Source organism: Erythrolamprus reginae, chromosome 2 (genome assembly GCF_031021105.1).
Source record: "Erythrolamprus reginae isolate rEryReg1 chromosome 2, rEryReg1.hap1, whole genome shotgun sequence".
NCBI lineage: Eukaryota > Metazoa > Chordata > Lepidosauria > Squamata > Dipsadidae > Erythrolamprus > Erythrolamprus reginae.
The window spans coordinates 103,217,808-103,745,863 of record NC_091951.1 but is presented as its reverse complement, the minus strand read 5'-3'; the positions used below and the strand labels follow the sequence as shown (position 1 = coordinate 103,745,863).

General features: G+C 39.5%; 11 protein-coding genes across 16 annotated transcripts; 5 read left to right on the top strand and 6 right to left on the bottom strand.

Moving 5' to 3' along the window:
• Positions 1-15,023: 15,023 nt before the first annotated feature.
• Positions 15,024-33,126, bottom strand: LOC139158521 (hepatitis A virus cellular receptor 2-like). Its single transcript, XM_070735843.1, has 6 exons — positions 33,003-33,126; positions 30,132-30,476; positions 28,899-29,017; positions 25,008-25,116; positions 16,498-16,537; positions 15,024-15,206 (listed from the first exon to the last, which is right to left on the bottom strand). Exons 1-6 carry the CDS (start codon positions 33,049-33,051, stop codon positions 15,113-15,115), a joined length of 756 nt encoding a protein of 251 aa, XP_070591944.1. The 5' UTR covers positions 33,052-33,126; the 3' UTR covers positions 15,024-15,112.
• A 10,201-nt stretch (positions 33,127-43,327) lies between these two features.
• MED7 (mediator complex subunit 7) lies at positions 43,328-49,769 on the bottom strand. The gene is given in 9 exon segments (XM_070739004.1): positions 43,328-43,629; positions 43,631-43,672; positions 43,674-43,733; positions 43,735-43,899; positions 43,901-43,936; positions 43,938-43,981; positions 43,984-44,026; positions 44,029-44,132; positions 49,680-49,769. Coding segments are annotated over 8 exon segments (681 nt in total). The 5' UTR covers positions 44,119-44,132; positions 49,680-49,769; the 3' UTR covers positions 43,328-43,428.
• On the bottom strand, positions 47,710-48,368 carry LOC139159417 (ARL14 effector protein-like). Its single transcript, XM_070736732.1, has 2 exons — positions 48,154-48,368; positions 47,710-48,097 (listed from the first exon to the last, which is right to left on the bottom strand). The coding sequence occupies exons 1-2, from the start codon at positions 48,366-48,368 to the stop codon at positions 47,710-47,712; spliced, it is 603 nt and encodes a 200-aa protein (XP_070592833.1).
• Positions 49,770-54,584: 4,815 nt separating the features above from the next.
• On the top strand, positions 54,585-97,482 carry ITK (IL2 inducible T cell kinase). The gene is made up of 17 exons (XM_070739003.1): positions 54,585-54,814; positions 76,376-76,480; positions 77,627-77,708; positions 78,278-78,406; positions 80,104-80,144; positions 80,761-80,912; positions 81,468-81,533; positions 82,627-82,681; positions 83,592-83,671; positions 84,904-85,040; positions 86,124-86,198; positions 87,769-87,940; positions 89,376-89,592; positions 90,496-90,560; positions 92,338-92,456; positions 94,269-94,426; positions 95,068-97,482. Exons 1-17 carry the CDS (start codon positions 54,614-54,616, stop codon positions 95,137-95,139), a joined length of 1,926 nt encoding a protein of 641 aa, XP_070595104.1. The 5' UTR covers positions 54,585-54,613; the 3' UTR covers positions 95,140-97,482.
• A 14,808-nt stretch (positions 97,483-112,290) lies between these two features.
• Positions 112,291-182,583, top strand: CYFIP2 (cytoplasmic FMR1 interacting protein 2). Its single transcript, XM_070739001.1, has 30 exons — positions 112,291-112,407; positions 113,787-113,876; positions 113,970-114,047; positions 117,661-117,762; positions 120,681-120,862; positions 121,166-121,262; positions 123,386-123,514; positions 124,131-124,235; positions 129,194-129,285; positions 135,001-135,118; positions 136,750-136,869; positions 137,159-137,284; positions 138,409-138,575; positions 139,485-139,632; positions 141,557-141,710; positions 142,131-142,287; positions 142,967-143,063; positions 143,192-143,268; positions 144,287-144,395; positions 145,286-145,405; positions 146,682-146,881; positions 147,964-148,051; positions 149,434-149,577; positions 150,847-150,937; positions 153,192-153,322; positions 159,357-159,429; positions 159,819-159,913; positions 175,381-175,619; positions 175,858-176,005; positions 177,193-182,583. Exons 1-30 carry the CDS (start codon positions 112,291-112,293, stop codon positions 177,358-177,360), a joined length of 3,762 nt encoding a protein of 1,253 aa, XP_070595102.1. The 3' UTR covers positions 177,361-182,583.
• A 10,354-nt stretch (positions 182,584-192,937) lies between these two features.
• NIPAL4 (NIPA like domain containing 4) lies at positions 192,938-210,404 on the top strand. Its single transcript, XM_070739006.1, has 6 exons — positions 192,938-193,219; positions 201,861-202,109; positions 203,255-203,311; positions 205,444-205,534; positions 205,823-205,983; positions 207,092-210,404. The coding sequence occupies exons 1-6, from the start codon at positions 193,174-193,176 to the stop codon at positions 207,694-207,696; spliced, it is 1,209 nt and encodes a 402-aa protein (XP_070595107.1). The 5' UTR covers positions 192,938-193,173; the 3' UTR covers positions 207,697-210,404.
• A 1,915-nt stretch (positions 210,405-212,319) lies between these two features.
• On the bottom strand, positions 212,320-296,895 carry ADAM19 (ADAM metallopeptidase domain 19). Its single transcript, XM_070739005.1, has 23 exons — positions 296,721-296,895; positions 291,622-291,707; positions 279,571-279,641; positions 263,407-263,485; positions 259,866-259,942; positions 256,233-256,425; positions 248,752-248,817; positions 245,433-245,504; positions 244,122-244,288; positions 243,753-243,837; positions 241,865-242,004; positions 239,463-239,640; positions 238,580-238,669; positions 235,021-235,216; positions 233,671-233,779; positions 231,264-231,468; positions 230,482-230,559; positions 229,084-229,192; positions 228,617-228,761; positions 226,938-227,019; positions 222,169-222,390; positions 219,243-219,392; positions 212,320-217,368 (listed from the first exon to the last, which is right to left on the bottom strand). Exons 1-23 carry the CDS (start codon positions 296,812-296,814, stop codon positions 217,315-217,317), a joined length of 2,748 nt encoding a protein of 915 aa, XP_070595106.1. The 5' UTR covers positions 296,815-296,895; the 3' UTR covers positions 212,320-217,314.
• Positions 296,896-307,963: 11,068 nt separating this feature from the next.
• Positions 307,964-336,827, bottom strand: SOX30 (SRY-box transcription factor 30). Of its 3 annotated transcripts, none has more exons than XM_070738997.1 (5): positions 336,485-336,827; positions 322,169-322,408; positions 320,635-320,871; positions 314,793-315,285; positions 307,964-309,726 (listed from the first exon to the last, which is right to left on the bottom strand). In XM_070738997.1, exons 1-5 carry the CDS (start codon positions 336,648-336,650, stop codon positions 309,345-309,347), a joined length of 1,518 nt encoding a protein of 505 aa, XP_070595098.1. In that variant the 5' UTR covers positions 336,651-336,827; the 3' UTR covers positions 307,964-309,344. The 3 variants fall into 3 exon arrangements, with proteins under 3 accessions (XP_070595098.1, XP_070595096.1, XP_070595097.1); XM_070738995.1 differs by having other exon boundaries at positions 334,885-336,569; XM_070738996.1 differs by lacking the exon at positions 322,169-322,408 and having other exon boundaries at positions 334,885-336,827.
• THG1L (tRNA-histidine guanylyltransferase 1 like) lies at positions 331,553-354,704 on the top strand. 4 transcript variants are annotated; one of them, XR_011558004.1, is made up of 7 exons: positions 331,553-336,800; positions 338,827-339,003; positions 341,841-342,010; positions 343,798-343,886; positions 346,190-346,297; positions 347,340-347,434; positions 351,891-351,974. XR_011558004.1 is itself a non-coding variant. In XM_070738998.1 (6 exons), the coding sequence occupies exons 1-6, from the start codon at positions 336,607-336,609 to the stop codon at positions 352,044-352,046; spliced, it is 894 nt and encodes a 297-aa protein (XP_070595099.1). In that variant the 5' UTR covers positions 331,553-336,606; the 3' UTR covers positions 352,047-354,704. The 4 variants fall into 4 exon arrangements, 3 of the variants coding, with proteins under 3 accessions (XP_070595099.1, XP_070595100.1, XP_070595101.1); XM_070738998.1 differs by lacking the exon at positions 347,340-347,434 and having other exon boundaries at positions 351,891-354,704; XM_070738999.1 differs by lacking the exons at positions 331,553-336,800; positions 347,340-347,434 and adding an exon at positions 337,013-337,093 and having other exon boundaries at positions 351,891-354,704.
• A 1,103-nt stretch (positions 354,705-355,807) lies between these two features.
• On the top strand, positions 355,808-367,618 carry LSM11 (LSM11, U7 small nuclear RNA associated). Its single transcript, XM_070738994.1, has 4 exons — positions 355,808-356,590; positions 360,969-361,108; positions 362,145-362,228; positions 365,542-367,618. The coding sequence occupies exons 1-4, from the start codon at positions 356,149-356,151 to the stop codon at positions 365,932-365,934; spliced, it is 1,059 nt and encodes a 352-aa protein (XP_070595095.1). The 5' UTR covers positions 355,808-356,148; the 3' UTR covers positions 365,935-367,618.
• Positions 367,619-400,563: 32,945 nt separating this feature from the next.
• On the bottom strand, positions 400,564-485,233 carry CLINT1 (clathrin interactor 1). Its single transcript, XM_070738992.1, has 12 exons — positions 484,963-485,233; positions 440,483-440,587; positions 439,700-439,796; positions 438,055-438,163; positions 436,999-437,163; positions 433,587-433,764; positions 424,862-425,108; positions 419,317-419,389; positions 411,901-411,981; positions 405,500-405,795; positions 404,319-404,523; positions 400,564-402,398 (listed from the first exon to the last, which is right to left on the bottom strand). The coding sequence occupies exons 1-12, from the start codon at positions 485,001-485,003 to the stop codon at positions 402,031-402,033; spliced, it is 1,965 nt and encodes a 654-aa protein (XP_070595093.1). The 5' UTR covers positions 485,004-485,233; the 3' UTR covers positions 400,564-402,030.
• Between the last annotated feature and the right edge of the window lie 42,823 nt (positions 485,234-528,056).

Below are 528,056 nucleotides of genomic sequence, written 5' to 3'. Positions count from 1 at the left end.
TCCTTTTTGTCTCTCGGCCCCTCCAGGGGCCATATCCAAGGCAGTTAAATTTTTTATTGCTGACCAACTATATTCTGTATGTGTAACATATTTTTGCTGATAATGAAAATGAAGGGAGACTAGCATAGATCTATTTTAAGGTATTTTGCTCTTATCAGCTAGCCATACCTTTACCGGGATTTGAACCATGGGATCTGCCTGTAAGCCGAGAGGAGGAGAACCTGTGGTCTAGAGTTAAAGCTACTGCCTTACAAGCAGACTCCATAGGTGATGAGAGCAAAATAGTTTGAAATAGATCTAGACTAGTATAGATCTATTTCAAACTATCAGCAAAATATGTTACACAGAGAGAGAGAGAGAGAGAGAGAGGAGGGATGGGGAGAGAGGGAGAATGGATGGGATGGAAATATTTGTGAACATGTGTATGTGTGTGAGTGTGTTTACATGTGTATATAGAGAGATGAGAGTAGATAGACAGACAGACAGAGATAGACACACAGACTATAAATAGATATTTATAAATATCTACCAATGGTATATATTTATAAACATCTACCAATGGTATATACCATTGGTATATATTATAAATATATACAATGCAAAATAATACATCTAACAGATAGAGAATTATAAAACACCTTCAACATCCAGGTAATAGTCACATGCCCAGGGCCACAGGTTTGAGTGAGGCAGGATTGGGGTCAACCCTGTCGCCAGATGGATGAGGTTCCAGAGGGCAGTGCCATACTTGAAAAGGCATTTCTACTGAACTCCACTAGCCAACATCCTTGACTGACAGGACCTGCAACATAGTCTTCCTGCCTAATCACATAAAATATTGCTCTCTAATAAAACTCCACTCACTGTCAAAGTGACTTAAGAGTGTGTGTTTTCTGTTCCACTGCCAAATAATACTTTTCCCATGCTATATTGCCTAGAGCACTCCTGTCCATTGAGATAACACCTTACAATTTATTACAGCTATCCCCAGCAATTCATTGGCTACTTTCCAGAGGTAGGGATGCCAATTCAGCTGAATTAATGCTTATCAAAGTTTCTCATGCCTTTTAGAGCTAACTTTACTATGAATGCTCTAGAAGTACAAAGGGTACAGCACATGCTTTCCAAATATATGATACTGATTAAACTCGGCAGAAATCTGAGTTTAATTGAACAGACAATAACGATTAGTTGAATTTGTTCAATATGTGTCCTTTTTCACTGTTGTGTATCTTTCCTTTCAGTTTTTTTTTTTCAAATTGTAAATCCTTTCAGCAGGTGGCTTTTTAATTGCTATTTTCATTCTAAAAAAAAATTAATCCCAGCCTATTAAATCTCCAAAAGCTGTGCTTTTGCTTGCGTTCAAGAATTCTTTTTTAAAAAGTCTTAGGAGAACTAATGAAACAAGAAGGAAAAGGTTGGAATAAAAATATCTGCTACAGTGAGACTTATTAACAAAGTCATTGCGACCTTCATTAATTGTGAGAAATAATCTTTTAATACCTTCCTCTTAAGGACTTGTCTTCCTGTTTCACTTGCATTCTGGATTTGCCGCACTTTCTTTTGTTTCCTCATTATCCAATTCTTCTTTCACAACAGTTATATCTTTATATTTAATGACTTTCCTCCAGCTTGCCCATATTAATCAAGGTGCTAAGATCATTATCCTCTCTCTTCAGGCTTTTCTGAGTCAATCTATTTGTCAGATTAGCCTAGGCATTTTTCACTAAGCAGTGGGTATAGGTCCTTATGAAATTATTTTGCAGAGAAAAGCAAAGTACTTTGATTGAATTACCATATTGCATTGTCAAGCCATTTAAATATAATACTATTAAGTCTTGACATTGAATCTTAAAATTAAAATTAAAAAACCACTTGGACCATGGTGCCTATGGATTACCCAGGGTGCATTAAAATGATATACCATATTTTTCAGAGTATAAGACACACCTTTTTAACCCCCAAAAGAGGGTTAAATGTACCCCCCTTATACACCAAATGTACACACACACACCCCGCGAGCCACCTCCACACTTTTGTCTTTGCCTGCCAGCAATTACCTGCTTGCAGCAAACAGCAACAAGCTGATTAGAACAAGCCACTGATTATCTGCCTCCCTACACTCAGCTGATTAGTTGAAGTTGCCGGCAGGCACACAGCTAAATGAAAGTGAAAATAAAACTGCACGGAGGCAAATTGCTGCAGGAGAGGCAAAGGCTGAAACTGGCTAGCTGTTTTTTTGCTGCAAAGAGGCAACTCAATAACTATGAATACCTATAGAATGTTCAAATTAGACTTATTTTTTAAAGACTGCTTTATTATTGTTCTAGAGAACTTAACAAAATGAAGAAGCTTTTTAAAAAATAAATACTTGATCTGAAGAGTCCCAGTGCTATTGTATCTTCTTTTAAATAGCAGAGAATACTTTCAGAAAGACACATCAATTTTAAAGATCTATAAAAGTATAACCTGAAATATCTTGTTTTAGTATAAGTATTAGAATTAAGATAAGGCATCTGAATTAAAATTCTGACTTAGACATGTATGGAGTAGATCTATTTAAATAATTGGGATGAGTTAGTATGATTACATTTAAGAAACTTGCTGGCATTAATATACTGCCATAATGTACATTTCTCCAATTCATTGCTATTTCTATGGGTCAGGCACACATGCACTGAAATACACAGCAAACAGTGTATATATCATCTGTACTGTTTGCTGTTTGGCAAATTGCTGGAGGCAGAGGCCGTTTTCCTTGTTGTCCTCCCCCCAAATTAAGGTGCGTCTTATACTTCAGTGTGTCTTACACTCCAAAAAATATGGTACTTTCTTCTTAACTAAACAAATTTATTTCACAAGCCCACTGCAAATATAACAAATTATTCCAATACATGCACATAAATGATAACTTGTTTTTTCTTTAAGATATAGAAAACATAGATGTACAGCTTCAAATCTTCCCAAATTAACTAGTAGTTTAATGAGAAGGTGACAACCTGCTATACATATATGGAAGAAACTATGCCAATCCTTAAAAATTAAATCAAGAAGCAAATTTATTTTCTTATACTGTATTGTCAAATTGAACAGGTTCAGATGTTAAATCTCCTAAACAGCACCATACAACATAATTTTCTGTAACTCTAATCATTTGGAGAACATTTACTATCTATTTAGGGCTTATTGTGGAAAGTAACTTATCTTAATTGCATTCTTTATTGTAAGAGGCGCTGATTTTTGGATGTGACAATTATTTTTGGGCCTTTGAGTGTATGCCACAAAGAAGGAAAAACTAAATCTGAATCAGTTAAATGTACTCACAATTAACACATGCATTTCTAATTGCTGTCACACTTTTTCCCACAACACTAAAAAATTGTCACTCAGAAGCCTTTTAAATAGATTCTGAGATCATTAAGGAGGCTTTGAAAAGGTGTATATTAGCTTAGAATTCTCATTATGCTGCGAACGCTCTATATCACATATTGTGGCAAGCACCATAGTTAATCTGTCTGGCTAAGAGGCAATGGTGCTCTGTGACTTTAAAATCAAAAATCATATTCCACTTGCAGTTCCTCATCAGCCTGTCCATCAATGCAAGCAAATTGGTAATAGTACAAATATATACATATACACATTCATATACATATACAGTGGTACCTCATCATACGAACTTAATTGGTTCCAGGAGGAGGTTCGTAAGGTGAAAAGTTCGTAAGATGAAACCAATGTTTCCCATAGGAACAATGTAAAAGCCAAATAATACGAGCAAATCCTTCAGGAAAATCCCAAACTTTAGAAGGGAGGCGAACAGAGGGCAGGGAGGAGCAGCTAAAGCGGGCGGGTGGAAGAAGGCAAGGCTAGGCTAAAGGGTGAATGGGAAGGAACAAAGGCAAGGGGGGCGCCCCTCCCTTTTCTTTCTTCTAAAGACACCGTTTCAGTTTCCTTTGCAAGCATGTTGTTTCTCTGCAAAATTTTTCCTCCCCCAAGCTGCCCCTCCCTTTTCTTTCTTCAAAAAGGGGGGGGAAAAGAAACCCCTTCATCCCAGCAGCAGCTGCTTGGGTTCGTAAGGTGAAAATAGTTCGGAAGAAGAGGCAAAAAAAATCTTAAACACCGGGTTCGTATCTTGAAAAGTTCGTTAGAAGAGGCGTTCGTAAGATGAGGTACCACTGTACATACATACTACATAATACAACCTAAAAAGTAAAATACTAACTGTTGTGTTTATATGCTTTTACTATGGTATGAAACATCTCAAAAGAAAAATTATAATATTGCATCTAATAAAATTAGTTAATAGCCTAGCAGCTGCCCATTTAATTTCAATTTCCAATCAATGTTTTATGTCTTATTTTCATTAGCTGCCAGTGTCATTTTAACATTATATATAGTCATTATAATTTAACTTTAATTTTTAAAACCAATAATCACTACTTACCAGCAGTAATGGGCAGCCAAAATTTTTACTGCACACTGTGGGTATGGCTTATTTTGTGGGTGTGGCTTAATGGTCATGTGACTGAGTAAGAGTGGCTTGCTGACCAGGTGGGAGTGGTTTGAACGATCATCATTGTTCAAGTGAACTGTTAAGTCCTTGACTTACAACCTTACCAGTGTCAATCGCTGGGGTGACAATTTGCTTCATGTCAGGTTGGGTAGTTAGGCAATGGGTGCTGCCAAAATCATAAATCCTGCCAGCGCTGCTTCCATCCACGCCGTCTGCTTGCACCTCAGGCGGGAGGTGGTCATGGGAGGGCTGGAGGGGAGCCGGGCAGGAGAGAGGGAAGCTCATCCGAGATCAGGAAGGAGGAAAGAGGAAAAAACAAGGAGTGCAGATGCAGCAGTAGCAGGGGAAAAAAGGAGAGCCAAGCCAAGACCAATAATCAAGGAAGTGACAGCCGCCAATCAGCTGGAGCTGCACACACATCTTCATTTACTCCGGTGGAACTGCGTTCCACCCCGTCCTGCCCGCTGCCCAGCCCTGCTTACCAGTATATATTATTGTTCCTTATACATCACATTTTTATTATTTATTTATTAGATTTGTATGCTGCCCCTCTCCGTAGACTCATTTTCCTTCAGCTACATGTATTATAATGGTTTTCTCTCTCTCTCTCTCTCTCTCTCTCTCTCTTTCTTTATATATATAAATATATATATATCTGCTATTTATATATATAAAGAGCAGAAGGGCACCTGGTGGCTCAGTGGCTTGTCGAACAGAAAGGTCAGCAGTTCAAAGTGGCTTGTCGAAACTAAGCTTGTTGAACAGAAAGGTCAGCAGTTCTCTGTGGCAGCCCCAGCCCTCTGGAATCAGCTCCCCCCCCCAGGAGATTAGAACCGCCCCCACCCTCCTTGCCTTTCATAAGTTATTGAAGACCATCTTTGTCACCAGGCATGGGGTAATTGAAGAGATCCCAGGCTATTATGGTTTATGAATGGTATGACTGAGTTGTATGGTTTTTAATGATATGGGTTAGATGTTTTTTAAGTATTGGATTTGTACATTGTTTATTACTGTTGTGAGCCGCTCCGAGTCTTTTTATTAATTAATTAATTATTTATTTATTAATTAATTAAATTATTATTGAATCCTCTGGCACCACATAATAGAGTGAGCTCCCATTACTTGCTCCACCTTCTGCCAGCCTATCAATTCCAAAGCATGTAAAAAGGCAAGTAGAGAAATAGAGAAAAATTAGTCATGTCAGTCACATGACCATGGAATCATCATCAGACAGCTCTGGCTCTTCGGCTATGAAACAGAGATGAGCCCTGCCCCCTAAAGTTGGGAATGACTGACACATATATGTAAGGGGAACCTTTACCTTATATATATCAAATCAGTAATTTCCCTATTTTGTTATTTTTAAAATGATTTAGTTTATTATATAATTATATCTGTCTGTCTGTATATCCATCCATCCAGTCCATTATTATCTCTTAGATTTTTATTCTGTGTTTATTACTTTATAAGGTAGCAAACATTTATAATAATTCTATATATTAATATACAATATATATTAATTTTACCTCCAAACCAGCTTTTTATTTTGCAGATCAGTGACTGAAATAAAATGATTGTCTGACTGATTAGATTGCACATCAGTTGTGAATGATCTAATGAAGACCTTGAGTCATTGTTTGACTTTTGGCAGTGTTGACTTTTGACAAGTCCCTGCAGTTTTCTTGGCAAGATTCACAAGTCATTCACCATTGTTTCCTTCTTAGAGCTAACTGACCCAAGGTCACCAAGCTGGCTTTGTGCCTAAGGCAGAAGTTGATCTAAGGGGGAAGAAGATGCACTTTGCACGTGTGCAAATGCAGAATTGCTTTGCAATGCCAAAGAACGGCCATCTGAGCATATGTCAGATTGATTAATGTTGCCGTTGTAACAGGATCAGTTCACTCATCATTAACCAGAATGAAGGACTTCTTTCCAGTGAAAGAAAACTATGAATATTGAGATTTAAATGCTTCATTGTTTGACAAAGTTACAACTGGTGTCATGCCTTCCTGTCTCCAGGGGTTCCAGCTTTTCAGTCTCTGGCTCCTTTAGAGAAAAGTTCCTTCTTATGGTTTCCTCTCAAAACTGTCTTTAACCTTTCATTAAATATGCTGACAGCTGGTATCAGTTCTTCATGAATTAGTTCAGTGCATTTCCACCTAAATAGATCCCAGCAGGATTCATTTGAATTCTGTAGAGTTTCCTATCCCCTGATCTCTTTTGTAAATTCAGACATAAGTCTGAGTAAATAATTAGAAGTGGGGAATACGGATAGCAAGGCAGGAACGAAGGGTGCTCAGGTTCCTATGCTGCTTCTCATTTGCATTTCTCCAGCAAGTTCTTTTCAAGATAATTGGGTTCGAATAGAGATTTATTCCTAAATGCATTAATATGAATTGATATATATGACACGACATGTCAATACATGACAGTAGGTGTTGGTTATCACCAGTGATGGGCTACCAACATTTTTACTACCACACTGTGGGCGCGGCTTATGCATTTTGTTTCAACATCTTTCAGTGCAAGTTGGGTGCTCTGGGGTGGAGCTCAAAATTTTGCTACCGGAACTACGTTCCTGATCGTTCCCGTAGGAGCCTATCACTGGTTATCACCTATGGGACCCTCTCCTGCCACATACCTCCCAGAGGCTGATTAGAGCACACAGAGTCGGCCTCTTCCAGGTCCCGTCAACTAAGCAATGCAGGTTGGCAGGACCACGGCGGAGATCCTTCTCTGTTGCTGTCCCAGCTCTATGGAATCAACTCCCCCTTCCCAACATCTGCACCGCCCCTACCCTGCTGGCTTTTCATAAGGCCACAAAGACCTGGCTATGCCGGCAGGCCTGGGGGTCTTGATATTAACAACATCGCTGGCCACATATATGAATGTGTTGGATTGTTGTTGTGTCCATTTTATATCAGTTTTATTAGGATTTTAGAGATTAGATAATATTTTTGACTTCTTCTATTGTTTTGTAATTCTTTTATTGTTGCCCTGTGTTCTTCGGGATTGGGTGGCATAGAAGTCAAATTAAATAAATACATAAATAAATACGTTATGGTACCAGTGACTTCTGGTTGGGTCTATGGGAGTTATTGGAATCAAAATCTACCCGTTCATTGGACATTGTGGGTAATGTTAAGAACCATTCAAGTACTTACTGAACCAGAGTGCTCTTCCTAGGAGTACCATGGTTAAGTCCTGCCACTGGTCTGCCAAAGTCATTCAAAGGTGGTGGCTTCTCTCCAGCATCAACTGCAGAAGGAAAGCTTGATGCATGTAGCTAAATATGGATTGACTTTCACATGAGGCATATCCCTGCATTATGACATGGAAGTTAACAAGCCTTTTTTCCCCTGTGTCCTTTCTAAATAAGATGCAATGCATAACTATAAGTTGAAAATAATAGAAATACTAGAATAAGCAACCAAGACTCCTATGTTTGTTGTTTTTAATATGTTTTTTTTTTAGTATAATAATTCCATGTCCATTTTATGGACGGTGTATTGCCTGGCTCAAGTTTTTTTTAAACAACACTGACAATAATAATACAATCCTAAAATTCCAACTTCAACAATACTATTCTCTCTTTATAATTCTTTATCATTGAAACATTTCTTTATGCCATGGGTCCTCAAACAACGGCCTGCGGGCAGCATGCTGCCTACCAAAGCCATTAATCGTCTCATGCAGGACCATGAGGCTGCCCCACCCACATTGCCCCACCTACCCTTCGGCTGAGTGTAGGAATTACCTTTGTGAGTCCTGCGAGCTGGAACTGAAAGGTAAGGTCAACCATTTTGGCCTGCAGAGATGTTCTGTGTATTTAGTCATCTTAGGCTTGGAAGTTATCTTTTAAAATTCTTGTACTTGAATCAGGTCTTTAGAGTAAATGGTCAACTCAATATCACTCACAGCAAGGTGCTGTCCTATTAATCCATGGTACAGAATCAGTACTAAAAAATTTGAATCCCATCACTACACTAAATATTCTCCAAAGGTGAAACCTGGTTTGTTGATTTGATTGTTGTAAAAGGAAAGAGACATTATATTTTCCAGTGAACCACTTCCTCTTTGCTCCTTCTCACGACCTCTTGCATTAGTGGCTATGATTGTTTTGAAACTAAAATTCCTACCTGCCCAAGTGCTATAAATATTGAGGTAAGCATCACACTCTCTATGGACTTTTCACTTGAAAAACAACATAAGAGAATATAAATGTTGAATTGTGTATACACAAATCAAAAGAACAGCAGTAACTCAATAAAACTTATTTTTATAGTTTCTCTGCACACATCCCAAGATGAGGCATAAGCATCCATTTCCACATTCCACGGAAAAAGGGGAAGTGTTGCTATTTAAAGAAAATTAGGGGGAAAAGGTTCATAGAATAAGACAAACCTCCCTTTCCCACAAATAAAAACACAAAACAAATAAGGTTACTTCTGGATAATTCACAAGGTTCTTTTTCTACCCCAGGATTAATGGCATACATTATAGAAGTTGCCATTTCCAAAATTTCATGAAGGCAGGGCATAAGTCTCCAATCCCATAATAATTTCAATAGCCCCATCCTTTATCAAAGGAAGGCTTTATAATTGATGCAATTTCTTTTTATATAGCTTCTTTCATTAAATAAATGTTTGAAGAGATTAAAATAATACCTAGATGGTACAATCACACACAGCGGTTTTCTCTTGCTACATGGCTAAAACAGCTATATAAAAAGCTATTCCCAATCATTTCTAAGTAAATCTGGAAAAAGTCATGGCTACATTAATATATCAAATCATTTTGTTAAAAGAGCATTCTTGGACTTCAGACATTTTGTAGGGTCTTAAAAACATGGATCATTGAGTTGATCTGGATGGTAGAAAAGCCCATGCAATGGCTGTTGTTTAAAATATATTGTGACTTTTGCATTGATAAGTATTGGGATTGTTTCAGTCAAGTTCTACTCTACATTAGACACAAAAGACATTTATTGTATAACTGCTACAAGGAAGAATATTGCAATTTTAAAAGGTGTCAAGTCAGGAGTGGGTTTCTCTTATCTTCCCTACCAGTTCTGAAGTGCGCGTATTGTGTCAGAAGTGCGTGCTTTGCACGCATGTCACATACAGGTACTGATTCTCTGTACATGTACAGAAGCCTTTGCACATGTACAAAGGGACATTTGCCTGCCACTTTTAAGCAGTGGTGACTGGGAAACCAGTTCAGGGTGTGGCAAACCAGTCTTCACTATTGGTTTGCCGACCGTGCCCAAATTTCTGCCAACGGTTTGTGCAAACCAGTCCAAACTGGTTGCAACCCACTATTGTGTCAAGTGTATCATTTCAGTATGTTTTTTCCTTTAAATGTCACCCTTTTTCCCCAACTGAGAAAGCAAAAATATTCAGAAAAAGTCCTCTTCCCTGTTCTTGTTCCTTACTTCTTTAACAATACATTACAATGAAATGTAGTTCTTATTTTCACTTTCTAACATGTGACTTTAACAAGTTCTTTAATGGTCAATGCCAAGAATTTTAAAGGCGATGTCTTGATTTTTACATCCAATTTGAAAAGCAACTTAACATGAAATCATCAAAACTAATTCATATGGGGAAACTCAAGTGTTTAGTACTGAAAACACACATACATTGGGCCATCTCACACAATCATATTTTCTAGCACCTTTCTAGGGGAAAGGTGGCACTAGAAGTGACAATGGGGAAAATATATAAAGATGTTATACTCCAACTTTCGAATATACTTAAATGTTTTAGTAGCATTATATATCAGACAACAATGCAAGAAAATCCTTGTTAATTATAATTCTCTACCAATTTCTGTGTTGTTTGTTTTAAAATTTCTTTACTGAGGAACAAATAGAATTGAATTCTTTATTCTTTATTGGCCAAGTGTTATTGGACACCCAAGGATGTTGTGCTTAGCTCTGGTCCAGCTCCTGCCCCAAGGACTGTGGATGTGGGGAGACATCCACATGCCGCAGGCCTATTTTGCTCCCGGTGGAATCTGCTGATGAAGGCTCCTCTGACCAAGAAGACATGAGTGACAGGGAGGAGGAGAGTGTGGCAGATAGCTCAGAAGGAGATCAATTATCTAGATCCTCCTTGGATTCAGAACAAGAGTTAATGATACAGCCACGCATGCGGAGAGCAATGTATAGGCAGCAACAACTGAGAGATTATTATCAAAGAAAATGAGGCCACCTGTGGTTGGGTGGGGCTGTGGTAATTAGTGAGGCTGCTATAAATAGCAGCCTGTGGGTTTGGCCATTGTGGAGGATTATCTGATCGTTGTGTTTCGTGCCTGCCTTGCTGACTTGTGCTGCTTTTTTCCCCCGCTTTGAAATTAAACCAGAGCAAAGTGTGTTTCACTTTATGAAAGAAGAAGGACTGTGAATTGCCTCACAGCTGCAAGCTAAGTATCTCAGAACTGATAAGGGACTTGTACAAATTACCAGTTTGTTTGGAGACAAACTTTGTTATACATTTTGTTATACAAAAAGAGTGCTTAGTGTATTTGAATTTTCAGTATAAAGAACAGTGTTTTGAATTTTCAAACGTGTGTGTGTCTGAAATTTGTATCTGTGAATTTTCGGGAGGATTCTACCAGAGAGCTCTACAGAACACAAGGAATTTGTCTTTGGTGCATATGCCCTCAGTGTACATAAAATAAAAGATACATTTGTCAAGAATCATGAGGTATAACACTTAATGATTGACATAGGAGTCAAATAAGCAATCAGGAAACAATCAGAATTAATAAAAATAATATTAATAAAAACAATTCAGGAACTAGTTAAAGAATACACATAATTTTTATCATTATAGAGGGAACATCATCTGAAATAGAGTAGCATCAATATCACTTAGGTTTGTGTTAGGTAAGAATGACAAATTTTTTAAAAAATCTGGGCTATGTACAATGGAAAGAAAAGCATACTTCAATTGAGAAGAGATAATAGAATGAAAAATTAAAAGCAGATATATAATCTATCAAACATTATAAATCCAAGCGCATCATCTGGGTGGTGGTGTTACAGCAATTTGTGACCTTATGACCACACTTGATCCCCAAATCCCCATTCCATAGCAGGATAGCACTGGCAATAATGCTTGAACAGTAGTACATATTATCTTGCTATTTTGAAATATAAAACTGGGCGATGTAGGCATGTCATAGTTTTTTTAAAAAAAATATAACCCCCAAAGTCTCAAATAAACAGCCTTGCCCAACTATTAGATGGTTCAATTTATTACACAGCCCTTATTCCTATGGATATATTACATGTGACCTTTGGCCTATGGTAATAATAATACAGAAATAGGGTATGGAAAGCCCAGTAAAAGCATTTTTTAAAAAGATTAATTACATTCATTTGCAAACCTAGCTCACAGGAATGAGGGAACAATAAATGACAAAGAAAAACAAGATATGGAAATATTTATTTATTTATTTATTTATTTATTTATTTATTTATTTGATTGGTTGATTGATTGGTTGATTGATTGGTTGATTGATTGATATGCTGTCCTTCTCCAAGGATTAACACAAGATACAGTACCAAGGTAACCTAAAGTTATTTTATATATGAGAGAAGCACTGCACACTATATCAGAAGGCATAAATAACCAATGGATGGTAAACTGAGGTTCATTGAGAAACAATAAGAAATTCCTGAGAATTGTCTTAAAGAAATATAGAAATAGTTGGCATCAAATGTTTCTGTTATTCTGTCTCTTCATACCTATGAAATCGACAATCATATTATTGCCTGTGAAAACTAAGCAAAAAGTTTTTCTGGAACATTGACTTTGATAATATAACCAAGTACTAACATAAATAATAACCACTCATTCAAAATTCTATATTATGAAATAGAATATCTATCACCCTTACAACATAAAATTGAGCATAATTTCATCCACAAAAACAATGATCCTTCCCCTTTATTTATTTTTCCCAACCTATCAAGTATTACAGCTTTTCAGTTGCTTTAGCTCCATCATTTTTGACATAGGTTTTTGTATCTTTCTCAACTTTTCAATTGGTTTTTATTACTTTCCAAATCTAAAATGCATTTAGAAAACTCTACAATATTTATAGACAATCAGGAATCTACAAGGAATTTTCTAGTATTGTAGCAGCTGCCCACTTTCATTATGTGAACAAAGATAAACAAAGATGATTAGAGGACTGGAGACTAAAACATATGAAGAACGGTTGCAGGAACTAGCTATGTCTAGTTTAATGAAAAGAAGGACTAGGGGAGACATGATAGCAGTGCTCCAATATCTCAGGGGTCACCACAAAGAAGAGGGAGTCAAACTATTCTCTAAAGCACCTGAAGGCAGGAAAAGACGCAATGGGTGGAAACTAATCAAGGAGAGAAGCAACTTAGAATTAAGAAGAAATTTCCTGACAATTAATGATTGGAACAATTAAATATAGCAGCAGCAGCAGAAGAAGATAAGGCTGATGCTGGCGGCAGGGGAGGAGGAAGACCCACTGTGCTCACCCAAGGAGCTGCTTCGGAGGGACATGGCAAGGTTTGTTCACCTGTTGGGTGAGTCTGACGCATGTGCGGCCTGTGGGACCATCCCAAAAATGAAGCTTGCTTCCCCTTCCTTGGATTCAGTGAAAGGGTCTGGGCTCAGCAACCTAATTTGAGCTACCCACCCAAGTGTGGGGGGCTTGAAGAAAGCAGTAATGTCAGTGGCAATGGCACCTCACTCTGAGGCACTGTCCTCAGGTCCTAGTGCTCAAGAGGTTCTGTTCCACAGGTTGGAGATGCATCAGACTCATCAAAGCTGCTTTTGCCCAGATGTTTTCTCTCCGGGATGTGGTGGGTGAGACAAAAGGAGCTGGGCAGAGCCCAGAAGGCTGCCGAGCAAAGAGCCGGAGAGGCCCAGTGGGTTCATCTGTGGGGCTCTGCCCACCTGCGAAATTTTGGGGGGGTTATCTACCCACAAGGCTGGTAGCCCCTAAGCTGGAGAAACACCAGTTGTTCATTGGAACTTTTAAAAAACTGTTTTATTCAAAAATGTTTTTAAATATTTAAAGAATTAGCCATGTCCACCCTGTCATATGACCTCCCAACCAAGTCACATCCACTAAGCCAAACCCACAGAACCAGTGGCAAAAAAAAAATTACATTTCACCACTGCAGTATTATCCACATTTCCACATCCCATCCAAATGCTCAAAAAAGAATGTAGTAGGTCAGCATGTGCCAACTCCATAGGACCATAACAGCCAGATATGAGCTCATAATTTTGTACTAACCAGCTATCCCAGGGCTTCTTGTTTTTCGCCGAATTTCAGCTGGTAATAGAAAGCAAATAAGCAAAGCACTAATGCAGTTTGTCTCTACCTGTGACAATAAGCAGCCCAGGCCATTGGGCTTAGTGTCAGGAGAAGGGAGAACTAGGTATTGGAGCACTATCTGAAATTGGCAGTTCTCTTCCATGGCTTTAATAGGAAGGGATGCTAAACAAGGTGCAATATTTAGGGAAAGCAAGTAGGATGCTTGGCTGCATAGCTAGAGGTATAACAAGCAGGAAGAGGGAGATTATGATCCCGCTATATAGAATGCTGGTGAGACCACATTTGGAATACTGTGTTCAGTTCTGGAGACCTCACCTACAAAAAGATATTGAAAAAATTGAACGGGTCCAAAGACGGGCTACAAGAATGGTGGAAGGTCTTAAGCATAAAACGTATCAGGAAAGACTTAATGAACTCAATCTGTATAGTCTGGAGGACAGAAGGAAAAGGGGGGACATGATCAAAACATTTAAATATATTAAAGGGTTAAATAAGGTCCAGGAGGGAAGTGTTTTTAATAGGAAAGTGAACACAAGAACAAGGGGACACAATCTGAAGTTAGTTGGGGGAAAGATCAAAAGCAACATGAGAAAATATTATTTTACTGAAAGAGTAGTAGATCCTTGGAACAAACTTCCAGCAGACGTGGTAGATAAATCCACAGTAACTGAATTTAAACATGCCTGGGATAAACATATATCCATCCTAAGATAAAATACAAAAAATAGTATAAGGGCAGACTAGATGGACCATGAGGTCTTTTTCTGCCGTCAGACTTCTATGTTTCTATGTTTCTATATTGCAAGATTGTAAGACACTTGTCTCATACTACATACATTAATTTGACTTCATTAATATAAACAAAAGCTTGAATATATACCAGGGTGATTCGACACAAAAAAACATGTAACCCTTCCCTGGTACAGAGCTGAAGGCATTGGATACTGTAGCCTAGAGGTTAATTCTCTGCCTTACAAGGCAAAGTTTGCAAGTTCAAGTCCCAGTGAGGGTATGGCTAGTAGATGAGGCCAAAATAAGGCCGAAATAGATCTATCCTAGTCTCCCTTAATTTTCAAATTCAGCAAAAACATGTGATATATATATATATATATATATATATATATATATATATATATATATATATACACACACACATGCATACATATATATACATATATACATATCTATATGTTACAAGATCTGCTTGCCAAATATACTGCTCCAAATAGAGTGCCTTCTTTGACATGAGTCTGCTAACATGATTCTTCAATTGCAGAGATAAATATTTTCCAGTGCATGGACATCAGCTCTGGCAATATGCTCAATCCCTTGAGCTGTTGAATTTGTAAATGCCATTTGACTGTAAAAATCAAAAGTACAAATCAGATTAGAATTTTAAACTGGCATGATGAATGATATCATATACTGGCCCAGATGCTATAGCAACTGTAGCTTGGGCATGAACCATTATGATTATTAGCCAATCACAGCCTTATCTTCTTCTTCAAAGACATTTAAATTGCAGACTATAATAATCTCTTGCGGTTTTCATTTTTAACTATGCATCCAGTAGAATAACATCTTTTACATCCTACAATTTCCTTCATTCAGCTTACTTATACTGAGTGCACTTGTTCAGCTTCATTGTCAGACCTCCAAGATTCATGTTAACAACACTGTTAATTTGGTTCTGGTGTTGCAAGAGGAAGAGAAGCTATTTTGATCCATTAACTGTTCTGCCCTAAATAACATACAATGTGCCATCCATTTTCATCTTTTAAATGGTCAATAAATTCACTTCCTCATGCACCTTAATGATGCTGTAACAGCATCTTCCCAATAAGTTGGCCATCTCCTGTTGTTGCTGTTGCTATTATGGAAAAATATTCAAAAATGGCATAGGAAAGTCATCACAGCAGATGCTACAAAATTCAGAACAAAATTAATTTCCATTTTGGGCCATATGCAATTTCTGCAAAATCTGTTTGATTAGAAATGAATTGGTAAGAATGAGTAGATGGGTGAATTTGCATAGAATTTACGTAACACATTCAAAATATTTCAAGCCAAAACAAAAACAAAAACTGGAACTAAACTTTTTTAGTTCAATTTTTCTTCCTCTTTTGTTACTTCCTCCTTTTTTTTACTAATCTTACCATGCATTATTCTCCTTGGAATATTAATCTTAAAAAAACAAACCCCAAAAGGCATGTTTATTTATTTATTTCTTGAGAAACGCAAAGAAAATTACTGACTGCCTACTGAGACTGTTTTGTTTAAACAAAGTTGTTCTTTTACTTTCAGCAACAAAACTAAATCGAATATTCAAAATCCTTTAAGTTTCAAATTTGTTGGAATTTTTTTTTAGATTTGTACTTGCATCTATTTGATCACATGAAGCCTTTCCTGTGTGTATAAGTGCTGAGTTAGTAGTCTGAAATACATGGAACTATTTCTGTGCAACCAATAAGTTTGAAGTAACTACTTTCCATGGTAGTTATTTCAGCTGGAGTCAGCCTTTTTGAAGGTCAATGCACTTGTGAACTGTTAATATCATACTAATGTATTGTGTTTCCTTGTAGCAGTTATACAATAAATAAGGCCTTTATTCTTCCTACTATTCAAATAGAAACAGATTTAATATTAATTACCTTGTAGAATTAATTGTCTTCTGCTTCTTATGTAGATACCCTGCAAGATAATCAGAGCAACAAATAATCTTCACTTGAAAGAAGAAAACAATTTACTCAATTATTTTAAGAATGAGACATATATACAGGAAATCCCACTATATGTCTTTTCAATATCTACTTTCAGAAAGTTGTATGGTTTATTCACTCACTCGTTTTTTCATGGTTTGGTTTAAAAACCACATTTGCCCTCTTTCTTGCTCCACTTAATGACAATATTCATGTTCTAGCAAGGTCTGGCATATGAAATATCTAACTAAGCCAGAAGAAAGTTTGGTGGAGGTCCTTAGAGGTCCTGACATCTGACCAGGATCAGGAGTCCCCCAGAATTCTGGAAAGTGGAAAGCTTTAACCTTTGCTTATTACTGGATTTGATTTGATTTTATTGGATTTGTATGCCGCCCCTCTCCGTAGACTCGGGGCGGCTAACAACAGTAGTAACAATATAACAATCCAATATAAACAGTTAAAAGCCCCTATTGTAAAACATACATACAGACATACCATGCATAAAATTGTAAAGGCCTAGGGGGAAAGAGTATCTCAATTCTCCCATGCCTGGCGGCAGAGGTGGGTTTTAAGAAGCTTACGAAAGGCAAGGAGGGTGGGAGCAATTCTAATCTCTGGGGGGAGTTGGTTCCAGAGGGTCGGGGCTGCCACAAAGAAGGCTCTTCCCCTGGGTCCCGCCAAGCAACATTGTTTAGTTGACTGGACCCGGAGAAGACCCACTCTGTGGGACCTAACTAGTCGCTGGGATTCGTGCAGCAGAAGGCGGTCCCTGAGATAGTCTGAGGACTCCCACATATAGAATCAAAATCATGTGAAATATTAGTACTGCTTTATAAAACCTTAGTATGACCACACCTTGGTTAAGACCAGCCCTTGGTTATTAAAGGAGACCACGTTTCTTGGTGTTATCATAAAATAGTCTTGTCTTAAGTCTTAAGTTTCTGAGTGTTATCATAAAATAGGACCTGACCTGGGGCGCTCACAGTTTAGCACTGGTCAAAAGGGTCCAGCAGAGATTGTACTACTTGAGACTTCTCATAAACAACTGGATGAAAAACTGATGGTGATCCTCTATGGCTGCACCATAGAGATTATTTTAGCTTACTACACCTGTGCATGGTTTGCCAATTGCACATTGGCAAATAAGACAGTGCTCCAGAGAGTTAACATCATTGTCCAGAAGATCATTGGTTGCCTTCTCCTCTCTTTGGAAGAGCTTTATAGCTCCAACTGCCTTAAGAAAGTTCAAAACATTCTTAAAGACCCATCTCATCCTGGGCATCTTTTTTTTAACTATTACTATCTGGTAGATGGCACAGGACAATAAAAACAAGGACCAATAGGCTGAAAAACAGGTTCTATTCCAGAGCAGTAACTATATTGAATCCTACTTTATAGGACAATATTAATGTAATATCAGGAGTTTTCAATTAAATTGCATAAAATGTGAAGGATGTGTGTTTTGTTTTTATGTATAATGTACACCGAAGATGAGATTTAATTTCTCTGTACAAGATGCAGTGACAATAAAGTAAATTAACCTGGAATACTACTTCCATTTTTTGTCACCACATTACAAAAAAAAGATGTTGATATTTTGGAAAAAGTGTAGAGAAGAGCACCAAAGATGACTAAAGACCTGGAGACTGAAACATATGAAGAATGATTGCAGGAATTGGGTCTGGCTAGTCTAAAGAAAAGAAAGACTGGGAGAGGGGGGAGACATGATAGCAGTATTCCAGTATTTGAGAGGGTGCAAGAAAGAAGAGGGTGTCAATTTATTTTCCAAAGCACCAGAAGATAAGAGAAGAAACAATGGATGGAAACTTATCAAGGAGAGAAGCAACATGGAATTAATTATCTCCTAACAGTGAGATAATTAACCAGTGGAACAGCTTGATTCAGACATTGTGGGTGCTTCATCACTGGAAGTTTTTAAGAAGAGACCAGACAGCCATTTACAATATTTGAAATGGTATAGGGCCATGATGGTGAACTTTTGGCATGCATGCCAGAAGTGGCATGAAGAGCCATTTCTCCAGACATGCAGAGACATCACCCCTTGCTTCCTAAGGGAGCAGAGCAAGGTAAGCCAGGTCTTCCCTTCCTCTCTGCCCATGTAGCTTCTTGTGTGGCTCCAGGTGGTATGGAGCAGGTGGTATGGACAAGCAACTGGTGAGGTTGGGGTGATGATCTATCTGTGCAGATAGCCCCATGGCCACCATTTTCCAACTAGTGGCAGCTCTCTCTGTCCCCCCACCTCAGCAGTGCCATGTGCCAGCCAGAGAAGCTCCGAACATGCTGCCTTGCCTGGGTTCCTCCTCCTCTCTCCTGCTGGGAACCACCATTCCCTGACCAATGGAAACTCTCTCTGCTCCCTCCCCCCCACGTCAGCTACCAGCCACTGAATGGTGGTTTCCAGCAGGAAGGAGCCCAGGCAAGTTTGTGCATTCGGAGCTTCTCCACTAGTCACCCAGCCAGAAAATTCTGCCCCTTGTGCCTGAGTTCAAGTAGCAGCTAAACAAAAACAAACAGGGTAAGGAAGCAAGGTTGGGGACAAGCAAGTTAGGTGAGTTCAAAGCCAGAGGGAGAAAAAGGAGGGTTGAGAATCCTCATGCACCCAAAAGCTTCCTCTTCTTTACCATCCCCCTCCCTCTGCTTAATTTGGCACAAGTCTGAAGTGGTTCATTGGGGGGGTGGGAGGAAGCGAGGCTCCAGAAGAGTAGCAGCGGCAGTTGAAGGGGGAAGGGTAGTGTTCTGCCGGCATGTGCCAACTGGACAGCCTCATCCTCTAGGAAGTGTCCAGCAAAATTTAGAGACTTGCCTTGAATATCAAGGGATATTGCAAACTAGGGTGCATGGTCTGGTACTGTGTGTGTGGCATAATGGCTCAGAGATTGCGAGCTGTTGCATCATTACTTGGGGGGCTGTTTTCTTCACCAGTTCTGGTCGAGAAGAGCGAAGATTGCTGGGTGGCTTCAAGGGCCCAGGCAATGCACAAGATACAAAGGCAAACAAGCACTTTCCAGCGCTTCCACCAATGCCGGCACTTGCCCAGCTCCTTTTTTCTTCCGAGCATGGGCGAGGCTGCTCATTAGCACTCACATGGCAGGTGGCAGATTGTGGCTTTGCTGGGCACTGCTGGGGCAAAACTGTACAGCCCCTGCTTGGGCACGTCTGAGCTGCATAGCTAGGCTCCACTTTCAGCCTTTTTGGCTCCCAACCCCACTGCCAGCCACTCTTTTTTTTTTTTTCCACTTTTTTTATTATTTTTCATAAAAACAAACAAATACATACAAACAATAAACATAAAGTGGGGGTGTATTTCCCCCGCTTCTTATGAAAGTATACATTCAAATGTAGAAAAAGAATACATAATTAAATATATGTTAACTATTATAGAAAAAAAAGTTAATAAATTTGAGTTAAAGTTTTACAAATCTTAATGTGAGTGTTAGGTAGGGTTAGTGTAACATAATTACCAAAAAATACCTTTAATATAATCCTAATTACTATAGTAAAATAGTGTCAAACCTTCAATCCAAACAGTAAAACTAAATTCAACTATTATACATCGAAGATCTTGGTATGTTGCTTATACTTATACATACACTACTATATCATAATCGTCAAAAAATCCTTTTAAACTAATATTAATGTTGTTATCACCTAGGTAAAAACTAATACAAAAAACAACTAAAGATATATCTTATTTTTTCTTATCTATCCATTTATAAACATTGTTCCATGTTTCATAAAATTTAGTATCCTCTTGATCGTTTAATCTTCTTGTCATCATATCCATTTCAGCGCAATCTAATATTTTAGCTATGACCTCTTCTTCCTTGGGGATTTCCTCCCCTTTCCAATTTTGCGCATATATTATTCTAGCCGCAGTTAATATGTGTATAATTAAATAAAAAATTTCTTTCTTGTAAGTCTGATTTGTGACACCTAGTAAGTAAAATTCCGGGGTATTATCTATATCTTGCTTTATTATTTCTTTTAATATTTTTTCAATCATCTTCCAATATATTTTTGCTTTGCCACATGTCCACCATTGATGATAATAAGTTCCTATATCCTTCTTACATTTCCAGCATATTGGGGATGTTTTGGGAAACATTTTTGCTATCCTATTTGGTGGGAGATGCCATCTATAAAACATTTTGATTTGATTTTCTTTTAGGGAAACTGATTTAGTCATTTTCCAATTATTAATCCACACTTTCTCCCATGTATCTATATCTATTTCCTTGCCAATATTTCTACACCATCTTATCATAGTATCTTTTAAAGTCAACTCTATATTTTTATGAGCGATAAGTAATTTATATATTTTCCCTATCATTTTTGTTGAATTAGTGGTAATTAAAGTAGTTAAAGGATTCTTACTTTTATTAAAAATGTAAAGAGTTTTATCCTTCTGATATCTAGATCGGATCTGGGCGTAGTGCCACCAATCTATTATTATCCCTTCTTCTTGTAGTTCAATTCTAGATTTAAGCTTCATCTGATCATTTAATAGTTCTTTATATCTATGAGTTATTTTCTTGTCCTTTATAGACTTTGGATGTGTTATTGCTTCTAAAGGAGCTAGCCAATCTGGGATACTTAAAAAATGATTTTTCTTTATGTCTTTCCATACTTTTAATAAGTATTTCCTTAATGTATGCCTTTTAAAATATGAATGGTTTTTGTCCTTATCATACCATAAAAATGCATGCCATCCAAGCATTAAATCATGTCCTTCTAGGTCAAGTGTTCTTTTGTTATCTAAGATTATCCAATCTCTAAGCCATGTTAATGCGGCGGCCTGATAATATAGTTTCCAATTTGGAAGGCCAAATCCTCCTCTTTCTTTAATATCTTCTAAGCAATTCATTTTTATCCTTGCTTTTTTGCCTTGCCATATAAATTTTTTAACTAAGTTTGTTAAAGTTTTTAAAAAGATTCCCCCTGGGTTTATTGGTATTACCTGAAAAAGAAATAAAACCTTGGGTAAAATGTTCATCTTAATTGTTGCAATTCTTCCTAAAAAAGATATTTTCAAATTATTCCACATTGCTAAGTCTTTTTTAATTTCTGCTAGTAATTTCATATAATTATCATTTTTTAATGTTATTGTTTTCGCTGTTAAATTTATTCCTAAATATTTTACCTTTTTTGCAGTCTTTATTCCAGAAATACTTTCTAATTTAGTTTCTAGTGTTTTATTCATATTTTTGGTCAAGTAATGTGTTTTGCTTCTATTTATCTTTAAACCTGCTACGTTTCCATATTGTTCAATGGTTTGTAGTAAAGTAGGAACTGTTGTAGTCGGTTCTTCAATTATAAACATTAGATCATCTGCAAAGGCCTGGAGTTTATAGGTTTCATCTCCTACGGTTAAACCTTTTATTTTAGGGTCCGCTCTTATTTTAATTAATAAAGTTTCAAGAGTCATAATAAATAACAATGGTGATATAGGACATCCTTGGCGAACTCCCTTGTTTATGTCAAGTGTTGGTAATTGACTATTATTCAGTATTATATTCGTTGTTTGTTTTGAATATATGGTATCTATTAGGTTAACAAATTTTGGACCAAATCTCATTTTATTTAATTGCATTTTTATAAATATCCAATTAACGTTGTCGAAGGCCTTTTGAGCATCTAGAAACATTAAAGATGCCGTCTTGTCTGGGTGTTGTTCATAGTACTCTAGTATATTTATTACAGTTCTAATATTATTTTTAATTTGTCTCCCTGGAAGAAACCCATTTTGGTCTTGGTGTATTATTCCATTTATAACTCTTTTGAGTCTCTCTGCATAAATGGCAATAAAAATCTTATAGTCTACATTTAATAATGATATAGGCCTATAGTTTTTAATTTTTTCTGGTTCTGTACCCTGTTTATGTATTAAGGTTGTCAGTGATTCTGACCAAGATTTAGGGATTTTTCCCTCAAGTCTACATAAATTAAAAGTTTCTAACATATGGTTTCTTATTGTTTCATTGTCTATCTTGTACCATTCTGCAGGTATGGCATCTGGGCCTGTGGCCTTATTGCTTTTCTGTTTTTTAATTGTTGTTAGGAGTTCCTCCATTGTTATTGGTCCATCCATAGTGGCCTGTTGGTCTTCTGTTATTTGTGGTAAATTTGAAGCCTTTAGATAGTTAAAAACTTATGCAGTGATGGCAGTGCCTCCTCCTCCTCCTCCTGGCCACAATTTGCAAGCCGAAAACATAGCGTGGTTGACTCAAAATTGACTCAGCTCCAAGCTCAGGTGAGTTTATAGACCAGAATGAAACATCATGATATGCACCGGTAGCGAAAGTAAGCAGAACCCACCCCTGATGTAATAACAGCAGAAAATGGCAAAGAGGTTCTGCAATTGGTCAGGTGAAGATATACTGCATCGTTTTTGTGAAACATCTGAGTGTTATACACCATTCATTGCCCCCCAAAATGACAACATACTTCACAGAGGTGAGCAAAGCCTGCCAAATAACGAAAGACCCAATAAAAGGTGCAGCTCCAGGAAACTATAGACCCCCTGCTCATCAGCACTTTCAAATTGCTAATGAATGGTAGCTGATGCAGTTCAGCAGACTCCAGTTGAAAATAAGCTCTTTCTACCTGAACAGAAAGGAAACTGCCCAAACAGCAAAGGAACAAAAAAAATCAGCTTTTAATTGTCAAGATTATTTTGGAAAACTGTAAGAGAAGGAAAGTCCAACTTGAATGTAGCTTGGATTAATTATAAGAAGTCATTTGACTCTGCCACATGATCTCTAGAGGACCTAGAGATACTGTAAGAATAGTCAGTAGAAATATCAGAAGTTTTGCACCAAGATTAATTGCACAATGTAGGACACAGTTCTTGGTTAATGGTGATAGACTGGCATGATTTAATATCAAGTGATGAATCTTTCAAGGAGACTCATTATCACAATTGTTTTTGTCTCATAACAAAACTGAACAATATTAAATAAGGCCATGGCTATCAAATATCAAAAACATCTTCTAGTTATCCCATCTCCTTTTATAGATGATCTAAAGCTATATGGAAAAACATCATCTGACATAGAATCATTGTTCAATGATGTACTAGCCATATTTATAGCCAAGACAGGAGGGAAATAGTGAAAACTGAAGGAATCAAGATTAGATTAGATTAGATTTATTGGATTTATATGCCGCCCCTCTCCGCAAACTCGGGGAGGCTCACAACAAAGTAAAAACAATACATAATAACAAATCCAATACCCACCAATCCAATTACAATGTTAAGCTAAAAAATTCATAAAAAAACCAACCCCAGAATATTTAAAAAAACAAGCACACAATCAATCTAACACCAAAACAACATGGGCAAGGAGGAGATGTTTCAGTTTCCCCATGCGTGACGGCAGAGGTGGGTTTTAAGGAGTTTGCGAAAGACAGGGAGGGTGGGGGCAATCCTAATCTCAGGGGGGAGCTGGTTCCAGAGGGTCAGAGCCGCCACAGAGAAGGCTCTTCCCCTGGGTCCCGCCAGACGACATTGTTTAGTCGACGGGACCCGGAGAAGGCCAACTCTGTGGGACCGAACTGGTCACTGGAATTCGTGCGGCAGAAGGTGGTCCCGGAGATATCCCTTCTGGAAAAAGATCACTACAAATACATGGGCATTTTTATTTACTTATTTTTATTTATTTATTTGGACTTTTAGGCTGCCCTTCCCCATAGACTCAGGACAAATTTCAACATAGAAATAAATACAAAAAAAATATGAGAAATCCAAACTTAGATCTATAAACTAATCCTACAACTTAAAAACCCATTACAAATATAATCAAATCCAATTAAAACTAATCCTAGGTCTGGAAAAAGCCAGCTCTGTGGGCCCTGACCGGCCACTGGGATACATGAGACAAGAGACAATCCCATCTCTTTTTCTTTTTCTCCTTTTCCAAATGAAAATATGAAACACATTAAAATCAAGAAGATGGTTGGAAGTTAATACATCATGAAGAGTGAAGAAGATCTTAAAGTTCAAAGTATGTATAGGAAATACCGTCCAGGCAATTAACATTTGGGTAATTTCAAATATTATTATTCAATACACAGCTGGAACATTGGACCAGACTCAAGCAAACTACAAGCCCTGGACAGGAAGATCAGAAAAATAATGACAATGGCTTATGCCCTTCATCTACACAGGCTCTACATATCAAGGAAAATATGTAGGTGTGGAATGTTGCAAATACACCAGATAGTTGAAAAGGGAAAAGAAGCATTGGAATAATATCTAAGGGACAATGAAGAAGATGTGATGAAGCTACTATACCATGAAGCCTTACTGAATAACGTAGAGACCAAAGTGACCTATAAGAAAGACTAAATAAAGTATAGCAAAGAAACATGGCAAGGCAAAGTACTACATGGCCAGCACAGACACACTAAAAACCCCTCTTAATAAAGGTCACAATACTTACATTTTATAATTAGCAGGATTAGAATGGTGATTAGAATTGCACATGTTCCAATTCCAACATATATGCCTATCCAATAAGGTGAATTCTTCACTTGCTCCTTTAGAATAGACTAGAACAGGATAGAATAGAATTTTATTGGCCAAATTTGATTGGACACAGAAAAAATTTATCTTGGTGCACATAGTCTCAGCGTACATAAAAGAAAACATAGGTTTGTCAAGAATAATAAGGTACAACACTTAATGATAGTTAGGGTATAAATAAGTAATCAAATCATATTAGGAACCAGTCAATATAAATTGTAAGGATACAAGCAACAAACTTACAGTCATACAATCATTTGTGGGAAGAGATAGGTGCTAGGAATAATGAGAAATAGTAGTGCAGATTTAGTAAATAGTGTGACAGTGTTGGGGGAATTATTTGTTTAGCAGAGTGGTGGTGTTTAATGAAGTTTACTATTATAGACATATATAATGAAATATTCTGGAAAAGCAAATAAACAAAAAACATCAAAGCAGAACCACACTGAGCTGAAGAGTTTGTTTATTTAATGAAAGCTCCTGTTGTGGCCCGCTCACATCCTACACAATTAGTCATGGGCTCAGAGGACACAGAAACAGTGGAGGCACGGTATAGGCATCCAAGACTGACACTGAAGAGGACATGGTGTCACAGAGAATAAAGAAGGACCAGGGCCTTCTGCACCTCTGGGGATGAATGACTCAGGAGAAGAGGAGAAGCCTCTTATTGATGTTAGGATTCACAGGGCCTCTAGGAAGCATGAGTGGTTACTCAGGAGGAGGTTTACTCATAAGTAGCACTGCTGACTAATGGGTCACAGCCTCAGTAACAAGCTGCTTTTGCGCAGAGAACAACATAGTTCATTATAGCATCCAGTTTCTAGCTCTTGTTTTTTCGGCTTGTGATTTAAAGAGACACATTCTTGGCTGTCTGAGGTGCTCCGGGCTTTCCAGCTAATCTCTAAACATCTCTGTTTTTGAACATTATTCCAACTGGGTAATTATTGTCATGCTTGTTTCTTTCTGGGACTCTAGCCAGCTGATAAGACTTTATAATCAGTACAGGGAAGCCATAAAAGACTTTACTTTCATTTTGAAAAGACTTGAACTGCAAATACTTCTTGTACATACTGAAATCCCTTATTATTTTCTTTCTGGGACTCTAGCCAGCTGATAAGACTTTATAATCAGTACAGGGAAGCCATAAAAGACTTTACTTTCATTTTGAAAAGACCTGAACTACAAATACTTCTTGTACATACTGAAATCCCTTATTATTTAAAACCGGTGGTGTTCATCTGACTTCTGGGGGGCTCAGTGCTGGGCAGAACAGCTACCCTGTGTTGACTGAAGCCAGCAAGCTCTAAAGTATTAACATTATTAGCATTCATGACGGTTAATAGGAGCATTTATCCCATCAGTTCAAGATTTTAGTATAAGAAAGACTACTCTCCATTCATTCATTTCTAACTCTTCCTCAGAATTGACACTTCTAGTGTGTGTGTTTCAGAAAGATTTATTCAAACCTTAAAATATATAGTTATAAATTCAAAATTTGGCCCATAAAATATTCAACTGGCTCTCACCCTTATGTTGCTTGGAAAGTTAGTCACAAGAAAAGTCAAAAATGTTATGCAACTGTTCAGATAAACTCTCATTTGGCAAATTGCTTTTTAAAAAAAGCTAAAAGAGGAAGTGGGGATGTGAAAAAAAGCCCACGTCATGCAGTTAGTAGCATTCTTAATGTGAGACATGATGGGAAATTACAAAAATAATCTCTTTCTAGCAGTAAAATAGTTGCTACTCCATTTATAATTTTCCTTAGAACTTTGGAGATGTAGATACTAACAGTATTTGGATAAACACACACAGTATTCCAACTGTGATTTGAACTGTCTTCATCACTAGTTGTCTATTAGGTGTGTTACAGATGGAGAGAATTGAGTATAATAATAACATTGACCTTCAATCTTTACTTTTTAAAATGGAATTCAGAGTTTTAAAATGGTTTTTGCAAACTGTGCAATGATAAATAGAATATTCCCAGAACTGGGAATATATATATAAAAAAAATAGTTCCTCACTCTTGCTAGGATTGAACCTGAGTGTGCTTTTCCGAAGCCAGATCTCCACAGACACAGTCAGGGCCTCAATAGCATCACTTAGTCCCCCTGATATTGAATGTACAATTGAATAACAGCTGATACCTGACCTAACCCAGCTTATAATTATCAAATATATCAGAAACTGCTGGGAGATGAAGGAGCACCAGGATGAACATCAATCGCATCCCAGCTCTACCACAGATCATTAATAAATACAATATTGCCTATGAAAGCAAACTGGTATGGGTCTAGACAATGTTGCTTTAGGGTCCTTTGGGACTAAACCTGATCATCCTCTCCTACCACCTTCCCTTTAAAATGGAGTTTAGAAACTGGATGGAAGTCCAGAGGTAACTTCTTAAGATGCAGATGCACCGTGGCCTCTTTCAAAGCATTGGGGATTACCCTTTCCTCAAAGAAGCAGCCAGTTACTGGGCCCAGTCACAGGTTATCTCCTATGCCTGTGATGGTGAACCTATGACATGTGTGCCAGAGGTGGCATGAAGAGCCCTCTCTTTGAGAACATCAGCTGATCTTTTGATTTCCAGCACGCAAGTGCATTGGCCAGCTGGTCTTAGTGCATGCCAGAGCACCAGAAACCTGAAGACCAGCTGGCTGGTGTGTTTGTTTGTTTGTTTGTTTGTTTGTCTCCGAGCTGGTCTTCAGGTTTCTGGTGCTCCAGCTGGCTGGTGCACATGTGCATGCCAGAAACCCACAGACTAGCTGGCTTGCTCATGCATGCACAACAGCCAGCTGGTCTTTGGATTTCCGGCACTCCAGTGCGCACATTCCAGTTTTGGCACTCAGTGCCAAAAATGTTTGCCATCACTGTCCTGTGCAGTCTTAACCATTCAGGGGAGATCTAGATCTAATAGATGGCCAAGTTTACAAATTGCAGAACTTCAATACACTTTACAGAATTTACTCAAGATAATCCTATAAAACCTTGCCATGGGCAGTTCAACTGGACATTTGCACTCAGAGTCCAATTCCAAGCAGATCCAAGACATTTTATTTGTCAGATAAGCAAGGATGTTCCTCATAGTAACCCTGAGATAGTCCAGTGATACATCTCTTTCCATCAGGAACTGGTCACCTAAAACTGGGCCACTATCAGTAGATCCTTGCCAAAATTAATTATGGGTTCTTTCTTATATTTTGATCCAATTTGTTCTTCGTCTTCCTCCAAAGCCATACCAAAGTCCTCCTCTGGCTCTTCTCTGGCTTCTTAGGGAAGAGCATTCTGTATTTTCTCAATGTTAATCCAGAATAAACCAGAGAAGAGCCAGAGGAGGACTCTGGTATGGCTTTGGAGGAAGACGAAGAGCAAATTGGATCAAAATATAAGAAAGAACCCATAATTAATTTTGGCAAGGATCTGCTGATAGTGGCTCTGTTTTAAGTGACCAATTCCTGATGGGAAGAGTATCATAATGCCTTTCAATGCCTAGCATTTGAAACATGATAGTTATGAAATGGCAAGTATGGGCACCCATTGATTCATGGACATCAACACTTTCCCCCTTGTTTTTTCTTCAGATCCACACTGAAATTTATAGCCAATTCCTGGAAATTGAGAGCACAAAGGAGAAGTAGATAAAGTGTGCTAGGTTTCAGAAGACTTAACATAAATAACTACCAATTCATATGCATACAGAGAGAGAGAGAGAGAGAGAGAGAGAGAGAGAGAGAGAGAGAGAGAGAGAGAGAGAGAGAGAGAGAGAGAAATACAGAAACATACATAGTTTTATATTGATACTTACATTGAGTGAAGATTCAGTAATGAATACCGATTTTGGTTCAGAAACAAAATTAGACGTACTAAAATATATAGGCGGAAAATTAGATGTACTGAAATATATAGGTGTTGTATGAAGCAATGCTGAAAAATAAGAGTATTAATACAAAATAAAACAAACTTGCATTCATATAACACTATATCATCTATCTATCTATCTATCTATCTATCTATCTAGAAAACTTTGGGAAGACAGGATTCCATATAATTTGTAAAGATCATTCATTCCATTTTTTCAAAATCCACTATTTTCAGCACTAAGTAAATCTTTTGGTGTTAGACTCAGTGACTTAGACTTAGGGCTACCAAAGTTTTTACTACCACACTGTGGGCGTGGCTTATACAGGATGCCTTGTATTTCTTTCAACTTCTTTCAGTGCAAATTGGGGTTGAGCTCCATTTTTTCTACCCTACTGGGTTTCTCCCTGTCTGGGCAGCAGCCCACCCCTGGTTAGACTGATATTTGAAGATGCTTTGGGAGATTCGTGTTTGTTTTAATTGGATGGTATAACTTGGAACGCATCGTTTCAAATGACATACAGACCCATACATATATTTATAAATATACACATACATATATACTGTACAGGGGTGGGTGCTAACTTATCTCACTGCTGGTTCGCTTCCTCCCGTGCCACATGGACATGTCTCATGGTTGCATACACACTTCATGTGTGCACATGGGCACAGTGGCACAAAGTCAGATTTTTTTTTTTTTTTAAAAAAAACAGCTGAAAACAAGATGGCAATCACATAAACTGTGCCGGAAACTCGGCTTCTGTGCACGTGGAGAAGAAAAAAACACCCAGAAAAAAAAATCTACTAAAGAAAAATTGCCCCCCAAAATCCAACATGCAACAGGTTATATATATACTGTATATACATGTAGGTGAGCACATACCTACATAATAAAGGTATGCATGTGTGAATGGAATTGTATCTTTTATAAAGAACACAATAGAAGATACCATATCAAATGAAACCCGTAATGTTAATGGCTATATCATAATTCATAAATAGCACATACATAATACATAACACAAGTAAATATCATTTTGTACATGACATTGTGGTGAGAGAGGGCATTAGATTAAGTTCATAAAAATAATACTTTTCAAACTTACAAGCATTTTTTGTTAAAAATAATCATTTGTACTATACCGAAGGAGAACGTGACAAATTTACATCTTCTGCTCACCTTCCTTGACCAGTAATTTAAAAAATATTTTCTCATCATTGAACAAGCCTCGATACTCCAATCGACAACAATATGTCCCCGCATCGTCTTCTGTAATGCTATAAATGGTCAGAGATACATCTCCTTGACTGACATTTCCCATTAGATGGTATTTTTGGAGTTGCCCATCTATCTTCAGATATTTATCCATGCTGATCAATTTATTGGAACAACCCAGTGGAGGGCAACTTCGTCCCCAACAAATGTCTGTGTGTCCATTATCCTTAACTGAATAATGACAGGGCAAAGTGATGTCTTCACCCACTTTTCCTTCTATGACAGTTTCAGCATATGATGTGAAGCAACCTGTAGAAAAGTTACAATTATTATTTTAAAACAAACAACAATATTGGATTGGAACATGTTAAGCCACAGCTTCTAAAAGAACTTTCTTCTAATCAGCTTTCCTTAGAGGAATTAAAATATCACCATCTGAAATATCCTCCCAAGCAAATATTATGACATCAACACCTGTTTGCTGAGTAATATAAAGAAAGCAAAAATGCTGATTGAAACACATACCCACACATACCCTGTGGTTGCCTGCCAGGAACTTGGTTTCTCCCCTCAAAATTAAAATTTTATTACTAAGTAACCTTTTAAAAAATGTTCATAAAATGGAAAAATTCAGCAGCATATCCTTACTGTGAAAGTTCTGTTTTTGAGAGTTTCTTTTTCATATCTTGGCACTGTTTTTTGTCACTATATACAGTGGATAGATGGTCACATTTTCCTATTTTATTCTTATTTTATAAAACTGTAAAAATATAATTAAGTCACATATTTGCATAATGGAGATAATGCTCAATTGAGAAAGCTCAAAAATTCTTAAAGCACAATTGTCACTGTTGTCTATTTTAAGCCAGATAACCACAAATATTGCAATTAATGCTAGATATATTGTCTCAACATGATTACAACTAATCCTTCCCAATTGGCATTAATGAAGATTACAGATCACTCACTGCCTATACCTAATTGCCCTGCACAGAGTAATTAAGGAGTGTCAAATTTGCAAATGTTATTTGTAAAAATGTGTACATTTTATTTTGACTTTTGTTACTTTTTGCACTAAAAGATTCAGATGTAGTCAACGGCGGGTTCCACTTAACTGCATACTAGTGCGCTATGCACACATTATGCTGATTCGGGCACTTGCTCTTGTGTGCCTGTGTGCACCTATGTGCACATCCCCTTGCACGATTTTTCTTCTGTGCATGTGCAGGAAGCAAAAACATGCTGAAATCTAGCGAGGGAACACTCACACATGCACAATTTTAGTGATTTTTTTGCTTTTATGCATGTGTGGAAGCAAAAAATTGATAAAATCTCGCGCACAAGAGCATGAGATTTTGCTTTTGTGCATCCACAGGAAACAAAAAAAGGCCCAAAAATTCAGAAAAAAAGATGGTGCCGCACACCAGACTGGCACAAATTACGCAATTTGGTGGCCACCACCAGAATGGAGCTCCGGTGCATACCCACTATTGGATGTTGTTCTGTCGGGCTCTCTGCTAGACTCCTCCCAAAAATTCACAGGTACAAATTTCAGACATACACACGTTTGAAAATTCAAAACAATGTTCTTTATCATGACAATTCACTTACACTAAGCCCTCTTTTGGTATAGCAAAGAGCACTAGTCTCCAAACAAACTGGTAATTTGTACAAGTCCCTTATCAGTTCTGTGATACTTAGCTTGCAGCTGTGAGGCAATTCACAGTCCTTCTTTCACAAAGTGAAACACACTTTGCTCTGGTTTAGTTCCAAAGCGGGGAAAAATCAGCACACAAAAAGTCAAAGTCAGTAAAGCAGTCACGAAACACAATGATCAGATAATCCTCCACAATGGCCAAACCCACAGGCTGCTATTTATAGCAGCCTCACTAATTACCACAGCCCCACCCAACCGCAGGTGGCCTCATTTTCTTTGATAATAATCTCTCAGTTGTTGTTGCCTATGCATCGCTCTCCGCATGCATGGCTGTATCATTAACTCTTGTTCTGAATCCAAGGAGGAGCTAGATAATTGATCTCCTTCTGAGCTGTCTGCCACACTCTCCTCCTCCCTGTCACTCACGTCTTCTTGGTCAGAGGAGCCTTCATCAGCAGATTCCATCAGGGGCAAAACAGGCCTGCAGCATTTATTTATTTATTTATTTATTATTTATTATTTGGATTTGTATGCCGCCCCTCTCTGAAGACTCGGGGCGGCTCACAACAAGTGAAAAAACAATCCAATACATAATCCAATTAATTAAAATATTAAAAGTTTTAAAAAAACCCTATACTAACATACACACACACAAGCATACCATGTATAAATTCAGCGGGCCCAGGGGGAGATGTTTAGTTTCCCCATGCCTGACGGCAAAGGTGGGTTTTGAGAAGTTTACGGAAGGCAGGAAGAGTAGGGGCATGTGGATGTCTCCCCCACATCCACAGTCCTTGGGGCAGGAGCTGGGCCAGAGCTAACCACAACAGGATGCAATATTGGAAATCAATATTATCAGTTTCAATGGACACTCTAAATAAGACACTGCTGGTGTTGGATTAACATTAGAATGCATACTACCTTTATTTTCTACCATGTAAAAATAACATATGAAGATGATGTCACTATATAACTTTTCATTCATTCATCCATCCCAATTCTATCATGTTTGTTCATATATGAACAATCTAATTTTCATCCTAGTATTAGAATAGCAGCTTTAAAATACATGCAATAACTTGCCAAAATTCTGACCAGAATCATACTACCTCTAAAGGATTGAAGCAATACTCTTACAAAGGTGTTATCTATGTATAGCTTTAGGAAAATTTAGTTACCTGTTAATATCATGAAGAGGATCTGTTCCAGAAGCAAGCAAGAAAACATGGTAAAGGACAAACCGCAGAAAAGATTCCCTTCTGCCTATTTAATAGATGGCTTTTCTCAAACAAGTTTCTGAACTTCTCTGACTTCAGATTGCTGCATGTCATCAATCACAGTGCACTTTATGTAGCTTTGACCAGAACTTCCCCTTCCTGTGATAAATTTATATAGAAAGAAAGTTTGCCTGAAACTGTTGTGTGGGCATGACTGTGAACATGCTCAAATTGGATGGGATGAGACAGGACAGAATGAAACAGAACAGAACAGAACACACAAATTCAAAGAACTGGATTTCTGCTGGGTTTGCTTTAGCTTTGAAATCTCACTATTGCTTTTTCAGTTCTTCTAATGTTTCAAAATGATGCTTTCCATTTTTTCATTGCAATCATGATAATTCCAAATTGGGAATGCAAAAATAAATTATAAAATTATAAAACTGTAAAATATCTCCTTAATTCAGAGTCAGTGTAAGGTACACCTGCACCAATTCAAATGACTTATTTAATTAAAACAATTCATTAGGCAAATGCATTGTCCAATTTTTGTCCAAATTGAACAAAAAGATAATTTCACAACTGGGGCTCCTGTATCAAAAATGTATTATTTTTAGATGCTGCATAGCAGATTCTTGGCAAATGTGGTGCTGCCAAGAGGGAATACCTAACCAGAGCTTAAACCCCCCCCCCCCAATAAAATCCTCCACTGATAAAAACAGCCACAGTATGTATCTGCTTCTTGAAAGGGAGTACGGATCCTTCCAGGGCAAGTACATTTCTCAATTACTGGACTAGGGAAATCTCTATCCATAATCCCCCGCTGCCACCTATAGCACTTTCTTTCTTTCTAAGAATACTTCTCAGCTATAGATGGGCTCCATTGCTATTTTAGAAAATAAAAATAGTCATCTAGAAGAGGGGGGGAGGCCGACGCAACTACATGACGAATGCAACAAAAAGAAATAAAATTCAATTGCATAATTATGGGTGGATTTGGACTTTGTTGGGAAGTAGGACCATTTATCCAAAAACTGGATTGTCAGAGGAAGTCCTGGAAGATTAGATTTGATGGTAGAGAGCAATGTTAGCCCTTTTTCCCCTAACAAAATATTTTGTTCTATCACTTGAATACCAACTTCAACTTTATCCAGCTGAATCTGAGGGTAATAAGAATGCTCCATTCCATGTTGAATGAGAGGCAGAAGTTTCCTGACACCTGTATGAAACCCTGACTGTCCCTGACCTGTCAGTGAATGAACACATAATATGTCATGCCTTCCTTGGAGTCTGAATCAGAGGTGAAAGACAAACAGCTGACAGAAAGTGGGAAAGTGGTTCCGTTGGTTGTGGAGGAAACTAGGGAAAAGCAAAGTCAGGCTGGCCAGAACAAGAGAGAGGGGTTTAGATGAAGACCAAGGTCCACCCTTTCCTCATCTTAGGGCACACAGGGAAGAATGCAGAAGATGGCATACAAAGAAAAGGCCCCCGATTCCCTTCACAAGGCACACCTGGGGATGGAGTTTAAACGAGAGGAAGTTCCTGAAGAGTTGTTTGAACATGCCAAGAATCCTTGCATTCCTGTGTGGCATTCTGGACTGATTACAGTATATGTAACTCTTGGTTCCTGAATTCTTTGCTTTGTTCTTGTTTTGCTAGATAAATTTGGGATTTATTGCCATCAACCTTGGTGCAGACAGCACTGGGATGGACTAATTGTGACCAAACATTGCTTGTGGTTTGTTTGCGGGAGAGTTAGAACACTTAAAGGGCTGTTTTTTTAATGTTATCTCTGTGCTGTGCCCTGGGTCATCACACAATAATGCCAAAAACTGCTAAGTCTTTCCCCCATGTTGACACATAGGCAGAAACTGACTTAATGTTTTTCACTAAGAAATTGATAACAGCAGCCACTCAACCATAATCAAAGAAAAATTGCTGAAGACATGGAAATACTTTATTCCCACAATGTGATTCTCATGGTACCAGACCCATCACCCGAAAACTAAGACCTGAACACATAAAATAGAAAAAATTATCATGGCCACAGGGAAAGAAAGCTGCATTTTCTCCCTATTGGACCCTTGGTAATATGTACCCTCCCAAGGCAAACATGGCTGTGTGCTTCCTGAACAAAGAGCAGACTTTCCTAGAAATATCACTATACCTGTCTTTTTAATTCATAGCTACATTGCCTGTTATGCTGTCAAATAAACTTTTATTTTTACTCCAAGCAGTTACCATAGCTAATTATGAAGTTTTATATTTTTATAACGTTTTATCTGGACCAGTAGTCACCAACTGGTGGTCCACGGATCACTGGCAGTCTGTGGGAAAATTTTGGTCGTCTGCAGAAAAATCTTTGCATTTCTCTCGAGAAGCCTAGCCAAAGTTCCTGTATTTCTTGCAATTCAGCACTGCCTCCCAGGGACAGGATGGGGTCTTTCAGGCAGTTAGCTTGGTCACCTGTTAGCGGAGAGAAGTTGCCAGATTCAACCATAGCTTTGCTGTCCATTGCAACTAGAAATCTCAAATGTGGCAGAGAATATTTCTCTTGTAGCCAGCCTGGACACTAGATTGTCCCCCTGCAAACTCTTGTCTCTCAAAAAGCGTTCGCTGAAGTGGTGCAGGAAACTTTGGCTGGGCTCCTCGAGAGATGAGAGTTTGCAGGGACCAATCTAGCATCCGCAATGAACAGCAAAGCTAAGGTTGACATTTGGCTGCTTCTTTCTGCTGTATTGCTTTCTGGACACTGTTTACCACTGAGTCTCAAAGAGAAGAAGATGAAGGCTGCCTTGGCGCCACCAGGTGGTGCATATAAAGCCCTTCATGGCATTGGACCAGAATATTTCCGAGACCGCCTTCTGCTGCACGAATCCCAGCGACCGATTAGGTCCCACAGAGTGGGCCTTCTCCGGGTCCTGTCAACTAAACAATGCCGGTTGGCGGGCCCCAGGGGAACAGCTTTCTCTGTGGTGGCCCTGACTCTCTGGAATCAGCTCCCCCCAGAGATTAGAACTGCCCCTACCCTCCTTGCCTTTCGTAAACTCCTCAAAACCCACCTTTGTCATCAGGCATGGGGGAACTGAGATATCTCCCTCGGGCCTATACAATTTATGTATGGTATTTTTGTATGTATGTCTGCCTAATAATGGGGTTTTTAAAAAATATTTTAAATTGTAAATTATTAGATTTGTCATGAACTGTTTTATTGTGTTGTGGGCCGCCCCGAGTCTACGGAGAGGGGCGGCATACAAATCTAATAAATAAAATAAAATAAATATATACTGCAGAAAAGGCAGAATGCTGATGCCATACAAATGCAAGTAGTGCTTTGCTCCGGTATCTTCAGCCATCGCCACCACTACTTTAGCCTGCTTGGGCCACTCCCTCTCCCATCACAAAGGCACCATTACATCATTCTGGCCAGCGAGGGCTGCACTCCTGTTTTTGCTTTGATATGGTCGATTGACTAATCAGATAATGTTGATTCTTGTTGTTGTTGTTGTACTACAGCTCTGGATTATGGGGCTGACTTTCCTACCAACATCAGCAAGTCACCGTCAGTCTGTCTGTCTTCATTTTCCTTCACTCAGATTGACCAAGCTTCTTGAGAGAAAGAACACAAAAGAAGTTTCCAGGTTATATGCTTAGACTAGGCACTTTCTCTTGGGCCTCCCACCTGGAGGCTTCACAGAAGCAGACATTTAGGCTCAAAAGGTGGCTAAGCTCCCATCAGTGGGCCATAGGATTTAAAATTATGAATTTGGTGGTCTGAGGTCCAAAAGGTTGGGGACCCCTGGTCTGGATCATAGAAAGGATGAAGGGGAGAGGGTGTAGAGACAGTTAACAAAAACAGAAGCATGCTTTTAATCTGGAAAAGTGTTACAAAGGTCAGACTGGCTTTATTTTGATTTACAAGACATAAAATGAAGGGAAGGGAAAATGCAAACAACTTTTTAAAAAATTAAACATTTAAAAAGGCAGACATGGAAATTTATACAATTTCCTTCTTCACAAGTTTTGTGTCATTGTTAGTTTGAATTTTAGTTTTTTCCTCTTTCATTTTTATATATATATATTTACACAATTCTATTTATATAAATCATATACAGTACATCATATTATATCTATTTCCCTTGTATTTGTTTATTTTTAATATATTTTAACAACTCCTTTATCCTCTTTGTTGCATTATTCTCTTATCCTTTGTCTCTTTTTTCTAACCATTCATACCATTTTGCCACACCTTACAATATTGTTTTCTTTCCCTTGTATTTCTTTTGTAAGTTTGTCCATTTCAGTGCATTCTAAGATTTTTCTAATTAAGTTTTCTTCTGATGGTGTTTTTGTTTTTCCAGTTTTGTGCAAACATTTTTGTATCACTCTGCAAAGAGAAAAAAAATCAGCAAAGAAAATTGATTCTTGTGGCAAGGATTCTGTTCTGGATACTCAAATTCATTCCTGCTAAAGTATGATTCACTGATCTATATTAAGTAAATAGTAAGCTTTACTAAACCCAGTTCCACAATTAGTCTAAAATTTAATCAATTTAAAGTTCATTAAAGTGCAGTTTTAATCCGAGGGATTCGATGTGTTGGCTGGTGTTTTTCCCCCCCAAGCTATCTGAAGTTTATTTCTAATTTTAATTTGCTCAAGTGTACACTTAACTTTCTCAGAAAACCTATGCAAAATTTAAGCTGGCAGTTTGCAGAACCTTATAAAAGGTTAGAGAATGGAAAAATGACTTTAAGAGGACTCCAATTAAAAAACCCATTCCCTTCCGATTGTATATTTTATGTACTCTCTATTCCCACAACACAACTTTTGATGAGTGGGCCAATCTTTGAGCCAATGCATTTTAGACAGAAACTTTTTAATAGGTAAGCAAATGAAACCTTTACAAGACAGAGCATAATTGCAGTTTGTAATTACTGTTTAGATGTCACAGAAGTGAAATTAATCTGAAAAATAGACCTGATTAAAGCGAAGGCCAAATTCTCACAAATCTTCCAAAGTGTAATGTAGTCCGATTACAAGAATAAATTAATATTTCTCAATAGAAAAATAAAAGTGCAGCAGAAGCATCTCTGAAAACAGGTTTGATGTCATTATAGCAGAAACCAGGATGAATTTGGATATACAAATATGATTAAAGCGTTCCTACTGTGAAAAAACCTTCATTTTAAGTCAATTTCAGTAAGAATTAGCTAAGTATTTAATGGATACACTGGAGCCAGCAATTTCATTGTAAGGCTTTCTTTTTAAGGAGTAGATGAGAGTTTTCCAGAATGCCACTATGCTCATTGCTCAAAGATGTACTAATTGCCTAATCAATTCCCTTTAGCTAGATTCCACATGCTATGATGGGTCAAGATTCCATGGGGTCAGCCAGACTTTTTCCAAAAACTTGTGCCCATCATCATAGTTTCCTCTAAGCTGAGCAGTGAGCAATCGCTCACTTAAAAATCACCATCAACTCAGAGTTTTCCAAACCTGCCCAGAAGTCGAGAGGGAAAGAGTGAGAGGGAAGGAGAGAGAGAGGAAGAGAGAGAAACAGATAGAAAAAAGAGAGGAAGAAAAAGAGAAAGAAAAAGAATGGGAGTAAGGAAGAGAGAAAGAAAATCAAAATCTAGTTTGAAACTAGCTCAACTATTTAAGTGGCATTTTGATATTGATAGAGTTGCCCTATTATGAGCTCACTGTTATAGACACACAGTACAGTATTTTATTTTGAAATTCTCTGAGGCAAAACAGGGTGGGTTTTTTATTTATTTGTTTGTTTGTTAATTAATTAATTAATTAATTATTTTTGTGCCGCCCAGTCCCAAAGGGACTGCCGCTCAGACACTATACTTTTCCGCCCCCCCAAAAAATTAGAGGGAACACTGCCCATCATTAGACTGTAGCAACTGAAACCAGTCCTGCATATCCAGTCATGGTTTTCTGAATGCCATTCCTTAACTTTTATAAGACAGCATGAACATCAAGCTTTAAGAAAATTCCTTGCTTTCTGGTCTTACATCGTTGTCACAGCAGACATTTGAAGGTTCTCCCATCTCTGTAAAGGATTGATTGTAACAGTCCTTTGATCACCCAGAAAATTCTCTACTAGATAGTCACTAAAGAAACAATAACAGCAACGTAATTTGCAGTTCTCAATATGAAGTTGAAGGCACAATTTTGGACTCTCAGAGATTCTCAGCAGTTACTGTATATTTCACTCAGACACTCAAGCCATTTGTCTTCAAATTACAGGATTATTCAAAAAGAATGAACCGATTTCATGACTGATTGCTTTAGTTCTCAAGCATCCTCATGTAATGACTCAGTGACCATTTGAAAGAGAAATTATCTAAATTTTGAATGGCTGCCACAGAGGCGATATAGTTGCACTGTTCTTCTGGCAACGTTCAATTGTTTGTTTACCCTCAGAATGGTGAATCTTCAGGAAAAGGCACTCTGTGTTTTCAAGTTTGCAAAAACAAATTTGGTTATCAAGGTACAGCAAGTTTTTTGAAGGCAATTTGACATTAATCCGCCCTCTCCTAAGAACATTCAAAGGTGGTTTTGACAGTTTCAAGAGTGGGTGTCTGTATAAAGGAAAAAGTTCAAGACGACCATGAGTTTCGGAAGAATAAGTGGAAAGAATCTGCGTTTGGGAGGAATTCTCTTATCGCATTGATGCTGCCCATACTGCACGTGGTGGCTACATTGAATACGTATCAGACAGGAAATAAAAGTGGATGGTAAGTAGAATACTTGTGACTTGACTGGAGTTTTGTATTACTTTTTCTTAATAAAACATTGCATCGTGATATTGGTTTATTCTTTTTGAAAAATAATGTATTATTCTTTGTTGGCAGTTTCTTTGAATGAGTCCTCTTGATGTTGAAGGATGCTTTCAACCTTATTCTTGAGGGTCTCAATGCAAAGGGATCTCCACGCACATTTGGGATTTGTGCAATATTGAACAGCATAGGAGTAGCCATTCTGATGTGCCTGGATTACATAGTGTCACTGCTGGTGGAATCTCCTGTTAATGGGGTCAGAATTCAATATCCAGGGCTCTGGGAGTGGAATCCTGGACATGGGATGGAAAATCTTTCCATGAGGGAGAGCAACTCTAGTTCCTTTTAGAGGCGTTCAATACCATTAATTGTGGTATACTTTTAAGCTGTTCCCTGTAAAGGTACCACCAAACCTGATGCTTTTTAATATCTATATGCAATTGCTGAGAGAAGACATCCATACTTTGAGCTCAGCCAAAGTCAGCTTGGTGCTGCCTCCTGTTGAGGCATAAAATCTCCTACAGTATATTTAAATATTAAGACTATTGAAGAGCTGGGATGGCGCAGCAGGTAGAGTGCTGTACTACAGGCCACTGAAGCTGACTGTAGATCTGAAGGTCAGCGGTTCAAATCTCATCACCGGCTCAAGGTTGACTCAGCCTTCCATCCTTCTGAAGTGGGTAAAATGAGGACCCGGATTGTGGGGGCAATAGCCTAGCTCTGTAAAAAAAAAAAGTGCTATTGCTAACATGTTGTAAGCTGCCCTGAGTCTAAGGAAAAGGGTGGCATAAAAATCGAATAAATAAATAAATTGCAGGTATCTCCATAAACAAGCTGCACATAATTAGGGGAGGAAAAAAAATCAACTCCCATTGTTACCCATCAGAAATTATTTTCATCTATTTTCAAGAAAAAGAACTTATTTCAGTGTATAAATTATTTTTAATCCAGAGCTATTTTTCTGCTTCTTATACGTGGGCTTTCACCTATTCTCAGCATTGTAGTATTATTAAAAGCAAAAATAAACAGATTAGAAAAAAAACTACCTTGGTTTGATACCCACTGTATAAATTACGCGGTTTACTAAATCATACATGCCAAATGAAGATGGAGCATCAAAGCAAAACCACCCATATTTCTTGGACTCTTGTTTATAAATTTGAGTGTAATTTTCCTCATGTATATTATAAAGTGTAGCTGAATCAACATTGCAAAGATAGTAGCTAAAATATTATCACTACCATCAATTATCATTAGTAATACAGTGGTACCTCAAGATACGAACCCCTCGTCTTACGAACAACCCGAGATACGAACCCGGGGTTCAGAAAATTTTTGCCTCTTCTTACGAACTTTTTTCGTCTTACGAACGCCAAACCCGAACTTCCGGGTTCGGCGTTTGGGAGGCTGCTGGGAAGCCCCGCAGCCCAGCTGTCACCTTTTAAAACAGCCGGGGGGGCTTCCCAGCAGCCTCCCGGAAGCCGAAGCCGGAAGTTCGGGTTTGGCGTTCGGCTTTGGGAAGCTGCTGGGAAGCCCCCCGGCTGTTTTAAAGGTGACAGCCGGGCGGCGGGGCTTCTCGGCGGCGGCGGCAGGTTCGTAAGATGGAAAACGTTCGGGAGGCCGCTTTGGGTTTTTGGCTGGGAGGGCAGGAGGTCCGGCGCTGGGGGAGGGAGTCAGGAAGGTCCTCCTGCTCCGCCCTCCCAGTGAAAAACACAAAGACGGTCTGCCGCCGGAGACCCCTTTGTATTTTTGGCTGGGGGGGGAAGCAGGAGGCGCAGGATTGGGCCGGCGGCGGGCACGGGAAAAGGCAGCAGGTCTGGGACACCCCCACCCCAGCACTTTGAATCCAGCAGCTTCTGCTGGATACGGGCGATGGGCGGGGCGAGCTGTCACAGCCCCTGGCTTCCGCGCCGCTCGTCCCACCCACCGCCCGTATCCAGCAGAAGCTGCTGGATTCAAAGTGCTGGGGTGGGGGGGGCTGTCGGGACACCCCCCACCCCAGCACTTTGAATCCCGCCGCTTCTGCTGGATACGGGCGATGGGCGGGGCGAGCTGTCACAGCCCCTGGCTTCCGCGCCGCTCGTCCCACCCACCGCCCGTATCCAGCAGAAGCTGCTGGATTCAAAGTGCTGGGGTGGGGGGGCTGTCGGGACACCCCCCACCCCAGCACTTTGAATCCCGCCGCTTCTGCTGGATACGCGCCGCTCGTCCCACCCACCGCCCGTATCCAGCAGAAGCTACTGGATTCAAAGTGCTGGGGTGGGGGGGCTGTCGGGACACCCCCCACCCCAGCACTTTGAATCCCGCCGCTTCTGCTGGATACGCGCCGCTCGTCCCACCCAATTGTTTGAAGACCTATTGAAGCTTGGGGCTGCTACGATTAACACCTAGCCCCGGTCGACAAACAAATTTATGTTTGATTGCTTGAGTATGAGTGATTGGTATTTTTAGTAATTGGGGTTTTAGTATATTTTAAATTTAGGTTTCTATCTGTTATGTATTACTCTGTTGTGAGCCACCCTGAGTTAGAGGAATAGGATAGCATAGAAATCTGATAGACAGACAGACAGACAGACAGAGAATATCCAAACACAATTTTTGGATAAGTATTTTTTTACATAGTTGAATTCTTGAGGTGAATTTTCATTACTGTTCTTTGTATTTTCTAATTTTGAGATAATTCAAATTAGCACACAAATTTTTTTTTACTCAACATATAGGGGAAAAACAAAAAACCCCACTAAAAATCAATACAAAAATAATTAAGATTAGTTTGGAAAGCTGCTTTGGAGAAATGGAAGATTTCTAAATTGCATGATATATGGTATAAAGAAATACAATTGTGGTGGGGAGGATAAATAGAAGCAAAACATTACTTTCCCTAATACTTTTAATTAGTACAAAACCACCTCTTGTTATACCATACTAACAAAGTAAAAATTCTATAGAGATTGAAGTCAGAAAAATATCTACTTCCCCTCACATGGTCTGAGGAACAACTATTTTACAACCCAATAACACTGAGTTATATTTAAATCCGAGGGAAGCAATATGGTGCATCCTGTAAAATACAAGGCTAATTTGGTTCAAGTCATCTGTTAAATATTTTAAAGTTATCTCAAAGAATTTAGAATTGCATTCTTTTTAATGTTAGTCGACAAGTTTCCTTTATCTTCAGAAGCAGTTGCTTTAATTCACAAACATTCATAATACAAGAAAAAATATTTACTGCTTTACCTCCACTCTGTATACATAATAGTGTTGCTATGGTATAACATGTCTTTTAATTTAACCTAAACAAGGAATCACAGCATGTATTTAAATTCCTTAAAATACTTCAATAAATATTTCAATAAATGACCATCAGCAAAATTTGGATATTGATAAAATTGCATAGTTAACATAACAGGTATAGTTATCAGTAAGATTTATATTCTTTACAGTCAAGCAGGCAAAACTAAATAAATATTTGCTGATTTATACACTGTGTTCCCTTACTGTTTAAATCATCATAGCAAAAGAAAAAGAAATGTCAAATTTTAATTTCTTAGCATCAGTTGCAAGTTCCCTGAAAGACCATGAATTCCAAAACGTTATCAGGTCATTTCATCAATAATGCTACACATGTTAGCATCTTTATCCAAAACCTGATCTTTTTTCGCACTAGAGATTGTTCTTTGTTGATCAATACAGTTTATGCTGTCTTCAGTGTCCATTGGTTCAGCTTTTATTCTCATTGCTCCATCTGAATGAGGTAAATCTTCTGGCAGAGAAGCCAAGCAATTCTGAATCATCTCATACAACTCGTTCTAAATGTTTCTGAAATCTCTCTGCGGTTTCCCAGACGCTGACGTTTCTGTACTTCCATCATGACTCTCAAAGTCTCTCTGGCTTGGTGAGGCCCGATATTCATTTATAAGGTGATGCACATGAACAAATAGCAGTTTTAAATCTTCCAGTTTCTCTTCTCTTTTTATGCTGCCTGGGCTTCTTATTAATATATCCAAGAGATCTAAGAAGTTGATCAGGATAGACATGTTGAGTTTCCTTAACTCCTTTTTATGATCCAAACTGCATGGGATGTAATCGTTCAATACCCTGGCCTTTCTAATGGTCGAATAATTAGATCATCACACTGGAACTGATTCCAAACATCATATAGCTATCTTTAATAGGTGGTGGAGGCTTAGGAGCTATAACCTTTCCGAATATTTTCAATCAGTATATTCTTTAATATATTGCATTGGAGGTGGTGGGAGGGCACTCACATGCTGAGGTTCGCCCATCGCAGCAGAACAAACTGCTAGAATAAAGAGATAAAATTTGCAAACATAAAAATAAAATTAGCATTTAAACACCGCATACAAGATAGATAAGTATTTATACATTTCAATAAAAATAAATGTTTTAACACCACCTAAATGGGTTAAGAATACTATTTACTATTAATGGAGCTATCTACCACCTGTTTATATTTAGAGGTTTTAAAATTGACCAAAAAAAATTGTATTATTCACTCTATACACTTGAAACATGTGCCTAAGAACATGTAAGAGGGCTGACACAACAGTTTTCCTTACTGTTTTAATACCCTATATTATTATTATTGCTCACTACTTTACAATTATGTATAAACTTGATCCTACCCGTAATTTAGTTATACTGCCAACTATAACACATATTTTTAAAAATACAGATTTGATGATAGTCAAGATCTACTCCACCTGGTTGCCTTTTGCAGAAGTAACCAGAAAACATCACATTACATGAAAGATAAAAGCTGACATAATTTTTGACAACATTTTACAGTGAAATTAGAAGGGGAGAGTATCAACAGTCATTCCGTGTCAAGTGGACCAGTGTGCCTACCGTACCACCTCATATTTTTGATTAAATTTGGCAGACAGTTTCTTTATGATATAAAACTATGCTGTGCAAAATTTTAGTTCAAAAGACTAAAAATCGGGAGTTCTAGAACAGTGTTTTTCAACCAGTGTGCCATGGCACACTAGGGTGCCGCGAGACATGGTCAGGTGTGCCGCGAAAAAGGAAGCTCAGGTTCCAGTCTCACAACTTTTTGCTGAGAGTGAGAGAGAGAGAGAGAGAAAGAGAGAGAAAGAAAGCAAGAGAGAGAGAGAGAGAGATAAATGAGCAAAAAGGAGAGGAAAAAAAGAGAAATGAGAAAATGGATTGAGACAGAGAATGAGAGGCAAGAGAGAAACAAAAGAGAGAGAGAAGTGACTCTTGATTTAAAGCATATGATAAAAAAGCACCCAAAGAATAAGAGACAAAAAAAACCCCAGCCCTCACCTGTATTTGGAAATGGTTCAAGAGTGTGTATACACAGACACACACACACACAAAACACAAGGGTGGGGAGGAGACAGGGATGGGAAAAGGGAGGAAAGTGTCTTAGGGTGTCATTATGGTTGGTGATGTGCCCCAGGATTTTAAAATGTAAAAAATGTGCCGCGGCTCAAAAAAGGTCCAAAAACACTGTTCTAGAAGACCTCAAGTAAAGGTTGCAAAAAGCTGAGTCAACAAAAATGACATTTTGGACAAACTCCACAAGCTGTAAACGTGGCAGTTTCAGTAGTATGTTGGAGATATTTGGAGAACCTGCACACCTTGTAAGTAAGGCTTTATAAACTGTCAAAACCCCATGTACCTAGTCCTCTTACTTTTTACATGGTTCAGGCTCAAACTTTGCAAAAAAAACCCGCTCAAAAATGAATTTACAGCAATCTTCAGGCTGCTGTAGTTTCAAAACTACTTGGCATTTGAGGCTGATTTTTGGCAGGACTCAGTACACAGCTGCAATGAGAAGTTCCAATTTGCAGCACTTTCCTTCAAGTTGTTGAAAAAATATAAGAGTTCAAAGTTGGTAAGTAATGGATTTTTGCCAAATTATGCCTATCTTTGATCCCCCATTTGATCCTGTGGGACAGCTACAATCCTCTTCAATTTAGCACCATTAGAAAGAGCAGGTTCTCTTCCTTAAGACTATATTGTTCTAATTTTGGGGTCTCTTCATATAAGGATTGAAAAAATGTCCTCAACTGCTTTCGGGCAGCCCATGATTTCTGCACTGCACCCTTGATACAAGGGCAGTAAAAGTGATCTTTTCAATAAGCAGCATTTTTAAAAATAAAGAATAGTAAATGATAACAATATATACCGTATTTTTCGCTCCATAAGACGCAGTTTTTTCCTCCCAAAGTAGGATGAAAAATCAGTGGCGTCTTATGGAGCGAAGCTGCAGGCAGGGAGGGGGGGAGGCGCTGGAGCAGAGGGGGGGCGGCGATATACTCACCAAAAGTGTCCCGCCTCTGTCGCCGCCTCTCCTCTTCCCAACCCTGAAGAGTCGCGCACCGCCTCCCGGGAGCCCAGCCGATTTTTGGAGCCGTTTTGTTTTCAGCTGGGCTCCCGGGAGGCGGAGCGTGGCCGGCTACCGTGTCTTCGCCTCCGCGCGCTGCCTCCGCCCGGCCGAAAACAAAACGGCTCCAAAAGTCGGCCGGGCTCCCGGGAGGTGGTGCGCGACTGTTTCCTCTTCGCTGCAGAGCCACACGGAGGCGAAGACACGGTGCCCGGCCATGCTCCGCCTCCCGGGAGCCCAGCCGATTTTTGGAGCCGTTTTGTTTTCAGCTGGGCTCCCGGGAGGCGGAGCGTGGCCGGGCACCGTGTCTTCGCCTCCGTGTGGCTCTGCAGCGAAGAGGAAACAGTCGCGCACCACCTCCCGGGAGCCCGGCCGACTTTTGGAGCCGTTTTGTTTTCGGCCGGGCGGAGGCAGCGCGCGGAGGCGAAGATACGGTACCCGGCCACGCTCCGCCTCCCGGGAGCCCAGCTGAAAACAAAACGGCTCCAAAAATCGGCTGGGCTCCCGGGAGGCGGTGCGCGACTGTTTCCTCTTCGCTGCAGAGCTGTCGGGAAGAGGCGAAGACAACGGCGCCCTCCACTCTCTCCCTCTCTCTCTCTCTCTCTTTTTCTCTCTGTTGCCGGCGTGGTGAACGAGAGAGAAAGAGAGAGAGAAAGAAAGGAGGGGAGAAAGAATGAGAAAGAAAGAGAGAAAGTAAGCAAGAGAGAAAGACAGGGAAAGAAAGAAAGAGAAAGAGAGGGGGGAAGAAGGGGGAGGGAAAGACATAGAGGGAGGGAAGGAGGGAGAGAGAAAGAACAAAAAAGAGGGAGGAAGGAAGAGAGAAAGGAAGAGGGATGGAGAGAGAGGGAATGAAAGATGAAGGAAGGGAGAGAGAAAGGGGGAGGGAGAGATAGAAAGGAGGGAGAAGGGGGTAGTTAGGGAGAGGGAAAAGGAAGGGCTTGGAGAAAGGCAGGGGGAAAGAAAGATAGAAAGGAAAGAGGGAGGGAGAAAAGAGGGAGAGATAGAAAGGAAAGAGGGAGGGAGAGATAGAAAGGAAAGAGGGAGGGAGAGATAGAAAGGAAAGTGGGAGGGAGGAAAGAGGGAGGAAGACATAGAAAGGATAGAATTATGGATGCAAGAACTTGCTCATGTGTGATAGCTACTTTTTGGCTCAAAATATTTTTGTTCTATTTTCCTCCTCTAAAATCTAGGTGCGTCTTATCAGCAGGTGCGTCTTATAGAGCGAAAAATACGGTAATATAATAATATATAATATAATAATAATAATAAAAAATAAAAAATAAAGAACACTTCTGGTAACAGTTTACCTTTCTTCCTGTCTGGTTTGCCCAGAATTCCACAAATTGTTTTCAGAATTCGTGCTCTTTTAACCGTTCTTGTTGAAACTATGAATTCTGAGGCTGTTCTTTCAATAGACCAGCTTTTTGGTGGCAACGTTAGTACTGTATTTGGAGTTTTTCTGTACTATCTTTTGATACTTGAACTTTGTTCTTCAGCTCATTTACCAGGTCATCATAATCAGTACATTTGTCACATTTCTGACTAGTAGCTTGGGTTTCAAACTCATTCGGTCAAAACCACCAGCAACTGCAATATTTTGCACTTGCCTGATTTTGCGCTTGGTATAGCCTCTTATATCACACTTGCTGACTTTTCTGAACTGTAATGGAGAAACAGTAATAGAATTCAAACATTTGTTAAGATTGCCTGAAATATCAATGTATTCATCATCATCTGCCGATGTTGAACATGATGAAGGATCAGCAGCTCTGTTACTGACTTCTTTTCGACAAGATGGACACAGTTTCTGACCTGGCACAAATATTTTGTTTGTAATGGCCTTTAGCTGGCCTGCTAATGTGTCATCCAGCACTCTTAAGCCCTTTTTGCTTTATGACCACTTTTGCAAAAAGGGTTACAGCAGGTTTTTTGCAAAGATTCAAACCTTTTCAGAAATAAGGCTTTATGATTAAGGCAAATAGTTGATCCAGCATCAAAAAGATATCCAGAATGCTCTTGCAACAACTTCTGTTGATCAGGTGGAAGCACTTCAATTAATTTCAAACCTTTACTTCTATTGTATGTCAGTAAATGACAATCTGATGTATTTGAATGACCAACTGAGCAAAGTGGAAATTCATCTGATCCTTCTGGATCCATTGCTGAGCATTTGCATCGGTTTGAACAAATAATCACAACCCAGAACAGGTTCTACTTGTGTGCACATGGCTGTCTTTCTAAGTTATAATGCAAACCATCCCTATATTCTTTGCAACTTGTAGCAAGGGTGCAGTGGAAAAAAAAACGGGCAACAGTCAATTCCGCCTTGCAACAACATAGTCTACCAGTCAGGAGGTCAGGCAACCTAACTGGCTGAAGAAGATTTCTTCAAACATGTTATGAAACCTGGCCTCACCCTTCCATTTCCTAACAAACATTCCTGTTTTTTAATATTTTTGAACAGTCTTATAACATCTTGTGTTTTTTGTTTTTTAAAAATGTTGCTTATTGAAAAAAGAATCACTTTTACTGCCTTTGTATCAAGGGTGCAGTGCAGAAATCACAGGCTGCCCGAAAGCAGTTGAGGACATTTTTTTTCAATCCTTATATGAAGAGACTCCAAAATTAGAACAATATAGTCTTAAATAAGAGAATCTGCTCTTTCTAATGGTGCTAAATTTGTAGCTGTCTGACAGGATCAAATGGGGCATCAAAGATAGGCAAAATTTGACAAGAATCCGTTACATACCAACTTTGAACTCTTATATTTTTTCAATAACTTGAAGGAAAGTGCTGCAAATTTGAAGTTCTTATTGCAGCTACATACTGAGTACACCTGCCAAAAATCAACCTGAAAGGTCAAGTAGTTTTGAAACTACAGCAGCCTGAAGATTGCTGTAAATTCATTTTGAGGGGGTTTATTTTTGCAAAGTTTGAGCCTGAACCATGTAAAAAGTAAGAGGACTAGGTACATGGGGGTTTGCCAGTTTATAAAGCCTTACAAGATATGCAGGTTCTTCAAATATCTCCAACATACTATTGAAACTGCCACGTTTACAGCTTGTGGAGTTTGCCCAAAATGTCATTTTTGTTGACTCAGCATTTTGCAACCTTTACTTGAGGTCTTCTAGGACTTCCAATTTTTAGTCTTTTGAACTAAAATTTTGCAGAGCATAGTAAATTAAAGTCGTGCCTAGTCCGTTAACCTGTCTTCTCTCCTCCCATATTAAGAAATAACTAAGTGGAAAGCGGAGGGGAGTTCTGACTGAATTATGAGCGCCATGCACTTAATTTTTTAAGGGGAAAAGCCGCCCTGCTAATAGCAGATAAACAGCAAACCGGACTTCTTCCAAACTCAGGCTTCTCTTCGGGCAAAACAAGCGGGAAAAGCGCAGGATGCAGATTCCCAGAAAGCACTGAGGAGCAGTCAAGAGTTGGTCCCGACACTATAGAGGAGGAAAATTGGCTTACTTGATATTACGTTCACAGAGACAACGAAAAAGGACTCAGTCGCCTGGGTTTCAAGCAACTCCGCGACACAACATCAGTAACCACTATCCGCTCAGTTTTCTCTTCAGCCCCACAAGAGCTTCCGGCGCGCGTAATTTACGCAAGTGGCGCACCGCTCTCTTCATTGGCTCCCGCCGAGGCGCGAGCGCTCCCAAACCGGAAGAGCGAAAAAGACGCCGTTGGAAAGCAAATTAATTAAATGCTGCCCATCTCTTCGCCGACTCAGGGAAGATCTGATTTTTAAACAATGTGACTAATTTGACTAACATTTGTGTGGCCAGTCTAATCAAAGCTACAGCAAAACCCTAGATAGTTCCATTGGCTCCTGTAAACCACGATAACATTTCAAGAAATATGCGCACCCACCCACCCCGCGCCCGCGCATCTGCTTAAAGGCCTCTTCCTAGCACGACTTTCAAGAAGGAGGAGGGGGCAGCGGAATGTTGCAGAAGACAAAACAATCACTGACTGATGTGTGTTCGTGTTTAAGAATTTTAAAATACGTTCGTGCCATTTCCTTCTGCTAGACTAATTGCTTATACTTAACAAATTTGAATTGTATGTCTAAATTTATGTAATAAAATAATCCCCTGAAGATATACTTTCCTGAAACAACCAGTTGTGCAAACTTGGAGTTGGCAAAAATAGATCAGAATGAACCAAATGGTCAGTCCAATTTTGTTCCTAGATTATTGTCAGAAAATTCTGGAGGAGAATTAGCACTGAACGAACTGCAAACTGTTCCCGGAGCAAGGCTGAATTTATTCATTAAGATAGCCTCATGTTGGAAAGAATTAAAAATGAATTTCTACTGCCACCTAAATTTCACATGAAAAATGCATTGTTAATAATACAAATGAAAATGAAAAAGATGTATTTTTGTACAGTACAGTACAGTATATGTATTTTTACACATGTTATGCCACACTTAGGCAGCAGAGAGCAGCACTAATGGCTTGAGAAATCTTTTTTGCTTTTTATGAAACACAATTATCTGTACAAAGCACTAAGCACACTTAGTGGGATTAAGAGTTATGTTTTGCCATGCTTTTATAGAAAACAGCCTTTTGCTTTGAGAAAGGCAAGTAGGTTTGGATGAGGATTTAGGTTAGAAAAAGTATATAGAGTGAACAACAACCCATCCCAAGTGTTTCTTTTTGAATCAAATTAACAGGTCACTCTTAAGTGATTGCTTTGAATGAAAAGGATTTTTTTCAATAAATCCTTCATTTAATCTATGCTCCTTTAAATGCAAATATTTTCAAAAATTCAATCTCTGAATGCAAAATTGAAAGAGAGAGCCTATAATTTTTGCATATTTTTCATACTTAGGAGTACTTAGTATAGGCTATGTAATGTTATTTCTACCTAGTTTACTGTTCTATAAGAAGGCAATGATAGAGTGTAGCAGAAATAGCAACTAAGGAATATTCAGCAAAAATGCCCTGAACACAACATGGAAGCCTTTTCTCTAAATATGGGACAAAAATGTGATGGTTGGCTAGGCATAATTGTGTAAAGGCATTTCTTGTCACAGCTTCCTAATAATAATCCAGTGACAGTTTAATATAAACGGTCACTTTAAGACTATAAACCTTCTTTTATAAAGTATTTTACATTCAGTTATTCTCTCTCATCTATCATTAGATACTGTCTTTGGCAAAGACTTTTTATTGGAAATAGATAGTAAGGAGCAATTGAACTGGAGGTCATCAACACTGACCTCATTTCAAACTTTGTCAACATAGTCATATCCATGAGCCCCATATGGAATCTTGTAGCTCAAATGACTATAAATCAATATGGAACGGCATAGCAGTAGCCATTCTGATGTGCCTGGATTACATAGTGCCACTGAAGGTGGAATTTCCTGTTATTGGGCCAGGAGAATTCAATATCCAGGCTCTGGGGGTGGAATCCTGGATGTGGGATAGAAATTCTTTCCATGACAGAGAGCAACTCTAGTTCCTTTTAGAGCCCCTCAGTAATGTTCAATACCATTAATTGTGGTATCCTTTTAAGCTGTTCCCTTTAAAAGTACCACCAAACCCGATGCTTTTTAATATCTATATGCAATTGCTGAGAGAAGAAATCCATACTTAGCCTTTGAGCTCAGCCAAAATCAGCTTAGTGCTGCCTCCTGCAGATGAATAAAATCTCCTACAGTATATTTAAATATTAAGGCTATTGCAGGTATCTCAATAAACAAGCTGCACATAATTAGGGGAGGAAAAAGTCAACTCCCATTGCTACCCATCATAAATTATTTTCATTTGTTTTCAAGAAAAAGAACTTTATTCCACAGTTTATAAATTATTTTTAATCCAGAGCTATTTTTCTGCTTCTTATATATGGGCGTTCACTTATTCTCAGCACTGTAGTATTATTAAAAACAAAAATAAACAAATTAGAAAAAAAAACATACCTTGATTTGGTACCCACTGTATAAATTACATTGTTTACTAAATCAGACATGCCAAATGAAGATGGAGCACCAAAGCAAAACCACTCATATTTCTTGGACTCTTGTTTATAAATTTGAGTGTAATTTTCCTCATGCATATTATAAAGTGTAGCTCAATATTTCAAAGATAGAAGCTAAAATATTATCACTACTATAATTAGTAATACTAGGGTAAAATTTCCAAACACAATTTTTGGATAAGTATTTTTAATATAGTTGAATTTCTGAGGTGAATTTTAATTACTGTTCTTCGTATTTCCTAATTTTGAGATAACTCAAATTAGCACAATAAAATTAAAAAAATATTTATACCCAACATATAGGGGAAAACAAAAAAAAGCATTAAAAATCAACACAAAAATAATTAGGATTTTTTGCAAGGCTGCTTTGGAGAACTGGAAGACTTTCTGAATTGCATGATACTGTATATGGTATAAAGAAATACAATCGTGGTGGGGAGGATAAGTAGACTATAAGACAATTATAGTCCATCAGTGTCATCTGTGTCACACAGCTCTAAACAAAGTACTAGACTCCTGTAAAACAGCCAAAGTTCAATCCTGACTGGCAGTTCAGAAGAATACAGTAGTCAAGTATATTAAAACTAAAGAGAGAGACGGACCCATGTATTTTCTAGAAAATATAATCCCTCAAAACCACCTAGCAACTTCATATCTTGCTGTGATCTGATTCAAATAGGCTAAACAAATTATCATTTAAATGAATCTACGTCTGTAAACTATTATCTTGATCACATTTTGTAGGAATATAATAAATCCTAGCATATTTAAAAACTGCCCTCTAATTTTGCAGATCTCTTTGGTCAAGGGAGCGTTCTTTGATTGAAAGATTATTGCCTGTTCCCTGCTAGGAGATAATTGGCTAACTCCATTTATGCATGGTATCAGTTGCATGCTATCTAACTTAATCAGCCAGTCAAGCAATTGGAATAATCCACATTCTTCCACATACCTTTCATGCTTTCCTTAAACTTTAAGTCAAAAAAATGAAACAACTATTTGAAAATAGTTGTGAACCTACAAATTCTACTGGTTGAAAGCGAGCACAGATTCCATAATAATACTCTTGGCTGAACCACCGACCAAAACAAAACAACTAAATGAGTACACAATAAATTGAAAAGATAAAAAATGAGTAAGGGAATACTGTAGGCTCATAGATTGAAAAAACATTCAAAGACCCTAAAAATGTAAGCAGTTATAATTGTATATAATTGTATAGTCTGTGGAGAGGGGCGGCATAAAAATTTAATAAATAAATAAATAAATAAATAAATAAATAAATAAATAAAGTTGTAATAAGTCAAAAGTTATGATCTGGGCCAAATGATTTCATTCAATTATCTGTTTTGATAAATGAATAATTGTGAATTTATTTATTTGTTAAGGAGTGTGCAGAACAACCCTTGAGATTGTTGTTGAGACAGAGAAAAACATAGGATTCCAACAGATATTAGTAATTATTCCGTCATACAAAAACCAGATACATTAAAATGTATAAAATAGTGTTTACTTTTAGAAATAGCACAGTCAAGTTAAACAGTCTGGTCATACACATTCAAATCAGTCAATATCTCTCAATACAATAATAATATTACAAGCCTGTCTTTGTCTTACATATTAGACATACCGTACATTACAGCTGACAAATACATCAAATTATCCTAGAACACACAGAGTTATTACATCAATTACTGTGAATCAGCAGAAAGAGCAGAGAGAGAATCATGTTGTCTGGCTCCCTCTTATGGCAATTTTCAACACTGCCTCTTAAAACTATAGTACATACAAACGTTAGCTTGTTTATATATTGCAAATTCTACTGTTTTGTATAGTACTAACAATATTTTTATAGAGTATATAAAATATCCCTGCATATATTGTCTACAATGTCATGAAGAAGTAGCAAAATTAATTAAGCATATTCAAGATTTTCTGAAATGAATAACTCCCAAGTATATCAATAACTGGGCTAATTAAAAATCTGAACTTTGAAATCAAGTTAAAAAATCAAGGATTAAAATCAAGGATTAAAACATATTAATTTCAATCCTTCCTAAATTTGAACAGGAGGACAAAACAAAAGTAAATAAATACTTTTGTGGACTTTTTTTTCATAAGGAAATTTTTGGCTCCAAGAGTTTTCACCAAAGTATTTTTTTTTTTTAGATTAACAGCAAACAGTTGTCATTCAAGCTTTTGAGCCACCTATTCAATTTCATGTGTGACATAAATTATAATGTATTGCACAGTGTGTTTGAAAGGATGTGGTTATGGCTTTTATATCAGAAAGGAAACTATAGAACAGTACTGCCAGGATGACAGATGGAAAGATAAAGCACTTACCTTGTTTTTTGCATCCATGTTTGAGACAGTTCAGTCTTTGTCTCTAATTTCATTTTCCTGGTCTCATGTGTGGAGTATTAAGAGCAGATCCCTTTTCATCCTGGAATTTGGATCCTTACATGCTGGCAATGAATAACTCTGTTCTTCTGGAAGAAGAACTGATCAAAAAATCTCAACAAAAGAGAAGAACGTCCCCTTCCAACTTTAAAGTTCGATTCTTCATCTTAACAAAATCAAGACTGGCATATTTTGAACGTCGGCCTGGGGTAGGTATGCTGTTTTCCATGAAGTTTCCCCTGCTTTTTTGCTCAAAATATACAGAAGTTCTTAAGAAAATAAATATTTCACTGGATTTTTCTTTATTGTTGATTTTTGTAGAGCAAGGATTCAAAGTTTAAAATTATCTGTATAATTTTACTATGAATTTATAATACGTGCCCATAGCATCACAGCTATTTTGTAAAGAAGGCTAGTGACTTCCCATGGCGAACCTGGATAGAACAAAGCTTTCATCAGACTAATAATTTCTGACATGAAAAATAATTAATTTGTGAATTAACACTTTAACCTGTGCATTTGCAGGGATCATCATAATATCATCATATCAGCATAATGTTGTTTATTCCTTTACTGGAAATGCTTTAATGTTAATTAAAACAATGTTAATACAGATAGTTCGGTGTTTTTTACCCATGATGTCTATATCTTCATTTTACACAAACCAAAGAATGTTGAATCTCGGGAGTTTGATAATCAGCTTGATCGTTCTCAAGGACGATCTTTTGACTACAATTGAAAGATTTATCAGGGTCCGTATTTCTTATTGAAAACCAGATTTACTCAAACCCTGCAGGAACATACAGAACCAATGTTTCTATTTACACACATATATAACCTTGTTCGAAAAAATTGTCCTATGTATCTTTTTCAGGAAAATGGAGTGTTCTAATAGTACTATTGTTTCTATTATTTAGATATTCTCAAAGGAAGTTAATGTGCCTAATGTTATTTTTCTAAATACCTAGTAAAATAAAATATAAACCAATTCTTCAGAACTCCAGCTTAGGGAAGTCTATCAGCCAACTCTCAAAATTCTTGGCAGGTAACAATTATCAGATAAACGCTTCAAGTTTAGCTAACCAATTTGGAAGCCAATCTGAAATCATAAATATTTCAAAATTATAATTTCCTGGTTGCCACTTTATGAGTATGTGATATATTTATTTATTTCTGTAACAGTTCTGTATTTGGGCTCCTATATATTATTGAAATACACTTTTTTGCAGATAATTCTTACAAATGGTTATGACAAAATTGTTATATTTTATTGCTTTGACTTTCATTAGAAGCTGGACTGTCTTCCTTAAATCACTATGAAAGTAGGATGAAAGACAATGTGTTTTTTCTAGCTCATTGTTGGTTCAAGTCCTGTCATCAGCTTTCTTTCACTTCTTGCTCCGTAGTATATAATAGCATAGCACAGAACAGAATAGAATAGAATTCTTTATTAGCCAAGTGTGATTGGACACACAAGGAATTTGTCTTTGGTGCATATGCTCCCAGTGTACAAAAAAGAAAAGACATATTTGTCAAGGATCACTTAATGAGTGTCATAGGGTACAAAAAAGCAATCAGGAAACAATCAATATTAATATAAATTGTAATTATACCAACAACAAGTTACAGTCATACAGTCATAAATGGGAGGAGATGGATAATAGGAACAATGAGAAGACTAATAATAATGCAGCATTAGCGAATAGTTTGACAGTGTTGAATTATTTGTTTAGTAGAGTGATGGCATTCAGGAAAAAAATGTTCTTGTTTCTAGTTGTCATGGTGTGTAGTGCTCTATAGCATCATTTTGATGATAGGAATTGAGACAATTTATGTCCAGGATGCGAAGGGTCTGTAAATATGTGCTTTTTTGATGAAATTTTTTATGTTAGGTGATCATTTTTGGTCTTGAAATACGCTAGAACCTAGAAATTTGAAAGTCTCTACTATTGAAACTGTGTTGTCTAGTATTGTAAGAGGTGGTAGAATGAGAGGGTTTCTCCTGAAGTCTACCATCATTTCTATGGTTTTGAATGTACAGTATTCAGTTCCAGATTGTTCTGGTCGCACCATGAGGCTGGCTGGTTGTTCAACCTCCTATCTGTATGCAGTTTTATCATTGTCTCGAATGAGACCAATCACTGTTGTATCATCTGTGAACTTCAGTAGTTTAACAGATGAATCGTTTGAGATGCAGTCATTGGTATAGAGAGAAAAGAGAAGTGGTGAGAGTACACACCCTGGGGGGAGGGGGCTATGCTGTTTTTAATATCACAAATAGGAGATGGTAAGGGGTGATAGACAGGGAGATATTCTAAATAGGAAGAATAGTTTCCCTCTTTATTATCCAGTTAGACAGGTGAAGGGCAACATCTAGTGCCAAAGGTAGGAGCTGTCAATTAAAGTGGGGATTCCATTACCATCACTTGTCTCATCATTTCTTAAGATTACAGAGATTCAAAAAGGGTGACACTGAATGTTGGAGTTATCCCTTGATTTTCCCATCAAAAGACAGTGTGGTATTCCAGCTCAGTATTTTCTTTTTTAATAAGAAAATAGTATAAAAGTAAAAGTAACTAATTAAAAAAAGAGAAAATTGCCAAATGGATTGTGAACATGTTTAATCTCCCTGTAAAGTTATCTGAACAAGATAGCCAAATGCATTATAAAAGCCTTGTCTGAAAAACATTCATACCCAAGAGTGGTTTTTGACAGATATTACCAGTAAAAAGACAGCCAAAGCATCAAATTTGAAACTGGGAAAAGGTGCGCTCTAGTGTTGCCTTGGGCACAAAGCCGACTGGGTGACCTCAGGCCAGTCACCTTTTCTCATCCCTAGGAAAAAGGCAATGGCAAATAAATTTTGAAAAATCTTACCAACAAAACTTCAGAGACTTCAGAACCATGTAATCTATAAGAATTGGATATAATATAATATAATGGAAGAAAAAAGTAAAAAGATGTTGCATGGCCATGCTATTCCTTTATAAACATTTTGTTTTAAGAGATATAAGTAAGAGAACTACTCTACTAAGAAGAAAAAAGAATTACAGGTGAAAGATTATGTCTGAATCTCACGAAATTCTATTTGTGAGGCAGATTGACTGGAAGTAGATATTTAAATTGGTCTTGGTGTCATTTTGTTTTAATTTATTGTTTTACTGCCTTGAATAAAAAAGATTCATGTGAATGAAAGCAAGCATAAGGGCATTTTCTTACTATTAATGTGGAATGTTAAATCTTGAAAAACAGAAAAGCAGTAAAATAAAGTATGATATCAATTATATTTTGAGATGAACATCTCTGGTAGAAAGTGTAAATTATGTTCTGATAATATAAGGTGAGATCAGTACAGATGAGATTTCATCCTATCTTTTAAAAGTATCTCAGAAAGAATTAGATAGTACTGTAGCCACAGCATCTATAATTATTTTTTCAACTAATGCACGGCCAGTGGTTTAAAGTGCTGGCCAAAATTGCGCTGGAACCGTCCACTAAACAATGCCGGTTGGCAGGGCCAAGGGGAAGAGCCTTCTCTGTGGTGGCCCTGGCCCTCTGAAATCAACTCCCTCCAGCCCACACCCTCCTCGCCTTCCGTAAAATGCTGAAGACTCACCTCTGTCACCAGGCATGGGGATGATTACTTTCCCCTTCATTGTCTCTCTGACCTCTGTAGTATGATTAACCAGGTTGACTGTGTACGAGTGCATAGTTGTGATTTTATGATATGGATTATTTTATGTTAATGTTTTTAATTGACTTTTAAAATTTAATATTAGATTTGTAGTGTACTGTACTACTGTTATGTTGTGAGCCGCCCCGAGTCTTCAGAGAGGGGCGGCATACAAATCTAATTAATAATAATAATAATAATAATAATAATAATAATAATAATAATAATAATAAATATTTAACTAAAGAATATTTATTTGGGGAGAACCTGGTCACATTTTTTACAGACTGCAACTTGGCATACCAACTCATGGGCCATGTATGATCCTCAGCTTGAAAAAAATAAGGTCACAGAAAATTACTCACCAATACAGTGTTTCCCTGAAAATAAGACATCCCCCCCCCCCAAAACGAATCCTTCTCAGAAAATAAACTCTTTCTCCAAAATAATGCCGCCCCTCAAAATAAGCTCTCCCCTGAAAATAAGCCCTCCCCGAAAATATTTAACCACATGCACAGTCGGCCCCCACCATTTCCTCTGGTTAGGGTTAGGCAGACAGAGCTGGAAATCAGGTATCACAGCAAAAGAAGCATTGTCTTGCTCCATGCACCCCATAATAATAAGATCTCCCCCAAAATAAGGCTATGCACTTATTTTGGGGTTCAGAAAAATATAAGCTAGGGTTTTATTTTGGGGCAAACACGGTATATATTATTTGCATCCTGATTGTAGGTCGTTACACTGTATTTCCCCCCTATCAATGGAATGTGGGCTACAATATTTTGACTTGCAAGGTACTCTCTAGATTGCATAGCTTGTATATAATAATGTGAACGTCCCTGGGGCAAATTTGACCTCGGGTTACACTTGTGTATTACTAGCCAAAATGTGTCAAAATGTAATGGCATGCTAGTACATGCAAGCAATACTTCATATGGCACGAGTAAAATTGGTCTCCGTTTTGCAGAGGCTCAGGATTTTGTGGGGCTTGCGTTGACTCCTTGATACTCTTGACCATAGTTCCCTCTAAGCTGAGCAGTGAGCAATCGCTCACTTAAAAATCATCATCAACTCAGAGTTTTCCAAACCTGCCCAGAAGCCGAGAGGGAAAGAGTGAGAGGGAAGGAGAGAGAGAGGAAGAGAGGAAGAGAGAGAAACAGATAGAAAAAAGAGGAAGGAAGAGAGAGAAAAAAAGAATGGGAGTAAGGAAGAGAGAAAGAAAATCAAAATCTAGTTTGAAACTAGCTCAACTATTTAAGTGGCATTTTGATATTGATAGAGTTGCCCTATTATGACCTCACTGTTATAGACACACAGTACAGTATTTTATTTTGAAATTCTCTGAGGCAAAACAGGGTGGGTTTTTTATTTATTTGTTTGTTTGTTTGTTTGTTTGTTTGTTTATTTATTTATTTATTTATTTATTATTTCTGCCGCTCAGACACTATACTTTTCCGCCCACCCCCCAAAAAATTAGAGGAAACACTGCTCTTGACTCCTTGATACTCTTCCCCCAATGGGTGCTTTGATCATATATACTTTTTCTTGCCTGCACCATTTTTATAGGTAGTTCTTTCCTTTATAGAAAGAAAGGCTAACCCATTTGGAAAGCAAGTTCTTTTGAATGGAAAAATGGCCTTTCAAGAGGAAACAGAAAACTTTTCACCCCATATTAATTTTCCACTTAAAATTCCGGCCTTAGTGCTGATAATTTTTTTTTTTTTAAATCCCCAAGGGAAGTTTTACATTTAGAAAAAAATTCTCACTGTTATTTCATTGGCTGACTTACACTAATTTCTGACTTAATTTATCAAAACTGCTCCGATTGCAAAAGTGTAAAATTTAAAATGTGTCATGGAACATCTTTTGTTCTCGCCACCAGAACTGCAACATCAGTTTAATTACGTAGTAAAGTGCTTGAATCTTACAGCTGCAAAAATCTATTTAGGATAATACATTCAGTGCTTATCAGAACTCTCAGAAACCAAGCCTCAAGAAGAGAAGCTTTTGTAACTGGAATATACTTAGGAGGGGAAAAAAGATTACAAGAGTTCATTTAGTGACCGTTCAAAGTTATGACCCTGAAAAAACTGACTCGTGACCATTTTTCACCACCCCCCGTTGTGTGCACCCCCATCATCACATGAGCAAAATTCAGATGTTTGACAATTGAATCATGTTTATGACGGTTGCAGTGTCCCAGAGTTACACGATCCCCTTTTTGTGCCCTTCTGACAAGTAAAGTTAATGGAGAAGCCAGGTTCACTTAACAACCCTGTTACTAATTTAACAATTGTCGTGATTCACTTAACAAAGGTGGCAAGAAAAGTCGTAAAATGGAACAAAACTAACTTAACAAAACTCACTTAGAAACATACATTTTGGGCTCACTTGTGGTCATAAGTCAAAGATTACCTGTATGGTACAAAATATTACAAGCTTCCGTGCCCTTGAGGTGGGGCTCTTGCCTCACAATCAGGAGGTTGTGAATTTGATCCTAGGTAGAGGCAGATGTATGGTCTCCTGCTTGGGCAAGGGGTTGGACTAGATGACTTGCAAGGTCCCTTCTAACTCTGTTTATCTGTTAAATAAACTGAAATACTTAATTGGTTTACACAGTGAAGTTTATAGGAACAGAATATTATATTGCCTTCACTGTGCCTGGTCATTTGGCCTGGGATGCCAAATGTTACACCAACCCCTAGGTATGTCCATGTTACACCAACACTCCGCAGTCTGCATTGGTTGCCGATCAGTTTCCGATCACAATTCAAAGTGTTGGTTATGACCTATAAAGCCCTTCATGGCATTGGACCAGAATATCTCCGGGATTGCCTTCTGCCGCACGAATTCCAGCGACCGGTTAGGTCCCACAGAGTTGGCCTTCTCCGGGTCCCGTCGATGAAACAATATCATCTGTCGGGATCCAGGGGAAGAGCCTTCTCTGTGGCAGCCCCAACCCTCTGGAATCAACTCCCCCCAGAGATTAGGATTTCCCCCACCCTCCTTGTCCTTCGCAAACTCCTTAAAACTCACCTCTGTCATCAGGCAAGGGGAAATTGATTCCCCTGGACCATTTCCGTTTTATGTATGGTTTATATGAGATGTATGATTGCTTTTTATATTAAGGGTTTTTAAATTGTTTTAATCAATTGGATTTGTACTGTTTTATTGTTGTGAGCCGCTCCAAGTCTTCGGAGAGGGGCGGCACACAAATCTAATAAATAAATAAATGAACAAGGGTTTTTAATGCTGAAGTTAAACCAGATTGGCATTCCTGGTTTTCTTTAAAACAGGAGTAAAGTGCCTCAGTGAGTAACCAGGGCAGATACTGAAATGACTCTTATGCTTCTATGACTCTTTTGATACCTGCTTGAGCTCCATCTCTGAATACATTTTTGGCTCCTGCAGATACCTGGTTGTGCCATACAACTGCAGTTCTCTTCCAGAGAAAGCTATTAAGCCTTGTTGGCCGATCCTGATTTATATTGGCCATTGTCAGTGAAATTAATTGGTTTTCTTTGAGCACCAGTTCAATGATGGATGATCTCATGACTATGTTTTACGTGCTTCATTTTGTCTGTTGTTGCCATCTTTTGTGTTTTCTGGTTTGAGGTTCTATTTGGTAAATCTGCCTTGAGGGCTGTTGGCAAAAAGGCACCATCCTAATTTTAAAAAACCAACAAACCTGAAAAGATTGAGAACACTTGTACTTCTGGAATTCACATTCTGGAATTTTGCTGGGGGCCAGACTGCCGATTAGACTGTAGGCATATGAATAGTTTGCATGCATACGTCAGTGTATGTAAAGTCAGATTTTCAGAGGGGTGGGGGAAGTTTTGTCTGCAATAGTAATTTGCATCTTATAATAAGGAAGCCAGTTATGAGATGCTAGTGGACTTATGCAGGGAGTCAAGCTTGGACACACAAACCCATTATGAGTGCTTTCCTTCATGATCAGATAGGTCCTCATTGTGCACTGTATAATGAATTTTGGAAGACACAGATGCTTATTGTTGATAGTTTTTCTGGGGTTAATTCTTCTCCTGATTACATACAGAACTTTCATTAATGTTAATGGCAATTGCGTGCTAAACAAGAGGAGAAAGAACTTTCTGTGTCAGGGATGACAGTTACAATTTTAAAAGCCATGGTAAGGCTTCCGGTAATGAGATTACAACTATACTTGCAATTTTAGAAAATGGTAGCTGAGATAGCTGTCTCTGGTAGCTGTCTCTGATAACAAAATTTTTCCATGTTAAAAGTCATTTTATCTTTTCCTTCTTTAAAAAAAATGTACTCTTTTATCGGAGCTAGGTATGTGTTGAGCTGTTTCAAAATTCTGAGTGACATCTGAAGTATTACACATATTCTATATTTATAGAATATAAAATTGCATGCAAAAATGGCAAAAATGTAACTTCAGTGTAATTTGGTGGTGGACTTCTTGATAGCAGTAACTTTTGGGGATTCAGTCTCATTTGGCCAAAAAAAATCAATGGTAGCATTTGAGGCATTTAATTGACAGTGCATTACAGAACAACAACAGCTGCCTTATAAAAATATATGCATAAATACATACATACATACATACATACATACATACATACATACAATACAGCACATTCAGAAATGCCCATAGTGGAATTACAAAGACATAGAATAATTGCATTTATAAAATATTTCTTAAGTCATACAAAGCCTAGCTACAGTATGTGAGAGATGAGGAATTAGATGGTATAAAAATACAGGATTTAATTACTTCAAATTTATTTTCTAGTATATTGCATGATTTCATCCATTTCTCCATAATAGCCCTCCCACCGTCATAGATTGCAAATCTGTTGAACAGCAATATTTTCAATGTCCAGCAATCATAATGTCTATGAGTTTTAAATCCAGTTCATTTGAAAAGTACTGTGTTGACAAAAATTCTTATAAACTTATCCCATCAGCTATTCCTGATGAACATCTTTATCCATCACCATCTTTATCCCAAAGGTGCTTTTCAAAAGGCAGCTGGACTTTCTTCACAACAAGTTTCTTGGATAAAAAGTGAAACATTTTCAAGGAAAAAAATTAAGAAAGTTCAGCTGCCTTTTGTAAAGCACCTTTGGGACAAACATCACCTGGATGATTGAGAATCTCCATAGACATCACTATGTTTAATTTTTAACTCATCAATCAGTATGGAACAATGAGAGTCAAAAGTCAAACATTCTAAGAGCATCTAACAAGGAATGCTGGAGTATATAGCAACAGAGAGGCAACATAGCCAATTGCACAAATAGGTGAGAGAGCTATAACCAAGATGACATTCATATATAAGGGTGATAAACTATAAAACCAATAAGCCTTCAGTTATGTTTCTTTCCAATCTTATTTCTTAACTATCAGACTAAGTTCAAAAGCATGTACTTTTAGATGATAGACAGTAATTGTAAAAAAATTCCTTCTAAAATAATTTGATCATTTATTCTGCTGTTTTTTGTGTCTTTTCTCCATTATATTTTTATACAATGACTTGAAACTGGACTTTTACATGTGATTAGAAAGAATCAAACTTCATAAATATATAGTTTATGTATGGTATGTTGTGTGCATGTTTTTAAAATTATGGGTTTTTAACTTTGTAATATTAGATTTGTGTTGTACATTGTTTTCTGCTATGAGCCACCCCGAGTCTGCGGAGAGGGGTGGCATACAAATTTAATCAATAATAATAATAATAATAATAATAATAACAACAACAACAACAACAACAATAATAATAAATGAACTAAATGATAGATACGTAACTTGTAAGGGGCATTAATATAATTATAGATTTAAACAGATTCTTCTCTGGAAATATATCTAAATGAGCAAAACATTCAGAAATATTTCTGTAAGTTTTTACAAATATATTACATATTTTACGAGCTTAATTCTAAAGGAACATACAGGATTAGTGGACTTAAATTGCCCTGTTTGCACATTTTGCATATTGTATATGTAACTATTAGGAGAACTTTTTGAACCCAGTGCAATTTACCATGTAATGGATGAATGAGAATGAGTTTTCATTATTGAGCTGAATATATCCAGAACAAAAAAGAAACAGGACACAAACTCTAGATTTAGGCAAGCATCCTTTTGCCATAACATAAGTCAAAAAAGGCCTTTATAGTAATCCATCCCAGAGTAACTAGATTCTTTTGGTGAAGCCTGCTGGTATGAATGAAGAACACTTTCCTGTTTATCATTCCACTTACCAAGAGGCAGCACCAGGTCAAATTTGACTGATCCTCCACAAAAGTTGAGTAGAGCTGAACCTATTTAACATTTATGTGGTAGGCTTCAGCTGATATTTCTATGAACCCATCCATGCTTCTTCCAATATTTCCTGTTGTTTAGTTTCCCAATTAAGTTAGGCTCAGTCTTTACGTGTCTTTACTCTTTTAACATTCAAAGGCATACGTGATAAATTTAAAACTAAAGAATACATTTACTTACTCATTTTTTTGAACACACTCTTTATTTTTGCAGGTTACTTGAGATTATTTTTAAGTATGAACAATTGGATACAATTTTAAGTGTGAACAAACACTACAATTCTTTTTTTTAAAAAAAAGGCAAATATGACCTCTGGGCTAAGAACCATAATTAGGTCTCCTTACCTATTTCATATTCCAAGGAATATTAAAACTTTGGGCTGGATTGGAAGCTGGGGAATGGGAAATACAGGAAGAAAGTAGTAGCAAATCCTTCTGCTACTAAACTGTTGCCAGTAAAATTGCAAAGAAGTGTATTATCAATTCCCCAGGAGTTGTGTTTCACTTGAAGAGGAGCTTTATCCTCTTTATGCTGGATAGCAAAAAATATATCCCACACAGCTCAAATCTAATTTTAGTTAGCTAATATGTCTGCTGCTTTAAACCATTCTGCCAAGTTCCTTCTCATGTTATATAGCAAAAATATCAATGCACGTTTCTTGCATTGTATGTATATAGATCATACAAACTTTTGTCACATGCACTGCATGTTAGTGCAGGTGCAGTAGGTATTTTAATTTATTGTCTTATCTTTGTCACACTGGGTTGTATTTTGCAGTTTTTCAGAATTAAAACCACCATATGAGAGAGAGAGAGAGAGAGAGAGAGAGAGACATCTCTTTGCAGTTCTTCCCCTGCTATGCATTACTTGAAGAAGAGCAGATAGTCATAAATACTAGATGTTGGACATTTTATAGGGTTGGTTTTTATGATAATTATCTGTTGCACTAGTACATGGATAAGGAAAACAGTTCCCTAAAAATATCCTGTTTTAATACTTCCACAGTTATTCTCAGTTGGCTTGTTTAGATAAGGTTGACAGGAGTTGAACTCCAAAATATACTTCTCAAAAAAATAAAAGGAACACTCAAATAGCACATCCTAGATCTGAATGAATGAAATATTCTCATTGAATACTTTCTTCTGTACAAAGTTGAATGTGCACAACACCATGTGAAATTGATTGTCAATCAGTGTTGCTTCCTAAGTGGATAGTTTGATTTCACAGAAGTTTGATTTACTTGGACTCATATTGTGTTGTTTAAGTGTTCCCTTTATTTTTTTGACTAGTGTATTTCAAGGCCACTGGATTACCTGCTGCAGTTCTATAGATTTCACTCTGGGACCTAGAAACTATTGATTGATTGATTGATTGATTGATTGATTGATTGATATGGTCCAATACACAATGAGGGTTTTAGTGGGTATACATATGGTAAAATACATAATGAAGGTTATAGAGGATATACTCATAGTAAAATGCATCTAAGAAAGAATAGAAGAGAAGATATAGGAATAAAACATATCAATGAAAGAATAGAAGAAGAGATATAGGAAGAGATAGAGCAATAGGACAGGGGATGGAAGGCACTCTAGTGCACTTCTACTCGCCCCTTACTGACCTCTTAGGAATCTGGATAGGTCAACTGTGGATAATCTAAGGGTAAAGTGTTGGGGATTTGGAGATGACACTATGGACACTATGACACTATGGTAATGAGTTCCACGCTTCGACAACTCAGTTACTGAAGTCATATTTTTTACAGTAAAGTTTGGAGTGGTTAATATTAAGTTTAAATCTGTTGTGTGCTCTTGTGTTGTTGTGGTTGAAGCTGAAGTAGTCACCGACAGGCAGGACGTTGCAGCATATGATCTTGTGGGCAATACTTAGATCATGTTTAAGGCATCTTAGTTCTAAGCTTTCTAGGCCCAGGATTGAAAGTCTAGTCTCGTAAGGTATTCTGTTTTGAGTGGACGAAGGAAGAGCTCTTCTGGTGAAGTATCTTTGGATATTTTCAAGGGTGTTAATGTCTGAGATGCGATATGGGTTCCAAACAGATGAGCTGTATTCGAAGATGGGTCTGGCGAAAGTTTTGTAAGCTCTGGTAAGTAGTGAGAGATTGCCAGAGCAGAAGCTACATAGGATTAGATTTACAACTCTTGAAGCCTTCTTGGCTATGTTGTTGCAGTGGGCTTTGGCACTTAAATCTTTTGTTATTAGTATACCGAGGTCTTTAACTGAGTGGGGGTTATCTGTGATAATTTGATTATTCAGTTCGTATTTGGAGTTCAGATTCTTTTTCCCAATGTGTAGGACAGAGCATTTGCTAGTTGAGATTTGGAGTTGCCATGTGTTAGACCAGAGGTCCCCAACCGCCGGTCCGCGGACCGGGCCCGGGCCGTTGGGGCTTTTCAGCCGGTCCGCGGCGCCAGGGCCCCCTCGGCCTTTCTGCACCACCAGCGGCGCTCCCCCCGCCAGCCAGCCAAGCCCCGCGCCCGCCGGAACCGGCTCCTCGCTCTCCCCCCCGCCGCCCGCCGCGTTTGCAGGAGGTGGGGAGGGTTGGGCGGACCGCCAAGGCCAGGAGGGACGCCACTGCCCCCCCCTTCCCTCTCTCCGCCCGCCGCTGCGCCTCCTTGACGCCGAGAGGAAATGCCGGCAAAGGCTTTCCTCAGCGGAGGCCGGCGAAGGTGATATTGAATGTCGGGGGAGAACGGGCGGTTGCACGCGCTCCCTATCTCCCTGCTAGCCCACTCGGGATATTCAAAATAAGAAAAACCTTTGCCGGCGAAGGCTTTTCTTATTTTGAATATTCCGAGTGGGCTAGCAGGGAGATAGGGAGCGCGTGCAACCGCCCGTTCTCCCCCGACATTCAATATCACCTTCGCCGGCCCCGCCTCTCCTGCAAACCCCCTTGCTGAGAGCCCGGGGCGAAAGTGCTCTCGCAAAGGTGAGGCGGGCAGGGCGTGCGCGCATCATCGCTGAGAAGAACGGAGAGAGAACGAGAGTGAGTGAGAGCAACAGACAGCAAGATAGAGAGAAAGTGAGAAAGAGAGAGTGAGAAAGGGGGGGAGAGAAAGAGATAGCAAGAGAGAGAACAAGAGAGAGAAAGAGCGTGAGAAAGAAAACAAGAAAGAGTGAGAGAGAGAGAAAGCAAAAGAGACAGAAAGAAAACAAGAGAGAGAAAGTGAGAAGAAGAGAGAGAAAGAGGGGGAGAGAGAGAAAGAGAGGGAGAGGGAGAAAGAGAGAGGGAGAGGGGGGAGAGATAGCAAGAGAGGGAGAGAGGGAAAGGGGGAGAGAGGGGGGAGAGAAAGAGAGAGGGAGAGAGAGAGGAGATAAAGGAAGAGGAGAGAGAGAAAGGAAGAGAAAGAAAGAAAGAGGGATAGAAAGAGAGAGAGAGTGAGAGATGCTCAGTGAGCCTTTCTTTGAAGTTGCCTTTCTTTCTTTCTCTTTCTTTCTTTCTTTCTTGCTCTTTTTATTTCTCTCTTTCACCTTCCCTTCCTCTATTTCTTCTTTTCTTTCTCCTTCCTACCTTCTTCCCTTACTCTCCCCTTTCATAAGTTTCCTTGCTTCCTTCCTCTGTTCCTGTCCCTTCCCCCTTTCTTTCTTTCTTTCTTTCCTTCCTTTCCTCCCTCCATTTCTTGCTTTCCTTTTCCTTCCTCCCTTCTTTCCTCCCTCATTCCCTTCTTTCACTCCTTCCTCTCTTACTCTCCCCTTTCACACCTTTCCTTGCTTCCTTTGCACCCTTCTTTTGTTCCTGTCCCTTCCCTCTTTCCTTCCTTCCTTCCCACCCTCCGTCCATTCATTCACCCATTCCTCTCTTGCTCGCCCCTTTTACGGCGCCGCTGACAGCTAGCTCCCCCCCCCCCACCGGGCCATGGAAAACTGGTCTAGCTTAAAGCCGGTCCCTGGTGCAAAAAAGGTTGGGGACCTCTGTGTTAGACCACTCAGAAACAGAGTTCAGGTCTTTTTGGAGAGTAGTTGTGTTATCGGTGGTGTTGAAGAGTTTTACATCATCGGTGAAGATGACACAGTTGCTTGTGATATAATTGCAAAGGTCATTGATGTAGAGAATGAAGAGCGTTGGTCCCAGTACACTACCTTGGGGAACACTGCTTTTAACTGGGACGGGGTGGATATGGTGCTTCCTATTTTGACCACTTGTCTGTTGGACAGGAATGCTGTAATCCAGCTGTGGAGGGATCCTGAGATGCCATAGGATTTGAGTTTTAGGAGTAGTTTGTCATGGACCACTGAATCAAAGGCTTTGTAGAAGTCGATATAAATTGCATCTATAGATTTCCTTTGATCTAGATGAGTTGTCCATATATTTTTGCAGTGGAGGAGTTGCAGGTTGCAGGATAGTTTTTTTCTGAATCCAAATTGCTTGTTATAGAGCAAATTATTCGTTTCTAGATGGAGAGTAATTGATTTGTTTATAATTGATTCCATGACTTTGCATGGGACGCAGCATAGTGATATTGGTCTGTAGTTATCGACAAGAGAGGGGTCACCTTTTTTGAAGATGGGGATGACCATTGCTTTCAACCATAGCTTAGGAAGTATGCTGGTTCTGAAGGATTTTTCGAAAATTATGCTTAGTGGTTCAGCTATGGCAGTAGAGAGCTTTTTTAGGAAGTAAGCACATAGACTGTCTGGTCTGACTGATAGAGAAGGTTTAAGGTCACGTAATGCTTTGTCAACTCGGTCTTCAGTGAAGCCTACCTGGATTAGGTCGTTGAGGGAGTTTGAGGTGCGATTGATGAAATTGGGGGATGAGCCATTGCTGTTAACAAAGACAGAGTCAAAGAAAGAGTTGAGGAGGTTAGCTTTGGATGAATCGTCATGGTATTCTTTGTTGTTGAGTCCTTTGAGAGGTGGGACAGATCTAGAGTCTTTGAGTTTGTTATATTCTTGTTATATTCTTTTCACTGGAGCCCTGGAGTAGGTCTAACCTACGAAACATGTAGCTAGCAAGAGGCAGCAAGCAAGGAACTTGTAAAGCGTCATATTGCACTTGTTCACCCAGCACATTCAGTTTCTTATCAATTATTATCAAGTTCCACGGTAAAGGAATCAAAATGCATTTTGAATCTGCAGAGAGATGCTCAATTACTCCAGTTTTGCAGTGCTAAGATGGCTGTGGTTCAGAATGGATGACTTGTGGGTGGGTGGTGGGTTGTTTTTTTTTGGCATATTAACAAAACCTAGGGAGCTAACTGTAAAAAACTAAGGCATATATGGGCACTCAGCAGTTTACAGCCCTCAGCCATTTTATATGCATTCCATTCCCTGCTCTCTGTCTAATTAGTATTGTAAGCAATTAAGCACATTGATTAGTGGTCTCTTCTCCTGTTTCTAGCAATGATCGTTGGGAGTAATCTAATAGAATCATCATAATCCTATTGTGCATGTCTATATTTATAGTTCTCTTTGTATGAGATTCTGTAGGAATTCCACTAGAAGTAAATCCTTTCAACATTAATGCTTCAGAAAAATTTCTTGTGTCCTTGATCCTGCTAATATTGCCTGCTTGTCTGGACTTAAAAATGCTTGTCGTATCTAACATTATTAAAATTTCTCTCCCTCATTTGTTTGACTAAGAGCCAGTGCATATAAGCACTGCAGAAATACATTCAGGCAACATTTGTCATGTTCCTATGAGTTTGTCATCATCTCATCTCCAGACCACAAGTTTGAGAGGCTTAGGTGAAACTTAGACATATCATCATTAAAATAATATTTCTCCTCTGATTCTGATACTTTCCTATACTGTTTCCAAGCTGTATAAAATCTGTTAGGTATTGTCATGCATTACTTTGGAGGGAAGCTAAGTGTGTGCAGTGATTCAAAACATAGTCAGCTGAAGCAGTGTCAGCACTATAAGGTTGACAAAGAAACCATTACAATGTAGGTATTTAAATATTTCTATTTAACTAGTTACAGTAACACACTCTTAAAAATCTAAAAATACCTTCCCTTTATCTTCGTGTGAACTAAGGAGACAGTTTTTTCAAGTTATTTTTTTCAACCCAGGCTCAAGCTCCGCTTATCTGATTGTTGGCTTCGTAGCAACTCTTCCTCCATCCTTCAAAGACATTCCATATGTCCTCTATGGATAGGATTCAGCCATCAGGGCTAAAATTCGATATTGGTATAGCTTACTGCCAAATTAAAGGTAGAAATTAACTCAACACTGGAGAAAGATATAAGCAATAGATACCTTTCTACAATGATAAAGGATTAAGTTTGGGAAAGAAAAAAGATGTATGAAGGAGTTATTTTAAAACTATTTTTATTTTGCTGTTTTTACTGCTTGCTTTTCTAAAGAGCTTCCTCCTTTAGTTTTTACAAAATGTCCTGGCAATATAAATTATATTCCTAGACTCCTATCATTTAACTCTTATGTGTTGACATCAAGATTCATGCAACTTAATTTGTTCTGTATCGTCAAATGGACCTCCTTAAATGTTCATAGGCTGGCCACAGCATCATAGTAGGTAACATTTATAATCTTCCCGTAGGGCTACTTTCAGGTATCTATGCTTATGTCACACAATTCAGCTTTAATTTTGGGAAGCAGATCCCTGTACATAGATAACCACAAATTCAGTAACCAGCTGATAAAGTAGTAAAGCAAATCTAAAGAACAAACCTTCCCAGGAGAAATTCACTTATTGAAACAGCAACAGCTGGGCCCTACCGTGATTTATTAATATAAAGATTGAGATTCAGCTGGTCTTTGTATTTTGAAGGGCTAGAGATTAAGCTCTAATTTCTTTGCCTCTGAATGGCTATTGGATATTATAGTTTAATATGACCAGTAAATGCAAGTTTTTATTGCTGACTGTATTCAATATATGTGATGAGATTGATTTTAAAATAGAGATGTTAAGGTGTCTATAGCAAATCATTTCTGAAATGCTCATAGTTCTTCTTCATCTCTTGCCTTTTATCATCTGATGATAAAATCTTTAATAAATTATTTTTAGATTATTTGGATATTTTTCATAGGTTATCTTGGTTTAGTTTAGTTTCATTTTTAACATGCAAGATGACAATAATAGTCTATAAAAAGAAAGCAAATAAAATCTCAAAGTCTCTATTTAAGCATAGTATAAATCTTTTAAAGTTTTAGACACAACAAAAACAACAACAATGATCTTTAAAATGTATAGACTTTGGGCAGATCCTCCTAAAGAGATTTCTTTGCAGGGATTACTGAGAAGGTCTTTACCAGGGACAGTTGGAAACGGTGTTCCGGTGGTGGAAATGGAGTGCGTAGTCTAGCCGAAAGGACGTCCGCATGAGATTTCGGTTGCTGCACATGCGCAGCAACTGAATCTCTCTGCAGTGCCTAGAGCAGCAGCTGGGGCCAGCAACAGCATTGGCCTGCCTGAACTCCGGCCGCGTGGCTTGATTTCTGCTCTCTTGTACCGCAGGCATCTGTCTGCAGCACGGAGAGCAGAACAAACTGCGTAGCTGGAGCTTGGGGCCGCACAGCCTGCTCCCCGTGTCACATGACATCTTCCTCCCCGTGCTGCATGCAAGCACCATTCATAGAAAAAGGTAAGGTAGGCAACGAGCGGGGAAGTGCTTGAGCTGTGAGCAGAGCTGCCACTCGTGGCAGGGGAGGTGGCATGTGGGGAAGTGCTCCGGCCATGAGCAACAGAGCCGCCAGTCACAGCAGGGGAGGTGGTGAGCAGGCAAATGGAGAGGGAAGGTGGAGGGGATTACTTTCCTGCTTTTCACTATTTTTGGCTTTTTTGCTTCTGTGCATTCGCGGAAGCAAAAAGCCGGAAATCGCATGTCCTTGCATGAACCTCTGCTTCTGCGCATTTGCAGAAGCTGAAAAATGCATCGTGCACATATGCATGCTCCCAGCACCATTCTGCTGGTGCCAGGAATGGTAGCCAATTGCTGGTCTTTACTATAATGACAAACACAGTGAAGGGCTACCAAAATTTTTACTACCAAACTGTGGGCATGGCTTATGCACTGCATTTTCTTTCAACATCTTTCAGTGCAACTTGGATGCTCTGGGGTGGAACTCCATTTTTGCTACCACACTGCATTCCCCTGGCCAAACTTTACAGGCAAGTAGGTTCCTATGAAGAGATGATCCAAATCATATGCTGCATATAGCCTGAAAGCTTAAAAATAGCCATTGGTGTTTTTCCTATAAATAAACATGAAACCACAAGAGCTGCCTTATCATAGGCAACTTATCATTTGACCAAAAGGCAACCTCAATGGCATAGTGCTTTAACAATTTATTGAAAGAGATTAATCAAATTGTTTGTAAAGCATAGATAAAGCGTCCAGGCTATTTTAGTTTTTTTAAACAATTGGGGATGGTGGAGGAGCCTGAATCAGTACAAAGTATTTTGTTGTATTCCAACTGGCATCAGCATTGGTCAATTTTATCTGGACTCAGAAGCTAAACTGTGTTGAGTAAGATAAGTACAGTACTTGGATCATTAAGAAATACCAGGGCTAAATAAATGTGAAAATAGTAGGGAACATGATTTATTGAAATACTTTAAATCACCTATTATTTTAATGGTTTTTTGGAAAAGTTTTGTAAGCTTGCCTTTTGGAAGTTTAAGTTTGACATATGGTACTTTCAATATACAGTTGGCAATATAAGCAACTAAACAATATTGTCTGTACGTGCTAATAGCTTCTAAGATACCTGCAATTTTGTTGTGCTTTAAATGGAAGCCAACCAGTGGTGGGTTCCTAGCTGTGCGGTAGGTGACTCTCCACCGGTAGTGTCTGCCAGATTGCGCAATTTGCATTTGACTGCTCTGGTGCCGGTCCGTTGGATGGCGCCATCTTTTTTCTTGCATTTTTCAACTTTATTGCTTTCTGTGTAGGTGCAGAAGCAAAATTGCATGAGGGGACACTCATGTGCATGAGATTTGGTGATTTTTTTGCTTCCGTGCATAGTTGGTTTATTGGTTATATAATAGAATTAGACAAAAGGCAGAGGTTGTGGCATAGGAATTATAAACTAAAAATGTCAACTGCATATAAGGGAAATTTGTATAAGATGTTTTATAGATAGCACCTAGAACCAGTGAGGCTGGCAAAGATGTTTAAAGATAAATCAGCTAAATGTTGGAAGTGCCACCAGATAACTGGGTCATCAGTTATCCTCCTCGCCTTTCGTAAACTCCTTAAAACCCACCTTTGCCGTCAGGCATGGGGGAATTGAAACATCTCCCCCCCCGGCCTATACAGTTATGTATGGTATGTTTGTGTGTATGTTTGCTTTTAATAATGGGGCTTTTAGTGTTTCTTTTAAATTATTAGATTTGTTATATATTGTTTATTATTGCTGTGCACCGCCCCGAGTCTACGAAGAGGGGCGGCATACAAATCTAATAAATAAATAAATAAATAAATAAATAAATAAATAAATAAATAAATAAATAAATACTACCATATGTGGTGGACAGGTGTAGAACAGTAGTGGGTAGTAAATCCCATCGCTACTGTTTCACTTGTATGTGATGCTTCTGTGCATGTGCAGAAGCATCCTGGGTGGGTGGACAGAGACTCCTGCTGCCGCCACTGCTACCAGTTCACCGAACCAGGTGGAACCAGGAATAACCGACTGCTAGGCAAAAAAAAAAATTGAATAAAAATGCAAATCTGGTTGGAAAATATGATAAAGTGGTACATTAATTTAAAACCAGAAATATTTCTGCTGGGGATGCCTCTAAGCTGCAGTTTATTTGTTGAGCGCCATGCTCACCACCCAATGATGAGTTTGGTGGTGTTCTAAGGAAATGTCTTCCAGCTCTTCAAGATCAATTTTAAGAGCGTCAAGAAGCCAAGAGCAAAAGTAGCAGCACTGGAAGTGCAGGACTGTGTGTGTCCCTCCGCAATGGCGTGTGTCCCTCCAAAAGCTGCTATCATTGCAGCCATGGTGGGGACAGGGCCATGTGTGTGTGTGTCCCTCCACAAGGATTTGTAGGCAGACACCACGCCTCTGAGTAAAAGAGGTGCTGGCGATTGACTTTAAGAGCACCAAGAAGAAGCAGAGAGCAAAAATAGCAGGAGCAGGGGTGACAAGGGTGTATGCATATGTGTCCCTCCACAAGGACTTAGAGGCAGTCACTATGCCTCTGAGGAAAAGACGAGCAGTGAAGCCCTGGCTGTCGCCCGAGAGGGTACCATGGAGGGAGATGTCACACACTCCTGTTGCCTTCACCTCCACTACTCCACTACTTTTGCTCTCAGTTTCTCGGCACAGTATCTGCATCCCTTCAAATTCCTTGTGCAGTGCTGCCATCACCACTATGTTCGTCACGCATACGTATCCCATTGGACTTGCAAGGCAATGGGATGTGAGTGCTCGAAGAACTTGGTGATAAACATGATAGATGGTGCGAGAAGGGGGTGACTGGGGGACCAGTTTGGGGGTGTCGCTACTGGTTTGGCGACTTTGGCCAAATTTCCACCAACGGTACCCGCGAACTGGTGCGAACCGTCTGAATACCACCTCTGGACATTTGAAGCATCTTTTGTCTCATACCCTTCTTTACCTGTTTGAGCTTTGAAGTTTTTCCTCTCCCATGTTGAAGAATAAGCATCCTCTGATGCCTCATTGATAATGTTAGCAGTGGCATAACCAGGCCCAGCACCCACTTGTCAAATTTGACTGCTGCTGTCATGTTTCTACCCTGCCAATTGCTGGGTCATGCCCTCCATGTCTATTTTGGATTGGGGTATGTCCTGCAGAGGACTTGAACATTTCCCCAAAGGCATCTGCCTGTGTAATGTCTGACAAGTGCTTCACCATGCCCTATTCAGGCATTTTGCAGGATCTTTTTATATATGGGTTTAGCATTCTGCTGGTCACATTTTTAAATAATGGATGAGAGATAAACTGTATCAGTCCTTTTAAACTCCATGCAGATTCGCATATGGGGACTGTAAATGCCATAACCTATAAATAGAATGTAACTGGCAATCCATTTGGACTAAGTTGTCATCCTCAAGCACAGAAAAATAAAAGCTATCACACAGCTGTGGGCTATGTAAGGCTTAATTATATGAGTGACAACTATGCCAAAATCTATCCTCCCATTTTGTGGAAGTTTATTTCAATCAAAGTTGCTTCTGATATTCTTCTTGTGATTGTATTATAATGCCATGTCTTATGAATTGCATAATTAATTGTGTATCATTTTTGAAAGTCACTTAGATTTATTTCTAATAGAAAAGGCATAAGATCAGTTGCTTGTCACATTTGAACAATAATTCCGGAAACTCCACATTTAACCTCTGTCTGAAATGAAAGATAAAAAAGTGTTACATCTCAGTTGTAGAAAAATCAAAGCAGGAAATCAGTTACTTTCAAAGAGGGCTGTGAACCATTCAAAGTAAGGCATTAATGGACAGCAGGGTTATTATAGTTGTTGCTTTTTGGCTTCCTGTTCAGTGCAGCTTTTATAGCAAAATATACAAGCCAATGCATTGATGCTTTCTAGATCTACCAAGGAAAAAGAGAGGGGGGGGGATCCCACTATTTCTCAGGAAATAAGTCAGCTACATGTTCAGAAATTTAATTAGACATATCCCTAGACATTTCTTTCTTCTCTTTTTTTTAATGCTGAAAATCGTAACATGTCATTCATTATTTTCACTTCCCTTGCTAAAATACTTTCTAAACATGAATGTGTGGACACATTACAAGTGTAATGTCAAGTAAGCAATGAAACCAAATTGTCTTGGAGCCTAATTGTATTTTGTATTTTCTTTCTCCTCTTAGAAAAAAAGAATTCTAAAGGGTTCAATTGATCTATCCAAGATTAAATGTGTAGAACTTGTAAAAAGTGATGTCCCAGTTCCTTGTAACTATAAATATCCTTTCCAGGTAAGTATCAACATAAGCCATTACAATTATCCTAAACATAAACAGCAGTACATCAAACTTGCAAGTCATGCTTAATGCTTTTTTAATTGACCAAAGGATTTAAGGGATAAAAATTGCTTAGGTGGTGAAAGGGAAATTGTACCAAAAACAACTTATAGCATTTTCAGACTTGTTTCTGTTTTTAATGCTAATTGGTATTTCTAAAAATAATCCAGCTGCTTTGTACAATACATTTCTGATCAAATTTTAGAACTGTATATAAAATTTAATTGTTATCCTCATATTCTCCTGTTTCCTCCTTTGTCTATTTCAGCCTCTTGATAACATTATTTTCATCTGTTGCAAAATTCTCCCAGTAGCATTTTTCTCTAGAAAGAAAACTCTAGAAACTTCCCACCCCATCCCCAAATGCAAGTAATTAATTAGGGAGAAAACTTTTAGTTTCTTCTGGGAAATATGGGGCTTCTTTTGAGTGGGTTGAACTAAAGCAAGCCAGATATATAATAATGTAAACAGCATGTGAAATCATTTTTCTCCCCAGCTGCAGCCCAAATGTTAGGTTCCTGTTTGGCAGTGAAATGAACGATCCATAATGTGCTACAAATATAGTGCCATTCAGAAAGTTAACAAAAAATGTTGATCCTAGTGACAAAATTCATGATTGACCAAGGCTTCGGTTTCTGAAATAGCTTATGGTTTCTGTTTCTTACAGGACAAATACAGAAGTGAATATTTGTTTGGGAAATAAAGGTTTTACAACCTCAGTTAGGCTTATTCTCTTTTAAAAAGCAAAATTCTATTCTAGTCTGTTGAAATTTTGCTAAGAAGATCTAACAATGGAATAATGGATGTCCAGTGCTTTTTATTATGTTTTATCCATTGTATATGTAATGTATTCATTAAACACACACACATCACACATGCATACACAGATATCTTAGAATAAGAAATAATGTTCACTTGGCAAAATGTTTAATGCAATTGTTTTGTTAGTTATCTGCCACCACATTAGAATATTTATTATTTATTATTTATTAATACAAGTTCACTTTTCCTTCGAACATTACATTAGAAACCGTTCATAGAAAGTGGGCGCATCCTGTTTAGTTTAGACTCAACTCTAAATCCTTTTTCCTCCCATCACAGATTTTTCATGACAACTATATGCTCTACATCTTTGCCCCCAGCCTAGCAAGCTGCCAGAAATGGGTCATGGTTCTGAAAGAAGGTAACTTGTAACTCATCACTTTGTAATTCCTCAGGTCAACACTTCATTTGAAATTCAGTATGTCAAGTTGCAGCCTTTAATTATTCTAATATCACTTTTTTAAAAAAAGTTGATGGCAAACTGTTGATGGGAAAGATTTATTTCACCTCTGTATGCTGGGAATAATGTTTGAGGATGGAAGAGATATGTGTTTATCTATTTATGTAATTAAATTATATGCTGCATCAATGACTCCTTTTACATAATAATACATTAAAATAAAATGAGATTGGCTCTTATTACAATGATAGCTTATTCTTGTATTACTTGTAGTAAGTGCAATGGTGTGTTCACGATATCATGGTGAAAACTCTTCTCCAAACATCAGGAGTTTTTTCTGAATTTCATCAATAAATGCTCTCTTATGTTTCATGGGGTAGTGGATGTAATAGAAGCAATTCTTTCCCATCAAATGTAATGATTAAAATGACACTCTAGAGATTTGGGAAAAGGCAATCCCAATACACTTGCAGAGTATCAGATGGGAGAAGTTTATTGTAAAAGCGTATTTGACATTTTCTCCATTTTAGAAACTAGGAACAACACGACATTGGTGTCAAAGTTTCACCCAAATTTCTGGATAGACGGACAATGGAGATGTTGTGCTCAGTTAGAAAAAATGGCAACAGGCTGCATGGAGTATATTCCAGCCAACACTGGTAGGAAATTCAAAAACGTCTGTTCCATCAAGGCTTCAAGAATAATTTAAAGTACTGTTATAAGCTATAGGACATCTGTAAAATGTGTTTGAGAGAAATTCAATAAAGCTTTATGTTTAATTCTGTTACTTTTATATAGTGGCTTGACTATTTTGTGGTTTGGCTCGTGAGAGTGATCTGCTCACCATATGGCTTGAATCTGTAATGTGGATCTATTCATTTCCTTTGGGGTTGAAGATTTCCAGACCCAGTATTGCTCATGTATAAAACCAATAAATGTCTAAATGCTTAACTTCTCCATAATATAGTGCAAAGCAATGTGAAATGCTGGAAAATCCACCTAGAATTCTTGCTTTATGTTTGTGATGCAGTCACTCTTTAGAACATATGTGGATATTACTGTTAGCTGGCATGCAATATATGGGCTGTACATTAATTATGCATCTTAAATAAGCAAAATATATATATTGTATATTATCTACTTTAAGCACTAGGTTTCACTTTTGGATTCACTAAGATCTATGAGTGGTTGCTCTTTCTATTGCACAAACCTCACTTGCTCTGGCCTCTGTTTAAGGATAATATTCTTATCACCCATGTCCTGATTATGGGTTGCTGTTACAGCCATTGCCAGTTCCTACTCCAAATAAATGGCTGTCCAGTTAGCAAAACAGTATTCCCTTCACATTGTACAGCTATGTATTGTAGGTATTTTGAGAAAATACATATCTTCTTGCAATATGAAATCTTTATCACAATACCACTGACTCCCATATATCGTAAAGAAAAAGGGATATTAGGTCCAAAGAAAAATATAACTTTGAAAAATAAAATGGGAAAACATTTACAACTTTTGTGAATTGTATTTCTATTTTGTAAATTATATTTGTGTATTTCTATTTTGTAAATAGAATTTTTCTTTTCTATTTAATTTGGCCTACTTATAATAGTGATAGAATTGTGTATTTGGCAGAATTTTCAGATATAGTTTACATGGAGTCAAATGCTCATTTCCTAAAATTATTTCTTAGCAAAAAGTGAGATCTGTTTGCTTATAGTTTCTAGTTATGATTCTTGACCTAGTCAATACCTTTACCAATTTCTTGGGTTGTTGAAAATGTTCTACTTCAGCCAATGCTTAAAAAATATAGGAAGCAATAAATATACAGTTAGTCCTTGAAGACACTCAGGTTGTCACTCAAGTAACCGGGCCAGGTTATCTCCGGGACCGCCTTCTGCCGCACGAATCCCAGCGACCAATTAAGTCCCACAGAGTGGGCCTTCTCTGGGTCCTGTCAACTAAACAATGCTGTTTGGCAGGACCCAGGGGAAGAGCCTTCTCTGTGGCAGCCCCGACCCTCTGGAACCAACTCCCCCCAGAGATTAGAATAGCCCCCACCCTTCTTGCCTTTCGTAAGCTTCTTAAAACCCACCTCTGTCGTCAGGCATGGGAGAATTAAGATATTCTTTCCCCCTAGGCTTCTACAATTTATGTATGGTACGTTTGTATGTATGATTGGTTTTAAAATAAGGGTTTTTAGCTTCTTTAGTATTGGATTGTCGCATGTTGTTTTTATCACTGTTGTTAACTGCCCCGAGTCTATGGAGAGGGGCGGCATACAAATCCAATAAAATGAAATGAAATGAAATTATAAAACTCTTAATATTTTGTTGATTTCATGTTTTTGTTTCCATAGCCTCTAGTAAACCTCTTCCACCTACACCGGAGACTAACATGGTAAGCATCAAGTTATGGGTGGTACTAATAGAGAAGCCGTCAGGCATGAAGCCTGAAGTTCAGTTTTTTAAATGCTATATCAAATTTTTCATCTAAAATGTGACTTAATGTTTGCAATTTTTTGTATCATATGTAGTGACATTTTTAATAATAGCTCTTTAATTTGTGATGATCATACTTCAATATCCATCTTTTGAATGATCTCACATGATTCCTTCTATTATTACTTTCTAAGAATACAGCAACTAGAGCCCAATTTGGTTAATCCATATCTATTTATAGACAAAAGGCTTAATATTGAGCCAATTTGGTCTAGCGATTAAGGCATCAGGATAGAAAATAGGAAATTATGAGTTCAAGTCCTGCCATACTAGGTACAAAAATTATTTCTAAAAATAATAAAGGCAGCCCACATATAACAAATAATAAATTTAAAAAGGCTAGTTTGCCCTACAGTATTAATATTATAGGCACAATATATCATGTAATTCTAAAAATATTCTTTTTGTGAAATACATGGCTTGACCAAACTGATATGCTATACTGTATATATAATCAAATATTCTTGCAGTCACTTTCTACTTTTAATATGTCTTTCTTTAAAAAAAAAAACCAGAAATCATCACTCGATACCAAGGAATCTTCAGTAGTTGCCATTTATGATTATATTGCTCAAAATCCTCAGGAACTGACATTACGATGCAATGAGGAATATTATGTTATTGATGACTCCAAAGCGCATTGGTGGTTGGTTCAGGATAAGAATGGGTAGGTCTGTAGAAAAAAGAGATATTTTCTTTTTCTTCTTTTTTAAAATGTATGTTCTAATTCCCTCCTACATTATATTTCCCCCATATGTTATCCTTTTCTTATTCATCTTGCTTTCCTGGCTTGGATTACTGTATTATTCCGTAATCCATGATTTATATGTGTTTTATGTTTTTTGTTAGATGGCCTAGACATTGGTATTTGAACATAGATCTTTTAAACATTTATATGTTGTTGTTGTTGTTGTTGTTATTATTATTATTATTATTTATTAGATTTGTATGTTGCCCCTCTCCGAGGACTCAGAGCATCTAATCTAGATGAAATGTTAATATGTATTGCAAGTCCATGTGTGATATGATGTATGTTAAATAATAAATAATAAAATTGAAAGTTTTACTTTGGTGATAGAATTGGTGCCAATTCTATCAGCAGGTTTGATATTATGTATTCTGCTCAAACAGACAATTTTAATCAAGTCAAGTAAATTTTAATTTTAATCAAGTTATATGCTGAAGTTTCTCATCTTTTAATAGAACAACTTATTTGTTGCAGGCATGGAGGATATGTGCCAAGCAGCTACATAGCAGAAAAATCACCAGATAATCTTCAAATATATAAGTAAGAATTTGCTGTTTCTTCATATGTAATATCATTATCAAGAGACTAAGTTATAACTGAAACTTTGAATTATTTAATTTTTAAACCTTAACATTAAAGTGTCAGTTCAATTTTTATTAGTAAAATAAACTGATAACTCTCAATCAATTTTGTGTTAGATTAACATTCTTTTTAATTTTTTTTAGGTCATAGAAAGAAATGGAAATCTCAGTTTTCCGTTCCTTTTAGCAGATGTGGTCCTAGTCAGGACCAGCTGACCTTTGCCATATTCTTATACTTGCTATTGACAAGGCCTTCCAAAAGCTTGCAAGAAGGCTGTGCACACCCTTCTTCAAATCATGCAGTGTTTCGGAAGGATTTCAAAGGCACAGTTAGTCTCAGGAAGAAGGCACTGTACAGAAAGCAGCTGCTTCACATAAAGCCAGGGACATGCCTTGTCAGCAGTGGAAGGAAAGAGATAGTGAAGGTCACCTAGGGACAGCAGGGTCTACAGAGTGCAGGATTGTTCAGAGCACTTGGTGCTTTGCATTGTGGCACGAGGGCACTGGATTGAGCCATGGGCTTCTCAGCAGCAGCGGTGGGTGCTGTTGAGAAGCCCATGGCACAATCAGGTGCCCTGCGGCAGAAGTTAAAGGCCTGGGGGCAACAGTGTCTGGAGACTGCCAGGTATCTAATTCAGCTTTCCACTACCATCACTGCCAAGGAGTACTCTTGTAAAGAGTGGCTGGAAGGACAGAGATAAAGGAGAGTTCAAGAGGAGACAGTTCCTATCCTTGTCAAGGCTCGAGACTTGGAGGAATCAAGACCAGAATGGCTTAAATTGGGGTGTGGTCCTTGGATTGTGACCAGTTGGATTCAGTTAACAATGACAATGGGCACTGCTGACATTCATATTGTTAATCAATGTAGTCAAGCTTTTTGACCTCATTACTTATCAATGGGAATTCTAGTTCCAATTACCATCATAACATGAGGACTACCAGTATCTACAAAAATATCTTATTTATTTGCCATGATATCAAACATTAATGCTGTTTATGAATTGGTTCCACTTGACATGCCACATGTTTTGCTTTGTACTTAATCTTTGCAGCTGGTACAACAAGAATATCAGCCGAACCAAAGCAGAAACAATGCTCAGGGAAAAGGTAAAATAAATCCCTTTAGATGGTATCCGCATTTTAGTGTACTTAAATCAATGTCTTTCTTCACTTATTTGGGCATATAGAAAATTAATATTCAGTGATGTAATAAGGAAATTGAGTAATACTTTTGAATTGAATTGGTTAAAAACCTTTAATTTGAATCTGCTGGTTATGGTGGTCGTTGTAAATTATAATTTTCACTCATTTTCCCCTAGTCTGTCTGCTTCCCTCATACGATTGCTGCACATATAAAATACAGGCAAAATCACTATATATTGATGGCCTGAATATTTGGAGGAAGACTGCTAGAGGAAAATATGAGATACCAAAATAGAACAAGCAAGAAGAAATTAGTTTACTTTTGGTGCAACTAAAATAAAAGACAAATTCTAGCTTTCAGCAGCTTTTGAATATTTTGGGAAGCCAAAACAGTCCTACTGCTCAAATTAATTTGACAATACTGCATCCGTATTCTTGGGTTGTTTGGTCTGTTTCTTGTTAGACATCTTCTCAATTTCTTGCTTTCTTGTGCTTTTGCTTTGTTTCACTTTCCTTTTGGCAAATTGGGTATGGATGTATTTACATACATGAAGTATACTGTAAATGCCTTTATTATATGATTAGCAATGGATACATTTGGTCACCCAATTAAGGTGCTGGGTTACCAGCAGGAAAACCCAAAATAATAGTCCTTCCTTAGGCACAAAAACAGCTGGGTAACTTTGGGCAAGTCTCTCTCTGTACAAACTACTACTGAAAAACATGTTGTCAAAAGGATTACATGGACTTGCCCAGTGGTTCCCACAACTAGAATGAATGAATGGATGGATGGATGGATGGATGTATTTCAGACTTTAAAAGTGCCTATTTTACAGAATCCTTTGTAAATTCATTGTATTACATCTTTCTGCAGGATAAAGAAGGAGCTTTCATGGTGAGAGATTCAAGGCAGCCTGGCACCTACACGGTCTCTGTCTTCACAAAAACATTAAGGTAAGCTAGATCTTGGGAAAGGGGGCAGTTTTTTAAAAAAATATCATTTAAATAAAAATTAATATTGAATAAAACATTGTCAAACATTAGAAATAAAAATAATTTATTGTTAATATATGGCTTTTTCATGACATTTGTTGGAGATCCTTCTTTTCACAATAGTCATTCATCTTCATCTTTTTTTTTTTTACAAAATTTGATATTTAAAAATAAGGTAAAAGTAGATGTTATATTTAATATCCTGATTTTGTTATTAATACACTTTCTAAGAATTGATGTGCTAAAGATCTACAATTGGAATATGCTATTATTATCACTATTTTTAGGTTATAAGTATTCTTGCTGCCCACTGAATTATTCATTTGCTCTGCTCTGCTTGTCTTTTGCTTATTCCCCCAAAATATGAGCAGCTAACAGTGTCAACATATAAAAAATGACCCACCCACCCCTCTAATCCCAAATGCATTTAAAAGAGTACAAAAAATAAAAACCAAAACATACAAATATTCTGCACTAGCGAACTCTCTGTGTAATTGCAACACATGGAACAGGTCACTTTTTTTCACAATATTCATAAAGCCCAAATGAATAAACACAACCAAACCTGCCAAAGAGTTTCAATGGACCCCTTACAAGGCCTCATCGGGTGACAATTCTTTAGTGATGGAACCCGGAAAGAATTGATGCTATTTAATCTGATTAAATGATGGATGAACATAGGAGATTATCCTTCAGATAAGCATACATTTCTTTTCAATATTAATTTCTATACCTAACAGAAGGCATAATTTTGGCCTTGCTGCAAGAATAAATAACTTACATAAACAATTCATTTTACGACCCTAAAATCCCTTAATTTAGGGTAGAGTTAGGGTGAAAGGATGGACCTGAGCATTTACTGGCCAAATTCCCTTCCTGACACCTACATGGAGTATGCAGCAGATATTTTTTTTTGTGCTCTAGGAAAGAAATATCTGCTGCTACCTAGAATTGAACTCTCAACCTTCCAAGTGGGAGGCAAATGTCTTCACCACTAGGCTACCACACTACTCAGTATAACAATTTACATATTTCTCTAGTAACCAGTTTTCAGAATAAAGTGGTTCATAATATTTATTCTACGGTTCAAACTCGAATTGGATTGATGCTTCACAAATCATTGGTCATTTTGCCTTGAACATTTTTAGCTGCCTTTACATTATTTTAAAGAGGCATATTTGCTATCTTTTTAGCAATGACAATAGCCCTGTTATAAAACACTATCACATCAAGGAGACTAGTGACAAGCCCAAGAGATATTACCTGGCAGAAAAACATGTTTTTGATTGTATCCCGGAGATGATCAATTATCATCAGTATAATGCAGGAGGTAAGTTCAGGCAAGAAAGGTAAGAAGATGCAGCTAACCTAATTCTAAGATGCTAAAAATGGAAGGGAAAATTATCTTGATATCTAATGTTTTAAATAATTCCTTATTATCAAAGCTTGTGATCAATGAATATCAATTTACTTAGTATCATAAAATGCTGAAAGTTTCCTAGATCTTTTACAGGAAGCCTGCACTTGCCTTCTCTTTATATGTATTTGCCTGTTAGGTATAACTTTGGATTATATTGAAGGGAAATTATATAAATAAAAGATAATTCTTTGCTCTTCTATATATTGTGGGATAAATTTAATATTAAATGCTTAGACCATCAGGTACATGGCCTAAGTGTCTACATGTTGCATATTCAAAACTTTACAGACCTGCCTGAGAATTTTTTTTGGTATACTGTACTTTATTGAAGCCTCACATTGGTAACTTCATTATTTCTATATTTGATTCTAAAATACGTTCTTTTTTTAAAAAAAAATTAATTGATTTTTAGTTCCAAGACAGGACAAAGATACATACAAAAACACACAACATAAAAAAGGAGCCCAAGCTGCTCCATACTTTTCATAAGTCTAAGAAATTTAAATACGAGTCTTGTAGATCATATTAAGAAAAGGTAATAAAAAGAAATAATGAAAGGAAGAAAAAAGTATAAACTATCACTAATTACTATTTAGTCAGATTCTTCTTGTCCCTTTAACTGCCTTTTATAAGATACATTCTTATAGTACATCTCCATATTTCTATTATTATGGCCGATCATTTTTTTTCTAAGTTGCTGAAAGCTAGCACTTATGAGGGACCCTTGGTGCTCTCTGGGCTTGCTTGTTTTCTTGCAGATGTTTCATTGCCCAAACTAGGTAACAACATCAGTGTTAACATATCACTGTACATCACTAGCACTCATGATGTTATCTAGTTTGGGTAATAAAATGTCTGCAAGAAAACAACCAAACTCCGAGAGCACCAAGGACCTTTCATTTCAATCTTGAGGTACAAAAATCCCCCTATATACTGGTACTCTTATGTTTGAGTCTTTTTAAAAATGTATTTGTACATTTCTTCAAAACATAGGTCTTGTTACTCGGTTGAGATATGCTGTCTCCTCCTGGAGAGAAAAAGCTCCTGTTACAGCTGGATTAAGTTATGGTAAGTAAACTGGATATTTTGCTAAAGGTAATATTACCTTGTAATTCTTTTTGGTTTTGAGACAAAATGAAAGTAAAACTCACATTTTCTTTCTTTAAAATTTAAATAAGACTAAATAAGACAATCAGAAAGTGTCTTTCTTTCTTTGAATGGGAATAAGGGTGCAGAGCAGTGGTGAAATCCAAAAAAATCTCCCTACTCGCTCTGTGGGTGTGGCTTGGATATGGCTTGGTGATCATGTGACTGGGTGGACATGGCCACCTTGAAGTCACTCACTGTTAGAGCCAGGAGCTGCACATTTTGAAGCACATTCTACTCTTATTTATTTATTTATTTAGTTAGTTAGTTAGTTAGTTAGTTAGTTAGTTAGTTAGTTAGTTAGTTAGTTAGTTAGTCCAATACACAATGAGGGTTTTAGTGGGTATATATCTATATACACATAGTAAAATACATGATGAAGGTTATAGAGGAGATACTGATAGTAAAATATATCTAAGAAATAATAGAAAAGAAGATGTAGTAATAGAACTTATCAATGAAAGAATAGAAGAGGAGATATAGGAATAGAAGAAAGGTATAGGAGATATAGGAGAGCAATAGGACAGGGGACAGAGGGCACTCTAGTGCACTTGTACTTGCCCCTTACTGACCTCTTAGGAATCTGGATAGGTCAACCGTAATCTAAGGGTAAAGTGTTGGGGGTTTGGGGATGACACTATGGAGTCCGGTAATGAGTTCCACGCTTCGACAACTCGGTTACTGAAGTCATATTTTTTACAGTCAAGTTTACAGTCTTCTGAAGCCCCCAACACTTTGAGTCTCCCTCCACCATTTGGCTTGACTGCCTAAGTGAACTTAGGAGCCTTCTCTTGCCCCGCTCTCCATTCCAGATGACTGAGGACCGTGCATCCCATCATTCCTCCACCCCATTCCTGTAAAGGCAGAACTCCCCTGAAGAGCAATCCAAAGAGGGGAGCGGTATGCTGTAGAATAGGCTGCCTTCCACCAGGGCCCGTGTGCCTTCCATGCTGGCTCTGCGAAACTTGGGGGTCTGAAACAGCCTACTGGCTTCCCACTCATCCATATACCTGCTCTCTTTGTAGATCAGCCTGACCAACCACCAGCATACTCCAGGAACTCTGTTTGCAGAGTCTGGTGCTCCAGAAGAAGGAGACTCAGCCATGGTGGTACTTCCAGTTGGCAGGCAGGCAGGTAGCAGTCCCCCATGTGGGGAGAAACCCAGCCCAGCTGAGCCACCATGGAGCTCATGATGTTTTCATTCTAGAGTTATACTGGCATATACACACATATACATATACACACACACCTAGGGGTGTTTGGGGTGTCCTACCTCACAGTATTTGTTTCCAGAGGGTAAGTCATTTTTGTACTAAGTTTGGTTGAAATTACTCAAGGCATTCCAAGTCATGGTATGTATGTATGAATGTATGTGTGTGTGTATGTATCTATATATGTACAGTATGTATGTATATGTACATACACATTGTTATTGCTTATTGAACAAAAGCAAGTACTGTATTAAGTTGTTTTTCTTTTTTCTTTTTCTGAGGCAAGTGGATTATTAATCCAGAAGAACTAACATTTGAACAGGAGATTGGTGTTGGCGAGTTTGGGGTGGTTCATCTTGGCAACTGGCTTGATCGTATAAAAGTGGCCATAAAGACAATTCGCTCAGGAACAATGTTAGAAGAAGACTTTATTGAAGAGGCCCAAGTCATGATGTAAGCACCGATTTGGTATAGGACTTGATGTAATACCGAAAGAATTTTGATGATTATTGATGTTACTGGAGCAATATGGGATGTTAAAATGAATAATTAATATTAAGACTTTAATATAAAATAACAATTAAAATGTTGTCTTTTTATTGGGCATTTAGAAATGATAGATGGGGAACAAAATGAATGATGAGTAAAGATGTTAAGGAAGGAGAGGAAGCAATAGGGATCAAAATTAAGAGGTATGAAATAACCATCTTGGAAAGTTAAACCATAGCAGTTAATCTGGAATAAAAATTGAAATTAATTAGTGGTAGACCCAGGAAACAAAACTAGGTTAAGAGGTAGCATTAGATTGGTAATATATGCCTAGAACAAAGAGTTATATATATAGAAATGATATAAAACATTAATTTTAGAAGAGGAACCATTAGTCTAAAAGTTTGAAATATAATATCAGTCTACTAGATATGAGATGAGCTAGGATAAGAAGCACTCAAGGAAAGGCAAAGAGGGAGAAAGAGGAAGTAGAAAGGTGAAGGAAGAGCAGAAGGAGTGGAAAGAAGTAGAAGAGATAGAGAAGGACTAAGAAGGTAAAAGGAAGAGATGGAGATACAGGGAGAGGAGTATAATGGAAAGAAGAAAAACAGACTGATCAATGGGAACTGAAAATAGGTGCAAAATAAGATATTTATTTTTGACTGATTAAATTAAAATATATAAATATCTATGTTATTGATATATCTTAAGGTATGTGGGTATTGATATACAAATGGAATTATGGAGAAAAATTTAAAAAATTGCCAACAAAAAAGATTTTTTTTAAAGTAATAAAGAATTTCTATAGTTGGCACTCACAAAGAAACGTAAAAATGACTGCTTTATTTTTTAAAAAATTCCTACACTCTTTTGCTATGTCTCACAAACATGACTGTCTCCCAAATGTTTATTTATTTATTTATTTATTATTTAGATTTGTATGCCGCCTCTCTCCGCGGACTATATGTTATTGGCACAATCAGGCATTAAACAATTGAATTCTTGATTGAAGTCACTATATTGCTGTATTGTTACATGTTCTACAAAATACAATCTCTAATACTCTTTTTAATTAAGGTTTAAGGAAATTAATTTTCTATGAGTTGAACTTTATTCCCAGTGACTCTACGCACACATATTTAACAAGATTTTTATTTTTCAGAAAATAAAAAGTGTCAGTGAAATTTTGTATTTGTGTGAAAAGAATAATTTCATAATTGATTTCTATTTCAAGAATTATCCATAGTGAATAAGGGAAATGTAGCGTGATATTTACAATTATTATAATTTTCTCTTTTTCTTTATTTTTCTATATCCGTGTATATCTGGGTTTCTTCTTTTATGGCATTCTTCCTCATTTTCTGTTGAAAATTCCTGATTCATCTTTTTGCATCATTAGGAAACTATCTCATCCCAAATTGGTCCAGTTACATGGGATATGCATGCAAAATTCTCCTATATGTCTAGTATTTGAGTTCATGGAGTTTGGATCTTTATCTGATTACCTGAAGAAGCAACGTGGAAGCTTATCAAAGGAAGAACTTCTTGGAATGTGTCAAGATGTGTGTGAGGGAATGGCTTATCTTGAGGAGGAATCTGTCATTCATAGAGATCTGGTATGCCTGGATCACATTTGGTTTCCCTGCAAAGTAATCTATACCAGTGTTTCCCAACCTTGGCAACTTGAAGATATTTGGACTTCAACTCCCAGAATTCCCCAGCCAGCATTTGAAGTCCAAGTATCTTCAAGTTGCCAAGGTTGGGAAACACTGATCTATACCACAAAAAGTCAGCATAAAAATGAAATTACTGCCATATATTATCTTTCAATTTTAATGTAAGAAGGCTTTCATTGTTTGGACCAATAGTGGGAATTGTACAAAAGTGGGGCTTGTGCAATATTTCTGAGTGAAATAAAATCCTTTTATGTGAGTGTTATTTTTTATTGGTTTTGTTTGGTTTTGTAGTGCCCAGTAGTTTTCTATGTAAAGTAAATATAATGTCTTCATGGGTTTGCTAATTTCTTGTTGTTATTTGGTATGATAATATAGGATATCACACCAAGGTTCTAAGTCTGCAGGGCCTAGATAGAGAGGATTATAAAGGCCTGGATAGGAAAAGAAAAAGAGTCCACCTTCATAAAATTGAGTGTTGGTGAATTATGGGACTTCCTGGATCTATAGACTTTCCATCTTCCATTCCAGATGGGATAGCATAGTCTCAAACAAAGCCAGAGCTCCATTAACAGAATCTTCTAGACTTATGGCTGCTGCTCAAAATCCAGATGACATGCAGGAATTAGGGGGCCTTTGCACGGCTTCATATTGTGTACCAATTATACCCACTCTTGGATCAGCATGCCAAGTTCATGATCATTCATATCATTGTCACTGGTGAAGCTCATTTTTTTCTGTTCACCGGAAGTTCATAAAGGATTTTCTATAAGCAATAAATGTAGATATTATACAATGTGGCTCATATTATCTCTACAAATATATCCCATTTTTCCTTTCCTGCAGGCTGCTCGGAACTGTTTAGTGGGTGAATTTCAAGTTGTCAAAGTGTCAGATTTTGGAATGTCACGGTAATATAGGTTTCTTATTAATAATTACTCCTATAACTGATAAGTGGAAATCCACTACAGTTTTTTTAAATTATATCCAACTTAACTTCAATTCAACTTTATTATATTGGCAAAAGTTTCTAAAGCTCATATCTGCTCTGTTTCTGCTGCAATTTCTGTAACCTACTCCTCCCTTGACAGCCAGATTAAAGGATCTCAATGCATTTTTGTACAGTATTAGTTTATCATATGAGTTTTATCACTGTTAATGTCTGCAAATCTGTAACTACTATAAAAAAAGGCAGTAAGGTTCATAGTACAGCTTTTCCCTACCAGGGATTCTTCAGATAGGTTAGGATTGTAACACCCTACATTCAAACCCAAATCCATCTATAGGCAATACTACATTGATGGAGGCAGCTACAGCTCTTACTTTGAGTTCTATATTGTATATAGCAACTCTGCTTGCTCAATGGGACGTTAAATGTCTATGGAGATTCTTAGACATCCAGGTCACGGTTGTCCCGAAGGTGTTTTTTCAAGAATAACAGAGTTGGAAGGGACCTTGGAAGTCTTCTAGTCCAACCCCCCTACTTCAGACAAATGGTTACTTAATCTCTTCTTTAAAATGTCCAGTGTTGGAGCGTTTAAAGGTTCTGAAGGCAAGTTGTTCCACTGATTAATTGTTCTGTCAGTTTCCATCCATTGCTTCTTGTTCTATCCTCAGGTGCTTTGGAGATTAGTTTGACTCTCTCTTCTTTGTGGCATCCCCTTAGATATTGGAAGAGTACTATCATGTCACCCTAGTCCTTCTTTTCATAAGAGTAGACATATCCAGTTCCAGCAACGGTTCTTAATTTGTTTTATCCTTGAGTCCCCTAATCATCTTTGTTGCTCTTCTCTGCACTTTTTCTAGAGTCTCAATATCTTTTTTACCAGAGGCAACTAGACTTTCTGGCTTTTCTTTGAAGCCATTTTGCTTCTCATTCAAGAAGCTTCTTCAGCTCTTCTTGGATGAGAAGTGAAATGTGTTCAAAGAAAAACCAGAAAGTCCAGTTGCCTCTTGAAAAAGCACCTTTGGGACAGTGGGACATTAATTCCTCAGTTCTATCCTACAATTTCTCTTTCCTTAAATCTTGCAGATTATATTTTGAAGGTACCCAAAGAACTATATAAGGAAAAGAAAATTATCTTCTTATAATTATGCTAATAGAGGTTCTGTATGACATGTTATTGGAGTTCACCTAATAAATGTTCCATTCACAGAAGCACCCAACCTCCTATCATGCATAGCTTTCTAGGAGCATCTCCTACTGTGCAGACACCTTTCTGTCACTTGCTAGCCAGACATATTCCAATTATATTTTATTGGTCAACTGAAGTCAGTTTCTTTCCACAGACATTACTGCTTTTCTAAAGAGAAGGATGTGAAAGAATAGCAGTACTCATAAAATCAATGATGGCATTGGTTGCAGTATAACAGCAGGCCGCCTGTTTTATTTCAATAGCTTCCATAGTACTAACAGCTAAAGAGAAGCATGTCTAGAGAATGCTTAGTGTTTGATAACATGAAATGAAATTCAATCTGTGTAACTTCCAATTGGGGTATATATATCCCTGTTCTATTATTGCTTCTGGATGAGGTATATAAAAAGGTAGAGTCTCCTATATCATTGTAATTCATGTTTTCAGATGTTTTCAGATTAATGATTCAGTAACATTCTGAGATTTTAATATTTTGTTTTTCATGCATGACCTATACTATTAGAAATACTTTAAACAAATCTATCTCTTTTAGGTATGTTCTTGATGATCAGTATACCAGCTCCATGGGTACTAAATTTCCCATCAGGTGGTCAGCACCAGAGGTTTTTGCTTATAACCGCTATAGCACCAAGTCGGATGTATGGTCATTTGGTAAGAATCTTGAACAACAAACGTCCCAGTCACATAATTGCTTCAAGTTCTTATGGTTATAAAGCTGCTCATTGTTTATCTTAACAGGACAAGAAACTTGACCATGCTTTTGTCTTAGATGATCTCTAAAAAAATTTTCAATATCATTTTTTAAAGTGCAAAGTATTTAAAGCCATATTTATCTTTAGAATTTTGTAAAAGTCATAGAGCTGGGTTGTCAAACTCATGTCGCCATGATGGAATCACATATTGGGAATTTTTTTCCCCTTCACTAAACTGGGCATGAGCATGGCTAGCAGGTGACGTTTCCAACACATGGACCGGGAATTTGACAGCCCTGACATAGAGCAAACATTTTTTCACAAAACATAAGATCCATCTGTAGTTTATTGCCACTCCATATCACATGAGTTGCATAAAAGGAGCTTTTCTGCTTTGCCATTTATTTACTTACTTACTTACTTACTTACTTACTTACTTACTTACTTACTTACTTATGAGTTGAAAGGGACCATGCAGGTCATCAAGCCCAACCCCCTGCCTGTGCAAAAATCCTAAAGCACCCCAGCCAAATGGCAGTCCAATCTCCTCTTGAAAGTGTCCAGAGTTGGGGAGTTCACAACCTCCGCAGGCAGGTTGTTCCACTGGTTGATCGCTCTGACCATCAGGAAGTTCTTCCTTACTTCTAGGTTGAATCTCTCCTTGGTCAGCTTCCAGCCGTTGTTCCTCATACGGCCCTCTGGTGCTCTGGAGAATAGAGCGGCCCCCTCCTCTCTGTGGCAACCCCTCATATACCTATATACAGCTATCATGTCCCCTCTGGCACTCCTTTTCTCTAGGCTATCCATGCCCAGTTCCCGCAATCTCTCTTCGTAAGTCTTGGTTACAAGTCCCCTAATCATTTTGGTTGCTCTTTTCTGCACCTTCTCCAGATTTTCAATGTCTCTTTTGAGGTGTGGTGACCAGAACTGGATGCAGTACTCCAGATGTGGTCTGACCAGGGCGTCGTAGAGTGGTATTAATACTTCCCTGGTCTTGGAGTGTATCCCCCTGTTGATGCAGCTTAGGATAGTGTTGGCTTTTTTGGCTGCTGCTGCACATTGCTGGCTCATGTTTAGTTGATTATCCACCAAGACTCCAAGATCTCTTTCGCAGTCACTACTGCTAAGCGGGGTTTCTCCCAGGCTGTTTGTGTGTCTAGGTTTTTTTTTTTTACCAAGGTGAAGGACTTTTGTCGACGTTGAACATCATGTTGTTATTGTGGGCCCATAGTGTTAATATGTCTAGCGAATGCTGGCTGGGGAATTCTGGGAGTTGAAGTCCTAATATCTTCAAGTTGCCAAGGTTGGGAAATATTGCCTTAGATGATCCTATTAGGATTGTATATACTCCTTTGACACATTTCTGACATTCTTCACACATCTCACCTAGTAATACCTCCCTGTCTTTGCTGCCACTATAATACACAGAACAGCAGGATTAGGAAGGAGGGGGAGTGTAGTAACAGTAAGTGACAGTGAACAAACAACATATGAATACATAGTCAAAAACAAATTTACAATCTGTTGACAATCTGGAACCTGCTAATATTATTTCAATAGGATGACTAGCCAATATGCAACCTTACATCTTAATTTGGTAGAAAGTTCCTTTAAACTTAATGAAACTTTATTTAATCATTTATAGGATTACATTGTGAATCTCGCTGGAAAAAAAGTATATTTTAAGCAACGGAGCATTAAGTTATTTGAGAAAGATGGAGTGGCATTGTTATGCTATTCTTAATAAATTATGTATCCTGCCTTATTTCAGGAGTATTGATGTGGGAAATATTCACTGAAGGCAAAACTCCTTATGAGAGTCGGACAAATGCTGAGGTGGTAGAAGACGTCAGTGCTGGCTTCCGTTTGTATAAACCCAGAATTGCTTCCAATACCATTTATAAACTTATGCAACATTGTTGGAATGAGGTTAGTGCATCCTATTTCATGCAAGAAAGGTGTAAGAATGAGGTAATATATTCTCCATTGAATCACACCCAACTCTTGATGACTTCATAGACCTGTAGAGAGTTGTTTAACAACAGTAAAGAAAATGTTTCTCAAAAAATGCCATTTTTGGACTTTCTATCTAACCTACAGCCTTGATATTTCCCTAATTGTTTCTCATTCCACCACCACCACACCACAGATGTGCATGCTTCTCCATACAGAGCAGGGACTTGAAAACCAGCTGGCCGGCGGGAGGCATACATGCGCATGCACAGTGAAGCCGAGCTGGGCCGACGGATCATGTGCCCACAGAGAAGGCTTGCATGCCACTTGTGGCACACGTGCCATAGGTTCACCATCATGGATCTAGTAGCAGAATGCTTTGTTATGGATTTCCCTTCTGATTTTTCCTATCAGTTACAAATGACTTCACTTGCCGGAGAGGGGAAATCATCAATACATTTGCTACTGGAAAACACCATTATAGTCTCTTGAATTCATAAATATGCAGTGCTCATCTAAAATGCTATTTTGTTATAGACTCTTTTTTTCATTATTGCCATTCTAGTGCAATTACATGTTAGAATTTAATTATCTTTCCTTGTTTTTTTCTTCTTCAGAAGCAAAATGACAGACCACCTTTTTCTCACCTGCTCTACAATCTCAGTGAAATTTCTGATTCTGATCATTAAGAATTAGTGGTTTTTAGAAGATACAAAAATATACATTTTTGTAATCATTGGGCAAATATATTCATTATCTACATCTTGAAGGAGTAACTCAACTGCCGCTGAGATACTAAGAAGACTCTTGGCCTTCTGAAAGAATTGAGAATCAAGAAAGTGTCAAGAAAGTACAAGATATAGAAAAGTAGTCTGGTGTCCTGTTCCCACGACTGTTTCCATTTAATGGAATTATGATGATAGAGATTATGATGATAACGATAGCAGTAATAATCTGAAGACATCTGTTAGAGCCTAACATGGGAAATTATTTAATGAAACCATTATACAGATCCTCCAAGCTTCCTTAAAGCTGAGAGAAAATATTCAACTTATTTGTAAATGAAGAGTTTCAATAGTTTGAATGGATTGACTGGAGAAACAGAATGCAACAAAGATAGGAAGGTTAAGAATGTGGATTAATTTTTTTCCAGTTTCAACTAAGATATCAAGAAAGAGAAAAGTGGGGGGAGATTATGGAATAGACATCTTTTATCTTCTTTCTAATTTGGCTGCAGTGAAATAAGGTCTTGCATCAGATACATTGGATCTCTCATTCACTAATTCCATAATTACACTGTTATGGTCATATTCAGTAGATATGTGAACTGAAGTACAGCGGAATCCATTATCTGAGACCAGTTGAAACTTTTTATTAATTTTGAAATTTTGAAAGACAGATAGACATTGAGCTTTTTGCCTAGAAAGAAAAGGAGGAAGATTGTAAATAAATGACGAATAGTTCCAGTTCTTTTGACAGAACTAAATTAATTTCCAAAACAGAACACTACAACAAAAGAATAATCATGGAAGCCATTGAGATAGAAAAACACCCCCACAATATGAACAAGTGTGATGATACCTCCCGCCTACCAGACATCTGGAAACCAGCCCTCATTAACAAGCATATCCCAGCCATACAAACTGAAACCAGACCCAGAACAACACAGGACACTACCACCAATCACCTCCACCAGATCCAAATACAACCACCACCCAGAAGCCAAACTACAGCAGTTCCCCCAACTGTTTCAGCCCCCTCTGACGCGCACACAAGCAAACCGACTAACACCATAAACACATGACCAGACCACAAACTCGCAGACAAACCAAAATTGTTACACCCCAGACACACATTACAAAACAGCTAATTAGTCTGCAAGCTCCAACTACTCAGGATATCACCCCCAATCCACAAACATCAATTAATCAGTATACATCAATTACATCAATGACCCCAGGCGTTACCCCACTGACTTACCAGGAAGTTTCAACACAGCCTGAAGCTGCTGAGCCAGCATTCCACACCCACCCACCAGTATTTAGAGAGGGAAGGCAGCTCAGGTCTCGCTGTGTTCGCCATTGAACAAAGATAGAAGTACCAGCCTGAAGATGATGATGGCCTCCTCCACCAGAAGTCTCTGAAACCTACATGGGAAGAAACCCGAATATGCCAAGACCTTCATACCTGTATCCATGAAAGAAAGACAGACAGACAGACAGACACATATTTTATTATTTTTATTTTCTTTTATTAAATTGGACTTATATGCTGCCCCTCTCTATGGACTCGGGGCAACTTGCAACATTTCGATAAAACAGATACAATATATAAAACATTTCTAAGCCAATTAATAGAATAGTTAATTTAAAACATTTATTAAAACTAAGCATTAAAATCGAACAATCACATGCATACTATCACATCCAACACATATATACACAAACATACACACATGCACCCCAATTACACCCTGCATTATTTTTCCAAATCTTAAATTTTGAATTAGTTCCTTGCAGGTTTATTTGTAGCAGTATCACAACTTCATAAAATATTATATTTATTAATAAAGGATTTTTCCTTAGTGACATCAAATTGATATAAAGTTGTGCCAAAGCAGGTTTTTAAAAAATGTCTAAAAAATTAACCATTTCAGATGGGATGTATACTTCTTTATCCTAGATATTTTAGGGATAGTTTAAAATGATTGAATTCTGTTTGAAAGGAATTGCTAATGATTTTGTAGATAATTGGTGTATGTTTTATATTATGCTTATATTTTAAAAGTGTTACCCATTTTGAGCATTGTTAAAGTGTTATATGTGTTTTCTTAATCTGAGAAATAAATAATGGTTTTATATATATTTATAAAATGTGACAGTGTGGATGGGCATTTAAAAGTCATCTACTGTATATAAAGTTTCCTTTAATTCTGTAAATGAATAATTCTAAAGGAAGCATTTTAAAATAAATGATGTGAAATTCAAGTTATGTATGTAAAGTGTGCTGTGAATTAAAATGTTTCTGATTCATCTGTGTTACATCACTCATATCCTGTTGCAATTCCAGTCATGTACTCAGAAAATTGTATGTATAACTCACTGAAGTAGTCCAACTTACCCAAATGTGTGTTTTCCAGTTCCCATAAACCCCTTCCAACATGGCAGAAGTTTATGGCAGGGAATGGAAAAGTCCATGTATGGGGGACGCCAGATTGGAGAACCACGGTTCTCCTGTCCAGTAACCATAGAGACATTGTATCTTCAACTTTTTTTTCAGAAGGAACTCCAGAATCATTTTCTTTCCAAAATATTTATTGTAACGGGCGTTAGTGACAGGAAGAGAATATAGTTAAGGAAGTGGGGACGGATTAGTATTAAAGAGGACAGTCAGTTTATCTCCCACAGGTAAAATACAAGTTTGCTGGGTTCGGAATGACAAATGCAACTCTCTTCTTTTAGTCTTTTTAAACTGAAAATGGGGAAGCTCTAAGATTTTCTATTAGAATTAGATTATTTATTTATTTTATTTTATTTATTTATTAAATTCGAATTCTATGCCGCCCAATCCCGAAGTACTCAGGGCGGTTTACAACAACAATGTAAATACAAAATAATAAAAAGACGTCAAATTCAAATTGTAAAAAAAACTATAATGGAGTATGCGTGTGAGGTGAGGGGGCGGGGTGATATTTTTTTTTTAAATTTAAAAAACTATGAATGAATCTTTGTCTGATTAACAGGTGCAAACTCTCTTCGGGACAACAGCGTGGCTTCTTTAGGGGTAAGCAGCCGGCATGCCGAGCGGGCATGCAGGCTGGCAGGCGATGGAGAGGCAGATTTCTTTTTTTTTCGCGGCGGGTGGGAGTCGTTTTGGAGCAAGAGCTAAGGAAGTCTGCACCGGCTACAGCCCGCTTTGCTCCTGTTCTGCGTGTGCGAGAGAGAGAACACACACACACACACACACACACACACACACACACACAAACACACAAATAGATCTAAGCGGCAGCAGCAATAGAGGGAGGGGGAGGAGGCGGCGGCTCTGGCGGCGGAGGTGGAGACTGCCGAGCGGTGGCAGCGGCGTCGACGCTGTAGCATCCCTGCCTCCTCCTCCGCTGTAAAGCCACCGTTGAGCCCAGCCGCAGAGGCCGGGGAAAGCATCCTTCCTTTCCCGCCAGGTAAGCAACGGGACTCCTCGCTGTTTGCATTGCCGGGAACCTCGCGACTTCTTCTCGCCCTGGGCTTGGAAAGCCACCATCGAGCACGAGGCTGGGGGAGCGAGATTGCGGCGGCGGTGGGCAGGCCAGCGAGCGAGCGGGGGCTGCTCTTCGGGTTAATGAAAGGCGGCAGACCTGCTGGCCACCGGGTTGGAAGCGGGGGCAGAGGCATTAAGGGTGGGGATGGGGCAGAGAGAGAGGCGCTTAATGCAAGAGGCAAAGCCGCAGGTGTCGCTTTGAGGAAGCGGGCGCTAGAACCGGGACTCTCCCGCGGTTCCTCCGCCGCCCACCCACCCTTCATTCATCCGCCTCTGGCCTCCTCCACAGCCCTTCCGATCGCTGAGCTTGGGCGGCCTCGGGTAGGTGGACGGGTGCGAGGGAGGTGGTGGAGGCGGCTGCCTTCCGAGAGCTGGCGGTGACAGCTTGGCTGCTGCAGGGCGGCTCAGCCCGAGCGACAGAGCCTGCCCCGATTCAAGCCTTTCTGCAACAGGCTCTTAAGGGACCCCCGGCTGAGGATGGGAGGGGGGGAGAAGGAGGGGGCACCAGCAGGTGCGGCTGTCATTCTGCCGGGACAGCGGGCCTCGCTTGCCCCCTCGGAAGGAAGGATTTTTACGAGCGATATCCCAGAATGCTTAGAGATACCTATGCTTATGCATGGAGAGGCCTCCTTGTTTATAAGAGGGCATCAAGCAAGTGCCATGTGATCAGCCTTTTTTATTGATATCTTGTGTGGTGGGGAAAAAATATGTGATGGGAGGCTGAGTTTTTCAGGCCATGAAATGCTAATTGGATTTTATTTTATTTTTTGTTAACACAAACACGGATTGAATTAAGGGAGGGCTTTGGGGGTTAAATTAAACCGCGGGCAATTAGACAGATGATTGCTACTTTAGCCTGTCTTTCATTTGATAGGAAAGGTGTGATGCGTAGGAACAAACATCTGGGGAAGGGTGGGGCATAATAAATGCTCAAAGGAAATGGCATTGCAGCAGGTGTATTTTTCAACTTGAAAAATACAAGAAAGATGCTTGGGTGGTTAAATGTGAAAAATAAACAGAGTCATCTAAGTCATACTTATTTGAACAGCTTCTCTACTGTCTTGGTCTTAATTGGAGTCTTTAAAATAAAAGGTTAGGCTGAAAGGGAACTTGGACTAGAATTTCAGAATTGGAATCTGAAATTGGCTACATCAAATTACTATTTTTATGTGTCAGGTATCCTTGGGGATACCTTAAATAGCATCAAATGTATGAGATAAACTTTTGTGTTTATAAAGCATGAGTGGGTTGGAAATCAGCTGTATTTCCTAGTGCCAAACAACAGCTAGATAAGGTTTGCAATGAGTTGTACTGTCAATCACAGCTGAGATCAGACATATAGAAAGGAATGGCCTAGTGTAGTTTAATTGGGCTGTTTTAAAGATAGCCCTATGCAAGTTAAACAACCCAGATTTGGGGGTTTGCAGGTAAAAACGAGATTGCTCTGAGAGAAATAGAAGGGTCCCTGAGATATCTGTTGCGATCACTAGGGATTTCCCATCACAAATATCTCAAGTAATGAGATTGACTTAACTACAGGAAATGGAAAGAGAGGCATGCAGAGATCTGATGTTATTCCTAGGCTATTTCGTTAGGGGAAACATTGGGCCTTTGTGGATAAAAAATGTTTTTGGCTGGTATAATACAAGAAATCAGCTGACTTTAATCTGCATTCAAATAAAGCTTCAGTTAATACCAGCTCTCAGATTAAAATGAATTCTTCAACCAGTGATCAAGAAAATAGCCAAACAACCAATGATATTCTTCCAGATTAGCACAATTGAACTTAATTTTCAGTGTGCGCATTTGGGTGTACATAGTATGAGCAAAACCATCTTGCTTTCCTGGAACCTGTCTTGGCTGTGTTGTGATTCCGTCTGAGGCTCCTCAGGGAACGGCTGAACCTCTGCCGGCTCCATGCTCAGAGGGGGAGGATGAGGAACAGGAGGAGGAGGAGGAGGCCCAGGCAGACGGGGAGGAGGAATATCAGGCCGAGGGAGAGAGAGAACAGTCTGAGTCCCCCGGGGTGGAGCTCTCCCCAGCAAGCAGCCTGGAGTCCTTAGATGAAAATGCACAAGCCATCATCGATCTCAGGCAGAGAAGAGCAGCACAACGAAGGGGACAATTAGCCAGGTATTTCCAGCCCTAAATAGGCAACCGCTGGGTTTGGGTGTGGTTCTCCCTAGAAAGGCTGAAAAGGCAGACCCACCCTTCCTGTATTGTGGAGTATTATCTTTGGGAGTTCTGGGACCTGGCTGTGATGTTTGGCATCTCTGATTCTGGCTTGTGGCCTTGAAGGCTGAAACCTTGGGGGGAAAGGCGTGGGTCTTATTCTCTACAGTGGTGTGTGTGCCAGCAAGAAGTCTGCTGTATTGTCTGGCCGTCAGGACTCTGCTGTGAAGCCTCATAGCCTGCCTGTTGGGAAGAACAGGTTTTTCTCTGTGTTTATTTTTCAAACTATAAAGTGCCTTTGCTTTTACCAGCGTGTCTGGCTGTTTTTTCCAGTTGGTGTTGAAGTCTGGGGGCACCCAGACAGAACAGGCTGTAAATGCTTTTCTTTGCCAATTGAGGCTCAGACCTATTCAGATTTACATGGTACTTATTGGATTTAGGAAGATTTTCTTCTAAATAACCTTCTGTCTCTTTTTCATTTTATTATGTTTTTGCCCTATCTTGGGACCAAGATGACATCCAAGGCTACTTACAATAATTTTAAAAAAGCAGTAAGGCTCCAAATACATTTTATACCATCATGAACTCAGCGTCATCTGTAAACTTTACACATTTATCAATGGTTGTTCATTATGAGAAAACATTCATAAAAAGATGGGGTCAAGAGTTAAAAGTCACTTCTAAATGTTGAAAACCCTCCAGTGTGGCTTTCAGTGGGAATCAGAATCAGTATAGACAATAGGACAGGGGTAGGCAAAGTTGGCTCTTCTATGACATGTGGACTTCAACTCCCAGAATTCCTGAGCTAGAATGATTACCTCAGGAATTCTGGGTGAATAGTGTGAATAATGCTATGTTACCATATATAAGTTGTTTTCACAGGAGGTAAATTCATATGATGGAAAGCTGCCACATGAAGATTCTAACTATATAAAAACCAAAATTATCTTAATAGGACAGAGAAAGAGGCCAATAGTAATTTAAGATAAAATTTCACTGAATCCACTATAATGATATTTATTGTGCCAGACTGAATTGTTGTTATATGTACTTCATTGCTGTGCTTGCAGAATATAATAATAATAATAACATGGGGCTACCTTTGAAGAGTGTTCGGAAACTTCAGATTGTGCAGAATGCAGCTGCGAGAGCAATCATGGGCTTTCCCAGATTGGTTGCTGATCAGTTTCCGGTCACAGTTCAAAGTGTTGGTTATGACCTATAAAGCCCTTCATGGCATCGGACCAGAATATCTCCGGGACTGCCTTCTACCGAACGAATCGCAGCGACTGATTAGATCCCACAGAGTTGGCCTTCTCCGGATCCCGTCGACGAAACAATGTCATCTGGCGGGGCCCAGGGGAAGAGCCTTCTCTGTGGCGGCCCCAACCCTCTGGAACCAACTCCCTCCAGAGATCAGAATTGCCCCCAACCTCCTTGCCTTTCGCAAACTCCTAAAAACCCACCTCTGCCGTCAGGTATGGGGAAATTGATTCCCCTGGGCCATTTAATTTTATGTATGGTTTCTCTGGGATGCATGACTGTTTTTTAAAATAGGGTTTTAAACTCTTTTTTTAACCATTAGATTTGTACTATGTATTGTTGTTGTAAGCCGCTCCGAGTCTCCTGAGAGGGGCGGCATACAAATCTAATAAATAATTAATAATAATAATAATAATAATAATAATAATAATAATAATAGCCAACTATTCAGTAATAGTTAATTCAATAAGAATGAAAGCCACATAGTCTCCAGAATTTATGACAAGTTAAATTTTAAATAGATTCGGTATGCTCAATTCAGAACAATAAAGTAAAAAAGAGAAGACTACAAATATAGTGAGTTCTAATCTGAAACAAGTACACACAAAATTACAGTCAAAGGAAGGAAATTGCCTGTAAACTCGCCTGAGTTTGTTTGGGGAAGGAATACGATTCTTTCAAGTAGATCAAGGGACAGCAACTTCTCTAGACCTCTAGGTCATATCAAACAATAAAGCTCAGACACGCACAGTTAAACTAGAAAACGGAAGCTGGTGGGGTAGTTTTGAATGTATCAAATCCTTCTTGTTAGGTTCATCAATACCACATGTCTATGAAAAAGGATGGGATTTTGATCATGCTGCTGCCCCCCCTCCCCAATATTTCTATATCATTATTCAGATTAGTAGAACATTGATTTTCATGATCTCTTCTGATGTCAGAATCGATTACCGTAATCCACAGTAGTTCCCCTTTCTTTATGTCTTCCCATATTTTGTTTCCTCATTCCTTGCCTTCCCATATAAGAAGAAACAAAAGTTGAAGTGGAAACAATTTGTATCAAAATAAAACTGCCTAGTGATGAGGGTATCAATATAGTGCTTAGGTCCATGAAAGATGTTTGGATTGAGAAGGATTGTTCTCTACATCAGAAAAAAACTAATTGGTCTGTATGGCTTTTAGAAAAAAAGTTTTGAGGTTTGCATGGTTACATTCCTGTCCTCAGCTAGCCACATCTTTGTGAAGCAAGTCCTATCTACATGTTACTTTTCCACCATGTTGTGGATGAATTAGGTATTTTGCATACTAAAGCTATCTGATACCATAGGGCCTAGTAACCCTTCCCTCCGAATTGAGGGATGGTGTTGAAGACTAGAATCTGTAGTAAAATTATTGATATTCCCTCTTCTGGATGGCTTAACGAAAGCCTCCTATGGAAATATATCCCCCACCTCAATGTTAGCTTCTTGAGATTCCCATACTCTCATACTCTCTCTTCCACCATTCTGTCTGGAACAATCCCCTAAAACATCCTGCATATCTGATAACCCTCTCCTATTTTATCCATTAAATAACCATTCTATTGCACTTCCATAATACCATGCCACTTGTCCTTCCTGCTCATTCAGGCAGTCGCTCTGCTCTTATGACCAAGGTCTAAGGTATATCCTAGCCATTGTTGACTCTCCTCATCAAACCAACAAATGAACTTACTTTGGCATTGAGTAGATTCTCATCTGTCCACCACATAAGTGACTCCTTAGGCTATAGCTTTGAAAGCACAGGGTACTTTCAAATTCTGGTCACTCTATCTCTGACAGCTTCCTGCTGATTCCACTGCTCATCAGTCCTTCCTGGTGACTTGAACAGCAAGTACATCTCCAGCAATTTGTTAAGTTGGTTGTGGTTGTGCTCATTCAATCTTGTAGCATCTCACCAAATCTATTCTCTTATTGATGAAATTCTTCCAACCAGCTCTATAATGACAGATGTCATGAAACAAGCCAAACATCCCACTATACACCATTCTTGCTCATCTTTCTTGCTGCTTGCCAATCATAGACTTAATTTTTTTTAAAATCCATTGCTTCCTTATGCTGCCAGGTGTGAGGCAACTGTTATTCAGTCTTTCATTTTAGCTTTCTCTGTCACTTAATGATCTTCATCCCATTGTCTATTTTCTACATGAATCTTTTCAACTGCTCAATTACCTATCTGCTCAATTTAATGTAAACTATAAATAAATAAATGAATAAACATATGCATGTACACTTTCCTATTAATCTGGCTACTCTATACATGTGATGAAGAGAGAATTTTGAGTATAATTGTAAAATCTAATAAAAACTAAATTTAGAAAAAAGAGAAGTAAACAATGAAAGGAAAAAAGAGAACAAAGAAAAAACTAAGAATATAATAAAAATGAATATATAAAGAAGTGAATTTCAATTTTCATTACAAATATAACAACTTTAGTAACTTCATTGTCTCCAAAGCTACAAACATTTATTTCATCATTCCGTATCCCATTTTTTATCTATAAACAAATCCATAAAACATAATGTTTTCAGTCCTGGTGTCAACAGAAAGTTCAGAAAGGATAACCAGAAGTAACAACATATAATGTTTTAACCTTGATCAATTTTATACTATTCCTAACTTTTAATTCCAACAGACTAAATTTTTAGTTTATTCAAATATTGTCATAGGATTTGATTTATCTTCATTTCTTCTCTATTTCATTGCACGGAGTTCTTCAAAGCTTTTGCAAGACTTTTTTCTAAATCTAGTTGCAAAAAATATCCAGGTTATTCTCTTGGTTTATTGTTTTATTTCCCCTCTAAATTTTAAAATCTCAGCCAGTTTCTTTTTTACATCAAATGAAACCACTAACTATTGTCTAAACCTTCACTTACAAATCCCCTTTCAGTCCATCTCTATCTTGTCAGATAAAATTTGTTCTACTTATGATAATATCTTTCGGACATAGTCTAATCATGGAAGCAGATATCCTTACTGACATTATTATTATTGTGGCTACCATTTTCTGATTCCATTCTTCAAAAGTCACAACCGTCTTATTGATCTGTATATCTTTCTTCTTCCTAAAATAAAATCTATTTCCTGTGAAAGCGTGTTTGTAATTAATCCCAAAATCTAACTGTGAAAGATTCAATATTCCAATTTTATTTGGACCCTTAGTTGGTGTATAAGTTGCTAAGATCAAAATCGTATTTATTTTTTGCTGTTTATTTCATACTTATAAGCTTGTAATTAACATATTCTTTCATCCAAGATTAAAAGCAGACTCATCTGAAGTATTCAAACTTAATCATTTTGAAGATTTCTAATAGCTTAGAAGTAGTTAATGAGCAATTTTCAAGAATGATTTGAAAGTGCAGTTTGCAAACTTAGTGTCCTTTAAAACTTTCCACTGTGATTGTGAACAAGATGATGAATCCCATTGTCTTTCTGTGCTCATACCTGCAAAAAGCAATGTTCTACAGACTCCTGGGGAATAGCTATCCAGAGCATATGTGGGTAATCTTCCATCTCTATTCGAGACGTTCCTATGATCTATCTACAGTCACCAGCTGCCATAGTCATTGGACATCCTTTTCTAGAGCTGTCTTCATACTTCCTCTGGAAGTCCCCACAAAAGCTTATATGCTTTAGTAATATTTCTTAGTTAAAAAATATTTTTGATTTTTATCTTCCTTGTTTTCAGTGCTGTAATTAACAAAAATGTATAAATAAATTCAAATAATCTGAAGAATCCTGAATCAATATCAGATTCAGCATTTGAACCAGAGGCGGGTTCCTCACGGCAGTAAACCAGTGGTGACATCATGGATCTGGTTATATCGGTGCCCTTCCATGGATGCCGCCAAGTTTACGGCATTGCGCATGCACTGTCTTCTTGTTTTCAGTTTTTTTATTTTTTACTATTTTTTGCTTGTTTTTCGGCACTGCTCATGTGCAGTCACGTGGCACAGGAGGAAGCCACCCGTGATTTGAATGACAGCAGTTCCATGCAGTTGAGCACTTCCAACCAAAATCAATGTGTGTGCAATCATACAGTTTTTCCAGATTTGTACGGTTTTCAGATGTCACTAAGCCAATTCAAGGTGTTTTTTTCCACTGGAGTTGCTGCTACCTTAGATTGATATTAGAAGCACACGAAAGAGCTACATTTTCTGCACATCTCTGGGAAGTAATAACTGTACATTTAAGAAAGAAAACCCCCCAAACTAATTAACTAGTTTTTCTGTGTTCATAAAGTAGCAAATTCATTCTAGAGATCCAAGCATGTTACTGATTTCATTTGTTTTGTAGTGGGTGGAAATACTTAGTGATCCCTCGAGTATCGCGAGGGTTACGTTCCAAGACCCCTTGCGATACTCGATTTTTCGCAATGTAGGGTTGCGGAAGTAAAAACACCATCTGCGCATGCACGCCCTTTTTTTTCATGGCCGCGCATGCGTAGATGGTGGAGGTGGGAAGCAACGAAAGTGCGGAAGCCGACAGATTGCTTTGAATGTCAGCTGCCCCCGCCCCCCCCAGCACCCGCTCGCCCGCCGTTCGCCACTCGCCCGCCCTTCGCCCGGCCACCCGCCGTTCGCTCGCTGCTCGCCCGGCCACCCGGGTTCGGGGGGGGTGCTGGGAAGCCCCCCAGGCCGGCTGCGACCTTTTAAAACAGCTGCGCCGCTTCCCAGCTGAGTCCTGAAGCCAAGCGCGGAAGTTCGCCTTTGGCGTTTGGCTTCAGGACTCAGCTGGGAAGCGGCGCGGCTGTTTTAAAGGGTCGCAGCCAGCCTGGGGGCTTCCCAGCACCCCCCTGAACCCGGGGGTGCTGGGAAGCCCCCCAGGCCAGCTGCGACCTTTTAAAACAGCTGCGCCGCTTCCCAGCTGACTCCCGAAGCCAAACGCGGAAGTGGGGTTTTTTTTAATTAATATTTTTTTTAAAATCGCGATATAGCGTTTCGCGAAGATCGAGATCGCGAAACTCGAGGGATCACTGTATACTAATCTTTATGAAAAGAAGGGAAATGAATATCCATGGATTTGTTTTGTAATGAAGTCATAAATCACTCCAGATTGTACAGTGTTAGTGCTTTTTGTGTTTTGGTATTTCCTGTACAAAACACAAAACAGCCTATTTTTCAAAAGTCCCTCTTTCAAGTTCATTGGTAATGAATAATCGACATCTACCATCCAGCTGTTGCATCTTGAGAATCTGGAGTTGCAACTGTTGCCTCTTGAGTGTGATGATGCAGGAAGTGTTGCACTTATATATGAACCACAGACCTAACGCTTATTTGCCTTTCCTCAATATCCCTTCCCCCACCATCCTGTTTTGTTCACTTTTGAGCTTTCACTTCAATCAACTCTGCCTGATTTAGGCCTAGGAGGAGGCACAGATGGTTTCTGTTGGCTAATATTTCATGCTGACCTTTGATCAATGACCCCATGAACCCATTGCTGTAGCTTTGCAAAAGAGCAACTTTCTTTGGCTTGGATTGCTTGTGATAATGACTCTAACATTAACTGGCAGATGTTCTTCATTCACATGACAATGCTAGGTAGATCGCCTGCTACAGCAACTCATTTGTTTTTTTTAGAAATCAAGAATTGGAAATAGGAAAGCTAAAATTACCAGTGTAACCAGTAGAAACTTGTGAATTAAGAGACTCAATTTGTTTCTTTATTAGAGTTGTTAGATTGGCAAGTGTCAGTGTGTATCTCATGTCCTTGTCCCTTTAACACAGCTGCTTTGTGGGAATAACATGGTATGGAAACTTCCCATGATTATTATTATTTATTGGATTTGTATGCCACCTCTCTCCGTAGACTCGGGGCGGCTAACAACAATGATAAAAACAGCATGTAACAATCCAATACTAAAACAACTAAAAACCCTTATTATAAAACCAAACATACACACAAACATACTATGCATAAATTGTAAAGGCCTAGGGGAAAGGAATATCTCAGTTCTCCCATGCCTGACGGCAGAGGTGGGTTTTAAGGAGCTTATGAAAGGCGAGGAGGCTGGGGACAATTCTAATCTCTGGGGGGAGCTGGTTCCAGAGGGCCCGGGCTGCCACAGAGAAGGCTGTTCCCCTGGGTCCCGCCAAACGATATTGTTTAGTTGACGGGACTCGGAGAAGGCCCACTCTGTGGGACCTAACTGGTCACTGGGATTCGTGCAGCAGAAGGCGATCCCAGAGATAATCTGGTCCGGTGCCATGAAGGGCTTTATAGGTCATAACCTATGATGCAGAAGAAATTCTGAATTCTATTCCCCATAAAATCTATGAAGATTTTTGGTGCATTTTGAAAGGGAAAGGCTCCTTCCCAACTCCTATTTTAACAATGCTTTTGCAAACAATAATATTTTAAGACAATATTTTACATGTAACACATAGGAAAAGAATTAGCGGCCACCATTTTACTTTTTTGGATACCCATCCATCCTTTGGAAACACCTCTGTTAGTTTCTATGTCTTCGATGTGTTTTGAAGATGTATGGGTGGAGATAATGCAGCTTGTTTCATTTTTCTTTTGACGAAACAGATCTTTTCTACCTGTTAAGCTCTTTGAACTGCTTACTATAATGTCTATGGTGCAATTCAATAGTAGTGCTTGTACATGGCCTCACATGCCAGTTGAAACAGACTGCTTTTCTGTGAAATTAGTTTCCAAATTTATTTGCATATCTGCAAGCAGAACACCCTCCAAACTTACACTGCTATACAACATATAAGATTGCTGTGAAAAAAACCCAAATGCCTCTGAGACAATATTATTATAATGCCAATAATTATTCAAGGTAATTAACAGAGGTAATTGGTAGTAAAATTCAATATTTTAGATTCTATCCATGTGCAGGAGCATTAAGATTTAAGTTGTTTCAGACAAAATAGGAGGGCCTCAGAGGTGAGCAGCTGTTTTGCTCTGATGGCTGTTTATCAACTTGTCATACAATCCTTTGGAGAATTAACCTCATCTGATTCTTGAGTCCATCTGTCCTATTTTCTGGAAAAGGGCTTCTGAGAATCCATCCATTTTCTAAGTGCCACTTACCACTGATAGATGCTGAAGAATAGATGCATCCTGATATGCTATTTTAATTGGTTATATATGCACACATTATAGTCTCTTGCCTACCATTAACGTGTTTGCATATATTTTACATAATGTTAATAAGATTTCATGGTGTGAAATTGCTCTTAAAAATAACAATATGTTATCTGATTAAATATAAGGAAGTTCTGCAAAAGCATGAAGACATTCTCATGCTATTATAAAAAATGTAAGATCTTCCAGGCAATATGGACTTAATTTAAAAAACAATAATGCCCCTTTTGCCTGGATTTTTTGTGTAATTGATACAACTTGTTTGCTTTGCAGAGTTTGTACATATTCAAGGTTGAGATTTGCAGATTATCACTCTACAACATTTATGCTTATTTATTTTTCTGAAGTGAATTTTGAAATAGTCAAAAGTGAAGAGAATGATATGAAAACCCACCATGCAGTGGGAAAATGTTTCACTAATGTTATTTTTAAATCAATTCCTTCCAATACAAAATGTATAAAAATATTGATAGTCCTTGCTTAGTGAGCAAAATTGCAACCAGCAACTCTGTTAAGTGACACAGGCGTAAGTGGGAAATCATGTCACTGTAACTGTACTTTCCCTTTCCTCACTTCCCCACCCTTTGAAATGCTTATTCTGCCACTAGGATGTTGGTTTGAAACTGACAAAACTAATAAATTTCACACCTTTTATTTGCCTCCTAACCACTTCTTTTCTCTTGGAATGTCCACCTGGTGATGGGATAATTAGCAAGAAGAAAATTAATGATTGTATTTACATTTATTGGAGAGGAAAAGATTACAAGAGAGTAAATAGCCACTGTGGGGAATACACATCAAAAGTAATGTAGCGACAAAAGCCATCATGAGCATGCTCTGCAAACAGCTAGATATATTTCATATTGTATGTTTGCTTATTCTCTTTTAATCCCTTCTTCTCCAATCTCTCTCCTCTGCATGAGGAAGGGGGGGGGAAACAATTCAGTCACAGGAAAGAAATCACTTAATATATATTTTTTTGATTATCACATTCTTATTAATAGTTTAGCTTATCCCTCTCTTCATTTGGTGACCATCTTCTGTTCCAATGACAAGGTCATTAGAAAAATGGTCACTAATTGAACACGTGACTAAGAGATCTGAGAAGATCAGTAGCTGTTGCCATCTTGTGCAGATAAAATTCTCTTCTACAATGTCCTGTTCTCTTTTCCCCTCCTTTTTGCCCATGTTGCAACCTGGAGAAGTTGCTTAAGCAAGTTATCTCTTCCTGAGTTGCTTTTTGTCTGCAGCACAGCACTTCCCTAAAGTGCTAGGGGCAAGTTAATAATATCAGCTATATGATCTTAATTATTGATTAGAACCCTGGGCTCCCCTTCTCTGCTTCTTGAAACTGACCGGTTTTTAATTAGTTTCATACTGAAGTCTTAAAGGTGCTTTTTCAATAAACAATTGGACTTCCTGGTTTTTCTTTCAAGATGTTTCACTTCTCATCCAAGACCTTCCTTCATGGAAGGATTTGTACTCCTTGCAGACAGCTGGTCATTTGCATTTTTAGAGAGTCATTGAGGCCACCTGGAGGTATATCTGTGTCATCAGGGTCACCTGAGTAGTGCAAATGATTGTGAAGTCTTCTTGGAACTGTTTAAAAGTTGTAGACTGAAGATAAATAATGTTGTATCCCTCCCCATCTGTTGAGAGAGGGTTGTTCAATTTTGACATAGATGGCCCCTTTGACCCCTCTTTCTAATCAGCTGTCCTTCCTGTCCAAAATGTGGACTTTGCTATCTTCAAAAGGGTGATCTTTGTCTTTGTCTGCTGAATCTTGTCCTGATAGGTTTGTTCTGCGTTGTGCCATGTATTTATGAACTGGCTGTTTTGTTTCCCCAATGTACAGATCTGCACATGGCTCACTGCATTTACTGCACACACCATGTTGCTCAGTTTGTTTCTGGATGTTTTATCCTTGGAATGGACAAGCTTCTGCCTTAGTGTATTCTTGGGTTTAAACTGTGCATGTGTGTTGTGTTGGCTGAAGATGGTCCTGAACTTTTCTGATATTCCTACAATGTATGGAATGGCAATGTTTCTTCTTTTATTGCTCTCTTCACTTTTCTGTTATGGAGGAATTCCTTTAGGGCCTTTTTTGAGATTTGAAGAAGGCCCACTTGGAATGGCCACATGTTCTGAGGGCTTTCTTGGTGTCTTTTAGTTCTTTTTCTTTCCCATCTTTGCTGGCAGGCATGCCCTCAGCTCGGTGGTGTAGGGTTTTGTGCTTCATTGGGTAGTGGGAATCAAAATGTAAATATTGCTCTGTGGATTTACTGTAAACTTCAATGTCTTCTACTGCCTTCCTTCAATGAAAAAACAGAAAGTTCAGTTGCCTCTTGAAAAAGCACCTTTGAGACAACCATGACCTGGATGACAGAGAATTTCCGTAGACACTTTTATATTGAAACATAGGGGGTTTCCTCCCAGTTCAGATTGGTTCGACCAAACTGACAGCAAACTGATGGTGTCATCACAATGATGTCACGGAACCGGTTCTGTTGGTGCCAGTCCATGGGCGTCACCATCTTTTTTTTTAAAAATTGAATTTTTATCTTTTTTTGAATTCTATATTTTTTTGGAATTTTTCCCGGGTTTTTTTTTCCTTCTGTGCATGCACAGAAGCCAAGCTTCTGAGCTTTGCCATCTTGTTTTCGGCTTTTTTGGGGGGGGTATTTTATTTATTTTGGCATACAGTGTACTCTCGCAGCATGCTAATATGGCACACCATGCAGCAAGCCCTCGTGGCACGGGAGGAAGTGAATTGGTAGCGAGGTAAGTTAGAACCCACCCTTGCACTGAAGGCTTTTGTTGTCCTAAACATCACCCAGCTGGCATTTGCCTAAGGTGGTACTAGAACTCATAGTCCCCATTGGAAACAGTCATGTTTTGCTGTTGCTTGATTTCCTTCAGGACTCATTCTATAATTGTGTATTTCTGTTTCAGTTCTATAACATAAGCCTTTATTATTGTTGCTTTAGTGGTGAGTCCAAAATCTGGGAACCATGACGACTCACGTAACACTGGAAGATGCTCTATCCAATGTGGACCTCCTGGAGGAGCTGCCATTACCAGATCAGCAGCCATGCATTGAGCCACCACCATCATCCATTATGTACCAGGTAACCAATATTTCCTTAGAATCATACCTTGAAGTAACTCATCAATCATGCTTTGAAGAGAAGAAGAAAGTTTGTCAAAGGGGAAACTATTGGAGGGTTCCAACGGGCAGATAGAATAATGTGGAAGAGGACAAGCAAAAAAAAAAAAGAATTGAAGTAGTATGAGAACATTAATCATTGGAATGGTTTAGCTGTAAATCTGTATTCTTATTCAGTGGCATGGAAACAAGTTAACGTCTCCTTGTATTCATATTTTCCCTCCTTTACAAGTTTGCAAAATTTTGGTTCTTTTTTTAATTTACTAAAAAGTTGTCTGTTTGAATCCGGCTCTTCCACAAAGATTAGTGGAAATTATATGAACTGGCTGCTTTTGACAAAGCATTTGACATTAATTGTTATGCAGACTTTTAATTGGTACAAATTTGGCTAAACTTACTGTTATGGTCCCTATATCAAAATATGTTTTTGCTGTTATGATAAACACAAGCCATCATTTATTATAGAACAGTTCTATTGCTGCTGCTTCAAGTTCAGCAAATCAGTATGTTCATATAATCCATAGCAGTGCTTCTTAAAGTGTGATCTTAGGCCCACCAAACAGTTGTGAGAAGCTCTAGTATCAATTTCATTTCTACCAATGAATGTAATTTTTTAATTTTTAATAAGGTAAATATCAATAAATATACAGTATTATAATACTGAATGTCTTTTTAAAGTCTGTAACTTGTTGCTTGTATCCTAAGATTTTTATTAATATTGATTGTTTTTTCATTGTTTATTTGACCCCTATGACAATCATTAAGTGTTGTAGCACATGATTCTTGACAAATGCATCTTTTTCTTTTATGTACGTTGAGAGCATATGCACCAAGACAAATTCCTTGTGTGTCCAATCACACTTGGCCCATAAAATTCTATTCTATTCTAAACATTCCTCTATGGGTTCTGCACATAGATTTAAAAAGAGATTTATAGTTATCTATATGCCCAAGTGATCAAATGATATGTGCAGTTATCATTATATAATGTAATGTACACTTGATCTTAGTCAAGCAGCTAAATCACTATGAAGCTAACATTTTTTTTCCATTTTTCTTGGTTTTGTTCTGATTTTATCTTATTAATACAGTGCTACTGTTCACTAACACCCTTTAAAATATTGAGATAGATAGGTAACTACATTATTTTATCTGACAACTGTTTTATAGCTGCTAAATGAGAATTTTTTTAATGCATTATTTCTATAACATTTCGTCCTTTCCATTTTAACTGGTTGCACATTGCTAATATAATTCCTACAATACGACAGTGGAAAATCTCTGAAACAAATGAAAATCTAAATAAAAAGAATATCTAACTATTTCTTTATCTGTTTTCAGGCCAACTTTGATACAAATTTTGAAGACAGAAATGCTTTTGTAACTGGCATTGCTAGATACATTGAGCAAGCAACAGTACATTCTAGCATGGTAGGTATCAGGTGATTCAGAGCTGACTGAGGGGGTGCATATTAGACTGTTATGTGACAAATAATGCTGTTATGTTATCCCAATTTGTTTCAGAATGAGATGTTGGAGGAAGGGCATGAATATGCGGTAATGCTTTATACGTGGAGGAGCTGCTCCAGAGCTATTCCCCAGGTAAAATATCAAGTTAAATTGTAATCCACTTCAATCATAGAGAGGTTTCTGTCAAGAAGAAATTGAAAGATACTCTAAGAATGCTATAAGCATTTATTTTTCTCAGATGACACTCTAATAACTTATACGGCCCAAAGCATAATGACCCACTATAACCAGCTTTTTACTACTAGTATTTCCAAAGGAAAAAAGCACTAACAAAAGAACATTCATTGGGATGATTTTATTTCTTATTTAATCTACTATGGACAGCTGGCATAGTGCTGGATTAGAGCGTTAAGAACACAGATTCTAGTCTACTCCTGAGCACAGTTTTTGATTGGGTGAATTTGGGCCAGTCAGTCCTAGACTGGGAAGTTGAATTTTTTTTTTTTACTACAGCTCATGTTGGACCATTGGGTAGATTACACTCCATAAACTTCGATTAAGAAGATTTCATCCCACAGTCAATTGACTTGATGCTTGACAGGTGGACTAAAATGCCAAATCCAGTCTAAACTTCTGGCTGACTGTGCAACCAACCATAATAATCTATTTTATGTTGTGTTATAATGTTAACTAGTATAGTATGCATAGCTAATAAAATATGTAATAAAATCAACAAGTACAATTATAGTAAGTAAAATGCATTATTATGCTTTCCCCAAAATGTTCATATCAAGGAGGCTGAAATGAAGAAATGGGTTTTCAGCAAGCTAAATGTAAAAGACATAAAAATATTTGGCTTCTGAAAAGCTTGTAAATGCTATTATTTGGCAAGAAAAATGTATAAATTAACATAATAAATGAAGTAAGCATCAGCAACATGGTCCATTCTGATATAGAGAACAAATCGTATAAAAGCAGGATGGAATATCATCCCTAGTGCTATTTATTTATTTATGTATTTATTTATTTATTAGATTTGTATGCCGCCCCTCTCTGAAGACTGGGGGCGGCTCACAACGGTAATAAAAACAATATAGCAGTGGAACAAATCTAATATTAAAAAACATATAAAACGCTATCATTATTTTAAAAACCAAACAGCACATTCATACCAAACATAAAACAAAGTATAAAAAAAGCCTGGGGGAAAGGTGTCTCAACTCCCCCATGCCTGGCAATGTTCCCTGTAATTTTTTTCCGGTGTGGGCGGAAAAGTATAGTGTCTGAGCGACAGTCCCTTTGGGACTGGGCGGCATAGAAGAATAAATGAATGAATGAATGAATGAATAAATAAATAAATAAATAAATAAGAAAAAAAATTCCCTTTTTTATTAAAAGAAATTAATAATAAAACAAAACCAAAATCTATTACTATTATTACTATCTTCTCTTTTTCCATCCCTGTCTCCTCCCCCCTTGTGTGTGTGTGTGTGTGTGTGTGAACTCTTGAACCATTTCCAATAACAGGTGAGCTATTGGAAATGGTTCAAGAGTTCAAACACACACACACGCACACACAAACAAACGGCTGGGGGTTTTTCCTCTTATTATTTGGGTGCTTTTTACCATATGCTTTAAATCAAGAGTCATTTCTCTCTCTTTCTCTCTCCCCCTCTTGCTCTCTCTCTTTCTCACTTTCTCTCTCCCTCTCTTGTTTTCTTTATCTCTTTCTATTGCTTTCTTTCTCTTCTCTGTCTTGCTATCTCTTCCCCCCCTTTCTCTCTCTCTCTCTTTCTCACTTACTTTCTCTCTCTCCTCCTCTCTCTCTGTCAGCGAGGGGGCTGCGAGAGTGCTTCTCCGAGCGCTTCGGGAACGCCTGCCCTGCCTCTACTGCAGCCCCCTTGCTGGAAGTCTGGGACGAAAGCGCTCCCAGCGAAGGGGTTGCGAAAGGGGAGGGGCAGGCATTCCCGAAACAGACGGAGAAAGCCCTCTCTCGCAGCGAAAGCGCTCCCAGCCAGGGGGCTGCGAGAGAGGGCTTTCTCCGTCCGTTTCGGGAAAGCCCGCCCCGCCCCTCTCGCAGCCCCCTGGCTGGGAGCGCTTTTGTCCAGAGAAGCTGAAACCACAGCCGCAGCCGCAGCCGCCACGAGAGAAGTCTCGCCCAAGGCAGGAGGCGGATCAGGCGGGCGGGGGGCAGGGCCGAGAGGCCAGGAGCGCGAGGGGGCCGGAGGCACCATGTGCCTCCCACATGGGGAGCACGTGCCCAAGGAAAAGGCTGTGCAGGCGGGTATTTTGGAGCACGCGCGCGCGCAGCTTACAGAAAACAGTGATGCCTGGCGGTATAAGTGAGTCTTGAGTAGTTTACGAAAGACAGGGAGGGTGGGGGCAGTTCTAATCTCCGGGGGGAGTTGGTTTCAGAGGGCCGGGGCCACCACAGAGAAGGCTCTTCCCCTGGGGCCTGCCAAATGACATTGTTTAGTCGACGGGACCTGGAGAAGGCCAACTCTGTGGGACCTTATCGGTCACTGGGATTCGTGCGGTAGCAGGCAATTCCGGAGGTACTCTGGTCCAATGCCATGTAGGGCTTTAAAGGTCATGACCAACACTTTGAATTGTTACCGGAAACTGATTGGCAGCCAATGCAAGCCACGGAGTGTTGAAGAAACGTGGGCGAATCTTGGAAGCCCCACAATGGCTCTCACAGCTGCATTCTGCACGATCTGAAGTTTCCAAACACTTTTCAAAGGTAGCCCCATGTAGAGAGCATTGCAGTAATCGAACCTCAAGGTGATTAGGGCATGAGCGACTGTGAGCAATGACTCCCTGTCCAAATAGGGCCGCAACTGGTGCAGCAGGCGAACCTGGGCAAACGCCCTCCTTGCCACAGCCGAAAGATGATGTTCCAATGTCAGCTGTGGATCAAGGAGGACGCCCAAGTTGCAAACCCTCTCTGAGGGTTTCAGTAGTTCCCTCCCCAGGGTGATGGACGGACAGATGGAATTGTCCTTGGGACTACTCCATCTTGTCTGGGTTGAGTTTGAGTTTGTTGACACCCATCCAGGCCCCAACAGCCTCCAGGCACTGGCACATCACTTCCACTGCTTCGTTGACTGGACATGGGGTAGAGATGTATAACTGGGTATCATTGGCGTATTGATGATACCTCACCCCATGCCCTTGGATGATCTCACCCAGTGGTTTCATGTAGATATTAAATAGCAGGGGGGAGAGGACTGACCCCTGAGGCACCCCACAAGGGAGAGACCTAGAGGTCGACCTCTGACCTCCCACTAACATTGACTGCGACTGACCGGAGAGGTAGGAGGAGAACCACTGGAGAACAGTACCTCCCACTCCCAACCCCTCCAGCCAGCGCAGAAGGTACCATGGACGATGGTATCGAAAGCCGCTGAGAGGTCAATAAGCACCAGGACAGAGGACAAGCCCCTGTCCCAGGCCCGCCAGAGATCATCCATCAACGCGACCAAAGCAGTGCTAATTACTTTCTAACTTTATTTTGCATTTTTCTCAATTAGTAGCCTTTTATCGGGCAACATTATGATTTTTCCATGAGAGTCCATCCCATTCTGAATTGGATTTATTTGAAAAGCACTTCAAGATTTTTTGTTTTTGCTACATCAGATTTTTAAAACTATCCTTTTATAAAATGATCATCCTCTGTATCCCATGTTCTTCTTCATCATGTCCATGAGGATTACTAATATAAAATTGTTACATTAACTTTCAGGTAAAGTGTAATGAGCAGCCAAACCGAGTAGAGATTTATGAGAAGACAGTTGAAGTCTTAGAGCCAGAAGTGACAAAACTCATGAAGTTCATGTACTTTCAGGTAGGTGTTCCAAATTCCTATGCTTCACTTCTGTCCCCTTCACTTATTATTGTGGACAACCCAATTTCTGTACGGATAAAAAAAGATCTTCTATTGCATCTTGGTTCAGAGTTACCATGTATTAAGATGGGCAGCCAATAAATTTGATAAGTAAAATACCATTTTTGCAGTAAAGTTACTTGTGTATGATGGTTTTGCTAAGCGTTTAATATTGTATCTTATTTTGATTTAATTAGTAAAAATGGGCAATATCTAAAATTATATGAATGAATTTCTGCTGACTGTATCAGTTCCCATCCATATATACTTGTGGACTTCCCAAATTGTTTTGAAAGATGCAATACTCTCCGGAGGCAGATTTGATAGTGCCAGGAAAAGCTAGCATTGTCCGTTTGCCATTTTGTCAACAAATCAATATTATTGGATGCCACACAGACAGTACTCAAGTTCTTGTCAATATTGGCTGACCTTTCCTTCTGCTTGCCTAAAAAGACTAGTTACATAGATGTGGGAAACCATTCTCTAATCTAATGTGAGGTTCATTATGGTCAGTTTTGAAAGATGTTTAACTGCAACACAAATCATAGTCCAAATAAGCAAACCCAAGGACATGACCCTGGATAATGAAAGCCTTTTAAGTTGGAAGATAATACGATAGAAACAGACTAAACTAAAAGTAACAGGAGAAATACTTTAAATACTTTATATTTTAACAGTATCATAGTTGTGGCCTGGTCAAAGTGCATAAACACACAATTAGAGGATACCATTGAATAAAAATATTATAGTATGGTGGTCACTTTTTGCTTAATTGTGTCACATGAAGCACCCTGCTCAGATACGGGTTTATTTTCCTTTTGAATTTAAGTCTGTTTATCTATCATCATAACTAAAATTAGACAGGTTTTAAAAGAATTAAACAGAAGAGGAATACAGATTCTAGTTTCTTTCTTTAAATTCCCTTGTCAATTGAATCCCATTTTTTCCTGCAGTCCATATTACAGCCGCCCCGAGTTTGCGGAGAGAGGCGGCATACAAATCTAATAAATAAATAATAAATAAAATAAATAAATATTATACAATTTTTAGCAAATGAAATTATGTGTGTGACTGCCAGGCAAAAAGGCACCATTCTTCTTTTCTCACAGAAAAAACTGTAGGCGTCCCCAAAGCTTTTGGGTTGATGGGTCTCCTTAAAATTTGACAGCGTGCCATGGGCATTTTCACGATCTAGTGCAAACTGAGGGAAATATTTGCTTAGTTAAATTCTTTAGACGGATAGTAAATAACAAAATGTCAGTTTTCAAACAGGTCATTGGGTGAGACTTTCAAGAAAAGGCAAATAGTCCAACTACCAAATGAAAAAAAAAATCAGAATCAAGGCCAGAACTCTCAAAATTCATGGACAGCAGACTACTGGTGGATGATAAGGAAAATATCTCCAACATATACTTTCTTTTAAAAAAAATAGAAACAAAGAAAACAAGATATGCATCATGCCAAATGCAAAACCAAGAAAAAAATGCAAGTCAATCACCCCACACTTATCCATAAGGAAAACAAGACATAAGGGTTGGTGTACAAAAACAAATACATTACTTCACAATGATACATTTAGTACAGTGATCCCTCGATTAGCACGGTCTCGATTAGCGCGAAACGCTGCAACGCAGTTTTTCAAAAAATATTAATTAAAAAAATAAAATATTAAAAAATAAAAAATAAGTCCACGCTAGTTCTCTCTCTCTTTCTCTCCCTGTTGCCGGCGTGGTATATGAGAGAGAAAGAGAGAGGCAGAGGTCGGGCGCATTACCGGGAGGTGGAGGCGGCGTGGGGACGCTGGGTGCCGGGGACACCGAGGAGGGGGTGGACGTGGCCTCTCAGCTGCAGAGGCGGAGGCAACGGCGGAGTCCGGCGCTGGGGCCATGCGGGGCCGCTCATCCAGGGGGGCGTGGACTGGCAAGTCGCCCTCCTTTCTCTTTCTTTCTCTCTCTTATACCACACCGGTAACAGGGAGAGAAAGAGAGAGAGCGGAGGGCACCTTGCCGGTCCACGCCCCCCTAGATGAGCGGCTCCGCATGGCCCCAGCGCTGCCCAGGCAAAGGGGAAACCCCAAGATCGCTTGCCGCTTGCCGTATTGCAGCGAAGGAGGCGAAGCAAGGCTCCAAGCTGCAATACGGCAAGCGGCAAGCGATCTTGGGGTTTCCCCTTTGCCTGGGCGGCGGGAAGACCAAGGGAAGGTTCCTTCAGCCGCCCAACACCTGATCCGCTCCGCAGCGCGGCAGCAGCGAGGAGCCGAAGATGGGGTTTCCCCTTTGCCTTTACCCCATCTTCGGCTCCTCGCTGCTTCCGCGCTGCGGAGCAGATCAGCTGTTGGGCGGCTGAAGGAACCTTCCCTTGGTCTTCCCCGCCGCCCACACGCAAACTCCACCATCTGCGCATGTGCGGCCATGAAAAAAATGGCGCACATGCGCAGATGGTGGTTTTTACTTCCGCATCCAGTATAACGCGGAAATCGGTTAGCGCGGGAGGTCTTGGAACGTAACCCCCGCGCTAACCGAGAGATCACTGTATAGCCAAAAGAAAACCTTCTTTTTCCATTCTCCAAGCGCTAGAATGCTTCCTAGTATTTCCTTAGCTTGTGGGGAGTATTTTCAGGATGTCGCAGTTTGGGCCAATTTCCATTTTTAGTTTCTTAGAATGTTTCACTAAACTGGATATGTTGAGGACACCAGATCCACAGGATGAGCAAATGACAACATCCTTAACCCTTTAGGAGGTGGAAATAAGGAAGGTTCAAGCTTAGACCTGAGGTGGTGGAATCCCATGACTTAATAAAATATCATTTCTCACCCATTATTGACAGTTCCTTCCTTTTTACTCCTCCTTTAAATTATTGCTGTCTTACTATTTCTTAGAGAAAGGCCATTGAACGATTCTGTGGTGAGGTCAAGCGTTTGTGCCATGCTGAGAGAAGGAAAGACTTTGTTTCAGAAGCGTATCTACTGACATTGGGAAAGTTTATCAATATGTTTGCAGTCTTGGATGAACTGAAGAACATGAAGTGCAGTGTAAAAAATGACCATTCTGCTTACAAAAGGTGAGATTAATATATATGTAGGTATTTTAATATTATTGCTTAAAATACAATAATTTGTATTTATTGTATATAGTAAATCTTTGGAAATAGGGCAAGTGCCTTTTTCAAAGTTAATACTATTTAGTCATGGAATAGAGGCTTCTAAATCCTGTTTTGTGTCAAAATATATTTACAGTGGAATAAAGATAATTAAATGCCATTTTTGTATTCCTTTTGTGGCCCCTTTTATAAGTCTGTGTTACTCAGCAATATGCTGGTATAGCATTCCAATTTACCAATTCAATTTCCTCTTATTTTTTTTAGAGCAGCCCAGTTTTTAAGAAAAATGGCTGATCCACAGTCTATTCAGGAATCACAGAACCTCTCCATGTTCCTAGCAAACCATAATAGAATCACTCAGGTAGAACATTCTCTGTTATCATTTTTCAAATATTATAATATTTAAATAAGTTTGCTTTGACCTGACATGTATGCTTTGGAGTTGAGTTTGTAGAATACAGTACAGCATAAGAAATATATTTATCATTATTAGGCCCTGTTTGTATTTGGGATTTATTAATGCAAGTTGTTTTGCTGGAGAGACGGAGTAACGACACGGACACAAGAGCTGGATTTAAATTGGGTCATTTTAATTAACATAAATTTGCATAATTTATTCAATACGTTGCATAAATTAGCATAATCAACTATGACCCAGAAATGGACCTGCAGGGTCAAACAAATACTTCCGGGGCGGAAATGACGTTATGCCAAAAAACATTCCTGGGCAACTCATGGGCGTATCTCGATGCAAGTCCAGGTGAGGGCCAGGCCGTCACCTGCGACCCTGCCATGCTGTGCATGAGGGGGGTCCCACCGGCTAACCCGAATCCGGGAATTAAAGGTGCAGGACCCAAAGACAGGTTCCCCCCAGCTGCTCAGGCAGAAACTCCCTCCATGAGCTTGCGGAGAACCTGTCAATCATCCCCAAAGATGCCCAAGGGAGAACGCGCGGTTGCTAAACCACCCCAGTTTTCCGCCCCTAACCTGCCTACCCAAATGACCAAAGGTAAGCCAATTAACCTAATAAATGCAAGCACCCCCTAACCGCACATCCATCACCTCAGTGTGGAATGGGCGAAAAAACAGCTCTGCTAAGAGGCAGAACTGCAAAAAATTCCCATTCGGCCCCCTAAGGGCGACCCCTAAGCACACTGCAAAATAGTGGAGGGCGGGCGGGTGTCTGCTCAGCTCTGCAGTCCGGGCGAAAAGGGAGAGCCCCGGGCCTGCTCGCCCTTATATAGGGCAAGCAGGCCCCGCCCGGACCAATCAGGAGCCTGGCCAATTAGGCCCTGATCTCTCGAGCGAAGTCTCGCATCGCGAGACTTCGCCCGGGATTCAAAATGGCGGCCGCCATGAGGGACCGTGTCTCCCGGTCCCTCCAGCAAAGCCTGCCTGCCGGGTAAGTCCGGCGCTGTCAATATAGGAAATTAGTCATCTTAAACTAGCAGTCACTGGGCATTATGAAATCAATATAGATGTCACTTATACATAAACTCCATAAAATAGCAAACATCGTGCAAGGCTTTTAACCACATTTCTACAGCAACCAAATACTGTACTATATTTTTATTCTATGCTACAGATAGAAACACACATATACACACACAGAGTGAGAAAGGCACAGAGTTGGGAATACACCCTTCTAATAATCATTTGGTTTAATCTCTTTATTTATTTATTTATTTTTATTTATTGTTAGAGTTGAAAGGGACCATGCAGCTCATCAAGTCCAACCCCCTGCCTGAGCAGGCATCTTAAAGCACCCCAGCCAAGTGGCAGTCCAATCTCCTCTTGAAAGTGTCCAGAGTTGGGGAGTTCACAACCTCCTCTTGTCCCTATGACATTTTAACAAAAGAAAATATATATAGTTCAAGATTGAACTATGATATTCTTGATGCTTTCTGAGCTTGATTGTTTGCTAACGGACATTTCATTCTTCAGCTAGCTAAGATCATCAGTGTGACTGAGATTAGGATGTGCTGCCTCTTTATGGGTAGTAACTTGTCCTGTGCCAGGGTTTTGTTGTGTTTTGTTTTGTTTGCAGAGGGAGGGTGTTTGATGGAGGATGGGGAAATAGACAGCACCAAGAACGCCACTCCGTTTTTTACACACACATATAAATTATTGCTTTTGCAGCGTTTGTAAACAATTATCTTTTGCAAGCTACTAAATATAGAATTGGCTAGTGCAGATATAAAAATTATTGCCTTTTCAAAAAGAATGAGGGTAGCAGAAATACATTGGGAATAAGCAGATGGTACGATACAGTAGCTATAGTAAAAGAGATATTTAATCGTTCTTATACTGCCCAGCACTGCATACAACTATTTAGAGCAAATGCAGTGCTTGATGTAAGCAGTACATAGCTTAAATTAATTCCTTGCCTATACGCTGCAAGGAAGACACTAAATTAAATTTTACGACCTTTTATTTCATTCTCATTGGAAAATTAGTGAGGGTCTTGTGGGAATTCTTTTTAAGTGCCTGCATCAGCAGCTGGAAGTGATCCCTGGTTATGAAGAACTGTTGGCTGATATTGTCAACATCTGTGTGGATTACTATGAAAACAAGATGTATTTGACACCCAGCGAGAAGCATATGCTTTTGAAGGTAACTTCTTTCAATTATCTGCAAATTTATTTTAGCCATCTTTCAGTTTTTCACAAGAACGTTGTGATGCCTATTTTCATGATGCATGTTTTGGTGTGGGGGTTTGTGTGTGTGTGTGTGTGTGTTTTCTCCTTTTAGATTTTAATTTTTAACTTCTATATTAAAATATAATTACTAGAAAGATTTAAAACTATTTCAAAAAGGCATTCAAAAATCCTGCAAGTTTTTTTTCAGAGTCAGATTGAAAATCCTTTATTTATAAGGGGTGGAAGCCTGTGGATCACAGAAAGGCCCCAATCTTTTTGTGTGTGTGTGTGTGTGTACTTTTTAAAAGGTGTTGCAGTACAGATGGAATGTGCACAAACAAGTTGCCCGTCTGAATGGACAATATTGAATCAACTGGACAAATATTTTGAAACAATTTAAGGAAGCTACCTATAATTTCAAAAATCAAAAGTATGTTATGGTTAGTCACAGAGTAGATGTAGTCTCAAATATTATAAGATATGGTTTTTTTAATTAAAAATTTGTCCATAGAATATGCTCTTTTTCTTCTTTCAAACACTATTAAATGACCGTGATGAACATTCAGATGTTGCTCATATTTTTCTTATAGGTGATGGGTTTTGGTCTGTACCTGATGGATGGAAATGTTAGTAATATTTACAAATTAGATGCCAAGAAGAGAATCAATCTCAGCAAAATTGATAAATTCTTCAAGGTTAGTGTCTAGCTGGTTCATGATTATTTCCAGAGGGACCCGAGATTATCTGTATTGGTACTGTCTAGGGATAAAGCAAACACAGGAGGATTTGACATGCTGGAAACAAAGGTGCGACTGAATCGCAAACATCTGAATATTTTACTGTTGCACAATTGGAAAATAAGCAAGTAGGAAGTTTTATTCTGTGTGTTTTAACAACAAGCTAATATTTCTGCAAAAAATGTCCTGATTAAAATCAGATTCATACAGATTAATTTCGTATCTACCAGATTTCACCTCTGCACAATAAGCTCTGACAATCAACAGCAGGACATGCATCATAGGCTGGAATTCTTCTGTTTACCTTACCTTCTTCAGGGAAAACCTTGTTCCCGTAATGGACACAGCTATATATTTTAGGACAATAGGCTGGTCATCTTTTAAATCATGGTGAATTCCTTAATGGAATGTGAGTTACTGTGTACAAGCTTTTTAATTTTAATTTTTTAAATAAATGCAGGGGGAAAAGGAAAAGAGAATGCACAAAAATTATAACAGAGAGGGAAACTAAAACATAAAACTAAAACATACAGGGCATGCATATTTATGGAGATGCATACATCAATATATTCAATTCAATTCAATTCAATTTATTGGATTTATATGCTGCCCCTCTCCGAAAACTCGGGGCGGCTAACAACATGAACAATATACAGTAAAAATCCAATACTAAAAACTAACTTAAAACCCCTTAATGTATAAAACCAGCATATGTACAAACATACCATACATACAGCTGTGACTTCCATTTAAGTACTTTTCTGAATAAAATTAGGTGAGGATAAAGGAGAGAAGAAACTTATTGAATTCACTGTAATGGTTGACTGTAAAACACATAATTTGGTTGGTTTTTTCTTCCGATATATCCTCCTCTGTCCTCTCTTTTTTTAAAATTGTGAAATTTAAAATTGTGCATTATTCTCAGGCTGATACCCAGTGATGGGCTACCAAAACTTTTACTACCACACTGTGGGCGTGGCTTATGCATTTTGTTTCAACATCTTTCAGTGCAAATTGGGTGCTCTGGGGTGGAGCTCCAAATTTTGCTGTCGGAACTACATTCCTGACCATTCCCATAGGACCCCATCACTGCTGTTACCAAACTTTTAAAAGCATGATAATGCTGGCTTTGGCTGATCTCTGAATGTTAAGTAGGGCTGGACCTGCTTGGGAGGTAATGCTATCCTTTCTGTTCTATAGTATAACAGTGGAAGCTATCCAAAAATGCCAAGTTACAGAAGAGACTAGATTGAAGTCTTTTTTTTAAAAAAAAGTCTTCCAGAAGAATATAGCTCTGAACAGATGCCAAGAAAATCACCAGTTAGGCCATCAAAAGTTAAGCTCAACTGGAGGGAAACTTTATTATCATTTTTAGTTTATTTAACAAAGTCATTTAAAAACTGAACTGCATATAAAAGTGTTCTGATTGTTTCACTCTTGCTTGTTTTAGCTCTTAGCAAGCAGCTCAAGCAACAGCTGCAGCAGTTTTAGATAACAGATAGATTTATGTAAATAGTACCTGCTGATCTCAAAAATGTCCAACCTAGAATTTACTATAAGTTTTTGTCCAAAATGTTTCCCATATGTGGACTGCTTAGAAGAGTAGGATCTGCATGTGATAGAAATTTCAACCCATTTTAAAAAATATGACTACTCAACTGTAGAACTAGGTATCACTCATGTGTACCTCCTGTATCAATGTGAAAAAATGTTTGGACATTTAGCCTGCTTCTTTCAAAAGACATCATTGTCTTTTATGCTTATATGTGTATAAGTACATATGCTTATATGTACTTTTTCATGCTGTGGTATCATTTTAAGCAGATGATGTAGCATTTGTCCTGCTGAAAAAATGGTGGAAAAATGAAAGGTGAATTGAGAATTAAAGTTCACAATTATTTGCAATTGTTTGCAGAGGTTTTGAAAGTTTCCAAATAGCAACCATTCTATATAAGGAGCTAAACATGGTTCCTATTATCAGGGCAACAGATTATTGCTGTTAACCTTCAGGTGCCCCCTTAAGTGGCTTATTTTATAGCAGTTCCATTTGCAACATTGCTAAATTCTTATTCTTGCAAGTTCATTAAAATTAGTACTTTCCATTGTTAAGTGTAGTTCAAAAACTACATGGTGGCTACAGTATATCACCTCTAATTATTAATTACTTGACATTCTATCTATCAAACATAATATGTGTTTCATTTAGCAAATGAAGGAAACATGAATATGGTGAATATATCATCCAATATCGGTCTAGTCTCAACCCATCAGCAACATCACGGCTGCTATCAAGGTTCTTGATTAATTAAAAGAGCAGATTTTAAATTGATATTTGTGTACTTATTCAACTTTATTAATAATTCCACAATTCACACATATGCCTATGAATGCGAGCTACATGTTAACTGTTTCCATGTTAACTGATTTACATGTTTCATTCTTCCTCTTGCATGCAGATATTAAAGTAATTTCTTGTATTTGTCAAAAAATAATATGAAATTTCTTCCATAAGCTTAATATTTAGAGTATAAGAATTTTAAAAGTGAGAGGTATCCCAAAGTTTAGAGTCCTCATTATCACATGAAAGTCCACTGTATTCTTGTACCTATTTAAAAATAGTGTTAAATCTATATCATGTACAGTATACATCTAATCCAGGGGTGTCAAACTCAAGGCCCATGGGCTGGATTTAGCTGGTGGAATGCTTAGATCTGGACCACGGGACTGCCCTGGAAACAGCACAGGAGTAGCCCATGGTGCCTCTGCCAGTGAAATGGGCTCCCGATCTTCATTTTTGGCTGGGACAATGTCCTACAATCCTCTGCCAGTGAAAACAGAGCTTGGGAGTGCTGCACACTCCATTTTTGCTGCAGAAGGTTGCAGGAGGCCATACCAACTGAAAGCAGAGCTTGGGAGCCCGTTTTCACTGGCAGAACACTCAAGCAACGACAGGTGCCCCTGACATGATTAATGTCAAGGTGACCACACCCACCCCAGCCCCCTGAGGTCCAACACCACCCTGATGTGACCATCAATTAAATCAAGTTTGACACCCTTGATTTAATATAAAACTTACTAAATATCTGAATAAGACTTCTATAGCCTTCAGTTACCTAATAATTAACTGGGATTGCTAAACAATGCGATCATAAAGCACAATTTCCATGCCAACTTATGACAGCAAGTCCCAGTTGCCATTGTTAGGCTAATCCCATATGGTTGCAATGGCCCATCATTATGTTGTAGCCCTCCTGCCAACTTCCCCATTGACATTACTTGTCTAAAGCTGAAAGTGAAGGTTACAAAATGTGAATGTATGACCATAGAACCATGCAATGTCATCATTGCAAGTTGGTTTCCAAGTGCCCAAATCATGATCACTTGATCACAGAGACTATGAGGAGAAGCTGTACGTCCCCCTCAACTCTGTCGTAACTTTGCACGGTTGCAGAACAAGGAGATATTAAATGAGAACTAAATGAAGGTTAAAATTTTTACTTTACCTCCCCGCCCCCCCAAAAAATCACAGTGAAAGCAATCCTGGCTCTGCCTCTTTAAATGCAATGTATTGTAACTGGCTGCTGATTGTTTGATTCAATTTTGATGATGTAGTTCATAGTTAGATGATATAGTTCTATTTGGATAATGTTGAGTGATTGTAACAAATCACTAATAAAAAACATTATTTGGAGAAGGATGGAAATGGGAAGTCACTTTTTCTATGGAGATTCTCATTCATCCAGGTCATGGTTGTCCCAAAGGTGCTTACTCCAAAAGGCAACTGGACTTCCTTTGTTTTTCCTTGAAGACGTTTCACTTCTCATCCAAGAAGCTTCTTCAGTTCTGAAATGAAGAAGAACTGAAGAAGCTTCCTGGTGAGAAACGAAACATCTTCAAGGAAAAACAAAGAAAATCCAATTTCCTTTTGGAAAAAGCATGTTTGGGAGAAGTCACTTCGTTGAACTATATTTAATCCAGGAGTCATCCTGGAAAACTATAGTTTCCTTTTAGGAAAAAAAAATCTATTGTTGTGTGAAATTGTTATTCTAATGTTTTTGTCAACAAAAATAGGCATATAATTTCAAATTATTATTTTTTAAATAATCTTTATTGTTAGGTTTTTCAAACAGGACTATTTAACGCTACCATACTTGGGTTGCAAAATCTAGATGTTCATTAGATGGCAGCACGGATTCAGGTTTTTGCAACCTACAAATGGTAATCCAAGATTATTAATAAATTGAGGCAATTGCTTTGAGTGAAGCACATAATCATATACTGAAAATTTACCAAGTATAAATTCCTTTTCTCATTAGCCAAAGTTATTTTTATTTTTCTAGCTCTCTGACACTCGATAATAATCTGAGACAATTGAAAAAACTTGGCTTCATATTTAATAGACATAATATGTGGTTCAAGATTTGTTATGAGGGCAGAAATCCCATCTCCCTATCTATATATCAAGCTTTTACATGTGTAAAAAGATTCATGGCTGGGTAGGGTAGCAGTAAGCAAAACAGGAAATAAAAGGTGAAGATATATTTCCTGGGTTAAGGTGATCATATTAGGGTTACCAGGTGCATTTTTTGCTACTTCTGCTGACATTCCTCTTTTAGGCGGTTATTAAAGCAATAGAAGAGATAGTTTTCAACAGGAGTGATGCCCATGCAAAATAATGATGAAATTGCTAGCTTAAAAATTGTGCTGACCTGATTTGAATCATTATCATAATGCATATTTCTCAGCTTTGCCATGGAAATTCACAAACTTTTTTGCTCCTCCCAATACTGTCAGGAATACTCTTTCAGACTTTTAGCCCCCTCTGGTGGTTAAATGCTCCTTTACCCCATGTGTCATACTGATGCCAAAGGAAGCATCTTTACCTTCTTTAAACCATTTCTTGTTTTTTCTTCCAGCAGCTGCAGGTGGTTCCTTTATTCGGCGATATGCAGATAGAGCTGGCCAGATACATTAAGACCAGTGCTCACTATGAGGAGAACAAATCCAAGTGAGTGCCTGCCATAATGTCTCTTGGCTTTGGTGTGTCTTAGTCTACTCTTCCACTTGTGTGCAAGCTCACTGCGTGACTGCCGATGAGCCTGTGTCTGAGCGATTCAATAATTGAACGTAAGAATGAGTGCTTTGCTAAGGATGTATGTCACAATATGATTCCTTATATTCTCTTTACTGTATCTTGAAAGACACTGATTCTATAAATTCTATGCAGTTAAATCTACCTTACCTTCCTGAAATTAACCAATCCTTCATTGGTTCTCTATCCAGATACCCCAGTAAGTCCTAAAAATAAAATGGAGAGGGAGGGTGGGTCCTTGGTGCTCTCTGATCTTGCTTGTTTTCTGCAGACATTTCTTTTTTCTTTTTTAATTTCTTTATTGTTTTCAAAAATATTTCTCACATGTTTTGTTTACGTTTTACAAATCTTATTCCATTTCTATCACCTTTTGTATATATCTTCCATTTCTCTATATCACTTATTTAATAGTATACATTCAATTATATATATCATTGGTATAATACATACTTAAAATAACAGGAAAGAGGGAAATGTTTATTCTTTGTTTCAATTGACATTCATAAGGTATTTATTACTTTTTCTATATACACTGTTACTTTGTATTGTAATATTTTTAGTTTTTCTTTTGAATCCATTCATGCCATTTGTACCATGATCGTTTTGATTCTTTGATTTTATTTCCCTTAATTGAATTTGTGATTTCATCCATCTCTACACATTTGTATATTTTGTCTATAATTAGGCTTTCTGATGGGATCTTTTCATTTTTCCACATTTGCGCTAGCGATATTCTAGTTGCGGTATTTATATGAGTCACAGGGAAGAGAGTTTGCTTAGAATATTTTTTTTCCAAATTCCTAGGAGCATACCTTCTGGAGTATATTCTATTTTCTCTTTGGCGATTTCTATGAGCCATCTATGAATTATTTTCCACATGTGTTCTGCAGACATTTCATTACCCAGACTAGGTACCATCATCAGCCAACAGCCAAAGAAGCTGACAGTAAACAGATCTACCAAAGAATCTCTAAGGCCAACCCCACCGACAATGACAGGCAAGCCACCATGTAAACTGACAGCAAACTGTACTCCTTACTAGCCAGATGATGTTGCCTAGTTTGGATAATGAGACATCTGCGAGAAACCAAACAAGCTCAGAGAGCACCAAGGACCCTCATATCAACATTGAGCTACAAATCTTCTCTTTTATTACTGAAATGGAAAGATAATGCAAAGAGTGTGATCTTTTAAATGTTGATTCCTCAAGTACTGCCATCTTTGGAATTAAAATGTTCTTCAACCTTAATCTCCCTTCCCTGGTATTTTGTGGTTCTTAGAAATCCCAATGTCTCAGGCGGTGATCAGGTGGGTGATCAGGTGGGTGCAGCGAACCTGTAGCAGCTCCTCCTGCTACTGGTGCACTCCAGAATGCACGCATACACATCCGAGTGAAACTTTGCTTCTGCGCATGCGCAGGAAGAAAAATCTCACAAGGGGACACGTGCGAGACAGAGATTTTGGCAATTTTTTTTGCTTCCTGCACATGCGCAGAACCAAAATCTCACTTGGGCGCATGCACGCCAGAGATGCAGAGCTTCACGCACGGCACAATTTTCGCTACTGGTACGATGGTGTCGACTGTACCGTTGGAACCTGCTAAAAGGTCCCCCTTTTAATTTACTATAGGATCAATTCGAGAATTACTCTAGAATTGCGCTGAAGATGCAATTAAATCAGATTATTATTTTAACCTTGAAGTGACAGTCCAGATCTTTTGAGACCTTTCTCTGCTTGGCTGCACAGAGTTAATACCTTCTGATGACAAATCCAGGGATGCAACTATTGAAGATTTATACTTCTGTTTTATACCAACATTTTTCAAGCTCACTGAACTCTGGCTACCATTCAAAATTCCTGCATTCCTAGAATTTTCCCCTAGGTCAGACAGTTTTTGCTTCTAACTTTCAACTTTCTTACCTCTTTCATGTTGTTTTACCCGAGTAAAATAACCCGAGTCTATCCAAACAAACAGACAAACAAATAATTCCACCTTAATTTCAATTTCAAATCTCATCCAGTCCTTTGGCTAGGGAGAGATGTCCTGACATTCGAGATCTGTTTAATTATTTATTATTATTATTTATTAGATTTGTATGCCGCCCCTCTCCGTAGACTTAATCCAAGCAAGAATATAAATTACCTTCCTCAAACTTTCTGAATGTTTATCAGTCTGGCTAAATATCTGTATGTAGCAAATTTTTCATAATTATACCCACAATAAAGATGTGTCTTTGAGGATACAGGGAAGTGATTGCTAGAACTGAGTGCAGATCAATAATTTGCACTGGGAGTTTATATGTACCGGTATATGGGTGCCAATCTCTGAAATACCTGTATGTATAAGAAAGTACTGACTGAGAGGTATAGATGGAGATGGAAATGAATGGTTGGATTTGTGCAAGTATCTACATGTGAAGTACGCTTACATGGCAGAAAAATGGATATGAGTGTTAATGCATACGAGTGATGATATTCATTGGGTATATTAAATACTGTGTCTGCACTTGTATGTTGACTATTATTTGTTTGCATGCTTGGCAGCTGCGAATGTAGGTATGAATGCTTATTCTGTGAACATGAATGTGACCGAGTGTGCCTGCTCTGGGTAATTTTTATCCACAATTTTTCAATTGGATAGAAAATCCTCCAGAGCATGAACACAGTACTCTATCTGTCCAGAAGAATTCTCAGAGTGGGTTTTAGGCGGAATAACAAAATAAATGTAGCATAAACTCTATTGACTCCCAACTGGAATTGTTTTCAATGGAATTGTTCATAGGGATGGATGTGTATGGTGGGTTCAGTAAGTGGTAGCTTAGAGAAGATAGGTTTGTTTGTTTATGTATTTATTTTTTACATTTTTATGCTGCCCATCTTCCCTATAAGCACCCTGGTAAATGAAATCACAATTAAGGGTTGAATTATGACCAACTGTCTTGATACAGAACCATGGGAGGCAATGCTGTCCCCCTATATTTCAGACAGCCTCCCCTGTAGATATTTCTAGGCCGAAGGGTAAGTGGTGTAGTTCAATTTATGGCAAGATGTAAATGCAAGGTGACTCAACCATACGAAGATAGTAACATTTCATATGATGCATGCCTCTCAGTTGGCAGTTTCAGTTTCCATTTCACTACACAACCTGATGACTTTATTTTGGGGAAACTACCAAGAGTCGAACCAAATAAACAGTTTCAATTTCTCAGATTTTCATCAGAAGGCTGACAGTCTCAGAATTACTGCTAATAAGAGACAATCATTAATTAATGCAAAAAAAGAAATCGGGTTATAATTGGATTTCATTACTGGAATTCATGGTGTTTGTTTGGTGTATATTTATTTCATTTTATGGTATCCAACTAATGGCTTCCATATTAGCATAAATGTGTATGTTGTTTCTCACTCATCAATCTAACCTTTTCTTCTATTGCCAAAATAAGTTGGATTTTAAACTCAGCCCAGTCCATGGAAGTCTTTAACAATGTGTGTTTAAATCCCATTTCTAATCTATCCTACTCCATCCAATAATCAGCTGCGAACTATTTCTTCTACTCATCTTTACTTACTAACAATTATTTTCTTATTCAGTTTCTAAGCAGAGCAATATCACCTCCTGAGCCAATATCTTTCTCCTTCCTTGGAGAAGAGATTATGAACACTAACTTGACTGCCCAACAATTGTGGGGGTTTTATGTTCCTGCACATTCATGCTCTTCTTTTCCTTTTTGTCTCCCTAATTCATTTCCATCCTTGTGGTGAGATGTAATTAACTGTGTATGTCTTTTTTTTTCTTGTATGGCCTTTTAATTTTGTGTAATGGAATAGATTATATGTGGCAGGTTGGCTAGTACATCACCACTGATAACCTGTTGATGACAGTACACTGGAAGGGTAAGAGCAAAGTATTGGATTTCTGAACATCTGGAAATACAACAGGACCTAATCATCACTGTCAACACAATTAAGAGAATTGCATCTACTTCAATATTATCAAGACATCTAGTCCCAGAATATCCCACTCTTTCAAAATAAACATTCTGGATAGCAAAGTTGGCACTTCAGATAGATTGTATATATATTCTTTACTGACATTTACCATATTTTTCAGAGTATTTGGAGTCCCCCCACCCTAAAAGAGGGTGAAAATTTGGGTGCATCTTATATGTAGCCCTGCCCATCCTTTCAAGCGGATGTTTCAGAGGCTGAAAACAGCATGTGAAACCTCCATTTCAGAGGCTCTTTTTTCAGCCTCTGAAACCTCTGTTTGGATGGCTGGGGGAGGCTACAACAGTGGTTTCACGGGCTGAAAAAATGACTCTGAAACGGAGGAGTCACAGGCTGAAAGAACAAGGCATAGAGCTCACAACCAATGAACCTATTGTGAAAATTAACCTCTGGGAACAGCTGATTGAAGGTATTCAGGGAAGCCATCCATCCCCCAAATCAGCTTTTTTCTTTTTTCCTCCCAAAAAACTAAGTTGTGTCTTATACTCTGATGCATTTTATAGTCCAAAACCTACGGTAAATAGAAGTCAGGTTCATTTGCTACATTTAAGAATAATTCATAGTCACGTAAAAGAAGAAAGAATGAATGGCTAAGTTCAAACTTCATGTTAAAGATGGGTCATTATTGATTTCATTTTAAATGGAGAAATTGTGAATCTATAATGACATTCTAATTTTAGAACTTTATAAAGCATTTGATACTTACTGTGATTCTGTGTGTTGTCTGAATGGGTGAATCATAGCTATAGACCTGGCTCTGGCAACCAGGAAAAGGAAACAATTTTAAACTATGGTTTGCTATTATTATTATTATTATTATTATTATTATTAGGGTTGCCAGGTTTATCATATCATTTTTGACTCTTATTTATTTCCTAATTCAATTTTTAACACATGTTTTGCTGATATTGTTCTATATTGGCACAGACCTAGAATGTTATAAATGTAGGTTATATAGACCCCAATTTTTGATTCTAGACATCTTTTCTTTATATACTTTTGTTTACAACATGTACAATTTCTTAAAGACCAGTCCTCAATTCTGCCATGCACGTATTAGATTAGATTAGATTTATTGGATTTATATGCCGCCCGTCTCCGCAGACTCGGGGCGGCTCACAACAATAGCAAAAACAGTACATAGTGACAAATCCAATGCCTGCCAATCCAATTACAATTTTAAGTTAAGAAATTCATAAAACAATCCCAATTTATATAAAAAATAAGCACACAATCAATCAAACAGCAAAACAACATGGGCAAGGGGGAGATGTTTTAGTTCCCCCATGCCTGATGGCAGAGGTGGGTTTTAAGGAGTTTACGAAAGGCAAGGCACGTATTGAGTGAATAATTCTATTTATCATCTATGGATTTGCTACTTTTATCACAAATTTAAAATAAATAAAATAAACATATAAAGTGTAGGATAAATTATGAAATTAAAAAATGTATCTACTACAACAACTATAGTTTTTAGTTGCCAATTACTGAGTGATGCAGCACCATATCAAAAGACATTGGACCAAGTGAGATATTAGTGGACCAGTGGACCAAAGTTATCTTGAGTAATAACTGTAGAGTCAGACATGAGTGTTAACTTAAAGACATTGGTTTTCTGCCCAGATGGACATGCACTCAAAGCAGCATCAGTCCACAGTATAACATCTGTGAACAGATGGTACAGATCCGAGATGATCATATCCGGTTTATCTCTGAACTTGCTCGCTACAGCAACAGTGAGGTAAGCTTCCATGGAGGCCTGTGTTGCACAATGTATGTGTGAAAGAATGAGTGTGTGAATAATTCCATTTATTCATTTGAGTGTGTTCCATGAGCAATTCATTATTACTCTGTTTCTGTGTTTGATTATGGTGTTGGAATGCAAATAGCTTGCCTCTTGGAGATTGAAATGATGAATGTCCAATTCCATCCATTCCAACCAATAGCAGCTCTCCAGATATTCAGAGTAGAAAGAATTTCCTCATTCAAAAGTGTATGGCTCTCTTTGTTCTTCTGTATCAAAGATACAGTCTGCAGTCAACTCTTATTTACTGTTTTGCAAAGAAAAGTATACAATGCAATATCTCAGGGGAAGTCCTATGATGCCCTATATGCTGCCTGCAATTTTTTTCAAAGGATGCCTTTAAATTGTACGTTTTAAAATTTAGACAGTAGGGGAAATATTAAAAAAGAATCTTTGTAATTATATTTAATTGATTTTTTTCAATTAATGTTTCAATTAAACTTAAATATTAAACCAAATCCATTTTAGTCTTTGTCCAGATTCCATCTACTTATTTTAATTGTGGATCCCTTATACAATGGAAGAATAAATATGAACCTCCTTCTGAAAACAATTAAATATCCCTAGGTGTTCCTAGGCCTTTCAAATTGCTTTTAGTGCTGTCAGATGACATACTGTTCAACATTGTTTAAACCTACCACCTATAGATTTTAACAATGTACACCTGTAGATATCTATGGCCTTTCCCATTTAAAAGTTTAAAGAACATTCACAATTAGTCAGTGGGCAGATGATTGCCTGCACAATAGAGGGCACTATATTACCCAATATATACTGCTGAAAAAATAAAGGGAACACTCAAATAACACACCCTAGATCTGAATGAATGCAATATTCTCACCGAATGATTTGTTCTGTACAAAGTTGAATGTGCACAACAGCATGTGAAATTGACTGTCAATCAGTGTTGCTTCCTAAGTGGTCAGTTTGATTTCACAGTTTGATTTACTTGGAGTTATACTGTGTTGTTTAAGTGTTCCCTTTATTTTTTTGAGCAGTGTATTTGCATATATGAGCCCAAAGGAAGTTATCCTTGAATTTCTCTTATATAGGAGCTAGATATTTACTGTTAGTCAAAATGTTTCCAAAGGAATTCAGCGAAAGTTGCAATAATTAAGAAATGGTACTTCTGCATTTTTATCTGAAGATCTTCCTAGTTTTATTCCTATATTGTGTAGGAAACTGAATGAGTTTTTATATTGAGTGTTATCTTTGAACTATATTGTTTGGAATGCTTACCAGTAGATGAAAGACTAGAATATGAATATGAAACTGATTGGAGGAATCATGCCTTTTTGATGTCATCCATCTGGATATTTTATCTCGGCAACTTTCTAGCAATTCTGGATTTGTAATCCAGCCAGAGTCATTGATTGAGAAGGACAGTTAAAGAAACTGAGTAAATAAATCAATAAATTAATTTCTCAGTTCTTCCCATCATTCACTGTCCATCAATTAACTCTCGTTGATGAATGTTTGCAATGTCTTGCTCAGTTAATGAAAATAGCAACATGAAGCAATTAAAGGAAAAAATTTCTGAGTGAGACAGATGTCTACTCCATTTCCAGGTGGTGACAGGCTCAGGATTGGACAGTCAGAAGTCAGATGAAGAATATAGGGAGCTTTTTGATCTGGCTTTACGGGGGCTTCAACTTTTGTCAAAGTGGAGTGCACATGTGATGGAAGTGGTAAGTATTTTTTTTTCTGATACATTTATATGTTGATTTTTAAGGTAAAATTGCCTTCAGCATACACCAGAGTCTTGAACATGTTTTAATTTATTTTCCCTATGTAGCTTGAAAAAAAATGATTTAAAGATGTGCATGCCTGTGTACTGTTTACAAAAGCTGACGTTAAAAAATAGAGTCTACATATACCAAAGAAATTACCTTATAGGCTGAATTTAGTATTTTCCGAGAAATCAATATGCTGGATTTTTCCAACTGGATTTTCTATTTTTTACCCCCCTTCTCGAAGTATTCTTGGAAGCTAGTCCATCCCACTGATAAGTTCTGTAACAAAGATTGTCCAGGCACTGCTGAAGAGTATGAGAGAGCTACAAGATACAATTATACCAGTGAGGAAAAGTTTGCTTTCGTGGAGGTAGGTGGCTATATCTGTCATTTCTGTCCAGGTTAGAGAGTTTCCTTGAATGGATGTCTGAAGCAATCTTGGAATATGGGAGGATCCAGACATTGCTGTCTTCAGTTTACAACTGTCCTGTTTTCTCCATTTGTTTTTATATTCTTGTATGCAGAGAAAACCCCTCAAATCCAGGGCTTCCAGGATAGCACTGGAAGAGTGCCTTTGGGATTTATTTATTTATTTGGTCAAGCATATACTGTACAAAACTACAGAAAAAGAATAAACGTGATTGTGAATACATAAAGTGTATAAATTGTGCAGAATGCAGCCGCGTGAGCAGTCATGGGATTACCCAGACATGTCAACATATCTCCAACAGTCCGTGGTCTGCACTGGCTGCCAATTGGTTTCCGGACTCAATTCAAAGTTTTGATTATAACCTATAAAGCCCTAAATGGCATGGGAGCAGATTGTGTACGGGACTGCCTCCTGCTGCATGAATCCCAGCAACTGCTTAGGTCCCACAGAGTCAGCCTTCTCCAGGTCCCGTCAACTACTAGACAATGTCACGGGACCCAGGGGAAGACCCTTTTCTGTGGGAGCCCTGGCCCTCTGGAATCAACTCCCCCAGAGATTCATTTTGCCCCCACCCTCCCCGCCTTCCATAAGAGTCTAAAGACTCATTTATGCCACCAAGCTTGAGGTCATTAGATTCTATCCCCTTGTCAATGAATGTATAGTGGGCTTGTTTGAATGGACATGTGTGTGTATGCTAATAGCCTTTTTTAATTTTTAAATGTAATTCTTAATTTTAATTTTAATTAATCATATCTTGATCTATACTGTTTTTATATGTTGTAAGCTGTACTAAATCTTCAGAAAGGGGTGGCATATACATTTAATATAATAATAATAATAATAATAATAATAATAATAATAATAATAATGGTTATGAATAAATGAGTTGGTTACAAATACATCAGGACAGTATGACAGGGACAGTAGGCATGTTGGTGCATTTACTCATGCCCCTTACAGACCTCTTAGGAGTGGGTTGAGGTCAAGGATGCTGTCCTGAAATTGCATGCAAATGGGCCTGGTATAATTAAAAGAGCCATACTGACTATTTTTATTCTACGCAGGTTATCGCTATGATCAAGGGCCTGCAAGTGCTGATGGGTCGAATGGAGAGTGTCTTCAACCAGGCTATCAGGAACACGATCTATGCTGCTCTACAGGATTTTGCTCAGGTGACCTTGAGAGAGCCCCTCAGGCAAGCAGTCAGGAAGAAGAAAAATGTCCTCATCAGGTAACTTAATCACTTGCTAGAAGTTTTGTAAATACATGGACTCTTGTTTCATTTTTTCCCCTGCCTGCCTATACCATTACATTAGTATGCATGTTTCTAAGTGCAGGATTGATTCCACGCATGGTTCACAAAAAATTCCAGGCTAAATCTATAATACGGCCAATTAAATAGTGGAGAGCTTGGAAAATACTTAGGCTACAAGTGTAGAAAACTGGAAGAAGAATAAACAGTGCCAGGTTAGATGGAACAGTAGTGGTCAAGGAAGGCATTTTCAAATATTCACTGTTCCCAGAATTTGTGTTTAGAAAATCAGCATTCCAAACAGTATCAATCCATATATGCTGAATATTTGGTCAGTGATTGCTTCCATAGAGGTTTTGATAGGACATGGATTATAGTCATGTCTCTTATAACTATGAAGCTTTGGGTTGTGGTTTTTACTTTTCACTAGTTTCTATTGGCTGTCATTTAATAGACTATCAGAACATTTAGTTTCTCCTGTTCTCCCTGCAACAACTGCTTCTACCAACACACATGATCTCTTTGTCTGTGTGGGTGTGTATATAATGCGTAAGTATGTGTGGGTGTAACTGAGACAGTCTTCATTCATCTGCTGCTTGTAGCCTGAATGGATTGGCAACTGAAATACATCTTTTAATGTGGTATGGGATAATTAACCCTTTGTACACACCAAAGAAGTAGAGTTCTTTGGATTAATTAATATTGATACTACTACTATATTGTAGTATGGTATCAATATTATACTACTATAATTAAATATCAGATTAAATAAATATCATGCAGTACTTACATAATTATATTTCTACTTCATATTTAAATTTATTATTTAGACTTCACTGTAAACATAGCAATTCAGTTCAATGATCGATCCGCTCTTCATCTTCCCAGTGTTCTTCAGGCAATTAGAAAGACAATCTGTGATTGGGAGGGAGGACGTGAGCCTCCAAATGATCCCTGCCTGAGAGGGGAGAAAGATCCCAAAGGTGGTTTTGATATCAAAGTCCCACGACGAGCTGTTGGACCTTCAAGCACACAGGTATCTGTTCCTTTAGTAAGAACTTGCAGGTTAATTTATCAACCAGATCTTTAGAATAGTTTTTTAAAAATTATACTGTTCAGTTTCACACTAATAAAGTAAATATTCAGCCTTTCATCTTTCTGAAGGACCCAGATTGTTGAACTCAAAATACTGTCTCTGTAAGCTGCTTAAGAAAGGGCTGTAAACCACTGTGAAGCGGTGTAGAAGTCTAAGTTCTATTTTTATTTATTTTTATTTATTTATTAGACTTGTATGCCGCCCCTCTCCGGAGACTCGAGGTGGCTCACAACAGTGATAAAAACTATACATGATGACAAATCTAATAATTAAAATCTAAAAATAACAATAATACATTTAAAAGTCTAAAAACAAGGGACCCCAATATATAAAAACATACATACAATCCTATCCCCCACACTTGACGACAGAGGTGGGTTTTGAGGAGTTTATGAAAGGCAGGGAGGGTGGGGGCAGTCCTAATCTCTGGAGGGAGCTGATTCCAGAGGGTTGGAGACGCCACAAGAAGGCTCTTCCCCTGGGTCCCGCCAGATGGCATTGTTTAGTCGACGGAACCTGGAGAAGACCAACTTTGTGGGACCTAACCGGTCGCTGGGATTCGTGCGGCAGAAGGCGGTCTCGCAGGTATCCTGGTCCGGTGCCATGAAGGGCTTTATAGGTGATGATCAACACTTTGAATTGTGACCAGAAACTGATCGGCAACCAATGCAGACTGCGGAGTGTTGGAGTAATATGGGCATATTTGGGGAAGCCCATAATTGCTCTCGCAGCTGAAGTTTCCGAATACTCTTGCTATGGTGGTCACTTAACGTCTGCTGCAAAACATTGTAAAATGAGTTGATCACATGATCCTCCAGCTTTACAACTGCCATATCTTACCAAACAATCTCCATTACAGTCATACTTTAAATATTATCTGTATTCAGAAGTGGGTTCTTATCAGTTCGGACAGGTTCTATAGAACCATTAGTAACTTGGCGGCTTGAGTTGCTGCAACTGGCAGTGACCCAGGCCTGCCAAAGCCCCAAGCCAGTTTTCTCGGCAGTGCCATATGTACCGCCATCTTGTTTTTTGCTTGTGCACATGTGCAGAAGGTTTTTTTTTAGTACTGCATATGCAGTAGCAGAATCTGGAACCCACCCCTGCCTGTATTCTATTATTTATCCATTTGTACATATCAGATACTTCCTTCCTCCTTTGAAAGAGATCATTATAACTATAATAGTAATAACAAGCCTTTTCTTCTCCAAAATGAATCTATTTTTCTATTGGGATCAAAGAGCGAAGTTCAGTTTGGATTCCGATCTCCAAGTGAGTTCCATCTTCCAAATTCCTTTGAGCAGGCCTACTCAATAGGACCCCCTCAGCTGTGGAATAGCTGATATGGACTGATACCACTTCTCTTCTCAGTTTCCACTGAATATGAATATGTTTTCAACTGACAGCCACAATTAGGGCTCGAATTTCAGCCATAAATCATGGCAGTTGTAAGGCAAGGCACCCATGTGACAAGACCTGATTTCACAACTATATTAATGGGGTCTTTAATCAAATCACATGGCTAACCCTTCCTCCTGAACGTACATTTTTTGCCAGAAATCAAAGTGAAACATCAAAAACCGCCAAAAAAGTAGCAGATCATGAGGACGTGATTGTAAGATGCAGCAACCAGTCATAATATAAGCTGGTTGTCAAGCACCCAAAATGGGGTCATGTATCCAACAGGGGAGCAGTTTGACATGTTATGACAGCACTTTCTCAAGGTTCCTACAGCCATCGTAACCCCAAATAGTTGCTGAACAAGTGGTATTAAGTTGAAGATTACCTGCACTATTATTTATACATGATTATTATTATTTATCAAAGTATTATTGTAGTAACAGTCATCAACGTGTCTTTTCAGCTTTATATGGTGAGAACCATGTTAGAATCCCTCATTGCAGACAAGAGTGGTTCAAAGAAGACTCTTAGAAGCAGCCTGGATGGACCAATAGTTCTGGCCATTGAAGAATTCCATAAACAGTCCTTCTTCTTTACACATCTTCTCAATATAAGTGGCAAGTATCAACATAAACTCTGAAATGGATAACCTAGACAGAATTAGCTTGTCAAGAATAACCAGCTCTGGAACAATGAATTTTCAATTTATTGTAATTTATATTAAAGAACTATTAGAACTGGGTGTAAAGTTGAAATAAATTCTTAGCCCAATTGTTTAGGGTTTTTTTAATAAATTGCAATCTTATTCTTGTAAGAAAATAATCTAATTTTATATATTTATGCATACAATTTTATCAGTTGAAATATGCTGTTACATTATCTCCATAAAATATTTTGTAACATGGACGTGTTGTATTCACACACTCTGCAATATCTTTTTACGTTATATGCATTAAACCTGTCTTGCATTTTGTTGTGGGGAAATATTATATATTTTTACTTACACTTTATATTGGGAAAATATTTTATGTTTTCAGAAGCCCTCCAACAATGCTGTGATTTGTCCCAACTTTGGTTCCGGGAATTTTTTCTGGAGTTGACCATGGGTCGCCGAATTCAGTTTCCCATTGAGATGTCAATGCCCTGGATTCTAACTGATCACATCTTGGATACCAAAGAACCCTCTATGATGGAGTAAGAACTCCAGGATGATATGGAATGTATCTATGGGTGTCTTTGTGATGATACAGTATTCAGTCTCCCTGTTTCTGTTGCAACTGCCAATCTCTTTGGAAGGATAATTTACTTTTATTTATTGCATGTAGTGCAATAAATAAATAAATAAATAAATAAATAGTGCACAAAGACGAGTGAAGGACTGAAGTGTTCTTAAATGATAGTTTCATGCAGTATAAAGTAATTATGAAGTGATTTGTATAAAGCAAATCTATACAAATTTATTTTTCCTTTCAATTTTTAAGGATGTAAGGAAAAAATGATGATAGAAAATAATTTATGAGCAGGCTAGTAGATGGGCATTTGGTTGATAGATGCTAATAGAAATGTTGCATATGAATGAATTCGTGAAAGTTCATGACCTTGTGCGATTGGCTGGATTCCATTGTAGCAGGCTTATGAAATACAATTTTATGCATGAAGAAATTTTGTTACAGAGCCAAAGCAAATAGTGATGCACAATGCACAAAATTAAGAAAGCTTGTATCAATTTTTTTTCAGGCTTTTTTTTCAGGCTTTTTTTCAGGCTTTCCTGAAATCAGTAATTTTAAACGAAATCACATTTTAAAATTTCTACCATAGTTGACACAAATGTTTGCACAAACATGCCTGTGCTGACCTGTTTCATTAATTGCAGATATGTGCTCTATCCACTGGATCTCTACAACGATAGCGCCTATTATGCTTTGACCAAGTTTAAAAAGCAGTTTCTCTATGATGAAATTGAAGCAGAAGTGAGTTCTCTCTGCATTATTTTTGTTAATTATTAATATCAATCATTTCATTTATTTTACATGTTATCACTTCAACTTCTATAAAGCCTGTTATTATAAAGCCCATTTGTTTGTTCTTTTTCTACCAGGTGAACTTGTGTTTTGATCAATTTGTATATAAACTGGCAGATCAAATCTTCGCTTACTATAAAGCAATGGCTGGCAGGTATGAAGCCTCTTTTGTTTGGGGAGTGTTGTAGCAGCTATTAATATTCTTCTGTATGGATAAATTAGTTCCAGAGCTGAAAAATATATGGTTTGTGTGATGATATTACAAGAAATAGACATTACTGGACACTGATGGAAAAATATTGCTTTCTTTTATTAAAAAGTTTTCTTTATTTCAATATAAACATAGACAAACATTTAAAAACATTGGACAATGTGTGACAGTCCTGTTTTTTATTTAAATAAATAAATAAATAAATATGATATTTCCATATTTCCATTATTACTATTATTTTATACATTAAATACAATCTGGAAGAAGATTGTTCATAATCAAACATGATAACAGTACTTAGTAGCAAACTTTTGCATAGTATTGCTTCTTGCTGAATGATCAATGCTTCTTCAGCAATTAAAAATCAACTGGTTGAATAATATTACTTAAAATCTATTTTACATCAGAGAATCCAGTTTCCTTTATTATCAAAATGTTAGCTGCTTCTAGAATATTTCATCCTTCCACAGATGGTTCACATAATTAATTTGGCAATTCACATTGTTTTGATAAATTATAGGTTTTGATTTCTGCTAATTAGACAATACCTTCCCAAGGTAGCTTAACAAATTGTTTTGGATATTGGAAATATTTTTTTTTTAACAACCAACAATTTAAGTTTCCAGATTTATATGATGATGGTGAGAATAGTAATAATATTCCTGACTAACTATCATTTCATACTAACGCAGAACAATAGGAAGAAAAAAAGACATGGTGTCTTGTATCTCTATTCAGAAAAGCATTTAAAATTTGTGGAAAGAAAGCAAGAATTGGTTTCATGTCAGTTTCTACCTTGAGTTTTCGTCTGTCTTCCCCTCCCTTCATTATCCCTTAATGCAAGCACTGGAACTTATTACATACTGTAGTTCTTCTTTTCACTGATGTCTTGAGAATAAATGAATTGTGGTAGTGAAGAGACAATCAAGTAAAGATTCTTATGAGTATTCTTCCTTCGCAGTGTTTTACTGGATAAGCGCTTCCGGGCTGAATGTAAAAATTATGGAGTGATTATTCCTTACCCACCATCCAACCGCTATGAAACATTGCTCAAACAAAGACATGTCCAGGTACAATTTCCTTTTAGCAAATTATTTAGTGTTTTTTATGGGCTGCCCTTTAGGACAAATTCATACATTAATTTTCCATGCCATAGTCTGGGCAAACAAATATTCTAAGCAATACATTTCCTTTGCTTAGAATACCTGTTTGCAAATATTTAGATTTTTCCAGGTAACCATACTAGCAAAACGTATGTGTGTAAAGGTTTCACTTGTAAATCTCTGTATGGCAGAAAGCATTCTGCATAAGACATATTTTTGGAAAATATAGAAAGTACTCTTAATATAAGAAAGGAAATAGATAATGGCTAACTCCGTTGCCAGTTTACCTTATAAAAAGTAATATAATCCAGGCAGGGGTGAAATGCTACCTAGTTCAGCCTGGTCTGAGCATACCGGTAGCTGTGGTGGCTGGTGGTTTGGAGAACCGGTAGCTGCCGCAGCACAAGGCTCTATCCACCTGCCTGGCCATTTTCTTTTTTTCACCCTCTGCACATGCTCAAAGCATTCTATGCATTTGTAGAAGGTGAAAAAGCATGCACATGATTGGGGCGCTCATGAAGCATGCACTTCCAAACTAACAGGGAAGTTAAGTAGATTTCACCACTGAGCCCAGGTGAGAAAAAAGTGGGGGGAAAGCTTTCAAAGAGATATTACTATAATTAACTCACTAAAATGAAGCTGGGGAATTCCTCCAATTTTTCAAGATTTGGTCGTCCCAGGTGAATATTAAAGATGCCTTATTTGAAACTGATAGCTTTTATCCCCTTAGTCTTGCTCAGCATCCTGAGGTTTCACATCTCATGCCAGTCCAAAACCTTACTGTTCTGCCTCTGTACTTGATTTTGGTCCTATTCTTAATCATCAATTTCTTGATTTTACACTTGTGTCTTTTGCAGCTGCTAGGCAGGTCAATTGACTTGAACAGACTTATCACCCAGCGTATCTCAGCTGCGATGTACAAATCACTAGATCAGGCTATTAGCCGCTTTGAAAGTGAAGATCTGACATCCATAGTGGTAAGTATTGCTCCAAAACGAGGAACAAGATAGATAGATAGATAGATAGATAGATAGATAGATAGATAGATAGATAGATAGATAGATAGATAGACAGACAGACAGACAGACAGACAGACAGACAGACAGACAGACAGACAGACAGACAGACAGACAGACAGACAGACAGACAGACAGACAGACAGACAGACAGAAACACAGAAACACAGAAACACAGAAACACAGACAGAAACACAGAAAACACAGACAGACAGACAGACAGACACACAGACAAGACTACACAGTACGGCATATCTGGTACAATTGTATTCATCAATACATTCTGTTTATTTCTACCAATCTTTATTAAATGTGTTATTACCAATATGATAATAAAATAAAAAATACATCTGCTTTTATGGTAAGTTCTATTTTGCTAACAAGTTTGTTGACGTGATGTCAATCCTGAACATAACTTTTGACATCTGTCTGCATTTAATGATTTTATTTAAAGGTAAGGAAGAATTATCAAAAAAAATTGTAATTATCAAGATTTTTCCATAAATATGTGTAAGATTTCAAATTTCCCATAAATTGACAGGATGTTACAAACAACTTGCGTAGGGAAGATGCAAAAATCGGACTTGAATCTGATTCACAAATGCACTTTATACAAGTAGCCCTTGACTTACTGTGTTTCCCTGAAAATAAGAGACTGTTTTATATATTTTTTGGACCCTGAAATATGCGCTTGGCCTTATTACCATGCACTCAAAAGACTGATTGGGCTTATTATCAGGGGGTGTCTTATTTTGGGGAAAAGAGTTAAACAATTCATTTAGTGATTGTTTGAAGTTACAATAGCACTGGGGGGAAAATGGCCTATGGCCATTTTTCACACTTAATAACTGTTGAAGCAGCCCCATGGTCATGTGATCAAAATTCAGATGCTTGACAACTTATTCATATTTCTGACGGTTGCAGTGTAATCACCTTTTGTGACTTTCTGATAAACAAAGTCAGAAAAGTCACTTAACAACCGTGTTACTAACTTAACAACTGCAGTGATTCACTTAACAACTGTGGCAAGAAAGGTAATAAAATTCATTTAACAACCGTTTCATTTAACCACAGAAATTTTGGTTGTAAGCCAGAGACTTACCTGTAAATGGCATGCATTTGTAAATGTTTGATTTAATATAATAACATTGAACAAATAAACATTGATGTATGAGGAATTACAGTTTTTATCCTGAAAAAGCAGAATTAGGTTCTTTTGTTTTCTTTTCTGATGCAGGAACTTGAATGGCTTTTGGAGATCAATCGTTTGACACACAGACTCTTGTGCAACCACATGACCTTGGATAGTTTTGACGCCATGTTCCGCGAGGCCAATCATAATGTTTCAGCTCCTTATGGGCGCATCACATTGCATGTCTTCTGGGAGCTAAACTTTGACTTTCTACCTAATTACTGCTACAATGGGTCTACTAACAGGTACAAATAAAATCTCAAAATAATATGTGTTGGTCCCCTCTCTGAGGAAATAAATCATTAAGCTGCTAGGATAAATAACAACAATAGTTTTTATTGTTCACTGGTTCACTGCTCTTCTCAAATGCTACAATACAATTTTTAACAAGGAGACAGGTTTCACGATGCAACTAATTGCCAAGGAGACAGTAGTCTTCACCATATAACTTCAAGTCGGAGCTCTGCAACAATTTGTGTAGGATAATTGCATTGTTAATTATTTGCACCGACTAGGTGTTTGGATTCTGTAGCCTAAATGGCTCCTTTCTATTCTATAATCCAAATCAGGTTGCAATGGAATGGAATGGAATGGAATGGAATGGAATGGAATAGAATAGAATAGAATTCTTTATTGGTCAAGTGTGAATGGACACACAAGGACTTTGTCTTTGGTGCATATGCTCTCAGTGTACATAAAAGAAAAAGATACATTTGTCAAGAATCATGTGGTACAGCACTTAATGATTGTCATAGGGGTCAAATAAGCAATGAAGAAACAATCAACATTAATAAAAATCTTAGGATACAAGCAACAAGTTACAGTCATACAGTCCTAAGTGGGAGGTAAAGGATGATAGGAATGATGAGAAAAAACTAGTAGAAATAGAAGTGCAGACTTAGTAAAAAGTTTGACAGTGTTGAGGGAATTATTTATTTAGTAGAGTGAAAAAACTGTTCTTGTGTCTAGTTGTCTTGGTGTGCAGTGCTCTGCAGCGACATTTTAAAGGTAGGAGTTGGAACAGTTTGTGTCCAGGATGCGAGGAGTCAGTCACTGCCCTCTTTTTGACTTTTTGATTATATAATGAATTCCATGTAATTGCTAGCACAGATGCAAAAGTGTTAGATGTATTACTTGAAGATACATCTAAGATAAGTAATGTTAAATTAGGAAGCAATGTTTAATTGAAACAGCTTCGGAGAGGGGCGGCATACAAATCTAAATAATAAATAAATAAATATTTTGTGTCATATGTGGTTTAGGAGGACTGATGCAGCCTTCTTCCTCCTCACAGAAACTTTTGTGTGTGTCATTTTACAATTATTAGGTTTGTGCGGACAGCAATTCCATTCACCCAAGAACCCCAGAGAGATAAACCCGCCAATGTTCAGCCATATTACCTTTATGGCTCAAAGGTGAATCAAACAACTGTTTGCTGTTTCTAAATCTTCATACAGATGATATGGCTTTTGAAAATCCCTGTTCTTGATTTCATAGAATAACTGGCAAGAATAATCAATAGCATACATTCCTATTTTTTGATTGCTTCAGAATAAAGGCGTTTACATTTCCTACAACTTTATGCCATGAAACAGTGCAGCTTTGTGTATCAAATAATAACTGAACAAGGAAGCTAGGGCATGTCTGTAACTCACTATTTACATATCAGAACATTTGTGGAATTTTAAGAGGTCAGTTTAGCACTAGCACTAGCATTTAGACTTATATACCGCTTCACAATACGTTACAGCCCTCTCTAATCGGTTTACAGAGAGTAAGCATACTGCCTCCAACAATCTGGGTCCTCATTTTACCGACCTTGGAAGGGTGAAAGGCTGAGTCAACCTTGAGCCTACTGAGATTCGATCTGCCAAACTGCTGGCAGCCAGTGATCAGCAGAAGTAGCTTGCAGTACTATACTCTAACCACTGCACTACTGAAGCTCTTTATTCCCCCCTCCCCCACATGTTATCAGTGGTTCACACTATACTTGAGCCCAAGATGTTATATAGAGGTAGTCCTCAACTTACAACCATCCATTTAACGACCTTTCAAAATTATAACAGCACTGAAAAAAATGACTTACGACCACTTACAACTATTGCAGCATCCCCATGGTAACATGACCAAAATTCAGACACATGAGTGACAGTTGCAGTTTCCCAGGGTCACAGACTCAACTTTCAATACCTTCTGAGAAGTAAAGTTCATGGGAAAGCCAGATTCACATAACAATGCTGTTACTAAGTTAACAACTCAGCAGTAATACGCTTAACAACTGTGGCAAAAAAAAGTTGTTAAAATGGGGCAAACTTTTCTTAATCTCACATTGCTCAATCGTGGTTGCGAGTTGATGATATTGTACTGTCTGTATCAAAATTTTCGTGCTGTTTTTAGGAGCAGCTCCCACTGTTGGAGGCAGAAGCAACTCTCTAAAATGGACTTGTTCTTTTGTCATCAGAAAATATAGAAATATCAACAAAGCTCAGACTGCAGGGCTAGTACTACAGCTTCCATCCTGCATTACTAAATTATCTTTCCATGGCTTTAGATTATCTTTAAAGAAAGCTTATGAATCAATGCATTTGTCAGCGTTTAGTAGCATTTGTTGTTTAGTAGCTGTTAGAAATGCCATGGCTAAAAGAGAAGAAGAATATGAGCCAAATGATTTGGATATTAAAAGGGAAGAAATAATAAAGTATTAATCATTGTCTGATGGTTATCAACATATTGTCCTTACGCTAATTATAATATTACTTGTCTTATTAAATAAATGTTTTGCTCCTCTTATTCTCAGCCACTCAACATTGCATACAGCCACATTTATAGCTCTTACCGAAACTTTGTAGGACCACCCCATTTCAAGACAATCTGCCGACTCCTTGGATACCAAGGGATTGCTGTTGTGATGGAAGAATTGCTGAAGATTGTCAAAAGCCTGGTAATGGGGACAACCATTAACCATTAAAACACACTGGTTTTAATCCTCATCTTTCTTCTTCTCTTCTTCCTCCTAAAGTTCCTTGTAGTTACCCCAAAATCTGCTCCAGAAATTTAATTGATGTTGTGGCAAAGATTTAAGAGGGATCAGAGATAGATCTGGGGAAGAGAGGAAGGAAAATTCATGTTGTGTAAATAGAAGTTAATTTGTGGGACATTTAATATAGTTCCAAGATTGCAAAGCAGATTTTAATTAATTTTCTTGATGTGGTTTCTGCATAGGATTTGAGAAAGCTTTTCACATCTGCCAGTAATTCTGCTATGAATCTGTAATTATTCTGTCAGAAATGGAGCTCCCGTGATATGGTAAACCTGTGTTCAGAAACCCATATACCAAAATTATCAGGTCAACATAAGATAGTGATTTTATCTTATGAAAAAATAAATAAAAAAATACTTTTTTTGCACTGAAATATAAAAATATAAAAAGTCTGCTTCGGTTTACACTACTATTATTGTAAACTTTTTAAATTATTTAAATTATTAAATTGTTTTTTCTTGCATTTTCAAAGAAAATGTTTTTAAACAGCTCTTTGTATATACACTGCTCAAAAAAATAAGGGGACACTTAAACATCACAATATAACTCCAAGTAAATCAAACTTCTGTGAAATCAAACTGTCCACTTAGGAAGCAACACTGATTGACAATCAATTTCACATGCTATTGTGCACATTCAACATTTTACAGAACAAAATATTCAATGAGAATATTTCATTCATTCAGATCTAGGATGTGTTATTTGAGTGTTCCCTTTATTTTTTGAGCAGTATATTTAAGTATTGTAGGCCACTGAAAAGTGATTTAAAAGTACTTGTTTGGATTCCAGCTCAAAACACTATGGGGAGCAGCCAAAGACTCAAAAATTTGCATATCCAGTTGCCAATTTCAATCATCTGTTTTTATTTGGCAAATGTTTCCCTTTGGGTTTTGGATCTTTTGAAGCCTCAGCTTCTTCCTACAAACTATTGAACTCAGAAGACATTTTTGGCATTGTTACATTTGTTTACTTCTGTTTAATAAGCCATTATACTTAAAGCTTCCTCCTTCTCTGAACTGAGTGAGATAGGATCAAGATTACTTGCAACTGCATAAATTCTCTGAAGGGAGCCAAGATTTGCAGCTGCAGGTCACTTTGTAAAACTGCAGATGCTTTGAATGTTGAGTCTACTTCCCAGAGTTCACATTCATCTCCAATTGCTTCTGATAGCTGCAAGGAACCATCCTTCAGTATGTGAAGACCTTGATAGAGGTGATGCCGAAGATTTGCCGCCTGCCAAGGCACGAGTATGGATCTCCAGGTTGGTACTGTGAGATCAATACATCTCCATAACACTAAGGAGAATTTTGCTAACAGTGTGAAAAATTAATCAGTGGACTGTCTTGCCTCCAGAAGTTTTGGGTACTCCAACACTGCAGATTTTTAATTGTGTGTGTGTGTGTGTCATGCATGAGGGAGGGGTACGTGGAGCGGGTGTGCACGCATATTGCACGCTTTCAGCATGGGACAACACGCTTTCAGCATGGGACAACATGCTGTGCACGCTTTCAGCATGGGACAACAAAAAGGTTAGCCATCACTGATATAGCATTTCCTTCATGAGCAGGGGGTTGGAATCAAAGACCTCTAAGGTCCCTTCCAACTTTGTTATTCTGTTAATTCTTATTTGTTTATCATATTTTGGTGTCCCTGTGCTTTGTCCAAAATCATCAGTGTGACTTATTTTGAATTATACTATATTAAATTTTTCATGTAGTATCTATCCATTACATTTTATCTGCATGTGTGCAGAATTTTTTTCTGGTCTCAATTTCTGCTTTAGACATGCAAAAAAATATTCTAAAGATTAAGATTACAGAGTGTTTAATTTAGTAACTAATTAAGAGTTGTAGAAACAACCTAATTACTGTATAAGAATGACTGTAGAAACAAAGATTTGAGCCCTGTGCAAGAATCCATATTAAGACATCTCAGATATGCCAATAATTTATCTGGGCTGTAAATTCCACTGACAAACTTCCTATTAGGATTTTTTTTCTTCTAACATTAAATATTTTTAATGTTTTTTTAAAATTAGTATGCTTAGGGTAAGTTAAACCACTATTTTTCTGGCACGCCAGAATGAAATTTTTGAACTTCCGCAATATGTCATCCTTTCAAGTATTTGAAAGGTGCCGTAATAGTCGATCCACTCCAATCCTTTTTTAAAGCTCAATTGTCATAGGTCCTTCATTTTGTTCTCATAGGACTTAATTTCCAGTCCCCCGATTGTCCTCTTTGTCCTACTGTAAACCCATTCCAGTTATTTTGAATCCTTAAAATATGATTATCAGTATGAGATACAGTATTTAAAATGGAATCTGAACAAAGCAGATTCATTTACTTTCCATGATTTGGAATGTATTTTTTCTTTTTGATGCAAATTGCCTTTGTCTTTTTTTGAAGCTACATCACACTGTTTGCAATCAGCTTCTATTACAAGATCTTTTTTACAACTTCTGTTACCAAGCTAAGAATCCCCATCCTGTACTAGTGCATTGGTTTCTTAGTGAAGCGTTTTCTAATTGATTCTGTTGCTTACCCACATTGTTTTAATTTTATTATCCATTAACAAAATCTGAGGCGCTACCTCTTCCCAGTTATATCTGGACATTGCATTTGATATGCTTCAGGGAGGACATGATTCAGATCTTTCTGCTAGGAAATTACACCTTCCAGGTCCTATGAGTTGGGCCTAGATTAAGGTGACCAGACGTCCCGCCTTTGAATGACTTCCCGCGTCCTGCAGCAGTTCAAAAATGCTCCCCCCCCCAGTCTGGCAAAGTTTGCAAAATGTTTGGAGCAAATGCACGCACAGCCCTTTCAGCGAGGTGCTGAGCTTCAGCCCTTCGGCTTCGGAGGTGGCCTCTCCCGCAGCTGCAGTGCCCCGCCCAGCCTGAGCTTCCCAGGCGATGGTGGCAGGTGAACTTTGGGACCCGATGGCGGCAGGTGTACTTTGCAGCTCTCAGCGGCAGGAAGGGGCCGAGGTGGGCCTGCAGGGGCAGCAGGGCAGGCAGCGAAGGTGGCACCAACATGCGGGGGTCTAACTAGGAGTGGGAGGGTGCCGGCAGCAGCGGCACCAGGTAGTAGCCATGGGGCAGCCAGCTGCGAACGGGAGCTCCAGGGTGGAGGCACGGATGGCGGCAGCTGGACGTGTTGCTGGACGCCGTACATGCTGGCGCTGGGCATGGGTGTGGGGCTGGCATCTCCATCCCTGCCCAGCCAGCAGGCCAGTGCCAGCCACACGCCCATGTCCAGTGTCCCTCTTTCCCAATCTTAAAATCTGGTCACTTTAGCCTAGATAAACCCCGAGTGGCCTTCATGGCTAATGACCAACCTTCAAAGTGCTAATCACCAGATGATTGCAAAGAATATAAATCATTTCATTCATCACCATCCAGTCAGAACTGAATAAGCTTCTCAGATAAGAACTGAAACGTTTTCAAGAACAAAAGTCCAGATGTCTTTTTTAAAAGCACTATTGGGTCTTTTATTTATGTCTTGATTTTCCTCAGGAATCCTGGAGTTTTTCCATCACCAGCTGAAAGACATAATTGAATATGCAGAACTAAAGACTGACGTATTCCAAAGTCTAAGGGAAGTGGGTAATGCCATTCTTTTCTGCCTTCTCATAGAACAGGCACTGGTGAGTTAAAATGAATTATTTGGAAAAAATAATTGGGCTTAAGTCATTATACATGAAACAAAGGAACAAACAAATAAGTGTTCAATTAGAGGTAAATTTAGCTATGGTCTATAGCAGGAGCCTCCAGCCTTGTCAACTTTAAGATTTGTGGACTTCAACTCCTAGAATTATTTAGCCAGCTAAGCTTCTTAGTTCAGGAATTTCCTACATTCCCAGTCCTACACAGCAACTTCTCCAACCTGTATGCCATTCAAATGGGTGGATGTCAAATCCCAGAATTTACAGTATCAACGGCCATGCTGCTTGGGATGGACAGTGAGCTAAAGCTTGCACAGCCAGAACATAAGAAGAGCCATGCTGAATCAGGCCAAAGCCCATTGAGTCCAGCATTCTGTGTCACACAATGGCCCATCAATTGCACATGGGGATCTTGAACAGAAAGAGAAGGCAAAGCCCACCCTTTCCTTTGACCCCCAACAGATGGTACCCAAGGGAATCCTGCCTGCCTCAACCAACATAGAGGCGGCACATGGACATCCGTTTCAATAACCTCCAATACACTTGGCATCCATGAATCTGTCTAATCCTGCCTTGAAGCTATCAAGGCTGACAGCTGTCGTGAGTCACGACCTCTTCTGGAAGTGAATTCCATAAACGAATGACCCTCTGGGTGAAGAAATATTCCCCTTTATTTGTCCTCACTTGCTTACCTATGAGCTTTAGGGAGTGCCCCCTTGTCCTAGTATTGTGTGATAGAGGAAAGAATTTTCTATCCACCTTTTCTATCCACCTATTCTATCCCATGCATGATTTTATAAACTTCAATCAAGTCACCTCTTAAACGCCATCTTTCAAGGCTGAAGAGACCAAGGCATTGCAACTTGGTTTCATAAGGGAGGTGCTCCATTTCTTTGATCATTTCAATCCCAAACCAGAAAGGTTTGGAACTGAAAAGGATGCTGCAGTTTCCTATTACTTGTCATAGTACTCTTCAGTGGTTGCCTAAAGCCAGGCAGAATGAAACACAGAAGCAGAAGGTAGTTGTATATATAAATCCACTCTGAGTGTCTAAAAACAATGCCAATGAGCTGATTTTATTTATTCATTTGCTTGTTTTTCCATTTTTTATTGGAAAAAAATGCAGTTGTCTTCAGGCTTCATTGCAGATTGTGATCAGCTGCATCACCAACAAATCCCAATAGTACCAAAATAACATGTGCACCTTGATAACATGATATAGGTGCTTCATATGTGCTCCAATTTTGAAATGATTGATAGTCCTTGCTTACCTTCAAGCATAGCAGCAATAATGCAGTTAATGGGGTTAACTTTGCATACAATTGTTTTTAATATCTGTAAAGGCAACTTGACTCATCAAGTTAGCATCCAATATTCCTCCCTACATACCTGGGATAGCATCCAGCTTCAAATGAAAAAAACTGTTATATATTATTCTGTCAGAATAAATCTTAATACCCAATTAAGGCATAGACAAACCATACTACTCCACTTGCTGAACTACAATTCCTGACATCTGTCATGATTTGCTATATAGCTTAGAGATGTTCTGAGTTATAGTTCAGCAAGTTCTGGAGTTCCACAGGTTGCCTACCACTTTACCAGTTTATAACTCAGTGATGTTTATGTTCTTCCATTAAGATGAAAAACATATATACCAATTTTAAAGATGTCATGATTTTACGAAGTCCTGCCTATTTCCTTTGTTGCAGGGACAATTCTTCTAATTTGCATAGTACTTAAAGTATACTTGAAAGTTCACAATAGGTTCTCCCTTTTATTAGACATGTTTGTGTTTTTTTGAATTGCTTGTTTATTGTGACAATACTATATACAGTATAGTGACAGTAATTTGCAGATTGCCGAAGGTGGAATGGAGGTAAGTATTCTGAATCATATGCCAAGAACAATCCCCTGGAAGGGGGGGGGGACATATTTATTGTATCCATAACTAAATTACTTAATTTACCTGGCAGTTTTTAGTTTTTAAATGAAGAATTTCTCTGAGCCTTTTATGATCACAAAAATAAGCATAGTGCATACAGAATATATTTTACTGAGTACATTGTATTGTTTATGAATGTTTCTTAATTGAGACCCTGTCTCTTGCTGGTGACTTAAAGAGAATATCTTTATATAAGTTTACTTTTCTGCTGTTTTTCTTTTCTGAGAGAAAAATAAATGTACCAACTTATTGTGAAGTAGGAATTTAGGGTGTTTCTAAAGTTGTTCTATAGGGTTGGGTTTTTTTAAGTGTGCAGCTTACTTTGCCTCCTAAGAATGAAGAAAACTGTCTTTTGGCGTTAAAATTGTAATCTGTGCTATCTCCTTTAGAGGCTGGAGCAAATCTGGGTATAAGTGACTGTATTGGACTGATGGTTTCACAACTGTAGGAACAGGGCCTGATTGTACAAAACCTCTACAATGTGCAGAGATTTTCCTCACATAAAAAGATTAGCTAGGGTGCTGCACCAAGCAGCTAAGACTTCCCTCTATGTTGGCCTTCTAAAGAATGAAATTGAACATCCCAAGTCCTGATGTGGCCTTTTTTTTTATAAAATAGGAAACAGTTACATCTAATTCAATATATTACTTACCATAAGACAAGGGTCCCCACCCTTGTCAACTTTAAGACTTGTGGACTTCAGCTCTTGGAATTATCTAGCCAGCTATTGGGAGTTGAAGTTCACAAGTCTTAAAGTTGACAAGTTTGAAGACCTCTGCCATAAGATATTACCATAAAGCAGCAAGTCCTTTAGACTTTCCTACAAAAATAAACTTAAAATTACATTCTGTAAATCACTGAGGCTTGGATAAGGGACCAGTGCTCATGTTTTGGTCCATATAAAGTATGGCTGGGAATCAGAGAATTAATCACAACGTTCCAAATGCGTCTTCACACAAGGGTGTATCAAAACCACCTCCTTTTGCAGTGTCTTGCCTCCTTGCATGCAGCTATCATGGCTTACTTTGTTGCTATACCGCCATGTAGAGTCATGCAGAATTTGCTGCACTCATTACTCAAGTTCCGCCAACATTCCTGCTTCTGAGGTCTTGCCTCTTTGTGTGTCTGCAGTTTAGATGAACTCTCGATCTCTGTATGTGTTTTTAAATTTCTTCTCATTTTGTGGTTCCTCTCTCAGCCTCTTCCAGCTCAGTTCTAAGTATGGCTACTTGGAAATAAGTATGACCTGAGATCAGTGAGCTATAGTCCCAGGAAAGTAAGCAACTTACATCACAGAGTCTCTTTTTAGAATGGTCCATACCAAGAAATATGCAGTGAATTAAATTTCACAGAAAATATTGCAGCAAAAAGCTGAAGCCAATTCCATGAAGCCTAGATTTGAACATATATAGATGGATAGAACAGCTGTATTATTCACCGTATACTTAGAGCCTGAAGGCCAATCAATATCTAACATGTTTTTGAAAGAGCAGTTCCTGGCCTATGTCTTCATCAGCAGACTTCCTCTGTACTATCCTTTCCCCCCCACGCTACTAGGTATCAGATAAGTCTTGTTTCCCATCAGCAGTCTGGAACCAAATGTCATACAGCTCTCATGCTGCTTTCAGGTGAAAAATACAGCAACAACTAAAATGCCCTACATAGAAGATCTTGTGTTGGGTCAACTTTGGCCCGCAGTCTGGTCTATCTTCTGTTTCCTGTAGTTTGGATCTCTTATTTACTACCAATTGATACCAAATGAAAGTTGGTTAAAAAGAAGACACTCAGGAACTCAGCCTCTCTTAAGTGATGCGAAGGAGTCATTTTATCAGGACATCAGAGTGGGCAGTACCAGAATTCTCAGACCCTTTAAAAAATATTTGTGGGCATTTTCCGCAATAAAACAGATCCTGAGACTTGGTAGGTGTGTGTATGTATATTTATGTATTCACAAGTAAGTAATGATATATCTATATTATGATTATATAATTATTAGTGATAGATTATAGATTACAGATTATACTATACCGCTATACTAATACTATACTACACTATATTATTACTTACTTGTTAATACCATCACCATCGTATATAATTTGGAGATTTGCTATTGAATTTTAGAAACACACTACTGGAGCTGAAGCTGCAGCTTCACGGGCTGCAGCAGCTAACATTTCTGTTAGATGTTATAAAATGACTTGCAACATTAATCCAAGGCCTGTTGAATACTCTGTCCAGGTATTAGATCAGCTTTTCCAACCTCCAAACTCAGACTCCCCCACAGAGCTGGACAGAGTATTCAACAGGCCTTGGGATAATATTGCAAGTCATTTTATAATGTCAACTCATTGTCCCACTGCCATTAGTGGCTAAAAAAGGTTCTGTGAAAAAAATACCTCTAGCTATGCCCTTGCTACTTCCCATCTTAGGTTTTGTCCCCCCCCCCCCAGTTTACAAAATGTTGAGTCCTTGTTGATGCACACTTATAATTAACATAGCAAAAAATGACCAGGTTTTCATTTTTTTTCTCTTGTCATACTGTTTTTAAAGTATAAAGCCAACATGTGAAGCCTTGCTAAAAGCGTTTACAATACAGTGATACCTCGTCTTACAAACGCCTCATCATACAAACTTTTTGAGATACAAACCCGGGGTTTAAGATTTTTTTGCCTCTTCTTACAAACTATTTTCACCTTACAAACCCACCGCCACCACTGGGATGTCCCACCTCTGGACTTCCGTTGCCAGCGAACCACCCGTTTTTGTGCTGCTGGGACTCCCCTGAGGCTCCTCTCCATGGGAAATACCAACTCCGGACTTCCATTGCCAGCGAAGCACTCATTTTTCGGATGCTGGGATTCCCCTGCTGGGATTTCCCTGCAGCATCGCAAAAAGGACACAGAAGTCCAGAGGTGGGGTTTCCCATGGAGGGGAGCCTCCGCAGCGCAAAAATGGGCACTTTGGTTGGCAAAAGGGGTGAATTTTGGGCTTGCACGCATTAATCGCTTTTCCATTGATTCCTATGGGAAACATTGTTTCGTCTTACAAACTTTTCACCTTAAGAACCTTGTCCTGGAACCAATTAAGTTTGTAAGACAAGGTATCACTGTATAATGTAAACACATTTTCTCATAAACCTTGGCTCTGGGCAATTGTTTGAATTTACTGGCTTAAATGCAACCAGTATTTGTCACATATGTAATGACTTACACACAGAGGTGGGCTACTGCCCGGATGGGGAAGAACGCAGTAGGGGTAGCGAAAATGGAGCTCCACCCCTGAGCACCAAATTTGCACTGAAAGATGTTGAAAGAAAATGCAGGGCGTCCTGCATAAGCCACGCCCACAGTGTGGTAGTATAAATTTTGGTAGCCCTTCACTGCTTACACACTATAAGTTTTTGTAGTCCAGGTCCAGATATTCAATCACAATTAAAGTCACAGTCCAGTAGCAAACTGAAAGTTTGGTACAATCTGGAGTGGGGTTTTTTTTGCTGTTAATGCAAAACGTACTACATGCTTTGTCATTGAAACTGGATGAAATTTTCAGAGTGCCTATATAGTTCATATTGAAACAAATCAAATCATTCAGAGAATTCTTCTTAAGGCTGATTTTGTGAGTGGACAAATCAATTTTGTCTGTTAGCAGCCTACATGTGGATATACCTACGTGGAATAATGTAACCATTCAAGATACTTCAACACCAACCCTCACAATCCTTGGCAGTGCCTGACAACTTCAGATCACCCGAAGGAAGAAGAGAGTGGTTAATTATCAGCAGTCCGTATGGAAAGTACACCATTTTGCAGCAGGGGTCAAGAAATCCTACGCTGAATCTGAAGAAATAAACAAAGCAGAAGCCCTGAATTTTAGGAAAAAAACCAAGATTATCTTTATTATAAACTTACTTTTGACACACATTATTTTCCCATTGTCGTGGATATTGAGCTAGAATTGAATAGCCTTCTGAAAGCAAATGGATCACTATGCCCTTCCCGGTTTGGTTGACAACTAAACAGTCAGTTCTTAGGTAGTTTTTAACACCTTTTATTTTTCTTCCTCCTGCCTCAGTCCCAGGAAGAAGTGTGTGATTTGCTGCATGCTGCTCCCTTCCAAAATATTTTGCCCAGGGTCTACATCAAAGGTAAGGAGTGAAGAAGAGATGCACAGAAATCAGCCATTATTCCCTAGCTATGTAGTAGTATCTACAAAGTTACAGAAATTTCAGCTTTCAAAGAATCTTAGATGTAGTTAGTTAATCATTGCCTTCATTTGACTAGGGGCACTTAATGGCCAATCCACCAGAAAGGGCACCCTGTAAGAAAAGCAAGATGTTTGAGTTTAAAACAAGATCCTCTTACAAGTGTATTTGGTGTCACAGTTGTACTAGAGACCCTCCTTCACAATTCATTTCCACGGTTTTATGTCATACTTGTCCTAGAGTTGGATAATGGTTGGGAGATGACTCTGAAATGCTAGGGTTTTTTTTTTCTTTTTGCTTTCTCATTTCACTGTTTGCTGCTCGCTTAACAGAAGGAGAACGCTTGGAGGTACGCATGAAGCGTCTCGAAGCCAAATATGCCCCACTTCACCTGGTTCCCTTAATAGAGAGGCTGGGAACTCCACAGGTAAGGATGACATTGAAACCCATACTGACTGGGTAGTACAACACGTCAGCCAGCCCTGATCCTTCCTCCCCCATCCCCCCAAAGTTTTGGATCTCAAAAAGCTGCCTTTCTATTTTTGTTGCCTGGATTTCAACTGTACATCCCAGAATATTGATAGAAACATTACTTGTGACTGAGCAAACTTGGTGAAATTCAATATCACCTTCAGAGACAATTAGTTTGTCATTATTGGCCTGAATCTGAATTATTTGAATTTGGTTGTTCTTGTTGTTACTGCTCACATGAACATCGGGCAAGGCATTCTCTTGTCTCTCGAAGTGGACTCTGAAGTTTCAAAATAGTCATGGACTTCTACTGTAGCCTACATCCCTGGCTCCAATTTTTTTCTCTAGGTTCTGTCATGGGGAAAAATAAGACCAGACTACCCATTACAGTACTTCTTTAGCAAGTTCTCCATATCTTCACTGACACTGTATTATGATATGCAGCTTGCAGATAGCACATTAATTGTGGCAATCAAATTATGTACCTGTTTATTTGCAAATTTGTATAAACTGCCCACTCATTCTAGACATCTAACAATATTCACACATTTACATGTCCAGTGATAAACTCAATACAGACAGTCGTAAGTTACCGTTCACAATTGAGACTAGCAACTCCATCACTAAGTGACATGGTTGTAAAGTAAAACACCACATGACCTTGCTGTCTTACAACATCAGTTCTGTCTGCAGCTCTGAAGTTAATGCTGTGTGGTGGTTACGTGTAACATCATATATGATTGACTTGCTGCCAATTTACCCATTAATTTTGTTTGTTTGTCTATCTGTCTGTCTGTCTGTCTGTCTGTCTGTCTGTCTGTCTGTCTGTCTATCTATCTATCTATCTATCTGTCTACCTATCTATCTATCTATTAGATTTGTATGCCGCCCCTCTCTGCAGACTCGGGGCGGCTAACAAAAGTAAAAAGACAACTTAAACAAATCTAATATTAAAAAATCTAAAAAAAAATCCCAATTTAAGAAATCAGTCATACATACAGTCATACCATACATAAATTTTATAAGCCTAGGGGAAGGGAATATCTCAATTCCCCCATGCCTGACGACAGAGGTGGGTTTTTAAGAGCTTACGAAAGGCAAGGAGGGTGGGGGCAACTCTGATATCTGGGGGGAGTTGGTTCCATAGGGTCGGGGCCGCCACAGAGAAGGCTCTTCCCCTGGGTCCCGCCAAACGACATTGTTTAGTCGATGGGACCCGGAGAAGGCCAACTCTGGGACCTAACTGGTCGCTGGGATTCGTGCGGCAGAAGACGGTCCCGGAGATATTCTGGTCCGATGCCATGAAGTGTCATAACCAACACTTTGAATTGTGACCAGAAACCGATCGGCAACCAATGCAGACTGAACCTGCTGTGAAATTTACAAATGGCAATCTCTTCAACCATCATAAATATGTGCCAAGTGCCAAATGTTGAAAACCAAAATTAGCACTTGGTGTTTTACTTTTACATAGGAATGCTGAATTCCCTCCAGATGAAGAATTTTTTTTAATGATTGCTTGTTAAAACAGTGGCTGCCAACCTTTTTTTCACCACAAATCTCCTTTAGATGCCTTTTGTGTCCAAGGACCCTCAAGTCTTAACTGAAGATTTCAATCATAAATCTTCAAGGTTTCGCAGGATCCCTGTAATGATACCTTGGCCCTCCGATAGGCACACAGGCCTATGGGAGAACCACTATCATAAAGCATAAAAGAACAGGAGCTAACATTCAAAGACATTTCAATTTCAATTATTTCAATTATTAGTACTCCATAAAGTAAAGAATCAACAAAAAAATGACTGCATTCTGTGCCAGATGCAGTTCTGGTTCACTTTAGGGGCAGCCACATGTGAATTACTGTCATTTAATGAGTTTGAAATAATTCCCTGGGGGCTTAAAATAATTAAGAATGCATACTCCCAATGGAGTACATTTGAGTTTCTAGAACTACAGTATTTCATATTTGACTTGGTTTGTGGTTAATATTGCCTTGCTCAGCATATTGGTCACATTTATTTGTTTATTTATTAAATATATAATGCCATCCAACTCATCCATACGACAGCATTAAAAATAATAAATACAATATATAAATACAAAATATAAAATGGCAACCAAGCAAATAATAATAGAGGATTTTTTTATTTGGAAATCTTGACTTCTAAGAGCAACTCCATTTCAGTAACAGCCATAGAGCAAAAGCTTCACCGACTGTGATAATGTGTTATTATAGATGGTGGAGAAGTTGTCATGTAGAGAAAAAAAATCAGTGTAATCATTAGGAGTCAAAAATGACTTGATAGCACATAATTGGTCAATTAAAGAGAAATCATATAGAACCAAGCAATCTACTTAGTGCAAATCACAGGGTTCGTATGCATTTATCTTACCATTGAGTATAAATTCTACATTTTTTTTAATCCAATTCTTTTGAACCAAGAGACTGTTGCCTATTCTTGACTCAGGCTTCACCGTTCGCAATAGAATGTCTCTGTAATAAAGAGATGGAGATAACCATGTGTTCCATGACTGTGCCTTGTCCAAGCGTAATTGATTCTCCATTGCGAGCTTCAGCCCTGAGATGGGTGAACATAGCATTTCAGAAGATTTGGTATTACGTAAACCCAAGTAGACTCTTCAAATTACTTTCCCATCCACAGTTCTCCTTCCTTTTTTACAACAAAGAGAGACATCAGGATTCACATTTTACCATTTGTTAACTGTCATTGCAAATGTAACTTTAAACATCCTACAATTTTTATTAGATTGTTTAGGAATAGTGTTTGGTTAAATTTTTCAATGTGTGCCCAAAACCTAACCATTGGATCCTGTTTGGGGTTAAAACCTTACCCAACTATCAGGAGGAGAAAAAGGCAAAGAAGGGGACATGGTTTTCTTGATTCACTTGCAATCAATCTTGTCTCTCTGATGATAACACATATTTTGACATTTGATTACTTAAGCATACATTACACAGGCATACACACACACACTACATTTTTAATACATACTTATAATGGGCAGTCTGGACTGGTTGCAATTCCAGAAATGTTGAGTTTTTCTCTATGTTTTTATATTCTGTGGCTTGGTCACTTGCATGAGTTACTTAATCTTTGCGCTTGGCAAAGTCCTTTTTTGCTACACATCTGCTCTTTGCTTGTGGTTCTCTTTAATAGAAGGGTCGACCTTGATGCTATAAGCTATAGTATTTTTTTGATTTAATTATTATGACTTTAAAAAAAGAGAGAGATACCAGTATAACACAGGCTATGTATCTGTCTTATGACTCCAAGTATTCTAACATTTGTTCTGGATCACAACATTTAAATATAAATTCATTTCTTGGGCCTATTTTAAAGTGATCCTTTTGGAGGACTAAATGAAGCAATACAAGGAAGTTTGTGACAAATATTTACCTGTCTTTGCCTTTTCCAGCATTGCCAATGTGTGAAGACAGTAACTCCCCAAGTCCCCAGATATCATGCCAGTAGTTGCTGTCTCCTACACAGATGGTGAAAGCCATCCCGGAAAGTGCTGTTTCTGTATTTGGGGACTTCTGTGTATGCAATGCTTTGCTCTTTTTCTGACATTCTTATACCCAAGCCTTTATTGACCAACTGTCCTATAACAGCACACCTGTCCAGATAAAATGACATCCGTTGCTCTTGTTGACTGCAGTGAGAGATTTGTAAACTTGTTTCAGCTGCAATCTGTTGCACACGAAAACATTTCATGAAACATTTAATTTAGAGCCAACCTAGATATGCCATGGCGGGTAATCCAAAATTAGAATTTTTTTCCTTAAAAAAAAATAAAACTTCAGTAGTAGCCCTGTATGAAGGAAGCTTTGCTTGCTCAGCCTTGAACTTTCTTTAAACCCTCATAGCTAGTCTGAAGTTGCATTGACTACTAACAATTGTTAGCAGTTCATACAGAAGATTCCAATTAGAAATATTCGTCATCCAATTACCATCTTAGATTTTACACTATACCTTAAATATGTAATTTGTTCAGTTTTCTTATACATCTTGTGGATGTACAGATTGCCCCTGATGATTTAAATTCAGCTGAATCAGTTCAGATTGATTAATGCTATAAAAACACAAATGATCATGGTAGAAGTTACATCTGTTTAGATGCCTCTAATACAATTATTCAAACAATCAGAGTTTCCTATTTAGAAAGCCGTCAAATTCTACATCCTATTGATTGAATCTTAGAATTTAAAATTTGCTGGTTTCCTAATTCACCTTGTTCAAACAACTCAAGTGCAGGAACCTGTCCAATCAGTCGATAGGAGTCAAAAACTGACTTTGAAGTGCATGTATGCATACATATTCATTAGTCAATATCTTAATATACCATCAGATAATCCCAAATCCTTTGCCACTATTAACCTGAATGATTTCCATCTTAGTATACATAGTAAGAACATTTTGAGACACTGAATATAAACCAGTGCAGAGTGAGATGTGTTCTCAGATGACTGTTTCTAACACAGCAAAGCCTTGGGCTTCTTGCTATTGGATTGTTTGCTTCTGAGTAACACAAAGGATAACGTCTATGGGGAAGCTAATCATATTTCTGTGGGATCCCACTGAGTTTTTTACACCCCAGCTCCTTCCAATTCCATTTGAGTTGTACCAGAGATAGGTTCCTCCTGGTTCTCACCGGTTCTATAGAGCCAGTAGCAAACCACTGGTGACATCACGGAGCCCATTCTGTGGGTGCCAGTCCATAGACACCACCATCTCACTTTTTGTGAGTGGGATTGGGGGGATTTTTTGCTGATTTTTTTTTTCTTCTGCGCTTGTCCAGAAGCCATATTTCTGGCACTGCACATGTGCCACATGGGCCTTTAAATTTTTTTGGCACTGCATGTGTGCAATGTGCACGCAGCCATGCAGCAGAGGAGGAAACAAATAAGCAGCGAGGTAAGTTTATTTATTTATTTATTTATTTATTACTTAGATTTGTATGCCGCCCCTCTCCGAAGACTCGGGGTGGCTCACAACACGCGGAAACAAATCATAAATAATCTAAATTTTAAATTTTAAAGATTTAAAAAGACCCCATATACTAACAGACATAGACACAAGCATACCATATATAAATTAAACATGCCCAGGGGAAGATGTTTCAGTTCCCCCATGCCTGACGGCAAAGGTGGGTTTTAAGGAGTTTACGGAAGGCAGGAAGAGTAGGGGCAGTTCTAATCTCCAGGGGGAGTTGGTTCCAGAGGGCCGGTGCCGCCACAGAGAAGGCTCTTCTCCTGGGGCCCGCCAACCAACATTGTTTAGTTGACGGGACCCGGAGAAGGCCCACTCTGTGGGACCTAATCGGTTGCTGGGATTCGTGCGGCAGGAGGCGGTCTCGGAGATATTCTGGTCCAATGCCATGAAGGGCTTTAAAGGTCATAACCAACACTTTGAATTGTGACCGGAAACTGATCGGCAGCCAATGCAGACTGCGGAGTGATGGTGAAACATGGGCATACCTAGGTAAGCCCATGACTGCTCTCGCAGCTGCATTCTGCACGATCTGAAGTTTCCGAACACTTTTCAAAGGTAGCCCCATGTAGAGAGCATTACAGTAGTCGAACCTCGAGGTGATGATGGCATGAGTGACTGTGAGCAATGAGTCCCGGTCCAGATAGGGCCGCAACTGGTGCACCAGGCGAACCTGGGCAAACGCCCCCCTCGCCACAGCTGAGAGATGTTTTTCTAATGTGAGCTGTGGATCGAGGAGGATGCCCAAGTTGCGGACCCTCTCTGAGGGGGTCAATAATTCCCCCCCAGGGTAATGGACGGACAGATGGGATTGTCCTTGGGAGGCAAAACCCACAGCCACTCCGTCTTATCCGGGTTGAGCTTGAGTCTGTTGACACCCATCCAGGCCCCAACAGCCTCCAGGCACCGGCACATCACTTCCACCGCTTCGTTGACTGGGCATGGGGTGGAGATGTAAAGCTGGGTATCATCTGCATATTGATGATACCTCACCCCATGCCCCAAGTTAGAACCCATCCCTGAGTTGTACTACATTATACCCTTTCTTTGAAGTGCAGATAGGCACTCCTTAATATTCAAACATATGGTATACACAATTGAAAACCATGCGTACCTCAGCAATTTTTTTGGTTTATTATGGAAACACCAGAGGAATAGGTGTGAATCAATGTAGTTCTGAAGGATATGTCATGTTAGTTTCAAGAAAACAGTAAAATATCTACTTTTCCTTAATTGTATTATTTCAGGAAAGGTTCCAAATATAAATTACATAAATTTTCTATACAATAATTTGATTTGCATCTCTCTGCATTTTCTCTAAAGTTATTTTTTCCTTTCAGAATGTCTCTGTGACTTTGTTAGTTTTTTTGTTTGTTAATACACCACCCATCCCACCAGCGACTCTACACTTGTGGGACTCCAATGTCAGATTTGCTACATGAAACAAATATGGACTTAGATTTTGCTAATCACTCTTTGAAACTATTGAGAAACATTGGAGTTCTATTGATACTGGTTGATGATAGTCCACATTAAAATTATTAGAGAGATCTTGGAGCAGAAAAGAAAGAGACTGAAATACTTGGGTCAGTTAAGGAAATACTTAACTATCAGTGTAGCCTTTTTAAAATTTAAGTATACTCATTGGGTAGCACAAAGAAAACGCTGAAGGAAAAAAATCAACATCTCTATAAAAAATTAGACAAATATATTTACAAACTTCAAGCAATTCTTCTTAAATAAGATTCCCAAAAGAATAATAACTTTATTTTCTTGCTTTGCCTTGAAATATTATATTCCCTTTTAAATCATTTTCTCATTAAAGAGCTATGAGTTAATTTATGTATACAACAATTTATATACTGTGGTGATCACTGTGAAGATTCTAAAACAGTTTATAGCACCTAATGCAGTATGATAAACCAACCTCAGTATAAGCAATCACGCCCCAAGTACAATATTCCATAAAGGTTAATATAAAGCAACCACAATAGCAACAGTAACAATAATCCTATAAAGAACAGGGCTTATCTCCACTATTAGCAGCCAGTTGTACAACACTGTTGTGATAACAGAACAGATACTTTTGATTGGTTTCAGTTTGGAGACTTCATAAATATAAGGGGGACAAATGGCTCCTTCATGTGGAGGTACAACTGAGAAGATCACCTTTGGACCACCATCTTGCTCACTTTATATAAGACAGAAATTCTAAACTTTCTGCCTGAGTATAATCAGAAAATATGATTGTATATAAGGACTGAGGCTTGTAGGGTTTTATATGTAATCTCCAGCACTTTGAATTGGACTTGGGAAGCTGGCAGTGGTGGACAGCAGGCAGGATAGGGTGGAACGCAGTTCCACCAGCGGAAATGAAGATGCGTGCGCAGCTCCAGCTGATCGGCGGCTGTCACTTCCTGGATTACTGGTCTCAGCTTGCTCTCCTTTTTTCCCCTGCTGCTGCTGCTGCATCTGGGCTCCTTGCTTTTTTCCTCTTTCCTCCTTTCTGGCCTCAGACAAGTTTCCCACTCTCCTGCCCGGCTCCCCTCCAGCCTCCTGCGGCCACCTCCCACCTGAGGTGCAAGCAGAAGGCGTGGGTGGAAGCAGCGTTGGCAGCATTTATGCTTCTGGCAGCACCTGTTTACCTAGCTACCCAGCCTGAGGTAGGGGGCAACCCAAGAAGGAGAGCACCGGAAATGCGAAGCAAATTGTCACCCCAGCGAGTGACACTGGTAAGGTTGTAAGTCGAGGACTTAACAGTTCACTTGAACGATGATGATCTTTCAAGCCACTCCCACTTGGTCACATGGTCAGCAAGCCACTCCTACCCAGTCACATGACCATTAAGTCACACCCACAAAATAAGCCACACCCACAGTGTGGCAGTAAAAAATTTGGCTGCTCATTACTGTCTGTTGGGCACTAGTTATCTGTGTTTTGGACCCACTGTGGCTTCTCAGTTGTCTTTTCTAGAGTTGTCTTCAAAAACATACCCATGTAGAATATTATATATTTTAGTAGTCCAGTCATGAATTATCAGATTACTCCAGGAAGTTTTGTTCTTACAATTGTTACAGCTGACTTTTATTTACAAAAAAATTAAGTTCTAGCCACTAATGTGTCAATATTCAGAGGACATTCCGCTTTTGTTAATTTTAAAGACATATTGTCCATATATTTTAAGAAATATCATATCTAGAAATGAACCCTTACTCAAAATTTGTTTTGAATAAATCAGTAAGTACGCAACTGTTATGTAATGAAAAGTATTTAATCCCATTCCCAAACTCATATTTGATTCCCAATCCTATAATTCCCATTGACTTTAGTGAAATTACCTTAGGGGAAATCAGTGTAAGATTTCAATATAAGAATCTTCAAAAGAAGTAGCAGATGTATAGACTGATAATTATTTTCCGGAATTCCTAATATGGACTGATTTGCAAATATTTACTCCTTGGTAAAGTGTATCTGTAGTCATAGTTTTCAATGCCTAATGGTTTAAAAATGGATTGGTTCATTATTATCAATATGCATGTTAGATGTTCCACTTTAGATTTCAACTAGTTTTCAATTCCTACCTTAATAGCAGTTCTTTTTTTATATATATAATTTTATTTATTGATTTTTAACAATTTTAAAATCACACAACATAAAACAGTGCGTAGTGAAATGTGAATTGTGCCCACCACCCCGACATACACACATTCCCCACCACCAAATTGGGGGTATTTCTTTTATAATCCACTTAACCCAAGAGCAATATATCTGTCTACATATTATAGAGTGATTCTAGTTTATTTCTTGTAGCTTGGTCTCGGATTCTACTCGTCATATATCGTCTTACCTTGTCCCACCGTCCCATCAGCCGTCCCAAATCAGTTTCATTATCCAAATTTATCCTTTTTTCCATAATTTCAAATTGAATATGATCCACCATGTACCTATACCAATTTTGCATTGTCCATTTTGTTGCATCCTTCCAACCCAAAACTATTACTGCCTGAGCACTTTCTATTGCTGCTTTTTTTATTTCTCTAAATTCTCCCATCGCATTGCTTTTTACTAGTACTGCCATTTCCTTAGTGATTGTCCATTGTATATTTAACATTCCATTGATATCCTCTTTCACTTTTTGCCAAAATTCCTGCACTATCGGGCATTCCCAAAACATATGCATAAACACTCCTTTATCTTGACAACCATGCCAACAATTCCCCCTGACATTCTGCTGAAAATGTGCAAATTGAACGGGAGTAAAATACCACTTATGTAATATTTTCCTTCTCATTTCCCTAATTCTTGTATTTTTAATTTTCCTTATATCTTCTACTATATTTTCCATTTCTTGTACCTCTACTAATATCTCATTTTGCCACCATTTAGTCAATCCATCAATCGTGTCCCCATCTGACTGCACTAGCAGTTTGTATATATTAGTTGCTTGCGCCTTTATCCCCTCACTTTTTTCTCTTATTATTTTCTCTAACCCTGTCTCCTCCCGCCATAATACTTCTTTGTTCTCCCTTTCATTTAGATATTTACATATTGCATTTATTTGTAGCCACCTTCCCTTACCTAACCACCATTCTATACGATTTCTACTTGGCCTGCCATCCTTCTCGTATAACTGTTCTATCTTAGTTATCCTTCTTCCCTTCAACTCTCCTATAACCCTATTTAAGTTAATTTCGTTTTCTCTATTTATTACATAAAGCGATGACAGTTTAGATTTATATAATCCTATTTTCCCTTGCCATTTTTTCCAAATTTCCATAGTCCCTTTCATTGGGCCTATTAATTTACCTATATCTCTCCTATTCCACTTCCTAAAAATTAATTCTCTATTATTCATCCCGTTTATCTGTTTTTCCAATTTCGCCCATTTATTTTCACTTAATTGCAACTCCATTAACCTTTCCATTTGAAAAGCTTCCCTATACAGCTCCAAACATGGAACACCCCATCCCCCCTCTTTTTCATTCGCAATTAACCACTTTTTTCTTATTCTTGGTCTCTTATCTTCTTCAATCCAATAATTTAATTTTTTATCCCACTCTTTAACCTTACATACCGATAACCCCCCCGACAGCACCTGAAATAGGTACATCATCTTGGGAGCTATCATCATTTTTAAAGCTCTTATTTTAGAGAGTCTCCTTAGCTTTTAATCTTTCCAGCTCCTCATCTGTTTCAACATTTTCCTCCATGTTATTCTATAATTAATCTCTTCCATTTTCACTGGGTTTTTTAATAACCAAATTCCCAAATATTTTATTTTTTTAAGTCCTAATTTCAACCCTGATTCTTTCCTAATTTCTATCTGTTCTCTCGGATCTATATTTAAACACATAATCTCTGATTTTTCCATATTAACCGACAGTCCCGATTCCTGCTTAAACTCTTGTAAAATATTTATTATACCTTTAATCATCTCCATCGGGGTCTGGGTCAATATAATTGCATCATCTGCAAATAAATTTATTTTCATTTCTAATTCCCCTATTCTATATCCTGCCCAAGTGTTATCTTGTCTTATCTTATTAGCTAAGATCTCTATTGCTATTACGAATAATTTTGGAGACAGAGGGCATCCCTGCTTGGTGCCGTTTAATATTTTAATACTCTGCGTTCTTTGTCCATTCACTCTTATATATGCTTCATTTCCTTTATAAATCTCTTTTATAGTTTCACAAAATTTTCCCCCCATATTTAATTTGTTACATAATTTATATAAGTAACTATGGTTAACTTTATCGAACGCTTTATAAACATCTAATTTCAAAATTCCCAATTTCCTTTTAGTAGCGGTAGCATGGTGCATCACATTCATTACATTTCTAATTGGTTCACTTATTTTCCTTCCCTTCACGAATCCATATTGATCCTCTTCAATTATTTTTGGTAAAATATTTTCTAATCTATTTGCCAGTATTTTCATAAATATTTTATAATCCTGATTTGCCAAACTGATCGGACGGTAAGACCCAGGCTCTCTTAAATCTCGACCCATCTTCGGAATGGTAACAATTTCTGAAAGCTTCCATGTCTGCGGGATATCACGATTTGACAATATATTATTAAACAATTTCCCCAAATGCGGCAGCAAAACATTCACATAAGTTTTATAGAATTCCCCTGTAAACCCATCTGGTCCCGGTGCTTTGGCTTGTTTTAACCCTTTAATTACTCTAGCAATTTCATCTTGTGTAATTTCTGCATTCAAAATTTATTTGTCTTCTTCACTTACTATTTTCCCAACCTTGAGGACTTCTATCTTCACTTGCTCCTCTTTATACAAATCTTCATAATATTTCCTCATTATCTCCTCTAACTGGTCATTACCATATCTAACCACTCCACTGGTGTCCCTCAATGCTAAAATACATGATTTTTCTTTCCTCTTCTTCAGATATCTCGCCATTTGCTGCATTGATCTTGTCCCCCAACTCTGTATTTTTTGTCGCATCGCCATTCTCATCTTATTCCATTTAATCTCATCATACACCATCAACTGTTTCTTTTTCAATTTCAATAAACTATTCCAATCTCTACTTTTTGTTATTCTTAACTGCTCTTGTATCAAATCTATTTCCCTTATCTTCCTTTCCCTCTCTCTACCCCACCTCTTCCTAATATCTGCTTCCATACATATACATTGTCCCCTCATGAAGGCCTTACATGCATCCCATACAATTGATTGTTTAATACCACCCACATCATTAATTCTAAAATATTCTGATAACTCTGTTTGCAATTTCTCTTTATCTTGTTCCCTAGCAGTTACAACTGCATTATATCTCCAAATTTTTTGATTTCGTTCCTGACCTATTTCCAATTCTGCCAATAGTGGGGCATGATCTGATATCCATATACTTTTAATGTCTACTTTTTTAACTTGTATATTACCTCCCCTATTCATTAATATGTAGTCTATGCAGCTAAATGTGTGATATCTTGCTGAATAATATGTAGCTCTGTTTAAAATATCTGCATGTAGATCCACCATATTAAGTCTATTTAAATGTAACATCCTGCTATTTGCATTCCCATTTGTTAATTGCATATTAAAATCTCCTGCCAAAAAAGTTGAGCCCTCCTTAAAATTGTCTAACTTCTTCTTAGTATTTATTATAAATTGTTTTGTTTTCCCATTCGGGGCATAAATTGCTGCTAATGTCAACTTCTTTTGATTTATTTTCCCTTTAACAAATATCCACCTTCCTTCTCTGTCTTTCTGAATTCCGACCTCTTCAAAATTAACCCTCTGATGAATCAGAATCGCTGTGCCTCGACTATTTTGTGTTCCTCTTGACTCAAACACCCATTTCCAATTTCTATCATTAATCAAGTTATCCCTTCCTCCCCTTCTTTTATGTGTTTCTGTCAAAATCATAATATCCACCTTATATTGCTTAGCCATCCTTAATATCCTAAAACGTTTCAAATCCGATCCCAAACCATTCACATTTAAAACCATTATCTTACACTCCGTCATAATATACCAAAAACACCCTTTTCCCCTCTTGTTTTGTCCTTGGTTTATATTTTTCCCTTTTCTTTACCCCTATAACCCCCCCCAACGTGTCTCCCCCTGTGCTCCCCCCACTGAGAGGGGAGAAGACAAGAAAAAACCTTGCCCATACCTGAGGCACATTTTCTGGATTGCGTTCCCACTCAAACTAGCTCCTCTTTCAACCCTTTTTAATTTTATAAAAGAGAAAATTTCTCCCCCCCCTCCTTTCTCCTTTAAATAATTCCTTCTTTAATTTCTTCTTTAATTTTAAATTCTTAAACCACCTTTTTCTCCCCCTTAGACTTCCCCCACTGAATGACAAATATACAGGAATCCCAAGGCATCTCCAAGAAAATAATAATAATAATAATAATAATAATAATAATAATAATGATAATAATAATAATAACAACAATAATAGTAATAGTAATAGTAATAATTCTTTTCCTTTTCCTTTTTTTTTTTTTTTTTTGATTTGCAAATATTTACTCCTTGGTAAAGTGTATCTGTAGTCATAGTTTTCTATGCAATCTTTAAGTTTTCAATGCCTAATGGTTTAAAAATGGATTGGTTCATTATTATCAATATGCATGTTAGATGTTCCACTTTAGATTTCAACTAGTTTTCAATTCCTACCTTAATAGCAGTTCTTTGAACCTAAAAGACAAACAGTAATGAAGTAATTTAACATCTACTAATGAAGGTGCCTTAGCATTTTAGTGAAGCAAATAGATAAAGTCCATCCAGCTTTACTCTCTTGTGGTTACTACTGCATTATCAAAGGATTGAAATGGCATAGCTGTGTGATGGCTGAAATACCTTTAATTGTTCACTGTGCCAACCCATTTCATTTTGCCCTCCTGCCACCCATTTCTATGCTACATATCTGTATTTTCATTCTGTTGCTCTCTTTCAAATAAAAGTGTAGAAAATTAACAAAAGCAGCTTTCCAGGCAATAGTATATATTTATGTAGCCCACATTCATTTACGCATGCAAATGATCATATATTAGGACTGATTTTTAGAGATCCAAAAATATTTAATTATTGATATTGTAAAAAAAATGTATTTGACTATATTTTACTACCACTTCTGAGTTCTACAAAGTTAGTGGAAGAAGAAATATTTTTCTATAAAATTGACTTTTCAATTTTCAAAGCAGAGAAAAATAAGTGTTTTTGTTACTTCAAAAATGCTTATTTTCTTACAATCTAATTAAAATGCACAATGGAAAATTACCAGAATAGTGACATATTTTTTCCTAGGCTCTCTTTATTATCTGTCACATTTTACGTTTCTCATGAATTTTCCATTGCAGATTATCAATATTAAACGTAAGCATGTAATCGGATATGTAAGATCATCTTAAACAGGAAATGCAAATTCACAAAGGCATGCGGATCTGGATTAATAATGTATCAAAAGCAGAACTGTTAACATAATAAAAGCATATATAAAATACATGATCTTATGCAGATTACACTTCATAGAAGTTAAATGTTCACTACAGCAAGAAAACATTATTGCAAACATATATTTCACCATCAGGAGTGCAGTTTGCAGGAAAAATACATTCTGCAGAAAATTAATTTTCTTTAAAAATCCTAATGAAACAAATTTTAGCTTTTTCCAAAATGTCATTTCATTCAAAGAATATCAGTAAAGTAATAAATATTTGGATAAAATGTACAAAGATGTACAGTGGAACCCCGACATAAGAGCTGCTCTACTTAAGAGCAACTCGAGATAAGAGCTGGGAGGGGAGAGATATTTTTGTTCTACTTACAAGCCCAAATTCGAGATACAAGCGCCAAGGAGCTGTCTCCTGAAGCCAAACGCTAACTTCCGCGTTCGGCTTCAGGAGACAGCTGCGAAGCGGCGCACGTGTTTTAAAAGGTTGCAGCCGGCCTGGGGGGCTCGGGGGGGGGGGGCTTGCAGCTTTCTTTCTTGCTCTTTTTCTTTCTCTCTTTTACCTTCCCTTCCTCTATTTCTTCTTTTCTTTCTCCTTCCCACCTTCTTCCCTCCCTCCCTCCCTTCACTCATTCCTCTCTTACTCTCCCCTTTCATAAGTTTCCTTGCTTCCTTCCTCTGTTCCTGTCCCTTCCCCCTTTCTTTCTTTCTTTCTTTCTTTCTTTCTTTCTTGCTCTTTTTCTTTCTCTCTTTTACCTTCCCTTCCTCTATTTCTTCTTTTCTTTCTCCTTCCCACCTTCTTCCCTCCCTCCCTCCCTTCACTCATTCCTCTCTTACTCTCCCCTTTCATAAGTTTCCTTGCTTCCTTCCTCTGTTCCTGTCCCTTCCCTCTTTCCTTCCTTCCTTCCCACCCTCCATCCATTCATTCACCCATTCCTCTCTTGATCGCTTAAAGCCGGTCCCTGGTGCAAAAAGGGTTGGGGACCTCTGTCCTACAGGATTGGGTGGCAGAGAAGTTGAACATATGTAAATTTAAAAGTTTAAGAAAGTTTACAAGTTAAGTGAAAGAAACTTCATTATTCATTTATATGTACATGTACATTTCTTCATTAAAAACATGTCTTTCTGCATAATTTAGACTAACTTTGTGAGTTTTTTGAGGGCTGGAACCAATTAAAATTATTTACATTAATTCCTATGGGGAAAAGTCGTTCGAGATAAGAGCTGCTCGACTTAAGAGCCCAGGTCCGGAACGAATTAAACTCGTATCTTGAGGTACCACTGTATTAGAAAGCAACTTCCTTAAACTAAACAACAAAGCAGCTCAGAGTTCTCTGGAAAAACTTTATTAGATTTTAATTAAACCTAAGCAAGCTAAGCCCTTTCTTAAACATTTTAACATTATTGGAGGGCTGGTGGGGAGATCAATCTGGAAATTCTGGGAGAAATTGGTATCTCATAATAGAGCTTTTCTTCCTCATCAGCAAATAGCCATAGCCCGTGAAGGTGACTTGCTGACCAAGGAAAGATTGTGCTGTGGACTGTCCATGTTTGAAGTTATCCTGACCCGCATTCGTAGCTACCTCCAAGATCCCATCTGGCGTGGGCCTCCACCAACAAACGGCGTCATGCATGTTGATGAATGTGTTGAATTTCACCGGCTCTGGAGCGCTATGCAGTTTGTGTACTGCATTCCAGTTGGAACAAATGAATTTACTGCTGAGTAAGTAGGCCTGCATTAAAGGCTATATAAATTCTGCAAAGAGCTGAGATTTTTGGAAACATAGCTAGTGACTGAATTCCATGTCTTTGAGGCTAGTCTCGAATAAAGGCCACATGGCTGTCTTTTTGTTGCATGAACTTTTCAGAAAATATTATTTCTTCAAAGAATTCAGTGAGAACATATCCAAAACTTTCTGTCATTTCCAAATAATGTCTTCCCTATTCCTTTTTTATTCTAGACAATGCTTTGGAGATGGCTTAAACTGGGCTGGTTGCTCAGTCATAGTTCTTCTGGGACAACAGCGTCGTTTTGACCTTTTTGATTTCTGCTATCACCTGTTAAAAGTGCAAAGACAGGATGGGAAGGATGAAATCATAAAGAATGTGGTAAGTCTAAGGGGAAACACTTGTATGCCATATATAGGGTTTGCAGCTAACTGTACAGTCTAAACATTGAACATTGGTAGTTCCCCAGAGTTTAAACAGATTCCCAGGTGGAAACCTGAAAACGTTTTTACGCCAAACTTCAGAACTTTTGTACTGCACTGAATCTGTTTCAATGAGATGACCTTCTGGCCATGAAGATTCAAATTTCTGAACCTTTTACTTTCTTGGAGCAAACATGTGCTTTACTACAAAGCCAGACAATTACCTATCATATTAGCATATTATTTCAGGGATTTTGCATTTTTATGTGGGAGAATTATATAAAGGAACAGTAAGTTTAGTCCCGTCGACTAAACAATGTCGTCTGGCGGGACCCAGGGGAAGAGCCTTCTCTGTGGCGGCTCCGACCCTCTGGAACCAGCTCCCCCCTGAAATTAGGATTGCCCCCACGCTCCTTGCCTTTCGCAAACTCCTTAAAACCCACCTCTGCCATCAGGCATGGGGGAACTGAAACATCTCCCCCTTGCCCATGTTGTTCTGCTGTTAGATTGATTGTGTGCTTGTTGTTTTTTTTAATGTTCTGGGGTTGTTTTTTATGAATTTTTTAGCTTAACATTGTAATTGGATTGGTGGGTATTGGATTTATTATTATGTATTGTTTTTACCTTGTTGTGAGCCGCCCCGAGTTTGCGGAGAGGGGCGGCATATAAATCCAATAAATCTAATCTAATCTAATCTAAATAGCTCTTTCCAACTGACCAGGGTGATGTCTATTGTGAGTGCTTTGTATCTATGTATAATAAATGTAGGATCTGCTGGCCTTTATTAGCAGAAAGTTGTGTACTTTTGGCTCTCTGATAGTGAGGCAAGGAGAGAGAGGAAAAGAAGGACTTAAAGAAGTTAATAATTTAACAAATATAGAGCCACGTGCATAAATTTTATGAAAATGTAAGGCAAATTAGTTGTTGTCCAGCTCCTTTGTGGAAGCATGTAAAGAGATATTATATTTATGATGCCTAAGAAATAAGGGAGTTTGAAACATTTCCCCCCCATTTACGGAGAGGAGAGAACTATTCTATTTTACTCTTCCAGTAGCCTTGCTGATTATTTTGATCACAGGTTGGCTATAAAAATAGTAGAGATGGTGTTCATGTTTCCTTCTTCCCTGTTTTTGTCTTAATCTCCAGCCACTTAAGAAAATGGCCGACAGGATCAGGAAGTACCAAATTCTGAACAATGAGATTTTTGCCATCCTGAACAAATACATGAAATCAGTGGAAACAGACAGTTCAACAGTTGAGCATGTGCGCTGCTTCCAGCCCCCCATACATCAGTCCTTGGCCACAACATGTTAAATCTTCAACCTTGGAGATACAGTGTGAAGATTTGTGTCTTTCCATTGGATATTGGCGAGACAGGTTGGACTTCAGCTGTTGGAAGCCAAACAGCTGCAAAACACAGGTCCCGCAACAAAGCAGAGATGGATGGATCCAGTACACAAAGATGCATTTCCTAAAAGACTCATTTGAATGCATGTCCTTCTATATCTTTCTGGCTGGCTTTACCTATAGTGTTGAAACTGTGGTGAGAAGAAGCAGAAAGTGTTCCCCCCCCCCTCCCGGGGTTTCCTTTATTTTCATGACAACCCATAATCATCTGATCAAGCACAAAAATCTGCAGTCTTTAAATGATCATTGTCTTTGAGATTCCATTAAAGACGCCCACATTTCAAAACGTAGCAAGTCGTCCATTTGGTGCACACTGAAAGAATAGTTTTCCTTGATCACTTGGTTTTGTGATATAAGTGCTTAAACATTTTGAAATAATGAGTTTCTCCCCCTGTAATTGATACAGAAAAGGCATCCTATTGTTTTAGAATAGCATAAATTTGTTTACTTGAAATGAACAGGTTTTTGCTATAATTGTTATCTCGCTTTCTAGGATTACTTTGCTAAGACAAATTTGGAATTAGTTTACAGTGGAATGTTAACAAACAATTTTTCTGTTTTTACATTGACTGACAATGCTATGGAGAAGAGAAAACAATGTAATGCTTTCTTTTCGATCTCTTTCTTGACATGAATACATCTGAGCTAAAATTTGTTTCTTACTGTTAGAATTACAGACAGTCATTGTCTATATGTGGTACACATTGTAATGGCCTCAGCGCTTAGGGAAGTTCTTCTTCGAAGGGTTGATTGGAAATAGGATTCATAATTTGAGCTCAGCATCTTTTTCTCTTTGGAATGCTTTTAGTAGAAGAATGAGGTTGTTACATTTCTGTATTCCTGAAAATGGGAATCTATGATAATTAAAAACTATAGATCCTTAGTAATAGGAAAGAAATACTCTTAGGAATACATGCAACAAAATCTTTGTTCTAAGCAACAGCTTGTCTTCCTTTAATATGTATGGTTCCAATGACATATGGATTTCCCGTAGCTGATTTTAAAAATGAAAAAGCTTATAGAAAGATCATATGAGATCACATATGTACTCTTCTTCAGAATAGATTTATTACTTTCTTCATCCATGAGATAAATCCATGTAATTTGAATGAGAGGGTAAACACACAGGAGAAAGTAAATCAGACACTTTCCATAACAGATACATATAAGAGAAGGCACACCTTAAAGAAACAAGATCGGACAAGAATTATGAAATAGAAACAGAACTATTAAGTCAGTCACAACTCTAATCAGGTGAGAAAATCTTTACGATTCCAAATTTAACAGTAAAAAAGATTTTGAGGATAAAAGCTACCCAGTTTAGCAAGTCTAATTACCCAAACTGTTTATTAACTGTTTTAATATTGGATTGTCATATGCTGTTTAATACTGTTGTTAGCTGCCCCGAGTCTACGGAGAGGGGCGGCATACAAATCCAATCCAATCCAATCAAACGGGACTAGTTTAATTGCCAAAGCTGAAACATGTAGCAGGTGATAAAAGGAAAAGGAAGATTTTAAGACCTTAAGAGGATAATTCACTTCTAAATTCTTTTGGTATACTCTTAAGGCAGGGATGTCAAACTTGCATCATTTACGGCAGCATAATGTGACCTACCATGAATTTTCCCCCATTCGCTAAACCATTGGCCATTGCATGATGCATCCGGCCTGAACACTGGGAGTGTGACAGCCCTGCTGTAAGGGACTTGATAAAGTTCATCACACAAGTTCCCCTGTAATTTTCCAGGGTAGAAAGAGGAATTTTAGAATGAAGTCCTCCAACAGTTCAGATTAATTTCCTATAAAGAAAATATAAGTTGCTCTATTGTTGCTTACAGTTTCAAAATTAATTCAAAATGTTAAAGATTTGGACAGTTTTCCTTGTTTGTTCAGAACTACATTATAGTACATTAAAAAGTTCCTTTACATAAATGAATGATCGCATGCAAGACAATAATTGTCTTCTATTCATCAATGGAGGCTCCATCATTAGAACATCTTGGTAATTTGTTACTGGTGACACTTTATGGTAATGATTTCAGAAATTCTTAGGGTGGAGATGTAGAGGTTTTTTCCTGTTCTTTAGCCTGCAAAAAATAATGCCAGGCTCTTCCAATGTTGAATGTTTCCAAACAGTTCTAGACTCTTCCATAACACTTGGCTTTTGACCTTGTCTTGTTCAAGACCAGTTTTGCCAAATTTCTGCCCTCCAGAATTTTGGCCCCAGCTCTGATGGGAAGACGCCAAAGAGGGGCAATCTAAGATTTTGTTTTCCATTGTTTAGATCTTAGAAACGTTCATGTGTGCTTTTTCTTCTTTATCATAAATGAATATTTAATTACTGTTCTTCACAATGTGCCAGGTGTTATTAAACCAGAATCTACTAATACTTATACAAGTACAAAAAAAGTTAGCTTAATATTCCCTATTTTAAATCTTGTAAGAACATTATGCCCTAAGCAACAGCAGCAACATAACATTATTATTATTATTATTATTATTATTATTATTATTATTATTATTATTAAGTGTGTAGCCTTTTTTAAATGCCTTCTTTCCACTGAAGGTTTACATCTCTTTATACAGAAGTTGATGGGATATTGTTTCACGTATCATATCTGTTTCTTATGTATAAGTACTGAGGCAGCTATTTAAGTGGTAAGATATTTCAGCCTTTTCCATACAACATAAAACTATGATATCAGCACCACTAAGCCCTCTATCTAAGATCATCAAAGCAGGTATTCAAATATACAGTTTTCTTATTTGTACTAAGGAGATATTTACCTGATCATATACATTATTTACTTTTCACATGAGGTCAAACCTAGCCATACCAGATTCCAAACTGAATAGAAGTCAACATTTGTACAATTTGTACAGTGCGAAGCTTTTTCAGAACAAAAAGTACATTGTGTAAGCAAATGTCTGATTTAGTTTAATATCTTAATAGCTGGGACTGGGTTCATTCTTAACATTCATTCAATAGGTTTGTGATGGGGCCTCTTGTACTGATGGAAATATGAAAGGCTCATAGAATTAAGACTCCGTACACAGACATCAATAGTGAGCAGAAGAGTTCAGAGGAAGGAAATGTCCTGTCCTTTCAATCCCAAAGGTCTCCCAGAACAGTTCAAATGTTTTGTGATTTATTTTTCTGGAAAGCAAATACAATACTGGCAGAACTCCATAACATCACAGTTTCTATCGTAGTAAGCCTTTATTAACTTTAACCTTAAAAAACAAAGCAAACTTTAAAACTAAACCAAACACGAACATATTCTTGTGATTGGTTTTGAATTCACTTGGCGAGATAGGTAGGTGTTCTGCTTGTTCTTTACTTCCTTTCTTCTTCTCCTTCCAGCAGTCATTCAATATGGTAAATAAAATGTGGTTACCCATCAGAGCTGGATACTCTACCTCACAGTTCTAAATCTTCAAAATAAATATTCTCCCAAAGCATCTGCTGTAGTATTGGTATAGCATTCTATATCTTGTTTTCCGAAAAAGTGTGTAGAGAACAGTAATTCTAATAAGCATTTTCAGTCATTGTTGGGTTCTGGTTTTATATTACTATTATGAGAGAGTTCTCAATCACTCCCAGAAAAAGAAATCAGTGCTACTTGTGGAGAAATCTTAATTATTGTCTGTATGTGTGTGGTGATGAAAAGAAAAGCAGGATTTTGTTGAAGGTAAACAGTCTCATCGCTGAGTGTGAGAGAATCTCAAAGTAAGTCAAATATATTTCACTCAGGTTTTTGTTTAAATAATACTGTACAATGTTGATCCACCTGCTAGAGATTTTTTTTGCTGAGATTTTTTTCTATGGATTTTCCCATGTTGTATTGGACTTTGCAAACTGCTATTCTAATTTCCCTTGCTCTCAGATACATTACAAAATTTTAAAATGTAAATCACTCATCCCAAACTATATGCTAAGATAGCACTCCAAAATTCATGAGGACATTTCTGTTTCAAAAGTTATAATAATGTTGGGGTAATGTAACGTTATCTTTAATTCCACAAAAGCTAGCCCCATACAGGCATATATCATAATTGATTGCCTTGGTGAAGTGTTTAGAAGTCCACCCATGTATAGAATTCATGCAAGGCAGAGAAATTGAAATCTTTGTTGCGGATAATGCTTATTTCCACACATTTCAAAAGCATGTTTGTGAAGTTTAAATGTGCACCTACTTTTTATACCCAGTGGTGTTTTTCATTTATCAGACATTGGGGTTATGTTAATCTAAGTACAAAACCATGTATTTCCTGTTCTTAGGAAAATATGATTTTCAATAAGCAAATAATAGAAAAATTGGGATTCAGAGACCATAACTACTTCTTTTTCCAGTTATTTGCAACTTTCATTTTCAATAAAAATAAAAAATGTTTGGATGCATTAAAATATCCAACCACATATGATATAAAGTTTGGTTGGTAATCATTCTCCATGGGAATTAGCAATTTACAAAAATGCATTATGAGTCCTTTAAATTAAGAGAAGTACAAAACAGTGATGTCTTCAATACATTTTGATTCCCTCTTAGATTGCTCTCATTTTGGTTTTAATGATTTTAGATGAAAAGCAAGGAATTTGAAATGAAATATACACTTGAATTCCTTTCCCCGGCAGCATTTGTCAGATATACCATAGCCCATAGTAATTCCCTTGCTTTTCTGCATTAATCTGCATTTCATTTGTATTTGGATATTTGAGAACATAAACACAATCTTTTTTAAAAAAGGAAAATATAAGGAAAATCTTTGTGTAATTCTTCCAAATGTATCCTGTTTGTATGAAAAATGTCTAAGTTTTTTTGTACAATGACTTTACATTTATTTATGGTGCAGTATATTTACAGCAGTGATCAGCTATGGTGTTTGAATCATATTTGCTAAGCAGCAGAAAATGGTATACATATTGTTTTATATTTTTTGTTCTTTCATCATTGGTCAACAGAGGTTTTGTTGCTGTTCCAATGCTTCTCTAATAATAAGATATCTTGCGTGCTATGACATGATGATGACCTGTATTGCAGTTTCAAACAATGTGTACAATAAACTTGGGATGTCTCTACGGGGGAAATTTGAAATAATAAATGTGTGAACACAAGGGTGAAGAAAATGACTCGAGTGCTGGATTTTGTCTGTAATTTAGGATACAAGAGGAATTTCCTTGAATTGGGCATTTCAGAATCACCTGGTGTTACAAATAGATCTGGGTTCTCAACCTGCAATGTTAAGTTGCCACTCATAAACATGTCAATAGATTGGCAAGAAAGGGAACACAAACAAGAACAGAGAAGGGCCATAAACAGTTCCTCCTTATCTTATAGGAAGCACCTCTGTGCCCCTTAGTTAGGTTTAAAATAATAATCCAACTATTTTTCATGGGTGATTACATAATAGAAGAGTAAAACCTGTAAATTTGTTTCCCTGTTGAAGGATGCTTACTCTTTGGGAAATAACGGGGGGGGGGGGGTATCATCAGTGTAGCAGAACTTAATGGTATTTTTTGAATTTAATTTACATTGGATTATTATTAGCATTACTCTCAACGCCCAGTCAACGAAGCGGCGGAAGTGATGTGCCGGTGCCTGGAGGCTGTTGGGGCCTGGATGGGTGTCAACAGACTCAAGCTCAACCCGGATAAGACGGAGTGGCTGTGGGTTTTGCCTCCCAAGGACAATCCCATCTATCCGTCCATCACCCTGGGGGGGGAATTATTGACCCCCTCAGAGAGGGTTTGCAACTTGGGCGTCCTCCTCGATCCACAGCTCATATTAGAAAAACATCTCTCAGCTGTGGCGAGGGGGGCGTTTGCCCAGGTTCGCCTGGTGCACCAGTTGCGGCCCTATCTGGACCGGGACTCATTACTCACAGTCACTCATGCCCTCATCACCTCGAGGTTCGACTACTGTAATGCTCTCTACATGGGGCTACCTTTGAAAAGTGTTCGGAAACTTCAGATCGTGCAGAATGCAGCTGCGAGAGCAGTCATGGGCTTACCTAGGTATGCCCATGTTTCACCATCACTCCGCAGTCTGCATTGGCTGCCGATCAGTTTCCGGTCACAATTCAAAGTGTTGGTTATGACCTTTAAAGCCCTTCATGGCATTGGACCAGAATATCTCCGAGACCGCCTCCTGCCGCACGAATCCCAGCGACCGATTAGGTCCCACAGAGTGGGCCTTCTCTGGGTCCCGTCAACTAAACAATGTCGGTTGGCGGGCCCCAGGGGAAGAGCCTTCTCTGTGGCGGCCCCGGCCCTCTGGAACCAACTCCCCCCGGAGATTAGAACTGCCCCTACTCTTCCTGCCTTCCGTAAACTCCTTAAAACCCACCTTTGCCGTCAGGCATGGGGGAACTGAAACATCTCCCCCTGGGCATGTTTAATTTATATATGGTATGCTTGTGTGTATGTCTGTTAGTATATGGGGTCTTTTTTAAATCTTTAAATATTTTAAATTTGTCAGATTATTCATGATTTGTTCCACGTGTTGTGAGCCGCCCCGAGTCTTCGGAGAGGGCGGCATACAAATCTAAGTAATAAATAAATAAATACATTGGTGTGATATATTTACTGACGACTATTGGAAAATTTCTAAGGTCAGTCTTGAAGGCCTTTGGTGGTCTTGCTCAGCATCAGGCTTCAAATTATACACTTTTGTAGCGTAAGTGAAGTAAACATACAACTTCTTTCTTTAATGCTCACATGATGGGCTACTGATGGTGAAAAAAAATTCTTCTGCTGTGTGATATATTCTGTGAGTGTATAATTGGTAGGTCAAGAAACTGAAAATGTCATTTATTCTTTATTTGTCCATTTGGACCATGACGAAACCACACAGGAAGAAAACAGATTCGTTCAAGGTGTGCTAGTAGAAAAGGCTCCTGTGCATTCCTTATTTGTTTGTTTGTTTATTTGTTCATTTATTCATTCATTCGTTTATTCATTCATTCATTCAATTTTTTTTATGCCACCCTTCTCATTAGACTCCTTGGTTAGCAAAAAGTGACAGGCAAGCAAGTTTTGGTGTATATAAAATCAAACATAGTGCTCGAAGGCAAAATCACAAAATTCTGTCTTATTTAGGCCAAGTCATGTGATCAAGCTCACTGGAAAAGTGAGTATGCTTAGAATGGTCAGGTAGTAAAAAGTAATAAGGCCTCTAAAAATAAAATAAAATAAACCTTCACAGTGATTATAGGTCCTAAAAGCCAAAACTTGTCAAGTTAAATAAATGAAAGAGGTCACATAAAATTGGAAAATGTGATGAGAACTTGTCCACAGAATTTCCAAGAATCAGGCATAATTGAAGAGATGACATCATCTGTCTATGGCAGTGATGGCAAACCCTTTTTCCTTGGGTGCCGAAATGTCTGGGGAGGGCAAAAACAGCTTTCCCCACCCTCCTGGAGAACCTCTGGACATCAGAAACGGCCTGTTTCCCAACTCCTGTTTGGCCCAGTAGGCTCCTGTTTTGCCCTGCTCAGGCTCCAAAGGCTTCCCTGGAAGCAAGGAAGAGTAAAAATGCCCTCCTCCATCCCCCTGGAGGCTCTCTGGAAGCAAAAAAAACACCCTCCCAGAGCCTCTGTGCAAGCCAAAAATCAGGTGGCCAGCAGATATGGCCCCACGTGCCACCAGTGGCACCTGTGCCATAGGTTCACCATCACCAGCCTACAGTATCTTCTCTTTAAAATACCCAGACATGCACAGGAATACCTTGAAGACCCAAAATGCCCTTTACCGTACTTACAAAAACTAAAATTGCTGTTTTATGATGAAGAAAGTGTAAAGCTACTGTCTAAAATCAAATCATATTGCAAAAATCCCCCCAGCAGCCACGGAAGAACAGCAAAGCGATACACTGTAAATTATAATATGCAATTCTGTGAAAAAGAATTTTCCCTCTCCCTCTTTGGAGTTCCTGAATGTATAACTTTACTGCTGAATGTTATCAATGCTTTATGTTGGTCCTGCTGGCAACATAAATGAACAAATAACACACCCCACCCCACGAGGTTGTGTGGGTTTTATTTGTTATAAAATTATTGTCATAAAATTATCCTATGTGCAACTTCTTTCAAATTTTGTTTTAATTTATTAAATTTAATTTATTAAATTTATAAGCCACCCAACTCCTTGTAGACTCTTCTTTACTTCTTTCATCTATTCTTTATTGTTTATTTGCATACAAATTAGTAGCTGAGGTGAGATTACATTAATTGAGAAAGGTATATATGCATTTGGCAAATCTATACAAGGGCAAATGATTCCAATGAAATGGCAGTATGTTAATTTAAAAGTAATTAATACCTATTTAAAGAATTACTCTTTCTGAGGGAAAAGCCAAGAATAGAATAAAATAGAATAGGATGGAGTAGAGTAGAGTAAAGTAAAGTAGAATAGAATAGAATAGAATTCTTTATTGGCCAAGTGTGATTGGACACACAAGGAATTTGTCTTTGGTGCATATGCTCTCAGTGTACATAAAAGAAAAGATGTATTTGTCAAGAATCACAAGGTACAACATTTAATGATTGTCATAGGGTACAAATAAGCAATCAGGAAACAGTATTAATATAAATTGTAAGGATACAAGCAACAAGTTACAGTCATGAGTGGGGGGAGATGGGTGATAGGAGCAATGAGAAGACTAATAGTAATAGTAATGCAGTCTTAGTGAATATTTTGACTGGGATGGGAGTGTACTCCATGCTTTCTTACAGACTTCTTGGCTAGGCAAAAGATGAGCAAGGTCAATACAACTTCTTTTAGATAATTGTTATGGGGAATCTTGTCTCAAGATCATTCACACATTAGGAAAAAATAAAAATGCTCTCAGGTTCAGCATTCATAGAGTTGCCTCTGAAATTATAGAATCCCAACCAGCAAATGCTCTGTACTACACATTGGCAAAAAGAATCTGAACTCCAAATACAAACTTAATAATCAAATTATCACAGATAACCCCCACTCTGTTAAAGACCTCGATATACTAATAACAAAAGACTTAAGTGCCAAATCCCACTGCAACAACATCACCAAGAAGGCTTCAAGAGTTGTTAATGTAATCCTATGTAGCTTCTGCTCTGGAAATCTCTCACTACTTATCAGAGCTTACAAAACTTTCGCCAGACCCATCCTCGAATACAGCTCATCTGTTTGGAACCCATATTGCATCTTGGACATTAACACCCTTGAAAATGTTCAAAGATACTTCACCAGAAGAGCCCTTCACTCCTCCACTCGAAACAGAATACCCAACGAGACTAGACTTACAATCCTGGGTCTAGAAAGCTTAGAACTAAGACACCTTAAACGTGATCTAAGTATTGCCCACAAGATTATATGCTGCAATGTCCTGCTTGTCGGCGACTACTTCAGCTTCAACCACAACAACACAAGAGCACACAACAGATTTAAACTTAATATTAACCGCTCCAAACTTGACTGTAAAAAATAAGACTTCAGTAACTGAGTTGTTGAAGCGTGGAACTCATTAACGGAATCTGTAGTGTCATCCCCAAACACCCAACACTTTACCCTTAAACTATCCACTGTTGACCTCTCCAGATTCCTAAGAGGTCAGTAAGGGGTGTGTATAAGTGCACTAGAATGCCTTCCGTCCCCTGCCCTATTGCTCTCCTATATCTCCTATACCTATCTATCTATTCTTCTATTCTTTCATTAATATCTTTTATTCCTATATCTTCTTTTCTATTCTTTCTTAGATATATTTTACTATGAGTATATTCTCTATAGCCTTCATTATGTATTTTACTACGAGTATATCCACTATAACCTTCATTGTGTAATGGACACAATCAATGAATCAATAAGTGGATTAGCATGCCTTTTGCCATTTTTTTTAAAAAATTCAGTCTAGTAAAATGTCCTCGGAAACAAATATAGGTAGTCCTCAAATTACAGCAGTTCACTTAGTGAAAAACTTATGAGCATTTTTTACACTTATGACCATTCATACTTATAACCATCATGATCATGTGATCAAAATTCAGAAGCTTGGCAACTGGCTCATATCGACAATGGTTGTAGTTTTCTTGGGGTCAGGTAGATCACCTTTTGCGATCTGACAAGTAAAGTCAACAAGGAAGCCAAAATCACATAAGAACTGTTATTAGCTTAACAACTTAACAGCTTTGGAAAAGAAGGTCATAAAATGGGGCAAAATTCATTTAACAAAGGTCTCACTTAACAGAAATGTTGGGTTCAATTACAGTCATATGTCGAGGACTGGATATGCATATATTCATACGCACATACATACACACAGACATTCAGCATATATGTGTACAGCCAGCACATTTGCTATACTAAATGTACATACTAAAAACTGAAATATCCTTTTTGCTCCAGCATCTATCTCTACATTGTCTTTAAACTAAGTGGCATAAACTGCATATTGCACATAATTAGTCTATGCAATTACAAAAGTGCATTTGACACTTGCTGGACCAGTTTTCCAAGAAGTGATGCAATCAGCATGGTTTAATAGAATTTTTTGTTTTAAAAAAATATGTGTATTGCTCTGATATCTCTTTTTAAAAGGTTGTTTTTTTAAAAAAAAACACTTAATTGCCTTTAATTCCAGATGAAAGGAAGGGGGAAGGGACAGAAACAAAGCCAGCCTAAGCATTCTAAGAACCTGTTCCCTTAGGAAAAATAAAACCTGGTTGAAAAGGAACACCTTACTAGGCTCATGTGAACCAGCCACCTTAATTACAATAGATTTAAAATAATAATAATAATAATAATAATAATAATAATAATAATAATAATGGTGCCAGAGCAACAGCGATGAGAACATCCCCCTCGATCTCATCTCACTCGAGGTAAAGGAAGGCCTGCCAAAAGCTGAGCCAGGCACAACACACACACATACACGCACACACTTGCCTCCTCCTCCTCTTTGAGTTGCCAGCTCCCATTTTCAGAATGGGGATTGAATGGGAGTCAGGGGTCGGAGGGTGGAGGCTTGTTGGGGAGAGAAGAGGGATGGTGAAAGAGGGAAAAGAGAGAGAGAGAAGTGGAGAGAAAGAAAAAAAAGGGAAAAAGAGGGAGGGAAAGAGAAGTGGAGAGGAAGGAGGAAGGGAGGGAAGGAAGGAAGGGGAAGAAAGAGAGAGAGAGAGAAAGAGAGAGAGGGAGGAAGAGAGATAGCAAGGGAGAGAGTGAGAAAGAGAGAGAGAGAGAGAAAGAAAGCAAGAGAGAGAAAGAGAGAGAGAGAGAGCTAGCAAGAGAGAGAGAGAAAAGTAGTGGAAGGAAGGAGGGAGGGAAGGAAGGAAGGAAAAATGGAGGGAAAAGGAAGGGAGGGAGGGAGGAAGGAAGGAAGGAGAAATGGAGGGAACAAGGAAGGAAGGAAGAATGAAATGAATGGAGGGATGAAGGATGGAAGGACTTTTTTGTGGGGGTAAATTTTTTTAAAATTTTCTCTCAACATACATTCAAACAATACAGTGTACCATCTAATAAAATAAAGTATTTTGTTAGTAACTAATATCAATCATCAAAAAAGTTGCAAAAGGTTTTTTTTCTAATGTTGTCATCCAGGTGCATACTTTTCTTTTAATTAAATTCCCTCCTTAATGTTCCTTCAAAAAGGACATCTCTAACTTATTAACCATTATGCCAAAATGCTTCCTTCTTTCTTCATACATTTTTCTATAAGCCAAGAAAACCTTCTATAGCCGATCAGATGTTAACAAAAGAAAATTAAAAACAAAACATAAACATATATGAATTTCAGACTTCTTTCCCCCCCCCCTCTAAATAGTACGTTCCCATTTTGTTTTTTACTTTAAAATAAGGTATATGCAATGTGTATAGGGATTTGTTCATAGTTTTTTTTGGTAGTCCGGCCCTCCATCAGTCCGACGGACAGTGAACTGGCCCCCTGTGTAAAAGGTTTGGGGACCCCTGTTATAAACCAAAAAAATACAATACATGTTGTTTTGATAGCTCTTAATCCATTTTTCTTTACTAGAAATGACAAGAATTCAAAATTTTGTTTAGAAATAAGAGACGGGGAGAAAAAAAATGGGAAAAGAATATGAAAACAATTTATTTCATTATGTTTCTGTGTGTGTTGTTCTTGTTTCTAATAGCAGACTTTTGCTGATTAGAATTGACTGGTGAGGCTTCATAAATTATTTATAGATTATAAATGAGATATGAGAAGAACAGATCTTTTGAAATGTCAGAGAAGGTACTGAAATTGTACTTGTTGCAAGGGGAGTCATTTCTTTATATTTCTTTTTCCTTTTAAATTTTTATATTTTCCTTCGTTTGTATTAGTTATTGTTATTTTTGTATTTTTAAACTGTAATAAAAATTATTATAACAAAGTAACATCTGATATTATAAAAGTGGGAAACTCTATTTTAAATATTAAAATAAATTTTTTAGATCAGATAATATCCCTGATATTTCTTATACAGTCAAGTAACCTAGTGGGAAGCATTCCATTAACCTACACTCCAGATTCTTAGTTACCTCAGATTCACATCACCCAGCTTGCAAACCAGTATTTCAAGCATGGCTACATTGTTAAGATAACAATGTTTTTTTTTACAGAAGTTTCACTAAGCCAATTTCAAGGGGACTTGGCTGGACCTTTTCATGGATTCATCTCTTAAAGACTCTGTTTTCTTTGGGCTCAGTGACATTTATGGTGTACAGCTGTACTTCCAATTTAACACTTCATCTCAAGGAAAGAAAGGACCTTTTTTTACTTAGTATGGATTTGCTTTAATTACTTATTTAATTCCACAAGTATTTTAGTGAACTGAGGCCGGAAATGTCACCCTATATTCTTATCACCTATTTCCAGCAAACGACAACAGCAGGAAGCAGCATCGAGCCAACCTTGGCTGGTCACAGAAATCCCGTAGGCTAAGGCACGGTAATCGGATACAAGGCTTCAAGTAGAAAGCCTGCGGTGGAAAGTAGAGACTATCTTCACTTTTAAAATAACATCTTTACTTTTAATAATTCTCCAGTCATAATAATCCCAGCGACCGATTAGGTCCCACAGAGTGGGCCTTCTCCGGGTCCCGTCAACTAAACTATGTCGGTTGGCGGGCCCCAGGGGAAGAACCTTCTCTGTGGTGGCCCCGACTCTCTGGAACCAGCTCCCCCAGAGATTAGAACTGCCCCTACCCTCCTCACCTTTTGCAAACTCCTTAAAACCCACCTTTGTCGTCAGGCATGGGGGAACTGAGATATCTCCCCCGGGCCTATACAATTTATGTATGGTATGCTTGTGTGTATGTCTGTTTAATAATGGGGTTTTTTAATATTTTATATTGTAAATTATTAGATTTGTTATAAACTGTTTTTATTGTGTTGTAAGCCGCCCCGAGTCTATGGAAAGGGGTGGCATACAAATCTAATAAATAAAATAAATAAATAAATAAATAGTCTTTAAAATCACTAGCGAGATAGAACTCACAATGTTCCCAAACAATATTTTGTTGAGAATGTATTTCTAAATTAGAACACAGGTTGAACTTCCGACCATTAACTCTGAAGTTTACATATGATTCATCTTGTGCTTTCCCATAAGGCTTTTATCATACAATTGCCTTGCCTGACTCATAAAATAATAAGAGGAATTCAAAAGATATTATCTTTTGTTACAGCCTCCCATGTCTTTCCACTTTGAGTCTCTTCTGCTAGAACAGGGGTATTAAATTCAAGTCCTGTAGGATGGATCCGGCCTGCAGGGTGCTTAAATCCGGCCCGCAAGGCCAGCCTGGAAATAACAAAGAACTGGCCTGTGGTACCTTATGGTCCTCCCTCCCTCTTGGCCGGCCTGTGGAGGAGAACTACAATACCGATATGGCCATTGAAGAATCCAGGTCGACACCCCTGTGCTAGAAGAACCCAATATGACTTCAAATCCCGGGGATGCCTTAATGGCAGACCTGCCTAAAGAAACATATGTTAACCTAAACTGAGTAGCAGATAAAACTGTTAGATAATCTTAAATCTGGAAAGGAGGCATACACTGGACTGTAAACACTCTACGTAAAGACATTGATAAAGACATCTTTTGGGAGTAATCAAATAATTTTCCTGTACATATTTGGAATAAAACTATTCTGGCTGTGTCAATGAAATGTAAATGTTTAAATATGAATTGTAAAAATATTTGTTGTAGACACTGAGGGAGGATTAAAGCTAGCAAATCTCACTATTCAACAAACATGCCAGAGTGTTGTTAAGTCTGCTCGCAAGCCATAATAATGACTGAGAGTAGCTTGAAGCAATAAAGCTTGACTAATCCATTAACCATTTTCAGGATGATAAATTATGGCTCCTTGCCACAATGTCTTAGTTCAGTCACTGCCCAGGCCTAACAAGCAATGTTAGGAAAACACTGTAATTTATTGGAACTCCCTGTCCTGATGTATGATGCCTAACATGCAATAAACATTTAGATTTACAACTTTCTTCTCATCAGGGACCTGTACCTGGGTTATGAAAATTAAGTTAAGGCACCAGGCCGAAAACCAAGAGTGTGGGAGTTCTAGTCGTGCTTTAATCATGAAAGACAGTCTGGGTGACTTTGAACCAGCCTTTGGATGAGTCTCTCTCTTTCTCAGCCCAAACCATCTTAAAAGATTATTGTTGTGTGAACAATTGTTACACCTCAGTTCATGAGGAAATCTGCCAGTGGCCTTGAAGGAGATGGTGGTGCCCCATTTCTTGAAGTATTTCCTGAATCCAGGAGTGTTAAACGATTATTGCCAGTTTCCAACCTTCTCTCTTGGGGGAGATTGCTGGTGAATGCTCAACTGCAGTACACAAAGCAGATGAGTGTCCAAGTTTAGACATTCTGACAACAATGACTGGATTAATAGATTACCTTGGCCAGGAACCAGTGGTATATTAACCATTAAGCAGACTAAGCACATGCTTAGGGCACCAGCCCCAAATGTAGCTCAGGGTTGAATTGTGGGGTCCTTGGTGTTCTCTGCACTTGATTGTTGGCTTGCAGATGTTTTATTACCTGGCTAAGTAACACCATCACTGATGAGTATGGGGTATGCTCACATTCAATAAATCATACCTTGCCGAAACAAAAAAAAAGTTTATAAACAAAATTTAAGAAGGACAAATAATTTAAATCAAAGTGGAAAAACAGATGACCCTTCCACCTTTGAAAATAGACTTGGGGCCGGAATTTATGCCTAAGAAATTTCTAATCAAGAAAGCACACTGGGACCCTAGCCTCGTACAGAAAGCCAGGCACAGAGTGCCTGCAAGGGCTCGTGTGTGTGTGCGTATGTGCCACGGTCCGTTCCACAGTCCGCCGACCTCGTAGGACCAGGGCGACAAGTCTGTGACGCGCAACAAAGGAGGAGGAAGGCGCGGCGCGGCATCTCCGTCTGGAACAGGTGCGAGCCCACTTTCGCCACGGGGCAATTTTCAAGCTCCGCGCAGGTTAGGCGAGGCGGAGCGAGGAGAAGGGAGGGGAGGGGAGAGAAGGCCGTCCTTCCTTCCTTCCGAAGCGGACAACCGGAGGGAGCCAGCAGGGCAAGAGGGAGGCTGCAGCGAAGCCAAGCGAACCAGCGGGGGCACTAAGGCGCTCATCTCGCCCCGTCTCCAGATCCCCCCCTCCTCCTCCGCGTCTCCTTCGCGGCTGCCTTTTAGGAATGCACTGATTCTTCTCACCCCGAAGCGCGCATGGAGCTCCCGGAGCAGTTGTGGGTGAACAGGAGCTGTGCCAGCGGTGAGTGAGCGCGCTCGTTTTGCGCCCTGGTTGGCGTTTGAGGAGGCTCTCTTCCTTACCCACTTGCGTTTCTCAGGTTTACGGAAAACCTCCCCTCCCCTCCAAATTGGTTGACTTCTAAGGAACGAATTAAGGGAAAACCTTCGTTATCTATCCCCACCCACTTCGCGGGGAACCTGACTTCACCTGTCGCCCCTGGGAGAGAAGCAAGATGGCAAAACTGATTTTTAAAAAACCAAATGAAAAGAAAATTGATAAGGTCTCCACTCCAGCTCTTTCTCCCCCATTTGGCAGGCTTTGCCTCCTCTTTGGCACAGCTTTTCTGTGGGAAGAGGTCGGAACCTTTTTGGCTTCTAGAAGTTTCAACTCAACTCTTCTTCCTCCCCCCCCCTTTCCTCCTCCAAAATCTAACAAGAATGAAGCATACTGTATAATTCAGTATTTCTCAACCATAATGCGTTTTAAGCACTAAGGTGTGGGCTTCACCTTCCACACCTTAATTGCTTAAAAGGCATAGAAGTATTAGACCTCAGTTCCCAGAGTAGAATTATGGGAGTTGCGGTCTAATACTTCTTAAAATTAACCTGCCAAGAGTGCTATAATTGCTGGATGAAAAGGGAGACGGATTAGCTGAAGGCAAGATGGCTTTTTTAAAATGAACTTAACCACTTTCCTGGTTAATTTTGCATTTGGCTGTAAAACAGCTTGCACTGGGATACGTTATTAATTTGGGACTAAGAATTCAGCCAGGTATTTTTATTTAATGCCTGGTAAAACCACAGAAGATCCAAGATTATGGTATGGTTAATGGGAGGAGGGTTGTCTCCAAACTGCTTTTGAAAACATTCTCTTTTGCATTTATGAGTAACTCTGAAGACAAAACTAGAACTCAGTCTAGTGCAGTGTTTCCCAACCTTGGCAACTTGAAGATATCTGGACTTCAACTCCCAGAATTCCCCAGCCAGCATTCGCATCCAAATATCTTCAAGTTGCCAAGGTTGGGAAACACTGGTCTAGTGGAATGTGGTCACTTATCTTCCTGTGATACAACTGGGGGAAGACCAAATAGAGGAAGCAAACATATTAAGTATGTAAGGAACAAATCAGCCCCATCAAGCCACACCTGTTTGTCCTAAGCCTACACAGTGTGTGAAACCAGAAAACCAAACCTTATTAGAAATGAGGGTGAAAGGAGCAAGGGTGTGATTGCCTAACATCCTCCCACAATCCTGCTTAGCTTTTTCAGTTTCTTTTATAGAGTTTGCTCTATATTTTGTTAAGGAAAGGATTTGGTCTGTTTGTTCTGGAAGAAGCTTCTTCAGGCAGTGGATCCTGAAAGAGTTATCAGAAGCCTGATCCAGGAAAGCAACCTGCCAATTCTACAGATTGATGTGTAATCATTTCTTCAGAGCAATAATGTTCTCCACTTTGCATATTAAGAGGCATTATCCTGCTGCTCATACATAAATCTTTGCCATTCTGTGGTTAAATTACCAATGTAGAATTAATTTATTCTTGGAGAAGCAAAGTTCTTGTTTTCATAAACTAAATCCACTTGTCAGAAGGTTCTAACAGATTCTGGAGAACTGATAGCGGAAATTTTGAGTTCAGAGAACCAGCAAATACCACCTCTGGCTGGCCCCAGAGTGAAGTGGGAATGGATATTTTGCAATATCCTTCCCCCAGGAGTGAGGAGGAAATGGGGTTTTTGCAGTACCCTTCCCCTGCCACAGCCATCAAGCCATGCCCACCAAGCTACACCATGCCCACCAAGCCACACCCACAGAGCCAGGAGTTTTAAAAAATGGATTTCACCACTGGATTTGCTCATCTCTATATAGACTAGTCTCTATGCCAGTCTCTATATAGTTGATTTTATTGGGGAGCATGTCTTATTACATATGTCCAGTTAAAATTTCCCATGGTTGACAGGTTTGTGTGGGTTAATTATGAAATTCTCTACCATGATCTGCAGAAATTTAGAAGAAAGGCAGGTTGCCTAAGTAAACAAACAGGTGTATATGAATTGCTAAAATATCTCATAATAAATTGAAACAATAATAATATTAATAATAATTTATTAGATTTGTATGCCGCCCCTCTCCGAGGACTCTGAGCGAATACCTGATTGCCTTTACAAAACAAGCCTTGAGGTTTGAGGCAAAGTGACTCATTTTCCTGATTTGAGAAAGTGTCTTTTCCTGATTCTAACAGAGGAGTTCAAAACAATTGATTGATTGATTGATTGATTGATTGATTGATTGATTGGACTTGTATGCCAATTCTTCTTCCTTTGGGACACCCATGACCTGAATCACTGAGAATCTACATAAGACATTCTTTTTTAACAGTTTGATAGGAAATTCTGCTTCTTCAATGTTTTCCATTTTATCACCACTTCCTTCTGCTGCGTACATAGACTAGGCCTAACATTCAATTCCTATCTATTCAGAGGGCTTTGAACTTAATTTCTTACCAAAATGTGCAGCAGAAGCTGTCCTAATAAAATTAACAAGTCTCCATTTTCAGCCTCTTTCTTTCTGATATTTGCTTTTGAGGATAACTATCGCAGAAGAAGAAAAGGGCTAGCTATTGCATGACATTAGGGCATTGTGGCTTCAGAACTAATTAGAATTCTCTTTTTGTTTTCAGGCTCACAAAGACTGTCCTGTATTAGGCAAAGTGCCAGGGTATAAACACCACCATGCTATATTTGCATTGTTGAAGATATAATTTAGCAGCAATTTTCTTTTCTTTTTTTCTGTTTAATTTGACAAAAGATAGATTTGAGTTTCCTGTTCACTCAATATATATAGTCATTATCCGTACTTTTGCATTTAAGCAGTTTTAGCAAATTCATAAATATAGAGCTGCTAATTTTTTTTCCTGTAATGATTCTTTCAATTCTGTTCTTCAGTTTCTGATTCGTGAACATATCCATTCAGTGCACACTACTTCATTATTAAAACTCAAACAAGGAAACACCTCCCCCCACAAAAAACCCCAAATGAGATTATTTATTTTTAACAAGGTGGTTTTGATCCAGGGTTGTCTGGTTCAAACAAAAAGACACTTCCTGATTTGTTCAAAGGAGCCCTATCATTTTCTCTTGATGTCCTGTTCCACTATGATTTCTGAATATGCAATTACAAAATGCCCATGACATTCAAGAATTGATAAATCTATTAACCAAATTTTCACACCACCCATCTCATTAATGAAGTGACTTTGGGTGATTTACAGATTTTTTAAAATCCATAAAATCCATACAAAATCTGAAAGTTAAAAGGGTAGTTAAAGTTTAGATAATTTTTAGAGTTGGAAGGGATCTTGTAGGTCATCTAGTCCAATCCTCTGCTCAAGCATGAGTCCGTACTCTATTTTGGACAAATGGCAGTCCAATCTCCCTTTGAAAGTCTCAAAGGGAGATTTTCACAACCTCCGCAGATGGATTAAGGACGGAGTTAAAAAATGGAGAGAATTCTCTTAAACCACAAACTAACCTTAGATTTGTATATTACTTTTTGGTTCCCATGCCAATTGGAAGACCCAGATTTTAATGCTGTTCTAGAATACCAGAAAGGTGGGGATCAGCCTCACCTCAAGGGGCAGAATGGATTGGGACAATGACAGAGAAGGAATCTCTTCCTGGACCCTATCAATCAAAGTTATTTAGTGGCCCTGCCTGATTGAGATTGATGGGGCAATGCAAATGGGACAATACAGGTAACCTAGGCCCATTATAACCTGGACCCATGCTGGAAGGGATTTAAAGATTATCACAAATACCTTGAATGGCTGGGAAGAGGGTTGTAATGGGCAAGGAGACAGAAAAGTCTATATTATCTGAGATAAAAATCCACTCATTACATATCTGGATTGGGGGGGGGGAATCATTTGCCCCTGAAGGTGCCCTTGGCAAGCTTTGGTGAAACTATTAACATTCCCAGATTTTGATCAGCTAAGATTTTGATCAAGATTTTGATTTTGATTTTGTATTTCACCTCTTCATTCATTGAGAACATTAATTAACATTAAGAATGTACATCTCTTCTCCTGAGAAATGCTTTATGATTGTTTATGCAATTTTGTTGTATAAATGAAGGCAGATTGTTGGAGGGGGTAGATAGCCCTAACATGTGACAATTCTAAAAAACAATCACATTCACTTAGAGCAGGAAGCTCTCAACCTAGGCAATTACTGGGATATGTGCAAAGAATGAGGCATTTCAAAATTGTGGATTTCTGCCTTTGAAATATGTATCTATTCCGCAACTGTTTGAGATAGAACTACAGAATAGGGCTGGGCAGGCTTTGACATTCATTCAGAAGAAATGCTGGGTGGGGGTGGTGGGGGCAGGAATGGCTGCTTTAAAAAACAGCATTGAAGCTTTGGCTGCCTTAATGAATCAGCTTAATTTATTTTATTTTATTTCAGTTTTTCTGAACTTCTTATTCCAAATCATTTGGAAGTTTCTGCAACTTAATCCAGAGTTTAGTGGATTAAGTGCCGTGTTTGAAATAAAAAAGATTATTTTTATTACAAAATTACAAATATCAGTTATTGTTGTTGTTGTTGTTGTTGTTGTTGTTATTATTATTATTATTATTATTAATTAGATTTGTATGCCGCCCCTCTCCGAAGACTCGGGGCGGCTCACAACTGTAATAAAAGCAATATAGTACAGTAGTTGTCTATATCTGAAGTTATAATAAATTTATTAAACATAAACATTCACAAAAATCCTTTGAGGATTATGATAGACATGATTTGTTGGAAATCTGGAAACTTTCAGTTTCCCTCCTCAATATTAAATTATAGTATGTATCATTTTCTGTTTCATAAATTAAGATACAGTATATGTTTAATGATACAATTTTTTCTGTCTGTATCTTGAGAGACAATGAGTGTGCTATAATTCTGTTTCCAAAAATGTATGGCCTTCTCTTTTTCAGATGTTCTTGTTTAAATTACAACATAGCTTTGGCTCAATTAGTTAATTTATATTCTCAAGAATATAATCACGTCAAATCTGAAACTTTCTGAGTTGTAATGAAAATGAAGTGACAGAAAAGGGATCAAAGAAGGATTTTAGAAATAGTACTGGTGTTCTAGATTCTTCTTAATTGTAAATATACTGTATTGGTTCTATATTTGCAGCTCTGGTCATATCAGTCCACTGTTTGGATTTATATGTCTTAAAGGTGATTACAATTGAATCTCTCTTTTTTAATTTAAATAAAAAAAATAAAATGAATAAATATTTATGTGCCATGCTTCATATGTTCTTTGATAGTTCTGGTAAAACTGCTAGTCATTTTGCTTCCTTTTTCAACTTAGAAACAGAGAAACATAGAAGTCTGATGGCAGAAAAAGACCTCATGGTCCATCTAGTCTGCCCTTATACTACTTTCTGTATTTTATCTTAGGATGGATATATGTTTATCCAAGGCATGTTTAAATTCAGTTACTGTGGATTTATCTACCATGTCTGCTGGAAGTTTGTTCCAAGGATCTACTACTCTTTCAGTAAAATAATATTTTTTCATGTTGCTTTTGATCTTTCCCACAACTAACTTCAGATTGTGTCCCCTTGTTCTTGTGTTTACTTTCCTATTAAAAACACTTCCCTCCTGTACCTTACTTCTCTAAGAAAGATATGTTTGACTCTATCATAGTATTCTGTAGTGCTCTAACTACAAATGTGCTTTTTCTTATTTTGTCCATGTTAAATAAGAATAATAATACAGTTGAAACAGCATTTTGGTATTAGCAAAAGTAAATTCTTTATTTCTCAAGAGCCCTTACGTGTATTTGTTAATTTTCTAATGATATTTATGCCTCTTTATGCAAAGTTCTAGACTAGTGATGGCGAACCTATGGCACGGGTGCCACTGGTAGCAGGCAGAGCCATATCTGCTGGCACACGGGCCATTGCTCTAGCTCAACTTTAACATGCATGTGTGTGCCAGCCAGCTGATTTTTGGCTCACACAGAGGCTCTGGGAGGGCGTTTTTGACTTCCAGAGAGCCTCTGGGGATTGGGGGGTGTTTTTACTCTCCCCCAGCTCCAGGGAAGCCTTTGGAGCCTGGGGAGGGCAAAACATGAGCCTACTGGGCCCACCAAAAGTTGGGAAACAGGCCACTTCCGGCTTCCAGAGGGCCTCTAGGGGGGCAGGGGAAGCTGTTTTTGCCCTCCCCTGGCATTGAATTATGAGTGTGGGCACTCGTCCATGTGCAATAGCATTGACCCACACTCTTTTGGCACCCAAGGAAAAAAAGGTTTGCCATCACTGTTCTAGACAGTTGGACTACACCTGAGTTCATTAAGTCCATTTTTGGGTCAGTCTTTGAGAAAGTGGTGTTGTCTTTGGCACTAAAGGAGTCATTGTAGGAAAGATGAGGTGTGAATGTAACAAACTCACTTTCTACAAAGTATACATGTGTGTGATTATTAGAAAATGTCAGCAGCAAGCTGGTTGAAATAAGAGGTTATACAACGGGATATATTAATTATTAAATATTCACTTTTTATAAAATGGAATTTGTTGGATTTATTTTGCAGACAAAGACTTTTTTTCTTTTGAAATATCCCCTTAATGATGATCTGTAGGGATTCTCATCCTTTTCTTATAACAGACACATTTTGTCATTTGACTAACCTCAGCAGTTTCATCTTTCTCAATTAATTGTTCTCTATGCTGGCTAAAATTCCAGGTGAAGTTTTGATTGAGTGCCAAAGTTATAACAGGAATTATATAGAAGAGTGAAATCTAGATATTTTCTCATTCTAGATTATACACATTCATACTTATAGGTAACTCACATTCAGACCTGAAATTAAAGGGGAAAGACTCAAAAAATATTGTACCTAAGAAAGTTTAGAAAATCCACCTTCGTTCTCTCTACATAAGTTGAGATAGTTGAGAAGAAATATTTAGCTCTTAAAACGTAAGTATAAATGTATTAAAATTATTTAAAATAGTTATACTCTACATAGATAAACATTACTTGCACCACTGCCAGGTGAGTGGTGTGTTTCAAAAATTGTTACTGCCGGCCCTGTGGGTGTGGCTTGGTGGGCGTGGCAAGAGTTTGCAGAGAGGGGCGGCATATAAATCCAATAAATCTAATCTAAGGGAACGATACTGCAACATTTCCATTCCCATTCCACTCCAGGAGAAGGTTACTATAAAATCTTTTAAGAAGATTTGGATAACCATCTGTCTGAAGTAGTGTAGAGTTTCCTGCCTAAGCAGGAGGTTGGACTAGAAGACCTCTAAGGTCCCTTCCAAGGTCCCTTGTTATGATTATGAAAATCCCCATTTCCCCTTGATCAGTTGGGACTCGGGAGGCAGAGAATAGATGGGGGTGGGGCCAGTCAGAAGTGGTATTTACTGGTTCTCCAAACCACTCAAACTTTCCGCTAACCGTTCTCCGAACTACTCAAAATTCCTGCTACCGTTTTTCTGGAACTGATCAGAACCTGCTGAAACCCCCCTCTGTGCTGTGTAATGTTTCATTGCTTCCCCAATTAAACTTTCACAAGTCCACATCTACATTGAATACTCTACTTTAAAACTTCTTTTTCCATTTTTTTTCATAAAGAGTAGTTGATGAGGATCTACGGAAAACTCTGAAACTCCCCTCTCCTGTATTTTCTGATACTCATACCACTCCAACTTAGCATAGACAACAGAACAGGTGTGTCAAACTCAAGGCCTACAGGCCAAATCTGGCCCCTGGGGTGCTTAGATCTGGCCTGTGGGGCCACCCTAAAAATGGAAAAAGTCTGGCCTGTGATGCTTCTGCCAGTTAAAACAGGTTATGGCATGCCCCTGAGCTCTGTTTTTGCTGCAAAAGGCCATCTGGCTGAAAACAGAGCCCCAGGATGCCACACACAGCCCCACCTAATTCCATTTTCACTCCCCATCCCAGCCACCACCACCCCATGTTAAACACAAAACTGATACAGCCCTCAATGAATTTAAGTTTGAGATCCCTGCAGTAGAGAAACATCTCAGAACTTGTGAAAAAAAATTATCTTCTCATTATTTCCACCTAATAAAATGGAGACAAGGTTTTTACTTGGGGAAACACTGGAACGTTAATTGAAAATGTACTAAATTAATGTCAAAGGCCATTTACAAAAACTAATTTATTGCAGAGCAAGACCAAACATGACAACATGCATTGGAAGGACAATGGTTTACAGCAATAATGTCAGTCTTAGAAATATGTAATTAAAAAACAAAAAAGCAATAGTTTCCCCAAAACATTGTCTCATATAAGCTGAATTTCAAGACTGAAATAAACCTTGAAAATATTTGTAGTCAAATAAGAATACAGTACCTCCAGATTGTTAGTTATTATAAAGTGGTGTTTTAAAGCATCTGAATGCCATTGTGCGTCAATTTTTCTGCTTGCATAGATTTAGAATGTATATTTTTAGCGTCATATTTTTTCTAAGAAGTAATTAAATGACATTTGTGGTGCAAGAATCCAAAGGAAGAAAGAAAGATTCCTAGCAATAACATAATCTAGGTGGTTCCATGCAAAATTAAAGACATGTGGGCTGCTAATTATTAATGTCTTAATTTCTAATCTTTTCTTCTCCCCCACATTTCCTTGTCTTGCTTAGGCTCTCTGATCACCCTGGCTTGCCTGAATCATCATGCTGTTTGTCAAATCATTAAGAATGTCAGTTCTCCAGTTTTACCCCACACAAATCTTAATTTAAGCTCCAACTGGATGGTACAAGTTGAAGACAAATATGGCTTTTATATTGGCTTGGCCTTGGCCATCTTTTCAAGCTTTCTCATTGGCACCAGTGTCATTCTCAAGAAGAAAGGACTGCGTCGACTGGTTGAGAAAGGAGGCACTAGGGCTGGTATGGATATTTTTGACTTACTAGAGGGGACAGAAAAATATGTTTTCTGGAAAAGAACACTAGCTGCATTAAGACAACTTTACTTAAACCTTGTTGTATTAGATTTCAACTCTCATAAAAATTCAGAGCCAATATAATCAAGGGTATCTTGACTGGGAATAATGGTTGTTAGAAAACACAGTGGTCAGGTTCCAGGTTGAAGAAGGCCTTTGAAGACCCCTTCAGATTTATTTACTTATTTATTTATTAGAGTTGAAAGAGACCTTGCAGGTCATCAGGTCCAACCCCTGCTCAAGCAGGAAACCCTACACCTGACCAGCCAGATGGCAGTCCAATCTCCTCTTGAATATGTCGAGAGTTGGGGCGTTCACAACCTCTGCTGGCAGGCCATTCCATTGGTTGATTGCTCTGACCGTCAGGAAGTTCTTTCTTATTTCCAGGTTGAATCTCTCCTTGGTCAGCTTCCATCTATTGTTTATCATCTGGCCCACTGGTGTGACCCCCTCCTCTCTGTGGCAACCCCAAGTACCTGTATACTGCTATCATGTCCCCCCTGGCCCTTCTTTTCACTAGACTACCCACACCCAGTTCCTGCTATTACATTGAATATCACACTGAATTCATGCTATGTTTGCAATTTTAAATATACAAACTTGAAAATTTAGAGATGCTACCGATCAGTATTCACAGCACACGTCCAAGTGGATTAATAATCCAGTCTTGTTTCGTAAGATAACAATACTTTTTTTCTAGCATAATATGTTTCTGGAGAAAATGTTGAAAAACAAGCCTGTTATAATGTACACTATGGCTTACGGTAAAATGTTCAGAGCATAAGGTTATGGCAGCTAATTTCAGAAATGTTAAGCCAGAAGAGTTCAGCTCTTGCACACAAGAGGTGAGGGGGGAAGGGGGAGGGATTTTAAGAGCCTGCCAGTTCAGGTACTATTTGTTTTTGTTTCTTGAAAGGCATTTAAACGTCTTTGAACATATGTATGCTGTGGCTTGTAGCTTTTTCAGTCTAAGCTGTTGTTTCTTTCCCCCTTTTATATTTAAGCACTAGCATTCTGATAAGAATTGATTTTATTTCATATGGAAGGTTTTTACAAAATGCTCCTGTATATATATCCTTTTTATTTCCCCAGGAGATGGAGGTCATGGCTATCTAAGAGACTGGCTGTGGTGGGCTGGTTTGCTAACCAGTAAGTACGATTATATTTAGCCAGGCTTGGGTTTGTATCTGACCAAATATTTAACATTGATGATTACTGAGGACTTAATTCCTCTGGGTTTCCCTGGGCCCTAAATATTATTTCACATGCTTCAGTTACAGAAGTTGTTTCTATGCCTTTTTTCTTCTTTTTTGTACTTTAATTTTATGCTTGAATACCTTAAAGATTTTTTTGTGCTTAAAGGCCTCTTTGCACGGAGAGATTATGCTGAAGCCTATGGAAATTATTTTTTCAGATCTTATCAACATAACATAGCAGTGTTCAGGAATTTGTATGCTGCCCCGAGTCTACGGAGAGGGGCGGCATACAAATCTAATAAATAAATGCATAAATAAATGCATAAATAAATAAATAAGTAAGTAAACAAGTAAATAAATAAATAAATAAATAAATTTAAATGATTAAGTTTTCAGAAAAAATATTTGCTAGTCAGACCCAGCAATATGCCTTGTAACACTTTCAGCAACTGACAAATTTATAGTGGTGCAAGGTTTGGTGGACTGGAATGCAGAAAATATTTGCAGGCAACTTCAGCCCCCCAAAATTTATATATACCAAAATATATTTTGAACACACTACACAATATTTATCTGCTTTTGTTACACTGGTTCTTTAGAAGCTACTGTCTTAAGTCATTGATTATTGCATTGCAATTTGAATACAGCATCATTTGCTCAATTATTTGGATTCCTTTTCTTATTTACAAAGAGATATTGACAAACTGTATTTGGATCCTGATCTATTGGAAAACTTGGGGGACATTTTGTTGGAACTTAAGAACCTTACAAAGACTGTTGTGCAGATAATCCTTGACTTATGACCACAACTGGGACCGCTAAATGATTTGACTATAATGGAGATGTCACGTGATCACATTGCTTAGCAACCAGCCATCTGGCAATCTCATTACCGTATATAACCAAATTTTATCAGTCGTTAGCCAAATACTCACCCAGCAATCCATTTCAAGCTTGGTTATCCAGCAACAAACATCAGTAAGAAGTTCCTCCAAGTCCTCCAGCCACCTATTTCCCACACATACATACCGCCTTTTTGGTTGCTCTTCACCCTGCCTTTTGGGCTGGCAAACAGTCCAAGAATTGCTTGCCATGCTCTGGAAAGACTATCCCAGCCCAGTCCCTGTCGACCTTGCCACTTTGCACTCCAAGATCTTTGCAACCAGGATTGGGTTCCGGATTGTATTGCTGCCAGTTTGCTCAGGGATGTGTCACATGGGCATGTGGACAAATGTACAGTATTCAAAAAAGGCTTCTGTGCATGCTCAGAAGCAAAAACCAAGATGGTGCCATTGTGGGCACCACCAAGAGAACCAACTTGGGGCCATGGTAGGCATGAGATGCTGCTGGCTCCAGTGTCCCAGACCACCAAGCTACTACCAATTCTGTAGAACTAATTTGAATCGGTGGGAACTCACTTCTGTTTACAACCCCAGCTGATCTTTGTTGTATTCTTGCTTCCAGTATTGACAAGGTATCACAACTTGTTTTTAAATTGATTTGGGCTCTTTCCCCCTTCCCCCAATTTTTACAATGCAAAGCCAGCCTCAGCTCCACCCAGGAGCTTTTCGCAAAGGGACATTTTAGGGTTCTACAATGGTTCAGGGACTGCTTTAGTCTTTTCTTTCTTTTTCACAGCATAAAGCAGCCAGACATTTCTTGTGAGAGCAAGAAGACAGTGAAAGAACAGCAGGAGACCAAAAGGGCATACATGGTGTGGGAGGAAGGGAAGAGATAGGTGGGAGGGAGTTGTGGTACCCTGTGGTCATAGGTGCAGCTATGTTGCCAGTCCCTGAATTTTGATCACGTGATAATGAAGGATGCTGCAATGGCCATAACTTTAGGCACAGGTCAGGTTCCTTCATTCAGCACTATCGTAACTTTGAATGATCTCTGAACAAATGGCTGCAAGTCGAGGATTACCTGTACGGATAACTTTTTGTTTAGCGTTCATAAGATTTAATGTTTTCTTAGTAAGGTAGGGAAATGAGTTGAGTTGCTGGCCAATGAGAAGGTAATATAAGTAGTAATAATTGTAATTCTCCTGTTCTTTTTCTCTCCCCCCCCCCCCGGCTATTTGCTCAGTGGGTGGAGGAGAAGCCGCCAACTTTGCCGCATATGCCTTTGCAGCTGCAACAATTGTTACACCACTCGGAGCACTTAGTGTGCTTATAAGGTGACTTCCTTTTATTCTGCTCTTTGTTAATCATGTGACCTAGCTTGCCAACAGAAAAGAGATTTCTAATCTTGTGCTAATATACCAATAGCCAGATATGTACTTAAGTCCTACCTTTTTTCCCTCTCTCAAAATTGACCTTGCATATTACTTTTGTGTTTCACTGACTTCAATCTACGTCAATTAATAGAATACAGATTTGTAAGGACTTTATGTTTGCTATCAGTAATTTACAAGTGTAACAGGAAGAATAAAGGCTGTATTTCTATATTTGTCTGTTGTGCCCAGTGCCATTTTGTCCTCTTACTTGCTTGGAGAACGGCTGAACTTGCTAGGCAAACTTGGCTGCATGCTGAGCATTGTGGGTAGTACCATTCTTGTGATACACGCTCCAGAAGAAGAGGAAATCACCACTTTGGGAGAATTGATTTCAAAACTGAAGGAACCAGGTAAGCTTATGAAATGAGGTAGCAAAGGAATGAAGGTGTTGTGTTTATTTTGGAATGTTATCATATCTGAACCAGTTTTCCAGGAGCAATGATGTGATGATTGTCAAAATGTCTCGCGCAAGGGTGTATCTTCCACGAAGTTGCCATGATTTTGTACACATTTGAGTTGAGTGGCATCCAGTGGGTTATGGCAAATGTCTTGCTTCTCTTTCCCAGGAAGAAAATCTTTCATGAAACTCTATGTCCTGTTGACATTAAAAACTTTGTTTTTCTGAAGACTTAAATCTTCTTGCATGTGTAAGATGCCTGTTCCTTACAATAAACATAGAAACATAGAAGTCTGACGGCAGAAAAAGACCTCCTGGTCCATCTAGTCTGCCCTTATACTATTTTCTGTATTTTATCTTAGGATGGATATATGTTTATCCCAGGCATGTTTAAATTCAGTTACTGTGGATTTATCTACCACGTCTGCTGGAAGTTTGTTCCAAGGATCTACTACTCTTTCAGTAAAATAATATTTTCTCATGTTGCTTTTGATCTTTCCCCCAACTAACTTCAGATTGTGTCCCCTTGTTCTTGTGTTCACTTTCCTATTAAAAACACTTCCCTCCTGGACCTTATTTAACCCTTTAATATATTTAAATGCTTTGATCATGTCCCCCCTTTTCCTTCTGTCCTCCAGACTATACAGATTGAGTTCATTAAGTCTTTCCTGATATGTTTTATGCTTAAGACCTTCCACCATTCTTGTAGCCCGTCTTTGGACCCATTCAATTTTGTCAATATCTTTTTGTAGGTGAGGTCTCCAGAACTGAACACAGTATTCCAAATGTGGTCTCACCAGCATTCTATATAGCGGGATCATAATCTCCCTCTTCCTGCATGTTATACCTCTAGCTATGCAGCCAAGCATCCTACTTGCTTTCCCTACCGCCTGACTGCACTGATTTATTTATTTATTTAATGTCCTAAAAACAATGCATGGCTCTGTTATTTTGTTCATCCATTTATTGTGCTGGCCAATGCTTGTGCTAAGCATTGCATTCTGTGTTGTATAAAAATGTCACGATTTGTCACCTTTTTTTGTTTTTTTTATTTCTTCCAGGTTTTCTTGTTTATGCCAGCATTCTCTTGGTTATCAGCCTAGTTCTGATTTGTTTCCTAGCACCACGTTATGGCCAGACCAATATTCTCATCTACCTCTCCATTTGTTCTGTGATTGGGGCTTTCTCGGTCTCTTCTGTTAAAGGGCTGGGCATTGCCATCAAGAGTTTTTTCACTCATCTGCCTGTTCTACAAAACCCATTGACCTGGATTCTTGTCCTCACGTTGGTGGTTTCTATTGCTACTCAGATCAACTACCTCAATAAATCTCTGGACATCTTCAATACCTCCATGGTGTTTCCCATTTACTATGTGCTCTTCACCACTGTTGTCATCACAACTTCAGTTATCCTCTTTAAAGAGTGGGTCACCATGTCTGTAAAAGACATTATAGGGACGGTGTGTGGATTTCTTACCATTATTTTAGGAGTCTTTTTACTCCACGCTTTCAAGGATATGGATGTCAGTTTGAAGAATCTGCCACAAACTTTCCAGACTTCTAATGAGCCTCCAGCAAGTAAGGATGACAAGAACACTTTAATAGAACTGAATAATCCAGACACCAAGGATCATACCAAACCCAAAGTATTCATGATCTTCAGTTGAAACCTAATTTAATATTTCTATTTTTTTTGAGTAATGGGGCCAAAGAGTATAAAAACATGCATGCATCTGGAAGAATTTAAATGAAGCATCACCATATGTGACTTTTGAAAGCAGCAACCAACTTTAACACAGCTTGCTACCTCCACATGTTTGCATCACGCTTCTCCTCTTTTCATGCTTGCCAATGGCACTAGACTTTGCACATCCTAGAATCAATAGCAGTGGTGATTGTATTTGGGTCAAACATGGGCATATTTCCTCTGCCTTTGGAAGAAATGTTCTACTGTCAAATGGCATGGTTTCTTCCAGATCTTTCTCACTCTTCCCCTAGCTTCATGAGAAAAAGCTGTATTCATTGAAGTGTGTGAAGATTTTGAAGCTTCAAAAGAAAGCATGCTTATTTTTTCCAACTAAGAATAGCCAAGTCATTTTTTGAAATATATGATAAAATAAATAGCTACATTTCCCTCCAGATTGTAATGTTGCACAAGACATTTAGAACTTTTGGTCATGTCCTTATTTTTAAATGGTGCAGTCTCAAAAAATTGCCCTTACAGCCTTTTTGTTGGATATTGGATTTTAATATATTTTGTTTTCCTTATTTTGATTAATTTTACTATTAGATGTTCAGATAGCAGTTATCTTTCTTTTTCCATAAATATGAATTATAATTTCATTGTGATAATGCTTTGTTTTTGCCCCCATACAAATTTATATTTTATAGATATTTTGGACAAATTGGGTAATTTCTATAATTTAGAACTCAGTTATGATCACCTAAAGTGTAAACTGGGTTCAAAACTGTCAAAAGTCAATAATTAGTTATAACAAGTGAATGAGTTAGAGGCTTAACTGCCTATGATAATTATCACTAATTATGCAATTTATGCCAATTTATGCTAATTTACTGGTTAATGAAAGTCTTTTTTAGTCTGGATGACCAAGATGTTCTAATATAAAGTGTTATAATTGTCTGAACTTGTGAAGATTCACATAGGACAAGACTGATTTGAGATAACTATTTATTTGTTGTATCAAGTACAAAGTTAACAAACTTAATTTTGTTAAGTTTGAAGGTATACTTCATTGCAAAAAGCACCCGGATAAATATTCCAGGTTGTTTTGTGTCTTGTTTCTGTGCTTCTAAATTAATGAGCCTATTCTAATTATTGTAAAATCAGAAAAGTAGTGAAAACAAGTTCATATATAGTTCCAATAAAGTAGAATATTTGTAGCTCAGGGCTGAAATGAGAGGTCCTTGGTGCTCTCTGAGCTTGTTTGTTTCCTTTCAGACATTTCATTATCACCCTAACTAGGAAACATCATTCATGCTACTAATGATGTTACCTAGTTAGGGTAATGAAATATCTGCAAGAAATCAAGCAAGCTCAGAGAAAACCAATATATAGTTCCTTGTACTTTGCTATTGGTTAACAGCCAAATGTAGCTTTCATTTATAAAAGAAGACTATTTTATAATGCAATAGCTACAACTGCAGGGATCACAAGAGAGCATAGGTAACGTTTAAGAGGAATACCGCTGGAGAAGTTCTATCTATGTATAGTTCATGGGATAGTTGTATGAAAGTGCTAAACCAAAGTTTTCTCTGAACAATTTTTAACAGAATGTAGCCCAAACACGCCTTGCAATGGGTTGCCCTTCCGTTTCCTGGTTTTGAAAGCCATCTGGGGGGCTTTGGGCCAGTTACCTTCTTAGTCCAACTCACCTCAGATTGTTATGGGCAAAATAAGAGGATGGGATGCAGATAGTCCTCAATTTACAAACTTAGTGAACAGAGTTACAACTGTGCTAAAAAAAATGAGCTGACCATTTCCCACACTTACACCTATTGAAGCATCCCCATGGTCATGTGGTCAAAATTCAGTCGTATTTATTTATGATGATTGTAGTGTCTCAGGATCATGTGATCATCTTTGGCAATCTTCTGATGAGCAAAGTCAATATGGAAGCCAGATTGATTTAACAAATGTTACTAACTTAATAACGGCAGTGATTCACTTGACAATTATGACAAGACAGTTCGTAAAATAAGGCAACTCACTTAAAAATTGTCTTGCTCGGCAGTAGAAATTTTTAGCTCAATTGTGATAAATCATGGATTTCCTGTATTAGGTATGTTTGTCACCTTAATTATAAAAATAATAAAAATGGGATAAAAATAATGTGAAACCTCTCAAATTCCCCCTATTTGCAGTTTCACTTCATATGAGTAGTCATTTTCTTCTATACTTATATTTGCTACTTTATTTCCAGTGCAAAATGTTGCTTCTTGGTTTTTTGAACTTGTGGGTCGATGGGTAGATGGTGAATAGATAGGCAAGTAGATAGGTACTGTAAAAATAATAATAAAGTTTTCAAAATTCAGGTTCTGCATAGACTTGGGGGATAGGAAAAAGATATATTTGAAACTTTCTGGTTGGTTAGATGTAATGTTCTGGCACTAAGGGCTGTTGTGCCCTGCTGGCATCAGAAAACAGCTTTTTGTATTTATTCTTTATGCAGATTTTGTTTAGCATGTAAAAACACAGCCACTCTGCTTTAGCTTTCATTACACTGAAGGTTTGTTTCACAGGTACTACATTTTCCAAACTACAAAAAATAAATTGTGTCAAGAAAATCTTGTAAAATGTTTGAGATCTTTGTTACCAGTGAATGTATTTTATTTACAATTAAATAATTGTATAATCGAGTTTTGCAAATGGCTTTATAACTGATTGAAATTTGTTCTTGTTTCATTCATAAGACTTTTAGAACAATTCATTTATTTCGTGTGGAAGAACATATTGTTTTTATGAACTTCCAAAGCTGGTAATCTGTTTCATTTGCTAGTTTCTAGTTTCAAAATTGTTTTACGGAAAGAGAATTGTAATCCAATATAGCTAAAAAGTACGGTATTACATTTGGAGAAACTCTTTAGTATCGAGATTTCTCTGAGTAGTCTGTAAACAAAAGGAGGGAAAAAAACCCCATATTTCAACCTGATTTGATGGCCATAGGGTTTAAAAATAAAAGTTAAATGTCATTGGGGACGGGGACAGCACAAAGCTAGCCAACTTTAGTTGATTCTCAAAATTTAAAAATCATCTTTGAAGAAAACAATGACAAACTTCTGTACTGATGGTTGTTTAGTAATAATAATAATAACAACAACAATAATAATATCAATAATAGTAATAATAATAATAATAATAATAATAATAATAATAATAAATTTATTAAATTTGTATGCTGCCCCTCTCCAAAGACTCAAGGCAGCTCACAACAATAATAACAATACCTCCTGAATCCTAGGCAAAAAGCCTTATTGATTTACTGGGAAGGGCCTATAGAAGGGGAATGTTCTGTACTCTAAAGTTTTGAATTTCTGTTATTTTGATTTGATTTTTGATTTGTATGCCGCCCCTCTCCGTAGACTCAGGGCAGCTAACAACAGTAGTAAACAGCATATGACAATCCAATATAAACAGTTAAAAACCCCTATTGTAAAACCAAACATACATACAGACATACCATGCATAAAATTGTAAAGGCCTAGGGGGGAAGAGTATCTCAATTCCCCCATGCCTGGCGGCAGAGGTGGGTTTTAAGAAGCTTACGAAAGGCAAGGAGGGTGGGAGCAATTCTAATCTCTGGGGGGAGTTGGTTCCAGAGGGTTGGAGCCGCCACAGAGAAGGCTCTTCCCCTGGGTCCCGCCAAGCGACATTGTTTAGTTGATGGGACCCAGCGAAGATCCACTCTGTGGGACCTAACTGGTCGCTGGGATTCGTGCAGCAGAAGGCGGTCCCTGAGATAGTCTGGTCCAGTGCCATGAAGGGCTTTATAGGTCATAACCAACACTTTGAATTGTGACCGGAAACTGATCGGCAACCAATGCAGACTGCGGAGTGTTGGTGTAACATGGGCATATTTGGGAAAACCCAGCGGTTAAGTCCTTGCCTTACAACCGCACCAGAAAAGCAAAGTCCTCGACTTATGATTATCCAGGAAGGCTGATGCTGAAGTCTGATTGGCTAAGCACAAGAGGCCTTACGAGTGGGAAGTTAAAGCATTGTGATTGGTTGGCTGCCTGACAGCCATACTGTAAAAGGAGCTTTCAGAAGTCGGTTTGCTGTTCTATTTAAACTGAGCTAGAGTGGTGCTGAAAATGCCAGAATAAAAGTTCTCTATTTAAAAAGTCAAGCCTCTGCTAAGTTCTTTCAGTGGAAAGACTCATCTATATAACAGTTTTCCTAGTTCAGTGTTGTCAAACTTGCAGCCTGCGGGCAGGGTGTGTCACAGCAGGCCACGCCCATAAGAATGGGAAAAACATTGTGAAACATCACATGCCTCCAGTTTGACACCTGTGATCTAGTTGGGCCATTGTGCGATACAAAGATACAAAATGCTTGATTAGGTGAGGCTGTAGCCTGATTCACCAGGATTCATGTATTGTTTTGTCCAAGGAAACTACATAAGTAAATCCACATCGTTTCCTGGATTGAATTTAAATTGAAGAAAACTGCCCTCCAGCAATGGGGATGATTGGTTTAAAGAATAATATCCCCTACTTCTTCAATAGTATCCATCACCATAACAATAATTTATGACAAGTAAGTATACAAATAGCAATCACAAAATTTATTCAGCATATTTAGGCAAAAGGCACAACAAACTGCATTGTTCAAGTATTCATATAGGTGTACAATTTGTATAGGTACATAAAAATCATACTGTAAACTCCAAAACAAAATGGTGAGACATGGTTTTTAAAAAGGCTTCTTCAAAACATTTTGTGTGGAAATTGTCTAGGGTTGTACTGTACTTCAGTTATAAAGGCAAAAGGGGCACTTTGGAACTCATTTAAGCAAATGTTATCTTTTCCTGTATCCATGAAGCAATGATCATTTCCAAATAATGCAGGAAACTGCCTCTCCTTCCTTCCCTCCCTCTAATTTGGTGAATCACAACTTGCCTTTTGCCTTCGAATCCAAAGCACTGCACAACTCTAGTGTTTAATAAACTTGGGAATAAGCTCCACTCGATTTTAGAAGCACAATTGGATGCAATGTACAGTATATTGAGCCGTAGTTACATGTAACATTTTTCTCCCAATCTGTGCCATACATATGAGAAAAAAACCCCTATTATATGAAGTATTATCAGTATTAAGGCATATACTGTCATTTCCTGCATCTGAAAAAGCTCCTCTAGAAAAGTGGCCCCCAAATTTTTGGGCACCAGGGACCAGTTCTATGGAGAGTAGTTTTTCCATGGACTGCATTTGCAAGTTGCCTGCATCCCATGAATGAGTCTTCGCTTGTTTGCATGACTTGGTTTCTGGCATGCTGCAGAACCAGTGCCAATCCACAGACCAGGGACTGGGGAACCCTGCTCTAGTACATAGTTATGAGATGTACCAAAATTCCCTCCATCATGCAGTAACTGTAGGAGCAGAGTTATTTTCTCTCCCATTATCACACAAGGAAACGTCTGTTACCCAGGAGGTAGAGGGAGAAGACACAGTTGTATTCCTGCAACAATGAGATGGGAGTAGGATGCTAAGTGTAGAGCTTATGAGGAAGTCACTTTTAAGAACTAGCGATCTGATTAATAAGATATCCTTTTGACTGTAAAATATTATTGGAAATTGAGAAACCTTGAAGCCATATGAAATAGGCCAAATAAAGGTTAGTGGAAGAGATGGCAGGATCATGCATATTTATTCAAAGCAGTGCTAAATTAAGAATTTGATTTTTGTGTGTGTGTGTCTTCACCTTCCACAGCCCTCAGTAAAGGATTTTAATAGAATTCTGCAAAGTTTTGGAAACAGATTTTCAGATTATGCAAGACTAACAATGTCAGATGTGTTTGTATTTTATTAAGGCAGTCATTACATGATATGGCTACAGCAAGGCTTCAACTCCTGCTGCCATAATTTTGACTGACATTATAGTGATCGTATTGAAAATCTATCCTCTTCAAAGGACCAAGAATAACTCTGTATGATGGCTGCACTTTCTAGATACTTTCCTATTTTAAAAGAGTTGCTAGATTGGTGTGGGTTTGAAGCATGCACCTAGGAATGAACAAAATACATTGGCTTTAAAAATGGAGCAAAAGAGATGCTTGGTTTGAGAGTTTGGTTAGAGCAAAACACAGCAGTTTGTTCTGAGTGTGAAATTATGCTGGCAGCTTTGGAGTCATTTTCAGTATTTTACCTCTTCTGAGAACTGCAGCTGGGTTATTGCTTTGAGGCTTATGATTAGGTTCCTTTTTCTCAACTTTTTCAGCATATCAGTAAGCACAGATTAAGTGATGTTATTGTTCATACTGAATAAGCAGATGTGGAAGTGGGTTGTACAGTGGAAAAGAAAGAGTATATGGTTAAAGCAGAACCCTATTCCTCTTGTTTCTTCTCTGGATTTAATGTTTTCAAAAAGTGGGGGGGGGTGTTAGTTTTTACTTTATTAAATTTTCTACATAAAACTTTGCATGAAATGCTAACGTTCGTAGCTGTCTGGCATGGAAAAATAAGGAAATAAGTAAATCTAGAGTTCCCACTAAATCCTATGATCAGAATACTTTTAAGAGTATCAAGCTTTGTCCAACAGAATGAAACTGTTCAAACTATGTTCTAGCACAGAGGTGTCAAATTCAAGGCCCACGGGCCCACAGGGTACTTAGATCTGATCTATGGGGCCACTCTAGAAACAGCAAAGGACTGGCCCACAGGGCCTCTGCCAGTGAAAACAGAGCTCACAAGGGCCACAGGCGGCCCTCTGGAACTCCGTTTTTGCTAGCAGAGCATTGCAGGAGGCCATCGCAGGCAAAAACGGAGCTTGGAAGCCTGTTTTCACTGGCAGAGTGCTCAGGCTGCCACAGAGTTGAGTGGCGTTGAGCTGATCATGCCTACCCTGGCCACGCCCACCCCAGCTCGAGGTCAAACATAACCCTGATGCAGCCCTCAATGAAATTGAGATTTACACCCCTGTTCTAGCACAACACATTCAAGTAGAAGTGTTTTGATAGTGTGTATTGAGGATACCTATTTTGTTCTGAAAAAAAATTGCAACATGTTTCCTATTCTGTGCACATTTCTCCTTTGTTCAGAAGAATTTAAATATAAAGGGATTAGAAAACTCTTCATTTGTATTACAAATAACTATGCAGTTTTGCTAGGAAATAATGAGCATCACAGAAAGATCATTGGACATATTTGCTCTTCTTGTAGCTACATATTCAGTATGAAACATTATTATACAATAATTATACAATAAACTCTTGAACATGAACTAGCATGTGGGGTAACTGGATTATACCGTTAACTGTTCAGATGCTTACAGTTACAACTGGAGACAGTTTCAAAAACAGGAAAAATATATACTACAATAACATATCAAATGCACTATGGCTCTATAACACCTAGATAATCATAGCAATTTTACATCATCAGAAACATATTTAAAGCAAACTGGAAAAAAATCCACAGGGTAAAGGAAGCACCACTTAAAACCTGAGAACATTTGTGAAACCTGGGTATGCCTCAGTGTTACAACTGATTATCACTACAATTCAAGGTTGTTTAAAGTGCAAAGACAACTTGTGGAGCAGAGTTAGACAAACAATAGATTTTTATCAACTGCTCAACTAGCACCATGAATCAAAAAGCCTATTTTGAGCTTCATGAACTGTGGTGGATATCTAATTAAACGGGATCATTAGGTATCCCCTAATGAATTGGAATGAGAAATCTATAAAACCTTGAACGTGGAGTGAGTAAGGTAACATCCTTACATAAACACTGATCAATGGGACACTTATACATAGCTCTGGATTGCATTTTAATTAGGAAATTCCCCATTATAATGGTGTTATAAAGATTACTGCGGTACCTTATCTGATCACTTTGTTCTTATTATAAGTTTGCTGTATTCTTTATGCCAGTGCCAAATTAGAAAGTATAAAAAGTCTCTAGTTACATTAAGGGCATTTTCAAATGTTTTAAGTGAATAAGCCCAGTCTATATATGAAAAATAAGTACATTTTAAAAAACTACCTTAAGCAGAGTGGGGCAGCAGTGACAAAAACACTGTGTAGACCCTGGATAATATCTCTCATCTTTTTTTGAACTCATGAAGTCCATGCAGCAAAATCCATGAGGATCTGTTGGTATGTGAGAAATTAGTATGGATATACACTGGTAAATGATGATTGGTGTGCACTGTAGGCACAGTGTTCAGAGTTCTGTTCTCTATCAGCTCACAAAATTCAAGAAAATTTTAAGATTTGGCTCTCAAGAGCAGGGACAAACCAGCTTCAGCATACCATGGGGTAATGGGACAAGGGTTTGCTACATCCCTCAGAGCAAAATAATTCTTAAAAGTCTCTTTCTTGCACCTTCTCCAACTGTACCGTAAAATGTTGTTTCAAGACCAAATAATAAATAAACTCAAAAGTTACCTAAAATAGACATAATACAGCTTTAAAAACCTACCTCACTTACCAAAAACCCCCAAAAAACCAACCCAGAAAAAAAAATCCTGCTTTATGCATGATAAAGTCCAACCTATTTTTGTCATTTTCTTCTCTATTCTCGTCCTCTCTAAAATAGTCCACTCTCTCTTGATATAAAAGGTTTATGAAGTTCCTTCAATGTACAGTATTTTCTTTTGGAATAGAGATGGGTGTCATATTAGAAACATCTCCTCTTCACTTTCTGTTGAAATTATCTCACGTAACACTTGAGGAAAGCTCAGGGATCATTTCCCAAAACTGCATTTCAGAGATACATAAGACATCTGAAGCAAACAACAGCTGAGAAGAAACGGTGTCAAGACCAGTTGGAAGGTTGAAAGTAAACATTTGCCATCACAAAAAACACCCCTGCATAAGCTGGTCAGTACTTGTTATAATTCCAAGGCAAATAGACCTGAGTATACCTCAGAGGATCATGGAAGTTCAAGGCAAAATATGGACTCACTGCAGTTACACTGCTAAAATTTCTAAATTCTGAAAAGTGGACTGAAAAAACTTTGGACTGACAGCTGACACCATAGAAGAATATATGAGATTAAATATATGTAAGAAGAAGATTCCTTAAAGGGAAAGAAAATTATTCTCTTAAATGCATATATAGCAAAATTCTTCAAATTGGGAAACTCTTCTATATGATCTAAAGTAGTTTGGGAGGATCCTTCACCAGAATATGATCTTAGGGCATCACATTTCTCTCTTCTTTAAAAGACTTCAGATTTTGTTCCAGAAAGTGTTCAGAAGATAGATATATTGACTCCATTATTCAATGTTGATTAATCAATCTGTCTATTGTGACAACAATGAATTAGAGGAGTAATTAACTTTTCTGCTTCCATCTTCATGCCAATTTTTTTTTAAAAATGTTGTAATGGAGAGAGGTTGTCGGTATGTACTGGGAGATCTCTAGACCTTTTCTAGAGAATTGCATCAACCCATTCCACAAAGTATAGGTCCTTTCCTAAAGGTTGCTCTTGGCCTCAGTTACTGTAGGCCTGAGACTTGTACAAAATGAAACAAAGCCCTTGAAAATTCCAGGTGAAACCAAATGGAATTGATGCAGATTTTAGAACCATAGGACAAATTTCAGCTTCTAAACTTCAGAGTATTTGCCATTCCAGGATTTCTCATGGCTCGATTCTACAAAAGATAAAACAATTTTAGTAGTTGTTTTGTCTCTGATAGGAGAAATTAGAGATATATTTGCATTTAGATGAAATGATGGAGATGGATATTTCCAACATGCAAACATTTTAAATGTCATGTCTTTCCCTAAGTGAATTACGACCTGACCCACATACTATAGCTCTGCTGAATGCAATAAAATAGAATAGTACTAAATATGCATTGCATCTCAAGCTAAAATGCATTGCATCTCAAGCTAAAATGTTTCCTCATGTTTTCACTGATCACTGACCATAAAAATATGTTATTTTCTTAGCAGGAATTGAACTAAAAGCCCTCCAAGGTCCCTTCTAACAATATTCTCTTCAACCATCTGTTACCCACTAAGTTTCTGTCAGGATTTGCATTCTCCAAAATTTCCATTTTTTCCCTTTAGTAAACTTTCTACCCAAGTTCACAAATTACTTATTTGTACTAACCGCTGACCAGCGAGGTATACATTGCAATGATTCATTCAATTTCCCCTCCAAAATGCAACTACCTTGATCTTTGATACAGTAATTTTAAAATCCCTGTTCCTCCCTCTTCCCAGTCAACAACATTGGTTTTATCCGCAAAGTATATACATATTCCTAACTTCAACCAACATTACTCTGGCATACAGGAGCTATAAACTATTCACTTTCCATCAAGAATTGGAAGAATTGGAAACCAGACAAAATTTGCCAGTACCACTAGATTCAGGCAGGACTACTTGAAGAGGGGATAAACCGCTGCTTCTTGAAGAGCCAGGGGAACCAGTAGGGATTCTTCAGAGATGCATTTATCATTGCCTGGATCCAGGAGATCCGTGACTTTGTTGCTTCCCAGTCATTTCTGGGCTGTTTTCACCTTTTAATGCAGATTTTAATAAAGTGTTCTTTTCAGGAAGACAATTGAGGCAGATGACCATTTGTGTGTGTGTGACATCCAAGAACTATAGAGTCTTCCATGAAAGGCTTAACTGGAGCCTTGTAAATTTTACAGTGACATTTCATTGCCTCAAAGTTTTTGCTGTTGTGGTCTGCCAGCAGTCTATGCAGCTGGCAGCAGAGTCAGACAGCGAGGAGGATGTGGAGGAACCTGGGCCAGGCCTCGGGTCTGGAGAAGGCTCGGGGCCAGAGAAAGGGATTCAGCTAGGGCCTTCAGAACCTCCAGAGGCTGACTTGAGTGAGGAAGAAGAACAGGTAGGAGGAGCCTGTTGTAAATGTGCACATGCGCAGAGCTGTCAGAAGGCAAGAGCAGTTTTAGAGGAGAAGGACTACTCAGGAGTAAGGTTTGGGGATAATAGGCACATCTCATAGGCTAGATAAGGCAAGAGCCTAAAAGGGTTCGGTGCAGGAAACAATTCTGTTCATTTATAGGTCTTGTCTTTGCAACTCCGTTTTGTTCCCTGTTTGAACTTGCCAAGGTTTCCTGCAAATTGTTTCTTGGCAGTTCACCAAAGAGCAAGGTTCATGTATGATATCTGCCTTTACCTGAAAGACATTTAGTCGGCCTTGTTTTATTTTGTTTGGACTTATGCTGACTGCTAATGACAATGATTACAAAGGAAAACTTGCTTTATTTTATTTGGACTTAGGACAACTACTAATGAAAATAATTAGCAGCCGTTACCAAGGGGAAAAAAAGGTTTGTAAGACACTGTGCTGTGTTATTTAATAAGGAAATCTAGGTCAGAACATTTGCACCTGTCATTTTTACATTCATCTCTTGGTGAATTTTAGTTTTAGGCTTTTCTACCTCTGGAAAATATCACGCTACAATTATGTGGATATCTTTCCTATTGACTTAAATCAACTTATTTTTCTGTCCTTCCCCCCAAAACAAGAAACCATTTTATGGCTCACCTCTGCCAAGACTGCATGTATTCCTGTTTTCCTTGAAGTACCATAAGATGGTGTTGCCCCTGTATTCATTTTGGACAAACCCGTCCTGTTGTTTGAAGAGACTGGATTAGCTGGAAGTGCTCTCTGAGGTGGCTTTAGTCTGGAAGAATCCTAAGGAAAAAAGTAAGAATTCTTCAGTTTTTATGATATGATAGATTGAAGGATGGATGGACGGACGGACAGACAAAACAGACTTGATTGATAGATAGGAGAGAGAGGGAGTGAGAAAGAGAGAGAGAGAAAGAGAGACAATAAATACAATACAGATCTTACAACTGGATAAACAGATATCTATTAACAGTGTGGTATAAACTGTGGTATACACTGAGAGCATATGTACCAAATACAAATCACACTTGGCCAATAAAGAATTCTATTCTATTCTATTCCATTCCATTCCTTAATAACATTAGAACTTTCAGAAAGAAAAGCAATTAGGCAGAAAATATATTCATGATTTAAGGTATATTCCCCAACTGAAACTGCCCAAATGCGGTGGTGTTGCAACTTCAGAGTTCTTGGGCCACCAGACTTGCAAAGGTCAATTTAAGATAATTATAGTCTGATCTTGCTTTTTATGCTTTATGATGTATACAAATATTATACAAGACAAAAATATGCCCCAATTTGCATTTTTAGAAGATGTGCATAAAAAAATAACCCAAATTCCTCCCACCATGTTTGTTTGTTTGTGTGTGTATGTATGTGTGTGTGTGTGTGTGTGTGTGTACAGCCATTATGGTGCAATGGTTACAATGCAGAATTGCAGGATGACTCTGCATTCCCACTGCCAGAAATTCGACTCTGACCTGTTCAAGGCTGACTCAGCCTTCCATCCTTCCAGGATGTTGGGGGCAATATGCTGACTCTGTAAACTGCTTAGAGAGAGCTGTAAAGTACTATGTATATAGCAGTATATAAGTCTAAATGGTATTGCAGTATAAATGGTATAGCAGTATATAAGCAGTATATAAGTCTAAATGGTATTGCTCTCTGTCTTTCTGTCTGTCCATGGCTCATAACTGCTGCTGATTCTCATATAAGAAACCACAGGTCAGAATCTGGAAGCAACATGAAAAAGTATAGGATGGAATTTAAGAATCTGTGGTAAGGAGTCATTGTTCTTTTGCTCTGAAAGACCCATTTTATCACTGGATTTACCTATATGGCACTGCCTCTCTATTTCTATGTGTATTATCTAGCAATTAGTTGCACACATTAGTGCAATGTGCTATATATGCAACTGATCTTGCAGAAAGTGCAGAAACCTCAGTTAGTATGAAATACAGTAACAGCAGTTTCTTCAGGCTGTATCAGTTGGCTGAGGAATTCTGGGAGTTGAAGTCCACTAGTCTTAAAATTGCCAAGGTTGGAGATGTCTGCTCCGGTTGTTGTAGATAAATCAGATCGCACAGATTCTGAATCTAAGCATCATAATTGTCATGTCCACATATACATCATGTATTTGCACAATCAAGATTCAGGGAACATTGGGCACTTTTGATGTCAAAGAATGGACAATTGTAGCCTGTTAGGGTCTAGGACAGGGGTCAGCAACCTTAAACACTCAAAGAGCTATTTGTACCCATTTCCCACAGAAAAGAAAACATTGGGAGCCACAAAAAAACCCCTTGTCTATTTCCTGGATGGTCACAGAACTAACATATGAGTTGAACAAAACTTTCTGTTTTCTTCTGAAACTTTACTTTTCTTGGATCTATCCATAGTTGGCCTACAAGGGGTCAAAAAGCTCAATAAATTATGTGCCGGCAGGTATCACACATTGGCAGTTGCGATACATATTTTGAGCAACAGGGAACCACAGCAGAGGGATGAAAGAGCCACTTGTGGCTCTAGAGCTGCGTGTGGCTGATCCCTGGCCTTGGAACTATTAAAAATAATGTTGAGCCATGGCTTGGTTCACCCAAAAGGCTAAGTTAAAAATCTGGAACCCAGGGTTTGCTAAACAAGTATACATTATGCAAAGGTAAAAATGAAGTCCTGTTTCACCATCAAGCTACTGAAGTGAGGTGTCTATGCAGAGAAGAGATTGGAAGGGAAATTCATTAGACACAAGGTGGTGCTGTCATTTCAACCTTACTGGTTTTGCCAACCAACTTCAATCTGTTTGGTAAGGATGATAAGAGAAATCTGGGCTGTGACGATCTCTTCACTCTCCCTTCAAGGAGATCTCAGGCCCCAATATATTACTCTACAAAACTTTGGCAGTAATCCCACCCGAATACAAAAATGCAAGTTATTTATTGATGGAGATCTTTTTTAAAAAGCTTAATTCTCTCATTTTGATATATACAAGCAAAACCATTTTCCCGAGAATAAATATTTCTCTTATAGTACTTACTATCCCTGTCCAAATGTTCCCTTTTATTTGTACCCATCTTGTGTATGCAAATAATGTTATACATATGTATATTACCAAATACGTATCTGACTAAATAAATAACAATAAATAAATAGTAATTCTGGATCCTGAACTACTTTCAGTATATTACCACATCAACCACTATGCTCCCTTGCTGCATCAGCCCATCAGTCAAAAACCCTATATATTTTCTTTGTGTTGCTTACACGAAAGAACTATGAGTGCTTCCCTTTTGGGCAAAGTCATGCCAGTACAAATGACAGTCCATCTCTGATATAAGACACACCCAAATGATGCAGAGTTTATATCTGTGTTGAGAAAAATATATTGTCCGATTATACAGTGCAGATTGAAGCAGATACTTCTACTTTAAAGATACATTACAATACATTTGGTAGCAAATACGAACTGTAATTGTTTGAATGTTAGCTATTTTTAAAACACCTGTACAGCTTACCCAGAATTATTGACAAAGAGGATTTCTTAGGTATATTAATTGCTCACCTGCTGAACCATGACGTTTGGAGATGGAGGTGCGGGTCTGCTTGGTGGAGTTCGTTTTGGCAACTGCTTCTCCATGCTATGAGGTTCCAGAAAGGGGGGTTTCTTTGTGTAGTTAGCTGGAAAAGGCGGCGGAGGTGGTGGCTGTTTCTGTCTCTTGAGCTCTGCAGGTGGCTCGCAGTATAGCACTTCAGATTTTGAGAGTGCATTCTGTATATCAGTAATCTAGAAACAAATCATACAAAGAGGAAGATGGCATTTCTATTTTATTAGTTAGCGTGACTGATTGACAACCAACCTGTGTGTAATAGGGTTGATATTCCTGGAGGTGACTGTAATATGGCAAATGATTTAGCTTTACTAGATAAGTGGTCAAAGCAATGGAAACTGCAGTTTAATGTTTCCAAATGTAAAATAATGCACATGGACAAAAGGAATCCTCAATCTGAGTATTGTATTGGCAGTTCTGTGTTAGCAAAAACTTCAGAAGAGAAGGATTTAGGGGTAGTGATTTCTGACAGTCTCAAAATGGGTGAACAATGCAGTGAGGTGGTAGGGAAAGCAAGTAGAATGCTTGGCTGCATAAGTAGAGGTATAACAAGCAGGAAGAGGTAGATTGTGATCCCGCTGTATAGAGTGCTGATGAGACCACATTTGGAATACTGTGTTCAGTTCTGGAAACCTCACTTACAAAAAGATATTGATAAAATTGAACGGGTCCAAAGGCGAGCTACAAAAATGGTGGAAGGCCTTAAGCATAAAACCAATCAGGAAAGACTTAATGAACTCAATCTGTATAGACTGAAGGACAGAAGAAAAAGTGGGGACATGATTGAAACATTTAAATATGTTAAAGGGTTAAATAAGGTTCAGAGTGGAAGTGTTTTTAATAGGAAAGTGAACACAAGAACAAGGGGCCACAATCTGAGGTTAGTTGGGGGAAAGATCAGAGGCAACATGAGAAAATATTATTTTATTGAAAGAGTAGTAGGTGCTTGGAACAAACTTCTAGCAGACGTGGTTGGTAAATCCACAGTAACTGAATTTAAACATGCCTGGGATAAACATATATCCACCCTAAGATAAAATACAGGAAATAATATAAGGGCAGACTAGATGGACCATGAGGTCTTTTTCTTTGTCAATCTTCTATGTTTCTATGTTTCTAACCTTCTTCCGGCTTCAACAGGGGACAGCACCGGACTGACCCAGTCTGGGCTCAAAACAACTTAGTTCATGCTTAATTGGGGGATCTCATGGTTATAAGGGAGAATTGGAAGTAAACGAACAACTCCAAACTTCCTGGAGGAATGTGCCCATTAAGTCACCAGGAGTGAAACTCATTTTATCTTTACCTTTTCCCTACTCTGGAAAATACACATGGAAGTCAAATAATAATAATAATAATAATAATAATAATAATAATAATAATAATAATAATAATAATTTATTAGATTTGTATGCCGCCCCTCTCCGAAGACTCGGGGCAGCTCACAACAACGATAAAAACAATATTATGCTGGCGCAAATCTAATATTAAAAAAAAAAACTAAAAAGCCTATCATAATTAAAAAACAAACAGCACATACATACCAAACATAAATTATAATAAGCCTGGGGGAAAGGTGTCTCAAATCCCCGATGCCTGGCGGTATAGGTGGGTCTTAATTGGTTAAGGAAGACAAGGAGGGTGGGAGCAGTTCTAATCTCCAGGGGGAGTTGATTCCAGAGGGCTGGGGCTGCCACAGAGAAGGCTCTTCCCCTAGGGCCCGCCAGATGACATTGTTTAGTCGACGGGACCCGGAGAAGGCCAAGTCTATGGGACCTTATCGGCCGCTGGGATTCGTGCAGTAGCAGGTGGTTCCGGAGGTACTCTGGTCCAATGCCATGTAGGGCTTTAAAGGTCATGACCAACACTTTGAATTGTGACCAGAAACTGATTGGCAGCCAATGCAGGCCACGGAGTGTTGTAGATACATGGGCGAATCTGGGAAGCCCCACGATGGCTCTCATGGCCGCGTTCTGCACGATCTGGAGTTTCCGAACACTTTTCAAAGGTAGCCCCATGTAGAGAGCATTGCAGTAATAGAACCTCGAGGTGATAAGGGCATGACTGACTGTGAGCAATGACTCCCTGTCCAAATAGGGCCGCAACTGGTGCACCAGGCGAACTTGGGCAAACGCCCTCCTCGCCACAGCCGAAAGATGATGTTCCAATGTCAGCTGTGGATCGAGGAGGATGCCCAAGTTGCACACCCTCTCTGAGGGGGGTCAATAATTCCCCCCCCCAGGGTAATGGACGGACAGATGGAATTGTCCTTATGAGGCAATACCCACAGCCACTCCGTCTTGTCTGGATTGAGTTTGAGTTTGTTGACACCCATCCAGTCCCCAACAGCCTCCAGGCACCGGCACATCACTTCCACTGCTTCGTTGACTGGACATGGGGTGGAGATGTACAACTGGGTATCATCCGCATATTGATGATACCTCACCCCATGCCCTTGGATGATCTCACCCAGCGGTTTCATGTAGATATTGAATAGCAGGGGGGAGAGGACTGACCCCTGAGGCACCCCACAAGGAAGAGACCTAGAGGTTGACCTCTGACCCCCCACTAACACCGACTGCAACCGACCAGAGAGGTAGGAGAACCACTGGAGAACAGTGCCTCCCACTCCTAGCCCCTCCAGTCGGCGCAGAAGGATACCATGGTCGATGGTATCGAAAGCCGCTAAGAGGTCAAAAGCACCAGGACAGAGGACAAGCCCCTGTCCCGGGCCTGCCAGAGATCATCCATCAACGCGACCAAAGCAGTTTCCGTGCTGTAACCGGGCCTGAAACCCGACTGTTGAGGCCCTAGATAATCGGCTTCTTCCAAGGACCGCTGGAGTTGGAGCGCCACCACCTTCTCAACAATCTTCCCCATAAAGGGAAGGTTGGAGACTGGACGGTAGTTATTAAGCACGGCTGGGTCCAGGGAAGGCTTCTTGAGGAGGGGGCGCACAAGTGCCTCCTTATAAGGAGCCGGGAAGGACCCCCTCCCCAAGGAGGTGGTAACAATCTCCTGGACCCAGCTCCGTGTCACTTCTCGACTGGCCGAAACCAACCAAGAGGGACACGGATCCAGTAAGCAGGTGGCAGAACTCACAGCTCCAATGGCCTTGTCCACTTCATCAGGTGTCACCAAGTCAAACTACTCCCAGACAGATGGACAAAGACATTTAGCCCCAGTCACCTCGACTGACTCATTGTCAGCCGATACTGCTATGCAATTGGAGTCGAGTTCCGCTCGGATCCGAGCGACTTTATCAGCGAAAAACGAGTTAAATTCCTCAGCACTGCCATGCAAAGGTTCCCCAACTCCCCCCTGATTTAGAAGGGAGCGGGTCACCCTAAACAGAGCCGCTGGGCGGGATTCCGCTGATGCAATCAAGGCGGCATGGTACGCGCATCTTGCTGCCTTGAGCGCCACTTCGTAAGTCTTAATAAAAGCTCTTACAAGTGTCCGATCGGATTCGGACTTACTCTTCCTCCATCGCTTCTCTAGACATCTCTTCTGGCGTTTCAACTCCCGGAGCTCCTCGTTGAACCATGGGGCTCTACGGGGTCTAGTGCCACAGAGAGGTCGCAGTGGCGCAATTCAGTCAAGAGCATCCGCTGCAGCCTTGTTCCAGGCCTCAGCAAGAGACTCTGCCGAGCTGTGGACGAGCGAATCTGGTAAAACCCCAAGCGCCTTCTGAAAGCCCTCAGGGTCCATCAGGCGTCTGGGGCAGAACCTCCTAATCGGTTCCGCCCCAGACGTTTACAGCAATCACTGCACTTCTATTTTCCAAGTATCTTTCTTGAATGAGTGCTGCCAATATATTTAATGGCTTAGTGTGTATGTGTGTTTATTTTTTATGTATGCATGTATGTATATGTATATGTATATACAGGGGTGGGCTACTGCCCAGATTTGGGGGGGGGATGCAGTGGGGTAGCGAAAATGAACCTCCACCCCAGAGCACCCAGTTTGCACTGAAAGATGTTGAAAGAAAATGCAGGGCGTCCTGTATAAGCCATGCCCACAGTGTGGTAGTAAAAATTTTGGTATCCCTTCACTGTGTATATGTGTGTGCGTGTGTGTGCGTGTGTGTGTGTGTACGTGTGTATAAATAAATAAACACACATAGACACTTACTAAGCCATAAAATGTATTGGCAGCACTTGGATATATATGGATTTTTCTGTTCATTCTTGTGCCCTTATTTTTATGGGCTCCAGCACTTGGGAGGGTATATTTAATATATAATCTATACATGTTCCTTATTAGAAATATTTGCAACTCCAAAAGAGAACAAAATACAATTTGCAACTCTAAAGTAGAACAAAAGTAAGAGGTCTTATAGTATAGTGGCTAAGAGGGTAAGCTTGGAAGCCTCCAATTGACTCACTGAGTCAGGTTTTATATTTCAGACCAGTCTTTCCCTGGGGCATTGCTCTAAGAGTAAAATGAAAGTTCCCCTACTGCCTCAAGTTCAATATAAATTAACCAATAAGTAATACATATATAAATAATGATTTGCAGTGAGAGAAAAAATGGTTGAAGATCCCCAAATGGTCTAGTTCAGAGTTTATGTGAACTGACATATGGAACAAGTTTCTTAGTACATAACAAGAAAATTAGTTGTACAACTAAGATATTTCGTCTGATAGTGTATTTTAAAATGCTGAGGAATCAGAGCATGCCTCAAGAGAGGTTTGAATAGAAATTAGTCATTTCAAAGTACCTTTTTCTGTCCTTGTGGGGTTTTCAATTTGAATGCTGGGTTGGCATGTCCATTTACTTCCTTCTGAATGGGAGGTGGTATGCTGTATCCAAATAATAGAGAGAAATGAGTATTATAAATCATTTCTACATTTGTACTTGCTTTATTTGTACAGTGGTACCTCATCTTATGAACGCCTCTTCTAACGAACTTTTCAAGATACGAACCCAGTGTTTAAGATTTTTTTGCCTCTTCTTCTGAACTATTTTCACCTTATGAACCCAAGCCGCTGCTGCTGGGATGAAGGGGTTTCTTTCCCCCCCCCTTTTTTTTGAAGAAAGAAAATGGAGGGGTGGCTTGGAGGGGGAAAAGACTGCATTTAAATAACTAGGAGAACAGCGTGTTTGCAGGCACTGAAAGAGTGTCTTTTGAAGAAAGTAAAGGGAGGGGCGACTTGGAGGGGGGAAAGACTGCATTTAAATAACTAGGAGAACAGCGTATTTGCAGGCACTGAAAGAGTGTCTTTTGAAGAAAGTAAAGGGAGGGGCGACTTGGAGGGGGGAAAGACTGCATTTAAATAACTAGGAGAACAGCGTGTTTGCAGGCACTGAAAGAGTGTCTTTTGAAGAAAGTAAAGGGAGGGGCGACTTGGAGGGGGGAAAGACTGCATTTAAATAACTAGGAGAACAGCGTATTTGCAGGCACTGAAAGAGTGTCTTTTGAAGAAAGAAAAGGGAGGGGCGGCTTGGAGGGGGAAAAGACTGCATTTAAATAACTAGGAGAACAGCTTGTTTGCAGGCACTGAAAGAGTGTCTTTTGAAGAAAGAAAAGGGAGGGGTGCCCCCTTGCCTTCCTTCCTTCCCACTCACCCTTTAGCCTAGCCTTGCTTCTTCCACCCCCCCCCTTTAGCTGCTCCTCCCTACCCTCTGTTCGCCTCCCTTCTAAAGTTTGGGATTTTCCTGAAGGATTTGCACGCATTATTTGCTTTTACATTGATTCCTATGGGAAACATTGTTTCATCTTACGAACTTTTCACCTTACGAACCTCCTCCTGGAACCAATTAAGTTCGTATCATGAGGTACCACTATATAACGGTTTCTCTTACAAATAAAACTACACGTTTTTATCATAATTTAATTTAATTTAATTTATTCAACTTGACTAACATTGCTCTTGACTAACATTGCAAAAAAGGCCAATATACTTAGTAGCCAAATTGTAACATTTCATATTTTATGGGTGAAATTGCGTGTTAAATAGAAATTCATATTTCCACGGATGAAATCTTTTGTTAAATATAACAAGAGAGTCTACGGTGAGGGGCGGCATACAAATCTAATAAGTAAGTAAGTAAGTAAGTAAGTAAGTAAACAAACAAACAAACAAACAAACAAACAAACAAATCTTTTCATAACATTTCTAGCAGGAGATCTATAAGGTAAGTGCTGACAGGTCTGAATAATTATCTAAAATATAAATGGAATTGTGTCCTGTATATATTTAAAATTATAATTCTGATAGTATATGCTAAGACTCTTACATGTAATTCACCACTTATATGTACTCAGCCACTCTGTTTGTAAATCAAATTAGGGCAGGAGTCTACAGAGTGAGATTTGCCTAAAAGCCTTGAATATGGCTTTTCCAGAAACCACCCACCCACCCACTCATTAATTAATTAATTCATTCATCCATTCACCTGGACTGTTGGGTTTTCTTGGGAGCAAAGATAGTCTTCTTAATTGGCACAAGTTTGGCTCTCCATTTGTAACAGCAAAATGCTATTACAATTAGAGCCAAAAACATGATGGAAACCAGGACAGCTATGATGATTGGAATAGGATCTGGACCAGAAAAAAGTCAAAATTATTCAAATCCACTACTTGTACTAAAATGCAACCACCACAAAACAACCACCACCCACCCACTGTAAGATGCCAGCATTTAAATAGGTAATAGTGAAGGGTATATCTGTATCATGTGTCCCAATGCTGAATATGAGAGAGACAAAAACTTCACCTGCCAAACTCCATCTTCCTCTCAGTTACATTGGCATGGACCACTCAATACACTGTGGTCCTGTGCCTCCCCTGCTCAGCCAAAATCCCTGCCCCACAAGCTGTGTCCACATGTCAATGATCAAATAACAATAAAAATTAAACCCACTTTTTTCAAGCATGGGGCCACTGTCCAGGCTTCCTCCCTTTCCAGGTTTATCACAAAATGGAGGTGCCCATCCACTGAAACAATGGCAGTTGTGATTGTTGTTGCAAATCTGTATTGAGAGAACACCATCAGTGTAAACACCCTACTCAGATCAATCCAATTGCACAAGAAGCCTTTGCAACTTGCCTTGGATTTTGTTAGAGCTCAGTGCATCTAAAAGTCACCCCAACAATCCATGGTTATATCCATCATTCCCCACCCCCCTAAGAAATGCAGTGTTTGAACATTCTTTTCATTTTTAACACTTAAGCCACAAAGGATATATTTGCATCTTTCAAAATTCACTTTGGGTTATATGTGCATTCCTGAAGAGGACTAGAGATGACTTCCCACTATTTTTAACCTCTCTTCATAACAAATGGCCATAACTTCTTCTCAAATGTAAAACCACAGCTTAAGGAAAGCCTCCTCTTCCAACATTTGATATTTAAGTTCAGTTAATACTTCATAGTCTATCTTTATGTTCTGAAGAGAACTCTAAGATTTGATTAAAACTGTGAGAGAAGCGTCAATTTAATCTTGCATGATGGGCACCTAGTCTAACATTTTGCATTATATCTCACTATTCAACCACCTCTTAGTCACCACTTTGGAATTGTTTAGTGAGCAATCCCATTTTTGCTATAAAAATATTAGAAGAAAAATAGATAATAAATACAAAACATTTTGCATTTTGTTCCATGAAAAGTACAAAAGCATTTATAGCCATTGAAATTTCACTTTTATTTGTTATTTTATTGTTCTCGTCAATTCCCATTCTGTTTTGCTTACTTAAAAATGGGCATTTTGCTGTCAATTTCAAGGGGCTAGCAGGGCACAGATGGAGTGCTAGGAGGACACATGTGTATTTTTCTGTTCTATAAAATATATTTTGATCAATGAATAAATTAAACTGATATATTTGATCCCTGTTCCAGAGGAAGAATTTATTTATTTATTGGATGTTTAACCCCCCTGTATTATTTTATGAATAACACAAAGCAGTGGACATACATAAGTTTGTAATATATTCTCTTGTATTTTCCCCAGCCCAAATGGGTTGGGCTAAGAGACCAAGTAGCCCAAGATCACCCAACTGACCTAAGATGGAGTAGAATTCATGGTCTCCTGGTTGCTAGGCTAACATCCTAACCACCATACCAAACTAGCTCTTCAAATATACTTGAACTGGAAGTCCTTCTGCAACCACACATATCTTTGATAGGGCATCTTTCTCCATGGATGCTACCTAGATTGCTTATTAGTTTTCTGAAACCCAAAAAAAAGAATAAGAGGTGGCCAAGAAGCAAGGAATAAATACAGTCACATGGTATCTGACTACAAGGCCAAGATACTTACTCCATGGCCATTACACTTTTTTCCACAATGTCCTCTATCAAAAAAGGAGGTATTCTGACAGTGGCCCTCAAAGCATACCTGTAGGAGAAACCAAATATTCAGAATTATACCAGAGTAATGGTTTTTAAAATGTGGTTTTAAGCCCCCAAAGGCACTGTAAGAGGTACATGAAACCAAAATCATTTGCCAACATAATTTTAAAAACAATGCAGTGTTAAAATCTTAGAGAATGTGTCTATTTTAATTTTTAATAATAAAAATGCTGCACTACAGGAATAATGCTATTAAGTGGCTTGGATACAAGGCAGGCTTTGGGTGTAAAACCACTGCATTAACTTTGAGAAGCTAACTCTTGCAATTATCTCATAGGCAAGGCCATTGCTCTCAGCATCTGCTTAAGGCCAGTATGGTCCAACTAATACAAGTTAATATATGGGAAGAAGGAGCAATAGTTTATGGGGGATGAAGGGTTAAGACCCCCCCAAACTCCATAAATCCGTAGTGCCCCATTCAACATGTCGTATAGAGTGTCAATACATCCAGATTCAAGACTTATAATGGCAGTGACAACATTGATCTTAGCCAAAGAGCAGCCTGCTCCAAGAGAGGGAGGCTACACCCTGAGCATCCTTATTGTTGATTCTGAAGATTCCATATTTTCTCTTTTTTTTTCAAAGTTGGATTAAACATCTAAAACAAATTGTGTGAAATTAATTCTGGGAAAAAGCAAACATGTATTTTTAAAGGAAAGGAGTATGGTACAACAGGCATCCGGTGCTTACATGACTGTCACCGCATTTGGTTCCTGTCATCACAAGTCCTGGGTCTAATATATCTCCTTCATCTTCTTCATTTCGATAGACGTGGGTACCACGACAATGAATTTCTCTTCCATTTAATTTGATAGTTGTATCAATTGCAACAGCATTGGACTCCAGAGGCTTGGAAGCAGAACTTTGGCACTGTATCTTGCCACATTTAGCATTTCTGGAAAGAAAAATTATGTGAGTCTGAGTATTCTGGCTAAGATATGAGCTTCACACACACCCAACACAAGGGCTTTCCGAACATTATTCACTTCCAATAAAAGGAAGAGTCTTGAGGGACCTAGTGAATCACATTCCGTATTATGAACTGAAAAGCAAATTTCTTAGATGCTGAGTATCCTATTTCATGTTCACTGACCTCAAAATTACTCTACGAATAACAGAATAAACCCAGTGTCATGTAGAGTTTTATGTACATGTATTCAGACATTTACAGTGACTTTCCATTACTTTTCTGAGATCAATTTTACTTTTGCTTTTCATTAATAAAACAGTTGTTTGCCGTGTGTATCTAAGGATTATGGAATTGAAAGAAAATGAGCATGCTTATAGTCGTAGTTCTGATTCATGTTGGGGCCAGACTATTGATGGCTTTCCTTTTTTGGTTTCCCTTTTAAAGGGGGTTAGTTATGAAAACAGTCTGGAATTGTTGAAAAGCTTTAAGGTTTTTTAGACAAATCTGCTGGAAGAAGTAAGGAGCTCCTATCTGGATTGGAAAAAGTACTTCAGAAGATACATTCACTCAACCCACAAGTCCTTTCTTGTTGTTTAATTGACATATTGTTTATGTACACAATAAGGAATACAGTGGTACCTCAAGATACGAACCCCTCGTCTTACGAACAACTCGTGATACGAACCCGGGGTTCAGAAAAATTTTGCCTCTTCTTATGAACTTTTTTCGAGTTACGAACCGGCGTTCGGAGACTGCTGGGAAGCCGCGCGGCTGTTTTAAAAGGTGACAGCCGGGCGGCGGGGCTTCCCAGAAGCCTCCTGAACGCCGGTTCGTAACTCGAACAAAGTTCGTAAGAAGAGGCAAAATTTTGCTGAACCCCGGGTTCAGTTCGGGAGGTTGCTGGGAAGCCCCCCAGGCCGGCTGCGGCCTTTTAAAACACCCGCGCCGCTTCGCAGCTGTCTCCCGAAGCCAAACGCGGAAGTTCGGCTTTAGAGTTCGGCTTCGGGAGACAGCTGCGAAGCGGCGCGGGTGTTTTAAAAGGTCGCAGCCAGCCTGGGGGGCTTGCCAGCACCCCCTGAACCCAGAACCCGGGTTCAGGGGGGTGCTGGCAAGCCCCCCAGGCCGGCTGTCACCTTTTAAAACAGCCGGAAAGCCGGTTTTTTGCGGGGGGATTTTTGGTTGCACGGATTAATTGACTTTACATTGTTTCCTATGGGAAACAATGTTTCGTCTTACGAACCTTTCGTCTTACAAACCTCCTCCTTGCACCAATTAAGTTCGTATCATGAGGTATTACTATATCAGGAAAATGTTCACAGTTATGAGGTCATGAAAAATAATCTCACAACCAGAAAAGTCATGGCATGAACTTGCTTTGAAAGGTTTTAATATAAGTAAAGCAAAAATGACAATTTTGTCCAACAAAATGGCCAATTAATCGGAAGCTATTTGCAACATGCAACATGGGGCTACCTTTAAAAAGTGTTCGGAAACTTCAGGTCGTGCAGAATGCAGCTGCGAGAGCAATCATGGGCTTTCCCAAATATGCCCATGTTACACCAACACTCCGCAGTCTGCATTGGTTGCCGATAAGTTTCCGGTCACAATTCAAAGTGTTGGTTATGACCTATAAAGCCCTTCATGGCACCGGACCAGACTATCTCAGGGTCGGCCTTCTGCTGCACAAATCCCAGTGACGAGTTAGGTCCCATAGAGTGGGTCTTCTCCGGGTCCCATCAACTAAACAATGTCGCTTGGCGGGACCCAGGGGAAGAGTCTTCTCTGTGGTGGCCCCGACCCTCTGGAACCAACTCCCCCCAGAGATTAGAATCGCTCCCACCCTCCTTGACTTTCGTAAGCTTCTTAAAACCCACCTCTGCCGCCAGGCATGGGGGAATTGAGATACTCTTTCCCCCTAGGCCTTAACAATTTTATGCATGGTATGTCTGTATGTATGTTTGGTTTTACAATAGGGGTTTTTAACTGTTTATATTGAATTGTCATATGCTGTTTACTACTGTTGTTAGCCGCCCTGAGTCTATGGAGAGGGGCGGCATACAAATCCAATAAAATCAAATCAATCAAAAATCAAACATAGACTGTATTCATTCTTCTCATATTTTAACTTGTGAGGATACCGAGTTATCTCATCTCATCATGATAACAGTTGGCCTTGTGTCTTTCTACCTTGTGTCGCACTTCCTGTAGTTCCCACTGATATCCTTTCCACAGTTCCCATAGGAATCTCCAGCAGCATTAACTTTCTCAAAGCAAAGGTCAGGGGCTGGCCTTGCTCCTGTACGGAAAAAGATTCACAAAATATGGTGTTTGTGAGGATGTTTGTGGTAGGGTAACTTACCAACTGTATCACACAGATGGATAACATTGGGTGAGAACTCATCAGTAACAACAAAATAGTTGCTTCACTAGAACAGGCAAAACTGCCCTAGTCCACTCTGTAAAGTATACTTCATTTGATCCTCATGGGGTTTACCAGACATGATTACAGGTAGTCCTAAATTTACAACAGTTCATTTAGTGAACATTCAAAGTTATAACGGCATTGAAAAAAAGTGACTTATGACCGTTTTTCACATTTATGAATGTTGTAGCATCCCATGGTCAGGTGATCAGAATTCAGATGCTTGGCAGCCGACTCACATTTATGACGGCTGCAATGTCTTGGAGTCATGTGATTACTTTTTGTGAGCTTCTGACAAGCAAAGTCAATGGGGAAGCCAGATTCACTTAAGAACTGTATTACTAACTTAACAACTGCAGCGATATGCTTAACAACTATAGCAAGAAAGGTAATTAAATTAGGCAAAACTCAATTATGGTTGTAAGTTGAGGACTACCTGAATTTTTGCTGATAATGAAAAGGAAGGAGGCTTATATGCCTCCCCATCACAGGACCCACTGACTCCATGAAGCCCTTATAAGCAGAAGAACACTGGCATCACCTAAATTCCACTGAAGATTTTAGCTAGCCTGGTAATGAAACATTCGGTAACCAACCCATAAGCTCGGGGAACGAATTTCCATCCTCACATATCTATATCTATGACTATTTGTATTAAAAGTATTAAGAAATATCACACATAGCATTTTTTAAAAGCTTTTTATCCCTTGAATCAATTTTCAAACTTAAAAAATAAAAATAATTTAAAAAAACACCCAGACTTGAGTTGATTAAGTCACACTATGGTATTCTGGTTTAGTGTGTTGTGTGAACTCAACCATTGCACTTTAAGAATCATGTTAGGATTGGGGTAGAATGATATGAACTCAATCGACATGTTATCCAAAACTATAATTCAGCAAAGCAAGGCTTAGAATTATAAAAGTAGCTGCCTGGCCTTTACTGATCACAATAGCATCTGTGGATGAACACCTGCATTTTCCCTCTCTCTATTCTTCTTTCTTCATGTAATTATAAATAAACTAAAAATAAGAATTAAAAATCTTCTCCTTCCTTTTCCTTACAGCTGTGAATGCAAGGTCCCTCTGTCTTTCATAGAGATTGGTCCTCCTTACCATATCCCCAAAGCTGCAAACATTGTTGCTCGTAGGTCAGACACATTCCATTGTAGCAATACGCCCTGCCATCCTCGCATGGGGTACCATCCATCTGATAGAAGTTTGCAGGGCAAAATGGTGATTTGCCTGAACAGTATTCCGGTAAGTCGCACGTTCTCTCCTGTTCTCGGCAAAGAGTTCCAGGTGAAACCAACTAAAGGAAGGGAAAATAATTAGACATTTATTTCACGGTGGTGTGGAATACTTGGCATTTCAGTTAAGGTGGCTAAGCAGTGAACCAGGTGCTTAAAGATGTATATATCATAGATTTACTCTGAAGACTGTCAGAGTTTGCGGCACATCTGACCAGCACATAGAGTAAATGAACTTCAATAGGATTCAATTATATATAAGAAACTTCTTTATATATATTATGAAGTAAATATACTTCATAATATATAGCAAAAGCAGAATCCAGAAGTACAGAATCAATAATCACAGAAATAATGTAATATACCGAAGCAATATAATACAGAGGCTGTATTATCACACAAGCCCTCATATATAGAGAGTTCAGTGAACCTAAGCCACTCCCAGGCTCTGACCCATGTGGGACACCCAAGAGTCCCCATTGGCTGACCTGTTACCATGTCTATCTCAATTCATGAACCTTATATACTGACAAAGACAATCTGAACTGACTTTCAGTTTTCTTCATTCTGTATAGCAAATATCATTTGCATACAATCTAATTTCTGAAGCATCACTAAAGAGAACAAACTTCTCATGATTGCCCCCAAATTACATTTTTGTTGTCTCAACTCTACATAAATAATGTTTTTTGGTCAAAAATCTTTTCAAACAAAAGCAGTCTTGAACCATATTCTAACCTAGTCTTCTTGCTTCATTACAAATCACAGATACCTTTGCTCCATAGGAGAACCCAAAACAGAGAGTGAGACCAGAGTTGGAATAGAAAATATTAAACCTCCTAGTAGCCTCAACGAATCTGTAAAAGTATGCAAGGAATATAAATCTTTCCATTCCCCACCCTCCAGTCTGAGCTGAAGAAGCTGCTGGGATGAGAAGTGAAATGTCGTCAAAGAAAAACAAGACAGTCCAGTTGCTCCTTGAAGCACCTTTGGGATGGAAAATATTCCAAGTTCAATTCCCAGCATATTCTGGTGATTTTTTAAAAAAAAGTATATCATATTTATTGCTTACAAGTTCCAGGCAGGATGAACTGATAACTTTTAGCAAGTGCTTAATGGACACAGAGCAAATAGAATATCTGGTATATATTATATAAATTTTAAATGACCATTTTAACATGGAACATTTGGCTAGCACTAGGCTACCTGTTTATTTTCAGGCAGATCATGCTTCCAAAGTGTGATTCTGGAGTTTTGAATTTGCCTGGAAGGTACTTTTGCTCTGTGATGTGTATCCAGAGAAGTTGTATATAGCAGTTCACCATGTAAGGGACTAAGTTTTTGAATGCCACCACAAACAACCCAAAATATCAGATGCTAATAGTGTGCAAAAATCCAAATGTTACTTATTGAGTGGCTTTGCCACAAATGTAGGGCCAACTTGAGCAGCAATTTTAAGCAAACCCAAGGGATGCATTTATAAAAGCAGGGCCTCCAGGAGACATATGGGAAAAACCCAGCATACCAAGACTATTTTAAGTACATTTCCTAAGAAAGCTATAATGTAAAGTGATACACAGGAATCTTTTGTCTGTATATTTATCTACTCCACCCTATCCAAAAATGAAGCTCAATCTGCAGAGAAAATTCAGATTTCTCAAATTCAGTAAAATATCACAGACAACGATCAGTAAGAAGCACAGTCAGATAAAACTTTAAATGAAGATTTTGTTTTGCCAGATACCACATATAAAAAAAAAGTAATGCAAGCAAGCTGAAGACTTAATTTCAGGCTCAGCTAGATCAACCACCACTTTTGAAAGACAAGCTTCGCATTTGTAGTTCTAATCTCGGGGTGGGACTAATTTTAGCCAAAACAGCTGCTTTGGGCAGCTTCCCAAAGATATAAAAGTGAGAAAATCAGAACTTGGTTGCCGCTATCTATCCAGCAGGAGAGGCATGCAGTGGGGACTGTCAGCCAAGGAATGTCAGTTGGTGGGGCCCTAAAGAAGAATGGCGGCAGCCCTCTGGAACATGATCCCTCCAGAGATTAGGCTGGCCCAATCCTGCCGGACTTCTATAGGACTTTGAACACCTGGTTCTGTGTTTAGGTTTAGGGTCCTGAGCATATGACAGCACCTGTTTCCTGCCTATACTAAGGGCTTTTTATGGTTCTCAAGCGGCTATGTGTTGTTGTTGTTTTATTATTATTATTATTATTATTATTATTATTATTATTTATTAGATTTGTATGCTGCCCCTCTCCGAAGACTTGGGGCGGTTCACAACAATAATAAAAACAATATTCCAGCGAAAACAAATCTAATATTAAAAAGCACATAAAACCCTATCATATTTTAAAAAGCAAACAACATATACACATTTTATTTTGTTTTTGTGTTTATATATTGTTCTTAATGTTGTGAGCTACTGAGAGTCATGTAGTTGAGATGGGCAACCGTATAAATTGAATAAAACAAATAAAGAAACTTCAGGTTTGCTTAGGCTTCTCTGCTTTGTCTGATGTCTCCAAGTCAGTCTTGATGCCTAGTATCAATTCGGAAATTTGGCATGCCATGAATTTGGTTTTGGTAGCATTTTTCAAAAGTTATTCGTCCTTACCTTCCTCCAGGACTAGGAGGGAATGACTGACTCTCTCTCTTAATCAACCCAGGTAGATTTCACAACTAGGACAAGACTACAATTCATAATCTCCTAGTTTCTAGAGTATGGCCTTAATTGCTAAATCAAATTGATTATATAAACTTTTGCACACTGCCATAAAACTTCTGGTAACAAGTAAAATTGACCATATAATAGCAAAATCCAAGGCCCTTGGATTTGCACAGTTAAACACTTTGTTTTAAATGACTGAGTTTCCTGAGAATAAATGCAGAAAGGGTGTGATTCATATTTGTAACTAAAATTATTTCCTAATTGCAACTTCTGCAATTCTGAATACTTAAATCCAAACATTTTAATACATATCCTTAAGTTATGACAATGGTGTGTGTGCGCGGATGAGCATACACACACACACACACAAAAGAGAGAGAGGCACATTAATACACATTGCTTGATAGGTGTTTATGATAGCTGGCCACTTGAAGCCGGGATTCTTTAAGGCCTTCCCCTACCATCTCTACTCCTTTCCCCACACCCATGGGGATCCTATTTGGTATTGTGCCACCAACCCAGTTCTCTCTGGCACTTAATTACTCACAAGTAGATGAAGCAATCAAGTAACCCTAACCTTGCTATTCTTCCTGTTGCAGTGATTCAGAAGAGGATGTGTGTCCTGAGGCTACAATCTTTCCAAATCAAGAGTGCTGATTCAAATGAAAATTCAAGTCTTTATTATGCATATTAAAATTGAGAAACTGAACAGGAATTGAAAGGCACAGGTAAAAGGAAGGTGATCCCACCTTGCATTTGTGACAGCAAGTTCCATGAGCACACTCAGCTCCCTGCTTCAGAGTGCAATTAGTAGCATTGCAACAAGGATTATGACATTCCTACAGAAGAAATAACAGAAATTATACATGCTACATCTTACAGAACAGATGTTCTGTATCTAAAAACATTGGAAAGCATTTGGCTGTCCTTCTGGGTGGCTTGTAAGATTGTAGCTAGATATGCTTTTACTTTTCATGCCAAGCATAACAATCTCCAAGAAGCTTCAAAGTTGTTTCTTAAATATGTCACATCTGGGACTCAAATGCTTCCATTCTCAAATAAAATGAGATCAAAACACCAAAATATCAGGTCCAAGTTTCTCAAATGATGGAATCTGCACCTAAATTTCTTGGATAACAGTATCAGTATAGCCTCACTGCTGTATTATCTGAATACTTAATTTCTAATGCTTTTGGATTGCATTAGTAGATTCTAAGCTCTAGAAAGAAGAAGATTGATGTTCTTCTCAAGTACCAAAAAAGGGAATAGGAGGTGCGGGTAAAAGGAAATGATTCTGGAGAGGTACACTAAGCCACATTACTGGAATAAACAGAGGCTTTCAAACCAAGAAAAATATTTGATGGAGACAATAATAGGCTTATAAAATTTATGCATGGTACGCTAGTGTGTATGATTGGTTTTAATTTGTGGTGTTTTTTAAATTAATTTAAATATTGGATTTGTCTTACATTGTATTGCTATTGCTGTGAGCCGCCCCGAGTCTGCGGAGAGGGGCGGCATACAAATCTGATTAAACTTAAACTTAAACTTAAAGGAACTTAAGAAATACATAAATACTAATTCCCAGTTGAGTCTGAAAAAAAATCTACAAAACCAACAAAAAGGAATTACCTCCACTTCTCCACAATCACATTGTTCCCCTTCTTCCAGATACCCATTGCCACACCTCTGTCCTCCATATAAAGTCCTTGTATCTGGCATATTGTAAAGACACATTCCACCACCAGATTGCAGATAGCGTTCCAGCTCTTTCCTATTGCATTCGTTGAAGACTCTGGGGAAGGGTGCCCTATAAGATACCCAAAGAGCAATCTTGAACTGAGTGTTATTATTCAAGCATTATTACCTATGAAAAGTTCCACCATTGGACTTTACTTTTTTAAAAAACCACCCAATAAAATACGCACTAACATAAATGTGAAAAGGAAAAAAGGGAAAGAGAATGGAAAAGTTAAAAAGTGACAAAAATAAATAAAATAACACATATGAAAATGATTTTGACTTTTTTAAAATATAGAGATAATTATATAATACAACAACCTCCAAGTTTAAGTAAAACTTTAAAGTACTGACAACTATTTTTTTAAAAAAATATATTCTTAGTTTAACTTTAATCTAAAACATAGAAGCTTATTAACTGTAAATAAATCATAGCTGTATACAGGTAGCCCTCAATTTACAACAATTAATTTCGTGACCATTCAAAGTTACAATGGCACCGAAAAAAATGACTTATGACTATCATTGCAGTATCCCCAACATCATATGATCAAAATTTGGACACTTGGCAGCTGGCTCATGTTCACATAAAAAACATGTTATTAACTTAACAACTGCAGTGATTCATTTAACAACTGTGTAAAGAAAAATCATAAAATAGGGCAAAATTCACTTAACAACTGCCCTGCTTAGCAACAGAAATGTTGGGCTCAATTGTGGTTTTAAATAGAGGACTAGTTCTATTTGACAAGCCACCAGATTTCTGTAGTTCAAATTAAACTCATCCTCAAATCTCAAAGTCAAAACTACTTCATTTTTATGTTGATCTTGCAGGAAAAAAATCTAACAATAGTCCCCAGGCTGTAAGCTCTACTTGTTCTTTTAATAAATATTATTGTAACCTTGGTGACTCACTTGACTTAGTTCACCAAAAGTAGGACTACTATTTGAGGGGAAGGAAGGAAAGAGGGGAAGAAACTGGTCTACTTGGCTGGAAGGTTGATGTTGGCTGAATGACAGTTATGTCCCCGACAGGGCTATAACCTCAAATGACAAATTCTAACTTGCAAGCTGCTGTGATTGTTTTCCTAGTTGGAAACAATTGCCTTTGGAAGAGTAATTGAAGAGTTTGGTTCCTGAAGAACCAGACATACATTTGGACCAAGTGCCTATAAAAGTGAAAAGAAGCAGTGCAAACATCTTTGGGTCAAAGAAGGAATTTGGTTTTGAATCGATTACTCTCTAAATGTTAATGGTGTTTGGCTTAATTATTTATATACAGAACAGCTGAAAACATTAAAATTAAAGTTACTTTTAGTAATAAGTTCTATTGAGCCAATGAAAAAAGGTGAAATTACTGTATACAGTGTTCCCTCGATTTTCCCGGGTTCAAACTTCGCGGAAAGTCTAGACCACGGTTTTTCAAAAATATTAATTAAAAAAAAATACTTTGCAGGTTTTTTCCCTATACCACAGTTTTTCCCACCCGATGACATCAAATGTCATCACCAAACTTTTGTTTGCCTTTAATAAATATTTTTTTAATAAACGTTAATAAATAAACATGGTGAATAATAATCTGAATGGTTGCTAAGGGAATGGAAAATTGCAATTTAGGGGTTTAAAGTGTTAAGGGAAGGCTTGTGATACCGTTCATAGCCAAAAATAGTGTATTTACTTCCACATCTCTACTTTGCGGAAATTTGACTTTTGCGGGCGGTCTCGGAACGCATCCCCCGCAAAAAGCGAGGGAACACTGTAATATTGAATTATACTATTATTTAAATACAATATTAAGCACTTGTGATGTTTTGAACATGAGAACATAAGAAAGGGATCTTTCTCACCTTTTGATACACTTGTCCATCTTGCCTATTTTGGTCTTGCCTATGGATGCCCTGAATGGGTTACATACTGATAGTATTTGTCATGGCCAAAAAACCTAATTCAGATAAAGCCACTTTTCTTGAGAAGGCCTTAATTGAAGTGAAAGGTTTCATGTCAGAGACGTGGTGGCATAGTGCTTAAAATGCAGTACTGCAGGCTACTCAGATGCCTGCCGGCTACCTGCAATTTGGCAGTTCAAATCTCACCAGGTTCAAGATTGACTCAACCTTCCATCCTTCTGAGCTGGGTAAAATGAGGACCCAGATTGTTGGGGGCCAAGATGCTGAACTCTGTAAACCACTTAGAGAGGGCTGTCAAGCACTGTGAGGTGATATATACTGGAAGTCTAAATGCTACTGCTATTGCTATTACTGCAAATTTTTTGTACAAGCGCAAAACCCACTTACCCTGTTGCAGCAGCCATAATACATCCTCCATCTCTGGGACTGGCAGAGCAGCAGCCAGCTGAATCATGACTCATGCCAAAGTTGTGGCCCATCTCGTGGGCCATAGTGGCAGCAACTCCAATGGCATTTTCAGAGTGATCCTGTCCAAGCACAGAATTAAGATTACTTAATATTACAGTTCTATGGTCTATTTCCCCCTCCTGGCTCATTCGTCCAAGGGGAGTGCATTAAGATTATAGCTAGTGATGGGCAAACCCAACAGTGTTCGGGTTTGGCAAGTTCAGACAAACTTTACAAAATTTGGCTGAACCCAAACCGAAACCGAATGGGGAATCCCACCAAGAGATTCAGTGGGCAGAGCTTTGACGTCACGTATACTGGCAGGTTGCTAAGGATGCCAAGGTGATCACTTCCTGTATTCCATGGAATCCAGGAAGTGATCACCTTGGCGTCCTTAGCAACCTGCCGGTGATGTCAAGGCTCCACCCCCGGAATCTCTTCGTGGGAGGGATTCCCCAGCTCCTTCAAAGGGAGGTCTTCACGTAAAAATAAACATTTTTATTTTTACGAAAAAGGATGCCACAGCGACGCTGCAAGCAAAGGGCGGTCCTTTCACGTAAAAATAAACATGTTTATTTTTACGTGAAAGGACCGCCCCTTGCTTGCAGCACCGCTGCAGTGTCCTTTCACGTAAAAATAAACATTGAGATTCCGAGTGCAGAGCCTTGACATCACCGGCAGGTTGCTAAGGATGCCAAAGTGATCACTTCCTGGATTCCATGGAATCCAGGAAGTGATCACCTTGGCATCCTTAGCAATCTGCCGGTGACGTCAAAGCTCCGAATGCCGAACGCGACCCCGAACTTTGCCCGAAGTTTCAAAAAAAAATTGTGTTCGTGTTCGGCATACCGAACACCGCAAAATTCAGTATGAACCCAAATTGTGCGGGTTTGGTTCACCCATCACTAATCATAGCATAAACTAGTTCATTTTAAATACATGTCAGTTGCCAATGTACTCAAAAGTATGATCATGTAATTGATTGGATGCTGTAAATGTTTGTAATCGTGAAAATTGATCATAAATCTTTTTTCAGTCATTAAATGAACGGCTATAAGTCGAAGACTACCTGTAATAAGCAAATGTACATTTTTAAAGGAATACATTCTTTAAAAACATTAAGGGTCTCCTTGCTGGATCATTCTACTAAATAATTGGCTTGTTATAGTGACCACATGAGAGAAGCAATGTTTGTCCTCCCAGAAATTAATATTCAGATGTATATATCTTGAGAACATGAAGAGTTATCAACCGAAGGATTCAAATTCCACTAATTTATTTCATCCTTTTTTAAAGCCATTCAAATTAGTGGCCATAATTTGTTTTGTGGTAATTTAGTATCATGTTCCTTGGGTTAGCTATGTACCAGAAAGCAGTACGTCTGCTTCTGAGTGTTCCAAATCTACTCCAAAGCAAGTTTTATTGAGTGAGCATGTGTTATTTGATTGAAGTTGCAGCCTGTACAAAGCAATTTGGGCAGAAAATGGCAGAAACACATACAACGCCCCTTTGGTTATTTTGATTCCCTTTGTGGATCCCCTTTGTGGACAAACCTACAGTATCAGCAAAACATTACTTTTCTCCCCCAACCCTTCTGAAAAAGTTTAATTTTCCCTCCCTTCCCAAAGAGTAAACAATCTGGGTTTTCAAAGCAAACTATTCTAATGTCCATTAAAGGAACTGGAACCTGAAATTCCACCCCTCTGCTGGAGGGGGAAAAACAGCCTTAAGATCACATCTTAACATCTCATCCTTTTGGGCTTGTTCCTATTTATTTCAAACTGTTTTGAACAAACAATCAAGAATTTATTTATTGAGTGTAACTTACCATATTTACTCCTCCAGACTGATAAGCTGAACACATGGCCATCAGAGGGGCCAAGCCAATAGTAGTACCATGGAAGGACATCCCACTGTACCATGTTACAAAAGAGAGAACAAAATTGTGAATAAAATTTGTCTATCTAAGCATGCAGTTTCATTTCAAAAGAAGACCATTTTATGTAGCCTAACATGACTGTTTGCACTACACTCTCCTGAGACAACAGCGAGGAACTGGATCAGATCTAACTTTGCATACCATACAAAGTACGATAGATGATCTCACAGGGAGTAACGTAAGAGAAAATGATGAGAAAGCCTCACCCTTCTTCCAGTTAAATCAGTAGAAAATACTGTTTTAAAATCAACAACTTACGTAATCAACTGGGCATTGTCATGCTTTTTATTGATTAGTAATCTGCGCCGCCAACCAAGAAATGACCAAAGCGTTGAATGTGGGTTCTCAGAGATGTCACACTTATTGTAGTCATTCCAGATTTCAAGACCAACCAGAGCAATCCGTATGTTGAATGACCTGTAGAACTAACAGTTGAGGAGGGAGGAAAAGTAGAAGAGTTTTAGTTAATCAACAGGCTGTGTCTCCATGAAACAGTTCTAAAATGAGCTACCTTACTAAGAAGGTTTTGGGACAGATTCTTTCTTATTTCTTCTCCCTGAGAAGTACATTTCCATATAGACCAGGGATGTCAAATTCCTGGCCTGCAGGCCGGATGCGTCACGTGCTGGCTACAGCCATGCCCAGTTAAGCAAAAGTAAAGTGACGCCACTATGACAATGTGAGCTTGATACCGATGGTACAGATCGGAGGTCAGCAATGTGAGGCTCTAGAGCCATATGCTGCTCTTTGGGCCCTCTCCTATGGCTCTCTAACAGATGATTCCATCACTGGGTGACCCCTCCCCCTCACTTCTTGCCTGCCCTGAGAAGTAAAGAGTGACTGTGGCGGATGGAGGTTGACTCTGTATTCCAGAGTGGGAGCGAAGCGCCACTCTACTTGCCTCTTTTTCTGGCCCTTGTTGGTGCTGTGCACACCTCGGCCACTGGGGGAGACTTGTGACGTTTCTCCGTGCCAAGACACCGGGCCCGCCTAGCTGCAGGCGATGCTCATAATGGGTTCCAGGAGGAGGAGGAGGAGGAGATGCTGTCTCTCCCATTGTGCAGTGCAAGAGCAGCAAGCAGGCAGGGAGGCAGCAAGAGGAATATGGAATAGGCGTGTCCCAGTTTTCTGTGCAGGCGCACAGCATCCAAAACGCAATGTGCTTACATCCGGGAAGGTGGGCGGGACCACCTGCAGTCAGCTCTATTATTTCACCTGAATAGAACTGGTTGAATACCACTACTGCTTTAGTTGCATGTTTCTTTTATCCTATTTCTTTTTTCCTCTTTAATTTTCAATTTCACATAAAAAGAATACTGTATATACTTTTGGAAGATAAATATTCATTGTTCTGTAGCTATATTTTTTAGTAATAGAATAATTAAATTAAAAGGCAACTCTCTCACAACCTTATCTTTACTCCAACTTTCCTTCTTCTGTTAGTTTCAGTTTCTCTTTTTTAGAAAATTTGGGAAGTCACATAGAATAGACAGTTAAATATTCAGCTTTTCCTGATTTGTTATTTTAAAAGGTAACAGGTTTTCCTGTAAAACATATATCTGGGCTTACTTTATCTACGTAATTGGCAGCTTCCACTAATTTATTCTTGGTTGCTTGAAGATCATATTTATTTTTCTGAAACTGAAATAGAAAAAAAGAAATTTAACTATAATCAGTACTGCTGAACAGCAAAATAATCAGTTAAACTATGTTACAATATACAGTACATTGAATAAGGTGCCATACAAGCAATTTAGCTGTAGATAATACACTGATGTACAGGTCTTGTTACTGCCTAGTTGCCAGGATTTGAAATCCAAGTCTCAAGTTTATCCCATGGATATTATAAGTCAAAGTTTGAGTTAAGAATATCATTAGCAATGAAGTTTTTCCCTAGCTTCTGTTCTTCTAGCACGTTTGACTCCAAATAAATTACGTAAAATATCCACATGTTTATTCAATGTGTGCTGTCCTTCTCTGTCTTCATGGTTTTGGGTGTATGAAGTTTGAAATAATCTTTCCATTACATTTGCAAAAAATACAGCCTGCGAAACCAAATGTAGGTAGCAGCAACCCAGAATAGACAGGGTAAATTTAGGCTGAAATGTTTAAACTGGGGATAGCTGGGTGGCAGGACTTTGAGTAGAATCGCTCGAAGCCTTGAAGATGCTTACTGCCGTTACTTCATTAGCATATCAGAAACTTAGAATTGGTTTATCTCTTTTGAAGCATAGCCCACCAGGGGCTACAATCTCTATGTCGTATTAATGGGCAACAAGATTGAATGTAATAGGGATGCACAGCAAGAAACCAATCAACTTCACCTAAGAGCTCTGGTGGTGCAGTGGTTAGAATGCAGTTTTGCAGGATAACTCTGCCCACTGCCAGGAGTTCGATTCTGACCAACTCAAAATTGACTCAATTTTCCATTCTTCTCCAAGATTGGTAAAATGGGAGCCCAGATTGTTGGAGGCATTTTAGTGACTGTATAAATCACTTAGAGAGAGCTGTAAAGCACTATGAAGCTTATATAAGCCTAAATGCCATTGTTATTACTAAGTGCTAAACAATAACATATGAATGGTATCCCAACTTCCAAAGTCAGCAGAGAAATCAAGGGAGGTTCCATTTTTTATCTATAACAATTGAGGCATTATCTTAAACACAGACTTCAGAAGCATTTGGATCTTTGGGAACAAAAGCTTGTATTTTAGAAAACAGTATTTTTAATCCTTTTTTCCTATGGGGAAAAGTTGATTGCATTACTTTCATTTAGCCTTATGGCAACTCAATCTACCTGAATGTATGAATATACATTTATATAATTTGCTATGTTGGACATGATGAACGGAGATAATGAGAGTTAAGTGAAAGGACACCTGGAAAGCTGGATCTCCCTTCTCAGTCCCCCTATCCCCTGGGTTTCAGTGGGCTTTATAAATCTTTTATTTAATAAAGAATGATGTAAGATATCTATTTATTCATTTTTTGGGAGCCAACTATGAAGAGCTTGCCTGTTTCTGCTTAAGGAAACATAATTTAATTAAGTGCATTAATTTATATAATAAATACAAAAAAGAAATATTTGGAATATCAAGAATCTCTTTTATTGTTTGTCCTCTCTCTCACCACACACACACACACCCCTTCTCCATAGAGGGAAAGAAAAAGGAAACGACTCTTTTGTTCATTTCATTAAGAATATATTATAGCCATAACTCAGCAGAATCCGCACAATTTTAGCTATAATTCATGAGTAAGACAAGATGGTTTATTCACTCTGAGATAATTGAATAAAAAATTATTGGATACATTATTATGCACCTTAGATTTGGCAAATTCAGAGTCACATAATTGAAAACTCAGGTGTACAATGTATGGATATGTGCTGTGACTGTGAATATAGATGTCACCATGACTGGGAATATATATTTCTTTATATTAAAAGGAAAAAAATAGTCAAGTAAATAGCTGGTGAGACAATCAAATTACCCCAGAGATATGAAGTTGTGTCTTTGAAAAGAACTGAAAAGGAGGAAAAGAAATTAAAATTAAAAATTCATGAATGATCTAATGTCCTATTGGGAATTATTCTAGTTAGTTCCAGTAATTGATTAGAAATGGATTCCAGACATGTTCACACATAATATTTTTACATCTCTATCTACTGGGTCTGTCCAGTCATCCAGGACACAGCTAGGAATAGTAGTCACACACCCAATTTGGTTTTCTTGAAGGAGTGGTGCCTTTCTGATCTAGTTTAATAATCCTTTCTTTGATCCCTTTGTCGTTGTCAGATCACATTTCGGTAGCTATGATGTTCTCCTGAGTCACACACTTTCATGGGGGATGGAGAACCTATTAGATTGGTCTACCCAATGACTAATTGACCCTAATGGGTTTTAGAGGGAGTAAGATCAACTGTATAGTCCCGCCAAGTCCCTTGTCGCAATCTGGAATAGGAAGGTGAGTGAAGTTTAGACAAGATTGTGCCTAAGTGGTGTCTCCTGATCTGGGGGATCTTGGTGTTCTCTGTGGTATGTGAAAGAATGAAGAGAGCTTTAATGGATTAAGAGATATCTAGAAGGCCACTGGTGGAAGATGAGGAACTAACTCAATAACTAAACATAGGTAAGAGCTGCTGTGAAAGAAGCACTTGCCACCACTTAAATCCATTTACCTCGACCACCACCACCACTAGTTACCTAAAGCAACGAAAACATTTGGTCCAAAGTGCAGATGAAAGAGTTTATTTGCAGAGAAACCTGCTACTACTGCGTAGTCTACAAGCTCCAAGAAATCCCAGATTACATTATAAGATATCATGTCCATTAACTCAATGTATCGGTGTCACCTGACTCTGAGGATTTTGTCTATAAATGTTTTGCAAATTAGCCACAGTGGCCTACTAGGACCCAGATTAAACAGGATTCAGGTCATCTTAAATGCCATGGATAAAATTTTGCACACATAATAAATATGTTGCACCATTCTTATTGACATGAACCTGAGTTGTATCTGAGTTAATTGTATTTTTCCATGTTTTGTGACATCAGCATTCTGGGTTTCTTTTTAGCTGTTTCATCCTCAGATCTCCTCAGTACATTAGGGACCCACAATTAAAGGGAAGCTACTCAGAAACAATCATATTATTGTAGTGAAGTTCTAGAGACTGACCGGGCCCATGTCAAAACTGGCTCTTAACCTTTGGCTGGACGGTGTGCAATCAAAATTATTTCTCACAAAACTGATACTAGGATTTCCAGATAGCCACTTCTAAGGTAACATAACTGGGACTTTGGATCACTGATTTGTCCATGATATGTGTAGTTAGCCTCTTATCTGCCCTGAGTTCACCACTAATCAGACATAATAGATGATTTCTTACTTCTGCATAATCAGCTACTAATAGAAGCTCCACATATTTCATTGATTGTTGATCATCCCTCTTCACCTATGGCAGAAACACACACAAAAATACATGCTTGGGGTTTATTTTGGTCAAACAATTAACATCTGTACATTTGTTTATTTAAGAGAAATAAAGATCAGTCATACATTAGATGAGCAACTGTTCATAATAAGTATCAGTGGTGTATCTTACGCAAACTACATTTAAGCTATATATTTAGGAACTGTTCTTACATAGACGATTCCCATGTCTACTCTTCATTTAAGTTCTATTCTCAGTCATCTGCCACACATACACAGATATATAATTGCAAATTACTTCCATTCTTATTTTCTTATCAAGACATTATGCCTCAGGCCAAAATACTCATTGGACTATTCTCTTATAAATATATAGCTCATACATATTACTTTACCACAAATTTGAAATTATGATTTATTTAGAAACCCAAGTATAAACACTAGAAAATATTTCTAGCTCTATGAACTGACTGAATTCTCGTTTAGAAAAACCTTTGGGCGTTTTCTTTATTTAAAAATATATCTTCCTAAATAAATACGTTACATACAGTGTTCCCTCGATTTTCGCGGGTTCAAACTTCGCGAAAAGTCTATACCACGGTTTTTCAAAAATATTAATTAAAAAATACTTTGTGGTTTTTTTCCCTATACCATGGCTTTTCCCGCCCGATGACGTCATATATGTCATTGCCAAACTTTTGTCCGCCTTTAATAAATATTTTTTTAATAAACTTTAATAAATAACCCTGGTGAGTAATAATCTAAATGGTTGCTAAGGGAATGGGAAATTGCAATTTAGGGGTTTAAACTGTTAAGGGAAGGCTTGTGATACTGTTCATAGCCAAAAATAGTGTATTTATTTCCGCATCTCTACTTCGCGGAAATTCGACTTTCGCGGGCAGTCTCGGAACGCATCCCCGCGAAAATCGAGGGAACACTGTATTTATATTATATAAATAGAACAGAACAGAACAACGGAGTTGGAAGGGACCATTGAGGTTTTCTAACCTACAGTTTAGGCACTTCAGATCACAGAGAAGGAGAGGAAGTTAGTGCTTTTTTACTTTTTGCATTTTGCATTTTTGTATTCAAGGAGAAGGGGCAGATATAACTGGCTGTAAGAGACAAAGGGAAGGATTAAAAGCAGGAAAAAGGCATTTTAATTTGCACTTCAGATCACAGAGAAGGAGAGGAAGGTAGTGCTTTTTTACTTTTTGCATTTTGCATTTTTGTATTCAAGGAGAAGGGGCAGATATAACTGGCTGTAAGAGACAAAGGGAAGGATTAAAAGCAGGAAAAAGCCATTTTAATTTGCACTTCAGATCACAGAGAAGGTGCAGTTAGTAGAAATAAAAAGAGGACACATTTTCTTGTGGGTGATTCGACTGTTAGAGGTGTTGATTTGGGACAGAGTAAGGACGTGGTGAAGGTGCTGAGGTGTCTCCCAGGGGCCACTGCCAGCAGGGACAGGAGGCGGATTACAAACATTGTCAAGGCCGGGAGTAAAGGTAATAACATTGATGTGGTGGTGCATCTTGGCACAAATGATTTGTCCCAGAGAAATGTCAATGTAGTAAAAAGAGATTTTCAATGTCTAAGTGTGGAGCTGGGTAAAATAACAGATTCAGTGACTTTCTCAGAGGTGTTACCGGTTTGTGGTCAAGAGGATAAAACAACGTGTATCAGAGAGTTTAATGTGTGGTTAAGGCAGTGGTGTAAAGCTGAAGGTTTTGGCTATGTAAGTCATGATGTCAGTAGGTGGTCTAATAGGGAGTTGTTTAAGAGGGATGGTTTGCATCCATCATACAGAGGTACCCAGGTACTCGGTGAGGAATTCAGAACTTTTTTGGACAGGCATTTAAACTAGGTAAAGGGGACAGAGATGTAACTGATGTGGGTGATTTCTGTCCCCGACCAATGAGGATAAAGCAGTTTTTGGAAGCTTATGAAAAGGGAGCTGCAAATAAAATAGATGTAGTTGTTGATGATAAGGGGCAAACTAATAATGAAAATAATGTTCTTCGGGTAATGTGCACGAATGCTCGAAGCTTGAGCAACAAGCTCTGTGAATTAATGGCCATAATATCTAGAGATAATTTGGACCTGGTTGCCATAACTGAGACATGGTTTAAGGATTCTAATGAATGGGAAATATCCATACCAGGATATACACTGTATAGGAAGGATGGAATAGACAGAAGGGGAGGTGGAGTAGCCATTTATATTAAAGAAAGTCTAAAAACAACACTAATTCAAAATACATGTCAAGATCTAGAGACTCTCTGGATTTGCATGCAAAATAAAGAAGGTTCTGTCATTAGAATTGGGGTGATCTATAGGCCTCCAGGGCAATCCGAGGAATATGACAACAAGATGGTGGATGAAATTACCCAAATGGCAGTAAAGGGAGATACAGTGATCCCCCGATCATTGCGAGGGTTCCGTTCCAGGACCCCCCGCAACGAGCGGGTTTTCGCGAAGTAGTGCTGCGGAAGTAAAAACACCATTTGCGCATGTGCAGATGGTGTTTTTACTTCCGCAGCGCTAGCGAGGGGCCGAAGATTGGGGGCGGCGCGGCTGTTTTAAAACGTCGCCGCCGACATGGGGGGCTCGCTAGCACCCCCCCTAACCCGGGTTGGGGGTTCGGGGGGTGCTAGCGAGCCCCCCATGTCGGCGGCGACGTTTTAAAACACCCGCGCGGCTTTCCAATGAGTCCCGAAGACAAACGTCAAACTTACGCGTTTGTCTTCGGGACTCATTGGAAAGCCGTGCGGGTGTTTTAAAACGTCGCCGCCGACATGGGGGGCTCGCTAGCACCCCCCCGAACCCCCAACCCAGATTTGGGGGGTGCTAGCGAGCCCCCCATGTCGGCGGCGACGTTTTAAAACACCCGCGCGGCTTTCCAATGAGTCCCGAAGACAAACGTCAAACTTCCGCGTTTGTCTTCGGGACTCATTGGAAAGTCGCGCGGGTGTTTTAAAACGTCGCCGCCGACATGGGGGGCTCGCTAGCACCCCCCAAGCCCCCAACCCGGGTTTGGGGGGGTGCTAGCGAGCCCCCCATGTCGGCGGCGACGTTTTAAAACACCCGTGCGCCTTCCCAACTGAGCCCTCAAGCCAAGCGCCAAAGGCGAACTTCTGCGCTTGGCTTGAGGGCTCAGTTGGGAAGGTGCGCGGGTGTTTTAAAACGTTGCCGCCGACATGGGGGGCTCGCTAGCACACCCCCCGAACCCCCAACCCGGGTTTGGGGGGGTGCTAGCAAGCCCCCCATGTCGGCGGCGACGTTTTAAAACACCCGCGCGCCTTCCCAACTGAGCCCTCAAGCCAAACGAACCCGGGTGGCCGGGCAAGCAGCGAGCGAACGGCGGGTGGCCGGGCGAAGGGCGGGAGAGCGGCGAACGGCGGGCGAGCGGGTGCTGGGGAGGGCTTCTCGCTCTCCCGCCAGCAAGAGGGGGAGCGAACGGCGTGGGCAGGCTGCGGACAAGCCGTTCGCTCGGGCCGCTTCCCAGCTGAGTAGTCAGCTGGGAAGCGGCCCGAGCGAACGGCGTGGGCGGGAGAAGGGCGCGCGAGCCGCGGGCGCGCGGGCAGGCAGGCTGCGGACAAGCCGTTCGCTCGGGCCGCTTCCCAGCTGACTACTCAGCTGGGAAGCGGCCCGAGCGAAGCGGCAGCAGTGAGGAGTTTGCGTGGGCAGTGGGGAAACTCCTCGCTGATGCCCGCCAAGAGGGGGAAGACCTAGGGAAGCCGCCCAGCAGCTGATCTGCCCGGCGCCATCTACGCATGCGTGCCCATAGGAAAAAAAGGGCACGCATGCGCAGATGGTGTTCTGACTTCCGGGTTCAAAAATTGCAAATTAGCCTGTTCGCAATGGTCGGGGACGCAATAACCGGGGGATCACTGTATTGTGGTTATGGGTGATTTCAACATGCCTGATGTTGACTGGAATATCCCCAGTGCCCTTACATGCAAAAGTAAGAATATAGTAGAGGCCTTTACAGGATCAGCTCTGGCACAGCTGGTTAAGACACCAACTAGATGGGAGAATATTCTAGATTTAGTTTTTACGAATGGGAATTGGGTTTCAGATGTCAAGGTGGGAGAAAATTTAGGTTGCAGCGACCATCTATGTTTGTGGTTTGATGTAAAAACGCATTGTGAGCAATCCTATAATGCAACCAAAGTATTGGATTTCAGAAAAACAAATTTTAATGCAATGGGGGGATATTTAGATAATGAATTAAAGGGGAGGGATAAAATGGCAGGAGCGAGCACCCAGTGGACTGTATTAAAAAAGGCCATCTTAAAAGCCACTGGACTGTATGTAAGACAAATAACTAAAGGTAAAAGGAAGAAGAAACCGCTATGGTTTAGCAATGATGTAAGGGCTATAGTCAATGAAAAAAAGGCTGCCTATAGGAGGTATAAAGAGTCTGGAAGTATAGCTGATAGGGAGGTGTATAAAATGAGACAGAAGGAGGCAAAACAGATAATATATGCTGCTAAAGCCTCAAAAGAGGAAGAAATTGCCAAATCTCTAAAGAAGGGGGATAAAACCTTCTTCAGATATATTAGTGATAAGAAGAAGAAAAACTGCGGCATCACGAAGCTTAGTACCGGGAATAATACATGCATTAATGGGAATAAGGAGATCGCTGACCATTTCAATAGCTACTTCTGTTCAGTTTTCTCAAAAGACACCTTACAAAATAAAACTATAGAGGGATATAACATTGCTTCCAGCTGTACGGATTCAGCTCCAGTGATCTTAGAAGCCGATGTCTTAGAAGAACTTGAACGATTAAAGATAAATAAGGCAATGGGTCCAGATGGCATCCACCCCAGAGTTCTTAAAGAACTCAGATCTGTCATTGCTACCCCCCTGACTGATTTGTTTAACCAATCCTTGTTAACAGGAGATGTTCCTGAGGATTGGAGAATGGCCAGTGTTGTGCCTATCCACAAGAAGGGCAGTAGAGAAGAAGCTGGTAACTACAGGCCAGTTAGCTTGACATCAGTTGTAGTTAAAATGATGGAGACTCTACTCAAAAAGAGGATAAATCAGCACCTAAAAAACAATAACTTATTGGACCCAAATCAGCATGGCTTTACTGAAGGCAAATCATGTCAGACTAATCTCATTGATTTCTTTGACTATGTCACAAAGGTGTTGGATGAAGGTGGTGCCGTGGATATTGCCTACCTGGACTTCAGCAAAGCCTTTGATACGGTTCCACATAAAGAGCTGATAGATAAATTAGTGAAGATTGGACTTAATCCCTGGATAGTTCAATGGATTTTCAGCTGGCTGAAGCGTAGACATCAGAGAGTTATTGTTAATGGCGAGTATTCTGAGCAGAGTCAGGTTACAAGCGGTGTGCCACAAGGGTCTGTTCTGGGTCCTATTCTTTTTAATATGTTTGTGAGTGACACAGGGGAAGGTTTGGTAGGGAAGGTTTGCCTATTTGCCGATGACTCTAAAGTGTGCAATAGGGTTGATATTCCTGGAGGCGTCTGTAATATGGTAAATGATTTAGCTTTACTAGATAAATGGTCAAAGCAATGGCAACTGCAGTTTAATGTTTCCAAATGTAAAATAATGCACTTGGGGAAAAGGAATCCTCAATCTGAGTATTGTATTGGCAGTTCTGTGTTAGCAAATACTTCAAAAGAAAAGGATTTAGGGGTAGTGATTTCTGACAGTCTCAAAATGGGTGAACAGTGCAGTCAGGCGGTAGGGAAAGCAAGTAGGATGCTTGGCTGCATAGCTAGAGGTATAACAAGCAGGAAGAGGGAGATTATGATCCCGCTATATAGAATGCTGGTGAGACCACATTTGGAATACTGTGTTCAGTTCTGGAGACCTCACCTACAAAAAGATATTGACAAAATTGAACGGGTCCAAAGACGGGCTACAAGAATGGTGGAAGGTCTTAAGCATAAAACGTATCAGGAAAGACTTAATGAACTCAATCTGTATAGTCTGAAGGACAGAAGGAAAAGGGGGGACATGATCGAAACATTTAAATATATTAAAGGGTTAAATAAGGTCCAGGAGGGAAGTGTTTTTAATAGGAAAGTGAACACAAGAACAAGGGGACACAATCTGAAGTTAGTTGGGGGTAAGATCAAAAGCAACATGAGAAAATATTATTTTACTGAAAGAGTAGTAGATCCTTGGAACAAACTTCCAGCAGACGTGGTAGATAAATCCACAGTAACTGAATTTAAACATGCCTGGGATAAACATATATCCATCCTAAGATAAAATACAGGAAATCGTATAAGGGCAGACTAGATGGACCATGAGGTCTTTTTCTGCCGTCAGACTTCTATGTTTCTATGTTTCTATGTTTCTAGGCAGGAAACCTTATAACATTTCAGACAAATGCTTATCCAATTGCTATCTTAAAAACTTCCAGTGTTGGAGCATTCACAACTTCTGAAAGTAAGCTGCGCCAATGATTAATTGTTCTAACTGTCAGGAAATTTCTCCTAAGTTTTAGGCTGCTTCTCTTCTTGATTTGTTTCCATCCATTGCTTCTTGTCCTGCCCTCGAATGCTTTGGAGAATAGCTTGATACTTGACTCTTTTTTGTGGCAACTTATTGGACCATCGCTATTATGTCACCCCTCGTCCTTCTTTTCATCAAACTAGAAATACCTAATTACAGCAACCATTCTTTATATGGTTTTGCTTCTAGTCCCCTAATCATCTTTGTTGCTCTTCTCTGCACTCTTTCTACAGTCTCAACATCTTTATGAAGCAATGAAAATATTTAAGGACCTCAGAAATGAATTGGTTCTTCTCTGCTCAATTGTTTTCCAACAGAAATGAAAAAGTTGGGGGGGGGGGATGTCAGTAACTGCTCCCAAAGGGTGAACGTGTGTGGTAGGTGCAAAACTGCATGTAAGTGATTTCAGACCTGCTCCAGATGGAGGAGGACATATGGGTTGTTACAGTACCAGTGATGTGCATGAGTGATTTTGAGTCTGGGGGAACAGATTTACCTGAGTGACTTTCCTGCCAGTTTCCCCTTTGACTTTGCTTGTGGGAAGCTGGCATAACTGTGGGGCACTGCAACCGTCATAATTGTGAGATGGTTGGTAAGCATCCAGGGACACTGTGACAGCCAGAATTTCAAGAACCATTTAAAATATTACTTGTTCAGCACCATTGCAACTTTAAATAGTCACTTAACCAGGGGTCAATAAGCAAGGACTACCAATTATTTCTCAGCTTCAGCTTTTCATCCATCAGCATTGGGATAATAAACTAGCCTATATTTTCTAACTGCTGGCGACTGAATGATTTTTGGAATAGCCTATATAGAGCAGTTTGAAAGCTTAACAAATGCACCACCTTATTTACTCCCTCACGGGGAAAAACATCACAGGGTGATGTTGCTACATCCTGTAAGATAGGAGGAGTGACTCAGACATACCCTGTGGTAACGGGGTTCAGTTCGACCTGTCAACTCTGCAAGCCAATCTGTCACCTTTGACTCCGAATGCTTGTTTCCACAGCTTCCATGAGGAACTTTGAGATGCTCAGACCTGTAGATGAAGTGATGCTCCTGGCTATCAGGAAGAGGTTCTAAGATGTAACTGAGGTTGTTGCTTATAACTATAAGGCCACTGAAAAACAATTCAACAAACCATCAGAAGGCAGGGAAGGCAAATCAGCTAAAGAAAAGCAGAGGGAAAAAACCCAACAGAATTAAGTAAGATGTAGTTCAGAGTTGGTATTTACTAGAGTGCCATTTAGTAATATTGGAAAGTTGCTAAGCCCGTTTTATTCTTCATTTTCAAAGCTAACCAGGACTTTTAATAAAATCCCAGATTTTAAATTTTAAACCCAACACAGGAAAGACATGGCTATTTCTAAGACCCCCAAAGACCATTACACTTTCTTAAATGGTTATAAGGAGACAAATATTAAATATATTACAATAAAACAAAGTGAAAAAAGAATCTTAAAGTAAAATTAGTAATGGAAATAGAGGGCTTCAAGATAAAATAGAAAAGGCCTTTAAAATACACAGTTCTAAGCAAGCTAAACAGTTTATGTATATCTATTGCTACTGTTATTGGTCGTTCTTCTAAAATTGACTTTTAACTTTATGTTAGCTACTTCAAATCATTGCTGAGAGATGGACAGCCATATAAATTAATTGAAACAAAGGAATAAATAAACAAAAAAAATCAATTAATCGTGTCTGCTTTTTCAAGCTCAACAGTTTTTTTCTGGAAGGAAGGCTTTTGAAGTCATTGAGAACTATTGCAAATTATTATGGATATCAGCCTCTGAAAAACCCAATTCTCTCTTTAGTAAAATATATTTTCTATCTGTAAATATTCTCCTAATCTTTCAATAATGTTGCTTTTTTTAAAAAAAGTAAGGAATATATTCAATATTATTCATTTATAATTATATGTGCTACATCACATAGGCATGTTTATAAGGTGAGCAGCTATGTGAATAAATAAATAAAATTGAATGTGATAAATTGCTGAAAACACTACTGTTTGGCCTGTTTTCATACATGTGGAATGAGTTTCAGTCAATATTTCTGTATTCACAACATACTCCTGCTTTCTATATAAAAATTAATATCATCAGGTTTCAGGTAATATCTTACAAATAGAACTATTTTATTGAAATATTAAGTGTTATAATTCAGAATTAAATGCTGAGTTCCAAATTGTTTTTTTTTAATGTACATCAGTTTAAAAAGCAAAAAATAATTGTTTGTAGTTACCCTTTTTCCTTTTTCTTTGCTTTATTTTTCCACAATAATTAAAAGCATATGCAAGAATTTATCTTCTGCTTTTTTATCAGAAATCCCAAATTATGTATTAGAATAATGTAGAGAATGCTGGCTGGTATATGGATCAACTGAGCAGTTAATCAAAAAAATTAATAACAAACTACAATTTTGCTTGGAAATTTTGAAGCCAGGGCCCAAAACACCAGAAAAAGGAGGGAAGGATGAAAGTGGTTCACCTTACATCTGTATTGCTTTCTATTTTGTGCAGATCTTGTGTATCAGTCATAAAAGGAAGACTTTATTTTTTTATACACCCAGACAATTTGTTTACATTAAGTTTGGTTTTGAGACCATTGAGGATTTTTTTTTAAATTGGCCAAAGCTATTTCCTAACTGGACAGAAGCCCAGCTTTCAATAGGCTCTGAAGTGACCAAAAGGAAATCAATGTTTTTATAAACATTGTTTATAAAAAACAATGTGTTTAATTTCTTAAGTGCACTGTAGAATTAGCATATGTTAATCAGCAGAAAAGGCTCCTTTCTATCCAAGGATTTTGCAAAATTCCATTACTAAGTGAGAACTTCATACTAATAAGAATCAGATGTTTGCAAGATTGGTACAAATATTAAGACCACAATAAATATTCAGAAAACTGTTCTGAGATAAATAATATCAGGCTAAAGAAAGGCGAAAATGAATGAAAATGGAAAGATCCTGACATTTGTTAGAATTAGGGACAAGCTGTAGCATTTTTGAAGAGATTTGCTTTGTATACAGAAGTTCCAGATTTCATCCCTGATGTCTCCAGGCAAGCTTGGAAAAAGAACCCACTTACTCCAAATTCCGCAAACTTTCTATCAGTTACGGTGGATAATACTGTGTTAGACAGTCAATTATCTTGTTCCAAATAAGCTAAACAGGAAGACTGTAGATTCCCCCTCCCCCCCCAAAAAATTGAATCCCTGGATATAAATTAACATTTGTTTTTACAGCAAGGATAACCAACTTCCAACTTCTGAATTATGTGAAGCTACCCTGTAGCTAGCTTCTTTTTTTCACGATCCTTGAAGCCCTTTAAAAATCAGTCTACAGAAATTTGATTCAAAATTCTGAAGAAATAATTTTTAAAAGAATAGTAAAATAGGTGTAGTGGGATATTTCTTTGTAAAAAGTTAAGTTTCTTAAAATAAATGAGTGTATCAGTATTCTCCCCTCCCTCCGTGTGGTCATTTCAGTGTAGTCCATAGTGTTGCTGTTGGTGGTGATGGTGGAGGAGAAGGAAAGGGAGCAACTCCAGCAGTAGTCCTGTTGCCAAAAACTGCCCATCCCTATCTTATGGTATTTGGAAAGAACATTACAACTAAAGCTTACTGAATCCTTCTGAGATCATGCTCAGAAATATTGGTTTAAGGGACTAATCATCTAAAACTATAAAACAATAAAATGTGATTTAACACAACATAAAGAAGAATTAACCTCTTATCTCACCACATGGACCGGAAGGAACAGAGTGGAAATATGTAATTTTTAGAAATTAACCAACAAATAAATAGATTTGAGCAATCTACCTGTTGTTGAACTGACACAAAGGAAAGAGTGAAAGAAAAAATTGTCTGAAATGTGTACAAATAATGTTTCAAAGAACTAAATAAAACTTGAATTATATCAATGTAGACATAAATATGTAATTTTACAAATCAACTAACAAGTACATAATGTTAAGTAATTTATTTGAATTTGAATTGGCACAAAGGATAGAATGAAAGCAAAAGCTATCGCAAATGTACACAAATAATGTTTTAATAGAATTAAATAAGATATGAATTGTATTAGCCTAAACAAAAATACCATATTCATATGGTCTGTATACTTAGGATGTATAAGATGATTATATACTATTGATTGGTTGTAGAGGATAAAGGTCAACAGAATGATTCACATTTATTTATTTATTTTGTCCAAAACACAATGAGGTTTCAACATTAATGTTGGATGTCTTCGATATAAACACTTATGCATATATATGTGTGCATATACTATATTTGTATTTTTTGTGTTTCTATGTGATTATTTGTTTGTCTTTTTCTCTTTATGTATATATTTAATAAAGACTATTTTTTTTAAAAAAAACAGCAGAGCTGCATACAGAAAAGGGTTCTTTTTTGTCCATCACTATTTAGCCATTCCTTTACCTAGTATTTTTTTTTAAGTCCTTTGGTTATCACCCTTAACTTTTAACTGTGAATTATGTGATTGTCCAAATGTTACTTTGTAGACAAAAATGCATGAAAGAGCTAGATACTTACCGTATACCTCTGCATGTGCTGAGCACCGCACTTGAGTCACGAATGGCCCTCACTCTTCCATGGTAAAAGCAATTATCCTGAGAGGGTGAAAGGAAGTGTCATGAGCAAGTAACCTCATCCTGCAGATTCATTTATCTTTCCTCACTCATTTGGTAAGGATCCAAGTCAGAGTTAAATAAAAAGTAGGCATGAAAAGGCATACAAGTGATCCTACCATGGCTTATTTAACTCTCTGGAGAAAGGAATTCTTTTCAATCTCTCCCTATACTCATTCCCACCCAAATAAAACTTATAGTTGAATTGTCCATAATGGGTGGGTTTCCTATATTGGTCTAAGCCATAATAGTTACCTTAGTTTTATCTCAGGTTTGTCTTGTTAGACCCAACTATTTACAGTTTTCAGTAAATAACAATTAAATAAAAAATGGCTTAGCAAAATGTTTGGACAACGCCATAAATCATGTTATGGATTAGTATGCTTTCTGACCCCACTTACTTTTGTATGCATATGCTCATTTGAGAGGTTCTTGGTGTTTTCTGAGCTTGGTTGAACAACTAAGTTCAGATAGCAGCAAGGACCGTTCATTTCAACCCTAGTTAAAATATTTCCTTTGTGCCCTCGATACCCTCATTTATTTGTAAATTTTGACAGTACCATATTTTTCGGAGTATAAAATGCACCTTAGTTTTGGAAGACAAAAATAGCGAGAAAAATCTACCTACCAGCAGTGTTCCCTCTAATTTTTTTGGGGGGTGGGCGGAAAAGTATAGTGTCTGAGCGGCAGTCCCTTCGGGACTGGACGGCACAGAAATAATAAATAAATAAATAAATAAACAAACAAGCAAGCAAACAAAAAACCCACCCTGTTTTGTCTCAGAGAATTTCAAAATAAAATACTGTACTGTGTATCTATAACAGTGAGCTCATAATAGGGCAACTCTAACAATATCAAAATGCCACTTAAATAGTTGAGCTAGTTTAAAACTAGATTTTGATTTTCTTTCTCTCTTCCTTACTCCCATTCTTTTTCTTTCTCTTTTCCTTCCTCTCTTTTTTCCATCTGTTTCTCTCTCTTCCTCTCTTCCCCTCTCTCTCCTTCCCTCTCACTCTTTCCCTCTCGGCTTCTGGGCAGGTTTGGAAAACTCTGAGTTGATGATGATTTTTAAGTGAGCGATTGCTCACTGCTCAGCTTAGAGGGAACTATGCCTACCAGGTATTCATCTAGCTAGCGTCCTCAGTCTATTCAGCGTCAGCACATTATTTTATCCCCTGGTTAGGGCTGAAAAAGCCTTTTTCAGAGGGAGTAGGAATGAAAAGACGCCTGCAAAGATTTAGGGCAGAAAAAACTGCTTCGAAGGGAGTAGAAATAAAAAAAAAAGCAGCAAGCCAGGAAGTTTGTTACCATTACATTTGGGCTGAAAGGCACCACTTTTTCAGAGGGGGTAGGAATAAAAATAAGCTGGCAAAGACAGGGGTGAAAAAAACTTATTCTGAGGGAATAGGAAGCTGGGAAGATAGTTAGCACCTAGTTAGGGCTGGGGGGGGGGGAAGCTTCAAAAAAGCTACATTCGAAGTACACCCAAATTTTCAGCCTCTTTTAGGGAGGAAAAAGGTGCATTTTATACTCAGAAAAATATGGTGTTTTGTAGTGGAGGGGAAAATAATTTGGAAAACTATTTCTACTTTAAAAGTAAGTGAGAGAGAATTGTATGTACTAATGCATTTATTATTCTATTGAAGAGAAGGCAGGCTGAAAAAGTTTTACTGACTTCTGTAGTAGCTAGTATTTTACGATTTTATCCTTATGAAAAACCACAAACATATTGTGAAATGATAAAGCTGTACTGCACTAGAAAAACTAGTAAAGAAATAAACAAAAAGAAATCCACAACCCAACAGCCATTACAATTTTGCACAGTCAGCCTCTTTTAGGAAACTACAGTGTAGAGAAGAAGAAAGCTGTTATTATGAACACTTATTTGTAAACCACCTAATTCGCTATCTGAAGTGCTGCTATCCAGTCAACATTTTTCCAGTCAGAAGAGAAGTCCGTGGACAAGAGCCAGCTGGCATGTTAGTTTAGGAAGGCCTTGAGAGGCTAACAGGCTTTCAGATCCCACTTAGCAGAAGGCAGAAGTTGAAAGATCAGCTCCTGGACCATATCCATTTTTTAAGTCTATGAGCACTTCTAGATTACATAGCTTAGAAGATACAGACATCACACACAAATTTAAATTTAGGATTTTCACGTATTAGCACTTTGCTATTGAAGTAAAAGAAAAGGTTATAGCCAATCTCTTCACTTTTATGATATGAGTAGTCTTCTACAGATGGGAGCAAGGGATAGGGTGGGTGTTAGACACGGGCAAGAGCACAAACAGATAATACACAAGTATGAAGTGCAAGTGGGGGAAAGATCAAAAGCAACATGAGAAAATATTATTTTACTGAAAGAGTAGTAGATCCTTGGAACAAACTTCCAGCAGACATGGTAGATAAATCCACAGTAACTGAATTTAAACATGCCTGGGATAAACATATATCCATCCTAAGATAAAATACAGAAAATAGTATAAGGGCAGACTAGATGGACCATGAGGTCTTTTTCTGCCGTCAGACTTCTATGTTTCTATGTTTCTAAGAGGAAAGGTCAAAAGATGGCAATCAGAAAGAATGCACATTATAACATGGCTTCATATGAGTTCAGCTGCATGAGTCTAGTGGCAGGTTCACTGTTGTTGTATTTTGTTGTTGCATTTTGTTGTTTTATAGTTCAGTGGCCCATCAGCATATAACTGCTGCAAGACAGCACTGTATTGGGGACACCAATAAAGTTCATTGCCAATTTTGCATGGAATTTCAAGGATCACATCCAAATTGTAAGCTTATTTTATGTAGTGATGGGTCTCTGCAGTTGTAATAACATTCTATGGTGCTGTTCAATAAATTCTATGAAACATTATTTGGTAAATTGCTAATGTGGGATCTAGTAGATTGCAAGAGTTTTGCTTTTTAAGATAAAGTCAATTTGGAAAAGGAATAAAACTTATTTCTATTTTTGCCTTTTCAAGTATTCTGCCTCATCTGAATGGTATTTTTATATTGTTGGAGTTTCTATGTTATACTATTCCAAAACTCTTGGCAGTAAAAATATAAAAAAATACAGTGGCTTATTATAATTTAGTTGAAGAAATGAACTGAATAGACTGCTGCGGTTATGAAAACCATAGAAGCCACTATCACAAATCCCATATCAGATTCTTATTCAATCAGTACTTCCATATTACATCATTAGCAATGAACTCATCTCGAAAAAAGCAAATGTCTGATTAATATTCCTTTATTTACCTCCCCAGCTTTGAATCAGAGTGTACAGTATTTGAAACTACTCCCTTGATCATTTTTTCTTGACACAACATTTTTGTGTTTCCAAATCATTTTTTTTAGCTGGCAGTCAAGATTTGTTCCATGTAAAACCTATCCAAGTTGGAACCAGGGTTGTGTTTCAAAATGTTTCATGAAATTACATTTGACACTCACTGTTTTGTTCAAGCAGATGGTTTGGGCTGTCCCAGTTTTGGTATAATGAATTTCAGTGTAGTCTGGTGCAAAGAGATCCCTACGAACAAAAATGAAGAAAAAAAAGGAACAGTGGGATGTAGGGTGTAGGAGAGGAAAAATAATATTTATATTATTCAAATATTCATGCAACTCTTATTTCATCAATAACCAATTGTAACATTTAGAAAAAATGTCAATCAGACTCATGAACAAAATATATATATAAAAGTTGTGACAATGATTAATAAATGTGTTTCCAAAAATGGCAAGATGAACTAACACCAATTTAGCAGGTGAAAAATATTCTTCTTAAAACTGTGCTAAACATCTGATACCTTATGGCCAATCTGACATTTCAACAATCTGCATAATGCAATATGAGATGGAAAGAAAAATGTCTTTCTCTCTCCACTCCTTTCATACCATTCATAACTCTATAAACATGATTGTTCATGTAATTAAACAGGCTCCAATAATTCTTCACCTCATGAACTCATAGAAAAGATTAGAGAAACTTAAATATTTTGCACCCTAAGTGTGCTCTGGAACAGGGATCTCCAACCTTGGCAACTTTAAGACTTGTGGACTTCTACTCCCAAGTTCCTCAGACAGCAAAGCTCTGGGAGATGAAATCCACAAGTCTTAAAATTGTCAAGATTGGTGACCCCTGTTCTATAAAGACTTCAGGTTAACAGAGGAGTCATGGAAGCTTTTATCTTCTCATTGTGAGACTCTAGCAAATCTAAATTTGCTTTTCCCCTGCTCTTTGTTAATAGAGGTCACTTCATCATGTTGCATCTTTAGACTATGGTTAACCAAAAACAATCACAAACAAAACTGCAAAATAAGCTCAGTTATACATCCTGTGCTACCAAAGGTCTGGACAGCATACATTTTCAAGAATCAATCACTTTCTTTGCCAATTGTATTATCTGTCTGGAAAAGGACATTAGCAATTAGCAAAGAGTGGTCAGCAGAATGGCTGAGTCACGACTGCTTCATGGAATGGTGAAGCTAAATTAAATTAAACGTTACTTTTAGGTATGAATCTCACTGATCTGCATTTATTCCGGATTCAGAACCTGCTTATCTATTACCCACGTAGCTGCTTATTCAAGTGTATGCAGATTTGCTATGTTTTCCATATATAACTATATATTTATACCCATAACTGAATGTTGAAAATCTTTGCTCTCTTCCAATTCCCAGGTCTCAAACAAATAAAGATGGCTGAATTGCATCTCAAACAGTGTGATACTATTAAAGGAACTATACATACAGTAGAATTATATTGTTTATATTGTCTTTTTATCACTTCATTTCCCTTTATTGTTCTCTAGCCTATGATGCCATTCTTTCGACTATAAAAGAAACAGGAAATATTGGGATTATTTACAACGAACAAACAAAACTGCACCGTCTGATTTCTATCTAATAACACAAATTTAACATTAACCATAATCAAAACAGATTTTGGGGTGGTATCAAGATGACTAAGACTATTCCTAGATGAGAGACAACTTTGTTACCATTTTGTTTTTTTATTGGCCAGATGTCTATTTTTATTTTTATTCAGTATGCCTGGCTTTCTGCAAATAGAGAATCCTAAAACTAGAATTTAGGATAACCTACATTTTAGACAGACAGTAATACCATCTGTATTACTGTTTAAGTTGAGTTTAATCAATATTCCTTCTCTGTTAGAAATAAAATGTACATTATGTAGGAATGCACCTTTAATAGGGACATTTAAATGAAACTCCAAAGTACAATATTTTAAAAACTAAAAGGGGTAAAGTTTAATTATTAGTTCTAGTCTCTTCTTGTCTTACTATTGTCAATGTAACAACAACAAAAACAAAGACCAATCTTTCCCCCCCTAAAGTTACTTTTGAGAAAGAATTTAGGAGAACATATTTCCACTTTTATAGTACTATCATTTTATCAGTTGTAGAATGAATATAATATATATAATAAAAGGTGGAGGGGGGAAATAACACTCACAAATCCCATAATAGAAGGACCCCACTCAACATTTGGTTCCCTAGTGAAATTACCAGAATACATTTTACCACAATATCTCTACATATACCTAAAAGTAATTCCAAAATTTTGGGTCATACACCATGGATCTTCTAACTGGATGTTAATATTCAGTAGAAAAATCTAATAGAAGAAAGAAGCTGCATTGGTACCAATTGCAATAAGAAAGAAGGCAGGAGGCTCAAATGATATTTATGGATTAAGGAAATCTTCCACCATCTTTGTCACCACAGCTACTTTGTTGCTCAGCCACTGCCAACCTACTTTCTGCCCATCATCTTTATACTTCTTCTCAGAAGTCCTGGCTACTTCACTGTCCTTCCTTTCCAGCCTCCCTATAATTTCTTGGGATTATTAGGAAGCTATTACTTTAATGATATAAAGAACTTACTGCTTATTGCTCTATCTTAATCCATGATCATCATTAGCATTATCTCTAAGCTCATTTGGCTAACAGCCCGTAGACAATCTGAACACATTAAAAAGTGGATGGACCTTGAAAAAAAGCATTTTGCTGCACTGCATGCTCATTTAATTACTAAACATATACTTTAAAAGATGTCTGTTTCCTGTCCCTTCCCACCAGCTCTTATTGACTTCTCACTGACATCCAGGGTGACCAAGAGTCAGGTGGAGATACATTTAATAAATAAATACCCAGCAAGACACATAATCTGGGATATATGAATCAATGTTTAGAGCTAACAAAGCCAATGTATATATATATTTGTGTGTATGTGTGTATGTGTGTGTGTGTGTGTGTGTGTGTGAATGTACCTTTAAATCAGTCTACCAATTAAATAAACAAGTCCACACATTTTTCTTATCAGCATTTTAATAGTAGTTTACCACTGACTTCTTCTTAAGGCTGAGGGAGAGATTGACATGGCCTACATTCACCTAACTAACTTTCATACCTAAGAACTAGAATTTACACTATTCCAGTTTCTAAATCACTACACAAAACACCTTTATGCACTACACCAAGCTGGTTCTCTAGCAACAGAGCCAGTTATTATTCTATAATGCAAAGCTTGTGTTAGCATTTCTCGACCTCATGCTATGGATACAATACTAACAATTCTTAGCTAGAATGGAAATAAATGAACAATGCAAACTATACAGGTTATGTTCAATATTTGATGTTAGAGTGATGAGTGGGCTATTGGGAAGACTGAAAGACCGGGTTACAGACATTGGGACTGAGTCTCATACGTGTAACTTATCTGAGCATCCTTAGTAACTTTGAACTTTGCTCTTCAAAAATGATACTTGACTATGAATGTACTAAAGGTCTCCTTGGAACTATTTTTGGTTGTTTCGCTATTCACTGATAATCATGAAATGACAACAGATGAATGACTAATTATTTCACTATGTCAATGGCTATTGTGGTCTTTTTTCCCTGAAGAACATCATAAAATCCAATGTACCTATTTATTTGAAGTCATCCATTTCCCTGATATTTTACCACAAAAATGTTTGTAACAGTAAACCTTGTGACTCTGTGGCTAATGAGTTTGGAGGAACTAAGATCAATGTGGTCTAGGTGTGATGATTTGCATTATTTTCCTGAAACACATCAAACCACTTCCTTTCCCCCACCTTAACCAGGTTATGTTCAATATTTGAGTGATGAGTGGGCTATTGGAAGGACTGAAAGACTGGGTTACAGACAGACTATAATCCATCTTTAATGTTTCTGGTTGATAATGATGTGATGGCACTCACTCATTGACTCAATCGATCAATCAAATACAATGATTGATTGTATTTAATAGTCTTCCCCATCTTCAGGTATTTAGCTGATTTTATTTATTGCCTATCTATCCTGCCTTTTTATTGAGAGAACAAGATAACGTACATGAGTGTCTTCCTGCATGTAACTTGCCACACCAAAAGACACAAAACCACATCTTTTTTGCAGAATGGTGAGATAGTACTGGAAAGAAGTGGGTTGCTGCACTAATTACTCTAATACCCATGTCTTAACTACTGCAAGAAAGACTTGCTTTTTGCCCCAAGAATTATGTGTTACATAGTGATAGGCGAACCGAACTCGCACAATTCGGGTCCGTACCGAATTTTGCGGTATTCGGTATGCCGAACACGAATCCGAATTTTTTTTGAAACTTTGGGCAAAGTTCGGGGTCATGTTCAGCGTTCTGAGCTTTGATGTCACCGGCAGGTTGCTAAGGACGCCAAGGTGATCACTTCCTGGATTCCATGGAATCCAGGAAGTGATCACCTTAGCGTCCTTAGCAACCTGCCGGTATATGTGACGTCAAAGCTCCGCCTCCGGAATCTCTTGCTGAGATTCCCCGTTCGGGTTCGGTTCTGGTTCGGCTGAATTTTGCGTAAAGTTCATCCAAACTTACCGAACCCAAACACCATTGGGTTTGCCCATCACTAGTGTTACATTAAAAAGCAGTGAGCAACATCCGGCATGCTCTTCTCTAAATATTTTGGAGCCAATTTCTCAAACTGGGACCAAAATATTTGGTGTGTATCAATTTGTGAAAATTGCAATAGTATTTATCTTCTTCCTACATCTGAGGGATGTTAAGAAGGGCTAGAATTCAGACTTTAGCAAGATTTGAAGCCAGGACTGTAACCTAATAAATAGTTGCTGGTTGCCAAGTACCTGAATTTTCATTATGTGACCATGGGGATGCTGTGCTATATGTTGAGTGTGAGCACCAGATGCAAATCACTTTTTCTTCAATGTTGTCAAATGGTCAGTAAATGAGTGGTTGTAAGTCAAGGATCACTGCAATGTTTATTTAAAACTGATGTTAATGCAGCAACCTAACCAGGTTGCTGACTTCAGTATTTTGCTGGCTTTTGCTTTTAATTTTGGCTGCACTGATTTGAAAAGGAAACTGTTCCTAATGATAAGGTAAATGATATATTTGGAACTGTTTTTTGAACTGCTGAAATCACAGAATATAGCAATGCCTGACTTTATCTCTAGCTACTTCAGCTACTTTGTTTACCTAGACATGCATCTGAAAAAAAAACATATGGAGAAAATAAGCACTAGGTGAAAGAACAAATAGAGGATAAAATAACTGAATTATATGAAGTTTTGGCTCAGGCATGTTTATTCTCAAGTAAGCTCAATGAATTCAGTAGGACTTAATTTCCAAGTCTGCATGTTTAGGATTATTAGAATCAAAAGTTTGGATTCTTTTTTCACCAAAAGAATACATGGTGCGAATACAGCTTGACTGTGGCCTGCAGGCTCAGCATCCTTATGCTAAAATACAGATGTTGGCTGAAAGCGGACAGCTGCTGCCACTTTTCATTACAGTAGAAATCTCAGGAGCAGATCCAGAGAATTAGCAAGAACCTGGCCTGTAGCCACAACATACAGATGTTTTAAAGGCTTTATTTCCCTTCCAACCCAATTCAGCACATTTTTGGCTATGCTCCACTGTGTCAATGATACCATTGTTCTGAGCAAAGCCTCCATCTTCAGAGTAGGGGATGGAGCAACGAAGGCGCCTGCATTGAAGGGGCTTTCTATTTTGTGGCATTAACACCAATAACCCAATGAAGAGAAAGGATGCAAATAGTTTATAAATGAGGCAGATGGAAATTTCGGGTAAAACATGCCAGTGTGTCATAAAGTCACAAACATGAGAAGAGAGACATACAGTTTCTTTGTTGCAAGTCTATTCTACTGAGTTCATCATCTCCTACACAACGGGAAATCCCCATCAGAATGAATAAGCATACTTAAGACCAATTTTTCTAACCACTATGCCACCAGGAGCAAGAGCAGTGGTTAGAATGCAGTGTTGAAGGCTAACTCTGTCCACAGTTTGGAGTTTAATCCTGAAGGGCTCAAGGTTGACTCAGTCTTCCATCCTTCTGAGGCTATTCTTCTAGGCTTTGGGGGGGTAGGATGTATTAGCTCTTTTTACCTGAATAGTTTCCAACTTTGATTTCAGTGTTATTCATATTTTAATTGAGATTATTCTGGGAATAATACATGTGATTGCACCACTCAGTGAAAACACAGGAACAACACTAATTTGCAAAATTCAGAATCTTCATGGTCTACATACTGATGCCTAGTATATAGGAAATAAAACATGATGCGTTTGTTTACTTACTGTATATATACTTTGGCAGAATCATCTTCTACCATTCCCAATCCTACATGTTTGAATCTGATGCAAAAACAAAGACATTCTCCCCATATTTAACAGAAGAAAGTGGAGGGTCCAAGATTGTTGGGAAAAGCAGTCAGTTCAGAAGAACACCGTGTCTCCAGAATAAGTTATAGGTCCAAAACAAGTCACAAAGCATAATTCAATCTAAGGATTATAAATTGTGGTGAGTGAAAACCAGGAGCCTCTGGGATAAAAACCTTTGCTTAAAGGAAGTCAAACATTTTAAAAATGATTGAATCAATCATTAAAACTATGAAATAACTTGACTAATCCTACTCCTATCAAATTTGCCAATGCTTGCTGCTTAACCTTTTGAACCCCGAAACGTTTTGTTTTGATTATGTTCTTTCAGCTATGTTCATATTAACTTAGCATTGGTTTTTGACTCAGGATTGTCTGTTTCTTACTGCTTCTGTTATGTAAGACAAGATCCTCTTAAGACTCTCTTCCAGGATGGAAGAAAGCTGAGATATGTATTGTGTGTAATACAATTACATACAGTAAATTGTATTACACACTTTGGGGTAGGGCAGTATAGAAATCAAATGAATGAATGAACAAATGAATAAATAAAGTCCATATCCATATTTATTAATAAATAAGTATGTATGTATGTATGTATGTATGTATGTATGTATGTATGTATGTAAGTAAGTAAGTAGGAAGGAAGGAAGGAAAGAAAGAAAGAAGGAAGGAAAGAAAGAAAGAAAGAAAGAAAGAAAGAAAGAAAGAAAGAAAGAAAGAAAAGTCCATATCCAAATCTATAATACTGGCATTATATCTGACTATCCAAGACACAGTTAGAAAAATCTGTGACTCTTCAGATGTTCTTGAATCACAATTCCAATTATTAATTTTCACTGATTACGTTGTCTAGAATGCTTACATTTGTAACTTCTAACAGTTCAAACATTTTATCCATTTTTTATTGCTGTCTAAAGTCTATTATCTATGATCCACAGCCCTATTTATTAATTTTACATTTCACTCAGCTCACTGTTAATGCAACTCTGGGCAATTCTGTTTGGTGTCTAATGGTTGAGAATAGGCAGTAATAATGTCTTAATTGGCACAAAATACAGGAAGTCACAAATGTCTTTAAATGCTATTATGACAGTCAGCATTTTTGAGGCCATGCTACTTAAACATTTTCAGAGCTACAGACCCAACAGCATTGAGGGACAACAAATTGAGGAAGGCAGCAAAAGACCAAGGTTATTTTCACAAATCCCTTTATTACAGGTAAGAATGCAGGTTCAAGCACTTGTTATAATATAAAGTCTCTTCCAAAAGAACTTGAGATACCAGATATCCCCCTTTTTTTTGTTTGAGAGTTGCTGATTTCTGTATACAAAAGACTTTTTTGAAAAGTTATGTCTCAGAAATCTTTCATTCCTGGTCAGAATGACTTGGGATGTGGAAACTGTTGCTGTTCATTAATATATAGAGGATTACAAATATGCTACCTTACAGAGATGGAGAACCTATGTTCATCTTGTTACTAATGAACTACAATTCCCAGCTTTGAGGGCAGAGGTGGGTTTCAGCGGGTTCTGACCAGGTCTGGAGAACTGGTAGCAGAAATTGTGAGTAGTTTGGAGAACTGGAAAATACCACTTCCGATTGGCCCCTCCCCATCTATTCTCTGCCTCCTGAGTCCTAGCTGATCGGGAGGAAATGGGAATTTTGCAGAATCCTTTTCTTGTCATGCCCACCAAGCCACCACCACAGAACCGATAATCAAAAATTTTGAATCCCACCACTGACTGAGGGATCCTGGGTGCACCAGATTTTCTATCCTTGTTTCACACTGAGCAATTCTCAAGGGAACTCTCTGGTAGGTCTTGTTCTAGTAGAACTCTTCTTATGTGTGTATTTGTTTAAAAGGGCAGACAGGAATTTTGTTCTGTAAAACCATCTTACCACTATAAGGAAATGTTGGAATTTAACAACCAGTTAGCTGAATGAAATACGAAATGATGACTGCATATGATCAGTACCAGGTACTAGAGGTAATGGCCAAGAACCAACATTCATATATCAAAGACAGCACGCACTTTGTAATCATTGCAGACTTAGTTTTCACATGTTTGATAATTTGCAGTCAAATCTATGGACCAACTCTACTGAAAAATGCAATTTCAAGGGAATCCTCTTTTTGTGGAATTTGAACATCAATGTTTCTTTGTTATAGGCAAATATATGTGAGCTAGGATTAGCTGCTGAATCCACACAATTTATTATACTATGCTTTCAGGCTTGTATTTTTAGACAAGCTGCTTGCACTGATATCTTTTAGCCTATATTTTGCTGATCTGGGATCACAGAGAGGCTAAGAATGAAAGCCACCCTTTCATTAACACACCCAGCCCCTAAGCTAAAGAGAAGATAGTCATCCTTTTTAGATGCTGATGTTCAACATGTGCTCTGCCAAAGCCAGAGATTTCAATTCTCTTTACTTCAGCAGCTTCCTATTTGTGAAGAACGTAAATTTTCTAGTTATGCCTGCTTCCCCCTCCCTCCTACTCTCTTTTTAAAATTATTATCACTCAAAGTAAAATTGCAGAGCCAAAAAGTCAACAGTGAAGGGAAGGAAGGAAGCATACTTCCCTCCCAGGAAATTTTGCAATGGGGAACAGATAATTTTGAGAGACAAGCTTCCTTGCCTGGCCTCTAGAAAATGAAAACATTATTCCAGGAGGAAGATGAACTAAAAAAAATCAAACCAGGTGGCCGCTCTGCTCTTCTGACCATTCAGATAGTGTTTGCAAGCTCTGCTGGAAACGGTCAAGGCATCCAGTGAATTTGCCCCCATTAGTATCTCTGTACCTAGGAAATTATCAGCAAAAGTTAAGCAGAGGGCATCCCTGCAGAGTAAAGTTCAGCTATCCCACCAACCCAAAGCCAAAACTGGAAAACAATCTTTCCTCTTTCCAATCTCTAAAGGAAACACTGGAAAGGAAACCACAAGGCAGGAAGTAATGGACAAAGATTAACAGCCCAGCTGAATCTTGGGATGGGGGCACCTCCGGAGGACATTCAGAGTAGCCCTGATACATGGGAAAGGTACAGTAAGCTTGGCAATGAGGGAGGTTTGTGCTCCAAGCTAAAGTGATTCTAAAATTAGATCTCTGAATAGGGCTGGATGCCAGGACTTTTTCCTATGCCAGCTGGTCTAATCATGGTGTTCATTACATCACATTTTGGCTACCCAGGAATTTTTCTGGCAAAATGCCACATCTCAGAGCAAACATCCTTCACAATGAAACTCCAGAAAACACAAAGAGCCATGGCCTCAGTGTTTTGTTTTGGTTTTTTCCGCTTTCAGAAAACTTGCAAGGGGAAAATAGTATTGACCACCTTCATGCATTTCCACGTTGACTTGGCTTACACATTAATGAATTGGATAAGCCACAATGGGCTGGGTTCGCACAACTTCCTAAACCCATAGCAAATGCATGATGGATCACCATGATGTAAGAACCGAGGCACTTGTTTTCCTGAGTTGTGTTGTTGCCCTAGTCAAATTGGCAGCCTCATCCATTCCCCTGAATATCAGAAAGTCAGAAAGAGGATGTTTTACAATATGCTAGTGCAGTGATGAACCTATTTTGGTTCACGTGCCAAAAGGGTGCGGGTGTGGGTGTGCTATCATGAATGCACATGCCCACACCCTTTCCCCCACCCCCCCACACATGCGCCCCACTGCTCGCTGCCCCCCGCACACATGCAGAGGCCTTTCTGAAGGCTGGTAGGTGAAAAAAAATGCCCAAACAAACCAACTGGAAGTTTGGGAAAATGCATTTCCGGTTTGTTGTTGTGCTGTTTTTTTGCACTCCAGAGGGTTCAGGAAAGCTTCCTGAAGCTCCAGAGTATAAAAAACAGCATAATGGGCAAACCAGAAATGCATTTTTCTGAATTTCCGGTTTATCTGTTGGGGGATTTTTTTGCCTTCAGGGCTTCAGGGAAGCTTCAGAGGACAAAATGGCCTTTGCCAAGACAGAAAATCAGCTGGCCAGCACGCAAATGTGCGCTGGAGCTGACACAGGGCAAGGTCTCCAATGTGGCTCCATAAGTTGGCCATCATGGTGCTAGTAGTTTCTCTGGTATGCATTTTTGTTTATTTGTTTGTTGGTTTTTTTTACTATGAATGTCCTTTCCGCATTTTGATTTAGGTGTTTGTTTTTAAAGAACTATTCACTATTAGCTCCCTACAGGTTTGAGAATGCATGCCTGGTAGATAGATAGGTAGGGAGGCAGGCAGGCAGGCAGGCAGGCAGATATTTTTTTTAATGATTGACCATAATCATCTCTACAATCTCTCGCTGGTTTGGTCACAATGAAAAAGAAACAGCATTGAGATGTCAACTCTGCCCCTTTGGGAATGTGGCTGATATCATGACATATAACAAAAAGGGGGAAACTATGTACCAACTCACATGATTCCACCAGTATCACTCCAACCCCCCCCTGCCGCCCCCTGAAAATGCTGCTGCCTCTATTACTAAACCAACATCCTATCTTTTCCTTCCTGAACTTGTCGTCCTCAGTTGGCCTGTGCAGATGGCCAGTGCTGACCCAAAGCAATTAATTATAATTAAACACAGATTTAAAACAATGTTATTTGTTTTTATTGCAACTTAACTTCAGTCAAAGAGGACTGGTTTCTTTCTTTCACCTCTCCTTCCAGAAAATTATGCTTTGAAACACATCTGTGAACATCTGGTGCTTTTTGACATTAATGGCCAATGTGATACCCCCCTAACTCTCATGATATCCTTCTGCTTTGGGCTTTCTGTTTTGCAGCTGCAGAATTTAAACATCTCAACAACCCATATGTTAAAAACAAACTGAGTGCACCGGGTGTTTGGGAATCAATTCAGAGTTTATAATGTAAATAGAATAACTTCCTGTGGAATTAAATGTGCTTTATACTGACACAATACTGGCAATATCAAGGCAAATGTAAATTAATGTTACTTAGAATGTGGTCAGTATTTCTTCAAATAGACTCAAATAAAGTGGAATCCAAGCTCTCCTTCCAGAATGCTACTATTCTGCTCTAGACCTACCTTATATTTTGTCCCTCCCTATTTTTACTGCCAATCCTTATATTCCTTGGGATTTCGAGAAAGATATTAAGTTGATTGGCTTGTGGTGCTACCTTGTCTTCTGGGTATGACCATCCTCTGCATTTTTTGGCTTGCTAGGGGTTTATGGGCCTGTGTGTTTGACCCAATTATTGGACTTTGCTTCCTGGCTACATGACAGTTGAGAGTTGGAGTGACATTAACATTTTCCCTCTATTGATTCTATGGGGGTAGCTTGGGGTGTGTATGTGGGGTCATGTGACTAAGTGGGCATGGCCAACTTGCCATCACTCATAGCAAGATGGGACGGCACCATCCCACCAAGCCATGTCCACAGAACGGACAGAAAAGTTCAGCCAAGCCTTCTAGTGTTCAACTTGGCTACTTTTCACCTCCTTCTCATGTTTGCTGAGTGTATGAGCCTGAAAAGGAGGTGAAAAGGAGTGAGTGGGAGGGGAGGGGCCAGTCAGTGGTGCGATTTACCAGTTCTCCGAACTGCGCATAATCACAGTTCTATGGAAGCTGTCCGAACCTGCTGAATTTCACCCCTGGTTGAGAACCTTTTTTCCATCTGGCTCCAATTCTTTCGATCCCAACAAACTCGACTGCAAAAAGTATGACTTTAGTAATCAAGTTGTTGAAGCTTGGAACTTACTACCTGACTCTGTTGTATCATCTCCTAACCCCCAAAATTTTACCCTTAGACTGTCCACTGTTGACCTCTCCAGTTTTCTAAGAGGTCAGTAAGGGGCGTGTATAAGTGCACCAATGTGCCTCCCGTCCCCTGTCCTAACGTCGCCTCTATCTTACTATCACCATGTATATGAATACTACTATTTCTAATGTTCTTCCAATCTTTTATTCATGTATATTTACGTACTTACCAAAACAAACAAACAAACAAACAAACAAATAAAAAAATAATAATAACTTCAAAGTTTTGTTTTTTTAAAAGTATGGAAAATGCTTACTTCATAGCTCACTTTTAATATCTAAATAAATAATACATTCTTAGCTGTAGAGGTTTTAACTTCTCAGTCTGGCTGCCAGATTGGGAGTGGTCTCCAAATACAGAAGATAAATGTCCCCAGTTCATGGGGGTACACCAACTGGGATCATTCTGTTGTAAACAGATGTGGAAATCAAGCACTTTCTCTGGTAAAGATAATTTCACAAGAGTTTGCCATTGCCTAATACTTAAACAACCTTCTTGACAAGATTTGTTCCCTGTGTATAGGATTTCATATGCAGTTTAAGTAGAGTTTAATATAATTTTCTCTGATGGGGATATTTTTTATGCAACAGGAATCTCAAAATGTTTGTCCTCCAATTCAGAAATAAAATGGAAAATTTTGGTTGTCTTCATGAGCACAATACTGTCATGCCCATTACAGTCCTAAATTTCCATATTTCTACCAATTTTAAATGTGGTCATTTACCCTCAGATTGCCAGACTCTAGTCTACTTGTTTGATTACCCCAATGCTAAGCTTTCTATCCTCACTCCTAGATGATTAGGATTAAGATTTTTAGATTAGATTAGATTAGATTTATTGGATTTATATGCCGCCCCTCTCCGCAGACTCGGGGCGGATCACAACAATGGTAAAAAACAGTACATAGTAACAAATCTAATATTTAAAAATCTAAATTACAGTTTTAGATTAAAAAGTCCAAAAAAGAAACCCCACTATATATAAAAAAACCACACACAATTGAATCATACACAAAAACTACATGGGCAAGGGGGAGATGTTTCAATTCCCCCATGCCTGGCAGCAGAGGTGGGTTTTAAGGAGTTTACAAAAGGCAAGGAGGGTGGGGGCAATCCTAATCTCTGTGGGGAGCTGGTTCCAGAGGGTCAGAGCCACCACAGAGAAGGCTCTTCCCCTGGGTCCTGCCATACGACATTGTTTAGTCGACAGGACCCAGAGAAGGCCAACTCTGTGGGACCTAACCGGTCGCTGGAATTCGTGCGGCAGAAAGCGGTCTCGCAGATATCCTGATCTGATGCCATGAAGGGCTTTATAGGTCATAACCAACACTTCGAATTGTGACTGAAAACTGATAGGCAGACAATGCATACTGTATTATTAATATTAATTGTTTCTTCATTGCTTATTTGACCCCTATGACAATCGTTAAGTGTTGTACCACATGATTCTTGACAAATGTATCTTTTTCTTTTATGTACGCTGAGAGCATATGCACCAAGACAAATTCCTTGTATGTCCAATCACACTTGTCCAATAAAATTCTATTCTATTGTATTTTATTCTATTCTATTCTAATATACAAACTCTACAGATGTTTCTTCTATGTTCCAATTGTTGAACTTTTTCTTCTTCTTCTCCTAGCTTAATCTTCTTTTTCCCCTAGCTTGTTTTCTTAAAATTATGAAGTCCGTGGTAATGAAATTACGGATGATAGCCACTGGACTCGATAACTTCTTGTTTTGAATGAGCCACTTTAGTTTAGTGGTTAAGGCATCAGCCTAAAAAGTGGGCGACTTTGAGTTCAAGTCCTACCTTAGCTATGAAAGCCATCTGGGTGGCCTGCAAATCTCTCTCAGCCAAACCTAACTCAAAGAGATGTGCAAAAAAATAGGAGAGGAAAGGTATGTTGGATACATTTGCTGCCTTGAGTTATAAGTAAAAAAGAAATAATAACGGTGGGATAAAAATAAATAAGAAAAAAATCTACTAGCTAAAAACTAAATAGCTAATGTTTCGAACACTTCAAATCTACAGAAGGCTACATTTAAAGCATACATGTGCATGCAGTATACAAAATCATGAATCCATGTCATTGTCTCTTTCAATCCCTTTCGAAGTTGAATGGCTATGTGGGGACATTTGGCTGAAGGGTGAGCCTACTGGGAAAGTAAAGATGCGATATACAGGATATTTTGTTTTGCTAGTCTGTTGAGAACGAGCTTTGCACGGCAATAGCGCTGTTAATTCCCAGGAGGTATCTGTGGCTATATCATTATCCTCCATGCCAATATGTGGCTGAATTTTACTAATGATCCTGCTTCTTCCAATTCTGCTGCATCAGTGGCTTTGCCTGTACTGCTTTATACGACTCAGAAATATTGCTGGAAATTTAAAGCCAGATGGTCAGAGAGTATGTTTATACTAGGATGTAGATCCAAATCACTAGGAAACAGGATGAGAACTTCTCTCTGTGGAGGAAGAGTTTGGCAGCTAGATGCACACTTTATAATAGGGTTAGGCTAAATGCTTTTAATGCTATTCCCTCATTGTCCAAATGCACCTTTCTTTGTTTCTTAAGAACACATGTGAAGATTCATGCTTAAATTTTCCTTTAGTATACTAAAATGTATGCTAGTTTTCACTGCTGAGAACCTGATATGGCACTTTTTTGCTTCGATATGCAAATACTGAAGTTACTTTACAGTGATAAATACCATGTACTATTGCAATTTTAATGCAGCCAGGCAATACTTACCCATGCACAGTAAGTGAAACTTCAGGGAAAGGAGGAATGTGAAAGATTTATTTTATTTATTTATTTATTCATTTGTCCAATACACAAATACATAGGAAGAAAAATAGACATGTAGTAATATGTATAAGGGTAGAAGTGAACTTAGAGGAGAGGATATATGAAAGAAAGAAAATATATATGATAAGTGAGAGAAAGGAAAGACAATTGGACAGGGGACAAAAGGCACACCAGTGCACTTATGTACGCCCCTTACTGGCCTCTTAGGAACCTGGAGAGGTCAATCGTGGAGAGTCTAAGGGAGAAATGTTGGAGGTTAGGGGTTGACACAATTGAGTCCGGTAATGAATTCCACGCTTCGATAACTAGATTGTTGAAATCATATTTTTTACAGTCAAGTTTGGAGCGGTTCGTATTAAGTTTGAATCTGTTGCGTGCTCTTGTGTTGTTGCGGATGAAGCTGAAGTAGTCATTGACCGGTAGGACGTTGCAGCATACGACCTTGTGGGCAATACTCAAATCGTGTTTTAGGCGTCGTAGTTCTAGGCTTTCTAGGCCCAGGATTGTTAGTCTATTTTCGTAGGATATTCTGTTTCGAGTGGAGGAGTGATCACATGTATATTATTATCAACAGAAGATACATTACGGCCTCTTCCAAACCTTTCTCAATTAGGTTATCTCACAGGTGCTTTTTCAAGAGGCAACTGAGCTTTCTCGTTTTTCATTGAAGACATTTTGCTTCTCATCCCAAAAGCTTCTTCAGCTCTGACTGGGTGGGGGGAATGGAAGGTTTTATACTCCTTGCAGATAGCTGGCCATTTGCATTATTTTAGAGGGTTGTTGAGGCCACTTGGAGATTTATTTGTCATCAGGGTCACTTGAGTGGTGCAAATTGATGTGGAACCTTCTTGGAACTGTTGAAAGGATTGTGTTGCTAAAAGAATACAAATGTCCTGCTTGCTATCTGCAAGGAATACAAATCCTTCCATTGGACAACATCCAGTCAGAACTGAAGAACCTTTTTGGATAAGAAGTGAAACATCTTCAAAGAAAAACCAGAAAGTCCAGTTGCTTCTTGAAAAAACACCTTTGGGGCAACCATGACCTGGATGACTGAGAATCTGAGAATTAACCTTTAGGTTAATTACTCAGACCCTAAAAGGCCTTCATATTTTTGCTTAATGAATTTAAAACACTTATTGAGACTCTAAGATCCTAGAAGAAGTAAACAGCTACTTCAAAGTATTATGGAGAGGTGCTACCTTTGTGCCCCAAAGTAATTTTTGGAGATTTAGTGTGAAACAATGCACTGTATTATACCTTAAAATCATACTTTATCATGGTAAGATTTCAAGTACTTACTCATTTTTTTCAACATCGACAATAAAGTTTCTTCCTTCAGCTGTTATCCTGAGTTCTGCTCTCAATGGATGCTGCATAGAATATAAAAATTAAGTTACCAATACACATCCATACACAGAAGCTTTGTGGATGCATACACCTATTCCTTTGCGATCTAGGTAAACATTTCAGTTTTTAGCGTGAGCCAACTTCATAGTTTAGCTTCATACTCTCCCTTACTTCTGTTGATGTAGGTTTCTTGATCAGTTGATACTATACTTCAAACCCACTAATCTACACTGTGCTTGCAAAATGGTACTTTGAACTGTAACAAAAAGAGAGGAAAAATAGTGAGATGCTGACTTTTGGAGTCAACACTGATAAACACTGAATTAAAATTCAACACCTGCATTCCAGCTAAACTGTACTGAATGCATGCCTTCACAACCATGTTAGTTGCAGCAAGACAATTTCTTACTAAATGTAATGAAAACCTTCCTAACTTTATAAGCATTTTGACAGTGGAAACCAGAGAAAAGAAATTCTTCTTTTTCTTCTATCAGATGTGTTCAAATACAAACTTGATATTATCTGTTGGAGATCTTTCAATTTGGATTGTTCTGAGTAGAGGATTGGACACTATAATCTAGATGGCTCCCTTCAATGCTATGATTGTGCTTGTCTACCAATCTACCTCTGTACTGTTGTGGTTAGCTCTGGCCCAGCTCCTGCCCCAAGAACTGTGGATGTTGGGGAGACATCCACATGCTGCAGGCCTGTTTTGCCCTCGGTGGAATCTGCTGATGAAGGCTCCTCTGACCAAGAAGACATGATTGACAGGGAGGAGGAGAGTGTGGCAGACAGCTCAGAAGGAGATCAATTATCTAGCTCCTCCTTGGATTCAGAACAAGAGTTAATGATACAGCCACGCATGCGGAGAGCGATGCATAGGCAACAGCAACTGAGAGATTATTATCAAAGAAAATGAGGCCACCTGTGCTTGGGTGGGGCTGTGGTGATTAGTGAGGCTGCTATAAATAGCAGTCTGTGGATTTGGCCATTGTGGAGGATTATCTGATCATTGTTTCGTGACTGCTTTACTGACTTTGACCTTTTGTGTGCTACTTTTTTCCCGCTTTGAAACTAAACCAGAGCAAAGTGTGTTTCACTTGGTGGAAGAAGAAGGACTGTGAATTGCCTCACAGCTGCAAGCTAAGTATCACAGAACTGATAAGGGACTTGTACAAATTACCAGTTTGTTTGGAGACGAGTGCTCTTTGCTATATCAAAAGAGGGCTTAGGTTAAGTGAATTTTCCTTATAAAGAACATTGTTTTGAATTTTCAAACGTGTGTGTGTCTGAAATTTGTACCTGTGAATTTTTGGGAGGAATCTACCAGAGAGCCCGACAGAACATGTACAATGCTTTCTGGTTGATACCAGATTGAGGAATCAGTGGCTTCTGGAAAAAATGGCCAAACCAAATGCCCTCGTACCAGAGGTGAAATGCTCCCTGTTCATTCGTGCCTGTTAGTCGTCATAGAGCTGGTCATGAAGAGAGTGTGGGGCTCTGCTCACCTGCCCAGATGCCACCATTTGGGTTCTTTTACCCTGCACAAAGCATTCTGTGTATACGCATAAGGTAAAAGAACCAAAATGGCGGCCGGGCAGGTGGGCGGAGCCTCGTGCTCCCTTCATGACCAGCTCTCTTGACGACCAACAGGCATGAGCAAACCTGGAGCATTTCACCCACCCACCCTCATATAGCAAGGTGCTTCTTGAACTATCACCAAGTGTTTTCCACCACTTTTATTATAATATTTCCCTTGACTCAGGGAAGAGAATCTTCAAGAGTATCAGTATCTTGAAGAGCCAGTTAAAGCATTTTAGTTTCAGTTGTTGACACTTGAAAAATTTCCTTTTCTCTAATTGCCACCAACATTTCTACAGATACTTAAACTATCCTAATTTAGAATTGTATAGCCAGGAAAAGGTAGCTTTTCCTAATCTTGCCTAAAACTGATTCTTTCTTTCTCTGTTGTCTTATCTAATGCTCAATTGGCAAAATAATATTTTAGAAATCTCAGTACACGGACATGCAACATGACCAGCTATATAGAAAAGGCTGGCTTACAAATAAGAAATTTCCTTATTTGTAAATGGTATACTCTTACAATGCACTGTTTTTCAAAAATGTTTACAAATAAAAAATTATAAAGAAAAGAAGAAAAAGGAAAAAAAATGGCTTAAAAGGAAATTAATGTTGTGACATTTACTGGAAGCAGGTTCTTCATAAGAACCTTGCTACATCTGTGGGGAAGTTGGCCAATTAGAATGAACTATTGTGTGACTGTCAACTATGAGCCGAGGAACCAAATATAGGCATTGCAACAAACATGAACAAAATAACAAGCCATTGTTTCCTTCCCCTGCATATCCTTGCCAGCATATATATTACATATAACGAATTAAAACTGTCAATGAACAGAAAGGAAAATAGCAACTTGGGCTCCTCTAACTGAAATTATATCATTAAATAATTGCTTTTATCTTCACACTATAAGCATCTGTCCCCTGTAGTCTTAGTAGGTCATTCTACTTATTAGGACAGTGCAGCTTCTGTATTCTATATTCCCTTTTCATTTCCTGATATCTGTGACAGGATACTGGGAACATAATCTACCTAGGTTAAATATGGGGAGCCAGGGCCCTTTTATGACTTGTGGCTAGCTCAGGAATTCTGGGAATTGGAGTCCATAAGTCATTAAAGGATCATGGACCCCCACCCCTGATCTAGGTGAATAGATGCATGTTTTTCTAATCGTTATATATTAGGTCCTGTTTTCTCTTTGTAATATTAAATTATTACTTCTCTTTTCATGTGGGATAGAAACATGAAACCTACATGCAGTCTCCCAGCTCATTTTTCACAATCTGTAGTGGTTAATGCCCCCCTGCCCAAGATCACACTGATAAAACCTGAGAGCAAATAACTTGTTTTCTGTATCATAACTTTTGTGGCTTTCATGAAAATTAAAAGCTAAATAGGTTATTAATCCACCACAGACTTTAACACACCCATTTTACTTTTAAGCTTTCTTCCTCGAAAAACATCTAAAAACCTGAGCTCTCAGATGATATCATATTAAAAGCATACTCCCTGTGGTCAAACATAGATAGATTTAGATACAACACACAAATACAAATCCCCCAGCTACAACAGCTGCCTAAATATAATTATAGAGTCATTTATTCCTAAATGTTAAATGCTCAGCACACAAACAATATAAAGAAAATATTATATACTCTAGAAAAAGTCCAGGCATAATTTTTTATGACTTGGTGCACTATTAAATGATGCTAACTCCACCGTCCATCCATCTACCCACTCACCCGCCCACCCATTATTTATAGTTTATAGTTTATTAGATTTGTATGCCGCCCCTCTCCAAAGACTCATTTGTTTATTCTTTATTTGTTAGATTATATATTTGCTGACTTCACCGCCCATTTGTCTTTTTTCCAGGAATTTCAGATGCTAGCCTTCTTTCTATTTTACAACTATAACCATGAAAGGCAGGTTGAGCTAAGGGCTTCCTTGATTTAGGGTGGAGAACTGGACTTCCCCAGTCCTACTCCTATCCCTAAGTCTTAGATCACTAAGCCCAGCTAGTACTCTGTGATGCCTTCTAATGTAGATAATTTCATTAACTATGAAAGAAAATGTCCATTTTAATTTTAAAGTTCCTTTTCCCTACATTTCTCCAATTATTACAATGAGTTTACCAATCACAATCCTTTCCACCTAACAAAGTTTTGGGATTTTTTGTTTTTGTCAGAGGAGACGTCTTTGGATAAACTAGAATATTTGATTAGTAATTGGGTAATATCAGCTGGTAATTGAATAAAATAGAATATTGATTGACCATTTTAGTTTCCCTCTGTTCTTTTTATTTAACCTCCATCTTTTTTGGGTTGTCTGGTTCATTTTCATTAATATTGTGCCAATATCAAAAGACTTCCAATCCCTTGGAAACATTTCTACACTCATAAATGATGTTTAAGTGTTCTACTTCATTATAAAAAGTATTCATGTCCGTCAGATTGCTGTTACTGTTCTTTCCCTAGTTATCTTTACATTTTTCAACTGCAAATTGTCTCAATTCATTGTTCCCAAGATGCCAAAGGTCCATAGACATTTTTCCTTCTCCTAACTGAAGCGAGGGATTACAAATCAGTATAAAGGTCACCTGAATGTAAAAACTCTTTGAATTTTTCAGTTAACATTCAGTCAAATTCATAGGCCAGTGATGGCGAACCTGTGGCACATGGAGCCATATCTGCTGGCACACGAGCAATTGCCCTAGCTCAGCTCCAATGTGCATGTGAGTGCCGGCCAGCTGATTTTTGGCTCACACAAAGGCTCTAGGTGGGCATTTTTGGCTTTCAGAGAGCTTCCGGGGTGATGGGGGAGGGTGTTTTTACCCTCCCCCAGCTCCAGGGAAGCCTTTGGAGTCTGGGGAGGATGAAACACAAACGTACTGGACCCACTAGAAGTTGGGAAACAGGCCATTTCTGGCCTCCAGAGGCCCTCTGAAGGGGTGGGGGAAGCTGTTTTTGCTCTCCCCAAGGACTGAATTATGGGTGTGGGCACTCACGCATGCACGATAGCACGTGCCCATGCTCTTTCGGCACCCAAGGAAAACCGATAGCATGTGCCCATGCTCTTTCGGCACCCAAGGAAAACCATCAACATCATAGACAATGCAGAGCCGGGGTGGCACAGCAGGTAGAGTGCTGTACTGCAGGCCACTGAAGCTGACTGTAGATCTGTAGGTCAGCGGTTCAGATCTCATCACCGGCTCAAGGTTGACTCAGCCTTCCATCCTTCCAAGGTGGGTAAAATGAGGACCCGGATTGTGGGGGCAATATGCTGGCTCTGTTAAAACGTGCTATTGCTAACATGTTGTAAGCCGCCCTGAGTCTAAGGAGAAGGGCGGCATAAAAATTGAACAAATAAATAATATGATCCAGTTGAAGGTAATAAATGTGGAGTCTGCAGATTAACGGCACTAGCTCCTTCTCCCAATCTGATAAATTCACCATATCATTTTTCCCCCTTTAAGTTTAATCAGGCCTGTATAGATGTCCAGCTTACATCCAGGATAAAGAGGCAGCTAGAGTTCCCAGCTTGACATTTGTCTATGCAATGCCTTTGTTAGGCAATCTGTGCAACACAACACTGAACTCAAGAAAAACAAAAGCAGAATAACAATACTCTTTCCTGCATGAGGCACAAGGCTACCACATCCTCCCCATCCTTTACTCTGCAAAATTTGGTCACAAATGAAGGATGTTTGGAGCAAAGCATACAGCCACGTGCACCGAAAAGGAAATAACATTCTGCTTGTGTTCACTGTAATTCGGATAGTGCTAACATACAGTCAGAAAAGCAAAGGCCGACCACTGAATGATCTCATATAATCCTGCTCCCTGAACTGGGTTTTGTTTTGCTGTAGGAAATAACTGGGTAGGGACTAAAAGAATGCTCAACATTGGCCAAAAGCCTGGAGCAAAAGAAAACGGAGAGAGGCTAAATCCAATCAGTACTATTAATTCATACTATCGGAGTCTTGCATACAATACCAGTTCCTTAAGCAAAATTTATCACTGTGTATAGTCTGGGCCAGGGGTCCCCAAATGTGGCAACTTTAAGACTTGTGGACTTCAACTCCCAGAATTCTCCAGCCAGCTACGGGGGTCGCTCAGAAGGCAATGCACCAAAAAAATCTTTCTCAGACTACAGTAATGGTATGAATGTGAAACTTTAGATTTACATTACAGTGTTCCCTCGATTTTCGCGGGGGATGCATTCCGAGACCGCCCGCGAAAGTTGAATTTCCGCGAAGTGGAGATGCGGAAGTAAATACACTATTTTTGGCTATGAACAGTATCCCAAGCCATCCGTTAACACTTTAAACCCCTAAATTGCAATTTCCCATTCCCTTAGCAACCTTTTAGATTATTACTCACCATGTTTCTTTATTAAAGTTTATTAAAAAATATATTTATTAAAGGTGGATGAAAGTTTGGTGATGATATATGACGTCATCGGGCAGGAAAAAACGTGGTATAGGGGGGAAAACCGCAAAGTATTTTTTAATTAATATTTTTGAAAAACCGTGGTATAGACTTTTTGCGAAGTTCGAACCCACGAAAATCGAGGGAACACTGTATTTGAATTGTCAGGAGTGCATGTGTAAATTTTGCATTTTCTTCAGACAGAAAGCGTAGCTGCAGCAGTGTTTCAAAATGGCGTCTGTAAGTGATGCATGTTACAAGCAGTGTGTCGTCATTGAATTTCTCACTGCGGAGAAAGAAACTGTTGGGAACATTCACAAAGGTTTATGTACAGTTTATGGAGAATCTGCATGAATCTGAATTGATGCCATTTGCAGAAGACATTTTGAGGATGACGAAGAGGTGATTCGCACAGTGCAGAAATGGCTTCATGACCAGAATAAGAAGGGTTACCAACAGGGCATACATGTCCTTGTGTCTTGCTGGAGGAAGGCCATAGAATGGGACAGAGATTACGTGGGAAAATAGGAAGTGTAGAAGAAACACCATTCTTTCTTGTGTGCAAGTTTCATTGTGTTCAATACATAATTGTTGAAGAAAAAAATGTGGTGCATTACTTTCTGGGCAACCCTCGTATGCTGGCTGGAGAATTCTGGGAGTTGAAATCCACAAGTCTTAAAGTTGCCAAGTTTGAAGATTTCTGGTCTGGGCCATCATTTTACTAAAGAGATTACAGTAGATGCAAAAAAGTGACCTTGGATGTACAAATATACAAAGAGATTTACAAAGTAAAGCAACAAATGCATAATATTTGGGAAAAGCAATATGACCAATTCAGCTGCACAAGCATAAATTTTGTTTTCAAGTTTTCTTTAATGGTACTGAACTAGGCATAAGAAACAATGTCACCACTGGACCCAAGTCTGGATCTACCAATACAGGTAGTGCTCAGTGTATGACACTATTGGTGTTAAGTCTATTCAGGAATGAGACAGCGTAGGCTGGAAACCATTCAAACGGTTTTATTGTAACACGGTTAAAGGCAACAGCTACTGAAACAAGTTACATACAACAACAATATGGCCGTGCCTGGTAGCTATTTATATCGTTGCTGCCAGGCTGAATCAACCAATCCAGTTTCTGTATTTTCCCGCCCAAGTAATAGGGGCGGATAACCATATCAAACTGTCCTCTAGACACAACAATTGGGACTAGAATTTCCATTGCTAAGCAAAGCAGTTGTTAACTGAGTTGGGCCCGATTTTACAACTTTTTTGCCACGGTTAGGTGAATCACTGCAGTTAGCGTGAACATGAGATAAAACTCGCTTCCTCCGCTGACTTTGCTTGTTGAAAATCAGCTGGGAAGGTTGCAAGTGGTGATCATGTAACTACTGTCAAAAATATATGCCAGTTGCCAAGGGCCCAAATTTTGATCATGTGGCTGGGAGGAGGCTGTAACAATTGTAAATCATTTTGGCAATGCCTTTCTAACTTGCTAAATAAATCTTTGTAAGCTGACACAATTGTCAATACCTTACCACTACAATTGAACCTAAAATTTCCATCATTAAGTAAAATATTTGTTAAGTGAGTTTTGCTCCATTTTATGACCTTTCTTGCCACAGTTGGTAAGTGAATCACTGCAGTTAAATTAATAACATGGTTTTTAAGTGAATCTGATTTCCCGGTTGATTAGGAGATCACAGAAGCTAATCACATGACACCCCCCCCCCCCAAGGCATTGCAATTGTCATAAATATGAGTCAGTTGACAAGCATCTGAGTTTTGATGTCGTGACCATGGATGGGGATGCTGCAATGGTCATAAGTCACTTTTTTCATTGCCATTGTAACTTTGAATGGCTGCCAAATTAACTGTTGTAAGTCAAGAATTTCCTATAATTTATTTGTGGCATTATCATCAATATCTTGTTTTACCTTTGTCAAATAGAATTTAGATAGATGATAGATAAAGAGATAGAGAGATAAATAGATAGAAAGAAAGAAAGAAAGAAAGAAAGAAAGAAAAACTGTCAGACTGGCCTAAAGAACATTTAAAATAAAAATACCCTTCAAAATGTCAATATTGTGATGTGTATCAGCTATACTCATACATAAAGCCCCACACATTTTTTAGTATTCTTGCATGAAATTTTAGCAATTTAAAAGCAATTTTAAATTGCTTTTAAATACTATGGAATACTATGGAAACATATTGCATATTTTCTCTTTTATCCACAATGAAAATGGATGATTCACAAGATGAAGCATGCATATGAATTATAGTCTTTTAAGTGCCAAATAATGATAATTTAATTTTTCTATTCAGAACTTTTATCATTCTGTATAATGACATCCACATTGGAAGTTCCACTAACTATTAAAACTAATACAATACTCTGAGATAAGCATTCGCACAAATTATCCCATGGAAAAGCAAGAGGAAGCAACAAGAAGAACAAAGCAGAAAATTATGCAAGACATTTATTAACAAATAAAAGGGTTCCCACATTCAAAAAGTATTTTCATTTGCACAATATTAGTTATGCATATTTCCTAGAAGTACCTCAGAAATATAGAAAAACAAGTATAACCAGTTGATTCCAGTAAAGGTATAGCTGATCCTTGTCTTTATGACCACAACTGAGCCCAATATTTCTGTTGCTAAGCAAGACAGTTGTTTAGTGAATTTTGCCCAATTCTTTCCAATAGTTGTTAAGTGAATCATTGCAGTTGAGTTAATAACATGGTTGTTAATTATTGACTTTGCCAAAAGGTCATGATCCCAGGATACTGCATCTGTCATAAATGCCAGTTGCACAGCATTCAAATTTTGATCACATGATCACTGGAATGCTACAATAGTTATAAGTATCAGAAATGGTCATAAATCACTTTTTTCAGTGCTGATGTAACTTAGAACGGTCTTAGAAGTGGGTGGTTATAAGTTGAAGGCCAGCCTGTATTACCACCTATTGTTGTGGGGGAAATAGAAGAATGAACATGTGTTGGATTTGTTAACTGCCTTATTTGTAAAAAAAAAAATAGTAATAATAGATGGGATACAAATGAATAAATAAATAAAATAAATATATGTTAAGAATATGCCATGCTTGTATTTTTACCATGTTTTCCCAAAAATAAGACCCTGTCTTATATTTTTTTCAACCCTGAAAAAGCGCTTGGCCTTATTGCCATGTACTCAAAAGCTCGATTGGGCTTATTATCAGGGGATGTCTTATTTGGGGAAAACAGGGTATTTTTATATAGAATTGTCATCTATTTTAATGGTTTCTCAGCAGCTTTGAGTTAGATTTGTCGACATGTTGATTATTTATCAGGGGATCAATTTTGCGTCACTGGATTTAAAATTGTTGTACCAGAGTATCTTTACAGTTGGGAAAAATTGATATGCATTTTCTTCCCTTTCTCTTATTTTTACTGCTTCGGGGTTTTTTACTTCTTTTTCTCTCATCAGTCATACTTCTGGCAACCACATGGACACATCTACATTTTTGGAAGTGGTTTTGTTGTGGCCTGTGGGCTGCAGGCCTCTTCAACAGCCGAATCAGATGAGGAGGAAGCATGGGAGTCAGGATCAGCATCAAAGCAACTTGAGAGCTCCGAGGGGGGGGGAGGGAATGGAGCTGTCAGAGAGACAGACAGACAGAGGAGAAGCCTGGGCCATCTGTCAGCCCTCAGATGGATAGTCAACAACCCCCAGGTCTGGAGGTGGCTGAAAATGAAGAGGAGGAACAATTGGGTCCAGTGCCTAATGCATGAATGCATAGAAGGATGAGGAGAGAAGAGCAGTAGAAATCTGTAGGACGACCCTTGGGATGGAAGAGCCACTACTGCTAGCGAAGCCCTACCCTAACTATGGGGATAAAAGGCAGGAGCAGAGATGAATAAATGCAGCAGACAACTATTCATCTCCCTGCCTTGTTAGCCTGCTGTGAGAGAGAAACTTGTAGTTGGGGCTGCTGGTGCTCCTAATAAAAGAATAATTGCTTTAATTATAAAGGGTTTGTCATTTTTTGGGGAGATGGGTCAGAATAGGTTTGCTCTTCTGCCTAGGAATGAGGGGGAGGGATTGTCCCAAAGATATCCAGCAGGTTTCCCACTCTTAGTCAACTTGTTAACTACTAGTCTCTTTCCACTGATATTCCGGGCCATATTTTGCTAAATTTCAGAAACTAAGCGCAGCAACTGGAGAATGAAAACGAAAGATTAACTGTTTAAAGTCAGTTAGCTCCTTTGGGGAAGCTCTGCAGGCAGGTGCTTTTCTTAGCTTAAGAACAAGAGGAAAAGCGGATCATCCCTTTTGAGATACCTTTCCTGTTCCTCCGCATCATTAGCAAAGGGTTTAGGTTCAATCTTGTCAGGAAAAGTCCTGCTTTGATCCAGACAACTTCTGAACTTTTCCAAGTCAACTCACTTTGGATTCAATTGAATCTGATATATGCTTCTAGGAGAAACAGCAGGAACATTCATTGGAAAGAGACCTGCATGATCAACCTCTTTTTTTCTTTATATCTGCCACATGGACAAGGATGTAAAAAAGGAGGGGATTTAACTGGAAATGTTCAGCAATCATCTTGACTTTTTTAATCCCTCTCCCCCAGAACAAATCCATGAGAGGGGAAAGCAAATGCTTAACATTTAGACAGGTTTTTGGCAAAGATCGATTCCTTCTGTAAAAGAGGAAATTAGTAATATGAAGGCATTCAAATCTCAAAGCGGAATACTCATTTTAACTTTAATTCTAATTTTCTTCCTATATATTGCTTCGAAAGGCTACATCTTTTCTCTCTCATGCACATGTACAGAAAGACATTAAATTACATTGTTTTGGGTTCTTCACTGCAGCTGCTAAGCCAGTGTTTCCCAACCTTTTTTGAGCCGCGGCACATTATTCATGTTTTCAAAATTCTGGGGAATACTGAAGGGGGGGGGGGGCGGGGGGGGCTAAAGAAAAGTTTGGACAAAAAAAATATCTCTTCCTCCATTTCACTCTATTTCTCCCTCCCTCTTTCTCTCTTTTCCTTCCTTCCCTTCTTTCTCTCCATCCCTCTTTCTTTCTTTCTTCCTCTCTTTTTTGCTCTCTTTCTCTCTCCCTCCTTCCCTCCCTCTATGTCTTTCCCTCTCCCTCCTTCCCCCCTTTCTTTCTCTCTCTCTCTTGCTTTCTTTCCCTCTCTTTCTCTTGCTTTCTTTCTCTCATTCTCTCTCCCCTCCTTTTTCTCTCTCTCTCTTTCTCTCTCGTTCACCACGCCAGCAACAGAGAGAAAAAGAAAGAGCGAGAGAGAGCCGGAGAGAGAGTGGAGTGCGCAGCAGCCATCAGCCTCCTCGCCCTTCCAGACGTCCCCAGCGCCCAGCCTCGCGCCGCCTCCCGTTAGCCCGGCCGAAAGCCACACAGTCCCGGACTCCCGGATCGCTCGCTTCTCCGGCCAGCGCGGCGCTTTCCTGGGCAGATGGTTTTGCGGACCGGAGAAGCGAGCGATCCGGGAGTCCGGGACTGTGTGGCTTTGCGCCATGAAGAGAAAACGGCAGCAGGGAAAAGTCGGCCGTTTTCTCTTCATGGCGCAAAGCCACACAGTCCTGGACTCCCGGATTGCTCGCCCCAAGGCAGGACGCGGCGGAGGAGGCGAGTGGGCGGATCGGGCGGGCAATGGGGCAGGGCGGAGAAGCCAGGGGCGCGTTTGGCCGGAGGCACCGTGGGGAGGCAGGGGCAGGGAGGTGCGGCAGTAGGTGCCTCCGGCCAAACGCGCCCCTGGCTTCTCCGCCCTGCCCCATTGCCCGCCCGATCCGCCCACTCTCCTCCGCCGCCTCTCGCCGCGGCACACCTGACGGTGTCTCGCGGCACACTAGTGTGCCGCGGCACACCGGTTGGGAAACGCTGTGCTAAGCAACCAGTCACAGGCAAGAATAAGTATCTGGAGGAATCATCAGAAAAAAAGAATCTTTGCTAGCAATTGTAATTTAGCAACCTACCTTGTCGTTGTCCAAGTTTGCATCTGCTTTCCACTGAGGGATTATAATTTCATGGGGCATCTGAGGACTGACTGTATTCCTCATTGCTGGAGAAATATAAGGAATTGCTCAAAGATCTATTATGAACTTGTAAAAGTCATTACAGGAAGAAAAAAACTCCTTAATTCATAATCCATGAAGATAACAACAAATTTTATCACCCTGGATATTTCTTACTTCCTTTCAGCAGTATCCTAAAAAGACTCATTTAGTGTTTTCCAAATTTTCCATCTTTAATTTAATGGTATCATTATCTTATTTATTGGGATATGCCCCACAACAGAAATTATTTGATTGTATTGCACACTTAAAAATAGTGTTAGAAACTCAAAACAGAGCAGAATAACAGAGTTGGAAGGAACCTTGGAGATCTTCTAGTCCAACCCTTTGCTCAGGCAGGAAACACTATACCATTTCAGGCAAATGGTTGTCCAATCTCTTCTTAAAAACCTCCAGGGTTGGAGCACCCACAACTTCTAGAGGCAAGTCATCCCACTGATTAATTGTTCTTGCTGTCACAAAATTAGTTCTCCTTAGTTCTTGCTTCTCTCCTTGATTCATTTCCATCTATTGCTTCTTGCTTTGCCTTCAGGTGCTTTGGAGAATAGGTTGAGCCCTTTTCTTTAGGGCAGCCTCTTAGATATTGGAACACTGCTGTCCATGGTGGCTGGTCCCAAAGGTGCTTTTTTCAAAAGGCAAGTGAACATTCTCGTTTTTTTTTCTTTGAAAACATTTTGCTTCTCATCCAGGAACCTTCTTCAGTTCTTGAAAGCTTATTGGATGAGGAGTGAAATGTTTTCAAAGAAAAAGCAAGAAAGATGCCTTTTGTAAAAGCATCTAGAACATAAGAACATAAAAAGAGCCAAAATTAGGCCAAAGCCCATCGAGTCCAGCATTCTGTGTCACACAGCGGCCCACCAATTGTACATGGGGATCTTGAGCAGAAAGAGAAGGCAAGACCCTCCCTTTCCCTTGACCCCCAACAAATGGTACTCAAGGGAATCCTGCCAGCCTCAACCAACATCTTTGCAACCATGACCTGGGTGATTGACTATCTCCATAAATATTCATGGTGGCCTGATTTAGGAACAGAACTAAGTTTTTCTGACTTTTTTTCTGCTGATTCTTCTGGACTAATAACACTAAATCTTTCTGATACTGAGGTTAAACTGGCAAAGATCTCTGACCTATTTCTAGATTAATCCCCCGCCACTTGTGTTAGATAGCTGTGTCACTGTGTTCCTGTTTTATTTTCTTTATTTTCTTATTCTTTTAAAATATAAGGCTTTTTGTGGTTTTAGTGGTTTTATTTAGGTTGGTTTTCTTTCTACCCTTGGAGGCATTTGAATTATATTTTGGGATGATCCCACCATTCTGTTGACCAAGATTCAATGGTTCATAGGTTGAATGGATGCTGGTAGTATTTAGGAATATGCCATTCCTTCTAATCTCTGCTCATTTGTTAGGCTTCGGGTTTAAAGGGCTCTCTCAAAATCCACAAATGAATCTACATTTTCTCCTCTTGGAATAGTAAGTTTCCTCTTTTATCTCTTCTCATTCTTTATTCCTCTTTCCCAACATGCCCCTTTAGCATACAGCGAAGAATCATAGGGCTGGAGAGCATCTCAGAGATCATCTAGTCCAACTTTGGACCTTACAAAAAAGTAAGATTCTGCATTTATACAAGAAAAACAAAATGCACAGGTACAGTATAGATGGTACCTTGCTCAGTAGTATGACTGTGAGAGGAAGCTTGGAGTCCTAGTGGACAACCATTTAAATATAAGCCAGCGGTGTGTTGCAGCTGCCGAAAAAGCCAACACACTTCTAGGCTACATAAACAGAGGGGCATAATCAAGATCACGTGAAGTGTTAATACCACTTTATAAGGCCTTGGTAAGGCCACACTTGGAATGCTGCATTCAGTTTTGGTTGCCACGATGTAACAAAGATGTGGAGACTCTATAAAGAGTGCAGAGAAGAGCAACAAAGATGATTAGGAGACTGGAATGGAAAACAGTTGCAGGAACTGTGTATGTCTAGTTTAATGAAAAGAAGGACTAGGGGAGACATGATAGCAGTGTTCCAATATCTCAGGGGTTGCCACAAAGAAGAATGAGTCAACTATTTTCCAAAGCACCTGCAGGCAAGACAAAAAGCAATGGGTAGAAACTAATTGAGAGAAGTGGAACAAGTTGCCGCCAGAGGTTGTGAATGCTCCAACACTGGAAATTTTTAGGAAGAGATTGGATAACCATTAGTCTGAAGTGGTGTAGGGTTTCCTGACTAAGTAGGGGTTGGATTAGAAGACCTCCAAGTTCCTTCAAACTCTGTTCCGTTCCATTCCATTCCTTGCTCAAGACGGCAGACCTGATACCATCCCAATTGAATGGTTGTCTAGTCCAGTGTTTTTCAACCAGTGTGCCGCGAGACATGGTCAGGTGTGTCGCGAAGCTCAGAGAGAAAGAAAGCAAGAGAGAGAGAAAGAAAGAGAAAGAAAACAAGAGAGAGAGAGAAAGAAAGCAAGAGAGAAAGAAAGCAAGAGAGAGAGAACAAGAGAAAGAAAGAGAGAGTGAAAGAGAGAGCAAGAGAGAGAAAGAAAGCAAGAGAGAGAGAGAAAGAGAGGGAGGGAGGGAAGGAGAGAGGGAAGGAGAGAGAGAGAAAGACATAAAGGGAAGTAGGGAGGGAGAGAGAAAGAGCAAAAAAGAGAGGAAGGAGGGAAGAGAAAGAAAGAGGGATGGAGAGAGAAAGAGGAAGGAAGGGAGAGAGAAAGAAATAGAGCGAAGGGGAGGAAGAGAGAGAGAGAGATATATTTTTTTGTCTAAACTTTTTTAGCCGCCCCCCCCCCCTCAATGTGCCCCAGGGTTTCGTAAATGTAAAAAATGTGCTGCGGCTCAAAAAAGTTTGAAAATCACTGGTCTAGTCTATTCTTGGAAATCCCCAGTGATGAAGCACCCACAACTTTGGGAGGCAAACTAGTCCATTGATTAATTGTTCTCACTGCCAGAAAAGTTGTCCTTACTGGATCTCTCTTTAACTAGCTTCTACCCATTACTTCCTGCCCTGCCCTTAGGTGCTTCAGAGAAAAAAGTCAATCTCGTCTTCTCTGCAACAGTCCCTCAGGGACCTCAATTGAAAGATAGCTATATAGTTCAATAAGACCTTTAGTCATCATTGGTGATGGTCTGAGGTTCTATAGGGACCATGTTTTCTACTGTCCTGATTGGTGAATTCCTGCTGCTTTATCCATCCCATCCATGGCTGGAAAGCTTTCAGGATATTTGGTTTAGATCATTTGTAGGATCCCTTCTTTCCTCCACCCTCATCCCCCTAGAATTGATTCCCTTACAATTACTTTCTTATCTGATGGGCCCCATCATGGACATGTTGGAAAAGAAACACCTTTGTATGTATAGTTCTTCCTACCATTTAGGCTAATGGAGGAATTGGAATAATTCTTCTCCATTTGATTTGGTTGAAAAATATTTCTCAAGGGAGAGGGACTATGTTTTAAAAATGATCACTGGAGAGCAATGACCAGAGTGAAGTAACCTGAAAGCTGCTCTTTCCTCTTTCCAAATCAAGGAGGAAAGCAACCTACCTACTATACTGCTAAAAAATAAATAAAGGGAACACTCAAAGAACACATCCTAGGTCTGAATGAATGAAATATTCTCATTGAATACTTTGTTCTGTACAAAGTTGAATGTGCACAACAGCATGTGAAATTGATTGTCAATCACTGTTGCTTCCTAAGTGGACAGTTTGATTTCACAGAAGTTTGATTTACTTTGAGTTATATTGTGTTGTTTAAGTGTTCCCTTTATTTTTTTGAGCAATGTATATGGATTATTCCAACGGTCCCCAAACTGGGCAACTTTAAGAGTTGTGGACTTCAATTCCCAGAATAAAAAAGCTATGCTGGCTGGAGAATTCTGGGTGCTGATGTCCACAACTCTTAAATTTGCCAAGTTTGGGGAGCCCTGAATTATTCACTTTTTTCAAAGAACATCATAAGTATCATTGCATTTAAGACCCTGAGTGGATTCCTTAAAGAGTACTCATACCTTTCCAGTTAACTTAAAATTAAAAACTTCTATACTTAGTCCAACTAGAGGCTGCGACTCTTAATTATAGGTACTGTAAGTTATCCCACAGGGTTCTGCTGACACCAGGTTGTGGGTGTTTGTTTTGGGAAAAAAAATTCAGCAATTCCATTTCTCTTGGGCATACCTGTTGAACATCTTTTGGCAAAACAAATGCAGAGGTTCTGAATTAAACCTTCTTGGGAGAACAATTACAAAGTAATAAAAGCAAACGGGGAGACGTGGAATAACAATTCTGCTCTCCAGTTCAATCTGTTTTAGATCTGTTATTTATTTATTTATTTTATTTATTTGTTTGTTTGTTTGTTTGTTTTGTCAAGTACATATTGGTGGTATACAAATATTTAACAATATTTATATACATGATACTAGTAAAAGAGAAACATTAGGACAGGGGACAGAAGGCACTCTGGTGCACTTATGCATGCCCCTTTATTTATACACAAATTCTTATGCAGTTATGAAAACTAACCACACACCTCATTTTTCTTCTTCCCAGAAATGCTTACACATCATATTGATTCCATTATTTCCAACCGAGGGCATTTATTTCCAATTTAACCCCCTTTTTAAAATAATGGCACCAATTTAAAGAAAACATAGAAACATAGAAGTCTGGCGGCAGAAAAAGACCTCATGGTCCATCTAGTCTGCCTTTATACTATTTTCTGTATTTTATCTTAGGATGGATATATGTTTATCCCAGGCATGTTTAAATTCAGTTACTGTGGATTTATCTACCACGTCTGCTGGAAGTTTGTTCCAAGGATCTACTACTCTTTCAGTAAAATAATATTTTCTCATGTTGCTTTTGATCTAAAGATTATTTTCCAATGCTGAGGATCTTTACACTCATTGTTTTAAGTTGCTCCAGTCTAGTTGAACAGATTGGATGCCACTCAATGAGCAGCTCTAATGATACAATGAGCTTTGCAGAGAGATGCAAATATTTACCTGTCCATCCTGAAGCCTCGGCTGCAAACTCTCTTAGGCAAAGCAAGGTGATGCCAATGCAATAAGCCAAGCTCCCTTCTGCCAACATGGGCATCGTTTCCCCAATGGTCTGGGAAGCAGCTCGTCCGAGAGATGGAAGAATAACAGCTCCGCCACTCTATTACTCCGCGTTTGCAAGGACATTGGGCAAGAGAAGCCCCTTTGAATCCGTGCGCCTACTCAAGGCCATTCTTTAAAGCCCGCCCACGGAAACCATCCTTCCGCCCATTGGTCAGAGATCCTCCCGGCATCAATGATACGAAGCCATCACAAAAGATGCCAGCGAGAAATCCGAGCCTTCTTCCCCCGCTTCTTCTTGCCTCCCGTTTTGAAATTGATCAGAACCTGCAGCGAGTATGAGCCGCTACTCCAAGTCTCCAAAGCCTCCAAGCGCGATGGATTTATCTCTGCAGTCTTTTTGCCTCCGTCAAGGTTTGCTATTAAGGAGCCCCTTCGGATTCTAACATCCGTGACGGTGGCTCTTTCCCTCCGTCCCCGCCGCCTGTCCTCATCTTAAGGTTTAACGTGCAAAAGCGCGCCGACAGCAGCCGAGCAATTCCAACCTGGGAAATAAAGCACCGCGCGCGCCTCCCACCGAGCTCCCGAAGGGGACCGCACTGGAGTCTTACATGCGCACTAACTGGAATGGCCCCTTTCGGTGCGCCCTCTGGTGGCGACTTTAGATCTAGCTGGTGCTGGAGGTGGAATGATGACCCCACAATAACATTTTCTCTCTGTGTTCCTTTTCAAGGATGTCAACGCTGTGAGGAACTTCAAATTTTGGCATGAAAAGCACCACCGTCCAAATCAGTCTTTTGTTAACTTCAGCAAAATTTAAGAGGTGTGAACTTCAAGTCCCAAGTGCTAAGGTTAAATGAGTAGGTTTTAAAAATGGTCTAAGCCAGGGGTAGGCAAAGTTGGTTCTTCTATGAGTTGTAGACTTCAACTCCCAGAATTCCTGAGCCAATCATGCTAGCTCAGGAATTTTGGGAGTTGAAGTCCACAAGTCATAGAAGAGCCAACTTTGCCTGCCCCTGGTCTAAACTAGGGGTCCACAACCTCCGGACCATGGACTGGCACTAATCCGCATCATGCCAGCAACCAGTCCACACAAAGGCAAAGCCCCATTTGCAGGATGCAGGCAGGATGTGATATCACTCCTTCTCTGGTCTGCAGAGAAAGCTCTATCCATGGAACCAGTCTCTGCTGTCCAAAAGGTTGGGGGCCACTGATTGAAACCAGAAATTTCAAGATAATAGTTTGTTTCCTCCTATAGTTATGCATTTGATTTCTTTTTTACATGTGACCAAATTCCCATTATCTAAAGGACCTACTTAAAAGTCAAGACTACCCTGTTTTCCCCAAAATAACACAGTCTTATATTAATTTTTGCTCCCAAATATGGGCTAGGTATTATTTTCAGGGGATGACTTATTTATTTCAATGAAGAAAAAATGCATCTTAGAGAAAACAATGTTGCTGATGTGTGTTTTATACTGTATGCATCTTTCTGATACGTTCCAAGAATTGACATGTCAATTCATGAATTGACATGTCAATTCTTGATTCAAAAGATGTAGCAGACCCCCCTACCGTATTTAAAACTATGGTATACGGTAGGGTGCATTCCTGCTGCAGCAAAAACACAAACACGCAGCCGCATGTTGGATGTGTTTTAAATCTGATTGATGCAGCGTTTTGGGATGCAATTTATGGACAGCAGTGTTATATATGTTCTGTTTGGGAATGCTGCAAAACGAAACATCTCCTACATCTTACTTTCTGGGGATGCTTTATATTAGGCAATTCTACAAAACCTCTCCTATGTCTTACTTTCAGGGGTGACTTATTTTCAGGGAAACAGGGTAGGGGCAGCAGCGTATATTGTGGCATCCAAAATTGGCAAGAAGGCAGACAGGATGACTTTAGCATATGTAAAAAAAGGCCAGCCTTTACAGCACAATGCTCCCTTCCCCATCTTATCACTGTTAATCCCCTCTCCCCCTCAGCAGACACTGTTGCCTTGAGAAAGGCCTGCCTAGTCCAGGGCTGTTCAGAAAGTTGTTACAAACTGGGAAAGGCAGGTGCTGGCAATTGTGGTTGCTGGTTTACATATGAAACCTGCCAACCACTGCAGTTAGATCCAGTAAACCCAGAGAATAAGAAATGATGCATAGCAGGCGGGGGTTCCTACCTTTTGCCGCTACCGGAATGCTCCTGGGGATGGGCGTGGGCGTGTGAACATTCAGTGGAAGGGCACACGTGTCCTCACATGAGATTCGGCTCCTGTGCATGTGCCGGAGGGCAAATCTTGTGTGAGGATTGCACCAATTTTGTCAAATATTGTGCGGAAGCAAAAAAAAAACCTGCCGAGAATGGGTGAAATCTCCCACACAAGAGCATCCTCAGGCAAGATTTTGCTTCCAGTGCATTTGCAGAAACCCAATCTCATGTGGATGCACATGTGCATGTACCAGGGCATGAAGATGCACATCTCCATTTTTGCTGACCGGAATCCAATCCCGATTCCGGGTTGCACCCACTACTGCTGCATACCCACCTCAGGTATGTGTACGTCAGCGAACCAAATAGCATCTGAGAAATAAATCGATTTCCATGCCTGTGCTTCACGCAGAGCTCGATTTATTAACAAAGCCATATCTGGATTCGACTTGATTCATTCCAACTTTGAGTCCCTTAGATTACATCCGGGTCAAAACCCCATATCATATCCCCACATCCACAAGTGCAGTCATGAGGACCAATCCTATGCAGGATTCCTAATTCCTTCCTGTGTTCGTTACTATGGCATCTGCATAAAGGAATGTGTGGTGTCATATGTGTGTGTGTGTGTGTGTGTGTGTTTTATGTCGGATCACCCTGGTATATTGAAGGAACGTCACAGCTCCTTTTTGCCTCTAGGCCCAACCCAGGACCATTTCAAGGCAGTTAATTTATTCATAGCCGACAACTATATTCTGTATGCATCAAATGTTTGTAGCTGAAATTTTAAAATTAAGGGAGACTAGGATGGTACCATTTCGGCCTTGTTCTGGCCTCATCAGCTAGCCACACCCTTCCTTACTGGGATTCTATCTGGCAGCCTCTGCCTTGTAAGGCAGAGAGTTAGCAGTTGAGCCACCAGACCTTGATCCCTCCAGCTCTGTACCAGGGATCCGACATAAAAAAAAACATATAGCCCCTCCCTGGTATGTTCGCCTTAGAACAAGGACAGAAACACCAGCCTGAAGACGACGAGTGGGACCTCGTCGAAACGTCGCCAGAAATTTCCAAATCCTACACGGGAAGAAACCCGAATACACCAAGACCGTCATACCTGTACCCGTGAAAATCTACCAAACTGTGTCAGGCCAACCTTTGACTTCACATAATGACTTTGGGACTGACAGTATGCGGTGAACAATCTTCTTAACTAGGCAAATTGCAGCTATAGTTTGCTATATTTTCCATTACTTCATCTTCAGGGTTGAGCAGACAATTTTCTTTCATATTTAATGATGGCTCCAAACATCAAGCAAGCCATCTGAAAAGGAAGACAATGTCTCATATACTGTACGTACAGTAATTTTTCTACTTTGTTGTTTAGCCGGAGAAAAAGAGCACTATATAGTTGGCTGGTGCGGTTCTATGGAATTGGTTGGTGTGGTTCTGTGATAGAGACAGATCCTTCACTTGGAGTATTGCCCCACCTAAAAACCATCATTTATCCACTGTTAGACCCCTTGAAATTTGTCTATCAAGCAAATAGATTAGCAGATGATGCTGTTGATATGGCACTGCACTACATCTTACAACATCTTGAATCTCCAAGAACCTATGCAAGAATCCTTTTTGTAGACTTCAGCTCAGCATTCAATACCATATTTCCAGATATTATTTTCACTAAACTGACTCAGCTAGCTGTGTCTGACCACACTTGTAAGTACATCATGAGCTTAGGAAGCAGCAGGTGAAGCTGTGTGCTCTCTCCACTACTTTTTTCTACCTATACTAATGGTTGCATCTCAAAGGATCCTTCTGTTAAAATATTGACATTTGCAGATGATACAACAGCCATTGGTCTCATTTGAGATAATGAATTTGCACATAGACGGGAAATGGATCAACTGGCATGGTGCAACTGAAACTATCATGAACTGAACACACTCAAAACTAGAAATGATAGATTTTTAGAAGCCCTCCTATTTCATCACCTCTTACAATACTAGAAAACACAGTATCAACAGTAGAGACCTTCAGGTTTCTAGGTACTATATCTCAGGACTTAAAATGGATACCTAATATAAAAATGTCATAAAGAAACACAACAAAGAATGTTCTTTCCTAACCAATCCAGAAAACTCGGAAAGCTGCTGATACAGCTGCAAAGGAATTATTGACTCTGTCATGTGCACCTCTATAACTGTCTGGTTTGGCACAGCAACCAAACAAGATAGATAGAGACTTCAATGGACTGCAGAAAAAAACCCACTTGCCTTCCATTGAGGATCAGTATACCATGCAAGCTAGAACGAGGGCTGTGAAGATACCAACCAACCAACACATCCTAGCTGTAAATTGTTTCAACCTGCCTCAAGATGTTATGGGGCATTGCATGCCAAAACAACCAGATACAAGAACACCCCCTCCATCCCCAACCGTACCATCACTTTGCTAAACAACTACCATACTATTCGGAGTATAAGGTGTATCTTTTTCCTCCCTAAAAGAGGGTGGGAATATTGGGGCGCCCTATACATAAATACAGCCATTATTTGCCTCCCCAAAACCCATTCCCATGTCCCATTTTTGAAAAAAATGGGCCTGTTTTTCACATAACTAGGGTGGGCAGAGGGTTTGGGAAGCTTGCAGAGAGCTCCTAGGGCCTGGGGGGGAAGTAAAAGCAGCCATTTTTGTGAAAAAAATGGATGACAAATGGGCTGGTTTTTACAAAAATGGGGGTGCTTTTGATTTCCCCAAGCCCCCAGGAGCTCTCTGCAGGATTCCCAGACCCTCTGCCCACCCCATTTTTTAAATAACTGGCCCATTTTTGCTAAAAATTAGGCATGCAGGAAGGACAAAAACTTTTTTCTTACTTACCTCTTTGAAATCTTGATGCATCTTATACACTGGTGTGTGTTATAGTCTGAAAAATACAGTAATTCCCACAACACTGTCTTAAGCCCTGAAATGTCAAACTACTTAGTTAGGATGTGTTACTATTACCCTTCTCATCTTTCCTATAACCTATCTCCTTTGCTTCTTATGACTATAACTTTGTTGTCTGTATCTTATAATTCATGTGAATTGTTTTTATTTAGTATCTGTTAAGTCTGTAAAAAGAAATTCTGTAAAAATACTGTCTCTGTCAATTTAAAATGTGAATAAATCAAGGTCGCGTCTGATTGGTTAAGACGCGCGGCCGTTTCTTTTAGGCGCGAGCCTTTAAAGTATAAATAGGGCTGTTTTTGACACTGACAGCCAGACGCGTTCCTTGCTGAAGTCACTTGCAAGAGAGCTGAATAAACGGAACCGTCTTTGAGAATTCCTGTGTGGTCTGCTTCATTTCACTGGCGACGAGAGAACGACGAATCCACGTGTCAAGCATGAATAACCTCCAGATCGGCCGGGCTCCCGACTACTTCGACCCCGAAAAGTCATCATGGGACGCCTACATGGCAAAATTCGAGATTTTCCTCGAAGCTGCAGGAATGGGAGAAGCCGAAGCCGACAGGAAGCGGGCGATTTTTCTCAATTATTGCGGTACAGAAATCTTCGACCTCGTCCAAACGCTGACCGACCCGCTCCCGGCTAAAGCTGTTCCGTGGGACGACCTTCAAGAAAGACTCGCCAATCACTTTAAGCCAACAAAACCTGCCGTGGTCTACAGACACCAATTTTCAAGAATGACACAACGTGAGTCGGAATCCATAAACCAATTCGCCACGCGACTTTGTACGGTGCTGTCAAAGTGCAAATTTGACAGCCCGGAAGCTCGCCTCACCGACGCTCTTATTTTTGGAATGAAAAACGCCGCAGTCCGCAATAAAATCCTAACTGAAGACGAGCCAACGCTTCAATCTGTTATTAAGCTGGCTCAAACTGCCGAAGTAGCTGACGCAGCCGCAAAAGAACTCAAAGAACACGAGAAAAAAGAAACCGTTTCTAAAATCTCCGTTGCTGTCTCCCACGCCGAGGCACCAGATGACCTCAGCCCAGCTGCTCCGGACGACGACACCTGTCTCCTGCTGCCATCTGACCAACCCAGACAGCCCAGATACCAACGACCATCCAACCCTTGCCCCGGATGCCGAGGGAACCACTCACGACAACGCTGCCCGTTCTGAGACGCCATTTGCCGCCGTTGCAACCGGCGCGGGCACATCGCCGAGGCATGCAGAGCGCCCCTTCCCGAGGAGTCCTTCTCTGCACCCCGCCAACAAAGATTTAACAACCAGGCACAACAACCGCGAGACAACAAATTTTCCAGAGGCTTCAACCGAAGAAACTACTCCACCGCTAACCGTGACTACTCACGAGGTAACGCACAAACTTACGTAAATTGCGCAAATACAAAAAAAGGGAGCAAAATTGACATTTCGTTACTTTTAAATGGCAAACCTTGTAATTTCGAATTGGACACAGGGTCAAAGTATTCTATTATGCCTTGGGACAAATTTAAAATGTATATGCCTAATTTTCTGAAAACTGATTTTCTGCAGACAACTCTGGTCATAAGGGATTTTCAGGGAAATGTTATACCTGTATTAGGGAAAGTGGATGTGCCTGTCCAATTTAAGCAATGTAAATGTTCTCTTCCATTGGTTGTGGTTGAGGGAGCTAAACACTCCCTCCTTGGGTTAACGTGGATGTCTCCTCTGGGCATTGAAATATTGGGAATTTGTAAAATTAATGCTGATAATGATATTCCTGATTTTGTGCATGAGTTCCCTGAGGTTTTCAGCCCTACATTGGGCACGTATAATGGGGCCCCTATTTCTTTTTCTCTAGACCCCAAGGTTCCCCCTGTTAGACTCAAGCCTCGCAGGGTTCCTTTACCGCTCCTCCCTAAATTGGACATCCAACTGGATAAACTAATAGCTCAGGGCATCTTAGTCCCGGTGGAGCAAGGGCCATGGGAAACCCCTATAGTAACACCGCTTAAACCTGATGGTTCGTTAAGGGTCTGTGCAGACTACAAAGCAACCATTAACAAAGCCCTCCAACACCACCCTTATCCAATTCCAGTAGTCCAACAGCTCCTGCATTCATTAGGGGAGGGAAGGGTCTTCTCTAAAATCGACCTTGCGCAAGCATACCAACAGCTTCCGGTCGATGAGGCCACATCTCTGGCACAGACCATAGTAACTCACAGGGGTGCTTTCAGATGCACCCGCTTACAATTTGGGGTTAGCATAGCCCCAGGCATTTTCCAAAGCCTCATGGAGCGCTTACTAGCAGGCATCAAAGGAACCACCCCATATTTTGATGATATCCTTATCTCAGGGGAAAACCAATCACAATTAAATGAAAGAATTAGGGAAGTATTGTCCAGGCTACAATCTAGGGGTTTAAGAGTAAAAGCAGACAAATGTGTATGGGGAGCCAACAGCATCGAATTCCTGGGTTACAGAATAGACGGTGAGGGAATCCACCCCACAACAGAAAAATTAAAAGCCATAACAGAAGCACCCGAGCCAAATAATAAGACAGAACTCCAAGCATTTCTGGGCCTTCTTAATTTTTATTCTGTTTTTCTAAAACAGAAGGCAACGGCAGCAGAACCTCTACACCGACTGCTGCAGAAGGAAATTCCCTGGACCTGGGGCACACCTGAGCGCGAAGCTTTTCGCAAAATAAAACAATTGTTAACATCTAAAAGCGTAGTGGTTCAATACAGCTCAATATTGCCCATAAGGCTTACATGTGACGCTTCGGCTTATGGGGTAGGCGGAGTATTGGCCCATATAATGCCTAACAAAACAGAGGCCCCAATCGCTTTTTTTTCCAGGACATTGTCCATGGCCGAAAGAAATTATAGCCAACTGGACAAAGAGGCATTGGCCCTAGTATCTAGCATGAAGAAATTTCACAACTACCTGTGTGGGAGGAAATTTGAACTAGTCACAGATCACAAACCCCTTTTAGGTCTTCTAGCTTCTAACAAGCCAACTCCTCCTTTCATGTCCCCCAGATTAATTAGGTGGGCACTATTTTTATCAGGTTATCAATACGAATTAACCCACAAAGGTGGAAAAGCAATAAACCATGCAGATGGTTTAAGCAGATGCCCCATGGCAGACTTAGTTAAAGACCCAACCCCATCAGAGGACATATTACTTCTAGACTTCGAGGAAAACCCTTTGACCACAGCCAAAGAGGTAGCTGAATACACCAGGAAGGACCCAACATTACTACAAGTAATCAATTGTATTCAAAGGGGTTGGTTGGGAGGCCCTGAGGAAGCAGGACTAACAGATTTTAAATAAAAAAGGTTGGAATTGTCCTACATGAAGGGTTGTGTGTTATGGGGTGACAGGGTGGTCATTCCCAACAGTCTAAAACAGAAAGTGTTATGTATGCTGCATGAGGGCCACCCAGGCATTGTCAGAATGAAGGGTTTGGCCAGGGGACACTTGTGGTGGCCAGGCCTAGACACTGACATCGAGCAGTGGGTAGCAAACTGTGACCCATGCCAGGAGTCACGTCCAAATCCCCCTAAGACAACACCGGTTGAATGGGAGAAACCCACTGGGCCATGGTCACGCATACACATCGATTTTGCGGGCCCTATTGGATCTCAGAATTTTTTGATTGTAGTGGATGCTTTCTCTAGATGGGTAGAAATAATAGCCATGCAAAACATCACTACTTGCGCCACTATAAAGGCTCTGTACCATTTGTTTGCCACCCATGGGTGTCCAGACATCCTGGTTTCTGATAACGGGCCACAATTGACTGCCAGACAATTTGAATGCTTTTTAAGTAATTTGGGGGTCAGACACGCCCTCACATCTCCTTATTCCCCATGGGTTAATGGTCTGGCAGAACGTTATGTTCGGGTAGCCAAGGAAGCATTGCGCAGGGCAGACCCAGGAGAAATACAACACAATTTAGATAAATTCTTATTAATGCAGCACATAACCCCAAATTCCATCACGAACAAAAGTCCTGCAGAAATCTTATTGGGTCGAAAAATAAGGTCCCCTCTGGACAGGTTGCACCCCCGTTATTGTACAAATAATTATAATGATATAATCTGTGTAAATCCTGAAAGAAGTTTGTTCCTAGGGCAAAATGTATTTGCAAAAAATTTTGATGGGGGTTTACATTATGATTTACTGTATGTTGATTGCTTATTTAGTATAGCCTAAGACTATCACTGAATGCTGTATCTTGTGATTTATGATAATTGTATTTTATGATTATGATCATGATTTATCATTTGTTGCTTGTAAGTACACTGAAAGATTATGCCCCAGAGACAAATTCCTTGTGTATCCAATCAATTTGGCCAATAAAGAATTCTATTCTATTCTTAGCTTGGAGTCTACCAAGTATGTTAGTTTAAAATCTGCAGCCTACCGAACAAGCATAACCCAAATATTGAAGAAAGATTAGTCTATGCAGTAGTAGCTGTTTTAGGATAGATAAAATCTTTGATTTGAGTTCAGGTTTTGTTGACTTATGCATATTTTTGTCTTTTTGGTGGCTGGGGTTAACAATAGCATACTTCAACATTTTTGTTTTTCCAATGTAGCTTGATGGTTACCCATCCAATTTAACCAGAACTAATGCTAGGTAGCATTTCAAAATCAGTTTGGTCAGCTAAATATAAGATTATCAAGGCAAATGGGCTGGAAGTACAGAAAATCTATGAGTATAAACTTGTTTCACTATGAGGGAGCAGTTGGGCTAATAGAAAGCAATCAATAATCACCCTCTAATCGATAGAAGCAGACTATATACCTGCACATAAAATCAACCTGGATGCATAAATTAGTCCCACATTAGTCTCCCAAAAATTGCATTCTAATTTCAAAATCAGAGAAAATTACTGTACATATAAACACATTGGTGCCAATTACTATTCTAGATGCAATGCACAGATGAGTGGGACTGAGGTGAATACTACCCCACAGGAAAGATTTAATTTAATGAGCCAGGGTGGTGCAGCAGATAGAGTGCTGTGCTGCAGGCCAGTGAAGCTGACTGTAGATCTGTAGGTCAGCAGTTCAAATCTCATCACCGGCTCAAGGTTGACTCAGCCTTCCATCCTTCCGAGGTGGGTAAAATGAGGACCCAGATTGTGAGGAGCAATATGCAGGCTCTGTTAAAACGTGCTATTGCTAACATGTTGTAAGCCACCCTGAGTCTAAGGAGAAGGAGCAGCATAAAAATCAATCAATCAATCAATCAATCAAATAAACAAACAAACAAACAAACATGCATATTCTGTATATTCTGATAAAAAGCTACATTAAAAAAAAGAAAATTATAAATTCATATCTAGATTTTTCTTTGCCCCAAAATAGCACTATATTGGGCAAGCAGTTATAAAAATATACAGTATGCTACAGCTGATGATAATTTTTGTATAATGGGATTTTTATCACTGGAAACGTTTCATCTGAGGTTTGTCTTTTTCTTTTTTGTTATCAATTATTTTTTCCCATATTTTTTTTATTGTCTGGAAAATATATTTTTAAAAGAAATGAAATGTGACTCATTTGAGCCAGAATAGTATGGTTAACTCTTGTATAGTGATGCTGAGTTGCAGGATAATCTTTTATGTATGCTGCTTTGTTGGTAATTATAATCTAACAAATCTAGAGGCCTGTAGGTTGGGAAGGATTGGCTTACATGGATTCTTCTACTTTTCTTAGAAAGTTCAGGATCTGGCCAGGCCTCTGCTTACCTGTCCCTTTAGTGCTGCTCAATTTATTTTGTGGTATTTACATATTGTAAAGGAAACAAAAAAGAACAATTGTGCACACTGTGTTAGATGGGATTTTACAGACTCCCCCCCCCCCCCTGGACTGTAGCACATTTGTTCACAAGAATTCTTGGAGGCCAACATTCCCCAAGAAATATATTTGAAGTAGATATTTAGAATAAATCAGGTATTCTAAATGACATCAGTGTTATATATTAGTGATGATGCAAAAGTACTATGATTGTTAGCAAAAATTACCAGTCAAGTATAGAATTTCCTGTTCATTCTTTAAATTTTTTTCCATTCAATGAAAACTATTCTTTTAATACATATGATAAGCTAATTCACAATTTAAATGAAATGTCATGAAAAAGATTAACATTTTCAATCAACTTACAATAGTCCGAGCATACCCTTTGTATGATTATACTTAAAACAAATCCCTCCAAGCAACATTAAAATTGATAACCACATTTGACCTTATTATATACATACAAGCAAAGGTCATAATTCATTGTTTGTCACAATATAGAGAGGTAACAACATATGGTTCATGTGATTTTATTTTAACATAACAAAAATGGAACATCTATACTATCAGCCCCTTTCCCCAAAACAGAAAGAAAAGTGTAGCTATAAAATTGGTTTGTAACATGAACAAATGGCTTAGTAATGTTTCATCTTCTTTACAACTACTTTTGAAGCACAACATTATAAAAAATATTATTTGCAATATTGTTGTTACTTATACTCTGGTAGAATCATAACCTGCTTGTATACAACTGACAGCTAGATTGATTCTTACTTATTCTTAGAATTATATAACTATTCTCTTTATATGGATGTTAAGACAAATTGTTCTTGCAGAAGAATAAGTTAAACTATAAGAGGGGCTGCAGTTAATTATATAGCAATTTCAGCATAAATATAGATTAGATTCTGGGACAACTGTAGTAGCTTTTTTAAAAATAACTTCACCGCAGGCCAGATTTTTAAAATCTGACAACTCTGACTTATGCATAACAAAGTGTGTGCACACCATGGGCACAACAGAGAAATAAATATATTTTTTATCTTGATAAAAATTAAAATCTTACCATGTCACCAAGGAACAAAGACTGAAATAGGAAAATGAGATTTCCTATCATAAATATATGATTCCATTTAAATTAAGGTCTGTATTTACTCAACAGCAGATTTTTTAAAATGTGGTAAATTGTACACCATTATGTTGCTTCTAGCATTGCATGACACATATAGGGCAATGCCCTGATTTCATTAATTGTCAAACTTCTTCAGTGCACTTTTTCAAATGCAAAATGTTGACAAATCAAGTTTAGCTGAATGTAGAATCCATAAGATACACTATTCACATGGTCTCTGGAAACATTACCCATAACATTCAGCTAAAAGGCACGAGGTAACTCAATCTTAAGAGCTGCCTTGACCAGCAGATTATGCAAACTTAATATAAAAAGATACAGTACCTGTGATGATACATTGGTTCAGGAGCTCTCCCGTGTGTCATAAAAACCTTGGAACAATCTAGATTTACTATGCCTTCTAGATAACACTCACTAAAATAGTGTTATATGAGGAACACGTTTTATTTCATGTTTTAAAAAGTATGCTAGATTTGATCTGAAAAATTACAAATCTCTCAACACCTTTCCTTCTTCCTCATCATCACTATCAGTCACATTGACTTGCTGTACACTAGAAGGGGTGGAAGGGGTGGCTGTAAAAACATTTTCAAGGGCCCCAATGTCCAACTGTGGCATAGGGTTTAAATACTCCTCTTCAGTCTGACTGTGGCTGCTGTAATAGGATGTCCCTTCCAAGCTCTCACAGCTGCGGGAGTCTTCGCTATGCGTGTGTTCATCAGAATATTCTCTGAAAGGGTAGTCTCTGTTCAGGGCAGAAAACATGGCCTCATGCTTTTGATACTGGTCTTCATAAAAGCCAAGGCATTCAGGCATGGAGCTGGGGAAATTCCCATAGCCAAAAGGAGGCCGGCTATATGGACATGTGCTACATCAAAAAGAAAAAAAGGAAAGGAAAAAAGGTTACTTCGATTGCTTTGCCCAACGACTGATATGTTACTAATGAGTTCTTGACTTACAACCATTTCTTTACTGACTGTTCAATGTTACAACGGCACTGGGAGAAAAAAGAGACTTACGGCCAAATTGCCACACTTATGACACGGCAGCATCCCCATGGTCATCTAATCAAAATTTAGGTTCTTGGCAACTGCAATCTATTCAAGACAGCTGTACTGTCCTGACGTCTTGTGATCATCATTTGTAACCTTCCCAGTTGGTTTCCAACAAGCAAAGACAACGGTGGAGGCCAGATTTGCTTAACAGCAACATGATTCATTTAGGAACTACAGTGATTCACTTAACAACTATGACAAACATGGTCATAAAATGGGGACAAAACTCATTTAATAATTGCCTTGCTTAGCAATGGAAATTTTGGACTCAACTGTAATCATGGGTTGAGGACTACCTGCATAGCAGGTTTTTATTTATGGTTTGAGTTAAAATTAATACCACGGTACATGCTCCTTCAGGCTGAAAATTATACAATGGTACCTCTACTTAAGAACTTAATTTGTTCCACGACCAGGTTCTTAAGTAGAAAAGTTTGTAAGTAGAAGCAATGTTTTCCATAGGAATTAATATAAAAGCAAATAATGTGTGCAAACCCATTAGGAAAGACATAAATGCTCGGAATTTGGGTGGGAGGAGGAGGAGGAAGAAGAGGAGGAGGACAGTCACTGCTGAAGGAAGAAGGTGAGGTGAGGGGAATAAAAAAAAAATCCAAAACTTTAAGGCTTAAAAAAAAAAGAGGGACTTTGAGGCAGCGAGGAGAAGCACATGCTTCCAATACACCCAGCATGAGACTGCCTCCCATACACTGCGCCAGAGAGAGAAAGCCGGGGGAATGGCAGGAAACTGGCTGGGCCTTCGAGCCACTCTCAAATTTCCTGGGAAATTTTTCCGGGCTCAGGTTCTTAAGTAGAAAATGGTTCTTAAGAAGAGGCAAAAAAATCTTGAACACCCGATTCTTATCTAGAAAAGTTCTTAAGTAGAGGCATTCTTAGGTAGAGGTACCACTGTATTTAACTTCTCAATAGAAGGAATAGTTTGCAGCATGATAAAAAGACCACTTAATTTCAATTCTGTTAATATAATTTAATATTTAATTTATATATTTAATTAAAGGTATTATAGATATTCCCCAAATCAAATTTTCTAATCACATTTAAATTTGGTGTTCTGTAACATTTTTTTAGAGGTCTATAACAGCATGTAAGGTTCTTGCTACAAGAGCAATACACACAGAAAGCAGAAGATTTGTCCTACAGTATAGAAATCAATCCAGAGTAGGACAATTCAGTCACTTACCCCAACTTTTAATATATTTAATTAATGAATACAGTGATCCCTCGATTTTCGCGATCTCGATCTTCGCGAAACGCTATATCGTGATTTTTCCCACCCGATGATGTCACTCTCTTCCTTTCTCATCTTTCTTTCTCTCTCTCTTTCTCTATCTTGCTTCTTCCTCTCTCACACTCTCTTCCTCCCTCTCTCATCTCTTTCTTTCCTTCTCTCTCTTTCTCTATCTCTCCCCCTCTTGCTCTCGAGCGGCGGGCGGCGGGTGGGCGGGCGAGCGGCGGGCGGGCGGGCAGCAGTGAGGAGCCGAAGATCGGGGTTTCCCCTTTGCGTGGGCGGCGGGGAAGACCCAGGGAAGGTTTCTTCGGCCGCCCAGCAGCTGATCTGCTCGGCAGCGTGGCAGCAGCGAGGAGCCGAAGATCGGGGTTTCCCCTTTGCGTGGGCGGCGGGGAAACCCCGATCTTCGGCTCCTCGCTGCTGCGGCGCTGCCGAGCAGATCAGCTGCTGGGCGGCCGAAGAAACCTTCCCTGGGTCTTCCCCGCCGCCCACGCAAACTTCACCATCTGCGCATGCGCGGCCATGGAAAAAGGGCGCGCATGCGCGGATGGTGTTTTTACTTCTGCACCACTATATCGCGAAAAATCAAGTATCGCGAGGGGTCTTGGAACGTAACCCTCGCGATACTCGAGGGATCACTGTAATAGCATTCATAGTTTAAGGTGTTATAAAATAAATGAAACCAATAAACACCCCAGCAGCATCCTAAACTTAAATAGAAAGTTAACCCTTATAAATATAAATAAAACCTTAATAAAAATTAAAAGGCAATTAAAAAATTATGTGGTGATTACAAATGCCATCTAGTCTGTTTTATTGTTTACCTGAAAAGTTAACTAGTACATGCTTATATGCATGGGTATGTATCTCTATTATGTTCAACTCAAACTCCTGATAATTTGGATGGATGGACGGATGGACAGACGGATGGACGGATAGACTGAATAGTGTACAAATTGTTTCAAAACTGAAATTGCACTTTTGAAGCATTTTGAACATCTATCATAATTACAGATATATACACTCATATACAGAAATACAAGATTTGAATGGGTACAAGGAACATATAATTAGATATCAGAACCAAATTAAATAGGTGAGGTATTCTGATGATTTCATTTAGCAATTTACAGAAAAGTTGCTGTTGATCAAATAAATAACTACCCGGCATTAAGTAAGGGAACTCATGTAGTTCTGGATCTTTATGATTAACAATAAGATAACCACTGTCTTGTATTCCGCATTTCATTTCCCTCCAACTGCTCTATATTGTAACAACCTAAATTCATATAATGAGCCCTGGTAGCACAGTGTATTATGTCACTGTGTAAAGAATGCAGTGTTGCAGGCTAATTCTGCCCAGAGCTGAGAGACTGATCCCGACAGGGCTCAATATTGTCTCAGCCTTCTATCCTTCCAAGGTTGGTAAAATTGTTGGGGGCAATGTGGTGTAAACTGCTCAAAGTGCTGTAAAGTACTTTGGAGCAGCATATACCAGGAAAACAGAAAACAGAATAACAGAGTTGGAAGAGACCTTGGAAGTCTTCTAGTCCAACCCCCTGCTTAAGCAGCAAACCCTACACCATTTCAGACAAACAGTTATCCAATCTCTTCTTAAAAACTATCTGTACCATAAGACTAAGAAGTATTGCTATAACATTTACCTTCACTGGTGGTTATTTTTGCCTTGAGGCTCATGTCTTATACCGCAAAAAATACTAACAAGACAGGTGATTGATCTAATAAACAAAAGCACTCTTATACAAGCCATACAAACTAAACAGACCGACTGACTTACTGACGTACTTACTTACTTTATTTATTTGACTTCTATACCGCCCAATCCCAATGGGACACAGTATTAAAAATCCCTCTTTGCATTTAATGTAAAGGCAAGTTTTTTCTCTCAACAAATTAACAGAATCTGAACAGTCTTGCATGGGCTTGGCAGGGGCATACCGATTGTAGATTGGATAGGAAAACAGAGGTAATAGTTAGATTGGGAATTTTTTTTAAAAAAATCCCAGATGATAAGTTAATAAAGTTACCAGGAGTCAAGCTTGTCTTGGAATAAATTTTGCTTAACTTTTCTTGTGATCTATACTGCTCCAATTTATAGTAACTGCCAAGACTGTGAATGCTATAGAGAATAGCAGCAGCAAAATACAGCAGCCCCAAAGTGAAATTAACAGGTCATTAATAAGGATATCCATTTCCAGAATAAGAGCACAGCTAGCTAGCTAAAATTAGAATAATCTACTTGTTTCTCATTTTGTTAATGGGTCCTTTTCATATCACACTGTTCAGGGGACACTTGTGAAAGGTAAAAAAGTAGTAGTAGTCTACCAAGGAAAGATTGACTTATGGAGAGGTTCACATAAATCTAGTATTTCACTCTGTTTTAATGTGTTGTATAAATGCAGACATTACATATACAACATTTTTATGGGTTTACTGCCTTGTACAAACCACTATAACCTATTGAACAATCTGTGCTTGTACATTTACCATATACTTAGCCAGGTGGGTGATTTCAGCACAGAAGTGATGATATAAAAGAACTAAAAACTCAGCCAGCTTAGTGTCATGGTGAAGTGCTAATCTAGAATTCACAAGATTGTGAGCCTCTCTTAGGTATGAAAGCCAGTTGGGTGACTTTGGGCCAGTCACTCTTTCTCAGCCCAACCCATCTTAGGAGGTTGTTATTGTGAGAAAAATGGGAGACAGGAGTATTCGGTATGTTTGTCACCTTGATCGATTGATCTATATCAGAATTCTACCACTACCACCATCCAGTCTTATTTTTAAGGAAGATAGTGGCTTCAGGTCAAATCAGAGGTGGGATTCAGCAGGTTCTGATCAATTCTGGAAAACCGGTAGTGGAAATTTTGAGTAGTTTGGAGAACTAGTAAATACCCCCTTTGACTTACTCCACCCCTATCTATTCTTTGCCTCACGAATCCTAGCTGATTAGGAAGAAAAAGGAAATATTGCAGTAACCTTCCCCTGGAATGGGATGGGAATAGATGTTTTACAGCATCCTTTCCCTGCCATGCCCGCCAAGCCACGCCCAACAAGCCACATGCACAGATCCAGTAATAAAAAAACCCTGAATCTCATTACTGGGTCAAATATATATACATGTCCAGATTGTAATGGGTTTATACCAAACTTTTTTAAAAACCAAGGCTGCAAATCAGAGACTGAGCCAGTGGAATTTGAGGTCTCTAATCAAAAACTATTGGGTAGAACCCCAAACTTTCAGATTGTCTCTTGAAAAGATTTGTTTTAATAATTAAATGAGTATGATAGTTCTGATTTGTTTTTTTCTACTTGGAAGGTCTTGTTTCATGTTTTCTAATAAACTAAAGTCTTAAAAAGAGATAATAATGTACCAGATGGGAATAAAAGATTGGACATGGGGAAAAAATCTTTAAAGCCTTTGTGGTGAATGGAAAATTGATGAAAATAATTTCAGTAGAATGGAATGCATGGAAGTTCCATATGAAAGGAAACAGGGAAAACAGAAGGGAAATTGTCTAATGTTATTGCATGTTTGCTAACAGTAACTGCAATCCTTGGCATAGTGTGTCTAATTACCTATTCCAGAATGCAAATATGTGGTTGCATTACCTTGATGGGAAATAATGAGGTCCTGGTAAAAAGTAAGGATGGTGAAATGAAAATCGAGGAGGAGCTCCAAAGAGAGTTGCTGGATGACCAATGGGAGGAGGCTGATAAACGTGTGGATGAGGGATAGGTGGTGCTTGAGGAATGGGTCCATTTCTAGAACATGAAGAAACACCTGAGTATTCCTTGGGGGGTTGGCTATTTGAGACACTGTATCTAGGGTGAGTAGTGCTTGTATTATTTGGGGTCCTGCTTGAGCTTTCAATAGAAATCTGGTTGGGTCTCTTTATAGAGCAATTTGTTCCTGAAGATACACGATGAGCTTCCGTTGGGGAAGGTGCAGCAAATCGTTGAGGCTGAAGGACTGGCCGAATGGGCAGGTTTGCAGTTGAGGCAGCTAGTGATGTTGTGTTTCCTACACTTGGCTGGAACAGTGTAATAGGGCCTGGATGCTGAGCAGAAGGCGCTGGCAGCTGGATGGTAGAGGCGGCTTCACCTTTGGACAAGGAAAAGGATCAGTTATAACTGAGAAACTCATATTAATAGCATTTTCTTATTTAAAGTCTGTGGAGAGGGGTGGCATACAAATCTAATTAATAATAATAATAATAATAATAATAATAATAATAATAATGTTTACTTTATTTAATTTTACTACAAAACATGTGCCTACAAATAATAATTATACTGTGTGTTAAAATCATTACATGTGTTCCATAATTAATATATGCAGGACTATATATATTTTTATAAAATATATACTTTTATAAAAAATGTACTATGCAATTATACTTTGACAAAAAAATAAAGTATAAAAGTATAATTCCTTAAATTTGTAAATCTGAAAACTCAAATTTCCTTCTATTTTTGGAAACTCATTCCTATTAACAATAAAGGTTTATGGATTACTTCTTTTTAATATAAAAGGGCCTGGGCCTGGGTGATTTGAAGGATACCTCTCTCTAATCACACCTAACCAACAGATCCAGCAGGAAAGGAACGTGAAGAGTCCTCTTCATGAAGGAATGGCATCAAATGGGACCAAGGAGGAAAGATTTATCTGCTAAGCACCTACCCTTTGGAATATTATTCCTTTTGATGTCAGGTTGACCCCAACATTATTGGCTGTGTAAAAGGGCCCAAAAACATGGCTTTGAGACAATATTGCTAAGAAAATTGAGCATGCTATTCTGTAGATTGTGGGTTTTTGTTTTGCTATTTAAAGGTTGTTGTAACTTTTTAAAATTACTTTTTTATGCTTTGTAGTATTGTTTTTGTTTTAAACTTTGTATGCTATTCAGAGTCATGATTTATTCATTTGATTTTTATCTCACATTTATTACTATGTATGTAATTTAAGGCAGCAAATACTCCTAACACTGCTTTCTCCTCCTATTTCCCCCCACCCTGTGTGGTAAGTTAGACTAAGGTATCAAACTCATGGGGTCACGTTGCCACCACGTGATGTTCCATGATATTTTTTCCCTTCGCAGATCTAGGGTGGGCGTGGCCTGCATGTGACACACCCGGCCTGTTGGCCGCCAGTTTAACACCCCTGGACTAAGGGATAGGCTCAAGGTCATCAGCCAGTTTTCTGCCTAAGGTGGGAACTTCATCTCCAGTCTCCTGGTTTCGAAACCAGTGCATTAATCTCTCGCCAATCTGGCTATCTTTCTTTATCAAATAAATGAATTAGTACTGTATCTGTCATCTTAATATCTAAAGATATTTAGGATATCTTTCAAATTTGTTAATAAAAGCCTATATTTAGGTCTGTATGTCATTGTTTTCTAATAATATACCATATTTTTCAGTGTATAAGATGCACCTTTTTCCTCCCTAAAAGAGGCTGATAATTTTGGTGCATCTTATACTCTGAATGTATCTTTTTTCCTCCCAGCCCTAACTAGCTGCTAACAATCTTACCAGCTCTTACCTTGCAGGCTCTTTCATTGTTTCTCTCCGCGAAGAATGTTTTCCAAGCCCTAAGTCTTTGCAGGGTTTTTTTCATTGCTCTAACTTGCTCTGAGTAAGTTTCTTTCCAGCCCTAACCAGGTGCTAACAATGTTCTCAGCTCCTACCCGTTTGCAAGCTCTTTCATTGTTACTCTCTGCGAATGTTTTCCAAACCCTGTCTTTTGTTTTCATTCTCTACTTGCTCCAAATGTTTCTTTCCAGCCCTAATCAGGTGCTAACAATGTTCCCAGCTTTTACCGTCTTGCAAGCTCTTTCATTGTTACTCTCTGCAAAGAAGAATGTTTTCCAAGCCCTAAGTTTTTCAAGGTTTTTTTCCCATTGCTCTACTTGGTCAGATTGTTTCTTTCCAGGTGCTAATGATGTTCCCAGCTCTTACTGGCTTGCAAGCTTGTTGCTCATTACTTGTTTCTCTCTCATAATAAAAATCTTTTAAGCCCTTAACCAGGGGATAAAATAATGTGCTGAAGCTGACCAGACTAAGGACGCTAGCCAGATAAATGCCTGGTAACTAGATTCTTTTCCCTGTTTTCCTCCCCAAAACTAAGGTGCATCTTATATTCTGGTGCGTTTTATACTCCAAAAAATATGGTATATGGAATTAGAAATCAAATACACATCCGAAAGTTAACACATCAATTATCCAATATTATTTGGTAAGTATTATATAAGTGCTAAATATTATACATTATTTCATTTGCAAGAAATAATAATTGTTTATAGATTATGTTTTCCATTTCTTCTTATTTTTGTCTGTCAACTTTAGCATGATGAATGCTGCTTCCAAATATAGCTTTATTTTGGATCATCACAAAAGTAGTGATGTTCTTCAGGATATCAATTTTATAGCTCTTTTCCTTCTGGAGAAAATTAACTTTTTCAAGAAGGATAGAAAAAAATAGTGGTATGATTTTGACACTGAGGATGATGTAAACAGGTGAATTCAAACAGCTCATCTCACATTTTTATAACATCTGCAGTAAATCTTATATTCATCATCTATTTAATATTTTAAATAACTTTCATTTAGACTGTATTCTATTGTGGGAGGCAATTGTTTTTAGCACAGAACATCTGAACTTTTGGAGTGGTATGTTTATGTTTTGAGGAGTTTTATTTTTACACAAAAATAGGTATGTTTAAGTTAGTAGAAATTTCACACAATTAGTTTTGAGCCAGTTTCCTTTAAAGGAAGAGGAAATGTCATTATATTGCTGAATTTTAATAATACAATTGCAGGTGGGGTATGGGAACAAAAATAGAAAACAAATTGGCTGACTGCATGTGGGCAGGCCTTTGATTTAAGTGCTATTTTGTAACTTCAAATAATAATAATAAAAATAACTCACCATCTAGAAGTATTCTTTGAAGTTAATCAGATGATAAAAGATTATCTAAATTCTAAAGTGAAAATGTCCTATTTTATGATAGATTCAATGCTTGTTATTGCCCACATCAAAATTATATCCTATTAAAACAGGGGCCCTCAACTTGTGGGCCTATTCACAACTGGGCTGACTGGCTGACCACTGCGTGTGTGTGTGCACGGACATACAACCCCATTCACATGAGCAATGTGTACTCCCGTTTCCCTCTCCACTCTCCACCCCTGCTCCTGCTCTGGGCTGCCAACCTGTAAAGGTTGGGGAATTCTGTATTTAAAAAGGGTTGGATGGAATATGAAGGATATTATCCACAGAATATACAAAATATACTCCAACAGTGTTCTGGCTTAAAGTGGAAGCACAATATTATATTACTATAGGCTCTACCTAAGAGTAATTTTTTTTCTGGTTTCCCCTTTCTCTTTAACAAACTTTTCCCCCCTTTTTCTTTCTACTTGGATAGAATGGGAAATGATATTTTTGATTACCGCAGAACTTGCAGCAGTTTGTGGCCAAAACTGGTCTCCTTTCTTCTTTTTACAGTATTTCTAAACTGGCAGAAGTGAAAATGATTGCAGATGACCTTCAAATTGCTTCTAAGGATTTATTGAATGAAAACAGCGATGATATGGAAGTGTCTCATGTTAACTCACAATGGAATGAAGAGACCATCTTTTGGTACATTCTACCAGTCTTCTAAAGCTTCTATGAGTATCAAAATATGTAAGCATGCATTGTGCATGAGTGCATTGATTCATGTCAAAAAAAATGAACACTGCTTGTTACAATAGAGCAGGGGGAGGCAAGGTTGGCTCTTCTATGACATGTGGACTTCAACTCCCAGAATTTCTGAGCTAGCATGATTGGCTCAGGAATTCTGGGAGTTGGTCCACAAGTCATAGAGAAGCCAATTTTGCCTACCCCTGCAATAGAGTCATCATTTTGCAAGTTTTGATGTATACCTGTACACACATGGTAGATGCTAATGGTAACATTATACATTTACAGAAAATCAGCCTCAAGTGGCAACATCTAGTCATATGATCTATAAAGTTATAAAAGGTTAGTCCTGGTTAATATTTGATTGTAGTTATTGAGATATGTTGGATTAGAGAGCTGAAAATTTTATTCTGAGAGAAAGCAATGGCATACCACTTCTATTTCATGCCACAAAAACTGTGTAGAGGATATGTCCAATTCTGCAGATTTATTTTCACTGATAAAAATGATGAACCAATACATATTGTCCCAATGTAAAGGTTGGTTCAGAGACTGACACAGATTTAGGAAACAGCTACCTGCAAACTTCCCTTTTATGGAAAGAACTGTGTCCACAATTGTGTACAACAGAACTGTTAAAAACAATGAAGAAACACTCCATTAAAATGCATTGGGGGATAAATTGGTTCTAAACTTGAAATAGTGTGCATTTGGAGAAATTCTTTTCCCCTATTCTCTTAATCTTAGTATGTCTAATTAAGAAAGAGTCTGAGATTCTCCTTTGGAAGAATTACGTTTCACCTGAGTCAGCTGTCATAACCTGACACCAGACATTACAAAAAAACCACATTTCTGGTTCCATTTATTATAGAAGCAGGGGTGAAATGCTCCCGGTTTGCTCATGCCTGTCGGTCATTGGAGAGCCGGTCGCAAAGTGTTCTGTGCATGTGCAGAGGGTAAAAGAACCAAAATGGTGACCTCCGGGTGGTGGGTGAAGCCTTGTGCTCCCTTTGCAACTGGCTCTCCAATAACCGACAGTCACGAGGGAACCGGGAGCATTTCATCCCTGTATAGAAGTGTGAGAAAACAAACCAGAGTATTTGTCAGAAATTACTTATACGTGTTTCATTTGAAAAGAACATACTTTGTGGAATGCTTGCCTTGGGAGTTCTGGGAAATTTATTCATTAGATTGTTCCATTCCAGGATGGTGGCAAAGCCATTTGATACTATTGTAAGTCTCACCATGTGGATTCACTTAAGAGGCAATTTTACTTGATATGAATCAAATTTACAAATTTGAACAAAAATGCTTATAAAAGTATGGTTATATTTTATCAACTTGTTTAACTTGCTGAAGACAACAAGTGGAATATTTAGTTGCTAATTTAAATATTTCTACAAAACTGTGCTATCAATGTGCTTATAGGAATTAAAACTCTTATTCCAAAGGTGCTTTCAAAAAGGCAACTGGACTTACTTGGTTTTTCTTCAAGACATTTCACTTCTCACCCAATAAGCTTCCTCATTCTAATTAACTGGTGGGGAATGGAAAGGATTTATACTGTTTGCAATCATCCACTATGAGGGTCACTAAATCATCAGGTGGTTAATCTGGGTCCTCAGAGTCCCTTGAATCAGAGTGCCAATGTGTGTGGAACTGACTTGGGACTATTGAAAAGCTGTTCAATTTTAACACAGATAGCCTCTTTGATTCCTCTTTCAAACCAGTTTAAAGAATTCATATAAACAATGAAAATGAACTTACAGACTGGATGTCCAATGCTGTTCTGTACGTTGGGTATAACCACAGAGTAGGTAGGTGATCGGAAAGGGTAAATGGTAGTTGGATTTGTAGTAATAATACTCTGAGAAGTCCCAGTAAAAACAGTAGAGGCCGTCATTGGACTTGTAGCTATGATGTTCTGAGTTGTACCCGAGAATACAGTGGAGACAGTCAATGGAAACCTCTTCCTTTTGCCAGGCCTTGGCTGGTAAACCCAACCTGCAGAAATGTTAAAGAGTACGCCAACTGAAAGATAGAGTTTCTTTGGAAAACTCTTACCTAGTGAAGATATGCACTAGTAAGAATAACATAAGCTTCTCTGCTGTTAAATCAGAAAATCGTATTTGAACAAAAAACCAATCACTTATATGTACAATATAAATAGGGAGCTTACAATCTCTGAGGGAAAGAGAGATACTGTATTTTTTTCCTATTTGTAATACCTTTCATTACCATGGATTTTGGATTGACTTATATAAAAACATGGGAGCCAATTTGGAGTCCTGGTGATTATATGGATAAGCCCCTACAATTTTCTTGGCAATATTTTTCAGAAGTGGTTTGCTTTTACCTTCTTCTTGGGGCTGAAACGAAATGACTGCCCGAGTCATCTGGTTGCTTTGTGCAAGGTTATTACTCATGTTCAATGTCTTTAATCACTGCACCAAATTGGTATTCATGCCATCCATATTATCACCCATTGTGGCATAACTTTACAATTAGGACAGAATACCAACTTTGTTAAATAAAACATTATTATTGCTGCTCATAATAAATAGAGTTAATGCCTTTCTTATTCTATTATTCATTATATTTGCTTTAGTATTACAGAATTTAGCATCAGATTATTTTTTAAATATGTATATAAAATCAGAGCCCTGGAAATTATATTATCTGAATTGTATTTCACTGGGAATAACACAAAGACATGCAATGAGTTTATACATTTAAAACAGGAACATCAGCAGAAATTGTCAGCGTTAATATAATTGGGTTAATTAATATTAACATATGCCTTTTGTTGAATAAACTATTTTTCTCAGATGTAATTTCAAATAATTAACAAGGTTTATATAAATCAGTGGAAATGCACATTCACAAGACAGATGAGAGAAAAGTTGCTGCTTTCTTTCTTTGATTGTTGTGGACTGCCAGAGTCACTGAGAGTCTGCAAGTTTAATAAATAATTATTTTCATATCCTAAATATATCCCACTTGACAAAATGGGAAAACCTTAGTGCTCATTCTAATATACAGGTGATTGAGCTACATGTGTGATGGCATAATGTCACCATTCATTTGGCTACTTGTGTGTCTTTGGGAGAAGATATATATATATATAAAACCCTAAAGAATTTGCCTCATTATTTAAACATACTATGTTTTTTAAAAAAATCTTGGAGGATTCTGTTTCCTGAATGATTATATTTAAACACCATTTTTCCATGCATGAACCTATGGATTACCTAATGGCAACCAGTCATTAAAAATGTATAAATAATTGTCTCTCTAGTACCAGGAAATTCTTCTCTGTGTTTTTCTTTTATCTTCTGAGCTTCATCATAATAAGGTTTCTTTTGTTCTTCAGTGAGCTTGTTCCATTCCAATCCAAGCTGGACACTGATCTCGGCATTATTAGCAGCGGGGTTAGCTTTGGCTAAGGCTGGCCGATGAATTCTTGCCCATACCATAAATGCATTCATAGGACGCTTGACATGGCCATCTCTATCTTTGCTGAACGGAGTATCTGGTATCCCTACGATAAAGTAATATTAATGTTTAGGTAATATAGGGATGGATGGAATATACTGCTAATTCTGCGGTATTCTGTGGGCATTGAAGTATGATCCTAACAATTAATAATAAAATGATTTTTCTCTACCTCAATTGCTGAAAACACTGCTTAATTCTGGCAACAGATGCAAACATTAGGCTCAAACACACCCCAATTCTAAATTCTAATTATTATGATTATTACATTTGGCTGCACATTATGAATTTTAGTGACTAGTACAGGACCATTTTTGGCAAGTTTCATACAATCTTATTGTAAAGTGAAATTATAAGCTGATATAGGACACTGAGGATTGTGTAATTTATTTTTCTAATGCATATGGAAGAGGTAAGAGTGTGATTCCTCCTGGAGCCTTTATTCATCTTCAGGCTTTGCATTAATATTTTGGAGAATTATGTGCTTTAGACTGGGGATCTCTTCTAAGGAGTTGTTCGAAATAGAAAAGAGGAAAAAAGGTTATTATACAAGTCCAGTGGTTTTTATAACTAATTCTTTGTCTCACTGCATGAAGCATGGTAAATATTATTAACTACATAAATAATGTGCAGGTTTTCTACCAGTTTGGAGCAACATTGACTTCCATTTTGTCACAGGGCAAACTGTATTTGAAACTGAGTGAAGTGGTCAGGAACAATTTGCAAGATGGCATAGGGACTGGAAATTCACTAAGTGGTTACAAGACTTATGCATATTTTTTTTAATCTAACTAGGTAACTAGGCACTAGGCTTTACCACTGAATGGTAAAAATAATAAAGGAACAAAAGCATGCTCTTGTATGAGTTTGCAATTCTACAAAAGACGGATTAAATATCCCATGTTTCCCTTTGTAAATTGCACTTAGAATTTACTAATTACATCACGAAGAACACAATTTTATCCATTTGTCAGAATTAAGTCTCATGGTATCCACTATATTTAAAAATGTACCATTCATGCTGTTCAATGGGGAACTAAAGATTTTTTAATAAATTTATGCAGTCTATTTGCATAGCTGCCCATCTCAATAAGCGACCATGGATTAAAAAGACCAGAGATCAGATTAGAGATGAACTTCTCATCTAATTTCTTTCAGTATATTTTATAGCTTTCACGGTTTTCCTGTCCATAAAACCGCACAATTTAAGCAAGCTATTGATGGGTCCAATGTTCATGGTGGAATTGTATGGACAGGAAAATAGTGAAAGTTGTAAAATATATTGAAAGAAATATGTTAATTTACACAAATAAGCAAAATATGCATTCACTAACATTCATGAATTTTAGTTGAGATTGAAATGAATGATATTTGAACAATAGCAGTACTACAATGTCAAATGAATTTTTCTTCATCACAGAAGCAATTTAATATTAACATCAAAATAATTATATATAATGTTACTCTTTTAGTATGTATTTTATATTATTCATCATAGACTGTAATCAACTATAGAATATATTATTTCTCTTGTATTCAAAAATATTGACTGGAAAATTGTCATAAGTACCATATGTTAAAGATACTCTGCCAAAACCCTCAATTTCTCCAAAAGTTATATTTTTGGGTAAAAAACACTTGTTTTCCTTCTCTTAATATATAATATTTGTATGAAATGGCAGATATTGTTATTTTTCTTACAAAACCAGCCTCACTTTGCCACATGTAATATTGGCTACACTTTCTAATTTGAAAAAAGACCTATGAAATGTCATTTTACAGGATCTCCTGTTTTTCTCCACAATAACCCTTTGAGGTAGGTTGAGTTAAATACAACTAGCCCCCAGAAAATCACCCAGCAAGCTTTCATGGTTAAAGTGGAATGAAACTTCGGTTTCTACAATGATAGCCGAACATTTTAATCACTACGCTTACATTCAGTGAACTGAAAGAAACCGGAAAAGATATGTCACTAAAAAAAAAAAAAGAACTACAGTATGTGATTGGGCTTGCTAAATCGATACAACTTGACAATTAATGGATAGTTACGATCGGCCATTCCTGTTCCTTTTCCTCAGGCTTGCCCCACAGAATCCTCTCCTCTTCTCTCCCTCAGGCCTGCACCACAGAAGCCTCTTTTATCCCCTTCCCTCCCTCAGCCTTGCTCTGCAGAAGCCTCCCCTATCACAGCTTGCTGCTGTGAAAGTAAAACTGAAGCTGAAATTCCTCTTTTGCTTATGTTTTGTCTTTGTAACATATTTCTTTTCATGTGGATAGGGGGAGTAGAACTCCTTAGTGTCAAAGGGCTAAGCACCTAGGAGCCAAGAGGAACATATGTGGCAAATTTCAAGTTTGCAGACCTTTAACAGATCAAAAGAATTGGAAGGGACCTTGTATGTCATCTAGTCCAGGGGTCGACAAAGTTGTTCAGAATCTAGGAGCCAGCCAAAAAATTTAGGAGCCAGAATTTTTTTTAAGCAAACTTGGTTTTTTGCCGAGTCTCCACCTGACATCGCTTTCACCCCCTCTGTCTCCTCCTTCCTCTCTCATCTCTTTCCTTCCTCTCCCTCCCTTTCTCTCTTTCTTTTCTCTCCCTTTCTGTCTATCCTTTCTATCTCTCACCCCTTCTCCCTCTTTCATTCCCTTTCTCTCCCTCCCTTTCTCTCTCATTCCTTTCTCTCCCTCTTTCCTTCCTATCTCTTTCTTTTTCTCCCTCCTTCATATCTTCTTTCTCTCCCCCTTCCTCCCTCTTTCCTTTCTACTTCTTACTCTTTCTTTCTCTCCCTCCTTCATTCAATTTTCTCTCCCTCCCTTTCTCTCCCTTTCTCTCTCTTTCCTTTCTCTCCCTCCCTTTCTCTTCCTTTTTCTCTATCCTTTCTACTTCTTACTCTTTCTTTCTCTCCCTCCTTCATTCAATTTTCTCTCCCTCCCTTTCTCTCCCTTTCTCTCTCTTTCCTTTCTCTCCCTCCCTTTCTCTTCCTTTTTCTCTATCCTTTCTACTTCTTACTCTTTCTTTCTCTCCCTCCTTCATTCAATTTTCTCTCCCCCCCCTTCCTCCCTCTTTCCTTTCTCCCCCTCCCTTTCTCTTCCTTTTTCTCTATCCTTTCTGCTTCTTACTCTTTCTTTCTCTCCCTCCTTCATTCAATTTTCTCTCCCTCCCTTACTCTCTCTTTCCTTTCTCTCCCTCCCTTGTTCTCCCCTGGGGCTGCCTGTGCCTGCCCTGCACCACCCAACACGGACGGACAGCCCCCGGTCGTCGGTTCGTCGCCCCCCACCCCCCCACGGAGGGAGATCAGGCTGGCGAGGGCGGTAGAACTACGTCACCAGCCACTGGAGGGAGATCGGGCTGGCGGGGGCGGCGAATCCACCTCCCCAGCCGCGCGGAGGGAAATCCGGTAGGCGGGCGGGTGGCCGCGGCTCCCTGCGCGCCCCTGGAAAAGCGTACAGGGAACGGTGCCCGGGGCCACTTTAGCCGCCCCCCCTCCCCCCGCCATCTCCCCGCGACTGCCTGTGCCGCTGCAGCCGCGGCCCCCCCCCCCCGCTCCCACCGCCAGGAGTATAAATCCTTCGCTCCCACCGCCAGTGCCCTCCCGCCGGGCAACCAAAGGACACTTGCCGTGCCGGTGCCTCCGACCTTCAGCAGGGCGGGCGCTGCCGTGCCGGTGCCTCCGACCTCCCGGTTCCTGCTCGATGCCGCGGTTTCTGGCACTATCCTGCTGGGCCCCAAAGAAGGAAGGCGGGAAAAAGGCGTGAAGAATGGAGGTCTCCTTCCTGCCTGCCTTCTTTGGGACCCAGCAGGAGAGCGCCAGAAACCGCGGCATCGGGCAGGAGCGGAGAGGTCAGAGGCACCGCAGCGCCCTTCTAGGCGCCAGACAACATTTTCTAGGCGCCACTGGCGACCAGGCGCCTGGGTTTGTCGAACCTTGATCTAGTCCAACCCCATTTCAAACAGAGACCCTACACCAAGTGATGAACCTTCCACAATTTCCGAAGGCAAGCTGTTCCATTGGTTGATTGTTCTCGCTGTCAGAAAGGCTTTACGGTTCAGGAGATTTCCTGATTACAGCATGAGTGGTTTTCGCTTATATATATAGATAGCCATCTTCTCCACAGCAGAATATCAGAAGGTACTGAAGAGAATCATTGGCATAGTGCATCTCACTGACTCATAACAATCTGCTGTGAATGATATCTCTGTTCTCAAAATCCTGGCCGACAATGAGAACAACCAATTCTGTAGGGCATCGAAACGACCTCGCTGCTCTCCAGAAGGCTGCCTATCGGAATTAATCACCACTTAACAGTCCTTGTGACCCTTAGGAACATAGCAGCAGCCTTAAATTCCAGAATATACTTGTGTTCATGAAGCAATTTCTGGAGTGGGCTAACCAGTTGTGGATTAACACCTGGGTGGATTCCACAATGGATGTCCCTCTCATCGTCATCATCCCCAACAAAGTATACCCGGAGAAATGAAGGCTGCTCCTGAGACCCCACCACGATACTCTCTATCCTGTGGTAGATCTGCTCCTGCACTTTGAATGTTGGCATAAAATTTCCCTTCTTCACCTCCCTGGCTGCAAAAGACATCATTTGGAAGCATCCACTGTACTTCTGGACAGCAGAAAGAAAGTGCTTTGCAATCATTGGATGCTGATGGGTGAGAAGGCTGTGTAAGGGTTCAGGGAAGGGCTGAAGGGGAGAGAGGTGGACCGCCACTGCAGCATATCCCAGGACTGTCATCCTGCTACTTTAGAGCATAGCACCAGGCACAGAGTAACTGGGGTCTAAGATCAACAAGCTTGTCCCTGGAGTAATCAATCAGAGGTACATATTTTAAACAGGAAACTGTTTAAACTAATTAGTCCAAGGCATTGATTTCTTTTGTGACTGATTAACAGGGGTTATTAGATGTACAATCTTTTACAGCCAGTCTACTGACTTGGAGTTGAATTTGAAGATATTTGTGTGCAGCTTCCCTTACTTGTAGTTTTCTAATTGCATCAGTAAATCTTTTTCTATATTTTTGCCTCTTTTCCCTTTATCTGTAGCAGATAACAGATTCATCTGAACTGAGGAAGAAAATTAGGGGGGAAAATCTGCCTCTGCCTACCAGTATCCATCAGTATTAATGTGGTTAGTGTTCTGTCAATGTGTGAGGGAACTGACGTTTATTTGGAAACTCAAACAGCATTTGCTGTGTGAGCAAGGAGACAGGAAGGAGCTTGGGCATGGCTTGGCTCAACTGTTAATAATAATATAGTAAATACTAATCTCCAATGGTCATTTTAAAAAATCCATTTTTAGTGAGCACCTAGAAGGCAAGAGAAACATATATGGCAAATTTCAAGTTTGTAGGCTTTATGGTTCTGGAGATTTTGTGATTAATACATAAGTGGTTTTTGCTTTTATATATATAGTTTGTATTTTTATTTTTACTGTTTATTACTTTTAATTTCTGAACCACCCAGAATTTATGATTGAAGAGAAATATAAATCTTATAAAATGTAATATTCATGGAGATTACATTTTGATATACAAAGAAAAGACTAAACTAAAAAGACTAAACTGATTTTCACAAGAATTACATGCATAGCTCTAGCAGAGACTATCGGAGGAGTTCTTTAGTCTCATTATAACTTTTTTATAGCATTGCCATTTGATGATACATTTTGGGTGGTCATATAGGACAATTATTACCAATTAAATGTTATGGCTGACCTGCTGCAGACACTTGCATGAAAATAATTGCCATCTGACAAATGAAAATTATCTTAAGTTACTTGGGTTTTAGATTATATAGTATTTTAGGCATACTGATTTGTGAGTTACATTGTTTTAAAAGATAAAAGTAAAGGTTTCCCCAGTTCAATTGTGCTTTTGCTTTAATCCAGTCCAACAAAGATTCTCATCCCAACAAAGAGGATAGCAGACTAAAAGAGTCAGAAGGGATCTGGAGGTCTAAGCCAATCCTCAGCTCAAGCAAGAGACCCTATACCAGTGATGGTGGATCTTTTCCCCCTCGGGTGCTGAAAGAGCATGCGCATGCGCTATTGTGCATGTGCGAGTGCCGACACCCATAATTCAATGCCTGGGGAGGGCAAAAACAGCTTCTCCCACCTCCCAGAGGCCCTCTGAAGGTCAGAAACAGCCTGTTTTCCAACTTCTGTTGTGTCCAGTAGGCTCGTGTTCTGCCCTGCCCAGGCTCCAAAGGCTTCCCTGGAGCCGAAAGGGTAAAAGCACCCTCCCCCATCCCCCCCGGAGGCTCTCTGGAAGCCAAAGCCCCCCTCCCATAGCCTCTGTGTGAGCCAAAAATCAGCTGGCCTGCACACACATGCACATTGTAGCTGAGCTAGGGCAATGGCTCTCGTGCTAGCAGATATGGCTCAGCGTGCCACGCCATAGTTTCGCAATCACTGCCCTATACTATTTCAGACAAATGACTCTTTTAAAAAATCTCCAATGATGGAAGCACCCACAACTTCTGGAGGAAAGTGGTTAATTGTTCTCAGGGTTAGGACATGTCTGTTAGGATGAGAAACAATGTTTAGCAATTTCTTCTCCTGCCTTCTATCTTCCCCCCACATTGTTATATGACTATTCTGGAGGATGTGCTCAGGTAGACATCTTTCAAGGGAACTGGGTCTAGACCACATTATTCTGCAAATGGTTATCATTTGCAAAGTCTAAAAAACATGTCAATAAGGCTTACTTTTGAGTAGATACTGAGCTCCAAAATACTTTGTAATACTTAATTTGTCTAGAAATAAAGAAGTATATGCCACAGACCACAAATTTACTTCCGCTAGTCTTGTTTTATCTTAAAATATTCCATATTTGAGTGAAAAGCTATAAACATTTATTCAAAAGTAAAGATATTCCATGGTCAATTAGACCCTAACCTTTGGTGTTTTATTTCTAAATTAAGTTTACTTGAGACTAAACCAGCCAATGGCTATAAATGTATATTGAATCAGGACATAAAAGCATATACTACGTGGCCCTTACTGGCTTAAGATGCTATACCATGACTTGTTGAACAAGCCAGTTGGTTGGGCTCAGAAAACATACTATATTTTAAACAATAGCCTAAAAATCATACCACAACCCAGATGCAACAAATTAGAAAGATCCAGGAAACTGCCTTTTTCATATCACCTACCTTTCAGACAGCTTGCTCACTTAAGATTCAGATTGCCCCAACCCTGCTGGCTTTTTATTTATTTTATTTATTTGTCAAACATGTATAGAATAGTAGTAGTTTGTATAAACATAAGTAAATAGTTACAATAAGAGGACAATAGGACAATAGGACAGGAATGGTAGGCACAGTGGTGTGCATATGCACGCCCCTTACAGACCTCTTAGAATGGGGGAAAGGTCAACCGTAGAAAATTTAAGGTTAAAATTTTTTGGGGTTGGGGAAAAAACCACGGAGTCAGGTAGTGCATTTCAGGCATTGATCACTCTATTGCTGAAGTTGTATTTTCTGCAGTTGAGTTTGGAACGATTTATATTTAGTTTGAATCTATATGTGCTCATGTATTGCTGAGGTTGAAGGTGAAGTGGTCATTAACAGGAAGGATGTTTTGGTATATGATTTTATGAACCACATTTAGATCAGATTGGAGGCGATGTAGTTGTAAATTGTCTAATCCCATTATTTCAAGTCTGGTGGAATAAGGCATTTTGTTGTGAGTGAGGAGTGAAGGACCTTGTGAAAAATTTCAGGACTCTTTCCATTATATTAATGTCTGATATGCAATGCAGGTTCCAGACAGGTAAGCTGTATTCCAGAATTGGTCTAACAAATGTTTTATAAGCTCTGGTTAGCAGTGTAATATTGCCAGAGAAGAAGATATGTAAGATTAGATTAACAACTCTTAATGCTTTTTTGGCAATGTTGTTACACTGGGCTCTAGCACTTAGGTCATTGGATATGAGTACTCCAAGGTCTTTGACAGAGTGATGGTCATCTACAAGTTCATTTCCTGCAAGTTTATATTTTGTATTCTGATTCTTTTTGCCATTGTGGAAAGCTTTTAAAACCTGGCTGTTTTCCCAGGCATGGAGATCAGAATAATTAGGCTTGTATGGTCTTATTAATCTATCACAGCATGATCTGCTCTTGGTTGCCATTTTATGCTTTTTACTCTATTTTTTTTTTGCTAATGAGCTAGTTATTGCATTGGTGTTTTAAGCTATGCTAACTGCCAGATATCAGCCATATAAATAGGATGAAATATATAAGCTAAATCAATACCAAAACTAATCGTATTATGGATCAGGCTTCTTTCTGGGAGCAAGTTCCATTGAAATCAGTGGGATACATTTCCAAATAAACAGGTTATTACCAGATGAATAGCATTCTGGTCAGAGGCTTCTTAACTGAGCATCTTAACAAACATTTCTTCTCAATTGCTCAGGGCCTTGTTTTTTAGTCCTTCTTCTCTATTTAGCAACTAACTGCTTGAAATCAATTTTAGTATCACATGTAAAATCAAATTTAGTGTCACTAAATTTAGAATCTTGGAATCTACCAGTTCCCTTCTAAACAGGCCAGCAACATTGTATCTCATGAAAACAAATTCCAAATTTCCAATAGGTACTAGGGTAGGTAAAGCAGTGCCTTTTATCTTCTTAAATGCAACTGCCAATCACTTGGAAAGCTTCTTGCAAGATACGTGTTATACTACACTAAGAGACACCTGAATTGAAATGTTTGCAATTCCTCAATAAACAAGTAGGATCTCTTAGCTAAAAATCACATCAGAGTTTTTTGAGAGAAAAAACCTTATAGCTTCTGGGAGAACAGATAGAATGCTACAAATGTAACAAATCCAATTTAGCATCTTTTTATCCATTTATCCATAGTATGAAATTTTACTGAATAATATCAATTTAAACAATTTCAATTTTTTCTTTAGTTGAAAAGTCCAACCCTTTTATGCTATAGTTCAGAAATTGTGTTCTACATCTTTTCTAATTTTGTGATAACAACATGACATTGTTTCTAAACTGTTTTAGGCTTTTAGATCATATTTCAATTATCACAAATTTACACAAAAATAAGAAACCTTCTATCTGGAAACCAGATCTGCATCTAATCCATCCAGTAGATTTATTTTTTCAGAATTGCATCATATCGGTGACTTTTCAATGACTGGCCATAACACCAATATCTTTGGCCATACTTAAATATTAAACGAAGAGAATAATTTTACAATCATACAGAATACATAATGTCCTTTTCAAGACCCATGCCCATTAATCCACTTATTCTCAGCATACTTGAAATTATTTTTATAGGTTTATAGTGGAACAAGTATCTAATATCCAGTTTACAGCAAAACAAAATCAGTACAATGAAGTTCATTTATACAACACCTTCCATATTAAAATACATTGAAAGAAAAATTAATAAAACTTTCAATCACATTTCTTCCATTTTAATAGTAAAACATAAAGTTGCTTTATACTGACCCATTTTTTGTCTAATATTATCCAGCTATACTGAACAGCATAGTACTTCAGAAATTTAGGTAGCAGACTTTTACATAAAAAATTGCCAGAAATGGATCGTTAGCATATAAAATCACATATACTTCACCACTGAGATAAAAAATGCTTTTTATAAATATGTCTTCCCCAAATAGAGCAATTTTATAAATTAAAAAAATAGTTTCAAGAGGAGGTTTATGTACTTGATAATAAGATGATTACACTTGTGGAGTTGGAGTCTAAAAAAGATCCAGGATCACTTTCAATGGCAGCCAGGTTTTTTTTTACAGTTTCGGGTAAATGTGCTCCTTTTTTATGATCAGCCATATGGTAAGAATGGAAATACAGTAAATGCCTGCACTCAAGATTACTATTAGGAGAATATTGCCTCATAATATTACAAACAGGAGATACTTTTCCTCTTTGTTTCATAATTCAATAGGAAAGTGTCCATTTGTCTTCATGTAGCTCTATACTGATTTCTCTTGCTCGTATTATACTGTAATCCACTTATGGAATGGACAGAGTTTTTAAAAAAATCCTCTTATATAACTCATATAATCAACATATGGCTGTTGTGAAATTCTAAACTTTATTTATTCAAATCCTATCAACATGTCTTTATAATATTTATAATGCATTTATAATATTGTTCACCGCCCTGTGTCGCTTCGAGAAGGGCTGCATAGAAGTCTAATTAAAAAATTAAAATAAATGTGTGTGTGTATACACTTGCACATACGCACACACAGAGTATACTGTATATATTGTATACAGAACAAATAAATGGCTTTAGTGGTGGCAGACAGAATATTTCTGGCTCACTTTAATCAATGATAAACACCGCATATCCCCGCAAAAGAAAACATAAAGTTGAGGTCAGGGAAGGTTTTTTTTCTCATTGACCATAAAATATAATTCAGAAGATTGATTTTAACTTAATTACTCTTTCCACAATCATATTAAATAATTGAGGATTCCATCCACCTTATTTTTCAGAGTATAAGAGGCACTTTTTTACCCCCAGAGGGTGAAAACTTGGGTACGTCTTATACACCAAATGTAGCCCCACCCACCACTGACCCCACCCTTTGGCCTCTGCCTCCCAGTGATTTACCTCTTTGTAGCAACCAGCGCAGAGCCTGATTAGCACAAGCAAGTGGTTTAGCAGGCAGAAGTGCTAAAATGAAAGTGAAACTAAAACTAAACTTGCAAGGAGGCAAATTGCTGGCTGGGAGAGACAGAGGCAGAATTTTATTTTCTTGTGCCAATCAGTTGCTGAAAGTGGATGCAAGGAGGTAAGTCAATAATTATAAATGTCTTATAGAATGTTCAAATTATTAGCCTTATTTTTTAAAGACTGCTTTATTATTTTTCTAAACAACTTAACAAAATGAAGAAGCTTTTTAAAATAAATGCTTGATCTGAAGAGGCCCAGTGTTACTTCTTTTAAATAGCAGAGAATAATGTATGCTTCAGGAAAGCCATATCAATTTTAACAGCATCTGTACAAGTATACTCTAAAATGTAAGTGTCCTGTTTAGTATAATAAAATAAGGCAGCTGAGTTAAACCTTGACTTAGACTTGTTTGGAGTAGATCGATTTAAATAATTGGAAGGAGTTTGTGTAACTACATTGAAGAAAACTTTCTGGCATCAATATACTGCCATAATGTACGTTTCTCCAATTTTTTACTACATGGGTCAGATACACATGCACAGAAATACACAGTAAAAAGTGTTTGCTGGTAGGCAGAGGCAGGTTCCCCCCCCTTTTCCTCCCCCCAAACTAAAGTGTGTATTATACCCTGAAAAATACAGTATGTATCATTGGGAAGGCATTTTATTAGCAATCCAGCCAAATTCAGTTGACAGAGAAATGTATTTTTAAAAAATCTTAGTGGAATCTGCCTTTTGATACCAAACTAAGATTTATACAGATGCTAGAATGTGGGACTTTTAACAGAATGAACCTTCTCATTCATATTCAGCTATGATATTTAATAAGTGACCCATTACCTGCTTCTTGTTCAACCTAATTTGTTTTATGGGATTGTGAGAATAAAATGGAGGACTGTTCGCTTATTCTAGCTCTTGCTAAACAGATAGCAAATGGCTGAATTTTTTATTCCTAACTGTACCACCTCCTTGATCACAATTATCTGTGGTCTGCTCATCTCTCCCACTGACAGACTACTATAGTGCATTCTAAATAGGATTACTCTTTCAAACAGGCTGTGGCCTGGTAGTGAGCCACAGCCAGGGAGTTGGAGATCCCTGGTTTATTGTTTTTGTTATTTCAGATATGTTTTTATCATTCTGATTTTATTGTACACTGCCTAGTCACATTTGTGATATGGGTAGCTATACAAATTTGACACTTAAATGCCTAACACTTTTATTGTAACAGGATTTTATGAATTAGTAATAATGGTTTTACTCTGTGAAATTATATCCTAAAATTGGTGTTAGATTTTAGGCCTGTGCACAAATACAGCACTGGTCTTCAGCTCTGTAAAGCAGCTGCATCTTTTGAAATCAAATTTGAAGCCTCACATAGGCCTATTACATTTAAACTGTTTTAGTATTCTTTGTCTCTGTCAAAAAGAGATTTTATCCCACCTGTATTATTTTGATAAATAACTTAAGACAGCAAATATACATAACACTCCTTCCTTGCTCAATTTTCCTTACAGCTCTATAAGTGGGATTGATCTGAGAGAGAATGACTGGGCCAAGTCCTCTCAGTTAGCTTTTATACCTATAGTGGGACTAGAACTCAGGTCTCCAGCACTTTAAACACTACACCAAACTATAAAACGATTTGAGAAGTATAATCCATGTGTACTTATGTTTCATTAACTGGAATATGCACTATTGTATATGAATTGCTGACTGAAAGTTTGTGGGGTGGGGTGCACTTATACCTTGAAATAATAGCGGAACTCTTATTGCTCAATCCAGTGTTTATGTAAAACGGATTATGGTTAATATGATAAATTCTGACTAATTTCTAATACCTGCATCTGAGGGTAGCACTGTGAGAGGAACATCTTTAGTTTCAATTTTGACTGAAGGCTCCAGCAAGGACTGCATTTTAAGGGGCACTTGTGTCACTGGCACTTTAGTCACTCTTATAAGCTCAGATGGAGGAGGTCCCTGAAACTGGATCCTAGCCCCCGGAGGGACTGGATGGAGCGTAACAGGAATCTTCAGTTCTTGAGAATGCTGTGTTCCCATAGGTTGAGACAAACTAACATCCTGGCTAATGTGAGCGGGACCACTGGCAGATGGTGGAGGCTTGGATGCCACTTCTTCCCTCTCTTTGCAATCCTCCTCAGGAGGCTCTACCAGTTCAGTTTTGATGGTCCCTTCTTTTGCAGACCCCAAGACTTTGGCATCACAATTTTCTTTCAACTTGGCCTCCTCCTTGATTTCCTCCACCTCTTCAACTTTCCCCAGTTTGGCTTCCCCTACAATTTTCACACCGCTACTTTCATCTTTGCCACCCAGACGGTTTGTAAGCGTTTTAGGCTCTCGCCTTTTTTTCTTGCTGCTACTTCCCATAAAGAGCAATGGGTTCTCCGGCTCGCGCTCCTCCGCTTTCACTTGTAACCCTTTCTGGTGCCCGTTTTCTTCCTCCTCTTCCTGCTTTTCACAGGCTCCAGTTTCTGTCCCGAGGACAGGCTGGGAAAGCTGCCTGCCAAGACAAATCTGCTCTTCCAAAACATGCTGTTGCTCTTTAAAGGTCCCCCCTTCCCCAGGCTGTGGGAGTTTCTGTTCCTTGTGCAAAACGCTTTGTTTGGGAGAGAGGGGGTGCAGGAGATGGTGCTGGGGAGCCTGTTTGGGAGGGAACAGCAGAAGGTGCGGGTCCCTACCCCCCTGTCCTGGCAGAGGGTGCAGGAGAAGATGGTCCATGCAGGCAGTGCTCTGCCAAGCCGTGGAATGCAGGAGCCGGTGCTGCTCTCTTGGGGCTTCCTCCTGCGCCCCTTTCTCCATGCCGCAGCCCGCCCTTGGTAGTAGGATTGTTACGGGATTGTGAGCTCAGCCCGGTCCTCTGTTACCGCCCGTTTGTTTGCTGCGGTTGGCTTGCAAACGTTCTCCGCTCCCCCTCCCGCCACCAATTCCAAGATGCACGCGCCGCGCTCTCGACCCCCGCCCTCTCTGGGCTCGCGAGGGCCCTCGCGCGCTGCCGCCGCCGCACGTCGGCCAGAAATGGCAATTTGTGGAGGGCTCCACGTGCCTCCTCACTTTTCCCTCCCTGGGACTGTTGCCTGGAGGTTGCCATGGCTACCCTGGGCGCCACGTAACAATGGGGTCGCCCTTGGATACCGAGGTGGGGGGGAACAGGTGCAGTGACCCTACGTCGGTTGGCGCCCCCCTTTTTTTTTTGCTGGAAGGACGAAGTTTGGGCCTCGCCTCAGTTAGCCACCACCGAACGATAGGTGGTTTGCGCCTTTTTTAAAAAAAAAATACGCTCTTTTCTCCTCATCCTACTGAGCAAACCACAAGTTCACGCACATGGTGGGGGATGGGGACGGGGTGGGGCAGATGAGCGGACTTGCGGTCCGAGACGACGGGTCTCAGCCTCAGTTTCTTTCTGCACTTACTCGGACGCACCTACGTAAGCTTGGAAGAGGCAGAGGGGCCGGTAGTTGATTCCGGCCGATCTTACGGCATATCCTAGAGAGGCAGCGTTAGAGTCCCGTCTCTTCCGGTGTCGCCCAGCACTCCTTCCGGCAATGCTGCCGCGGCCTCGCTTTGGCGGCGCCCTCGGTGCTGCCATCGCTTTGGGCCTTAGATCGAGGTTTCGTTGTTACGTCCGAGCCGCCATGGCGAAGAGCAAGTTCGAATACGTCCGTAATTTCGAAGCGGAGGATAAATGTTTGCCCAACTGCTGGATCGTGGTACGATTGGACGGACGCTGCTTCCACCGGTAAAGACACGCATTCAACCATTGGCAGCAGCGTGTGGAGTTAACAGGCTGGGTTGCCCGGCAACCGCCCGACCAATAGGAGCGAGGGTCAGCGCCGGGATTGGCGCCAGTTAAAAGTGAAACCTGTTTCTCTCTGAGGTGGCCTTTTGGCTTCCCCGACTTCATTTTGGGACACCGTTTCCTAGCAGTTGGCAGCTACCAGATATTGGACTTTTCTTCCCAGAATTCATCAGATCATACGGGCATTGCTGGGGATTCTGGGAATTGAAGTTCACACATTTGAAAGTTGCAAGGTTTGGTGAATGCTCCAAATTTAGGGGTACTGTGCATGTATGCATGTATATTTAATATCAAAATTGATCTTTTTGAGCGGATTGTCATTACCACAGCTACCAGTATGCTGCGCATGCAGCTTCCATTCCCTTGCGTGCGTGAATTCGCACCCCAGAGTATTTTTGCTTCTGTGCATGCACAGGAAAAATCCCATGAGAGGATGCGAGCACACATAAGACTTTGGTGATTTTTCTTTCTTCAGTGCATGCATCAAAGCAAAAAATGGCTGAAATCTCATGTGCGCATCTCCCTGCAAGATTTTACTTCTGTGCATGCGTGTGAAGCAAAAGTACACTGGGACACATGTACACACATGCAAGAGAACTAAAGCTGCCCACACAGCCAGGGGTGGGCTATTACCTGGACGGGGGGAACGCAGTGGGGTAGAGAAAATGGGGCTCCCCCACAGAGCACCCAATTTGCACTGAAAGATGTTGAAAGAAAATGCAGTGCGTCCTGCATAAGCCACGCCCATAATATGGTAATAAAAATTTTGGTAGCCCTTCACTGCACACAGCGCACCATCCAATATTGGTACGCCATCCTCTACTGGTAGCAACCAACTACTGGCTAACGGGTTTTAATGGACAAAGAAGCATGAGTCAAATATTAACAAATATTCTTTTTAATTACATTTGTAATTTTGGGAAGAATCCTTTCCCTGTAACTATTCCTTGCTCACCTTAAAACATTAGATGCCATTATTCAGACTTCAAAAGAATATCAGCATCCAAGGTGAAATCATTGAATGCAGTTCACCTCTTGCAAGGAGCACAAAGCTATTTTATATTCAGGGGTAATCTGGATGTCTAGTTTTAGAATTCTAAAGTTTTACTTTCCTAATAATTTCGCAGTTTCTAATTGGTATTTTTTTTATTGGCAAATTACTACTTTTCTAAAATGGCATTGGTTTGGCTTTTTTAATGACTAACTTCTAACACTTTATAATGACAATAAAATAGATAATATAAAATTAGATGGGTGGCAACCTATTCTGCAGTAATTTGATAATTGATCATTCTTATTCTGCATTAATTTGATAGAACTGTCAATGGTTTATTTTAAAAGAATAAAACAATATATTGCATTTGTACAGATGACATGCATCATGCTCCAAATGTTCTCTGGAAAAGCTCAGATTTTACTAGTTTGCAAGGAAGTCATTAAGTTGGATGTTGTTATGATTAAGATGAGGTGTGCTTATAATAATATAAAGGCTTCGTTTGAAAAATATTGTCTTCAAGCACCTGCTCTTTTAACTTCTTAAGAATGACAGACAGTTGATAGATATGTCAGAAAGCATGCACCAAATGTGTTAATTTTAGATGGAAAGATACTAAAAGCCAAAGCATATAGGGCTTTATAAGTGAAACCCAGCACTATGAATTGCACTCAGAAACCTATGGGCAACCAATGCAGGGCCCACAGTGCGTTACATGGCTGTTTTGATTTTCATTTTCCAGCAAGTAGGTTATTACATTTTCCCCCAACTTCAGGATACTTTCAATAGCAGCCTGATGTAAAGTACTCTGCAAAGATTGTTACTAAGCTCTATTGCTCCAGGTATGGCTGCAACTAAGTGGGCAAAGCCCCTATCATAGCCCCTACCAAAACTTCAGTATCTGTAACACGAGAATAATTTAAACTGATATGACAAATCAAGTGTTTTAATTATATGTTTTTCATTTTGAAGCTTTGCTGAGCAGCATGATTTTAGGAAACCTAATGATGATTGTGCCCTTAATTTGATGAACAAGTGTGCCCAAGCAGTGATGGAAGAGATGGAGGAAATTGTCCTTGCCTATGGACAAAGTGATGAATACAGCTTTGTTTTCAAAAAGAAAACCAACTTGTTTAAGAGAAGGGCAAGGTAGTTACTTTTACAGTTTTCCCCCTTCCAATATATGTTAAGACACCCTTTCCAAAATATGCTTTAATATAAACAATTGATTACTTTTGATTTTATGACACTAGCAGCTTTACCATATATCTCCATTCTTAGAAACATCAAAACATATACTGTAGTGAGAAAGGGACACATACACAAACATACAGAGACATATTTGCATTTGTATTGATGGCTAAGTGGCCATTAAATGTTTTAAATGTTCCTGGCAAGGTTTTTTTAAATTTCATTCACATATTTCACTAAATCTTCCAAAAATAGATGATGGACTCATACTATACTTGTTCGTTCCATATTCTTGTTTAATAAGATACAGAATTGTTTAGCACTAGTCTTTCAATTGCACAGAGATTGTGTAATATTGGATTATAGTTTACTTAACACATGAAGGCTCAACCCTGTCAAGGCGGAGTGGCTGTGGGTTTTGCCTCCCAAGGACAATTCCATCTGTCCGTCCATTACCTGGGGGGGGGGGAATTATTGACCCCCTCAGAGAGGGTTCGCAACTTGGGCGTTCTCCTCGATCCACAGCTAACATTGGAACATCATCTTTGGCTGTGGCGAGGAGGGTGTTTGCCCAGGTTCGCCTGGTGCACCAGTTGCGGCCCTATTTGGACAGGGAGTCATTGCTCAAAGTCACTCATGCCCTCATCACCTCGAGGTTCGACTACTGCAATGCTCTCTATTTGGGGCGACCTTTGAAAAGTGTTCGGAAACTTCAGATCGTGCAGAATGCGGCTGCAAGAGCTATCGTGGGGCTTCCCAGATTCGCCCACGTTTCTCCAACACTCCGTGGCTTGCACTGGCTGCCGATCAGTTTCCAGTCGCAATTCAAAGTGTTGGTAATGACCTTTAAAGCCCTACATGGCATCAGACCAAACCTCCGGAACCGCATTCTACTGCACGAATCCCAGCAGCCAATAAGGTCCCAGAGTTGGCCTTCTTCGGGTCCCGTCGACTAAACAATGTTGTTTGGCGGGCCCCAGGGGAAGAGCCTTCTCTAGTGCGGCCCCGGCCCTCTGGAATCAACTTCCCCCAGAGATCAGAACTGCCCCCATCCTCCTTGTCTTAAGACCCACCTGTATCGCCAGGCATGGGGGAACTGAGATACCTCCCACAGGCTTTTATATTTTATGTATGGTATGCGTGTGTTGCATGGCTTTTAAATGATGGGGTTTTTAGATGTTTTTTAATATTAGATTTGTTTGTTTATTTATTTATTTCTTAAATTTATTTTTTTATTTATTAAATTTGTATGCTTCCCCACTCCGTAGACTCGGAGACTTGTTTCCATTGTAACATTGTTATTGTTGTTGTGAGCCACCCCGAGTCTTCGGAGAGGGGCGGCATACAAATCTAATAAATTATTATTATTATTATTATTATTAGTATTAGTATTAGTATTATTACAGCAATATGAACTGCTGTGTTACTTTCAGTTACTTAAGTTAAACCTTGTGATATACCAAACATTATTTCTGAAGCACTTTACATATGACAACAAATTGTTCAATTCATTTATACTAAAATGCAGAAATGTATTAATTCGGTTTAATACAATATACTAAATCATTTTAAAATATACTTTCTATTCAATTCATAAATAAGAATTGCGGTATCATAGAATCATAGATACTAACAGTCAATTTTGCCTAACATAAAATATATACATATTTTATGTATACATATATATAAAATATATACAGTGATCCCCCGATTATCGCGAGGGTTCCGTTCCAAGACCCCTCGCAATAATCGATATTTCGGGATGTAGTGGTGCGGAAGTAAAAACACCATCTGCGCATGCGCGCCCCTTTTTCCATGGCCGCACATGCGCAGATGGTGGAGTTTGCGTGTGGGCGGCGAGGAAGACCGGGGAAGGTTCCTTCGGCCGCCCAACAGTTGATCTGCTCCGCAGCGCGGCAGCAGCGAGGAGCCGAAGATGGGGTTTCCCCGTTGCCCAGGCAACGGGGAAACCCCATCTTCGGCTCCTCGCTGCTGCCGCGCTGCGGAGCAGATCAACTGTTGGGCGGCCGAAGGAACCTTCCCCGGTCTTCCCGCCGCCCAGGCAAAGGGGAAACCCCAAGATCGCTTGCCGCTTGCCCGTCACCCGCTTGCCCGGCCGCTCGCTTGCCGCTTGCCCGTTCGCCCGCCCGCCTGCTCGCTTGCCGCTTGCCCGTTCGCCTGCCCGCCTGCTCGCTTGCCGCTCGAGAGCAAGAGGGGGAGAGATAGAGAAAGAGAGAGAAGGAAAGAAAGAGATGAGAGAGGGAGGAAGAGAGTGTGAGAGAGGAAGAAGCAAGATAGAGAAAGAGAGAGAGAAAGAAAGATGAGAAAGGAAGGGAGTGACGTCATCGGGTGGAAAAATCGCGATATAGCCTTTCGCAATGATCGGGATCGCGAAACTCGGGGGATCACTGTACATGTTTTATGTATACATGTTTCATGTGTGTGTTTATATTTTAAAAATCAATAAAAATATATAAAAACATAAAATATATACATTACAAAATTAAAAATGTTGAATCTGGACTTTATACTTAGCATATAGTACTTTGGGATTACTAGAGCTAGTCATTACTCTTTTTCTGGAGAAATCTTACATGTTTTGGAATTATGCTGTCAACATTTTGGATTCATAAACTATGAGAATAAGTTATAAATATAAGTTACAAATAAGCTATACATTTTTGGAAAGAATTCCTAAAATCATGAACAAGGCATGCATTCTTGTATTGATATAGGCTAGTTAACTCTTGTGTTGGTTATATTAAAAATTTATGTTTTCTCTTTTTTCTCACAAGTAAATTAATGACTCTGGTGGCCACCAAGTTTGCATCCAGCTATGTTTTCTATTGGAAGAATTATTTTAAGGACAAGCCTCTTTTGTATCCACCAGGATTTGATGGACGTGTTGTGTTGTATCCCAATGACCAAAATCTAAAAGATTATCTCAGTTGGCGACAAGCTGATTGTAAGTATTGCAGGAGTGAGATGGAGGTTATGGAATGACAATTTTTAAGAATACAGTGATCCCTTGATTTTCGCGGGGGTTGCGTTCCCAAGCCGCCCGCGAAAGTTAAATTTCCGCGAAGTAGCGGTGCGGAAGTAAAACCACCATTTTTGGCTATGGACAGCCAAAAACTACCCCTGCGTACCTTTTTCCAAGGCCGCGCAAGGAGCCGGGCTCGAAGTTGGGGGCGTGGAGCGACGAAAGCATGGTGGTCGGCGAAGATGGTTTTGAATGTCGGCCGCCCCTGCCCCCCCAGTGCCTCCGGCCCCCTCGCTGCTACCCCCCGCCTGCCCGATCTGCCCCTCTCACCGGCTTTCTTGGAGCGCGGGTCCTCCTGCGGCAGCGCTGGCGGGTACGGCTTCTCGTCCTCCTCATTCAGCCGCTAGCCGCTCTGAGTGCTTTGAGAATGCCCCCCCCCGCCCCTCTCGCAGTCCCTTAGCTGAGAGTGCTTTCGTCCCAGCTGTCAGCGAAGGGGCTGCAGGAGAGGCGGTGCCTGACTTTATTCACTTGAGTTATCACAACTTTAGAGAAGGAAAGTAGGAAGGAGGGGTGCATCTTTCTTATAGTACTTATGTATTTTCTCAAAATTGTATTCTGACTTAGAAAGAAAGAAAAGAAAGAATTAAAGAGAATGGGAGTCTGGAATATTCCACATGGTGGAATGGAATATTCCACATGGTGAGGCAATCAATATCTGTAGAGGTCATATTTTCCACAACAAAAATGCAGCCGCCCTATTTATCATTTACTGTATAAAATAGGATTCAGGTCCTCATTATTCAGGTCAACAAGTACAAAGGTATTCATATTGCTGGACATTAAATTTATCAGTGATGTCTTCTATTTCTTTCCATTGCATCTAGCAATTGATGAGATGCCTTCTCCCAAAATTTCTAGTTATTGAATCCTTACTAGATGGCTTGCTAAATAAATTGAAGTAAAAAAAACAACAGTCAACAAACTTCTGCACAATGTAGGAATTTATTACAAAAATACATTTTAAGGAATTATGATGTTATTGTATTAGGCTACATACCATGTTTCTCAGAAATAAGGCCGAGTCTTATTTTCTTTTAGACTTGTAAATAAGCATGGGCCTATTTTCGAGGCAGTCTTACTTTTTTTGAGATGCAGCAGGCCAAACCTGGTGAACTGAATGCACCATTAATGCGCTGTCACCTTCATTCTGAACCTTCAGTGTTTGGAATGGAGATTTTTTGGCAAAGGGGAGGAAAATAGGGAGGGGGCTTTTCCTTCCCGTTCTCCTTCCCTCAGGCTGTGCTGAGCTTGAAGAATGGATGACAGGCAGGAAATCCCCCCCCCCCCCCATTTTCCTCCCATTCACCAAAAAGCCTCCCGCGAGCCTCCCCAAAAGAGGGAAAAAGCAAAGCTGCCACTTCGGGGAAGCAGTCCAACAAACAGAAGCACTGCACCAGAAAGAGAAGGGCAAAAGCAGTATTTCCGCTGCCCCAAGGGGCCAGTGGGCTGCGGCTGCAGTGGAACAGTTGCCCTGTCCCCATGCCACCACACGTCCTGGGCCACGCCCATCTCCCCAGGCTAATTTTCGGGGTAGGGGTAATATTAGGCACACATCTCAAAAATTAGGGTTGGGCTTATTGGGGTGGGTTGTGTTTTCAGAGAATACCAGTAATAGTTGTAGTAATAATTATAACCAGTTGTGAAATCAATTTTATACCAAATATTGCTGTCTTCTCTCGTGATGATTTTTTCACTTGGTATCATTATAGGTCATATTAATAACCTTTATAATACGGTATATTGGACTCTTGTGCAGAAAAGTGGCCTGACACCAGTACAAGCCCAAGAGAGACTTAAGGTTTGAAACATTATTCCATTTTTTTTAGCCTAAAGAGCACATTGTACCTAGCTTGTGTTATTTCCAGAAGCATATATAATGTTCAAAATATTTTTAATATTGGAACAGATTTATATGTGCATTTGTGTTGTATTCCAAGTTTTATTTTACATTTGCTGTTTTTGCTGGAATGCTTGTTTGTATGGTTTGGGTTTAGTTTCTGGTAGGAAGGTTATAAACGACAAAGAACTGACTTATTTAGAAAGGATGTAAGTACATATAGCAATTGATCAACTTCAGATAAAACATTAAATAAAGAGAGACTTTATTTATTTAGTATATGGCATATCATACATGGATTAGCAATATAAATTAACATTAAATTAAATTAATTAAAAGAAAAACACTGAAACCTTCTCTTTTTAATTTGGCTAATGCTAGTTGACAGGACTTAGAAAATAGTAATTTTTTGCCAGGTGATCATCTTCCTTGGGATTTTTTTCGCTAAATTATTACTTGGCTTAATGGTTAAGGGGCCAGTCTAGAAAGTGGAAAACCATGAGTTCAAGTCCTGCCTTGGAATGTCAGCTGGATGACTTTAGGCTAATCATTCCCTCTCAGCCCAGCTCACTTCACAGATTTGTTGCGAAGAAAGTAGGATGAGGAAGGTGTATTGGATATGTTTTCTGCCTTGGGTTATTTGTAAAATAAAGGTAGGAAACAAATTTTAAAAATAGAATTGCAGGAGAACAATGATGACACAAAGCTCAATTATTGCCTCCTTGCCTTTCGTAAACTTCTTAAGACCCACCTCTGCCGTCAGGCATGGGGGAATTGAGACATCTCCCCTGACCTATATATTTTATGCATGGTATGTTTGTGTGTATGTTTTATTTTTAAATAAGGGTTTTTTTTAGTTTTTTAATTATTAGATTTGTTACCGTATATTGTTCTTATTATTGCTGTGAGCCGCCCCAAGTCTACGGAGAGGGGCGGCATACAAATCTAATAAATTAAAATTAAATTCCTCTAGAAAAACAATGGTGTTTGTAAGCTGTAATTGGATTCCTTTTCTTCCGAGTTTTCTAATTTTTAAGACCTTGAAGTGTTATAAAAAATGTAGTATGGACTACATTTTTTTTCATTGCTCAATTTTAGTTCTGTCGTTTAAGAAGGTTTGATTAATGATCAGCTTTAGTTTCCTAAAGTTCATTTCCCATGTGCAGAAGTTAGGGGGATGTAGCCAGGTTTGTTTGTTTGCTTGTTTGTTTGTTTGATTTCTAGGCCCCCCTTCTCCTGAGACTCGGGGCGGCTTACAACATATTAATACATAACAGTGAAAGAAATTGAAATTAAATAAAACATTAGTATAAAACATCACTATTAGACACTTGAATAGGATTAATCATCCATCTGCTATTGATAATCTTGGCAACGAGATCAAAATATGCACAAGCATATTCATGGACAACTATTTTTCTCTTCATAATATCAGGTTTGGATCTGAAATGGGGATCTGATAACTTGATTGTGTGGGGATAAACTATGTGAGTGTTTCAAGAGTGCAACAGCCCCAAAATTCCCAATCTACGTTTCATCACAGTTAGGTAAATATAGTGATTCCTCTGTGTGCTACTAGAGGTTTAACTAAGGATTCTGGCCATGTTACAAGTAAATGAAAATATCAAACTCTACAAGTAAATGAAAATATCAAACTCTAGATCGGGGGAAAAAAATCTATGTCATGATGGTGGAAGTATAAATAGCTATTTGGAGAAGATGGGGCACATTACATTTTTTGCTGCTTGGCAAATGTTATTCTCCCCCAGTTGCAGAAAGTTTGCAACCTAAAAATAAATGTTTGTGTATGCACTTATGCCATGAGTTGAGTCCACAGAAGAAACTGATAGATTAAAATGGCTGGTTTTGCAAATGTTGTTATAGAATAAAAATATTAAATTTTTAAATTCTAAATTTGCCTTCTTCAATCTGGACCTCTTTTGATGTGTTAGATCTTAGTCTTATATATATATGTATGCAGTCAGGGAGTTATAGTATAATCACATTTGTAGGCCACCATATTGGGAGAAAATTATATTATTTCACCTACCTTTTGCCTGCTAATAATAATAATAAGTTAAAATGTATATCCAGTTAAAATTTATATCCCTATTTTCTTTCTGTTTTTAGGAGTATGGTGGGTTCATTTTTGTTCAACATATACTGTATGCTGAACTCCTAAATGAAGAGCAACATCCATTTATTACATTTGAAATTATTAGAGTTCTCCAAGGTTCATATGAAATGCTCTTTTTTTCCTTTAGGGAACCCTTGCAAATGACAAGAATGAGATTTTATTTTCTGAATTCAACATTAACTACAACAAAGAACCTGAAATATATAGGAAAGGAACTGTTTTAATATGGAAGAAAGTAAGTCATACTCGTTTGTCTTTAAAATGGCAGCAAGCATATTTTAATTAAGTAATTATACAAAAAATACTTTATTAAGTGATTTTTTAAAAAGCCCATCTGTGCTGAAATACCAGAGACATCTGACTCATCAGCTTGTTATGCTTTTGTATGAAGAAGTTACTGCAGGAATTATTCCTGTACTAGATGACCAGGAGCATTGTTTTCGTCATTAGCCATTCTGTTGTGCCCGATCCTCGGCCACTGTATGGATCAGCATTGTCCATATTTCTCTGTCTCGCATGTCTTGCATTCTTCCTTCAGATCTCCCATGGTCATCCCAGTGACTGCCATTATATGTCCAGTCAACGGCTATTGGGGACCAGAAGAAAAATAGTAATTCCAATTTAGTTAAAGATGGATCCTCATATATTAACTAACCCTGCTATTAAAGATGGAAATGTTTTTGTCTTATGAAGTTTCTATCCAGATACAGTATATAGTCCTTTGTAAAAAAAAATGTAAAATAGAATACTGTATTAAATTTAATCTAGCCATAATATTAGGCATTGCATTTCACTGAATATCACTTTAGTGTTCAGTGAAATAAAGTTGAAAAAAGAGGCAGACTTTATCAAGTATAGTACAGTTCTGTTGAATATTTACAATTTAATACACACCATTATGCTGTCCATATTTTGTGACATACTGATTTTATTTATTACATTTATATGCCACCCATTTCACTCTTACAGTGACTTTGGGGGCTTACAGAATGATAAAATTAAAAAGACAGTATGAAATTATTAAAATTAAGATTAAAAACGAAACTGAAAATCAAGGGTACAGGTGACCTGGGGTACAAATCTTTTCTTTATCCAGTCAGTCGCGTTTGCCCTATCAGTGCCCCAGGCCAGCTAGCAGAGCCAGGTTTTCAGTCTTTTCTGGAAGACCAGGAATGTGGGGACTGATCTTGCCTTCAGTGGGAGAATATTACCGAAGGCAGGGATCACAAAAGAAAAGGCTCTTTTCCTAGAGTCTACCAGCTGAAATTCTTTGGCAGATGGGATCTGGAATATGACTTCTGCTGGAGTGAGTGTGATGAGCCTGTCCCATTGGGATTTTAAGTCTCGGATACCCTGGACCCGGAGTTTAAAGGTAATGACCAACATCCTGTATTAGACCAGGAACTGATGTTGGGTGTGCTCTCAGTACTGTTCCTAAAAGTTATCATTGTTCTATTTTGTATCTTTTCAACACTAAGTATTCTACTGTTAATATGCCACCTCATTTCAGCTTTCCTTCATTAGCTCACCTTTTGGTCATGAAAGACCACTATTTACAGTCATCTTCCTATGTATTGCCAATGTAAAAAACAAAGCTTGAGTGCTTCTAGATGTTTGTATTTATACTTGAACTTTTTGTGCATCAGTTACCATTATTTACATACTGTATTTATTTAGCTGTTCACCCAGGGCTTTGGCAAGGGAAAGTGAGATCCCTCACTTCACCATGCTTCCCATTTTTCATCTTTTAAAAAATGTTTTATGTGTTCTATTGTAGTTCTTGACTTACAACCACAGTTGGGACTAGAATCTCAGTTTTGAGCAAAGTGCTCAAGACGGCAAGATGCGCGTACCATGCCGCCTTGATTGCATCAGCGGAATCCCGCCCGGCCGCTCTGTTTAGGGTGACCCGCTCCCTTCTTAACCAGGGGGGAGTTGGGGAGCCCTTGCAGAGTAGTGCCGAGGATTTTAACACGTTTTTCGCTGATAAAGTCGCTCAGATCCGGGCCGACCTCGACTCCAATTGTAAAACAGAGTCGACTGACAACAAGTCAGTCGAGGTGACTGGGGCACGTACTTGTCCACCTGTCTGGGAAGAGTTTGATCTGGTGACACCTGATGAAGTGGACAAGGCCATCGGAGCTGTGAGTTCCGCCACCTGTTTACTGGATCCGTGTCCCTCCTGGTTGGTTTCGGCCAGCAGGGAGGTGACACGGAGCTGGGCCCAGGAGATTACCAACGCTTCCTTGGGGAGGGGAGTCTTTCCAACACTCTATAAAGAAGTGCTTGTGCGCCCCATCCTCAAGAAGCCTTCCCTGGACCCAGCCGTACTTAATAACTATCGTCCAGTCTCCAACCTTCCCTTTATGGGGAAGGTTGTTGAGAAGGTGGTGGCACTCCAGCTCCAACGGTCCTTGGAAGAAGCCGATTATCTAGGTCCCCGGCAGTCTGGTTTCAGGCACGGTTACAGCACGGAAACTGCTTTGGTTGCGTTGATGGATGATCTCTGGCGGGCCCGGGACAGGGCTTTATCCTCTGTCCTGGTGCTCCTTGACCTCTCAGCGGCTTTCGATACCATCGACCATGGTATCCTTCTGCACTGGCTGGAGGGGTTGGGGGTGGGAGGCACTGTTCTCCAGTGGTTCTCCTCCTACCTCTCTGGCCGGTCGCAGTCGGTGTTAGTGGGGGGTCAGAGGTCGGCTCCGAGGTCTCTCCCTTGTGGGGTGCCTCAGGGGTCGGTCCTCTCCCCCCTGCTATTTAATATCTACATGAAACCGCTGGGTGAGATCATCCAAGGACATGGGGTGAGGTATCATCAATATGCTGATGATACCCAGCTTTACATCTCCACCCCATGTCCAGTCAACGAAGCGGTGGAAGTGATGTGCCGGTGCCTGGAGGCTGTTGGGGCCTGGATGGGTGCCAACAGACTCAAACTCAACCCGATAAGACGGAGTGGCTGTGGGTTTTGCCTCCCAAGGACAATCCCATCTGTCCGTCCATTACCCTGGGGGGGGGGAACTATTGACCCCCTCAGAGAGGGTCTGCAACTTGGGCGTCCTCCTCGATCCACAGCTCACATTAGAGAACCATCTTTCAGCTGTGGCGAGGGGGGCGTTTGCCCAGGTTCGCCTGGTGCACCAGTTGCGGCCCTATCTGGACCGGGACTCATTGCTCACAGTCGCTCATGCCCTCATCACCTCGAGGTTCGACTACTGTAATGCTCTCTACATCGGGCTACCTTTGAAAAGTGTTCGGAAACTCCAGATCGTGCAGAATGCAGCTGCGAGAGCAGTCATGGGCTTACCTAGGTATGCCCATGTTTCACCATCACTCCGCAGTCTGCATTGGCTGCCGATCAATTTCCGGTCACAATTCAAAGTGTTGGTTATGACCTTTAAAGCCCTGCATGGCACTGGACCAGAATATCTCCGGGACCGCCTCCTGCCGCACGAATCCCAGCGACCGATTAGGTCCCACAGAGTGGGCCTTCTCCGGGTCCTGTCAACTAAACAATGTTGGTTGGCGGGCCCCAGGGGAAGAGCCTTCCCTGTGGCGGCACCGGCCCTCTGGAACCAACTCCCCTCAGAGATTAGAACTGCCCCTACTCTTCCTGCCTTCCGTAAACTCCTTAAAACCCACCTTTGCCGTCAGGCATGGGGGAATTGAAACACCTCCCCAGGGCTTGTTCAATTTTTATGCATGGTATGCTTGTGTGTGTGTCTGTTAGTATATGGGGTTCTTTTAAATCTTTAAATATTTTAAAGCTATCTGAATTATTTATGATTTGTCATATCTTGTTGTGAGCCGCCCCGAGTCTTCGGAGAGGGGCGGCATACAAATCTAAATAATAAATAAATAAATAAATAAAATAAAGTGATTGTTAAATGAGATGACCATGTGGATGCTTTGTTCAATGGCCACAATTCCAGGACTTGTGATTGTGGTTGTTAACCAAACCCCTGGGTCATTAAGCCGAGTGAGATTGCTGTGGAGAAGAATGTCTTCCAAGGGCTACTGAAACCGTTCACATGGGATTTGACCTCCATTTCTGCATCCTTTTGGAGGAGTTGCCTCCCCTTCCATACGCAAGAGGACAGAGAAAGTTCCAAATATTTATTGGTCTTCAATCAGATCAATAAATATTTGAAACTTTGAGATAGCATCCTTAACTTGCGATCAAAATTTATGTTGCCAAGTTAGACAGTTAAGTGAATTTTTCCCCATTTTATGACCTTTTGCCCCAGTTGTTAAGTGAATCACTGCAGTGAAGTTAGTAATTAAGTGAATCTGGCTTCCCATCTTCTGACAAACTTTGCTGATCAGAAGATGGCAAAAGATGATTGCAGGACACTGTAACTGTCATAAATATGAGTCAGTTGCCAAACATCTGAATTTTGATCACATTTTGATCATGGTGATTCAAGTAAGTGTGGAAAATGGTCATAAGCAACTTTTTCAGTTCCGTTGTAACTTTGAATGGTCATTAAATGAACTGCCGTAAGTCAAGGACAATCCGTAAATTGCCATTTCAGGAAAATGACATGCACAGCTCCAATTACAGATAGTCCTCATCTTATGTCCATTTGTTCAGCAAATGAAAATATGGTCATGCAACCAGTCCCTAAAATTTCCATCTATTGCAATACCCCCATGTCATGTGATTATTATGGCCAAGGAAGGTAGTCATATGATTGCCATTTGTGACTTTTCTTGCTAGCTTCCAACAAGCAAACAATGGAGAACCTGGCAAGAAAGGTCAGTCTCTGGCACCTCTCTGACTTGTGTGGCCTGCACTGGGCCTCCCAGACCCTTTCCCGACTCATATGGGGCCTATGCTGGACTTCTCAGATCCGCCCATAAACCTCAGACCTCCCTTACCTGGGACTCCCACTGCTTGTTAATCCACATATTTATGACAGCAGCCAGGATCGCCCTCACTAAGTGATGCTGTCACATGACATTGTGCTTTACAATTGATTGCTTAGCCATGTCAATCTTGATTCCAATAGCCATCATGATTATAAGATTACCTGTACTTTTAGCCATAGCTTATCTGGCCTCTTGTGAAAGATGGAAATTCAATTATGAAACATCTTATGGGGCACGGATTCCCCAACCCTACATAAGAATCAATACTTTGTCTATAGGAATTAGATCTTGCTGATCTAATTAAGTATACAAATAAGCAAACTATAATATGAAGCCATGGTATGGCTTTTTGCATTCCTCTCAAGCCAAAACTAAGCACATTTATTTTATGTCTTTGTGAAAGCTAAGCAATTTTCCCCCTGCCCTACATTCTGCAGCTAGGCACTATAAGGTGAAAACATAACGACATTCCGCATCCTTGACATTCAAGATGTGATTCTTTTATTTTCATAGGAATTAATTCATTAAAACATGTGAAGGTTTTCTGAAGTCTAAACACACTTTTATTTCCTCTCCGCTTCTATTGGAAATTATGTCATTAATAATTTGATGCCAGTGTGGTTTTGGGAGTGAGGCAATTCCTTGAACACTACAAGAGAAGGGTTTCTTTGGGGGAGGGGGGAGATGCTACCTATAGATTGCCTATTTCTGGCTTAGCATTATGCATCAGTTTAGCCACTGCATGTCAAAAACATGTTGAAAAAGTCATTCTCTTCTGGATGAATTAGAATGAAGATCCTTTGAAGATGAAGTCTGCCATCTTACATTGATAGTCTAATGCATAAAAGTGACGCTTCACTTTAATACATTAAACCCTGCTACTCTAAAAGAATTAAATTCTGAATAGGTTTTAAAAAGTTCAATTATTAATATAGCATTTGTATTTTTATTCCTAGGAATATGAAATCATTAAGACAAAAATTAAAACAGAAACAGAAGAAAAGGAAATTGAACAAACCAGGATGAGAAATAGACTAAAACCTTTGCATTGTGATATTATTGGAAATGAATTTTGGGAACACAATCCTGAAATCCTGCTTGACAAGAGGTGACCTTTCCTATCTGCATTTTAGTCTGAACCTATTGGGTATAATTTATTTTATAAGGACTACAACATAGTGGGGGGGAATGTAATCATGTATTTTGTAATATTTTACTTGAATGAATGAATGAAAAATTGTTCATAAATAAATACTTTATTAAAATTACGAGTAGGATGAAAATAATCTTAAACTTTACACTGGAAAAGGAATGCCTTTAATTTCTTCTCTGGCCCTCAAAAGAACTCTACTGCTGTTGGTCTCATGAGATGCTAAGTTGCCCATTTAAAACTCTGAAAACATTTAAACTACTCCTTCAAATTAAATTCTATCATCAGGGAGCCAAGTTACAAATTATCCTAGTTGCTAATGTCTCTGGATTATATGAGTGATAAACAAAATACCTGGCAAGTAGCAGAAAGTAATTAGGAAGTTTTCTCTCAAGTGTAAATTAGTTCCGGCCTTTTTGAAAGCTATGGAAACATAATTTCCCTCTGTAATCGAACATTTATTATTTGGACTCTCTCCTTGCTGCTTTTCGGATTATTAGACAAGGTCTCAGGTGGCCAACCAACAGCAATAATGTTATTGTATAAGGGAGATAGCGCAGCAGGGTGTGTTTGTAGGTCATGCTCTCATTTTGCTGCTGCCTGGGAAACTATCCAGTTCCCGCTGTTGAGAATTGTGGCAACCAACTTACTGAAAGTCTTATATTGGGATGTGAAGTTCAAAGAATTGTGTTACTCTTCTGCCTTTTCAAAGGCCATGCTACCCAAGAGCTAAAAAGGATAGAGGCATTGGAACCAAATGTGAGATTTGTGAAAAATTGGTCTAGCTTCTCTAGGTTTTATACAGAACTTTTAAAAGGGGATTCTTAATTGTTTTGTAAATTTGCTCTAAAAGGAAATCATTTAGAATAGGCATTTAGCATCATCTTAAAGCCATTTGAAAAAATTGTACTCATTTTTTTTGAAGTTACAAGTGACTTCATTACTATAATTAAGATAATATTAAAAAGGTAAAAAGAAACGAGAAATAAGCATTCCAAAAATGTTGTGCTCTTGTATCTGTGTCAGCAATTCACAATACTTGTAGTGAGGTTATTATTATTATTATTATTATTATTATTATTATTATTATTATATTTGTATGTCGCCCCTCCCCGAAGACTCGGAGCCGCTTCCAACAACAATGCAGTGTACAAATTTAACTGTTAAAAACAAACAGTTATAAAAAACCCTTATTTAAAAACAATCATACAATCATAACCATACATAAAGCAGGACAGTCAGGGGAATCAATTTCCCCATGCCTGGTGACATAGGTGGGTTTTCAGGAGTTTACGGAAGGCAAGGAGGGTGGGGGCAGTCCTAATCTCCAAGGGGAGTTGATTCCAGAGGGCCGGGGCTGCCACAGAGAAGGCTCTTCTTCTGGGTCTCGGCAGATGACATTGTTTTAGTAGGTTAGTAGGAATAATAGGCAAAGTATTTATGCAAGGTGGATTTTTGTATTCCTGCTTTCCATAAGGTGCTCCAGATTATTAGCAGCAACAATAAAAAAGCAGCTGTGTTTTCATAACATTGAAGCAAAAACAAGCTGGCTACATGTTAGCCTAGTGCAGGAGTGTCAAACTCAATTTCATTGAGGGATGTATCAGGGTTGTTTGACCTTGGGGGGGGCAGGGGGTGTGGCCAGCTTGTGATGGAGGCGTTTGTGGTGGCCCGAGTGCTCTGCCTGCGAAAATAGGCTCCTAAGCTCCATTTTCAGCCATGACGGCTTCCTGCCGCCCTCTGCCAGTGAAAATGGAACTGTGGGAGCGTGTTTGTTTTCCCAAGCTCCATTTTCATTGGCAGACACACTACCGGCCGGTCTTTTGCTGTTTTTAGAGCTGCGCCATGGGCCAAATAAGCACCCTGTGGCCCAGATCTGGTTCCCGGGCCTTGAGTTTGACATCCCTGGCTGAAGGGACCAATTACTAATCTACCACTTTTCTCTAATACAAATCTCTGCTAGATTTACAAGATAGATTTGTTTAGAAACATAGAAACATAGAAGACTGATGGCAGAAAAAGGCCTCATGGTCCATCTAGTCTGCCCTTATACTATTTCCTGTATTTTATCTTACAATGGATATATGTTTATCCTGGTCACATTTTGCAGGATCCAATTTGTGTTGGTTACTGGGACCAGAAGTTTTGTCTTCTGAGCTTTCAGATTAATGCTAGCACCCATCTTCAGGAAACTTCTCTGTAGCAGCATTGTGTCATATTTTGTTACACCAGCCATACGGAGAATCATATGATGGAATAAACCTGGCTCACTAATTTGTCTATTTTTAAGTAATCAACATTTAAGACATAAGCAGAAAATGAGGCACATGATAGACTTCTTACAGATCTAAATAAAATAAAATCCTATTTTCAATAAACATTTGTGTTCATCCCTCATGTCACCTTACAGATTCAAATAGTCAGCCAAACAATTATGAGGCAGGGTGGGCAAGGTAATCCTATGCATACTTGGTGCGTACTAATCAAGGCTGGTTTTTTCTCTATTTCTGTCAGACCAGGCTAAAACCTTTACTGTATGGTCTTATCGTTGGTTATCTTCTAGAATCTGGATTGAGACGAGTCTCTATAGTAATTGAATAAATAAATATTTTGAAAAGTTCATCCTTCTTTGCTTATTTTATTGTTCATGTTCTTACACAATCACTAACTTTCTTATTAACAGCTGACTGAATCACAATTTGGACCTAACCTCTGAAAGTGGTTGGAATCATCATATTATGTTAAGTAAATCTGGCCTTGTGTCTCCACTATTTTGGTTCCTACTGGACAGTTCAAACAGTCCTTATCAATCAGCAAATGGCCTTCCTTTGTAGGTTAAAATGGGTTAAACGGTTACAAATAACATTTAATAAATGTTTAGCTCTAACTCTGAAAAGTATTTACTAGCCTTTACTAATACATGTATGCAAATGCTTTGTACAAGATCAATGGCATATTAGCATACAATTATTTTCCTTTTGTACACAAAATTACCTGAAACGAGAAGCAATTGGAAAAACAAATGTTGTAATACTTGATATTTAACTCGACTATTTTAATTACTGTACTGCACTTAAAGAGACCCTTGTCCAGCTCAACTACTACTCACTATCCATGAAGTTATTTGACAGCATTATCAAAAACCTTGACATTTCCGCCATCCACCCACACCCAACTTAGCTACAAACCATCTGGAGAACTACACTGTTCAAAAAAATAAAGAGAACACTTAAACAACACAATAAAACTCCAAGTAAACCAAACTTCTGTGAAATCAAACTGTCCACTTAGGAAGCAACAAATCAATTTCATTTGTTGTCAGCACATTCAACTTTGTACAGAACAAAGTATTCAACGAGAATATTTCATTCATTTAGATCTAGGATGTGTTGAGTGTTCCCTTTATATTTTTGAGCAGTACATTTAGATGGCAGCAAAGGATCTCGGAACCTGCCATCTAGTGACCGTTTGGTGCAACGCAGCCCAGACATCACCGCTCGAGCCTCAAGCTACCAGCACTAAGCAGGCCAGAATCTATTTCGCATCCAAAAAGCACAGCCTGATAATTATCCTTGATGGTTCCACTGCACCCGGTGCTCAGCTGCTGTTATTTACAGCGTGGTTTACAGTAGCCCCCATTTGCTTCTATGATTTCCCGGCAGTGAATAAACCCAATGACCGGGCTCGCAAAAGACCAACTCAAATGCAAAACCAGCCGCGGCCGAGCGTTGAGCAGTCCGCAGCCTCAAGAAGGGGACGCAATGTCTTGAGAACCGAGGGTTCCGCCATCCCTTCCTCAGAGGAATGAAGGCGGACGACGGCCCTCCTCGCCCGCCGAGCCAAAGCCAAGCGCGGTCTTTCAAGGAGGGCCCTCTCCGGAAGGCGCCAACGCAGTTCTCGCCGGCCTGCCGAGAGAGCATCAAGAGGCGGCGGGAAACGCGTGAAGGGACCCGGCGCGCATTCGCGGGCTGGGGCGGCCCATAGCGGCGAAGGAGGCGCGCTGCGGGTGGCTCTTCCCGCCCCTCCCAGCAGGGCCGGGGCCAGGGCAAGACCGGGAGAGAGACATGGAGGAGGAGGAGGCCGGGGAGAAGGCTGGGGCTGAGCCGCGGCGGCGGAGGAGCCGGCGCCACTCGAGCGGCCGCCACAGCTCGGAGCGAGCCTCGAGTCCCGGCCGCTTGGATGTCAGCTCGCCGCACTTCGACCCGCTGCTGGCACTGTACTCGGAGCGCACTCCGTTGCCTTACCCGGCCGCGCCCTGCTTCAACAACCTGGCCGAGTACGAGAGCTTCCAACGCGGCCTGCTCCGCGGCCCGGGTCGCTCGAGAACAGCTGCCGGCCGAGGCAGCCGCTCCGCCGGCACGCGGGCTCGGAGCCGGACCGCTGACCCCGAACGCCTCCAGCGGCTCCGCAACCTCATGCTGGTCAAGGAGCCCAACCCAGAAGCGGCGGAGAGAGCGAAGGCGCGGGGCAGGAAGGCGCCGCGCAACGTCCTCACCAAGATGCCCCGTAAGCTTGAGCTGCGTTTGGCGCAGCGTCTCCTTTGCGGACGAAATATCACGATTCCCCACTCCCTCCAAATATCTGCCCCACTCTGACTCGTGTTCCAGAGTCCAGCCCCGGTTATTCGGTTATGGGGTTGGGCCGCCCATGAGAGCTAGCGCTAAACTCAGTTTGTGCATGTGGGGCGAACTGCGAAGTCCATAATGTTATACTGCTGCATGTTGGCATTGATCCGAGGTCCGCATGGGTGCAGAATAAGCTTGTCAAAAGCAGGGTTTCTAAAAAAAAAGAATTTTTATTTTATTCATTTTGTTTGTCAAGTACCTATTGGTAGTATACAAAGATATAACGCTGTTTATCTACATGAGATGGGTACTAATAAGAGGGAAACATTAGGACAGGGAGGTGGGTACTAATGAAGTGGGTACTAATAAGATGGGTACTAATAACTAATAAGAGGGAAATATTAGGACAGAGACATAAGTGCTGATGCATTTATGCACGCCCCTTACTGATCTCTTAGGAATCGGGTGAGGTCGACAGGGTAAAGTTTTGGGCTTTTGGTGATGAAACTAGAGAGTCGGGTAGTGAGTTCCAGGTTCCAGTTCCTAGGTTCCAGTTCATATGTGAGACGTTTACCAAAACATTTTTTTAAATAGTTACTGTAATCCTGTTTCCCATCTGTAATTGATTCAAGTTAAGAATAGGTGCTAAGGAGAGTGAAACAAGTGGGAATACAGAACTATGGGTGATGGCCTGTTTGGAAGGTAGATAATATGGAAGGAGTCCTGACAAGCCATTTTGCAGAGAGTGAATGGATGTGTCGCACATGGGGGTGGGCTGCTGCCCGGACGAGGGGGGGGGGACGTAATGGGGTAGCAAAAATGAAGCTCCACCCCAGAGCATCCAATTTGCACTGAAATATGTTGAAAGAAAATGCAAGGTGTCCTGCATAAGCCACGCCCACAGTGTGGTAGTAAAAATTTTGGTAGCCCTTCACTGGTCACACACTATCCCAAATTATAAATTAGCTGCCTACATTTACCCTTAGCATGTTGGGGGAATGGAACTTGTGTGCCTAGTTCTTTGTTTAGTGGGAATCCTCAGTATGGGATCAATTATTAAACCGTATTTAGGTTGACTTTAAATGCTGTATGTAGGTCACAATTAGCCAGCAAATTTGGCGCATGGAAACACCTGGTTGAAGAGTTTGAAAATTTGAGGTGTGAGGAAAGATCCTAGTGATGGGTGCTTTGATCTTTTAGGAAAGAAGAGCATTGAGAAGTTTGCTTTAGTGATTAAAGAACCAGGCTAGAAACTGGGAGAGTGTGATTTCTACTCCGTCCTTAGGCATGAAAGTTGGTTGGGTGCCTTTGAGCCATTCATTCTCTTTTAGCCCAACCCATTTCATAGGGTTGTAAGGAAAATAAGAGAAGGAAGGAGCATCAGATATATTTGTTGCCTTGAACCATTTATAAAAAATAATAACGGCAAGATAAAAATGAATAAAAATACTAAAGGTAATCAAATTTATTTCCGTCGACAATGAAGCATAAAAAAAAAGAAGATGCCCGGCTATGTTTTGGAGATCAGACTTGTTACATACAGTGTATGTATCGCAGATTTGCATAGCCGCCGCTGATTGGCTAATCGAGTGGTGGGAGAAACAGACTGATGTCAGTGGCCAGCTTGGGTACAGGCAAGCCATTAAAAGCAGCTTCCCTGCATGCAGACAGCCAGCAGTGCGTATTGCAATCCAGCCAAGAACAATAATAATAATAATAATTTATTAGATTTGTATGCTGCCCCTCTCCGAAGACTGGGGGCTAAAAGGTTCCTACATCTCATCTCTTCATTGTCGCACAATCTAACACCAGCGACGAAGGTGGTTGAAGGGGGACAACAGGACAAAGGCACCTCGTGACATCTGCGGCCACCTTAGTAGAAAGCAACTGCGGCCATCTTAGTAGCAAGCAAATTGCTCTAGATAAACTTGAGGATGGCCACTCAATCCTCTCCCACTCCTGCATTCTTCAGTCATAAAACAGAAGAATGGCAGACTTATGAGCAGACTTATGAGTCATTTCCGCATGTTACTTGGAAACTAACAATTTCCAGGATCTTCCTAAAAATAAGAAGAGGGCCCTCTTCCTAACCTACTGCAAGCCAAAAAGCTATAAAATGTCTCAGACCTTGGTGGCACCCATGGATATTGAGTCCATCCCATGGACAACCTTACAAACAGTGCTTAAGGAACACTACGCTCCCTCAGCAACCCCGATGGTCAGCCGCAACAAATTATACCATCACCAGCAACAAGAAGGCAAAACAATTAATGACATTGTAGCTAATCTCTGGGAGATTGCATCGAAGTTAATTCATCAATATGGAGGAAATTATGAAGGATCGCATCGTTCTAGGAATGAGAGATTTCAGTCTCTAAAAGAAGTTGCTGATCCAGAGGGGGGCAACTTTCAAATATGTCGTGGAAGAAGCCATAGCCGTCGAATCATCTGACAACTCTGCCGACACCCAGAAGACCAATGGAGTCTACCCCACCCACAAGGAGCCCGACTAGATGACCGAGGTTCTAGAGTACGATGAGGAATCCAAGGAGGATGAACCTGTAAACCACATCCATCCAAAAAAAGAGGGTAAGCCCCAGAGACTTTGATACCAGGCAAAGCCGTTGTTCAGGTTGTCTAGGGGGCCATGCCAGAGTGATTTGCCATTTTAATGAAGCGACTTGCCACCAGTGCTAGAAAAGTGGGCACATCGCAGAGGCCTGCAGAGCTTCCCAACCAGCCCCCTACCAACCAGCCCAGTACCCTCCTAGACCACCACTGGGACCATGGAGGCAAGGGCAGAACAGAACAGGAGGTCAAAGTGGCATATGAAGAGATGAGCCATTCCAGGACACCAGAAGGCTATACCACACAGCTGTAGGCCAGTTTACTGCAGGGCCTCCCAGGGGTGGTTTCATATTTTGACAACGTCCTCATATCAGAAGAAAACCAGGAACGACTTTTCAGCAGACTAAGGGCCACCCTACAACATTTCCAGGCATGAGAATTCAAAGTAAAAAAAGAGAAATGCAGGATCGGCATGAAACAAATTGAGTTTGTTTGTTTGTTTGTTTGTTTGTTAGTTAGTTAGTTAGTTAGTTAGTTAGTTAGTTAGTTAGTTAGTTAGTTAGTTAGTTAATTAATTAGATTTGTATGCCGCCCCTCTCTGTAGAGTTCTTGGGAGTTTTGACTGATGGATCCAGCGTTCGGCCTACAGACAGTAAAGTCAAAGCCATCAAAAATGCCCCCACACTGACTGATAGAACTGAACTGCAAGCCTTTCTATTACTTTTAAACTTTACACAATTTTCCTTAAACAGAAGGCAACAATTGCTGAGCCACTGCACCGGCTCCTGGGGAAGTTAGCTATCTGGACATGGGGACCGAGAGAGTCCACCACGTTTCAAGCCATAAAGGACCTTTTATCATCATCCATTACAACCACAACCTTCCCCTATTGTTGACTTCTGATGCATCTCCATTTTGTGTCATTCCTGGACATTTCCTCCTTCACAATATTACTATTATTATTATTATTATTATTATTATTATTATTATTTATATGCCGCCCCTCTCCATAGACTCGTAGATATCTGTGTATATTTGGTACACTTATAGAATCCATTTTTAAAAAAATTGACTGCAACCTCTGTATTAGTATTCTTTTAATATTAATACGATAGTTTAATGTTATCCAGAGAGATGGCTGGTATATTTATTTATGTCACTTATAGTAAATGATGAGCTATAGAAGACTAATCACTTGCAAGATTAGAATTTAGACTGCATTGATCGGTGTTCGGTTGCTGACATGATTATCAACCAGAAATATTAACTACTGCATAGTGACAAGCCTTTTAACAACCCTTTAGAATTGGGACATTAAGCATATGTACTGTGCTAAAAATCCATTTCACCACTATTGCATACCCAATTACATACCCATAAACTCTGTATGAGCAATTATACAGTATGTCTCCAATCCCTAAAGCCAGAGAAAAATAAATTCCATGATATTAAGAATGATACTTGGTAATGTTCGGGGAACTATTATACAGTATTTGGTTAAAAGATTCTAACTGAATAATGTGCTATTATTTTTGTTTTAGAGGGTTGAAAAATTAAAGAACCTTGTCAGTTAATGCTTAATAAGAACATTTGGTAACTTTGAGACAGACTGTTCTGAACAATACAATACAAATTTATCCTGCAGGTATTCTCTCTTATGCCTTGTGGGCAGAATAAATAAAAATGGCAATAACAGCTGCAAACCGTTTGTTTGGTCTACGGCAAATGATGGTTGTTATTTTGCTTTCCAGTTCATGAAGGCAGCCCACTTGGGGAACTCCACCGCTGTGTCCGTGATGGCGTAAAGGTCAATGTCCATATCCGAACTTTCAAGGGGCTTCGTGGTGTCTGCACTGGATTCTTGGTTGCATTTGACAAGTTCTGGAATATGGTAAAGTCTGAACTTTTCCATTCTGTGGTTTTTACTGTGTCAGGGAATTGCAAACTGGTGTCCAAATGGAGTCAGAGAAACTGACACTAGCTAGTTTTATATACAGTAAATGTATTCACAATAAGTAAGGCAAACAGGAGCATTGTTAGATAAATCAATCAAGTAAATCACAGAGAACTGATTCATTCATTCATTCATCCATCCATCCATCCATCCATTCATTCATTTAACTTCTATTCCGACCAATCCCGAAGGACTCAGGGCAGCTTACAACAACAGTATGACTACAATATAAATAGATACAAAACAGTAAAAGAATTAGCTGTAACTATGTATTTTTACTGGTTTTCCAAACCTTCACTGTTCCAGCTATTAAATTTTAAATATCTTAATATACTAGCACAAGGGTAGGCAAAGTTGGCTCTTCTATGACTTGTGGACTTTAACTCCCAGAATTCCTGAGCCAATCCTGCTAACTTGGGAATTTTGGGAGTTAAACTCCACATGTCATAGAAGAGCCAACTTCGCCTACCCCTGTACTAGCATTTACGTGAAAGCTTCAGACCAACTACCATGTTAATATATGTAATTAGGAGAGCAAGCAGGACTTTGGAGTGCTTGCTCACCTAACTACATATATTCAAATGGTATCATTGGCATTTCCAATACAAGAAATTGTCAACTACATATTGCTCTCCTAACTATTTATATCCACATGGTATTCATTGGCATTTCCAATACAAGAAAATGCCAAAAGAATCTGGGCTTTTATTTTAAGTCTATGGAATTTCTCCTAAATGCCTAAGAATATCCGAGTGGGCTTATTCTCATAATAAAATAAAAATTCTGAGTGAGCAAGGTGAACATCCCATATTGCTTTATAATATCTCAATCAGATATTGAGAACAAGTATCAAACCATTGTTTTATGTTGATATCCTTCTGACTTCTGTCATCTTTCCCCACCCTGGTGCCAAAATTGATGTTAAGAAGATCCTACATGTTTTAAGTCTTTCTGCCTATTTGCCTTGCACCAGGCCCTGACTGATGTAGACGAGACATACCGAAAACCGGTGCTGGGTAAAGCTTTCTATGTGGAGCCACAGTTGACCCTTACCAGAGTAAGTTTCCATTTTCCACAGTATCAAATATGTTTCAAAAAAGCATGGCTCTTAACATTGGCTGAGGCCATCTTAATCAAGCCAATGATTTGGGGTCGCCAGCCTGGCCCATAAGTGCCACCTCTGCCAGGCACTCGGAGTGAATGGTGTGGAAGGAGGCTGTAGGGTGCCATTCAAAGCTTTTGGCTGCAAAGGATGCTCCTCCTTGTCCATCAGCAGGTTCATCACACTTTTCATGGCTACTGTGGCATGAAAGCATTCAGCCCTCCCCCGGTGGGTCGCCCTCTAGGAAGGCACTGCATGCCATAATTGTCACATCAGAATGAAATGACAGAGAGAATGTTTTCTCGATGGGAGGACGACCTTGAATGCCTCAAGACCTCTCCTATTTATTGTATTTTCACAGTTCTGACATGTGGTACAGAATGACCAATTGCGAACGCCACATACATTAAACCATTCTCCAGCAACTATTTACTTTTGTACCTTATAAGGCAAGCTTCTCTTTGGGTAATAAACTGAAGCTACATTCCTTGCTTTTTCCCATGATTGTGTGATTGCAATGGAATGTCAGTAATGCATACCTTATATGGAAGTTCTATAGGTTTAATTGCTTTGTGGTCATGGATTCTGCAGAATGCTTGCTCAGCCTGGGCTGCCTTTCCATAGAGGAAGAATTAAGATTTTATACAGCACATAATTTAGGCTTAAAACATCACTCTCCAGCAATATTTTATTTCCAAATTTCAGTGCTTAAAAATCTATGATTACAACAGTGGCACCCGCTGAGAACAACAAGAACTCACACAGCCGCTTCGCCCCACCTGGCCGCCTTCTCTTCGGGGCTCAGAGCAGCATGCAACTGGGAAAACACTTCCCGTCCAGGGAATCGATTGAGAGGGACCATGCATCACTCCATATCCCCCAGGGAGGCGCGGCCCACTATTTGAGAAGGACTGATTTATACTAATAGTGTTTTTTGTGCAGGGGAGCAGTACAGATTATTATCTGTTCATGTATAGTTTCATCACGTGAATGCACTTACTGAGTGCTCACCAGCACCATCCTTGGCAAGCTGTATTTATTAACCAGAAGTAGTTGATAGATGTTGGAAGTTGAGAGTAAAAATTGATTGTACATCATTGTACAATCAACAGAAAACTTTTAAATAAAAGCAAACAAGGAGTTCACACGTGAAACCATCAAAAGGAGAAGTCAGTCCCTATATTTATTTATTCTCTTGGAAACTATATCTTGTAAAAATCCTGGATGCGGATTTTGCTTTCACTATATTGATTTTATTATTATTATTATTTTTTGGATTTGTATGCCGCCCCTCTCCACAGACTCGGGGCGGCTAACAACAGCAACAAAACAGTATAATCCAATACTAAAAACAGTTAAAACCCATTATATTAAAAAAATGATGCAAGTTTTGCTTACTTTTAGGAATATTCTAAGCTCAATAATAGGAGCAGTTGACATGTAACTTAACCTTTAATGTCTTACAGTTGTTTTGATTGGGAAGAGTTGTAGCAGTGTTTGTTATCAGTGATTTGTCCTGTGATAGCCTTTTTACTGCTCTGTAGCAATAATTGAAAGGTGAGCTTGCAGCCTTCCTGAGCTGATCACAACAAATTATCATTAGATTTTTCAAGTGTAAATATTTGGATATTACTACCATTTAACATTTAATATTGGCAGTGCACTGGCTACTATATAAAATTGAAATGATCCTACCCCGAAGTATTTTAATTCGAATCAGCTGCATCAATGATTGTGGCAGATTTTTTTACTGACAGATCTGCAGTATAGTATGCATACTGTATGAGAAATGTGTTAATCATGCATTGTCATGTCTATAGAAAATACAAGGAACTCTGGTGGAGCAGTGGCTAGAATGCATTACTGCAGGCTAACTCACTGCTCACTTCCAGAAGTTCAATTCTGAGCAGTTCAAGGTTGACTCAGCCTTCCATTCTTCTGAGGTTAGTAAAATGAGGACCCAAGATTGTTGTTTGGGAAAAATATACTGACTTTGTAAACCACTTAGAGAGGGCTGTAAAGCACTGTGAAGCAGTATATAAGTCTTAAGTGCTATTGATTGATTGATTTGATTTGATTTGATTTGATTTGTATGCCGCCCCTCTCCGTAGACTAGGGGCGGCTCACAGCATACAATAAGACAATTCATAACAAATCTAATAAATTTAAAAAACATTTAAAAACCCCATTATTAAACCAAACATACACACAGACACACCATACATAAATTATATAGGCCCGGGGGGAGGGAGGGGGAATGCCTCAATTCCCCCATGCCTGATGGCAGAGGTGAGTTTTAAGGAGTTTGCGAAAGGCAAGGAGGGTGGGGGCAGTTCTAATCTCCGGGGGGAGCTGGTTCCAGAGAGTCGGGGCCGCCACAGAGAAGGCTCTTCCCCTGGGACCCACCAGACATTGTTTAGTCGACGGGACCTGAAGAAGGCCAACTCTGTGGGACCTAATCGGTCGCTGGGATTCGTGCGGCAGAAGGCGGTCCCGGAGATATTTGCTATTGCTATTGGAGAACTTGTTGACTAAGGAAAAACAGATCCTCTCTTTTTTTTAAAAGAGGACTTACTAAATCTTTGACTTACAAATTTTAATTGGATAAAATTGGCACTGGACCAGAATATCTCAGAGACCGCCTTCTGCCGCACGAATCCCAGCGACCGATTAGGTCCCACAGAGTGAGCCTTCTCCACGTCCCGTCAACTAAACAATGTCGGTTGGCGGGCCCCAGGGGAAGAGCCTTCTCTGTGGCGGCCCCGACTCTCTGGAACCAACTCCCCCCAGAGATTAGAACTGCCCCTACTCTCCTTGCCTTTCGTAAGCTCCTTAAAACCCACCTTTGTCGTCAGGCATGGGGGAACTGAGACATCTCCCCTGGGCATATACAATTTATGCATGGTATGTTTGTATGTATGTTTGTTTAGTAAATGGGTTTTTTTAAATGAAACCGGTTTTTTTAAAATATCTTAAATTATATTTGGATTTGTTATAAATTGTTTTATTCTGTTAAGAGCCGCTCCGAGTCTGCGGGGAGGGGCGGCATACAAATCTAAATAAATAAATAAATAAATAAATGAATGAATGAATGAATGAATGAATGAATGAATGAATGAATGAATGAATAAATAAATAAATAAATAATAATAATAATAATAATAATAGAAGATTAATTTATCCATCCTTTGAACAGGTCAATCAGAGTATAAAATACTCTGTGCCATATCTTGTGATTTGTGAATTTATTTCCCATGTTTCTCTGTAGCTCTTCGACAGACTGAGGTTGCAAGAGTCCTTGGTTAAAAAAGAAGCCGATTCAAAGACGACTACGGACTTGCCAGCCCTTCCGTATGATCCAAGGACATCGAGGAGGAAATCTGAGTCAGGTAGGGGACGATCAGAGGAGAAGCACGGAGCAAAGAAGCATGCCAGCAGAGAGAGGACACGAAGCGCCAGTTTGCCGAAAGTTTCTGGAAGAGACATGGATTTTTTGCCCAGCAGAACCTCCCAAGTAGAGGAGAAGAGCATGGGTGGCAAAAGAGGCCGTTCCCGAAAAAAGCAGAGGCCTAGAGTAGATTACCAGCAAGTGTTTACACGACACATAAATCAGATCTTCATTCGAGGAGAAAATGTGCTGCTTGTTCACCTGGCACATTGATCTCATGGGCTGACTCCAGCTATGGCAGCTCAGTGGTGAAAAGAGACAGCATTTTAATTCTTTTTCCTTTTGGCCAAAAGAGGGAAAGGATTATAGACATAGAGACTTGAGCAAATAGTCTGAGGAATTTATCTACGGCTGATGAAGTGTCTCCCAAAACAGATGCCCTAAAGTTTGGGAGATGTATCGGCTGTGTGGCTTTCAAAATTGTACGGCTTGGATGTGGAGCGGCTTTCCTCCTATAGTAAACATTTAAATTCTACAGTATATATAGCTGGCTAAGTGGGCCTGGGAAAACCACATGGTCATGACACTGATAACCTCCGTGAGAAATGTGAATTAAGGGTCAGAATGCTGCACACTTGTGAAAAGGAGCTGCAGCTGTAGGAATTAGCTTGCTTGAAGCCATCTCTCTTCTCTCACACTATGCAGAGGGCCCCCTGAAAGACTGCTCCAGCTTTGCATTGCAGGCCCTAAAGGAATGCCATTCTCCGAAAACAAGTGGAAAAGAAAGAGGAGTTTGCATTGCAACTGGTATAATTTAAAAACAAACAAACACACTTTCCTCAAGCGGTTCACCTTTTCTTCTTTCTTTTTCAGCGACCTAAAGCAGCCTTTGACTTTTTGTTTGGTATTTATAAAGACCGGGCCTTCCACCCAATTGTCTCTACTTGTTTTCCTACCCATTTCTACCTGCAGGACAATATGTGTGGCTTCTCTGCTTTGAGCTTGCTTCGGTGTATTTTTCAACAACTCAGAAATTGTAGCTTCCCCCCTCCCCATCCATTTTTGTGTCTTAACAATAAAGACTAAGATATACGTATGCGGCTTAAAAAAAAGTAAATGTTGAATGTATGCTTAGTGTTGCTATGTTCTAATCTGGTGGCTTTGGAAATCTGATTTCCCAGCAACTTGTAGTAACTTCAGAAAATACTTGGTTTGCAATATCTACTAGGATTTTTCAAAATCTTATTTTGGCTCTCAGTGATCCTTTTCAGATGATGCTTGTTCTTGAGAAGCATGTTTAAAACTGCTGAAAAGAAATGCATGATGATTTTTCAGGAAAAAAATGGTGCTATTTGCAGCACCTCTGTATCCTTTAGCATCTGTCAGAATGGTACAAGATGTAACAATGCATGAATATGGACCATGCCATGAAAATGTGGCACTATAAAATAGCAATTCTGCTTATGGGGAATGTGTTAAACACATCAGTAGCTAGAGAAGATTCCCTTAAGTGGGAGAAATGCCATAAGGTCTTTTACAATTTTATTAAAATTGAACTCCAAAGCATCCATAAAAGTATAATTAATGCAATACATTTGGTGAGTCATGCTGCGTTTCTAAAATAACTAGAAAAAAAATCTAATGACTAAGTTACATTATGCAAAGGTCAGTTGTGATATATTTTTGTCTGAATGACAAAAAACAAGTGCATTTTGCCTAATATTCTCCAGTGGGTTAAAATCAAGCATTTGAGGAGGGAAAAATCTTACCTTCAGATTTATTTATTTTTATAGATAATATTTTGGGGCATCAGAAGCATATTAGAAAGCATGCAGCTTTGCTGTTGCATGCAATGCTTATGTGGAAGCAAAACAGGCAATTAAAAGAAAGCCTCATTACTTCTTCTCAACACTTCCCTAGGGTGGCACCACTCCACCAGCAACTAATGGAAAACCAATTTTTATTTATTTATTTATTTATTTAATTTGTATGCCGCCCCTCTCCGTAGACTCGGGGCGGCTCATAGCGGTGACAGAAACAATGTACAATACAAATCTAATAATACGAAGTTAAAAACCCATAATTTAAAAAACATGCACACAACACACCATACATAAATTATATAGGCCTGGGGAAGATATTTCAATTCCCCCATGCCTGACGGCAGAGGTGGGTTTTGAGAAGTTTACGAAAGGCAAGGAGGGTGGGGGCAATTCTGATCTTGGGGCAGCTGGTTCCAGAGGGCCGGGGCCGCCATAGAGAAGACTCTTCCCCTGGATCCCGCGAAATGACATTGTTTAGTCGATGGGACCCGGAGAAGGCCAACTCTCTGGGACCTAACTGGTCGCTGGGATTCGTGCGGCAGAAGGCGGACCCGGAGATATTCTGGTCCGATGCCATGAAGGGCTTTATAGGTCATAACCAGCACTTTGAATTGTTACCAGAAACTGATCAGCAACCAATGGGATGCTGGACCCCTGCATTGCGTGATAATAATTACACAAAACAGGGAAGCCCATGGTAGACATTTTCCTGATTCACACCAAGCCCATCTCTTTTGGAGCGCCCAGAAAAGATGAAAATAATCATGAAAGTTGATTTTCAATGCAAATGCATGAGGAGAAAGTTGAGTGGCTCCCACTCTCAAGTTTTACTTTGATTTAGGTTAAAATGTGACAATGCCCATAACATTGAATTTTATCCAGCACTGAATTACTCAAAACATCAAATTCTATTTCATTAGTGTAATTGAGTGCATGGTAGTAAATATGGTAATAGTCAAGGGAAGGAGCTAGGAAGCAATATGTGTTGTATGCAAGCAAATTTTTGTGCAATTGTATTTGTTTTAACAAAAAATGGGAATGATATATGCAAAATGTGTGTCTTCCATGGTATTGTCTTTCTTTGCAATTTTATGTTTTTTTAAAAAATCAGCACATGTTTCGATGTGAGATAGCTTCAGTTTCTGCAGCAACCTCTAGTTGCCCTTTCTGATGTGACTTTCTCCAGCTCCTTTGTAACATATATCATCGTGAATTTCTTTCCAAAATAGTCTTCTCTGGTGCCTTCAGATATATTTCCTATGACATTAATTTATTTATTTATTTATTAGATTTGTATGCCACCCCTTTCTGTAGACTCGCATCTACACCTAGTTAGAGTGGGTTCACAGTAGAAGCTTCAATGATACCATGTGTAATGTTACATTGTCCATGTGGACTCTTTATTGTAAGAATCTTATGGTTGGATCCATGTTTGATATCAATTTTGACTTCCCTTGGCTAACCAAAAAGTTTTACTATTCCTCAGAAGTTCTTTTAACTCACTCCATTACTTTTTTGAAAATCCCAATTTTTTTCCTTCTTTTTTGAACATTAATACTATACGTCTTCTGGAATTTTGGTCAGATTCATGTATTCAGCAATAGGGTCAAAAACTAGTATTAGAATGGATAAATCAAATCTAGTTGTATAATTTTCCATTAATGAGCCATTTCCATGCTTGAACCAAATACACATATACTGTATATTAATTACAATGTATTCTTCCTTTTTCTTTCCTCTTTGATATCAAAAGTTGAATATACACTTGACTATTTTGATTCAGTTTACCTGTTTGCTTCATTCTCAGCCCTTTAATTTTGATTTTAAAAAACAACAACTAAGTTTAATATTTTCCCTAGTATTTTGTTTAATTAATGAAAGTCAAACTTTCTTGGTGAATCCATATTTGTAAACTAGAATACTATTTGCAGATTGATTTTATATGTATCACTATTTGTCACTTCTTCTTTTTTCTACAATATTCTGTTAGTTATTTAAGGGCAGAAGTTTCTCACCAAAGTCATGTTCCCTTATTGAAACTTAATTTCAAAAGATCAGAACATCTTTCTGATTTTCTTTGGCTGCTTTTTCTTCATGTAGCTTCTAAAGTGCCATTTACTGAAATAGAAATGATCCAGCATTCATCTGTATAAATACTATATGTCACTAATAATTCTAAGTTAATATTAATTAGCTCGTTGGCAGTTGTTACTTGAAATCTTCTAGGTGCTAAGCTTAATTCCCAAGGTGTTACTTTTCATATACCCAGGATAAAATGTATTTGGAAACACCCTATCTTCCTTTATGCCCTCGATCCATAGTAGCTTACCTCAGGACGTCTAAATTAATTTCTGCAGAAATATGTTTGCCAGAATGGAATGCGTGCTATCAAAACATACCTTTAAAAGAATCTTTAAACGCTACCAAAGCATAGTTCAGTAGCCAGCAGAGATCAGCATAACAACTTGAAAAAGAAAGTTTGAGACTAGAGGCCTCGCAGATACCATGAGTGGATTACTTATCTGTAATGATTAATATTTTGATTGCTTTATTGGACAGTCCATAACTTACAAATAGATAAATTTAGAACCATGCTCAATTCAACCCAAAAAGAAAAAATAAGTAAAACTGAAATAGGAAAAAAAATCCTACCTTCAAGTATGGAATACTTAGCCAAACTGGCTGTCCTGTTTTCTTAAAACTCAAGTTGTTTCTTGGCAAAAATTTAAGAATGATTAAAATTTTAAGTTCTATTTAGACAGTGTTTAAAAATGCTTCTCTGTGACCACATACTACCTGTTAACTTTACTCCCATATGAAATATGAACTGGATAATCTGTGAGTTGTTTAGCTATTTACAGAAAGTTCCACCAATGATATGAAATAAGTTGTGGAAGGCAGTTATAAAATGACAGTGTTCTTCCTCCCATTCCAACTTCTCCCCCCCCTTCCCAACAGTCTTCCTTCCATTTTCTGTTCAGAAGAAGCTACATTTAACCTCTGTCATACTATGCAACTATTCCCTTTTATGAAGACATGAATGTATGTCTTCATCCTATGTAACAGCAGACATATCGGCTCTCATTGGATAGGATTTTTGGACATTGATATGAAGAGTGTCTGTTACTAGCACATCTTAAAAGAACCCTCTTCTCTTGAAGATTTTCTGTCACTTTGAGCTCTGAACTTTTGGTCAATGGTGCAAAGATGAATATTTACAACTTTGTTGATAATAATTTATTGTATGTCAGTCAACAATTCATTTCTCACTTCACAGGACTCGTGCTGTCAAAGAGTTTCATTTCTGGTTTCACAGAAACCCCATTGGGGCTGGAGATGAATTTAATTTTTGTTCAGGAGAAGAAATACCCCAGTGCCTGTGGTGAAGCTATTCCACAAAGTGAATGACAGAAGTCTAGTTTGGTGAAGAGTTAAGCATAAAAAAGTTGTTTTTCCCCCCCACCTAATCCATGCAAATGTTTCAGGAGAATCTGAAAAGACCGGCTCCTCAGCTGATAAGACATGAAGCCTGTCACAAAAGACAGAAAAGAAATGCCATGTCTGACTTTTGATTTCAGAGTAAAGTGCAGGCATATCGGCACATTTTCTTGACAGTTCCCTATCAATAGAACCTACTTATCCCACTTCTGTTGGGATCATTAGAAATGACAAAGCTTTGGGCTGATGGTTCATGCGCATCCTCAATTTCAAAGCCTGATGTTAGAGAAATGAATCGTTGACATGACACATTTTTAACTAATGTTATTCTCGAAGTTCCTCCGTTGAATCTTTGGGACTTTGTTGTGTAGCTATGCAGTGCAATTTGAAATACAGTTCCCCTGGTCCTTGGCGTGAGACGACTGGCTCTGAATCCTTCCATATTTGTAATGCAAACAGGACTTGAATTTCTTTCTCTGCTTGTTCTTTTTTTTGTGCTTCTCCAGATGTTTCTCTTTTGTCAAATGACACACTGTTGGCATCTCTGAAGGACACGTGTCATGTTCAGTGTAAACTCGGACAGAGCCTGCCATGGTGCAGACGCCCCAACTTTCTGACTTTGGTTTTAACAGTTGGGAAAAGTTACCGCTAATCTACATATGTTATATGAGCGCCAATCAGCTGCCAGTCTGTGCTTTGACCCTTGTTAAAGGAATGTGTCTCTTTTCTTAAGGATTGTATTTCCAAGAAGGAGTTGTTGCTTGAACCCCTGCAATGTATGTACATGTATGATGTGTCTTAAAAAAATGCTTGAGGATGTTAAGCATCTGTACCAGGAGCTCAGTCTCCAAGGCAATAAATGTCTACCTGTAATTATAAGCTGTGCCTGAGTTGTGTTTTTTTTTCACAGAACCATTTTTAGCGATATTTAAAGTTTTAATATTCACTTTCTCTAGTGATATGAAGATGGTAAAGCATTTGTAATCCTCGACTAACAGCCACAATCAAACCAAAATTTCTATTGCTCAGCAAGATATTATATGACCTTTCTTGCCACAATTGTTGAGTGGATCATTGCAGTTATTTGGTTAGTGTTAGTACAAGGTACATGGTTGTTAGGGTTTGCCATTGTAAACTCCCTATTGTAGTCTCTTGTACTATCACTTTAAATATTTTGGGCTGGTTCGCCATAAGAGGGTGCCAGTACTCCTTCCCTCAATGATGCTTTATCACTCATTCGTTTTTGCTTTGCCTTGAGGGGGGAGTGTATTTGCTTAGTGCTTGTTATGGATTGTTTCTATTCTGTATATATGTAAATAGTACTTATTAAGCATAACTAAGTCTGTGTTTTTTTTCTTTGGCTTTACCACATATCCACACTCTGTTAAAATTCTCTGCTCAGTGTATGTCAAAGGTCTCATAGCCTAGCTATACTGAGACATACCAACAGTTAGTAACGGTTGTTAAGTGAATCTGGCTTCCACATTGACTATGATTTTCAGAAGGTGATCACATAACCCCAGGACACTGCAACTGTCATAAATACATGCCAGTTGCCAAGCATTTGGATTTTGATCACATGACCATGGCGATGCTGTCACGAAAAACCCTCATAAGCCATTTTTTTCCAGTGTTACACTGTGGAAATCCGAAGGTCACTTAATGAATGATTTGTAAGTCAAGAACCACCAGTACCTATAATAGTAATGGAGAATGAAGCAACCATGTGAACCAACAACAGGAAAATTCAAAAAAGGAAAAATGCAAACAGTAATTTGTAGAGGAATAGAATCTACCTGGCAAAGCTCAGACTTTGAGCAGAATTGCTGGGAAAGTAATTAGAGCTTTTGTGGAGCGGCACAGTCATTTGCAAACATTTTTCCATTTTTAAGAAATGTAAGGCACACACACACACAGAGGTGGTCTTGCTATCAGTGGGAAATTAAGAGCTCTCTTGGAAATTCAGGGGAATGATTGCATCAGTGGCAGGAAGGATATGGCCCCTTCAGTCCTGATCTGAAGATATGCAAAGAGGAGGGAAACTAGTAAGCGGAAATCTTTAAGAGGATTGCGCAAGAAGGAAAGCAAAGGACCGTAAAGACAGGATAGTTCTTATCTTAGTTTGGAGGTATCCTGTCTGCATCTTTAACCAAACCTGAAGAGGTGGGGAGAGGAAACCTTTGCTTTTCTTTTACTGACCCTAGGATAGAAAGAAACTTTCCGTCCATCCTATCAATTGTCATTTTTCTTTAGAATATTTTGATTCAAGCAGAGCTAAGAGAATTAGCTTCCTATTTAATCACTAGTAGTATTATTAATAACTGGAGCATCCTAAATCTGATTACGAAGGTAAAGAGATTGATAGCTTAATCCAGCTAAAGTTACTTGGGTTGAAATATATACCTTGGAAATGGGCATTGTTACTTGCGCAGTTAACCAAAGTTATCTCGAGGCTCTGATTTGTATCAGTGACTGTAAATCATGTTGCTGCTTTTTTTCCTGTCTTGAATGCAGTACCTTGTTATTGCTGAAAATTTCACATTTTGCACGGATTCATAGCAAATGATCGTCCATTAGAAATCTGAAATATTGTCCCGAATTGATCATTCCCCCCCCCTCACTAAATCAGAGGTTTTAAGCTCCACCCATCCCTCCAATTCCATTTCAAGCTCCTTACCCTGTTTTAACAGCTCTGGAACAATTTGGCATTTGGCTGATATTTCAATATCCTGTTCAATTTTGGCACTTTTTTTCTTGGCAAGCTTCTTGATTAATCTTATAACGGGCAAGCATGATCCTTTCAATAAGAAGGGGTTTATTATTATTATTATTATTATTATTATTATTATTATTATAGAGTCAATCTTTAGTCATCAGCAAAGATGAGGGAGGGAGGGAGAGAAAGGAGAGAAAGTGAGAACTTGTAGAAAGAAAACAAGCTAGCAAGTTGAGAAAGAATTCCTTATTTCTGCCACATTCAACAGGGCACATTATAGGCAGGTAGGTTTTCTTATTTTTACTTCTATAAAGGCTAAGAAATCAGTGCTGCTGAAGGAAGGAAGGGAGTCTCGTAACAGAGGACCTTGTGCTTGATTTTCCCAGCTAGAAACCAGCAGCCAAGTCACAGGAGCCATGCCAACCATTCAACGACAATAGACTTAAGTCTGTTGTAACTGCGGTCAATTGAGGTTAGTAACCCAAACTGCCTTAGTCTCAATGCATATCTTAGAGAGGGCTGTAAAGCACTGTGAAGCGGTATATAAATCGATATAAAAATAAATCTTGGGGCTGTTAAGCACTGTGAAGCGGTATATAAATTGATATAAACATACATTTTAGAGAGGGCTGTTAAACACTGAAGTGGTATATCAATCGATATAAAAATAAATCTTGGGGCTGTTAAGCACTGTGAAGCAGTATATAAATTGATATAAACATACATTTTAGAGAGGGCTGTTAAACACTGAAGTGGTATATCAATCGATATAAATATAAATCTTGGGGCTGTAAAGCACTGTGAAGCGGTATATAAATCGATATACAATGATCCCTCATTTTTCGCGGGGGATGCGTTCCAAGACCACCCGTGAAAAATGAATTTCCGTGAAGTAGAGGAAATATATATTTTTTATGTATTTAACGAGTATTTGGACTTTTAAAACCCACCCTTTGCATTAAACTCATTCTATATTGTTTCTCAGGTGGAACTACATGTGATATCCTACCAGATTCTTTAATAGAGTACAGTAGTACTCTAGAAGAATTTTATGAATTTTTAATGGATTTAAATTTTTCAGTGGGTTTAAGCCCCCTTTGAAAACCTGTGAAGTAGCGAGTCCGCAAAAGATGAACTGCGAAGTAGCAAGGGATTACTGTAAATAGAAATCTTAGGGTTGTAAAGCACTGTGAAGCGGTATATAAATCTATATAAATATAAATCTTAGGGTTGTAAAGCACTGTGAAGTGGTATATAAATCGATATACTGTAAATATAAATCTTAGGGCTGTTAAGCACTGTGAAGCAGTATATAAATTGATATAAACATACATTTTAGAGAGGGCTGTTAAACACTGAAGTGGTATATCAATCGATATAAATATAAATCTTAGGGCTGTAAAACAATGTGAAGCGGTATATAAATCAATATAAATATAAATCTTAGGGTTGTAAAACAGTGTGAAGCGGTATATAAATCAATATAAATATAAATCTTAGGGCTGTAAAACAGTGTGAAGCGGTATATAAATCAATATAAATATAAATCTTAGGGCTGTAAAACAGTGTGAAGCGGTATATAAATCAATATAAATATAAATCTTAGGGCTGTAAAACAGTGTGAAGCGGTATATAAATCGATATAAATATAAATCTTAGGGCTGTAAAACAGTGTGAAGCGGTATATAAATCAATATAAATATAAATCTTAGGGCTGTAAAGCACTGTGAAGCGGTAAATTGATATATAGCGGTATATAAATCTTAGGGTTGTAAAACACTGAAGCGGTGTATAAATCTAAATGCTATTGCTAAATTCTATTGCTATATCTCTGATCACTTCATGGGGGGAAATAGAGGGAGAAAGATGTGCTCGATATGTTCGCTGCCTTGATTTATTTGTAAAAAATAATAAAGGTTGGATATAAAATAAACAAATGCAGATGAATCCATATACGTACGTGTTTTTGACTGCTGTTTTTTTGGGGGGACGGAAATGAAAATAAACTCTGCTGGACAAAAAGACTTCTCAAAGGTCCGTGTCTGCAAGCGGTTTCCGTGACAAACCAGCTTGTAATCTCCCGGCGTGTCCACTAGATGGCAGTAGGGTAAAGCAAGTCCGTGTTCCGCTCCCCTGGCGAGGCCGGAGTCCACCACTTCGGAATCAGCCGAGTTAGAAGAGGACTGAAGCGGGGAGAGACGAAGGGAAAGAGTTGAGTGTGAGTTAATGTGGGTTGTTGCTCCGGCCAAAAGTCCGAGCGAAATCGAAAGTGCAAACCTTTTGGGAATGCTGGTTTTTCCGCTTCCTTTGGAGCAGGTGGCTTAAAAGCACATGTAATTGAATTAGCATCGAATGCTTTTAGGCAGGGAAGGTCCTTCCCTTCTAACAGTTCGAAGTGCTTCATCAGAAAATCTTTTAAACCGGGATCTAAAAGGGCGCCCGTTGTTTTTCAAATAATTAGAGCAATTACTAATTAGAAGGGATCTTGTGTGGTGAACATTTCAAATAGAGTTGCAGGACGCCAGATTCAAGGCACGAGGTTGCAAATAATTTGTGTATGTTGTCTCCTGGCTCCTCTCCCCCCACCCCACCCCCCATTCAGGTCTTATAATAACCTGGTTTTTCTCTATTGCTGCTTGGATTCTCAAACTGGATTTTGGAAAAGATACAAGAGTTTCATTCCCATCCAGAAGCAAGATAAACTCATTGGTTGTGTGAGAATAGAAATAGAAGTAGAGTAGAGTAGAGTGGAGTGGAGTGGAGTGGAGTAGAGTAGAAATTGGGAATGGAATGGAATGGAACAGAATAGAATAGCTGGAAAGGACCTTGGAGATCTTCTATTCCAACCCCCTGTTTAGGCAGGAAACCCTATATCAGTGGTTCTCAGCCTTTCTAATGCCTGCGACCCCTTAATACAGCTCCTCATGTTGTGGTGACTCCCAACCATAAGTCTACGGCCAATTCTCCCAACAGAGCTTTAAGCTGATTGGCAGGAAGGTCAGAGGGACACCCCCCTCTAAACGCCTGATTGATCAGATTGGACAAATATGTTCCAAGGCGCCAGAATAGAAACTTTAGTTCCTAACACCATGGTCTTAGGCGACCCCTGTGAAACAGTCATTTGACCTCCAAAGGGGTCCTGACCCCCAAGTTGAGAACCACTGCCCTATACCATTTCAGATTGGTTGTCCAATCTCTTCTTTAAAACTTCCAGTTCACAATTTCTGGAGGCAAATTATTCCACTGGTTAAATTGTTCTCACTCTCAGGAAATTTCTTCTTAGTTCTTGGTGTTTGTGCAACATTTCAAGGAGCCCTTGCAAGTTCCTACTACTGATGGCTAATATAGGTAGTCCTTAACTTACTGAAAATCATTTAGAGACCGTTCAAAGTTACAGGAGCCCTGAAAAAAAGTGACTTACAATTGGTCCTTGCACTTACAAATGTTGCAGCATCTTCATGGTCACAGAGACAAAATTTGGCTGCCTGGCAACTTGCCTTATATTTACAGTGGTTGGACCTTCCTGGGGTCATTTGCAGCTTTCTCAACTGGCTTCCCACATGCAGAGTCAACGGGGGATGCCAGATTCACTTAACAATTGCAGTGACTCACTTAACAACCCAGGGCAAAAAAAGGTCATAAAATTGGGCACAGCTCACTTAAGAACTGCCTTGCCTGGTAATGGTCCCAATTGTGGCCATGAGGACTACCTGTACATGAAGTAAATTCATGGTGGGGAGTGTGCCACAGGTGAACTCTTCTAAGTATGAGAAAGTGTGACTTTGATGTCTCCGGCTGGTATATATTTATATCACGGCTGTCAAACTCAATTATGTCACATGACATACAGGGGTGGCTTCTAACTTACCTCATTGCTGGTTCCCTTCCTTCCATGCCATGTAGCCGTGTGTGACGGGCTACAAGAATGGTGGAAGGTCTTAAGCATAAAACGTATCAGGAAAGACTTCATGAACTCAATCTGTATAGTCTGGAGGACAGAAGGAAAAGGAGGGACACGATTGAAACATTTAAATATGTCAAAGGGTTAAATAAGGTCCAGGAGGGAAGTGTTTTTAATAGGAAAGTGAACACAAGAACAAGGGGACACAATCTGAAGTTAGTTGGGGGAAAGATCAAAAGCAACGTGAGAAAATATTATTTCACTGAAAGAGTAGTAGATCCTTGGAACAAACTTCCAGCAGACGTGGTTGGTAAATCCACAGTAACTGAATTTAAACATGCCTGGGATAAACATATATCCATCCTAAGATAAAACACAGGAAATAGTATAAGGGCAGACTAGATGGACCATGAGGTCATTTTCTGCCGTCAGACTTCTATGTTTCTATGTTTCTGTGTGTGCACTTTGCACACACGCACATGTGCAGTGGTTAAAAAAAAATCATTTTTTTATAAAAGCCCAAAACAAGTTGGTGACTGCATTCACAGTGCCAGAAACTTGGCTTCTACGCATGCTCAGAATTTTTTTAAAAAAATCTTATTAAAAAAAAAAAAAGGTGTCAGGGCCCATGGGCCAACACTCACTGAATCAGATTCGTGATGTCGTTGGGACGTCACCAGCAGGTTGCTATCATTTTGGGTCAAACAGTCCGAACCAGGAAGAACTCATGTCTGATGACATCTCATGATGTATCGTGATGTTTTTTGCCTTTGTGGAGCCAGGGTGGTAGTGGCCTGTACATGTTGCATCCAGCCTCTAGGCCGCCAGTTTGACTGGCCTAGTTTATATCCCGGTGAAATGTATATAGAGCTTAAAATGGGAAACCTACAGGCAGCGGTGGGCTACCAGCCAGAACGCTAAATTGTTCTTGCTGCTGCGGCTCGTAAGTGCTTGTAGGGCCAGCGCGATTTTGCTTCTGCACCTGAGGAGGTAACGAAATCATGCACAGAACCACAGGGGCGCCCGTGTTTTGGCAAGGTTTTTTTTGCTTCCGCACATGCTGAAACACAGGTGCACCTGTGGCTCCATGCATGATTTTGCTACCTCCTCAGGTGCAGAAGCAATATCACGCTGGCCCTGCAAGCACTTATGAGTCACTGTGGCGAGTGCAATTTAGCGTTCCGGCTAGTAGCCCACCGCTGCCTACAAGTGACATCTCAGCATATTTCTTTTTGCTTATCTGTAATGATATAGATCCCAGACATTGGACTGGGAGGACAAAAGTAACAATTATTCTGTCCTATTTCGGAAATTTAAACATCTTACCCCTTCCCATAGGTGCTACCATCCACAGAAGGATAATAGTTTAAGATTTATGATGGACCTGGATGGGAAGGAGTATATGGATGACACAAAGTCATCATCCTTAATTTTTTAAAAAAATGTTACCCATCTACTATTCAGCTGTAAACCAATATGGGAGGAAATGTAAGATAGACATAACTCAAACTTCCATCTTCTTTTCCCTTCAAAATTACGGCAAGGAGAAGTTTTAAATACTGCTGCTGTCTCCCCAGTTATCCCTCAGCTTGGGCTAAAGGAGGAGGAGGAGGAGGAGGAAGGGGGAGGAGGAGGAACTTCATTTCAAATAACAGACTAATTAGAACTAGAACTGGACATGTATGGCTTTCACAAATTTTCTGCCAAACTGGCAAGCATAGAAAGGAGTAGACAACATTTTAGGGCAAGGATACATTTTACAACAATTTCTAGAGGATGGGAGTTCTTGGTAGCCCTGCTATTGAAAATAAAAACTGAAAAGTCTTAGAGTTTAATAATAATAATAATAATAATAATAATAATAATAATAATAATAACAACAACAACAACAACAACAACAACAACGCTGCATGAGAAATCAAGGAGACTGCTGATTTCTGAAGAAGTGTGAATGCAATGAAAGACCAGTTATACCACCTGACAACCTTGTAACAAATGACTGCAAGAAAAGCCTATTCTGCCCACTGTGATGCTCTTTTCCTTTGATAGAATTTATATGGTAAATTCTCTTTCATCAAAGTAAAAAAAAAAAAAATCCTGGAAGAGACAAATTCTGTGGAGGAGAATTTATCTACCCAGCACTAGGGGAAAACACTGATTTGTCTAAAATGTGCATACATTAGCTTAGAAGTAAATATGGTGATTAGTCTGACTTCCATGGATTGCTGTCATATGAACACATGTCCGGCTTGGCCAGAGCAGACATCCTCATGGGAGGGTTGTGGAACCCTGACCTAGTACCCTCAGCTGTTTTAATTCACTCCACATTTTTATACCATCTGTGGACCCTATGCTGCAGGCTGGCTGATCCTATAGAAAATCTTAGAGGGCATTTTAGTTTTCCTTAGTTTTAGTTAGCATTTGTTTACTAGTGTCTTTGCTTCCCCCTTCTCCTCTTCCTCCACCTCCTCCTTGATTTAGCTGCTATAGAAGGTATGTTTAGTGTGTTGTTCAGTGTTTCTTTATTTTTTTAAATATAGATGCAACTAAATATTGTTCTTTATATTTAGCAAAAGGTTTTAATATGACCAGAGGTTTAAAATTCCCAACCAGGAGAATTAGTCTATATTTGCTAAGAAAAGATCATATCAAAATTCCAATATTTTGGCCATCCTTCTGTCTCCTGGTACTTGTGACATTTGTGCAAAAATAGCCTAACATGCAGGGTGAGTGATATTAATAGGTGATGATGATAGTAGCTAGATGATAGCTAGAGAGATAGAGGGATGATAGGGACATGATAGACAGAGATAGATATATGATTGTATATACATTTTTTATTAAATAAATTTTAAAAGAATAAATACAAAATACAGATTTTGAAAGAGAAAATTGTAAGTATATCAAAAGGTGAAAGAAAGTAAGAAACAAGGAGAAAGAGAGAGGGAGGGGGAGAGGGAGGGAGAGAGAGAGAGAGGAAGAAAGAAGAAAAGAAAGAAGAAAAGAAAGAGAAAGGAGTTATTAAGGTAATCTTCTTAATGGCAGTTACATTTATATTAACACCCCCCATAGGTTACAGCAGAGGTCAGTGATGACGAACCTATGGCACAGGTACCACAGTTGGCACGCAGAGCCATATCTGTTGCCACGTGAGCTGGTGCCCTATTTCAGCTCCAACATGCATGTGTGTGCTGGCCAGCTGATTTTTGGAGGGCATTTTTGGCTTTCAGAGGGTCCCCAGGGGGGGATGGAGGAAGATATTTTTACCCCCCACCCCAAGCTCCAGGGAAGCATTTGGAACTTGGGGAGGACAAAACACAAGCCTACTGGGGCCACCAGAAGTACCTACAAACTTGAAACTTGGCAAAACTTTCCTCTTGGCTTCTAGGTGCTCACTAAGAAAGGATTTTTTGAAATGACCATCAGGTCATTAGTATTTCTTATACAATATTGTATTAATTAACACACACTGGTGCTAAGGAGTTAGACATTCTACTCCTCCTCCCCACCTGAAAAGAACTTTTCCAACTACTAGTTGCCTTATATTAACATGCTTTGATGCTACACCTTCGCTAAATTGGGCATGGACGTGGCCAGTGAGCGACTCATCCAGCCTTTATTCTATTCCCCCTCCTCACCTGAAAAGAACTCTGTTCCAACTGCCAGTTGCCTTATGTTAATATACTCTGATGCTAAAGAGTCACACATTCTACATAATTTTTCAAGCTTTAGGTGTCAATGTATCAAGCTCAATGGTAGCTATTCATTAATTTTCAAGCTTTAACTGTCAAAAAGTTAAACAAAAAACTGTCAAAGCCCGATTGCATAGTTTCATAGCAAACTATGGGCATCCAGCTACTAGTTATTAATAAATGTAGTTGTTATCCTTTCTCCAGTCAAAGAAGTCAATTTTGCCAGTCTTCTAATTGTGTCATTGGGATGGGTGATATTAAATCATCCCTGTCCCTCGGATGAATCACCTGCCTAATGACACGAGTGGAAGATGCAGAGGTGGGTGAGAAAGGAGGGTAATGGAAATGGCGTTCACTTTGCCAGTGGATAGCCCTCCCCTCTGTAAATAAAATAAAAAATACCTTATAAACTCAATAAGCCAACCAATTTCTATCCTTAAGGATGAATTTTATTATTCTTTGGATATGAAAAAGGTGCTGAATTTAGGATCTGGCAACTTCTTTTGCACTGACGTCCTTGGCTGTTGTGATGGCCCTTATCCAATTCAGAGGTATGCAGGTTTTGGTCCTCCCATCTTGGCAAATGCTTTTCTTATAGTGTAAGACTGTAATTCATTTCAAAGGGAGTGGGGAGCTTCTCAGTCTTCTCTGGGTTAGAGCAGAGGTCCCCAACCGCCGGTCCGCGGACCAGGACCGGGCCGTTGGGGGTTTTCAGCCGGTCCGCGGCGGCGCTGCCCTCCCGGCAGAGAACATTATGCAGGACGGGGTGGGGCGTCGGGCGGTGACGCAGCCCTCCACACTTCTCCACAGGGCGGGGAGAATCAGGAGGCTCCTTTGGCGGCTGGGGGCTGCCTGGCTTTGTGATTTTGGCTGGGGGGGGGAGTTAGGAAGGTCCTACTTCTCCCCCCCCAGCCAAAAATTCAAAGCCTATCTGCTGGATACAGGCGATGAGTGGGACAGAGCGGCGCGGAAGCCTCTTGCAGCAGCTTCCACAGCCACTGGCTTCGGCGCCGTTCGTCCCGCCCATCGCCCGTATCGAGCAGAAGCTGCTGCCCGAGTGCTCTTGGCCGGCGGGATTCAAAGTGCTGGGGTGGGGGTGTCCTGACAGCCCCCCCACCCCAGTGCTTCGCCTCCCGCTGGGACACCCCCCACCCCAGCACTTTAAATCCCACCGGCCAAGAGCACTCGGGCAGCAGCTTCTGCTGGATACGGGCGATGGGCGGGACGAACGGCGCCGAAGCCGGTGGCTGTGGCAGCTGCTGCAAGAGGCTTCCGCGCCGCTCTGTCCCACTCATCGCCCGTATCCAGCAGATAGGCTTTGAATTTTTGGCTGGGGGGGGGGAGAAGTAGGATCTTCCTAACTCCCCCCCCAGCCAAAATCACAAAGCCAGGCAGCCCCCAGCCGCCAAAGGAGCCTCCTGATTCTCCCCGCCCTGTGGAGAAGTGTGGAGGGCTGCGTCACTAAGCTCCACCCCTCCATAACCCCACCCCCATATGACCAAAGCCCCCCCCCATCGGGCCGTGGAAAACTCGTCTAACTTAAAGCCGGTCCCTGGTGCTAAAAAGGTTGGGGACCTCTGGGTTAGAGGTTCTCAGCGTTTGCGTCTCCTATTAGACGGCTATCTAATTAAAACACCAGCCTTAAGCCAGGGCTTGTAGAGCTTCAGTGCACCGAGGAGTACTGGTGTGAATTGTTTTCTAGCAACTCCTTTGACTCTTGGCTTTGTCTTTGTCTTGCCACCATCACCATCAGCTAATGAACAAGAAGGAATCGTCTTTCATCAAACCAGCCAAGGAAGGCAGGCATCTCAAGGAGCTTCTGGCCTTGTAAGCTCTTCAAAACGAAAGGCACTGACTGTGCAAAACCAAAACAGCCGCTCAGTATCACATTGGGAATAGGAGGGCACGCAAAAGGAATCGTTAGGCTTTTGGTGCTTCAAGCTTATGCTACGATGCAGAACGACTGAACCTTTTTTTCCCCACCAACAGCGACTCAGAAAGAGAGCAGAAGATGGGTGTGCAAGCGGGCATCATCTCACTTGAGGAGCGAGCATTTAAGCGCCCATTAGAGATGAGAAGACATCTAGACCCCCCATGCCCCCCCATTCAGCATTCAGGCTGTAGGACAACATTACATCGCTGTAAAACTCTTCAACACCACCGATAACACAACTACTCTCCAAAAAGACCTTGATGCTGTTTCTGAGTGGTCTAACACATGGCAACTCCAAATCTCAACTAGCAAATGCTCTGTCCTACACATTGGGAAAAAGAATCTGAACTCCAAATACGAACTGAATAATCAAATTATCACAGATAATCCCCAATCGGTTAAAGACCTTGCTATACTAATAACAAAAGATTTAAGTGTCAAAGCCCACTGCAACAATATAGCCAAGAAGGCTTCAAGAGTTGTAAACCTAATCCTACGTAGCTTCTGCTCTGGCAATCTCACACTACTTACTAGAGCTTACAAAACTTTTGCCAGACCCATCCTGGAATACAGCTCATCTGTTTGGAACTCATATTGCATCTCAGACATTAACACCCTTGAAAATGTCCAAATATACTTCACCAGAAAAGCCCTTCACTCTTCCACTCGAAATAGAATACCCTACGAGACTAGACTTTCAATCCTGGGCCTAGAAAGTTTAGATTTAAGATGCCTTAAACACGATCTAAGTATTGCCCACAAGATCATATGCTGCAACGTCCTGCCTGTCGGTGACTACTTCAGCTTCAACCACAACAACACAAGAGCACACAACAGATTTAAACTTAATATTAACCGCTCCAAACTTGACTGTAAAAAATATGACTTCAGGAACCGAGTTGTCGAAGTGTGGAACTCATTACCGGACTCCATAGTGTCATACCCAAACCCCCAACACCTATGGTTGACCTATCCAGATTCCTAAGAGGTCAGTAAGGGGCGAGTACAAGTGCACTAGAGTGCCTTCCGTCCCCTGTCCTATTGCTCTCCTATATCTCCTATACCTTTCTTCTATTACTATATCTTCTTTTCTATTCTTTCTTAGATATAATTTACTATGAGTATCTCCTCTATAACCTTCATCATGTATTTTACTATGTGTATTTAGATATATACCCACTAAAACCCTCATTGTGTATTCGACAGAATAAATAAATAAAATAAATAAATTTTGGGTAACACTTTTGCCCGATTAATAAAATAACAAAACAAAGGAGGGTGCTGATGTGCTGTTCCATGAAACTATGGCAGGGCGATTTGAAATCAAGGGCCCGTAGGCTATTCTTTGAAGGGGAACAGATCTCAATGCAGAAGAGGCATCTAACTGCATGGAGAGGGTCAGGGTACATTGTGTATCCAAACTCAGCACAAGATCCATCAAACTGGCTGATTACAACCCTTTGAGGGGGATGCATATTCCCTTTGGGGGTTGTGATGCATAGGCTGGATGGCAGGTATCGTTTCACAGGTCAGTCTCTCTTGAGGAGAGGAGGAGGAGAGGGGATAAACATTGAAGGAGGGAGTGCCGCACCGTGTCATCTTGAGCTCCAGGAGAAAAGGGGTAATCTACAGATAACCACTAAACACAGATATAAAAGGGGATGCCTCAAGTACGCGTAGCAACATTGCTGGAAGATTACACTACTTTGTGTTCTGTCTGGGTGCCCCCAGACTTCAACACCAACTGGAAAAAGCAGCCAGACACGCTGGTAAAAGCAAAAGCACTTTATAGTTTGAAAAATAAACACAGAGAAAAACCTGTTCTTCCCAACAGGCAGGCTATGAGGCTTCACAGCAAAGTCCTGATGGCCAGACAATACAGCAGACTTCTTGCTGGCACACACACCACTGTAGAGAATAAGACCCACGCCTTCCCCCCCAAGGTTTCAGCCTTCAAGGCCACAAGTCAGAATCAGAGACGCCAAAGATCACAGCCAGGTCCCAGGACTCCCAAAGATACTACTCCACAAGACAGGAAGGGTGGGTCTGCCTTTTCAGCCTTTCTGGGGAGAACCACACCCAAACCCAGCTGTTACCTATTTAGGACTGGAAGTACCTGGCTAATTGTCCCCTTCGTTGTTCTGCTCTTCTCTGCCTGTGATCGATGATGGCTTGAGCATTTTCATCTAAGGACTCCAGGCTGCTTGCTGGGGAGAGCTCCACCCTGGGGGACTCTGGCTGTTCTCCCTCTCCCTCGGCCTGATATTCCTCCTCCCCTTCTGCCTGGGCCTCCTCCTCCTCCTCCTGTTCCTCATCCTCCCCCTCTGAGCAGGGAGCCGGCAGAGGTTCAGCCGTTCCCTGAGGAGCCTCAGACGGAATCACAACACTTTGGAAATACAATAGCTGTAATACACAGAGGTCATAAACAATATGCACACACGCATTGGCAAAAAGAATCAGAACACCAAATACAAGCTGAATAAACAAGACCTTGCAGACAACCCTCACTCTGTAAAAGACCTTGAAATACTCAAATCAAGTGACTTAAAGCCCACTGCAACAACATCACCAAAAAGGCTTCAAGAGTTGTTAACCTAGTTCTACATAGCTTCTGCTCTGGTAATCTCACACTACTAACCAGAGCATACAAAACTTTCACCAGACCAATTCTTGAATAAAGCTCATCTGTCTGGAACTCACACCGCATTTCGGACATAGACACCCTAGAACAGTGATGGCGAACCTATGACACGCGTGTCAGCACTGACACGCGTAGCCATTTTAGGTGACACGCGGGAGAGCAGAGCGCAGGCTCGCCCACACGCTGCCTTTGGCAGCACAAGCATACCTGTCCCGGCCAGGGGAAGAATCGCCCCGGCCGGACATCAGTTTCAGCTGGGGCGGCCCGAGAACACCGCCTCCCAGCTGGGCGCGCGCATGCCTGTCCGGCCGGGGGAAGAATCGCCCCAGCCGGACGTCAGTTTCAGCTGGGGGGCGCGTGAGAACACCGCCTCCTAGCTGGGCGCGTCTGCGCAGAGCGCAGGCTCGCCGACACGCTGCCTTTGGCAGCACAGGCATGCCTGTCCGGCCGGGGGAAGAATCGCCCCGGCCGGACTTCAGTTTCAGCTGGGGCGGCCCGAGAACACCGCCTCCCAGCTGGGCGCGCGCATGCCTGTCCGGCCGGGGGAAGAATCGCCCCAGCCGGACGTCAGTTTCAGCTGGGGGGCGCGTGAGAACACCGCCTCCTAGCTGGGCGCGTCTGCGCAGAGCGCAGGCTCGCCGACACGCTGCCTTGGCAGCACAGGCATGCCTGTCCGGCCGGGGGAAGAATCGCCCCCGGCCGGACTTCAGTTTCAGCTGGGGGGGGGCCGAGAACACCGCCTCCCAGCTGGGCGTGCGCATGCCTGTCCGGCCGGGGGAAGAATCGCCCTGGCCGGATGTCAGTTTCAGCTGGGGGGCGCGTGAGAACACCGCCTCCTAGCTGGGCGCGTCTGCGCAGAGCGCAGGCTCGCCCACACGCTGCCTTTGGCAGCACAGGCATGCCTGTTCGGCCGGGGGAAGAATCGCCCCGGCCGGACGTTTCAGCTGGTGGGAGGGTGGCGGCAGCGGGCAGTACCCGTGGGAGGCGCCAGGGTGGTCAGCTGTGAGGCGGAGCTCCGGAACAGAGGCACCGACGCCGGGGCTGGACATGCTGGAATTGCGTGCCTGGCACTTACCTGCTGGCTGGGCTGGGACGGAGGCTCCAGCCCCACGTCCATGCCCAGCGCAACGCCAGCATGTACGGCGTCTAGCAACATGTCTAGCCGCCGCCGTCGGTGCCTCGGTTCCGGAGCTCTGCCTCACAGCTGATCACCCTGCTGCCGCTGCTGAGAGAAAAAGAGAAGGAGAGAGGGGGGAGAGAAAGAGATAGCAAGAGAGGGACAGAGAAAGAGAGAGGGGGATAGCAACAGAGGGAGAGAGAGAAAGAGAGAGGGGGGAGAGAGAGAAAGAGAGAGGGAGGGGGGAGAGAAAGAGAAGAAAGAGATTGCAAGAGAGGAGAGAGAAAGAGAGGGAGAGGGGGGAGAGAAAGAGATAGCAAGAGAGGGAGAGAGGGGGTTAGCAAGAGAGGGAGAGAGAGAAAGAGAGAGGGGGATAGCAACAGAGGAGAGAGAAAGAGAGAGAGAGGGGAGAGAGAGAGAAAGGGAGAGGGAGAGGGGGAGAGAAAGAGAAAGAAAGATAGCAAGAGAGGGAGAGAGAGGGAGAGGGGGAGAGAAAGAGATAGCAAGAGAGGGAGAGAGGGAGATAGCAAGAGAGGGACAGAGAGAAAGAGAGAGGGGGGATTGCAACAGAGGGAGAGAGAGAAAGAGAGGGGGGAGAGAGAGAGAGAAAGAGAGAGGGAGGGGGGAGAGTAAGAGAAAGAAAGAGATAGCAAGAGAGGGAGAGAGAAAGAGGAGAGGGGAGAGAAAGAGATAGCAAGAGAGGGAGAGAGGGAGAAGAGGGGGTTAGCAAGAGAGGGAGAGAGAGAAAGAGAGAGGGGGATAGCAACAGAGGGAGAGAGAGAAAGAGGAGGGGGGAGAGAGAGAGAAAGAGAGAGGAGGGAGGGAGAGAAAGAGAAAGAAAGAGATTGCAAGAGAGGGAGAGAGAAAGAGAGGAGAGGGGGAGAGAAAGAGATAGCAAGAAGGGAGAGAGAAAGAGAGAGGGGGGATAGCAATAGAGGGAGAGAGAGAAAGAGAGAGGGAGAGAGGGGGGAAAGAGAGAGAGAAAGAGATAGCAAGAGAGGAAGAGAGAGAAAGAGAGAGGGGGGATAGCAACAGAGGGACAGAGAGAAAGAGAGAGGGAGAGAGGGGGAAAGAAAGAGAGAAAGAGATAGCAAGAGAGGGAGAGAGAGAAAGAGAGAGGGAGAGGGGGGGAAAGAAAGAGAAAAAGAGACAGCAAGAGAGGGAGAGAGAGAAAGAGAGAGGGAGAGGGGGGAGAGAAAGAGATAGCAAGAGAGGGAGAGAGAGGGGGAGAGAAAGAGAGAAAGCAAAAAAAAGAGAGAGAAAGAGAGGGAGAGAGAGGGGGAGAGAGAAAGAGAGAAAGACAGCAAGAGAGAGAGAGAAAGCAAGAGAGAGAGAGAAAGAGGGGGGAAGGAGGGTGAGGGAAAGACAAAGGAGGGAGGAAGGAGGGAGAGAGAAGGAGGGCAAAAAAGGGAGGAAGGAAGGGAGAAACAAAGAGAGATGGATAGAGAGGGGGAAAGAAAGAGGAAGGAAGGGAGAATGAGGGAGAGAGAGAAATAGAGCGAAAGGGAGGAAGAGAGATATTTTTTTGACCAAACTTTTTTTGCCCCCCCCCCCCCCCCGCGCTCAATGTTCCCCAGGATTTTGTAAATGCGAATAATGTGCCGCGGCTCAAAAAAGGTTGGGAAACACTGATTTAAACTATAAATATCACAAAATTATGTTTTTTTCTCAAGGTGACACACCACCCGAGTTATGCTTGGTTTTTTGGCGAATTTTGACACACCAAGCTCAAAAGGTTGCCCATCACTGCCCTAGAAAATATCCAGAGATACTTTCCCAGAAAAGCCCTCCACTCCTCCACTCGCAACAGAATACCCTACGCAACTAGACTTACAACCCTAGGTTTAGAAAGCTTAGAACTATGTCGCCTTAAACATGATCTAAGCATAACCCACAAAATAATCCGCTACAACGTTCTTCCTATCAATGACTACTTCAGCTTCAACCACAACAACACACGAGCACACAACAGATACAAACTTAATGTAAACTGATCTAAACTCGACTGCAGGAAATACGACTTCAGTAACCGAGTAGTTGATGCATGGAACTCACTACCAGACTCTGTAATATCTTCACCTAAACCTCAAAACTTTATTCTTAGACTATCCACTGTTGACCTAACCCGATTCCTAAGAGGTCAGTAAGGGGCGTTCATAAGTGCACTAGCGTGCCTTTCGTCCCCTGACCTAATGTTTCTTTTTTTTTTACTAGTATCGTGTATATGAATATCATTATATCTTTGTATACCACCAATATGAACTTGACAAAACGAACAAATAAATAAATCTTGCCTTGAAAGCCTCGCCCCCTGATCCTAGGAAGAGCAGGCAGGAAACCACAGAGCTTGAAGAAGATTTATCTATGCTGTTAGCTTTGGTTTCATTAAGGACAATAGGTCTCCAGTTGCATTGAACGGCCTGAAACAAAGTTGTTGGCCACTCTGTGGGCTACCTTGCTCGTACTTTTCCAACACAGACTTTCAAGGACTGTCTTGGGAAATCCAGCGACACATCCTAAGAAAAATGAAAGCGTAGCAGAGATTGTGTCCTTATTCACAGCTGTGGTTGTGAATTAATCAATGTCAAGGGGATTCGGAGAAATGTTAGAGTCGTTTGAGATACCTTGTGCAGGCACATAAAGGAACATAACGTGCCTTTGCCATTTGAAGATCGGAATCCCTAAAAAACCCTTCCCTCTCTCTTGAATGTACCAGTGTACAGTACATTCAAACCAGAAATTAGCCCAAAAACATACGCAGAAGAGACAATTTTGGTAAACTATCCTGGCATTGCCAACATTTTGTATAAAAGACTAATTGCCAAGTACCATATTCACGTGGGACCATTAGTAATTCCATAGCTATGCAAATTAAAACAGTGATGTATGATTTATAGCTTTAATAATGTTCTGAAGGCTCTTAAATTTTAATCACTTGCAACATCCTTTTTAATATTCAATTACTTTATTAACTAATTAGGTCACTTGCTGAAAAAGCACATAAGGTTGGTGCTATTTTAATATCAGCTGAGCCTCACAAAAAAACCTTTGAAATGGTGAGAATGGTTTATTTATTTTAAACAGATCATTAAGATGCTGTCATTAATAAACCAATTATAGAGGGGAAATCAAGAAACTGAATTTCCACTTCTGCATTCAGGATCGTACCCACTTGAGTGGCTGTGTGTGTAATGGTTTCAGAATTGGAAACGTTCTGGGTAAAGAGGCTGGATAGTTCCCATTCTTGCATTCACGTAAGTCTTAACACACACCTATCCACAGGTCACCAGGTTATGGAAAGTTGATTTGGAGCTTTGGGTAAAGGGGAGGCATGAAAGCAGCTAGTAACGAGATAATTTTAGTTCTGAGATGAGTGTTGGACTATTCTTTGGGTACGTTGGTACAAAGTAGGCATCCATTTTTCTCTTTTGTGGAACAATGAGTTAGCATAGCTTAAAAAGGATCTATTTAAGCTCTGGGAAAGCACAGAGAAGTTAACCAATGCAAGTGCTCAATTGAGGGACTTCTTTTGATCTTTTCCACTGGCTTCATGGAGACAAAACTTAGAACAGCATCAGCTGTGATGTCATGCTAATTGTAACTTTCCCATCTAAACCAAACAGAAGGGGAAAAAAATGATATTCAAGATAATTAATTGATAATCAATCAATTCCAGCCTTTTTTGTCTGGTTGACTTTCTCATTTATATGTATATACACACATACATACTCATTTATATGTGTATACACACATAAACGCACACACACATACCCCAAATCTCCCATACCCCAATATTTCATAAAAATTAATAAGAGAAATTATAAATTTAATATATTTTTTAAATATTAAATTTATATTAAAGAGATAATAATTTGCATCGTCGAAGTTCAGCTTTGCCCACTACTACTGATGTAAACTCTTGTCATCAACCTAATGCTCTACATTGCCCCCCCTAAAGGTAAAGGTTACCCTTGCACAGATGTGCTACTCATTCCCAACTCTAGAGGGTGGTGGTCTCATCTCCGTTTCAAAGCCAAAGCACCAGTGCTCTCCAAAGACATCTCTGTGGTCATGTAGCCAGCATGACTAAACACCAAAGGCGCAAGGAATGCAGTTACCTTCCCATCAAATGTAGTCCATATTTTTCTACTTGCATTTTTTACGTGCTTTCAAACTGCTAGGTTGGCAGAGTTGGGACAAGTAACGGGAGCTCACCTCTTTATGCAGCACTCAGGATTCGAACCACTGAATTGCCAACCTTTTGATTGACAAGCTCAAGCCTTATCCACTGAGCCATTGCTCCTTCTCCACCTCCAATTACCATTTCAAATTTTGCTAGAATTGGCTACTATTTTCAGCTCTTAATTACCAGATGGGTGTTTTAGAAACTGACCAATAGTTTCTAAAAATAAATCATCCAGAAAAGGAAGGATCTTGGATTATCCAATAGACTGTCCCAGTCCGAATAGGATGGTCCTGAAGAAAAACAGACTAATCTAGGGGAATGTTGGAGGGAGGATTCAAATTATTTAACAGTGACTTTTCTACACCTTTAGTTCAATCTGCTGTAAGAACTCAGTTTAGAGAGTAAGCTGGCAAGTATTAGAGGGTGACCTTGAGGCAAGACAGTTCTAGAATGTTTTTTCTTTTATTTTCTTGGCTGGATCTTTGGCAATCTTATTATTAAAATATGCCTTTATATTGTAGCCAGTAACTAAAGCCATAAAACCAAACTTGAAATAAGATGATTAATGTCTGCCTATGTGAAAAACATCAGAAAACAAAGATATATATTTGGTTGGGGCTGTGCTGAAAAGTTGAGTAAAGATTGGATGAAAGAACATCAACGATCTTCAATATGCTGACAACCCAATTCACCTCCCCAAAACTGTGGGGGGGGGAGAGGGAGGGTCAGAAAAGTCTGATCAAAAGGATTAAAAGAAGTGAAGAAATTTGTCCTCCTGCTGAACATCAAAAAGATGATCCCATGACCACTGTGAGGAATGGAAATGTCAAAATAGGATTGATGGTTAAGACATGGTAAAGAAATTGCAGATGGATCACAGCAGTAAATTAGTGTCTATCTCCAGTCCAGAAATAAAGCATCAAACCGCACTAGGTCATACAGCAACAATGAATACAATTTGAATACGGGAAAACATCAGGCTGGCAATTAATCTGCACTATTGTGTTCTCCATATCTACCTTTGGTTGTGAAAGTTGGTCCATTAAAACAACCAGACAGGAAGAAAATGACTCATTTGTGCTGTGGTGTTGCAGAAAGCTCCTGCACATTCATTGGACAGCGAAGATGATAAACAAGCAAGTAGTGGAACATATAAAACCAGACACATCGCTGGAAGGCAAAATCACAAAATTCCGTGTTACTGTCATGCAATCAAACACACTGGAAAAAAAAGCAGTTATGCTTGGAATGGTCAGTGGCGAAGAGAAATGAGGCTGCCAAAAACCCCGGTGGCTGGATGCCATGAAAGCTGACACCACACAGAGCATAAAACAGTTGAAGGAAGCTGTATAATAATTATAATTTATTAGACTTGTATGCCGCTCCTCTCCGAAGACTCGGAGCGGCTCACAACAAAAATACAAAGCACAAATCTAATATGAAAAACAATTATAAAAACCCATTATAAAAACAGCCATACCATCCAATTAAACCATGCATAAAATGAAACAGCTAAGGGTCAGTTATGTCCCTCAAGCCTGGCGGCATAGGTGGGTTTTCAGTAATTTGGGAAAGGCAACGAGGGTGGGGGCAGTCCTGATCTCCAGGGGGGGGAATTGATTCCAGAGGGCCGGGGCCACCACAGATCAGAAAGATCAGAAAATGTGGAGAGACCTGGTCCAATAGAATCACCAAGAATGGGACGCAATTGGATCATCGGTCTATGTGAAACCTTATTGGTTTGAAGTTATGAAAAGAAGCACCTACACACACAGAGCAAATAAGAGGTTTGCACTTAGATACTGTTGTGATTCAGCCTGAGGCTGCTCAGGGACCAGCTGTGTCTCTGCTGGCTCCATGCCCGGAGGAGGATGACAGCGTAGAGGAGGGGGCTGAACAGTCAGACGGGGGAGAGGAGAGTCAGGAATGGGATGAAGGAAAACAGCATGAGAGCCCTGGGGGGGGGGGCTCTCCCCAGCCAGTAGCTTGGAGTCATTAGGTGATGACGCACAAGCTGTCATTGACATGAGACAGAGATGTTCAGAGCAACAAAAGGAGCAGTTAAAGAAATATTTTCACCATTGAATTAGAAACAGCTGGGTTTGGGTGTGGTCCTCATCAGCAGGGTTTAAAAGGCAGGCAAGGCCTTGAAGCCATGTGGAGTGTTATCAATTGGAGTTGCGGTGACCTGTTTTGATTCTCAGCGTCTCTGATCTTGGCTTGTGGCCTCGCAGTCTGGAAGACTCGTGGGAGGCGTCTGTTTGCTATCTACAGCTTCGTCTTGGCAGCAAGAATCTGGTATTGCTTCATGGACTATTCCCTTCGTGTATACATTTGCAGTTCCAGCGTTTTTCCTGTTTGTAAGGACATTTTCTGTTACCTGTGTTTTCCTTGAATTATATAAACTGCCTTTGCCTTTTACCAGTGTGTCTGGCTTCTCTTTTTGGGTTGGTATTGGCTTCTGGAGTGACCCAGACAGAACAGATACTGCTCATGGCATAGTGAAAAGATGCTAGCACCAGAGCCTCTTCTATGATAATGAATAGTATATGTGCACTTCAGAAGAAAATAAGAATAAAAGCGCATTTAGTTGCCTCCACAAATACACTATACCAGTGATGGCAAACCTATGGCACGGGTGCCACAGGTGGCACGTGGACCCATATCTGCTGGCACGTGAACTGTTGCCCTATCTCAGCTCCAAGCTGCATGTGTGTGTCAGCCAGCTGATTTTTGGCTCAGACAGAGGCTCTGGGAGGGCATTTTTTGCTTCCAGAGAGCCTCTGGAGGGGATGGGGGGACTGTTTGTACCCTCCCCCAGCTCCAGGGAAGCCTTGGAGCCTGGGGAGGGCAAAACATGAGCCTATTGGGCCCACCAGAAGTTGGGAAACAGGCCATTTCTGGCCTCCAGAGCGCCTCTAAGGGGGTTGAGAAAAGCTGTTTTCACCCTCCCTGGGCATTGAATTATGGGTGTGGGCACTCGCGCATGCGCGATAGCATACACCCATGCTCTTTTGGCATCCAAGGGAAAAAAGGTTCGCCATCACTGCAGTATACCTAGGATCAGTTCTCCAAATGGAAAGTTCGATTTCTAGATCAGGTTATCGATTGAGCCATGGGTTTATTTGCACAGTAGCATGCTAAGATTTATTTAATTGATCTGCACTACTACAGTTAGCTGCTACCCCCACACACTCCTGAAATGTAGGACTAGTTTTTAGTAATGCAAGGGATGAAGGAAAATCTCTACTGGAAAAGAATCCGCTATGCATCACACAGCTGAATTTTTTTAAATGTAAAGAAAGCAAAACAAAACAAAACATCTTGCCTTTACTTCCCCTGCTTTGCAACAGAGGGGAAATGGAGCTTTGTTTGCAAGCACAAAGGCGTGGGCGTCGAAGAGTTGGTTGTTAACCTCGGCAGCCCAATTCAATGTGACAATGACACTTCACAGCACATTGCATCCAATCTCATTTGAAGCTGACGAAGATGGTTTCTGCTTTATATCTATTGGTTTATTAATGGACTACAGCCTCTTAAGCAGATACATATTCATTAGGTAGCCAGCTGTTCAGAGGTTCCCAGATGTCGAATGTAGCTTTATCTTAAAATGTTTGTATATCTTTCCAGTCATGCGTGTGTGTGTATGTGTGTGTGTGTGTGTGTTTACTCTGTTCAAACTATTTTGTTATGGAACAAAGTAATTGAGGGTCTATTAAAAGAGCTGGTTAATTACTAAACTAGAACTTTATGGTACTTGGTAATTTTTTTTGCCTTTTTAAAAATACATATACAGTATAACCATTTGGATCATAAAACATCTTGGGATTTCTAAAAGAGATGTTTAGCAACATTGAATGAAATGCTATCGAGCGTTCACCTTCTTTTGTACAATTGTATATACAAGTAGAATTCTGTGAAATGGTTGAATGGTATATTTTTTGCCTGAGGTCAGAGGTGGCATGGAGTCTTCTAAGAGATTACCCATCAAAGCTTGCAAGAGAAGAAAGAAGCTACTGGCAACTTATACTACTTAGGAAGTTCATTAAAAAAAAAAAAGTTGAAAGAACTTACAGTAGGCCAATCCTTCCAGAGGGAGTTTGGACCACTTTTCAAAATAACAGAGCATGTCCTTCTTGGTTCAGTCTAGTTGGATGGAGGAACAGAAATCTCAAGAGGGCTGTATAGGGAAGCAGCCTCTCTAACACAGAAATGATTCTCTAGAGTCTAGACCAATATTATTTAAGGATCTGTTGAAAAGGTCTTCAGTGTTGTTTCAATCCCTCTTCTTAAAAATCAATCATTAAATGCACCTTGCAAAGAAGCTCTTGAAGCTACTTGACAACCAGTTGGGTGCAGATGACTTCCTTCTTAAGAAGTATTGTTTCAGAAAACGCATCCCACATAAAAATAATTTACCTATGTATTATTTTGCAGGGATTTGCCTAAGGCTATGTTTAATTCCTAGCTCTTTACGGAAGGAAGGTATGTCTTATACATGGGTGCATGCAGTGATGGGCTCCTATGGGTACGGTCAGGAATGCAATACCGGTAGCAAAATTTGGAGCTCCACCCCAGAGCACCCAATTTGCACTGAAAGATGTTGAAACAAAATGCATGAGCCATGCTCACAGTGTGATAGTAAAATTTTTGGTAGCCCATCACTGAGTGCATGTTTCACTGCAAACCATGGGGAATGAATGATTTGGGTTCCAATAAGTTTCGGGAAAGAGGAATAACACCCAAACAGTTAGATGTGAGTCTATATCACAACTTGTAATGAATTAGAAGTGAAATGTTAGGCTAGTGTTGTCTTCTGCTAGGCAAGGTTTAAAACCCCCCCACCTTTCTCTGAAACTATTAACTCCATTTTTATACTAGCAGCATCAGCCGTGAGCAATTTTGGTTGCATCCTGGTTCTATTTGTAATGGGCTTGTAAGTAAGACACAGCATTCTGTTCCATGCATTTCATGTCATGCTGCCTTGTCAGAACTCTTTAAGTAATCAAATAAAGTGGTTGCACTTGATCATTATTGTGGTAACAGCTCCAGGCTCCATTAAAGACACATGACCCTATTTGATACTTGTTATCGATTACAGAATTTAATCTATAACAAGTAGATTGGGGAGGGGAGAGGCTTGATTGGGGAGGGGAGAGATACGCAGTGGGAGCCTTTCTGCCGGACTCCCAGCTGTGAGTGCGCAGGTCACCCAGGGCCTCCTGCACCCCAAAAATAATAAGACCCCCACATTAATAAGGCTAAAGCCATATTTGGTGAGACAAAAGATATAAGGCCCTGTCTTATTTTTATGGTTCTTACAGCAGCACAAGAAATATTGCAATATGAATAACCAAATACAGTGGTACCTCTATTTAAGAACGCCTCTACTTAAGAACATGCCTAGATAAGAACTAGGTGTTCAAGATTTTTTTGCTTCTACTTAAGAACCATTTTCTACTTAAGAACCGGAGTCCGGAAAAATTTCCCAGGAAATTTGAGAGGGACATGAAGGCCCGGCCAGTTTCCTGCCATTTCCCCTTTAACCCGGCCATCTCGGGCTTTTTTGGGCTGCCAGAAGAGCCTTTGAGTGGCGCTTAAGGAGGCTTTGGCAGCCCAGAGAGAATGCTGCCTCAGAGTCCCTTTTCTTTTTCTTTTAAGCCTTAAAGTTTTGGATTTTTTAATTCCCCTCACCTCACCTTCTTTCTTCGGCAGTGACTGTCCTCCTCTTCCTCCTCCTCCCCCCACCCAAATTCCAAGCTTTTATTTCTTTCCTAATGGGTTTGCACACATTATTTGCTTTTACATTGATTCCTATGGGAAACATTGCTTCTACTTAAGAACGTTTCTACTTAAGAACCTGGTCACGGAACGAATTTTAATAATAATAATAAATTTATTGTCATTGGCAACGAAAGTCATGTGACACCCAGAGACCAGTCCCACCATACATAAAATCAGAATAGGTAAATTTAAAAATAGAATAAAAAATAGAATGTCCCACCCACTACAAATTCCCCACCCTGAACCACTCAACCATCTACATGACAAACCGAGTAATATTGTCCAACAGTTCACTGATGGTGACCCTTTAGTTCGTTGTTAAGTACGAGTACAGCCCTGGGATAAAAACTATTCAGGAAACGTGTGGTCCGAGTTCTAGTTGTTCTGTATCTTCTGCCAGAATTAAGTTCTTAAGTAGAGGTACCACTGTACAATTGTTAAGCTTCATTCTCTGATTATCTCCAAGGAAGGAATTAGAATAGGAATTTCTATATAGGCAACAATGTCATGACTTAGAACAGTGATGGCTAACCCTTTTCTTGTTGCGTGCTGGCACCCATAATGCAGTGCACATGAGACACCCTGTGGCCCATGCCTGCATGTGCAACCCTTTGTGATCTCCAAGCAAATGTGCGCATGACACCCCCATGCTCCCCATGCATGTGTATTTCCCCCTTTGCACATGCACAGCAGATACCCCCAAATCAGCTGGTTGATAGGAGCTGCATGTACATGCACGGTGGAGCTAAACTGGGCAATGGCTTGCCTGCCCGCAGAGGGCTCTGCGTGCCACCTGTGCCATGCGTGTCATAGGTTGGCCACCACCGATCTAGAATGTCCAGAACATCAACTGTTTTCTTGATCTCCAGTCCAATCCAATCTGCAGTTTAAATGGTTTTTTTCATAATAGCAGCATGTTGTAAATCAGGGATGGTTTAATATGTGTCAATTTCAGCTTCCAGAAATCTCGAGCCAGCATGCTGAAGAATTGAGACCTATATATCTCAAAAGTTGCCATGGTTGAGAAATACAGTACTAGTATAAATTGCATGGCTCTTTTCTTGTGAAAATCCAATCGTTAGGACAGTTTCACTGTCATAAGAAAATTTCTAATTGACTGGTATGTACAACATCAGGTATTGATATGGCTTCAAATCTCAAGAAAATGGCCAGGTTCTCCTGAATTTAATATGCATTCCCACCCCAAATATATAGGATGTTGATGTAATTGTTTCCTTTGGAATCACAAGACTTAAGGGGTTTTGGAGAATGCTAGGCCAATCTTTCTGCAAAGTTTACACGGAAGATTCTCGTACTTTATATTAAACGTGTAATTAGCTGATTTTCCCCCACCAAAATTTTTGCATGCTTGTCTTTATTTCCTGTATGAAAACTCATTTACTAAGTCAATGTTCCATCCTTGACAGAACTCAGGGATATCTTTTCTGCCCTGAGAAAACCTGAAAAGCATTAGTTTCCCCAGAGTAGTTGGGGAATCAAATGTATATTGTGGATCATTATTTATATTTTTGATCAAATTACTTATAACTTTTTTTAAAAAAAATCTCATTTTGCAGCTCCAAAGAATGTATTAAAATCTTAAACCAGAACCAAGCCATAGGCAAATACTCATTTACAAGGTAACATGTAACAAAATATATAAGGCTCCTATTTAAAAAAAACCATTGCTCCTCTTACTCTTTTCCAAAATACTCAATGTTATTTCTCCTCCCATTACGGTCAATCCTGAGTCAGTTCAAATTTCTATTGCTCAGTTCTAGCCAATATTTTCCTTACTAGGGAAGAATACAAATGTTGTGACCCTCAAGTCTGTCAATATTTGTGATGGGGCTGCCGACTATGTAATTATCTGCTTTCAAAAAGGCTTTCAAAATTAGCATTTAGGATCATTACTGTTGTTCTTCAGACTGAATGCATAGCCAAACAATTCAATTTCCTGCAATCTCCAGAAACCTAAAACCTGAAAAGGGAGGGAGGAAAAGAGGGTTAAAGCATTGCCTTACTATTAGAAAAAAAGAGGGTTTAAGCATTGCTTTACCATTACCGTCAAGCTGTTTATTGATAAATCTGTCCTTTTTGTTCCTTCTTTCCATAGAAAATGTTAGGCGGTTCTTTGTTGATGGATCAAGATAAAACAGATGCTCCACCCACTCTCATATAGTAATTTTAAACATCACTTCTGTTACGTCATTCTTTCTGAATACGTTGCATTACCATATTACCAATAAATCTTTTATTTATTCATTAGCTATTGTTTGAAATGGCAAAATATAGGCAGTTTTCCAAAAAGAATGATACATATTGTTTCAGTGATCAGCATCACTATGGCCTGGACTTTTTGGTGGGTGTTATGTGTTGGAAATATATCAAGTTTCTTATTAATTTGTATCCAATACATCCTTGAAAAAGAATCTCTTTTCTGGATCTCCTGGCATTAGAATGGAAGGTGGACTTTAGGGATAGATCTAGTGCCTACCAAGTGCCCCCCCCCCATCCAAAAATACTTGCCCCCAAGTTTATTTGATTCTATTTTTTTTTCTTAGAACATTCATTTGGGGGCTGTATTACTTGAATCACTAAATTGCCAGTATGTCTGCATGTGTCAAATATAATAATTAAATCTGCCTACTGGGAGGATATTTTAGATCTCCCCATGCATGAAAAATATTCACATCATCAAAGAAAAGAGAAGCGTTCTCAATTTGTAAATTTGCTTTCCATTTCCTCTCTTGGATATTTGCAGAAACATATTTCAGAATTATTTCCAAGTCTGGTACCTGTTGACCAGGTTTTGAAAAGGCTCAGATTTGAAAAGCTGCCAATAGGTTTGCTTTTATACTTCTTACCTGCCCTGAATATATTGTTACATGCTTTAGTGTCCACAGAAAGGGTACAGCAGGATACAATCAAATGGTAATACAGTACTTCCAGCAAAATATCTGACAGGTTTCACCATGTCTTCCAAAGCATTAATCTAGTCCAGGTTCATCCCAGCTTGGTTCCACATTTTGGTACTTTGCCATCCTAGTAGATAAAAAAATCTATTTGACCACTTCTCCATTCCTCCATGGAACCCATCTGCTGCCATCACTTGCAATTCATGTTCTATTTGCATGCTTTCTTTCTTTTTCTGCTTCTCAACATCTGTCACAAGCCGAAGTTATGAAGACAATTCCCACAAAAAAGTTCAAGGATTTCAAAATTGGAACTGAAGATCTGTCCTGCTCAGCCAGTAAAGCTTGTCTTGATTACTTTGATGTAACAACACTTGAAAGCTCCTATTTTATGAAACTAATTTAAACACACTGAATTGTTGAAAGATTAAAAACCGCAGTCAGCTAATTACACTCACTCTCATCTCTTATTCAGCAAATGAATCACTTTTCATTACCACTTAGCTGAAGTACATGAATTTCTGCCTAATTAGAAATGTTGTAGATGGAGCATTAGCAAGGCTGGAGTGGGTCAAGATATCTTGGCTGCTTCATTTTTAATTTTTAACAGTGGAGTTGGATAGAAAAGGTGGGTGATAAGAAGTCATTAAACATTTTTAAATTATTTATAAATATTACTTTACCCAAATGATCCTTATTCCCCCCAACTGCTCTCATAAACATCAAATGGAATGAAAGCAAGAACAGCCCCAACAGTGCTTTTAATGAACACTTTAATGTTATGCATAACAGAACATTATGAGTACAATGGAAATAAATTTTAATCAATTTAATAGGAACAATAAAAAAATAAAGTAACCAAAAGAAGAAAGGGGGAAGCAATGAAGTTTTAATACCTAGAATATAGTACTTATTTCAGTAGCAGCCCTGACTTTGCAAACATAAATTGAACTTCTGCATGCCAGATCAAAAATCATGATATGTGGGTGATCCTAAATGGAGGCTTTCTTTTAAACAGGTAAAGGGGGGAAATCTTTCATTCATTCATTAACTTTTTATTTTCATTTGATTCATAAAGTCTGACTGCTACAGGTTTCCTTTAATAATAATAATAGTAATAATAATTATATATATATATATATATATATATATATATATATATATATATATATATATATATATATTTAACTCCTCTCTATTGAATTCTGCAACTGCTAAGGCCATATTTAAATAAAATAAAGCCACAATTGTATAAAATCTAAAATTTAATGCTATTGGCTTGACAAAATGTTTGAAGATGATTACCATTAACTTAAAAGACAGTCATCTGGTTGTTGTTGTAAAGTTGTAAGAAAGAAAGAATGAATAAACATTGCTGCCTGTAGGTGATTGGTGATGTAAACAATAATGCCAGAGAATGCTAGGGAAATGCCACTAGCCATTGATGCAGAACTGCAGAAAAATAATTTTAAAAGAATTCCAAATTATACATCAGAGTTCTCCAAAAGGAAACCATGTAGCAGTTCTGGAGAATATTCCACCAGTCCTATGCTGAATATTATATAGCCGAACCTGGCAAGAACATCCCTCCCTGCCCTAGCTTTATTCGTAGGCAAATTGCTCGAAGAGGTCTATAATAAAAATTTGGATAATACAGCAGTGCTGTTGGAAGAGTAGCAAAAGTATATATACATTCCAGGTCTCTTTGAATTAGCCATAATCACATATGTAAGCCATTTTGGACAAAAATATATATATATATTTTCTTATAAAAAATTGATCAGCATACTTTGACTTCAAATTTGACTCAGTGGTAGGAAAAGGAATGGATCCAATTAAGATAAAACAGATTCCAATTGGGGGGGGGGGAAAGAAATCAAGTATAAAATTAGTTTCACACGTATTTACCCCCAAATTCCATTTTCCCCATAAGTTTCAAGAGTTAAAACTGTTGCTGCTACCAGAAAAGCTTTGAATTGTCCCATTATAAAACATGGCCTAGACATTGGAGTGTAAATTCACTGGAAGAACATTCAATTCCAAAACTTGAACAAAAGTAGTTTTAGAGTTCAAAAAAAATGACCTTTGGATTCATATGTGGATTCCTTTAAAATAAGCAATAAAAAGAAGGAAAAAAAGCATTTGATCAGCATTTTCCACCCTTTATCCCAGCTTTATTTGTGCAGCTAAAATCCTTCATTCGATCTGATTGGTTTATAATCTTTATTTGCTAAAATTGGCAAAGTTGGCAAAGGCATCTTGTTTAGGTTGCACAGTTCCAGGAGTGATAGAGGATGCCACAGCTATATTAGTAACTCCCATGCCAATTGTACCCGACAAACCCATTCCAGAAGTTGGCATTGCCATGTTCACATTCATTCCCATCATGCCCTGGTTCATCATAGGGTTAGGGCCTCCCATGGAAGCCATCCCCATTGTGCTAGTCATTGTGGTAGGCATTCCCATCCCCACGGGAACAGGGCTGCCCATCAATGGGTTTGCTGGAGTTCGAAGAGGCATCATGCTGGGGGGTGAGTTGAGGCCCAAAGCTGCAAAATTCTGAGTCATCACATTCATAGGTGGTTGCATATCTGAAAGAAAAATGTGGTTTAAATATAAAGCATTTTAAATGTTTGCTGTCTTACTTATTTAAGGCAAATCTTTTCTCTCTTTTTCCCCCTGGAGATTTATTCAAATCAAAGCTTCAAATAAAGTAAAATTCAAGGCAGAACCTTTAGAGCACCACTCCATACTTTTCTAATATCTAATATTACTACACAGTATTAACTTCTACTTGTTGCAGCTTTCCCACATCCACATTTCAGCTTCTCTTCCTATTCCTTTATCGAAACCCCTATCAACATATTTTGATATTGAGTGATCTATACACCTAAAGCACATTCCTCACCTCATTGGGGGTTGGGGAGGGACCTCATTTCCTTTTCTGCTTGAATTTCCCTTATCTCTGACTGGACGACATTATAATTAGGAAGAAGAGCAATCATTGCCTGGAGAGATGGATTTGGGATTTCCCAAGTGTTTGGGAAAAGAAGTCGACACAAGAAGTAAATGGGTATGGTATAACCACTAGATTAAATATGGCTACACTTTGTGAGATTTCAAGCTGATATCATTTCATTGCTTACAATTGTGCTTGCCCACTGCCTATTGGCAAACCACGATGCATATTGGTGGATTACAAAAGGTTCAGATCCAATAAAGAGAGAAAAAAGGTCCCACAGTGTCGGCCTTCTCCGGGTCCCGTCAACTAAACAATGTCGGTTGGCGGGCCCCAGGGGAAGAGCCTTCTCTGTGGCGGCCCCGACTCTCTGGAACCAGCTCCCCCCAGAGATTAGAACTGCCCCTACCCTCCTTGCCTTTCGTAAACTCCTCAAAACCCACCTTTGTCGTCAGGCATGGGGGAATTGAGATATCTCCCCCGGGCCTATATAATTTATGTATGGTATGTTTGTAGGTATGTCTGCTTAAAAATGGGGTTTTCTTAACTACTTTAAATTTTAAATTGTAAATTATTAGATTTGTTATGAATTGTTTTATTATGTTGTGAGCCGCCCCAAGTCTACGGAAAGGGACGGCATACAAATCAATCAAATAAATAAATAAATAAATAAACAAACAAACAAACAAAAAAAGTTATCACTTTCTGCTATTTGGAAATGCCATTCATGATGATGCTGTACATTTGCCACATTTAAAGATAGGTTAAAGCTAACACAAATCAACCAACCATGTAGCTGTTGAGTGTTACTGATTTATATTGTACAACAGAATATAGCAGTGTTGGAACCAATTAATTCTAGTCGGTATTTACTGAATAAGCTTCATTTTCATTTCCAACATTCCTCAATCCAAACTCCTTTTGCATTGCTATCTACGCTTTTTTATATAAAAATCTCTGTTTTTATATAAAAATCTCTATGTTTAGAATTAGAATTCTTTATTGTCCAAATGTGATTGGACACCCAAGAAATTTGTTTTTGGTGCCAATGGTCTCCGGGTATATAAAAAGAAAAGATACATTCGTCAAGAACCATAAGGTACAACACTTAATGATAGCCATAGGGCACAAATAAGCAATCAAATCATACTAGGAAACAATCAATATAAATCGTAAGGATGAAAGCAACAAATTAGGTAACTAACAAGCTTTAGGAAGCATTAAAAGATCATCAGGCCCTTATTCAATTCATCTCAATACTGTCTATTTTTACTGGAAGCAGTTTGTGAGCCGGAAGAATCAACATTTTCCCCCCTTAACACTGTATTTGGTACTTCATAGGTGCAAAATAATAATTTATTATTGAACTGGTAAAGCCCCACTTTTATTTGAAATATAACATGAACTCTACTGAGACAAAATACTAGAAGCACTGAAAGTGAAGTTATGTAAAATATTTTCAAAATGAAGAAAATGTTAATCATACACAACCCCATTCAGGGGACAAGTTTTACAAACATGAATGAAAAGATTGGAAAGAATGGTTGCTTACTCTGTTGCTGAATCATTGTGTTCAGTGACGGTTGCTGGGGTTTTGAAGGCTGCATACCAGGAACTAAATTGTCCAAACTGATATTTACACTGGGATCGGACCATGTTGAAGGCAGAGTTTTGCCTACATTTTTGGGGACCATCTCTGTGCCCATATTATATAGTGGATTAGGCTTCTGTATCATTGGATTAACACTTTGCAAAGGCTGGAAACATTGAAAAGAATTTTTTAGAGTTGTGAGATTCATTGCTTTAGTGGTCTAGAATTTGACTAACCTACAAAGTTTGCACATATGAGATCACAGATCACAAAGGACACTGATCTAATTTAAGGGAGGCCTAGTAGGATAGTAAGGGGTCTAGAAACCAAATTTTACGAGAAGCAGTTAAAAGATTTGAATGTGTTTAGCCTGTAGAACAGATGTCCAATTAGCAATATGATAATATCTGAAAAGGGAATTGGCTTTTTTCACAATAGAAAAATTTGACTTATTCTTTATTGCCTCAGAGAGGAGGACTGGAACCAGGGGGATAAAACTATAAGGTTTAATAGTCATCAATCAGAAACAATTTGATGAATCCTACATTGGACAAATAGTTGGTTACATGACTCTGAAGTCTTTCCCAACTCTTTAGGTTCTGGAATTGAATCATTAGTTTCTGCCAAGACCAGAAACTCAGAAAAATCATTTTGCCCATCCACGTTTGACCTCTTCAGTTATTTTTTTAAAAAAATCTTTATAAATTAGATGGAAATAAATAAAAGATTAATATTTTGTAATTGAGCAATTCCCTCTTCAAATTCTTAATACAGGAAACAACTGACACTTCTTCCGAATCATTACGTTACAGCTAGAAATTCTACAGTATGTTCTGTTGCTCTAGAACAGGGGTGTCAAACTGGGACAGATGCATCATGCGCAGGCTACGCCCAACCCAGCTTTGCAAAGGCAACAAGCATCACAATACGTCATATGACATGTTCAAAGTTTGACACCAATGATCTAGAATGATTCTTTCATTCTACTTAAATGAATCTCAAAGGATAACATTCAAAGTAAGATAGGCTAGAAAACACTCAGAACAGATAAAAATAAGCTAAGTATTTGCCTAAATGATTCAGACACCATTTCAAACATGGAGAAAATGGTGATTAATGGCTTGCAGAACAATTATATATACCTGCGACCTTGACATAGGTAGATTAATGCTGACAGTGTTAGTGCCCATCATGGAGAAATTCATGCTTTGAGAAGAGGTCATTGTGGCTTGGGAGGTGCCCATCAAATCAAACATGTCAGCAGAATTTGCAGCAGCTGGAGACTGACCAGGGCCCTGTTGACCAGAACTGCCAAAGAGCTCAGCAGCTGGCTGAGCAGAATTACTGAAGAGTTCTCCAGCTGGAGCAGCTGGGCATGGAGCAACTTGGTTGAAGGAACTCCAGTCACCAAATTCTCCATTCCCGCTTGTAATTGTACCTGGAGAGGGAAAAGAAAATACTTTTGTAAGTCAAATCAATGCCCCACTATGTGAACTGATACAAATGGGAATTGACATTTGTCCACCCAGATTAAGATCTGGAGGTAGAATCTCCATTTGAGCCTTACTCTCCCTCATGAATATTCTAACCATTTGAAAATGGTAGCAAGAAAATGAGAAATTCACTCGCTAATGGCAGAAAGCATGGCTTGGAAGGGTGACACCTGTTGACAGTTTATCAGTAGAATGCAAATTCCTGGACAGTATAACATCTAACCCCAAGCGCATGATGAATAGAGGTTCAGTATTTAAATTGTTAGTGCAGTGCTACCTCTACCTAAGAAGGCCTCTACCTCCGGACTTTTCTAGATAAGAACCGGGTGTTCAAGATTTTTTTTTGCCTCGTCTCAAGAACAATTCCACTTAAAAAGCCGAGTCTCCAAAACTGTAACAGGCAGGGAGAAGCCTCTGTGGGGCCTCTCTAGGAATTTCCTGGGAGGAAACAGGGCTGGAAAAGGTGTGGAGAAGCCTCCGTGGGGCCTCTCTAGGAATCTCCTGAGAGGAAACAGGGCTGGAAAAGGTGTGGAGAAGCCTCCGTGGCGCCTCTCTAGGAATCTCCTGGGAGGAAACAGGGCCTCCACCCTCTCTGTGGTTTCCCCAATCGCATGCATTATTTGCTTTTACATTGATTCCTATGGGAAAAATTGTTTCTTCTTACAAACTTTTCTACTTAAGAACCTGGTCATGGAATGAATTAAGTTCGTAAGTAAAGGTACCACTGTACTGAAAAATGGGGAGTTTAAGTAAAACAGAAAACACTGACTTAGACTGCGGCTTTGAATCAAACACTATAAACAAGCATGGTCTCCCGGTCGTAAGTAATAAAAACAGCAATTTGTTCAAACTCATCCGATTACATATAAATTATTTGCTGTAGAAAGAGTTATTAAATCAGGATAGCTAAGTGGGATACCAATAAAATAATGGCTTTCAAATTCAACTGCCTCTGGGTGTTTATCTCACCTCTGTTATGCTGGTTGACAGCATTATATAGTATTTATTTAGCACTCTGCGGGTGCTTTGATAAATATGCATTTAAAGCTCTCACACACATTCAAATCTTTCCACAGAAAATACTGACTAGCTCTCCAATTATTTCTGTTCTTTTTACAGAGGAATCTATTTTTTAAAAGTACATATTCAACTTGAGTAAATGTACAAATAATCCTAGACGTATGACAATTGGCCAGGAATCTCGGTGAATAAGAGATGTTAAGTGAGTTATCATCATGTGACTGGACCTGATTTTACAGCCATTTTTGCCACAGTTGTTAAACAAATCGCTCGGTCATGTGAACCACACATTTCTTAATTGAATCTAGCTTCCCCAATTTACTTTACAGTACTTGTGAGAAGCCAGCTGAAAAGGGGCATTGGCAGAGTTGGGCTGCTGCCTGGGCGGGAGGGGCGGGGGGAATGCAGTGGGGTAGCGAAAATGGAGCTCCACCCCAGAGCACCCAATTTGCACTGAAAGATATTGAAAGAAAATGCAGGGTGTTCTGCATAAGCCACACCCACAGTGTGGTAGTAAAAAAATTGATAACCCTTCACTGGGCGTTGGTCTTGTGGGGTGGAGCTAGCATTCAGAATGGGTTGTCCTCATCCAATCAGAGTGAGGACTGAGTTTGTCAATCATATTTTGCAAAGCTCCATCTGCCATCTTGCCCAGCTTCAACTCAGTCTTCAGAGAGGACAGACAGGGCTTCATTACTTCTATTTGAATGCTAGCTCCATCCACCACGGAGAAGTTTGCAAATCAAGGTTATGGGGCTGCAAGATGTTGCAACTGTCACAAACGGGTTGTTTGCCAAATACCCAAATTGCTATTACATGACAATGGGGGTGATACAATGATTGTATTTTTAAGGATGGGTCATAAACCACTTTTTCTATGGCCATTGTAACTTCAAACCATTGCTAAACAAATGGTCATAAATGGAGTATTACCTGCATAAGCAAACCTTATGATGAAACTATATTGATGAAAGTGAAGCCTATTCTTTTTATATAAAAAAAAATGAAGTACATTTTGATGATAAATTTCACTCATTAGCCACTGATGAATATTATAACTTTTAGTAACACATTATGAAAGCAAATTCTGATTAATAAATGGATTAACCAATCAAAACAGGAAGGTAATGGACAGCACTGTTGCTTGTTATACAGATTTACACCTTGCAGCTAACATTTTATATTTAATGTCAGGCAGGACTAAAAAAGAATAATTCAGGACTTTTTTCATGAATTACACGGGATGGGTTTTTCAAAATGAGCAATGAAAGACTGGGGAAATATAAGGTCACAGAAACGAGACCTTTCTGACTGCAGAATAATCAGGCCTGTACTGATAATAAGAAATTAGTGATTGACAATCTCGCAGATTATCTAGAATCTAATGTGTTTAATTATAAGGTTGTTGCAATAATTTATATCTCACTCCAGTAACTCTTAATATTACCTGTGCACCTGGGTATAAAACCCTTTATTTTAATTAATTTCACTTCCAACAGTGGATTAAAATTTAAGTAAGCAAGGATGGGGAGGGGGGAAAAAATCCACACCTCTCTGCACAATGATGCACTTTAACGCTGCAAGTAGCAGGTTGAAATTCATTAGCTTTGGGCTATGATGAAACATTTTCTTTGATCTCCCTTAGAAAAAGGACTTTATTGGGAGTGTTTCAATTAGTCTTGCCTATTAAAAATGTAAGCACATTTAAAGTATTCCTGATGGGTGAGTAACTGCTGAATGTGTTGATTCTCCAGTTACTGGATGCTCATATTCCAAACACACACACAAAGGAGAGGGGGAAATAGAGAGGTGTCTGTTGACATTCTTTGGGGAACTTTACACCAAAGATGATGAATCAACCAAGATTTCTAGAGGGGCTTTGTTGTTCGAGAAAGATAAATCATAATTGCCTGTTTGCATAATGGTGATCAGTACAGATTAACCACAGTAATAGTGATAAAGGAATATTATTAAGTTATACTATGATATTTGCATAACAGGATTCAGCTATCCAAAAGAACAGTTTTAATATTCTGTGAAGATTTAGGTAAAACAGTGCATGTGAAAGTATTTAAAGGCACAGTTCTTAGATCAATGCAGATCCTCTTTTCTCATAAATTGTACTTTTGGTGATGGGGGGGGGAGGACACATTTTAATTTAATCCATCCCAGGGCCTTTCTTGAGAAAGCTGTACATTCTGGGTCCCAGTGCATCAAAAGAAATCTATTCATCATATTTTTGGGGTAGTTGGGCCCACTATATCGAAAATCGCGCAGACCTGCTTCATTTAAAGTGGATGAAAGCTACTTTGGGATCATAGTTAACTCGGTCTTTTTTGAAGGCCACTTTTAACTGGGCTTAGTTCCCGACCTGTGACATGCTTTAAATTAAAAATGGCATGGAAAGTTTCCAGACTTGACAGAGACAATGGTATGCCCCCTCTTGAAGAGGCCATCCTTGGACTCAGTGGTTTAAATAATTACTGCCCCACCTACCTTCTCTTTTTAAGAAAAGCTTTTGAGAAAGTGGTTGGACTAAAACTTTTTGTTTCATGTATACGTGAAACTGCTGGGTGAGATAATCTATGTGTTTTGGATCTGATGCAGTGGCTCTCAACCTTTCTTATGCTGCGACCCCTTAACACAGTTCCTCATGTTGTGGTGACCCCCCCCCCCAGCCATAAATCTAGAGCCACCTCTCTCAATGGAGCATTAAGCTGATTGGCAGTGGGGACACCCCCACTATAAATGCCTGATTGGTCAGAGAAAATATTGTAAAAATATGTTCCAAGGTGCCAGAATAGAAGCTTTAGTTCCTAACACCATGGGAAATCCCCCCCCCCCCCATCATCTTAGGCGACCCCTGTGAAATGGTCATTCATTCTCCAAAGGGCTACCAACACCCAGGTTGAGAACCACTGTGATTTCAGGAATAAGAAATTTCAGGCCTTTCCCCTTCCACTGAATAATTTTTATTTTGCAAGAATCTTTTAAAAAAAAGTGAGTAGAGGAGCCTTCCCCAGCCAATAGTGTGCTTGTGCAAAATAATAAATATTAACACTAAAATTCCATTTGGGGAGGGAGAAATGTTTACTTCTTCCTTGAGCAGGCGTAACAGAAAATAATTGAGAAGCACTGTCCTAATACATCCTGGGATTAGGCAACAAAGTGCTTGATGACAACTTCAGATAATATACACGACCCAAAACCAATGATGGCATGTCATATTACCAGGTGCTAATACTTCTAACATCATATCAAGACAAAGAGCACTGATTATACTTTTATGCTATGAGAAGCCTGACAATTCTTGATCTCCTTAAGAGAGAGAAAGGGAGACATGAAGCCTACAATCTGGGAGAGAAACTTCATAAATCTCCACAATCAAGGGAGCGGGGGGGGGGGATGCTTGAGGAATGAAATTGTTGATTAAGTACAATGGAGACATAATAAATACCTTTCATATTTCCTAATTCTAAATTACTTGATCAATATAAAGATACTCAAAGGAGATGGGGAGGAAATAAATTTAAATCTTGCCAACCTAGGTTTTCAAAAACCATCATAACAGAGGTGAAATGCTACTGGTTCGTCCCAGATCAGGCGTGATGGCAGCATGAGGCTCCGCCCACCTGCCTGGACATTGCCATTTCCCTCCTTTTAACCCACTGCCCATGCGCAAAGCCTTCTGTGCATGCAGACAGGTTGGAAAAGTGCATGCGATGGGGGCGCGTGCAAAGCATGCGTGCATGAAAAATGCATTCTTCCAAACCGGTAGGGAAGGTATGTAGATTTCACCAGTACAGTGATCCCTCGATTTTCGCGATCTCGTGCTTCGCGAAACGCTATATCGCGATTTTTCCCACCCGATGACGTCACTCTCTTCCTTCCTTTCTCATCTTTCTTTCTCTCTCTCTTTCTCTATCTTGCTTCTTCCTCTCTCACACTCTCTTCCTCCCTCTCTCATCTCTTTCTTTCCTTCTCTCTCTTTCTCTATCTCTCCCCCTCTTGCTGGCGGGCGGCGGGCGGGGGCATCAGCGAGGAAGACCCAGGGAAGGTTCCTTCAGCTGCCCAGCAGCTGATCTGCTCGGCAGCGCAGCGAGGAGCCGAATCGGGGTTTCCCCTTTGCGTGGGCGGCGGGGAAACCCCGATCTCCGTCTGCTCGCTGCTGCTGCGCTGCCGAGCAGATCAGCTGCTGGGCGGCCGCAGCAGCAGCGAGCAGACGAAGATCGGGGTTTCCCCGCCGCCCACGCAAACGGGAAACCCCGATTCGGCTCCTCGCTGCGCTGCCGAGCAGATCAGCTGCTGGGCGGCCGAAGGAACCTTCCCTGGGTCTTCCCCGCTGCCCACGCAAACTCCACCATCTGCGCATGCGCGGCCATGAAAAAAGGGCGTGCATGCGCAGATGGTGTTTTTACTTCCGCAACCCTACATCGCGAAAAATCGATTATCGCGAGGGGTCTTGGAACGGAACCCTCGCGATAATCGAGGGATCACTGTACATCATAATCTTATGTTACAAGAAGCAGAACTAATACACTCAGGCAAATACTTTATGAGAAGGAGGACAACAATCATTTTTTCTCTGAACTGTCAACAGATGGACCTAAAGCAGTAGTGGAAAAGTTGTATGGCCCCCAAACCCTCTGTTGTAGGTCTTGATGCTCTTTAAAAGATGCAGTTTTAACACAGAGTGGCAAACTTCCAAAAAGCAGAGATGAGATTTCATGCAGATTTTCAGTTAAAAAAAACAAAAAACCAAAGAAAGTAGTTTTTATAAGCCTCTGGAAAGGTATAACACATTTATAATGTACACCAAAATCAAATACAAAACATCCTCCCATCGGTGTGAATTATCATCCTGCCTACTACAGCCTTTGGTTATTGTACTAAACAAATTGGATGTTTTCCTGACCCTTAGAACTGCAGATTTTTTTTTAAAAGCCCTCTGTTCAAATTAAGGGATTGGCTTTTGGTTCTAGCTTAATAGTGCTCAACAGTTTTGGAGTCTATTCTGTTCACTTTCCTACCTTGCGATGGGGGACAGCTTGCAGAGGTAGCTGCAGGAGAGTTGAAGTCAGCAAAGCCTCCAAAGGGGTCACTGGAACCACCTAAAACACAAAGGCAGGTTATCGTGAAGAAAGCCAGAACCACTTCCTTTGATATAGTTTACATCTAAGAAAAGCCAAAGAGAATGTAATCCAGCACGCATCTCACAATGGATACAGAAAATGGAAAGTCCATGCTATGCCAGAAATAATAGAAGAGAGAGAGACAGAGACAGAAAGACAGAGAGAGCGAGAGAGAGCAAAAAGGACAATAAACTACTCTTAATGCCCATCCAAAGTAAATATATAAAGAGGCCCATAAATGGCATTTCCCCTTTTATGCACAATATTATTTCAAATCACACTGAATATTTTTCTTATATAGTTCAAGTCTATCTTATTATTTATATATTTATATAGTAATGAAAAGTGTTTCCAAGGCCACATGATATAATGCTTGTCATAACTCATAAAAATTACTATAGACAAAGGCTTGTTATTATAGTAGCAAGAGTTAAAACAATTCTATTCAAGCAAGATACAGAATAATGGTTGGTTTTTAAATAAAATAAAATCCTCTTTTTGCTTATTATGCTGCCGGTAATACAACATTTAAACTGACTTTGCACAAATTAATCTTGAACAAGTGAAAACATGAAAGACGAATACACAATTTCATGTTTTATGTCATATAATCTAAATTGGGATTTTTAAAATACAGTATATGTTGACATACTCTCTTTCCACAAATGAAATCATTTAAGAAATTCACAAAGTATTTCAGTACTTCAATTATTCTTCCCAACAATACTTTATCAATCAAAATAGAAAAAACATATTAAAATTCAATTAAACATCAGCCATTTCACAGAGAGTCTCAGTTTAGGAGAACAAACTATATAGCTTAGCACTACTATACATTTGGTGTTACTGGTTAGACAAGATAGATGGACAATAATTGAGGCTGTAATACTTCAGGAGGATATCCATAATTTTTAAAAAAAAAAAATCTACCAGACCCCTCTAAAACTGCTATTAGACTCAGGAGAAAAGCCGCTCTTTAAATTTTTAAACCTGTATATGTTAATGAGTCTTTGCAGAGTGTTTATTCGAGCCGATGTTCATTGCTGCACAATCAACCTCTCATTAATACAGGAATTTGAGCTTCCTGGACAATGTATTAATTAGCTCATTTCTTCCCCTGAAAGTACTAAAAAGTTGCCCTTACTCTTCATTTGTCCTTAAAGAAAATGTCATCTGTGAGTGGTCACATCCTTATAGAAAATAGCAGTGGCTCAATTATTCTACTTTTAGTGCCTGTGTACATTATATGGGTTACATCACAGCTGTTTAGCCTGCAGTGCTTAGAAACTAGCCAGGTGGGACTGTAACATCTGTGTTGCACTCAAACAACACCAGGGACAGTTTCCAACATCTGGTACCATTTCAGAATTGTCTTATCGCTGCAAGACATTCTGTTCCATCTGCTGCTTTCAACTCAGTTAATTAAACTAGAACCATCTCCTTTTTTAATAAATGGCTAGCAGCAATAAAATGAATAATTCCCTTTCTACAACATGTGTACTTGTATTTCTTTTTAATGCCATTTGTAGTCAAGGTTAGTTTGGCTGGCTTGACTCTCAAACAGAAGCCTCTATTTTTGGAATGTACACTGGTTTTGTGATTAAGTAAGAAATACTGAAAATAGTTAATTATTTTGTGATGCTTATAGAAAAGCAACACTGGTTATTTTCCGGTACTGATTTAAAATAATAACGGAGTGGGTGGGCTCATGCTGGCAATTTATGAAAAACTGGACAATGATTCAAATAGAGGTTGTACAAGACACAAACATACATAGAGAGAGAGAGAGATACACACACACATGGACTAAGATGAATAAGATTTATCATTGTACAATTTTATAGAGTACATCTACAAGCAGCATATGAGTTTCAGGAAAGTCTGATAATTAGAACCTTCCCCAAAATATAGTCTTAAACACATATTTAAGACCACACAGAACAAAAGAACTCTAAATAATCTATTTAAGCATCATCCTAGAACCATGATGGCAAACCTATGGCACGCGTGCCCGAAGCGGTATGCAGAGCCATTATGCCTGCCATCTCCCATTCATCTTCCAGGTTTGTCCCACACACATGCACACAGTAGCCACAAGACTAGCTGGCCAGTGTGTGTGCGTGTGCTGCAAAGAAAACCGGAAATTCATTCAGCTCCTCTTACTGGTTAGTGCATGGACTGTTGGTTGGTCTCTGCTTGACTGTAAGTTGTCAGGATCAAGGTGGACTGGCGGGGGGGGGGGAGCGTACTACGCTGCCCAGGATTGAGATGGGAGGGAGGCAGCCAGGAATGATAGGGAGGAGGAGGAAGCTACGGTGGAGGCCAGCGAAAGTCTGGGGAACTCAGAGAGTCACAGCCAGAGTAAAGCAAGTAAAGTACAGTAGTACCTCTAAATACGAGCTGCTCCACATGCGAGTATTCCAAGATACGAGCCACGAGGAGAGAGAAATTTATTTTTGAGACCCAAGCTCAAATTTGGGATACGAGCCGAGCGTCCACTAGGTGGCACAAGAATCCTTGCTTCTGGTTATCTCGGAGGGGAAAAACAAAGTCTAAAGCCATTTGTTCCAGATACGAGTTGTTCGACATACAAGCTCCCTTCTGGAACAAATTAAACTTGTATCTAGAGGTACTAGTGTATTTTATTGGGGTTATATTCAAGCTAGTACAGCAGCAAATAGAGTCAAATAATGCTTCTGCCAAGTGTGGGGCATGCCGCGGCAGGTGGGGGGAGGTTAGTTTCTCTTCTTTCTTATCAGTGCTGTTTTAAAGAGGGGGGAAAGTGTGGGGAACTCAGAGCATTGCAGGAGGAGTAAAGTAAGAAAAGTGTTTTATTGGTTTAAAAAAACTGCAAGCAGTTAAGAAAACGTGTCCAAAAGCACACAACAGCTTCTGCTGGACTGTTTTTTACTAATTCCAACGACATTCAGATTCAAGAGCAGAATGTTAGCAACTCGGGTTAGGCTCCCCTCATACCGCTCTGGCCCTCCTGTGAAACCCCCACCCTGCAGTCCTCGTATCCCGCCTCCTCCTCCTTTTCCGGTCTCCCCGGCAGCTGCTTGGCAGATCCTGGCAGAAGCAGGAGGGGGCCAAGGCTCCCCTGGTCAAGAAATGCTTGACCAGGGCGCATGTGAGTGGCGCATGTGTGAGTGGCTTGACCAGGGTGCATGTGTATGTGAAACACACATGTGCAAGGGGCAGTCATGCACACAAACACAGATGGGACGTGCATTGCATTGTGGGTGCTGGCACGCATGCACACAAACACACTTTTGGCACGGAACCAGAAAACAGTTTGCCATCACTATCCTAAAATGATAAATACCAGCAAAATTCCAAGGTGAAATTGCTGAGGAAACTGCTAAATTTCTATGAAAACCTCTCGCAAATGGGAAATGAACATTGCAGCATACATTTTCCTGACCCTTTCTTTTACAGAAGTAAAACTTACTTTAGACCTATTTTGTGGTATGGACCATTTGGACCCATGCCACACACAATAAGTTTCACACTAGCCAAGGACAGCGCTTATCTGCTTATGAAGGACAGCAGTTACTCAAAAAGACTCCAGAGTGAACATGGTCATCATAAACTAACTCTATATGCTCCCTTATGCCAGCAGTGGCATTATTTGGGTTAGCAAGTTATTAATAGTTTCATCCCTAGGACATCTTCTAAATGTTGAAGTGGTGTGGAAAGAGAAATAAGTCTAACTTTCATCAGAATACAGAAAGCAGAATGGATTACTTTTCAGCGTTCAGTATTCAGAAGAAAGATCTACATACTCTGTTTTCATAAAGTGTTTACAGATAATAATGTTAAAATGCTGGAAATACGCTTCATCTGGTGTAACAGGGGAAAAAAGCATTCAGGTATTTAACAAACTATATAGGATATGGTTTGAGAGTGGGATCCAAAGACTGTGGGAACCTTGATATTCTCTTAACTTCATTGCTTTCTTGCAGTGTTTCATTACCAAATTAGGTAACATCATCAGTAGTAAACCAACCAAGCTCAGAGAGCACGAAGGACCTCGCAATTTAATCCTGAGCTACAAATATTAACTTCTGTTTCAGATCCCAACTGGGAAATGCTTGTTGATAAAGCAATTTCTGGGAAGGGCCCATATTAATCCTATAGGAAAAGCTTCTATGTGAATGACTTGTCTGGCTTCAAGTGGTTTAAATCAGGACATATAATTCAGGAACGTGGAAAAAAATATAGAATGGAAATTGGCTATTTCTACATCATTAGAAATAAGTATTGTATCATTTCAATGCATACCCATTCCAATACTATACAGAGGTTTTCTTTTACAAAACACATATTTTGTATTTTCTACAGATGCATTTTGCATATTCTTAGCAATAGTTTATGTAAAGCAGAGCATTCTGTGACTACCACTGACCTATGCATTGGAAAGATATTTTGAACGACAACTCCTATTAAAATTAAAGCTGTCAGGCTGAAGCCATTTAGTTGGGGTCTTGGGCCTGCCACACTTTATTCTATTTTAAAATATATTCTTAACTGTGGGACGTTGGGAGGGATAGTTGCATGAGGGATGCATGCCTATAGCCATAACAAATTCCTTCTAGATGGTCAAGGTCATCCTTTGCCTTCATACTTCGACACCTGCACGGAAAGAGATGGGAGTTGCTGCCAAGTTGGCAGAAGATTGGGATGTCTGGGGACAAGGACTTGAACTTTCAACTGGATGGAGAAACCCCTGGGATTTCAGGTTCGGGTTTCTCCCAGATGTGCCAATATGGCTCTGCTAATAAATTGGAACTTTGAGGAATACTTTGCCTTGGACTCTGATTTAATTTTCGAAGCTGTTTGGAACCTGACAAAAGCCTCTGTGGCCAATTGCTTTTTAGAGGAATATATTGGTTAGCAAGTTGACAAGTCACAAGCATTATAAGCTCAATGTATGTGAATCAAGGTGCCTTTTAGATGAATCCTCAAATATAGGAGTCCCATTTTGTTTTAGGTCCAGCTGCATAGGACTCACTCAAAGGGAAGTGGCTCCCATCTGACTAAAGGATGTGCCTAAAGTGTCCCAGTAGCACACGGAAGTATGTTTCTTTTCCCTTTACATCTCCTGCACACATCTGGAGAGATGGCTCTGTGCCTAACCAATTGGCAGAAGTCCAGCGAGCCCCAGGAACTAAGGGAAGCCCTCTAATTTTTAAGTAGGAGAGAGTTATAGGTTAGATAACAAATTATTGTTCTTAACAGCATATATGTTTAATTCACACTGCTGCTATGAGTATTAGGTAATGTGCTGTTACACATTACTTTTATGAACTGTATATATTGCCCGAAAAACTATTTATCTACATGATGATATATTTAAAAAGTCAATAGATTTTTAAAATGGTGCTGTTTTACAAGACTAGGTCATAACTGTAAGACAAACTTCAGAGCAATGTTTACCTAGATAAAAACATGACCGTTTTTAAAAAAGAAAGGATAGTGAATGATAACAAAAATAAGAAATAAACAAAATATTTATATTTTAAAATAATCAAGACCAAGACAATAAACTATGTTTGATGCAACGTTTGAATTAATAAGCAAATGGTATGATTAAAGCTGAAACTGAACTGTGTGTCTTTGTTTATCCACATATGTATTATAAAATATACATACATGTACTTATGCGTATATGGAGAAATACATGAATTATATTTTGAAACTAAACTAGAATAATCCTATCTCAGCAAAGTTTTCAAATGGTTAGACCAGCTATTTATTACATTTCAGAAAACTATGCTTGGAGATAAAGAATGGAGTCATGTACAAAAATATTAATCATTATTAAAAGCTTCCTAAATACGCACATTGGCAGTCAGCATCTGTTAAAATGTTTTCCCTTTAAAAAAGGCCTAAACTAGATGAGAAAGAATCTTTTTGTACTTACTGCCAATCTTTGAGGGGGACAGGCATGGAGAATAACGTTAAGTAGTTGAGCTAATCAGACACATGGGCAAAGTTACTTCCTCATACAGCAAGAGGGATGACATCATCCTCTCTTCTGCCAATACAGTGTTCCCTCAATTTTCGCGGGGGATGCGTTCTAAGACTGCCCGCGAAAGTCGAATTTCCGCGAAGTAGAGATGTGGAAGTAAATACACTATTTTTGGCTATGAACAGTATCACAAGCCTTCCCATAACACTTTAAACCCCTAAACTGCAATTTCTCATTCCCTTAGCAACCATTTAGATTATTACTCACCATGTTTATTTATTAAAGTTTATTAAAAAAAATATTTATTAAAGGTGGACTAAAGTTTGGCGATGACGTATGACGTCATCAGGCGGGAAAAACCGTGGTATAGGGAAAAAAACAGCAAAGTATTTTTTAATTAATATTTTTGAAAAACCGTGGTATAGCCGTTTCGCGAAGTTCGAACCCATGAATATCGAGGGACCACTGTAGTCCTAACTCAGGTTGAGGGACAAAGGTTTTGCAGCTTCAACAAGTGGGACATTTCTTTTGTGAGAATGGAAAGAATGGGACCTGGAAAACTAATGAAACATTTTCAAAAATACTTAAAGTTGGCTGGTTTTTTTTATGGCAATCACATATAATTTTTAGTTGTGATGATAGGCTTATTTAGGGAAAAAAAACCTGTGAGGACTAGAAACCCATCTTGGGCATTGGATCTTCAGGCCTGTCACATGTAGTGCTGTGGGAAACTGGGAGGGGGATTGGGTAAGTGGGTAACTATAGTCATACCAACATTCTTTTCTCTGAGAGTCAAGGTCACTCTAGTCTGAACCTGGAGGGGTGTTCCTGGGAGACATCTCCATTTGGGATGGTGCAATGATTGGACAATTTGATGGACATTTGGGTGATGGGGCAGAAACCTGAACTTTCTTTTGGGATGTGGAAAACCAGAAACTTTAAGATTCAGGTTTTCACAGATGTGTCAATAAGACAGCTCTAATAAAATGTAACTTTGAAGAAACTCAATCCTTGGAGTTTTCTTTCATTGGGGATGTTACTTGGAATCTTGACAAAAATAAATTAAAAATTAATATTTACAAAATAGCATTCAACAGATTTAAAAATATAACCCATCTTGTTTTCAATGTGTGTAGCATGCTACGGGCTGAAAATTGCTGGATCGCATATTCCAGTCACTGTAATTCCTGACAGACTAATAATGAATCCTTCTCAGTATTAATATTGATGTTAATCTATATAATGAGACAATTTCAATGCTCCATAGGCATGTATCTCCATAGTCCTGTTACCTAAAACAGAAAATTAAGGTCAAATGGAAAACAGAAAATGCACTTTACCTGTTGAAACAGATTGGTCTGCACCATCGAACAAAAGATCAACCAGATCACTGGATGACTTGTTACCAGAAACCTAGGAGAAGAACAATTAAACTATTTAAAATATATAATATAAACAAAACTGAAGAAAACAGTAGTATTATAAAGTTTCTCTTTTATTGGATACAGGCCAGGGAGTGTACATCCCAAGAAACCTTATTAGAAATAAATACATATTAAAAACATTAGAAAATGGAAAAATAGAAATTAACATATCATAGGAATTTTATTAGAATTTTAGTACAATTGCTTCCCATTAGTGTTTGCAAATAACAGAAATGCCTATATGAAGTTGGCTCCTTAAAATTGATACTGGGACCTTAAGAATATCAGAAAAACCACTGCAGTTTCATAAAATGCTTGTAGCTCTTCACAAATATCTATTCCCATTATTTATTCTTACTAAGCCCTCTGTAATCACTCATTTGAAAATTGATTTGTGGTTTAAATTTAGCATTCAAAGTAAGATATTTAATTATACTGTATTTATTTTCCAGCCCATCCCTTCTAAGCTAAGCAAATGAGTACATGGTTGGTTGGTTGGTTGGTTGGTTGGTTGGTTATTTATTTATTTATTTAAAAACTGGCCAACTCCAGAAGTCAACATTAAAAATAGAAAAAACAAGAAAAAAACAATGCCTGTCCAGAAAAACATTTCTATTAACAGAGAAAATTCAGTAAAGGATTTGGCAACCCCCTTTCTTTAAAGCTGATTTGCTGGTTTAAACCAGCTCTTATAAAACAACCGAATTTTAATTTGTCTATATTTGACAATATACTAAGCTAGAAAATCAACTTTTTTAAAGCCTCCAGTGATGGAGTACCTACAATCTTTGAAGGCAAGCTATTCCATTGCTTGATTGCTCTACCCATCAGGAATTGAAGGAATTCCAATACCCCCTCCAGATTTCCACAAGGAAAGAAAATGAACTTCTTCAATACTGTATATCATATCCAAAATGCTCAATTTCTTATCAATAATTAAAGATATTGTGATGACTTATCTTACCACTGGGCCTGAATTTACTAAAATAAATAACTGATTAAAGTGCAAGGTAATAAGTTCATAGAGCCATTATATTTTAATATGTGTGATCTAATAATGTACATTTTTCTGCAGAGTCACAAATAACAGTGGATGGAAAGTTCTTTTTCTTTTAGCACCTTATCTTTTTTTAATAGTCCATGAACATTGGCACACGTTATAGTAAACTCTGCATACCTGATGAGCTTCTAGAAAATCTGCTCATTGCAGCATTATTAAGTAGACAAATGGTTCACCTTAATTTTTTTAATGATGTTTTCTCCAATACATTAGTTTAGCAGCACACTGTTAGATAAATTATAATTGGAAACAAAAAAACAAACTTGGTGTATAACAAGTGAAGAAAGCCTAACACAATCCACAACATCTTTTGCGAGAAAAGGTACATCAGAATAGAGGTTCCTACATCTGAGGGGAAAAGGACTTGTGCTGTGACTGATTTCTGAGTTTAATAGAAAAATGGAGGTGGAAAACAAAACTTTAAAAGTGTTATGTTCCTAGCTATGTAGTAGGTTCTAACACTCAGCACCAATATAACCACAGATGTGAAATTGACTAAAATTGCAGTGATATATGTATCCAATGTTTCAGTTAGCTGGGCAATAGATACTAAGTACAGGTAGTCCTTGACTTATGACCACAACTGAGCCAAACCTTTTCACTGCTAAACGAGCCCGTTGTTAAGTGAATTTTGCTCCATTTTACAACCTATCTTGTCACAGTTATCATAACATGGGTGTTAAATGAATCTGGCTTCCCCATTGACTTTTCTTATCAGAAGGTCACAAAACAAACATTGAGGAAAGAAATTAAGGAAGGGGAGGAAGCAATAGGCCTAAAATTAAGAGGCACAAGAAATAATAATTATTTTGGAAAGTTAAGGTGACAGTGGTTAAAAGTTGGGAGTTAAAATCGAGATTCAATTGATGGAGAACCCAGAAGACACAATTAGGCTCTCTTTTTGGAGGTAGCTTTTTTTCCCCCAGTGACATGGAATTTTTCTTATAAGTAAATGGTATAATAATAAAATTTTTTGGAAGAGGCAGTGTTAGTTTAAAATTTGAAAATACAGTCTTCCCTCGATTTTCGCGGGTCCAAACTTCGCGAAAAGTCTATACCACGGTTTTTCAAAAATATGAATTAAAAAATACTTCATGGGTTTTCCCCCCTATACCACGGTTTTTCCCGCCCGATGATGTCATATGTCATTGCCAAACTTTTGTTTGCCTTTAATAAATATTTTTTTAAATAAACTTTAATAAATAAACAGGGTGAGTAATAATCTAAATGGTTGCTAAGGGAATGGGAAATTGCAATTTAGGGGTTTAGAGTGCTAAGGGAAGGCTTTTGATACTGTTCCTAGCCAAAAATAGTGTACAGTGTTCCCTCGATTTTCGCAGGTTCGAACTTCGCGAATAGCCTATACCACGTTTTTTCCTATACCACGGTTTTTCCCACCCAATGACGTCATATGTCATTGCCAAACTAATAATTTTTGCAAATAAATAACAAAAAAAATAATTATTGTTAATAAATAATTACGTTTATAAATATCAGGATCACTAAGTGTCTTATTTAATGGTGAGTACCAGTAATAAAAATGGTTGTTAAGGGAATGGGAAATGGTAATTTAGGGGTTTTAAAGTGTTAAGGGAAGGCTTGTGATACTGTCCATAGCCAAAAATGGTGTATTTACTTCCGCATCTCTACTTCGCGGAAATTCGATTTTCGCGGGCGGTCTCGGAACGCATCCCCTGCAAAAATCGAGGGAACACTGTACACCATCAGTCTACTAATTATGAGGTGACTTAGGATAAAAAACACTCTGGAAAAAGTAAAGTCTTCGGAGAGGGGCGGCATACAAATCTAATAAATTGAATTGAATTGAAAGAGGGTGGAAGAGGAGGGGGAAGTAGAAGGGGGAGGAAGAGAGGGAGTGAAGGAGTAAGAAGGTAGGAGGAGGAGATAGAGAGGGGGGGAGTGCAAGAAAAACAAAAGAGGGGAAGACTATTGTTGATGTAAGGACAGAATAAGATATGGATTTTTGTATGTTTAAATATTTTGAGGACTATACATATTAACCTGTATGTGATGTAGAGGAGAAAAATAAAAAAAATGGGGGGAAAAGATCAAATAGGACTTCCCTACTAGAATATCTGGGGCAATTTGCAAGCTTTTTTTTTTTGAAACAGAGTCCAAGCTTCTTTCCTCTCTCTGAGGGGAAATTCTAACCAATTAAATGTCTTTATCTTTATGAGGTCATTTTTCAAATTAAAGAATTTGACAGAAAACAATTTTACAACAAATAGATATGTTTGACAGTAGACAATTCAGATGCAAATAATTTGTTTAGGGGTGCTAGCAAACAGTTGCCCGTTAAATTATAGTTGCTTTCAGGTCGCTAAAAGAGATATAAACAAGCCATCTTTTAATTTAGGACATAATTAAACATTGTCCCACTTGATTACACTTACCCGGTTTAGCTTGAGAAAACTATCTCAGTGGCTGATTTTACAACTGCATTAATTTCAGTTGAGGTTAAGTAAGCTTAAGTAGATAAAGTGGGAAGAAAAAGGCTTCTACCTTTCCTCAGTATTTTCTAGATTCTTTTATAATATGGACTATCCTTTATTATAGCATATCCCTGCCAGGGCTGGTGCCAGAGAAATACTGAAACACATTATCTATGCAAAAACTCACCAGCATAGATAATATTTCTAGTATTTGAACTTCCCTAAGGCTGATGAAGTTGTCCCTTTGTTCTATGATCCTTTCAATATCCTTTCAAGTTGCCTGCTTGATTGATTCCATGAAACAACTTCTGATGTTAAGCCTTTAACAGTTAAGGTCATATATTGCATATTCTTAGAAAAGAATACCAATAGATTTGTCTCATTCTTTTCAGTAAATGAAAAAATTACTGAAGCCAAAAGCTAAATTTGACTTGCATCATTATAGAAGATGAAGGCAAAACTGATACAATCCAAAATCTGACTCCTGTATAACTATGTTTGCAAAGTCTTATCGTTCAATCAAAGACAGTTTATATCCCCATTCGCTTGGAATACCAGTCTGCAATGAAGTACAGCACAATACTGAACAGTTTTAAATATGTTAACATCATTTGATATCAAATCATTGGATTTGACAGCTAGGATCAAAAGCAATCAATCAGGGTGGACACTGAAGCAGCAATAAGCGATATAGCAGCCAAGAGTCTACTCAGCAATGTGGTTTAGTTTGCTTTCCTCCCAGTAGACAATTGGTGGGAATATGCAGCCTATCTCAGAAGCAGTCTTATACAGAGTGACGGGAATGGCTTCTCGGGAAAGCTTGTACAGGCTGTCAAGGCCAGGTAGCCTTAGGGAGAGTTTAGCTAGCTCAAGAGATGGGGCATTGGTCTTACCTCTTCTGATGGGGTGGAGCTATCATTCAGGATGGATTTTCTTTGTCCATTCAGAATGAGGATTGAGTCTGTCGATTTTGACAGGATCCACCTTGCCAGTACCACCCAGCTTAGACAAATCTGAAGACATAGACTTGACGTGGCCGCTCCTGAAATCCAACATGGAAGCTCGAATGCTAGACCGACTGCAGCCCCTTGTGGTCAATGCCACGATGTGTACAGCAGAAACTGCCTCGGCAAGAGCTGAAGCCCTGCTGCCAAACTCCCCCACTCCTCTACGATGCATCTGGGGGTTTCGGTAAGGCAACTCACACTTAATTAATTAATTAATTAATTAATTTGGTTTTTATGCCGCCCTTCTCCTTAGACTCAGGGCGGCTTACAACATGTTAGCAATAGCACTTTTTTAACAGAGCCAGCCTATTGCCTCCACAATCCAGGTCCTCAGTTTACCCACCTCGGAAGGATGGAAGGCTGAGTCAACCTTGAGCCGGTGATGAGATTTGAACTGCTGACCTTCAGATCTACAGTCAGCTTCAGTGGCCTGCAGTGCAGCACTCTACCTGCTGCGCCACCCCGGCTCTTGTCCAAAACAAATAGGTCAGTTTGTAACTGATGGAACTAGCAAAATAGGAAGGAGCCAATGTTAGCCATGTCTGTTCAGTCTGAGGACTGAGATGAAGCTGGGCAGTACTGGCAAGGCGGATCCTGTCAAAATCAACAGACTCGATCCTCATTCTGAATGGATGAGGAAAATCCACCCATGTTAGCTTCACCACCATGGAGAATCTGGGGATAGTAACCTAAGTCAAACCTATGACAATTACTTTACATTTATGAATCATAAGCACTACTTTTGGTAAGTTGTGGTTCTTGCGCCCATGACTTCCAATAACCATTGATCATTCAATTCAAAAATAGTCCCGCTGTTTTCAATAAATGACTCTTCCAGCACAGCCAAAACTTTTTTAGATGTATTACTTTAAACAAAAGCAATCTGAATTAAAAGGAATGAGAATTCTAACGCATAGTGATTTCTTTGGTAACTTTCTTACCTTAGCTGTTGACTGTGGAGTATAAACTCCAGCATTCTGGTCTGGACTTTCTTTGTCTCCTGTGTAATGGGCAGCTGCTCCCAAGTCAATGGTTTTGGAAGGATTTGCCGTGCGTTTGTGCCTGGTGGTTGTGGTCTCCGTGGCTTGTGTAATATGGATGTGTTTTGTGGTCACCGTTTCCTCCTCATCTTTGAATTCACCTTTTGGTGATTTACCTCTTCTGGATTTCTTTTCTTCATCACTATCACTGTGAAAATTAAAACCAAAACACACCTATTAGATATTATATGAAGACATAAGAGACTGGAGAGGTAATTACTAGTGCAATTCCAATTTGAAAAAGCTATTCCAATTTTATTTCTGAAATTCTTTCAACCACCTGGAAGAGTCCCAATTTTGAAACACCTCCTTGAAATATCTTATACCCTAGAAATTATTCAGTACTAGAGTCCAGAGTCTATGCTTTGTGAGACCTAAATCCAGCCTTACTTGACTCTTATCTGATACCAATTCATCTTGACCATAGTAGTTCAGATTCTTGTATATTCTTGTATATAGGTACCATGAAATAATACTTTGGACCTCTATCCTGGTTCCTCATTTCTGACAGAGATTTAAGCAATATCCTAACCAGTACACAGTACTATACCAAAGCACCAAGTACTTAGTCAGTTTTATGATTAAGATTTTATAAAACCAGAAAGGATTCTGTTTCCTATTTAAGATATTAAATCTCATTGCCTGCACATTTGGTTGGGATGCCCAATCAAGTAAGATGAGATGAATCATTGTCAGACTTTTCACTATCAATTCTACTGATTGAGAAAATTCTCTTTTCCCTTTTAGGCCATTGATATTGGAAATACTGGATTTTTACCAACATTTTATTACTACTGTTGTTATTCTCCTTAGAAGACACCCCATTTTTTTCTAGTGACTATGCTATAATTTATTACTCAAAATGCAATTTGTATAAGATTACTTATTTATTAACTTTATATGCTGCTTATTTCCATGGTAAGGCAACTCTATTATACGTTCTATTACATAGATTATATTGGCTGCGATTATGATTCCTCACTTATGAAAAACACAAGGCTCACTGATCCACTCAAACTTTCTGCTTTTTCCAGAAAGAAAAGCTAAAACTGCACCTCTTGTTAGAGCTGAAGCTGCCTTGTTGAATAATAAGAATATACTGTGAGGTAGCTTGAAAGATAACAGTGTTTTCAAACAAGAATTAGCTGCACCAGATTTGTGTTGAATAATGCAACAGAGCATTAAACCATTTTCTTTTAAAGAAGGTTGTCTCATTGTCAGCATGGAGGCACACAAACTACTGTACAGTATCCCTGTGGGAGAGCCTTTGTTTTCTACTAAACAGTGATTCAAGCTTTGCCATTATTATTATTATAACTATTACTTAGTTATGCATCCCCATTGTATCTTTGCATATTAGCTGTTTGCCAGCAAAGATTCATTGATCATAATTCCTAGCACTTTCCAACACAGATTACAGAAGAAGAATATAAAGGCCTAAGAGCACCAACCAAATAAAATAAGAATGAATGCACCAAAGATTCTTTAACTATTCTGAAATAAAGAAGTCCTTACTAAAATATAAGAAAAGTTTAAGCCACATTATAGCAGTGTTGTTGCATTGCAACACATTTTTTCTATTTGTTCATTCACTCATATCTTACTTTTAAATACAAGAAGCATGTCCAAAACTTCACATTAAATGTTAAAACAGATCATCATAAAAGAAGCAATTTCAAAATGTACCAAATAAAACATCAACATGGAATATAGAAAGTGACTACAATCAGCAAAACTATCCTGAAATCACTATTCAGCTTGATCAAACTTAGACTTAACACCCAAAACCCAATTTCCAGGCAAGGGACATTCCAGATTTAGGATAAGTTATAGGACAGGGCCTGTAATGATATAATTCCCATCAAACTTTCACCATTGGAGCAAAACAGGATTAAGACAAAGCATGAAAGAACCTAAAAGAAATGCTGGACATATGGTTAGAATATACCAAGCCACTAAAGCATGCTGAAGTAAAAAGAGTAAAGTTACAAGAGTAAAAAGTAAAATGTATATCTCATGGATTAGGCTTTTTCATTATAATATGTATTGCCTGGAATATATTTTGGGACACGTGTTACTTTTAAAAATATATGTTATAGTTTAGTAGTGGAAAATATTACAAACAAATTTCACCGAAAACTATTTTGGGAAAAAGTTCAGTATTAGTGAATATTATGACTAATATTAGGCAAAATTAGTGAGAGCAGTCAAATTTGGAGCAGACTTTAATAGAAGCGAGACTGCAGTCTATTGACAAATTAGTTGACTGTTACACTTGAATCTGCTTGTGCTGACCAATGTTTAGGAATGCTCAGAATACTAATACAGTGATCCCCCGGTTATTGCGTCCCCGACCATTGCGAATGGGCTACATCGCGATTTTTCAACCCGGAAGTAAAAACACCATCTGCGCATGTGCGCCCTTTTTTCCTATGGCCACACATGTGTAGATGGTGTTCCCCGCCGGGCAGATCAGCTGCTGGGCGGCTTCCCTGGGTCTTTCCCCTCTTGCTGGCGGGAGGGCGAGAAGCCCCCCCAGCACCCGCTCGCCCTCCGTTCGCCCGCCCTTCGCCCGGCCACCCGCCATTTGCTCGCTGCTCGCCCGGCCACCCGGGTTCGTTTGGCTTCGGGACTCAGTTGGGAAGCGGCACGGGTGTTTTAAAAGGTCTCCGCCGGCATGGGGGGCTTCTTAGCACCCCCCCAAACCCGGGTTGGGGGTTCGGGGGGGGTAGGAAGCCCCCCATGCCGGCGGAGACCTTTTAAAACACCCGTGCCGCTTCCCAGCTGAGTCCTCAAGCCAAGCGCAGAAGTTAGCCTTGAATCCCTTTGAATCCCGCCGCTTCTGCTGGATACGGGCGATGGGGGGGGCGAGCTGCCACAGCCCCTGGCTTCCTCACCGCTCGTCCCACCCACCGCCCGTATCCAGCAGAAGCTGCTGGATTCAAAGTGATTCAGGGAACAGAATGGAGCGTTCCGCGGCGGGGCTGCTAAGGGGGGGGGGGAGCCGAGCCCAGCCCCGTGACATTCGCTTTCCTGCCGCCTGCAGCCGAGTGATCGTGGGCTCCTTCGCAACCTCAGAGAGCTTCCTGGTTTTCGTGAGCTTTCATGCCCAGGAAGCTCTCCGAGGTTGCGAAGGAGCCCACGATCACTCGGCTGCAGGCGGCAGGAAGGCGAATGCCACGGGGCTGGGCTCGGTTATCCCCTCGGCTCCCCTCCTACCAGCCCCGCCGCGGAAGGCTCCATTCTGTTCCCTGAATGGAGACCGCCGGCCGCTCAATCGGGCCGGCAGGGAACAGAATGGAGCGTTCCGCGGCGGGGCTGGTAGGAGGGGAGCCGAGGACGGAACCGAGCCCAGCCCCGTGGCATTCGCCTTCCTGCCGCCTGCAGCCGAGTGATCGTGGGCTCCTTCGCAACCTCAGAGAGCTTCCTGGTTTTCGTGAGCTTTCATGCCCAGGAAGCTCTCCGAGGTTGCGAAGGAGCCCACGATCACTCGGCTGCAGGCGGCAGGAAGGCGAATGCCACGGGGCTGGGCTCGGTTATCCCCTCGGCTCCCCTCCTACCAGCCCCGCCGCGGAAGGCTCCATTCTGTTCCCTGAATGGAGACCGCCGGCCGCTCAATCGGGCCGGCAGGGAACAGAATGGAGCCTTCCGCGGCGGGGCTGGTAGGAGGGGAGCCGAGGACGGAACCGAGCCCAGCCCCGTGGCATTCGCCTTCCTGCCGCCTGCAGCCGAGTGATCGTGGGCTCCTTCGCAACCTCAGAGAGCTTCCTGGTTTTCGTGAGCTTTCATGCCCAGGAAGCTCTCCGAGGTTGCGAAGGAGCCCACGATCACTCGGCTGCAGGCGGCAGGAAGGCGAATGCCACGGGGCTGGGCTCGGTTATCCCCTCGGCTCCCCTCCTACCAGCCCCGCCGCGGAAGGCTCCATTCTGTTCCCTGAATGGAGACCGCCGGCCGCTCAATCGGGCCGGCAGGGAACAGAATGGAGCGTTCCGCGGCGGGGCTGGTAGGAGGGGAGCCGAGGACGGAACCGAGCCCAGCCCCGTGGCATTCGCCTTCCTGCCGCCTGCAGCCGAGTGATCGTGGGCTCCTTCGCAACCTCAGAGAGCTTCCTGGTTTTCGTGAGCTTTCATGCCCAGGAAGCTCTCCGAGGTTGCGAAGGAGCCCACGATCACTCGGCTGCAGGCGGCAGGAAGGCGAATGCCACGGGGCTGGGCTCGGTTATCCCCTCGGCTCCCCTCCTACCAGCCCCGCCGCGGAAGGCTCCATTCTGTTCCCTGAATGGAGACCGCCGGCCGCTCAATCGGGCCGGCAGGGAACAGAATGGAGCGTTCCGCGGCGGGGCTGGTAGGAGGGGAGCCGAGGACGGAACCGAGCCCAGCCCCGTGGCATTCGCCTTCCTGCCGCCTGCAGCCGAGTGATCGTGGGCTCCTTCGCAACCTCAGAGAGCTTCCTGGTTTTCGTGAGCTTTCATGCCCAGGAAGCTCTCCGAGGTTGCGAAGGAGCCCACGATCACTCGGCTGCAGGCGGCAGGAAGGCGAATGCCACGGGGCTGGGCTCGGTTATCCCCTCGGCTCCCCTCCTACCAGCCCCGCCGCGGAAGGCTCCATTCTGTTCCCTGAATGGAGACCGCCGGCCGCTCAATCGGGCCGGCAGGGAACAGAATGGAGCCTTCCGCGGCGGGGCTGGTAGGAGGGGAGCCGAGGACGGAACCGAGCCCAGCCCCATGGCATTCGCCTTCCTGCCGCCTGCAGCCGAGTGATCGTGGGCTCCTTCGCAACCTCAGAGAGCTTCCTGGTTTTCGTGAGCTTTCATGCCCAGGAAGCTCTCCGAGGTTGCGAAGGAGCCCACGATCACTCGGCTGCAGGCGGCAGGAAGGCGAATGCCACGGGGCTGGGCTCGGTTATCCCCTCGGCTCCCCTCCTACCAGCCCCGCCGCGGAAGGCTCCATTCTGTTCCCTGAATGGAGACCGCCGGCCGCTCAATCGGGCCGGCAGGGAACAGAATGGAGCGTTCCGCGGCGGGGCTGGTAGGAGGGGAGCCGAGGACGGAACCGAGCCCAGCCCCGTGGCATTCGCCTTCCTGCCGCCTGCAGCCGAGTGATCGTGGGCTCCTTCGCAACCTCAGAGAGCTTCCTGGTTTTCGTGAGCTTTCATGCCCAGGAAGCTCTCCGAGGTTGCGAAGGAGCCCACGATCACTCGGCTGCAGGCGGCAGGAAGGCGAATGCCACGGGGCTGGGCTCGGTTATCCCCTCGGCTCCCCTCCTACCAGCCCCGCCGCGGAACGCTCCATTCTGTTCCCTGAATGGAGACCGCCGGCCGCTCAATCGGGCCGGCAGGGAACAGAATGGAGCCTTCCGCGGCGGGGCTGGTAGGAGGGGAGCCGAGGACGGAACCGAGCCCAGCCCCGTGGCATTCGCCTTCCTGCCGCCTGCAGCCGAGTGATCGTGGGCTCCTTCGCAACCTCAGAGAGCTTCCTGGTTTTCGTGAGCTTTCATGCCCAGGAAGCTCTCCGAGGTTGCGAAGGAGCCCACGATCACTCGGCTGCAGGCGGCAGGAAGGCGAATGCCACGGGGCTGGGCTCGGTTCCGTCCTCGGCTCCCCTCCTACCAGCCCCGCCGCGGAACGCTCCATTCTGTTCCCTGAATGGAGACCGCCGGCCGCTCAATCGGGCCGGCAGGGAACAGAATGGAGCCTTCCGCGGCGGGGCTGGTAGGAGGGGAGCCGAGGACGGAACCGAGCCCAGCCCCGTGGCATTCGCCTTCCTGCCGCCTGCAGCCGAGTGATCGTGGGCTCCTTCGCAACCTCAGAGAGCTTCCTGGTTTTCGTGAGCTTTCATGCCCAGGAAGCTCTCCGAGGTTGCGAAGGAGCCCACGATCACTCGGCTGCAGGCGGCAGGAAGGCGAATGCCACGGGGCTGGGCTCGGTTCCGTCCTCAGCTCCCCTCCTACCAGCCCCGCCGCGGAACGCTCCATTCTGTTCCCTGCCGGCCCGATTGAGCGGCCGGCGGTCTCCATTCAGGGAACAGAATGGAGCCTTCCGCGGCGGGGCTGGTAGGAGGGGAGCCGAGGGGATAACCGAGCCCAGCCCCGTGGCATTCGCCTTCCTGCCGCCTGCAGCCGAGTGATCGTGGGCTCCTTCGCAACCTCGGAGAGCTTCCTGGGCATGAAAGCTCACGAAAACCAGGAAGCTCTCTGAGGTTGCGAAGGAGCCCACGATCACTCGGCTGCAGGCGGCAGGAAGGCGAATGCCACGGGGCTGGGCTCGGTTCCGTCCTCGGCTCCCCTCCTACCAGCCCCGCCGCGGAACGCTCCATTCTGTTCCCTGCCGGCCCGATTGAGCGGCCGGCGGTCTCCATTCAGGGAACAGAATGGAGCCTTCCGCGGCGGGGCTGGTAGGAGGGGAGCCGAGGGGATAACCGAGCCCAGCCCCGTGGCATTCGCCTTCCTGCCGCCTGCAGCCGAGTGATCGTGGGCTCCTTCGCAACCTCAGAGAGCTTCCTGGTTTTTGTGAGCTTTCATGCCCAGGAAGCTCTCCGAGGTTGCGAAGGAGCCCAGGATCACTCGGCTGCGGGCGGCAGTAAAGCGAATGTCATGGGGCTGGGCGCTAGCTCTCGCCGCTTTCGAGCTGAGTCCTGAAGCGAATTCGCTTCAGGACTCATCTCGAAAGCCCGCTAGGGAGGAGCCGAAGATTGGGGGCGGCGCGGCTGTTTTAAAACGTCGCCGCCGGCATGGGGGGCTTGCCAGCACCCCCCGGACCCCCAACCCGGGTTTGGGGGGCTGCTAGGAAGCCCCCCATGCCGGCGGCGACGTTTTAAAACAGCCGCGCCGCCCCCAATCTTCGGCTCCTCGCTAGCGCTGCGGAAGTTAAAAACACCATCTGCACATGCGCAGATGGTGTTTTTACTTCCGCAGCGCTACTTCGCGAAAACCCTGGAACGGAACCCTCGCAACGAGCGGGGGATCACTGTATAGTTTAACATATTGATTTAAAAATAGTATATATTATATATTCATAAATAATATAATACTAATACTAAAGAATAGCAATAGCAATACCAAGACAAAATAGAATTTACTTTGTTCCAGAAAAGAACTTTGTATCTACTGGTATATACTGTAACTACTAAAACTTTTTAGGACTGTTTGATACTTTGTAACCTTCAACTGGGCAAACTGGTGCATTGCAGAAAACAATTTTCAAATCAAATGGGCTAACTCACAGAAGTCCAATGCACATAAACCATGTCTGCTCATCCTTCTTTACATTTTGAATTTGTGGTGTAGCCAGATCAAGTCCTATGCAAACTGGAAAAACAGTTGTATCACCTCACCTTCCACATAACTGCTATAAAGTAGCTTTCAATAGAGCACAGAAGGATGAAGCATGACACATCCTGAGCTGTAGGATGAATCATTACAGTTCTGGACATAATCAAGAAGACAGAAGATGCAGAACCAACTCATGCAATATTAGGCTACATGCAATATTAGATTACAAGATTTTGTTTTGTTTTCATGCCCTGTCCTATGAAGGGGTTTTTTTTAATTGAGAGGCAGGCTGAATCAGTATAAGTAAAAGTTGGCTGGTGTCAATCAGGAATGATGCAAGTACAACTGCTCCATCTAGTGTGACAGGTTGTCAGGGTCTTTGAAAATCAAATTAACCACAATAAAGAGAACATAGGCTTAAGAGTTGCACTAAAATCACAAGATATGCTTACTTATAGAATTCATAAAAAAAGGAAAAGACCGCTGTGATACATATTGAACACACAAAGATTACCTGTGTTCTGGAACATGTATATATTTTACAGTAAAGATAAGACAACAGAGAACACAGCAGGAAGCATGATATTTCTCAGTATCATCCAGCTTGGCATACACTAGGTTTAGGTACAAACAGGGGCCTGAGGATGCAAGGGAGGTGTAGCAAGGATTTGGAGAGGGAGGGTAAGGGGTGTGAGGGAAAAGCAGTGAGATTATAGGGGACTACAAGAGAAGATGGTAGTTAGTATGTGTGAGGGTTGGCAGGACACATGACAGTGGTGTGGTGAAGCTCCCACAGGATGTGCAGGGTACACAAATGGTGGGAGAGGCATAGAGAGCCTGTGTGTGTGATCAGGGTGGTCAGGGCCCAGAGGAGCTACGGTGCAAGTGAAGAAGACTTATCCCAACAGCTTGCAATGTTTGCTGGATTCCCCATTGATTTTCTGGGGAAGCTAGCAGGGAAGGTTGCAAATGGGATTCATTTGTGAGCATCTGATTGAGGGGGGAGTATGGGTATGGTCAGAATTCTGAGGATCAATCATAACCACCATTTGTTTAGTGCCATTGTAATTTGCAATAGCTGCTGAACAATAGGTATAGGTTGAACAGAGTTTCACAAAATATTCAGGTTGTAGAATAAATTGGGAAAGTGAAATACAACCTAGAAAAAGAAAATTACAAATTGCTTCCATATTGCGGCTAAGAAAACTAACATATTTTATATTAAAACACTACATTATAAACCACTTTGAAGAAGATGATTGACACAGAAAATGTAATTTTTCAGTAAACAAACATGTAAAAGCTCATTAAAATAATATTACAAGAACTACACAAAAACAAGACTGATGCCAAAAATACCTGCATCTCTCTGGAGAATCCTCCCTGTCTTTCCTTCGGAATTTGCTGATGGTGTCATCAATTGTGCTCCCAATTTTATCACTCAGTTCGCCTAGTTTATCGCTGAAAGGAAATCCACCTTTGTTTTTATCCCATTCCTCATCCCATTTTGACTTGGGCTCAGCATCATATCTTTCACCTACATAATGTAAACAATTAGTCAAAAGAACGGGAAAAAAAGAAAAAAAAGAATAATCTTAAAATACTACTTCTTCCAGCAGTTTTACTAACAATGGAACTTAAATGAGTTAAAAACAACAGAAAAATGTTAAGCTTTTTTACAGAGCCGAATTAACATATAATTATATTGTATATAATAATGTCCTATTGCCAGAAAATATAGTTAAAATGTTATTGTTGACAAATATGCTAAACTAAACACTGTAAAAGCACGTAGGAAGACATCTTTCTGCCCAATGAGGCTCATACAAAGCATGTATGACAAATAAAGTCCAAATATAATAAATGTTCATTAGTACACTCTAAACCAGGCTGTCATGGGGATCTCATACCAAACCCTGCAAGACGGCAATATTTCTAGCCTCAGTTAACAATTTTAAACTCTCTTCAAAGTCTTTAATGACCATGCAGCACATTATCCCCTTATGTGCTAGTTAGGAGTTTTTAATTTCCCCATTCTCCCACCCTTACCCCACCCCTTTCCCCCAATAGCTACATAAACAAAATTTGCTTTGCAAGAGAGCCAACTGGCTGTGAACTGTAATAGTAGATGCCAGTTTTCATCAGTTGTTTTTAAGTACAGTTTTATATGGTTAGGTTTAAATTCCATACAGCTTAAGTAGCCAAGAGGGAAGATTTAAAGCCAAATTTAATCCCTTGCAGATTTATTTAAAATTCTCAAAATGGTGATTTTGTTTGCCAAATTCTTTTAATTTGAAAAAAATATACCATATTTTTCGGAGTATAAGACACACAGGAGTATAAGACATATTTTAGTTTTCGGGGAGGAAAATTGGGGAAAAACTGCCTATCAGGTATTCATCTGGCTAGCATCCTTAGTCTAGTCAGCTTCAGCACATTATTTCATCCCCGGGTTAGGGCTTAAAAAACCTTATTCAGAGCAAGTAGCAATGACAAAAAGCCTGCAAAGACTTAAGGCTGAAAAAAAACCTTCTTCAGAGAGAGTAACAATGAAAAAGCCTGCAAATTGGGAAGATCATTAGCGCCTCATTAGAGCTGAAAAGAAAAGCTTCCCCCCAAAAAAGCTACATTCAGAATATAAGATGCACCCACTTTTTCAGCCTCTTTTAGTTAGGGAAAAAGGTGAGTCTTATACTTTGAAAAATATGGTATGAGATTATTTCTCATATTTAAATACTGTCATTTGTATCATACTAATGCAGAGTGATTGTATCCTGTCATTTGTATCATAATAATACAGAATAATTCTCATTTAATTTCGTTTGGGGACAATCCATCAAACAATGGCCCAAAGAATTTCAGTTATAATTGCTGAGGTGTACTTACTGATGTTCTGTAAATTAATTCTATATTGTGTGCAACATCACTTTATAAATCACACCAGATAATCACAGATAAGATACACAGCATCCATGGAGACAATATGTTAGCTATTCTATCCCTTATCCTTTGCCTCCATTTGTGTTTAAATTTCTTTTTAGAGTATTTTCCATGAGAAGCTGGCTTGCTCCAAAGCACCATGTACCAGTTACAAAACTGCTTCTGGGCCCCGCACAGACATTATTGGAGAAAAATAGCTGTTGGTGGCAGTAGTTGAGTTCTTTGTTGGAAAATATGCTTCCATGTTCAGAAAAGTCAGGATAGGAAAGAAAAAAAAAAGAAAAGGAGCATACACAAAACTGCTGCAACCTTGAAACAAACTATTGGATTTCAGTAATTATTTCAAATATGTTTGGATTGTTCATGGACTACTGAAACAATGAACCAACCCTCCAGCCCCTCCAGCTTGATTGTTCCAGGTTTAGGATGAAACAAAGTTTGGAATGCTTCTGAAGCAGTTTATGAGCTGAGGAAAACAAGGCAATCTAGAAGAGCCTCCTAGGGTGACATTTTTTAATTGGTCTCCCATCTTCCAATCTTCTTTTCTCCCTCTTCACTCTTCCCCTCAGCAGTGTCAACAGCCACTGTCCCAAAAGAAGTCCCTCAGCCTCATTTTTTCCATCACTTTTCCCTCTCCTGCTTGGAGCAATGATATCTCTACTGGACCTGTCTACTTATTACATTACATTTTATTCTACAAACATCTGAAACAAGTGCATTTTAATTAGGTCATGGACCAAGAAAACCAGTTGTACTATACATGGAATGGTTTATGTATGGATAACTGCATCAAAAACTAAATGAGATATTAAAAAACAATCTATCTGCTTGTTTTCTGTGTTTATGTCTCTGTGTTTTTTGACCAGCCTCAACTCTGATGGCAGTCACTTTATGATAGTACAAGAACTGGGCCAATGAAGTTGTTTCAGTAATTTTTGCTTATAACTTTCTTCATTTGTGACCCTCCAGATGAAATGAGTACAGTTCACAGAATATGGCAAATCATTAGTTCCATTTCTCTCAAGATCATCAAGCAAGTTCATCAAAAGCATTATTTCATGTCATCAATACTTACTTGCACAGAAAACTACTTGGTTCTGCTCCCCTCCCTATAAACCAAGCCATCATGAAAAATGTAATTATTTCAATGTTAAGTAATAAATCTTTTTTAAAATGTGAGAGTTCCTTTCCTAGATAGGTAATCCTTATTCAGTGACCACTCTTTCAGCTACTATTTGAAATTAAGATGGTGCTGAGGACACATAGGATTGGTCCTCGTAGTTCCAGCCATTGAAGCATCCCAGAAGTTAGATGACTTACAATTCATGTACTTGGCACCTGGTCTGAATGACAATGTCAGAAAGTCCTGCAGTCACGAAATCACCATTTGCAACCTTCACTGACGGTTTCTACAAAAAAAGTCAATGGGGAGGCTGGCAGGTGGTTACAAATGGTGATTATGTGATATTCCAATCAATGGATCTTGTGGGATTTGCCTAATGAAAGCAACTGGACCTGCCATTGTAAGTTGGCATGGTCATGTGATGTTATGAGTTTCTAGTTCCCATTATTAACTGAGGATTACTTGTTCCACCTAAGATATAGTTGTTTAGGTGCTTTATATCAAATTAAATTCATTGAAATTATGATGTGTTTAAGTATATATGTATCCATGCACCACACCTATTTTTTTGTCATACAAATATATCTAGTTTTAAGACTTATATGTCAATAAATCAAGTTTCAGGTCATACTCAAGAGCGTTCACAAACTTTTAAATATCACTGCATGTCACTAAAGCCACCACCTGTCCTCTCCAAGCTGGACTTACTGTATCTGAATCCTCCAACACTGTCTGAAGAAACCCCAACATATTTATCTTTGTTTTTCTTCGCCTTTTTCCTTTCTTCACGAAGTCTGTCATCATCCTGGGCAAATTCTACCATTTCTTTCACTTTCTGGCGTATATTTATACCTTGGTCCTTGCCATTCTCATCTGAAGAAAAGGTGCATACAAAAAGAAATTGGGAACAGCCTTTAAGCATCTGGAGAAATCTCTACATAAAATGAACCCAAGAACTGCTAAAGTTATGTTTTCTAAAGCAATTTTATTTATTGAATGTAAGTTATACTTTTTATAGCCAATATTTCATCCTAACCTAAAGTGACAGCATTAGAGCACAATTTTAGTTTCTACAGTTTTCTAACTCACAATGATCTACTAAAAAGCTCACTTTTAAAAAATGAAAAATATGATGCTTAAAAACACATTTCCTGACAGTTTTAACCCACTTAAAACAACCTTGCTTCTTGAGTCTTTAGGAAGGGGTAGGTATTTGAAAAGGTAAAAAAATTAATCGTTTTTTAAAAAATGCTAATTGCTAGCTTTCTATCTTGTTTCAAATCTGTATTTTAAAATCTGCTGAAGTGCACTACACACTAAAATTTACTCCACCTCTCAAAGCCTCTTTTTTATTCAGAAAAAACACTGGCCTTGCTGCCTGAGCACTGTAAATATTATTTGGTAGGAGGGGGAAAAATTCCTAGCTTCAAACAGATGTGTATGTTTTGGAGCTCTAACCTTTCTTCCCAGATGATTAAAGCTATTCCTTTATATACACCACAGGGAACAAGTCTCTAGTGCATATTTTAATATAAACCCAAACACTCATGTTGTGTTGGTTCTGTTGTTATTAGCTGGTCTTTTCTGCAAGTTCTTGTCTTCACTAATTAATACTCTAGGGCCTCACGTCTTGGATTCTGCACTCTTCACACAACCGGCAACAGTCACATTCTAATTAGAGCAGGGAAGCTTCTAAGCTGGTTCAGGTGACTGACAACTCCAACAACTGCTTTAATTTGCTTATAAGATTCTTCTATCGCTCACCTACAAAGTGGTAATTTTCCAGGGATCGCAAATCATAAATGTGTTCTCTGGCACTTGTAACAACACGCTCTGATCCATTCCTTATGAGGTAAGATAGCAGCAGCAGAGACTATAAAAATACAAAGCACCTTATGACTGCATGAAAAATTCCATCAGTATTTTAAACTGCAATGAAAAGGAAAGCTTAAACGTGCAATAAATTAGAAAGAAAAGTAGCATTCATTCTGATAAAAATGAGGCAACTTAAAAATGTTACAGAACTACTAGCAATACTGTGTGTTTTGCACTAAGACAAAAGAATAAATGGAGAACACTAATTCATACGATATTTGCCTGAAGAATGATTTTTTTTCCCTACGAAGAGAAAAATTGCAGTTAAGGCAATTTGGGGGAAAACGTTCTGAACTTTAAAGACTGAAACAATTTTCTTTTGTGTCTCTTTTTTGCAATTACTTTATTCCCCAGTGTTTTTCCATTTAAAAGCAATTTTACAGCAATTTTTCTATGCCGTTTTCTGCAGGAAATGTGTTGATGTATAAAATTCAGTATTTTCAGATAAATGTAAGCAAACTTCAAAACAAAAATAAGTTTTTAAAGTATGTTAATTCTCGAAACTTCCTGCAGCTTCCAGAATTTGCCTTTTTTATTTGAAAATCTAAAATCAGGGAAACAAAATGGAACGCCCCCATATTAATGGAAGTCATTCACCGTCAGCAAAAACAAGTCAAATTATAAATGAAAGTAAACAGCTCACTCTATATAGCCTTAACAATATTGAACAAAATGCATAATAGCATTAAAACAAACGTACGTTTTAATGGCATTAAATTCCTATTTTAAAAAAGTTAACATCTTCAGAACTGTGTGGACTGTATAGATTTAAAATTTAAAGCCTCTTAGTGCTGCAAGATACTGTGGAAATATGGAATTACACCTACTTGAATTTCACTGAAAGTATAGTGGAAGAGCAAGTGTAGAAGAAATAAAATTGAACTGGGCCAATAATGAGAGTAAAACAAGAGATAACTAGTTCTATGCCCAGTAAGATAAAATAATGATAATAAAAAATAAATAAATAAGCCTGTGCATTGAGTGGGAGAAAACAGAATATATAATCAGAATAACTGTACCAGAAATATTGAAGAATGTTCCTTTAAAAGCTTCAAATTGAGTTTTTAAATAAACATTCAGAACAAATATTTAAAATTAGGTCTCTCAACAGTGGATTGCTAAGAGGAAGTTAGAAGATCAAGTTAAGGAGGATCCCTTATTTGGTTTTTATTAAGCAACAAAAGTCAAAATTGCTAGAAGGATTTTCAATTTAAGAGCCTTTTAATAAAAACAACAACAGTCCCCTCCCCCCTTCCCAAAAATCCCTTGGTTTTCAAAGCAGACCATTTCTTTAAAATGTATTCTGAAAAAGAATTAACTTGATTAAAATCAAGTTCTGCTAATTGCACACAGAGGATCTGGAAACCTGTGATGTTTAGCATGGATATTATGTTAATGAACGCACAAAACTGAGTTAATTGCCAGAGGACACTGTGGTAAAATTAAAACATTCAGATGTGTTTTTCAGCATTCTAAGTTTACACCAAAATTAAGGTTTTAATAAGTTAATACAGAAACTCACTACTGTACATACCTTATAAACTCTCCTCCAGTTCTTTTTATTGTCTTTTAACATCCGTGTCCAAAGCATGTTCATAAGTTCTGGAAACTGTTCATACATAAAAGTAGCCCTAGAAAAGAAAAAGATGGAAATTTGAAAGAACAAGGAAGAAGGAGAAAGAATGATCAATGGTGTTATTTGATGTCAGCACTTGCATTTGACAGTAGGTGGCAGACTTGCTCTGAGTTAAAAGTCTCCATCAGCAATTAAGAGCTATGGACCATTTATAGAGAAGTGTTTCATATAGAGTTAGCAATGCTGATGTCTTTCCATTGGCAATCATGAAAAAATAAAAATAACGACACATTTATTATTTAGTCCAAAATGACATTCAGGTGCTTTTTGTGGGGAAAACATGGTTGTGAAGAAAGCCCCAATATTTATATTTGAAAAATGTATTACAAGATTCTTATCCAAAAGAAACATTACGTGTTACTTAATAAAAGAAACACAGATAGTTCTCAATTTCAACAAAATGGTCACTAAGTGAAAGGGAACCATGCTTATAATCTTCACGTGTTTTACAGTCCTGTGAAGAACTTAAATGTAAGGACCGGTAGAATGACTTTTTCATCAGCACTGTAATTGCAAATAGTCACTAAATGAGGACAACCTTGTAGTTGCTTGTGATCATTCTTTTCCATCATTAATACACTTCGCTCCTTAAATTATTTATATCCTTCAGGAGCGATGAAGCATCAGTGGCATATATACGTAAAGATGTATCTTTCAACAGAGCTGAATCAAATTACTTACTTGGCAATCTCCCCCATGAGTTGCCCTGAAGGTCCCCATGGATCGTCATTGGTTGCTTCTCTAACCTTAGACTCAATTTCAGAATAATTCATAACCACATTGGTGCTGTACGGAACAGAATTAAATGCAAGCATAAAGATTAGCATCAAAGCAGAGAAACACATGAAAACTTAATAATGACACTAGTGGGGAGCTTAATGAGATACCTCGGCAGGGTGGGAAAGAAAGTGTCTTTAGTAGAGAACTACCCTGAGGAAACCGGAACACATTTATCTATCTTTAAGAATGTTTTACTATCCCATTAACCTTCCGAAATATAGATCAGAGACAAGGGGGTTACATGAGACTTGGAAACAGTCCAGTTAAAAATGGCTTTTCGTTAAAATTAAGAGAAATTGAGTTGCTGAAGAAGGCAGTAGCAGCTCAAGGCACAACTACTTGCCCCCCATCCCAACCCACATACAACTATTCCCTATCTTGAGTGGAATCAGGGGAGAAATGTGTTCTTTTAAAACCACTGCATTGCGAAAAAGAAGACTTTTGTCTTTTCTTAGCAGATTCCTGTCCAATGGCAGAAAGGGGGAAGGGAAGAGAGTAGAGCAGTGATGACGAAACTTTTCGGCACTGAGTGCCCACTGAGAGCCAGGGTGGCGCAGCAGGTAAGAGTGCTGTACTGCAGGCCATTGAAGCTGACTGTAGATCTGTAGGTCAGCGGTTCAAATCTCATCACCGGATCAAGGTTGACTCAACCTTCCATCCTTCCGAGGTGGGTAAAATGAGGACCCGGATTGTGGGGGCAATAGGCTGGCTCTGTTAAAAAGTGCTATTGCTAACATGTTGTAAGCCGCCCTGAGTGTAAGGAGAAGGGCGGCATAAAAACCAAATAAATAAGTAAGTAAGTAAGTAAGTAAGTAAGTAAGTAAGTAAGTAAGTAAGTAAGTAAGTAAGTAAGTAAGTAAATAAATATTGCAATGAGCATGTGCGTGCAGGGGCCGGAGCCCCGGGAATTCAAAGACCAGCTGGTTTTCAGTGAGTGTATACACGCTGGCCAGCTGGTCTTTGCACATGCCGGAGCGTCAGAAACCTGAAGACCATGTGTATGCGCACGCCAGTTGGTCTTCAGGTTTCCGAAGTTTTGGTATGTGCAAAGATTAGTTGGCCGATGTGCATGCGTGTACTGGAAAGTGTAAGAGCAGCTGAGAATTGCATGCGTGCTCACAGAGAGGGCTCTACATGTCACCTCTGGCATGCGTCCTGCGGTTGACCCAAAATTACATTTAGAGAGAGCACTAGTGGCTTTGTCTTGCATAGAAAAGGAAAGGCAGAGAAAGAAGGTGGTCCTACGGTTGACCCAAAATTACATTTAGAGAGTAGAGCATCGTAATAGTATGAATATAGCCTGAGCAAGGTATAACAGTATGGCAAAATTCAAAGAAATACCCTCTTACAGAAGAACTGTTAATCATCTTTGTGCTCAACATCTTGCCTGTAAGAATTTTGTTATCAACTATGTGAAAGGCCACAAAAAATAGCTTTTTCTTTTTATTTCTCCGCAGATTCCTATAGGGAAAATTTGTTTAATTAACATATTTTTTTTTCAAACATGCATAGGAAAGCAGATTAATCTCCACAGAATATAAACAGCTAAATAGAGTGGAAAGCTAACAGTATGATTGACTCACAAGCATTTTAGAAGAATTTCAAAATAAGGCTCACATTGAAGCCAGTGGATCTGAAATAAAACATGATTTTCTGCTCTCGGTAGGGCTAAGAACAGGTATATTTATATTCTCCTTAATGAAATTTCAGTGATAACTGCTCTTAAATCATCTTAACATTGGGAACATTTTTTTATTTACATTCAAACAGTCATGTATTCATTATTCTAATTGTAAGAATAAAAAATTCCTGTAATAGGCAAGAGGGAAGATTTTCTAAATAGTTATATTGTGATAAAACAAACAAGATAATTTCCTAGTTACTGCCATCCAACATCAGAGATTCTTACTCATTTTCTGGTAAATGAAATAACCAATGTATAATACAGTGTTTTCATCATACTTTAGGAGATATTATATTTATGGATAGATATGGTTAGGTATGGGTGATCACATATATTCTCCTTAGTTCTTGCCTATTTTTTCAAGTACCTGCATCTGAATGTAGAGACCATATTTTTGTATGTGAATTGATGATCTTGATAATCGCAGGCCAGCTCCCGATCTTCCATTCTCCCATCTTAGGCAGCAGAAGATAGCTCTCTTTCAATTAGATTAGATACTAGGCCATAGATTGCCTTGAGCTAAACTGATTTTATAGACTTACATACATTACTGATACTCTTGCTTTCACAAACCATTGCCCAATTTCTGTTAAATTGTTTTGGGAAATTAGTGAAGTGTAGATAAAGCTAAACAACAGAAGTTGAACTCAGTCAAAGTAGAAGAAATTATTTTAAAAAGTGTCTATTTGGGGCAAAATAATGCTTTCTCGAACAGGCAGGTTTACAGAAAGATATTTTTCAACAGTCAGGTCTACTATTCCTAGCTGGTTGCTACCGCCAGTAGCAGAAGTTTTATTAGTTACAACTGATGCATCAATAGCAACTCTGGAATCAAAATCTAAAGAGAAAACATATATGATGATATATGATAAGCACCCTGATTCACTTTGAAAAGGTTGGAATAGAAGTCTAATTAACAATAAATAAATTAATTATTATTATTATTATTATTATTATTATTATTATTATTATTATTATTTATTAGACTTGTATGCCGCTCCTCTCCGAGGACCGGAGCGGCTCACCTAAATGATAAAGGGGTTTCTGGAGATACGATGCTTAGCTAAACTGCCATGCTCTCTACATGAGGCTATCTTTAAAGAACATTTGGAGACTGCAGCCAGCACGAAATGCAGCCATGCAAGCCATCATGGGCCTTCCAAGGTGTCACCATCACTCTGCCATTGGCTATCGATTGGTCTCCAAATGCAATTTAAAGTGTTGGTTATTACCCATAAAGTCCTACATGGCTTAGGACCAGATTACTTATGGGACCGCCTACTACCTCATATATCCCAGCAGCTGGTTAGTGCCCACAGAGTTGGCCTTCTCTAGATCCCGTCAACCATGCAATGTCACCTGCTGGGGCCTAGGGAAATAGCCTTCTCAGGGGCAGCCCTGGCCCTTTGGAATCAATTCCCCCCAAAGATTTGCACTGCCCCCACCATTCCTTGCCTTTTGTAAGACTCTAAAAACGTATCTTTGCCATCAGGCCTGGGGCTGTTGAGCACTGCCACTCTGCTCCAGCTGACAGTATGAGTGAAGTATGGTGATTGGATTTATATGCCTGTTTTTTAATTATTGGGGTTTTTAGATTTGTATTGGGTTTTCTTATATTTTGCATTTTTTGTACTGCCTTTATAAGCCCCCTGAGAAGGGCAGCCTAGAAATCCAACCAACCAACCAACCAACCAACCAACCAACCAACCAACCAACCAATCAACTGCTGGCTGGGTTCCCTTTCTGGAGAAAGTAAAAGTGGCTACTGGTCAGTATTGAATTTAATCATTCATTGGATCTACAAACCAGCATGCCTTTATAGCCATGAATCATTGCCTATTGTACACTTAAACACTACTCTAGAAAAATAAGAACATTTAAGCAAATACTGTCTATTTCCTGGCAGAATCAAAAAAAAGGTCACCGTGGAACTGCCACAATTTTATATTAATAGTCAGTGAATAGCTTCTGAACATGAACAATACATACTCAAACTATCCTCTTATGAATTGTCTACATCTCTCATCTTAAAATGAGCTAAGAAAGTTATGACCTCTTGGGTGGGAGGGAGATAAAGATACTGGCTGGATGTGCCAGAAATGTTCAGAAGTATGATCTATTAATTTTTTTTGCCCATATTTTGTAAAACTAATGAAGTAATATGTATTTATGTATTTAAACAAGTTTGGCAGGAGAGGTATCCTATAGTCCTGTCAGGTAGGAAGCGTCGTTTCGCAGGGTCCAAGAGAAGAGCCTTTTCTGTCGTGGCATCCACCTGGTAGAAACATCATCACTAGTAATCAGTTTGGCCTTGACCCTGCTGGCCTTTTTTAAGGCCTTAAAACTACAATTATACCAACAGCCATGGAGAAAAACAACAAGTGTGGTAGTACTTAGTGCAGTGATTATCCTATATGTTTTGAGGGATAGAGGGCTCTTACCTTTACTGAGAATGTTATATATTTTTGTATTTATAATTCACTTTCTACATTCCCCCCATTTTTAAACTGTTGCATTTTTGTTTGGTATGTTTATATTTGTCTGTTTGTAAGCTGCTGGGAATTGTGAGATGAATATAAATTTGATAATAATTAAATACCTAGAATTGATTTTTCAGATACACTTTCCCATTGTTCATAAAGTGAACTCATAAAATTTGGAGGTAAAGTAACAATTGGGATGAACACTGCTTTAACATCCCACTCTAAAAAACACCCCTCCAAAATATATTTGCTTTAATAGTAGAATGTTTTTAGGGTCAAAGAGTAAAATTACTTTTTATATTTTAGTTGGCCAAAATATAATCCAAATCTGCTTTATTTTGATACAATTTTCAGTCTAGAAATGAAAACTTACATATCTCAGCTTATATCAAAATAAATCAGATTTACATAATAACAATTAGAACTGCAATTATTGACCACTAAAACTGGGCCATCAAAACACACACCCCAATCCTAATGTCCTACAGGCACGTATTTTTTTCTATAGGCACATATTAACCTCATGCCAATTTTGATTCCCATTCATATGGAACTAGTTTTCAAGACAGGCTTCAGAGATTTTGTAGCTTTCAGCACACAACTTCCCTTGTCTAATGTAAGAAATACCTGTAGATCAAATGCAAAAGGTTCTGTTTTTACAACCTTTCCCCAAGCTCTTGTTTGAAGGGCTGGAGGAAAGTCTGGAAGATGAAGTGTTTCCTCCATTTCTTTAAGTTAAATGTTTAAGATTTCAAGTCATGCAGGAAAGAAAAAGCCACAAGCATCCATTAACACCACATGCCTCTCACACACACACACATACACACTCCTATCAGTCACTTTAGAAAAAATCTGTGAGGTACTTAAAGACTGTGAAAGTTGAAAAAGAGCATAAAACCCTACATTACAAACAGCCTGGGACACAATGTATTTCTAAATTCATCCTGTTGTAAAAATATTGTTCTCAGCAAACAAAAGTACTCATAAATTCCAAGAGATTGAAAGCACGAACGGGCGCGCGCGCACACACACAATCTTGCAGTCACATTTCATTCAGCAACGAATGGAGGGGAGGTGGAGGGAGTAAGGGAGGAGGAGGGAGGAGGAGAGAAAGAGGGTTGTGTAGTTTGGCTGCGTTCCAGGCCATTTAAAAATAACTGTTTCTAAAAAGGTGGAAATCTAGTTTTATTCTTCCTTTCCCATGTTTTCTATGGCCCTCAATCCATGCCCTACCCATGATGCCTGTGACCTTTAAAGCAGAAAAAAAGTTTACTTCCAGATGTGAGGGGGAAAAGTGTACTGCCAAGACTGCCTGTGATTGATATAAATTTGATATCTGAGGACACTTTCAGATACCAGGGGAGGGGGGGCTCCTGAATTAGTTTATCCTGGGCCTCTTCCAAAGAATCCGGTTGGACTTCATGGACAGAATTCTTTGCAAATATGAATGTGGTACATAATAGCCAGATTGACAAATGGGCTGTGGACACTTTGTGCTTAATGCTTGCTAAACTCCAAGATGATGTTTGGCAGAGGTTATATTCTTTTTTCTCCTTCTCAATTAGAATCTTCATTGTAAATCATTTTCTAAAAATGATCATATGAGTAAAAATGAAAAAAATCTCGTTTTCCCACTCCCGGAACAGCTTCAACAAAAAATAATACTCCACAGAGGTAAAATCACGAATTCAATAGCAGTACAAGAAAACAGAAATTTAAGCTTATTTTGCGGAAACCTGTGTAACATCAACACAGGGAAAATCCCAAGCAGGTTATAAACCAATGACTCAGAGTTCATGCACAAGGCTCAAACTTCCTTTACCCATTTCTAGATAAAAGATGAATCCAACCAGTTCAAAGTTCTTGTACTTCGTTTATGGTTTAAGGAAGAGTTCCCCAATGTTTCTGGCTTTGTGGACCAGGGGGGTGGAGGGGAGGAGTCTGAAGACTGAGTCAAAGCTGTGAGTCCAGCAGCAGAGGCAGATCCTTTAAACTTTGACAGACTCAGTCCTGCAGGCTGAACAGATGAGGTCAACCATTCCTGGACGCTAGCTTCACCCACAATGGAGAATTATTTTTTCCATAAGACATATAACAGCAGCTAAAGCATTTCACAAAAAACACAGTTCTGTGATTCAGAAATGTCTGTCATCTAGCAAAAAAGCATTGAAAGGACAGAACCATTGAAAGGACAGAAGAATACACTAATCTGAAGCACCTTCCAAGATCCAACACAGTTTTTCATCAAATGGGAAGGGAGGGCAAAATAGAAAGAATGGTTGGAAGCAATTTTGTCCTTTTACTCCCTAAGAACAGATTCTACCCTTAGGACATCTGTCTGCAAGCCAACAAACACAATATGGGAAATGGTACACAAAACCAATATTGTAGATGAGATAACTTAGTTAGGCATCTTTACTGCCAGATGTTTTGAGCTTAAATGTCCCCATTCTTTTGCTCTTAGTTATGCTTGTTGGACAGATTAAATTAAGGGCCAAGTATTTAGAGGACATTATATTGCCTTGTTTTATTCTAGGGGAAGTTTAGAACATGTGCCATTCATCATTAGGATCTGATACAGCTTTGTCTTAACACAACAACAGTGGAGTGATTGCCTGGCTAGCTAAACTCCAATACAGTTTGCTTAACATTTTAGAAACGCAAAAATAATAATCGTGTTTTACATACACACCAAATAATGATTCCTTATCCTTTCCTTCTATTATACAGGAGATAAAAAATAATCCCAATCTTGAATTAGATAACAGCAGTGTCACAGTTTTATAGAGTGGCTATTTTTACCACAATACCCAGAGTGAGTGAGTTGCCTATATTGGAATATCTCCAGATATTTTCTAGCTTGCCTTTCCTAGAAAAGTCACATGAGCTATTCATTCCTTCAAAGAAAAAAAAATGCCACATTTAGGATTTTGCAAAGGAAAAATGGAAAATGACCTAATCTACTAAATTCCAGAAGACAAACCTCTAAAAAGATCCACATAATTAAAAGGAAGACATTTCGGATTAGTAATTAAATGTATCAAAGGTGTTGGAATTTACGTAAGTTCTGTTGTGCTGTACTGATTAAGAGGACTGTTAGAGCTAGGTTCAAATTTCCATTCAGTGATAAAGTCCTCCGGGTCACTATTTCTCAGCCAAGCATTTCTGCATAAATTACAACTCTGAACAATAAAGCAGAGCAATTATACTAAAAGGTGGATTCCCTGCTAGAGGATAGGCAAAGTACTGCATTACTATATTATTATATGGTATGACATGGTAATACAAGAAAAACTAAAATAACTGGTATTTGATAAAGGAAGCAATAACTGTGTGGAAAGGGCCCAAATGACCTGCTATGAATCTGCATCTGTCCCTTTCAGCCATGTACTTATGCACTAGGTTGGTATACAATGCAAAAAAAACCCCTGTATACAGCAAATATACAAAAGTTGATGCTTCTCCATAAAGCAAGCAAACCAAAAAGGAGAGCCTCATCCTCTAGTCCTAGCACAGAAATGCAACCGACGATGGAAAAGGGATGGAACAATACAATCTCCTATCAATAAACGAGTGAGCCTAGAATGCATTTCTGCAAAGCTCTTTTTTTTTAATCGTAGGTTAGCAAAATAGCATCTAAATCAGAGTTTCTCAACCATGAAGATTCCCAGATTCTCCAGCCAGCTTGGTTGAAATCCACTAATCTTCAAGCTGTCAACATTGAGAAACTCTGATCTAAATAATCTTGCCAAATACAAACTAAACGGGGTCAGATAAGGATAGCATCTACATAGGAGATATTTTATAGATTGTAAAGTAAAAAAACAACAACTGGAAGGTGGCTATGCAAATCACCATTATATAGTACTGCACCCAAGAAAATTAGTTGTGCTGAGGAAATTTGCATTCTGGATCATTTGGAGTCTCCAAACACTTTTCAAGGGTAGCCCTATGTAGAACGCATTGCAATAGTCAAGATGGGAGGTGATAAGGGCCTGAGCAACTGTGCGTAGAGCCTCTGGATCTAAATAGGGTCACAGCTGGTACACCAGGTGAACCTGGACAAAGGTCTCCCCGGCCACAGCCGAAAGATGGTGTTCTAGATTCAGCTGTGGAACCAGGAGGACACCCAAGTTGCAAACCCTATCTGAGGGGGTTAAAGTTTCTCCCCCCAGGACGATGGTCGGACAGATCAAATAGTCCTTAGGAGGAAATGCCCACAGCCACTCGGTCTTGTCTGGGTTGAGCTTGAGCCTGTTGCCCCCATCCAGACTCTCACAGCCTCCAGGCACTGGCACATCACATCCACCGCTTCACTGAATTGGCATGGGGTGGAGCTGTATCGTCAGCATACTGGTGATATCTCACCCCATGCCGACGGATGATCTCGCCCAGTGGCTTCATGTAGATGTTAAATAGTAAGGGGGAGAGGATGGATCCATGCGGCATCTCACACAGGAGAGGCCGAGGGGTGGACCTCTGCTCCCCCACTAACACCGACTGCGAACGACCGGAGAGATAGGAGGAGAACCACCGTAGAATGGTGCCTCCGACTCCTAGTCTCTCCAGTCATCGCAGAAGGATACCATGGTCGATGGTATCGAATATCCCCTATCCCAGGCCTGCCAGAGATCATCCATCAGCGTGACCAAAGCGGTTTCCATGCTGTGACCGATCCTGAAGGAAGACTGAAAAGAGTCCAGATAATCAGCTTCTTCCAAGGACTGGAGTGCCACCTTCCGAACAACCTTACCCAAAAAGGGCAGGTTAGAGACTGGTCTATAGTTCTTCAATTCGGCTGGATCCGGGGGCGGTTTCTTGAGGAGGGGTCGCACAACCACCTCCTTTAATGGCTGCAGTTTGTTAAAACATTCTCAATCGTGCCTCTGTAAAAAGTGGCCAGGACAGAAAGAGAGAGATGTGCTTTCCTCATCCAATGCAGGAAATGCAGATGCTGGTTTACATGCTTCACTAAGGATGATGTGTGGAGAGACTAGTTCAGGTTTTTAGTTATCTGCACCCCTAGATACTTGATACTGTTTACCATTTCTACAACTGCAAATTCAGTGGAGTATGACCATGCTGGCTCTTTCCAAAATCTACAATGATCTCCTTTGTTTTATTAATATTTAGATCCAGGTTAGTTTTATTGTACCAGTCCACCAGAGCCTTCACCTCTTAGCTATCATTCCAGATAAGACCCATGACTGTCGTGTAATCTGCATACTTTACAATATGATTCATAGCAGATCTGGGACAGCACTCATGGGCAAGAACATTCTCCTCCTGATCCCCAAACATGAGAAATGGAGAGAAGGCAGGAACAGTGGAGGCTGACCCGACAACTTAGGAGGAGAGCACCCTGCCCCTCTTCACTAGTCACACCTGGAAACTGAGATTTAAGGAGGTGCTGTGGGGAGGGGCATTTGTTGGGAAGAAATGCTGAATACAGGGAGTGTTGTGTACCATTGAAGTTTCCTGGACTTCTTGCTTTATTTCTTGCTTCCTGGATTAATTGCCTTGTTCCTTTGCTTCCTAAAATCATTGTGCTGGACTACTTGCAGCCAGAGGCTGTCTGAGGTGTGTGTATCTGTGATCACCACCATGGGACTTGTCAGAAACGTAGGAGCATTTGGGGGAAAGCTGGAGCAATAAAGGGGTAGTTTGAACTATCAGTGGACTGTGTTGCCTCTGTGCCTTGCCCCAGGTCATCACATAATGTATGTTTTCTGGGAAGAAATTCTTATAGAAACTTTTCGTGGATTAAAGTTTCTCTTTCTTCGTAGAGAATTAGTAATCAACTTTAGATAACCTACTCCAAGTTTCAGCTTGCTTAGATACAAAATAACATGGCTGTAACATATGCCTGCCCACCCATCTTTTTCAATAATACTACTATAAGCTATTTTCCAGAAATATTTTTCATCCGCTATAAAAATAACTCCCCCCAGCTGAGCCTGAAATGTCTAACAGAGCATTTGCTCAGGAATGCAACCAATTTGGGCTCAGTTGAGAATTGCAGAACTTCATTTACTACCAATCCTGCACTAGCACCAATGCCAATCATTCTGAATATTCAAGATTTGATGAAGAGCAGGTGCTGCTTAGTTCATCAAGTCCGATAATCTGGGCCAGGAAAAGATCTGTTGGCTTTCACCATGGACTCATATTCTTTCTTCTTCTCAGTGTTCCCTGACAGACCTTGAGAACTGAATCTGACAGAGTGTATGGGATTAGAGTTAGACGAGGAAGCAGCTCAGCACAGATGTAAAAAATAGCAATATTCTCCAGCTCTGTATTTTTCAAAAACACTTCAAGTGTTAGAAAGCAAGTAACTGTTAATTTAATTAACTTACTTTCCCCATTATATGTCTTGCTGGCAATATAAAATAATTTTGGCAAGCATCATAATTGCAAATAGGTCAATGACAGTCTGTTGCCTTTATTGTCAAAATCCCAGTGTATGTAATGAGAAAAGCATTTTTATATTTATGTACTTACTTACTTGATTCTTAAAGTTGGCCAACTCTGAAAACACTTACAATGTTTTCATTTTATAATTTAAAAATACAGTTAAAACATAATCCTTAGGACAAAACAGCAACAATAATATTTAGTCAAAACAGGACAGGAGCTCCACAAACCACAGCCTGGGAACAGTTTTGGCAGTTAAGGTCAGATCTTTTCAAAAGGATTAGGGCAGTGCTTCTCAAAAATTTTCTGATACCCACCCCCAGAAGATGTAAACATTTTGAACCCCCCCCCAACACTCCCTTGAGATGATTGTTTGCTCAAAAAACTCAAGGGGCCTATCACCGTGATTGGGTGCAATGTACTTAAGATACACCTTAATTTATTTGTTACATGCTGTCTGCTGTCAACATTTTTAGACCCAGTAAACATACCGGTCTTTCCTCGTCTCCCATCGTAGTCACAGTGAAGCCAAGTGCTACATACTTGGTCATATTTCCATGTCTTAGCTTTTGGGAGAAATTACGTTTGTCTCATTATCTCCGTCTGTCTCCTCCTTTCTTTTCATCCTTGTTAAATATTTTTCCATGGTGTCTCTTAAGGGTTTGTAATTTGCACTTCGTATCTCCTGCTCTATGCTGTGTGCTATTGTTTGGTGCAAAAAACCCTACTACCTGTGGCAAAAAAAAAAAGCATGTTCCCTAGGATCATGCATCCCCCCCCCGCATTGCTACGCAGCTCCCCACTATTTGAGAAGCAGTGGATTAGGGTGAGCCACTACAGTTTTTAAAATTACAAACAGCAATTCTTTCATATATGAAGTTCACAATAAACCTGATTCGTGGATTATTCAATCTATACCGAATGTATTAATTTTGATACTGATGCAGATGTATATAGATAACATTTGAATTACAACAATTAATTTAGTGACCATTCAAAGTTACAACATTGAAAAAAGCAACTTAAGACAATTGTTTACATATTGCAGAATTTATTAGATGCCCTTTTTTAAAAGGAAAATTGCACCAACTTTGGAATTTACTGATAGATTTCAGCAGCTTGCTCTCTTAATAGCGGCTGAACACATCACTGCGTTGATAAATACAAATGACTGGCTTTTTGAAAGACTCAGTTCTAAATCTAATTGGGATTTTAGAGATTTTCCCCATTTCTTATGCAAAAAATATCCTCAAGGCAATATGTTACAAAGAAAATTAGTTGCTATAGGGTTAAGAATCATCAGATTGTAAAATGCCACAAAATTTTTCTACAGATGTAATGTACAAACCTTGCTACTTTATGTGACAAATGTGCAAGGCAAACTAAACAGAAAAAGATAAGAACATTCTAATGTCCACAACTGAGTTATGACTTGGTGTAGGAAGAAACCATACAAAAACATTTCCTACTCAAATTTTCTGTGTGCTTTTTTTTAAGGCTCATTATGCAGACTTCCTTTTTCTATGCATTCAAAGTAGCTGAAGACAGAGGACATGGGTTTGATTCTAGTCTTGGCACATAATGTGAGAAGCTCTCCTTTGTTAATATAGACTTTTTCTTTTGAGCTAAGCTTTCAGGTTAGGGGGATAAATCTTCAGAACTCCCACATTTGTCGGAATGGTTTGGACAACTTTGAAATATTAAAAATACACGTGAGATCTTTCAGATAGCCCTTTAATTAAAGCTGCAAGGGTTTTTTTTTTTAAGACCAGAGAGCTTTAAAGGCCATAAAGGGTTAGCTTCCTGGATTGTAAGGCAGGAAGTTGCCTCCTGCTGGTGAAGCTTTAAATGTTATTTGGAGAAGAGGGAGAATTCCCCCAACTCAACATATTGATCTTGCTGGTCCATTGTAATTCATTTTCTTCAACAAATAAAAAATGAACACAGGACCAGGAATCAGAACTTCCTCCATGTTTAACGCTTTCATTCCTATAATTCTTTTCTTTCTCTTTTCAAGCCTACATCTATTTGCTTATTTATTTGCAGATACAACCAGTTCAGATGCGGATTCTAAACAAGACAGAATTACGGGCAATTTTTAAATATTTCAAATATGACGGTTGCTTATAACAAATATAAAAATGTTGCATCTACAGAAACTCTTTTCAGATGCAAAATAATGCCAGCTTTTTATATATTATCTCACTTTGTAATGTACTTTTAAATGAATTTACACTTATGTAGTTTTGCTTTTTTTAAAAAAAACCTGTAGCCTTCAAGGATTTTTATATTCAGCTTTGAATGAAATAACAGTATCTTTCTTTTCTATTTGAGGGTTTTATATAGAGTGTGCCACACATTTTGGGACAGCAACAAGTGGTTTTTGTTTGTACAGACAAACCTTATGAGCAGAGATAAGGTACATAGGAGTTTGCTTTAAGCTGCAGAAACTACCAATTACTCTGTTGTGATTGGCTCTGGCCCAGCTCCTGCCCCAAGGAATGTGGAGGTGGATGTGGGGGAACCATCCACATGCCACAGGCCTGTTTTGCTCCCGATAGAATCTCACGATGAAGTCTCCTCTGATGAAGGAAGTGTGAGTGGCAGGGAAGAGGGGAGTTTGGCAGACAGCCCAGGAGGAGATCAATCATCCTTATCATCCCTGGATTCTGAACAAGAACTTATGACAGACTCACGCATGCGTAGAGTGATGCATAGGAGAGAACAATTGAAGGATTATTACAGGAGATAAGTGAGGCCACCTGTGGTTGGGTGGGGCTGCTGTAATTAGTGCTACAGATAAAAAGAGCAGTGTGCTGATTTAGCCTCATGGAAGTTTATCTGATTCATAGTTTCGTCAAGATCATGGTTTTGCTGTTTCCCTGTTCAAGATTGTGTGTGGACTTTCTGGACTTTGGAATTGGACTCAATTTCCCAGTTACTGGGTGAGAAATTGGATTGCATTTAACCTGTGCCTTGTGTGTACCAGAAAATCCCTTTGACATTTAAAAAGGAAGTTTTTTCTGCTTTTCTTTGATAAAGACTTTTGGTTTTCCTTCTTTCATGTGGTGGGGGTCTTTTTGGACCAATTACCCTATAATTAAGGGTGGTTGGGACACAACAGCAGAACATACTCTAAATAAAAACAGCAGCCTGGTTTCCACATGAGAAACTGTGACTTCTAGGACTGCATGCTTTCCTTTTCTGCTTCAAAAATGGTAGATTAAACCATTGGCTTTCTGCTTTTCTAACCAGTTGTTTATACTGAATCAGAGAGCCAGCTTGGTATAATAGTTAAGGCACCAAAATAGAAACTAGGAAACTGGAAGTTCTAGCCCTACCTTCGGCATGAAAGCCAGCTAGTTGACTTTGGGACCAGTTACTCTCAACCACTCTAGGCTGAGATTGGTTACTCTCTCTCTGGTTACTATTGCAACCAATGGATCAATGCTCAGTTGAGAAGAGAAGAGAAGATATTACATAAGTGGTATCACACCCGTTCAACTTGCATATTTCCAGCAGAATGTTAAAAATACTTGTTGGCATGGGTGTCAAGATAAAGGAGTGTTTATGCATATGCTTTGGGAATGCCCGGTAGTGCAGAACTTTTGGAAAAAATGCAAGAGGATATTAATAGGATGTTAAATATACGATGGACAATTACAAAGGAAATGGCAGTATTAGTTAAAAGCAATGTGATGGTAGAATTTAGAGAAATAAAACAAGTAGCGATAGAAAGCGCTCAGGCAGTAATAGTCTTGGGTTGGAAGGATGCGACGAAATGGACAATATAAAATTGGTACTGGTACATGGTGAATCATATTCAATTTGAGATCATGGACAAGAGGGTGAACTCGGATAATGAAACTGATTTGCGACAACTGATGGGACGATGGGACAAGGTAAGACTATCGTTAGTAGAATTTGAGACCAAGCCACAAGGAATAAATTGGAATCACTTTATAATATGTAAATAGATATATTGCTCTTGAGTTAAAATGGTATGTATAAGAAATGCCCCCATTTTGGTGGATGGGTATGAATCTTGTCTGATGGTGGGCACTAATCACTGAGCACTTGTTTTATGTTGTGTGTGTGTTTTATATTCTATATTTTAAAATCAATAAAAATTTATTTTAAAAAAAAGAGAAGAGAAGAAAATAGACTCTGTACTCCTGGGAAGGCACCAGGAAGAAATGAATTGTTTTCACAGAATCCAAAGTCCCAGAATAATGGTTGTTTAAACTACAACTTGTTTAGTACAAGTGAAAACCATTTTTTATTTGAAGTATTAGATTGGATAGGTAGGCATGTCCCAGATCCCTTTCCTGAAATTTTACCATTACTGAGTGGACTATGGATGCCCCTATGTTGTAAAATACTCTCTCCCTGGTAATCCAGCAGTCCCATGCCCACTTTTTTGGTCTTCCAGAAAGTCATCAAGATTTTTTTCTTTACCTGATGATGGGTAGAGTGATTGTGTCTATGGCTGGTTATTGGGCATCCCAGAAGGTACTGGATTTTTAGTTTTCATCGTACAGTTTTATTGTTGTGAGCTACGCAACTGTATAGTATTTATTGCATTTGAAATAATAGAACTTTTATAATATCATTTCTGATTTCTCTTAACTGTAAAGCATTTTTTCCCAAGGAAAAACTCAAGACATGCACAATCTAGCCTGGACTTTTTTTTAAAAAATGGCCAACCTTAATTTGCAAAGTTTGCTGATGCAAAAATGGTATAAACATAAAGTAAGGAGACTGGTCTAAGTCAAACAGCTGACCCTTATACAGGGTAAGCTGCTCTCTTGAAAGACCAGATTTGGATATTGATGGAAGTTAATCTCTAATGGACTTTATCCATTCGAGATTACAAGATATTAAAGTTTCTTAAGAAAAAAAAGAGCATGTGACTATTAAATTCTACTGCCAAATTAACAGCCAAATAAAGTTGTTGAAAACAGAAGTAACTGAGGAGGACTGGAGGCATGAACTGAATTTTTAGAATACTAAGCATAATTATGATGAAACAAACACAATTCCAGCTATTGAAGTGGGCAGTCAATGCACATGTATGAAAATAAATAAATCATGGAGATTGAAACTATTCATAAACTTGTAGCACAAAATTCCTTGAGTTAAATACTTTGGGGACTCAAAGCTGCTTCAAGCTGATTGCCCATATCATTGTGAAATCAGCCATATACTAACTACAACAATCTTTTTTCCCTAAAGCACTGGTAGCTGTTGCTATATATGGTATGTATAAATCCTAGCAGCTTACATTCTGTTAAGGCATATTAGCATAAGATATTAGGAATCATCAGTGTACAGCTATGAAAAATATTTTTATTCCCTTGGCACACTGTTCCTCTCTTTTTCTGAAATAAGTCAAGAAACAGCAGTGTTCAAACTGTTACTATAAACTGCAGCAAATTGCTATTTAGTTTCAAAATTGCAGTTTCCTGGTTTATTTTGCTGCTCTGAACAAAAGAACAAAAATGTCATAGGAAAAAATATATTAAATTCATCCATATCATCACCTATTTAGTAAGGATTTTAAATCCAATTATTTTCATGCTCTGATTGTAAAACTAGCTGGTAATCTCCAGATATTATTGAATTACAACTTCCAGAATTCCCAGCTATAAAGCTGTGTAAGGGTTCTGGGGTTTATACTGTCAATGTTTAAACTATATTATTTTAGGTAATCTATAGTATTAGCTAGAAGAAATCTAATGTAATAGAATTACTCAAAGGGATGAAATGAGCTTCCTAAGATTGAGTTCAAATATGACTTTGAAATTAAAAATTAAATAAACAATATTCAAATTTAGCTAACACCAATAATACTGTAATAAAACTTTACATATGATCTTATAATATTCATAGCTCTTTATTTTCCTACAATTTTCAACTGCTTGAGAATCTGCAATATAATTCCAAATAGGGCAGGCATTTGGGTTACCACTTACAAATATATTGCTAAAACAATACCTCAACAAAAGGCTTTTCATGATCAACATTAAAATTTGACCTTAGCGGGTCTTTTTTTTCCTGGCATAGCCAATATGTAGACTACATGTAGAAAGAAATACAACTCCTACGAAATCCAATACCAAAGCTGAAGAGACAGAAACAAGTAATCTATCTCCAAATGCAGCTTTTTGTCCTTGGAAAAACGGTCTACAGACACAAATAATTCACTTTATCACTAAATGCTGGATACCTTACTCATTCAAACTGTAAAAGCAATTTTCTGTAATTGTTTTCTAATCAAAATTAACAATAGCTAGTTTGAGGTAGTGGCTAAGAAATCTGGAGACTCGGAGTTGTAGTCCCGCTTAGGCACAAAACCAGCTGAATGCCCCCAGGCCAATCGTTCTTTCTCAGCCCTAGTAAGGCGGCATTTCCGAAATCTTGACAAGGAAACTGCAGGAAATTGCTCAAGGAGTCTTCCAGGAGGTCAACAATGACTTGTATGCACCAAAAATGACAAAACAAATCTTTAAAAGAAGAATTTAAAAACTGTATGCTTGCTTATCATATATTAATACAATGCATCTCCCTTTTTTGGGGGGGAGGAAGTTGGAAGGGGGGGGGGAGAAGAATGCAACTGTCTAAGGAAGAAGCTGCATAAATACTGATAAGGAATGATCCCTGCCTTGTTGACAACTTTTACTTGTCATGAATTTTCCCAAGTTCACAAAACTACATTAAGAAAGCAAATAAATGTTACAGTAGGGTGAACATTATCCCTTGGTCATCTATTTAATATTTAATATTTATTGTTTTTGGCCTTTATATGGCCAAGGAAAACATACAGTACACAAGGCTTTTAAAATGCTGCTCAAAGAAAAGTGGCAACTTTTATTTTCAATTTCTATCAGGTAAACTTCCTAAAATTATATTATAGAAATAACCTGACAACAGCATGTCACACATAACTAGTATTAAATTCATTGAGGATTATAGTGATTTCAACTACCATGTTTTCCCCGAAAATAAAACTGTGTTTTATATTTTTTTGAACCTTGAAATAAGCGCTTGACCTTATTGCCATGAGATATTCCCTTCCCCCTAGGCCTATACAATTTATGCATGGTATGCTTCTGTGTATGTTTGGTTTTTTAAATACAGTGGAACCCCGATATACGAGCAGCTCTACTTACGAGCTACTCGAGATACGAGCTGGGAGAGTAGAGAAATTTTTGCTCGACTCACGAGCTTCCATTCGGGATACGAGCCGAGAAGAGCCGGCCTGGCTTGCTTTGCTTCCGAGCTGATGCAGAGCCGAATAAAGCGTCACGCCCCTCTGACGCTTTCGGCGGCTTCCGAAGCGATGCTGGGCTCTTTTGCCGCCAAAAGCGTCAGGGGGGGGCGTGATGCTTTATTCGGCTCTGCAAAGCAAACCAGCCTGGCTCTTCTCCGTTCGTATCCAGCGCTTGGTGAGTCCTTGGCTTCTGCTGGGGGTGGGGGGATCTGAACGCTTTCTGCTGGGGGTGGGGGGATCTGAACGCTCTCCCTGGCTGGGAGCACTTTCGCTGCGAGAGAGGGCTTTCCCGAAAGGGACGGAGAAAGCCCTCTCTCGCAGCGAAAGTGCTCCCAGCCAGGAGGCTGCGAGAGAGGGCTTTCTCCGCCCTTTCGAGAAAGCGCGCCTGTCTGAAAAGATCGCCGCCGGTCTGGTGGGATTTTGCAGCAACCTCCGAGCAACCTGGGCTCGGAGGTTGCTGCAAAACCCCACCGGACCGGCGGCGATCTTTTCAGACAGGCGTGCCGATTCTCCGCTTTTAGCAGTGAGCGGAGAATCGGCGCGCCTGTCTGAAAAGCTCGTAGCTGGCATGGAACATCCCCCCATGCCAGCTACGAGCTTTTCAGGCAGGCGCGCCGATTCTCCGCTCACTCCGGGTGAGCGGCGAATCGGCGCGTCTGTTTAAAAAGCTCGTAGCCGGCATGTAAAATCCCCCCATGCCAGCTACGAGCTTTTCAGGCAGGCGCGCCGATTCTCCGCTCACTCCGGGTGAGCGGCGAATCGACGCATCTGTTTAAAAAGATCGTAGCCGGCATGGAAAATCCCCCCATGCCAGCTACGAGCTTTTCAGGCAGGCGCGCCGATTCTCCGCTCACTCCGGGTGAGCGGCGAATCGACGCATCTGTTTAAAAAGATCGTAGCCGGCATGGAAAATCCCCCCATGCCAGCTACGAGCTTTTCAGGCAGGCGCGCCGATTCTCCGCTCACTCCGGGTGAGCGGCGAATCGGCGCGTCTGTTTAAAAAGATCGTAGCCGGCATGGAAAATCCCCCCATGCCAGCTACGAGCTTTTCAGGCAGGCGCGCCGATTCTCCGCTCACTCCGGGTGAGCGGCGAATCGGCGCGTCTGTTTAAAAAGATCGTAGCCGGCATGGAAAATCCCCCCATGCCAGCTACGAGCTTTTCAGGCAGGCGCGCCGATTCTCCGCTCACTCCGGGTGAGCGGCGAATCGGCGTGTCTGTTTAAAAAGATCGTAGCCGGCATGGAAAATCCCCCCATGCCAGCTACGAGCTTTTCAGGCAGGCGCGCCGATTCTCCGCTCACTCCGGGTGAGCGGCGAATCGGCGCGTCTGTTTAAAAAGATCGTAGCCGGCATGGAAAATCCCCCCATGCCAGCTACGAGCTTTTCAGGCAGGCGCGCCGATTCTCCGCTCACTCCGGGTGAGCGGCGAATCGACGCGTCTGTTTAAAAAGATCGTAGCCGGCATGGAAAATCCCCCCATGCCAGCTACGAGCTTTTCAGGCAGGCGCGCCGATTCTCCGCTCACTCTGGGTGAGCGGCGAATCGGCGCGTCTGTTTAAAAAGATCGTAGCCGGCATGGAAAATCCCCCCATGCCAGCTACGAGCTTTTCAGGCAGGCGCGCCGATTCGCCGCTCACTCCGGGTGAGCGGAGAATCGGCGCGCCTGCCTGAAAAGCTCGTAGCTGGCATGGGGGGATTTTCCATGCCGGCTACGATCTTTTTAAACAGATGCGCCGATTCGCCGCTCACCCGGAGTGAGCGGAGAATCGGCGCGCCTATCTGAAATGATCAGAGCCAGCATGGAAAGCCCCCCCATGCCGGCTCCGAAGCACCGGGCACCCCTCAGCCGACGTCTTTTCCCCTCAGCCCTCGGGCTTGCACGCATTAATCAATTTTCCATTGTTTCCTATGGGAAACAATGCTTCGACCTACGAGCTCTTCGACATACGAGGTTCCTTCCGGAACCAATTAATTTCGTATGTCGGGGTTCCACTGTAAGGGTTTTTAAAATTATTTTAAATATTAGATTTGTTACATGTTGTTTTGTTATTGCTGTTAGCCGCCCCGAGTCTGTGGAGAGGATATATAATATAATATAATATAATATAATATATAAACAAACAAACAAACAAACAAACAAACAAACAAACTGAAGGAGCTTATTATCAGAGCATGTCTTATTTTGGGAGAAAGGCAGGAAAGCTATTCCCGGGCATATTAATTAATAAAACTGGCTTAAAAAATGGCCTCCCTCCTTGTCCATCATACAATTTATCCATAAAGACGGCAATCTTGCACCTTTATAACTTTTGCATTAGATATATATCCATATGCTGCAGCAACTCCACTGGCCACTGTATTTTCAGAACGTTCCAGGTTTTATTTCAAATTCTGTTATTATTTCAGTCATGTACAAATGACAATTGATCTCTTTTAGCAGTCTTTCACAACATTTGTTTTGCTATTTCCTTCAAGAGGCTACGCCCTGTTTATCTCCAGATCTACAGTATATTAAATCTCTATACGTTTCAGAGACACGTTTTTTTTAATTGATAGCACACATTTCTCAAAATTGATAGCACACATTTCTCAAAAACAATTCTCAAGATTGAAATAATAAGTAATTGAAAGACAGGCCACTAGTGCATATCAAAGGACACGGGTAAAATTGTTAAATATTAATCTTCATTAATTAAAATCTAAAATATGACAACTGAAAACCAAGCATCTTGAAATGAGAATTTTTATTTTTACAATTTATGGAATACTGACAAATTCTAATACCTATATTGTTTTATGGTGAAAACCATTCTGAATGTTCAACAAATGGAAAAGTGATTTATAAACAGGAGTCATAGTTATGAAACAAAAATAGTCATAGTTATGAAACAAAAATGTTCAAAGATATGGTGATAATTTATCTGTAACTGTCTAAAACTGCCTGATCTGATTAAACCAAAAGCAAACAACCCATAGTATTGTTTGGTATTATATAGAATTATAATTAGAGAAGTAGAAATTATCACTGAACTCCCCAATTCTCTTTTTATACACTGAACCCCCTTCTAAGGGGGTTCATTTAACAAAGTAAGTCTGGAATCTAAGAAACCTAGTTTTACACTGACTAGAATTCTTGTCAGGTTTCACAAGCTATTAAACTGCAATGTTGCTATCTGAAAGTTCTGTTGACATTTTCTAAGCTCTCCAAAATTCAGTGTATGGTCTGGATTTTCCCTTGCCTTTTTCTTTCCCTTTGGAGAAAAATGGGAAAAAAATCTGTTGTTCAATCATTTATTATAAGAACTTCAACTCAGGTAAAGAATCTGCAGACTCTGATCTCTTTAGTACAAGCAAGGCCGCTAGCACATTTAATTTAATAATCTCCATGTACTGTATGTTTCACCAGTTAGGCAGGAGGCCTTCCTCTTTCATTTCAGTACAAACTACTCTGAGGAAAAGCAACAGGATAATCCCTTCTCAGGAAAGATACTCTATGATTCCTACCTGCAACAGCAGAAGTAACAAGAAGTGCTTTATTCATTAAATGTATTTAAGCATGTAAACAAATAACAGAGATGAAAAGGACCTTGGAGGTCTTCTAGTTCAACCCCCTGCTGAAGCAAGAAAGCCTACACCCATGATGGCAAACCTATGGCGGAGCCAAATCAAAGGGCACGTGAGGCGTTGCCTTATGTCAGCTCCAGCGTGCATGCACGTACAAGCAAGCTGATTTTTGGCCTTGGGGAAGGCCATTTTGCCCTCCAGAGGCTTCAAGGAAGTTTACCTGAAGCCCTGGAGTGCAAAAAACCTGTCCAACAGGCAAACCGGATGTCTGTTTTTCCAAACTTCTGGTTTGCCCATTTTTTTCACCATCACCAGTGATGCCTGTGTGCATGTGTGGGGATGGGGGGGATTGTGCACATGTGCAGGGGCCATGTGAGGAGTGCGTATGCATTAGGGGGAGGAATGGGTGTGGGCACATGCGTGCATGCTAGCACACACACACACACACCCTTTTGGCACACGAACCAAAAAAGCTTTGCCATCAGACAAATGGTTGTCCAGTCTCTTCTCTGTGATAGTTGGAGTCAGCCTTCAGATATGGTTTTCCTCGTCCAATCACATTGAGGCCTGAGCCTGTCAATCAAAATTGCATGATATATATATCCGGCCACCATGTAATATCTCCAGTTTGAGACTCAGTCCTCCATGAAGAAGGACGTGGAATTCCTATCTGACTGCTGATTAATAGATAGACTCAAGAAAAGAATTGACACATTTGCTTCAGCAGATTCGGTATTTGGTCACCGGGTTCTGCAACAGATGGAACAATCACACACCTTCTAGAAGTTCAGTGGGATACACAATAAGGACTTTATATTAGCTTTGGTATGTCCCTATTTGAAGGCTGACTCCAACTATCATGGAGAAAGGGTATTGACTTACCTGAATGCCCCTACTCATAAGTTGGAGTCAGCCTTCAGTCCTACCCTGTGTTATTATGAAAAATTGTTTTACTTTTACCGTTCTATATTCATTTTAGTGCTGTATTTTTATTCAATGAAATACTATTTTTTGTTCCTTATTCAGTGGCGAGTGTATCATTTATCGTATGCTTGGTGAGAGTTCTTGCAGTAATTTTTTTCCCCAGGAATCTTCCATGTCGAGTCTGTCTTTCTGTCTTTGTCTCAAACTGGAGATATTACATGGTGGCCAGATATATATATCATGCAATTTTGGTTGTCAGGCTCAGTCTTCAATGTGATTGGATGAAGAAAACCATATCTGAAGGCCGACTCCAACTTATGAGAAGGGGCGTTCAGGCAAGTCAATGTCCTTTCTTAACAACCTCTGATTGTTAAAACTCCCCAACTTCTGGAGGCAAGTTTTTCCATTGATTAATTGTTTCATCACCAACATTTACTACTTGGTTATTGGAGAAAATAGAAATACAATGTGCAATCATGAATATCAATAACAATATTCTTTTTATATTTAGAGTAATAAGGATTGTCTTTTGAACTATAAGCTAGCACCACAAATCTGAGCCAAATAGAAGTTTTCACTTCACCAAAAGCAAGCTTAATAATTTATTTGTGAAGTTCATGGTAATACCCTTCACTGTATCTGGGGAATATCTGATAGTCACAGTCATAATATACTGACTTCAGCCCCTGATTTTTTCCTTCATGGGAAATAATAAGCAGCATTACTCCTAATTCTTCCACATCCAGCTGTTTTTTCAACCCGTACTGAACTTGAAGGAATGTTATATTTTTAATTGCTGCCTTCCATTCACCTATGTGTTCATTAGTCAAATGAAGAAATACACCGACTGGACAATCTGTCCCTTGGTTACAATGCGAAACATATTTTTATGTTATAAGATGGAACATAAGTACATAGCCATAAGGCCATAACACCCTCCAGAGTGCTGTATGTTTTTAGGACTGCTCAGTTTTCGGGAGGTCCCATGAAATAACCTGAATGGAGAACTTATTAGTACATCTATGTTATTCCAAAACAAGTAGGAATACTGTTAGATTCAATTATGCTCATAAACCAGAAGGCCATAACACGGACAAGGAGCAATATGAAAAGGAAGAAAAATGTAACAGATAAAAAGGAGAGAATCTATGCAAAATAATTGGTACCTGTTTTGGCATTTAGAGTTCCTAAGATTTGGAAATGGCTGGCAATGAACTATATATTTCAAGATGACGCTATGTATTAAAGACATACTGCTAAACTTCTTTAAATGGTTACATCTAGCAGATGGCTTTTAATATCACCTCTCACACACTGCCACAACGCTATTACTATCAGTGTCACCACTAGACTTAACTCTCCACTGTCAAATTAAATGCATGAAATCTAGAGGCCTGGAACAGATGACTGGTTTTTTAAGCAGCCTCTAAGCAAGAAATAAGGGGATTTAATTTTTCCCTTGATATGTGTAAGAAAAGTTAAGACAGTTCAAAGCAATTCAGAGACATTCACTATTGGCTGCACAAAACCATCACCATGTAGTTACCAAAAACTACAGGGAGAAACAGACCATGAAAAACTATACTTTCCCTTCTGAAGTACTGAAGTGCATGCACCAATAAAGGGCCAAAGAGAATTAATGCCCTTCTTTAACATCTTCATTTAAAGTGAACAAAGCAGCTCATGTTTCCACATACCAATTTATCTAAACTTAAGAGCTAGTGCTTTTCACTAATTCTGCAACTCATGCTGCCCTTTAATTCCAGCTAATAGCCTTCATGTGGTATTTAGGTAGAATTTAGACAGCAGAAGTGTTTATACAGAAGATATTTGCAGGAAAAAAAGAAAGAAAAGAATTGACCTGATTAGAAGTTGCATAATGGGCTGGAAAGATAGACTAGTAATTAGTTTTGGGTTAAAAGCCATAATGTGTGCTCTGCCTTATTTACAATACCCAGTAGAAGTGCAGACCCAGAATTAGCAGTTTCTTTATTCAGGAGAATTTTAACCATGGCCTTGCTGCAAAATTAATAATATTTAACTGCTAAGTTATTTATATTTTTATTTATACTACAGACTAAATATTTTGGCATAACTGTGTGAAAGTTTAAGGATGAGGCTGCCAAATATTATGATATTTTGTTTTTTGACCTTTGTACATTTTTCATTTCTAAAATAAAAGTGTGCAAAAATGATAAATGTTTTAAAATGTTAAAAGTTATTTTAAAATTATGACTTCAGCTACCAAAAACTGTTGCTAATCAGACTGCTGTACTACCGGTATGAATATTACCTAATTACTACAAATGTAGCCTTGCTAAACATTTCAATTCCTTCCATATTTCAGATTTTAATGATCTAGATTTAAAGCTATGATTCCCTAATTCTAAATGCATCCCTTGTTTCATGGGAAGACATTGTATATAATCAAGACATGAACCATTATTATTTTTTCTACACCAATAAAGAAAAATAATCTTCTTCTCCCTAGTGCTATCAAAGCATTAGATATCAGCTTCCAGAAATCTAAAATAGAATGACATCTGTAAACCACAAAGGTTGAGAAAAGTTGGCTAAAATCCTATTACTGAAAATAAGTTTCAGAATTAAGATTAGATATTTATGGTTAATAAACTCAAATTAAGTCTTACAGACTAAAAAAGAGCAATTGATGAACAATATGTAAAAAAATCAAGCCAATCATCTAGGGCCAGAAAAATAGCTATAATAGCAAAGACATTTTATTTTTGTATTCTGATTATTCGCTTAACATCAACAATTCACTGACAGAACTTTCAAAGCTCAATGATTGTGGAAAAAAGATTGCATACATCATAGATAAGAGACATTAAAGGGGAAAGAATTGAGCTCACACATAAGAAATGTGGAAGCTTGGCAAGTATCTAAAAACCTATGCAGGTTGCAGATAGAAGACCTAAAATATCTTTTGATCATATTGTTCAAGAATCACAGCAGTGGTTGAAGACATCAAAATGACAGAGGCAGATCCTGAGCCATTACTATTTATTTATTTGTAAGATTTACAAGGCTGCCCAACTCAACCAGGGAGATTTATAGCACAAAAACAAACAAAGAAGGAAATAGAGAACTCACATTAACATTAAACAATATATATCAAATATAAATTAGCAACCAAACAAGTAACAAAACAATCATGAGAAAATTTCCACTAAGCTGAATTTCCTTAATGCCTGGAGGAAGGGACAGATCTTAATGACTCTTATCCGACTATACAATAAGGCTACTCAGATATATGAAAGGTAGAACATAATTAGCTTTTAATGTCTGTAATTTAGACAAGAAAACCAGTTTGGTGTAATGGTTAAGGCATCAGGTTGGAGATTGTGATTTTTAATCCTGTTTTAGGCAGAAAACCAAATTGTGATTTTAAGGGTAAAATCTTCCTTCTTTATTCCAAGGAAAAAGGCAAGGGCAACATTTCTGAAAATGTTGCCAAGAAAATTAGAGGTTGGTCCAATCAGTTGTTAGGAATCAATAACAAAGAGCAAAAGATATCCACAAAAGTCTATTGAATGGCATTCTGAGAAAAGGAGTGTTGGTCTTATCTGATACGTCCTTTCTCTTGGTGATCCGAAGGAGTCCAGGATTCGTAGTTTTAGCCTTCCAGCTCTGAGAACTGCCTCCCTGCCAATCAGTCCCCAGTTCAAAACGAGGCTGAAGCAACACCACTGGTCCTTCAGGAAGCCATTCCTCCCAAAATCCAGCCAAACAGACAGGCACCATGGCGCATCCACTGTCATTTCAAGAGTCCAGAACCCCAACTTGGGCCAGGAACAAAAAAGGACTTACCAGGAGGGTCTGCATTTTTCTTCATATCATTAAGAGAAATGGCGTACCAGGTAAGACCAACATCCCTTCTCCTTGGCATCCTCAGGAGAGTCCAGGATGGTACATACCAAAGTTTGACATGCCCTAAGGGCAGGTGTCCAAATGGTCTTTTGCATCCTCGTGACCATGGACCTGCTGAAAAACCCTCCTGCTGAAGGCAGCCTCCACCGATGCAAAATAATTCAATCTACAATGCGGATGAATGGCAAAGGGAACATCCATGTCACTGCCCTACATATTTCTTCCACCAAGGCCTCGGTGGCAAAGGCAGCAATAGTGGCCATGCCTGGTCAAATGAGCAGCAATCTCCCAGCACTGGGCGCATCTGTACTTCATAGGTGTGGGCAATAGACAGCTGTAGTCAATGACCCACCATAGAAGGTGTTACCTTGTGCCAAACTAGGTGGAAGGTGAGAGCCAGACATGACCGATGACTAAGGGAGAAGTGATCCATGTTCTATGGCTGTTTTCTTTGTCCAGTCAAAATCGCTGTCCAGGGCACAGTGGCACTGTTTAGCAGCTTTCTCCTCTGCTCTGGAGGACTTATTTTTTGCTCTCTTTATTTTTGTAGTGGCCACAAGGCTGATCAATCTGGGCTTGGCTGATGCCTTGCATAAAATAGAGCTTTATCTGGACAGCCAAGCTTGCAAGCACCGCTGCCGGCACAGCGTCTTATATCATTTCCCTGAACTACAGGAGGGAGCCAAAGGCCTCCCGCAGCCATGGTCTTATGGCCTAGACCCAGTATATGACAGCAGGATCACTAGGCAAATCAGGAATAACACCCTGCTCTGTGCTCTGGCCTTGCTGCAGAACAAGCAGTCTTATGTGTATCGCTATTGCTGAGGTGAACAGGAAGTAGTGGTGCATAGCCAAGCAATGACTAGGGGCTCACTCTTCAGAATCACTCTGGTACAGCCAGAGGTGTAAGTGCCAGGTAGCCCAGAGCTTCAGGTTAAAACAGGCAGTCTCATGCAGGAGTGTAACTGCTGGGCTCTCTGGCAAGGAATAAGTCCTTGGAAGGGACAGATACTCCAGGAATGTTCAACAATTAGAGCAGCCCAATATCCTCTCCAAGTTACGATCCGACAGATGGAAAGCCAAGAGGAAGAACACACATCTGAGTCAAAATGGCCACCCCTGTCACGCTGTAATCTGGAAAGGAGAGGCAAAGGAACAAGGTCACTAAGGCCAAAAGTAGGCTATTAGGCCACTTCGGGCCAAACTGCTGTCTCAAAGTCTGTCTGCAAAGGCAGAGACTGGTTCAGAAGTGGAAAAAGAAGTCAAAAGTCCAATAAAACAAAACAAAAAAATTGCGGCCAGACAAAATGGCCACTGCCTCCAAGCTGCCAACTGCCAAGGGGAGAGAGACAAGGAAAACACGGCAAGGGCTCACCAAACTGTCCAAGTAAAAGCAGGCTGCAAATTCAACTGATTGGAAGAAAGGAGGCTTGATTTTCAACAGGAACACTTTTTTCCTTTGTAGCACTCCAATCCAAAATGGCCACCTGTTTCCTCAAAGCTCAATTTGCTGGAGCGGAGAGCCAAGGGACGCAACCCGATGGCCACATCTCAACACCGGGGTCATTAGTAATACACCCCAGCTAGCTCCGAGCCCGGGACTAACCTATTCATTGTCTGATGAAGCAAAATTGAGAGGCAGCCGCCTCGCTTTATCTGCCACGGAGAGTACTGCTGAACATCTGATTAGACAGTTCAACTCTGAATGAGGTAAACCTCCCCGAGTCTGCGGAGAGGGGCGGCATACAAATCTAAATAAACATAAACAAACATAAACAAACCTAGCGATTTCTACTATCACAAGGACCGTCCTTCTCACTATTAGTCTGACCATAAATAATTCAGGAGATCTCCTGAGCGTCTGCAGAGCTTGGACTCAGTGAAGAACTAGAGACCGTTGGCAAGGTGGCGGTCCTCAGAAGTTTCCATTCAGTCATAGAGCTGGGGGGCTAGAGCTACTGATCCTGGACTCTCCTGAGGATGCCAAGGAGAAGAGAAATGAATAGTATTCTTGTTGTCTACACTGAAGTAGTTTGTCACTATCTTCTTTAAGGATCTTGATGTTCACTGGAGGTTTTCCCATCCCAAGAATAGTATTCTTGTTGTCTACACTGAAGTAGTTTGTCACTATCTTCTTTAAGAATCTTGATGTTCACTGGAGGTTTTCCCATCCAAGTATTAATCAGGGCCAACTTGCTTAGATTATCAGCCAATATTCCACCTAGTACTTCCACCTGCTATAAGCACATACATACGCTTAAGTTTAAGTAAGACACAGGAAATGCAAGAGTTATACAAATGGCATATATTTAGAAGTTGACTGACTGATTTTTTTAAAAGACACCTGTATATAAACCAACCCTGTATAAGAATTAAATTTTAATTTACAATGTTTATCTTGGTACCAAATCCTAAATTTCTGTATCCAATGGCCTAGGGAAATCACTGCATGTGATATTCTGAAGGACAACATTATTTCATTATATAATTTTATATAATATCACTCCCCAGTTTGTACTATAGAAAAGTGGAGGGAACATAATTAGGCAGGATAAACCAATAATCAACTTTCTGCATATAAATACATGATGGTTCAAAATACCAAAATAACTCAATGATCTTCAATATAGCGTCAGAAGAGGTTAATTTATATAGTTAAAGGTTAAATATCTCATTTACCATGATCAAAGTGATCTCTATTTTAAAAGTGTTTATAACTACTAAAATAAATTTTCAATGCAAGATAAAATTTAATGACCATTTTAAAAAGGTTCCTTTTAGGAAACTCAAATAACAGGAGGTAAATATGAGGGTGTAATGTTACCATTAATTAATGTAAACTGACTTTTATTATTCATTTTATATGCACCTATGGATGGATGGATAAATATACCCACAGACAAATACACCCAACAGTACCGTAACTTAATTGGTACTGTTTGGGGGCAAAGAAATACAATTTAATTACGAAATTACTAAAATAACACCAGAAAGGCAATTCCATAAAATTCCATGAGCCACAATCACTGCAGGGATGACTACAGTATGTTGGAGTCAAAATATTATGAACTACTTACCAGTAAAACTGAAATAAATTTCACCGTATGACCAGAAATGAAAAGGCAATAAAAAGAGCTGATTCCTACAGAATTTGCAGAAAATTGGCTCTCCTTTAATTAGCACATTATAATCAATTTTGAGACAGATTATATAAAAATATAGAAACATAGAAACCCAGAAGTCTGACGGCAGAAAAAGACCTCATGGTCCATCTAGTCTGCCCTTATACTATTTTCTGTATTTTATCTTAGGATGGATATATGTTTATCCCAGGCATGTTTAAATTCAGTTACGGTGGATTTATCCACCACGTCTGCTGGAAGTTTGTTCCAAGGATCTACTACTCTTGCAGTAAAATAATATTTTCTCATGTTGCTTTTGATCTTTCACCCAACTAACTTCAGATTGTGTCCCCTATATACACTATGTTGGCTTGCTAACTGAAACAAAACAATGTTGCAATAAGAGCAGGGGTGGGCTACTGCCGGGACCGAGGGTGGGTGGGGATAGGACGCAGAGTGGGGTAGTGAAAATGGAGCTCCACCCCAGAGCACCCAATTTACACTGATAGATGTTGAAAGAAAATGCAGGGCGTCCTGCATAAGCCATGCCCACAGTATGGTAGTAAAAATTTTGGTAGCCCTTCACTGAATAAGAGCTACACCTCATTAAGTCATTGATGTAAGAAAAGAAAAAAAATGGAACAGTAAAGTCAGATCTACCTTTTATTTGATTCACAAATAATAAAAAATCAAATACAAAAATACAAAATAATACAAAAATCAGTCTCCCCCCCCCATTGAAACAGAAAACAGAGGAATCTGAGTTATACAAACATAAGGAGTCATTACCACTATAGAAAAATAAAACTTGTTTGTAAACCTCTGAAGACGAAAAAAAAAAAGGAAATTTTTTCTTTAACTAACAGTCTCTCTCCAGCATCTCAGATGTTCATCTACACAATTTTGCTGGGAAAGTCAAAATATACTTCCTCAGTACAATGCTCTTCAAAAGTATGGATTTCAGCTCCCAGGATTTCCTAGCTATTAGGATCATTGATGAGAAGTTTGGGAATAGTAATTTATCAATTGGAAGGTACTGAACTTTGGTAAATGCAATTCTAAAGTAGTAATGGATACTTCTGAGTTAATTTTGTACTTTGAGATCAAGTGCTGAACTTCAGTATATTTAACTGTAGCAGACTTGGTAAATCCACAGTAACTGAATTTAAACATGCCTGGGATAAGCATATATCCATTGTAAGATAAAATACAGGAAGTAGTATAAGGGCAGACTAGATGGACCATGTGGTATTTTTCTGCCGTCAGTCTTCTATGTTTCTATAGATAATATAAGGAATATTTACATTTCATTTGCTTGTTAATATTCCATCATTTGGGATCCACAAAGAAGCAGCAAAAAAATTGTAATGCCCTTTAAAAATATCTCTATACTTATGTCTAGAATCAACAAAGTGTTATTTCTTTTTAGTACAGAGCAAGTGGAAGGAACATTTCAAGATGTTGAAACATAGAATATATCAGTGATATGATTAAACGTACTTTACACTTGGGGCAGGTCTATACAGCAATACATGCCATCAGAATATTATACAAACCAGCAATTTAATGTGGTGAGGAAAAATATCCATATTGCATCTTTTTGTCCTAATGTGGCAAACTATATTTAATGGTTTAATATTAGGTGTAGTGTCCAAATTAGACATCAGGTAGAAAATCAAATTTCAAAAACCTTTAATTGTCAACACAGAAGAGAAGAAGGAACACTGCAAGTCAGAAATACATATTACCATATTTTTCGCTCCATAAGACGCAGTTTTTTTCCTCCCAAAGTAGGATGAAAAATCAGCGGCGTCTTATGGAGCGAAGATGCAGGCAGGGAGGGGGGGGAGGCGCTGGAGCAGAGGGGGGGCGGCGATATACTCACCAAAAGTGTCCCACCTCTGTTGCCGCCTCTCCTCTTCCCAACCCCGAAGAGAGCCGCGCCTTTCGGCCTCCAGAAGTGCTGGGCCGGGGGACGCCTCCACCGCGCAGGTTTAGGAGGCGGAGCGGCACCGGAGGAGCGTTGGCGGCTCCGAGCCTTTGGGAAGGCTACGGGAATCGCTTCAGGAGGCGGGGAGGTCTCGAAGACCCAAAACCCAGCCAGTCGCTCGCAGCCGGTCGGAGCTGCCCGTCCGACACCTCCGTCCGACCCGTCCGATGCTGGCGCCTCCCTCCCTCCCTGCCTGCTGGCCCCTGCGCGCCCCAACCCCCCCCCCCGAACTCCTGCGGAAGGCAGTCCCCGTTCCCCCCGCTTGCCAGCTCTCGCTTTAGTGTTTCTCCGGTGGAAGCAAGGCGGTTGAGTTGCTCCGAGGTTCTGCTTCCAAGCAACCGTTTGCCGCCTCCCCGCAAGCCCCCTGCCCGAAGCTGCAAGCGCGAGATCCTGGGGCGAGGGGGAGGCGGCAGTCCTGCGCTTTGCACTGGGGAGGAGGTGCAGCGGGGAACCGGGGAGGAAGCCACCCCTCTGTGCTGGGAGGGAAGAAGGAACAATGTTCACTATCTCCCAGGACCACCAAGCCCCCTTCCAACAGCACATGCGAGGCTCCTGGCCTGCCAGCTCTCAGCTTCTCATTTCTGCTTTCTCTTTTGCTCTTTCATTCTTTTTTCTTTCTTTCTTTCTTTCTCTTGCTTTCTCTCCTTCCTTCCTTCCCTCCTTCCATTTCTTTCATTCCCCCTCTCTATTTTTATTTCTCTTTCATTCTCTTTCTCTTTTTCTTTCTTTCTTGCTCTTTTTCTTTCTCTCTTTTACCTTCCCTCCTTCCATTTCTTTCATTCCCCCTCTCTATTTTTATTTCTCTTTCATTCTCTTTCTTTCTCTCTTTTTCTTTCTTTCTTGCTCTTTTTCTTTCTCTCTTTTACCTTCCCTTCCTCTATTTCTTTTCTTTCTCCTTCCTACCTTCTTCCCTCCCTCCCTTCCTTCAGTCCTTCCTCTCTTACTCTCCCCTTTCATAAGTTTCCTTGCTTCCTTCCTCTGTTCTGTCCCTTCCCCTTTTCTTTCTTTCTTTCTTTCTATTTTTTTTATATTTTCCTCCTCTAAAATCTAGGTGCGTCTTATCAGCAGGTGCGTCTTATAGAGCGAAAAATACGGTACTCTCTCTTTCTCTCGTCTGCAACTCTGCTTGGATACTTTTTTCATTTTGTGGATTTCTGTATGCTTTAAAATCGTTGTGGAGAAAAATAGCAAGAGGAAGGTATATTGGATTTGTTTGCTGACTTGTTATTTGTAAAAAAATAGAAACATAGAAGATTGATGGCAGAAAAAGGCCTCATGGTCCATCTAGAATGCCCTTATACTATTTCCTGTATTTTATCTCAGGATGGATATATGTTTATCCCAGGGATGTTTAAATTCAGTTACTGTGGATTTACCAACCACATCTGCTGGAAGTTTGTTCCAAGCATCTACTACTCTTTCAGTAAAATAATATTTTCTCACGTTACTTCTAATCTTTCCCCAACTAACCTCAGATTGTTCCCCCTTGTTCTTGTGTTCACTTTCCTATTAAAAACATTATTCCTTGTATTATATATTCCAGTTTTTGCTCTATACAATCCATACATCCAGATATTTTCATCATCTCCTTACTTACTTGCTCATTACTTTTTGTTTAATATCTTTGATGCCTTCTCCATATCTTTTATTCCACTTGCCGTATTTTTCGGAGTATAAGACGCTACCTTTTCCTTCCTAAAAGAGGCTGATAATTTGGGTGTATCTTTTACCCTAAATAGCTGCTAACGATCTTCTCAACTCTTACCTTGCAAGCTCTTTCATTATTACTCTCTGCAAAAAGAACATTTTCAAAGCCCTAGGTCTCTGAAGGGTTTTTTCCATAGCTCTACTTGCTCCGAATATTTCTTTCCAGGTGCTAATGATGTTCCCAGCTCTTTCTGGCTTGCAAGCTCTTTCATTGTTACTCTCTCCAAAGACAGTTTTTTAAAGCCCTAACCTAATGTGCTGAAGCTGACCAGACTAAGGACGCTAGCTAGATGAATACCTGGTAAGCAGATTCTTTTCCCTATTTTTCTCCCCAGAAACTAAGGTGCGTCTCATATTCTAGTGAGTCTTATACTCCGAAAAATATGATACAGTGGTACCTCATGATACGAACCCCTCGTCTTACGAACATTTTGTGATACGAACCCGGGGTTCATGATTTGTTTGCCTTGTCTTAAGAACCATTTTCACCTTACGAACCCAAGCCGGGGGCGTGGGCTCTCCTACTGCGCATGCGCTCTACCTTGTGCTCTCTTACTGCAGCAGGGATTTCCCTGCCTTGTGACTGTCATTTCCGGAATTTCCTCCCTGCCTCCCTCCTCCTGTATTCCGCCTCCCTCCCAGCCTTCGGGCAGCATTCGCCTTCCTCCGCCGCCATCGGCACCCAGCTCCTCCTTGTCTTCTCACTTCTTTACAAGTTGACAGTCGGGCGGCGGCGCAGAGGCTGGGGGAGGCGAGGGTGTGTGGAAGAGGTCAACGGGAGAACTGGGGGGGGAAACCGCAGCCACCGCTCCGTGGAAGGGACCCGGCTGGGAAGCTCCCGAAGGTGGTCTTTGCGTCATCCCAGGAAAGCAAGCAGCAGGCATGGGCTGGGGTCTTTCCCCTAGGGGCAAAGTTGGTGGTCACGGGGTGGTTTTGCTGCAGGCGGGTGTCTAGGCACCGCAGCTCCCCCCAGTTCTCCCGCGGACCTCTTCCACACACCCCGACTCCCCCAGCTTCTAATCTTTTCTTTCGGCTTCTGGATGGATGGGAGGAGCTAAGTGGCTGGGCTGGCAAAATCTCCATGCTGCTTAGCTTCTCCTGTCCAGCCCAAAGCTGAAAGAAACGCTGGTAAAAAAAAAAGGAAGAACTTTCAGCTTCTGGGTGGATGGGAGGAGCTAAGTGGCTGGGCTGGCAAAATCTCCGTGCTGCTTAGTTTCTCCCAAAACTGAAAGAAACGCTGGTAAACAAAAGGAAGAACTTTCAGCTTCTGGGTGGATGGGAGGAGCTAAGTGGCCGGAGGAATCAATGTAAAATGCCGCTGGGCTGGCAACATATCTGGCTGCTTAGCTCCTCCCATCCACCCTGAAGCCGAAAGTTCTGCCTTTTGTTTACCAGCCTCCACGCGTTTCTTTCGGCTTCGGGCTGCTTGCTCTCCCGGAAAGACCCCAGCCCACACCTTCGGGAGCTTCCCAGCCGGGTCCCTTCCACGGGGCAGTGGCCACGGCTCCCCCCAGTTCTCCCGCTGACCCTTTCCACACATGCACACCATCCCCAGCCTCCGCGCTGCCAGCTGTCATCTTCTAAAGAAGCAAGAAGAGGAGGAGGAGCTGGGCGCCGGTGGTGGCGGAGGAAGGCGAATGTGACCCAGAGGCTGGGAGGGAGGCGGAATACAGGAGGAGGAGGGAGGCCAGGAGGGAGAGGGAAAAGGAGGGAGGGAGGAAGGAGAGAGAGAGAAAGGTTTCTGCCTGAACTTACAGATAGGGGTGGCAGCGCAGCGCGAATCCGGCAAGGGCTTCCCCAACCTTTCCCCAACCGCTACCGGACTCCCGCAAGACGATCCTAGAACCCCAGTGGGTCCTCCCAGAGGCAAAAAATCAGAGAAGACGCACGTACAAACCGCCCGTGCGTTTCCCTCCCTTCCCTTCCAGTCATTGCAAGCCGGACAGTAACTGTTGACTTTTCGGTTAATCCACCCATGAGGGTCCCTCCGGGCAGCCTGCGCTGTCTCCCCCTGTCTCCCCCCTCCACCCACCTCAGAACAAAATCCGAATGTCAGCGGTAATGAGGCAAAAGGGGTGAATTTTGGGCTTGCACGCATTAATAGCTTTTCTATTGATTCCTATGGGAAACATTGTTTCGTCTTAGGAAATTTTCACCTTACGAACCTCCTCCTGGCACCAATTAAGTTCGTAAGACGAGGTATTACTGTATTTTCATTTTCAGTTCTGCAGTTACTGCAGAACTGAAAATGGAATAATAATAAAGGTGGGATGCCAATAAAATAAATATATGCAATTTTAAATGAGCTCACCTGAAATCTTTAATTATAAATCCAGTTTAGTAATTGTATTTGTTGCAAATTTACCCTGTGTAATCATTTGATTTATCATTTGATGGATTAAAATACTGTATTTAATCAAAGAAAAAATAATGTAACTTAAATTTAATTTTTAATTAAAAAATAATTTAAAAAATAAATATAATTCAAATTTAAAATCTGAGTTTAAAATTAAAATTTCCAAAAAAGTTCAGATAAGTTTCTATTATAATTTTTTTAAAATATTATTTTATGTTTTAAATCAATAATTTTTATAAGATACGTTAATCACGTTCATCTTCATTTTCCTATTATTTAACAAATCAAGTTTAACTGAATATAAGCATGCTAGCAATATGGCTTAGCTCTGAATGGTGTCAATGATTTTTACCTACGTGTCTTAATAAACTACTCTAAAATTTATAAATATTTTGAGAAATTTTTTAATATTATTTTAAAACAATAGCTTTTGTGTTCCATATTAAAAATCATTGTTTTTAGCACTAAAAACAACTTCTTAAAAAGTCAAGCAACAACACAGAAACAGTTTATTCCCGTTCACCACAAAATTCTAGTTTCTACACTTTTGTGATCCTGCAAGTACTGCTGTTGCAAATGCACTGTAAAAATATTGCATACTTTCTGCAGCTTTTGAATGGAAATATGAATATGAAAATTAAAATAAGTAAAACAATTGCAAAAAACAAAAACAAGGAAATCAACACACTCACTCATCACTGATGATGCAAGTCATTCTTAGGCCTAATTACCAATTTATCTTTTTCATATTTAGCTTGCCTAAGACTCTTCAAAATATTATTTTAATTCTGTTTAACTCTTAATTGCATTTTTATTTTACTTTGGGGGGGAAAGCCACAAAAAAGTTTTTAAATTGGCTTTTCTCTTTCTCTCTTACAAACAGAAACACATACACTGATACTAATCTAATCTAAAGAGGATATGCAAAGAATGGAAAGAAAGCTTCATCTTTGCCACAATCAGCTATAGATTTAAATCAGGTACAGAGAGTCCAGCTTACTGACAAAACCCTTGACATCATTTGACTAAACTCCTATTTAAAGCTGTCTTACTTAAATACATGACACCTCACAGCTAGAAGATGCAATTATCTTTTTTATAACCATTATTATTTAATTATAAGACCATATTCAAAGAATCTTTTTGATTTGCATTTGTTGGCCTTGATTTTTGGCAACTATTGCTTTTGACATAAAATTGACATCTTAGCATTCAAAAATATTGCCCCTTAATATTGCCTCTTGTGCAGAAGCTATGGTTCCACCCTGGATATACAAAACAGAACATTTTATCTCTTCTTTACTAACTCGTAATAGGCAATTAACCATTTTTTGAAATAAAGTGAGGGAAAGTTATGGCATTATTTCTAAAGCAATGTAATGATGACATGTAATTGAATCCAAGTATGTCCAATCATCAACAGAACTTAATGGCTTTTTCTTCTTTCATGAATGTCATTGCTTATCTGTACTAGATATCCAAGGACTGACAAAATGTCAAATTTGGAGACAGGAACAAGTAGGCAGAGTAAGAGGAAGACCTATTGTATGAACAGAAATCCCCTCACATTGCACTATACAAAGCTCATACGCAATAAATACCCTAGTTCCAAAACAATTTTTGCTCTACTTTATAGTTCACCAAGTTTGAACATTTAATTAGTTAAATTAGGTAAATCAGAGTTTAGCTTCATATTATTAAGTGAGCCAGTATGGTGTAGTGATTGTATTTATCCCCAAAACTGTGTCAATATCTTTCAACCCAACCTACCTAAGAGTTTTTACTGTAAGAATTAAAAAACAAACAAACAGGTGGAATCTTGACCTTCTCTGCAAAACATGGCATATAAATCTAACAACTAATCAATAATAAATATAAGTATTGCTGAATTCCATTGTGTAAATGTTGATGATATAGATCTTGAAGAGAAAATTTATACACAAGTAAATGTTTTAAATGCAAAATGCTTTTAATTTTTTAAACGTTAACATTTTTATAGTAATCCTTACTTTTTTCTGCTTAGTTATTTCTTAAATATTGAAAATCAACAGATAATTCGCAAAGCAAATTTTGAACTGTCACTACAATTCACTATTAATGTTGTTACAAATTCTGGAAGAAACCAGTTCACTATTAATGCTGCTACAGAGATAGTGAATAGACCAACCCAGACAGGTTTAAAAAAGTAAACCTTTTTTGGTTGTGAAATGAATCAAGGAATATTAATTTAGAAGATAAAAATGCTAACAATTAGAGTTTCCCCCCAAAGCTTCTTTGCACAATCTTTAATTTAAGGGAAAACAAAGTATCTTGTTCAACAAGAATTAAAAGGAAGAAATTCTAAATATTCACAATATATAAATAAATAAAATACTAGTTTGCAACAAAATTAGAACAAGTAATAGCAAGGTTTTTAGAAGGGTCCAGAAAGGTAGGGCAGGCCAAGACAGGAAAAGAATAACCATAATGGAAAAAAATATTTGTTTTTTTGAAAAAATTCTAAGTTATGAAATATTTGGACAGTATTTCACAAAGCTGATTAATCTGGCACTCTAAAATAGTTTTTTGATGAAGTACCATAGAATTAAAATATTTAAGCTTCCAAATTATCTAAGGACTGCCTAGCTTGAGGTAAATATTTCTCAGTCTTCCAGTCAAGTTACCGGTAATTGCTTTCTTGAAATTTCATTTGCTGAACAACTGTTTTCAAGATCATAAAATCAAAGGTTAGGTTATTTCCAATGCCAAAGTTTAAAATTAACTTAGAAGACAGAAGGATAAAAAAATCCAAATGGGAGAACTGCAAAAAGCAGTTATACTCTAAGCCAGATAATACCTCACTCTAAAATTGATGTACTGGAGAAATTCTAGCAGAACTATTGTGATAATTGGTATTACTTCTGTAATAAATTATTTCTAAACTCTGTACTAAGTGAGCTACTCCATTAAAAGAAAAAAAAGATAATTAAAAAAATAGCTTACCTATACAATATATAGTAGCAGAAAAATGCCGCTAATGTTATCTTGTTAGAACTCCAATTTGTTTTATATCTAGTACCTGTCCTATGAAATATCATTCCACTGAAGGTTTGGCTGCCCCAATTCTATCTATATGGTTCTTCCCTGGGCACTAGGCCCAAATACAAGATGAATTTATCAAAAAATATATTTTGTTACTCAGTAGGCTAATACAATAGTTGCTCTCGTTTATTCATTTATTTAAAATATTTCTATGTTTGCTATATAGCACAACTTTGTGCAACTCATAGAAATAAAATCACAAAACTATAAAAAGAGATTAAAACTACTTAATTAAATTAGCACTTGAGTCATTCTCCTGGGATGCCCCAACAACCACTGATGGGTTCCCATCATTCTACCAAGAGTAAGTATTTTATCTGGAATATTTTCAGTCAGATTTCAGGCCAGAACATGGAGACTACTAATTGCACCTGGACTTACAGTTGTGCTCATAAGTTTACATTCCCTGGCAGGATTTATGATTTCCTGGCCATTTTCAGAGAATATGAATGACAATATTAAAACCTTTTGGTTACTCATGGTTAGTGTTTGATTGAAGTCATTTATTATCAATCAACTGTATTTACTCTTTTTCAATCATAATGACAACAGAAATTAGTCAAATGACCTTGATCAAAAGTTTACATATCCTGGTGCACTTGGCCTGATAACATGCACACAGGTTGACACAAAGGGGTGTGAATGGCTATGAAAGGCAACCATCCTCACCCATGATCAGTGCGTGTGTATACAAGGCCAATGAGTTTCTGGCCTTCTGACCAACCCTTGCATCCTTCATCCAATGCACTGATATGTCTGGATTCTGGTCAGGGGCTTTTCCTCAAATTTGCTTGGTGGAACAACTAGCCAACTTTCTCAGATTGGGAATCTTTTCTCATGTTTACTCATGCTACAGGCATCTCACGTGTGGATGTCTGCAATTTGCTCTATATGTGGCTGTCCATGAACATCATTTGGAAACTACTGTCTGTGCCAGTTATGAATGCATCTAGGTACACATACATAACTGTTGTGCTGTATAAGTTGCACTTGTTCTCCAAGATGCCAATCAAGGTGTTGGTTGTGGCTTATAGAGTCTCTAGAGACTGGCCTTCAGAGGCAACATCTTTCTCTCAATGTTTATGCCAGTCTGGTGAGATCTGAAAAAATGAGTATGAAACAGATCCCAACTTTAAAACTGTTTTATTGGATGGGACTGAAGTGGGGTCTTCTCTGGTGTGACACCTGCCCTCTGGAATAGTATTGCCATTGAGGTTTGTGTTGCCTCAATCTAACCATCCTTTAAGTCAGTTTTAAAGACATGACTTCTTCCCTAGGGGCTTTTGTTAGGAAATATCTCCATGGGAATTCTACTTTTGGTACATTAATTTCCAGATTATCATCTATTTTGGATTATTTTTACCTTGAATTTTACCTTAACATGAGTTGGGCTTCTTATAATTTTAATGTATATTAAATAGACAAAAAAAGATCTATACCCTTATATAATTTAAGGGAGATTTAACCAACTCTTGTGGTCAAACAGTTAACAAGAATAAAATGCAATTAGACAAGAGTTGTTACTCCAATACAGAAAAGCCATTTTCAAAATTTAAAGGCTCAATCAGATAATCAATATAGAGCAGTGATAGGGAACTTTTGTCATTGAGTGCTAAAGTGTGTGAGTGCACGCACAACAGCACGCACGCTGAAACCCATAATGCAATGCACACCTCCATCTGCTCATGCATGCAGGGACCCCCATGTTTCCCCCATACATGCACCTCGCACTGTGCATGTGTGCATCCCCTATGCATGTGTCCTGTCCCTGTACCCCATTTTACGCCTTAAGACCCTTCTGCACCAAGCCGGCACACCTCTTACTGCTTCCTGGCCACTGCTTGTTAGCCGGCAGGTCTCCATGAGTGAGGAGCTGTGTTCTCTTCTGGTCCTCCTGGGGCAGCTCACCTCCCCACTGGCAGCTTCTCCAATGGGGAGGGGAGGAAGCCCTGGCCCACTGCTAGTGCAGTGGAAGCGGCAGTGCGAGAGCTGCCATCGCCGGGGGCAAGAGGGTGGCAGTGGCAAGGATGGGCAGGCAACACCTCCCCATATCAACCCCCCCCCCCCTCAGACAGAGGTGTCTCCCCCAGCTTGGAAAAGCATCTCTCCGGCTTGGAAAGTTGCTCTTGGCGTTGGCTGGGCCTTTAAAACAAGGGGGAGGGGAGGTTGCTAGGAGGAGGACCCCCTCTTCTCTTTTAAAGCAGTTTCCTTCCCTTCCCATCAGAGGCTGGTATGGATCTGCTAGCAGACTTCCCTAAAGCCTCCTGAAACTAAAAGCGGGCTGGAGGGGGAGAGAAACCCCCACATGCTCCCTTTTTCTGCTAGCAAGCTTCACTGAAGCCTCCTGGAACAAAAAATGGGCCACAGGGGGCTACCGCACCCCCATGCAAGCATGTGCATAAGCCCTAGCTCCATGCAAGCATGTGCAACCCCACCCCACGCATGCACCTCCCAGGTGAAACTCAAAAATTAGCTGGCCAACAGGGGGCGCAAGTGCATGCACTGTTGAGTTGACCTGGGTGTTGGCTTACATGCCCACAGAGATGGCTCCATCTGTCACCTATGCCATAGGTTCCCCCCATCATGAATATAGAGCTTCAAGAATTTAATACTTCATTATTTAGAACAACCAAAAGGAAAAACTTCAAAAATGTTGTTACATTTATAGAGAACCAATCAAATGGTTTAAAGGATGTTTGGAATACTAATTTTTGTAATTCCATACAAGAGACCCACTGGCAGAAATTATGAAAACTGGGCAGCTCCAGCTTCAATACAAGAAATGCATATTTTTATCCATCTCAAGTTGGTGGCCAACTTCATTATACTGGAGATGTAAAATCATGAGACACTTACACATATCATAAGGAATTGTTCCCCTATTGACCTATTTTGGTTTAATATATATGCATTTGCTAGTAAAGTATGGGACTGCAATAGTAATACAATTTAAAGAAGCAAATGCGATTTTAGATATATGCCAACCTTTTGGAACTTATCATTAAATTTATAAGTATGTGATGAATTATAAATTTAACATGCATAAATTATAAACAAACACAATTACCCTTTTTGCAGTAGTTAGTGCCATCCCAGATTTACAGCTTTAGACTGATGTTTGCTTTCTGTTTAAGAACTCAATGTTTATGGACATAATGGAAAATTCTGATCAATATTATTCTTTGCAATTATGGTTTAATTGCAGTATTTAATAACTGAACTACTTTGTTTTTGTATACGTTATGCTTTTCTTGTTTTCATTTGTTTACTTTTGTCCTTTCTTTTTGTATATTAAAATGATTTTAATGCAAAACATACATTAAATCTATTCTGAACAAATAAGGCTGATATTGAAGAGGATCTAAAAGAACCTAAACTTTCTAAATTCATTTATACTTGTCTATGTGCCCCCAAAATCATAAATTTACAAGACCATAAACTGAAAAATATAAATCACAGTATCCTACTATATTCAGTTTTGCATGTTCTGTCCAAGAAAGTCACAAGCAATAGATGTAAGAGTTATACAAAAAAAAACCCTTGTAAAATTCATCACAACTTTCCAAATGTATTTGGAATTCCAAAGTCAAAACTAATTTCAAACTACCTAAAAGTACCTAAAATTTTGCTTCAAATAATATGCTCATTAAATAAGATATCCAGGGAAATTTCATTTCAATGAACTAATGAAAGGGCATCAATTACTATTAAATGGCTGAACTAATATGGCAGTCTGTAGAGGTGATATATTTTATGTCAAAAGTAAAGTTCCTTGTAAAGTTTTAAGGCCCCTGTTTTTCCCATATTCCTGAGACTATAATGTTATTTAACAATTTTGAGGTAGGAAAGGTTTTGTCTAAATTGGACTTAGTATTTTTTCACACATTTTTATTTATAAAAATATGTAAATTTGTGAATATGAGACCATATTACTCGGGCTGAGTTAAGCCTTAAAACATATTTCTGATTACAATAAACATCTACAATACATGTAGTCCTTGACTTACAACCCTTTGTTTAGTGACTATTCAAAGTTACAATGACACCGAAAAAAGTGACTTATGACCATTTTTCACACTTATGACTGTTATAGCATTCCCTAGTCATGTGATCAAAATTCAGATGCTTGGCAAATAATATTTATGACGACTGCAGTATCTTGGATCATATGATCAGTTTTTGCGATCTTCTGACAAGCAAAATCAATAGGGAAGCCAGATTTGCTTAACAACATGTCACTAATTTAATAACTACAATAAGTCACTTAACATGTGTAGTAAGAAAGGTGCAAAATGGGGCAAAATTCACTTAACTGTCTCACTTAGCAACATAAATGTTGGGCTCAATTGTGGTCATAAATTAAGGGTTACCTGTATTACCCACATGGAACATAAAGAATTGGTATTAAACCCAATTCATCAGCGAACTGTTTTGTGAAATACACATTTCTGATTGAATTATTTTTTCCCCCAACTCAACTATAAGCAAAGATAACAAGATGCATCCACTATTCCTTACACATTATTTCTCAAGAATCATGAAGCAAGTACTTAGCGTTTTACGCATAGCCCCTTAAAAGTAGGCCCATTGTCTCAAAGACCAAGATATCAAAAATAAATTTGTTCAGATAAAAACAACAAAACGTATTCAAAAAATTCCTGAAAGATTCCTTTGCTTCTTACTTTACAAAAGTAAATCAAACTTGGCTAATGTACTTATTTATTATACAAGGGGCTGATGGCAGGAACAATTTAACATGCCCTTTATCCAGCCATCAAATAATAATGCACAACTTATGAGAGGTACTGATCTTAAAAACTGATTTAATTATATAATGTTTCAAGAAACAATTTTATTCTACTTTTTAATTTTATTTTAGGTGACAAGGCTATTAATTAAAATATTACTTCCTACTGTTAAAGACAAAGTAGAAAAGTACTGAATTTATCTAGTCTGTATATTACTGGCAGATACCAGCATTATTGTGATGGCTATGTTAGAAACACAAAGGTTAAATTACAGAAATGCAACAAGCCATTACTGTACTTCTTACACATGGCAACCACCACACCTTTGCCAAAGACAGCAAGTTATTTTACTTCCGCTCTCACTATCCCTTTTCTCCTTTCCTCCATTTTTGAGCAGGCTTAGCAGTGTTAGATATGGAAGCCAGAGGTGAATTTCTGTAAACTTTTGGATGCTTCCAATCGCTGTATGAAATGGCACTGTCCTATACAAAGTTATGTCTTGCCAGCACAAGCAGCACACATTGAAGGACTGTGAATGTACTGGGAGGCGGATGGGAACTGGCAAGATAAGAAACAATTATGCTAAACATGATTGCTCTCTGGGAAGAAAATAATCAGGACCAGCCAGAGGCAACTACCCAAACAGTGTGTATTGGAGAGACTGGTACAGATGGATAAAACCTGGGAATCCAAGCCAACTACCCCTCAGTAAGTGGAGCATTGCTGAAATCAATTAACATGGGGCAATCAAATGGGATTAGGAAGGTGGAGATGGGTAAAACCCCACACTACAATCAAAGATCAGGTGTCCAGAGCGCCAACAGGTTATATATCAGTTATAGCAGAAGTTTCAGTGGGCAGCTACTACATTGTAAAGGCGGCGGAAGAGGCAACCTAAAGAGAAGAGCCAACCTGGATGGCATCTTACTTAGGAATATAAGAGGAAGCACTAGATGGGGGGGGGGGGGAATCGTCTGGTGGGTTAAGGGGATGGGGCACCTGAACCCCATGACCGGAGAAAGAAGCGGCGGCGGAAGGGGAAAAAAACGAATTACAGGCATAGATCTGGATGGATCTACTAAGAGGGATGGGGAAGGCTACAAGAGACCCACAGATCATTCCCAGGTACCCTAAAATACTTACGCCTTGTCCACCAGCTCCCGTACTTTCCACATATTGAGCATCTTGGCTGTGGCGCGGCCGAGAGGCCCTCTCCCCGTCTATTCCCCTCTTAATTCCCCAGATTTCTTCTTTCCCCCCCTTGGAGCCCAACTACAGGCTCGTCAGCCACGGCACTGCCAGGCCAGGCCCGTCTAGCCTTGCCACCTCCCCAGCTTCGCCAACGGCACAGAGAGACAAACTCGGTTCTGCCTCCGGAAACCGGCAGCTCGTGGTCGCAAAGCCTGCTGGGATATGAAGTATTGGACGCCTGGAAGCGCTGAACTATAGAAACGACGTTGCCTGTTAGAGAAGAGGAGAGTTAGGGCGCATGGCATCCTGGGAATCTTCTGGGCTCTTTCTCCCTGTTGGAAGGATTTAGAAAAAGGCTCCGTCTCGCACTGCTTGCTGGGAATTGAAGTTTTAACTAAATCGATTTCTTGGGCGAAGATCAGTTGGATTTTAGTGGAAGTTATTCGTGGTAAAGGAAGTGGTACTGTAATGATGCAACTTTAAGTAAACTGTAAAGTAAAGGTTTCAGCAGTTGAACTGTTTTTATGTGCTAAAAAGCAATATGGGAGAGATGTAGATTTTCAATTCGTATTTTTGTTTCTATGTTATTGAGGCTTATGCAGTGATGTAGCAAAACTAGAATCTTCAGGAATCTTTATTCTGAAAGAACCTAAATAAGTTCTAATTGGACACAAAGTTACACTTATATATTAAACGTGTACTTTTAAAGACAGCAAATTATTTCCAGTTAGCCTGTTCCGTTTAAGTAGTTACCTTCTGGCATGCCATCACAAGGGAAAATTCAGATTTTGTTTAACATATTACTTGAAGAAGCTGAAAAAGGAACTTAATTGTTCTTTCCTGAATGTGTCAGACTACACCAAAATAACTGGTTTATGGAAATAATTCAAATCTTGTATCTAATGTGGAATCCCCAAGGATCAATGTCTTTTAATCCAGTTATGCATAAGTTTTGCTTATGCATAATAATAATAATAATAATAATAATAATAATAATAATAATAATAATAATAATAAAACTATTATTATTATTATTATTATTATTATTATTATTATTATTATTATTATTATTATTATTTAGATTTGTATGCCGCCCCTCTCCGCAGACTCGGGGCATAAGCATCCATTTATGCATAAGTTTTTCTCACAAGGTAAAATGTGATGTTTCAGTCATTTAAGTTGTAACTCTTCACAACCCCATGGGACCATAGCACGCCAGATCCCACTATCTTCTGAAATTTGCACAAATTCATGTTCATTATGTTGATGACACTATCTAACTTTCATTCTCTGTGGACCTTCTTTAACCTTTGATCTTTCCCAATATCAAGATCTTTTTCCAATGAATCCTCTAGTAATTAATCTGGATCTAATTCCATTAATATCACTACCTCTTTTTTAGCATCTAATGTTCTCCAAACTAGTTCAAGCCACTTCTTTCCTGACATGTTATTTTTGTTTTATATTTAAAGCAGTTTTTATTTTTTATATATAAATAATGTAGCAAACATAAGTAATTCTGCTTCTATTTCTTCTCACAACAACAATCCTGTGAGGTGAATTGGCTGGGAAGAGCGCAGATAGAAGTGCATAGTTGTACCTCTGGGTTGAACTGTGGGGGTTTTGGTGCTCTTTGAGCTTGCTTATTTTCTTGCAGAAATTTCAATACAAATAAGGTAGCACCATCAGTGCTGGTAGATAGTGGGGTTTGCTCACCAGTGGCTTGCCCTGTCAGTTGGTGTAAGTTTTCTTGGTAGTTCTTTGGGTTAATGCTTATGTTAGGCTGTTTGCCTAAGTTGATAATTGCTTGATTGAAGTAATTTGATATTTTAACAAAGTTGGAAATGACCTTAGAAGTCCTCTATTCCAACCCCCTGCTTAGGCAGGAAACCCTACACCACTTCATTCAAATGGTTATCTAACCCCTTCTTTAAAAAAATCCAATGCAGAGCATGTACAACTTCTGGAGACAAGTTGTTCCACGAATTAATTGTTTCTAACTGTCAAGAAATTTCTCCTTAGTTCTAAGTTACTTTTCTCCTTGATTACTTTCCACCCATTCTTCTTGTTCTAACCTCAGGTGCTTTGGAGAATAGTTTGAGTCTTCTTTGTGGTAATCCCTGAGATATTGGAATACTGCTATCATGTCACCCCTAGTCCTTCTTTTCATAAGACTAGACATACCCATTTCCAGCAACCAAGTATTGTTTACTTCTGGATTTTTGAGAAAAAGTGCGTGGCCCAAAATCATGAAGCCGGCTTTCCTACCTAAGAAGGACTAGAACTCACAGTTTCTAGCCAGGTGCCTTCTATTTTAAATATGGTATATTGCAGGTCAACATTCGTTTTTGATGGAGTTTTGTTTCCCAGATGGAATTTATGCATAATCTGTGAGTTTTCTGATCAATTGTTTGAAGACCAGGTGGCAAAGTGGATCCTTTCCAGGGATCCACTTTGTGTTCCATTTATGCCCTTTCCTTGCTTGGGAAGCCCTATCTAGAATCACTCAATGACATTTAGATTATTGCAATTTGTTCTACTTGGGATTGCTCTTGAAGACGACTTGGGAGCTGCAGGTTGAAATGGCTCAAATAGTTATGGCACACCTTAGATGCCCAGGTAACACTTATGTTTCACAAGCTGTGCCACTCCTCTGTTGGCCTTTAGATAAAATTCCATATGCTGGTTGTTATCTACAAAAGTCTTTTTTGGCTTAGTTCTGATTATGTCTGCTTTTCTTCACTTCTATTTTACTGCCCTATTAAATCTAGACAAGTGATGATGATCAAGATCCTGCTGTTAAAATTATGACAAAATCTTGGAGATTTATTTACTGATTTGTATTTAAATTGATTTAAGACTGCTCAAGTGCAGAACAACTCTGGGCAGTTTACAGTATAAAAATTAAAAATCCATAATAAACAAAAAAGAAGATAAATGTCTAAGCAGGATCAAAATATACCTAGTATGGACTCAAATACTTTATGGACCCTGAGAGAAGGATTCTGGAACAATGTTATGGTGGGAACATGGATTTCTTCTGGGATTCCAAGTGTGGGTGCTGCAACAAGCAAGGCACATTTTCTGGGTCCTGCTAAATAGCATTATTTGAAAGAGGTGCTTTTCTGTGGCTACCTCCACCTTGCAGCAATATCATGCACCCCTCTCCTGAAGTAGGCAGGGCCCCAACCTGCTGCTATTTTGGAAAGCTCTAAAAATATGACTTTCCAACAGGTTGTAAGACAGGGCAATTTCGGATCCTATACTGAGTAGGATATTATAATTTGGTGTTCATGCTGTATTTTTGCCTGTTATAATAATAAGTTCTGGTTTTTTTGTTGACTACTTTTTATTTTTATTTTTCAATGTAATATGTTTGTTCCTTAGGGTCACTGGAATATTATTTTTAGATTACTATATCCTGACTTTATTATTTTTATAAATAGAGTCACACAAGACAGTGAATATAGCGTACCTAATATTCCTTCTGCTTTTTTTTCTCCCACAAAAGAAATCCTGTGAAACGAGCTGGACTGAGAATGACTGGCCCTAAAGTCACCCAACTGGTTTTCCTACCTGCGGTGAAACTAGAACTCACAATTTCCTGCTTTCTAGGTTTGGTAACTTATAAATTGAACAAACATATTCTTAAAAAAAGCGTGGAAACTGTTATTTATATTTCCATAGATTAAATTTATCTTTCCAGAATTGGAGATGACACATTACTTGCTTGATTCTTAAATAAGCATCACTTTTATATTTGATTTATATATCTGTAGTGCTTCCCAGAAGTAGTCCTAATATTTCTTCCCACCACAACCTCTGAAATTTCTCCTTCCATGGGTTTTTGATTATGTTAACTAGTTAAGATTTGGAAATGTGAAGATTTGTTTTATATGGATACGTTACGTTGTTCCAATAAAGATGTTTTCTCATTCTGGATCTTTTTCTCCTTATGATCAATATTGAGGAACTCTTTGTATTTTGTTTACTTATAACTATTAATGTGGAAAAAGATTTGTGAATACATGTTTGAATAAAAATTATGAAGACTTATGCAAAAAAAACCTACCTCAAAACGATACTGATTCATCCCACATGCCAACAACACATTGCAGGTTTTATTTATTCTATTTATTTATTTATTTATTTATTTATTTATTTATTTATTTATTTATTTATTTATTTATTTTTATTTTATTTTATTTTATTTTATTTTATTTTATTTTATTTTATTTTATTTTATTTATTTTTTTATTTTTTTATTTTTTATTTATTTATTTATTTGATTTGATTTGATTTGATTTGATTTGATTTGATTTGTATGCCGCCCCTCTCGGAAGACACGGGGCGGCTAACAACAATAAAGAAGACAATGTAAACAAATCTAATATTAAAAGTAATCTAAAAAACCCCAATTTAAGAAACCAATCATACAAACAAGCATACCATGTATAAATTCTATAAACCTAGGGGGAAGGGAAAAATTTCAATTCCCCCATGCCTGATGACAGAGGTGGGTTTTAAGGAGCTTGCAAAAGGCAAGGAGGGTGGGAGCAACTCTGATATCTGGGGGGAGCTGGTTCCAGAGGGTCGGGGCCACCACAGAGAAGGCTCTTCTCCTGGGTCCCGCCAAATGACATTGTTTAGTCGACAGGACCCAGAGAAGAGCCTTCTCTGTGGCGGCCCCGACCCTCTGGAACCAGCTCCCTAACCAGTCGCTGGGATTTGTGTGGCAGAAGGCGGTTTTGCTTTCAATGTTATAGTCTACTCTACTTGTTAGTACAGAGAAGTTATAAAGCCAGGGGTGGGCTACTGCCCGGACGGGTGTGTGTGTGTGACACAGTGGGATAGCAAAAATGGAGCTCCACCCCCAATTTGCACTGAAATATGTTGAAAGAAAATGCAGGGCGTCCTGCATAAGCCACGCCCACAGTGTGGTAGTAAAATTTTTGGTAGTCCTTCACTGTATAAAGCCTTCTTATGGTACTATAAACTCTCTGAGTTAGGCTACAATAACTTTTATAAAATTATGAAATGTTTACTGAATTTTCCTCCTACATTACCTCCATTATTTATTTATTCCAATGTTACATTTTGTCTCGATGTATGCATGTATTTGCATGTGTCTATTCAGAATACATATCCTAACATTAAATGTATTATACCTTTTTCCTTGATATTTGGATTTAGCTACTGACGTGAACCTGCACCAAGCTTTTAATTCAAGATGATTGCTAGTGATATGGAAGAGAAATAATTAATACTTTGCACGTGAGAGCACTCTGATACTCTTGCTTACTTCACCGAAAACAGGGTGTTACCTTTCAACATCACTGCACATTCAAGTTTTTACTTGCACACAAGTTCTCTAAAGCTTAGTCATTCTTTACAGTAATTAAGAATGGGTGTATTCAAAAAAAAGGTTTTGTTTTCCCCTGTTAGGCTTTACTTGGTCTTTTCCTTTTATTTCTATTTCGTATGAAATGTTTGTATTGCTTGTCCTATCAAACTATCATGACTGTAACCATGGGGTATGCAATAATGAAAAAAAATTCAATCTTTATGGTGTATCATTAAAACAATAACAAATCAGTCTAATGAATATACCACTTGAATGAGAGATCCCTATGATTTAACCCTAATCTTTAAAAATCATCATAAACTGGAAGTAATTCAATACTCCCAAGAGAGGGTGATTAGATTAATTTGAAGATTAGGTTGATGAAAGGGGATGCCTGTACTTAGGTAGGAATATATCTTACTTTTCATCCAATTGTAATACAAGCATGAAAACAACAGTCATCATAGGAAAGGAGGTTGGGTACCAATATTCACTTCTAAAATCTGTTATCTTCCAGATCTATTAGATTGTGATTTGAAACACAGCATTATCAAACAGTGTTTTATTTATTATTTATTTATTTATTTATTTTGTCCAATACACAAAGAGGGTTTTACTGGGTATATATCTATATACACATAGTAAAATACATGATAAAGTTTATAGAGGAGATACTCATAGTAAAATATATCTAAGAAATAATAGAAAAGAAGATATAGTAATAGAACATATCAATGAAAGAATAGAAGAAGAGATATAGGAATAGAAGAAAGGTATAGGAGATATAGGAGAGCAATAGGACAGGGGACGGAAGGCACTCTAGTGCACTTGTACTCGCCCCTTACTGACCTCTTAGCAATCTGGATAGGTCAACCGTAGATAATCTAAGGGTAAAGTGTTGGGGGTTTGGGGATGATATTATGGAGTCCGGTAATGAGTTCCACGCTTCGACAACTCGGTTACTGAAGTCATATTTTTTACAGTCAAGTTTGGAACGGTTAATGTTAAGTTTAAATCTGTTGTGTGCTCTTGTGTTGTTGTGGTTGAAGCTGAAGTAGTCGGCGACCGGCAGGACGTTGCAGCATATGATCTTGTGGGCAATACTTAGATCTTGTTTAAGGCGTCTTAGTTCTAAACTTTCTAGGCCCAGGATTGAAATTCTAGTCTCGTAGGGTATTCTGTTTCGAGTGGAGGAGTGAAGGGCTTTTCTGGTGAAGTATCTTTGGACATTTTCAAGGGTGTTAATGTCTGAGATGCGATATGGGTTCCAAACAGATGAGCTGTATTCAAGGATGGGTCTGGCAAAAGTTTTGTAAGCTCTGGTAAGTAGTGTGAGATTGCCAGAGCAGAAGCTACGTAGGATTAGGTTTCCTTGCCTGTGATACAGTTAGCTATGTGAATCCATTCCATTCTGATTTATTCAGCAAGCCATGGTTTAGTTTAACTTGCTGTGTGTAAATAACTGCTAAGTTCTAGAGTGCTCAGCCAACGTTGCTAGGAAGTGTGTCATACAATATTTATGGCATGCTGTGGCCAACCAAAAAAGCGTTAAGTAGTTGCTATTTAAGGTATGCTGTCTGGTTCCAGGGCAGTTAAGTTTATCAGCTAGTGGTAGTACAATCCACCAATCAATGCCTTTGTCTACTTCACTTTTAAAATTGTGAACTGCTAATAACTCCAATCTGCTAGCAAATGCCACAGTATACATATGCTTGAGCATAGAACTTTCATTTTATTAGTGCTGATCCGTCCACATATTTGTCTGGAATATTTCAATTCAATGTTTGTGAGAAGGGTAAAAAACCCTTCTCCATGTATTTTGTCTCTTCCTGGTTCACATGGAGGAAGGGAGAAGTGAATCCTCTTAAGTGCATGTTAAAATAAAAGTACTGCTGACTGATGTGGTGTTCGTTTCTTAATCTGATCTATCTTGCAGGCCTAACAAACTGCCAGCTGTTAGAGATTTGACTAGAATTATTAGTATCTGCTCTCAAGAAAGAGTTGATGGTGGAATTCTTGACAATGTGTGGGATATGACACCAGTTATAATTAGTGGGTTGGAGGGATGAGGATTTGTTTGTTTCTTTGTTATTATGTGTGTTGTATTTTGTGTTTTCATTTTGCTGCAATCCACGGAGAGTCTACTTGGCATTTGGCATTGGGGTGGTGGTGGTATAAAATAAATTTTTAAAAAGGTTGATAATAGCTGTCGTATTCACAAAAGTAAGAATATATGATGCATTTGGCATTTCACAAAATATTTATGCTACAGTATATTAACAGAAATCTGTCTTTTCTTGAATCATATTAGATGGGAAGTAAATTTTTGTTTTTGATTTGAAAAATGCATAAACCTATAGGCACCTTTCTTGAAAAGCTGTTTATCATTATTTATTAATATTGTACAACTCAAAAGTGTCCACCATAGATTGGTTTTAAGCTTCTTTGGCATTTCTGCCTCTTTCCACTTACCAGAGAAAAAAGCTGCAGACATTGAGTATTCATTTTTCTGATTAGCAAAAGTGGACATCAGCTAGTAGTACCTATTGGTAAATTGTTGGTGCAGGGCAGCATTCATAATTCAGATGTTTCCTCTCTGGACACACATACAACCTGGGAGAAACCCCTCTTAGCAGTAGCGACTGCGAAAGAGACCTCGGAGTCTTGGTGGACAATCAACTAAACATGAGCCAACAATGTGCAGCAGCAGCTAAAAAAGCCAACACAATCCTAAGCTGCATCAACAGGGGAATACACTCCAAGACCAGGGAAGTCTTAATACCACTCTACTACACCCTGGTCAGACCACACCTGGAGTACTATGTTCTGGTCACCACACTTCAAAAGAGACATTGAAACTCTGGAGAAGGTGCAAAAAAGAGCAACCAAGATGATTAAGGGATTGGAAACCAAGACTTGCAAAGAGAGACTGAGGGAACTGGGCATGGATAGCCTAGAGAAAAGGAGGGCCAGAGCGGACATGATAGCAGTCTACAAGTATACGAGGGGATGTCACAGAGAGGAGGGGATCACTTTATTCTTCAGGGCACCAGAGGGCCGGATGAGGAATAACGGCTGGAAGCTGACCAAGGAGAGATTCAACATGGAGATAAGGAGGAACTTCCTGATGGTCAGAGCGATCAACCAATGGAACAACCTACCAGCGGACATTGTGAACTCCAGCACTGGACATTTTTAAGAGAAGATTGAACTGCCACTTGACTGTTGTACTATAGGGTTCCTGCTTGGGCAGGGGGTTGAACTCGATGGCCTTCATAGTCCCTTTCAACTCTAACAATCAATCAATCAATCAATCAATCAATCAATCAATCAATCAATAATATGCAGCCCTATACTCAGTTCAAATTGTACAAATCTTAATGAAAATGGAATCAATGTAATGATGATTGTTGCAACATTGAAATTACTATTCCTCACTGCTATATCATGGGTTTAGTTCTAAATAAGTCATCCTGAGGAAAAAACGTCTTTGATTAATGTTAAATGCTTTAGGCAAGTCCTACATTTATGCCTGCACATGATCAGAATCATCATTTCCCTTGAAATCTAAGATGCTGCCATAACCTTAGCTACTAAAGCGAGCTAAGTATACTAGAATTACTACAATGCTAGAACACAGGAGTGATAGTTTTCAGTCAAGAAAGCACTGTTGTATTTTTCTCCTTGTAGAATTATCTCAATTTATATAAACCAATTGTTGTTGGCTTTAAAGAGGTGAAGTGCTTTGAAAGCTTTAGAAAAACTGTAATAAAGTGACAATGAGACCAACTTTCATTTTACCAAGTCTAAATGCTCTGAGAAAGATTTGGTTGTTTTCAGAACTGCCACATGCAGAAATGGGAGAGGTTTATGCTGATGAGTCAACTAGAGTTTCATGAGGAAGAGATAAAGGCTGTATTCCTGTACAGGCAAGAAACCACTGAAACTATGTGGAGCCTAGTAAATTACCTACATCGACTCTTTAGAGTCATAAAGTGGATTCAGTATGAAAGTCTTTGAACGGTAACTAGACAACCCTATGGGTCATCCTTTGAGAGAAAGATAGTGCAGTCTGATGTGATCAAAAAGAACAATATATTTTAGGCTGACCATATATATATATATTTATTTTATTTATTAAATTTAATTTAAAGCTAGGTCATATAAAAAGAGTATAAATCATAAGTGGAAAAATAATTGTAGCAGCAAACGACTTTCAATTCTTTACTTAAGTTATTGGATTTTAGATACCTTGATTCAACACTTGTGCAGTATCATGCACCTGAGGATACAAACAAACAGAAATGCACAAAGAGAGTTAGAATAGAATAGAATTTTATTGGCCAAGTGTGATTGGACACACAAGGAATTTGTCTTGGTGCATATGCTCTCAGTGTACATAAAATAAAATATACATTTGTCAAGAATCATGTGGTACGACACTTAATGATTGTCATAGGGGTCAAATAAGCAATGAAGAAGCAATATTAATAAAAATCTTAGGATATAAGCAACAAGTTACAGTCATACAGTCAACATGGGAGGAAATGGGTGATAGGAATGATGAGAAAAACTAGTAGAATAGAAGTGCAGATTTAGTAGAAAGTCTGAAAGTGTTGAGGGAATTATTTGTTTAATATACAGTACACTGTTCTTGTGTCTAGTTGTCTTGGTGTGCAGTGCTCTGTGGCGACATTTTGAGGGTAGGAGTTGAAACAGTTTGTGTCCAGGATGTGAGGGGTCAGTAAATATTTTCCCCACCCTCTTTTTGACTCGTGCAGTATACAGGTCCTCAATGGAAGGCAGGTTGTCACCAATTGCTTTTTCTGCAGTAGTTTCAGTAGTATATATGTACATTGTTAGGGACAGCTAGGCAAAAGTAAAGACACCACCTCTTTCTGAAGAGATCTGGAGAATAATCATTTCTCTTTAAAGAGGCTGTGTTGGCATAAGAGTTTAAACCCAATACGCAAAAGCATATACTGTATGATGTTGTTTCTCCTCCTCCTACAATGCAGTTTCTACATTTAATAAAACCTATATAATAGTGAATGGGTGGATTCAAGGTTGAAATCTATTCAGATGGAATCTGATGGATCTAAAAATATGAGGATGATGCACACTGCATAAAGTTAATAAATTAAATGAAAAGATTCTCCATTCTTTAATATGAGGGGGGGGGGGGAACCCATGGGATTGGATGACCACTCTTCTATGTGGAGAGTAAGCATAGAAATGGAATGATAATTCATAGAAACTGAACAACATTCTATGGAAAGTTACGCTTGAAATCTGCATCCATTGTGCCCTAGTGCTTATTATTACTGAAACAATTCTATCCTGGACTAGAGCTAAAGTGGCTGAAATCTTTGAGGAATATGTACTTTTAGCATTGAAGGAAAGTCACAAAAGTACAAGTAGCTGTAGGCACCAAGAGCATACTTACTTTCTCATAGCTTTGAGCTTTTCATTTGCCTCAGAAAAAGGGATACCTTGCCAGAGGCAATGGCATTCCACTGCAAGGAGAATACATTATTTCAGAAGAAATACAGAAACTGAACAGCTGTCAGACAGTTTTTTCCTTTTTCTTTTTTTCTTGCCTCGGACTCAGCTACATGTTCATGAACTATTAGCACAGAATAGTGGAATATGCTTCTGTATTCAGTACATCCTGCCAGATTGTCATTGTTATGTGACAGTCTATTGTTAGTAGTCTAATTTTTCAAATATTAACCCAGTGGCTCCCTGCACAAAGAGGCTATGAGGGTCCTTCAAACCCTCCTCATTTACCTAAGCGCTCAGACAGCATATAATTGCTAATCTGAAACGTTCCTTTTTAGCTTGTCTTTTAGGATCTGGGATATATATGGATTTTGTTGTTCCTTGAGTATGTACACTACCGGACTCTGTAGTATCATCCCCTAACCCCCAACATTTTACCGTTAGACTATCCATGGTTGACCTCACCAAGTTCCTAAGAGGTCAGTAAGGGGCGTACATAAGTGCACCAGAGTGCCTACCGTCCCCTGTCCTATTCTCTCCCCTATATCTCATATATCTTCTCTTCTATACCTATATCTTTTTCTGCTATTCTCTCATAGTTATATTTCACTCCTTTATTTTCTCCTCTATTCCCCCTTTAATACATTCTACCTGATTATATCCTCTATAACCCTCATTGTGTATTATTGTGTATTGGACAAAACAAACAAACAAACAAATAAATAAATGTTTACTTTTGAAAGCTGTGGCACAGATCTTTTGACTAACAATCAATAAATCCAAAATGAAAGTTCTGCAAAAATATTAATCATATCTACATTTTAAAATGCAGAAGTAGTTCCTGAATATTTTTCAATTTTTTGCTTCTGACACTGTTTTGTGAGGAGACAACCCTGTATCTTTACTCATAATTAAATTTGTACAGACTATTATATCCTGAAAGAAAAGACTGTAAAAAAAATAATATTCAGATTTGGACTAGGGACTTTACAATTTTGCCAAAGCCAGTACAGGTAGTCCTTGACTTACAACATTCACTTAATGACCATTCAAGGTTACAACAGCATTGAAAAAAGTGATTTATGGCTAATTTTCACACTCAGGATCGTTGCAGCATCCCCATGGTCATGAGATCAAAATTCAGATGCTTGGCAACTTACTCATATTTATAACAATTGCAGTGTCTCAGGGTCATGTGATTTCTTTATTACGTATAAAGCCTTATATAAGAGCTCACAGAATTGGCCTCCTCCAGGTCCCATCGAATAAGCAATGCAGGTTGGAGGGACCACGGGGCCTTCTTGGAGGCTGCCCCGGCTCTATAGAACCAACTACCGCCCAATGCCCCTACTGCTCCCACCCTGATGGCCTTTCGTAAGGTCACGAAAACCTGGCTTTGCCGGCTGGCCTGGAGCCCATAAATGTACATCTTTTATGGCCAACTGTATGAATGGTGTGCATGTATATGATTGTGACTGTCCTTTGTATAATAACTTTTTTCATGGGGTTTTAGTCTTAGATAATGTTTGACTTCTTTCTATCGTTTTGTACCTATTTATATTGTATTTATATTGTTGTTGTAAGCCACCCTAAGTCCTTCGAGATTGGGTGGCATAGAAGTCCTTTTGTGACCTTTTGACAAGTCACTGAGGAAGCCAGATTCGTTTAACAACCGAGTCACTGCAGTGATTCAATTATTAAGATAGATATGTTCTATCTTGTGTTCTATATGATCAAGATATGTTACAAGATAGATCATAAAATGGGACAAAACGTAAGTTTTAAAACTTAACAAATGTCTCACTTAGCAGCAGAAATGTTGTGGATGTAAGTCAAGGACTACCTGTATAAAACTCTATGCTAATGTTTTTGGACCCCCCCCCCCCCAAATCAGAATTGGATAGATGACATGCATCAGGATATATTAATTCATCTATTCTGATAACATATCATACACTTCAGATTTACAATCTCTTGTAATTTTTGTTCCCATCCTCAAATGAATTATAATTAACAAGAAAAAGTAACTGGAAGATAGGCACGTAAGTTGACTGTTAAGAAATTGATACAGAAAAAACAAAAATTCTAAGGAAGAATTTCATTGTTTAGTCTAGTCACATACCAGTATAGCTGTGTTGGAAAAGACCAAGCAGTATCTCTGAGAGGTATATCTAGTTTCAACTCTCCTGTTTGAACTGCACATCAGAGTCCACTGACTGACAACTGCACAGAGACTAGTTACTGTCCATGAAAAAAACACAACACAAAAGGATTGTGGGATGAGAACCCACATTGATTTTTATGTGTTCAATACTTTTAAAAGTTGTTTACCCATCTCTATAAATAATATCTGTATTCTCTTGGAAAAAATCCTGCAATGAATTTCCATAGATACAAACACATTATGCATAAATGGTATTATTCTTTGTAAAGGTGTAGTGGGGTGTGTCTCAAATAATAAACTCGCAGCTAATTTATTTAACCTTTGCATCATATGCATTGTAACCTTTGAAACACAATACAAATACATCATAACTTGGAAAGGACTATGGAAGTATTCTAGTCTATCTCCCTTCTCCATGCAGGATCCACTAGATTAAAAGATCCCAGATCAATGACGATTCAGTCTTTATTTGAAGTCTTCCAACAAAGGAGAACTCATCTCTTTATATATGGATTGTTACACTAGCTGATATTCCATAATCTCAACTCTATGCTCTTGTATCTGCATTCCAAAATAACATTTGCCTTTTTAGTTGCTGCATTAATTTGACAAGAACACTCAATTTTTTCCATGTGTACCAACCCAGGTTTCCTCCATTATGCAGACAGTGCTCTATTTTCAAAAGGATCTAGGGATGTTTAGTCTGCAAAGGAGAAGAATGAGAGGAGGCTTGATAACCGTCTACAAATATTTCAAGGGCTGTCACAGAGCAGAGGGAGTAGATTTAGATTAGATATCAGAAAAAACTTTCTAACAGTAAGGGTGAAAAATCAGTGAAACAGTTTGCCACAGGAGGTGGTGGGCTCATCTTCACTGGAGGTCTTCAAACACAGATTGGACAGTCATCTTTCTGGCATGGTTTAATGAATCCTGCATTGAGCAGGGGGTTGGACCCGATGACCCTGGAGGTCCCTTCCAACTCTGTGATTCTATGATTCTAATAGACAGTGCTCTATTTACAAAAGGGGTGTTTATTAGTCTGTTTGTGCACGTGTCTAACAAGCATTAAAATCGTGCATTATATAGTTCTTACCTGACAGTATGTATGTTCCTCTAGTGAACTGTGCATCTATGTGAAAATCAGGGAAAGGAAGGTGGGAGAACACAGAAAATAATTACAAAACACTGCCTACATAAGTGCCAACATTACCGGAATGTTAAGTTACGGAAACTTGGTTTCTGTGCATGCTCAGAAGGAAACACCCACCCACAATCCCCCAAAATATCCAACTTTGTTTTAAAAAAGATGGTGGTGCCCACAGACCAGCACCGACCGAACTGATTTGGTGATGTCATTGTGACATCACCAGCAGGTTTTGTTCCTCTACTTGTTTTTCACTTCAGTACCGCAATTTTTTTTTATTTTGTAAATTGAAAGTGAAAACTAACCTGATTTTAAGAACTCCACTTGCTGGGCATGTTGTCCTTTCTGCCTCTGTGGGGAAGAGCCATCACAGGGAGGGGAAGTGTTCGAATAAGATCTTCTCTGTGAAAAAGCAATAAAAGTTATTGAGGTATTGAGTATTTGAATGAAAATTTGAGATAGAGAAATTAAATCAAGGACTTTTAATATATTTTCAAATTTATTTATTTATTAGATTTGTATGTCATCCCTCTCCGCAGACTCGGGGCGGCTAACAACAATAAAAAGACAACGTAAACAAATCTAATATTAAAAAATCTAAAAAACCCAATTTAAGAGATCAGTCATACATACAGACATAGCATACATAAATTTTATAAGCGTAGGGGAAGGGAATATTTCAATTTCCCCATGCCTGACAACAGAGGTGGGTTTTTAAGAGCTTATGAAAGGCAAGGAGGGTGGGGGAAACTCTGATATCTGGGGGGAGTTGGTTCCATAGGGTCGGGGCCACCACAGAGAAGGCTCTTCCCCTGGGTCCCGCCAAACGACATTGTTTAGTCGACAGGACCCGGAGAAGGCCAACTCTGTGGGACCTAACCGGCCGCTGGGATTCATGCGGCAGAAGGCGGTCCTGGAGATATTCTGGTCCAATGCCATGAAGGGCTTTATAGGTCATAACCAACACTTTGAATTGTGACCGGAAACCGATCGGCAACCAAAGCAGTGTTGGAGTAACATGGGCATATTTAGGACAGCCCATGATAGCTCTCGCAGCTGCATTCTGCACGATCTGGAGTTTGCGAACACTTTTCAAAGGTAGCCCCATGTAGGGAGCATTACAGTAGTCAAGCCTCGAGGTGATGAGGGCATGAGTGAATGTGAGCAGTGATTCCCGGTCCAAATAGGGCTGCAACTGGTGCACCAGGCGGACCTGGGGAAACGCCCCCCTCGCCACAGCTGAAAGATCTTTCTCTAATGTGAGCTGTGGATCGAGGAGGACGCCCAAGTTGCAGACCCTCTCTGAGGGGGTCAATAATTCCCCCCTCCAGGGTAATGGACGGACAGATGGAATTGTCCTTGTTGTTCCAGTCCTGTTCTTCTCTAATGCAGAATAGAATTTTATTTTCCCAGCAATTGAACACCCTAATCCAGTGATGGTGAAGCTATGGCGCAGGTGCCACAGGTGCCACAAGGAGCCATATCTGCCAGCATGTGAGCCATAGTCCTAGCTCAGCTCCAACATGCAAGTGTGTACCAGCCAGCTGATTTTTGACTCACACAGAGGCCCTGGAAGCGCATTTTAGGCTTCCAGAGAGCCTCCGGGGAGGATCTGGGAGGGCGTTTTTACTCTCTCCCAGTTCCAGGGAAGCCTTTGGAGATTGGGGAGAGCGAAACACGAGCCTACTGGGTGCATCAGAAGTTGGGAAATGGGGGGAGGGGGGCGGAGGCTGTTTTTACCCTTCCTATTGAATTATGGGTGTGGGCCCTTGCGTATGTGCGATAGTGAATATACACACTCTTTTGGCACCGAAGGAAAAAGAGGTTCACCACCACTGCCCTAATCTCTGGCACTTTTAAATTTTCATACTCAGAATCTTATTGTTGTACCATTCCTAGAACAGCTTAATTTTTCATATGTGGCAGAAGATAAGTAATTCATTTTCCCCAGTAACCCCCTCTCCCCAAACTCCTACTAAACAAATAAAAATACAAGACCATATACCTAGGAAGGGGCATATATCTATTGTACTTTAATACAAAAGAAGGAGGGAGAAAATTAAAAACATTCGACATCTTTCCCAGTACTGATGAGTTACATTCCACACAAACTGGTAACAGACATAAACAGTGAACATAAATCTATTTTTATGTGTTTCTATTGCATTATAATGTGCCATTGCGGCTTTACATAGATTGTTAATTGGCTAGCAAATGATAGGAAGAATTAAGAGTGGATTCCCTGTGAAATCTACTGCAGAGATTTGAATCCAGGTGACAGGGAACTAGATGAGACAAAAGTTCCTGTAATGGGAAAATGGATGATCCTAAGTGCCAGAAATCACCAGTGTCTCAAGCCTGAAAAAGGAAATTTCAGATCTGAACATTCTGGATCTGTTTTTAAACTGTCAGTCCTTTGCTTGTTGGATATTAGATTTTAAATGTACTCAAATGTCCATAGGTTTATAAATTATTGACATGTTGGTATTAATCTGCATTGATTTTCTTTTCCAAATTGGTGGATAGAGGATGACAGAAGACTATGAAGCTATCAGGGTCACTTGGCCATATCAACAGCAAGAAAATTGAAGCCCAAACAATCATTCAGGACAAGGAATTCATTGGATATGGACTATAACATATTGCACAATCTTCTTGAGAGTTAAATGGGTGTGATGAGTCAGAAGAATTCATCTTCATTGCTTTAAGTATTGGCTGATTTTTAAAAACTTTACTCTACTCCACTCCACTCCTTAGAATATGCATCAACATAATCTAGTCTCTATGTAAGAGACCCTTCATTCCTCATTTCTTTTAGAAGCTCAAATTATCATGTATAGGACTCCGTCCTCCATGGGTGGGTTGGGAATGATTCTGTTAAGTAACATAGGTAGAAATGAGACACACAGAAAGAGTGAATGAGGCATTTGGAGATCCAAAAATAAATGAGAAAGGTGAATGGACTGTATTAGCTTAGAAAAATATCTACTTATTTTTATAGTTTAAGTGTAAGCTCATTCATAGATTAAAATGGTAAAAAAACTCGACCCAATCACATGATTCATTGATTGTTTGATTGTTAATAATGAAAATGGAGAGGATTATGAAGGATACAATGGTGATAAGAGACTCTGAATGCAGAATGGAGTATTACCGGTATTTGATAGTGCCAGTTTGCCAAGTATAGTTCTTTGAAAGAAATAAACATGAAAAAAGGCAAAAAGTGGAGCAATAAAACTGGAAGGAATGTAGAATTATTTCAGGAAGAGAAAAGACAAATTCTGTACAAAGAAGAATCAGAAGACAGATTAATTTCAAGCATCCTGGATGGAAAGTGGACTCAAAAAAAGAGGCACTGGAAGCTGCTTAAGGCAATAATTGTGTTACCAAGGACCACAGAAATGGGTGTTGTTTTTATAATGAGAAGTATTAAAAAGATGATTCCTGGAGGGTGGGAGGGAAAAAGGGAGGGAGAGGGAGAGATTGGCTGAAGACACCAATGCATATATATGGATGAGTGCTATAAAAATGGGAATGAGAGGCAAAAATTGCATAACACATAAGAGGGAAAAATATGTTGCCAAGAATGCAGTCAGAGAAAGCAAGGAATGGTTTAGATTAAAAGATGCAAAGAAAATAGTTTTGATGGGAATACAAAAATATTTTGGAAATGTGGGAAGACAGCTAAATGTCAGGCTTTTCTCAGCTAACAACACAAGATATTGTAAGAATACATCTATCAAGACACAAAGGCTGGGATAGGATTTATTGTTGCAAAACCATGAAGCCATTATGAAAGAATTCCAGTGAATTGACCAATGTGTATCAAATCCAAGCTCTATTTGTAACTATAATCAAATTTCTTTTGTCTAGTTCCTCTTCCCACTCTACATAAAGAACTAGAAGTGAATTGCTTTTGAGTGGGAGATACTGCATCCATCTGTTCCTTATTTTGATAATAGCCTGATCTAGTATGAGACTATTTACTTTTGACTGTGTGAGAACTCAATATGGAGCCTCTAGCAATGAGAGAATAATAATAATAATAAAGCATGAAAATTATGCAGGGTGAACCACAATGAGGAAAAGTTTGACACAATATTTTTTAAAGATTTGTATGGGAAAGGTAATGATGAGGGAATCAGTTTGTTGCTTGTACCTTAGAAGATATTTGGCAAAATATCAATTGAACAGATCAAAGAGATGATGACAAGCAAAATATGGGAATTGTAGGGCAGCTCTGTGCTGGACAGATGGGCTGACCAGATTTTTTGTTCTTCAACAGTTCATTGAGAAATATATGAATGTGGGAGAAAAAGTTCTATTGTATATTGATTGATTTAAAGGAAGTACAGTACTAGATAAATGGCTAGTATTTATCTACTGTATCTATCTATATAAGACTAAAACTCTCCTGTCTGTTTGTCCGTTTGCATCATAGGGTGACAATTTTTGAATCAAGGTATCTCAAATGGGCTAATTTAAAGAATACATCCAAAACTTAGAACCCCTTATTCCTGAGGAATTTAAATTTCAAGGATCTTCAGACCAAATTTGTAGCCACTCCAGTGCCACCTTATCGCTGCCATTAGCTGCTGTCATGTGACCATGATTTCTGATCCTCCCCACCAGATTTCCACACAGAAAGTCAATGGTGAAACCAGTAGGAAATCAGAAATCACGTTTGCTCTTGTTGTTTTTTTGCCTGCCCGCGCGGGGTCATTTTGTTTATTGGTTTAGGTAAAGGTCTGTGAAACAATGACCCAATGGATTGTAGATAGTATAAAATGAATATAAAGGTAAGTTGGCTGTTGAATGCAGTTACGTTTGGGATATTTTGGGAGTAAAATGGGCAGGGCAATAAATTGAATGCTTAATAAATGGTTCAGTGTTCACAAGGGTAAATAAGGATGTATAAAATCCCTTTAAAATTTTAATCTATTTATGGACAAGCACAAAAGGAATGATCATGGTGATGTTAAGTATTGATTGAAGATATAAGTATGCATGTTCTTTTGTAGGCAAATGTCATTTTGGGGCTGAGAACTACAATGTTAGATTAGAGTACATGATACAATAAGAAATATGGATCTGAAAATGAATATACCAAAGGCCAAAATAGTTGTGTTTGATAGAGAAAATGGGGTAAATTATTAGAAATGACCTTTGCGATCACATTACAAGTGACTGTGTTCTCTTTGCTGATTATGTAAAAGTCTTCAACACCACCAGGAACACTGCTACCTTCCAAAAAGACCTTGACTCTGTGTCAGAATAGTCAAACATCTGGCGCTTCCAAATCTCAACCAACAAATGCTCTGTCCTGCACATTGGCAAAAAGAATCAGGACACCAAATACAACCTGAATAAAAAAGACCTTGCAGATGATCCTCACTCTGTCAAAGATCTTGGAATACCTAAGTACCAAAGGCCACTGCAACAACATTGCCAAAAAGGCTTCAAGAGTTGTTAATCTAATCTTATGTAGCTTCTTCTCCAGTAATATCACACTACTAGGCAGAGCATCCAAAACATTCACCAGACCAATCCTTGAATACAGCTCATCTGCCTGGAACCCACACCACATATTGGACATAAATACATTAGAAAGTGTCCAGAGATACTTAACTAGAAGAGCCCTCTACTACTCTACTTGCAACAGAATATCTTACGCAACCAGATTTGAAATCCTGGGCTTTGAAATCTTAGAACTACGTCACCTTTGGCACGACCTAAGCACAGCTCATAAAATTATCTGCTACAACGTCCTACCTGTCAACAACTACTTCAGCTTTAACCGCAACAATGCATGAGTACACAACAGATACAAACTCAAAGTGAACTGCCCCAAACTTGACTGTAGAAAATACGACTTTAGCAACAGAGTGGTTAATGCCTGGAACTCACTAACTGACTGTCATTTTGTCACCAACCCCCCCCCCCCCCATTTTATCCTTGGACTGTCCACTGTTGACCTCACTCGATTCCTAAGAGTAAGGGCATGCATAAGCACACCAGTATGCCTACTGTCCCTGTCCAATTGTTCCCTCTTATCTGCACCCGTCTTATGTATATAAACAATGTTATATCTATGTATATTACAAATATAAATAAATAAATAATAAATAAATAAACAAATAAATAAATAAATAAATAATATAGATTAAAAGTAAGAAAGAAGCTTAAATCTGGAGACAAATTTGTATACCACAATATAATATTTAGTAACAACAAGAAAATGGATGGAGAATCTTTAAGGCTTACAAATGCTTACGGAAAGTTGTGGATGACATATAACCTGTTGTGAGAAATGAACATTTGCAGAAAGAACTATTAATGTCTGGAGCTTTTGTTTTATGGAAGTGAAAGTTTGCTCTGTCAGACGTCTGTAAAATACAACATGAAGACATATAGATAAAAAGTTTATTGTCAGCTGCCCAAGTCATATTGGAATTGGGCGGCATATAAATATCACAAACAAACAAACAAACAAATGTGTGCTGAATGGATATAGATTAAATATAAAAGAGAATGACTACTGCAGAATAAATATTTTGAGGTGGTTTGATAATGGAGATGGAATGCATGGACCACATTCCAAGAGAATGAGGGAAAAATGAAATTCTTGAGAGGAATTAAAAGGATTCCCTGTGATTTTACTCAGCTAGTTGTCTCAAATCTGAGCTGCTGGCTTTCCAGCTGTCAAACACAATATCTTAATTGTTGAACCACTGTGCTGCTTGAGCAGAATGGGAGGACTAAAAATAATTGTGATTATGGGTTTGCAAAGATAGAAAATTATTTTAAAAATGGTGAAAGGTTAACAGCTGCAAACATTACATTTTCTTTTCTTATCTCATGCCTTTATTTCTCCTGTTTTGCAAAACATTGCATACCACGAGAGGAACCAATGTGATGGTTATGAATGAATATATTTTAGAACTGTCATTAAACTTTCTGAAATCTTACTGTGAAGTGATATGCTTGGGCACAATTTTGGGGAAAAATCTAGTATATTTCTTAACATTTTAGTTTCATTTCCTTTGTATTAAAAAAAAATCTTTTTCAGAACAAAATTAATTTAAAATTGAATCACTGTATTCAAACCTGAAGAAAGATATACTGATTTGCAAATGTGTAAAATATGTGCTCCTAAGATGGCCATACTAAGGTCTTATATATCATTTTTGGTTTGGTTGCTTGTTAGAAAGGATAAGTAAGGAAGAAGCTTTTGTTGTTGTTGTTTAAAGAACATTTTATTTATTTATTTATTTATTTATTTATTTATTTATTTATTTATTTATTTATTTTGTCCAATACATAATACACATTGAAGAGAAAGGTATGTAATAATATAAGTAAAGAAAAGAATAGAAGAAAAGATATAAAAGTACAGTGGTACCTCAAGATACGAACCCCTCGTCTTACGAACAACCCGAGATACGAACCCGGGGTTCTTAAAATTTTCGCCTCTTCTTACGAACTTTTTTCATGTTATGAACCCCAAACCCGAACTTCCGGGTTCGGCGTTCGCCCAGCTGTCACCTTTTAAAACAGCCGGGGGGCTTCCCAGCAGCCTCCCGAAGCCGAACCCGGATGTTCGGGTTTGGTGTTCGGCTTCGGGAGGCTTCTGGGAAGCCCCCCGGCTGTTTTAAAAGGTGACAGCCGGGCGGCGGGGCTTCTCGGCGGCGGTGGCAGGTTGGTAAGATGGAAAACGTTCGGGTTCGGGAGGCCACTTTGGGTTTTTGTCTGGGAGGGAGGGCAGGAGGTCCGGCGCTGGGGGAGGGAGTCAGGAAGGTCCTCCTGCTCCCCCCCCAGCGAAAAACCACAAAGACGGTCTGCCGCCGCATGACAGGCAGGGCGGAGCAGCCTGGAGCAAAGGGAGTCTGAAACCGCTGCCGGCTTCAGCTTCCCATTGCTCCGTGGGCGGCGGCAGACCGCCTTTGTATTTTTGGCGGGGGGGGGGAGCAGGAGGCGCAGGATCGGGCCGGCGGCGGGCGTGAGGCGAGGCAGCAGGTCTGCATCCTGTGCGGGCAGGCGGCGGGCGAGGAGGCGCGACCGAGCGAGACGGGGCGGGCAGCGAGATGGGGCGGGCAGTGACTGGTGGCGGCGGTGGCGATGCTGTGTCCGACTCGGGGCTGGTGGCGCCTGAAGCAGCGGGCAACATTGTCGGCTGCTCCGGGCCGCTCCCGGAAGCGGCCATGGGAGGGCGAGCTGCCTCAGGGAGGAGGAGGATCGGGCGGGACCAGGTGGGGGATGGAATTTCTCTGCTGGGAAGAAGCGGCGATGGATTCTCCGTCTACCTCTGTTGGCTGCTCCGGGCCATGGGGGCAAGGATGAAAGGGCAGAAGGCGTGCTCGGCTCTGCCGCTCCAGCCCCTTTCGATCAGCGCGGGAGGCAGGAGAGGACCGGGCGACCAGAGAAGCAGCGCCCCTCGTCCCTGTGGCCCGGAGCAGCCGACAGAGGTAGATGATCCATCACTGCTTCTTCCCAGTGGAGAAATTCCAGCCCCCACCTGGTCCCACCCAATCCTCCTCTCTGAGGCAGCTCGCCCTCCCATGGCCGCTTCCTCCACCCTCCATCGCAAGCCCTCGCCACCGCAGCCACCGCATGCTGCGATCTTCAAGCCCGGCTCCTTTTGGCCCAGCATCCCGGGCCAAGCGGCTGCCTTCCGTCACTGAGCCTGGCTCGCCCGGAAGATCGTAGCGTGCGTTGGCTGTGGCAGCGGCAACGTTGCTGCTGGCTTGGCTTCCCTCGTCGGCGCAGCCAACGTGCGCTACGATCTTCCGGGCGAGCCAGGCTCAGTGACGGAAGGCAGCCGCTTGGCCCGGGATGCTGGGCCGAAAGGAGCCGGGCTTGATCCGCTGAGCTGATATTCCCCGGTGCATCGGGTGCCGCCAGCCCCGAGTCGGACGCACCCTCGCCACTACGCCCAGCCGCTGCCCGCCCTGTCCTAGCCGGAGCCTGAGCCGGTCGGTCGCGCCTCCTCGCCCGCCCGCCCGCCCGCCCAGGATGCAAACATGAAAAACGTGGAGGCTGGTGAACAAAGGCCAGAACTTTCGGCTTCTGGGTGGATGGGAGGAGCTAAGCGGTGGGAGGAATCAATGCCGATGGGCTGGTAACATCTCCCCAATGTAAAAAGCCGCTGGGCTGGCTTAGCTCCCCCTTTCCAGCCCGAGGCCGAAAGAAAAACGCGGAGGCTGCAGGAGTCGGGATGTGTGGAAGAGGTCCGCGGGAGAACTGGGGGGACCCCAGCCCACGCCAGCTGCTTGCTCTCCCGGAAAGACCCCAGCCCACACCTTTGGGAGCTTCCCAGCCGGGTCCCTTCCACGGGGCAGTGGCCACGGCTCCCCCCAGTTCTCCCACTGACCCTTTCCACACACGCACACCATCCCCACCCTCCGCACCGCCGGTTGGCTGTCATCTTCTAAAGAAGCAAGAAGAGGAGGAGGAGCTGGGCGCCGGTGGTGGTGGAGGAAGGCGCCCAGCTCCTCCTCCTCTTCTTGCTTCTTTAGAAGATGACAGCCGGTCGGCGGCGCGGAGAATGTGGCTCGGAGGCTGGGAGGGAGGCGGAATACAGGAGAAGGAGGAGAAGGGAGGCCAGGAGGGAGAGGGGGAAGGAGGGAGGGAGGAAATCAGAGAAGACGCACGTACAAACCGCCCGTGCGTTTCCCTCCCTTCCCTTCCAGTCATTGCAAGCCGGACAGTAACTGTTGACTTTTCCGTTAATCCGCTCACGAGGCTCCCTCCGGGCAGCCTGCGCTGTCTCCCCCCATCTCCCCCCCCTCCACCCACACCCGAACAAAATCCGAATGCCGGCGGAAATGAGGCAAAAGGGGTGACTTTTGGGCTTGCACGGATTAATCGCTTTTCCATTGATTCCTATGGGAAACTTTGTTTCGTGTTACGAACTTTTCACCTTACAAACCTCCTCCTTTCACCAATTAAGTTCGTATCATGAGGTATTACTGTATAGGTGAATATATTTGAAAGGAAGAAAAGATAAATGAGATAAGGAGAGACAATTGGACAGGGGACGGACATGTTATATATGGACTGCATTCAAAAAAGTGACTCAAGTAAGAAGAGAAAGAGATTGTCAGTCTGGAGACATAATAAACCATCATTATTATGGTTTGCAGAATGATTACTACAGCTTACTGGACTTGTTGTTCAACTCTGTTATTAATGAAGAATGCCAACAATTATGACCTGAAGCCCTTTAAGATATCTCCTACCCCCCACCTAAGATGTGATTCTTCTAGTTGATCAACTGAACTATTGTGGAGTATGGCTTACTTCTCCTTTATGATATATAATTTCTCTCCAGGCAAAAAACGGTTATATTGTAGAAGCATGGGATAGGCAGACTGAAGTTTTAACAGAAGATTCCAGAATTCTGTGTTTCATGAGAAATGGCTTCAATTAAGTTTCACTTAAACAGTTGTGCCCAGTATATACCGTAGTTTAACCCCCCCCCCCATATTTACTTTAGATAGAATGATCCAGCCAAGAACACCCCCAAATTTTTGGCTGCCTGAGAAAATCCCATAACCTCCTCCGCTGCAGTAAAATATCATTCTATATTTAAGTACAAACAATTTGCTGCTCTTTTATGATACCAAACTTGAGGAGGTTACTTCAGTCTGATTAATGGGAAGGATGGTTCCTACCAATCCTGTTTAATTAGAGCAAAATGACACATTAACGCCAGCTTATGAGGAATTGCTGCTTTCTGCTTTGTTCCATGTAAGTGCACAGAGCCTGGATTTGGACACAGATATATGGGTAAATTTAGCTCTAGTAATTCTGGCGCCAGATGGTAGGGCCTATTACTATTGCTTTACTTTCTGTAACACATACTGTACTATCCAGCATTTCTTTGCATGGAAGTCCTGCCAATATTTTGCAGTGGAGGGCAACTCCCTTAACTCCTTGTCCTAGCAGTTATTTTCTGGACAGTAATTGTCTTGCAAAAGGTTGTTATTTTCATTTAAAAAAAAATTGTACAGCATTTCTAGCCGCCCCGAGTCTTCGGAGAGGGGCGGCGTACAAATCTAAATAATAAATAAATAAATAAATAAATAAATAAATAAATAAATAAATTTCATTCCAAGCAGCTTCTGAGTAGTGTACAAGAAAAAGCAATGTGGGGAAACAAAAAACCTCGCTGAAACACACCTGCACAGGCGGCCCTGTGTGAGATTTTGCTACCGGCACAGGTGAGGGAAGCAAAATTGTGCTCGATCCCGCACTCATGCTTCAGAGCCACAGAGTTGCGCACAATCAGCCATTCCGGCAGTAGCCCATCTCTGATAAGAGGGGTAGGTTCTAACTTAACTCGCTCCTGGTTTGCTTCCTCCTGCGCCATGTAAGTGCGCCTCATGGGCATGTTTGGTGTCGAAACATAAATTTAGCCAAAAATAACATGGTGACTTCATACACAGTGCTGGAAACTCAGCTTCTATACTTGCTGAGAAGAAAAGAAAAAGAAGAAAAATTCCCAAAAAAAGGGGAAAAAAAGACTGGCTCTTTGGGCGAAGCAGTCAAAACCGGGAGGAAGCCACACCTGATTATGAATGAGAAACAGAAAACGAACTGTGGTTCCTTTCTGATTTGCTTTCTTCCAATTATTCTGTCTTTCCCCATCCCTCTCTTCAAGTTAATGGTTGAATATTTTAATATGATTGTCGAATGAATGGTAATGATAGCTTTTTAAATTAGAATTTTTTAAAGAATGTATTATTAATTGGATTGTTGGATTAATTGGATTATTTACTATTGTTTTCTGTTTTTTGTATATGCTGTGAGCCTCCCAGAGTCCCCGGAGAGGGGCGGCATACAAATCCAATAAAATAAATAAAATAAATAAATAAGTTGGAATTTGAAACAGAGGGGAATAAAATGTCCCCTCTTTGCAAAATTTAACTTATTTCTGTGTCGTCTGATAAATGCAATATCTGATAGGAATGAATTTTTGTGCCTGATTTTTTTTTACTCTTTTGCATCTTCTCCATCATTCTTCTTGTACAGAAAGTCCTCAACGTACATCCACAATCGAGGCCAAAATTTATGTTGTTAAGTGGGGTTTCCCCATTTACGATTTTTCTTGCCACATTTGTTAAGTGAATCACTGCAATTATTAAATTAGTAATATGTTTGTTAAGTGAATCTGGTTTCCCCTTTGACTTTACTGGACAGAAGGTCACAAATGGGGATCACATGACATGACCCCAGGACACGTCAATTGTTATAAATGTGAATCAGTTGTCAAGCATCCAAATGTAAACCTCGTGACCATGGGGATGCTACAATGGTCATAAGTGTGAAAAAGGGTCATAAGCAATTTTTTAAAAAGTGGTGTTGTAATTTCGAATGATCACTAAATGAACTGTTGTAAGTCAAGGACTATCTGTATTATTTAAATTGTTTAGATTAGAGCAGTGATAGTGAACCTTTTTTGGTTTGCATGCCAAAAAGAGGGGGGGAGTGCAGGGAGGTTGTGCACACACAAAATTCCATGTGCTCCTCATGCATGTGTACGTGATCCCTTGCTCCCGGCACGCAATGGCAAAACCATTTTTCACTCTCCCTCGGATTCAGCGCCTTTCTAGAAGCCTGGGGAAGATGAAAATGGCCTCCCCACACTGGAGGCCCTGCAGAGGCAGAAAATAGCCCATTTGCCAACTTACAGCTCGACTGGAAGGTACGGGTTTTTTTTGCTCTCTCCAAGTTCCAGAACCATTTTAGGGGCCTGGGGAGGATGAAAACGACCTTCTCCGCCACCCCAGAGGTCTTCTGGAGGCCAGAAATGGCCCATTTCAAGTTGGGAAAAAAAGGCTCTGCAGCTTGTGGAGAGCAAAAAATGGGCCTTCTCCACCCCCTCCGGAGGGATTTTCCCGAATCCCAGTAGGCCCAGAAGGTGATATCCAAGCTCCAACTACTCAGGATATCACCCCTAATCCACAATCATTAACTAATCAACATACCTCAGTTAAATCAACGACCTCAGGTGTTACCCCACTGATTCACCAGGAAGTTTCTACACAACAGGCAATTGTTGAGCCATCAAACCACATCCAGCCACCAGTATTTATAGAAGGAAGGAAGCTCAGGTCTTGCTGTGTTCGTCCTAGAACAAGGACAGAAGCACCAGCCTGAAGATGACGAGTGGGACCTCGTCGAAACATCGCCAGAAATTTCTAAATCCTACACGGGAAGAAACCCGAATATACCAAGACCGTCATACCTGTGAAAATCAACGAAAACACACACACATATATATATATAACATTCATAATCCCATACATACATACATTTATTTATTTATTCAATTTTTATGCCGCCCTTCTCCTTAGACTCAGGGCGGCTTACAACATGTTAGCAATAGCACTTTTTTAACAGAGCTAGGCTATTGCCCCCACAATCCGGGTCCTCATTTTACCCACCTCGGAAGGATGGAAGGCTGAGTCAACCTTGAGCCGGTGATGAGATTTGAACCGCTGACCTTCAGATCTACAAGTCAGCTTCAGTGGCCTGCAGTACAGCACTCTACCTGCTGCACCCCCCCGGCTCATATATACCATTCATACCGTGTGGCCCTGTTAGTTGTTAATTCATAGTCCTCCAGGCCTGCTGGCAAAGCCAGGTCTTTGTGGCCTTACGGAAGGCCAGTAGGATGGAAGCAGTATGGACATGGGGGGTGGGGGTGGTAGTTGGTTCCATAGAGCAGGGGCGGCCACTGCATGACCAAAGCCCCTCTCCCCCTTTCTTTATGAACAAAATAGCTAAAGCAGGGGCGGCGTTGCAATTATACCATTGCAACTACAGTACCATATTACCGACAGACATCTCTGCGACTTTGATTGAGCGGTGCCTGTTGCCCAGTCTTACTTTGGCTCTGTTGTTCAACCCTGTCAGAGGTGACGCCTGGAACGATTCCCTACAGAATGATTAAAGGCTGCTTTGTGTGGTGTGGAAGGCTAGTTATGTCCCAAATGCGAGAGCCTGAAGTGAATAAGAAACAGAAGCCGAACAAGGCTGCTATCTGAGCCTCTTCTAAAACGCTGGTGCTTCTCTTTCAGCCATGATACCCATCTTGCCTTTTTCCCCAAGGAAAAACCCTCACAAAGTGAAAGCCATTCTCTGCCCATCAGGGCATTCAAATCTCGGTGCGTATCAATTTTCCATTATGCTGGTTTAATAAAAGGGGTAGGAGAGACCCTAACAAAACATTTTTTCTTTTCCTGAAAAGACTTTGGCTCCCTCCTTGCCTCCGACAGCACATTTCCTTCTGCTAAGAGAGTGATCTGTGGCTCCCCAGGGGTCCTGAACGGAAGGAAAGGAGGAGAAGCTGGGGACATATTCACACCTGCTAATAGATGAATTGTCAAACCCGACTCATTGGGGAAACGGATTCCCTCACAGAAATACAGAGCTAAATAATTCCGGGTGTTTCCTCGCATGACTTACTACTTGCTGGGAAATTGGTGGAGAGACCCCTGAGGGGGGGGGGGGAAATCAATGGAGGCTGTTTAAAAATCTTAAGAAATATATCCTTCTCACTTTGCTTTAACTGGCATATATGTGAATTTATGTGTGTGTGTGTGTTGTGAGGGTGTTTGTATGGTTTGTGTGCTGGCAGATCTCCCCCCCCCTCAAGGACTGCAGTGGCCAAATACAGAATTCCTAGAGAAGGAAAAATATTATTCAGATGTTGCTGTTTGAAAACTGTTGCTCTGTTGATTAGACTTAAGATATTATTTCTCCTGGCAGAGATGATGATCAAGTAATTGAGGAAAAGGCCTGGAGGAAAAGTTCTAGTACACATAGCCACATCAGTGAGTACTTAGGCTGCTTGTAAGTTGACAGCAAATGATAGGGCTCTGCCTCATCTCCCCTGCGTCTTGAAAGACTTGGGAACGTCATATGAAAGTAGCGGGAACAAGTTCAACACCTCATCATGAGGAGAGAAAAGCTGAGGATGACGTTTTTTTCTAACGGGTTCTGGCTAGTCCTGCGGGTCAAACCTGAAGCTAACTTTTGGAATATAACCTAGCCCCCTCCCCCTCTCCCTCCCCCTCTCCCTCCCCTTCTCCCTCCCCCTCTCCCTCCCCCTCCTCCTACCTCTATCCCTCTCCCTCCCTCCTCCTCCTCTCTCTTCCTTCCCCTCTCCCTCTCTCCCTCTATCTTCCCTTCTCCTTCCCTCCTCCTCTCTTCTCCCCCCTCTTTCCCTCTCCCTGCCCCCTCCCTGACTCCTCCCTCTTTCAGATGGGTGTGAAGAAAAAAATGAACAAATGTCCAAATCTTGCCCTCAAGGTTTTATTCGTGTCAGGCCCAAACCTAGGTCCTAAATTATAAGAGTTAACCATTTGAAATGTAAATCTCCTGATCACACTGTAAGAGCAGAGTTCTTATTTAGAAATGTATAACAGATGCTTATCAAAGAGAGAGAGAGAGTTCTTTTGCTGTTGTGAGCCGCCCCGAGTCTTCGGAGAGGGGCGGCATACAATTCTAATAAATTATTATTGCTATTGCTATTGCTATTGCTATTGCTATTGCGGTGATAAAGTAATTTAATTTAATTTATTCGACTTCTATGCTGCCCAATCCCGTAGGACTCAAGGCGGCTTACAACAATAATGACCTGGCATGAGTGACTGAAACCTGTCTGGGCCCGGAGGGAGGAGTTCCTCTCTCTGAAATTTGCCCAGCTGGGTTTCAGATATGGCACCAGCCTCGACCCCAGGGAAGGGGTGGAGAGCCTTTGCCTGCATAGACTCGGTGCTTAACAAGTCCGGAGGTGGGGTTTCAAGGACTTCTGTGTTCTTGCGATGCTGCAATTTCGCTGAGGCTCCCCTCGATGGGAAACCCCACCTCCGGACTTCCATTGCCATTGAAGCACCCATTTTTGCACTGCTAGAATTTCCCTGCTGGGATTCCCCTGCAGCATCACAAAAACATGGAAGTCCAGAGGTGGGGTTTCCCATGGAGGGGAGCCTCAGGGGAATCCCAGCAGTGCAAAAACGGGCACTTCGGCTGGCAAAAGGGGTGAGTTTTGGGCTTGCACGCATTAATCGCTTTTCCATTGATTCCTATGGGAAACATTGTTTTGTCTTACAAACTTTTCACCTTACAAACCTCATCCCGTAACCAATTACGTTTGTAAGACGAGGTATCTCTGTATTTGAACCTGTATCTTTGGACACGAGCATTTGACTAGCATTTCCTATTCAGCATATGCCTGAATGCATACAGGAGGAAGATGTGCTCATTTTACTTAGCAGCTGGGAAAAAATCTAAGGTCAACCTGTATGTACTTAAAGAATAGCTAGCAGCTGGCTATTTCAAAGAGTAGCTCAGCTGTGCGGAGACAATGCATAAGTACACTTCAGTATCCAATGAGGTTTATGTTTGAGAGAGAAATTCACCTTTGCAGATGTTTGATAAGCTGGTGGGAAAAAAATCCAATAAAGGTTATATTATAATAGCAAAGTACATCCCGGAACATTTTCACAGGGAGATGCTTTTAGACGGAGACAAGATAATAAAATGGCTGTAAAAGTTGCTAAGCCCTAAATAATTAATGTTGATTGTGTGCTATTGGCAGTGGTGTGTTGCCCAGAATAGTTGGTATCCTAGCAGCCAGGGCATATCGGAGAATGGAATGGACATTTAACTCCGTTCCCCTTGGTGAAGTCAATCAGCCTTGCAAATCTCTTGTTCTTGGAATCCTGTCAAAAGAGCACTACAGTCATTTCTCTAGTGACACACAGAAGGCTCCCAAATTACAAACTGGATTTCAGACTGGTGTCAGGAGAGGATAAAAGAGAACAGCAGTCCTGCATGTGTCAGTAGGCACAAGAAAATGTCCATGTGAACCAAAAGTTGTTAATCAAATCTAATCTGCTTCTGTGCTCTGCCATGACATCTAGTGGAACAATGAGAATATGACACCAATTTCAAAACAATGACTTACTTCACTTAAGCAGTCCTGCTAATACAGTACCAACCACCAGTACATACGTAACAGTTTCCATTGTATTTATGCAATGCTTCCTAAGAAATGATTGTGGCCTACAAAATGCCTCTCAAATAAGGAAGTTTGCTACATTTCAGAAGCAGTCTGTCAAGAGAACCATAAAGAAGTTGCACAGTTCAAGGTTGATCTTAAGATTTTGAAAGTTGTCAGTATGTAGTAAATCCTTATCACAGGTGACTCACATCTTAATTGAGATGAAGTTCAACACTGTAAAGTTTTACTGATTTATGTAAACAGCTACAACACGTAAATTAAGTAAATTGACTTCAATATATCTCCACAGGAAATCCAAAAATCCATAGTAACATGATAATCATTAACGAACCCTATGCACTTTGGATAATTTCTACATCTAATATTTTTTATTTTATTTTGGAAGATGAATTACTGATAATAGTTGAATGGATAATTTAAAGATTAATTATTTGGAAATATGATCTTTCCCTTAAACTATTTCTAGAGTAAAATGCTGTATGTTGCTCGTTTGCAACTAAAGTTAAATTTTCCATCAAATAATTGAATTGAAGAATTTACCTGGAAAATTATACTTCATTGTAAATTACGAATTGCATTTTGGACCAGACATTTCTATACTCTGGTGATACATCATTGCTAAACAAAAATATCAGGAAGATGATAAAAGAAGGCACAAGATCTATTTTGATTCTTCCCATTTAATGTGCAGCTTAATTTTATCAGTCTTGGGAATCTTTCAGAAAGTTTGCAGTGCTTGCTAAAGACTTTAAAAAGAACTGTTATTAGAGGTATTATTGCTGCTTGTACTGGTAGTGCTCTTCTAATCAGAATTAATTCTCACACCCCACTAACTGACTTTAAATGACATAATATTGCCCACAGTGAAGGTAGTTTATATTACCTTATATTAAGCTGTTCCAGTTTTAAAGTAATGTGTTCTTTTTCCAGCACAATTTTTGCAATGGATACGATCTATTATACTTTGTTGTGGGCTGTGGAGGCAGTCAGAAGTTAGAATCAATTCACCTCATATGGGTCTACTTAGGCTGGTTCAAACGTGCCCCCTTCCCTCCGATCACTGGGCATTGTCCCCTCTTGTCATTTGGTTTGGTCGCAAGAGAAATCAGAACAGATATAACTGTGCCATGTCTGAAGAGTGTCTTTCAAAGATTTTGTCTTTGCGTGGCTTCTTTATTTATGCCGGCATATTGCATTTTCTGCCAAATCAAGAACTGGTCATCACATTAATACTGAATTGAATTGAATACTTTATTTGGCCAAGTGTGATTATGCATACAAAAAAAATGATATTTGGTGCAGAAGCTCTTTGTGTACAAAGCAATATAATAATCATCATATCAGTAAAAGATGGGAGAAAGAAAGATAATAAATAGTTATGGTGGTCAATTAGCCTGTGATACTGCATTCTAACCACTGGGATATGTTTGCTAATACTGTATACAATAACCTTATTTAAATAAAGAAAGATCTTGATGTCTAAATCTAAAATTGTGTCTCTGGTATTGTTTTGACCAGCAGCTAGCTAAACGCATATGGGAAACTTGCAAGGTGAAGTCAAAATGGTCTTTTGCTATTGTTCCTAATGACTGGTATATAAAGACATACTGCCTTTGATTCTGCAGATCATGAGATTATTGGATTGTATCACCATTGATATCAGTAGTCTTATTAAATACATGTAATATCTTGTAACACTATGTAAGACCACAACCATTATCACATTCTATAGTGATTATGGTTATGTGTTGATTCTTAACAACAACTAGTTGGGTCTTCTGCCACACAAATCCCAGTGACCAGTGAGGTCCCACAGAGTTGGTCTCCTTAGGGTCCTGTTGACCAAACAATGTCGGCTGGTGGGACCTAGGGGAAGAGCCTTCTCTGTGGGGGCCCCGGCGCTCTGGAATCAGCTCCCCTCGGATATTTGCACTGCCGCCACCCTCCTTGCCTTCTGAAAAAGCCTAAAAACTCATCTTTGTCGCCAGGCCTGGGGCTGGCGACAAAACTCATCTTTGTCGCCAGGCCTGGGGCTTCCTCCTGACCAACAAATGTTTTTTAGTATGATTGTTGAGTGAATGTTAACGGAAGTTTTTTTTTAAAAAACCAGAATTTTAAGGATTGCTTTTTAAAAATACAATATATATTAATTGGATTGTTTCATTATCTATCTATCTATCTATCTATCTATCTATCTATCTATCTATCTATCCGATTTTTATGCCGCCCTTCTCCTTAAACAGAGCTAGGCTATTGCCCCCACAATCCGCATCCTCATTTTACCCACCTCGGAAGGATGGAAGGCTGAGTCAACCTTGAGCCGGTGATGAGATTTGAACCGCTGACCTTCAGATCTACAAGTCAGCTTCAGTGGCCTGCAGTACAGCACTCTACTTGCTGCGCCACCCTGGCTCATTATTGTTCTTGTATATGTTTTGAGCCGCCCCAAGTCCTCGGAGAGGGGCGGCATACAAATCCAATTAAACCTAAACCTTTTTCAAGATGGTCAATCCCAACAACGCTCCTGATCATTCAGATATTATATTCTTTAGTAGACAATGCTATATTTAACTATCTCATGCGTGAAGAATAGTTTCCTACTGTCTCCCCTGAATCTTTGGTCTGTTGTTTCCTACTGGCTGGACCTACTGAAATTCAGCTTTTCTTCTGGTTCCCATTACTACAAAATAATTGCCAAAATTTATTACTGAAAGAATTTCCAGCAGTAAGAGCAAACCGATAGTAAACCCAATTACATAGAGATGTGGTGGCCTCTCCTTCACTGGACATGTTCAAGCAACAACTAGATATCCATAAGTCAGGTATATTTTCACTTGGATTCTTGCTCTGAGCTTAACTCGATGGCCTAATGGCTTTTTCCAACTCTATGGTTCTATGACATGAATGTGTTTGGCAGCATTTTAAGAAACAGACTCTAGTCATGCTCTCACAGGTCTTTTGATCAAGGTAGCACTTGACAAAGAATTTAAAATAGAGGTAGGAACCAAAACATGAAAGAACAAGAGTTGGCTACTTTCTACCTCTTGATTAGATAATTGCAAAGTGTAAATGCTTTTAACCAGGTGGCACATTCTTTATTCTCATCTGATACAAGGGAAGAACTCTTGATCCCAAAATAATTCCTGAAAAACTGGGCCATGGCTATATGAACTGCATGTAAAGTAATGAAGCAATTCTCTATTAGCAAGGGTTTTAGAAAGTTAATAATATCCCAAGCCTGGCTTTTGTCAAATGAAGACCGATAAAGGATAATAGAGGTATTATATCTATTTTGATTGTTCAATTTGACTCCCAGGAGTCCTCTAAAATAGACCTCCTCTCAGCAGGGAAGCTAGGATCCTGCTGCTAACTTAACATGATCTTTGTATCGTATTGTCTTGCCTTCAGGTTATGTGCATGAGCCATGTAGACTATACATAAAATAGTATAAGGGCAGACTAGATGGATCATGAGGTCTTTTTCTGACCTCAGTCTTTTATGTTTCTATGTTTCTATGTTTTCTATGGTTAACTGACTGATTTTTTTATTGCTAGTAAACATGTAGTATCTTTTCGGTTTCCTTCTATTAACAATACCCTCCTCCCCTCTGCATCCATGCTGACCACAATTGTCTTTCACAATCCAAGGAAGGGTCTTTCTCAGTGCTCACACTGACTGGGAGGAAAGAGGACGTAGAAAGTGATATCATAAATCATATACAGTGGTCCCTTGACTTTTGCGGGTCCGACTTTTGCAGAAGGGCTATGCCATAGGTTTTCAAAACCCATGGTATAGCCCACTTCCACCCCAGCCTCCCGATCTCTCCCCTTTAATTCTCGAAGCATTGGTACACTCCACTTGAAGCTGAGCCTTGCAGGTAGACAAGACCACCCTAACTCGCCCAAGGGGGGAGGAGTTGAGGGCCTTGTTGGGTCATGGGGCCGCACCTTAATCGCAGGGGGATGGTTTGCGATGGGCCCATCACAACCCTCCAGTAGCCTCTGCTCGCAGCTCAGTGTCACCTCAAGCACCAAAGGGCTCTTTTTCCGCCACTGTTGCTTACTGCCACCCACTGCCACCGCCTCTTCTTCCCTCACCCACCTAAGCCCTTAGTGGTAGCATCTGACCTCCCAGCTGACCGGCCTGGAATCCCGGTTTCTAGTCCTGGCCTGGATCCCTCTTGCCTTGAGCTTTCCCTTCCCCTGCCCTTCCCCTGAGCACTGGTGCTGCCTCCGCCACCATGGGAGATGTCGGCAGCGAGCACAGCAAAACCCCCAGCTTGCCTCCCTGTTGCCTTTGCGGGTTCTGGGGATAAGTAGAACCAAGAATGGAGGAGGGAGGGTGAGGAAGGAAGTAAGGGAGCATCTCCACTTCATGGAAATTTGACTTTTGTGGGTGGTCTTAGAACGTATCCCCCACAAAAGTCAAGGGACCACTGTAATCATGCAAATTGCACATATTATGCAAATTATGCATAATTATGTCATTTAAAGCAATCATGGGTTCTAAAACTCTTTACTACCAGTTCACAGTCACGCTTGTGTGCACATGTGATGCTTCAGCACATCTGCAGAAGCGTCCGTGGCAAGTGGGTGGAGCTTCCCACCGCCGGTGTTACCGGTTCTTAGAACTGGACCGAACCAGGAGCAACCCACTTGTTGATTTGAAGACATTGTATGCTGCTGAGCGTGCCATTCCCAACCTCTGAAGGATAAAAGATTATTTCCATGTGGTTTCTCTGATATGACAATCCTCAGAGCTCAACAGAGTTCAAAATCTATGAATGCAACATATCAGTGTCCTTCTGTAGACAAAAATGATCTTTGAAAAGAATATTCAGAAGCTGTTAGAGAAAACAACAGTGGCAGAAAAAATTCTTCAGCCCCACTAAAGGAGATAGTGTTATGCTTAAAGGAAAAAAAACCCCCTCAAACTGGCTTCTTCCTGATTCATTGAGAGAAGGGAGGATAAACAGGAAGAAAATTTGCAAGAATTTGTTATTGTAGCCTACCACAACTAGTTGCAGCTAGTGCAGAATGCCCAAGCAGGTGCTCTTAGAGTTGCACATGTAATACTTCTCTTATGTGAACTGCATTGGGTACCAGTTTGTTTCTGGATACAATTCAAAATGTTGGTTATCACCTTTAAAGCTTTCATGATGTAGGACCGGGTTATATTAGAACTTGACTTGTTCCACCCAATTAGGCAGAGAGGGTATCTTGCTCTTCCCATCAGTTTTCACTGGTGGGCTTCTTCCATCCTATGGAATATCTTGTCCCTCGAAATGGAGGGAGTCTCCTGGCCTTCCAAAAACTTGGCTCTTCCAAATTGGCATGAGGGTCTAAGAGTGGCATGCAAACTTGGGGGGATTTGAAGGCACTCCTTCTGCTTTTCAATTGTTCATTTTTTAATTTTTGTTTCAATATATGATTGTATGGCTTTATTAATAAACTACCCAAGTCATACAAATAAGATGGGTAACTTAGAAATACACAGTTCTTCCAATTCTATTATTACAGTATTGTTATTTTAAATGTGTTAGTTGACGAACTCCAGTGGATTCTGGTTGGCATAGAAAATCAGAAAAATGTAAAAACAGCTAAAACACATCATCAGACTATCTGCATTAAAATAATCTAATGAACAACAAAACCAACGAAACTAAATAGGTCTAGGATCATGGCCAGGTTTTCAAAACTTTCTGGAATCCTAGGAAAGAGGGCATTGTAGAGGGTGTAACAAAAATGGCACAGATGGAGATAATTGGCCAATTAAAAATAAATATATAATTCATAATTTGGAAATTTTGGAAGGATCACTATAAAAATAAAGAGCTATTACTTATGCCTTCTATACAGTGACTTAATACTTGCAAGCCCATAGTTGTCAATATTTAGCAGATTTAAAATATTGCAATTTGGTGACAGTAGAAATATCTTAACTGAGATTTTAAAATAAAATTGCCTCTGCATGATAATTAAGAACATATTTGATTTGTTTAAAATATACTGCAAAGTTTGTGTAATTAATTGCATTGATATTGAATTAGCATATACTTTCTTTGCAGCTGTACTAGAATATAATTGGGCTTTTACGGTGCTTAAATAAAATTGAGATTGATGACTTTGAAAAAGAAATCTTTTTTCTTCCATAACCACAGCAGTTATATTTAATAGGAGCAGGTGTATCTTTACCATGTACTGAACAAATAATGATTATGTTAGACTTAATGAGACACTTTCTGCTATGAAGTTACAGCATTTAAGGCATTTTTTTAAAAAGGAGAAGACAACATGACAGTGATTCATAAGATCAGGGATATCATAAAAAAGTAGGTAGATAGTTCTCTCTTTTTCTCACACTGTTCAAACTTGGAGCTGTCCAATGAAACGGAATGATAGGTAAATAGGTTAGACCAGTGTTGGCGAACCTTTCTGGCACCAAGTGCAGAAATGCGAGTATGCATGTGCACACGGGGGAGTGCCGGAAAGAGTAGCTCTCCAGCGTACACATGTGGGAGCACCAGAAGAGGGTGCATGCATGTGCTAGAAAACTGACCTGCCACTTTACGGTGTGCATATACGCACCAGTCACCTGGTCTTCTAGTTTCTGGTGCATGTTCATGTGCGAAAACTAGCTGGACAGTGTGCATGCACACATTGGAAACCAGAAACTCAGCTTCCCGGAATGCTCATGTTCACCAGGGAGCTGCTCTTCAGGTTTCCAGCACTCCCGCACGCATGAAGACAGAGCTGGCCAGTGTGCATATGTGTGCCGGAAAACTGGAAGAGCAACGACCGACGGCTGACATGCTTGGTGAGATGGCTCTGTGTGCCACTTCTGATATGCATTCCATAGGTTCACTATCATGGGGTTAGATAATAATATTAATTATTTAATATTAATATTAATATTAATATTAATATATATTAATATTAATATTATTATTATTAATTATTTAATGATAATGATAATGATAATGATAATGATAATGATAATGATAATGATAATGATAATGATAATGATAATGATAATGATAATGATAATGATAATGATAATGATAATGATAATGATAATGATAAAAAATAATTTATGAGATTTGTATGCCGCCCCTCTCCGAGGTCTCCAAGCGGCTCACAACAAGTAAAAACATCATATACAAATCCAATATTAAAACAGTTTTAAAAACCCTATCATACAACCCAAACACACCATACATAAAGTCAAGACAGCTAAGGATATATCAATTCCTCCATGCCTGGCGACATAGATGGGTTTTCAAAAGTTTACAAAAGGCAAGGAGGGTGGGGGCAGTCCTAATTCCAGGTGGAGCTGATTCCAGAGGGCCAGGACCGCAACAGAGAAAGCTCTTCCCCTGGGTCCTGCTAGATGGCATTGTTTTGTCGACGGGACTTGGAGAAGGCCAACTCTGTGGGACCTAATTGGTCACTGGGCAGCAGGCGGTCTTGGAGGTATTTTGGTCCAATGCCATGTAGGGCTTTATAGGCCATAACCAACAGTTTGAATTGTGACCGGAAACTGATCGGCAGCCAGTGCAGGCTGCGGAGTGTTGACGAAACATGGGCATATCTAGGAATGCCCATGATAGCTCTCACAGCTGCATTTTGCATGATCTGAAGTTTCTGAACACTTTTCAAAGGTAGCCCCATGTAGAGGGCATTGCAGTAGTCGAACCTCGAGGTGATGAGGGCATGAGCGACTGTGAGCAATGATTCCCTGTCCAAATAGAGCCGCAACTGGTGCACTAGGCGAATCTGGGCAAATGCCCTCCTCGCCACAGCTGAAAGATGGTGCTCTAATGTAAGCTGTGGATCGAGGAGGATGCCCAAGATGTGGACCCTCTCCGAGGGGGTCAATAATTCCCCCCAGGGTGATGGACGGACAGATGGAATTGTCCTTGGGAGGCAAAACCCACAGCCACTCCATCTTGTCAGGGTTGTGTTTCAGCCTGTTGACACCCATCCAGACGCCAACAGCTTCCAGGCACCGGCACATCACTTCCACTGCTTCACTGACTGGACATAATAAGAATTATCTGGACAAATTACAAAATTTACTACAAGTAAAGTAGTCCTTGAATTATAACAATTCATTTAGTTCCCATTTAAAGTTACTGTATAATGGCACTGAAGCATGTTCTGTTCTGGAAACATACTTCTAGAACAGAGGTCCCCAAACTTGGCATCTTTAAGACTTGTGGACTTGTTTTCGAAAATGACCAAATGAGACTAGTATGGCCAAACTGGCATATTCTTGAAGAAAGAAAGGAACTGTTGGGTGTTTCTTGGAATATTCTATGTTCAAATTAGGGGATTTCAATGGATTTCAGTTCCATATTTTAAAGCTGGATCTGATTATTTAAGGGACTACATCTCTCATTTCTAAACCTATTCAACTCTTATGTTCTTCAGAAAATACTTTCGAAAATGCGCCTATTATTTTTTTGGCAAGCAAGAAGATGCCCTTTTTGTCATAACTTTATTAAAAGTTTCACTTATAACAATGAAATATAACACACACAAAAAAAAGAAATGCGAAGAGAAAAAATGCGAGAAAGCAAAAAACTAAAAAGATCTCCCCTCAAGGGAGCAACTTCCCATTCTAATCATGACAAGCATAAAAAATTCATAATCTCATCACCTCTTCTTAATTAACAAATATAAAATGCTTCATCCCAGAACTTCTCTCTTAATAACAGGCATTGTCTCCTCCAGTCCAGTTAACAGCAAAAAGTCCAAGCAGAGCTCTAAAATAATAATATTAACATATGTAAAATCAACATTGCACATCTCAACTCTTAGATGTAAGGCAAAGTCCTAAAATGATATCTAGTGACCCACCCACAAAAAAATCCAAGTTTAACATGACCAAAAAGTTTCATTTCTCCTTTAAAAAAAAAAAAAAAAGATAAGCTCCAATATACATTCTCCACCCCAAGTGGCAACAGTTTCAAAAAAAGCCATCCGAAATACCAATACTGTATATCACCTTCTAATAAAAATACCACATCTCAAGTCTAAAATATAAACAAATCAGCATTTAACAAATACAAAGTAATCCCAGGATCCTAATATAAACAGAAGACTAAACATTAACATAATAAAGAGGCTTAATTTCTCCTTTAGAAAGAACAAGTTCACAAAACTTCTTTACTTTAATAAAAAGACTTTGGAGGCTCAACATGGGAACAGATATTGCTGTTGGAGTTTCTTGTCTAAAATGGGCATTGGATGTACCTGATATGCCCCTTCTCATAGGGTGGAGCTAGCCTCCAATGATAGGAAGACACTGTCCTTTAGCTAATTAGGATCAAGTCTGAAGTATAAAAGTGTCCCTCCAGTGTTACACCCCCTCTTTTGTTGAGGGACAATGATTAGAACCTGATGGTCCTCAGGGCTCGGAGGAGACCCAGCACTCAAAATGGCTGTGTGCCTTGTTCCAGTGGCAGCTCAACTGCTGAAGGGTGGGGCTGCTCCTTGTCGGTGAGGGTGTGCATGCATTTCCAACTGACAGCTGATTGTCGGCGCGCTGAAATCTTCACTTGGCAGCCAGAGCTGAGAAGAAAACAGCAGCCAATAGGAAGCCCCGATTACATCAGGGGCCCAATGAGGTGGCAAGCGCCTCAGCCAGTCTGCTGCAGTATTAATTCACGTCTGTCTGTCACTGAGGTAATTGCCAAAATGTTAGGAAGTGCCAATCCGGCTATCAGAGTACAGGCTCCAGCCAGCAGGAGGCTGCTGAAGCGTGAACCTTCTGCTGCAGTCAGTCAGGGACAGTTATCAATTGGGCTTCTCTCCTGTGTATCCTCAACTATAGGCAGTGATGGGCTCCTACGGGAGTGGTCAGGAATGCAGTTCCGGTAGCAAAATTTGGAGCTACACCCCAGAGCACCCAATTTGCACTGAAAGATGTTAAAACAAAATGCATAAGCCACGCCCACAGTGTGGTAGAAAATTTTTTGGTAGCCCATCACTGGCTATAGGTAGCCCTGAAACCCAGTTTGATGCCAATAGAAGGGCCTAGCCAAGCTCGCTCAAAAGCTGGAATTTCGTACTTTATGTCAGAAGGCAGATCTTCAGCTGGAGACACCTGGGGCAGTTGGGCTAGAGCCCGCATAACCCCTCCACCCCCTCTATGACCGATGTCAGAGGGGGGGAACAAGACTCACACAATTAAACGGTAAAATCAGGTTACTCAAAGAATGTGGATTCCTTCAAGGTTGGGTGAACACAAGTCCTTTATGGCTAGGACCAAGTCAAAAGAGGGGTGTGACACTAGAGGGACACTTTTATACTTCAGATTTGGTCCTGATTGGCTAAAGGGCAGTGTCTTTCCATCCCTGGAGGTTAGCTCCATACAACATGCACCAAGACAAATTCCTTGTGTGTCCAATTACACTTGGCCAATAAAAATTCTATTCTATTCTATTCTATTCTATTCTATTCTATTCTATTCTATTCTATATGGAGAATGTTTTATTTTTTTTAACATGCTACCTTGGACTGATTTCTGAAGCTTTGTATTGTCTTGGTTACTCTCAGGGATTAATAATTGAATCTGAGTATTTATAGATATAATAGTTTTACCTGCAGTTAAATTTCATTATCTGCATCTTATTAAGGACCTTCTAGGCTTCTTGGCTTTTTGAATTTCCAAGCCACTGCCATATATTAGGAAAACATATGGCAGTAGCTTCTGGTTTGTTTTATAAAGAAATGCATTTTTTGGTTAAACTTACAGTAAGAAATCGATGCATATTTTATTAAACTGTGCATGACTTTAAAAATGTACTGTAATTCTAAAGTGGAGCTAGTGTAGTTAGGCTACATGAAAGAAAAGAGAAGAGAGAGCTGACAGACACAAGGCAGCCAGTATACAAAGAGCAGCAGATAATAGAATTTCTGGCAGCAACTGAAGAGCAAAGGACAACAACATCAACAACAAAACAATAAATGAATTTTAAAAAGATAAGAGAGTAGAAACTAGAGCTATCATGGAAAGGAAAAAGCAGAGACAGAAATCCACAAGGGGAAAAGGGAGAAAGAAGCAGGAAGTAATTTCCTAAAGCCACATCAGTGACCCTGAACCCAAACAGAGAAGATTCCACAGACTTTGAAAACCAGATTTTTCTCAGTCCCTGGCCTTAAAAGACACTGAACTGTAAATTACCACATCTCAACATTTTTATTTGATCAAATACATTCCGTGGCTTGCATTGGCTGCCAATCAGTTTCCGGTCACAATTCAAAGTGTTGGTCATGACCTTTAAAGCCCTACATGGTATTGGACCAGTTTACCTCCGGAACAGCCTGCTACCGCACGAATCCCAGTGACCGATAAGGTCCCACAGAGTTGGCCTTCTCTGGGTCCCGTCAACTAAACAATGTCGTTTGGCGGGCCCCAGGGGAAGAGCCTTCTCTGTGGCGGCCCCGGCCCTCTGGAACCAACTCCCCCCGGAGATTAGAATTGCCCCCACCCTCCCTGTCTTTCGTAAACTACTCAAGACTCATTTATACCGCCAGGCATGGGGGAGTTGAGATATTCCTTCCCCCTAGGCCATTACAAGTTATGCATGGTATGTTTGGTTTTTATAAATAAGGTTTTTTAGCTGTTTTATTATTGGATTGTCACATGCTGTTTTTATCATTGTTGTTAGCCGCCCCGAGTCTATGGAGAGGGGCGGCATACAAATCCAATAATAATAATAATAATAATAATAATAATAATAATAATAATAATAATAATAATAATTATTATTATTATTAAATGCCTTTGTATGTAGAATCATCACTCCATACCCCCAGAAGGAAAGCCACACACCTAATAGGAGCTGCAT

Bases quoted from the DNA above. Each gene is read 5' to 3' on its own strand.
- LOC139158521 (XM_070735843.1), bottom strand. From the start codon at position 33,051: ATGTTTTCTTGCTTGCTTCTGGAACAGATCCTCTTCATGATATTAACA. The intron at 29,018-30,131 runs GTGAGCAGAAGA...CTTATTTTTCAG, and splicing joins TAAATTACTGGTCAAGGAAG to CATTGCTTCATACAACACCT. The intron at 25,117-28,898 runs GTAAGTATCAAT...ATCCTGTTCTAG, and splicing joins TTACTGAATCTTCACTCAAT to TCTATTCTAAAGGAGCAAGT.
- LOC139159417 (XM_070736732.1), bottom strand. From the start codon at position 48,368: ATGGATCCAGAAGGATCAGATGAATTTCCACTTTGCTCAGTTGGTCAT. The intron at 48,098-48,153 runs GTTTGAATCTTT...GTGGTCATAAAG, and splicing joins AAAGCCTTATTTCTGAAAAG to CAAAAAGGGCTTAAGAGTGC.
- ITK (XM_070739003.1), top strand. From the start codon at position 54,614: ATGTGTGGAGTATTAAGAGCAGATCCCTTTTCATCCTGGAATTTGGAT. The intron at 78,407-80,103 runs GTAGGAAATTCA...TTGTTTCCATAG, and splicing joins GTATATTCCAGCCAACACTG to CCTCTAGTAAACCTCTTCCA. The intron at 81,534-82,626 runs GTAAGAATTTGC...TAATCTTTGCAG, and splicing joins GATAATCTTCAAATATATAA to CTGGTACAACAAGAATATCA.
- CYFIP2 (XM_070739001.1), top strand. From the start codon at position 112,291: ATGACGACTCACGTAACACTGGAAGATGCTCTATCCAATGTGGACCTC. The intron at 114,048-117,660 runs GTAAAATATCAA...ATTAACTTTCAG, and splicing joins GCTCCAGAGCTATTCCCCAG to GTAAAGTGTAATGAGCAGCC. The intron at 136,870-137,158 runs GTAAGTATTTTT...CCCTTCTCGAAG, and splicing joins GTGCACATGTGATGGAAGTG to TATTCTTGGAAGCTAGTCCA.
- NIPAL4 (XM_070739006.1), top strand. From the start codon at position 193,174: ATGGAGCTCCCGGAGCAGTTGTGGGTGAACAGGAGCTGTGCCAGCG. The intron at 193,220-201,860 runs GTGAGTGAGCGC...TGTCTTGCTTAG, and splicing joins GAACAGGAGCTGTGCCAGCG to GCTCTCTGATCACCCTGGCT. The intron at 205,535-205,822 runs GTGACTTCCTTT...TGTTGTGCCCAG, and splicing joins GCACTTAGTGTGCTTATAAG to TGCCATTTTGTCCTCTTACT.
- ADAM19 (XM_070739005.1), bottom strand. From the start codon at position 296,814: ATGCCCATGTTGGCAGAAGGGAGCTTGGCTTATTGCATTGGCATCACC. The intron at 248,818-256,232 runs GTATGTCTGAGT...TTTCTGCCATAG, and splicing joins CTGAACCCCGTTACCACAGG to GTGAAGAGGGATGATCAACA. The intron at 242,005-243,752 runs GTAAGTTACACT...GTGCTTGGACAG, and splicing joins AGTCTGGAGGAGTAAATATG to GATCACTCTGAAAATGCCAT.
- SOX30 (XM_070738995.1), bottom strand. From the start codon at position 335,863: ATGGAGAAAGGGGCGCAGGAGGAAGCCCCAAGAGAGCAGCACCGGCTC. The intron at 315,286-320,634 runs GTAAGTTCATTT...CCTTGTCCAAAG, and splicing joins CAGCATTGGACATCCAGTCT to GTGAAGCCGCCTCTACCATC. The intron at 309,727-314,792 runs GTAATGCAACCA...TTTTTGATGTAG, and splicing joins CCTCATTATTTCCCATCAAG to CACATGTCCATATAGCCGGC.
- THG1L (XM_070738998.1), top strand. From the start codon at position 336,607: ATGCTGCCGCGGCCTCGCTTTGGCGGCGCCCTCGGTGCTGCCATCGCT. The intron at 336,801-338,826 runs GTAAAGACACGC...TTCATTTTGAAG, and splicing joins GACGGACGCTGCTTCCACCG to CTTTGCTGAGCAGCATGATT. The intron at 343,887-346,189 runs GTTTGAAACATT...TTTTTCCTTTAG, and splicing joins AAGCCCAAGAGAGACTTAAG to GGAACCCTTGCAAATGACAA.
- LSM11 (XM_070738994.1), top strand. From the start codon at position 356,149: ATGGAGGAGGAGGAGGCCGGGGAGAAGGCTGGGGCTGAGCCGCGGCGG. The intron at 361,109-362,144 runs GTAAAGTCTGAA...GCCTTGCACCAG, and splicing joins TTGACAAGTTCTGGAATATG to GCCCTGACTGATGTAGACGA. The intron at 362,229-365,541 runs GTAAGTTTCCAT...GTTTCTCTGTAG, and splicing joins CACAGTTGACCCTTACCAGA to CTCTTCGACAGACTGAGGTT.
- CLINT1 (XM_070738992.1), bottom strand. From the start codon at position 485,003: ATGCTCAATATGTGGAAAGTACGGGAGCTGGTGGACAAGGC. The intron at 439,797-440,482 runs GTAAGTAATTTG...TTTCTTTTCTAG, and splicing joins CTCATGGGGGAGATTGCCAA to GGCTACTTTTATGTATGAAC. The intron at 437,164-438,054 runs GTGAGCGATAGA...CCTTTTCTTCAG, and splicing joins GGAAAATTACCACTTTGTAG to ATGAGAATGGCAAGGACCAA.